This window comes from Balaenoptera acutorostrata, chromosome 2 (genome assembly GCF_949987535.1).
Source record: "Balaenoptera acutorostrata chromosome 2, mBalAcu1.1, whole genome shotgun sequence".
Taxonomy (NCBI): Eukaryota; Metazoa; Chordata; class Mammalia; order Artiodactyla; family Balaenopteridae; genus Balaenoptera; species Balaenoptera acutorostrata.
In genome coordinates this window covers 66,890,224-67,466,939 of record NC_080065.1, presented here as the reverse complement: position 1 = coordinate 67,466,939, position 576,716 = coordinate 66,890,224, and the positions used below count along the sequence as shown (strand labels likewise).

The following is a 576,716-nucleotide window of genomic DNA, read 5'->3' as shown; positions in this document are numbered from 1 at the left end:
ATAACGCCACCCTTTTTTTATTTTTGAGAAATCACTTACTTGGGTTTGGAAAGCACCTTTTCCAAGTTAAACGCTTTCAGGTATCTTATTATGGCAGCCAAAGAGCAAATCACAGGCTTTTCCAAGTTAATGATACCAGAAAAACTTTGAGAACCTAAAAAAACAGAATATACACCTTCATTAAAGTTATTATTCATTATTAAAAACAGACATTAAGTTAAATAAAATTTAGTTTATGATTTTTGAAATAATAATTTAGACCGTTATCTCCTAAAATTCCCTTTGGAAAAATACAGAAGTTTACAAATACCTAGGGTACGGAAAAAAGGGCATTTTCTGATGGTGGATGACCATTTTTTGGAGAGCAACAGAGCAACTATTTTCAAAGTGTAAAATGCTCATCCCCTTTGACCCAGAAATACTCCAAAATGCTTGTTAAAGATGTGTATACCAGAAAGTGAGTTGAAAAATCTTTTCTAGTAGTTTCTGCTTTATAACAAAGTCAATCAGCTATACATATACATATATCCCCATATCTCTTCCCTCTTAAAAAATTAGACACAACCTAATTGAACATCAATAAGGTATTACTGGGCTTCCCTGGTGGCGCAGTGGTTGAGAATCTGCCTGCCAATGCACGGGACACGGGTTCGAGCCCTGGTCTGGGAAGATCCCACATGCCGCGGAGCAACTAGGCCCGTGAGCCACAATTACTGAGCCTGCGCGTCTGGAGCCTGTGCTCCGCAACAAGAGAGGCCGCGATAGTGAGAGGCCCGCGCACCGCGATGAAGAGTGGCCCCCGCTTGCCACAACTAGAGGAAGCCCTCGCACAGAAACGAAGACCCAACAAAGCCATAAATAAATAAATAAAATTAAAAAAAAAAAAATAAGGTATTACTTAAATAAATTTCAGTACATCCAGATTATTATGCACCTACTAATGGGAATGACTTTCCCATTAGCTTTCCATCTGGTCTCCCACCTTTATCCCTGTGCCCTATACGGTATTCTTAACAGAGCAGCCAAAGGAATCCTTTTTAAAATGTACGTCACATAACTAGATTACTTTGCTTACAAATCCTCCAACATTTCCCAACTCACTGAGAGAAGCAGCACAAGTTCGTACAGGGTCTAAAAGTCCCTACACAACCTGCCTTCCATCTCCTTTCATCTCTGAGCTCACCTCCTAATAGTCTCCCCCTTAGTTACTCTGTCCCAGCACCCAGGCTCCTTGATATTCTTTAAACACACCAAGCACTTAAGATATGTTGTACTTACTGTTGTCTCTGCCTGAAACACTGTTCCTTCACACGTCCATGTGGTTTTCCCTCTTAACTCCTTTAATTTTCATTCAAATCTTTGTTCAATTGCCACATTCTCAGTGTGGCCTTCCTTCACCACTCTACTTAAAAATTCACCTCTTCCCTGCCTTTCTGTATAGTACTCATCACCTTTAAACACTATTTTACTGTACACCTCCCCCTATTAGACTGTAAACTCCAGAAGGGCAGGAATTTTTGTCTGTTTAATTCCTTACAGTACATAAAATGCCTCAAATAGGCATTCAATAAAAATTAGTTGAAAGAATAAATACGTTATATTAAACAAATACATAGAAATATGTATGTTTATGTGTAGATCTGTACATCAAAAAATTCTTAAGGATTTGAGGGGAAGGACTTGTACTTTTTTCCTTACACACAACTATGTTTTAACTTTTTTTGCAGTAGGTATTTATAACCTTTAGAAAAAATTACAAGATATCCTCTACAAATCTGTAATATAAAATATATTACTTTCAACTATAGCTTTTTATAAAACCAAGGTGTAAATGACGAGTTAACAAAACTCTTTTCCCTTCTACTGAGAATTTCATCTTTTAACTGTCTAGCTCTGTTCCCCAGGAAACCTGACGAAGATGAAGTGCCACTGTGTTATGAGGTAGCATTGCGTATGGTAAAAATGACCTGAAATCAGTAAACTGCATCTGAACTAGGGGAAATTATAAATATCTGACTCCAGAATTTTGGCCTTCCTTGAGTACACTGACTCTTTGAACTTGGCATGTCCTTTGGAGAAATTCCAGCAAGAGATAAGGTTTCCTATAGGGCATGGGGCTTCTAAGCCAGGGCAGATCCTGCATCCCCCTGATGAAAGTCTGCTTTCTTTGCAACTGAGCAGTCACTAGAGGAGGGAGGGGATTTTAAGCGCCCAATGACTCTGTGGACTGCTGCAAAGACTGCTGAGTACTCCTCCCACTAAGAGGAACAGCGTCCTGTCGGCAAACTGGATTTTCTGTCCTATATCCTTCTAAGTGAATCTGATGCCAGGAGTGGCTTATGATAGTTTCGTGACTTAGTCTTGTCTTTAGTTGAACATAAGATGATGATCCCTTGGTGATATCTCGGACTGCCATTATAAGTGGGTTACACTCTCAGACGCTTGATTCAATTTGGCCAAGACATCATGAGATTAAAAGGGATGGGGAAAGAAATGCCAACAAGACATTGATGCCTAAGAGGGAGCTGGGGGAGGCTGGTCTAACAGTGAAAGCTCTGCAGCTTGTGATAGGGGATAAAATTGGATCTTAGCATAAGCTGGACTGGCAGGAATGAGGGGTACAGACCAAATCAAACAGATACTTGGCTGAGAAAACGTGAATTAGACAAACAATGGTAATCCAACATCTTAAGACCCTGTCACTAATGTTCTGGTATTTTAATTCTGGCCATCAATTTTTGGAAATGCTAGCTAGCCTTCATTAGGAGATTTACCCAGACATTTTATAAAATTGCAGGAAAATCATGGGCTATCTTTTAAAGGAAGCAAAAAGGAAGGTTCTTCAGTAACTAACTTGTTACACTCCAATGAATATGTCAAAAACATCAAGTTACTAAATGGTCATAATTACAAAGAAGCAGCTGCAGTTGTGCTTCTGACCAGTTATTAATCAATAACTATCTAGTTTCCATTAGAGTTTAAGTCAAACTTGCACCTTTATCCAAATCTCAACTCAGTTAAATTTGAGGACACATGGCTAACATGTATAAAATATTTAGCTTTACCGTCAACTACGTCTTTTGCATAAAATTCTGTAACCTCTTGGAAAGCGTGGCTGTATTCAAAACACATGCTATCCATCCTTTCTACTCGAATTCTGTCATCCCGCACGCTGAAAGAAAAAAATGCAAAATTAAAAAATAATTATCCATAATCTTGCACTATCTGTATTTAGGCCTTGACCTGACCAAAATAAATAAGACTCATTCCTTATTCTCTCCCAAGTTGAAAAAAAAGAGACAAGGAGCTAAGGTTTCCCTGTCAAAAGGCTGCATTTCATAAAATATTATTACTTTTACTACTGGTATTTTATATCACCTAGCACACTGTGAGTACTTTATATATATTGTTATTAAGAACTCATTAAAATTAAGGTCAGTTACCTTAATAAACACAAAAGGGAGAAAAATGGAAAAGCATCAATTTAATTGCATCAATTGTTTAAATCCACTAGAAACAGAATACATCATTAATTTCTTTGAAGTGGCATCTTTGGTTGGCACTATGCTAATAAGTCCATTTCTTCTACCACAGCCTCCAGTCAAATATAGTAAATTCCCCTTAAGTCAATTCTCACTCTTTCTATAAGTGGTTCTACACTTTTAAAAAAATATGCATATATGTGTGTGTGTATATACATAAATGATCATGTAAGTACATAAACAAAATCATCAAATCATCATCCACGCTAGTAGTGCATTGTCTTTTCCATTTTCTAGTTTGCTTGACTCCCCATTCCCCTCCGCTCCCCTCCTTCCTCTCCTTTCCTAATCACCTCACTCACAACCCCTGTTAACAGCCTAGGAGGAATCCTTCCTCATTTTTTTCACGTTCATATGGTCATACGTAAGTATGTCATATACACCTACTCATACATGCATTGTTTTATAAAAAGGGGATGACTTTATACAAACTTCCCTGCATCTTCTTTTCTTCACTAAATAATAACTCTTGGAAATCCCTCCATATAAAGTGACCTAGCTACAACTCATTCTTTTTAATGGCTGAAAAATACTTGATAGTATGTAAAAGCCATAATTTATTCCACCATTTCTTTACTATTGGACATTCACTTGATGTTAACATTTTGCCATATGTTGCTTTAGAATATTTTTATCTAAAAATAAAAATTACAGATACAGGTGTATCCTGCACACATCCCTCTTCAGTCATATTCATCTACCATCTTCAGAAGAAAACACTACCTTCAATTTGGTGTCTATTAGCACCAGGTATGTTTTTATACTTCACAATATATTTTAGCATCTTTACACAATACACTGTATCATTTCATGTTTTAAATTTCATATAAGCAGTACTTTATTACACCTATCCTTCTACAACTTGCTTTCACACTCAGAATTATGTTTCTAAGATTTATACATGAAGATGGACATTTTTTTTAACATCTTTATTGGAGTATAATTGCTTTACAATGTTGTGTTAGTTTCTGCTGTATAACAAAGTGAATCAGCTATACATATACATATATCCCCATATCCCCTCCCTCTTGCATCTCTCTCCCACCCTCCCTATCCCATCCCTCTAGGCAGTCACAAAGCACCGAGCTGATCTCCCTGTGCTATGCAGCTGCTTCCCACTAGCTATCTATTTTACATTTGGTAGTGTATATATGTCCATGCCACTCTCTCACTTCGTCCCAGCTTACCCTTCCCCCTCCCCATGTCCTCAAGTCCATTCTCTACGTTTGCGTCTTTATTCCTGTCCTGCCCTTAGGTTCTTCAGAACCTTTTTTTTTTTTTAGATTCCATATATATGTGTTAGCATACGGTATTTGTTTTTCTCTTTCTGACTTACTTCACTCTGTATGACAGTGTCTAGGTCCATCCACCTCACTACATATAGCTCAATTTCGTTTCTTCATATCTGTTTTTAAATTTTCAATTATTTCTTATTTTTGAGTAAATTTTTAAGATTTGCTTTTCAAATTTAATTCACCTGAATTTATTTTGGGGGATGGTGTGAAGTTAGAAATACACTTTTATTTTCCATACGATTATCAATTAAGGATCAAGCACCATTATAAAACATTCCATCTTTTCCTACTAATTTAGAATGCTGCCTCCACATTTCTGTATACGTTGTGACCCTGTTTCTGGCTTCTATCCTATTCCACTGATCTTTTTGTCTATCTCTGTATCAGGACCACAGTACTGTAATTTCCATGGCTTGGTATCAATATCTGTGGCAAGGACCCTACCTTGCTTTTCAAGATTGTCTTGGCTATTCTTGGGCTTTTGAATTTCTTTAGAAATTTTAGGTTCATTTTGTCAAGTTTCACAAAAACCTTATTGGGCTTTTGACTGGATTTACAATGAATTAATTTAGAGAGAAATGATATCTTAACAAATGAAGATATCCTATTGTTAAAGATGGCATAATATCTCTATTCATGTCTTTTATATCTAACAATAATGTTCTGTAATTTTCTCCATGTTATATATATCTTTGGTTGTGCTCACTCTTAGATATATTATAGATTAATACTACTGTGAAGGGAATCTTTTCTTCTATTACATTGACTAAAAGCTTATCACTGGTGTACATGAACCTAAATTTTTATATGTAGCAACTATGCTAAACACTTTTTTCCTGTATTGTCTATGTACGAATTAATATCATCTTCAAGAAGAAAATTTCTATTTTTCATTTCTTTTTCCTGTCTCGCTACACTACTGGCTAAGACCTTCAGGGCTGCGTTGAACAAAGGTAAGGCTAACAGCCATCCTTTGCTTTCTTACTGATACTAATCGGAATGCTTCCAAAGTTTCGACTCTTAAATATGATTTTTACTAATGGGTTTTGGAATAAATGACTTACTAGCCTGAGGTTTGGTAAGTTTCCCAGTTTTTGCAAAAATAAAAAAAATTAGTCATAAAGGATGACTGAATCTTAGCTAATGCTCTTTCTATAGGTATTAAAATAATCACATTGTTTCCGCTCACTTAATCTGGTAAGATATTATTCATATTTTCTGATGCTGAATGATCTTTGCATTCCTGGAATACATTATACTTGTCATGATGTTCTGCGTTGCTTAAATAAAGTTATAAATTTGATTTCTCAGTGTTTTTCTTTTCCCCCAGAAAATCTGTGCCAGCATGCCTAGCTCCAAAGGCTTTTTCTGTTCCTACTGCAAGACTAGACAGGCATAAGCTGCTTCAGGAAGAAATCTAAGAGGGAGGATTTTCTCCCATCTGCAGTGCTGAAGAGGATTTTTCCACCTTAATCCAATGGAGAGAGTATCAGACTAACTATTGCAAATCTCTTATCAATTTTTATCTTCCTGTAGACACCCTTAATACCTGGATTTTTAGAAGCCTACTGCAAAGCTATTTAGTAACTCAAAAAGCAATGAATGACCTTAGGTGAGTTCCACAATGCTTTTGTACAAGTTCCTAGAGTGAACACACGAGGCAGCTGGTAACTCAATTACTGTTCTAATATTTTGTTTGAGAAGCAGATAAGGATTTAGAAACACATTAAATTTGATAAAAATGGACTTGTCAGTTACCCTTGAGGCTTTCATGGAAGCATTACAAGAGTGTTAAATTCAACATTCTGCAATCTGTATATAAAATACCCTCATGCAAATTTTTTTCCGCAAACTGATTGGAGTTATATGTGAAATCTCTTATCTGTGTTTCCCTAGATTTCTTTATGGTAAAATCAAATCACTGTATCTTTGAAACAAAACTCTACTTGAAACACTATATACATAGAGAGTAATATCCAACCAGAATTTTGTCAAACTAGATTTTAGTAAAATTTCTATATTCAACAGAGAACTGTCAATCTTGGTTTCCTCAAACTGTAGCCTGTAAAATACCTGCATCAGAATCACCTGCAACACACATTAAAAGCACAGATGCCACACCCCAAATGTGTTCCATCTGAATTCAGCAAGAAGCTGGAGGAGAGGGGGTATTTTCATTTTCAACAGGGTTTTCGGGGTGACTCGCAGGTAAACTGAAAACACTCATCTACACGAACAATACTGGCAGCCATTGTAGGACTAGAGTACAAAGTGGAAATATAAATCTTCTCCAAAGACAGTCTATGTTTTTAGCTGCTCTATTAGAGGTGAGCAGTAAATATCTTTTCACCAAAAAATTAAGGAAGTCAACGATGGTCCCATAATTGACCAAGGACTTAAAAAATTATAAAAAAACACCTTCCCACCCTCTACAGAGGCTGTTTGTGACCAGAGGCTGAAGCCTTCTGAACAGAAAAGAGGCTGAACAGAGGCTATGCTCCTCCTCCGTGGGCCTGGGGTGGCAACTGCCCTTCTGCACTGGATGGGAGGACTAATGTCAGCATGTGAGTCTCAGTCACTACATGGGGTATGCAAAGCTGGACTGTTTTAAGATTTCTAATTTTATTTTATTTTTTTAAACATATATTTATTATTTATTTTTGGCAGCATTGGGTCTTAGTTGTGGCACGCGGGACCTTCGTTGAGGCATGCGGGATCTTTCATTGCAGCGTGCGGGCTTCTCTCTAGCTGTGGCAGCAGGTTTTCTCTTCTCTAGTTGTTGCACGCGGGCTCCAGAGCATGTGGCCTCTGTAGTTTGTGGCACGAGGGCTCTCTAGTTGAGGCACACGAGCTCAGTAGTTGCGGCACTCAGGCTTAGTTGCCCTGCAGCGTGTGGGATCTTAGTTCCCTGACCAGGGATTGAACCCATGTCCCCTGCATTGTAAGGTGGATTCTTTAGCACTGGACCACCAGGGAAGTCCCAAGATTTCTAATTTTAAAAAATCCTTTTCAGGGGCTTCCCTGGTGGCGCAGTGGTTGAGAATCTGCCTGCCAATGCACGGGACACGGGTTCGAGCCCTGGTCTGGGAAGATCCCACATGCCACGGAGCAACTGGGCCCGTGAGCCACAATTACTGAGCCTGCGCATCTGGAGCCTGTGCTCCGCAACAAGAGAGGCCGCGATGGTGAGAGGCCCGCGCACCGCAATGAAGAGTGGTCCCCACTTGCCACAACTAGAGAAAGCCCTCGCACAGAAACGAAGACACAACACAGTCACAAATAAATAAATAAAAGAACGTGAATTTCTTTAAAAAAAAAAAAATCCTTTTCATATGTTACATGCCTCTGTGGTGCCAAATATATTGTTTTTGAAAAATTAAGTGGCAATAAAACTCTCAACAAGTGTGGAACCTACACTAAAAAAAGGGGGAACTTTAGACCCAGTAATGTCAACTTGGACATAAAATTGGTGATTCTCTGGTGCTGAGTAGCAAACTACCTACAAAGATTTTGATAATGTTTAATTGTGACCAAATGTCAACTTACCAATTTATGATCTATGCTGACTTTTGAAACTATAATTTTTATAGATGAAAAGAGCCTTGCTAAAGGCTGACAATCTACTCTAGGAAAACCCAAGGCCTCTTCTGACAGTGTATTTATTGATAATAATAATACAGATTGAGTTCCAAGCTTGCTGAGTGATTAATTCTTTCCTCTGAGGATAAAATGTAATAGAGATCGAGATTGAATAAAACAGACTATGTAACATAGTTACAATGCCTCTATATTAGAATTAGGATGAAATTCATTAATTTATTACTTCTTATAATAGGGAACCATCACTTTCTTAGAAGACTGAGGGCATTATGTCAAATTATAAAGACAACCACTAGAATGAAAATATCAGAATAACCCCAGAAGAACAGCAAGGAAAACAGACCACATAGTGGAAGATTCTTTAAGATATAAAAATAGAAAACTAAATATGGACAAACTAATATCAAATATATCTACCATAATGACAAATGTAAATGGACTAAACTCACTTATTTAAAGAAAATTAACCTCGGATTGGATTACAAAAGAAGAAAAACTGGGACTTCCCTGGTGGCACCGTGGTTAAGAATCTGCCTGCCAATGCAGGGGACACAGGTTCAAGCCCTGGTCCGGGAAGATCCCACATACCGCGGAGCAACTAAGCTCGTGCACCACAAATACTGAACCTGCACTCTGGAGCCCACGAGCCACAACTACTGAAGCCCGCGCGCCCAGAGCCCATGCTCCGCAACAAGAGAAGCCACCACAATGAGAAGCCCATGCACCACAATGAAGAGTAGCCCCTAATGCTGAATACTAGTGGTCACAGTAACTATTCTTGTTATTCTTCTGACTTTTTTAGGTCTATTATTAGTGCTTGCTATTGTTTCAGTTGTATAATCTTACACAGTATAGAAGTTTCCTGAAGCATTGTTGTAATTTTTGGTGTGGTCTTGTAATTAATAATGGATGAATGGATGTTGAATTTTATCAAAATACTTTTCACATCTGTCTAGATGATCATATATTTTTCTCCTCTACCTTACTAATGTGATGGGTTATATTATTAGATTTCTTTATGTTGAACTGTTTTTATATTCTTCAGCTAAGGCATCACACTATCTTGTATTTATCCTTTTTATTATACTGATGGATTCTGTTTGCTAACATTTAATTTTGGAGATCGATTATGTGATTTACACCTTAAAAAAAAAAAAGAGTAGCCCCTCCTCGTTGCAACTAGAGAAAGCCCACACAGCAACGAAGACACAACGCAGCCATAAATAAATAAATAAATAAATTTATTAAAAAAAGAATAAGAAAAACTTTCTACACTACCAATAGAAGCAAAACTTAAAGTAATTCAGAAAGGTTAGAAAGAAAAGGTTGGCTGGAAAAAAATTGCCGAGATGAATATATTAGGCTAGTGCAAATAAAAAGAAAGCATGGGACAAGATTTTCTTATCAGGCAAGATAAAATTCAGGACAAAAAGCATTATAACAAGTCAAAGAGAGGTACTTAATGATAAAAAGGACAAGATGGAAGAAAAGCTTTTCACCCCATATCCTTACAAGAGTTTTAGATTTTTGAACCATTGGAATATACCACTTATTCAAAAAATAAAATTGTTTCTTAAGAAGAGAGAAAGAGGGCTTCCCTGGTGGCGCAGTGGTTGAGAATCTGCCTGCCAATGCAGGGGACACGGGTTCGAGCCCTGGTCTGGGAAGATCCCGCATGCCGCGGAGCAACTAGGCCCGTGAGCCACAATTACTGAGCCTGCGCGTCTGGAGCCTGTACTCCGCAACAAGAGAGGCCGCGATAATGAGAGACCCGTGCACCGCGATGAGGAGTGGCCCCCACTTGCCACAACTAGAGAAAGCCCTCGCACAGAAACGAAGACCCAACACAGCCATAAATTAATTAATTAATTAATTAAAAAAAAAAAAAGAACAGAGAAAGAAAAAGCAAAGAGTGGATTACAGGATTTACACAGGAGCTCCCAGGAGAAGATGTTTGTCCACTTCCCTGGACTTAAACCTGGGAGGCTAGGAGTCCGGGAAACGGAATGGCTGCAACCTTCCTGCTACCTTGTGGAACATAAGAGGGCAAATGCCAGAGGGAGAGACAAAGGAGAAGAGCCCCTAAATCCATCCATGCCCAATTCCAGCCTACCTTCAAGCTTTTCACTTACATGAGCCAGTATGTTCATTTTTAACTTTTAAAAATTCAATAAGAACTCACTATAAAGTATACAGTTTTCAAAAAGCAAAGAAGGAGAGAAGGAAGTGGACACAATCACACAGACAGCATCTTAGAAAGATGGCAACCTCTACTGTTGGCCAGATGGGCAATAGTGAACTGAGGTGAGAAAGACCCAGTTTGATTTCAGCTGGTGAGCCTGCTTCAGACCAAACCAAGAGGGAGACAGAGTACAGGTCAGAGACTGTAGAGACCAGGAAGCCCCCAGCCACCACTACACACACAGTTTCCCACCAAGCAGAGATAAAGGGACCTTAGACAAGTTACCACTGGGGGCTAGAAATTAAAAGCACATTTAGGGCAAGCCCCCGCAGGGTTAGAAAGACCCGAAGTAAGGAAACGCTAGGACCTAGCCCCAGAGGACAGGCCTGTTGGGGAGCCAGAAGAAGAACTGAGAATCGCCTCACTCACTATGCAAACTCCATGGGGCCTCAGACAGAGGAGGCCTAAGGCCCAGGAAGTAACCAAGGCCTGCACGAATGGCAGCTGTGCCTGCTGTTCAAAAGACTAAGACAGGAGGTCTTATCTTATCTTACCTTATCTTAAGGTAAGAAGTCTACACTAGGTAAACTCACGTCTTTCTAAAATTTTCTCTAGCTTTTGATTTTACTTTTTCTTTTATAGTAGTTGTTACTTTAAGAAAAAAAAAAAAAAGGTAACACTCCAACAAAAAATTGCTCATCTGTCTGGAAACTGCTAACCTGACAGGGAAGTATTTCTATCTGCAATGAGGTCAGGAAAACTAAAAGGATTAGAGCGCTCAAACTTGGGGAACCAGGGGGAAGAGAAAAACGAAGGGGGAGGGAATGGAGGCAGAAAGCCCAAGGGTCTAGAGAAGGCATCATTTCTGCCTATAGTCATAACCTCCCAGCTCTTCTTCCCTGACTCTGGAAATCTTCTCTGAGGATGAACTCCCTTGGAACAATACTTTAAAACCTCCATCCTTTTCTTAATCTTTCAGTCCATCCCAATCCTGGGTCTTTTTGCCACCCATCTCCACATACCATACCCCCAGCCCTGTGCACATATTCTTACTTAACAAGCCAGCCAAGATTCACCTCCTCTAAGACGCTTTCCCAGAAGAATAACCACATGCTAGGATGGCCTGTGCTTTCTACTGAACATGTGGGACTGCAGTTTGTAAAGTAATACCTTCAGAAATAAAGCTACTTTGTTTGAAGCACACATGCTTTTTGTCAGGAACTTTACTGCCAGAGATAGAAATACAAACTGTAATATGCATTATAAAGGAATGAAAGTTTCATGGAATATTAACCAAAATAATGTCAACTGTGCTATAAAACATTACTCCTTTTGAAGTTCAGAAGCAGAGGTGAAAGAAAGGAATGGTTGCTTCTTTGTGTGTTTTTACTGAGAAGCCGTATAATGGAGTGGTTCAGAGCCTATGCTTCAGAGCCAGGAAGTCTGGATCAAATCCCAGTTCTACCACTTAGTAGTTGGATAACCCTAGACTTGACAGCTCTCTGCCTCAGTTTCCTGGAAATCTGTATTAAAAGAATAGTAGCTCCCTCACAGGGGGTTTGTGAAGATTAAATCAGTCAATAAATATTATAAAGCCCCTAGAATAGTGTCTAATACATAGTGTTAGCTATTGCTATTATTATTAACATTATTACTGCTACTTAACAATGAAAGATAGGAATAGTCACGTGCTCAAAGGAAAAGGGGAAAAAAGGGAGAGCGCTTTAGAATAGATGAAAGTGGGCAGGACAGGCACAAAGGAAAGAACACATCAGCGATGAAAAATATTCTCAGTAGATACCAAGATGTGTCTCTCACGGTACGTTTTTCACTCCAGGGGAGAAGAGGATGAAGATGAGGAAAAGCTAATGTGGGATTTCAGAACCCACTACCCCTCCCCAAAATAGCACCTCACCTACTTCTGATGCTTGAAACGCCTTTAAATAGACACAAAGCATTTTCATTTCACAGGTAGAAACAAAAGAAGTCACTCAAAGGTCACTTAAATAGCAGTCTTCAAAGATGACAAAAGATACTGGTTAATTTTAAAGTTTAACTTTAGAAAAATTAACAAAAGTTGCTAAACTCTAAAACCAATTACCTAGACATGTACACACTGCTATATATAAAATAGATAACTAATAAGGACCTACTGTATAGCACAGGGAATACTACTCAATACTCTGTAATGACCCATATGGGAAAAGAATCCATGGGTTGGCCAAAAAGTTCCTTCAGTTTTTAAGTAAAAATAAAAGACATTTTTCATTTTCACCAAGAACTTCATTGAACAACGTATTCACCATTTTGTTCCACTAACTTCTGCCATTTTTCAGGCAACTGCATAATTCCATCTTCCCAAAACTTTTTATCTTTTTGAGCAAAGAACTGTTCTGGGAGCCTTTTATAGTCTTCCAGGGAATTGAAATTTTTTTCCACTAAGAGAATTTTGTAAAGACCAAAATAAATGGAAATCTGAAGGTGCAATGTCTGGTGAATACAGAAGATGAATCAGAACTTTCCAGCCAGTCTGTAACAGTTTTTGCCTGGTCATCAAAGAAACATGTGGTCATGCGTTATCCTGATGGAAGATTAGGCGTTTTCTGTTGACTAATTCTGGACACTTTTCATAGAGTGCTGCTTTCAGTTGGTCTAACTGGAAGCAGTACTTGTTGGAATTAATAGTTTGGTCTTCTGGAAGGAGCTCATAATAGAGGACTCCCTTCCAATCCCACGATATACACAATACATCACCTTCTTTGGATGAAGACCGGCCTTTGGTGTGGTTGGTGGTGGTTCATTTCACTTGCCCCACGATCTCTTCCGTTCCACATTATTGTACAGTATCCACTTTTCATCGCCCATCACAATTTGTTTTAAAAACAGAACGTTTTCATTACGTTTAAGTGGAGAATCGCATGTAGAAATACGGTCAAGAAGGTTTATTTGGCTTAACTTATGTGGAACCCAAACATCAAAGCGATTAACAAAACCAAGCTGGTGCAAATGATTTTCAGTGCTTGATCTGGATATTTTGATTATCTCGGCTATCTGCCGTGTGGTGTAACATTGACTGTTCTCAATTAATGTCTCAATTTGATCGTCATCAACTTCAACTGGTCTACCCAACCGTGGAGCATCGTCCAGCGAGAAATCATCAGCACGAAACTTCACAAACCACTTTTGACACATTCAATCAGTCACAGTACCAAAAACTCAAATGTTCAGCAAGTGAATGGATAAACAAGTTCTGTAGCAATTCTACTGAACAATAAAAAGGAACAAACTACCGATACACTCAAAGCATGGGTGAATTTCACAGGCATCATTCTGAAAGGGGCTGGACATGAAAGAGTACATACTGTAATGATTCCATCTATGTGAAATTCTGTAACAGTTGAATCAGATCAGTATTTGTTTGGAGTAGGAGGTGGACATGGGGAGAAAAATGACTGCAAAGAGGCACAGGGAACTTTCTGGGAAGATGGAAATGTTCTACATCTTAATTGGAGTGGTGGTTATATTGATGTATATATTTATCAAAATTGATTTGACTCATATACTTAAAATGTGTAAATTGTATTGCATGTAAATTATACTTAAGGTTGACTAAAAATTAAAGCTTTATATATTTGCCATATATAATTTATAGCTGAAAATTTTCTATTAAAAAATTTGAACATTTTGGTACAGATGAACCAGTTTGCAAGGCAGAAATAGAGACACAGATGTAGAGGACAAACGTATGGACACCAAGGGGAAAAGTGGGGGGTTGGGGTGGTGGTGGGATTAATTGGGTGGTGGTGGGATGAATTGGGCGATTGGGATTGACATGTATACACTGATGTGTATAAAACTGATGACTAATAAGAACCTGCTATATAAAAAATAAAATAAAATTCAAAAAAAAAATCTGAACATTTAGACCAACAAATTCCTGTGCCAGTGTGTATTTCAAATACATTTTTGGAATAAGATTCTAATTCAAGTATTTATTCAGCAAAAAGCAATGGTGCAGAGAAGTATCTCATTTTGAAGAAAAACATTTAACTTCAAAAAGTACATTCCATATTTACATGCTTTGAGATGATCATAGTTTAAATGTCATCCACTATTTCATATACACACAATCATCCTAACACGAAGCAAATTTTTACAAAATAATTTACGCTTCCTGTGGTTCAAAGACATTTCTGTTAATCACAAAAATCACAGAATCATTACCTGACATTATATGCCCTCGAGAAAAAGCAAAAGAAATCCTACTTTTCTGAGAACTTTAGAGTCTTATATAATCCTGAAGAGAATGATCAGCATTAAAACATTCTCAGCTTAGTGGAAATTCATCTCAAACATTTTTTTCATGAATGATTAAAAGCATTCTCTCAGTGACAGACACAAAATCAATACCATTTCACTCGGATCATATGCCTTTGAGTTCATTAACAAGCTCGAGCCTGCCTCAGACAACTTAAAATAACCAATCTTCCTAAACTGATATTTTTCTCTACAAATAACGAACTCTGATATTATCCCAAGAAACAGCTGCTTCAAAAAAATAATAAAATCAACAAATTGACGATCTGGAATTCATAGTACATGAATAACTAACTGATGTTTCCTTTTCAATTCAACAAATCTTCACTACAGGAATAAATGGAAAAAAGGAAAAAAGGAGTTCCTTGCTGTGTGTTATGGGCTGAATTATGTCCTCCTAAAATCCCTATGTGGAACTCCTAACGCCCAGTACCTCAGAATGTGACTTTTTTTTGAAGACAGAGTGCTTACAGAGGTCATCAAGTTGAAGTGAGGTCATTAGGGTGGGCCCTAGTTCAATATGACTGGTGTCTCTATGAAAAGAGTTTCCCAGACCCTTTTGTCCCAGAAATCTGGACACAGACACACACACAAAAGGAAGACTATATAAAGAAACACAGAAAGAAGATGGCCATCTATGAGCCAAGGAGAGAGGCCTGGGAGAGCCTTCCCTCACAGCCCTGAGAAGAAACCAACCCTGCTGGAACCTTGATTTTGGATTTCTAGCCTCCAGAAGTGTAAAACAATAAATTCCTGTTTTTTAACCCACCCAGTCTGTGGTACTTTGTTACATCAGTCCTAGCAAACTAACACAACCCTACTAAAGGGCTCAGTATCTATTTAGATGCTTATAAACAAATCACTAAAATACCAAGTAGATTGAAAAGAATGCCTGTGGTAGTATCTGCCAATTTCAAGAGTGTAAATATTCTCACCATGGCTGATTTTAAGCTACCAAAGCTTACCTGAAAGAAAATTCCATGGAAATATAACCACCCATTCTCACAAGCCACTACAAGCCATATCTAAGCACAGAGCAAAAACGCAGGTATCAGTATTTAATACACAGGTGATTTCAATGTACAGCCAAGGCTAGAATCCCAATTGAAAACTGCAGGACAGCTTCATAAAAGCAGTAAGACTGTTACAATACAGACTATTTTAGAAGACAGATGAGGAGAAAACACACCACCCCACATAAGAATAGCTTAAGAATGGCAAAAAAACAAGTGAAGAATGAAAAAAAGAGCTAATATTTACTGAGCACTTACTATGTTCTATGCACTGTTTTAAACCCATTATATGTATTAACTATCTTAATCCTCACTACTACTCTGTGAAAAAGTTCCATTACTATATATACCTGGTTTTGTACAAGAAAACAGAGTCACAGAGAGGTTAATAAGATCCACAGCTAAAAAACGAAAACAAAAACAAAAAACCGAGGAAGCTAGGATTCAAACACAGGTGGTCTGGCCCCAGACTCTGTACTCAGACCACTGTCCTGTGCCATCTCTCATTGTACATGACATGTTTAGAACACAGCGATTAGTCTAGCGCAACTAGAGCCCAGAGGAAGGGACAAGGGACCAGACAGGAGAAAGTGTACCATACTCCTGGCTTCAGGTTACCTTACTGAAGCAATCGGTTTTCAACTCAAACTCTTGTAAAATCAATCAATTTAACCTTCTTGCATGACCTGCTGTTTAAATACGTCCAATCAAATAGGAAAGTCTGGAAGTGAAAATCTATCTGTAAAACAAAATCACCACCTCTTTATTTATATGTGAAAACAGGATTTAGACACAAGGATTGTTGAGCAGGCAACAAGCACCTGTCATCACTCAGGAGCAATCAGCATGGCCGAGAGCCTCCGAGAAGGAATGCAGGAAAATCATACACATTCCCTAAGCCACAAAGAGAATTCTAGAAGACGAGGCTGCACTCACTAAGCTCCTGGGGCAAAGACAGCACCAAGCACGAAAAGCCTAAGTTTTCCACTTTTGAGGTTAGAGGAAAGACACCTATAAACACTTCACATCACCGAGGCCCCGGGGGATGAATGAATTCCACTATTGTTTCCAACATTTAGCCAGCATTTAACTCTGGAACTGTTCTTTAAAAAAAAAAAAAAATGTTTTTTATCTATGTATTTGCAGAGCACTGTAAAATATCAGCATTTTGACAAAGGTAGTATTTTAGTATATAGGATAATGGCAAAACTGAATAATACACATACCCTTTAAGTAAAATCTTTGCATTGTCAGTACAGAGGGAAAGATAAAGTGAAAGGAAACAAGCAAGCAAGGAGGGAGAGAGAGGCTTCTCTCTCCTTTTGGAGGCAAATACTTTAATGTGCACAGGACCTTGGAACTAACCTAAGGAAGCCCTTTCTTCTGCAGCCCCAGGAAAATGACAGAATGTGTTGAGAGGCTAAGTTCTATGTCTCTCTGTAGCAATAAGTAGGTGGGAAGGAGGTAGAATATGACAATCAACCTGCAGGCCAGGCTGTTCCCACTGTTCTCCAGAAGGGAGAAGAAATAGGATTTTATTCTCTATGGGTGGGCAATCTCTTGTCTTACTCAATTTAATTATCACCCACAAGTAAACTCTGTGATATCCGGGGGTTGAGAGTTAAAAGTTACATAAAGACTGTAAAGTATCCTTACCGACAAGGTAATTCATACATAAATGACTGCCTGACTTGGCAACCAGGAACTGCTTAAAAAGGGTAGTAATCACTTTATCAAGTACTTCCAAACTCCCAATATTTCAGTCAGAAGCAAACTAGTTTTTACATTCCTACTTGCAAAAATTATATCTCAACAGTATTAAACACCTGTCACTTAGTGGCTTATTGGAACAACACACATTTATTATCTCACAGTTCTGCAGGTCAGAATTCTAACACTGGTCTCACTGGGCTGAAATCAGGGTATTGACAGGGCTGTGTTCCCTTTCTGAAGGCTCTGGGAGAGAATCTGGTTCCTTGCCCTTTCCAGTTTCTAGAGGCAGTCTACGTTTCTTGGCTTGTAGCCTCTTCCTCCATCTTCTGAGCCAAAATGAGTGGGTCAAACACTCACAGCACATCGCTCTGACTCTTCTGCCCCCCCACCTTCCACATTTAAAGGACTTGTGATTATTGAGCCCACCTGGACAATCCAGGGTACTCTCCCTACCTTAAAATCAGCTGAGTAGCTCCATTATTTCCCCTCTGTCATTTAACCTCACATATTCACAGGTCCTGGGTTTGGGACAAGGTAATCTTTGGAGACAGAAAGACAGATACATGCATATACACATACATGCTACTAGACCACCTGTGCCTGTTTCCTCATTATAAAAAATTTATAATTTATAAATTACATAGTAATTACTATATAATAATAGTAATTACCTCAAAGCATTGTTGTTAAGATTACATGAGTTAATATGAGTAATCATCATTGAATATACCTGGTATATAGTGAGAGCTTCACTATTTTTTACAAACTCTTTAGAATTTCTTTTTTTTTGGCTGCACTGGGTCTTCGTTGCTGCATGTGGGCTTTCTCTAGTTGCAGCGAGCGGGGGCTACTCTTCATTGCGGTGCATGGGCTTCTCATTGCAGTGGCTTCTCTTGTTGCGGCACACAGGCCCTAGAGCACGTGGACTTCAGTAGTTGCAGTGCATGGGCTCAGTAGTTGTGGCTCGTGGGCTCTAGAGCGCAGGCTCAGTAGTTGTGGTGCACGGGCTTAGTTGACCCCGCAGCATGTGGGATCTTCCCAGATCTTCGAACCTGTGTCCCCTGCATTGGCAGGCGGATTCTTAACCACTGCGCCCCCAGGGAAGTCCCTACAAACTCTTATTTCATCTTTGTTTAAACTTTTCTCTCGTTGTGCAATGTATTTTCCCAACACCTGTCTAGTTAAGTGTTGCCTATCCTTCTAGGCCTTCTCTTGCATGATGCTTCCCTACATTGCATAAAACTGCATTTGTCTAATACAGCAGCTACTAATCACACGGAGCTACTGAGCACTTGAAATGGGGCTGGTTGGAGTTGAAGTGTGCTATAAGTGTAAAATACACAGTGGATTTCAAAAACTTTGTAAAAAGGAATGTAAAGATTTAATACATAAAAAGGGATGTAACAGTTATATGTTGAAATGATATTTTGGATATACTGAATTAAATATATTATTAAAATTAATTGCACCTGTTTCTTTTTACTTTTTTTTTTTTTCTTTTTACTTTTTAATGTGGCTACCAAAACTTTTAAATTACATATGTGATTCACATTACATTTCTACTGAGCAGTGTTGCTCTACACAGAATTATCCTCTCCCTCTCATGTACTCTCTTAGTATTTAGTTTGCTTTCCCATCACACACACTATGTAATCTACTTTGTACTGCAGCGATTTGTATATGTGCTGGCTTTCCAAGTAGACTGGTAGCCTGTAATGGGCAAAGGTCATGGATCTTCTAATCTCAAGAAGATCCAGGGTAACTGTACAATAACTGTTTGTGAAGCTGAATGGAAAGGGGAACATTATTTAGCTAATGTGTTTTGTATACCTTACCTGATTTATTGTTAACAGGAATGACCAGAAGTCAATGTCTTTAAGGCAACTTTTTCTTGGGTTAAATACATGATTAGGATGTACAGCAAATGGCAAAACAAAGTTTCATAAAACAATACTTAGCTTATTACATACAACACACCCATCTATCTTTGACTCTATACTATTGTATTTCTTTTTTTTTAAGTGGTAATTGCAACCCATAAGATTGTTTTCATAGTCTGCTGATGACTTGCAACCACAACTCAAAAAGCACTGCCTTGATGGGTGGGTCAGATGCAGGCCTCCCTGGCTGGACACAAACCATCTTAAAGATGTCCTGTAGGGCTTCCCTGGTGGCGCAGTGGTTGAGAGTCTGCTTGCCAATGCAGGGGACGCGGGTTCAAGCCCTGGTCTGGGAAGATCCCACATGCGGCAGAGCAACTGGGCCCGTGAGTCACAACTACTGAGCCTGCGTTCTAGAGCCTGTGAGCCACAACTACTGAGCCTGCGCGTCTGGAGCCTGTGCCCCACAACGAGAGGCCACGATAGTGAGAGGCCCGCGCACTGCGATGAAGACTGGCCCCCACTTGCCGCAACTAGAGAAAGTCCTTGCACAGAAACGAAGACCCAACACAGCTAAAAATAAATAAATAAATAAATAATAAAAATAAAGGAATTCCTTTAAAAAAAAAAAAAAGATGTCATGTGATACTCAGCACTCCCCTGATCTCAATGGCCCCACCAGGTAAGGACTAACCCTGTGGTGTGGTCATGGTCCAACATGGCCATCAGGGAAGACACAGAGATCCACTCACCATGAATTCTTTTCTCCACCAGCCTTCCTGTTAGCGCTGGGGGCAATTTAGTACACAATCTAGTACAGTGTGTTCAGGGCCCATGTCCACTCCCATGAGATGGAGAGCCCAGCTCAGCATGGCCAAGAGAGCTGATCAGAGCTGAAGGTACAAAGTAACAGAAAGAGCTCATGATGGTGCTGAGGGAAAGAGTCCTAAGAACTTGTCAGAGTTTTCTGAGCTGCTGTTGTGTGAAGGGACTCCCAAGCAAGCCTGGAGAAACGCCATCAACCTCAGCACTATGTATATTAAATCAAATTATATATTGAATCAAATACTAGACAGGTATTTTCTTTAAAAAGGTGAAGGGAGGAGGGGTAAGGAAGGGAAGAGGAAGAGGGAGGTAGGGAAGAAGAATGGTAGAGGGAAAAGGCAAGCCAGGACTTCACAGACTTTTATTGCTCTAGGGATGAAGACTTGGGTTAGTGGTTAAAAAGAATCCACAAAAAGAGGATGGGAGGGAGAAGAACTTCCTGGCCTGAAAATAAGAGATAAGGGAATAATTTCAGAGTAATCAACAAAAATAATGGAAATTAGTAAGAAATCTCCTTTCAGCAGAAAGGTCTGACAGGAAGGAGTCACTGAAAAGACTAATGGATAAGTCTGCGACCACAAAGGCTCCGACAATAAGCAAGCCTGGTGGGGAGGCGGGGTGCGCTTTGAACCAAGGTTTTGATTTAAGGTAGACAGTGAAAGGAAGCTTTGTTAGAAGGGAAGAAAGTGAAATGAATCTTTGAACTATGAAGAGGGAAAGGGAAGAAAAATAACTGAAAAGATCCTAAGGACAGATGGCTACCTTTTTTAAGAGTTCAATTAAGGAAATTTTTGTACTTCATATTGCTATTAGGTTATATCTTAATGATGGCAGGAGGTGGACTTATCAACATCAAATAGGAATGGAGATCTAGTGGGCTTTGCGACTAATTACCTTGGTGATCATGTAACTTCAGAATAAAATGTTTTAGTTAATTAGGAGACTTTATGAAATTAAATCTCCAACCCCAAATGAACAGGTGATTTACAAAAATCAAGTAAAAGTAGTAAAACAATTCTATACATCTCACACAACTGCTTCCCAACTTTCTGTTCAAGTGGACTGGCCCCACCTTGGGAGTTCTCTGTAGTAACCATTCCTCCAGACTCCTCAAATTCTGTTTTTTCCTATTCGACTACTATCAATAAACTTATAACATGTACACCCCATTATTCTTTAAAAATAGAGATATTCCTGAGGAGTTACACTCAGTGAAAATGCACAAAGACGCTCACTATTTAGATAAACCACACAGCAAACACTCTTGTAGAATATCTATTAATTTATTGTGTTTTAAAATCTGGATTTTCATATATATGAGTTAAAAGTGCTACTCATTAAGGGCTTCCCTGGTGGCACAGTGGTTAAGAATCCACCTGACAATGCAGGGATACGGGTTCGAGCCCTGGTCCAGGAAGATCCCACATGCCGCAGAGCAACTAAGCCCCTGCGCCACAACTACTGAGCCTGCGCTCTAGAGCCCGTGAGCCACAACTACCAAAGCCCGCGCGCCTAGAGCCCGTGCTCAGCAACAAGAGAAGCCACCGCAATGAGACGCCCACGCACCGCAATGAAGAGTAGTCTCCACTCGCTGCAACTAGAGAAAGCCCACATGCAGCAACAAAGACCCAACGCAGCCAAAAATAAATAAATAAATTTTTTAAAAAAGTGCTACCCGGGGCTTCCCTGGTGGCGCAGTGGTTGAGAATCTGCCTGCCAATGCAGGGCACACGGGTTCGAGCCCTGGTCTGGGAAGATCCCACATGCCATGGAGCAACTGGGCCCGTGAGCCACAATTACTGAGCCTGCGCATCTGGAGCCTGTGCTCCGCAACAAGAGAGGCCGCGATGGTGAGAGGCCCGCGCACCATGATGAAGAGTGGTCCCCACTTGCCACAACTAGAGAAAGCCCTCGCACAGAAACGAAGACCCAATACAGTCATAAATAAATAAATAAATAAAAATAATGTGGTAGGTAAACATGTAAGAAAAGTTAAATTAATAAAAAAAAAAAAAAAAAAAAAGTGCTACCCATTAAAAGTCCTAGCTAGAGATGAAAAACTATTTGCAACAAGAAAACTACTGAAAATACAATGGCATTTCTACCAGAGAAGGAATTAATATAATTTTTAAAAGGAAATCAATATAAAACAGATTTTTAATATATTAAGACTTCCTCTTTAAATGTTTGCCTTGAGACACATTTTCCTACTGTGTATTAGATTTATTTCTGCTACTTAATCCACTACCATATCTACTACCACAATCAATATTCTAATTTTGAATTTTCTAAATAGTGAAGTGAAATTATTATACAATAAACATAATGAAATAGAATGAAAAAGGAGCCAACTTTACATTTTATCTTCTACTCTAGAAACAAGGAATAAAGAAAATAAGAAAAACAGAACAGAAAGAGAAAAAAACTAAAAAAGATTTCCTATGAGCATCACAGTAGAAAAAGTTTCAAGTGCCAGAGATGAGGTTGGAACCTTGTTGTCAAATGATAGGAAATTAATATGGTCTTCCCAAAATGAGTTGGCTATCCTCATACCATTTAAATACACATTTACCATCATACATCCTGTACGAACTTCCAGCTACTACAACAATCCCTTCACGTTTATAAAACCCAATTCATTTTTCCTAAGAAAAAAGAACAGGAAATATTCATTATTCTCCTTATTCCAAAAGTTACTTGTTTAGTCATTCACTCATCAAGCATTTATTAAGTACCTACTATATTCAAGCTACTATAATAGGTCCTGGGGACACAAAAGATTATTATGACAGTTTCTGCCATGAGCCATCCCTTCTCAGTCTTTTTCTGAGGAGACTCTTAATCCAACCCCTCCTTAATATTGCTCTCTCTCCACTGTTCCAACCTTGATTCTCTTTCAGTTCCACTTTATACAATCTTTCTCTCCAAACCCCACATCTGTCCTGCCTTAGGCTGCTACACTCACCCTGGCAGGGCAGCCAACCAAACTAGTTTCTGTTCCCTGAGAAAGCCACGCTCTCTCAAACCCCCATCAGCCTGGCTGTCATTCTCGAGTCTCAATTCTGGCATACTCTTCTGGAAAGCTTCGCTTAACTACATAGACAAAGCTTCGTGTTCTTATGCTACCAGTGACTCTATAAGACCATAACATTTGGCACTTTTGTTATAACTGTTCGTTTCCATGACTACCAGCCCTGTAGACTGTAAGAATCTGGAAGGTAGGAACCTTACTCATTTTTGTATCTTCACCATCTAGTAATAAGCTTGGCACACAATAAATATTTTTAAGAATGAATGAATGAATGAATGGATGGATGAATAATAATGTGCAAATCAGAGGATGGATCAAAAGGTGAGAATCCACTGCAAACATCTATCAATACAAATATTTCTTAGGGATAAGAAAAGAATAATCAATCAGAATTTACTGCCAGCTATCTAAATTAATAAAATAAACTTGAGAGCGTAATAAAATACCTCAATTAGAAAGGTCAACTACTATAAAAAATGGAGAAGAGCCCAACTCCAGGGAGCTTAAATGCCTTTTCTGGACCTCAAATACATCACCTGTATTTCTCTTAAACTCTGGTTTGGATTTTTTTTCATTCAAGCAATGGTCCCATTTATACTGGATTTAGCTCAAACACTCATACAGAACCTAAATGACAAGAAGCAGATAAACACAACATACACTGCCCCTGAAGTGTGCTCCAGCATGTTTCCCCTACCTCAGTCATTCCCCCTCCACCTTCAAGAATGTTCCCACATCTGCAAGTACATCACTACTACAACTCAGTAGTTTTTGGTAAACCAACCCACTGTTTTTTCAACTCAAATACCAACTTAATAATCTTCCTATGCCGTAAAAACTTATGAAATCACAGGTTTGATTCACTAATTATACATTTTTAATATACCTTAAATAAATATTTAACTATGAAAGTAAAAAATATTTATTTGTGAACTGCTTGGAATTCTATCAAGTAAGTAAACCAAGTGTGACTCTGCTCCACCAGTGGTGGCCAGTGCCCAGAGCCACCCACTCCCAACCTTCCCTGTTCCAGGGCCACTCCTCTTTTGATCTAAGACTCTACACCTGATTTATGCCCTTCTCCAGGCTCTCTGAATTCACTTGGTTTTGAGTTTCCTTCCTTTCGAATTTTAACTTAAATACTTAATTTTTTTTTTTTGGTAATAAGCAATAAAGGAGAAACTTTATAAAAAGCTAATATGACTTAATCCTCGTGACAGCACTCTGATGGAGGACTCGTAAAACTTCACTACGGTTATTTTTTGTCTGCTCAGATTGTTAATTCACCAAAGAATGGAAGAAGAACTTTCCCCATTGGTTGTGCTTCTAAAAATATTCTAACATGCTTAAACTTTAGGTGATACCAAAACAAATTTTAAACTGTTTTAAATTATAAAAAATTTGAAAACGGAGTTTTCTTTTTCCCTGAGTCAGATTCACCCCACGTACAGAACTACAGTAAAGATTTGCACGTCGGATTATCAACATAATCCAAGTGCTTTTTAAATTTTATTTTAATTAAATTAAAGTAATATCAAGGAAGCAAAATTCATTCATACTCAGAACAATCTCTAAAATAAGATCTTGATTAGAAGCACTTCTGCTCTGGGAAAGAGGAGTAAACACACTTTTCCCTCTTTCTCCTGCTGAGTACAACTCCCTGGGCATTATACATAAAACAAATAGAAGACACTCTGAAAGGCAGACAGAAAGCAGACCAGCAGGGAACTCGAGACCTGAGGAGTGACACAGAGGTGAGTCCCCTGAGTTTACTTTTGCCACATATACCCCAGCCTTGGAGGTGAAGAAGCTGACAATCGGGAAAGGCCAACAGGAGCAGGCAAAAAAGCTCCAACAATCCTGCTCTCCCCAAACACCCAGGAAAGGTGCAGCCAAGCAAGACAGAAAACTCTTAGACAATAACCACTCTACTCCAGCCAAACACCACAGAAAAAAAATGTGGTCCAACTCCACCCGTGCTAGCAAAGGCCAAGGGGGAAACCTAGACTTCCTTTCTCACCAGACTGATAAATGGTATCAACTGGTCACGGTTAGCTTTTAGCCAAGTATAATTTTCTAAATGTCATGCAGCTTCAGAAAATTTTAAGAGTTAATATTGTAAAAAATTAACACACACCACTGACCATATCATTTGCAACAGACGGACTACAACTACATATCCCCACCTTGTCTTGGTTCTCTACCTGGCTCTTTATCCCCTCCCTTTATGCTTCCTTCTATCCTTCGTCCTCCGACTCTCAACTACTGACATTCTCCAAACTCTCTGATCTTGCCTTTTTCTCTGTACACTTTTTTCTTTTATGGGAACTATTTTTTTAATCTCAACGTTCGCACTAGGCCTCTTCTCTTTTATCATGCCATTCTTTGCCCAGAGACCCGACTGCCTTCCATTAGGAGTGCACACCCCTTTGCTGGATTTTAAGGTCCTTGACTCTCTCTTCCCCCAACTCTCAACATGAAAGTTCTCCTCCAATCAGAAAAGTCTCCCCACTGTCTTCACACCTCCTCTAATATTTCCAGCCTGTGGGCCTCAGAGTTCATGTCGTTTCCACACACACAACATACCGTCCTCCCTCCCCACTACCAATTCAAAGCCCCCTGTCCTGCAAATGCCCCCATGCCAGCCAACCTCCTCCAACAGGCCTTCCTTGGTTATGTCAGGGCCCAGAAAGCTCTCCCTCTCTGTACTCAAAGTTGACCATCATCTGCTCTGTTCATCTGACTTGCCTCAGAAATCAGTTTCTTTGAGAACTAGTAAACATTAATTAATATTTGTTTATTGTTTTCTATACCTTTCCTCTTGACCAGTTTTATAAATGTAAAACATCTCTAAGCTAAAGTGATCTTAACTGCAGTTAATACAGCGCTTAAAATCATTACTTTCCCTTTGTTTCTCTCTATAGAGAGAATGTAAGAATGTATACAGTCTTACAACAAATGGAAAAGATAACAATTAATATAGTAAGACTAATTTCCTAAGAACCAAACTGAAATCTATAAACACACTTTACATAAATGATCTATAAAATTTTACATAAATTATCTATAAAAGATAATTCACTGAAGAAAAATTGATAGTTTATCATTATTGAGAAAGAATAACTTTAGCTTAGTACTATCTTTGACTAACAGTTATTCACTCTAAATTATCATACAATACAAATTAATTCTGTACCTAGACATATAAAAATAAAAGTGAAGCTTTTCGTGGTCTTTAAATTGTTATCCATGGTATATGAAATGCTTTGGAGACCTCTTGTGGTCAAAGTTAAAAAATACAAAACAAAACAAAAAACCTAATACGTACTTAAAATGGATATTCTGTAATTCCAAGGCATTCTGCCTTTTCTCACAAAGCTTTATTATGTCTTCACTATTAATAAAATATCAACCACTAAGTGACAAAAACTGCTGGTTTTAACTTCAGGTTTATAGTGGAAGAAAAAAAAGGAATTCTAAATCTGAGACTCAAGAACCTACCCATCACTATTTAAAACAAAGAAGAAGATACCACCAGAAACAGAAAACAAACTTTTCTCCTTGAAAATTCAATGCTATGTTATTTACTGGTAGTAAATATGGAACAGAGTTTTGGCAAGCTCTGTTCTTCATACCCTAATTAAAAGCATTGCTGATCCCCGTTGCTAACTTTTTTTTTCTTTTTTTTAAAAATAAGGCTAGGAATTGTATCTCAGGTTGATAAAGGCTAAATTCTATGGATGTTAAAGTGGACCCACTAGCATTTAGGAAGAAATTAAGGTAGGACCACACTTCACACAGTAAAGCAAAAAGCAAAATAAAAAGTGAATTAGAAGTTGAATGTAAACATTTTTTTAAAATAATAAATCAACTAAAATAAAATGTAAGTAATTATGTAAGTGTTTTCAGAATAAGGAGAGATATTTCTAAGCATAAAAATAATGGAATGCTACCATTAAGTATGGAGGACTTAATTGGTCCAGGCAGCACACTAAAAATACAGAGAAATAGTGAATTAATATATAATCAAAAATGTTTTTTCAGGAGAGTCAAAAAAAAAAGGAAATCGCCAAGGGCCAAAAACCATATGAAAATCATAGCTGTGGATGGGAGATGACACCATAAAGGGCCATGCACAGAGAGTAGAATATGAAGGTCCAACATACTTCTAGTAGGAGGTCCAGTGGAGCAGAGGGGAGAGGCAGTATTCAAAGAGATAATGGCTGATGGGAATAACAGAAAGAACAGCTTCCATCTATAGAGAGCTTTCTATGCTAGGTGTTGTTTCAAGCACTTTGCCTTTATTTTAACTTATTTAATCTTCACAGCAATCCTGTGAGGTAAACACTCTTACTTTCTCTATTTTACAGAAAAGGAAACTAAAGGACAACACAATTGAGTAATTCAACCAAAGTCACTAAGAGGAAAGCCAATTTTCGAACCCAAACCCTATGTCACAAGAGCCACACTGCTTGACCATTTGATTTTTGAACCTCTACTGCTCCATTCTATACCTAGATGTAGATCAGCTTTAGACTTCACAGAAATGTGGATTAATTGTTGACTGCTTAGTCCATTATGTGAATAAAATAAAAAATTACATGTGGTTAGTAAACACAGGAAAAATTACATACTCCCAATGCTAACCAGAAAAATACAAATTAAAACAAGACAGAGGCAGTCATCAAATTTGGTAAAACCCACATGACACTCAAACTATCTTTCGTATGCCAAATGGCTTTTGAATCTCATTTGATGAGTAAACATTTAGGAATATCCCCAGGTGATGCTGCCTGCCAGCCAAAGAATTCCATTTTGGCAAAGTCTTTGTGGAATGTTTTAATGTTTTATTGAATTTTGCCTTTATTATTTTATAAAAATAAGTGCTTTGTGACCATCTAGAGGGGTGGGATAGGGAGGGTGGGAGGGAGACGCAAGAGGGAGGAGATATGGGGATATATGTATATATATAGCTGATTCACTTTGTTATACAGCAGAAACTAACACAACAATGTAAAGCAATTATACTCCAATAAAGATGTTAAAAAAAAGAGAAGACTTTCTAGTTAGAATGCTGTGATTATACTGTAGCTAGAATTGAATATATCCAATTCTCTGAGAATGAATAATAATCATAGTATGAGATATGATAATAGTCTCAAATATTTTGTCTAGTTAAAACAGTGTTTGCCACCAAAATGGGATAGATAATCTATGCCAACTGAAGAATTTCCACTTGTCTAAATTAATTTATACATTTGTCTGTTGGGCATTATATCTTGTGTGATAGATTTCTAAATGATGTGCTGTTTCAAAATCTTAATGTGGTCTTCATTTCTAGCTGTTGTTCAGTAGTACTGGTTTGAATCATAGTATTCTACTAAAAATAAATCACAAATTGTGAAAATAAATAAATAAAAGCTAAAAAAAATAAGTGGAAATCAGAAAAATGAGTGTGTTGATTCAACTGATCAACTTTAATCTCAATTACATCTAATTTAATCAAATACACACTCAGGTATGAAGGAAAATTAACAAAATCAAAGATATAAAATATGGGAAATATAGTTTTAGAAGACTATCTTTAAAATCTTTAGAGATTTTATTAACTTTTTTAGCCCTCCAAAGGCAGCATCCCTTATCAGTCTACTTGTCTGACTTTTAATTATCCAAGTTTGAACACTGTCAGAAAAGGATTAAGAACAAAATAAGGGCAACTCATGCAGAATTTTTCATCTATCCAATTGGCAGAATTTATTTCAACGATCACTTCCCATACTAGCAAGGGCTCAAACAACCTGCCTATACTATAGTGGTAGAAGTATAAATTAATATTACCAATTCTAACAAGCAATCAAGAGTTTTCTAAATGTTTATACTCTCTAACCAATTAATTCCACTTTTAGGAATTTAGCTTAAGGAAATAATCAGAAATGCACACAAATATTTCTATGCATGGATATTCATCATAGCAATATTTGTAATACTGAAAAAAATGAATACAATCTAACAAAAGGGGAACAGATAAATTACTGTATGATCCACTTATATGACTGAATGTTATGTAGTCATCTTGTCTTCATAAATACTCCTGAAATATTGGCAGATGCAATGATGTTCTCTAGAATCTGCTTCATATAAATAATCCAGGGAGGGAGAGAATAGAGTTATAGATGAAATGAGATTGGCTGGGTGAGAAATATTGAAGCTGGTTGATGGATTCACGGCTTTCACTAAACTATTCAGTATAATTTCATGTACATTTGAAATTTTCCATAATAAAGTAAAAAAATACATGGGGAACTTAAAAAAAAAACAGAATACAAAACTGATTTTGCAACATGAATCAAAGTTTATAAACAAAAAATGATGATACATATACACAGAAATAATACACCAAGATGTTTAACAGTAGTTATCTCTGAGTTATAGCTTGTTATTTTAATGGGTTTTTTTTAACTCTCAACTTTCCCTAAATGAACATGGATTAGTGTTACAATCAGAAAAACATATTTTGAAAGCTACTTTGAAAGAATTTCAAGTCAGATGAAAAAGGAACATTCAACTCGAAGAACAAAGAAACATACAGAACTTCACTGAATCAATTAGTTTGATTTTCCAACTGATTTGTCAACCTATTAAATATAAATCTTCGTGGGCTCTCCGGCCTAGTCTAAAGTCCAAATTCCTCAATATATAAAGTCCTCTTCACCCGAGCCCCAGCCCACCTTTTCAGTCTCTTCTCCCACCAAACTCCTTGGGTACAGAATCTTCTCACCTAGGCACCTTCATGTCTGTCACGCAATACATCATGTTTTGGGAATCCAGTTAGGTCTCTACACAACTGCTTCTCCCATTGGATTATAAACTCTGCCAGACACATATCACAAGCACATCTTCTCCCTCCATACGCCATGGTGCCTAGCACACTTCCTCATAAATAAGAGGAGTGACCATAGATCTAGTAAATTTAACTAGTGGACTCAGGCACAAACTGAAACTTGCAGCACAAATAAGGCATTTCCAAAATTATATAAACTTTCTAAGAAATGATTATCTGCAGAAACTGAAGATTAATTACCAAATAATATCATTTAATAATATCATAAACGCATTAATTATCAAATAATTTCATTAAATATCATAACCCCCTTTAAAAAGAGCAACTTCTAAAAGCCTTCATTAAGGAGACATTAAGGGTCATTTTGGTTTTCTTTTTCGGAATTTCCACTACTACTGATGAAATATTTTTATAAAGAAAAATCATTTTTAACAACTTTATTATCAGTTTGGGAATCAGATCTAAGTTTCAGAATCAACATGACTTTCCAGCAATGTGCTAACTCACCTAACAGCTGTGGCCTTGTGGATGAGCATCTCTGTTTGCTCTGACAAGTCTGATGGAAGCAGAAGCTCCACTGGCTGCAGGCACAATATCCGAGTTTCTAGCTCTGTACGGGAAGCAGAGTCCTGGAAACTGTCGAACACAACCTCACCTGTGGCGGGCTGCACTCCCTAAAAACAAAAATATAATGGCACAGAAAATATATATATTTTCCCCATTATAACTATGACACAGCATTAATAAACGTGGAAATAGTAAAGACGACACTCACAAGTATGTACTTGCATTTCTAAAATGTTTGAAAACCTGTCTGCTTTCCAAGACTCTTAAAAAAGAAGTCAGACTCACCAATCTAAACTATGCTAGATGGGATTTTAGAGAGACACCCTGAGTCCAACTAAGTCCTGGATCTAACACACCATACTGAGTGACTGTGACAAGTCACCAAACCCTCCTGGGCCTCAGGGTCCTCCTCTGTAACTGGGGATAAACCAGCCTACTTCCCTCATAGAGTTATAGTAAGGGTCAAATCAGAAAACAAATGAACACCTTCTAAGCTATAAAGTACTGTACAAATAGTGGCTGCCATTACTGAGAGTAAGAAGTGATATGTTTCTAGAAACCTGGCCACCAGAGTAGGAGTAAGGTACTATTTCATTATATAAAATTAATAAATAAAAAATATAGGGGGGATGGGAATGTCTGTCCGGAAGGCGAGGTCTGGGTGGCTTACCACAGCATCCACTACACAGCTTTTCTTTCTGGCATGTTAATTTGTTTATTGGAGTCACATTCTTTTGTTTTTTTTAATTAAAAAGATTTTCTTTTGGCTGCATTGGGTCTCCGTTGCTGCGCACGGGCTTTCTCTAGTTGCAAAAGCCTTCTTGGAATCTGAGATGTTATCACTTTGGGACCGCTGGCCAGCTGCTCCTGACTTGGCCACATGAAGGCTCAGACCGTCCCAGTCTCTGAACTGAAGAGAACTAACACTATTAGCATATCTCTCACTACTATGAATGCAAGGTATTTCAATGAAGAGTATCAGGAGGACATCTACAAATCCCAGACTGGTATGTGCAAGTTCTGAGGAATGGTGGAATAATCCAATGTATCTGGGTGACCTTTGGAGACAACTGAGACAGAGCTACAACAGGGCAGTGGCTGACACCCAACTCATAGCCCATCTTCTCCAGCCGTGTGATTGAGAGGGTCCTGGTGCTCCGGCAGGCTGTCAGGCCCGAGCCTCTCAGATGGGAGAGCCGAATTCAGGACACTGGTCCACCAGAGACCTCCCAGCGCCACGTAATATCAATCGGTGAGAGCTCTCCCAGAGATCTCCATCTCAATGCTAAGACCCAGCTCCACTCAACAACCAGCAAGCTCCAATGCTGGGCACCCCATGCCAAACAACTAGCAAGACAAGAACACAACCCCACCCATTAGCAGAGAGGCTGCCTAAACTCATACTAAGTTCACAGACACGCCAAAACACACCACCAGATGCGGTTCTGCCCACCAGAACACAGGCACCAGTCCCCTCCACCAGGAAGCCTACACAATCCACTCAACCAACCTTACCCACTGGGGGCAGACACCAAAAACAACGGGAACTACGAACCTGCAGCCTGGGAAAAGGACACCCCAAACACAGTAAGTTAAACAAAATGAGAAGACAGAGGAATACACAGCAGATGAAGGAGCAAGGTAAAAACCCACCAGACCAAACAAATGAAGAGGAAATACGGAGTCTCCCTGAAAAAGAATTCAGAGAAATGATAGTAAAGATGATCCACAATCTTGGAAATAGAATGAGGAAAATAAAAGAAACGTTTAACACGGACCTAGAAGAACTAAAGAGCAAACAAACAATGGTGAACAACACAATAAATGAAATTTAAAATTCTCTAGAAGGAATCAATAGCAGAATAACTCAGGCAGAAGAACAGGTAAGTGACCTGGAAGACAAAATAGTGGAAATAACTACGGCAGAGCAGAATAAAGAAAAAAGAATGAGAAGAACTGAGGACAGTCTCAGAGACCTCTGGGACAACATTAAATGCACCAACATTCGAATTATAGGGGTCCCACAAGAAGAAGAGAAAAAGAAAGGGACTAAGAAAATATTTGAAGAGATTACAGTTGAAAACTTCCTGAATATGGGAAAGGAAATAGTCAATCAAGTCCAGGAAGCACAGAGAGTCCCATACAGGAGAAATCCAAAGAACACTCCAAGATACATATTAATCAAACTATCAAAAATTAAATACAAAGAAAATATATTAAAAGCAGCAAGGGAAAAGCAACAAATAACATACAAGGGAATCCCCATAAGGTTAACAGCTGATCTTTCAGCAGAAACTCAGTAAGTCAGAAGACAGTGTCAGGAAATATTTAAACTGATGAAAACGAAAAAGATTACTCTACCCAGTAGGGATCTCATTCAGGTTCCACAGAGAAATTAAAACCTTTACAGACAAGCAAAAGCTAAGAAAATTCAGCACTACCAAACCCGCTTTACAACAAATGCTAAAGGAACTTCTCTAGTCAGGAAACACAAGAGACGGAAAAGACCTACAATAACAAACCCAAAACAATTAAGAAAATGGTAATAGGAACATATATATCGATAATTACCTTAAATGTAAATGGATTAAATGCTCCAACCAAAAGATACAGACTGGCTGAATGGATACAAAAACAAGACCTGTACATATGCTGTCTACAAGAGACCCACTTCAGACCTAGGGACATATACAGACTGAAAGTGAGGGGATGGAAAAAGATATTCCATGCAAATGGAAATCAAAAAAAAGCTGGAGTAGCAATTCTCATATCAGACATAATAGACTTTAAAATAAAGACTATTACAAGGGACACTACATAATGATCAATGGATCAATCCAAGAAGAAGATATAACAATTGTAAATATTCATGCACCCAACATGGGAGCACCTCAATACATAAGGTGCGTATATGCTAACAGTCATAAAAGGGGAAATCAACAATAACACAATCATAGTACGGGACTTTAACACCCCACTTTCACCAATGGACAGATCATCCAAAATGAAAATAAATGAGGAAACACAAACTTTAAATGACACATTAAACAAGATGGATTTAAATGATATTTACAGGACATCCCATCCAAAAACAACAGAATACACTTTCTTCTCAAGTGCTCATAGAACATTCTCCAGGATAGATCATATCTTGGGTCACAAATCAAGTCTTGGTAAATTTAAGAAAACTGAAATTGTATCAAGTATCTTTTCCGACCACAATGCTATAAAACTAGGTATCAATTACAGGAAAAAAACTGTAAAAAATACAAACACATGGAGGCTAAAATATACGCTACTAAATAACCAAGAGATCACTCAACAAATCAAAGAGGAAATCAAAAAATACCTAGAAACAAGTGACAATGAAAACACAACAACCCAAAACCTATGGGATGCAGCAAAAGCAGTTCTCAGAGGGAAGTTTATAGCAATACCATCCTACCTCAAGAAACAAGAAAAATCTCAAATAAAAAACCTAACCTTACACCTAAAGCAATTAGAGAAAGAAGAACAAAAAAACCCCTGAAGTTAGCAGAAGGAGAGAAATCATAAAGATCAGATCAGAAATAAATGAAAAAGAAATGAAGGAAATGATAGCAAAGATCAATAAAACTAAAACCTGGTTCTTTGAGAAGATAAACAAAATTGATAAACCATTAGCCAGACTCATCAAGAAAATAAGGGAGAAGACTCAAATCAACAGAATTAGAAATGACAAAGAAGTAACAACTGACAGTGCAGAAATACAAAGGATCATGAGAGATTACTACAAGCAACTCTATGGCAATAAAATGGACAACCTGGAAGAAATGGACAAATTCTTAGAAAAGCACAACCTTCCGACACTGAACCAGGAATAAATAGAAAATATAAACAGACCAATCACAAGCACTGAAATTGAAACTGTGATTAAAAATCTTCCAACAAACAAAAGCCCAGGACCAGATGGCTTCACTGGCGAATTCTATCAAACATTTAGAGAAGAGCTAACACCTATCATTCTGAAACTCTTCCAAAATAAAGCAGAGGGAGGAACACTCCCAAACTCATTCTACGAAGCCACCATCACCCTGATACCAAAGCCAGACAAAGATGTCACAAAAAAAGAAAACTACAGGCCATCTATCACTGATGAAGATAGATGCAGAAATCCTCAACAAAATACTAGTAAACAGAATCCAACAGCACATTAAAAGGATCATACACCCGGATCAAGTGGGGTTTATTCCAGGAATGCAAGGATTCTTCAGTATACACAAATCAATCAATGTGATAAACCATATTATCAAATTGAAGGAGAAAAACCATATGATCATCTCAACAGATGCAGAAAAAGCTTTCGACAAAATTCAACACCCACTTATGATAAAAACCCTCCAGAAAGTAGGCATAGGGGGAACTTACCCCAACATAATAAACGCCATATATGACAAACCCACAGCCAACGTCGTTCTCAATGGTGAAAAACTGAAACCATTTCCTCTAAGATCAGGAACAAGACAAGGTTGCCCACTCTCACCACTATTATTCAACACAGTTTTGGAAGTTTTAGCCACAGCAATCTGAGACGAAAAACAAAAAAAGGAATCCAATTGGAAAAGAAGTAAAACTGTCACTGTTTTCAGATGACATGATACTATACATAGAGAATCCCAAAGATGCTACCAGAAAACTACTAGAGCTAATCAATGAATCTGGTAAAGTAGCAGGATACAAAATAATGCACAGAAATCTCTTGCATTCTTAGACACTAATGATGAAAACTCTGAAAGAGAAATTAAGGAAAGACTCTCATTTACCATTGCAACTACAACAACAAAAAAATACCTAGGATAAACCTATCTAAGGAGACAAAAAACCTGTATGCAGAAAACTATAAGACACTGATGAAAGATATTAAAGACAATACAAACAGATGGAGATATATACCATGTTCTTGGATTGGAAGAATCAACATTGTGAAAATGACTATACTACCCAAAGCAATCTACAGATTCAGTGCAATCCCTATCAAACTACCAAGGGCATTTTCCACAGAACTAGAACAAAAACGACCCCAAATAGCCAAAGCAATCTTGAGTAAGAAAAATGGAGCTGTAGGAATCAGGCTCCTTGGCTTCAGACTACACTACAAAGCTACAGTAATCAAGACAGTATGGTACTAGCACAAAAACAGAAATATAATCAATGGAACAAGATAGAAAGCCCAAGATAAACCCACACACATATGGTCCCCTTATTTTTGATAAAGCAGGCAAGAATATACAATGGAGAAAAGACAGCCTTTTCAATAAGTGGTGCTGGGAAAACTGGACAGCTACATGTAAAAGAATGACATTAGAACACTCCCTAACACCATACACAAAAATAAACTCAAAATGGATTAAAGACCTAAATGTAAGGCCAGACACTATAAAACTCTTAGAGGAAAACATAGGCAGAACACTCTATGACATAAATCACAGCAAGATCCTTTTTGACCCACCTCCTAGAGAAATGGAAATAAAACCAAAAATAAACAAATGGGACTTAATGAAACTTAAAAGCTTTTGCACAGCAAAGGAAACCATAAACAAAATGAAAAGACAACTCTCAGAATAGGAGAAAATATTTGCAAACGAAGCAACTGACAAAGGATTAATCTCCAAAATATACAAGCAGTTCATGCAGCTCAATAACAAAAAAGCAAACAACCCAATCCAAAAATGGGCAGAAGACCTAAATAGACATTTCTCCAAAGATATACAGATTGCCAACAAACACATGAAAGGATGCTCAACATCACTAATCATTAGAGAAATGCAAATCAAAACTACAATGAGGTACCACCTCACACTGGTCAGAAGGGCCTTCATCAAAAAGTCTACAAACAATAAATGCTGGAGAGGGTGTGGAGAAAAGGGAACCCTCTTGCACTGTTGGTGGGAATGTAAATTGATACAGCCACTATGGAGAACAGTATGGAGGTTCCTTAAAAAGCTAAAAATAGAACTACCATACGACCCAGCAATACCAGTACCGGGCATATACCTGAGAAAACTATAATTCAAAAAGTCATGTACCACAATGTTCATTGCAGCACTATTTACAATAGCCAGGACATGGAAGCAACCTAGGTGTCCATCGACAGATGAATGGATAAAGAAGATGTGGCACATATATACAATGGAATATTACTCAGCCATAAAAAGAAATGAAATTGAGTTATTTGTAGTGAGGTGGATGGACCTAGAGTCTGTCATACAGAGTAAAGTAAGTCAGAAAGAGAAAAACAAATACAGTATGCTAACACATATATATGGAATCTAAAAAAAAAGATTTTGAAGAACTTAGGGGCAGGACTGGAATAAAGATGTAGACATGGAGAGTGTACTTGAGGACACAGGGAGAGGGAGGGGTGGGCTGGGACAAGGTGAGAGAGTGGCATGGACTTACATACACTACCAAATGTAAAATAGCTAGTGGATAGCAGCCACATAGCACAGGGAGATCAGCTCGGTGCTTTGTGTTCACCTAGAGAGGTGGGATAGGGAGGGTGGGAGGGAGACACAAGAGGGAGGGGATATGGGGATATGTGTATACATATGGCTGATTCACTTTGTTATACAGCAGAAGCTAACACACCACTGTAGAGCAATTATACTCCAATAAAGATGCTGAAGAAAAAAAAGTATAATTTTTGCAAAAAAAAATCAAATATAACAAACTCTGAATAAACACTATGTACATAGTCTATCCAGGGAAATAACTATGATAACTAAAAGCCATCTCCATCACCCCAAGCCAATAATAGCCAAGGTAACCTGGAAAAGATCATAGTTTGGAAGAGAAGAAAAAGATTAAGTAATTTACTCAAGGTTGAGGGGCGATAAAGTGGTGGAGGCAAGATTCACGTAGTCTGACTCCACAAGCCACACTCTTACTCACTACTGACAATTACGAAAGGCATGGGGCCAGTTACAGACTGCATGAGCTAACAGGAGGAAAAACAACCAGCCCCTACACTCATGCACAGCTGGTGGAAAGTCACCTGACACAGCCTCTCCAGAAAACTGCCTGGCATTTTCTAGGAAAGCTGAAAACATCCACATCCTGTAACTCAGCAATTCCTCCCCTACCTATATACTCTTGAGAAACTCAGGCACATGTATAAGGCATGTGCAAAAAGGTTGATAGTGTATCCTTTGTACAAGCAAAAACTGGAAAGAATCCACAAGAATGAAAAAAACTGTAAAATGAAATACAATGTAGCAATAACAAAAAAACTACTAAGGTAACACATGTAATATCTGATAAATCCCATGTACAAAATGGTAAACAAAGAAGCAAGACCCAAAAGGATACATACAATATACTTACATTTATATACTTTTTAAGGTAGTACAACTGTATCTAAAAGCAAGGGAATTATTACCTTAAAGTCTGGATTATGGTTACCTCCAGAGGGAAGGGGCCCTTCTGTGAGCAGTGCTGTATTTCCTAACCTGGGTGGTTGTCTCATATTACACTGTAAATTTCTGTTTTATGCATTTTTTCCTCCACTATTTTATAATTTTTTTAAAAATCACTCAGTTTTGGCTCAAGGAAGTTCCTTAATTCTAGCCCAGAGGCCTTCTCTAGTGGCCAGATAGTTGGACTGTAAGTACATTAGCATACATATATAAGTTTATCTCCCAATCTACAACCAAATTTTTACAAAAGCTATTAACAGAAGTTCAAGTAATAAATTTATCAGCCAGATAAATTCCCCTCTGCTTTTTTAAATCAGAGAAATGGTCTATATCGTAAAACCTGCAACATCTACTACTCTGTGTGATATGTAACATTGATAAACCCATAGTCAGTCTGTATAAAGCTGTGCATTGCCCAGCCTGAAGGTAGCGGGCCTGATGGCAGTGGCACTACAACACAAAAGCCTTTGATTTCAGACTAACTACCAGTATCCAAAGGATGACTCCTAGGTAGTGACTGGGGAACATGTGACACTCATCACAACAGGGAAAAACCCAGCAAGAATAGGGTAAAGGAAGATGAGATCCATTTCAGCCACACTGAATTTGAGTGCCTTGTCCAATGAAGAGTTGGAAGCAAGAGCCTGGAGCTCAGAAGAGAGGTGCAGCCCGGACCAGACCTCTGGATGTCATCAGCCCAAAAGTGGTTGGTGAGGTAAAGAATGGGTCCCAAGAAAATGCCTGAGATGCAAACTATCATTTCTCATTTTTTTTTTTGCATGCCAGTTCATACACTACGGTTAACTTTGGCAGTAGGCCAGAGCATATTTCTAACTGCACAAAGTAGGAGTTGTATACTATCAGCTCTGCTCCTTAGATTGAGTTCCAGGTAAATATAAAATAGCACATTACATCTGATAAAGCTTAAAAGCAAGTAACCTTACTATTTGTAGGTAGGTTCAACTGCCTGCAGCTAGATAAAAAGTGCTTCTCAAGGGTAAAAAAATCATTTAGAGCCATCCAACAGTAATGCAAACTCCTGGAGAGAAAGGCTTACTGATTAAGCAAATGTCAAGTTAGCACAAAGTTATGCAGTCAGAATGAGGTATTAAAAGGTACTTTGGAGACATTTGGGTTTTAAGAATTTTTGTTGATATTGTAGCTGGTTGCAGAAGTTTGTAAAAAACAAAGAGAATGAGTTATTACTTAGGCAAAGGGTTCTACTTGTGCTTAACAGAACAAGGGAGTCTAATAGCTCCAAAGGGCCCTTAAACCTAAGATTTTAAGCAGAGCCCAAGTAAGTCTATAAATGGGCAAATCTGCTCACAAATTGCCAGAGGCAAGATCAATAAAACTATGATTCACAAATTATACTTACCTGGAAGACTGGTTATAAACATTCCTAATGCTTATTAAAAAGAGAGTTTTGGGGCTTCCCTGGTGGCGCAGTGGTTGAGAATCTGCCTGCTAATGCAGAGGACACGGGTTCGAGCCCTGGTCTGGGAAGATCCCACATGCCGCGGAGCAACTGGGCCCATGAGCCACAACTACTGAGCCTGCGCGTCTGGAGCCTGTGCTCCGCAACAAGAGAGGCCGTGATAGTGAGAGGCCCGCGCACCGCAATGAAGAGTGGCCCCCGCTTGCCACAACTAGAGAAAGCCCTCGCACAGAAACGAAGACCCAACACAGCCAAAAAAAATAAATAAATAATAAAAGTAAGTAAATTAAAAAAAAAAAAGTTTTGTACTAGCCAGCTATCATTTCCCTTTCACTCTCGAACTTTCCTCTAAACTAGATATGACAATCCCATAATCATTCGTGTTTAACTTCAAATCCCTAGAGGAAATTTGTAAAACCCTTTGGTATCCATGCATGTGTTGACTTTTATTCTGCTATCTGTACACTGTCCACATGCATGCCTGTCACTGGGTCTATCTTCAACCCTAAACTGCTAAAGCCCATGGACAGAAACTATCTGGATCCCTCCACAGCACAGAGTGCCAAGTAGCCACCTGAGAAAATTATAACTAGTAATTTAACATATAAAATTAGGAGGAAAATGTTTTTCTAGTACAATTACTTGAGGACACAACCCATCAGATAGCCTCATTATAAACCATACATGATTACTCATATTTAAAGATTCCTTGAACATCTATCATTTGTTCTTTTTTTTTTAAATTAATTAATTAATTTATTTATTTTTGGTTGCATTGGGTCTTCGTTGCTGCGCACAGGCTTTCTCTAGTTGCCGCGAGTGGGGGCTACTCTTCGTTGTGGTGCACAGGCTCCTCATTGCGGTGGCTTCTCTTGTTGTGGAGCATAGGCTTTAGGTGCACAGGCCCAGTAGTTGTGGCTCGTGGGCTGTAGAGCGCAGGCTCAGCAGTTGTGGTGCACGGGCTTAGTTGCTCCGCAGCATGGGGGATCTTCGTGGACCAGGGCCTGAACCTGTGTCCCCTGCACTGGCAGGCGGATTCTTAACCACTGCACCACGAGGGAAGTCCCTATCATTCATTCTTCACCTACAAAGTACTTACCACAAGTCCAATGAAAACGTTCCCTTTTTTTTTGTCTTTAACATTTTCCTTATTTTCACAGATACACAGAAGATAGCTGGTAGAAGTATCAGTCATTATCTCATCGACATTAACAGCATCATCCAGCTTGACTAAAGGATTTACATGTAATAATTATTAAAGAAAAACAAATGCTACATTCCCATTAGCTTTTCTCCCTTAAAATAATGGTTCCTTTTCCTGGGCATTTTTGCTTTATGCAAAACTCTTCCATATAGCATTTATTCTTCTTATTTATTCTGATCAGTTACATGCCTTATCTTCCCTAAGATATAAGATTCATGAGAACAGACAACTATTATCCAATCAAAGGCAGAAGGCAAAGGTATCCAAAGAACAGTTTTAAAAAATGCTATTTAAAACAAAGCCCTTGTAACATTTAAGAAAAACAATTCCTATTCGAAAAGGATATCTTCTCCAATAAGGGTAGACTTTGTATAAAGAGCAGTTAATTTCCGGGAAAAGACTGAACTTTTGTTGTCCCCAATGGCTTTTAACGCAGCTGTTTCAGTTTGTTTCACAACTCCCACCTTCAACAAAAGTAAGAAATACTGCATATCAAATATGATGGAAAATTTGTTAACAAAACATTAATTCTAGATTTTGAAAGGTTAATTCTGAAACATATAAAATAAACAAATTAGTCCACAATGTCCAGAGGTAGGGCTTAAGTAATAAGTACCACAAGGACCTTGCAAGTGTGGATAAATCACTAAGAAACACTCCATCACAGAGTTGAAAAACTTTTTACCCTAAATATCTAATATGTTAAAAACTCAAGGAGCTATACTGCCAATAATTATGACAAATTTTAATTTCTCCAAAATACCAAATTCCAAAACCAGTTATAGCCTACCATCTTAGAAAACATTTCCCTCTCTGGAAGAGACTCCAATCCCCTTTTCCCACAAGTTGAAGCCAAAGCTGACCTTATATCCCTTGGCCACAAGGCGGCGTACGTGAACAAACAGCCGGTGAGTAGGTATGCTTGCTGTCATAAAGTTGTGATCTAAATGGCAATAGATATTGAGCTCCCGGGCTGCAATCTAAAAAATTCAAGAAGAAAATATCAATAAATTTCTACTTCCAGATTCCCTGTGCAGTGTTTGTTCACTTTGTTAAAAATCCATCAAGGTGTACATTTAGGATCTGTGCACTTTTCCGTGCCGTTATGTCAATAAAAAGTTTAAAAGACATTTCCTGTGTAGAAGCCTATGGTTTTATCTTTTTTTTAACAGTGTCCATGGCCTAACCTCAAAGCCAACATCTATATTTATGAACAACTCAGAAAAATATGACAGGTTTTCTTTTATGTCCTTAGATCTATCAAAACCTTAAAAGTGCTGAGCTTTCCCTGCACAATACAGAGAGCATGAGACTGAAATAGAATAAGAATTTGCTACTTAGCACATGCAAATAACTGAAAATTAGGAGATACCACAGAGTATACGTAAATGATGAACCTCCTTGGACAGAGGGCATCTTTGAGGAAGTGAGAAGAGAACCCCCTGGTCTGGTTAGCTACTTAATGATGCATGAATGATAGGAATGCAGAATCAGGCAGCACCACCTGGTTTTTCTACAAAGTCCCAGGGCCTAGATATTGCCCATTGGAGCCACGGGATTGGAGTCATTCCTACACTCTCACTCCCCTATATCACCTGTCTCTGAACTGTATTAGTTCATCACTGCAGGGCAAGAAGACGTCAGTCGTTACTGTGGTCAAGGCTGAATTCAGCACTCAACCTAGAGAGAAGGCAGAGAACAGCACTTCCTTTCACCCCTTCATCTACAGGAGGCCAACCACGTGGTTCCTGTCCTCAGGAAACACGCGGATGCTGTTTCAAAGTCTAATTTCATGACACAGAAGAGAGCATCATGCCATCTGAACTGGAGAACACCACTTTCCTGCCACAGGACTTAGGACACCAGAAGAACAGAAGTTGGCCAGGTCTCCACTTCCCATCCATGAGGTGGCAGACGAGCCACCTCATCACTCTCTGAAGATGTACTATCCAACCAGGCCTAAAACTAAGGGATCATCACAATCATTCATGACTTCAAAAGCACCATCAGCAATACCAAGCCTAAGCTTGCCCCTAAATGCTCAAATTTACTTTTAACCTTCTTAACTTAGGCCTACATCAAACACCCCAAATTAAATACAAACCCAACTTAGACTAAGATAGCAAGACAGCTGACATACAGAGACCTGTAAGACTTCACACACTTGTTGGTGGCTGGCAGAGTTAATGTGCTCTTCCACTGAGATTTAACTATGTTCCTGGCTATGAAAATTCATAAATTAAGGGTAAAAAGAGGAATTTCTGTACATCTCAATTTTTTTTTTTCTTGCTTGAGTCTTCATTAGGAATACTCACATGATTATGGTTCATTCACAATTGACTTTCGATGGATGAAAGGTACTGGGCCAGCACCATGGAGAATAAACACGAACATTCCAATAGGGACCCCTCACTTCCTTCCCCACAAATCTAGCATCCACCAAGTTTGTTTGTGTCTATTTTTAGTTTTTACTTTAAATGAAAGTATTTTTGAAGGTAACTGATCACATTAGCTTCTCCGTAGGTCAGAAAATGAAATAAAAACACTGGAAAATATTTAAGGCTGGACAAAAAAACAGGAAACAGTATCTGAAAAAACAACTTACCTCTGCATCTTCCCCAAAGAATCTATACTTATATCCACATTCCACACACAAAATTGCATCTTTCTGCTGCTGCTTCATTTCTAAGTACTGTAATTCTAAGGGGGTGTAGATGCTTTTGGTCCGTTTGTTAGATGGTTTAGAATCAGAAGTTTTCTGTAAGTTTTCATAATTGCTATGTGATGATCCAAAATGACTGAGTGTCTTGTCCTGGCAACCAAAAGATATTTATAGTTTAAAAAGTATTAACTGTAATAATAGTTCCAGAACGTAAATTTGGCACAAAGCTAATTGGTGAATCCAAGTGAAAAGTTTACAAGAGTATATCATATATTAGGCAAATTTTCTTGCAGGTTTGGAATTTTTTCAAAGTGACTTAAAAAAGTGAGCCAAACTAAACTACTGCATAATTATTTGAGCAAATTTTGAAAGCCTAAACTAGAAAAGCTTTCTATATTTCTTTTTAAATTGGATTTCATTAAACAAATTATAATTAACCATTTTCTTTTCTTTATTCCCAGATATGTAAGGCACAAAAAGTCATCAGGCATCGATCTGTCTCTCTCAGCGGTAAGGCAAAACCATTTTCAACAAGCATGCCAGCAGCTAAAGCTGCACTTAATGTTTAAATTTCCAAGTACAGTCTAAAAGATAGTATATTCCATAATCTTTATTCCAAGAAAGAATCACAATTTGTTTGGTAAAGAGAGATGAGAAACAGCTTTTGGAAAGCATAAAGCACAAGGTTACATTTTCAACATTAGTATTCCTGATATCCACCTGTCTGTATGAAAACCATAATTAAATCCAGTTCACAGCTTAAAGCAAATTCCTTGCTTCTGAGACTTATTAAGGTAAAATGAAACAAATCTGTACAATTGATGACATAAAAATTCATATTTTAAGGCAAGGCAAGAAAAATCTAAACATAAAATTTTTCTCTCCCCATTTTGGCCCCCTCCCTCCCCTTCAGTGTGCATTGTGCATCTATCTGCCTTATGCTTAGGTTTAGCAGAAATACCTGCTCAACCATTAAGATCAATTTTCCTCCTTCTGGTGCCAGCCTTATAACTCCTTGGAAGTTAACATTTCTTTCGCAATCCTGTAAGGGGTCACGATGACCCCCCGCTCGCCTCGTACACACAGACATCTATGGTGAACTTTATATACAAAGCCAACATACCATTTTCCTTAAAGATAGCCATTGGTGCATAACATACCGGTCAGACGACCTGGGGAGATACTGGGCACCTAATGGAAGTTTCCTTAGCTTAAATACTTACTTCTGACCTTATTAATGTTACTAGCTATATTACTTATATTCTGCCTATTTTATAAGATAATTGTTTCTTGCGTTACCAAATGTATGACTGAGCCTCCAATAAAATTAATAATGATTAGGCAACTTAAAACAACTGACAAAATATACAGTCCTATATGATCAATGATGTTAATAGTGTAACTCGATATATGGGAAGAAGCAACAAGAGGGAATCTTTTTTTAGACCGTAACAGACTATAAGACAGGTGGTTCAGAGGCTTTCAGCTACTGTTAACAGGGCCTAGTCCAGTAACAGCACAGTGAGTGGCCTATCAACAAAATCCTTGCCTGACCTGAAAATGAGTATTCCTAGCGCCACAGGACAGATTGATCACAAAACGCCTCCCAAACCTTGGTTGAAATTAAGACCGAAAGGGAACCGATTATAAAATAAAGACTGTTGGCCCATCACCCAATTCTACAAGAATGAAGTCATTAGCTACTGTGGTCGCTGACCTATATTACACCCTGAAAGGAATTTAGGAAGAAGACCAGGATGAGGCACTTTGTGAAACTTGCCCTCAGACAGTTATATATTTTCAGGAGAAATTTTTTTATAAACCTGGATTCTTGCATCATCCCATACTTAGAAAAGCACTAAAATCATTAACTAAGATGTCTGTTCCTTGTGACTAGCAGCAACCTTCTACCGAGATGTGTGCTTGAGTGCACATACCCCCTTTGCCAAATTCACATATATGCTGGCCTCCCCCTTTACTTCTTTGGAACAGTTCTCAGAGCTCTCTGAGAGACTATCTCCCGGGTTATAATCCTCAGGTTGGCTCAAATAAAATTTTTCACTTCTTTCTTAGATTGACTATTGATTAATTATTTTTGTCAACAGGATAAATCCAGCTTCTAATTAACTGTCACTGGGTCACTGCCAACATTTAAAAACTTACAGCTACCCCTGAAATTAAAAATATGGCCTAAAAGACTAGTGACCAGCAGAGGCAGAGAAGAGAGAAAGAGAAATGTCTTATATGGCCCCGGGAGGGGACCACAGTCCAAGGAAAGCCCAGAAAGACGTTCTTTACAGTTGCAGTTGCTAAAGGTTTAAAAAATTCAGCTTAGCTGGAATAGCAGGTAGAGACACAGTTTATCTGAATAGCGTAGCCAAGCAAACCTCCAAAGATGAGCAATGAGATCTGGTAAGGTATGGACAGGCGTGGCAGGAGAAAAGTGGGTAATATACCAGGTTGGAGAATGCATTTGCTTTTAATTATGATGGATTTTCTACTTCATTTCCCTGACTGTTATCTAAAATCCAGGAAAACCACATATTGCAAAACTTAATGAATACTTAAAAAAATATATTTCCTGGAAAAAGAAAGTTCTTACTTTATACCTTATTCATATATGGAATGAAAGTAGGAATCCAGCAAATAGTTTTAACCATATGGGATACGAATAAACAAGTCAATCTGAATACTTGAGTATTAAGCAACTTTTTTTCCCCACCATTTGGGTAAAAATATTTCTCAGATACATTCTTTTTCATATTCCCAGAGACAGCATTCTGAACTCAATTTAACTTTGTCTTGACAATTGAGGATGATCAGAATAATAAAATGTGAATTTCAGGACCTATTTCTAGGTGTCCCTTCTAACTGGTTACTTCTAAGGTGCTGTGAATCAGAAATGCCAAGTTGGTCATTTTATGTATAAACCAACAGTAAATCTCACGAGACCCTAGGATAAATTCTCCAATTAATAAAGTGAACATATATAGACAAACTTTTTGACCTCTATACTTTATGACCACTACACTCAGGTGAACTGCTTCTAAGTATTAAAAAAAGATTAAAAATAAAAACAAAGCAACTTTTTTTCTGATGATGTAAAATAAGTCAATGGATCTTATGGCCTGGCTGAAGGAGGAGTTCATGAATCTGGACTTTGTGGGAAGGAGTGTGAACTTCTGAAAATTAGATACAAAACTGTGTTGGTCTGAGTATTTTTCTGAGTAATGAATCCATAGTTTTCATTAGATTTAAATGACTCATAAGAAAAAAGTAAAGAACTAGTTCTCTAATTCCATGGTTTTCGATCATGGCTACACATTAAAATGAGAGCTTAATTTTAAATGATATCCATGCCCAGTTTTCCATGAAAACTAACTAAACATGATTCTGAAGAAGGGTTCTTACTATTGGTATTTTTTTTTATTGACGTATAGTTGACATACAATATTATGTTAGTTTCAGGTGTACAACATAGTGATCTGATAATCAAATACATTATGAAGTGATCATAAGTCCAGTAACTAACTGTCACCATATAAAATTATGACAGTAAGGTGATTCTAATTTAAAGCTGGCTGAGAACCACTCATTCTGACTTACAGATTTCAATGATGGATCAAGAGTTAAATTCCCTGATTTTGCAATGGTGAAAAATACTAATAATCACAAAAGAAAGTAAGAAGAAGTAAGGAAGCCATATACATTTGGTTAAACTCTGAATTTATTATATCAGCCAAGCTTTCAACTAAAAACCTCAAAACATCTCTATAAATTATTCCCTGTGATTTTCCAGGCTAATCATGGAAACTATAGGGAGGACTATAAGAAACTGTGCTTGTATTATCAATAAAGAATACCCCCAAGTCAGTGGCTCCTAATCCAGGCTGTACATCAGAATCTGCTGGGAGGTTTTTTTGGTTTTGTGTTGTTTTAATAAAACCAATTCATCCTGCCTTAATACATAGTAAATCACAATCTCCAGGAATTAAAAAAAAAAAAAACACTAAAAAGCAAAAGCTCCCGCAGCTAATTTGGATGATCAGCCAAGTCTGGGAACCAGTGCCCTGAGTGAACCCACAAACCTAATGGCACTTCAGAACCTACAGTTCCAAGTAACTGAATATTCATCTATATAAGAGTTACATACCTTTTGACTAGTTTGAGATTTGGAATCTTCAGAAGAAACTGCATTCTTTGCACGTAGAAGATTGATATCATCAAAATCAGTACATTTTGGCAGAACTGCAAATCTCTTCTGAAGAGACTCTGTCTGGACTCTATTTTGAGGAAGGGCAGAATCGCAGCAGAATTCTTTCAATTTTTCCAGAGACTTTAAAACGATCCTGGTCCTCAGATGTTTCTTTGGCTCTTAGCAAGTCAGAAGAAAATATAACAATAGTATTTTATCTCATTATGTCAATTCATAATTAGCATAGGATTTTTAAAGAGGGAGCTTCTCACTAAAGCAATGAATCTAACTATAATGTGAGAAGGAAATAAAGAAACCTCGGGTTCAGGGTGAAGATGGCATATTGAAACATAGATCTAATTTCACTTGGTCCTGAAACCCCATTAAAAACTACAACAGGGCAGAGAGAAAAGAAAGGGTGACAACTGCAAGCAAAATATCTGAAGCTAGAAGGATAAATGGATAAGCAATAACCAATTTAGCATACCTGAAAGCTAAACCCTAAATCAGTAATATATAAAACCAGGAACCAATCCTACTTACAACACAAAATGCTTATTAAATGGCTCAAGAATCAGGGCACCAGTGGCTCTGGAAATGGAAAAAAGGGAGGTTCTAAAATAAACAGAACTGTTTCAAAACAATTTAATCCCTAGACCGCTACCCCACTCCAAACTCAAGGGTAACTGTCCTCCTTCTACCTCAGAAGAAGACTGGAGATTTCTCTGGAAAAGGCAAAACAGGCACAGGTGAGATGCAGTACTGTGCCTGAGCCATAAGAATGATGTGAATACAGGCTTACTGTATGCAGAGAAACCAGCCTCTTCTCCCCAGCTCTCAGAACACAGGCAGCCAGAGCTCTCCCTCCAGGCAGGAGCTCACAAGGCTCTGGACTGGGGAAACTGACCAGCTCCATGGGAAAGACCTAAAGACACTGACACCAGGAATTCACCAAGGAAACCAGATCACCACCCCCAGGACATGTGCCTTCCTGCCTCCACAGCTTTGCTCATGCTATTCTTTCTCCCCAGAATGCCCTTGACCCCAATTTTCACACGGCAAATTGTACTCATTTCGTCAAGACCCATCTCAAAACTACTTTTTCATGGAATTCTGCTAATTCTCCCAGTTCAAAGTCATCTTTTCTTTCTCTATGTTCCTATAACAAGATCGCATCTCTCCACAGCACTTATCACACTCTGCCAATTAGCAGTTATTAATAAGCAAGCAACCCATAAAATAAGGGAAACTATCATGTATTGGGTATCTACTATATGCCAGAATACATCTTTTCACTCTTTAGAGCAATACTATTAGGTAATTACTATTTAATATAAAGAAACTGGGACTGCATTTATTATCTCTTACTTTCCCATTAAAGCAAAAACACTCTGAGGGCAAGAGTTGGGTTTTGTTCATTTCTAAAAGTTTAAATATTTCCATATTAATATTCAAACCTCTTTTTAGATCTATACTTTATCCTGTCTCCTGTTAACCTTGTAGCTAGAAAAATGTATATTTGAAATCTCTTTTCAAATGTATATATTCATCTTATTTACTGTTATTCTCCCCTTTTCAGGATGTATACTTGAATCACTCTTCAAACATATACTGTAAGTTTTTATATTATATAAGGACTTCCCCCCTATCGATACAAAAAAGCTTTCCCGGGATGGGGGTGGGGTGTAAGTCTTAGAATTGCACTCATGTGAAAAAAGAATATCTAAAACTGAAGTATTAAAAACTAAGGTGAAGTAGCCATGGACTCTTCTAGCTAGTGAATGCTCTGCTCTTTTCTTCCCATTATTTATTTTTTTAAGTAAACAGTAAAGTTCATATTTCAAAAAATTCCATGTCTATGGCCTTATTTCCACAAACTTCAGGGTTTGCTCAGCTAGATGTGCGACGACTTAGCGTGCATGTGGGAAGAGCCCTTGATGGCTCACTTTCTTGCCCTCCTCCTTACCATCCTTCCCCACCCTACCCTACTCTCACCACTGCCAAGGAAGATTCCGCCATGAAGCTCCATCCTTGAGATATGCTCAATACAGAAAGGTTTTTGTCGGTTCAGAAAGATCCTGGATTGAGACCATGCTTCTGTACAACCTCTCTGCTACCCTTCCACATCTCTTAAAGTTTTTTCTCTCCTTTTTCTGTGTAGCCATCTTTCATCCTTAGGCTACAATGACTTTCTATGAGAGCACCACAGCTCAAGAGTTAGGAAAGAAGGTGTCCCACACTTGTTCATTTTTATCAAGCCATTATGATTCCTGAACTATAAAATAAGAGAAAGAACTGGTACACAAGCAATTACTCAAAATTACAATTTTTTCTTAATGCTCCTACGACCATCATATCTTGAGCCATCTAAAAGAAAACCAGGGGGAAATATGAACATGTTATCTGCGGAAGAATGAAGCTTACACGGGAAAACCAAAATCTTCCATTGCCTTCCTCACAGATACCTAAGAGAGATTCTAACACCTCATAAGGCCCTCAAGGAAAAAAACTAAATTGGAAGGCTTCTCAAGTGCAAAGCCCCCAAGAGCTACGAAACCCTCATGCCTAAGAAGGGACACAGATATAGGCACCAGTCTCTCCATGAGGTCTTGAGGAAGACTGTAACTACTGTGAAAAACCTGGCTCATGGAAAACTGAGTACTATGAAAATTAAAAGGGAAACCTCCTAAAATGGAGTTGGGAGGCCAGCAGGGAGAGCTCTCCTGGACATACCACCCAGCATCAATACAGATCCCAACAGGAAGAGACTTACCTTGCATCTCCTACAGAAGTGACACTAGTTTACTACCACCAGCAGGAGGAAGATTTTCTCCTTGCCTGGCAACAGTTCAACCAATGAGACTGTCACAACTCAGCCAAAGAAAAGCCACTATACTTTGTACTCCCAGTTTCCTCCAATGACCCTCCCAAATTCCTCTTCTCCTCTATAAAAGAGTTTCCTCTCCTTTGCCTTGCTGAACTTGCATGCGGTTTGCCACAGTTGCATGTCCTAAGTTGCAGTTCTTAGCTGCTCCCAGATAAATCCATTTTGCTGGTAAAATAATTGGCTGTTCTCCTGTTTTAGTTTAACAGTACCCAAATAAACCTTAACCTCCATATTCTGCTCCTATACTTAAAAGCTCACTTATACTATTTCCTTTTCTAAAGATGCCATGAAATGAACTATCAAATTGCCACAATATGAGATTAAGACTTGCCAGCATTATCACTAAAGTCCCTGAGCCCTTAAGAGGATATACCCTAGAAACAAGGCCATTGGTTGCTGTCCCAACATGTTAAATAGACCAAAAACTTCTCGCTAAAAATATTTCACTGAATTAACACCTTCACTGTTTGAGCTTTAATTTTTTGTGTACCATAAAATGGAAATACATAATAGTTACTTTCTCTACTCAGGCTTCCTCCTCTAGGCCTAGGTTATGAAGGATCACGGAGGTAGAAGAATTATCATATTTTAAATAAAGAATTTTAATCTAGAAGAAAGCACAGAGTAGCTGCTGAAATATAAATATGTGCCACTATCAACAGATTTTTTAAAATCTGTATAAGAATCTGTTTTACAGATAAAATAATTCATCTTAAAAAAAGGAAAAAAAGAAAAACCTTTGGAATATTACAAACGTTTTAAATCAGTTAAATTAAACACAATGTTCAGACAAAACCAATCTATAATGAAGTCAGGATAGTGGTTATCCTTGGTGGGGGGAAGGGGTTGTTAGCAGGAGGGAGCACAGAGAGGTTTCTGGGGGTCCTAGTAATATAGTTTCTTGATCTAAGTGACGGTTATATAGGTGACTTCAGTTTGTGAAATTTATCAAGCTTATGATTCTCTACATGTGTTAAACATCTATAATGAATTAAAAACAACAACAAATCCATGTTCATAGATCTCAGGGTCTCAAGAATTCTCTGTTTGGGAAGATAACTTACAGCCAATGTTTTTGAGGGTTTAAGCTCAAAAGAAGATATTTAAGCTTAGGCAGATAAAAATAATACGCAAGTCAAGGAGGAGAGTCTTAAAAAGAAAAATAAATAGACTTAAGAGGCAGTTTCAAATCTTGTCTAACAACAGAAACCCAGGTAAAGGGCAGAAATTCCTCTTCTTTTAAAAGACTTATTTTTTAATCTTAGTGCCCTTGTTTTTAAATATTCATTCCAAATTGGGGCATGTTGTTTTAAACGTCAAAAGGTGATTCTTTTTTTAAGAGCATAAAATGAAAATGGAAAGTTTGTTGGATAAAATTTCTTACCCTGTATAATAGGCAGTCATTACAGAATGCAAAAATGGGAATTTGGGGAATGGCATATTTGATTCCATGAACAAATTTGATTTTTTCACTAAAACTAAGTAGCTTTATACTCAGCCATAAAAAAAAAAAAAAAATGAAATAATGCCATTAGCAGCAACATGGATGGACCTAGAGATTATCATACTAAGTGAAGTTAGACAAAGACAAATATCATATGATATCACTTATATGTGGAATCTAAAATGTGATACAAATGAACTTATTTACAAAAACAGAAACAGACTCACAGAGTTAGAAAACAAACTTATCGTTACCAAAGGGCAAAGGCCGGGGTGGGGGGTGGTGGCACAGTGTGGACAAATTAGGAGTTTGGGATTAGCAGATATAAACTACTATATGTAAAACAGATAAACAATGAGGACCTACTGTATAGCAAGGGACCTATACTCAATATTTTGTAATAACCTATAAGGGAAAAAAATCTGAAAAAAAAAAAAAATGTATGACTGAATCACTTTGCTGTACACCGGAATCTAACACAACATTGTAAATCAACTATACTTCAATTAAAACAAAATTCTAAATAACTAAGTAGCTTTGATGTTAGGATATTAATTGCAGTGTGTAATAATTATAAATATTAATCGATGTCTTTTATAAAATGGTCTAGGGTAAACTAGAAACTATATGAATTTAAGGCAAATTTCAATTTGAACTTTCTGGATATGGTTTAAAGGTATAATATCTGATACATTTCCTGGGTCTTTTTAAAAAATTGTATCTTATTTTTATATACTCTGGCTATATTTTATAATATCTTTAATTGATTTTGGAAAGTCCACATTTATATAGTATTAAGATAATGGATATTTGTATTTATCAAAATGCATTTGAGACAGAGTTCTACACTATGTTTATCTGTAATTAAAATAAGAATAATAACAAAAAGTCAAGTCTGAATCTGGGGAGATTTTATTTACCAAAGGTACTTACCACATATATATATTCCATCCCATATGTTTTTCCTATGTGATGCTGACACTCCTGCACTGAAAGGTGGGATCCATGTTCCTTCCCCTTGAACCCACGCAGGCCTTTGTAACTAATTCAACCAACAGAGTATGGCAGAAGTGACACTATATAAACTTCCAAAGCTAGACTGTGAAAGACAATACAGCTTCTGTCTGGCTCTCTCTCAGGATACTCATTCTCGGAAACCAGCCACCATGCTATGAGGAAGCTCAAATTAGCCCACACAGAGAGACAAGAGGAGCCAGCTCATACTGGTAAGTGAAATCTTCAAGAACTTTGTGAGCCAGTTGTAAAACACAGCTATTATGTTACAGTATATAAACTTACAATTAAATGAATTACATTAAAAACAAAGGCAATGAATACTCAGACCTCACTGCTTCCTAAAACTTTTATTACATTTTACTACTATCTATAATCTAAAGATTATTAACATTGTCTCTGCATGGTGTAAATACTATATAATGGTGTGCTACTGCAACTATGCATCCTTTCCCAACTCTAGAAAAGTCAAGGCTTAAGAACGGGGCTACTCTAGACCTTCTCTTCCAAAGCTTAAAAACAATCCCTAAAAAGATCAAACTGATCCACAAGGAATTTAACTACTTGCCAGAACAAAATTCAACATTCTTTAAAGAAACACAAATCCCAGCACACAACAACACAAAGTTCAAAATACTTATTATCAGGACTTCCCTGGTGCCGCAGTGGTTGGGAGTCCACCTGCCGATGCAGGGCACAGGGGTTCCATCCCTGGTCCAGGAAGATCCCACATGCCATGAAGCAACGAAGCCCGTGAACCACAACTACTGAGCCTGCGTTCTAGAGCCCGTAAGCCACAACTACTGAGCCCACACACCACAACTACTGAAGCCCATGTGCCCAGAGCCCGTGCTCTGCAACAAGAGAAGCCACCGCAATGAGAAGCATGCACACAGCAAGGAAGAGTAGCCCCCGCTCGCTGCAACTAGAGAAAGCCCGCAAGCAGCAACGAAGACCCAACGCAGCCAAAAATAAATAAATTTAAAAAACAAAAAAACAAAATGCAATCCAAATAATTAATTACTAAACTTGCAAAAAGTAGAAAAATCAGTCAAGGTGTACAAAACCAGAAATGATAGAGATGACAGAATTAGCATATAATGACATGAAAACACATAAACATGTTCCATATAATCAAGAATGAAAAGGAAAAAATAAAGAGGAGCAGAATGGAAGGTTTTTGTTTGGTAACAGCTTTACTGAAATACAATTCACATAGAAAAATGGGAGATTTTTTAAAAAGAACAATATAGAACTTCTAGAGATGAAATACACAATATCTAAACTGAACATTTCACTGAATTAAATTTATGTCATATTAGATACTACAGGAAAAAAATATCACTGAACTTGAAAATACAGCAGGAGAATCAATCCAAAATGAAGCAGAAGGGGAAATAATACTGGAAAATAAATGAAAACAGCTTCCTTATTTGAGGGATAATGTTAAGTAATCTAGCATCCCTATTAATAAACTCTCAGAAGAAGAGAAAGGGAAGAGACAGAAAAAAAATTTGAGAAAAAAGTGGCCAAAAAATTCTTCCAAATTTGATGAAAACTAGAAACCCATGGAACTCAAGAAGCTTTAAATGAACTCCAAACAGGATAAAGATTAACGAAGAAATAAAAATTTTTTTAAATACTAGACTAAGGCCCATCAAAATCAAATGTGGGCAAACCAGTGATAAATACAAAATCGTAAAAGCAGCCAGAGGAAAAAAGACATATTAGGGAAATCAACACCATAATTAAAAAACACCAAAAACACCTTGATGTCACAAATGCTAAAGGTTAAGAACCTTTGAAAGAATACTATAACTCCCTTTCTTCTTAAATATAGGACTTTTCTAATATATACTTTACCTAGTTTACTGTGACTTCTCTTCTTTTAGAGATATATATTTGAATTTCTTTTCAAATGTATGTTTTACCTTTTTATTATTATTCAATTTGTTTTCAAAACACTTATTTAAATCACTTTTCAAATGTATCAAGTTTCCTTGTGAGTATAAAAGCTTCCTTCCCCTGTGGATCCTAGGTATAAAAAAGAGCTTATAACTTGAAGAATTAAGAACTGAAGTGGGGCTTCCCTGGTGGCGCAGTGGTTGAGAATCTGCCTGCCAATGCAGGGGACACGGGTTCGAGCCCTGGTCTGGGAAGATCCCACATGCCGCGGAGCGACTAAGCCCGTGAGCCACAATTGCTGAGGCTGCACGTCTGGAGCCTGTGCTCCGCAACGGGAGAGGCCACGATAGTGAGAGGCCCGCGCACCGCGATGAAGAGTGGTCCCCACTTGCCGCAACTAGAGAAAGCCCTCACACAGAAACGAAGACCCAACACAGCCATAAATAAATAAATAAAATTTTAAAAAAAACACAAAAAAAACAAAAACAAAAAAACAAAAAAAACAAGTCTCTTTAAAAAAAAAAAAAAAGAACTGAAGTGGATCCATATAATGACATATTATTCAACAATAAAAAGGAATGATGTAATTTAGAGTACTCAAAATCATAGAAAGTAGAATGGTGATGGCCAGGGACTGGGGGAGGGGGGAATGTGGAGCTATTATTTAATGGCTATAGAGTTTCAATTCTGCAAGATGAAAAGAATTCCAGAGATGGATGGATGTAATGGTTGTACAAAATTATGAATGCACTTAATTGAACTGTACACTTAAAAATGGTTAAGATGAAAATTTTATGTTCCGTGTACTTTACCACAATAAAAAGAAATTAAATCAAAACAACTTTTGAAAGGAAGGAGGTACCAATACATGCTACAACATGGTTGAACCTTGGAAACATTATGCTAAGTGAAAGAAACCAGACAAAAAGGCCACATACTGTACGATTCCATTTATATGACATGTTCAGAATAGGCAAATCTATAGACAGAAAATAGATACGTGGTTGCTTAGGTCGGTGAAGGGGGCGCTGATTGGGGAAAATGGGAAGTGACTGCTATTGGGTACTGAGTTTCCTTTGGGGGTGATGAAAATGTTCTAAAATTGACTTAATGAGGGCTGCACAATTCTGTGAATATACTAAAAGTCATTGAATTGTACATGGTAAATGGGTGAATTGTATAACATGTGATTATATCTTAATAATCTGTTATTTTAAAAAAAAAACCCGAGATGGAGCAATCACCCAGGGTTTGACTGGGGAAAGCTCTTTCTTCTTCCTGAGTGTGATTTTTACCAAGTAGCAAAGGTCTTATTTCAAAACATTCCAAGTCTGTTGCCCCTTTTCCACCTCAGCTCTCCTGGGTGCCTGGAAGAGTTCCTTAAGTGTGGTAACCCTCAATCCTCACCTATCACCCACCTCTTCTAAAAAGGAGGACAGCAAGGGTTGTTTGGAAGAATAAAAGAACTACAAAAAGCCTGTAGAACAATGGAAGGCAAACAGAGGGTTCATTAACAGTTTGACGAATTTACTGAAAAACTGAATAGATCAGGTCCCTGTAGAGTAATGAAGCAAAGAAAGGTAGACAACCCTGGAAAATGCAAATTCTGTCAAGTCATGCCTCTAGTCATGGCCCCTTCAGGTAGGAGAAAAAGGGTACCATCAGATTTATCCTTCTCTTTAACCATACGTCTCCATTTCTATAGTTATTTCATACTAAGGCTTTCATGTTAACCCTAAATCCAAATTTTACCTCTTGATCCACTAAATTGAAACTTTTTTTTTTGGTTTTGTCTCATTTTCTTTACCATTTCCTGGGGATAATGAAGAAAGAAGCATTTTCTGTCCTCCCCTATCACAAATTGTCTGAGGCCAAAAACTAGAGAAAAATCTGCTCAACCATCTGTATCCAATACCTCCTCTAGAAGTCCAACAGCTCAGGAATAGTGGTTTTACCCAAAACCCTTTAGCATACAGAAAAAGCAGCTCCATGATTAAAAAGGACAGGGTAGATCTACATGTCCTGACATTGAAAATTGTTCAAAATGTTCTGCTAAGTGGAAAAAAACAGTTGCAAATTAGTATATATAGTATAATACAATTTATAAAATATTATTATTAGTTAACTAATTTTGGGGTCTATTTGAGTACATATAAATGTGTATAAACAGAAAAACCTGGAAGAATGCACAGCACCCCCAAAAATTAGCAGTAGCCCTTACTGAAAGGGAGAGATTATGAGGTCTTTTACTGTCCACCTTCTACATTTCTGTATTGTTTGAAATTTTTATAACAAGAACGTTTTACTTTTATAATCAAGACAAAAATTTGCTAGAGGGAATAAGAGAGAAAATTGGGAGAACTACAGCCAAATTGCAGAACTCCAGCTCTTACCTCCACTCCCCCAACCTCTTACCCACAACAACCCTTATGAAGGGGCCAGTCTACTCAAGCACAATGGAGACCTTTCTCCACAAAGGAAAAAATGGCCCAATACTCCAACAGTCTCCTCTGTCCTCAGGAGAATGCGAGAATATCAGAGTCATGACTTGTAAGAATGAAGAAAAATTGCCCCAGAACTCACCAGGGTTCCTAGACATTACTGAATCACTTCCTTCTTCCTTTTCTTGGACTTTCTTTGCTTTCTTTTTAACAGGCCCATCACTCTCCAGTGGTCTCTTTTTACTTCTGTCGATTTCTGCAACCTATGTTAGAAAATGATATTATCTCTAACCTCAAAACTTGATGTATGCAAAATAATTTAAACCTTACTTCTGAATGACAGCAAGGTTCTTGCCATCCACCCTTCATAGAATCATCTATTTAGAGTTATGGGTGAACTGTTTTACCATCTTCAAAGACAAGGTGGAGACTGGCAGGTCATGAGCCTCAGCACCTCAAGCCCTCCTAGAATTAGAACCAAGGCTGCTACTTTTCTTCACTTGATCAGCCTTCCCCTATCTCAGATTATGAATCACCCTACTGACCTATGTTAAATAGAATACCTTTAAGAAAAAAACCTAATATTTAGAAAAGTTGAATTTAGACAGATAATTTAAAACAGTATCATTTTTGAAATGTTAATTGTCATTTAACTGTTTCACATTCAAACTCGGTTTATGTTCACCACTGAAAATGCCACAAGATTATGGACTATATGCTGGCAGAAAACCTGTCAAAAACTTAAGTCCTTCACCAAATAACCTCTAAATGGTAGGCATAAAATAAAATCTTGGTGAATTCATGAAAATGTAGGCTATGGTCAAAAAACAAAGACAGGAGAGGAACAATCATCTATGGAAGAAATATAAATTAAGGGAAGATTTTGAAGCAACAGGAAGCGTCCATCACATCACATCACTAGCCATCACATCTGTATCATCTTAAGAAACTTTATCCACCCAAATTGTGTATCAGACTTTATAACCTGAACTACAAGGGGTACAGTCACCAGGGAACTGCACAACACGACTTTGACCCGTAAACGCTTGAAATACTCAGCAAGACTGTTGCAGCCTTAAAAACTAGAGATTTAACAGCAGTTTTCGTCTAGTCAGCTAACCAAACACATACAAATAATAAATAATGCTCCTCTTCAACCCTCAATCCAGAAAAAAAAAGGGGGGGCGGGGAGAGGATGGAGATTAAAATATGTATCCTTTGACTCTAACCTCATCAGAATGAGCTCAGGTCTGCCATTAAGAGCCGGTGTGACCTTAGCCTCAAATCTATTACCCCAAGTGTAATATTACCCTAAAATGTCTGAACTCCACCTAGGACGTATGCGGCCCTGCCTCTTCCCTCTTTCTCCTTCCTGAGCCCGACCCCTTTCCCGCCTGGCCAAGTCATCTCGCATATTCTCGCGCACAGTCCCCGCCTCCTCCCGCTCCACCCACAAGCACCGCCCCCGCCCGTATGGTCGCGCCCACTCCCCGATGGCCCCACCCCGTCCTGGACCGAACCCACCACGTGTGGCGGCAACTGAGGCGGGAGAGTGGACGCTAGGGGCGCTGCGGAGTCAGAGTCAGGATCCCCCTTCTCGGCTGCACCCGTTGCGGAGGAGGTGGATTTCAGGCTTCCCGTAGAGTGGAAGAATCTGCTCAAAACCGCCTGCCTTGCAGGGCCTGGGCCGGCGGGAGCGGCGCCACGAGAGGCCGGCTTCCGGCGCGACATCGCGGGGCAGGCAGCCACAGCCCGAGAGCAGGGCCGAGCTGGGAGCGCGAGCCCGCGACCGCCGTTCCCAGGGCGTCTGCGGGCGCGAGCACGTCGCGACCCTGCGGTGCGCCGGGGCGTGGGGCGGGACGAGGGCGGGGTCTCGCCTGCACAAATAGGACTGAGGGGGCGGGTGGCCAAAATTTCGCGCCAAACTAGCGGGTAATCCCCGTGTCAGTGTGATGTGCTAGCTCGGAAGTGTTTTCTGCAGCTATCATGGTTCGTCCGCTAAACTGCATCGTCGCTGTGTCCCAGAACATGGGCATCGGCAAGAACGGGGACCTGCCCTGGCCCCCGCTCAGGTACCTGCTGGGCCGGGGGTGGGTCGAGTGTGTTGGATCGGAGCTTAATCGGGGCACCTGGGCCGGGCCGGGTCGACGCTGCGAGAAGGGGTCGGACTCGTGACCTGAGTTGGCGCGAGGTATGCTTAGACTTCCTTCCGCGTCAGGAGCCTGGCGGCTAGTTACTGATTTCCGTCCCGCTCCAGCTGCCCCGCTAGGCCTTTTCCCCCCGCGTCCTACCCCAGAGCAAAGTCCCATTCCTGGAGGTCCCCCCAGCGCACCGTTTGTCGGGTGCGTTAGAGCTGAAGCCCACGGGATCACATTCTGAGTAACTCTATGTGTTTCTCTAACTTGTAGGAATGAATACAGGTATTTCCAAAGAATGACCACAACCTCTTCAGTAGAAGGTAATGTGGGATTTTTAAGTGATTCAAATTTGCGAAGGGTCTTGCCTAAGAAAGCTTACCAGTGCAAATTTTACTTAAATTAAAAGCTTTTCATGTTAGTCTGGGACCTTTTGTCCTAACATAAATGTGTATGCAGTTCCCAAGATTCATTAAACATTTTTTTTTTTGAAAAAATTTCTTTGAAATTTTATGTGGGCGCGCGTACAGCTCAGGTATTGGGCAAAATTGGAAGCTAGGTAGAGGCTTCTGTGGACGTTAGAGCTGGCAAAGGAAACCAGGACAGGCCTTTGAAATAGCTGCTGGAAGAGATGATAGTGCCTGAAAGTCAATGGAGAGGACAAAAGTCCAAAAAGCGGTTACAAGATACTCAATTTGGAGATTAGAAAGTTAAAGGTGATGCAGGAAGGCATCAAGGATGAACTCTCAGATTTTCAGTTTGAGTCTGGGTGACATGGAGAATAAAGGAGTGGGGAATAGCGTGCAGCTGTAATGATGATGATTTTAAAGTGCTTGTAGGATATCCGGGGCAATTTCAGGCACAGGGAACTAGGTGAATTGAGCCACTGGAGAGAAGAGGATAACCAAGGATAAGAATGTGGGCATGAGGGAGAAAAAACTTAAGAGACGTGTGTGTTTATTCATTAGAGGAGGAATAGCAGAGTAAACAGGGAAACAGTAAATCAGAAGGGAGCAGATGCAGCATAACTATAACAGGACAGATAAAAGGTACTTCAATTTGGCCCTTGAGTCACTAGTGGAGACATGATGGCAAAAACTTGAAGCTAAAAAATTGACATGAACCACTCTCAAGAATCCTAAGTATGACCTGCTAATAGGAAGAGCATCCCATGCCTGACCTATTTGCTGGTTTTCAGTAAATATAGTATTACTTGGATGAACGAATGAAAGGGTACCAAGGATGTCTTGGCTTTTTTTTTTTTTTTTTAACGTCTCCCTATGTCCTTCACTCATCATCTCTACCTTAGTTGTTAGGTCAGGTCTGTGCCATTTTCCTCATCAGAATTCCTCACCTATTAACTCCATTATCTTTAATAGTTGATATCTCCTTATTGAACACGTAAAGCTCTGTCTTTGAAAATATAGTGCATATTGTATAAGGGTACTCTGAATTATAGGGGGTTTTTTGTTTGTTTATTCTTGGAGGAAAAATTTTTTTTCCAACATTTGGAGGTAATATTTGGTAAGAGTAGTGAAGCAAAATCTGAAAAATGCTTAGTCTTACGACTTGCAGTTGTAAATTTAGTGTTTTTGTTTAAATAAAATCAAACTAATGATGATTCTTTAAGAAAACAGATACAGGGACTTCCCTAGTGGCACAGTGGTTAAGAATCTGCCTGCCAATGCAGGGGACACGGGTTCGATCCCTGGTCCGGGAAGATCCCACATGCCACGGAGCGACTAAGCCCGTGCGCCACAACTGCTGAGCCTGCGCTCTAGAGCCTGCGAGCCACAACTACTGAATCCTGCAAGCCACAACTACTGAAGCCCGTGCGCCTGGGGCCCGTGCTCCACAACAAGAGAAGCCACTGCAATAAGAAGCCCCCGCTCACCGCAACTAGAGAAAGCCCGCGCACAGCAATGAATACCCAACGCAGCCAAAAATAAATAAATAAATAAATAAATTTTAAAAAACTAGTAAAACAAAACTACATTAAAAAAAAAAGAAAACAGATGCATGCACTCCTTTTGATAGTCTATCAGAACATATCAAGAATCATAGAGGGCTTCCCTGGTGGCGCAGTGGTTGAGAATCTGCCTGCTAATGCAGGGGACACGGGTTCGAGCCCTGGTCTGGGAAGATCCCACATGCCACGGAGCAGCTGGGCCCGTGAGCCACAACTACTGAGCCTGCGCGTCTGGAGCCTGTGCCCCGCAGCGGGAGGGGCCGCGATAGTGAAAGGCCCGCGCACCGCGATGAAGAGCGGTCCCCGCACCGCGATGAGGATTGGCCCCCACTTGCCGTAACCAGAGAAAGCCCTCGCACGAACCGAAGACCCAACACAGCCAAAAATAAATAAATAAATAAATAAATAAATAGGGGAAAATAATTTGATCCTATGAATTAATTTAAAAAAAAAAAAAAAAGAATCATAGAAATGAGTATGTTCCTTTGATCCAGATACCTGACTCCCAAGAGTTTTTTTCTCCTAAGTAATTAAACGAAAATGGAAGTGGAAGCTTTACATGTGTAAAGTTTTTATAGAAGCGTTATACTTGAAATTGATGCACAGAGGCACAATTGATAATGTTTTAAGCTAATTGCATGGAATATTAAGCAGCTATCTTTAAAAAAATATGACTAATTTAAATCTATAAAGTATGCAAATATGAATAATACTGTTACATCAGTTATTACAGTACATATTAGATGCTGAGTATTGTTGTATGTCTTCAATCGCCACAACAACTCTACAAGTAGGAACTATCGTTAATCTCCCTTTTATAGATAAGGAAAATAAGGTACAGGAGATAAACATGACTCGCCTAGTAGATGACAGAATACATTCAATTTGAGTGCTTCAACCCAGAATCTTTGCTCTTAACTACTATAATATACATGACTACAGTTGATGAAAACTATATATTGGTTATAAGTTGGCTAAATCCAAAGGAAATAACAGTTACTAGACTTAGATAATGGATGACAAATGGTAAATTTTGATAAAGCTGTTTTAAATTTTAATTTTTTAAAGCAGATCCACTAGGTGTCCCTATGACAATCATATCTATGCATATATGTATGAATATATAAAAATATATATGTATACTCCCGAAATATATTTATCTTTTCCATGTGATTTTACAGGTAAACAGAATTTGGTGATTATGGGTAGGAAAACCTGGTTCTCCATTCCAGAGAAGAATCGACCTTTAAAGGACAGAATTAATATAGTTCTCAGTAGAGAACTCAAGTAAGTACTATACCATAAATTCACCACAAGAAAATCATGTTCCGTTTCTTATGGTAGAGGTCAGTATAGGACAAAATAAAATAGTATGAATGTAACTATGGATGAAGCTACTTAATATCATAAAGGTGATTACAGAAAATAAGAAGCAGTTATTTATGCCATATGACAGTAACTTATTCTGTTACTCAAGTGACTGATTTCATCACCTTGACAAGTTACATTAAATCTAACTAAGGTAATAGATTTGCACGTTTCCTTGAACCATTCATCTACTATTTAAGTAGACTTAAATATCAGTTATATAATGTAATTTAATAAACTTTTCTAGTTTTACATAAAATCAAAATACATATATTATGGAACTTGCCAAACTTAAATGGTTATCCCCTCTCTGTACCTAGCCCTAAATGCAATAAGATGTAAATTTTAGGATGGGCTAAAAACTGGTCATAGTCTTGTGCCCTGTTATTTCTAGTTTACCACAGCAGCCAAATAATATTTTGTGCTTGTGTTCTTTACCCAGCATCTGAAGGTTAAAATTTTCAAAGTTTTGAAATGGAAGCATTTCTTAGGGATTCTAGGGAGTGTCTCTAGTTGGCCTGGGGGAGGAATATTTCTGTTTACCAATTTAACATTAGGTAACATAGTTCTGGATGCCTGGAAATACCCTGGGGACTTGGCAGGGTGAGGAGGGGGAAGCAGTTTAGGTAAAAACATTAAGACTCTTCATCAAGTCAACTCCAGTGCTTTTACCTTCACCAAGGCTTCCATGGTATTTACTCTACATGTGATGCATACTGATTGCTATTTGTTTCTTTTTGTTATTGTTTACATTGGTTCCAGCCCACTAAAATAACTTCTGGAACCCCAAGGGGTTTTGCAGGAGTTTTCTGGGGGGAAGAGGGGAACCTGAATCATACCATAAGGGAAAGTTTGGGACTGGCATGGTAATTATTCTCTCTTAAACTAATAATCACAAAAAAAAATGCAGCATCCTAGAGCACTGCTTGCTTAATAACAGTGGTCATAATATTCCTTTCCCATGTGTATTATTAGGGTTCACCCAGAGCAGCAGAACCAGTAGAAGATAGATAGATAGATAGATAGATAGATAGATAGGTAGATAGATAGATAAAAGAATTTTATTGCAAGGAATTCCACAATTGTGGGGCTGGGTAGGCAAGTCCAAATATCTGTAGGGCAGGCCATCAGGAAGGGCAGGCAGGAACTCTTCAGAAGGGGCTGAAGCTGCTGCCCGCTGGTGAAATTTCTTCTTCAAAGAAGCCTCAGATCTGTTCTTAAGGCCTTTCAACCCCTTGAATTAGGTCCACCCAGATTAAAGTCATTTAATTATCAACTTTAATCACATCTGCAAAATACCTTCACAGCAACACCTAGATTAGTGTCTAAATAACTGAGTACTATAGCCTAGCCAACTGAACACATGGAAGACCATACAACCACGGAAGGAAAAACACTACACAGCTATAGTCTAAGGGGACTCAGGCTTATATGGATTTTTTCTCCTGAATCCCTCCTAGAATGGTATAGGTTAAAAACTTGGAAGAAAGTATACCAGAATATTTCACTGATTGCCTTTGGGTGATGGGGAATATGCTGACGTGCATCTTGCCATCTGCCCCGATCTTCATGCTGTTCTCTTTCTCCTGGTTGCTAGGATATTCTGATTATATCTTTACTTCATAGAATCCAAATTCACAGACCGTATTGCCATACCCAGAGACTCTTTAATAACATATTCTTGAATACTACTCAAGTTTATTTATGGCCAGCTTGAGCTAAAACAAACATAAAGAAATCTCAGTGGGGGAGATGTTCAGTTGGGCCAGCATATCTCCTCAAATGATGAGTCTAATTTCTTCCTTATGACCCCCTGTGGTGTATGTAATTGGATTCGGTTGTTTCTTATGTATTTATATGTAACATTTGTTGGTGCATTTCACTTTTTTTTTTAAGGCAGAGAGAAAATTTAAAATCTTTATCACCCAGCACACCAAGGAAATAGGGATACCAGTTAGAGAAAAAATTTAGAGTTATTTTTTGTCCTTCCTTCTGCTTCCCTACTTGCTGGTCAGTTCCACCCATATCCTGAGCACCTGCTATGTGCCAGGCACTGCTAGGTCCTAAATAAAAGGGGGAAGATTTACACATGTAAATCTCTTGCTCATGCAAGCTTTTAGAGATATTCAATTTTTCACCACCACCACACAATGTAAAAAGAAACTGAATCCTCAAAGTAATCCAAAAATTTGCTGCCAGATACTAGTCATTTTGCATAACTGTTTCCTTAATAAGGTATAGGAAAAATGCCTTTCCAAAGCTTTCTAGACAATCGAGTTGTGGCTTTAAAAGAAATATTATGCAGCCACATTTGGAAAACAGGCATATTCTCAAAATGTTAAACATAGAATCATCATAAGACCCAGCAGTTCCACTCTTTGGTATATAATCAAGAGAAATGAAAACATGATTACATAAAAACTTGTACACAAATGTTCATAGCAGCATCATTCATAGTAGCCAAAAAGTGGAAACATCCCAAATGTCCATCAGCTGATAAATGGATAAACAAAATGTGCTATATCCATGCAATGCAGTATTATTCCACGATAAAAGGAATGAAGTACTGATATATGCTACAACATGAATAAGCTTTGAAAACAGTATACTGAGTGAAAATTTAAAAAGCCACACACTGAAGGCCATTTGATTCCATTTATATGAAATGAAATGTCCAGGATAGGCAAATCTGTAGAGACAGAAAGTAGATTATTGGTTGCCTGGGAGTGGGGAATGACTGATAATAGGTACAGGGTTTCTTTTGGGGGTGATGGAAATGTTCTAAAAGTAGATAATGATGACAAAAAGTACTCCATGAACATATAAAAAATCACTGAATTATACACGTTAAAAGGGTGAATTGTGTGGTATGTGATTTCTATCAAAATAAAGAGGTTTTTTTAAAGTCTTTGGAACCAAAAATCAAATAAAGAAGTTTTACTGCAATGCTGCAGCTTTGGCAGCATCTTTAGAAAATCCAGAATTGCCTGCATGATATAAGATGTTGTAAACTGTCTTCAGTCCATGAAGTTGTCTAACACTTCATGGCAGAATAATTTTTTATGGTCCTGCTATCATATTCTCCACAGTGATTAAAACTTTCTTCTCTTCATAAAGCTTCAGTTCTCTCCCCACCACTCACATACTTGGTGTAGCAAAGACTTACCAACCTGGCTTCTAATACCTGTTCTGGCACCTATTAACTTTGCGGCTTTAGGCTTTTTTAACTTTGAGCCTTGCTGAACCTCAACTTTCTTATCTACTGAATGGGATTAATAATGACAACTTCTTAGGGTGATTTTGAGGGTTAATTAATATTTTATATGTTAAATTTCTGACACACAGAAGGTACCCTACAGATATCAGGTCCTACTTCCCCAGTCCTTGCTATTTTAGCAAAATTACATAATTTTGTAGCTTATTGAAAATATTAATATTAATGAGATCACAATGGACAGCCTCATGATCTTATTTTCACCTTAACATATCACTTTGTTCTTCCTTCCCTCAATCTTGAGACAGAAAAATCCCCTGCTTTTAAAATCAATTCCTTCCCCCGCCTCCACTGTTTTATTCTAGACTCCACTTTTTTTCTGTCCTCAGGACCTTGCTCTATTATACTGCCCTTTAGTATTTTAAACCTCACCACAGATTACTTTTCTTCTCCTCTCAATTTTCCTTAATGTAAGCCTCAATAATATTTATAGTGGCCTGTCACTTCTGTGTTTTGCTCATGCTTTTACCTCCTTAAAGACTCAGCTGAGGGATCAGACTCCAAAGAGAATTCTTCCTGTCACCCCAGCCAGATGATGCACAACCTCTGTGCCCATCCAGCATCCTCCGTACGTCCCCGTTGCATGTCCTTTTCACTTTTATGGCCACTGCTGAGCTATTTCTTTGCCTGCCATCACAATCTTTTTGGTACAGGAAGTGCATTTTTTTTTAAATCTCTATTTCCAGCACCTAGCATATCTCCTAGCAGAGTAGGGGTTCCAGAATTTTCATGGAATAAATGGTCTGTAGTCAGTTTATAAAAATAGAATCATCCCGGGGCTTCCCTGGTGGCGCAGTGGTTGAGAATCTGCCTGCCAATGCAGGGGACACGGGTTCGAGCCCTGGTCTGGGAAGACCCCACATGCCGCGGAGCAACTGGGCCCGTGAGCCACAACTACTGAGCCTGCGCGTCTGGAGCCTGCGCTCCGCAACAAGAGAGGCCGCGATAATGAGAGGCCCGCGCACCGCGATGAAGAGTGGCCCCCACTTGCCGCAACTAGAGAAAGCCCTCGCACAGAAACGAAGACCCAACACAGCCATAAAAATAAAAAATAAAAAAAAAAAATAGTTTGGGCTTCGAGTCCTACCGGCCTGGGTTTGAATCCTGGATCCACTGTTTGACCTTGGGCAAATGTCTTTAAAAAAAAAAAAAATTAAAAAAAAAAAAAAAAAGAATCATCCCACATAACAACACTTTGTAACCTGCCTTTACCCCACTCAATATATTAAAAGATTAATTTCTATAAATATTTTTGGTGGCCACATAGTATTCAATTATGAGAATGAAGCATATTTGAATCAGTTTTTAATAGTTAGAAATCACATTTTTAAAGACTGAGTATTAAAGGTCTTAAAGTGAACATATTTCTGAATTCTGGTTAAGATGTGATTCTAGCCTAGGGTTTTTGTTTTTAACTGTTTTCCCAACAGTCCTCAGGGAAATTGGGGCAGAATTCTATCTGCCATCCTCTTTACATCAGGGACAATGGAAAGGATAATGTTTATATAATACCCCAGGGTAATCAAATGAGGCAGCTCAAGGCCAGAAAACACTGGTCTGAGGGCTCTGCCTAAACTAGGCCACACCATCTCTGAGGCCTGAGGGAACCAGAATCTAACACCTTTGTAGCCCAAGGCCACCAGTTGAAAGCCTATTGTCTGAATAAGAAGTGCAGCTCAGGCTCCAAAGTCAGGCTGCTGGAATTCAAATCCTAGGTCCACCATTTCCTAGCTGTGTGACTATTGGCAACCTAATCCCTCAACCTCAATATCCTCATCTTTAAAAAGGGATAATAGTACCTACATAGGACTACTGGCAACATTAAATGGTATGATGAGTATAAAGCACTGCCTGACCCTACTACTTGTCAGAGCAAATAGGCACTCAATTAATGTTAGATATTTTCTTTGTAATACACCTATCCATCAGGTAAAAAGCAGCCTCCCTTGAACAGGACTTTTAAGGAAAGGAATGGAAGTATCACTGGAGTGCCTACTATGTGCATTATCTCTTTTAATCTTCATGCCAACCCTCTGAGGGAATTCAAGATTCTAGGTAAGAAGCAAAATATCAAGCATGGCCACATACTTCTTGATGTAGAATATGTGTGCTACCACATACCAACTGTCCTTTGTGAGGGAATCCAATCTGGATCGGATTGAGATAATTATAGAAAGAAAATTTATCGATGAAATAAGTAACAATATTGAGTGCTTGCCATATGGTATTTATTGTGTTAGTTTCTAGGATTTGTGCTGTGAAGAGGCTGATGAACTCAACCATTGGCTCAATTTTTTTGCTAATTTTCTGCCCATCTAGGGTCAAGTGTTTCTTGTGCAACATTTCTATACCACTAAGTAGCAATACTGTGCTGAAGCATTTCCTCCGTGTCTTTGTTATAACTAAAATCTGAAACAAATCCTTAATCTGTTCTTTGTTTTCCTTTTTAGACTCACTGCAAAAGGGCAAAGAAGTAGTCTTTACCTTAATGCCTTGAATCATTCTCAAGACATTGTTCCACATTCTTCACAAAAAGATTGTCTCCTTTCTTTGAAGTCCACACCAACCATGTATACCACCTTCTAAATCATTTTGCTGTAATCCGACTACTTCTAGAATACCTCTTCTGGTTTTCCTCGTATGTCAGTTCCTAAATCACCGATTTACATCCTACCTTAACTCCTGTCAGCAGTCCTGACTTAAACATCCTCAGTTACTAAAACCATCTTGACTCTTTCAAAGTCATTGTAAACTTTGTTTATTAAACTAGACTGTCTTCTCCCCCCAACTCCAAATCTGTTTCTTCCAAATTCAGTTCTCCCCTTGAATGGCCTGGTCCATCCTAGTCACTGCAACTGCCCTGATACCTTTGGGGATCCCTTGGCTCCTTTAGCTTCACCCTAGCCTCCGTGTCTTTTTCCAGCTTTGAATCAAAATACATTCTTTGTGCTATCTTAACTCCTTGAGAGATGACAAAGAGCCAAGTAAGTCAAATAGATATCAAGAAGGTGAGAAAGGAGGCAGCAAAGAGAATGAATAGTCCCCATTAGCTCTTAACTAATCATTGTTGGAACTACTAGTTCAAAGGCAATTATATTATTTTTTAAAAGCATCAGTCTAAGAACTTGACATTGAATTGTAATTTCTGTTGTGTCTAATTACTCTGAAAGCCAATTCTGCATGTTTCTTCATTTATAAAGGGAATTGCAAACTCTCACCAAAATAACAGTTTTGGAAGTTGGGAGAGACTGAGCTAGTCAATATAAACAATAAATGAATTGACTTTTCCCCTTTGGGATTTTTAATTACAAAAGTAATAACATGCTCATTTTTTGATAATTCATTTATTTCTATATTGTTTGAAACATGAGAATCCTTTCCCCACACCCCAAAGGTAACCACATATTAACAGTTTGAATATCATTCCAAACTAGTCACTCAAACATATCACTCTTTTTTCCAACATTTTATCAAGAAGACGTTCAAGCCTATAGAAAGAATTTTACAGTAAACACCTGTATACCCACAACATAGATTCTATCACATAGATTATTTTATACTATGCTTGTTTTATCATCCATCCAACCATCCATCAGTCTTATTATTTTTATGCTTTTCCAAGTAAACTGCAGACATTAGTATATTTTCCCCTAAATAATTCATTATATATCTCATTAACTAGAGTTTAATATTACTTTACTGTTTTTTTCTTTTGAAATAAATATTATGTACAATGAAATGTACAAGTCTTACATTTACATTTGCTATATTTTAACAAATATATGCACCTAGGTAACCCCATATCAAAGATATAGGACATTACTGTCACTCCCAGAAAGCTGCCTCAGGCCCCTTCCCAGTGAATCTTTACCCCATCCCTCCGGAAACAACTACTGTTGTGATTTTTTTTCCACCACAGATATCATGCAGTATCACAAGTGGTTCTGTTTTTGATTCATTGTAGACCATACATACACAAATGTGGGTTGAATTTATTGGCCATGGGCCATACTGATGTTAAATGCTTTTTATTGAAAGGTTTCATATTTATGATGATTTTAATTTTATAATTACTGCCTCCTAGTCAGATTATTTGACTAGTATGAATGGGGTTTATAGAAATTATGTGTAATTCTTTCTTGTAATCTCAGGGAACCTCCACAGGGAGCTCATTTTCTTGCCAAAAGTCTGGATGGTGCCTTAAAACTTATTGAACAACCAGAATTAACAAATACAGTAGACATGGTCTGGATAGTGGGAGGCAGTTCTGTTTATAAGGTAAGTAACGTTATCTGTGACTATAAGGAAATAGTCTACCCTCTTTCTTTCAGCTTCCCTGCCATCTCAACTTTAAAAAATTAAACCATGAGCAAAGGAAGCACATTATTTCTCCTGGAAGTTAGACATATTGCCAATTTGCACTATTCATTTTTTGATACTATCATACAAACTAAATGAAAATTTTAAAGTAAGTTTTTAGGTCTGTACCAGTCTATTTTCAATTCAAAATAGTTGATGTTTCCAATTTTAAAAACATTCTAAATCCTTCCTGAGAATTGTACTTGCACTGCATTGTCTTCTCCTCCCTGGATGTGCCTAGATACACTAAGCTATCGTCTTTTCCTCAAGGATAAATATTATGTCCCTTACTGAGGAAAGGCTGTGGCTCTCCATTGAGATACACTGACTAGATGTATGTGAACTTGTTCAAAGCACAAGACTTTCCCTCAACAATTTTCATATAAAGTGAGGGTAGGGGGAAAGTGTTACATGATTTCGTATCATAAGGGAAGACACTGTGTTAAATAGAAAATATTCCTTTTTCTTGATACCAGATGACTTCCAGCTTTAAAAATTTTTGAGGATAATAAATAGAATATTATAACTCTTTTATAACACTGAGGAAAGATTACATTTATGGAGAGGAAAAATCAGCCCCTACCCTTTGTGGCTTGTCATAATATATGAACACTGAAATTATTTTGGAAAGAAGTATACCAGGATCCTAGGTGGCATTATAAAAACTCTGTTTCTTGGGTTCCTGTTTCTACAATCTTTAACATTCTCCATTTGTAATAGGGGGAAAATGGACATTTTCCTTTGATCTTTTCAGCCAAAAATGAATTTCTAAGAAAATAAGTTGTTTATTTTGCTGAGTGCCAATCACATTTTGAACGATTCAATACCATAGTCACTTGAAAATGTATTCTTTAAACAATATAAGTACTTAAATACAGTTATATAATTTAATATATCTGTACTTATATAAATAATAAAGAAGTAGAATCTGTAGGTTTTTGCATTATCTGCCTCACATCACACTGACTTACAGAACATTCGGGACTACCAGCCTGTTTTTATAAATAAGGTTTCAATGGAACACAACCATGCCCATTGGTTTAGTGTTGTTTATGGCTGCTTTTGCCTACAAAGGTAAGAAACCATATGGCCCACAAAGCCTAAAATGTTTACCATCTGACCCTGTGCAGAAAAGGTGGGCCAGGATTATTTGGCCTGAGGCAACCCAGCACTGGAGCCTACAGGCCCTTTGGTGGGGCTAATGGCGGACTCTGGGAGGGCTCACACCAAGGAGTACGTCCCAGAACTTCTGCTGCCAGTGTCCTTGTCCCCGTGATGAGCCCCAGCCGCCCTCCGCCTCTGCAGGAGCGCTCCAACACTAGTAGCCGTGTGGCTGACAGGGTCTTCGTGCTCCGGCCGGGAGTCAGGCCTGAGTCTCTGAGGTGGGAGAGCCAAGATCGACATTGGTCTACCAGAGACCTCCCAGCCCCATGTAATATCAAATGGCGATAGCTCTCCCAGAGATCTCCATCTCAACACTAAGACTCAGCTCCACTCAACAACCAACAAGCTACAGTGCAGGACACCCTATGCCAAACAACTAGCAAGACAGGAACACAACGCCACCCATTAGCGGAGAGGCTGCCTAAAATCATAATAAGTGCACAGACACCACAAAACACACCACTGGACGTGGTCCTGCCCACTCGAAAGACAAGATCCAGCCTCATCCACCAGAACACAGGCACCAGTCCCCTCCACCAGGAAGCCTCCACAACCCACTGAACCAACCTTACCCACTGGGGGCAGACACCAAAAACACTGGGAACTATAAGCCTGCAGCCTGCGAAAAGGAGACCCCAAACACAGTAAGTTAAGCAAAATGAGAAGACAGAGAAACACACAGCAGATGAAGGAGCAAGGTAAAAACCCACCAGACCAAACAAATGAAGAGGAAATAGGTAGTCTACCTGAAAAAGAATTCAGAGTAATGACAGTAAAGATGATCCAAGATCTTGGAAATAGAATGGAAAAAATACAAGAAACGTTTAACAAGGACCTAGAAGAATTAAAGAGCAAACAAATAATGATGAACAACACAATAATTGAAATTAAAAATTCTCTAGAAGGAATCAATAGCAGAATAACTGAGCAGAAGAACAGATAAGTGACCTAGAAGATAAAATAGTGGAAATAACTATTTCAGAGCAGAATAAAGAAAAAAGAATGAAAAGAACTGACAGTCTCACAGACCTCTGGGACAACATTAAATGCACCAACATTCAAATTATAGGGGTCCCAGAAGAATAAGAGAAAAAGAAAGCGTCTGAGAAAATATCTGAAGAGATTATAGCTGAAAACTTCCCTAACATGGGAAAGGAAATAGTCAATCAAGTCCAGGAAGTGCAGAGAGTCCCATACAAGATAAATCCAAGGAGAAACATGCCAAGACACATATTAATCAAACTATCAAAAATTAAATACAAAGAAAAAATATTAAAAGCAGCAAGGGAAAAGCAACAAATAACATACAAGGGAATCCCCATAAGGTTAACGGCTGATCTTTCAGCAGAAACTGCAAGCCAGAAGGGAGTGGCAGGACATATTTAAAGTGATGAAAGGGAAAAACCTACAACCAAGATTACTCTACCCAGCAAGGATCTCATTCAGATTCAAAACCTTTCAAAAAGGAGAAATTCAAACCTTTACAGACAAGCAAAAGTTAACAGAATTCAGCACCACCAAACCAGCTTTACAACAAATGCTAAAGGAACTTCTCTAGGCAGGAAACACAAGAGAAAGCAAAGACCTACAATAACAAACCCAAAACAGTTAAGTAAATGGTAATAGGAACATACATATCAACAACTACCTTAAATGTAAATGGATTAAATGCTCCAACCAAAAGACAGACTGGCTGAATAGAAACAAAAACAAGACCTGTATATATGCTGTCTACAGGAGACCCACTTCAGACCTAGGGACACATACAGAATGATAGCGAGGGGATGGAAAAAGATATTCCATGCAAATGGAAATCAAAAGAAAGCTGGAGTAGCAATTCTCATATCAGATAAAATAGACTTTAAAATAAAGACTATTAAAGAGACAAAGAAGGACACTACATAATGATCAAGGGATCAATCAATGAAGAAGTTATAACAATTTTAAATATCTATGCACCCAACATAGGAGCACCTCAATACATAAGGCAAGGCAAATGCTAACAGCCATAAAAGGGAAAATTGACAGTAACACAGTAACAGTAGGGGACTTTAACACCCCACTTTCACCAATGGACAGATCATCCAAAATGAAAATAAATAAGGAAGCACAAGCTTTAAGTGATACATTAAACAAGATGGACTTAATTGATATTTATAGGACATTCCATGCAAAAACAACAGAATACACTTTCTTCTCAAGTGCTCATGGAACAATCTCCAGATAAGATCATATCTTAGGTCACAAATCAAGCCTTGGTAAACTTAAGAAAATTGCAACTGTATCAAGTATCTTTTCCGATGACAACGCTATGAGACTAGATATCAATTACAGGAAAAAATGTGTAAAAAATACAAATACTTGGAGGCTAAACAATACACTACTAAATAACCAAGAGATCACTGAAGAAACCAAAGAGGAAATCAAAAAATACCTAAAAACAAATGACAATGAAAACACGACGACCCAAAACCTATGAGATGCAGCAAAAGCAGTTCTAAGAGGGAAGTTTACTGCAATATATTTCTACCTCAAGAAACAAGAAACATCTCAAATAAACAACCTAACCTTACACATAAAGCAATTAGAGAAAGAAAAAAAAAAACCCAAAAGTTACAAAAGGAAAGAAATCATAAAGAGCAGATCAGAAATAAATGAAAAAGAAATGAAGGAAACGATAGCAAATATCAATAAAACTAAAAGCTGGTTCTTTGAGAAGATAAACAAAATTGATAAACCATTAGCCAGACCCATCAAGAAAAAAAGGGAGAAGACTCAAATCAACAGAATTAGAAATGAAAAAGGAGAAGTAACAACTGACACTGCAGAGATACAAAAGATCATGAGAGATTACTACAAGCAACTATATGCCAATAAAATGACCAACCTGGAAGAAATGGACAAATTCTTAGAAAAGCACAACCTTCCAAGACTGAACGAGGAAGAAATAGAAAATATAAACAGACCAATCACAAGCACTGAAATTGAGACTGTGTTTAAAAATCTTCCAACAAACAAAAGCCCAGGACCAGATGGCTTCACAGGTGAATTCTATCAAACATTTAGAGAAGAGCTAACACCTATCCTTCTCAAACTCTTCCAAAATATAGCAGAGGGAGGAACACTCCCAAACTCATTCTATGAGGCCACCATCACTCTGATACCAAAACCAGACAAAGATGTCACAAAAAAAGAAAACTACAGGCTGATATCACTGATAAACATAGATGCAAAAATCCTCAACAAAATACTAGCAAACAGAATCAACAGCACATTAAAAGGATCATACACCATGGTCAAGTGGGGTTTATCCAAGGAATGCAAGGATTCCTCAATATACACAAATCAATCAATGTGATAAACCATATTAACAAACTGAAGGAGAAAAACCATATGATCATCTCAACAGATGTAGAAAAAGCTTTTGACAAAATTCAACACCCATTTATGATAAAATAACCTTCCAGAAAATAGGCATCAAGGGAACTTACCCCAACATAATAAAGGCCGTATATGACAAACCCACAGCCAACATCGTTCTCAATGGTGAAAAACTGAAACCATTTCCTCCAAGACCAGGAACAAGACAAGGTTGCCCACTCTCACCACTATTACTCAACATAGTTTTGGAAGTTTTAGCCAGAGTAATCAGAGAAGAAAAAGAAATGAATCCAAATCAGAAAAGAAATAAAACTGTCACTGTTTGCAGATGATATGATACTATACATAGAGAATCCTAAAGATGCTACCAGAAAACTACTAGAGCTAATCACCGAATCTGGTAAAGTAGCAGGATACAAAATTAATGCACAGAAATGTCTTGCATTCCTATACACCAATGATGAAAAATCTGAAAGAAAAATTAAGGAAACACTCCCATTTACCATTGCAACAAAAAGAATAAAATACCTAGGAATAAACCTACCTAAGGAGACAAAAAACCTGTATGCAGTAAACTATAAGATGCTGATGAAAGAAATTAAAGACGATACAAACAGATGGAGAGATATACCATGTTCTTGGATTGGAAGAATCAACACTGTGAAAATGACTGTACTACACAAAGCAATCTACAGATTCAGTGCAATCCCTATCAAATTACCAATGGCATTTTTTACGGAGCTAGAACAAATCATCTTAAAATTTGTATGGAGACACAAAAGACCCTGAATAGCCAAAGCAGTCTTGAGGGGAAAAAACGGAGCTGGAGGAATCAGACTCCCTGACTTCAGACTATACTACAAAGCTACAGTAATCAAGACAGTATGGTACTGGCACAAAAACAGAAATATAGATCAGTGGAACAGGATAGAAAGCCCAGCGATAAACCCATGCACATATGGTCACCTATCTTTGATAAAGGAGGCAAGAATATACAATGGAGAAAAGACAGCCTCTTCAATAAGTGGTGCTGGGAAAACTGGACAGCTACATGTAAAAGAATGAAATTAGAGCACTCCCTAACACCTTACACAAAAATAAACTCAAACTGGATTAAAGACCTAAATATAAGGCCAGACAGTATAAAATTCTTAGAGGAAAACATAGGCAGAACACTCTATGACATAAATCACAACAAGACCCTTTTTGACCCACCTCCTAGAGAAATGGAAATAAAAACACAAATAAACAAATGGGACCTAATGAAACTTAAAAGCTTTTGCACACCAAAGGAAACCATAAACAAAGACGAAAAGACAACCCCCAGAATGGGAGAAAATATTTGCAAATGAAGCAACTGACAAAGGATTAATCTCCAAAATATACAATCAGCCCATGCAGCTCAATATCAAAAAAACAAACAGCCCAATCCAAAAATGGGCAGAAGACCTAAATAGACATTTCTCCAAAGAAGATATACAGATTGCCAACAAACACATGAAAGGATGCTCAACATCACTAATCATTAGAGAAATGCAAATCAAAACTATAATGAGGTATCACCTCACACCAGTCAGAATGGCCATCATCAAAAAATCTACAAACAATAAATGCTAGAGAAGGTATGGCGAAAACGGAACCCTCTTGCACTATTGGTGGGAATGTAAATTGATACAGCCACTATGGAGAACAGTATGGAGGTTCCTTAAAAAACTAAAAATAGAACTACAATATGACCCAGCAATCCCACTACTGGGCATAGACCCTGAGAAAACCATGATCAAAAGGAGTCATGCACCACAATGTTCATTGCAGCTCTATTTACAATAGCCAGGACATGGAAGCAACCTAGGTGTCCATCAACAGATGAATGGATAAAGAAGATGTGGCACATGTATACAATGGACTATTACTCAGCCATAAAAAGAAACGAAATTGAGTTATTTGTAGTGAGGTGGATGGACCCAGTGACTGTCATACAGAGTGAAGTAAGTCAGAAAGAGAAAAACAAATACCATATGCTAACACATATATATGGAATCTAAAAAAAAACACCAAAAAACGGTTCTTAAGAACCATGGGGCAGAACAGGAATAAAGACGCAGATGTAGAGAATGGACTTGATATGGGTAGGGGGAAGGGTAAGCTGGGATGAAGTGAGAGAGTGGCATGGACTTGTATACACTACCAAATGTAAAATATAAAATAGGTAGCTAGTGGGAAGCAGCCACATAGCATAGGGAGATCAGCTGGGTGCTTTGTGTCCACCTAGAGCGGTGGGATAGGGAGGGTGAGAGGAAGATGCAAGAGGGAGGAGATACGGGGGTATATATATATGTATAGCTGATTCACTTTGTTATGCAGCAGAAACTAACACACCATTGTAAAGCAATTATACTCCAATAAAGATGTTAAAAAAAGAAAAAGAAAGAAAAGTTGGGCCATATATCATTAACTTTGATACAGATCTTCCAATGCTGCTGTGATTAGTCCCTTCAATTTTTCTAATTTTTGGTACAGTAAGAATTGGTAGAATACTGATTTGATTGGGGCAAGAGAATAAATGATTTAATGTAAGCAACAGTATTGAAAATAAAAAGTAAAATGTGTTCTATGCCCTTTGTATGGAATTTTAAGGATTACACACAGTTGAATTTATATGTATATGTGTTTTTGTTTTGTTTCAAAAGCTATTTCAAAATCAAGAGTTATTGCTTTCTTAGAGTTGCAGTTGGGACTCCTGACTTTGTATTAGAATTTTAAGATATTTGTTCCAGGGCAGTTTTTTTTCTGTATAAACTATCAATAGTACTATAGGCAGTAATAGAAAAGTCATTAACAATATAATGCCAAATGCAATCATTAGCAATAAGAGACAGAATAAATTACCTACTAGCATTGTAACTATCTGCTGAGAAATTGAGGCATTAAATTTTAAGTATATGTACTAAGTATGCCCTTGGGATTTTCATTAATCAAGGTGTCATGAAATTACTATCCTATCCATATATACATATGTAAATTTTTTCTATGGAGGGTAACTAGATAATTTGGGGTTTTTAATTCTTAAACAACAACCAAAGATAAAAGACAAAATTGAAGGCTTAAAATGAAAAAAAGAGTTCATGTAAGCAAACTAGAGCCCAGAGTATGTTTGAACTCACCCTTGTAATTACTGATAAATGATTAGGGCCATTCCCAACTAAGTCATACTTTGCAGGGTCCCAAACTGAAGAATAGGATAATTAAATAGCATGCTTTGGAGGTAACAAGATATGTAGCATGTCTCTAATATCTAGTACAAACTTCAGTATGTAATTAAAGCAAAAATATTAGAGTTTCTTTAACTTTTGACACAGATAAATAAGGAAATTGATGCCTTTTGTTTTATTTCAAAGGAAGCCATGAACAAGCCAGGCCATCTTAGACTATTTGTGACAAGGATCATGCAGGAATTTGAAAGTGACACATTTTTTCCAGAAATTGATTTGGAAAAATATAAACTTACCCCAGAGTAAGTAAAATGTTATTAATTAGTCTGAAGCACCTTTGGCTTTCCTGCTTAAGAATTATAGAAAAGAGAATGTCTCTTCAGATCGAATTCGAAGTAGCAATGTGTTTTATAAACAAAAGCTATAGGAATTTTTGGATATCTGCTTTAACAGACTTGGGAATGTTCAGGTTTTAATGACTTCACTGAAATCTAGAGAATAGGCATTAGTTCATTCTGTAAGATCAGTGCTTATTTAGCATCAGACTTTGTCTTAGGCATTGGGGATACAGTGTTTACCAAGACAGATGATGTCACTATTCTCCAGGAGATTACATCGTTTATAGTAGAGGAGGAGGGTGGCAAATAATAGATAAACATCCAAAGAGTTGCTGTGTGGTAAATTGAAATACTGTGATGTGGTAGATACTGTGTAGTCTAAGTCCTCTCTGAAGAGTGATGTCTACACCAGATCTAAATGGCAAGAAGCCAGCCACACAAAGGGCTGAGGAGAGCATTCCGGAAACCAGAAGTAGCTAGCGCAGAGACCTGAGGGCAGAAAGAAGCCTGGCGTGTTCCCTGAACCTGAAAGCCATGGTGGGCATTGTGAGCAAGGGGGAGACCAAGAGGGATCAGACCCAGGACAGGTTTAGAGGGTTCTGAATAGAGAGTGATACTCTTCTGTTTATGGGCAATGGGCTGGAGGGGACATGAGTGAAGCAGGGAGACCAGTTACAGTAGTTCAGGTGAAAGATGAAGGAACCAACTTAGTGGTGGAGGTGGAAGAAGATGTTACACTTGATTTACTCTGTAGTTTACTTTGATTTTAGCATGAAACTGTCTGCTTTTGAAAACATTTTAGTTTAAAAGTGCTTTTCAGCTGTTGGCTGTGCAGAGTAGAAGATTAATTATATCAACACTTTTAGACTAGCTCTTAACACATTCAAACACTCTCAGTTGAAAACAGTCATTCCTTGAGTGCAAGTTTGATTTTGGAAATACCTTGTAAAAGCAGCATTCAGAGCCAAGTCTGAATAAATGGATGGCCAAGCTTTAGAATAAAGTATATTACTTTACAGAGTAATATAGGTAATGGTCTCAAATCAAATGAAGTTTGTGACTGATTTTCTTGGGCTCTTAACTAGGTCTAAAGAAAACTGGAAATTCTAAGAACTCTAAAAAGTTTCTAAACAGCTAAAGTACAGGCTTTTGCTTATAGTCTCCAAAGGTGACTACTTAGAAAAATCACATTGATTTCATATATTTTTTTTAATCAGCTGTGTTTCTTTGTCCCACCTTATTTTCTCTTGTACTGCTTAGATTGCTGATTCTCACATTATGTGGATATTGATCTCTGCTATCCCTCATTTCTTACCTTTCTTTTCTCTACTAACAAAAAGAATAGATTACTGTGTGAATCAGCTTCATATTAAATACCTTTGTTACCCTGTCACTCTCGATTAGACCTCTTTCCAAAGTTATGACCCTTCAAGATCCTTGATAACTTAAAACAAATACAATTCTGGCTCTTTGAATCTTAGAAAAGAAAATATTAACATCTCCTGAGAAATGATTCACACATCTCAACATTCACCCATTCGAAGTATATAATTCAATGGTTTTAGTATATTCAGAGTTGTGCAGCCATCACCACAATCTTAAGTTCAGAACATTTTCACCATCCAAAAAGAACCCCTGTACACATTAGCAGTCGCTGTCCATTCCCTTCCCCTGCTGGCTCTAGGAACCACTAAATCTATTTTCTATCTCTATAGATATGCCTAGTCTGGATATTTCATGTTAACAGAATCATATAATATGAAGTCCTTCATGGAATTGGCTTCTTTCACTTAGCATACTGTTTTCAAGGTCATCCATGTTGTAATATGTATCAGTACTTCATGCCAAAAAGAATTTCATTGTATAGATTTACTACATTTTATTTATCCATTCACCAATTAGTAGACATTTGATTTATTTCCACTTTTTGGTTAATGTAATGCTGTTTTGAACATTCATGTACAAGTTTTTGTGGGGATGTATATTTTCATTCCTCTTGGGTATAATCTGGGAGAAGAATCACTGGGTCATATAGTTTAACATTTTGAGGAACTGCTGAACTTTTGATAATGTGACTGTACCATTTTACAGTCCCACCAGCAACATACGAAGCTTCCAGTTTCTCTATATCCTTGCCAACACTTGTTATTGTCTGCCTTTTTGGTTATAGCTATCCTAGTAGGGATGAGGTGGTACCTCATTGTGGTTTTGATTTGCATTTCCCTAATGACTAATGATGTCGAACATCTTTTCAGGTGCTTATTGGAGATTTATATACTGTATCTTCTTTGGAAAAATATCAATTCACATCCTTTGCCCATTTTTAAAATTTGGTTATTTATCTTTCTATTACTGAGTTTTAAGAGTTCTATGAATATTCTGGATACAAGTCCTTTATCAGATATATGAGTTGAAAATATTTTCTCCTATTATCTGAATTGTCTTTTCACTTTCCTAATTGACTTTCACTTTTCCTAATCATTTGCTGCACAAAGGTTTTTAATTTTTATGTAGTCCAATTTTTCTATTTTTTTCTTTTGTCGATTGTCCTTTTGCTTTCATACCTAAGAAACCATTACCTAATCCAAGCTCACAGAGATTTTTTCCTGTGTTTTCTTCTAAGAGTTTTATAGTTTTAACTCTTAATTTAAGTCTATGATCTGTTTGAGTTAATTTATATATGCTATAAGGAAGAGGTCCAAGTTCATTCTTTGGTAAGCAGCACACCAGTTGTCCTAGCACTATTTGTTGAAAAGACTATCCTTTTCCCCGACTGAATTGTCTTAGCACCTCTGTGGAAAATCTGTTGACTATAAATGTGAGGGTTTATTTCTGGACACTCGGTTCTATTCCACTGATCTACATGTGTATCTTTATGCCAGAACCACACTGTCTTGATTACTGCAGCCGTGTAATAACTTTTGCGATCAGGAAGTACTAGTCTTCCAACTTTGTTGTTCTCTGTTGTTTTGACTACTCTATGTTCCTTGCATTTCCACATGAATTTTATGATCAGCTTGTCAATTTCTGCCAAAAAGCAAGCTAGGATTTTGATAGAGATTGCACTGTATCTGTAGATTACTTTGGAGAGTATTGCCATCACATCAGTATTAACTGCCAAATCATGAACATTTGATGTCTTTTCAACTTATTTAGATCTTCCTTAATTTCTTTCAGCAATGTTTTGTAACTCTCAGTGTACAAACCTTGCACTTCATTGTTAAATTTATTCTTAAATATTTTGTTCTTTTTGATACTATTGTAAATCAAATTGTTTCTTAATTTTATTTTCAGATTGTTCATTGCTAATATATAGAAATACAATTGATTTTTTTTTTTTTAAAAGGATTTTCTTATTTATTTATTTATTTATTTTATTTTTTGGCTGTGTTGGGTCTTCGGTTCGTGCGAGGGCTTTCTCCAGTTGCGGCAAGCGGGGGCCACTCTTCATCGCGGTGCGGGGACCGCTCTTCATCGCGGTGCGCGGGCCTCTCTCCATCGCGGCCCCTCCCGTCGCGGGGCACAGGCTCCAGACGCGCAGGCTCAGCAATTGTGGCTCACGGGCCCAGCCGCTCCGCGGCATGTGGGATCTTCCCAGACCAGGGCTCGAACCCGTGTCCCCTGCATTAGCAGGCAGACTCTCAACCACTGCGCCACCAGGGAAGCCCCTGATTTTTGTTTATTGAGCTTGTATCCTGCAACCTCACTGAACTCATTTATTCTGATTGTAAATGGATTCCTTCAGATTTTCTAGATACCGAATATATCATTTGCAAATAGAGATAGTTTTACTTCTTCCTTTCTAATCTGGATGCTTTTTATTTCTTTTTCTTGCCTAATTGTCCTGGCTAGAACCTCCAGTATGATGTTCAATAGAAATGGCAAGAGCAGACATCCTTGTCTTGTTCCTGATCTTAGAGAGAAAGCATCCATTAAATACGATGTTAGCTGTAGGTCTTTCATACATGCCCTTTATCACACTGAGGAAGAGCTCTTCTATTTCTAATTCATTGAGTGTTTTTATCATGAAGGGATATTGGGTTTTGTCAAATACTTTTTTTTGAGTCTCTTGAGATAATCATGTGGTTTTTGTCGTTAATAAGACAAAATATATAATAAATACTTAATACGTTATCAATATGGTATATTACATCAGTTGATTTTTCTGTTAAACCCATCTGGCATTTTTGAGATAAATCCCACTTGGTAGTAATGTATAATCCTTTTTATGTGTTGTTGAATTCCATTTGCTAATATTTTGTTGAGGATTTTTACATTTATATTCATAAGGATATTGGTATATTGGTCCGTAGGCTTTTTTTGGTAACATCTTCATCTAGTTTTGCTATCAGGATAGTGCTAGCCTCACAGAATGAGTTGGGAAGTGTTCTCTCCTCTTCTACATTTTAGAAGAGTTTGTGAAGGACTGGTATTAATTCTTCTTTAAATGTCTGAGAAATTTTTAATGGTGAATAGACTGAGATAGGAAATTGCTATCCAAAGCCAAAATTCAAAGAAATTGCTCCAAACTGGACATTCTAAACAAGGCTATGGAAGAAAACAAAAAGTCCTTTCTTCCACTGCAGTACATCATGGTCATCTGTACTTTCAAGCCTGTAGCAACGTAGTAACAGCCTCTTTAACATGGGATGGAGGGAATCCCCTAAGGGATAAGGGAGATATGAAGTAGTATAAATCTTTCATGAAATAGAGAAAAAGGAAACCTCTGAAGCAAAGAGAATACACTTTGTCCCTGGACATCTGTAACATTGCTCAATTCTGGAGCTTTCTTTACAAATCTCTGTATATTGGGCAACTTAGAATTGCTCCCTACTGTCCAGAAATGAGTTCTGATCATTCTTTACTCCCCTTCATTCTTTCCCCACAGCTACCCACTTTGTTTAGACTTCCATTATCCCTATCCTAGGCCTCTTGTGGTTACATAGGTTTCAGTTCAAACACAGTATCTTTTATTAACACCAAACTTCCTGGTAATAAAAGCACCAGTATAATGAAATAAAAATGAAAGAGGACTACTGTGAAGCAAGAAGAGAATAAATTAAAATGTAGATGAAGCCACAAGTGGTAGAAGTCTAAAAGCAGAATATTAACGAAGTAAGATGGTTTTACTTTGTGTCTCCCTTTTCTCCCAGTGGGTCATTGTCAATGCAATCATTTTTTTTGACAGCACCATGCCAGCCTGTCCATTAAAGCTCTGCCCTTATTCATCTTGCCTGGAAGAAGTCTTTCTATCTCAGACTATTTCACACTAGGCTCCAACCAAACCATCAGAGCAAAATATTTTATAGCAGCAGTTTTCCCACTTAATGAGCCCCAAACAGACTTTTTCTAGTTAACAACCTTTCATGTGACCATGTAGTCAAATAGGATTAAAGACCAGAAGAGGCCTTTGAGGCAGTAATTGGCTCCAGAGCTGGGACAGATGCCCCTCACCAGTAGACACTTGAATTAGGATTTAGATGGGCTGACGTTTCCTCTTCCGTTCCCATTATTTCTTGACTGTCCAACAGGATCCTGGCATATTTGTCCATATTATTTGTGGATCCCTCGCCTCCTGAGCCTGTGCTTCCTATAGAGTCATCATTTTTAGTTACAATTTGGTCCTTATAGATACCTGTTCCAGGAACTCTGTTTACCTCTATTTTAGACCTTCCATCAGATCATCTCTGCATTATTCTCATGATCCTTTGTCAGTTCAGATCTTATGATTATTTGTATTCATTTGCTTCTTTAATGCTTGAAGATTCTAGAAAAGACCATCTATCTGGGTGGTTCATAATAAATAGGTGGTATTTCCAAATCCTGTTAGACTTAAACTTGGAGTTCAAAGGTTGCTCTTAGACAGTTTGTTCTTCAGAAAAGTTTGGAATTATGATTATGAGGTAGTTATCATTATTAAAACAGACTGAATATGTGAATATTGTGGAAAGTAAAATTAATCTTAAGCAGAATTAAATTTTTGTTTCACAGAGAAAATAAACATTATTACCATGACTAGTGACCATATCTAGCCCATAGCATAGTTATTTCTAAATCATTATTATTCATGGTTTTAGAAATAGCTTTGACTTAATGCTTTGCTTTTATCTTGTTAACTGACAGTCTTGATACTCTTGAGAATTTTACACACACACACAAATGTAAATGTTGCTTTTGGTGACTCATCTAAGAAAGTAAAATTGTGGTTTAAAGTTGGCCTAGTAAAATCATTTCTTTAAACAAAGAAAAAACTATATTGCTACTAAAACAGTAGAACAGAAACAGCTTAGGAAATGGTTAGTAAATAGAAACATACCTTCTTCCTCTGAAATATATTCTCCTTTTTTTTTTCTTTTTTTTTGTACATATTATTATGCTATTGTTATTTCATGTTTCTAATTATATTTTTTTTCAAAATGGCATAATCTCTAATTGGTCAACAAAAGGTTAATTCCGATTATTACTCAGCATTCTGTCAGGTATCATAAGAGATTTAAATTTGTCTTCTATGTTATCTCTGCCTACAGTGAGGTTAGAAAATAGTTAGGGGGACAAAACAAACTAATATCATTAATGGGTAACATTTGTAGAGCACTTAATATATCAGGCACAGTGCTAAATTCTCTATAAGGATGAAGACTTTTTATTGATAGCTAAGTGTCACACAGCAGAACCAGATTCAAACACAAGCCTGACTAAAGCAAGTCTTCCTGACCCCTCACCTCGAGCACAGTGGATACAGCCAGCACAAACCTACAGAAGTGCACCAAGATTAGGGTTGTGGACAAGAGTGGTCAGAACAGCCTTCAGTGGAAGACCCTGGTTTGGGGTTTTTTTTGTGTGGGGGGGTGGTGTTCAGTGAAAAATAATTTTTTTGTTGTCATAAGAACACAGCATGAGATCTACTCTCAACAAATGCTTAAGTGTTTACACTGTTGTAAACTATAGGCCCAGCGTTACACAGATCTCCAGAACTTGCTCATCTTGCTGAAACTTTATATACCCTTTGAACAGCTACTCCCTGTTTCCTCCTTCCCTCAACCCCTGTGAACTACCCTTCTACTCTCTGTTTCTATGAATTTGACCATTGTAGATTTCTCATATAAGTAGAATCATGCAGTATTTGTCCTTCTGTGACTGACTTATTCCACTTAGCATAATGTCCTCCAAGTTCATCCATGTTGCTGCATATGGCAGGACTTCCTTGTTTTTTGAAGGCTGAATAATATTCTATTGTATGTATACATATTTTCTTTATATATTCATCTGTCACTGTAGTTTCCATATCTTGGCTATTGTGGATAACGCTGCAGTAAACATGGAAGTGCAAATATCCCTTCAAGAGATAAGTGTTGGCGAGGATGTGGAGAAATTGGCACTCTTGTACATTGTTGGTAGGAATGTAAAATGATGCAGCCACTATGAAAAACAGTACGATGTTTCTTCAAAATACTAACAATAGAACTACCATATGATCCAGCAATCCCACTTCTAAGTATATACCCAAAGGAGGGCCTGGGTTTTGACTTAGAAGCTGAAGGAAACACACACCTAAGTGAGTGTTAGGGAGTAGAAAAGATCAGATAAACAGTGATTCCAGTAAAGGATATGAAATAAGCCACACAGTGGGGAATTAGAGCAGTGTGGTGTCCACTGATTAAACAGAAATCAAGAATCCCCATGCACCACACACAACTTCAGTTCCACTCTAACAGCTAAAGGTTGTGTTTTATTTTTTCTTTGCTCACACAAGAGATTTGATACCAAATGTAAGACTTACAAAAAGTTCTTAAGAAATTTCATAGTAGCTGGGTGACAGAGTGGGAACATAAAATAGAAACTGCTAACGGTGGTTAGTTTGGGGGAGAAAAATTAGGAGTTAGAAGGAAAGGAAGAAGAATTATACTTTTTATTTTCTAACTTTCTGTAGTTTGAAATTTTTCTTACTATTTGCATGTGTAGTGTATTTGCATAATATTTAATTATACATCTTTTTCTTTTACAGATATCCAGGTGTTCCTTCTGATATCCAGGAGGAGAAAGGCATTAAGTACAAATTTGAAGTATATGAAAAGAACAATTAATGTGAAAGTGTTTTCTGATCTATTTCAAGCCTCCTCCTCCCCCCCAAAAAATTATGTATTTTTTGTTGTAGAGACTTTTGTTGACTTTAGATCTATGGATAATTATTTCTAAGCAAAGCACTTTTATTCCCCATTAATCTTAACTAGACTGTATCAGATACCATTTGTGAAACATTTCTTGCTGTAACTTCCTGAATGCCCATCAAGAGTCAAGAATAGGTGACCAGCACCTGCCTAGGGTAGAATATCTACCAAGACAGCCCAAAGTGGGAGAGTGCCCTGGTAGCATGAGTTGAAACCAGAGCCTATAGAGCTAGGAGCTAGGCAGGTGGGTCCAAAGGTCAGAAATGGATTATAAACAGAAGAGCTAGCATTCAGTTACTTAAATTAGATCAAAAGAGGGACTGTGAATTACTTTATATCACACTTCTGAAAAAAATTCTCTTCACTCAGACCAGGAGTCAATAAGTTGAAATCCACAGGGATAGTAAAGAGGCAGGTACGAGACTACCTTTTCGGTGGTTAAAGGAGAAGGTTTGAGACCTTAAAAAACTTTGTTTCTGATCTTCAGTGAGACTGCATGGGATGTTACAATGATAGAACAAGAATTGGCTGCTCTTTACAGAAAAGAATAATCTAATATCAAACATAATGGCTAAAATTAAAAATTCAAAGAGGTAATAAATTGAGAATGAATATTGCTAGAAACCAAAATTAGTAAGTTAGAAACTAAACTTCACAGAATTAAAAAATGAAAATTAAAACATGTTTTACCCATCACGTTAGCAAAGATTTAGATTAAATATCCAAAAAAAAATAGCATTTTCTGCCTTATAAATTGGTACAACCTTTTTAGAGTGTAAGTTAGCAATATCAATTAAAATTCAAAATATTCTGGGTTTGGACCCAGAACTTCCACTTCTAGAAATTAATCCTGAACAAAGAAATGGACCAAAGAGTATTTGTTGCAACTTTTTTTTTCAAACTTAGAAACAGCCCAAATGTTGATTAATAAGAAATAACTAACCAATATGTCTATAAAATGTAACATCTGCAGCAGTTAAAAAGAATGAAGTACTGACAGGAAAATGCCAAAAATTGCTAAATAAAAGAAGCAAATTGTGTATAATACTCAAAATGTTTAATAAATGTTCATGTGTGGGAAAAAGCATGCTCCAAACTGTTGACAGTATCAAATTGGGAGTGTTATTTTCTGCGTTAGGTATGTCTGTTGTGATTAGATTTTTTGTAGCATTATGTACTTATTTTCATGAAAAATTACCTAAAATGATAAATTGAGCCCTTTATGCTTAGCAGTAAAATTAGGTTACAGAACATCAGGAAGAAAAAATGTCCGAAAATCTTCCATAGAGGGAAAAAAACAGATCACACAGAAGAATAGGAATCAATACTGACTAAGACTTACAAACCACAAGAAGAGAATGGTGCTCTCTGCAAGGAACATAACCAGAAAACTATTAGTATCCAGAATTTATAGATATCAGATATTGATAAGAAAAAGAAACAAGCCATTTAGAGAAGAGGAAACTCAAGGGGCCAAAAATATATAAAAAGTTATACCTTCCCACTAGTAATTGGGGAAATGCAAATTAAAACTACAGTGAGGGCTTCCCTGGTGGCGCAGTGGTTAAGAACCTGCTTGCCAATGCAGGGGACATGGGTTCAAGCCCTGGTCCAGGAAGATCCCACATGCTTCAGAGCAACTAAGCCCGTGCGCCACAACTGCTGAGCCCGCATGCCACAACTACTGAAGCCTGCATTCCTAGAGCCCGTGCTCCGCAACAAGAGAAGCTACCGCAATAAGAAGCCCATGCACCACAACAAAGAGTAGCTCCCGCTAGCCACAACTAGAGAAAGCCCGCGTGCAGCAACGAAGACCCAATGCAGCCAAAAACAGATAAATAAAATAAATAAATTTTTAAAAAATAAATAAAACTACATCAAGGTACCGTCCATACGCATCAGATGTGGCATTCTCCCCAGTAGTTAACATTGTCAGACTGTTAAAATGTTGGCAATATTTATTAAGGATGAAGATGCACATACCCTTTGACCCAGCAGTTCCACTCAATACCAAGAGAAAACCTCCTACATAAATCTTGAGAAGTTTGTAGAAGAATGTTGCGGCCTTGTTTGTAACAGTGAAAAACAAAACAACCTGCAAGTCCAGTGACAAGAAAATGAGTACATTACTGTCTTATATTGGGTTTCCCCCAGAGCAGATCCTGAGACTAGAATTTGAATGAAGCAGTTTATTTGATAGATGACACCAGAAAGCACCAATTGGTATGTGGAAAAGTAAAACCGGGAAGGTAAGAAGGCCAGTTCAAGGTCAGTGAGCAGATTCCCATTGGGTAACAAACTCAATAGTGCTGAGATATCTGGGAAATGGAGGGGAGGAAACCTGGAGTATTTATCCCCAACTCGTTGATTTGGGGCTGCTCCCAGGTTTGTCAGCTCCCTGACCTGTGTATGGCTGAACACACTCCAGCTGCTAGAGTCCCAGGTGTTTGCAATAAGAGGCTGCTGGCATGCATAGGAACAGCGAATGCTAAACACTTAAAGCAATTCCATATGTTTATGATTGTGTATGTAAGATTTTCATACTTTTTAATATAGTAAAAAGTATAAAGCCACACATAGTTTGTTTGAAATATTTTACAATTTTAAAATATACAGAATCAGGAAAATCAATTAGAAGTTCAGGAGAGGAATGATGGTAATTCAGACTAGAGGATTGGGCGTAGTAAAAATATTTGATTTAGGATAGATTTAAAAGTTGGAAGTAGGGACTTCCCTGGTGACACAGTGGTTAAGAATCCACCTGCCAATGCAGGGGACATGGGTTCAATCCCTGGTCCAGGAAGATCCCACATGCTATGGAGCAACTAAGCCCATGCACCACAACTACTGAGCCTGCACCCTAGATCCTGCGTGCCACAACTACTGAGCCCACACACAGCAACTACTGAAGCCCATGCACTCTAGGGCCCACGTGCCACAACTACTGAACGCGTGTCCTGCAACTACTGAAGCCCACGTGCCTAGAGCCCGTGCTCTGCAACAAGAGAAGCCACCACAATGAGAAGCCCGTGCACTGCAACAAAGAGTATCCTGTGCTCCTCACAACTAGAGAAAGCCTGCACACAGCAACAAAGACCCAATGCAGCCAAAAATAAGTATAATTAAATTTTTTTTAAAAGTTGGAGGTAACGGGATTTTCTGGTGGAGTTTGATTTTGGCTTTGCACCCACTGAATTTGAGATACCTTTAAGGAAAGAAGGAAGGAAGGAAGGAGAGAGGGAATAAAAAAAACCAAACTGAAATAATAGAACCATGCCTTCAAAATTGAGAGGTTATTTTCAACTGATAAATCTATACTCAGCCAAATAATCAGGGGTGATGCACACCTGAACAGTTGATCTGATAAATGAGTTGGCTACTAAGTCCTAACAGGCAGAACAAAGGGATGATTCATGTCCTGGGAGGGACAAAGTGGGCCACCGTGTGAGAGTTCATCACACTACTCAGAACGGTGTGAGGTTTAAAACTTTAATTATTTCTGGAATTTTCCATTTAATATTTCGGACTGTGGTTGACCTTGGGTAACTAAAACTGCAGAAAGAGAAACCTTGGATAAGGGGGTGCTGCTGTACATTGACATTTCTGTTAAACCTCTTTATCCTTGGGACAAAAAAAAGCAAATCACGTTGTTGTGTGCTATTTCAAATAACTCTGCAGTCAATAGTAAAAGTAAACAAATGTGAAATGTGTTTATTGGAAGACAAATTTTAGGTGTCCTCTGCCTCCTTGCCCCAGGGCCATAGGACACACAGAAGACAAACACTTGAAGGAATAGAGGGTTAATCTGTAAGGAGACGTGATGTTACTGGACTCAGGAAAAACTGGAGAGAGCAGAGATTTTCTACTCCATCTACCAGCCAGAATCATTTGGGAAAGGGACCCTGAATGAGACTGCCCCTTTTTCAGCCTCTGGTCACAGCCCCCTTCAAAAGGCCAAAGTTTGCCCACAGGTTGGTTTTGCACTGCCAGTCCTCTTTGAGAGGTGAATTAGCATAATTTAAACCTGGCATTTCCCACCCCCATCAACAGCATTTTATTATGAACTCTTTCAAGCACACAGAAAAGTTGAGAGAATTTACCCATCACCTGGATTCTATCATTGTTAACACTGCTATCTCTGCTTTGTCACATTTTTAGCCAAACATCCATCTATACATCTTATATTTTGATGCATCTCAAAAGTAAATAGTAGGTATCAGTATGCTTCATTCATAGATTCTTCAGCTTGTATATCATTAACTATATTTCAATATTTGTTACTCTATTTTGGCAAAATTTACATAGCGAAATGCAGATCTTAAGTGGAGCATTCTACAAGTTTTAACAAAAGCATATGACTGTGTGACACAAACCTCTGTCCATCACCCCAGAAAATTCCCTCATATCCCTTCCTAGTCAATCCCCACCCTGCAGAGGCAACCACTATTCTGGGCTTTTTTTCTCATAGATTAGTTCTTCCTGTTCCTGAACTTCACAGTATGTACTCTTTTGGTCTGGCTTATTTCACTCAGCAAAATTTATTTGAGATTCACCCATGTTGTTGCATGTATCACTGGTTTGTTCCTTTTCATTACTGAATAGTCTTCCATTGTATGGCTGTACCACAGTTTGTTCATTCTCCTGTTGATGGACACGAGGGCTTTTTTTTTTTTTTTTGGCTGTGTTGGGTCTTCGTTGCTGCACGCGGGCTTTCTCTAGTTGTGGCGAGCAGGGGCTGCTCTTCGTTGCGGTTCACGGGCTTCTCATTGCGGTGGCTTCTCTTGTTGTGGAGCACAGGCTCTAGGTGGGCAGGCTTCAGTAGTTGTGGTTCTCGGGCTCTAGAGTGCAGGCTCAGTAGTTGTGGCACACAGGCTTAGTTGCTCCACAGCATGTGGGATCTTCCTGGCCCAGGGATCGAATGCATGTCTCCTGCATTGGCAGGCGGATTCTTAACCACTGCGCCACCAGGGAAGTCCCCATGAGGGCTCTTTTAAGGTGGGATTTGAGCCTGGTATTGAAGGGTCTAGAGAGGTGATGAGTGACAGGCAGGCAGAAGGCAGAGGTATGCTCCAGGCAGAGGGAAAGCCATGAAGAAACCTCATCTCCAGATGTTGGGCTGCACCCTGCAGGCCCGCAAGCCTTGTAGTTACCCAGCCTCAAGACTGAAGAAAGAGACAGAGACACCACCAGTTTATTGGATAGGAGGATCTTACATATCTGAAGCAAAGTCCTACAGTGACATCCCACCATGTGCAGCAGAGGGCAGGCAGGACCTGGCAGCAGTCTTTCACTACTCCGGGGAGAAGGAGGCTACCACCTATAGGGGGCATTGACGTCAGGTGGCCTCATCAGTTACCCAGTTACTAATCAAGCCCTATAATTAAGAAGACTGGATAGTCATGTGAGTGAAGTGGGGAATGGTTGAGTAGGGGATGTACAGAGAGCAAGAGAACAACCATCTCAAATGGCCTGACCATACGCCAGATTCCAGAAGCCAGGACAAGGCCTTACCAAGGAAGGTAGGTGTTATAGGCCCTGCCTCCATCCAGTGCCAAGTGCCTACTCCACCTTCCCTGTGCCTCTCAATCTGTTCTTTTTCAAAACCATAGCTAATTCAGGTCTTTATTTTCTCTCACTTAGACAGTTGGAGGAACCTAAATTGGTGGTTTTTCCATATCTGCTCTCCTTCCCCAACAATCTCATGAACATGGCCACCAAGACCAGCTTTCTGAACTGCACCTCTGATTATGTTGCTGTCTCGCCTCCTTAAAGCTCACCCAGCTAAGAACAAATACCACCTGGGCCTTTAGGGTCCTCTGCAGAAGGCATTGATCAACCTCTCCAAACTTATCTACCATTTCCACTCCCCACATGTTATACACAAGCCACACTCAGCTCCTCACAAATCCCCAAACAGACCCAAGCTTTGCCACACACATGTCCTTCCCATGCAGTTCTCTCTGCCTATGATTCCTCCCTCCCCGTATCCTCCAGTCTAAGCCATACCTGATCCTCAGAGCCCTGCCCAAATCCAAAATGTTACCTCTTTCATGAAGCTTTCCATCTCACCATTCTCTGAATCACCCAGCACTACCTGTCTGTTACAGCCCTTAAATGCGGTTTGCCTCACAGCTATTTGTTATTCTCATCTCCTCTCCTTCATCAACTAGGAATGTTTTCAGCTGCAAGTACCAGAAAACCTAACTGGCAGTGGCTTAAACAAATTGGGATTTGCTGACTCAAAACAATTTGGTTTCTTGCTCAAGGTTGCAGAATGGCTTATACAGCTTCAGAAACGAAGTCCATGGTCACAGCAGGAAGAGAGAAAGGGAGCAATGTCAGGCACATTGCTTTCATCAGGAAAACAAAACTTGTCCCAAATCCTCCTAGCACTAGAGCCTAATTCTAATTCATGCACATCAGAATTTAGGATCGCTGGTTTAAAACTAATCTTAATCTATCATCTGTGGCTGGTATATTGCCCCCACCCCAACAAAATCAGAGGTCTCTTGACAAGTAAGACAGGAAGATGGATATGAGACTACAATTAACAGTGTTTTTGCTACATCAACTCTGCCTGACTGCCAGCTGTTTCAAGACAGAAACTACATCTTATTCACCTCTGTCTGCCCTCAAGATGTCTAGCATCTCAAAAATATTGGTTGATTGACTGATCAATCAATAGACAGATGGATGAACAAAATGCCATGCACTGGGGAGGACTATACACTGGGGAGGACCATACCTGGGGAGGAATTCAACTGCATGGAGGATAGCACAGATCATCACAATGCCGGCCACCAGGAATAGAACTCCAGACGCTTCTGCCCACAGCATCTTAGTATCGGAGTTGCCAAGGAAAACACAATACAGTCAAGCACTGGATGGAACAACACTTTACTCACATAGAGAAGAAAGAGAGCAAGAGCAGCTCCAATAGTGTACATGGTTCCCCATGGCAAGCAGGTCCGCCTGGCAGCCAGTGCAGGGCAAATGGCCTACTGGCAGCCCTCTTGTGCTGTCCTAGAAGGACCCCGACCTCTACTCTGTGGAGACTGAAATACTGAAAGCCGGGAATGTGCCTGAGGTCATTGATGCAAATACCTAAGCGGAACAAAGGAGCCCACACTGAGCCTGAAATAGGGAAAGATAACCCTACACAAGGTGGTAAACCCAGCACAGGCTGTGTGGCTCTTTATCTCTTGGTAAGGAAGTGTTCTAGGCCCAAGGCCCATATTTATATGCCTAAGCAGGGGTCAAAATATGTGCCTTACAGCAGTCTGGGTTGAAAGGCACATATGAGACTGCCTTTCCCAACACTTAGATAGATAGATAGATAGATAGATAGATAGATAGATAACAAAATGGGTTAAATAAAATTTTGTATATCATCTTTGAAACCTCATAGCCCGTATAACATTGATTCTTTAGGGAAATGGGCTTCAAGTTTTAAACAATCAATTTACAAATGAGTTATTTGCAATAATAATAATAATAATAGCAACAACAACAAGACAATCAACACACAGCTCTTTTAATGAAGTGTTCTTTAGTTGGTTTTATTCTATAAGAACGGAGTAGAGAAAACCATGCTAATTTCTCTCTTATTCACTGTGTGTCTGGTGGCCGTGTGTGAAAACCTAGGAAGGCAAAACACCTAGAGAGGAAAGAATTGGCTCCCCCCAGCCCCCGGCCACCTTGCATCTACTTTCCTCCCTGGTTACCAATGCCTCCACTCTCCACAGCTGATAAAAAATTTCCAGGCCATGAAGGCTTAACCCACCAACACAGCGCTTGGGGGGTGGAGGGAATTGCAATCTAGAAATGTCATATTTAATTTCTATCATATATTCAATCTCATTTTAATAAATTCTATGTGGCATCCACATTTGAGGCTGATTTGGCATTTCATTATATCAGCCACATTGCTATAAATGACATTCCCAATCAATAGATTAAAATAAACTTGTGCACTTTCCCTGCAGTACATTAAAGGTGAAAGCAATGCTCTTCACTCATTGTGTTGATTAAGAATTCACTGCCTTAGCAGATAAACCCCTAATCACAGTGCTTTAACACAATGGAAGTTTATTTCTTGCTCAGATGAAGTCCAACACAGGTGTTTCTGATCAGCAGGCAGCTCTCCAGGTGGTGATTCAGGGATCAAGGGTCATTCCATCCTGTGGCTTCTATCTTCAACTAGGGATTTCCAAGATTGTTGCCAAAAAGGAAAGAGCATGGAGGATCACATGTGGGAGGTCTGACGGGGAGGGCAGGCTGCAAAGTGGCACACAGGACTTTCCCTCACATTCCACTAACCAAAACTTTGTCATATAACCACACCCAACTGCAGGGAGGCTGTAGTCTAGCTGTGGACCAGGAGATAAAGGAAACAGATTTGGTGAACAGCTAGGTAGAAAGGAAAAGAGAAAGATACCAGGATTATAACTTGACCTCTGCTTCTCCATTTTTCTATTTTTGCATCTTTGTTCTGGGGTTAAGAGATTTGGGTGAATAATTTGGAAATGCCTCTTGCTTCTAGTAAGGGTCCTTGAGGTTTTTGAAAATAGAAGACTAGAAGGAGTTAATGCTAATTGTTCTTTAATGGTTGTGAGAAATATAAGCAGAGTTCAGGTCTTCTTAGGAAAGAACTCCATATTTTAGGAAAGAGACTCATTCATGGGCAGAGACTAGATCTCTCTTGTAAAGAATGGAAAGAGTAATACCAGTCTTTGCACGTGGAAATAACTTTGTCATTTAGAGCCTTTGTTTAACATTACAGATTGGGCTTGTATTTTAGTTCCATATTACCTATATTCTCATTGCCTATGTCATTATATTTGGTAAAAAGTGTTCTTCTGTTGTGGAATATATTCTTGTTTGGCTCTTCCATCTAGACTAGAAAGCCTGTCCTTCCCCAACAGGCCATTAGTAGCACAGACTTCTCCACATTCTGTCCTCAAAACTTACTCCTGGAAGGAGTAAGATTTCAGGTTGTGAGTGGAAATCGGGTCTGAACTCTGTGCGTCTCATTCGGTGAATGCTCCCTACTGGTCCTCTCACTCCCAAGAGCTCTCTTGTGTGTATCTCCAGGCAGCCTGACATCCAAACATCTTTCTCACTTCCCTCAGACAGGACTTTGTAGCATCTGAATTGAAATTAAGAATGTTGTCAATTCATTTAGTACAAACTCAGAGGGGCAAGAAGAAAGTTCATCCAGATTGAATGGTTCTGAATTTCCATCTTAAAAACTCCAGCTATTACTCAGGTACACAAATGCGATTGAATTGGTCTGGGTTTTCCACAGAATGTGAAATATATATGTCAATTCATATATATATATATATATATATATATATATATATATGTATGTATGTATAGAGAGAGAGAGAGAGAAATTTATTTTAAGTAATTGACTCATGTAATTGTGAGCACTGACAAGCCTGAAGTCTGCAGAGCAGGCCAGCAGGCTGGAAATCCAGCCAGGAGTTGACATTGCAATCTTGAGACAAAATTTCTTCTCAAAAAACCCTGCTTTTGATGAAAACTGTAATTCAAAAAGATACATGCACCCCAATGTTCATAGCAACACTATTTACAATAGCCAAGACATCGAAGCAACCTAAGTGTCCATCGACAGATAAATGGATAAAGAAGATGTGGTACATATATACAATGCGATATTACTCAGCCATAAAAAAGAATGAAATGGGCTTCCCTAGTGGCGCAGTGGATAAGAATCTGCCTGCCAATGCAGGGGACATGGGTTCGATCCCTGGTCCAGGAAGATCCCACATGCCGGGGAGCAATTAAGCCCGTGAGCCACAACTACTGAGCCTGCGCTCTAGAGCCCGTGAGCCACAACTACTGAAGCCCACGTGCCACAACTACTGAAGCCTGTGTGCCTAGAGCCCGTGCTCTGCAACAAGAGAAGCCACTGCAGTGAGAAGCCTGCACGCCGCAACAAGGAGTAGCCCCCGCTCACTGCAACTAGAGAAAGCCCACATGCAGCAATGAAGACCCAACACAGCCAAAAGTAAAAAAAAATAAAAAATTAAATTAAAAAAACAAAAAAGGCAAAAAAAAAAAAAAGAATGAAATAATTCCATTTGCATCAACATGGATGGACCTAGAGATTATCACATGAAGTGAAATAAGTCAGGCAGAGAAAGATAAATATCATATATCACTTATATGTGGAATCTTTAAAAAAATGATACAAATGAACTTATTTACAAAACAGAAACAGACTCACAGACATAGAAAACAAACTTATTGTTACCAAAGGGGAAAGGACTGAAGGGGATAAATTAGGAGTTTGGGATTAACAGACACACTACTATATATAAAATAGATAAACAAACAAACAAAAAAATACATAAACATCAAGGACCTACTGTGCAGCACAGGGAACTGTACTCAATAGCTTGTAATAACCAAAATGGAAAAGAATCTGAAAAAGAATATGTATATATCTGAATCACTTTGCTTTACACCTGAAAAAACATTGTAAATCAACTATGATTCAATTTAAAAAAATTATCAGGGCAGAAAAAAAAAACAAAAACCTGGTTTTGCTCTAAAGCCTTCGACTGATTAGATTTGGCTCACCCATGTTGTTAAGGGTCATCTCCTTTACTTAAGGTCTACTGATTGTGGGTGTTAACTATATCTACAAAACACCTTTATGGCAATACCTAGATTCATGTTTGATTAGCCTACCAAGTACTACAGCCTGGCCAAGTTAACCCAGGAAACTTACCATCACAGTAATCAAAGTAATCAAAAATGTGATTGTGCAATATGCCTCCTTGCAGTTATTTCCTTTTCACATTAGGAAGCTTTTTGAAATAAAGGCAACACTCTCTTAAGCACTAATGTCACACTTTTTGGTCTATCAGGATGCTTTTTCTTAAAGACTTTGTGGTTCGGTCTAAATGGAATGTCAACCAGACTGGAGGTTTTTGATTTATGATTGGGTCTAAATTGTCACATCCTCCATAGTTCAGTGATGCTTCAAGCTTAGATTAAAAATAAAAAGTGAACTCTAACTTTTCAGATTGTCTCCCCTTGCCCTTGAAAATCCAGCTCCAACACAACATCTCACTCTTGCTTTTTATCAGCGCCTCCAGGTATCTGTAGCTTCAGAAAACATTCCTTTGGAAAATCAAATCTGAAAACATTCAAAGGGCTGGCCTTCAGCTCTGCAAACTTGACAATAATGTGCATTGAATGAAGTTTGTCAAAATCTGTTTCTTTTCATAGCCTGTGGCTTGTGAGTGATTTCTGGGAAATGCTGATTATGAAATAAGCTCTCTTCAGTCGGTTTCAAAAGATGATCCCCAGGTAGGTAATCGTCAAGTAGAGACATCTTTTCAGAGAAACGCAGGGGTGAGCAAACCCCTCTGGGCCTGTGTTGTCACTGCCCAGAGTCGTGAACCTGCCCATTCAGCCGTTGAAAGGTAGCACTGAGTGCCCGCCAGGAGCCGTGGAGTCTGCTCCCCCATAGGCAGGTGCGTGGGGTGCTTCAGCGTTTTGTACTGCAACTTTTCAACACAAATTCTAAAGCCGGGGAAGAGGGCAGGAAAACAACCAGGCTTCAATACGAGCCAGCCGTCAGATCCATCCTTGAGTCACTCTGTTAAGTGGGACCAGTAATTGTCTCGTTGGAGACCTGCAGAAATAGCTCATGGGAGAGAACGATTTGTACCTGGAATATATTCATTAGCTTGTGTGTCAAAAGGCCACACGTGGATAGAAACCATAATCTTGGTATTTCTTTGCACTCTGCAGCCTTGAGACTTCAAGGGCAGAAGCCCACGTGTCCAGGTGGCCACCTGTCAACCTCTCCTACCGGCCTGCCTGGCAAGCCAGGTAGCAGGTGGAAGTGGTGGGAGGGGGCAGCTGGAAACCCAGGGATTTAGGTCCAAAGAGAGCAGAGAAGATGGATGCGTTGTTCAAATAAGCACTCCATTAAAGGCCTGTTTCTGGTTTCTTGGGACCCTCCTACTGGTCTAGCTTATACATATATATATATAAATATATATATTTATTTTTATTTTTGGCTGCATTGGGTCTTTGTTGCTGTGCACGGGCTTTTTCTAGTTGTGGTGAGAGGGGGCTACTCTTCGTTGCGGTGCATGGGCTTCTCATTGAGGTGGCTTCTCTTGTTGTGGAGCACAGGCTCTAGGCACGTGGGCTTCAGTAGTTGTGGCATGCAGGCTCAGTAGTTGTGACTCGCGGGCTCTAGAGCGTAGGCTCAATAGTTGTGGCGCATGGGCTTAGTTACTCTGCTGCACGTGGGATCTTCCCGGACCAGGGCTCGAACCTGTGTCTCCTGCATTGGCAGGCGGATTCTTAACCATTGTGCCACCAGGGAAGTCCTACTGGTCTAGCTTAAATTGAGAGGGGATTTGGTGCTCCTCACTGGCTGTTTCCTCTCATTCATACTCAGTTACAGCTCTTTTCATTTTCATTAAATACATTTAATGTGCACCATTTTTGCATGGCCCTCTGCTAAAATCTGCACAAAGGCAACATCCCTAGCCCTGAAATTGTGAAAAGAGCACTGGACTCAGGGAAAGAAGGCCTGGGTTTCAATCTGGAATGTTCATTAAAAACCTTAGTTGCAAGGAACAGATCCTCACTGGAATCACCTCATGTGATTGGGAGGGACAGGGTATTGACTGTAAAGATACACACAAATTGACCTGGGAAGGTGAAGGCCATCTGGAAGCGGAAGCAGGGTAGGGAAGGGGGTGGGGGGATGGAGCTGTGCTGGTTGTCAGTTGTGGTTTCCTTCCTGCTGTCTGATTTCCTCTGAGGCCCTTGTAACTCCAGCCTACCATCCCCAAAGGCTTTTTTTGGGATCCCACTACTAACTAACTCCTCAATTTCCACGTTTCTTAATTCAAATTCCCAAGCAATAATATGATTATTCCAGCTTTTAAAGTCAGGCCTCACAATAGCCCAGTAAGGATTGGCTGCTTTGGGACAAGGGCCCTCCCCTGGTCAATTGGCTGCCTTGAGCAGCCCACTTCCTTCCTTCTCTAAAGAGATGTGGCGGGCCAGGCATTCTGAGGCTTGGCTTGTCCAACACACTTAAGCAGGTTATTTAACCTCTCCCAGACCACCGTTCCTCAACTGTATTAGGATGCTAGCACCTGCACAGCCAACAGAGTTATCACTCGTGCATTCAAAATCATGTATTAATGCAAAACAAAACTACAATGAGGTACCACCTCACACCAGTCAGAATGGCCATCATTAAAAAGTCTACAGGGCTTCCCTGGTGGCACAGTGGTTAAGAGTCTGCCTGCCAATGCAGAGAATACAGGTTCGGTCCCTGGTCCGGGAGGATCCCACATGCTGCGGAGCAACTAAGCCCGTGCACCACAACTACTGAGCCTGAGCACCTAGAGCCCATGCTCCACAACAAGAGAAGCCACTGCAATGAGAAGCCCGTGCACCGCAATGAAGAGCAGCCCCCTCTCGTGGCAACTAGAGAAAGCCCGCGTGCAGCAACAAAGACCCAATGCAGCCAAAAATAAATAAATTAAATAAATAAATTTATTTTTAAAAAAGTCTACAAATAATAAATGCTGGAAAGGATGTGCAGGAAAGGGAACCCTCCTACACTGTTGGTGGGAATGTAGATTGGTGCAGCCATTATGGAAAACAGTATGGAGGTTCCTCAAAAAACTAAAAATATAGTTGCCATATGATCCAGCAATCCCACTCTTGGGCATATATCCAGACAAAACTATAATTAGAAAAGATACGTGCACCCATATGTTCATAACAGCACTATTTATAGCCAAGACATGGAAAAAACCTAAATGTCCATAGACAGATGAATGGATAAAGGAGATGTGGTATATATATACAGTGGAATATTACTCAGCCATAAAAAAGAATGAAATAATGCCATTTGCAGCAACATGGATGGACCATGGACCTAGAGATGGACCCAGAGATTATCATGCTAATAAGCGAAGTAAGTCAGAAAGAGAAAGACAAATAACATATGATATCACTTATATGTGGAATCTAAAATACAATACAAATCAACATATCTATGAAACAAAAACAGACTCACAGATATAGCAAACAGACTTGTGGTTGCCAAGGGGGAGGTGAGGTAGGGTAGGGAAGGAATGGGAGTTTGGGATTAGCGGAGGCAAACTATTATATATAGGATGGATAAACAACAAGGTCCTACTATATAGCACAGGGAACTATATTCAATATCCTGTGACAGGGACTTCCCTGGTGGTCCAGTGGCTAAGACTCCATGCTCCCAATGCAGGGGGCCTGGGTTCAATCCCTGGTGGGGGAACTAGATCCCACATGCCACAACTAAGAGTTTGCATGCTGCAACTAAAGATCCCACATGCTGCAACTAAAGATCCTGAATGCCACGACAAAGATGCCGTGTGCCACAACTAAGACCCAGCACAGCCAAATAAATAAATAAATATATATATATATTTTTTAAAGATTTATTGATTGATTGATTGCTATGTTGGGTCTTCGTTTCTGTGCTAGGGCTTTCTCTAGTTGCGGCAAGCGGGGGCCACTCTTCATCGCGGTGCGTGGGCCTCTCACTATCGTGACCTCTCGTTGCGGAGCACAGGCTCCAGATGCGCAGGCTCAGTAGTTGTGGCTCACGGGCCTAGTTGCTCCGCGGCATGTGGGATCTTCCCAGACCAGGGCGTGAACCCGTGTCCCCTGCATTAGCAGGCAGATTCTCAACCACTGCGCCACCAGGGAAGCCCAATAAATAAATATTTAAAAAAATATATCCTGTGACAAATCATAATGGAAAGGAATATGAAAAAGAATATATATATTTACATATATTTGCATATATGTATAACTGAATCACTTTGCTGTACAGAAGAAATTAACACAAAATTGTAAATCAACTATACTTCAATAAAATTTAAAAAAAAAGCATTTACTGAGCTTCTATATGAAGCACTTTGATTGAGTGCTTTCCAGGCATTGTGCTTAGCAATGGGGTTACAAGAGTGAATAAAACTGATGTATATCTGCCCTTATGGAGTTGACCATCCAGGATTAAACAAGATCGTATCTATGAAAGCAGCCCCAACCGTCCCACCTACAGCCCACTGCAGACCTAGTGTTAAGATGCTTTCCTTCAGTCTTTTTCATAAGCATGTACTGTAAGTCATAGCAGCACTAGGGATCCAAAGATAAATAAGACATGGTTTCTGATCTCAAGGAGCTCACAGTCTATTTGAGAAACAAACATGCAAGAAAACAGTGATGGTGCCGAAGCACAAGTTAGCAGGTAGTGGATGAGGCAGGGAAAAAGGAACCTCAGCTTGGCTGAGTAAGTCAGAGGAGGCTTCTCAGAGAAGGTGACACCTGAGCTGAGATATAAAGGACGAGGAGACATTTGTCAGATGTTCAAGCAGTGGAGGGTGGTAGGGTGAGGAAGGACTATGGACATTCCAAGCAAAGAAAATAACGTGCAAAGCACAGTGGTCGTAGAGATTATGGGGAGTTCCAAAAACAGAAATACTCTAGGATTGCCAGAACCTGAAGTTTAAGAAATATGGCCCAAAATGAAGCTAGAAGAGTAGCAAAGGCCAAATAATCATGTAGAATTTTGGATGCCTTGCTAAGTTGTTTGAGTTTTATCCCATGCCCTTTGGGGCGTCATGAAAGAATTTAGATTAGTGGATCAATCTCAGTCATTAATCGGAGTCATTTCAGATTTACTTTTTACAATGAGCAAGCTGGGGGACAGAGCAAGACTGGATTGGAGAGGGGCAAGAACAGAGGCAGAGATGTGGTAAAGACAGATACAATAGTCTCAAGGAGAGACAATGAGGACCTGATCTGATGAGGGAAGAGTGGGTAGGAGAGGACGTAAGCATCTCCAGAGAGTTTTAGAAGGTAGAATTTGCAGAACTTGGTGATCGTTTTGAAAGTAGGGAAGAGAAGGGATGAGAAGATGACTCCCAGGGTTCTAGCTTGAGGGTCTAGGGAGGAGAGGAGCGCTGAGCCCCAGAGAAGGAGTTCAGAAAGGAAGCAAGCAGGGAGGCGCTACCTCCATTGGGACAGATGGAGTTTGAGGTGCCTCTGGAACATGCAGAGACGTTGAGGGGCTCTGCAGCTGGATGTGCCAGCCTGTTGCTCATCATAGGAGGCTGCGATGGAGGTCGAGATGTGGAGACATCAAAATGTGAAAGCATCTGAGACGATGGGTCCAGAGAAGGTATAGTGTGAGAGGGATGGTCCATGGTAGGGACCCTGGGCAGACACCTGTCTGCAGGGGTGAGGGAGACTCATTAATTGGAAGAAAACCCCACCATCCCTAAGACTAGCTGCTCACTCCCATCCTGCCACTCAGGAGTATGCTCTGGACAGAGACAGAACAAATCATTATTCTCTGACAAAGATTAGAGGTGTTTGCCTTAACTAAGAATTTGATCTGGACCAACATAAGGATAAGCTGTAGTTTCAAAGTTTTAGCCGTGTGTGTGTGTGTGTGTGTGTGTGTGTGTGTGTGTGTGTGTGTGTGTGTGTTTACGTAGCATTCGGGGTAGATGTTCTCTGCAATGCTCAGTAATGTGCTGTTTTTCTTATGCTCCCTGAGTCTCTAGCCCAGTCCAGAACTCCTAGTGCTCTGCCTAGTAATATACTTGGCTATCCCCATTGTGAACACAAGAAACTGTCCTGACAAACCTATTCTAGAGAAGGATTTAAGATGGGGGGGGTGGGGGGTGGGGAACATGTATTTATAGATTAGCTGAAAGGAAAGATGTCAATGAAGCCAAGAATGAAGATAGACAAAAGTGAGAGAGGGAAGTGATGGAGAGGGAGGACACCCCTGAGGGCTTCAGAGCAGAGGTGAGGGGGCTGGTCCTGAAGAGCAGGTGGTAAGAAGGAAGGAGTCAGGAGGGGGGCCCAGCTCGCAGGGTAAGTGAAGGAAAGGAAGTCATATGTGTAATGGAAGATAATTCATATGCAGAGCTTAAATCCCTGTGAATATGGAGAGATGGAGCAAGCCTCTCTGAGAAGAGAGAGCACATGCTTATGCCATGTGGGCTCCAGAACACGCAGCAATGTGACATGGAGCTGACGAGGGGTCATAGATACATAAAGAACAAGCCAGCCTATATTTGCAGTAGTGTATGTAGCATCTGTCAAGGTCATGTATAGTTGGGGATGAAAGTAGACATCTCATATATTCCAGTTTTTCCGTAGAAAAGGATGCAGGGAAAGTCATCATTTCTCCTTTAATAAACCCAGAATAAATCATAGAGAATACTAAAAGAAAACACATGGATTGGTTGAGCTTTGGGCCATCACGTACCTTTTTAAAAAAAGTTTCAGTCTCCATAATATATAAAAAGTACTGAAGAATAAAGAAGAAAAGGAGCAAAGGGCTGATAGAAAAATGGCAAAAGAACAGAAAGGTCACAGAAAAACCACAAATGGCCCTTACGTATGTGAAAAGCTGCTCACATCACTAAAAATAAGAAAAATGCCAATTAAAATTGCACCATAAAACTGAAAAGCTTGACAGCATACTCTGGTACAGCTCCCATGGAGGGAAATTTGGCAGAGTCAAGTACACAGCACTACGTATGTAGTCTTTTGCCAAAAAATTTAATCTGAATTGAATCAAGCCTCCAGACCCAAATTCTAATTTATTAGAATGCAGAGGATAAAGGAACAAGTCAAATCGCACCATCATAAAACCAGAGTGTTGAATATTTTTTAAGAAAACTAGATTGAACTCTGAAAAATGTCAATGCCATAAACTAGAAATGACCCAAATGCCCATCAACAGTGGCATGGATAAATTTTGGTACAATCCTATATTGTAATGCTATACAGCAAGAATGAATGAACTTCAACTGCACACAAGAGAATAGATAAATTTCACAAATATAATGATGAGTAAAAGAAACAGAAACAGAAGAATCATTACGCTACAGTTCAATTTACATAAAGTTCATAAACAGGCAAAACTAATCTATGGTGTTTTAAGTCAGGATCCTGGTTACACTTAGGGGGATAGTGATGGGAAGAGATCAGGGCTGTTCAGTTTGTGAAAATTCAGTCATAAACTTAAAATCTGTCTATTTTTCTTTCTTTTAAAACTTTTTTTAAAAAATTGTGGTGTACACATACAGTGAAGGGCATAAAGTAATAATCTTAATACATACTGTTAGATGGATTTTTTACAATTATATGAAACTTGTAACCACCACCCACATCAAGATATAGAACATTTTCAACACCCCAGAAAGTTCCATGATGCCCATTTCCCATCTAAAAATCACACACACACACACACACACACACACACACACACTATTCTGACTCCTATTGTATTGGATTAGTTTTTCATGTGCTGAACTTCATCCAACTTCTGTGTCTGATCTTTTTTTGCTCAGCATAACACCTGTGAAGTTCATCCTGACTGCTGCATGTGTCAATAGTTTTTTTAAGTTGTATAATAGTCCATTGTCTGAATATAGCACATTATGTTTATTGATTCTCCTGTTGGTCGATATTTGAGTTGTTTCTAGTGTTGAATTATGAATAATTCCTGTACATATCTTTGGCGGACACAGGCACTCATTTCTCTTTGGTTATAAATCTAAGAGTGGACTTGCCGAGTCATCGAGTGGACCTATGTTTAGCTTTAGTAGATACTGCCAAACAATTTCAGAAGTAGTTGTACCAGCCTTACTCTTACCAGCAATATATGAGATATTTGAGATATGCTAATATTTCCATAACCTCTTCAACTCTTGGATTTGTCATCTTTTTAATTTTAGCTATTTTGATGAGTGGATAATCGTATCTCACTGTGGTTTTAATTTGCATTTCTCTTATGACGAATGATGTCTAACACCTTTACATATGTTTATTAGTCACTTGGATATCTTTTTTTAAGGTACTTGTTAATGCTTTTGTCCATTTTTTTAAAGCTTGGGTTTTGTTTTGTTTAGTTATTTGGAGTTGTTCTGTATATTCTGAAACTGAGAAAGTTGTCAAATACAAGCACTGAAGCTGTCTTCTCATCTGTGGCTTTCTTTTTGCTTTCTTTATTGTGTCTTCTGATGAACAGTCTTTATTTTAATGAGATCCAATTTATCAGGTTTTTTTTTCTTTTAAGGTTAATGCTTTTGTTTAATATTTTAGATATATTTATCTTCCTAAGGACAGGAAGACTTTTTTCTTTGTTTTCTTTTAGAAACTTTATTGTTTCACTTGACACATCTAGGTCTATGATCCACCTTAAATTACTTTTTGTATGTCGTGTGAGGTAGGGGTCAATCTTATTTTATTTTCTATATAAATACCCCATTGCTCCAAGGCCATCTATTAAAAAGGTAATACTTTCCCCCACATGACTGCAGTAGTGCTTTTATCATATATCAAGGGACAATATGTATTTGCATACATTTCTGGACTCCCTGTTTTATGCCATTGATCTATTTGTCTTTCCTTGAGCTAATATCACACCATCTTGATTATTCTTCCTTTAATGAAAGTCTTGAAATCTTATAGTACACATCCTCCAAATTTGTTTCTTATTCAACATTGCCTTGACTATTCTAGGTGCTTTGCAGTACCACATAAATTTTAGAATCACCTTGTCAATTTCCATTTTAATTGGAATTATTATGAATCTAAAGATTAACTATGTAGATTTAACATCTTTCCATTTATTTAGGTCTTCTTTAATTCTCTCATCAACATTTTATACTTCTTAGTGTAGAGAAGAGGTCTTTTACATCTTTTGTTAGGTTTGCTTGTGGGAATTTGGTGTTTTTTGATGGTGTTATAATTAAATTTTTTACATTCATTTTCATTTTTTGTTGCTAGTATATATAAATGATTTTTAAATATAAATTTATTTTTGGCTGCATTGGCTCTTTTTTTTAAATTTTTAAAAATTTTTTTAACATCTTTATTGGAGTACAATTGCTTTACAATGTTGTGTTAGCTTCTGCTGTATAACAAAGTGAATCAGCTATATGTATACCTATACCCCCATATCCCCTCCCTCTTTTTTTTTTCACACACACACACTGTATTTTATTTTTACAAGAGATAAATAGACTGACATCAAGCATTGTAAATGGATGACCACAACAAAAGCAACAATGATTGCAATTACCAAACACGAAACACACTCATACTATGTCATAATATAGACATTCAGTCCAGTAATGCTCCACTGTAACAGCTCTTTTACTTCACAGTGAAAATTGATTTGTATATTCTTTGCCTCTGAGTCCTTGTGGGATTTTTTTAAAAATTCAAACAGAAAGTCACAAAAATTATAATCATCCTCATCAGTTCACTCAGTCCCATGTAATTAATTTTTTGCTGCATTGGGTCTTCATTGTGCATGCGGGCTTTCTCTAGTTGTGGTGAGCAGGGGCTACTCTTTGTTGCAGTGCACAGGCTTCTCACTGCAGTGGCTTATCTTGTTAAGGAGCACGGGCTCTAGGTGCTTGGGCTCAGTAGTTGTGGCTCGTGGGCTCTAGAGCACAGGCTCAGTAGTTGTGGCGCACCGGCTTTGTTGCTCCGCAGCATGTGGGGTCTTCCCGGACCAGGGATCGAACCTGTGTCCCCTGCATTGGCAGGAGGATTCTTAGCCACTGCAACACCAGGGAGGTCCCTAGAAATTATTTTTGAATAATGACCTTATATCAAGAGACCTTGATGAATTTGTTTATTCTAATAGTTTATAGATTATTTGGGGTTTTCTTTGTATATAATCATATCATCTGGAAGTAAAGATAGTCTTCTTTCTTCCTTTCCAAACTTTACACCTATTTATTTATTTTTTCTAGCTTATAATGCAGGCTACAACTTCCAATGATTTTTGTACTTTTCAATGATTAAAAAATTTTTGAATTATATGTACAGTATAATTCAAAAATTTTTTAATTTAGTGGCATAACAGAGTTAGACTAACAGAGACTAAAATGACATAACCAAATGTAATACATGAAAACTTATTGAATCTTGGTTTTAAAATATTTACAAAAGACATATTTTACAATTGGCAAATCTGAACATGATCTGAATATTAAATGATTAAATGAAATTATTGTTAATTTTGAAAACAGTTTGATAATAGTGTTGTAGTTATGTAAAAATGTACTACTCTGAGGAGATAAATGTTTATTTAGAGAGTAATGTTAATCATGACAAGTATTTTTAAATAGTTCAACAAAAATGTATGCATGTGTATGTGTTTGTATGTGTATATGTATGGAGAGAGAGACAGAGAGAAAGCAGATGTGGCAAAATGTTAACAATTCTTGAATCTAAATAGAGAATTGTGGTGCACAGTTGGAGAGGCTCCCATGATCCCCACCTCCTGGAGTTCATGCTCTTTTGTGATGCCTTGTCCTTGACTGTGAGCAGGACTTGTGACTTGTTTGTAGACAATAAAATATGGCAAAGATGTAGGGTGCACATATTTATGTGTACATGATTATGTGATTAAGTTACATAAGACTCCAGTTTCTGTCTTAGTGGAGTCTCTCTCTCCCTTGTTAGCTTTGAGGAAGCAAGTGGCCATGTTGGGAGCCCCACATGGCAAGGAACTGTGGTAGCCTCTAGGATCTGAAGATGGCTTCCAGCTGACAGCCAGAAAGAAACTGAACTCCTCAAAGAACTGAATTCTGCCAACAACCTGAGTGAGCTTAGAAGCAGATCCTTCCCCAGTTGAGCCTCAGATGAGACCACGGCCCTGGTCACCACCTTGTGCAGCCTTGAGAGACGCTAAGAACAGGACCCAGCTAAGCCATGCCAAGATCCTGAATCACAAAAACTGTGAGATAACAGATATGTGTTGTTTTAAGGTGTTAAATTTGTGATGATATTTTTGTGTAGTAATAGAAAACTAACACAAGGTGTGATGGTTAATTATGTCAACTTAACTGGGCCACAGGGTCCCCAGATATTTGGTCAAACTTTATTCTGGATATTTCTGTGAGGGCGTTTTTGGGTGAGATTAACATTTAAATAGGTATACCTAGTAAAGCAGATTGCTCTCCCTAATGTGGGTGGGCCTCATCCAATCAGTTGAAGGCCTGAATAGAACAGAAAAGCTGACCTTTCCTCAAGTAAGAGAATTCTTTCTGCCTGACTGTCTTTGAACTGGGACATTACCTTTTTTTTCCTGTTTTCAGACTCAAACTGAAACATCCATTCTTCCTGGGTCTCAAGGCTGCTGGCCTTTGAAGAAGAACCACACCATCAGGTCTCCTGATTTTCAGGCCTTCAGGATACATAAGGATATACAGATATCACTGCAATATTCTTTCAACTTTTCCACATGTTTGAAAATATTCAAAATAAAAATGAGGGAAAATGCTCTGAAGTCAGGAAGTGGCAGGAGACAGTTCAAAGAAGGCTCCTATGAAAATTCACTAGATTTTTTCCCTCTTATTCTCAACCTCTCTCCTTTCCATTTTTTCTCAGTGAATCTACTTTATTTAATATGAGATTTTTAAAAATTTATTTTATTGAAGTATAGTTGATTTACAATGTTGTGTTAATTTCTACTGTGCAGCAAAATGATTGTTATACATATATATACATTCTTTTTCATATTCTTTTACATTATGGTTTATCACATGATATTGAGTATAGTTCCCTGTGATATACAATAGGACCTTGTTGTTTATCCATTCTATATAATAGTTTGTATCTGCTAATCCCAAACTCACAATCCATCCCTCTACCACCCTCCCCCGCTTAGCAGCCACAAGTCTGTTCTCTATGTCTGTGAGTCTGTTTGTTTTGTAGATAAGTTCATTTGTGTCATATTTTAGATTCCACATAATATGAGATTTTTTAACACACAATAGCCACTGTAGTTAAACATAAATAATAAATCTACCCTTTTTTGTGGAGATTTATCCTCTATAAACATTATACTGAGAAAGTTTGGCCTTAACCTTTGTTCTGCAAATGTTTCAGAATCTTTTTCTACTGCCACACTACAAGATAAATGTCAGTCTAAATGAAGGCTTTTCTGTAAAACTCAGCAGCTTCACAGATGGCCTCTAATCCACACTCATAAAAGACAAGACTACATTTTTTTGGTTGAAAATAATTTCAAAAGCTCTTCTTAAGTTCCCACCAGAACATAATGTTACTTTTGATGCTGCATGAGGTCAGTTAAATAAAGTCAGGCAGTGTTCTCCAGGAGTTATCAACCAAACTGAGAAAATTACATAAAAATTATGGTTTTACCTAGGATTCATATAAACATTTTTCCCAGAAACCTCAATAATTACATATGGCCAAATCACTGCTTTGCCCCAGGTTGCTTCCTCTGATGTGACTTGATGAATAATCCTTCACAGGAAGTGAACAAGGTTAGCCGAAGGCAAACAATGGAGATATGCCTCAAATTCATTTTCTTAAAAGCATACCTTAAAGAAACCTCTAACCATTGAGAGCATATTTTTAAGGAGGTCCGTCACATAGTAAAGCAGTTTCTGGCTTGGGCTACACATTAGAATCACCTGGGGATCTTAACAAAACACTGGTGCTATGGGCCTTCTCTGGTGGTCCAGTGGCTAACGCTCCATGCTCCCAATGCAGGGGGCCTGGGTTCGATCCCTGGTTGGGGAACGAGATCCCACATGCATGCCCCAACATGAGTCCTCATGCCGCAGCTAAGAAGTCTGCACGCCGCAACAAAGATCCCTCATGCCACAACTAAGACCCAGCACAGCCAAGACAAGTAGATGATAGATAGATAGATAGATAGATAGATAGACAGATAGATAGATAGATAGATAGATAGATAGATAGATAATAGATAGATAGATATAAAATCTCAGCAGAGAACTGGAAATTATTATTTAAAAAAAACAACAAAACACTGGTGCAAGAATTTCCATCCCCCATCCCAGAAAGTCCAATGTTGGTCTGGTATCAGGATTTTTAAGTTTCTTTTGTGCAACAAAGGTTTAGGAATTATTGTAATAGAAGGACCATATATGTAAACTCTTTACATATTCTTAGATTACATGCAGAAACTAATTTGAATCAACTGTACTAAATGGTGGATACTCATAATCTAGGCCACTCATGCTATACCAAAATGCACAAACCTAGAGGAAGAAAGAAAGGGTCTAAGATGGAGAAAGGATTCAAAATGCTGTCAGATTAGGAATTGTTATAGCAACAGGTGATGTTGATTCTGAAAAGAAAGACCTGGAACCCAAGAGCTGCCATCACATAATTCAGGGGTACACCAAAGGGCAGAGCTAGAGTCATGGATGACAGCTAAAGGAAGCTATATTTTGGTGCAATATAAGACTTTCTTAAAAAGCAGTGTATCTGTGGAACATTCTTTGACATAAATCATAGCAATATTTTTTTTTTGGACCTGTCTCCTAAAGCAAAGGAAATAAAAGCAAAAATAAACAAATGGCACCTAATTAAACTTAAAAGCTTTTGCACAGCAAAAGAAACCATCAACAAAATGAAAAAACAACCTACTAAATGGGAGAGAATATTTGCAAATGATGTGATCAATAAGGGGTTACTCTCCAAAATATATAAACAGCTCATACAACTCAATATCAAAAAAACAAACAACCTGATTAAAAAATGAGCAGAAGACCTGAATAGACATTTTTCCAAAAAAGACATACAGATGGCCAACAGGCACATGAAAAGATGCTCAACATCATTAATCATTAGAGAAATGCAAATTAAAACCACAATGAGATATCACCTCTCACCTGTCAGAATGGCTATCATGAAAAAGAACAGAAATAACAAATGTTGGCAAGTATGTGGAGAAAAGGGAACCCTCATACATTGTTGGTAGGGATATAAATTGGTGCAGTCACTGTGGAAAACAGTATGGAGGTTTCTCAAAAAACTAAAAATAGAACTACCATATGACCCAGCAATTCCACTCCTGGGCATATATTCAAAGAAAATGAAAACACTAATTAAAAAAGATACATGCACCCCAATGTTCATAGCAGCATTATTTACAATTGCCAATATATGGAAGCAACCTAAGTGTCCATCTAAGCAACCTAAGGAATGGAGATAAACACACACACACACACACACACACACACACACAATGGAATACTATTCAGCCATAAAGAAGAATGAATTTTTGCCATTTTTAACAACATGAATTGACTTGGAGGATATTATGCCAAGTGAAAAAAGTCAGACAGAGAAAGACAATTATTGTATGATGTCACTTGCATGTGGAATCTAAAAAATAAAAGAAATCAGTGAATATAACAAAAAAGAAACAGACTCACAGATATAGAGAACAAACTAGTGGTTACCAGTAGGGAGAGGGAAGGGGCGAGGGGCAAGATAGGGGTAGGGGATAAAGAGGTACTAACAACTATGTGTAAAATGAATAAGCTACAAGGATATAGTGTACAACACAGGGAATATAGCCAATATTTTATAATAACTATAAATGGAATATAACCTTTAAAAATTGTGAATCACTATGTTGTACACCTGAAACCTATATAATATTGTATATCAACTATACCTCAGTTCTTAAAAAAGCAATATTACCTGGGAATAGACTGGGTTGCCTTGAAATTGTGAGTAGCTGGTCACTGCAGGAATTCTGACACTAACTTTTTTTTTTTTTTTTGACACTAACTTTTGAGCTCTAGGCCAGGTTGTTACAGAGGAAACCCCTGTACCAGGTGCTGTGGTAAGCATATTTGCTATTTTTGTGGCCATCCAATATCCCTTTGCTCTTTTCCTAGTAACAGCCCCCTAGTTTTCTTTGAAGGCCCACTTCTATCTTACTCTCAGTTCTGATAGAGCCAACTCTCTATCTAGCTCTAGGAAAGAACATCGATCCACTCCCAATCAAATGGAAAACTGTGATTGCCCTACACAGTGACTGGTTCGAGAATAAGCAAATAACCTGACTTGAGCCAATCAGAGGTAATGAGATTAAACTCTGGGAATATTCCTTACATTTTTGAAGACTCTCTCCCATTAGATTCAAAATTGTGACAATGTGATGTGGAAAATATGAACTTGGAAATAACAAAAAGAGAAAAAAATTTCAAAATGATCTTATTAATAGCCTTAGAGATTAAATAAGATAATATATCTGTGAAACAAGAGGATGATGCTATAGAAAAAGAATATTCAGATGCCAAAAAAGAGTTCTTGGAAACTAAAAGATATGATGATAGTTCACACACACACACACACACACACACACACACACACACACACACCCCCCACAAATGTACTATGGCTATGCTCAAGCATCCTTAGCAGCATCCCCCTTCAACAGACTGCTGGATAAACCACCTTTTATTATACTGCTGAGCTGCCTGGGTTCTGCTGACAACTGTGTGTATGAAGTACTTTCGTTTGATATTTTCAGTAAACCTCAGTTATTAAAACCAAACTAATAAAAATTTAAAATATGACATTAGTAATGAAAACAATCTCTTATGAAGTTGAAAGATAAATATGAGTAAATCCTACCAAAAGTAGAAAAAGACAAAGGGATGAATAATAGGAGAGAAATTATACATATGATTAATCCAATATTAACATGCTAAAAATAGGAGACCCAGACAAATAGAACAGAGAAGGGGAAACAAATAAATTATCAAAGAAATAATGAAAGAAAAATTCCTAGAATTGAAGGATGGGAGTGTTCATAGTAAAAGGTCCTACCACTGAAAGCACAGCAAAAATAAATTTTAAAGACCCACAGTAAGGCACATCATCGTCTCTGATGATAAGTTATCTTCATAGGATTTGTAAGAAAGTAAAAATCAAAGTGTAGCAGTAAAGAAGGGTCTTGCCCAGACTCTGAAATGCAAATCCAAACAATGTCCTGCTTTCATAATACATATTTCTGTTCAACAAAGCTAAAAAAAAATTTAAACATTTTAAAAGCTTGCTATTTTGAGGCATTCTATAGTGACCTCTTTCATAAATATGGAAATCAAGATTCCCTAGTCTAAACGAGACTATAAAACAGATTAGGTGATTCAAGAAAGGTTATCAGGAAAATAGCCTTGATGATGAAGGACTGCTGACTGTATATAATCCCAGGAAACTACATGTGACTAGCAAATCTCTCAAGATGACTTCTTAATGCTCCAAAATTCTCTCGATAAAGGACTGAATACAAAATTTTATGAAAGCTACAACTGTGTAAAAGATATATCTGTATCATGGCCAAGCACAAAAATCTATAAAATTAAAATAACAAGTTTAGTATGTTTTCTCTATTGATGATGTTTTTATTCATCAAATTGTTCTTAATATTGTTATATTGGTTTGGCAACAAAAAATTAAATTCCTTTTCTTTGTCCTTTAAAACAATTGCTCCCAAGTACAAAATCATAACTTCAATTCATTTCGATTACTCCCATGACATGTTCCAAGATAATTTTATGAAGACCTAAGTGTTCCATTTAGTATTAGGAAAAGCAAAATGTTAAGGAATGTTTAAGCTCTGTAAAGTTGAACAGAATAGCATTTGAATGGCAGGATACAATTACAGATCACTAAGGATACAGTACAAAACGTACCCAATCCCACCTCTTCATACTTTGCTAAGAACAGAGTGCTTCAGTGGTATATGAGATTAATAAAATATCAAAAGAAATAATAGTTCTGGAAGAACCAAATCTTCCTGGTTAGAGTTATCAGAGCTGTAAGAATTACTACTAAAATTTAATAAAATCTATATCAACTATAAAGTACTAGACCCTGTACTACTTGTGTGTCATTGAATTGAAGTCTGCCTTTTATTTTCATTTTACTGTTTCCAACAATGTGTGTCCAAATACTCCATCTAAACTTATAAGATGTCTATGGGCAAATATCATATCCTATATATTTATTTGTCTTAGTTCAAGTTCCCCCTCGACAAGGTCTGGAAACAGGTGGAATGCGATCCTAGGAAGAAGAAGTGAGAGAATAAAGCAAGAAAGGACAGAAAGTATTTAAAGGGCACATTCCTAAGGTCACTACTAGGTAATGGAGACCTGGCTGAAATTAGAGGTGATCCAAGGGGATGTGACATAAGGCACCAAAAGCATCTGCTATACTCATAACTAAAATCTTGCCCAACACTCAAAAGACTCTCAGTAAAAGCTTTCCAAGTCATTTAATCTATTCCAGGACCCCCCAAAGCTTCCTGCTCCCAACAGTGATATCGTCAAAGATTATCTGAGGGGCTTCCCTGGTGGCGAAGTGGTTAAGAATCTGCCTGCCAATGCAGGGGTCACAGGTTCGAGCCCTGTTCCGGGAAGATCCCACATGACTCAGAGCAACTAAGCCCGTGCGCCACAACTACTTAGCCTGTTTTCTAGAGTCCACGCTCTAGAGCCCGCGAGCCACAACTACTGAAGCCTGTGGGCCTAGAGCCCATGCTCAGCAGCAGGAGAATCTACCGCAGTGAGAAGCCCACACACCGGAAGGAAGAGAAGCCCCCACTTGATGCAACTAGAGAAAGCCCTTGTGCAGCAATGAAGACCCAACACAGCCAAAAATAAATAAATAAAATAAATAAATTTATATATAAAAAAAAGATTATCTGAGAAGTTGTACATTGCCTTTTACAATTACATTCCAGGACCTAATTTAATTTTGTCAGTTCCATGTGTCTTTGAAGGAAAGAGCAGAAACATTCTCATGTTAGCTTAAGCTAAGAGGGTAGTTATTATGTGGGGATATCTCAGGAATTCCAACATGACTTTTAGGCTGAGTCTGGATTTGGAAATCTGAAAGCAGCTCTCTTCCCTGCATGCTGGTTTCTTCTCTCTGCAGAGTTTAAAATGAACCATCATGCTGAATGGAGTTGTTGATCAGTCATCCAGTGCTCATTGCCTGTACTGAGGTGGTACCAGCAGTGATTCAGAGATCTAAGATATGACTCTGGACCTTAAAGAGCTTAGAATTTTGCTAAGAAGGTAAGGCACGTAAAGAATAATCTACATACAAACTAAAGACCAAATGACTATTACCATGTAAGTATCATAGGAATTCTAAAAAGGAATATGCCATGGTGGTTGGGATGGTTGGCCAAGGCTCCATGCAGGAGGTGAGCTAGGTTTCCAAAGAGATGTAAGATTTAGAAAAGTAGAGAGGAAAAGAGGGGGCAGAAAGGACAAAATGAGCAAACAAAGGATCAGAGGAAGGAATGTGTCCGGTCCATTTCCAAGAAATGATTTGACCAGTGGCGATGGTGACTCCATCCATACTCATTAACTAACTCCTTACTGAATGCTGCTCATGATGGTAAACCAGAACCAATTAGTATGTTGGAAACATCTTCCTGTTCTTTTCAAACTACAATTCAGTCATCGCCTTACCTTGCATAAGATCCTGAAAACTGTCTGCAGAGAATATCCTGGGTGAACTCTCTTACCTAAGCATAATCAGTTTTAACTGGGATCAAGGAACACTTAAAATTCAGCCACCAGAAAATCACAGAAAAGGTGGTTTTCTTTTCCAAGAAGCATTGACAGGTTCTGTGTATTTTTCCACAGAACTTAGAGACATGGACTATATTACATTAGTACGAAGGCCTCATAATCCATTTTAACATTTCATGCTTAAAATGATTTCCTTGAATTAGAAACAAAACTGAAAGCAACATTAATTGTTAATATTCTAGTTATTAAACTCCCCATTGCTTAAGAAATAGCACATCCTTGACTTAAATCCATGAACTATCAAAGTATCATATTCTTCAATGATTATTATGACCTAAACATTACTTTAATACAGAATATAACAGCTATTTTCATCACACTGCGATGTAAAAACACTCACCAAATATTTTCAAAGTTAAAAAATATTTTAAAATATTGTATCTTAATCAGGTGATCATTTCTTAGTTTTCTTTCTTCCTTCTACATATTTGTTAAGTAGGAGGTAAAACGTCAGCAGGAACGGTCCTTCTTTGAACACTCCTTTTTCCTGGAGTAACATATTGCTGGACTTTCCCCACTAAAGTTTGTCCTAGTTTTGCCAGGATTCTCTAGTCTTCTCTGTACTAGGATACCACCATCCCCTACATAGTCACCAGCTTGGTTTGGAAAGAGGTTTTTTTTTTCCACTGCAGGTCATTTGCTCATCCAGCAATGTAACTTTAAAAAATAGTAAGAAGATCTATATTGGGCATAAACCAAATGATAGACAAAAAGAAACTCTAAATGGCAAGAGCATGCAGAAGAGATGAGCTATCCTGAAGCACATCAGTGATTTCGACACATCCCATCTGTCAATAACATAACATTAAAGCATGCTGGAGTTTGGTCCTGCGCCAGCATCCTGCGCCAGCTTCCCAGGCTTCCTCCCTGCACAGCCTGTGAGCGACAGCCCTTCCCTCACACCTGACTGGGCCTTTGGGGCGAGGAGGTGCTGCACGAAAGGAAATCTGAGGCACACAGAAGTTAACTGCCTGGTCCAAGATCACAGAACTAAGCTGTGAGACTTGAATTGGATTCCTTCATGCATCACATCTTCCCCATCACTTAAGAAGCCATTGAGATACTTGCATATTTAGCTGTCTCCTACCTGCCGTGTGGCTGAAAGGGTCTCGGTGCTCTGGGCTGGTGTCAGGCCTGAGCCTCTGAGGTGGGAGAGCCGAGTTCAGGGCATTGGACAACCAGAGACCTCCTAGCCCCACGTAATATCAATCGGCGAAAGCTTTCCCAGAGATCTCCATCTCAATGCTAAGACCCAGCTCCATGCAATGACGAGCAAACTCCAATGCTGGACGCCTCATGCCAATCAACTAGCAACATAGGAACACAACGCCACCCATTAACAGAGAGGCTCCCTAAAATCATAGTAGGTTCACAGACACCCCAAAACACACCACTGGACGCAGGCTTGCCCACCAGAAAGAGAAGATCCAGCCCCACCCACCAGAACACAGGCAACAGTCCCCTCCACCAGGAAACTTACACAACCCACTGAACCAACCACATCTACTGGGAGCAGACACCAAAAACAACGGGAACTACAAACCTGCAGCCTGTGAAAAGGAGACCCCAAACACAGTAAGTTAAACAAAATGAGAAGACAAGGAAATACACAGCAGATGAAGGAGCAAGGTAAAAACCCACCAAACCAAACAAATGAAGAGTAAATAGGCAGTCTACCTGAAAAAGAATTCAGAGTAATGATAGTAAAGATGATCCAAAATCTTGGAAATAGAATGGAGAAAATACAAGAAACGTTTAACAAGGACCTAGAAGAAGTAAAGAGCAAACAAACAATGATGAACAACACAATAAATGAAATTAAAAATTCTCTAGAAGGAATCGATAGCAGAATAACTGAGGCAGCAGAACGGATAAGAGACCTGGAAGATAAAACAATGGAAATAACTACTGCAGAGCAGAATAAAGAAAAAAATGAAAAGAAATGAGGACAGTCTCAGAGACCTCTGGGACAACATTAAACACACCAACATTCAAATTGTAGGGGTCCCAGAAGAAAAAGAGAAAAAGAAAGGTTCTGAGAAAATATTTGAAGAGATTATAGTCGAAAACTTCCCTAACATGGGAAAGAAATAGTCAGTCAAGTCCAGGAAGCACAGAGAGTCCCATACAGGATAAATCCAAGGAAAAACACACCAAGTCACATATTAATCAAACTATCAAAAATTAAATACAAAGAAAGAATATTAAAAGCAGCAAGGGAAAAGCAACAAATAACATACAAGGGAATCCCCATAAAGTTAACAGCTAATCTTTCAGCAGAAACTGCAAGCCAGAAGGGAGTGGCAGGACATATTTAAAGTGATGAAAAGGAAAAACCTACAACCAAGATTACTCTACCCAGCAAGGATCTCATTCAGATTTGACAGAAAAATTAAAACCTTTACAGACAAGCAAAAGTTAAGAGAATTCAGTACCACCAAACCAGCTTTACAACAAATGCTAAAGGAACTTCTCTAGGCAGGAAACACAAGAGAAGGAAAAGACCTACAATAACAAACCCAAAACAATTAAGAAAATAGTAATAGGAAAATACATATCAATAATTACCTTACATGTAAATGGATTAAATGCTCCAACCAAAAGACATAGACTGGCTGAACGGATACAAAAACAAGACCTGTACATATGCTGTCTACAAAAGACCCACTTCAGACGTAGGGACACAAACAGACTGAAAGTGAGGGGATGGAAAAAGATATTCCATGCAAATGACAATCAAAAAAAAGCTGGAGTAGCAATTCTCATATCAGACAAAATGGACTTTAAAATAAAGACTATTACAAGGAAAAAGGAGGACACTACATAATGATCAAGGGATGAATCCAAGAAGAAGATATAACAATTGTAAATATTTATGCACCCAACATAGGAACACCTCAATACATAAGGCAAATGTTAACAGCCGTAAAAGGGGAAATTAACAGTAACACAATCATAGTAGGGGACTTTAACACCCCACTTTCACCAATGGTCAGATCATCCAAAATGAAGATAAATAAGGAAACACAAGCTTTAAATGACACATTAAACAAGATGGGGGCTTCCCTGGTGGCGCAGTGGTTGAGAATCTGCCTGCTAATGCAGGGGACACGGGTTCGAGCCCTGGTCTGGGAAGATCCCACATGCCACGGAGCAGCTGGGCCCGTGAGCCACAATTGCTGAGCCTGCACGTCTGGAGCCTGTGCCCCGCGACGGGAGGGGCCGCGATAGAGAAAGGCCCGCGCACCGCGATGAAGAGCGGTCCCCGCACCGCGATGAAGAGTGGCCCCCGCTTGCCGCAACTGGAGAAAGCCCTCGCACGAACCGAAGACCCAACACAGCCAAAAATAAATAAATAAATAAATAAGAAAATCCTTTTAAAAAAAAAAAAAAAAAAAAAGGCAGTTATAAAAAAAAAAAAAAAAAAAAAAAAACAAGATGGACTTAATTGATATTTATAGGACATTTCATCCAAAAACAACAGAATATACTTTCTTCCCAAGTGCTCGTGGAACATTCTCCAGGATAGATCATATCTTGGGTCACAAATCAAGCCTTGGTAAATTTAAGAAACTTGAAATCATACCAAGTATCTTTTCTGACCACAACACTATGAGACTAGATATCAATTACAGGAAGAAAACTGTAAAAAATACAAACACATGCAGGCTAAACGATACGCTACTAAATAACCAAGAGATCACTGAAGAAATCAAAGAGGAAATCAAAAAATACCTAGAAACAAATGACAGTCAATACACGATGACCCAAAACTTATGGGATGCAGCAAAAGCAGTCCTAAGAGGGAAGTTTATAGCAATACAATCCCACCTCAAGAAACAAGAAAAATCTCAAATAAAAAACCTAACCTTACACCTAAAGCAATTAGATAAAGAAGAACAAAAACAACCCCAAAGTTAGCAGGAGAGAAATCATAAAGATCAGATCAGAAATAAATGAAAAAGAAATGAAGGAAATGATAGCAAAGATCAATAAAACTAAAAGCTAGATCTTTGAGAAGATAAACAAAATTGATAAACCATTAGCCAGACTCATCAAGAAAAAAAGGAGGAAGACTCAAATCAACAGAATTAGAAATGAAAAAGGAAAAGTAACAACTGACACTGCAGATATACAAAGGATCATGAGAGATTACTACAAGCAACAATATGCCAATAAAATGGACAACAGGGAAGAAATGGAGAAATTCTTAGAAAAGCACAACCTTCTGAGACTGAACCAGGAAGAAATAGAAAGTATAAACAGACCAATCACAAGCACTGAAATTGAAACTGTGATTTAAAATCTTCCAACAAACAAAAGCCCAGGACCAGATGGCTTCACAGGCGAATTCTATCAAACATTTAGAGAAGTGCTAACACCTATCCTTCTCAAACTCTTCCAAAACATAGCAGAGGGAGGAACACTCCCAAACTCATTCTATGAGGCCACCATCACTCTGAAACCAAAACCAGACAAAGATGTCACAAAAAAAGAAAACTACAGGCCAGTACCACTGATAAACATAGATGCAAAAATCCTCAACAAAATACTTGCAAACAGAATCCAATAGCACATTAAAAGGATCATACACCCTGATCAAGTGGAGTTTATCCAAGGAATGCAAGTATTCTTCAATATACACAAATCAATCAATGTGATAAACCATATTAACAAATTGAAGGATAAAAATCATATGATGATCTCAATAGATGCAGAAAAACTTTCGACAAAATTCAACACCCATTTTTGATAAAAACTCTCCAGAAATTGGGCATAGAGGGAGTCTACCTCAACATAACAAAGGCCATATATGACAAACCCACAGCCAACATCATTCTCAATGGTGAAAAACTGAAACCATTTCCTCTAAGATCAGGAAGAAGACAAGGCTGCGCACTCTCACTGCTATTATTCAACATAGTTTGGAATTTTTAGCCATAGCAATCAGAGAAGAAAAAGAAATAAACGGAATTCAAATCAGAAAAGAAGTAAAACTGTCACTGTTTTCAGATGACATGATACTATACATAGAGAATCCTAAAGATGCTACCAGAAAACTACTAGAGCTAATCAATGAATTTGGTAAAGTAGCAGGATACAAAATTAATGCACAGAAATCTCTTGCATTCCTATACACTAACGACAAAAAATCTGAAAGAGAAATTAAGGAAACACTCCCATTTACCATCGCAACAAAAAGAATAAAATACCTGGGAATAAACCCACCCCAGGAGACAAAAGACCTGAATCAGAAAAAACTATAAGACACTGATGAAAGAAATTAAAGACTATACAAACAGATGGAGAGATATACCATGTTCTTGCACTGGAAGAATCAACATTGTGAAAACGACTCTACTACCCAAAGCAATCTACAGATTCAGTGCAATCCCTATCAAACTACCAATGGTATTTTTCACAGAACTAGAAAAAAATTTTTTACAATTTGTATGTAAACACAAAAGACCCCGAATAGCCAAAGCAATCTTGAGAAAGAAAAATGGAACTGGAGGAATCAGGCTCCCTGACTTCAGACTATACTACAAAGCTACAGTAATCAAGACAGTATGGTACTGGCTCAAAAACAGAAATACAGATCAATGGAACAGGATAGAAAGCCCAGAGATAAACCCACGCACATATGGTCACCTTATCTTTGATAAAGGAGGCAAGAATATACAATGGAGAAAAGACAGCCTCTTCAATAAGTGGTGCTGGGAAAACTGGACAGCTACATGTAAAAGAATGAAATTAGAACACTCCCTAACACCATACACAAAAATAAACTCAAACTGGATTAAAGACCTAAATGTAAGGCCAGACACTATAAAACTCTTAGAGGAAAACATAGGCAGAACACTCTATAACATAAATCACAGCAAGATCCTTCTTGACCCACCTCCTAGAGAAATGGAAATAAAAGCAAAAATAAACAAATGGGACCTAATGAAACTTAAAAGCTTTTGCACAGCAAAGGAAACCATAAACAAAACAAAAAGACAACTCTCAGAATCGGAGAAAATATTTGCAAACGAAGCAACTGACAAAGGATTAATCTCCAAAATATACAAACAGCCTATGCAGCTCAATATCAAAAAAACAAACAACCCAATCCAAAAATGGGCAGAAGACCTAAATAGACATTTCTCCAAAGAAGATATACAGATTGCCAACAAACACATGAAAGGATGCTCAACATCACTAATCATTAGAGAAATGCAAATCAAAACTACAGTGAGGTATCACCTCACACCGGTCAGAATGGCCATCATCAAAAAATCTAGAAACAATAAATGCTGGAGAGGGTGTGGAGAAAAGGGAACCCTCTTGCACTGTTGGTGGGAATGTAAATTGATACAGCCACTGTGGAGAACAGTACAGAGGTTTCTTAAAAATCTAAAAATAGAACTACCATATAAGCCAGCAACCTCACTGCTGGGCATATACCCTGAGAAAACCATAATTCAAAAAGAGACATGTACCACAATGTTCATTGCAGCACTATTTACAATAGCCAGGACATGGAAGCAACCTAAGTGTCCATCGAGAGATGAATGGATAAAGAAGATGTGGCACGTATATACAATGGAATATTACTCAGCCATAAAATGAAATGAAATTGAACTATTTGTAGTTAGGTGGATGGACCTAGAGTCTGTCATACAGAGTGAGGTAAGTCAGAAAGGGAAAAACAAATACCATATGCTAACACATATATATGAAATCTGAAAAAAAAAAAAAGGTTCTGATGAACCTAGGGACAGGACAGGAATAAAGATGCAGACGTAGAGAATGGACTTGAGGACATGGGGAGGGGTAAGCGTAAGCTGGGACGAAGTGAGAGAGTAGCATTGACATATATATACACTACCAAATGTAAAATAGATAGCTAGTGGGAAGCAGCTGCATAGCACAGGGAGATCAGCTTGGTGCTTTGTGACCACCTAGAGGGGTGGGATAGGGAGGGTGGGAGGGAGGTTCAAGAGGGAGGAGATATGGGGATATATGTATACATATAGCTGATTCACTTTGTTATACAGCAGAAACTAACACACCATTGTAAAGCAATTATACTCCAATAAAGATGTTAAAAAAAAAACCAAAAAACTATTCTTGGAAGTCTATCAATTAGAAAGAAATACAATTTCCTAAACTGGCTTTCTCTCCTAATTACCTTTGTAATTGCCCTTTCCTATTATTTTGTACCCTTGTAATACAATACCCTCCTAACTGGTGTGTCTAACTTTTGTGTCTCCCTTCCCTAGTCTTTATTCCACATAGCAAATAAAAAATTATGTTTGTGAAGCACAAAAAAAAAAAGCATGCTGCATGGTAGTAATGCCTGAGAAAGCAGTTTTATTTTAATTACCAATTTTCAAGCCTGAATGAGACAAATTCTGTCCTTTGAAGTGATCTATTATTTATTTATTTTTTGGCAGGGGGAGCATATAACTAATATCTGCCCAACATGTAAAGCAAATACCTTAAACTGAAGGAATAATTCTCCCTAATGGCCAGATAGTGTCACCGACTGGTGACATGTCCAATTGCAATGAAATTCTACTAGGCATTTCAACATCATGACCAAAAGAAGAAGGGACCAAAGTTCCAGAAGTGCAGCTGGATTCATGAGAGTTTTAGAAAGGTGACAAGTTCCCACAGGGTTGAAAAAAAAAGTGTTTAAACACTTAGGCTCCTTGTCCACACATGTTTGGGACAAGAGGAAAAATTCAGGTATTACCCTGTCTCTGAGCCTACCCTGTTTTAGCCAATCCTGCATTCCAGCAGCAACTCAACACCTACTCAACTTTTCTGTGTGGCAATTCTCTGACCTCGTGACCTGATTCTGTGACTGCCCTGGCCTCGTAACCAAACACACACTTTTAGATCTCAGTTCTGCAAACTGGATACCTGTCTTTGCCTCTCCCTTCCCCACCCACCCCATCTTTTCTCCAGGAGTGGTATCTGATTATAACCCCTGCTCTTTCACAAAGTGGCTATACAATTTGGGTAAATCATTTAGCCAGCCTGACTCTCAATTTTCTTATTTGCAAAATGACGGGTTTGGATGAGATGGTTTCAAAGATCCTTTTGAATTCTAAAATACCACTGCCTTTCTGTCAGGCTCTTGGAGACTGTGGCTTGTCCCTGATTAGTCGTTTGTGTGTTAAAAGGGTGAGTAGCAATTAAGTGCACTGAACAAACGTTAGAATGCAACATCTTTTGTAAAATACATGCTTTCCTGTCAGTTGGACCCTAAAAGTAACTGTAGTTTTTTTAAATTAATTCTTCCTGATCTAGAATTGGACCAGGTACAGAATAATACCCTGTATCTTACTCTCACATAGAGTGTATATCAGCCAGTGTTTCTCCAAATAATAAAACCAACACAGGCTAACTTATACAGAAAAGAAATTTATTTGAAAGATACCTGATATTTCAAAGAATTTCAGGAAGACTGGAGAATCAGCCTTGGAAACAGGAACTCAGGGGTGTATGGCACAGGCAAGATTCCACCAGAGGTTCAGTAAGTGTAGGGTTCTGCCTCTGGCATCTCTGCCCTGGATGCTTGTCACCATCCACCGAAGTCTCAAGTCCATCCAGCCACTCTGAGTGATCCCTAGCTGTCTCTAGCCTTGTTATCACTCCCTGAAGACTCAGAGTCTCAGTAAAGAGCCTCTGATTGGCTGAACCTTGCTCAAATGTCCACACACAGGTCTAAGGAGTCCAAAGGGGAATTATCTGCTCCGGTCCATGTTCCAGAGTGGGAAGTCAGATCCTGGCTTCCACTCATCTTGGATTTGCCAAAATAGAAAAGGTGTTTGGATGCTGGACAATGCAAAATGACACATAGTTTTCTCACTTATGATTATAAACTTAACACATCTTGAAGGCGTATCTAAGACGTTAATCATGTTATCAAGAGGTTTACATCTGATCAATTATTCCAGCATTACTTCATCTCTTCGTTGATTTACATGAATCAGTAGTTGGTCCAGTAAATGAAAACATATTCATCAGTATGCTGACTAACTTACTGAGCTGGCTTTTCATATTTACATGGCTCATATTTTGATGTCATGTCATCTGCATGACAAAATGAGTATTTGGAATGAATAATGAATCATCGGAAGAAAAAACACATCTTCCTTCTGAACATAGGTTGTCACTGAGTTTTAAAGTAAAAATAATACTATTTGGTATTTCGTTCTGGTCTAAAGTTCTTCACAGAGCTGATGTTAGTTTCCTTAAGTCGTTGCACTGTCCTGGTTTTATAGATCAGTTGGGATTTCTGAGGTATCTGGAGTTTAGGTGACAGATGTCAGAAGAGACACTAGAGCTAAGTTTCTCAGCCTCTTTCTAGAACAAATCCTCTAAGCCTAAGAAACAGTTCTTCCACCCTGAGAACAAGAAGGCAGGAAGGTTCCCACTGGATTGCTGCCGTTAAGTGGGACCCCTCCCAAGGCCAATGTAATAGAAGAGAGTTTTGTCAACAAGCTCAAGGACTGAGACAGTCTTCCAGAATATGCAGTAAGCTCACAGAACTTGTCTGAGGAACTGCAGGGGTATCAGTGAGTAAGAGGCCTTTGGTTTTTGTTATGTTTTTAAGATATTCAGGGGACAACCAAAGAAAACCTCCCTAAAGAGAAGCAGCTAGCAACCCAGAGTCCTTTATCCTGGCACACAAAGTGCCTCCCTGCACTGGTCCACCCTTTGTTCTGGTACAAAGAATATATTCATCATGAAATAGATATGGATGCATGTAACAGAGACCCTCCAATGACAACGGCTTAAATAGACGAGAAGTTTCTCTCCATGTAAAAGCCCCTCTACTCTTCACTGATATGATACCTACTTGCCCTTCAGGTCTCACTGGAAACGTTACCTCATTTGAGAAGCCTTCCCTGATGCCTCCTAGACAAGTTAAAGTATTCTTTTTTTTTAAATAAATTTATTTACTTATTCATTTATTTATGTTTGGCTGTGTTGGGTCTTCGTTGCTGCGCACAGGCTTTCTTTAGTTGGGGTGAGCCGGGGCTGCTCTTTGTTGCGGTGCGTGGGCTTCAGTAGTTGTGGCACTTGGGCTCAGTAGTTGTGGCGCACGGGTTCTAGAGCACAGGCTCATTAGTTGTGGCGCACGGGCTTCATTGCTCCATGGTATGTGGGATCCTCCTGGACCAGGGTTCAAACCCGTGTCCCCTGCATTGGCAGGTGGATTCTTAACCACTGTGGCACCAGGGAAGCCCCTCCTCTCTGTCTTGAGATCAGAATTAAATAGATAGTAAATGAATTCTAGTATAACCACAATTTTTAAGAGAGCTGGAGGGGTTCCACCAGTAAACCAAAGTGTTCAGCTTATTTCTGGAAGGCAAAAAGTAGATGGAGGGATTTCAGATCAAGATGCTTATCAAACACAGGCATCAACTTTTACTTGTTCCTAAAACCCCACCAAAACATATTGTTAATGGTATAAAACCATGAGGACAGCATGTTTCATATTCCAGATCATCCCGCTTTATCACCCACAAAGTAGGATGTGTTGAATTGGGTTTGCACACCTTGGGTCAGTTCTGCCTCTCAGCTCCCATCACCTTGCGTCTCAGTGAATCTCACACAGTAGGGAGGTGGAGCAGCGCCAAGGACGACAGGAAGAGCTGCAAGTCTCATTCTGTTCTTGGTTCCATTCCTGAGGCTCCTCGAGTAAATTAGAGGGCCGCTTGGAGCCCTGCTGCTCTCATAGGTAAAGTGGAGATAATAACATCTGTCCTGTTTCTTTCAAGGTGTGTTTGCTGGACTAAAATGAGGCCAGAAGTAGGTAGAAACTATATGTCCTCATCCTCAAGCCCTGACTGTTAAAGTCATCTCCCTTCAACATTCAAGTTACGGTGAAGGCAGGGCACGCCTGCCTAGATTAACAAGCTCTTCCATCCCACCTCATCCTCACCTCACCTCACCTATGTGGGAAGTCAGTCCCCACAGTTCCACCATCAGCCCCGAAACAGGTCAGTCCCCAGGGCCTGGAGGATGGACAGGGACATGACACGGGCTGGGGGTACCACCCACTGAGAGGACCTTGCCCACGGTGCAAAATCTGATCTGTTCTCCATTGTTTTCTTGTTGTTCCCAACTCCCACAAAGGACAGTCTGCCTTCCCTAACGTTTCACTCAGCGAGGTACCCAGGCCCAAATTGACCTGCACTCTCATTCCCTATATGAAAGCCTCTTGCCTCAGATGTGTTGGTGGTGCCAGGATTGTGATGTTCCAGCATCAGCCTCCCTCTCCTGCCTATGAGCCCTGTCACAGCACCCAAGTCAACAGCACTAATCCTCCAGGTGAACTGTATCCCAGGGCTTCATTGCCCTTTTTTCCCCCAGTCCAGCCTCTCTCCATCCATCCAACATGTTCCAATACCCAGATGACAGGTGTAGTAGGCTGAATAATGCCCTCCCCAAAGAGGTTCACATCCTAATCCCTGGAATCTATGGATATGTTACAAAAGGAACTTTGCAAGATGTGATTAAACTAAGGATCTTGACATAGGAGATTATTCTGGACTATCTGAGTGGGCCCAGTATAATCACAAAGGTCCTTATGAGAGTGAAGCAAGAGGATAGAAGGAAGCAGAGGGAGACAAAGACATGTGATAACAGAAGCAGAGTTGAGAGAGAGAGAGACCCTGAGATATGAAGGGAATAAGGGGCTACCAGCCAAGGAATGGAGGCAGCCTCTAGAAACTACAAAAGGCAAGGAAATGGATTATCCTTTAGAACCTCCAGAAGTAACTCAGCCCTGCCAACACTTTTAGTCATGGAAAACCCAGTTTAGATATGACCTCCAGAACTGTAAGAGAATAAACTTGTGTTGTTTTATGCTAAGCTTGTGGTAATTTGTTACAAGCAGCAATAAGAAACTAATAAAATAGGAGTGAAAATTATATCACTTACTTTGAAAAACTGTTTGGCAATATCTGCAGAAGCTGAACATATGCCTGCTTCATGACTCACAATTCCACTCCTAGGTACGTACCCAACAGAAATGTGTGTATATGTTCACCAAAGACATCTGCTATAATGTTCCTAGCAGCATTATTTGTAATGTCCCAAACCTGAGAATTACCCCAATGCGTATCAGTAATAAAATGAGTAAATCCCGGTACATTCACGCAGTGGAATACTGTACAGCAAAAAGAATGAACAAGCTAAATCCATAGACAGTACGCACCTCTTCAACATAATGTTGAGTGAAAGAAGCCAGAAACAGAGTATATTCTGTATGATTCAATTGCTATAAAGTGCAAATACAAGCCAAAGTAATCTAGGCTGGTTGAAGCCACTACTCTGCCCCCTGGAAGGAAGAAATATGAGACAGTCTTCTGGAGAGCTGGTAATATTCTGTCTCTTGATCTTAACGATGCTTTAGTTTGAGCAAAATCATTGAAATTGTGAAATGTGCACCTATTAAACATCTACTATACATTATTAAAAACTTTTTTAATGGGGGAAAGGAGACCGGTGCCTTCATGCAAATTTGCCCAATCCCCTCCTGTGAACCCCCGACCTTCCCAAACAAACGGTTGTGGGCAATGGTCAACCCAGATCTAAGACTCCAGCTCTGTAGAGACCAACTCTGGGTTAAAATGACCTGTGAACTTGCTTAACATATACTTACTAAAGGGCCAAATTTAGCGGATTATTTTCCTAAATAAAGGAAGCCTGCTCAGAGATCAGTGTACTTTCCCCCTTAGAGAAGTCAAAACTACAAATTATTTTAAATTGACATCATCTGAACAACAACAGCAAAAGGTCATAGTCTTTTCTTCACCAGATGATCCCTTATAAATGAGTTAAGATCATTGCTGCTTCTTAATTTCATCTCTCTTTAATTCCACAGTGGAGTTTAATACATAAAATATACGTTGTGGAATTTTAATATGTATTAATGTTTTAATAATAGTATAATGAAGTTATAAACTCATCAAAACAAAAGAAGAACGGTTGCTCTCACGAATGCCTCAACCTGAAGTGAGGCTCTGGCTTTACCAAAAGAGGGTACAGGGACGGGAAGGGGGAAGAGAGACCCGTGGGGGACACACACACGGACCACCCGGGTGGAGATGAACAGCGGGGGAGGGATGCAAATGTGGACGGGCTGGGGGACCAAGGGCCGTTATAGAGGGGTGGCCGACGGCCTGCTGTAGGAAAGACGCTGCCGCCCTTGCTCTGGGCCAAGTCGCTCAGGCCAAAGCGCGGTGGCCGGGTTGGGGTGTGGGAATGGGGGGAGGGCGGATACTCGTGGGGACAGAAGGCGGGGCTTCAGTGGCCACACTTTGGCCCCCGGGGCCGCCGCCCACACCTGCAGCACAGCCGCGAACCGGCGCGTCACTCCCAACGGAAACGCCGTGCAGCCCGGGCGTCTGGCGAGGTGCGCGCCTCCTGGCCCCCGCTACGACGCTTCACCGCGCGGGGTCAGACGCCCGCATCTCTCCGCCGGGTGGGGGCGGGGACACGGCGGCACCTACCGGGATCTGCGACTCGAGCCGCCGAAGACCACATCCCATACCGGACGGCGCCCCGGGGCCACAGGCACGGAGAGTCCAAGCGGAACCGGGGAGGCGGGAGGCGCCCCGCCGACTCGACAGCGCGTCCCAGGTCAGTGTGAGGCCCTGGCTGTGCGAGCTGCACTTCGGGAAACTTTGGTTTGCGTGTTGGCTGCCGGGAGGAGGGCGAGGAGAGCGCAGCCAGGGCCCAGCGGCCTCCGTGCGCCCCGCCCGGTCCGCTCAGGCCCTGGGAGCCGGCACCTCCCGCACACCCTGACCCTGCAGAGACCTGGCGCCCACTGAAGGCCTTCGGGGTGCAGGGCCCTGTCCAAAGACTCTGCCCCACCATTCCGGGCCGCTCCACGGAGCCCATTCTCGCGCCTCCCGCAGTCCCCGCCCGTTCTTGGCTCGGGCTTTGCGGCGGTGCGGGCTTGGACCCCGCCGGCATGCGGGTTTCGCCTCCTTCTCGGCCTTGCAGCGCTGGGGACGTGATGAGGGTAGCCGGCGGCCGCGGGATGTCTGAGAGGATCCGGGGCAGGGGCCTCGCGGGCGCGGGTCGGCGCCGCAGCGGGAGCGGCGCGCGCTCGGCCGGAAGAGCGCGCGGGTCGGAGGGGCGGACTTGGACGTGTCTCCGCAGGTGTCTCCGGCCGCCTGGCGGCGGGAGGTGCAGGCTGGGCGCCGGGGACGGGCCAGAGTGGGCTGCGGAGCCGTTTGCAGCCACTGTCTCCACAAATGCGAGCCACACAGGTGCGGGCAGCCGGGTCCCCGGAGCTGTTGGGGGCGCACAGCTTTGGCATCAGGACCCCAGTCCCCTTGTCGGATAACTGGGGTCCAGAGGTGCGCCTGCCTAAGCATGGGGGCAATGGCTGCTCCCATCGGGCGTGCCATTTCCCAAAGGAGGACCGTGTCCTCCAGGCGGGCGGTGCGGGGACCGCTCCGCAGCGGCTCTGGGCAGAACCCCTTCTCGTGGACGGCGATCGCCTCAGCCCGCCAGCTGTGCCTTGGCTCCGAGACGAGGCGACGAAACGCGCACCCCGCCCCCATCGGTGTCCCGGTGCTGTCGCCTCAGTCACCTTCCTTTGCCCTTCTCCGACAGCACCTCGGGCTCGCTCCCTCCCCGCTCTCAGGAAAAGCTGAGCCAGCGAGGGCTGTGAAGACGCTGCCAGAATCCTCAGCAGCCTAGAAATCCCATCACCTTGGTTCCCTGAGACTTGGAGGTATAGGTTGGCGTGTCTTTATGTGTGTGCGCTGGGAAGGGGGTGGGGGTGGGAGTGCAGCTCCCCCAGGGCCCAGCCCCAGGGACCTGGGGGACAGCTGAAGTAACTAGAAGTAACCAGCCCTTTTGGGTACGTGTGGGAAAGACAGCAAACCTTACCAGCTACTCCTCCCTCTTGGGCAGTTTCTAAATAGTTCTTTCAAGCTGGTGCCGGAGAACACTTTTCCTGGCAAGTCACTATGTTTCCTGGGACAGTCTCAGCTGCATCTTTTGTTCTGGCTCTGACCCTTTCCTTGCATGGGGAGAAGACATATATTTTGCTTGTGGCAGGCAGGCTTGCCTCATTCCAGGTGCAGCTGGCCTCTGCATCCTGGCCTGGGCTGCCCACTACAACTCTGGACTTTCTCAGACCTGTCTGGGAAGGGTAGGACAGTAGACCTCCAGTACCTGGCCTGTTCTAACTCAAGGCTGTACTCTTTTCTGAGCCTGTGGGCTCCCTTTGCCCCTCTCTAGGCGTGGCAGGCATCTCTGCCCTTCACTCGTGTGCGGGAGAGTTGAGCATCAGGTGGCCTGGAGGTGATGATGGAGACAGCTTGGTGGGAGCCTGAGGCAGGGATTGATAGCTAATAGGTAGTGGGACTGGGATGAAGAATGAAGAGTTTGTCACAGATTCTTTCCGAGCATGCACGGGAAGCACCCCCTATTGGGAGTGGAGCCTGGAATCTTATTAACAAACTCTCCATGTGATCTTATGCCCACAGAAGGTGGAGAAACTGTTGGTATAGGCACCTTAGCCCCCATTCTCAGACCCCATTAGCCCAGAGCATTCACGTTTAGTGATAATATGTTTAGAACCTGACATTATTGAATTCCTAAGTGGCAAATATATTAGGATCTTCTAAACTCCTCTCAGTCATCTTCAGTAAAGTAGGTATTATTCCCACTTTAGGAATGAGGAAACAGAGGCTCAAAGGAACAACTTCTCAAGAGCCGGTAACTTGAGAGGAGACAGAGCCCCAGGCTTTGATACACAGTCTGCTGCCTCCTCTGATCCCCTTGTGGGCAGCACAGAGGGCATCCTGGGGCAAAGGTGAGGGGCTGAATTTTGAACTTGAAACCCATTTGTTAATTTCCACCCCCTTGCTGCCCTCCCCCACCATGGCCAGATAAGTAGCTTTTTGGGAGGGAGCATAAATCCTATCTGGAGGTGGAGTAAGAGGCTCAGAGGAAAATAAAATTTCTTTCTGAATGACAGAAAAACTGAGAGTGGCTTGGGGAGAAAAAGTCACAGGAAACACCAAGCCTATCATCTCCAAGATAGCTTGTAAAGCACCTCGGCCCATGTGGCACTGCCGTGTTAGATACCACACAAATTAGGTACTCAAAACAGAACCCTACTTTGTAAGAAGCAAGGAGACATAAGAGAAGGGACACAGGAACATCTAGTTAAGTCCTGGCAAGCAGGTGAGTAAGAGAAAGAGTACCTTTCCCTCCTCAGCCACCTCACCTGCACAGAATGGGGCAGACCAGGTGAGTGCTGCAGCCTTTCCAACCTCAGCAGTCCTTGCAGGGTAGACTGCTTCCTGCACGCACACGCGCGCACACACACACACACACACACACACACACCACACACTGGATTGCCGTGCACCGAATCCACTCCAGACACTTTACAGAGTCATAATCAGTGAAATATGATTAACTGCACAAACACTGTGGGGATGTCTTTCTTAACAAGGAATTAAAAAACTAGACTCCAAATGGGAGAGATGTGTGGAACAAATTATAGGTATTTATGTAGCTCTGAATAGCTTTGATTTCCTTCAGTAGGAACTGACAGCTGGCTGACAGAAAACTCGTCCAGGGAGAGAAAAGACATAAGTGAAGTATGAAATTTTGAATAATGTTTTCAGGTAACTTTCTATTTCCATGTAGAGTGGGTGTCTGGAGGGGTGAATGTAGTTATAGTTTGAATTGCTTCATTTATCGACAGATATTTTTAGTAGGGCTCATAATTCTAAGATCCAGTGCTTTTTACTTCTTTTTCCTGCCTTCCAGTCCCGTGGTAGCTGGGAATTTCACCAGTCAGCCTGTAGACTCACTTTCTCTCGTTTTCAGCACACAGCTTCCAAGGTTGGAGCCTACCTGATCAATCTGTTCAGAGAATGAATCTTTGTTTTCTTGCCTAAGAGAGTGGTTGTCTGCTTGGGGTGGGGTAAAGTTCTGGGGGTCCGGTTGTTCTATCCAACCATCCTGTCATGTTCAGCCCCGTGCCTCATTGCCACTTTCGGTGTTGTTTGGAACCTCCATGTCCTAAGCTTCCGGGGTCCTGTGGGTAAGCTGGCTTCCTTCTCATGGGGGCCACCTCCTGGGGGCTTTATGTTGTAGCCTCTGCTATGCTAAGGCAGTTTACCACACCACCACCCCCGCCTCTGTCTCCACAGCTTGTTTGAAATTGGTCATCTGATGATATCTCTCTTCCAGTTTTCTGTGTTCTTCAGAATAGATATCTTTTAAAAAAAATAACTAAACTGTAATTTTAGTGGGGCCTTGGGAGATGGAGAGAGGCACTAAAAGAGTAGAGCAATATGCCATGATGAATTACAAGCAAAGTTAAAGGCATTCTAATTTTAAAATCAAAAGCAATTTATCCAGCTGTTTAATAATTAACATCTTATAATAATGCAGAAATTATTGTATTTGGAAATTATAAGGAAAATGCACTTAAAGGATATCTTTTTCCATAGCTCACTTATTAGGTTCCATTTATATTTACAAACCATTATTTACAGATTCTAAAAAAACAACATTTTAAATATTTTATGTTATTTAAATAGCCTGTGGATTAGAGACATGATAAAAATAAAAGATAGCTAAATTCTGAGATAAAAATTTTAAAAAGAAGAACGCAGTGAGTATGAAGGCGCAACAGGAAAGTCTTTTTCTAGATGTTGTCTGATTTCATTACCAGCCCCCAGGGGATGAATGTTTCATGATTGTCTTCCACAGATGGGGAGCTCAAGACTCTGAGAGGCTGAGAGATTTGACCAGGGCAACAGCTAGTAATTAGGAGGGTCAGGATGGAAATCTGGGTCTACCTGACTTTCATACTTTCTCCAGTTGAACTGCTCTCTGTTTGGAAGGTGTAACTGAACTGGGGAATCATTTAGAAGCTAGATTGTAAGAGTCTGACTGAATGTTAGTACAGTATTAGCACTAGGTGCCCAGTAAGGATGTTTCACAGGAGGACACAGAGGGCGGGAACATTTCTGAACTAGGATCATTGTAGGCTAGAGACGTGGTTTTCATCCCAGGTGGGGCTTACCTCTATGAAGAGTAAATAAATCAACTTCAATATAGGCGTTTTTGACGTGCAAATGGATAAGGTGAGATAAGAGAATGGACTGAAAGAGGGTGAAGGCATGAAGACAAGGGGATTATTCCAGTAAAGTACTGATTACAAAATGAGACACTAGGAAACCTAACATGTATACACATGGAAGATAAAGTACCTGATAACTTTTTTTTCTGAAAAATTTAATGCTTAAACAGTTTCAAAATTGCTCTATTAAATGTGAACAATTTAAAAAGTGAGCAATCCAGTGGGCCTTAGAAGTCTTTATAATGAGCAAAGTGTAAGTAAGCCTTTGTTGTTTTTGCTTGACAGCCCTGCAGTACTAAGGGGCTAGGTCTGCCTACGGCCTCATTGTAGATATATTCGCTAGTTGCCACAGGCTAGTGGTGTCACTTGCCCAGCTTCTCTGAGGCCCTGGAGCCCATAGCACCCTCCCTTTCCACAGGACCACGGCGGGGCCTCTGCCCCCCTCAGGCATCGCAGCCAGCCCCCCTTTTTCTCCCAGAACCTCCGGATGCCGAGTGTGGAAGGGAAAGTTATGGCAGGAAGTGGCCGGGTTTAGCACTGTGGAGAAAGATCTTTACATGAGGATAAGTGAAAAGGTTTGAATGTCTTTCCAAAAGATTCTTTTAAGACTTTTTTTAAAACAACATTGTCCCCCATACTAGAAACTATATGAAAGTTTAATATTGAAATCTGGTATCTGGCAACTGGTTCTCATTTGAATATCTGTTTATCAAATGCTACTTTTGGTCAAAGGTGTTTTTACATGATTGATACTGTTATCAATCTGAAAGTCTAGGTATAAATTCTATTGATAACACCACAAAAAGTGATTTTTGTTGTAAAAATTAAGACTTACTATGGCTCTTTATAAATTTTAATTATGAAACATTCTTACATAAATGCTGTGTTCTTTTTTGTGTACATGTCCCATTTTACAGAAGAGAATAATAATATCATACAGGTGAGTACATGAAATATATACCGTTTGAAGAATAATAATAAAACGGACACCTATATACACACCACCCAGGTTGAGAAACAGGACATTACCTGAACCTTAAAAGCCTCTGTGTGTCCCTTCCAAATTGCATTGTTCTCCTTAACCCTCACCAAGAGGTAACTTAGTCTTGACTATTGTGTAAATCGTTCCTTTGCTTTTTATGTTTTCTGAGTTTCCCACTTGCATGTGATCCTTAAGTAAATTAATTGTTTATTTTTGGAAAACTGGGTAGAAAGCACAAAATTAGATGAATAAAGAAAGATCAATATTAACAATATACGGCAAAATTTCTCAGGAGAACATAAGTTGAACAGTCTCCGGATCTGAGTTCAGCTCAGCATTCCTGAGCATTTACAAGAGCCCCTCTGGGCAAGGTCATGAGTGAGTCCTGGGAAACGTGGGACTTACCATGATAGGGCTTCTGGCGGGCTGCAGTGTAGAGCAGATAGTGGATATGCAAAGGCAATGGGTTTTGAGTCTTTCTCCTCCTAAGCTCACCATGACTTATCCCCAGGTCTCAGAGCAGGTCAAAGGAGAACATTTGAGTAGGGCTGAAACGAGTGCCAGTGGCTGCCCCAGAAAGCAGGGTATGGAGGGGAGAGCAGAGATGTGGTCGGGACAAAGCAAGTCAATTAAAGAACTGAGATCAGGCTGACCTGGGCATTTGGTCCTCAGTTAACAAGATGGTAAAATGGCAGCATGATCTCAGAGAGGATGTCTGTGCACATCCATTACCCTGGCATCTCCTCTCACCATCTTCTTGGGGATTTTCGGTGCCTTTCCTCTATGATGATCTCCAGATCTCGTTTCTTCTTTCTTGTTCCACCATTTCATCCTGATAGATTATATTCTTCAGTAGGTTCTTGAGAGTGTATCCCAATTCTTGACTGATGGTTTGGCTAGGTAGAGAATTCTAAGCTGGGAATCATTTTTCCTTCAGATTTAAAAAAAATATTCCTCCGTTGCCTAAATCTCCTCTGTTCTCAGTGTTCTGGAAATTTACAACCATGTGCCATGGTCAGGGTCTGTCTTCATCCATTGTGCTATGTTCTCTTTGGGCCCTTTCAATTTGGGAATTAATGTCCCTCATGTCTAAAAAATTTTCTTGATCTTATTCATCATTTCCTCTCCTGCTCACCCCTTCCTCCACCCCCACTATTTTCTCTTGCAAGAACTTCTATTAGTTGGATCTTGGATTTCCTGATCTAGTCCTCTAATTTTCTTGTTTTTTTTCTCTCTATTCTTTTTGCTTGACTGTGTTAGAGATTTTTATCAATGTTACTATTCAACCCTTCTATTGAGTTTTGCAGTTTGTATCATGTTTTTCTCTTTTGAGAGCTTTTTATGATCTCTGAATATTCTTTTTAATAGACTCTTATCCCTGTTTCATGGTTACAACATCGTCTTATCCCTTTGAGGATAATGAGGTTTTGAAGTTTTCATTTTTCGGACTAATATCTGTCTTCTCCAAGTTGATTTTTCTATTAGTTCTGCTCTCTGTCTTTAATGTAAGAGGCTTTTTTGTTTTCATGCTCATGATTAAAGGGCTTGGATTAAAAACCTAATGTGAAGCTTTTTCACATGAGTGACCTTTAAGCCACACTGTGGGATGATCTGGGTGGCATGTTGGGGAATCCCTGTGATCAGTACTCTTAGGTATTTTCTCCTTGGTAGGTCAGATTCTTGAGAGAAGAGTATAGCAGTTTCTTCTATAGTTTTCTTCTAAAGGATAAAGATATGGCTGCCATCGTTCTCGGAGCTGAGTTGGGGTAGAAGGCTGTGAGTCCCTTCACTCAGTGGTCAGTAAACATACCATCACTTATTCTCCTATTTTCTTGTCCTCAAACATGCCTAGTGTCTCTCAGTCCAGAGACTCTCTGTTTCACCATTTCTGGAGAATAAACCACTGGACATCTTTTGAGGTGGAAGAGGGGCAGTCTTCTATCTCCTAGTGGCTTGGAGTGGAGGAGCACTTCTCAAACTTCAATGTGCATGCAAATCACCTGGGGATCTAGTTGAACTGTAGGCTCTGACTCAGTAGATCTGGGATGGAGCCTGAGATTTTGCATATTTAACAAGTTTCAGGTAATGCTGCTTCTGCTGGTCCAAGGTAGGACCACGGCACTTCCCGGAGCAAGACCTAGGGATCCAACTGCCTCTCTAACAGCTTTTCTCCTAGCCCTCCTTATTTAGCTGTACTCTCCACCCCCTAGTTATAGAGCCTCCTGCTGCCGCCTCTTTCGAGGATTCTGTAGTGTACACGGGCTTAGTTCTCAACTCTGCCACCGATGACTCGAGGCACAGCCTTTTCAGGTTGGCTCAGCCAGTTACCACTGGCCCATCTGCTTTCTGGCTTTCAAAATGTTGTTTGTCATCTTCTCTCCTTTTCCTGCTATCTTTGTGAGTTTATGTTTTTTTAGAAAAAAATCTTTACTTTTAGGGGGTTTCAGGAAGGGGCAAAATTAGATGTATGTGTTCTGCCACATCACCGTAACGATAATCATCTGCTAAAATATTTTCCTAAAGTTTGGTTGTAGTATGGTGTAGAGCCTGATTTGTGATAAATAATTGTGCTATTTTAAGCCTCTAGGTCTTTGCACAAGGAGTGTTCTCTACTTTTCCTTTCCTCCTTTTTCTGCCTGCCGAACTCTTTCGCAGTCTTCAAGGTTTAGCTCAAATGGCTGGCCTCTGTGAAGCCCCTTCCGTCCTCAAACCATTAAAGTCTGTGTGTTCTCATGACTTTAACTCATAACCAGCTGCTTAGACAGTAACTCTTCCAAACAGCTGTGTAACCTCTTCAGGGCTAGGGCCTATACCTTTGTAGCTCAGTGCCCAGCACATATTAGGAGCTTATAACTGTTTAACAATTGAATTAATTTCTATGTGCATGTCTGTCTTTCCCTTTTTCTTCACTTTCTTTCTGCTCTCTTTATCTCTTCTTTCTTTTAAGAAGTCATTATATTTATTATCTATTCCAGCGGTTCCCAACTTTTTGGCACCAGGGACCAGTTTCGTGGAAGACAATTTTTCCACGGACTCTGGTAGGAGGGGAATGGTTTCAGGATGATTCAAGTGCATTACATTTATCGTGCACTTTATTTCTATTATTATTACATTGTAATATATAATGAAATAATTATACAAGTTACCATAATGCAGAATCAGTGGGAGCCCTGAGCTTGTTTTCCTGCAACTAGATGGTCCCGTCTGGGGGTGATGGGAGACAGTGACCCGAAGTGTGTTGCTTATGTCCAGTCTCCTCCGTGATCTCGTTTTGGTCGCTGTCACTGCAGAAAACCCTGCTTCACAAAGATAGGATGTTGGAAATGGAAGCAGGCTTTTCAGTGCTTTTGTGGCAATCTCAGGATATTCCACCTTGACTTTAATCCAGAATGTATGGAGATTTGAAGTTATTTCCAACATACTTTTAAGGCCACCATCATTTGCAGTCTCAAGCAGTAGATCCTCTTGTAGCTTGGACAAAGTTGATTCACCTGGCTTATTCACAAATGGGTCACGTATCCATTCCTTCCCAGTTCGGGGGTCTTTTGTAGTTGGGAAGTAATGCTCAAACTCTTTTGAAAGCTGAGATAGGTGATCATGCACCAGCTGGGAGAAAGAAGGCCCTGGCTCAGTCTCTTTCAAAATCTCTGCTAATGTTTGAAACATGTCAAAAATCCTAATGTTCGCTTGTCACCCCCATAATTCCAGTTTGGCTTTGAATGCAGCCACTTTACCTGCCGACTTGAACACAGTTGTCATTCTCCCCTGAAGTGACAGATTGAGTTCGTTGAGCGGGTTGTATACATCACACAAGTAAGCAAGTTTTTTTTTTGTTGTTTTTTTAAAAAATAAATTTATTTATTTAATTTATGTATTTTTTGGCTGTGTTGGGTGTTCGTTGCTGCGCGCAGGCTTTCTCTAGTCGTGGCGAGTGGGGGCTACTCTTCGTTGCGGTGCGCGGGCTTCTCATCACGGTGGCTTCTGTTTTGGAGCATGGGCTCGATGCACACGGGCTTCAGTAGTTGTGGCACGTGGGCTCAGTAGTTGTGGCTCACGGGCTTGGTTGCTCTGCAGCATGTGGGATCTTCCCAGACTGGGGCTCGAACCCGTGTCCGCTGCACTGGAAGGCGGATTCCCAACCACTGCGCCACTAGGGAAGCCCAAGTAAGCAAGTTTTGCGACCCATTCTGTGTCACTGAAATGTGCTGCCAGTGGTAACTGTTTTTCTAAAAGAAATCTCTGGAGTGGCTCTCATAACTCAAAAACTCTGGCCAGTGATCTACCTTTAGAAAGCCATCTCACTTCTGTGTATACGAAAAGATGTGTGTACTCTGCGTCCATCTCCTCACAGAGCTGTGCGAACAGACACGAGTTAAGGGCATGTACTTTAATGTGGTTGATAATTTTAAGCACATCCTGTGAAATGTTGTTAAGTTCAGGTGACATTTTTCGGCTAGCCAGCATTTCTCTAGGGATGACACAGTGCATAGACTCACATTCAGAAGCGACCTCTTTGACCCAAGTAGTGAAACCAGAAAGCCGTCCAGTCATGGCAGCCGCTCTGTCCATGCATATACCAACACAAAATGACCAATTCAGTTTTCCTGATATGCAATCATTCAAAGAGTTGAATAGTTCTGCAGCTGTGGTGTTGGTTGGCAAAAAAAGTGCACATAACATATCATGCACATCCTCCTGAAAAATATATCACACAAAAACAAGCATTGTTGCCTTGTTGTCAACATCAGTATACTTGTCAACCTGGATTGCGTACTACGGTGACTCATTAATCCTAACAATTGTGCCTTAGTATCCTCTGCTATTTCATCAATTCATCTAGTTATGGTGCTAGCCGAAAGAGGAACACGTGCCACCTTTTGAACTGCAGCCTATCCTAAAAGTTCATGACAAATGTCCTTAGCAGCAGGCAGGATCAACTCTTCACCAATAGTAAAGGGCTTCTTAGCTTTAGCAATGCAGTTAGCCACTAAGAATGATGCTTTCAGTGCAGACAAATTTGATGAAGTGGTGGCCTTCAATAATTGCTTCTGTTTTTCGTGTTCACGTTTTTTTCTTTTGAAAACGTCCAAAGGCTTGTCTTTTAATGCAGGGTGCTTGGTCTCCATGTGGCAAAGCAGTTTTGAAGGTTTCATGGCTTCCTTGGATAGCCAGCCACATATTATACAGAGCGGGCTTGAAGAATGTGAATCACCTGTTGCAGTGAACCTGTAATTTAAGTAGGACTCTTGGTATTTTCTTTTAAATGCAGCTTTCTTTTTGTTGGCAATCTTAATTAAGAGTCTTCTGCTGTCTCATCATTGTGTCTTTTCCCCTTTTCAAAGAAGCTCTCCAGCAACGTTTGTTTTTTACTCATTTTGGCTACGGTTAGCTTGTGGGCTTACCAAAACTGTGACTGAGCCAAGTGCGCAGTGCGGGGAAAGAGGCGTGGACGGAAGTGGTAAATAAAACAATGGGCAGGCCACATGCGGACTAAAATAAGTATCAGATTCTGACTTAAAACCTGCCACCAGATGCAGCTGTACAATTGAAGTACATCAACTCACTTGCCACTATAAAGCCTGCCACCAGATGCAGCTTAATTGTCACTTGCCACTCACTGATAGGGTTTTGATATGAGTCTGCAAGCAATTGATTTATTATGGTCTCTGTGCAGTCAGACCTCTCTGCTAATGATAATCTGTATTTGCAGCAGCTCCCCAGCGCTAGCATCACCGCCTCAGCTCCACCTCAGATCATTAGGCATTAGATTCTCATAAGGAGTGCAACCTAGATCACTTGCATGCACAGTTCAGAGTAGGGTTCACACTCCTATGAGAATCTAAAGCCGCTGCTCATCTGACAGGAGGTGGAGCTCAGGCGGTAATGTGAGCGATGGGGAGCAGCTGTAAATACAGATGAAGCTTCGCTTGCTTGCCTGCCACGCACCTCCTGCTGTGTGACCTGGTTCCTAACAAGCCACAGCACAGACTGGTACTGGTCCGTGGCCCGGGGATTGGGGACCCCGTATCTATTCTACTATACAATAGAAATTCATGTCCCATATTCTTTATTTTAAAAGTAAATGAGTAGAATAAATAATACTTCTTGATTTCTCAAAGCTACACAATTCAATGAAATAGATTTAAATATTATACAAACTTTTATTTGATTTTTCTCCCCAGCTCTAAGGACTGTTACAAGACTAACATTTCCTTGGCTCTCGATAAAGACATAACTCTTATCACCTAATGAAATTATCTGTTGAATAAGTTTAAATCTAAATTTGTATTTATGTATTTATTTATTTATTTATTGGCCATGCTGCATGACTTGTGGGATATTAGTTCCCCAACCAGGGATTGAACCCAGGCCCTCAGCAGTGAGAGCACAGAGCCCTAACCACTGGACCGCCAGGGAATTCCTGAATCTAAATTATTTAAATAAATTAAACATAAATAATTTTCAGTTTTAATGATAATAAAGTGTTTTTAAAGTCTATATGTCTTCACTTGTTTCTAGCCTAGAAAACTTTTTTGGAGCAACTGTCAAAATTTAACTCAATAGTATGTTGCTAACCCCATAACCTAGTCAGTGTATAATTTAAGTAATGGAATCAAGAAAAATGCATGAACGCATGCTCACCATTCCTATCTCAGTGTGAATTCCAGGCATTATGTCAGTTATTTTAACATCTTGTAGTCCAAATATTTTTCATCCTTTAAAAGAAACATCGGGGCTTCCCTGGTGGTGCAGTGGTTGAGAATCTGCCTGCCAATGCAGGGGACACGGGTTCGAGCCCTGGTCTGGGAAGATCCCACATGCCGTGGAGCAACTGGGCCCGTGAGCCACAACTACTGAGCCTGTGCGTCTGGAGCCTGTGCTCCGCAACAAGAGAGGCCGCGACAGTGAGAGGCCCGCGCACCGCGATGAAGAGTGGCCCCCGCTTGCCACAACTAGAGAAAGCCCTCGCACAGAAACGAAGACCCAACACAGCCAAAAATAAATAAATAAATAAATAAATAAATTCAAAATAAGCCAAAGTCCAAACTGTCCCTGGGATGACGTTTGCTAAGGGAAGTGTTAAACCCATGGGAATGAAATTGAGAGAACTGCATGCAATTCTAGAATTGAAAGAAATCACTCAAGTTAGTGTAAATATGAGGAAGAGCTGAGTTTGATTCTAAAAGTGGAAAAAAAAGAAACACCGAAATGCCCCTCAAATTGAAAATTTAGATCTTAATTGCATTATTTAACTGAAAAGCATGTTTAAGTAATTAATACTAAGAAGTTTTTTGTATTAAGCTATCATAAACATGTTCTATTTTAGTTGATTCAGTTGCAGTTACACAGAATTTTGGCTTTTTTGCTTAAATTTGCATTTTAATATTATTTTAAAAATATTTTTCACAGGTGGAAACTAAGTGGATTATTGTTTAATTGATGTGGGATTTAGAGAAGTACTAGGCTAGTGTTATGTCATAAATATTCAGTGAAGATTTTGGGAAAGTAAATTTTAGTTTGAACTTCCCTAAAGGTTGTTACTATTCTAAATTTTTCAAATTTTGCTCTATATTTATTAATAACATAATCTTATTTATGTCTTCTTTATCTATACATATTTCAGAAATTAATTGTGAATAACAACATGAATATAAATTGGGACATTGATTCTGGCTAATCTTTTGTTCTTCATCTTCTTTGCTAACCAGGTATTGATTCTGACTTTTGAAGATGGATGAAGGTATAGAAATTTCCAGTGATGGAAATTCCCTGATCAAAGCGGTCCATCAGAGCCGGCTTCGCCTTACAAGACTCTTGCTGGAAGGTGGCGCCTACATTAATGAGAGCAATGACCGAGGGGAAACACCTTTAATGATTGCTTGTAAGACCAAACATGTTGATCACCAGAGTGTCAGTAAAGCCAAAATGGTTAAATACCTATTAGAAAACAATGCTGATCCCAACATACAGGACAAATCTGGGAAAACTGCTTTGATGCATGCTTGCTTAGAAAAAGCTGGTCCTGAAGTTGTTTCTTTGCTCCTAGAGAGTGGGGCTGACCTCAGCTTGCAAGACCACTCTAGTTACTCGGCCCTTGTTTATGCTATAAATTCAGAAGACAGAGAGACCCTGAAAATCCTACTTAGTGCTTGCAAGGCAAAAGGGAAAGAGGTCATTATCATAACGACAGCAAAATCGCCCTCTGGCAGGCACACTACCAAACAGTACTTAAATATGCCTCCTTTGGATATGGATGAGCGTTATTCCCCAGCCACCTGTGCCACTCCTTCAGAAATAGACTTAAAAACAGCCTCATTGCCACTATCACATTCTTCTGAAACTGAAATGACACTTTTTGCCTTTAAAGATCTGGAACCCGCAGGAAGCAGTGATGATATGGGGGACCCAAGCTCCCCTTTGAGGAAGCCTCGTGTGGCCCCTAACGGGCCCAAACTACCTCAGGCTCCACACTGGATCAAGAGTCCCCCCTCATTAATGCACCAGAACAGAGTGGCCTCATTACAAGAGGAGCTCCAGGATATTACTCCAGAGGAAGAATTATCCTACAAAACCAATGGGCTGGCACTTTCCAAGCGATTCATCACTAGGCACCAAAGTATTGATATAAAAGACACTGCACATTTGTTAAGAGCCTTTGATCAGGCCAGCTCAAGAAAGATGTCATATGAGGAAATAAATTATCAATCATTTTTTTCAGAAGGAAATCAGCAATGCATTGACATCCCAGTTGACCGGGACCCAGACTCTAACCAGACAATATTTACTTCCACCTTAAGAAGTATAGTTCAAAAAAGAAACTCGGGAGCAAATCACTATAGCTCTGATTCCCAGCTCTCAGCTGGTCTTATCCCTGCAACTTTAGATGATGGCAAAACACTTATAGGAAAGAAAAAGATCCTCTCACCATCTTCTTCTTTGTTGTCAGGATCCAAAGAATTGTTGGAGAATATCCCACCAGGTCCCCCGAGCAGGAGAAATCATGCCCTTTTAGAAAGGCGTGGTTCAGGAGCTTTCCCTTTAGATCACAGCATTACACAAACCAGACCAGGATTTCTGCCACCCTTAAATGTGAATCCTCACCCTCCCGTCTCAGATATCAATGTCACCAACAAGATTTCCAGCCTTCTTTCTTGTGGTCAAAAAATGCTTATGCCAACAGTTCCTATTTTCCCCAAAGAATTCAAAAGTAAAAAAATGTTGTTAAGGAGACAATCATTGCAAACAGAACAAATTAAGCAATTAGTTCATTTTTAAGAGACAGCTAGCAAATACATTTTGTTCACATGTCTATACCAGAGAAACATGGAACTAGAGAAGAAAATTCAAACATTCATCCTTTTAAATCTTTTAAGTGGTTAGTCCATAATAGGGGTATCAAAATGTACTGTGTATCATCATATTAGGCACTGTGGATATACAAATAATAGATAGCTTTTGCTAAGGGAATTCTCTCAAACAAAATTAAAACTATTTTTTTCAAAACCTTCAATACTTAACAACCTTCATGTGGTTCAAGTTTTTAATTTAAACAAAAATAAGCAAAGAAAGAAGGTCACATATGTTGGAGATAATTTTAAAAATTTCAGATTTGCCAAATATTTTATTAGGAAACATTGTGTTCAAATCAATTTTTAAAAAGCATTTCATGATTGTAATTTTCCATGATGCCAACAGCATAAAAGAAAACATAAACAGCTATAGTGTTCTATGATCAATAAGCCTACGCTACAAAGAAAGAATGAACTAATTCTTGAAAAATGTTGACTGCAGGTAGGTGACAATCTAATTAACATTTTAAAAGGTCAACCATTATAGTAGATGAGGCAGCTAATATGTGTTGTCAGCTTAATAAGTGTCAAAAATGGCAGATCCGAGTTTTATAAGCTAGTAATAATCTGTGCCAAGTGTTTGTGTGCTGTTTTTTGCTTTGCTTTGTTTTTTAATGTTATTTTATGGAATTCTTCCTTCTCCATATCTTTTAGTTCCTGTTATTGTTTTTTGAAGCTTATTCATATGTTCCCAATAACAAGATAATACAAAATTTAAAAAGCATTTCTCGTTTTCTTATTATCAAAGTGTTCTTGTCTTTTTAAAGACAAAAAAAAAAAAAGTTTGGGATTTATCACAAATAGAAACTAAATGCTTGCTTTGGTTGTAAAAAAGAAAAACTGATTAGATTACCTTAGGTTAGCTAAAATTAAGAAAGCCAGTAGAAATTTAAGTACAAAATGTATTAAATATTCGGTCAATATTAAACAATATCTTTTTTTCGATATATAATTATTAGACATTTATATAATTAGAATAACAAGGATAATTTCCTTGTGTGACATTCCAATCATCTAGTATTTAGGACCTGTGAATAACTTCTAACAAAGTAAATGAATACCATGCTAGAACCATAAAATATTATAAAATGACTCTATTATCTATATGATTTCAAAGCATAGTGTTTATAGAGAGACTTTATTTCAATCTAGCAGTTTTACCACAAAGAATAAATCAAACTGTACAAAACCTGAGTGCATTAATTTGAGATCCTAGCAACTGGCATGATGCTTTTCTTTACAATTTGATATAAGCAAATTGTTATGTACATAGTAATTATTTAATTTCTTGTGGCTTTTATTTGAAAAAAGTAACTAAGTTTTCCATTTAATGTTTTGAAAAACCTTAATATTAATTGCACTAGAAGTATTTTTTGATTCAGAACTTAGAATTGTACCTGATGTTTATAGGTAACCTAAACCCTTTTCGCAAGTTTTAATATTGAGAAAAGTTCTTGGCTTTACGTTGTAAGGGTACAGTTTGGAAGAATATGTAGCTAGATTAGTTCATAAACAAAATGGTATCAATAAAGATTTAAATGCCATTTGGAGTATCAGTGATTTTTGCTTATCTCAAATACTAATGATAAATATTTCAACATAATCTGAAGAGAAATTGTGCCACGTATGTTACTTTGAGTAAATAGAAAACTAAGAAAGAATAACATTTGTTGCTATTCTCATCCCAACATGAAAAGAATATTTAATAGGATTAAAACTTTGTTGGCCATATTTGGAAGAATTTTTAGTCTTGTGTCAATCCTAGGAACATTTTAGGGACTGTGGTTGTTTGAGCCTGGTTGTAAAGTCATCCTGTGGGACTCAATTGAGATTAGACAGCTGACCTTAAGTACTGAAAGGACTGATGACTGACTTAGTCTGAATCCTCCAGATTAAGAAAAACTAGAACTAGAAATTTGAAGTTACAGAAATATTTCAACTCTTTTACCTACTAGAGCTGTCCATCTATGGAAAAGTCTATCCTAGGAAGATAAGAACCACTTTTGGAAATAGGCTGAGGATAGATGTTGATCAGAGATTTAACAAAAGAGATTCTCTTTATTGAATAGGCTTTAAAGTCTTCTCAATTTTTTTTAAATTATTTATTTATTTATTTATTTATTTATTTATGGCTGTGTTGGATCTTCGTTTCCGTGCGAGGGCTTTCTCCAGCTGCGGCAAGCGGGGGCCACTCTTCATCGCGGTGCGCGGGCCTCTCATTATCTCGGCCTCTCTCTTGTTGCGGAGCACAGGCTCCAGACGCGCAGGCTCAGTAATTGTGGCTCACGGGCCTAGTTGCTCCGCGGCATGTGGGATCTTCCCAGACCAGGGCTCGAACCTGTGTCCCCTGCATTGGCAGGCAGATTCTCAACCACTGTGCCACCAGGGAGGCCCTCTTCTCAATTTTGAAGGTTGTTTGAGACAAGCTTTACTTATTAACAATTCTAGATTCATTGGGACAAGTTGAAAACTAATGATTGAAATTACATTTTTTTTAAACATCTTTATTGGAGTATAATTGCTTTACAATGTTGTGTTAGTTTCTGCTGTATAACAAAGTGAATCAGCTATACATATACATATATCCCCATATCCCCTCCCTCTTGCACCTCCCTCCCACCCTCCCTATCCCACCCCTCTAGGCAGTCACAAAGCACCGAGCTGATCTCCCTGTGCTATGCAGCTGCTTCCCACTAGCTATCTATTTTACATTTGGTAGTGTACATATGTCAATGCTACTCTCTCACTTTGTCCCAGCTTACCCTTCTCCCTCCCTGTGTCCTCAAGTCCATTTTCTACATCTGCATCTTTATTCCTGTCCTGTCCCTAGGTTCATCAGAACCATTTGTTTTCTTTAGATTCGATATATGTGTGTTAGCATACAGTATTTGTTTTTCTCTTTCTGACTTACTTCACTCCATATGACAGACTCTAGGTCCATCCACCTCACTACAAATAGTTCAATTTCATTTCTTTTTATGGCTGAGTAATATTCCATTGTATATATGTGCCACATCTTCTTTATCCATTCATCTGTCAGTGGACACTTAGGTTGCTTCCATGTCCTGGCTATTGTAAATAGTGCTGCAGTGAACATTGTGGTACATGTCTCTTTTTCAATTATGGTTTTCTCAAGGTATATGCCCAGCAGTGGGATTGCTAGGTCATATGGTAGTTCTATTTTTAGATTTTTAAGGAACCTCCATACTGGTCTCCATAGTGGCTGTATCAATTTACATTCCCACCAACAGTGCAAGAGGGTTCCCTTATCTCCACACCCTCTCCAGCATTTATTGTTTCTAGATCTTTTGATGATGGCCATTCTGACCGGTGTGAGATGATACCTCATTGTAGTTTTGATTTGCATTTCTCTAATGATTAGTGATGTTGAGCATCCTTTCATGTGTTTGTTGGCAATCTGTATATCTTCTTTGGAGAAACGTCTATTCAGGTCTTCTGCCCATTTTTGGATTGGGTTGTTTTTTGATATTGAGCTGCATGAGATACTTGTATATTTCGGAGATTAATCCTTTGTCAGTTGCTTCATTTGCAAATATTTTCTCCCATTCTGAGGGTTGTGTTTTTTTCTTGTTTATGGTTTCCTTTGCTGTGCAAAAGCTTTTAAGTTTCATTAGGTCCCACTTGTTTATTTTTGGTTTTATTTCCATTTCTCTAGGAGGTGGGTCAAAAAGGATCTTGCTCTGATTTATGTCATAGAGTGTTCTGCCTATGTTTTCCTCTAAGAGTTTTATAGTGTCTGGCCTTACATTTAGGTCTTTAATCCAGTTTGAGTTTATTTTTGTGTATGGTGTTAGGGAGTGTTCTAATTTCATTCTTTTACATGTAGCTGTCCAGTTTTCCCAGCACCACTTATTGAAGAGACTGTCTTTTCTCCATTGTATATCTTTGCCTCCTTTGTCACAGATTAGTTGACCATACGTACATGGGTTTATCTCTGGGCTTTCTATCTTGTTCCATTGATCTATGTTTCTGTTTTTGTGCCAGTACCATACTGTCTTGATTACTGTAGCTTTGTAATATAGTCTGAAGTCCAGGAGCCTGGTTCGTCCAGCTCCGTTTTTCTTTCTCAAGATTGCTTTGGCTCTTTGGGGTCTTTTGAGTTGCCATACAAATGGTGAAATTTTTTGTTCTAGTTCTGTGAAAAATGCCATTGGTAGTTTGATAGGGATTGCACCAAATCTGTAGATTGTTTTGAGTAGTATAGTCATTTTCACAATATTGATTCTTCCAATCCAAGAACATGGTATATCTCTCCATCTGTTGGTATCATCTTTAATTTCTTTCTTCAGTGTCTTATAGTTTTCTGCATACAGGTCTTTTGTCTCCCTAGGTAGGTTTATTCCTAGGTATTTTATTCTTTTTGTTGCAATGGTAAATGGGAGTGTTTCCTTAATTTCTCTTTCAGATTTTTCATCATTAGTGTATAAGAATGCAAGAGATTTCTGTGCATTAATTTTGTATCCTGCTACTTTACCAGATTCATTGATTAGCTCTAGTAGTTTTCTGGCAGCATCTTTAGGATTCTCTATGTATAGTATCACATCATCTGCAAACAGTGATAGTTTTACTTCTCCTTTTCTGATTTGGATTCCTTTTATTTCTTTTTCTTCTCTGATTTCTGTGGCTAAAAATTCCAAAACTATGTTGAATAATAGTGGTGAGAGTGGGCAGCCTTGTCTTGTTCCTGATCTTAGAGGAAATGGTTTCAGTTTTTCACCATTGAGAACGATGTTGGCTGTGGGTTTGTCATCTATGGCCTTTATTATGTTGAGGTTCCCTCGATGCCTACTTTCTGGAGGGTTTTTATCATAAACGGGTGTTGAATTTTGTCAAAAGCTTTTTCTGCATATATTGAGATTATCATATGGTTTTTATCCTTCAGTTTGTTAATATGGTGTATCACATTGGAAATTACATTTTTGAATTTCAATCATCCACATGACTTCTTAGCTTTATTTTCACATTTATTAAGTGTTAGTTTTAGTGGCGCAAATTTAAATTTTGATTGTCAGGCAACACATTTCAAAAAGGATCTTCTCCATTTCCAAAAAAAAAAAATTGCTATATTATCCCTGCAGCTTTGGGTCCTATAAATATGAAGAATCTGACATCCAAGGGAAGAACAGTTCCACCAAGGGATTCTATCACAGTCCTCTGAAATGGAAACTGTGATAACCATCTAGTCATCCCAGGCTCCTTCATAAGAGAAAAAGGGGTCATGATGTTCATTGGAATAATTCTCAGTACTACAAATAGGAGCTGGAAGGAGTATGGGTGGAATTTGAGCAATTCACTGGGGACTCCCTTGTATTATCATAGCCAGTGGTAAATATAGGTTATCACAATCCCACACAGGCAGAAGCATCAATGCCTCAGAATTCTCAAGAATGAAGAGATGGAGGTACACCACTAGGTACATGCTTGACATTTCTGCCCACAGCTGTTGGAAGGGACAGCCTAAGGTGTCATATGACCCCACTGGTTCCCTTCCTCCCCAACAGCAAAGTGGACCAAGGATGGACAAGTGACTGAAAGGAACAAACTGGGATGAACCAATGGGGCTTTCTCTCAGTAATCTGAATTTGTTCTGTGGAGCACTGGAGCCATGACCTCCCACTGCTGACGACCCTGTCTGAGTTCTTGCCTAGGACAGTGGTCTTAGTTCTTAGCCTTCCTGCAGCCTAGATGTTCAGCTTTTCCCTTAATTTTCTGGATATGTCTCCTTATGGTAACTTCCTCCCTAGCCTCAGTTATTGGAGTTAATTTGAGTAGGATTCTATTATTGCATCCAAAATGTTTCTGACCAAGACAGTACCTAAAGCAGTATCAATTGGATCAAAATGGAAAATATCGTCCAGAAATAAGATAATCATTATCAGAACAAGGACTGCATGGCTCACACAAAGAAAGTTCCAACTCATAGGGCAGCTTTGGCACCTAAGGATTCAGCTTTGAAGAGAGTATCAGGAGACAGTATCTTCATCAGTGACCATAGCATGTCACATAGGCTCTTTAGAACAATGCCTGGCATATAGTATGCATTCCAAATTTTTGTTGCTTCTTATCATCATAAATATGAGGATAAGGAATTTTGAAAAACTAGAAAACTTTGATAAATTGGTGAGACAATGGTTATAATTATTCTCTTTCCCCTACTAAGTTCCAAATAGGTCATTTATTTAATACATCCCTTTTAACTCAAAAACAACTTAAATATACTTTTGCACTGTTTGAATTTTTAAAAACCACCTGCATATATATTTTTTCAATTTAAAGACTAATAGGAAATTCCCTGGCAGTCCGGTGGTTAGGACTCTGAGCTTTCACTGCTGAGGGCCTGGGTTTGATCCCTGGTCAGGGAACTAAGATCCCACAAGCCGTGCAGTGCATCCAAGATGAAAAAATGTAAAAAAAAAAGAGACTAATAAAACTTTTTCAAGAACTGAATACATAGAGATGCAGAATATATTTAAATGTACTACACACATTTTATAGCTTAAACAATGCTAGAATGATTAAAGCAGAAATGGCATTAACCTTTAATCCATATATGCTGAACACCTATAACATTTTGAGACATTCACACTTTTTGGTCTTAGAACTCCTTACAGTCTTTGGGACTTCTCTGGTGGTACAGTGGTTAAGACTCCGCACTCCCAATGCCGGGGGCTCGAGTTCGATCTCTGGTAAGGGAACTAAAGATCCTGCATGCCGCAACTAAAGATCCCGCATGCTGCAATGAAGATCCCTGCAACAAAGATCCCGCGTCCCGCAACTAAGACCCAGCACGGCCAAAAAAAAAAAAAAAAAAAAAGTCCTTAACAGTCTTAAAAATCAGGACCTCAAAGGCTTTTTGTTGTTGTTTTTTGCTTTTTAAAAAAATCTAGGTTATGTGTATGTTTACTACATTAAAATTTAAAACTGAGAATTTTTAAAATATTGTTTTAAAGTGACAAACCCATTACATGTTAGCATAAGTATTTTACGAAAAATAACTACATTTTCCAAAATATATTTAGTGAGAAGAGTGGCAGTGTTTTATGTTTTTGCAAATCTCTTTAATGTTTGGCTTAATAGAAAACAGCTGGATTCTCTTCTGTGTTTCTGCTTCAATCTGTTGTAATGTTTAGTTGAAGCATATGAAGAAAATATGGCTTCACACAGATATGCAGTTGAAAAAGGAAGAAATAATAGGCTTTTCAGATAATTGTAGATAGTTTTCCTTGATACTATACTCAAGCTTGGTAAGTGGTAGTTTCTTAGAAGGCTAGTTATAATGTAGAATCTGAAACCACACCAAGGAACTTCCATTTTCTGTTACACTAAATTTCACTGCTCTGTCTCGCACTTTGAATGGATTCCTTACCCAAGCAAGACCTTATAATATTGTGCATGAGTCATTTGGAAAATATTGATTCCTTGAGTTATGCAGACCTTCCAAGTGTTGACACATTTCACTATATACCATAAAAAAGTAGTATTTATTAATATCACCACTGATATCAAAGTCTTTTAAGTATTGGGAATTGTCAAGCTCACAATGATGGGTTCAAGTTTAGTCAAATTCTAATTTTTCATGTAAAAATTCAGGTTTCATCATTGGCAGCAGATACTGTCAGTTCTTTTCCTTCAAGCGACAAGCTTGCTCTGTTCATTTTTGAGAAAATATCTGCCAAATACCCAAGACTAAGTAACTGGTCTGTCAGTTGTTCTTTCAAGTATAAATATTTTTTTCATGAAAAAAATGGCTAGTTCAGTTTGCAACAAGGGGTTTTCTTTAATACAACCACTGAACTTCAGTATACAGCAGAATTGTACTATGCTTAACTCACATTCTGTCACATGATATATTAAAAAGATGTGTACTCCGGGTCAAGATTTACTAAAATTAATAATTTTTGCTGAATCATTGATGATATTCCTATGTCTTTTTTGTTTCTAGTGTGTGGGGCAGTGAAGAATATGATTGATAGCTGATGCCATGAATTTGATTCATACTAAGGCATCCACAATTTAACCTGACATTCTTTTTTCCACCATCACTGCAAATGTCAACACAGTGAAACAGGCAATTTCACAAGTTGCTTTGACCTCATCCATCTTCTAAAAGCATCTCAGGGGAACTGAGGGGTTTGTGGGCCACAGTATAAGAACAGTTGGCCTAAGAGAATTATTGAGGTTTTGTGTCATCCATCCATCCATCATTTGATAAAGGCCTATTCTGACCAGGTATCATAAAAATGAGTAATTTCTTCCCCCCAGAACAGCACAGTTGAGGGCAAAATACAAATGCATAAAATAATTGTAATCTAGCAGAGGATGTACATCAGGAGAAAGCCCTGGGGAAGTCTTGAAAGACTCTTTACAGGAACCTTGACTTACGGGCAGAGCTCAACAGGCTCTGTGAAGAGGTCACGCCCTTCAACTTTAATTCAGAATTTTTTGATTAGCTCTTGAATTCACAAGTGGCAACAGACTCTCACAGCAAATATTTCAATTGAATTTTCTGAATTCTTACTACATGATGTGACCCCAAGAAAGGGATAAAGAAGAAAGGGACAATGACCAGCCTTTATGAAAATTCTGTAGCAACAACCAAATCTGGAACAACTCAGCTGCCAGATTTAGTGAGACTGGTCCCTTTCACAAGCAGAAGCATAGAAACAAAAGAGCCTCCCTAGAGGACAGGAGGCTGGGTGAGCCCTTTTCAAGGCCTGCCTGTTTTCTGTCTACTCTGATGGTTAGACTGAGGCTGGGGGGGGGGGTAGCTTTCATTGTTTAAAATTATGACATAATTAAAAATATGTAGTAAAGTAGCAATTACGGGGGCAGGGGGCTGTAGTTCTTTAAGAAACCGATAGAATTAAAGAGCATCCTTTCTGAAGTCAGAGTGGGAGGTGAGTTCAGAGGCAGGAAGATGGGGTTTTCATTTTTCTTTCCAAATTGGTATAAAGTAGCAATGTCAACAAATCACTGAGAAATATCACTACACCTGGCCTCTGTTCTATCCTGTTTGGGTCAGTAGCACCACCTGACGCTCTGGTACCCAAGCCCAAAATATGTATATTAGACTCTTCCTTCTCCCCCATACTTCCCATTCAACTAGTTTACAAACTCTTACAAGTTCTTCCTTCTTAACCTTTCCTCTGTTTCTTGAGCCTTCCCATCCCCTTTTGTTACCACGTTAATTCAGGGCATCATCTCCTTTCTCTTCAAGAATTCTAAGGCTCCTTCTCATGCCACTGGAATCACCTTTGCAACACTCAAAACTGGTAACGCTTCCCTGCTTAAAATGGTATGATGATTCCCACAGCCTGAGAGAAAAGGAACAAACTCCTTAGCTTGGAAAGTGAATCTGGTCCCTGCCTAAATGTTCAGCTTCGAAATACAGTGCCTCCACAAACTTTTTTGAACAAGTCAGATCAGGCTCTTTTCCACTTAAGAGTTCCTTTGCTCACGTGCCTCTGTCTGAAAGGCCCTTCGCTCTGTCTACCTGGTGAATCTTACTTAACACAACTTAAGTATTCTCTCCCAATTAGAAAATACTGCTGTCTCTCACCACAACCTGGTATATAGTTCCATCATAGGAGTTACAGCAAATCTCCAACTTACTGTTAACAAGTCTCTCTCCCCCTACTAGATGGTAAGATCCTTGAGGTAGGAATCATTTCTGAATTATTTGCACAACCTTAGCTTATCATACATTAATTAGATGTCCCCTTCCCTCCCCCCCAGAGTTCCTATTGAGCCCTGAAGTCCTGTTACATGTCTCCCTCATGAAAGACACAAGTGACTGGACAAATTAAGGTCCCTGGACCAAAGGATGGCAGTCCAAAGGTACGAAGAAGAGAGAGAAGCAATCACAGTGAAGGGTAAGAGTGACACTCATGGGGGACACTGGAACAAAGACCCTGAGTTCCAGCTGCTGGGGTGCCAAGAGCTCCTGGATCCCGCCCCACTTCTTCCAAGACCTGGTTATCAGCTCTTCTTGGTTTCACTAATTCATTATACTCCCATTTTCTAGATTAAAAAGTACTTCAGTGCTACTATTCTCATCTCTCTTTTTAACACACAACTATTTTCCTTGCATGGATTCATGAATTTATGATTGTAAGAAGATAGTAAGCTCATATTAGGTAGGCTCCCATCTTAAATTTCAAGATGAGGAATATAGCGTTTTTCTATATATTCACTAGGTATTTAGTTTTTTTTAATTACAAGGAAAAATCCAAGACCCTAGCTCCAACAAACAAGCAAATAAACAACCTGTTCTGAATAACTTGCAACAGTTTTCAACTGGATAAATGAGTATGTATCTGGTTGATTAGCAATCACATCACTCTTACAGGGCCATAAGCTACTGCATCTTTAAAAGCTCTGATTTTTTGAAAAATTGGATCTTGTACAAAACTATCTTCTAGGACTAGGATTGCCCTGCCAGGCTTGGGAAACAGCACTTGGATGCTATGGGATCTTAACAGCAATACATTAGACCTAAGAAGCTGGAGAGAAAAAAATAGGTGGTACTAAACCATTTACTTACTTTTGTGTCTGTGAACTTCTTCCCAAGTATTTCATAATAATATCTTACAATTTTATATGTCAATTATATCTCAATAAAGCTGAAATTTAAAAAAGGAAAGAAATAATTGCCTACTCCGAAGTCATGAAAACATTCTCCTTTATTCTCTTCTAAATGCTTTATAGTTTTAGCTTTCACTTTTAGGCCTAAGAGTCAACTCTAATTATTTTTTGTATATGGTGTGAAGTAGGAATCAATGTCTTCCTTTTTCCATAGGGACCAAAATCCATTAAAATTTTACTTTTTGGGACTTCCCTGGTGGTCCAGTGGTTAAGAATCCACCTTCCAATGAATGGGACATGGGTTCGATTCCTGGTCAGGGAACTAAGATCCCACATGCCACGGGGCAACTAAGCCCATGCACTGCAACTACTGAGCCCGCCTGCCACAACTAGAGAGGCTGTGTGCCACAACTACTGAGCCTGCGTGCTCTGGAGCCCGCATGCCACAACTAAAGAAGCCTGCGTGCTGCAACAAAGAGCCCACGCACCATAACGAAAGATCCTGCATGCTGCAATGAAGATCCCGCGTTCTGTAACTAAGACCCGACGCAGCCAAATAAATAAGTAAATAAATAAATATTTTTTTAAAAATTTACTTTTCAACAGAGTACATTTTATAATTCTCTTAATTTTTATTCCTGAGAACACTTTAAAATATAGCTTTAAATCTTAATCTAAATGACACTTAGTTGATAAATTTCTCAATATAAAGGCATTTTGCCTTAAGACTAATACTTTAAAAAATATTATTAAGAATAAAGTAGTAAAGTTAATCTTCTGGTCAAATGAATTTGATTTCAAACTTAATTAAAATGCAATGCATTTATAAATTCAGCTCTCTTTGTAAAAGCAAAGCATGGTCATTTTAGAACATTTATAATGTAAACATTACTTTTTACTATAATTTTAAGAGTTATTTGTTGCAATTATTAACGTTTTATAATTATGAAATTGCATCTTTTGCTGTTGGCAAACAACCATAGAAAGTGAAGTTTTAGGTTTTACTTGACAAATAGCACCATATTCAGTTGTAGCTAAAATTTAAAGTGGAAATATGATCATTTTCTTGAAGTATTTATATGTGTACAATGTTCATGTTATATGTCTTACTGTTATCTATCTATCTACAATGGATATGATCACATGATAAGTCTAAAAGAAGGGAACTATCTGTTGAGCACTTGCTATGTGATGAGCATTGAGCTACAAGCTTCCATTGCATGAATCTCCCTTAACCTTCACAACAACCCTACAAGAGAAGCCTCATCCTCTGCGCCCCTCCCCCATTTTATAGATGAAGAAATCAAGACTCAGTGAGGTTAAGTATTTCCCCAAATCTATGGCTATTAAGGGACACAGGTGGTGCTGTAAGGGAAGTCTATCTGAATTCAAAACCCAAGCTTTTTTCTCTACATCGCACTACTTTATTCACTGGGAGAAAATGGTTGATAAAAGATAAATTACGTATCTTAGGACATTCATTGGTAAATTACTTTTCAATAAATCAAAGAAGCAACATGTTTTTCTGAATACCTTGCTCAGGACTATGCCAGGCACTGTAAAGACAATTAAGAATGCTCTCTTACCATAAAGGACTTCATAATCTAGCTGAGGAGACATAACTACTATGTATGACACAATTAGTGAAAAATATTAGTTGAAATTAACTGTTAAAGTAAGATCTGGAGACTACTGATGGTGTCGTTGTTTTTGAAATGAAGGACTGTGTTGAGGACACTGAATTAACTTTTAGAGTGGGACCATATTAGGAAGGGTCTTGAAAGAGTAAAATTCAATAAAGTTGAATTTAAGAATCCCCTAGAGATTTCTGATTTGGCATAAAGAGGTGTTTTTTAAAAGTTTTTTTTTTTCCAGCAGAAATATTCAGGGTATCTTTGAGTAGACTATGAGGAATGAAGTCATGAAGAACTAGTTTTTGAAATTCTAGTAGTAGAACAAGGGCCTGAACCAAGGTGATGTTGGTGAGAAACTTGAAAATCAAATGATATATTACCAGGATTAAAATTCTGCTCTCCGATAGTATTTTGCTCACTCTAGATATTATGATCAAAACAAAGAATACAAAAAACATATATGGCTGTCGGCATACTCCCAAAAATATGGAAGTTCTAGATACATCTAATTTAATCCGTATTGTTTTCGGTAAATAAACTTGATCTTGTTATAAGAAAGCTGCTCATCCTTGTGAAAGTTAAAAACATTTTTAAAGCCCTCTTACTCTTTTGTAGTCTCTGAATAACTAGTTCTCCAGGAAAAAGGGAAGAGGATGGCATATTTTTATGAAATCTCTATAATGCTAGTGCCAACAAAATGTGATTTAATAGCTGTATGACATGTGGATTCGTTCAATTATCTTCAGTATACCAAAATTTTTTTATAAAGAGTTTTAAAGATTCATTTTCCTAAATTATTGTTATACTAGCCCAATGAAATCTCTTCTTTCCAAATATTTTAGGTAAGTACAGTATTATAAGGACATAAGCCTAACAGAGTAAGCACTCAATAAGTGTTTTTTGATTGGATGAACTGGAACATAAATCAATCATCATAATTTATATGGTAATCAATTCAGACCAAAGCAAAGAAGGATTATGAAACCAAAACATGAAATAATTTAGCAGAATTTTCATCTTAGAGATTAATTTTGATTCCAATGGCTTGTTTAAATTCATGGTTTTGTGGTTCCAAGATGTCATAGAAAACTCTTTTTTTGTCAAAATGGCCTCTAATAAAAAGTAAATCTTCAGTGGAATAGCTATCGTTATTTCCAGTCCAAACAGTCAGGCTGTACCTGCATTAAAATAAAACAGAATTATATAGTTAAAAGAGAAAGATAAGAAACAGTGATGAAGAATTCCAATAAGCCTAAAACAGTTACTCTCGTTTGTCTCTAACCCAAATTCACACAGAAGAAAAAATTAATTAGCACTGGTGGAACTATATTTTCCTGTTTCATTCCTTCATCAACATCAAAGGGACTAGACAGAATAAAATTCACACTGCTGTTGCCTAAATTAGGTACCCGCCGTATCTGAATTAATGTTAAATGGCTTTAGAAACCCAGACTGGTAGCACTAGAAATGGGTCCGATTTTGGACAAAAGAACTGAGGAGATTGTGTTGCTGATCAAGGAATCTGTTCCCTACACAAAAACCACAGCTCTAACCTCGTTTCTTCAGTAGCCAGGCCACAGTCAAAAGCACGACTGGAAGGGACAGTGAAGAGACACAAATGTCACTGACGTTCCCAACATTCACATTCACTTATAAGTGGCCCCGCTATCCCTTCTGGGGGTATTCTGTATGAGATACAAGAATGCCAAGAGATGTCACTAAGAATGCCAAACAGAATAAACCTAGATCTATTTCTGGAGTTAAAAAGCAATAATAATATATGCAGATTTATTATGGATATAAGAATATTTTCAGAAGTGTAATGTTACTTAAATCGTATATTTTCATTTCTTCCTGTGACATTACTATTACATTACTCTAAGAGTTTAGAGAAATGCGAAGCTGTTAAGTATTTTCATTTTATTTTCCTCATAAACATGTCTGAATCCAGGGAAAATCTCCAAAGCAGTTCTTCTGCTAATGATAAGAAACAGTCTAACCAATGTATATATTCTTGTTATACTGACACATTACTGTCCTTAAGGATGATGACACCATTCTGGAAATGTAACAAAGGAAAGTACTTTGGATTTTGTTCCATAGTAGTATTATGTGACAAACCAAAAAGAATTTTAAACTACAGTAGGGAACACAGAAAAAAAAAAAAGAGAATTACTTTAAAAACTTATATTTTTGCTAAAATGGCATTTTTATTACTTTATTTGAGCACCATGGTGACAAACATTATAAAAAGACAGATATGAATTTAGGTTAAAAGAAGCCATTCATTTTATTTCCAGTGTCATTTTGCCTCTTTTAATCCTCCCGCTACTGAATTTAAACTAAAAGTAGGAAAAATAAAATTGACTAAGGGTATTTTAAATGCGTTCATTCAAATCAATTCTCAGGTTTCATTTTTAAAGCTCTTTTCATTGTGAAGTAACATGTATAGGAAAAGATGCATAAAACATAAATGTAAGTTTTAACAAATTATTATAAAATGAACTCCAGTGTAACAAAACACAAATCAAGAAAAAACACTGCCAGCACCTCAGGAGACACCTGTATATCACTGCCCCATCACAACCTCGCCTTTCCCCCGGAGTCCAAACAACCTTGTCTTTTGGGTTGCCGTCTTCTTGCTTTATTTACCACCTGTATAACCATCCTAGACAATACAGTTTAATTTTTGCCTGTTAATGAATTTTATATAAATGGAATCATACAGGATATAATTTTTTTGGTCTTGCTTCTTTTGCTGAATATTGTTTGTGACATTTATCCAAGTTAAAACATGTAGCTACAGTTTATGCATTTTCTTTGGAAAACAGTTTAGCAGTATCTACTAAAGCTGAAAATATGAATACCCTATGATCTAGAAATTCTATTTCTAGAAATTCCTTTCTGATATAACCTTTATAAATGCAGGCACATTTGCACCAGGATATGTGTGTGTGTGTGTGTGTGTGTGTGTGTGTGTGTACATTTATATATATGAATGTTCACAGCAGCAATCTTTGCAATAGCCAAAACCATGAAATAATCCAAATGTCATTCAATAATAGAATAAACTGAATGATGTTGAATGTTTTGCCTGTGTTCTCTTCTAGGAGTTTTATGGTGTTATGTCTTATATTTAAGTCTTTAAGCCATTTTGAGTTTATTTTTGTATATGGTGTGAGGGTGTATTCTAGCTTCACTGATTTGCATGTGGCTGTCCAACTTTCCCAACACCGCTTGCTGAAGAGACTGTATTTTCCCGATTGTATATTCTTGCTTCCTTTGTTGAGGATTAACTGACCGTAGGCGTGTGGGTTTACTTCTGGGCTCTCTATTCTGTCCCATTGATCTGTATGTCTGTTTTTGTGCTAATACCACACTATTTTGATTACTGTAGCTTTGTAGTATTGTCTGAAGCCTGGGAGTGTTATGCCTCCTGCTTTGTTCTTTTTCCTCAGGATTGCTTTGGCAATTCTGGGTCTTTTAATTGTTCTAGTTCTGTAAAAAATGCCATGGGTAATTTGATAGGGATTGCATTAAATCTGTAGATTGTTTTGGGTAGTATGGCCATTTTAATAATGTTAATCCTTCCAATCCAAGAGCATGGGATATCTTTCCATTTCTTTGAATCATCTTCAGTTTCCTTTATTAATGGTAAACAACAAAGCTTTAATGGAATATATTACTAGAGAAATTTTTGTAACATTGGGGATGGGAAAGAATTCTTAAACAAGACACAAAAATCACTAGCCATGAAGGATATGTTCGAGTAATCTGAACACATTAAAATTCAGAAATTCCTTCCATCAAAAGATACCATGAAGAACATGAACAGGTTAGGCACAGAGTTGTGGAAGATTTTTGTAAATCAAAAGGGCTCTAATACAGAATTTATAATGAACTTACCTATGAAATAGGAACAGACTCACTGATATAGAGAACAGACTTGGCAGTTGCTAAGGGGGAGGGAGCCTGGAAGAGGGATGGATTGGGAGTTTGGAATTAGCAGATGCAAACTATTATATACAGAATGGATAAACAACAAGGTCCTACTGTATAGCACAGGGAACTATATTCAATATCCTGTGATAAACCATAATGGAAAAGAATATGAAAAAGAATGTATATATATGCATGTGTGTGTATATGTATATGTGTGTATATATATATATATATGTATATATGTATAAATGAATCACTTTGCTGTACAGTAGAAATTAACACATTCTAAATCAACTATACTTCAATAAAATAAAATTTTTAAAAAAGCTTTGTTGTTTACACCTTTCATATTTAATAAAAGACTCTGAAAGAGATGAAGAGAAACCCAAAATTAGGGACAGAGTTCCAAAACAAATCAACAATAACAAAAATAGGACCCCCCCCCCCAAAAAAAAACAAACTAGACAGAGAAGTAGAAGAATCCACTTAGTGCAATGCCATGGAGCCAAAGGACAAGGGAGTTTCAAACTGAAGAGGGGGACCAGCAGTACTCCAATGTTGCAGAGGTTAAGAATTTGGCTTGAACAAAGTATGATCTTCAAATGAGAAATTTCAGGAGAGTAACTGACTACACAGAAGTGGAAGGTGAGGAAACTGAGGCAGTAAGTAATAAAAGAAATGGGATGGCAGGATCATCCTATTTGAACATGGCAGCCTAAAGTCAGCACTGCCTCCTTTTTCTCCTAGTATCACCTGAAAGTAACAAAAAGAACAAAAGAATGAAAATAGAAACCCCATCTTCAATGAAATTAAGAAAGAACTGAAAGTGCAAATTACAAAACAGGTGAGAAGGTTTCTAACAGCAACAGAAATTAAGGCCACATGTTAAGGAGGTGGAGAGAGTTTGCTCATGTATGCAGATTACAGAGAAAGCCTATAAGAGACTCTTCTGGATGAGAGGCATATCCCACCGAAACACTTCGCACAGTGGGAATGGTGTCCTTGAACTACAAGTGGGAGCTTTCCTGGATTAGATTTGGTCTCAAAAAGCAGTGGAAACAAAGAAATAGAACAGGAAAGCCATAGTTGTAGGAATCAGACTGTTCCTGTGAAAACCCAAAAGTTTAAATTTAAGAGACACGTGAAAGATCTTACCTAGAGACACCACAACTGCTTATCTCCATTGACTGGGGAGAAGTTAAAGGCTAAACAAGTCACACGTAAGACTCTCTGGGTCATAAGGAGCATAGTCCTGATCCCTCTCCACTATGAACTTTAGGCAACTAGCTGGTCTAAAAAACACCTCACTTGGGCTTCCCTGGTGGCGCAGTGGTTGAGAATCTGCCTGCCAATGCAGGGGACACGGGTTCGAGCCCTGGTCTGGGAGGATCCCACATGCCGCGGAGCAACTGGGCCCGTGAGCCACAACTACCGAGCCTGCGCGTCTGGAGCCTATGCTCCGCAACAAGAGAGGCCGCGACAGTGAGAGGCCCACGCAACACGATGAAGAGTGACCCCCCGCTTGCCGCAACTAGAGAAAGCCCTCGCACAGAAACGAAGACCCAACACAGCCAAAAATAAATAAATAAATAAAATCCAGCCATTCATATAAAAAAAGAAAAAAAGTAACTTTAAAAACAAAACAAAACAAAAAAAACACCTCACTTTCTTTAAAGCAGATAATCAGAATAAATTTGGCAGAGATTTTATACAAGAGAGTACAAGAAAATATAAGGAAAAACACATGGCAGATGGAGAAATAAAAACCTCATCATTAAAAAGAAACTAGCAGAAACTAACACACCATTGTAAAGCAATTATACTCCAATAAAGATTTAAAAAAAAACTATCAGATAGCTGAAACAGATATAAAACTATTAAAAAAAAAAGCCACAAAACAGATGAAAGCCATAACCCACATATTTTTTAAATGATGCAGCTGCCTCTTTGAAGAGCACAAAGCAGAGATACAAATTCATGGAAGAAGTTTCAAGACAACAGAAAAGAGATGATAAAATATTAATTGGCAGATCTTAGGAAAGAAGTGGAAAATTAATACTATTACAGAATATGGTGAAATCTGAAGGTATACTAGACTAGAGAGAACAGACATTGTTGAACGTATTGTAAGGGTCAGAGAAGACAAATTATAAAATAAAGTAAAATAAAATGCAAACAAATAAAAAGGAAAGAAAGACTAAAGAGAAAACAATGGATACCAAAGACAGGCAAAGGAGATCTACATATTCATAACTGGAGTTTCTGAAAGAGAAAACATAGTGTTACAAAGGCAACAGAACAAGTATTTAAAAATACAATTCAGACAAATATTACAGAAAAGAAGAGCATTTAAATCTATATATTGAAAAAAACTCCACATCGCTGAAAAAACTGGTATAGAATGGTCCATACTGAGACATATTCTAGTAAAATTACTAGGCCTCAAAGATAAAGAATCCTTTCTACATTCAGTTTCCCCCATTTCCCCCCTCCAAAATCAAGTCGCTTATAAGGGCAAACAAATAATCAGGCTGGCTTCACACTTTGCCACATCAACACTCACATTAGAAAGCAGAAGAGGGGCTTTCCCTGGTGGCACAGTGGTTAAGAATCCGCCTGCCAATGCAGGGGACAAGGGTTCAAGCCCTGGTCTGGGAAGATCCCACATGCCACGGAGCAACTAAGCCTGTGCGCCACAACTACTGAGCCTGAGTTCTAGAGCCCGCGAGCCACAACTACTGAGCCCACGTGCCACAACTACTGAAGCTTGCTCCCTGAGCCCGTGCTCCGCAACAAGACAAGCCACTGCAATAAGAAGCCCACGCACCGTAATGAAGAGTAGCCCCCGCTCGCCACAACTAGAGAAAGCCTGCACACAGCAATGAAGACCCAATGCAGCCAAAAATAAATAAATAAAATAAATAAATTAAAAAAAAAGAAAGCAGAAGAGCAGGGCTTCCTTCGTGACACAGTGGTTAAGAATCTGCCTGCCAATGCAGGGGACATGGGTTTGAGCCCTGGTCCGGGAAGATCCCACATGCTGTGGAGCAACTAAGCCAGTGCACCACAACTACTGAGTCTGCACTCTAGAGCCCACGAGCCACAACTACTGAGCCCATGTGCCACAACTACTGAGCCTGCGTGCCACAACTACTGAAGCCTGCGCACCTACAGCCCGTGCTTCACAACAAGAGAAACCACCGCAATGAGAAGCCCAAGCACCGCAACGAAGAGTAGCCCCTGCTCGCCGCAACTAGAGAAAGCCCACGCACAGCAACGAAGACCCAATGTAGCCAAAAAAATAAATAAATTTATATAAAAAAAAAAAAGAAAGGAGAAGGGCAATGACTTCAAAATCCAAAAGGCATTGTGAGCCAAGAATTTTACAGCCAGCCAATCTATCATTCAATATGAAGTACAAAGTTGGACATTAATAAAGAGAGTACAGTCAACTCAAATTCGGTGAGAGGGGGGTGAAGAAATACACTAATTTTATTATTGCTCATGGAAGTTAACGGGCACTTGTAAAGAAGTAGATTAAGCATATTTTATAAAGTAGCAGTAAGAAATAACAAATAGGAAAAAAAAACTAACTTACCAAATATTCAGAATTAACAATACAAAAGAAAGAAAACAGGGCTTCCCTGGTGGCGCAATGGTTAAGAATCCGCCTGTCAACGCAGGCAACATGGGTTCGAGTCCTGGACCGGGAAGATCCCACATACCGCAGAGCAACTAAGCCCGTGCGCCACAACTACTGAACCTGCGCTCTGGAGCCCGTGAGCCACAACTGCTGAGCCCGCGTGCCTAGAGCCCGTGCTCCGCAACAAGAGAAACCACTGCAACGAGAAGCAGCCCCTGCTCGCCGCAACTAGAGAAAGTCCGCGTGCAGCAACAAAGACCCAACTCAGCCAAAAATAAACAAATAAATAAATAAATTTATTAAAAAAAAAAAAAAAAAGAAAACAGCTACAGTGAAATGCTTTTTAAAGCTATAGAAATAGCAAATATGCTAGTTTTTCTTTTAAATGACATAAACAAGACCAAACATATCTGTGTTATAAATGAATGTAAATAAGTTAAACTCTTCTTTTAAAAGAAAGACTGTTAGATTAGATTAATGAGAGCTAGGTATCTAGGCATCTGATAAGGAATTTAACAACATGGAAAGAAAGAAGGCTAGAAAGAACCCTGAGGGGTTGGGTTGAAATTGGAAATATCAGTATGAACTCATGGGTTGGTTAAACACACACACACACACACACACACACACACACACACAGGTACACACACACACAGATACAGAAATGTTTATAGACATATATGTAGGGGTGTGTATATGTATGTAGGTCTATATAGGTGTGTTTTTATATACATACATATATACATACACAGACCATAACTACACATATACATACACATATATTTTCCAGCTCTGTCCATTGAGAGGTCCTGGAAGCACTGACACCCTAGGAGCAATGATTATACTAAAATCCCAGATTTTGCTTTCTAAATACCACCTGCCGCTATAATCAAGCAGGGATCCTTGAAGAAGTGACTGATTTGAGAACTGGGACAAGTACATGATGAGCTTGCCAAGAATGCAAGACCTGAGGTCTGTCACGAGGAAATATTGAACTGACCGAAATTAAGGACATTTTTCATAATAAAAGGCCTGTAGTCTTGAAGACTGTCATGTGTACGAGAGGAAGGGAAAAACTGAGGAACTAACTATTTTGAAGGAGACTGATGCAAACTAAATGCAATGCATGTTCCTGGAGAGTTTCTTGGCCCACAAGGAAATAAGAAGGATTGCTGGAATGGTTGATAAATCTGAATGGGGTCTGCAGACTGCATGGCAGTGTTGCCTCAATGCTGATTTCCTGGTTGGAAGGCTGCATACTAGTAATACAGGAGTGCATCCTCGTGTGGGGAGGTGTACACTGCAGTACTTAAGGATATGAGGCATCATGATAGAAAAAAAAAAACATAGAAAAAAAGAGAGAAAGAGAGGTGGGGGCAGAGAGAGGGATGGAGGGAGAGAGAATGGTTAAACAATTTGGGAATCTGGGTAAAGGAGATGTAGTAGTTTTATGCAACTTTTCTGTATGTTTAAAATTATTTTTTTGAATGACAATAAATCAGCCTTAAAACAGTGAATGAAAAATAAAACTTTATAAATTTATTTTTCAAAGAAAAGATAAAGCAAAGTTATTCAAGCCAAACAAAAAGAAAGACAACGCGAATTTAGGTAAAAAATATCATTAAACAAGATCAAGAAGGAGAACTTTTAATAATAAGGTATAATTCTTCATGAAGATAATAAAACCTATATGAATATGGTCCAAATAACATATCATGAGCACTTAATAAGCAAAAATTATGAAGGCAGAAGAGGAAGCAGACAAAAACACTTTAATAGTTGGAGACTTTAACTCTCTTAGTCCATAAGAGAGCAAGTAGCCAAAAAATTAAAGATGCCAAATATTTGCACACATGCAAAATGGCACACTCATAAGGTTATTCATTATAGCATTGTTTGTAATATCAAAGATTAAAAACACCCTTTATGTTCATCAATGGGGAGGCTGGTTAAATAAATTATAGTACATACATAAATACGATGCACCTAGAAAAGGAAAATGAGGAACCTTGAAAAAAGCTCCAAGATGTACTGCTAAGTTAAAAAAAAAAAAAAAAAAAAAGCAAAGAACAGAACAGAAGCAAGGTATATAATATGATACCTTTTGTTTTAAAAAGGAGGGGAAAATAAGAATCTATACTTGTATTCACTTTTATATGCATAAAGAAACTACTCATGTGGTTGAACAAGAAACTGCCAACTGTGGTTTGTGAGGTTGGGCAGGACTGGGTGAATGGGAGAAAGGCTTTTCACAGTATAACTCTGTTCATTGGTTTTTAAACCTTGTGATTATATTACTTATTCAAAGAATTACATTAAAAATATTTTTAAAAGCAAAGAGTAAGGCACGAACGACTTAAATAACGTAACTAATAATGTATGTTATTAACCTGTCACAGAAACTAGTAGTTTTATTCTAATATCCAGTCTCCTTTCTGTCTTATAGCAATCCCCTGAATTCTAACTAGGCATAAGACTGTACAGAATAATAGCTACATATCCCAGCTTCCCCTGCAGCTAGGTATAGGCATATGACTAACTTAAAGCCAATGAGTGTGTGCAAGCCAATGAGTGTGTCCAATGCCCTTGAAGAACAGGGACAGGCCCTGAGCCTCTTTTTCCCTCCATCCTACCAACTAAAACTCAGACATGGCAGTAATCAATCTGACCATATAGATGAGGTCAATATCCTAAGGAAAACAAGTACCAAGACAGAAGGATTTTGGGTCCCTGACGCTGTGAAGGCATCAAATCCGCCCTGGCCTATTTATGCTTTTCCAGTTATGTGAGACAGAAACAAACTTAAGTTTAAGCTATTGTTAATTTAGGTTTCTGTTATAACAGCCAAACTATATCCTCATAAAATACATGAACTCATACAAATATCCATATATCAAACCATTAATAAAACCTTAATAAAGTCTACGAAGTAGAAATAATATAGACATTATCTGATTACTATACAATAAACCTAGAAAACTATTAACCAATCCAAAATAAAATAATTCTACTATCTCAGTGCCTAAAAACTTTTCTCTTAAAACAACTTTTGAGACAAAGGAGAAAAAACCACAATTGCAGAATATTTATAAATTAACAGTGATGAAAACCTACACATAAGAAACAATAAGATACAGCTACAGCAGTGGTCAGAGAAAAAAGTATAGTCTTAAATATTTATGTTAATAAATATAAATATATTAATAAATATAAAAAATGAAAATAAGCATCTAACTCAAGAAATTAGAAGAAACTACATGAAAAGAATTTTAAAAGATAAAAAGCAGAAATTAGTAAACCATAAACCAGAAAAATAAATAATCCAAGAGTTCATTTTCAAAAAAAAGAGAGATAAATCATTTTCTAGTTTAATCAAGACACAAGGGAGAAAACTCAGATAAACAAAATAAGGAAATTATTTTAGAGACACAGAAGAAGCCAAAAGAAAACTATTTTAATCATCTGTGTGTAAATAAATCTTAAAACTTAGGTGAGATAAACAATTTTCTAGGAAAATACAATATATCAAAATTGGCTACCATACAGAAAATCAACCATTTACCATGTAAGAAATAGAAAAGACGTGTAAGTTAAGCTTTCCCCAAAGCACCAGGTTTAGATGGTTTCAATGTTGAGTTTATGAAAACTCAGGTACAGGCCTCATTTGAATGTTACTTTTAACATCCCAGAAAATGTAAAAAGAAAGAAAGGTCCCTAGTTTTTTTAATGAAATATCCATGATATTGATACCTAAAACTGAGAAAGAAAAAAAACTACAAACCAATCTCACTTTCAAATGCTGAAATCCTAACTAAAATATTAGCAATAAAATTCAGCAGTACATTAAAAGAATGATAAATTCTGATCAAGTGGGGTTTATTCTGTAAATGTGTGGATGGTTCAATATATAAGATATTAATAAAATTTATTTTATTAATAGATAAAGGGAGAAAATACGGTTATTTTCATAGAAACTGAAAAAAGCATTTAGTAAAAACTCAGTACCCACAGGAATGTGGATACTTCTTTAATGTTTGAGTATATGCTTCCTTACTCTCTACAATATAGTGAATTATCAAACAGGGTCTTTTTTCTGGATGATTTGTGATCATTCTTTATTTGTTAGAATTCTTTACAACTATTTGACCTATGTGTTGAGGATAGTTTTACCAGAACCTATTTTTATGTATTCAAATGTATCAAACTTTCCTTTTATAGCTTCTGGGTTTTGTGCCTTACTAAGAAGGGTCTTCTCCATTCTGAAACTATATAAAAAAAGAATCATCACTTGTGGTTTTTTTATGCATTTAATGTTTGTTGTTCAAGTCTTTAATTCATCTGGAATTTATTTTGGAGGAAGGATTAAGGAAAGATGTTAACTTTGTTTTTCCTCCAATGTTGGCCTGTTGTCCCAACACAAGTTATTGAACTTTTGCTCCAATGATCTGAAATACCAGCTTTTTCCTGTTCTAAGTTCCATGATAGAGCTGGGTTTATTTCTGGACATTCCCTGCTGTTCTATTGACTAGTCTACTGAAAAGACAGTATCAAAACTATTTCAATATTTGTAGCTTTATAATATTTAATATATGGCCCAACCAATTTTTATTACATATTAAAATAATAAAATTTTGGGAATTCCCTGGCGGTCCAGTGGTAAGGGCTTGGTGCTTTCACTGCCGAGGGTTGAGGTTCAATCCCTGGTCAGGGAACTAAGATCCCACAAGCTGCACGGCCAAAAAAAAAAATAATAATTAAAAAAAATAATAAATAAATAAAACTTTTATATGGGAAAGACTTCTGGAATTATGACAGAATTCAAAGGGAAATTATTTTACCCACTTATAACTTTTTGTGAATGTATAACATAATGAAAAAAATGACAAACATTTACTGGGCACCTACTATGTGCAAAAGCTTTTGTGAAGAATAGAGGTGAAAGACATGATGTTAAGGTTCATCAAGGATCTTCATTCCAGTGAGGAAGTCCGAGCACTTACAGAATCAGTGTTCATTCTCTGTCTCTTTCTCTCACACACATTGTCTTTACATAATCAGTTTCCATCTTCTTTCTGTCTCTCACACACACTCACATGCACACACTATATTGTAAAACTTACACGTACCTGTTTGATTGCTTTAACAGCCAAAGTAACTGAGAACAAGACTGCCTGACTAATGCTGCTCTGACAGGAAATGTTACAAGCTGATTTAGTTCATTACATATATATTCCATCTCTTTCACCATTATCCAACTGTAACCTGAAATGAAAAGAAAGATATTTAACTTTTCTAACCAAAGTCCTACAAGTCAATTAAGTAAAAAACTCAATTACATATGAATAGGTAAATTCATAGGTAATTCATAAACATTTCCATTTGGATTCAGAGAAATTAAAATACCACTTAATGCAAGAAAAAATTTTGAGTGGAAAATGTAGATAAAAAATTAAATCTAAAGTCATGTCACAAGTGACCTAGAGCAATAAACAAAAAATTAAAACATTAGAAAGGAATTTATTAATCTCTCAAGTACAAAAAAGGAAATTCTGACATTATATTTACTTTAAAGATTCTAAGGCTCTGCATCATTAATATTCTCGATAAACTTAGATCTTCCGCTTGTTGTTAAGTTTTCTTTTCCGAGAGAAAGAAAGAGTATTTACTAGCTGTTTAAGTAATAATTAACTTCAATTTTTTTGGGGGGGTGGGGGTCTAGTCCAAATTACTTATACATTTTATCTAAAATAGAAATAGTGTTAAAATTGACTTTTATATATGTGTTTTATGTTTTAAATCATGTTTAGACATTGTGGAAAACATATCTGCCTGTTTATAAACAGCTTCAGAAAAAAATCTATATTTTAAAAATAGCCCCTACACTCTATCAAAAGTATCCATAGGTTGTAAAAAGTACTGGTCAGTAAAGGAACAATTTACAAAAAGCCTATGTGAATACATTAGTTTAGCAGCTAAATGCCTCATGAAAGAAGGGAAAGGTCTGCTTTCCTTTAAAATCTGGAAAATTATATCTTTTTAATTAGAAAAAGGGGTTGCTAACAGAAGCTATACTTACATTACTTAAAAACTTATAAACTCTTTTCTAAATTTTGTAGCAGAAAAAGTAAGGGAGGATAAAACACATGTTGGTAACGACCAGAGGCCAGTGGGGGAAAAGCAGCCTGGAAACATTCAATACCAACATTAACTTAAAGACTCAGATATGGTTTGACTCGGTTCAAGCCTGAGATTAAAGCCAGAGTTAGACTAAATCGTGACTAAAAGATTAGAATCAGTATGGAGGCTATTAAATTGTTTCTAGTTTACCTTCTTTAAACACTCTGAATTATATGCTATATTCTTTACTGAAACTAATAAAAATTAAAATGATTAGAAAATTAAAATAGAACAAATTTAAAGCATATTATTTTTTTCTCAATCACATCAGTTGTTGGTCCAGGGGGTTATAACCTAAATGTCACTACTCACCAGATAGCAGTTACTCTAACCTCATGTTAGATTTTAAAACTTTACATCTAAAAACAATAGTAGCAAATAAGTAAAAAGAATGCCCTGAACACAAGATAAAGGCTAACATCTCCACTGGCTCTAAATAACTTCTTGGTTAATTATTTTTACCATGTGTTCAGGTGTCCCAGAGCATCTGTTTGCTTAATGGCTGTTTACTGGAAAATCACTACCTAGGAATGTATGAATAAATAGAAAGATGAATCCAAATAGCGTAGTAAGTTTCAGCCAGGAGAAAGAAGCTGAATATCAGGTCCATCTGTAAGAGTACATAAAGAGAAAGAAGAAATCCAGCCTAGAAGAGAGAGTCTCATGGTCTCACATACCCCCTGTCTAGCCAAAGAGAGCTTAAGGGCACCAAGGTTCCAGCAGCCTACATTTGGAGCTCCTTCTAATGTCTAGGGAACAGAATCTGTGCTGTTCAACCGTACACCCACCGACTTCTGGCCTCACATTACTTGAGAAGTTTTAATTACCACTTCTCTATCTTTCATCTGACATAGGGAGTTTGCTCCAAAGTAAAAGGAAAGAAGAAAAGAGTATAGAATGTTCTACAAGTTCAAAGAGACCAATTCAGGATTCGTTTGTGTATGTAAAGAGGCAGCTTTGGTTATTCTAGACCTTGCAAATAAATATTTTCCATGCAAGCTTGGCGACAGAATGTCACCAATGAATGAGTATCTATCTGAAATAACAGAAGGAAGAGTCATACACACATCTTTAGGGCCAGACCTTTCTCTCCATTAGGCTCTTAGATTTTGTAGAATGTGTTTTTGCTTTTGTATTAAAGGTATTATTTTTATATTTGAGTATATTTTAATTTGACCAAAAAGGAATACATTTAAAAAATTATCACCTTCATTGACTTTCTCAGGATGCCATCCTGTTGTCCAACCTAGGGAAAATGTCACATCTGGAAAGAAGGATGTCACAGTGTCTATAAAAGGTTTTGCATCCACTACTCTGCTATTTCCATTTGGACCAGGAAGAATATCAGCATTAATCCACACTGGACGCTTCAGATGCCTCTTCACATTTTCCAAGAGCATCATGGATGGTTCTACAGCTGCCAGACTAAAAACAATTTGTTGTCAATGAGATATATTCCTAAAGTAAAAGTAAAAAGTTCTTTTAGACTGGTGGCTTTAATGTTGTCAAATTCATAATAAAAGTATAATACCATAATGCCTGAATTAAACAAAATCAAAGAGCAGATAGCACTAGAGGGGAAAGCTAACATGTGCCATATCTTAAAATGCTGATTTATACTTACTATTCATGAAGGTACCTAAAAGGGTCTACAAATGTATGAATAATGACACTACATGTAGACAGAGGTTTCAAAACTCTGTATTAGGATCACTCAGTATAAAAACAATTTATGAAAAGACACAAACATTCACTCATCAGAGAATGTATAAATAAGATTTAAAAATTAAATACACTCATAACCTGCAAATTCAAGTTTATGAAAATACCCAAAGTGCACTCAGGCCCCATGTCTCTAATACCAGCTCATGACCTTGGAGAAAAGGGCCTCTTTTCCTTCATGCATACTTGTGTGAGTCTGGACACATAAACACATTGCTAAAAATGATTGCCAAGTGTAAAATTATAACATTTCTTTAAAGCTTTTATAAACTTCATTTTTTCCTTTATTGTAAACACCTTTCCTGGAAACAAGAGACAACTATATTTTAGTTACTTTTTTTTTTTTTTTTTAATTATTTATTTATTTATTTACGGCTGTGTTGGGTCTTCGTTTCTGTGCGAGGGCTTTCTCTAGTTGCGGCAAGCGGGGGCCACTCTTCATCGCGGTGCGCGGGCCTCTCACTATCGCGGCCTCTCATGTTGCAGAGCACAGGCTCCAGACGCGCAGGCTCAGTAGCTGTGGCTCACGGGCCTAGCCGCTCCGCGGCATGTGGGATCTTCCCGGACCAGGGCTCGAACCCGTGTCCCCCGTATTGGCAGGCAGATTCTCAACCACTGCGCCACCAGGGAAGCCCTATTTTAGTTACTTTTAAAGTAAAAAGCAGCTTCAGTCTTTTTACTTCCCTACATCTTTTCTAACGGACACATATATCTTGAAACAAGATTTTAATCAGCCTACATAATTTTTACTGATTAAAAATACATACACAAACTTTATTGGAAAGCTACACTACTTATAATTCTGAATGTCTTCTGAACCTTTAAGGCCTATGTTCATTTCTAAGAAAATTAGCTTTTAGTGAATACAGCGATGGGAGGCTAAGAATCTGGGAGACGGATACTGGAAGCGAGAACATTCAGCACCTCTCCTCACATTTCCATTTTTCTTCTTAATGGATTGGAGTCCTTCTGCCTATGCTTCTACCACTCTTCACCTCACTCCTTTTGGGCCTCCTACTTTAAGAGCAGAAACTGATAACTTCATTATTTATAGGGTCATATTTATTAGTGAGCAAGGATACTGTTCACTAAAACCAGAGGAAACCAGCCTCTCTTTCACTCTGCTCCCATGTAATAAACTGCTTTTTTCTCACTCTTATGCCCCTGAAATGGAGGCCCTAGATTTTAGTGGATTGATAAACTCTAATGCTAGACCTTACAGACTCTAATTTAGATGCTGTCGTTTCTCTGTCTCAAATGCTTTCTGCCTTGAATGGTATCAATGCCGTGTTAAAAACCACAATTCTGAGATCTGGCCAGCTGTACTTCCTACAAAATTCCCCCATTTTTAGTAGCAAACAACTTGTATCTATTACTCCAAAGCTTGCTTGTCTGCAAGTCCCACAGCAGCAGCCAAGTCCCCATGGGGTTCTGCTCTTCATGGGTGGAGTGGGAGGTAACCTTGAACTAATCCCCGCATGTCTCCTCTCCTTTTCCAGAAAGGATTCTTATTTCTTAAGAAATCTGGTGTCTGTGGAGGTTGGGTTGAACACTAATTTCCAGTTTACATTTGGGAGGAAGCTTCTTATGCTTTCTCAATTTAGTAAGCTGACATCAGGCTGTTTAACAATGGTTCGCCATCTGATATCTAGTCTCAGCATATTCTCTCCCAAACTGAAATTCCACCAGCATATATGAAGTGTCTACTACATGCAAAACACTGCACAGTTAGACATACAGAGCTAAGACAGAACATAATGAAATAAGAATTTAATGTACATATTCTGTTTTATATGTAAATATTTTAATTATCACTAATATAGACTATAGTAATGTCATTTTCCCTTACCAGAAACTTAAATAAGAAAAAAAAAACGTATATTAAGAAAAACACAAAACTTTACTAAGAAGAAAACAACTTTTTGTTGTAGTTTTAATTTTCTGGAGCTTTACAAAATAATTAATAAAATTCCTCTGGAAGAGTAAATGTGGAGGAAAAGCCATAACATTTTTGGGAAAAAAAAAAAAAGACTGAGGATGAACTTTGCCCAAGAGCAAGATACAATGTTTTTGTTTTTTGTTTTTTGTTTTATTAATTTATTTATTTATTTATTTTTGGCTGTGTTGGGTCTTCATTTCTGTGTGAGGGCTTTCTCTAGTTGCGGCGAGCGGGGGCCACTCTTCATCGCGGTGGGCGGGCCTCTCACTATCGTGGCCTCTCTTGTTGCGGAGCACAGGCTCCAGACGCGCAGGCTCAGTAGTTGTGGCTCACGGGCCTAGTTGCTCCGCGGCATGTGGGATCTCCCCAGACCAGGGCTCGAACCCGTGTCCCCTGCATTAGCAGGCAGATTCTCAACCACTGCGCCACCAGGGAAGCCCAAGATACAATGTTTACTACAAAGAATAACATACTATGTTCCTAGCCTGGAAGACTCAATATTATAAATATTGCAAAATTACACTTCGTTCCCAATTAATCTATAAATTCCATGTAATTCTAATTAAAAATATCAGTGGATAACGTTCTCAATCCTTACATGTATTAGTATTAAGTTTCCCATAAAGAACTGACAAAAGGTTTGCCAAAATGATCATTTGAAGAGGAGGGTCCTAATCAGTATACTACCTAAAATTTCTTTTTGGTAGTACTTATTTAGGAAATTCCAGGGAAGAATATAAACTTAGCTCTTATAGAATAGATTTTTTTTCTAAAAAGTTACTTGGTAAGTCAAACTTCTTAGTACCTATTTTCCTATTAACTTCATTTAGAAATTGGGGCTAACAAAATAAAAATCATACTTAAAATGATAATAAACCATTTAAAATTACATTCTATGGTAAAATTCCAGATACAAATTTTAAATCATCATATATTACTTAGTTATTACGTGTATACAAACAAAATAACTCAGAGGCACAAAACAAGAACTATTAAAATTTGACTATTAGGTCATTCAGCTACTCTTACAGACGTAGTGCAGAGTTCCGGTTCAGAGTGTGAACTCTTCAGCCAGGCTGGCAGCTCTCCTACCGATTACGTGACCACAAGCAGGCTACTTACCCCTCTCTGCCTCTGTTCCCTCATCTGGAAAATGAGAATAGGAATAACCTACTTCTTAGGATTGTTATGAAGACTAAATGAATTTACACATTTAATGCTCTTAGAACAGTGTCTGACACACAATAAGTGCTTATATAATTGTTAGTTAAATTCATTCCCCTTCAAATATGTTATGACCAAAACTCTTTCTAATGGCACAGCCTTTCAGTGGTAGCTGCTAGCGTTTAGGAATGAAGGAGCTGGTCTGACTGGTGAGGAGCCGAAGAATATATTACAGAGAGCAAGTCTACGGGCAATAGTAAACATCAAAAAAAACCTGAGCACGTGAAAAGGCAAGGAGCTCTAAAATTCGGCTCACCAAGCATTAATGATTAAATGCTTTATTTCACAGTACAGAGAACACTGGACTGGCTCCAGGAAACCTGGGATCTGGTCCTAGCTCAGCTCTCAAGCTTAGCTACTGTCACTTAACCTCTCTAGGACTAAGTTTCTTTGTCGAGAAAATGGAGTTGGACCATTCACCACTCTAAAAGCTTTAAGATCTTGAAACAGCTTTCATTCACCAACAGTGTAAAGAGGTTGACTGGTACACTCAGGCCCACAACAACTGATTAGAGTAATCTTAAAAACCCTGTGAGTAAGAGCTCCAAATCCTTATTAATTTCTTGAGATAATTCAATTTTAAAATATTGTTGAAAGGTAAGGCAGGATTACCACACATCCTAGATTTTCATAGCAGTTGCCTTCATGGGCCTTATGGTGAGCTTTTATGGTGTCACAATAAATTCCTGGCTTTCCCTATAATTTTTATACTGCCAAAATACCACAGAAGTAAAATTTTCCATGACAGCCACAGGGAAGGAAACACCACTTAATCTTGCTCTCTTCATTATCAATGTTTCCAAAATATTATTTTTAAGAAACTCTTCAGTTATTAAAGAATTCTAGATAATTCCCCTTCCACAAATATAATAACACAAATCAAGTAGGAAATGCATTAACTACCCCAACTACTGCCAAATCTCTCTCTCGAACTACTTTTTAATGAAAGTGGTATTTTAAATTTACCATTCCACTATTACAATGGTCACTTATGATAACTTCCTTTATAAAAATTTACTTAATTTTAGCCTTAAACGGTTCCCAAGAAACAATTTTAGCAAACAACTCAGTGTGTCTTTGGTCCATTCCTGAAACATATTAGTTTGCAATTCCATTTTCAGTTTAGATAAAGTATAAAGTTATTTAGTCAGGCACAGATATATGAAGTTACTGATTTTTTTCCATATTGTTATTCTATAACAACTAGGAGACTGAACATGTTTGTACAAATACCTCTTAAAATCCAGTTTGATGCCTTTATTGCTTTTTATAACTTCAGCCAGCCATTCCTGTAAAGTATTATCACTGTTTGTTTCAGGAGGATGAGCCATGATTGGCTGGCCATGTTCTGATCCATCGCTTGGAAAAATGACATCAGCCTCTATCATATGAGCAGTACCTGTCCAAATAAAAGAACTTACGTTAATGCTAATAAAATAGAGACTGTAGGAGATGGCATATTCAGTACCCTTTTGAGGAAGATAAAAGGGAGGAAAGAAAATAAAATTTACTGAGTAAAGACTAAGTGCCAGGTACTATGTCAAGCCTTACATGTTGCACTTATTTGTTACACGTGAGCAAACAGGCAGTGAGGAGTTCAATACCTTTGCCTAGGTCACACTCAAGCTGTTGTCCTAATATTTAATTTCTTCCCAGTATATGGCAAAGTGAGAATACAAAGGGAGGCTTAATAAGTATTTGTTGACGCTTCTGAGAACAAAAATAGTACTTTTATCTTCTCACTCCTCAAATTAGAAACTACAGATGTTTATTGTTTATGTTTGAAATTGTATGTTATAGATTCAGTTCCTTGACCTAAAGCTTGGCTACTATTTAAAAGCACACATCCCTGGAATGAGTAAAGAGCTTCACCAGCCACTTAGTGTGAGTGTGCTTAGCAGGCTCTGAGAGACTAAGTCCAAAGATGGCTGACAACAATTCCTCCCATACGTACGTGCCTCTCTCATCTCTTTCTCCTCCCCTTGAGTCTGGGCTGGTTTTGTGACTTGCTTTGACCAGTGGAAGGTAGTAGAAGTAAAACTCTCAGTTCTAAGCCAAGCCCTTAAAAGGCCTGGCAGGTTCTGCTTTTATCCTCTTGAAAGCCAGGTACCATGTAAAGAAGTTCAGGTAAGACTACTGAAGACTCAGAAACCACATGGAGAAAGAGAAGCCTCATGGAAGAAAACTAAGACTTCCTGCCCGACAGATAGCATTAAGGTCTCTGACACGTGAGTGAGGCCATTTTAGAATTTCCAGGCCCAGCTGCGCTCCCAGCCAAATGCAGCAACATGAGTGCTCCCACTCTATACCACATGCAACAGAAGAACCACTAGCTGACCCACAAAACCGTGAAAAATGATAAATCATCGTCATTTTAAGCCACAAAGTTTTGGGGGTAGTTTATTACACAGCAATAGAAAACAAACATAAATAGCTACCTGGAAGTGGGGCCCTGCCATAACAAAAACCTGAAACCTGTGACACTGGTTTTGGGATCCAGCAGATTCTAGAAAGGCACTGTTAAAGCAAGTTAGAAGAGCAGTGAGGAAATTCTTTTCACGTAGTGGTGAAACTTTTGATAATGTTGGCACTTGTAGCAACTGGTGGAAGATAGAGAGGGTGCCTAGTAAATTTGTGGATTTGGCTAAGGAGGTTTCCAGGCAGAATGCTGAAAATGCCAACGGGGTTTCTTTTAGCTCCTATGATAAAGAATGGGAAGAAAGAGCTGAGTTAAATAATTAACTATTTACATTTTAAGCAGCATAGAGAGGAAATATTTCCAACTCAGGACTTGTGCTGAGTTAGAAAATAAAACCATTCTTTCCAGCTGGCAAAAGATTCTCAAAGCAGGAGAAAGCCTCAGGTCAAAAGTCAAATCCAGGATGCTGTTAGTAAACCATGGCCTCGGGATCAAGACCAAACCAAGGATACAGCTACAAGACCCTTTATTAAGACTTCAGAAAGATGATGCCTTGGGTACCCACATAGCTAGACAAAAGAACATTATAGAATCTTAAGGGTGTTATCCCATAGCACCCTAACTAGCAGACCAAGCAGAGAGAGGCCTACTCCAAAGAGATCCGGCAATAAGGTTTTTGATTAAAGGGATGGTTTATAATTTGATATATAGAAAGACTAGGACGTTTTTAATAGAGCTGTATCCACTTGGACCTGAAAAAAAAAAAAAGAGAGAGACAGTTCAAAACGAAAAGAAGCCTATGAACTCTCACATTTCTATGGGCAGGAAATAGGCTGAAAAAGCTACCCAGCTGCATATATATAAGCCATTTTCCAATAAGCATATGAAGAGATGCTCAACATCATTAACCTTCAGGGAAATGCAAATCTAAACTACAATGAGATACCAATTCACAAGTACTAGGAAGACTATAATGAAAAAGACAATAACAAATGTTGACAAGGACATGGGGAGATTAGAAACCTCATCCACTCTGTTGGTGGGAATGTAAGAAGGTGCAGCTGCTTCAGAAAAGCTTGCAGTTTCTCAAAAAAAGTTAAACAGAGTTATATTTGAGATGCAATAGGTCAAGCTTCTGTCTAATTTCATAAAAATTAAGCAAACATGACTTCTCAATAAAGTGGTACTTACCACAATATATGTAGGCATTCCATCTTCTCTATCAATGCAGTTGTAAAGGAGCATATAGGCCTTGGAATTCCTTAACAGTAATAGTCAGTGTCTCCATTTATTAACTCCATTCGTTTCCCATGAATAGAAAAAAAAATCACTAAATGGCAGTGACAAGGAGTCTCAGGTCCCATGTAAATTATGTTCCTGAAGGTCTCTTTTAAGAATAAGAATGGGGCTTCCCTGGTGGCGCAGTGGTTGAGAGTCTGCCTGCCAATGCAGGGGACACGGGTTCGAGCCCTGGTCTGGGAAGATCGCACATGCCGCGGAGCAACTGGGCCCGTGAGCCACAATTACTGAGCCTGCGCGTCTGGAGCCTGTGCTCCGCAACAAGAGAGGCCGCGATAGTGAGACGCCCATGCACCGCGACGAAGAGTGGCCCCCACTTGCCACAACTAGAGAAAGCCCTCAAACAGAAACAAAGACCCAACGCAGCCATAAATAAATAAAAATAAAAAATAAAAATAAAAAAAAAAAGAACGGAGCACTGTGATGAGGAGTGGCCCCCGCTCGCCACAACTAGAGAAAGCCCTCGCACAAGAAACGAAGACCCAACACAGCCATAAATAAATAAATTAAAGAAAAAAAAAAAAGAATAAGAATGGAAGCTAAGCAGTAGGGGCAAGAGATCATGGTGGCTTGAACTAGGATGATGACAACAGAGATGGAGAGATGTGGACTAATTCAAAATATATTTTGGAATAGAATTATAATGTCTGGATAATAGAGCAGATGCAAGAAATAAAGAAAACAAAGACTAGATGATTCCCAGATTTCTGGCTTAAGAATACATGGGGAATTCCCTGGCATTCCAGTGGTTAGGACTTGGCACTTTCACTGCCGTGGGCCCTGGCCAAGGAACTAAGATCCCGCGAGATGCGTGGTGTGGCCAAAAACAAACCAACAAACAAACAAAAGAATCTATGTGGATTATGGTGCCATTTACTGAGATAGCAAAGATCATAGGAAGTACAGGTTAGTAGACATAATTAAGAATTTCATTTTGAATAATTTAAATTTGTGATGCATGAGAACTCTCTAAGTGAAAACACCAAATAAGCAGTTGTACAGACTAATACAGAAGAGAGGGAGGCCTGGCCTGGAGACATGTTTGTGAGCTGTCCAGCCTCTCTCCCTATTCTCCCACCCCTGGTCCTTGGGTAGAAGCCTTCTGAAGGTCAGGGAATGCTTCTGCTTTGGGAGACTGCCTGGTCACCATATTTCCCAACTCAGGGAGAGCCAGATGAGGAAGTCTGCACATCAAGATTATCACTCCAACCACAGGAGCCCCAGCTTGTGACAAGAGCCAGACAGTAGAAAACAGCTTTGTTTTTTCTGATTTTCTGCACAAGAAAACCCCAAATAGTTGCTACTCACACTCAAAACAAAACTCAAAGAAATATGTTTATAGAAATGAAGTTAAACTTATCTATCTTGCCTATACTGTTTACATGCTCTAATGCAGCAATTTATTATACTTTTTAATACATTTAGTTGATGACTATAGTCACACTTTTCCTAAATATGTTACAAAGCCTTTTTTAAAAAACTACATTTTTTATTCTCAAAAAGACTTGATGATTTCAATTTTTTAACCAGCGTTTCTTTTAATATATATTTTTAAAAAATCTACATGCAGAAATGTTATAACAAAAAAATTACATTATATGTAATAACTTTTTTAAACAATTTTGACTATTCTGAGGTCGGATGTGTTGACAATGCAACACCAAATGGCACTCTTACACTGTTCCTCCTGTACTTTGTTTTTTTAAAACATACACATTGTTGAAAATCCAGTATCACATGTTAATCAAAATAGAAATAGCTTCATTAATAACAGTTGTACTAAATTTAAATATTCTGGGAGAAATAAGATAAACCAATGAAATACATGTCTCCAGGAATCTGTTTTCTTTCCTTTGGACTAGAAAGAAATTGCAAGACTAGCCAGAGCTGAGAAAAGGGACTGGATGAAAAACATCCCCCAAACTATAAAACTTGGGGCTCTTGTTGCCTAAGAGAAGGTAAAGAGGGTATTATCTGAAAACTAAGTAACCTATAAAAAATTCCCACATCAACACCAGACTTCCAGCAATTGGAAATGACTTCCGTTAGTCATTTTTAAAACTTGGCTAAAAGTAAATGATCCATAGTTAATTAAATTATTTCTAGGTATGAGGCTTCTGCATTTACTATTACAAATTGTAAATTTTTAAGATTTTTTCCAAATTTTTAGTTGTTATATAGAAATAAAATTTATTTTCTGTTTTGATTTTATACTGTCAAAAAAGACAGACTGTCTAAATTAACCTATGAATTATAATCATTTATCTGTAGAATCTTTCTGATTTACTATATATGCAACCATATTGTCTGTACATAACAGTTGTATTATTCCTATCTTTTTTCCATTTAAAAAAATTGATATATAATTCACATACTATAACATCATCCTTTTAAAGTGTACCATTCAGGGCTTCCCTGGTGGCGCAGTGGTTAAGAATCCGCCTGCCAATGCAGCGGACACGGGTTCGAGCCCTGGTCCGCGAAGACCCCACATGCCGCGAAGCAACTAAGCCCACGTGCCACAACTACTGAGCCTGCGCTCTAGAGCCCGTGAGCCACAACTACTGAAGCCCACGTGCCTAGAGCCCGTGATCCGCAACAAGAGAAGCCACCAAAATGAGAAACCCGTGCACTGCAACGAAGAGTAGCCCCCTCTCGCTGCAACTAGAGAAAGCTCATGCGCAGCAATGAAGACCCAATGCAACCAAATAAATAAATAAATAAATAAAATAAAGTGTACCATTCAATGGTTTGCAGAATATTCAGAAAGTTGTGCAACCATCACCACCACCACCTAATTCCAGAAAAATTTTGTCACCCCAGAAAGAAACGCTGTACCCATTAGCATTTACTCTCTAGTCCCTATTCCTATCAGCTCCAGGCAGCCACTAATCAACATCTTCCTGAAGCACCGCTTTTGCTAAAATTATTTATTAAATAATCACTGTTTGGTTACTATATGCTAGGCACTGTTTTAGGTATTAGGGATATTAGAAGACAAGGTTCTTCCCTTTGAGGAACAAAGAAAAGCAATATAAAAGAGTATCTTTACAATAAAAGAAATACATATTTAGATACATTATCCAGATACATAACTAAGATGCAAAAAATGTGTAAATTTTTACAATAAAACACAAGGTTACAAGGAATTCTTCCTGTTGGAATAGGGCACTTCAAGCTATGCCCTACCCCTCTGGTGATATGCTTTCATTCTCCTGAGCTGCTGCAGCCAACAGGGGTACTTCATAGGAAAAGGCTAACTAAACTGCTATAGTAATCATCTGATTACAGATGGAGTTAGTAAACCAAAAGGCTTGGTTTCTAGCCTAGGCATAAATATTGCCCAAGGCATTATAAATTAGTATTCAATGGCTTCATTCATCCATTCAACAACTATTTATTGAGTTTCCCCTCAGTACACTGTGAAAGACACAAAAATATGTATGTACGACATACAACCCTGATCTTAAAAATTTTACCTAAATCACTACAATATATAAGCAAATGTAATAACATATGAGAGTTTTAAATAAGGCATAGAAACGGTAAATCACTTCTGGAAAATGAGAAAATTCTTCCATTATGGAAACTTGTTCATTTTGTAAATAAAATGAGATCTTTTACAAAAATGCTTATGTTAGCCAAGAATCTACACTTGAATCATCTAAGTCTCTGGCACCTGCAAATATGACCAGATATTTTTTTTAAAAAGAGTTGACTTCATCTATAATCTAAGGTAAATACAAGTAACTAATGACTTACTTCTCAGTGCCTCATTCACTTGCACCTTGTGGTTAGCCGCATGATACCAGATGATCTGGGCGCCATCTTCTGTTGTGATCTGGTTATTTCTGAGAAAATATTCCAGTATGTTTTCACTCCAAGATCCTAAAATAACAGCATTTATATTAAAAAGAAGTTTTTATAGGGTAAATTTTTTTAATAAAAAAAGGGCACAGCATATATTGGTAGAGAACAATAAAGTAATAAAACTGGGAAAATATAAGATTTTTAAAAATTAAGAACAAGTATTAAGATGTGGCAAGTATAAAAATATATATTTATATATAAATATGCTATTTATGATGTAAGTAATAATTAGTAAACATATAGGATAGTCTGAACCTCAGAACTGTGAGGAAATATGTAGGAAGAAAAAAAAAAACTGGTAAGCAGATATTTTAAAGCAGGAATTTTCACATGGTATCTTCTCCAATCCTGGCCCCATAAATAAGTAAAATGTATATAAAGCCAATGCTATGTTAAAAAACTTCTAAATTTTGTAGAACTTAATTGTCTTCTCCACCTGAGGCTCCATTCTATATTTATATTAACCATTTAGAATCTTAAATTACACATTTAAGCATATTCACCTTCAAATTATAAATGTCAACAACACTTACATGAGTGACTAAGTAAATCCTGAGTTAGTATTTATAGATTTATCTAGCATGTACAAATATACGTAATTCCCATAACTATCGACTAGTTTTTGGCAGACCAGATTTTTTTCTTAATTAGGCATTAAAATGTGTGAGTTAACCAAGACTAAAATATTTGAATCAGTTCTACTCCATATTATGCCATATCGCAATATAAGAAGGATAAAAGACTGAAAAACAGTGAAAGAGGTATCTATAATCTTACCTCGCCAATTCTTGTTCATTGGTTTAAACATTTAAGTGGCTACCAAATGGCTGCAAATTCCCTATGCATGAGATTGTCTTCCGTTTAATTATTTGTTTATTAATTCCACCTAACAACAGTTAAAAACCTAAAAATGGCCATCATAAACTGATGATAAGACACTGAGAGAAAGTAAAATTTGATAAGAGAATGGAGGGGCATATAAAAATAACTTCTAAGTAACATGCATGGAACTCAGTAACCACTCTGCATACTGGGCTACAGAATAAAGAAACTAAACAGTTAGCTGTAGCATCCACTATCCAAGCAGTCTCCTATACAAAACACATGCCCCTTTTTAGCACAGACAAGAGAGTCACAAACCTTTCAGACTCAGATGAAAATACATGGGCATCATTTTTTAAATGTTTAACTTAGGCATCTTAAAAAGGTACAGTAACTACTGGCTAAAACAGAAATGTCCAACAATGGGAAAAATTAAATCACAGTATATCCTCATGATAAAATATGTAATTGATGTGGCTGTTAAAAATGAAGTTTTTGAGATATGCCAAAAATCTCGCAGAAATGGTAATCATGCATGTTACCTTACAAAAACTAAATGTTAGTTAATAGTGCATGCTACATGTATCCTTGACACCTTCCAACTAAACACACTGGATTCAAAATTTTTATAAGGGTAACTTGCAGATTAATAATAAAATACCATGATTCCAGAAATTAAAAACATTTGAAGCAAAAAGTTCTCCTTGCCCAGTTAATGGGTGAAACTGTACCTTACACTTAGCCACAACTGTATATATCTTTTCATATACACAGAATTTCAGACTCTAATTATCTATAATCTAGGGTATTATCACTATTTTAAGTAAACTGTTATTCTGAAAATAGGGCCAGGAGAAAGGCAAAATTACTTGTAATTTTTAAAAATTAAGACTTTTAGTGGGAGCAGCTTCAGGTTTATAGAAAAAACTGAGCAAAAAGTAGAGAGTTCCTATATGTGACCTCCCCTAATTTTTACATCTTTCTGTGGTGATGAAATTGCTCTGAAATTGATTGTGGTGATGGTTACACAACTCTGAATATACTAAAAACCAATGAATTCTATGCTTTAAATGAGTGAATTGTATGGTATACAAATTATATCTCGATAAAGATTTTTAAAAAGTTAAAAAAAAAGAAAAAGAAAAAAAAGAAAAATACATCTACCCTTTGACCCAGAAATTCCACTTTCATAAACTTATCCCATTGACAGATATGCTTGTAATATGTAGGAAATGACACATTTGATATAAGGATATTTATTGTAGCATTGTTTGTAACAGCAAAAGAGTGAAAATAACCTAAATATTCAGCAACAGTGAATTCACTAAATAAGTTATGGTATATCCATGCAATGGAACACAATGCAGCCATTAGTAAGAATGAGGCAGATCCATATGTATAATATAGAATAATCTCAAAGATATGTTAAGCGAGAAAAAAGCAAGGTGGAGAACAACATGTATAGGTACTGCAGTAGGAAGAATAATGATCCCTCCCCCACCCCCACGATGTCTATATCCTAATCTGTGGAAACTGTGAATATGTTGTTACACAGCAAGGGCGAATTAAAGTTACATGTGCAATTAAAGTTGCTAATCAGTTGACTCGGAGCTTGGATTAGGCTCCAGGTGAGCCTAATTTAATCACATTAAGCATCTTATAAGATCCTTGTAAGTGAAAGGGAAGGCAGGAGAGTCAGTGTCGGTGTGATGCAATGTTAGAAAGACTTGACCAGCAACTGCTGGCTTTGAAAATGGAGGGTAAGACCATGAGCCAAGGAATTCAAGCAGTCTCTAGACGATAGTAAAAGGCAAGGACACTGATTCTCCCCTAGAGCCTCTGCAAGGAATGCAGCCATGCTGACACTGATTTTTAGCTGAGACCCATTTCAGACTTCTGGCCGCCTGAATTATAAGATAATATATTTGTGTTGTTCTAAGCCACTAAAAACTAAAGCTCTAAAAAATTAGTTTGTATGTTTAAAAAAGAAGTGGGAGAAGAACAAAAACGAGAACACAGTATATGGTAGCATGTATACTACAATCTTAACTATATGTATTTTTTTTTGGCCATGTCACACGGCTTATGGGATCTTAGTTCCCCCACCAGGGATCAAACCCAGGCTTCCTGCAGGGGAAGTGCAGAGTCCTAATTACTGGACCACCAGGGAATTCCCTATATTTTCTTAAAAGTCAGGATTGTCAGATAATATACCAAAAAGTTAACTAATGGTACCTCTGAATATGGGCACTATGTAAACTCTTTTCCTATTTCAATATACTTTACTGTATAAATGTTCTATAATGAGCATGTATTATGTTTACAATCAGGAAAAAATTTAAACTGAAAAAAGAATGTATTACCAAAACTGTCTGATGTGACTACTTATGTTTATGTAAAAGATACTGTAACCTTCTGGAGTAGAACTGCCTGGCTTAAAACACCTCTAACTGTTTTGCACAGCAAAGGAAACCATAAAAAAAAAGTGAAAACACGACCCATGGAATGGGAGAAAATATTTGCAAATGATGCGATGGACAAGGGCTTAATATGCAAAATATACAAAAAGCTCATACAACTCAACAACAAAAAAATGAACAACTCAATCAAAAAATGGGCAGAAGACCTTAATAGACATTTCTCCAAAGAAAACATTCAGATTGTCAGTACTCATGTGAAAAGATGCTCAACGTTACTAATTATTAGAGAAATGCAAATCAAAACTACAATGAGGTACCACCTCACACCAGTCAGAATGGCCATCATTAAAAGTCTACAAATAACAAGTGCTGGAGAGGGTACAGAGAAAAGGGAACCCTCTTACACTGTTGGTGGGAATATAAGTTGGTGCAGCAGTATGGAGGTTCCTCAGGAAACTAAGAACAGAATTACTACATGATCCAGCAATCCCACTCCTGGGCATATACCCAGACAAAACTATAACTCAAAAAGATACATGCACCCCTATGTTCATAGCAGCACTACTTACAATAGCCAAGACATGGAAACAACCTAAATGTCCACTGACAGATGAATGGATAAAGAAGATGTGGTATATGTATACAATGGAATACTACTCAGCCATAAAAAAAGAACGAAATAGGGCTTCCCTGGTGGCACAGTGGTTAAGAATCTGCCTGCCAATGCACAGAACATGGGTTCGAGCCCTGGTCCAGGAAGATCCCACATGCCGTGGAGCAACTAAGTCTGTGTGCCACAACTACTGAGCCTGTGCTCTAGAGCCCATGAGCCACAACTACCGAGCCCTTGTACCACAACTACTGAAGCCTGTGCGCCTGGAGCCCGTGCTCCGCAGCAGGAGAACCCACTGCACTGAGAAGCCCATGCACCGCAACAAAGAGTGGCCCCTGCTGGCCGCAAATAGAGAAAGCCTGCGTGCAGCAGCAAAGACCAATGCAGCCAAAAATAAAATAAAATTAAAAATAAATTAAAAATAAATAAATTTATTTTTTAAAAAAAGAATGAAATAATGCCATTTGCAGCAACATGGATGCAACTAGAGATTATCACACTAAATGAAGTAAGTCAGAAAGAGAAAGACAAATACCATATGACATCACTTATACATCAAATCTAAAATATGGCACAGGGCTTCCCTGGTGGCGCAGTGGTTGAGAATCTGCCTGCCAATGCAGGGGACATGGGTTCGAGCCCTGGTCTAGGAGGATCCACATGCCGCGGAGCAACTAGGCCCGTGAGCCACAACTACTGAGCCTGCGCGTCTGGAGCCTGTGCTCCGCAACAAGACAGGCTGCGATAGTGAGAGGCCCGCGCACCACGATGAAGAGTGGTCCCCGCTTGCCGCAGCTAGAGGAAGCCCTCGCACAGAAACGAAGACCCAACACAGCCAAATAAATAAATAAATAAATAAATAATAAAATAAAAAAAATAAAAAATAAAATATGGCACAAATGAACCTATCTACAAAACAGAAACAGACTCAGACATAGAGATCAGACTTGTGGTTGCCAAGGGGGAAGGGGGGAGGGAGAGGGATGGACTGGGAGTTTGGGGTTGGTAGATGCAAACTATTACATTTAGAATGGATAAACAAGAAGGTCCTACTGCTACTGTATAGCACAGGGAACTACATGCAGTCTCCTGGGATAAACCATAATGGAAAAGAATATTAAAAAAGAATGTATGTATGTGTATAAATGAGTCACTTTGCTGTGCAGCAAAGATTGGCACAACACTGTAATCAACTATACTTCAATTTTTAAAAAGTGAAAAAAAAAAAGACCTCTAACTCTGGGGTCAAACAACAGAGACACACTAATTACCAGCTTCTAAAGGCTACATAAAAAAAAGCTGGAATAATGCTTGGCCACATCACTTTGTCTACATTTCCTATCCTCACCCAATTGCCAAAGAGGAATAGAACTGCTCAAACTATTCCTCATTTCATCTGCTGAAATTACGGGCCAGGTAAATGTCACATTCCTTTCATTTCAACCAAGATCTCAAAAAGTAATACTCCTCCCTCCTCGCCACTCCTTTTCAACATTATACTGGAAGTACCAGCTAATGCACTAAGACAACAAAAAGAAATAAAAGGTGTACATACGGGGAAGAAGAAATGAAACTGCTTTGTTCACAAAGATATGGTTGTCTATGCAGAGAATCCAAAAGAATCAACACAAAACTCCTGGAATTAACAAGTGATTATAGCAAGGTTGAAGAATTCAAGTTCAATACACAAGAGTCAATAGCTTTCCTATTTACCAGCCTTGAACGTGGAATTTGAAATGAAAACACAATACCATTTACATTAAACCCACAAAACTAAAATACTTAGGTATAAACCTAACAAAATATGTACAAGATCAACATGAGGACAACTACTCTAATGAATGAAATCAAAGAAGAACTAAATAAATGGAGAGATAGTTCATGGATAGGAAGACTCAATATTGTCAAGATGTTAGTTCTTCCCAACTTGATCTATAGATTCAAGCAATCCCAATCAAAATCCCACCAAGTTATTTTGTGGATATCAACTAACTGATTCTAAAGTGTATGTGGAGGGCAAAAAACCCAGAATAGTCAACATAATATTGAAGGAGAAGAATGAAGTGATGACTCTATCCAACATCAAAACTTACTATAAAGCTACAGTAATTAAGATAGTGTGGTTTTGGTGAAAGAATAGACAAATAGATCAATGGAACAGAACAGAGAGACCCCAAAATAGACCCACATAAATAGAGTTAACTGATCTTTGATGAAGGAACAAAGGCAATACAATGGAACAAAGACAGCTTTTTCAACAAATGGTGCTGGCGTTCACATGCAGAAAAGGAATCTAGACACAGACCTCACACCTTCACAAAAATTAACTCAATATGGATCATAGACCTAAGTGTAAAATACAAAACGATAAAACTCCTAGAAGATAATATAGGAGAAAATCTACATGACCTTCGTAGATTTTTGTATCTATGGTCACGTCACGGCAATGACCTTTTAGATACAACACCAAACGCACCATCCGTGAAAGAAATAATGGATAAGCTGGATTTCATTAAAATGAAAAACTTCTGCTCTGCAAAAGGTAACATCAAGAGAATGAAAAGACAAGCTACAGACTGGGAGAAAATATTTGCAAAAGACACATATGATAAAGGACTATTATCCTAAATATATAAAGAACTCTTAAAACTCAACAATAAGAAAGCAACCGCATTAAAAAACGGACCAAAGGCCTTAACAGACACCTTACCAAAGAAGACAGACGGATGGCAAGTATATGAAAAGGTGTTCCACATCCATGTCATCAGAGAAACACACATTAAAACAACAAGGTATAACTACACACCTATTAAAATGGCCAAAATCCAGAACACTAATATATCAAATGCTGGTGAGGATGTGGAGTAACAGGAACTCTTATTCATTGTGGGTGGGAATGCAAAATGGTACAGCCACTTTAAAAGAGAGCTTGGCAGTTCCTTACAAAATTAAACATACTCCTACCATACAATCCGGCAATCATACACCTTGATATTTACTCAAAGGAGTTGAAAACATGTCCATACAAAAACCTGCACACTTATGTTTATAGCAGCTTTATTTATAATTGTTGAAACTTGTAAGCAACCAAGATATCCTTCAGTAGGTGAGTGGATAAACCGTGGTACACCAAGACAACAGAATATTATTGCTCTCTAAAAAGGAATGAGCTCTCAAGCCATGAAAAGACACGGGGAAAGCTTAAACGCATATTACTAAGTGAAAAAAAGCCAATGTGAAAAGGCTACATACTGTATAATTCCAACTACACGACATTCTGGAAAAGACAAAACTATGGAGACAGTAAAAAGATCAGTGGTTGTCAGGGGTTGGGGGGAGGAGGATAAGTCGGTGGAGCACAAAGGATTTCTAGGATGGTGAAACTATTTTGTATGATACCCTACCATGGAACGTGTCATTCATTATACATTTGTCTAAACCCACAGACGGTACACCACCAAGAGTGAACCCTAATGTAAAGTATGGACTTTGGGTAATTACGATGCATCAGTGTAGGCTCACAACTGTAACAAAAGTACCACTCTAGTGGGGGAGGCTGATATGGGTAAGTTATGCGTATGTCACGTAGGGGTATATGGAGAATCACCGTATCTTCCGCTCAATATTCCCAGGAACCTAAAACTGCTCTTAAAACAAACATAAAAACTCCTTTACAAAATGTCAGAATATTCTTGCCATTCTTTGCCACCCCAAAAGCTTTTCTTTACCGCCCACGCCGGGAACCAAGGCTCTAGGCCGCTTGATTCTGGGAGCACGTAGAGAACGCGGACCACGAGATCCAGAAGAGGAAGGAGTACAGCCAGAGGAGTCTCTCAAAGGGCCCCCAACTACCGGCAGCGGGCCGGAGAAAACGTCCACTGCAAGCCCACTGTGTGGAGCACCGTCCCAGACCCGGAGCCTGGGGTGCCCCGCTTACCAGGGGCCCCGGCGGTCGCTGTCATGGTGACCGTGGTCCTCAGTCTGCGCAGGCGCTGAGCGGTGGGTGCCGCCGAAGACCCGTCACCGGTGGCGAGAAAACCCGACTCCACAGTGAAGAGACCTTGCCGTGGCCTCCGACGGCCGCCTAGGAGGAGCTTCCGCGGCGGAGGCGGAAGGGGCCGAGGAGCGGTGCGCACGCGCAGAGGCGGCGGCTCGAGTTTCGCCAGCCCGCCGTCTTCCCGGATGGTTTTCGCGTCTTAGTGTCGCGCGCGTTGCTCCTTTGAAAGGTAGTCAGGAAATGGGTAGTTCTGAAGAACGCGGCGTCAGTGAAGACAGAAGCTGGGTTGAGACGCCAAGTTGCTGCTGTGGGGTACGAATTTCCAAATTGGATATATTTTCTCTTTTTAATTTTAGTAGCATCCTAAAAAATGACATGAAATCCTGTCTCCATAAACATGAGCGTTTCTGCATAAGGAGACTGAAGTGATAAGTTGGAAGTTTTCTCTTCCCCTCTTGCCTTCTCTACCGGTTTTCACTCAGAAACACTCCTAGCAACTGGATTCTCCCACCCACTGCCTTCTTTGCCCTCCTTAACTCCTTTCCACAGCCAAGCTGGGACTGGAAAAAGAGCCAGTGGAGTCAGACTGACTTGAATAAGCAATGCAGCACTGCCATATTCTGGTTCTGTAACTCTAATACCACTCAATCCGTCAGTTGTAAAATTAGGATGACAATACATCACCTCACACAAAGCACAAATGGCAGCCCTTCTTGCCCAACTCTTCATATTTTAATATACGTAAGTCTTTCCAGACGAGTTGTAATTATTTCAATATGTCTTCAATAAGGCTTCCGTATTCTCTGGATTTTCTCAAGCTCAATCGAAAAGATTTCTTTAGTTTCAGAAAACACTAAATTTTAATGACTTCATTGACCTTAAAAAGAAAATCTTTCTAGAGATACACAATTGATAGGCTTGAATTTGATCTGCATTTCCTAATGATACAAAATGTTATACATTTACAGGGTACAATTCAGTGTAGTCATAGAATTGTGCAACCAGCACACCATCAATTTTAGAACATTTACATCATCCAAAGCAGTCACTTCCCTTTCTCCCCAACCTTAAGGAACCACTAATCCACTTTCTGTCTCTATGGATTTGCCCATTCTGGACATTTCATTTAAATGGGATCATACACTATACAGTGTTTTGTGACTGGCTTCTTTCACTTAGCATAATGTTTGCAAGGTTCATATTGTAGCATGTATCAGTACTTTATTAAAGTTTTTTTGTGGCCAAATAAATTTCCATTATTTGCATATACCACATTTATTTGTCTATTCATCAATTAATGGATGGACTATTGCATTGTTTCCATTTTTTGGCTACTAATGAATTTTGGCTGCTATAAACATTCTTGTACAAATTCTGTGTGGAATTATGCGGATGTATTTCTCTTGGGTATATACATAGGAGGGGAATTGCTGGTTCATATGGTAACTCTATGTTTAACTTTTTGAGGAAGTGCCAAACAGTTTTTGCAAAGCAGCTACATACAACATTTTACATTCCCACCAGCAATGTATGAGAGTTCCAATTTCTCCACATCCTCACCAATACTTGTTATTATCTGTTTGTTTAATTATAGCCATCCAAATGGATATGAAGCAACATCTCATTGTGGTCGTTATTTGTATATCGCTAGTGACTAATAATGTTGAACATATTTTCAAGTGCTTGTTGGCTTTTTATATATTTTCTTTGGAGAAGTGTCTATTCAAATTATTTGCACATTTTTAAAATTAGGTTATTTGTGGAGGTTTTGTTGAATTGTAAAAATTCTTTATAAAGTCTGACTACAAGTCCCGTAACAGATACATGATTTACAAATATTTTCTTCCATTTTGCAGGTTGTCTTTTCACGTTCTAGATCGTATCAGTTGCAGTACAAAAGTTTTTATGGCCTATTGATAACCGTATTAGGTCAATATTTTCATAGATTTTACAGTAACTGGCTCAATTAAAATTACTCTTCACTGTCCATTTTTTAGAACTACATAGTGGAATATGTGGCATGAGATAATGATGTCTAAGATTTGCTTGAAAATACTCCAGCAAAGAAATCAAGAGATAGATGAAGCAAAAGTGGAAAATCTTGATAATTGTTGAATCTGAGGATTGTTATAGGTTGGGTACGTGGAGTTTCATCATACCATTTTCTCTACTTCTGAGTGTTTGGAAAATTTCATAGCAAATATGTGTCTAATTACTTTTAATCTTTTTGCACAAAGGAAGAGTTTCATGTATTAAGGGTATATGGTACACTGAAGAAAGGAGATGTACGGAGCCTTATGAAGATCAGAATGTGAAAAATGGGCATTGACCTGATAGTTTGGAGCTGCTTTTGATGACATATTTAAATAGGAATTAATGGTATAATATTAGTTCTGATTAACCCAATCTGGGTACAGGTGGTGAGATTATGTGTATTAGAGGAGTGGAATAAGATGAGGTCATCTGTGGGTGACCTTTGATTCAGTACATACAATTCACTCTTGAATAAGAGTGTAGCTGGCCTTAGAATTTACTTTCCACCTAGCACTTAAATATATATATTAAATGTATATATTTTATAGTTTTCTGGCTTCTGTTTTGTTATTGACAAGTTTTCTGCCAGCCCAGTTGCAAATTCTCGTAACTATAAAGCAGTCAATTTTTACTCTCTGGTTGCCTCAAATTTCTTTTTAAATATGCCTACATTGATAGCTTCCACTTACTTTGATTCCTGTCCTGGATTTATTCTGCAGTTCAGCAGACAAAAGATGTTTAAATGTCATCTGCCAAATTGGGAGTCTCTGCACTGGATTCCCACTTCCACATAATTTAATGCTAAAACCAGGGATCCTACTCCCTAAATTGTGATTAAAAACAAACAAAAAACTAATTTAATTCAATGAATTTTAAATGGCCCTCAGGCTTGAAGTTAAAGGGTTTTTGAGAATTGAGAATTTAATTACTTTATATCTTGGTTCCTTTAGTTGCTTAAATATTTTCTTTTTTAAGTTAACAAATCTGTCAGGCATTATTGCCACTCATCCAATTAGCTGTGTTTACTTACAGGGTTGAGTGAATCATGAAAACCCAGACTCATGGGATTTTGGAAGTTTTCAGCTAGCTCCTATGACACAAATATTAGACTTTTTAATATTGTCCCATATGTCCTCAAAGCTCTTCATTTTTTTCCACTTTTTTTTTCTCTTTGTTATTCAGACTGGATAGTTTCTACTCATGTATCTTCAAATTCACTGACTCTTCCATCATCTCCAGTAATTTTTTTATTGTATTCTTCAGTTCTAAAATTTCTATTTGGTTCTTTTTATAGCTTTGATTTCTTTGGTGAAGACTTCTATCTTTCCATTCATTTCAATAATGTTTACCTTTGCTTTGTAGAACCTGATTAAAATAATTCTTTTTGTCTTTTTCTGATAATTCCAACATTTGGGTGACCTCAGAATTGGTTTTTTGTTCATTGTCTTTTCCCTTGAGAGTTACTTAGATTTCCCTAGTGTTTTTGGTTTTTTTTTTCCCCCTAGTGTTTTGCGTCTTGAATAATTTTGGATTATTTCCTGGGTATTTTGAATATTATGAAATTCTCAGTCCTGTTTAAATCTTCAGAAGAGTGTTTTTGTTTTGTCTTGTTTTAGCTGGCAGTCAATCCAGTTAGTTCACACCACACATCCTGGCCTGCTTTCTGTGGGCTATGGTTCCAAAATTTAGTTCTCAGTGACTTTCCACTGCCATTCTAATCTGCCCAAATTGTGCACCACCCAGTGGCTAGTCTGAAACCTGGATAGTGAGCTATACTGTAGATCAGTTTTCAAAACCTTTGCTTGGCTGCTTCTGGTCAATTTCACACATGCACAGTGTGGAGGTGATCTCAGGATTTTATATACAAATTTAGAGGTTCCCTTTCTTCAATTCCCTCCTATCAGTGATCTTCCTCACACTCTCTGGTTCTAAGATCACCCCTTCTTGGTGTTCTGGCTAGAAGGCAGAGCTTTAGCTTCCCCACAACATTGCTAGTGTTCTGCCCTGCACTGACTGCCACCATTGCACAGTGGGTAGAGGGGGGGTGCTGCCTTTTTGCTGTCTCTAGATTAGGTAGGGCAGGGAAAGTCCACATTGCTCCATAGGGTTTAGACATGGTAGGGAGGGAGGGGTGCTGCTGTTTTTCTGCAGCTCTCCTGGAATAAGGTAAGTAAATTCAAAAGGATTCTGTCTCATAGCCCGCCAACCCCCTTCTCTGTCCTCTGACTAGAGAGAGCAGACTGTTCCTTGGACTCTGTCTGTGCCAGCTGGCAGTTCCTATTTTAAAGTGCCTATGTGTAGATTCCTTTTTATTTATTGTTTGGGATTTGTTTAACTTCTTGAATCTGTAGAGGCATGTCTTTCATCAATTTTTAAAAGTCTACATTATATCTAAAAATATTTGTTCTGTTCTACCCTCCCCTCTCCTTCTGCAGCTAATTAAGCAGATGTTGGGAATTCTCACTGTATCCTCTATATGTCTCCTGTTTTTTCCATCTTTCCATCTTTTTGTTTCTCCATGCTGCATTCTGGATAGTTTCTCCTGATTTATATTCCAGTTTATAAATTCTTCCAATTGGTTATATTCTGTTCTGCCTTTAAACCTATTTACTGAGTTTTAAAGTTCAGTTTTTATATATTCTTGCAACATTTGTATTTAGCTACTTCCCAAATTAGTTCCATCACTTTTTAGTTTCCAATTCTCTACAGGTATTTGACACTTGACTTTACTTCTTTAAACACAGAAAGCATAAATGTAATACCTAAGACTATATGAATTTAACTGTTTCTACTAATTCTTGCCTCTGGAATCTAGTTTCCTTATGTGCCTGTTTTTTTTGTTTGTTTTGGTTTGTGTGTGGGGGGGGACCACCTTAAAGCAAGTTAAATGCTTAAGAGTCTTTGGGTGATGTAGGCAATTCTAAACTTGGCTACAATTTTACATAATTTATATTTCTGATTCATCCTCATCTAAAGGCCAAAACCCTTTGAGGGAGTCTCAGCCTACTGTGGGGAAGTTCTTCTGTTAGATTCACAATTCCTGTTAGATTCACCATCTTGTGTGGGCCTTGAACTTTGATATCTGTCCCCCTTACCCCATTAGGCTGTCATATTAGGGCCCCATGCTCACTTCTCTTTTTCTCTTTACTTTTGGACTGGGTGTTCCATACTGTCTTAAAAATCTCTTTGATGTTTTAAGATGCTTTTTGTATTTTAATCAGCTTTGGTTGTTTTTATCAATGGCATAGCTCTAAATATCCTAACATGCAATTTCCAGAAACGGGAAGTTTCCCACAATTGCATCTTTGTTCCTACATGGCCAAACCCTACTCTTTCTCTTGGTATTCTCTGCACTTAGCACATACTACTTGTGGAATGGAATCCATAAATGTTGATAAGAACTATGCTTAATTTTGTCAGAGCAATTAATCTTCTTTTTTTTTTTGAAATTTGTACTTATAGCTGCTCTAAGATATAGGTATCTTGTTTTAGTTAGCTAATATTAGTTGCTTCATGTAATAAACCACCAGAAAATTTAGCAGCTTAAAACAACAGACATTTATATCTGATATTCAGAAATCTGAGAAAGGCTTAGTTGGGTGGTTCTCATGAGGCTGCAGTCAAACTGTGGCTGGGGCTGCAGTCTGAAGGCCTGACTGGGTTGGAGGATCCCCTTCCACTTGCCTGGCAGCTGGCTTCCCCAAGAATGAGTGACTCAATAGAAAGAGAAGGAGAAAGAGAAAGAGACAGACAGACAGGGAGGGAGAGGTGGAGAGAGAGGGATGAAATGAAGAGAGTGAGTGGGGAGAAATACACCAAAGATGGCAGCCATAGAAACTTTTATAACATAATTTTGGAAATGACATCCCATCCCTTCTTCCATATTCTGTTGGTCACAAAGACCAACAGTGGTACAGTGTGGGAGGTGACTACACAAGGGTGTGAATAACCAAGAGGCAGGGATCATTGTGGGTTATCTTGGAAGCTGACGAGCACCTTATTTTACCAAAAGAACAAAAAAAGAAAGAAAAAAAAACTTTACTATATTCGGAGGTTCATAATAAAGCTCTCGAATTAGCCCTATTTCTTCATTTGTAAAAAGCATGAAAATATGGCTGTAATTTTATCAATGCAAATACAGAAAATGTTTCCCAAAAGGTGTTAAATATTAAATTGTGTATCATTCCAAGCTAAATCCAAAACAGAATATAAAGAGAAGATTTAAAACTACTAAAAATCTGATGTAAAAAAACAAAAAGAACACCAATGTCAATGTCAATTAAGTGATAAAAGATAAATTTAGATGGTGAGGCTTAGTGTTGGGTAGGAAAAAAAATAAAGGTTTTCAATATAGCTCAAATAAAAAATAACATTGCAAGTATTTTTGTAAAAATTTGTTATGAGAAAAACAGTCCTCCTACAGAAACATATGGTCGTAATTCCAGTAATGGATTTTCTTCTTGCTTTTCTGCAATTAAGATTGCTTTTATCAATTACACAGTGGTTGGAGAAGCAGTGAAAACTTTAAGATTCTAAATAGAAGCCATATAAATCAAAGTAATTGAGGAGATGACATTGTGTTCTTCAGTGTAAACAGCGCACTATATTTTGTATAAAAAATGAGGGGAGATAATAAAAACATATTTGCTGCTACTGCACCTAAACCTTGGAAAGATACACAATAATAAAAATCACTTCTTATTGAGACTGGAGAGTGAGAAGAACAAGGTAGATGCATACAAGGTGGGCGGTAAGACTTACACTGATTAAGTTTTTAACATTTCTTTCTGATTTTTGAATGTTTATATATTACAAATATGAAGCATTTTTTTTTTAATCACAAAGAAAAAAGTTAAAACCTAGGATTGTTTAGAGGTTTCTGGTTTATTTTCAAGATTTCAAGATAGTTTCTTTTAAAATTTGAGTCAAGTTATCAAAGTTATATTACTATTAGAAAAAGAAGAGTTGTATTCTTTACTTATAAAACAATATTTAAATCTGGGCTGTTATAAACTTAGGCAATTGAGACACCATAGTCAGGCTACTACTTTTATGATTAAATTATAAGGTAAGATATTCACACAACACAGAAGACTCTTTAAAGTAAATTGCCTTAAAAGGGAAAGTTGAATGTTTTGACATATTACTGACTCTTCAGATTTTCAGCTCTTGCCTAGACAAGTTTAACGCCCACGCCTTCTCTTTATTGGTATGGCTATCCTCCTGGATTGTTTTCCAACCAGCTACTCAGAAGTCATATCTCTATTTTAGCAATTACGTTTACTTTGTTAATTATCTGCTTCACACATTCATCTCCAAGAGGGAAAGAACTATTTTATTCATCTTTCAATCAATGAAGCCTACTAAAGTGCTCTGCGTATAGCAAGCATATATGCATATACTAAGTCTGCTGGATTGCTGCAAAAGCAAATGGGCTAAATTTTACTTAATATTTCAAAATTCTGGAAAGACAGTATTCTTAAAAGGCATAGACCAAAAATAGATCATTGCAGACTGAGTACAAAGAACCATTCTATTTCTTCACCTTTAAAAAAATTAAAATTTTAAATTATCAATGTGAAGAACATGACCAAATGCATTCAGAAACATATTGTACATCTACAAAGAATACTTTAAAATGTGCCTCCAAAGGCACAGTAATTCCAATTTTTATTAAATGTAGAGACTTTATGGAAACAAATCCAAAGCTATCCCATCATGGGAAGAGTCCTCTACCTTCTGGTTATTTTAAAGTAACTTCAGTATTCATAGATTGTGCCCTTAACTTATACTGCAAAATAAACAAAAATATAAAGAAAACAAATTGAGTTAGATATGCAATTGCTTATGATGTCAACAAATTTCACAAGTTATTACATGTTGCTTAATTTTATTTAATGTCTGCAACATTTTACATTGTTTATGAAGTAGTTACTTCCAAAAGACTGATATTTTTCTCCATGCTGTATCTTTGGCTAGTACTACAGATGTGATTCAGTAGGAATCATATGACCAAACTGATTCAAATTCTCAGTTTTTTCCTAGCCTGAGACCTAAGAACCTGAGTTATAACCCTGACTTCGTCTTCAGGTTGAGATGCTTCATAAATACTTTCTTAAAACAGGGCTATTTAGTGTAGTTTCTTTTTCTTGAGACACAGGAGTGTTTCTGATACAAAAACATATATATTCCACATTAGAATAAAAAAAGCATTAAAATAATGATTATATTTTAAATAACTTAAATGACAGGATTAACTAAAATATGACCATTACTTTTTTAACACAATGTACTTTAAAAATTTTTTTCTATTTGAAGTAAAGAAGAAAGTTCTGTAACAGTTTCAAATACATAGAATTTAACTTATGTTAATATCCTGTTATAAAAAATAACTACCATATAAAGAATTTAAAATATGCAAAAGTAAGTAGTTCATTAAAATTTATATTTAATACATTGGTGTCAATGAAAATATGTAGACTTGCCAAGAAACTTTTAAGCTTTAAAGGAGAAGTTAAAAAAACACCTGTTTCAGGCTTCATTTATTGCTACATAATGACTACTTCAAGGGTCATCTGGCCTGTTGTCAATCACTCTTAGAAGTGGTATATACAGTGGTATACTTTGGAAGGAAAGGAGGAAAAATAATGCACTGCAATACAAAAATATTACCTATTTATAAATTATTAAAGATTTAGAAAACACATACCAAATCACATGTTCTCGCTATAAAAGCAATATACTTAATTATAGAAGCACAAAATCCTGAAGCACCCACAATTATTTTAAGAATACCCATTTAATCAAGAGAAAACCATATATGTATATATAAAATAATAATTTGAAAAGAAAAAAGGCAAAATTCTGATTTTAATGCAAACAATCAGTTTATCTAATCATGGAGGTAGGTCTCCACTCCAATTATACAAATAAGTTATCTGCCTTATTCAAAGAATTACCATATAAGTCTAAGATCTGGAAACTGGTCTGTGCCATTGAAATACATTTTTAACAGACTTTAGAAACCAGTAATTTAACTGGCATATAAACAAAAAACGTAGTTCCTTCATAAGGTTACATCTGAAAGGAGCCTTCATTAAAATCATTCTTGGCATAAAGAGGTATACCTAAGTGCAGATACTTTGGCTTAGCATTTAAATAACACAGTTAAATGCTACAAATTTTTTAAAGACAGAAGAAATCCTTGTCTTTTTCAGTACTTGTAAAGTGTAAAGCTTCAAAAACTGTGGATCTCTTAAATTTCTGGAGATTTAAATATTGTGCTAATGATTTTTAAAAGATCATTCCTGCCTAAAAAGCAAAGCTTACATGTTTCAAACATCAAACATATTTACTTTTAGTGTTTGTGGCATTTCAGCTTTAGTGCTGGAGTTAGTTTTAACAAATCAGTTTGCAATATATAATACGACTCACGTCCTTTCACTAAAAAAGATTTTCAATAATAAAAAATACTAATTCTATTTCTAATGGTAAACTAGTAGAGTTGGAGGTCCCACCGTGGATCACAGGGATTAGAGCACTATCAAGATCATTTAGATAATGCTGAGGAAGAAGCTGGCCTTCAGATCCTGCCTGAAATTCAACCTGGAAAAAAAAAATCTTGATGAGTCAACCCTAGAAAGTGAGCAATCTTGTTTAGTTCAGCAGATGAATATAAAATAAACTATTTAAGAATATCATTCAATTTAAGCACGTTAAGAAAATACTTGATATTTTGTTCATAAAACAATGTTTTACATTCTCCTTTATTTCTTCTGTCTACTACATAAATTATAATTGTCCCTTCCACAGATACTATGAAAATAAAATTGCCACTACTTCATACTTCAGGCTTCTTCTCAATGAACATGTAAACACATTGGCAGACCAAGGTTCTGAATAATTGTCAACATGACTTAAATAAAAACCCCATGGTATTTAAAAAAAGATCTACTTAAAAATATTTTGAATTTATCATAAAATAATATTTGAATTTAATTTTGCTGGTGAAAATTACATTTTAATACATATGACTAAAAAAATGAACAATGCTTACTCAAATAATTATCAGGTGCTTCCTTGAAAAAGGAACTTTTAATAGTGAGATAAAAATGTAAGTTCTTTTTTCCAATAAGAACTGTAACACATCCTGCCTGAAGAAGAGCAAACCTTCAACATATGAAATTGTTCATGTTAAGATTGACCATTCTGGGACTTCCCTGGTGGTCCAGAGGTTAAGACCCCGCGCTTCCATTGCAGGGGGCATGAGTTCGATCCCTGGTCGGGGAACTAAGATCCCACATGTGGCGTGGCACCGCCAAAAAAAAAAAAAAAAAAGATTGACCATTCTAATGAACAACCTGGACTGAAATCTATTATATTGGATGTCGGAAACAGTTAAAAAGGCACATTAAAATACTGCTGGATTGGGACTTCCCTGGTGGTGCAGTGGTTAACACTCCATGCTCCCAAGGCAGGGGGCCCAGGTTTGATCCCTGGTCAGGGAACTAGATCCCACATGCCGCAACTGAGTTCGCATGCCACAACTAAGGAGCCCACTTGCCACAACTGAGGTGCCCACGTGCCACAACTAAGGAGCATGCCTGCCGCAACTAAGGAGCTCATGGGCTGCAGCTAAGACCTGGCACAACCAAATAAATAAATAAATATTTAAAAAAAATACTACTGGAGTACCACTTATCACCTATCAAATTGGCAAAGTTCAAAAGTTTGATTATATTCTGCTTTGATAAGGATGTGAGAGAAAGAACACTCATAAATTGTGGTAGAAATATAAATTGTCATAACCTCTATTTGAGACAATATGGTAATATCTATTGAGTACATACTTGGACCTGGCAATTCTACTTCTAGGAATGTTTCTTATATACTCACACTTATGCAAAAGCAAAATATTGTGAATACCTTAAATATCAACCAGGACATACCAAACATGCATAAGCACTAAATAAATTATGGTACATTTATATAATCAACTACTACTGTGCAACTTTAAAAAGAATATGTAGTTAATATGAAATGTCTCTAAGATATATTAAGTTAAAGAAGCACTGTTAAAAAAAAAACAGTGAAAAGAGAACAAAAAGGACGTACAAACTTAATTGCTCATACATGCAAAAAATTACAAAGAATACATAGAAATGGATAACATTTGACTGCCTGACCAAGAAGGGAGGATGAGGGGGAGTATGGAAGTGGACTGAAGGGTTAGGAGTCAAGGGTAGGAAGGAGATCTTTCCAGGGCTATTACCTGATGCAACTCTACTGGGAACCATTTATATTGTAGCCTGGAGTTAATATCTCCAGAGGTCACCAATTAAATAGAGTACTGTGTGAATGCTGCTCTCTAGCATGTGTAATGAGGTGGTCCTGATATATATACATTTGTGAGATAATAGAAAATATATATTGGTCTCTGACCCCAATTCCTGGCACAAAGCTCCTAAAACCCTTGTCATTTCCTAAGTGATAAGAATACCAGTAACATCTCTTGTTCTAATATTTATCTTTGATCCCATCCCTGACACAGGGCTCCTAAGAAACTTGTAAATTCCTAAGTGATAAGAGAGGGAGGAGCATCTTTTGTTCTTTTGAGTCAACTCTGGATGGGCTCCTAGGTAGGGGCTGGTCACCAGAAAGACCAAGCCCATGATTAGAAGCTTTAAATTTCCAGCCCTACCCCTCATTCTCCAGAGAGGGGAGAGGGGCTAAAAACTGACTTAATAATTGATCATGCCTACATGAGGAAGCCTCCATAAAATCTCAGTAGAAGGGGGTTCAGAGAGCTTTCAGGCTGGTGAATACATCCACACTGGGAGGGTGATGCACCCCAACTCCGTGGAGACAGAAACTCCTGCTCAGGACTCTACCAGACCTTGCCCTATGTATCTCTTCATCTGGCTGTTCATCTGTATAGCCTTTAATGAACTGACAGACATAAGCAAATGTTCCCCTGAGTTCTGTGAGCCGCTCAAGCAAGTTAATTGAACCCAAGGAGGAGGGGGTCATTGGAAGCTCTGATCCATAACTGGTTGGTCAGAAGCACAGGTGATAACTGACTGGCATATGAAGTGGGGGAGGAGGCAGTCTTGTAAGAGCTGTAGGATCTGATGCTATCTCCAGGCAGATCAAGTCAGAATTGAGTTGAATTCTTGGACACCCTGCTTGTGTCTGAGAATTGCTTGCTGGGGTGGGGGAAAGCCTCTACACATCTGGTGAGCAGAAGTGTTTTCTGTGAGTAGTGAAAGAGACACACAGGAAAGAAAGACATAGGAGGGAAGAAATAGGTTTTTCCCTACATAGGCGGAAAAAACTGAAAATTTTCCTTTTTTAACATTTTTAGACTTTTGTAATTTTAAGTCACATGAATATAGAATTTAGTCAGCATAATTAAAAAACCTGCTTATCAAGCAGGAATGTTGTGGAGCAGGGGTCAGCAAACTGGCCTGTGGGCCAATGTGGCCCACCAACTGTTTTTGTAAACAAAGTTTCACTGGAACACAGCTAAGCTGTTTAGTTTACATACTGTCTACAGCTGCTTTCACACTATAATGGCACAGTTAAGTAGTTGTGAAAGAAATCTGACAGACCGCAATGCCTAAATTATTTACTGTCTGACCAAAAAAAGTTTGCTGGCCCCTGCTGTGGACAGTAAAGGAGATAATGTACAGGAAGTGTGTACCGAACATTAACGTTCAACAAACTTTAATTCTCTTCAGTGATCTCAAAGTAAAAGGTTAAAGAAAAACTTCTGATTATTTTAATATAAGATATATTCATTTCAAAAATACATCACAAAAACATGCCTCACCATATCAGTGTCAATGGAAACTCTGAGGCCAATTTTATTTATCCCATTACTCTTTAGAGTTTTCAGGTGAGGGCACAGTGCAGCACTACAAGCCATGGCTATTTCTTTTGCAAACTGATAACGAGTTGCTGAAATAGATAAATCCTGGTCCTTTAGAAAGTAGAACACCTGAAATGTATTTAATTAGGAAACAAGTCATGATTAAGATTAAAAGTAGCTTTAAAAATGCAACAATTGCTACCTTCAATTCAACTTTATGAATAAAATTCCAATGTTAGTGCCATAAAATTGACTAGTTAGGAACATTATATATATAGTATATATATATATTCTATATATAGCCTGATCTATAGTATAAGTAAAAACTTAAAACCAAAGATTAGGGAATATGGGAATGACAGCTATTTTTGCCTAAAGTTAACTTGTAGCAACAAAAGCTTTGTTAACTCAGTTTAAAGAAGGGTACTGATGAGCCCACCCTATAAGATCACCATCCCATAAGGACATCTTAATGAAGTTAAGATCAAACAAAGAAATAATGTTCTATAATTTCTATACCCTCTATAGTTTCTATCTTCTACATGTGTAAAATCACAAAGAATACCTAAGAAATCAGTAACATTGATTGTCTGACCCAGGAGGTAGAGTGAGGGGGAAAATGGAGGTAGACTAAGGGGCTGTAAGGCTATAGTTTCATATTCTCTTATTTTTAAAAAACTGGAACATGCAAAACTAGCTTTCATATGTAAATGCTGATTATAAACTGATATCTATAAAATATTTTATTTTTTGTAAAATAAGAGAAAAATGAAAACACCATGGTCAAATAACATGTTATTGTACAAACAAAGATGGCAATGCCATGAAAACTTAACTGTGAGCTGACAGGCAGTACCACCATACAATAACCTGAAATGATCCTATGGAAATGCAAATCTGGTGTATATAAGGCAGTCTGAGGTGGAGATATGTGTGTCTCAAGGTGTAATGAAAGTGTAATACACTGCACTTAAACATTCAGAGGTTGAGTCCTACGAAATCTCCAAATTAACAAAAATATATCCAAACACAGCATGTAAATGGAAGGAAACGTCTTTCTAAGTTACCTCAGTACACTTTACAATCTTCTCATCAGTTTCAAAATCTGCTTCCAGTTTTATTTTTTCACTTGGAAATCCTTGTAATGATATTCCATCCACTGAACTAATAACACTGCAGAATAAAATATAATAGAACAGATTTATTTAATACCAAAGTACTTTCTATGAAGTAAATTATTAGACTTGAACAAATGGAGTAAGGATAAAAATTATGAAAGCTATAAATTTAAAGCATCAGTAAGACATCTCAATTATATAAAAAATAATTAAAACTTAGCTCATATTCATTTACCAAGATTTCTTGATTGTGTAGCAAATTATATCTACTTTTTCATATGCCCAATTCAGACCTGAGGTTTAAAATACCTTAGTCTCCTAACAGAAAAGCTGTCTCATGAATTGCAAAACTCTATCTTGGAATCCTTCAGCATTAGCCCTCCTCTTCCTTTTTTGCTCCAGATCCCTTAGCCAGTCTCCAAAAAAGAAAGAAAATGGGTAACTAAAGAGAGGAGGGAATGGCAGTAATATTCTGTAAGGCCTCTAATGTACATATTATTGAATTCAGTTGTTTGCATTTACAGTGGATCAGTATAATACAGAATAAACACCCAAAGGGAATCCATTACTTATTTGACAAAAATAATCCTCAAATAATTCCATGAAAATACATATCTGGTATATAAAAGGCAGTCTTGGGGGGAAATATGTGTGTGTCTCAACGTACCATATAACAGACAAAGTATCTTGTCTTTCTCAGAGCTGGCATCAAGCCTACACTGCTACACAATGCACATTTTATCATTTGCCCCCTCCCAAACTGACCACCCTTTAATAATTTACAGCATCCTGGCTAAGAAAACACACATGATGCTGGTTAGGTACATTTTTGAAAAAAACAGACTGCATTTATTAATTAGAGTATATGCATTTAAATTAATGGCATAATTCTATATTTATTTATAAAATATTTAATTTTGTTAACAGGATGTTTTTATCCTTTCTCCTCCATCAAATCAATTACATTTTGGTAACAAAAAATTCCTACCCTTTGTTTCCTTTTTCTTCAGAATCTACCCAGCAGATGTCCACATATTCTCTCATGTCTACAGCATCAACTTTCCCACATGTAATTTTAAAGTCTTTTTGTTCTCGTAGAGCTAGCCGCAAGCCATCCATGGTCTCTGGAGTTATCTGTACCATTAAGCCATCTAAAAATGAGAATTATGTTCACATTTCTTTTACTGAATATAAATTTATATGTCTAAGCCATAAATTTTGCTATCAAAATATGTTCCGAGCAAGTTTTAGACCATCTGTTAAATCATCTTGATGGCTGTTTTCTGTTAGGAAATATGAAAAATATTGCACAATGTTAAGGATTCTTTTTTTTTTTTTTAAATGGTTAAACAAATAAAGGTGAGAACTTCCACTTCTGGCTATGATGAAATAATGATGCCAAACTGCCCTTTCATTATGAAAACCAACCATAAAACTAGACAAAATGTATGAGGCAATTGTTTTCAGGTTCTGGAAAACAGGAAGTACAATACCATGGTCCCTACAGGAAAACTCCATAGGTGAGCCCATAACTGCCCAGGCTCTCTGCTTGGGGACAATTTCTGCATGGTGACCAGTAAGCCTACAATTGCTCTACTGGGCTGAGAAGTCAGAGATAAGAGTTTAGGGAAACCTGAAATCTGTGGTCAAGACACTAAAATGGGGAGCACCAGGAGACTGTGTTCAAGGACTTTTTGAGTCCTTGGACTAGAACTGAGAACACATTAATACAGTGACCCTAGATGAGGCGTAACAGAAAATGGCTATTATATGGTTGGGAACAGAACAGAGATACTAGAAGTCAAGCAATGTTGGGCGATATTGGTAGTCTAAACCAACCAAAATAGACATTAGCACCTCATTAACCCTGAACTGTGCAATGCCAAATCAAAGCTCTTACAAAATCTACAGGCAAAACAGATTTGGAGGATGAGTCCTGCCAGACTGTAAACACCTTAGAATATCCATAGATCCATCTGTTAAAAAAATAAAGACTACACAAGCTCAGGGTAAGCAGACATAAAATGCCTGCTTAAACATAAATAAGCCTTCTTCAGCAAAAAAAATCCCTTTAAAAAAAGCTAAAAGAATCTAAAGTCTCTAAAGCATATCAATAATGACAGTACATAATAAAAAGTTACCAAAGACAGGAAAATGTGAGCCCCTATAAAAACTGAAATTAACCATGAGATGGCCAAGACATTGGATTAAACACAAAAACACTTTAAAATAGCTATCTAAAATATATTCAAAGACCTAAAGGAAAACATATTTAAAGAATGAAAAGCAAATACTGGCTAAATGTATAAACAGATTTTTAAAAATCTGAACAGAGAAATAGAAAGTGGAAAACCCTCCCCCCAAATTCTATAACTGAAAAGTATAATCCAACTAAAATAGAAACCTTAATGGATAAGCTTAATAGTAGATTGGAGATGGCAAAAGAATCAGAGAACATAAAGAAAGGTCAACAAAAAAGATCAAATCTGAAGAACCCAGAGAAAAAAGAATGAAGAAATATAAAAAGAGCATCAAAGACCCATGGGATGGTATAAAACAGTCTAATACAGATATGGATTACATATACATAGATAAGACTATCTCCCAGAAGGAGAAGAAAGATCAGGACATTTTAAAAAATGGTAAGAAATTCCCCAAATTTGATGAAAAATACTGACACACACATCCAAGGAGTTTAATAAATGCCAAATAGGATAAATACAAAGAAAACCACATTGAGGCACACCACAGTAAAACTGGTGAAAACCAAAGATAAAGAGGCTACCTTGAAAACAGACTGCGGAAAAGGGCACATTAAATACAAGGAAACAAATATAAAAACTATTACTGACTCTTCACTAGAAATAATGAGGGCCAGAAGACAATGAAATGACATCTTTAAAGAAAATAAAAGACTTTCAAAGCAGAATTTTATATCTAGCAAAAATACCCATAAAAAAAGAGAAATAAAGACAGCTTCAGAAAAATGAAAGGCCAGACAACATTAGATAAATGAAAGTCAGCCAACTTGTATTACAAAAAATACTAATGACTTCTTGGTGTCTCTCCATGTAAAGAGCTTGGAACTTGTCACTTCCATTCTCACAACAAGAAAAAAGCTGAACAATAAAATACCTAGGAATAAACCTAACTTCTATTCAACATAGTACTGGAAGTCCTAGTCACAGCAATCGTACAAGAAAAAGAGTAAAAGGTATCGAAATTGGAAGGAAAGAGGTAAAATTGTCATTATATGCAGATGACATGATACTCTATATAGAAAACTCTAAAGACTCCACACAAAAACTATGAGAACTGATAAACGAATTCAGCAAGGTAGCAGGCTACAATATTTACAGAAATAGTTTGCATTACTTTAAACAATGAAATATCAGAAAGTAAAAAATAAAAAAAAATCCCTTTAAAAATTGTATAAAAAAAATACCTAGGAATAAACCTGACCAAGGAGGTGAAAGACTTACATGCTGAGAACTATAAAACATTGATAAAGGAAACTGAAGATGATTCAAAGAAATGGAAAGATATCCCATGCTCTTGGATTGGAAGAATTAATATTTTAAAATGGCCATACTATCCAAGGCAATCTACAGATTTAATGTGATCCCTATCAAATTACCCATCACATTTTTCACAGAACTAGAACAAATAATCCTAAAATTTATATGGAACCACAGAAGACCCAGAATTGCCAAAGCAATCCTCACAAAAGAACAAAGCTGGAGACATAAGCCTCCCAGACTTAAGATAATACTACAAAGCTACAATAATCAAAACAGCATGGTATTGGCACAGAAACAGACATATGGATCAATGAAACAAAAGAGAGAGCCCAGAAATAAACCCACACACCAGTAGTCAATCTTTGACAAAGGAGGCAAGAATGTACAATGGAGAAAAGACAGTCTCTTCAACAAGTGGTGTTGGGAAAGCTGGACAACCTCATGTAAATCAATGAAATTAGAACACTTCCTCACACCATATAAAAAGATAAGCTCAAAGTGGTTTGAAGATCTAAATATAAGACATGACACCATAAAACTCCTAGGAGAGAACACAGGCAAAACATTCTTCGATGTAAATCATAGCAATATTTTCTTAGGTCAGTCTGCCAAGGCAAAAGAAACAAAAGCAAAAATAAACAAATGGGACCTAATCAAACTCAAAAGCTTTTGCACAGCAGGGAAGCCATAAACAAAATGAAAAGACAACCTACAGAATGGGTGAAAATATTTGCAAATGATGTAACGAAGGGTTACTTTCAGAAATATCCAAACAGTTCATACACCTCACTATCAAACAAACAACCCAATCAAAAAATGGGCAGAAGACCTAAATAGACTTTTCCAAAGACATACAGATGGCCAACAGTCACATGAAAAGATGCTCAATATCACTAATTACTAGAGAAATGCAAATCAAAACTACAATGAGATCACCTCACACCAGTCAGAATGGCTATCATCAAAAAGTTTACAAATAATAAATGCTGGAGAGGGTATGAAGAAAAGGGAACCCTCCTAAACTGTTGGTAGGCATGTAAATTGGTACAGCCACTACAGAAAACAGTCTGGAGGTTCCTTAAAACACTAAAAGTAGAGCTACCATATGATCCAGCAATCCCACTCCTGGGCATATATCCAGAAAAGATGAAAACTCTAATTCAAAAAGATATATGTACCCCAATGTCCATAGCAGCACTGTTTATAATAGCCAAGACATGGAAGCAATCTAAGTATCCATCAACAGATGAATGGGTAAAGAAGATGTGGTGTGTGTGTGTGTATACACACACACAATGGAATATTACTCAGCCAAAAAAAGAATGCAATATTGCCATTTGCAGCAACATGGATGGACCTAGAGATTATCATACTAAGTGAAGTCAGACAGAGACAAATATATGATATCACTTATATGTAGAATCTAAAAAATAATACAAATGAATTTATTTACAAAACAGAAACAGACTCACAGACATAGAAAATAAACTTATGGTTACCAAAAGGGAAAGGGAGGAGATGGATAAATTAGGAGTATGGGATTAACAGATACACACTAATATAAATAAAATAGATAAAATAACATGGATTTACTGTATAACACAGGGAAATATATTCAATATCTTTTAATAACCTATAATGAAAAAGAATCTGTAAAAATATATATAGATACATATGAAAAACTGAATCACTTTGCTGTACACCTGAAACTAATACATTATTGTAAATCAACTACACTTCAGTAAAATTTTTAAACATAAATTTAAAAAAATTTAAAAGCTGAACAAACATAAAATGAACAACTCTTAGATCTATCAAAGAATTGATGTCCCAGGGCACACTGCTGCCCTGAAAAAAGGAGCAAAATCAAAACCTACCACAAACAACCCAACAAAAATAAAACATATTTCTCCTTACTTCTTATCACATATAATGTGATATAAGAAATATAATTGAATATATCACATTCCATCATCAGAAGACAGATATGGCACACAAAATATAAAGCTCACTTACTTTTAAAAGGTATTACTGAAAAACATGGATCTAGACCAGAACATTTACAATCACTGCTTCCACTGGAAGTACTAGCCAATAAACAAGAAAAATAAATTAAAAAGCCATAATGGCTGTAAAGAAAGAAGCAAAACTATCACTATTAATAAACTATCATTATTTATAGTTATAAAAAAACTCTAAAAGAGTCTATAGGTAAATTATTTTAAATAATGTAAGTTTAGCAATATAGCTGGTTATAAGATAAAAATACAGAAATCAATTAATTTCTATTTTCCAGCAACAAAAGATAAAAATTTTAATTTAAAAAGATATCCAAGAATACGTTAGAAGGATCATATACCATGACCAAGGGGGATTTGTCCCAGGGATGCAAGGATTTTTCAGTATCTGCAAATCAATCAATGAAATACACAACATTAACAAACTGAAGAATAAAAACCATATGATCATCTCAATAGATGCAGAAAAAGCTTCTCACAAAATTCAAGATCCATCTATGATAAAAACTCTTCAGAATGTGGGCATAGAGGAAACATACCTCAACATAATAAAGATATCACCAGAAAACTACTAGAGCTCATGAATGAATTTGATAAAGTTGCAGGGTACAAAATTAATATATAAAAATCTCTTGCATTTCTATGCACTAAAAACAAACTATCAGAAAGAGAAATTAAGGAAATAATCCCATTTACAACTGCATCAGAAAGAATAAAATACCTAGGAATAAACCTACCTAAGAAAGTAAAAGACCTGTACTTGGAAAACTGTAAGACACTGATAAAAGAAACTGAAGACAACACAAACAGATGGAACACAGATATACTGTGTTCATGGACTGGAAGAATTAATATTGTTAAAATGAACATACAATATTGTTAAAATGAACAAAGCAATCTACAGATTCAATGTAATCCCTATCAAAATACCAAGGGCATTTTTCACAGAACTAGAACAAATAATTTTTTAATTTGTATGGAAACACAAAAAACCCCAAAGAGCCAAAACTATTTTGAGAAAGAAAAACAGAACTGGACGAATCATGTTCCCTGACTTCAGACTATATTACAAACCTACAGTAATCAAAACAGTATGCTTCTGGCACAAAAACAGAACCATAGATCAATGGAATAGAATACAGCTCAGAAATAAACCCATGCACTTATGATCATTTAATCTACAACAAAGGAGGCAAGAATATTCAGTGGAGCAAAGACGCTCTCTTCAATAAATGGTGCTAGGAAAGGATGAAATTAGAACATTCTCTCACACCATGTACAAAAAAATAAAAAACTCGAAATGGATTAATGACCTAAATGTAAGATCAGAAACCATAAAACTCCTAGAAGAAAACACAGGCTGAACACTCTTTGACATAAACTGTAGCAATATTTTCTTGGATCTGTCTCCTAAAGCAAAGGAAATACAAGCAAAAATAAACAAACGGGAACTAATTAAACTTAAAAGCTTCTGCACAGTAAAGAAAACCATCAGCACAACAAAAAGACAACCTACCAAATGGGAGAAAACATTTGCAAATGATATGACCGATAACGAGGTAATATCCAAATATATAAACAGCTCATACAACTCAACATCAAAAAAAAAAAAAACCTGATTAAAACATGGGCAGAAGACCTGAATAGATGTTTTTCTAAAGAAGACATAGGATGGCCAATAGGCATGTGAAAAGATGCTCAACATTGTTAATCAGAAAAATGGAAATTAAATCCACAATGAGATATCACCTCACACCTGTCAGAATGGCTATCATCGAAAAGAACAGAAATAACAAATGCTGGAAAGGATGTGGAGAAAAGGGAACCCTCTACAATGTTGGTGGGAATGTAAATTGGTGCAGCCACTATGGAAAACAAAATGGGGATTTCTCAAAAAACTAAAAATAGGACTACTATATGACCTAAGCAATTTCACTCCTATTTATCAAAAAAACCCCAAAACCATTAATTCAAAAAGATACATGCACCCCAATGTTCACAGCAGCATTATTTACAGTTGCCAAGCAACCTAAGTATCCATCAACAGATGAATGGATAAAGAAAATGTGGTATATATATACAATGGAATACTACTTAGCCATAAAAAAGAATGATTTTGCAATTTGCAACAACATGAGTGGACTTGGAGGGTATCATGCCAAGTGAAATAAGTCAGACAGAGAAAGACAAATACTGTATCATATCACTTATATGTGGAATCTAAGAAATAAAACTAGTGAATATAACAAAAAATAAACTGACTCACAGATATAGAGAACAAACTAGGGGTTACCAGTGGGGAGAGGTAAGCAGGGAGGGGTGGTAGGGGATTAAAAAGTACAACATAGTATGTATAAAGTGAGTAAGATACAAGGATATAGTGTATAGCACAGGGAATACAGCCAATATTTTATAATAACTATAAATGAATATACCCTTTAAAACTTGTGAATCACTTTGTTGTACACCTGAAGTTTACATAATATTTTATATCAACTATACCTCAATAAAAAATAAATTTAGGGCTTCCCTGGTGGTGCAGTGGTTGAGAATCTGCTTGCCAATGCAGGGGACACGGGTTCGAGCCCTGGTCTGGGAAGATCCCACATGCCGCGGAGCAACTAGGCCCGTGAGCCACAATTACTGAGCCTGCGCGTCTGGAGCCTGTGCTCCGCAAAAAGAGAGGCCCCGATAGTGAGAGGCCCGCGCACCGCGATGAAGAGTGGCCCCCACTTGCCGCAACTAGAGAAAGCCCTCGCACAGAAACGAAGACCCAACGCAGCCATAAATAAATAAATAAATAAATAAAATTTTAAAAAATAAATAAGTAAATTTAAAAAATTATAATGGCATTTACATTACACTAAAATTGTAATAAGTAAATAAATAGATACCATTTACATTAGCAATAAAATCTATGAGGTACAGGAATAAATAAGAAATGATATTCAAAACCTATACAAAAACCATAAAATTTTATTGGAAATGAATATTATTAAATATTATGTAAATAAATTGAAGGTAGCCAATGTACATAGATAGAAACAATGAAAATAGAAAATATGCCAATTTTCTCAAAATTAAACTAGCAATATAATGCAATTCCAATAAAAAGTCCAATGGACCTTTTAGAACCTGACAAGTTGTTCCTAAAATTAACATGATAAAACAAAGGGCTTAGACTGGCCAGAGCACTACTAAAATGAGGAATAAGGCATGTGTGTGGCATCAGAGATGGAAGGACTTCCTATAAAGCTATGTAACTGAGATAGTATGGAGGATGATATTAGTGAAAATGCAGACTAAGAACTTCCAAAAATACTCTACTCCATAAAAACAACAAGGAAACCGATAAAATGTCAGAAGAAACTTTTTCGAAACTCTGGAAATTAACCAAAGGCTTGCAGCAATCTGGGGAGTATTTATTAAAAAAAAACAGCAGGAGAGAAGCAAGAAGAACTACAATCCTGCAGTCTGTGGAACAAAAACCACATTCACAGAAAGAGAGACAAGATGAAAAGGCAGAGGGCTATGTACCAGATGAAGGAACAAGATAAAACCCCAGAAAAAACAACTAAATGAAGTGGAGATAGGCAACCGTCCAGAAAAAGAATTCAGAATAATGATAGTGAAGATGATCCAGGACCTCGGAAAAAGAATGGAGGCAAAGATCAAGAAGAGGCAAGAAATGTTTAACAAAGACCTAGAAGAATTAAAGAACAAACACCTAGAGGAATTAAAGAACAAATAAACAGAGATGAACAATACAATAACTGAAATGAAAAATACCCTAGAAGGAATCAATAGCAGAATAACTGAGGCAGAAGAACGGATAAGTGACCTGAAGACAGAATGGTGGAATTCACTGCTGCGGAACAGAATAAAGAAAAAGGAATGAAAAGAAATGAAGACAGCCTAAGAGACCTCTGGGACAACATTAAACACAACAACATTAGCATTATAGGGGTCCCAGAAGGAGAAGAGAGAGAGAAAGGACCTGAGAAAATATTTGAAGAGATTATAGTCAAAAACTTCCCTAACATGGGAAAGGAAATAGCCACCCAAGTCCAGGAAGCGCAGAGAGTCCCAGGCAGGATAAACCCAAGGAGAAACATGCCGAGACACATAGTAATCAAACTGACAAAAATTAAAGACAAAGAAAAATTTTTGAAAGCAACAAGGGAAAAACGACAAATAACATACAAGGGAACTCCCATAAGGTTAAAAGCTGATTTCTCAGCAGAAACTCTACAAGCCAGAAGGGAGTGGTATGATATCTTTAAAGTGATGGAAGGGAAGAACCTACAACCGAGAGTACTCTACCCAGCAAGGATCTCATTCAGATTCGATGGAGAAACTAAAACCTCTACAGACAAGCAAAAGCTAAGAGAATTCAGCACCACCAAACCAGCTCTACAACCAATGCTAAAGGAACTTCTCTAAGTGGGAAACACAAGAGAAGAAAAGGACCTACAAAAACAAACCCAAAACAATTAAGAAAATGGTCATAGGAACATACATTATCGATAATTACCTTAAACGTGAACGGATTAAATGCTCCAACCAAAAGACACAGGCTTGCTGAATGGATACAAAAACAAGACCCATATATATGTTGTCTACTTCAGACCTAGGGACACATACAGACTGAAAGTGAGGGGATGGAAAAAGATATTCCATGCAAATGGAAATCAAAAGAAAGCTGGAGCAGCAATACTCATATCAGATAAAATAGACTTTAAAATAAAGCATGTTACAAGAGACAAGGAAGGACACTACATAATGATCAAAGGATCAATCCAAAAAGAAGATATAACAATTATAAATATATATGCACCCAACATAGGAGCACCTCAATACATAAGGCAACTGCTAACAGCTATAAAAGAGGAAATCGACAGTAACACAATAATAGTGGGGGACTTTAACACCTCACTTACACCAATGGACAGATCATCCAAACAGAAAATTAATAAGGAAACACAAGCTTTAAATGACACAATAGACCAGCTAGATTTAATTGATATTTATAGGACATTCCATCCAAAAACAGCAGATTACACTTCCTTCTCAAGTGCACATGGAACATTCTACAGGACAGATCACATCTTGGGTCACAAATCAAGCCTCAGTAAATTTAAGAAAATTGAAATCATATCAAGCATCTTTTCTGACCACAATGCTATGAGATTAGAAATCAATTACAGGGAAAAAAACGTAAAAAACACAAACACATGGAGGCTAAACAATACATTATTAAATAACCAAGAGATCACTGAAGAAATCAAAGAGGAAATCAAAAAATACCTAGTGACAAATTACATGAAAACACGACTATCCAAAACCTATGGGATGCAGCAAAAGCAGTTCTAAGAGGGAAGTTTATAGCAATACAAGCCTACCTCAAGAAACAAGAAAAATCTCAAATAAACAATCTAACCTTACACCTAAAGGAACTCGAGAAAGAAGAACAAACAAAACCCAAAGTTAGCAGAAGGAAAGAAATCATAAAGATCAGAGCAGAAGTAAATGAAATAGAAACAAAGAAAACAATAGTAAAGATCAATAAAACTAAAAGCTGGTTCTTTAAAAAACAAACAAAAAAATCCGGCAGGAACTTGATTAAAAACAGCAAGTTTTGTGTCATTTTAAACTTTCCTATTCCCATCCCCTCCTCTCCAGCTTAGCAGAAGCCTAAAAACCAACAGCCTGCAATCACAGTAAAAAACCATCAGCTTGGTATCCACTGGAGAAGGCAAATGGGGCTGGAACTCCTTCAAAACCTCATTACTGGAGAACTGTCATTTTTTGACTTGTCAGGTGGTTCCTGGGAAGACTCCATGTACAATGTCTTTATTTGACCAGACTCTAAGCTTGCCAGTGAAAAAAGTCTTTTCTCAGGGAGCATTTGTTAAAAACAATTAGAGGCCAGTGATCAACATCATAGCTGCCTGTGGCAGCAGATACTAGTAGAGGCAAACAATAGGCCAACCAAGCACTTAAAGGAAAAGCTGGGGAATAAGATGTCCATAAGGGCTTTGAAAGGCTCTAACATGTATCTGGGAATTTAGAAGGCCCCATGCATGTGCAATACTGTGTGCATGCCCAGGGTGTATGCATGCTAAGGAGAGACCTGAGAAGACCCTAAGCTCTCACCTCAGACTAACCTTTAGGCTATGCACAAGCAGGAAATGCAGGCTAAGGCAGAGTTGTCAAGCTTGAGGTAGGCCCAAATGTTAGTCATATTCTTGTTCATGGCTGAGTGATGATTTCACACAAGTTTGTTGTACTATGCTTTGTAACTTACATATATTCTTTTGTAAGTATCAAATACATTTTTAAAAGGAGATGGAAAACATCTTTACATTAAACCAATCTTAAAGATGAAACTCATACCTTCAACTATGCTGGACTTAGCAAGAAATCCTGAAGATGCTTTTAGAGCTCCATTGAATACCACAAAACTTGCACCTGTCACTGATTTAAAAATACAATAATTATGTTTTAAACTGCTCTTTTTATGCTATATGATATTTGTTAAATGCATAATGTGGAGCACAGCATATTTTAAGTACCTGATAAACGCCATGCCCATACCACTTACATTAGAATAACAAAAAATACCAAACAAAATAAAGTTATGATAAAATATTGCATAAAGGTTATTTAATGTTTATATCTAAAAATTGATGGCTGTTGTACTATTTACAGTGTTTGTATCAAGTGAGGGTGTGGAAAATCAAACATCCACTACTGTTGAGAGCATAAATCAAAACAATCTCTATGGAGGACAACTTGATAAATTGCTATTAAAATTACAAACACATGTAGGCTTTGACATACAAATGCCATTTCTAGGAATTAATGGCACATATACAAGGTTATTCATAGTGCATTTTTATAAACAGCCAAGGATTGGTAGCAACTGTCCATTAATAAGGGACAATTAAATGATGTTCACATATAAAGTGGAAAGTTATGTGCAATGTGAAAGTCCTTTATATACTAACAAAGAATAATCTCCAAAAGAAAAAACAAGGTGCAACAAATGTTATGACTTGTTTAAAAAAGTGGAAGAAAGGTGTATGTGTGTGTATGTGTGTGGTGGGGTGGTGTTTGCTTATATATACATACAAGCAAGAAATCTCTGAAAGGATATACCAGAAACTGATAACACTGGTTTGGTTGCCTGTGGGGAGGGGAAGAGGGTAGTTTGAGGGTCTGGGGAGGAAAGGAGATTTTGCAGTGTGAATATTTATACCTTTTGAATTTTATACTACATAAATATTCATCAAATAAATATTAAATGGCTGCAAAATTTTAATGACAAAAATGTCAATAGCATGTTAAGTTAAAAAAGCACAATACAAAAGTAAATATCCAGTATAAAATCATCTATTTAACATATATATCAATATAAGAAGGAAATATATTAAAATGTCAACAAAGGCCATATTTTGGCACTTTTTTTCCTTTTACTACTTCTTGAAACATATTTTCCGAGCTTACTACAAATGAGTATACATACTTTTATAATCAGAGGAAAATTTTTTATTAGCAGCCAGAATGTCTGACTATTTTAAATGTGTTATTTTACAATAATGTATTAATTTTTTGGAATACTTACTTCTACTTAACTTTCAATTTGTTAGGCTCTCTACTGCAAGGATTTGGTAATCACAGCAGTCACTGAGGCCATTCAGCCGAGTAATGTCATTCACATCACCATCTTTATCATTTTTATATTCCCAGCCACTTAACAGTTTTATAAATCATTCTTCATCCTTATCTACCCTGTGCTCCCCGCTAAGAGGAGTTGGAGCATAGAGCAAACAAAGGCAAAAAATACCTCACTCCAGAGACACCCACCATATGGGACACACTAAACCTGAAGACATCAAAATAAATACTGTATTCCAAGTTTTTAAACCTAATGTTGCCCAAGATAAACACAAATATTAGAAGCAGTTTTTTTGTTTGTATAGCTAAAAATTTAAAGCATACTGTTTTATCAATTCAGCAAATAAGTAAGATATCTACATATAGGTAGGTATATTCCTCTTTGAAAGGAATTCTACTTTTTGAGATGGTTTTATGGATTGACACTAGGAACCAATACTCACCTTTTCTAGGATGGCCAGTAGCACTGTTGGCCTGTGTTTGATAAACTCCATCATTCTGTATACAGACTAGATGAGAATCTGCTTCTGTACTAAAACTAGCTCCAATGCTAATGACATGCTCATTAGAAGAATTTATTACTTTCATTACCTGGAAAAAAACAATACGCATTTAGAAACATTTTTAACATTTTGTGCCTTTATTAGTTACAATAATTCAAAGAGTCACATTTCTGACCACCTTTATCAAGCTTTAGTCTGGACAACTCCCTGAGAATGTGATAGAAACAAATGTTTAAAATAAAATCACCTCAATTAAAAGACAGATAAAACAGTAAGAAAAAAATGGAAAAAATAGGATTAAACAAATCCTCTATTAGGAAACAAATCTAAAATTTCAAAAATAAGTTTTTTTGTCATTATATATTAGTCCAATTCAAAACAAATTTAACACACTTCTAAAGAAATCTAATGTTCAATAATTATCTCAAAACTTGAATAAAGCAATTATACTTACATCATTGTATTTTTTCCGAGGTATTTTTATGCAGCTTTTCCCCATTTCCATATGAATCAGTAGCTGATCTATATTATGCAAGGTATACTGGTAATTTCGAAGGTCCTACATAAAATAATGATAGTTCCATAAACCTTAAACTACTATCCATGAACATTTACCCATTCATTAAATCCTTTTTTAAGAGTATCCATCATTTTAAAACTTGTGATACATAACTATCAAAACATCATCCAGAAAGCAACAGCAACTTCAAAAACCAGCTAATCCTTCCAGCTACTCCACAATAATAATAAAGAATATCATTCTCAGGAAGAGTTCTGTAGTATTTGAGGGTGATCTCTTTCTAGTTACAGATCTTCCAAAACAGTAGATTTTCAAACCGAACATGGATAAATAAAAGCAAGTTGGGCTTCCCTGGTGGCGCAGTGGTTGAGAATCTGCCTGCCAATGCAGGGGACACGGGTTCGAGCCCTGGTCTGGGAAGATCCCACATGCCGCAGAGCAACTAAGCCCGTGCGCCACAACTACTGAGCCTGCTCTCTAGAGCCTGCGAGCCACAACTATTGAGCCCGCGTGCTGCAACTACTGAAGCCTGCATGCCTAGAGCCCGTGCTCCGCAACAGGAGAAGCCACCGCAATGAGGAGTCCGCGCACCGCAATGAAGAGTAGCCCCCACTTGCCACAACTAGAGAAAGCCCACGTGCAGCAACGAAGACTCAATGCAGCCAAAAATAAAATTAATTAATTAATTAAAAACAAAAAAGCAAGTCCACTGAAATACATTTCTATAATAAAAGGTAAACAAAAAATTACATAAATTAGAGGTGGAAGGGAACCTGAGATCATCTAATCCAATACTTCCTATTAAAAATGAGGTAACTTGGGCCACAGTTTGCTCAAAATCATCAAATTGATTGACTTTACTCTTTTACTAAGGCTTCAACAACTGTGTGAATCTCACATTACCTAAATATGTAAGCACTGCAGCAGAATGAATCAAAAGGCAATCTGAATCAGGTATACATAAATTAGGACGTGTTCTAAAAAGCACTTCATCAAAAACAGAGGCCATTTATGTTAAATGAATTAGGATTTATTATAAATGAACTTTCATTATACCAAATATGTCAAATTAAAATAGAAAAATATAAGTATGTAAAATTTGCTGAATGAATTGTTAAAGTAACAATATAGAACACTTAATAAAACAGTTCAATTACTCACAACAAGTAAGTTCATAATAGTGTGTCCTATTTCTCCAAAAAGAGGTTTTCGGCCTCTGATACTTGTTAAAGGAGCAGGATATGCTATACACAAGAATAGAAAACTGGTTACCATCAACAAAAACCAAAAAAAGTCTTAAATTTATTACCTTTAATTTTCATTTTTTGAACATTACGGATAAATACCACTCAATCAGTTCTCTGGGGAAAGTAAGAAATGACATTAACCCATACCATGTATCTACCAGATGCTACATTGAACTGGGTCCTTTACATACATTATCCTATTTAAACCTTATAACAACCCAATGAGGCAAGTATGTCTATCCCTACTTTACAAATGGGGAAGTAGAGACACAGATTAATAAGCCTGCCTATGGTTTCTAAGTTAATAACTGGTGAAACAGATATGAAACTAGGCTTGGCCTGATTCCAAAGCATTTAATCTTTCATCATACATGTTGTTTCCAAACATTATGATGGCTAGAAAATTACCATAACTAGCTAGACCTACATAAAGTTCTCATCATTTAAAAAGAAATATTCTGATAATTTAAAGCAAAATATGAAGAATTCAAGATTTTTAAGGCATTTGTAATTAATGTTCAATTGTGTGAACTTATGGATGATAGTAAACTTTTATAGTTCTTGGGTCAGCATGATAAAAGGAACACATAGAATCAGAGAAGTCAACGCAGAGAAGTGATATGGAGTCTGTCACCTAACTACTTTTCTGTTTCTTTAGGACACTATAAATATTGCGCACCAAAAAGGAAAAGTACCTTGGTGGCAATGCTGCAGGAATTCTGGAAGAAAAGGAAAGTGAAAAAAGGAAGGTAAGACTATATCTATGATGATAAAAATCGGACACATTTTTAACCCAAGAATTAACCTGAGAATTTCAGTTCTCAGCTTAGGTTAAGCAAACAAACCTCTCTAATACATATTATACAAATATACCTCCTTAAAAGTCTAAGAAAACACACATGACATTATCTATTTTAAAAAATTAAGTCAGGGCAACTCACATCTTTGCTATTACAAGCATATATTTTAGTTTTAAAAAGGACAACTAAGTTATTTGGATGACAGAGAGTACAGAAAGAAACATAAATTAGTGGTAAAACACATTAAAATGATAAACAATATGATTAAGGTAAATGCTGACTTTTTACTTCATCTTTTATGAATAAGAGAGCATCCTTTGCAACTTGATAGAGGTAATTTTATCTAAAACAGTAATTTTCAAAAGGTTATGGCTTAGAATGACATTCTGTCAGAGTTACAAACGGACCTCATAAATCATCTAATCCAACATGTAATGGTGTTCCAAATGGTCTCAACATAAAATCGTAGGTAATCCCCATTTGAAAATTACTAATCTCAGACAGTTATTTTTAGTCTTTAATCTTGGGACTGTAACTTTTGCCATTAACTTTTCCATAGGTACATTATCTCTATAACAAAATAAACACACACACACACATCACAATTCAAAATTCTAGTCTAAAGAGGCATGGGCACCAGTAACATCAAAATGCCAGTCTATCTAAAATCCAGCTGAACACAAAGAACTCAGAAAACAGCTGAGACTAATTAACTTCTATGTATAACTGGTGATTTTCCCTCATCACCACTAAACAGCTATCATAGCTTTGCAGCTCCAGCCCCTGTGATCTTTTGAGACGTCTCTCACGTTACTCTATGATTTTCCTACTTTCAGTGTGAGAAAAACAGATTTACTATCTAGAAGTGATACTGGCAAAAATACTGGCCACACTTATAGATTATATGTTCCACAATGACTTAAGATTAGCTAGTATTTTGATCTAACCTTCCATAAAGATAGCATTCAAATATTACTATCAGAGATAAAACGTGGGGCTGAATGGATGAAACACTTGGCTCAGAATGAAGTCTCTTAAGCTCTTTGGTTCACACAGTACAAAACCTGAGATGAAAGTTAATGTTTACTTCCTGCACCACAATTTAAGAGTATCCCATATTTAAATCTTAAATGGTAAGGACCAACCCCTCAGAACAGAGTTTAATAAATTTGCCAAATAGATTTAAATGAGTATCTCTTTCACTGAATTTGTCCATTTTGAAATAGTAATGGTCACTTTTATAACTTCTCTACACTTAATTTTCCTCCAAGAAAATACCTATTAAATTATACGAGAATCAAATGCCTAAATTTTCCTTAGATGTGATGTACTTCACATGCAACAAATAAATTATTCTTTAAAAAAGTGAGGGATAAAGAAAGGGTACGAATTCAAAGACAGTCGAACACAGAAATGATTTCAACTCAGAAATAATCATACACAGAAGCCTGGACCACTATTTCACAACCATTTATGTTTGGCTTTATGGTGTACACAAATGGGGGGGCAATAATTTACCTTCTTAATATGTAGGCAACATAACAAAATGAACTCCCTATAGCAAATACTTTTAAGAAAACTTTTCAAGGTTTTCTATGTTTTTTTTCTGAAATTCAAAAAAAAATTTTAAGGTAAGTTAATATAATAATTATGAATATCTAGAAATTCAGGACATAGCAAGGTTGTCTAGACTAATTTGGTAGTAGAGGAGGGCTGTTTTAGAATTTTAAAAGTACATCAAAACAAAAGTAGTCCCATTAATCCATTAAAAATTTATTTTAATGATATCTGAAATTCTTATTTACATTCAGTATATTTGAACCTATGTAATTTAGCTTATTATTCTAAAACTTACCTTTATATTCTGCACCCAATCTCAACATTAAACGCATAGGAAAAACCTTTGCCCAGGGAATCTCTAGCTTCTGGATAAGAATTCCACAAAGAAAAGGATTACTTGGTAACAGGAGATCATCAAGTTTCTGAAAAGTAGGTGTAATAAATAGAAATCCTCCATGATCCTTGCTGCTGAGAAAACTCTCAGTAAAGGTAATACTGTCCAAGTTTTCCACGTATTTTCCTAGAAATAAAATCATTTATAAAAAGATTTTAAGTTGTTTTGAAGCAGCAGTATGAGTTTGAATGTCCCAGTATAAACTTTCTTAAATAAAAGCAATGTAAAATATTTTTTCTTTATTGCCACTCTTGAAGAAGCACTGAATACCTTGTGTGCATAAAGTTCAGTTATTCCTGAAGATTGGGAATTGTGAACAAAAATTTGAGAAAGTTTCTAACCGTTAAGTGTTTTAAAATTTTTCTCCTTACTTCATGGTCAAGTGAAAAGTCATCATCATGTCCCCCAAACCTTATACGGACAGAAAAGTATACGGTAGTCCCCCCTTAGCCACAGTTTTGCTTTCCATGGTTTTAGTTACCCCTGGTCAACTGTAGTTCAAAAATATTAAATGGAAAATTCAATAAACAGCAAATTTTAAATCTCTCACTATCGTGCTCTGCCCCATTGGGATGTGAGCCACACCGTGAATCACTTGTCCAGCATATCCACGCTGTATATGCTACCAGCCATTAGTCACTCAGTAGCAGTCTCAGTTATGATCGACTGTTGCAGTATCACTGTGCTTGTGTTCATGTAACCCTTATTTTTCTTAATAATGGCCCCAAGGTGCAAGAGAAGTGTTGTTGGCAATTCGGATGTTCTCTTACTGTGACTAATTTATAAATTAAGCTTTATCACAGGTATGTATGTATAGAAAAAACAGTGTACATAGGGTTCAGTACCATTTGCGGTTTCAGGCAGCTAGTGGGGTCGTGGAACTTATCCCCCGCAGATAAGGGGGGATTATTGTGTAGACACATAAAGAGATCAAGAAGGTAAATATATTTTCACTTTTAAAATTAAAAAAACTATAAAGACACTAATTACATAAAATGTTAAATTTAAGGAGACTGAAAATGATGACAGAGCTCTTTTAAGTAATCAGCAATCTCTTCACAAAATAAATCTTTAGTACAGTTAGCACAGCCAAAAGCAAAAATGCCCTTAATTTATCCATCCCCTGGTCTGAACAGTTCAAAATAAAATGGTATACCTTTCAGAGCATCCTTATAAATGGTGATAAAGAGTCTGAAGATGTCCTTAGGAATAGTATCTTCACTTGGCAAACATAACAATAGAATAATAATTTCTGCCTGTCCCAAGCCATGCAATCCATTGGTTGAGAAGTACCAATATTTGTCTGAGGAATCTTAAGTGACAAAAGTGTACAACTATAAATGTCAACTTCCATTAACCAAAAAAATTAAATATAATTGTCCTTTGCATGAAGCACAACTTTTTAAACTCCTTAGTTTCCCAACATTCTCCTCACAAAAACTTTAAATTGAATTGTATGAGATTAATATAAAAAAGAGAAAGGATGAAAAATTATCTGATGGAGTCAATTAATAAACAACAATAAAATAAAAGATGCACTAACAAGCTGAAATGTAGTGGGTAAGAATCAGGTTAGTTTCAAAGAGAATGAAAAGCTAACAGATGCATTATTGAGTATTGAGGACTATTTATTACTGAGAAATATTTACTTCCTTACTTTTAATTAAGTCTAGTGTCATTTACTTTAAAACTGTCTTTATTGTTACTAAATCAGGATTCTTGCTTATCTCAATTACCAAATTTCAATTTACCTAAAACCTATATGAAATATGGTCAGCTGGGGAGATTGGGATTGACATATATATACTAATATGTATAAAATGGATAACTAATAAGAACCTGCTGTATAAAAAAATTAATTAAATAAAATTCAAAAATTCAAAAACATATATATATACATGGTCAGCTGTATCATGAGCATCAAAATACAGCTTGTTATAAGCCCATGGCCTTAACCTAGGACTGAATGAGGGACACTAATAAAAATCTTTAAGCTATTACTTCAAGTCCCACTGCATATAAAACTGCAAAATTTATTTATATTAATATTTGGCTACAAAAACCAATATCCAATACTGCTTATTTTTCACCATTGACCGTCAAAATTTAACCTGACAATGTAATTAATTATTCAGAAATCCTGCTTACCAATTAGGCAAAGAAAGATGAATCATTACTTACAAAATGCTAACTTGACATTCACAAGTAGATTAGCATTTAGGACAAATGTAACAGGACAAAAACCTTCGCCTTCAAGAAGCAAAATGATCTGCTCGTGAGATGGGTGTTCTTCTATTACAGGCACTAAAACATGAAAATAATATATTAATTAGAATAAACATGTCTTCCTGTTAAATATGCCTATAATGAAAAAAAGAGATTTATAAATCCACCAATGGCTTAATCACATTTAAAAGCAAAAGCAAACACGTTTTATAAAATCAATCAACACCTGGACAACTGTTATATACTAATTTTTACTTTTCAATTTATGTAAAGATATTAATATTATAATACATATAAATCCTGATCAATTATATTATATATAGTCTATGGACAAATATGTTAATTAAACAGCATATTGATACAATTTTAGCACCTTTAAAGTTTTAAAACAAACGTTTTTGTAAAGTGGACTCCTATCTGCCAGCCACTCCAATTATAAATTCTGAAATTTACAGCTGTGAAAGTAGTCTAGACCCAAGTTGTACATGCTGCTTGCTGCCATAAGCCTTATGCCAGTGACAAGTGGTGAATAAAGAACTTGACAACCAACAGGAAAATATACATGGCATGCAAAGAACAGGGCTTAAGGTATTTTTGCCACTATCAACAGGATCATGAAATGGCTCCTACTTTCAGAACAGAGATCCTAGGCTTCATTCCCCTATATTATCATGCACAGAACATAATCATTTCATGTAAGATTCAGCATAATGCCTAGGGTAACAAGGATATATCCCTAGGGAACTACTCCAAGGTGGGAGGTAGCCACAGAATCTCCAGATTAGAAAGGACCTTAAAGACCACCTAAGTTCTCTTCTTTTACAAAGGAAACTGAGGCCCAAGAGATTAAATTACATGCTTCCAGTCATACGTGTATTAAGTAGCAGATGAGGAACTAAAATTCCTAGCTTTGTCATCCAATCCAATATTCTTTTCTTTAGGCACTATGTTCCTTAAAAAAAAAATGATATGGAGTCAAAACTAATACAGGACTAAAAGCCTATGAATTTCCCTGTTGTATTGGACTTTTGCCTTATTTTAAATTAGGGACCCAGATGAGATAAGTGAATCACATTCAAATCAACTCAAAAGGTCAGATCTTTTTAGAATTTGTTTTTATATAGTAAGACTTTTTGTAGACTGGAGTTCCATGCCATCATACATATTTCAACCACACTGTCTAAATTTTAAAAAATACATTTTATATATCACAGACAAAATTCATCAATATATTCTTCTTTAAAAAAAAAAAAAAGCTCCTTTTTAAATTTAAATAACTGCTATCCTACCTGATCCCTTTTCTCCAGATGCAACCAGAAGAGGAGGCAAGCTGTCCTCATCATCAGGTAGAAGACTAATCTTATTGCAAACATTCTTGTCAATACCACACAATAACCTATAATCTGAAATACTAGCAACAGGTAAATGACTGTTAACCAAGACACCAGTAGGACTTGATAGGCCCTCAATTTCTGCAAAAACATCATCATCTAGTGTAAAAGAGCCAGAAGCAGGCAACCCCTCAGTTCCTGTGTTTGTAGGCAACCCCTCAGTTCCTGTGTTTGTAGGCAGTTTTTCCACAGATGGAACCTGAGAAATAGGACTTCGAATTATCTCATTTCTTATATCGCCTGTCTCACTGTTTGGTTTTTCCACTGTAGTAGAATGGGCATGATCCACTGTGCTTATCATCTGTAAAATATGGAAAACAAAAACCCAAATCAGTACATAGTTTCTTTCTTCAGAAGCCACATTTCCCAAGAAATAGTACCATTTTGGTTCTTTAAATTCAAGAGCACAGGTTTAGCTTTACTCTATGCTCAGGTAGGTATTTATGACTAATTTTATAGACTGGAAAAAGGAGGCAAGGAGAACTTCAGGATCCTATACCATACCACAAAGTGAGCACACTTAGTTCAACTCAAGGCACTCCTCCTCCTAATAGACAAAAAAGCCTGGCTGGGGGGTGGCAAGGGAGAGGAAGAAGGGAGAAGGCAGGGAGGGGAGCGGTTAGGAAGCAAAATGGTAGACATACTTCACAACAGTAACCACCTAGAATAAACTACACCTCAAGTCTGCTTCAAGTAAGCCCCTTTTTAGACTGGCCAAACCTAAGTCAATAGAGAACTGTTTATGAACTCAAGTAATACTAGCCTCTATAGAAATTCCAATTTGTTAAAATATTGATTGAGGGTAGGTGCTACCTAAGAAACATACTTCTGGTGATTAGAGCTACTTGTAAAAACTAGCTCGTGAACTCTTACTGACAAACAACATAAGTTTATATGGTACGTGAACTTGAAGAGAGCAGGATACACATCCATCTTGTCTGATGTATCTTTACCCAATATAAACCAGGTAACTGGCTCAGAGGAGAGGCTCAATATATATTTGTTTAATGAATAAAAAAGCATTCCTACTTCATGTGTTAATACTTGCTTTTATGAGTATTTTGCTACTTTACAATGAGAGTTATTAGTGGGCTGGGATTCTATATTATGTATCTTCTATTTAACACCTAGCACATTTGTATAAACATAAACATAAATACTACCATCAGGTACTTTACTGAATATTTGAAAATCATTAAACAAATCAGTCTAAATTAACTTACTAAATCTCAGTTCTATTTCCCGATACCAGTGGTTCTCAAAATGTGGTCCAGGGATCTCTGGGGTCCCCAAGACCCTTTCAGGAAGTCAGTGAGGTCCTAGGATTTTCTTCATATAATTTAACTAAAACATATCACAACAGACTGACTTTAGAAGTAGATGTGAGAATATCTTCTATTAAGCCAGACGTTAAAGAAATCCGCAAAAATGTAAAACAATGTTATTCCTCTCACTAAACTTTTGTTTCAAAAACTTTTCATTAAAAATATTATTTCTATTAATTTAATGAGTTTATTTTTAATTAATTTTTAAAATGTTTGTCAATTTTATATCAGTAATTATCAATAAACATAACCCACATAACCTATAGTTCTTTGGTGTTCTCAGTAACTTTTAAGAGCATAAAGGGTCCTTAGATCAAAAAGTTTAAGAATCACTGCCTTAAACTGACATTAAAAAAAGGTAAAATCTAAAATATATTCATACAGCATATGCTTCTCATTTTATGAAGCTCAAAGCATTAAAAAAAAAAAAAGTACTCTAAAAAATCACACAAGGAATTTCTTACAAAATAAAACTTCATTAAATTAACAAGTCATTCTTTAGATTCCTTACCAGTGGCACATCAGGTAAGAGGGGACTAAAGTCTTCAGAACATCTTTTACTTCCAGATGATAATTTTGTTGTATCTGCAACTTCGCCATTGGGCAATATACCATCGGCAAACCATACTCTCTTCTGTTCTTTGGAGCATAATCCTAGAATCAGTTTAAAAAGTAAAGCATTTTAATTTGATAATATTGCAATGATTTAATACTAAATGGGTCAGGAAACATTTTCAAAAGCTTTTTGCTAACCATTGGCAAGCCCTGCATTCTCAGGGTTTCAAGGCCTAGAGAAATGGCCTTTTGTGATTCATCTACCCAGAGTAGAAGTTCTTTTCTAATTCATACAAAGGCAGGGCTGGCCCTAGGAATCCCGTACTCAGAAAAAGAGTGGACAGGAGAGGTTACACCTTAAAGACATTGAAGGCAGATTTAAAGCCTATATTATTAAGGCTAACTTTGTGAGTGTGGAATAAAATTTAGAGACTAAGGCACAGGGAGGGAAAATGGAATAGACCAGAGCATGGTAGACAGACAAAGGGAAAAAAGTATGAAGAACAGAAGAAAGAAGCATAAAAAGTCTAAAAAAAGAAACAGGATCACTTGTGCATCAGAGGTCATTTCCTACTTTTAACTTACTTAACAAGAGAAGCATAACATGCTTTGTTCTTATAATGTTGATATTGAAATTTATTAATATTTATTAATATTTTCCTTTCAAATTTGGAGGAAATAACTAGATGTCAGCATAAATATTTGTTCTCTTTTATTAAAAAGCATCCATGGAGGAAAGTTATGAAAATTCCTGCCAGATGATTTTAGAACATATAAACATCAAAAGGACCAACATCTACCTTCCATATCATAATACAGATAACACTGAAAAAACTGGAATCATATATGTATAATTTTTGCAACATGGGTGGACATATTAAATAAGGTATCTTTCTTGTATTTGCAATACTTTATAATTTAATCATTTTAAAAGTCAATATAAGAGAATAAATATTTTTAAAAGCAGATTCATTCATCTTTAGAGCTATAATATACAACCAAAAATGCTGAAACTCATTATTTAAGTCATAATGATAAACAGAAAATAGCTATTAAGTGAGAAATAAGTGAAATCCAAAATAGTTGACAGAAATACTTGAATTTGTCACTAACTGACAATTACAGTTATTTTCTAGCATGTTACAGACTAATAGTTTATTTTTAAGAGTGTACACAGGCTTACTGAATACCACAGGGAACTATACTCAATATTTTGTAATAACCTATAAGGGAAAAGAATCTGAAAAAGAATAGATATATATATATGTATATGTATAACTGAATCACTGAGCTGTACACCTGAAGCTAACACAACATTGTAAATCAACTATACTTCAATTTTAAAAATTAAAAAAAATAAATAAAAAGTCTACACAGGCTTTATTCAAGATCCTAAACTACAATAGGCTGTAAAAAAAAAGAGAGAGCCCAAAGATTTTTTTAAATCTTTAGAAGTTTGTTAAAAGATTTAAGAAACATTTTTTATTGTGGTAAAATATACATTTAAAAATAGATTTTTAGGGCTTCCCTGGTGGCGCAGTGGTTGAGAATCTGCCTGCCAATGCAGGGGACACGGGTTTGAGCCCTGGTCTGGGAAGATCCCACATGCCGCGGAGCAACTAGGCCCATGAGCCACAACTACTGAGCCTGCGCGTCTGGAGCCTGTGCTCCGCAACAAGAGAGGCCATGACAGTGAGAGGCCCGCGCACCGCGATGAGGAGGGGCCCCCGCTTGCCGCAACTAGAGAAAGCCCTCGCACAGAAACGAAGACCCAACACAGCCAAAAATAAATAAATAAATAAATAAATTTATTTTTTTAAAAAAATAGATTTTTAAGGAAAGGGAGACATGCCAATTATTTACCTATTGTCTCTCAAACCCAAGCCCACCCTTCCACATGGTGCTCCTTGATGCCAGGCTGGAAGTCTGGAAAGTGCAACTCCCAGACCCCCTTGCTAGTTGGTTCTGGTCACGTTCCAGCAGTGACAGGCACTGGTTGGAGACTGGAAGGTGGGAACAGAAGGAATTCTTTCTGTTTCTAGTTCCTGCCAGGACTTATGCAGCAGCGGCACCACCAGATATACCCACATGTCCTGTGATCTTCAGTACTCCTTACATCAAGCCTGGGACACTCTTTCCGTCATCTGAACACCAACTCTGTTAGGCTCCTTGATGGTCCCAGCATTTGCCACTTTGTGTTCCTCTAGAAGTCACAGTACCAGTCATGTGACGTGGTACCATAATCCCTGAATACTAGGTCTGAGAACCAAGCATCTCTTGGTGTTCCTGCACGGGGTTCTAGTAATACTGCCTCTCCCTTTGCATTCTCCCAACCCTAGGGATGGTGGTTGCCTCCTGTACTTACTAATCTCTGAGTCACTTGAGCATGCCCTTTTTGCTCTTCTACCCTTCTAACGTACATGTATAACCAGTTCCCTGTATTAAATTCCTTCTGGTAGCTAGTCTGGTTTCTCTTTTCTCACTAGATTCTGTCAATACTAGAAAATTTCTACTTTGATCATTTATCTTTAATATTAGACAGAACATTTTCTTCAAGTTACCTTCAACACTTGGTTGTTTAAGTGCTGAGATTGGTAAAGTTGTAGGTGAAGATATACTGGATGTTTGAGTCTCCTGAAGAGGCTGGATGTTGGTACATTCATCAGAATGATTAGATTTAAGATTAGAACCAGTTGGACTCATCATCCTTTCAAATGCCTGAGCTATAAAGGGAAAAAAAACTTGATCTCAGGTGTTTTGGAACTTCAAAGTAAATCATGATAAATATTCTGTTTTTCAAGTTGTAAGGAGAAAGAAATTAATGGCTAACTAAGAAGTGGCACTTGGCAAAGATAATATCCTTACTTTAGTTGGCAGCACTCCACTTCAGTATAAGCTACCAATTAGTTATTTCAATATAATTTTGGCATATATTTTATATCTACTAAAGAAAATCATTGCTATTTAATATGACCATCTGATTTTGCCCTTGTACTCCTACAGTCTATTTCCAATATAGTTCCTAGTGATTCTTTTAAGACATAAATCATAACACATCATTCTTCTGTTTAAAATCCTTTAATGGCTTCCCAACAAGAATGAAAATTTAAGTTGTTACAGTGGCCCACAAGACCCTACATAGTCTGCATTTCTACCTCCTCTGCTTTCCCAGTTAGCTGTCTGACATCATTTCTCACTAAAATCCTACTTGCTCATTAGAATCCAGCCACTGAGGCCTCCTTGTTCTTCAACAAGGGAAGCAAGCACTGTTCTAGCTTAGGGTCTTTGCTCTTACTATTCTTTCTGCCTGGAAAGTTCTTCCACATGGCTTTATTCTCTCACTTCCTTCAGGTCTCTGCTTACACATCATACTATCATAAACCCTTATTCTGACCACCATTTAAAATTACGACCTCTTGCCACCAGTCTGTTACTATCTATCCCTCTTATACTCTTTTATTTTCATTTAGAATATTATCACCATCTGATATTCTCTTTGCTTTCTGTCCACGTCTCCTCACATTCATAAGGTCCATGAGATCAAAAGCTCCATAAGAACAGGGAATATATTTTGTTCTCAGCTGGAGTTCCAAAGCACAGAACAGTGCCTAAATACTGCTGAATGATTTTTTCATCCAAATAACACGGAACAGCACTGGTACCTCTCCCTTCAGCACTTCTCCAAACTGATCTGCTATAAATGCTGCCACTACTACAATAACCTTCCTCAAGTGCCAATGAATTAGCACCCTCATGCAATGGCTTCCGCTAACCAAGTAAAATCCAAACACAGTACTTTGAGTTTCAAAGTAATTTCCAACTTCCTCTAAGTTTATGTAATGGCACTCACATGCATGCTTCTTTAAAACTTATACAGTCTCAGCACAACTTCCTCATTGTCCACAATCTCTAGTGAAACTATCTTTTCTTCTTTGTGGAATTTGCCGTATAACCCTTGAGCCATCTTTCTCCTCTTATTAGTAACATTATTTTAAATGATCATGTCTACTGTTTTCAACCCTAAAGTTGGAGTTAAAATAACTTTTATTTACATTTTCCTGCGGTGTATAAATTAATGATAAACAGAGCCATAAATGAAATTACATGCTATAAGATATCAAAACAGAATAAATAAAACAGGTAACTAAATAAATAAATCCATTCCAAATATTTTCTTTGATAAACCAATGCTTGATCTCACTATCCTACTAAGTCTCTTCAGTGACTATATCTTCTCCTCTCCTGGATCCTTATGGTCAATATGTTTTAATGTTCACCTAAAAATCTGACCTGTCAACTCAAATAATGTTTCAAATCTTCATGGCTGTTTTATTTTTTAAGTGGGGAGAGATAATTATGTGGGAGCTTGCTCTAAGATTTCTTAACTCTAGCAGGTTGCTTGGCTAACAGCACCAGCAGTAGTCTTAAAGGCTACTGAAACAGCATAAGCAAAAAACAAAACAACTACAAGCACTTAAACTAAATTCTTCATAAACACTGGTGGTAATATGGAAATATAAGAAGATTTACACTCTATTATCTTCCAGAGCAGAGGTCAACAGCAGGGAGTAAAGCAGCTTACCTCAGGCTAACAGACTCACATCAGAGCTTTTTGAAGAATTGCTGAAAAAATTTATCTTCATTCAAAAGAGAAAAACAAATTATTATCAGGTATTTATTCTCCTGGCTAATAGGAAGCAGCACCTGAGCTAGCGCACAGGCCTGGTCTTAAAAGTCCCAAGTAATATTTGCTGGGAATTAAACTGTCAACAAATCTTTGAAAATGCCAAGAAGTACTCAAAAGAACAAACGTGTATTTGAAGAAAAAAACACAGACACACAAAACTGTGAGAACTCAAGTAAGATTATTGCTGATAACAGTAAGCTAGCTAGGGAGCCAGAGAAACAATGGGAAACACATACAAACAAAATTCTAAAATTGAGAAGGGAAAAAAATATATAAAAGACAAAAATGTGCAAATAGTGTGACAGTCCTATGAATTTATATAAAAATTATAAATATTATACCTTATCTTTTATTCCCACTTTAGGTTGTAATTTTCTATAAGGTGGGAACTATTATCTTGCCTTATGCTATTAATATGTAAGATTATATACTATTTATTGGTAAATATTCTATAAATGTTTAGATTAAGATGATGAGGATGACAATGATGGTGACAAAAACAAATAGGCAGATGAAATGCAGCATTTAGGGACTTGGTACCTGTTAAAAGTTAATGAACTGCCACTCCAGAAACTGAACGCTTCCTTTCCACACTGGTAGTAATAATTGTGAGAGTGGAACAAAAAGAAGAGAAACCAAGCCTTGGGATGTCCCACCTAAGCCAGATAAGTCAACACTAGGTCCTTGCCTTAAGAAAATAAAGAAGTTTATCTTTGTCACAATCCAGTTGCTTTTAAGATATATTCAATTACTGGAAGAAGATATGTCAGGTTAATACTCACCTTTACTAATAGTCTCATAGCAGACTACACATACTCTTGCTTCCTTTTCTAGATACTGCAATTTACACTTCCTATTACAACAGACACCGCAAAATACCTATAAAGGACAAAATATCAAATGTGATTTTGTTTCAAGCATGTTTATACCAGCTGGAGGCAGGGGGAGGAGAGACCCGAACTCTAACCAAAAACCATTTTTATGATTACATAAACAAGTTTTCTAATCACCATAATCATAGGTAATTATTAAATGATTCTTTTTTTTAATTTTTTTTTATTTTTTTTATTTTTTTTATTTTTTTGATTCTTTTTATTTTTATTATTTTACTTAAATGAGGTTTCTGTAATTTAAAATTGTATCTCTGATGAGAATTCCTTTAAATCAATTATGTTAATTGGAAGGGAACAAAAACTTTCTTAATGAATAAGTTCATAACTTAAAAAGCTTTCTGTGGTCCTTTACAACTTTTTTTTTTTTTAAACTTTTTGGCCGCGCTACGCTGCATGCGGCATCTTATTAGTTCCCCGACCAGGGATAGATCCTGTGCACCCTGCAGTGGAAGCACAAAGTCTTAACCACTGGACCGCCAGGGAAGTCCCCCTCCTTTACAACTTTTAAAAGGGGAATGTTATTCAAAAAAGAAACAGACTCACAGATATAGAGAACAAACTAGTGGTTACCATCGGGAGGAGGAAAGTGGGGAATGGCAAGATAGGGGTAGAGGATTAAAAGGTACAAACTACTAAATATAAAATAAATAAGCTACAAGGATATATTGTACAGCACAGGGAATATAGCCAGTATTTTATAACTACAAACGGAGTATAATCTTTAAAAATTGTGAATCACTATGTTCGATACCGGAAACTTTCATAATATTGTAAATCAACTACACTCAATTAAAAAAAAAAGAAAAACAAGTAGAATGTTATTTTTCTAAAAGAGAGTAGGGTTGATCTGAGACTAACATATTACTGGAAAATGCTGAAAAAAATGCAATGTTATTTCTAGAGGCAACTCTTAGAGTCCATAGACTATTAAGATAGTCAGAACACAAATGAGGTCACAGCTTCAGTGTTGTGAACCTTGTGCAAGCCAATCTGCTTGTTTTCTCAGTGTTTACCTCAAGTATCGAGCGTAACACTAGCTGCAGAGTAGTCTTGAAATTAAGTATTCAAGGATAAACTGGAAGCTGACTGAATTCCGTACATCTGACGTGTTCATGTTAGAGAGAGAATGAAACGTATTCTTAGATTTCACAAAAATTAGTGTTCCTCATTTCCCAGTATGTAATACCCATGACAATGTGACATTTATTCAAACCTCAAGCAATCTGTAAAATGACAGTGCTTTATACACTTCCACGTAGGTGAAAAACGATGATTTTAAACTAACTGAATCTTGTAATCATCTCTTAATCAGCTTTTTGTCACATTAAATTTCATTTAAAATGTCTCAAAAGAATAAAAGACAAAGATTTTTATAGCTTACTTTTCCACATGCTCGGCAGTGATGTCGCCGTTTTGTAAAAGTAAATTTGACTTGGCAGTTCATACAATTTGGAGCTTCTGAATCAGGAACCCAAGTAGGTTGTTTCTGGCCCAAAACAAGACCTTCTTTGCAAGTGTTTGCAGGCAGAGATTCTTCATTTGCAGTTACAAAACTGGATCCACCTTCAAAATTACTTTCTATATCAATGTAATTAGAATTGAAGCTAACCTGAGGATCAGTCACAGAATCTATACCACAGGTGGTTGGAACAATGGTATTTGCTACTCTGGGTTCACTTTCAGGCATATTTGGAACATCCAGCTTATTTGGTTCCTTTGAACTCCTTGTTCTTGATGGAACACTAAACAGTTGCTTAGGTCTGGCGCCTCCAACATGAACAGATTGACTGTTACTATCAGAGACTGATAATTCATTTGTAATCTCAGACTTACTGCTAGATAACACTTGTTCAACTGGAATTGTACTTTTTTCCCCTAAAGAAAGGCTACCATTTTCTGCTGTATTCTGTTTATCAACCGTTTCGCAAATCATATTAATACCAGGACTTTCCCCAGTAGCTCCTGCTTCAGCATTGAAATATATATTATCGACATTTCCATCATCTAGGCCTTTCATATCTATCTGATTCATCTGAGATTTTGAGTCACTTACATTTTCTTCAAATGATTTTATGTTACTAGGCTGAAGATACTGTTCAGTTAGAAAGGCATCAAGTTCAGCATCACTAATTGGTGCACCACTTTTCATGCCTTCATCAATATTAAAGTAATCCAAGTCTTGTCCATTGATACCATTGTTTGAAAAAGTGAAACCTTCACAACAGTCAGGAGATTCTGGGGCATTAGCACCAGAAAGCTCTATTTGAGATTCTGCAGCTGTAGAAGAACTGGTGTTATCAGGGTAATCCAAAGACTCAACTCTAACTACCATCTGGTTAGAATCTACCTTTCTATCTCCCATCTTTTCAGTTAATGGCTGATGAGGTATGTTTTTACATTTTTCCTGTTTCAAAAGATCAGTCTCCTTCAAAGTTTCCCCACCTGAAGTCATATTCTTCTGTATTTCTTCATGCACAGTCACTGCATCTTTTATATTATCTTTATATTCATTCTGGGGTAAACAATCACCATGAGCTTTATTTTCAATGAATGATCCACACAAAGACCCAGGTACTGGAAGACAGGACAATGAGGAATATGTATTTTCACTTGAAACATGTAAAGTTGAAGCAGAATCTTGGATTTCATCTTTATTATCTTTAAGATCTAAATTTCTTGAGTCTTCTTTTGCAGATTGTTTTATAAATATAGCAGTCCTACCTTCCTGAAAGGAAAAGTCAGGTAACTTGAAATTTTCATCTCTTAAATTTGAATCATTTAAGCATAAACCTCCATTTTTTGGAAGACTGGAAGACAAAGCACTCGTGCTGCCTCCTTCTTTTAAACATTCTGGGGCAGCTATGACTGGCACATCTACCTCCTCTTTTACCAAACAGCCATCAGCTTTTACTAATTCACATGGCTGGTTCTTGTACTGTAGGTGGTCTTTGGCATCAAACATTTTGGAACTTTGTTGAGTCAAAGCAGATGGCACGTTAAAATCAACAACTGTCTCTAACTGATTAGAGATCTTTTTATCCTCTAAATTTTCTTTTCCGCTGTAATTACACGAATCTGAAAGTGTCGTATCTACTTTTATACCAAATTCTTTAGTTCCACTGATTTCTCTGTTTTGTAATTCAGAACTGACATCATTCTGTTCCTCTCTGACTGTATTATTACCATGGTCTGTTGAAGAAACACAGAAAGTTTCTGACACTGAAGATAAATCCAATCCAATCAAGGAATCTGCACTAGACTTAAAATCATCTGGCAATAATTTTTTAATATCTTCTTCACTATTAGTTACATGAACTAAGTTACCCATGTCACTTATCAGATCACAGACAGGTTTACTACATCGTCCCACATATAGAGGCTGGATTTCATCTGAAGTGCCACCATCCACAGATGAAAGGAGATCAAGTCCTGTTACATTTTTTTCATTTTGTATAGAAGTTAGTCCCTCAAGTGTTTTTTCATTCAGGGCAATTTGATTTGTTTCATAGCCTGTTTCTGATGAGGCACAACAATTAATGCATTGTTGATCCTTTGGTAGCAGTGAAGTTAGCTGTGAGGAAGCCAACTCTGAAGAGACTGAATAGTGGTTAGAATCATATGAATTTTGTGCATCTTGGAGATAATCTTGTTCATCTAATTAAAATAGAAATATAATGTTAGTCAGGAGACCCAAATCAAAATTATTACAAAGATGTTATTGTTTCTATGACTTCTAAACTTTTTTTTAGACCAGAAATATATTACTCTCCTGCAAAATAGTAATAACCTCCAAAATTATTTTCACTTGGATTTAAACTACTTGGGGTTTTTACTTTTTAATGTAGATGTCATAATATGATAGAAATTCTACTCAAAATAACTCAGTTGCACTATAAAAACCAGACTAAGGAAGAGCTGAAAAACAATCTAACTTCTTTGTTCTGCCCTCCAGTTTCCTAGTCTTCATCCTAAGATGAGGAAAATACTATCTTTCATAGTAATGAAATACCAATTAATATAGAACTTTCAGGTTGCTTTCAGCTGGTTCGTATGTTGTTTTTAAAGGTCTTTCTTTTACCTAAATGTGTATCTGGAGAGAAACTTCTACCTTTCTTACTTCTATTTCTGGCTATTGGTTCTATGCAGTATAAGAATACACTAATTCATTATAATAAGTGAATGTTTTACAGAAGATAACCATGTGACCAAAACTGAAACCAAGTTCTGCTAAGAGTACTAATGATGGACATTTTAAAATTACATTAATGGTAAAAATGAAAAATTGACAAACCTGGATTCTGTTCAAAATCATCGAGGAGTTTGTCCAAGTCACTGACTGCTGCTTTAAAATAACTGTCCATCCTACTTGTAGACTTACTCAGAATTTAATTCTTGTGTGCCTAGAAAATACGAAGTATGATAGTTCATTTAATTCTCTGACATATAAATATTATACCATGTACTGCATAACAAGAAACACAGCCAGGGAATAGACACAAATAAAATTTAAGAGTATTGCTTTGAAGAATCTGTTATTTAGTTGGGGAAATTCCTCTATATATACAAAATGACATGAAAACAAACTCTAACAACATAACATGCATACGTAAACTATTTAAAATTTAAAACACTTATCTAAATAACTCATGGGTCAAAGAATGCATAGCTGAAAGCTATAAATAGTTGTAAGTACCACGTATCAAATAATATAAAATATACTACACACAAATAAAAATACTGCATGTAAAAACTTGTGAGATTCAGCAAAAGTGAATACTTAAAGACAGATGCCTAGAGACTTAGATGCTTATACTAGAAAAAAAAGAATGAAAACAAGTAAGTTAACAGCAGAAATTAAAGAAATAGAAAACCAGCATATGAGAGAGGTATAAGAAAACTAAAAGTTAGTTTTATGAATAAAGTAGGTGAACCTCTGATCTGTGGCAGGAGCTCCATCAAATAAGCCTGAGACACCTTGAAGGAATCTATCAATGACTAATGGGACAATATTAAAAGGATACAGGAGCTAAGTATCACTGGCTTAAATGGGACAAATGAACCTCAAATAAATGAAGACTACAAAGGACGGACCACAAATCAAATGGATTAAAAAAAAAAACAAACCAAGAGATCATAATGATACTAAAAACAAAAACAAAAACCACCACTCATTAGAGGGTTGCTAGGGCAGTAACCCTTTACTCTGAAAATTGATATACTAAGAGAAAAGAACTAAGAATTTATCCTGCCCTTTATTTACAAAATGTACTTTAGGATAAGAAAACAGTTGCTGAGGAAGAGTTCTTTCGATAAGAATTCCAGTTGATAAATGCAGAAAGATATTAAAAAATTTTAAATCATTTCTTCATAGTCCCTAAAGCAATAAATAGACTAGGCAATGGCTATCAATGGATGTTAAAACTGTTAGATGAAAGGTTGGAGGGGAACTTTATAATGGTGGGATCAGGCCAACACATCTAAATCCAGTGACCAATTTCACCATCAATTAATGTGGAAGACATAGAATCACATACAAAATATTACTGCCCAAAGAAACAAACAAAAAAAAACCACAAAAAACCAAAAAAACCTGAATCCAAATCTAATCAAGTTTTTAGTACTAACTGCATATTTACAGGAAACTCAAGGATAGAGGGACAAGTTAAATGATATCAAAAGAAAGCAATCAGCTAAATCCAGAAGGGGGAACACTTTTCAGCAATGTTCCTTAAACAGTTGATAGTGAATGACTTTTTTTTAAACTTCCAGTCTGTTACAAACTGTTACTTTTGTAAAACACAATAAAACAATACAAATTTTGCAATAATATACAAACAAAAAGATATAGATTATTAAACACATTTGAATGGTGCCCTGAGTAAGGAATAGGAGTGGGAAATGAAGGATAAAAGACAATAAACTACTGAGAGGGCTTTACTAGAGCCACTTATGATGGTCACCATGAACTGAGGACACATGAGGCTCAGAAAAAATGAGAGATACTTTAAAGATGGGTAAAAAAGATTAGACAGAGCTTAAGAGAACTGAACAAACAGGAAGACCTATCTGAAGAAATAACCTAAAATGTAGCCCAGAGAGATGAGGAAGAAGAAAATATGAAAAAAGAAGTTAAAAAACATGGATGACAGAATGAGAATGGAGCCCCATAAGGAGAACAGAGCATGGAACAAGTATGCTTGAAAAGATAATGCCAGGAATTCCAGAACTGATGAAAAACACAACAGATATAGGTGACCCATTACCAAGCAATATAAATACAGTTGACCCTTGAACTACATGGCTTTGAACTGCACAGCTCACTTATATGCAGATTTTTTTCAATAGTAAGTACTGCAATACTCCACAGAGTTGGTTGAATCATGGATATGGAGGAACCATGGAAACAGAGGGCTGACTATAGGTTATATGTGAATTTTTGACTTGCAGAGAATCGGCAACCCAACCCTCACATGGTTCAATGGTCAACTGTAAAGAGAAATCCACAGTTAGATACTCTATAGTGAAACTTTTGAACTCCAAGGTAGAACAGTCAGACAGAAAATGTCATCTTCAAAGAAACAATAATTATGCTAGCACAAGGTAAACTTCAGAACAATTCTCATTAACAATGGTATGCCATCCTATTCATTAAAGCATATTACTTCTTTTATTTCCATTTTTAAATTTTATTTATACCATACATATACAAAAGTACATGAAAACACATAGACACCAAAACAAATAAAAGGAACTTGGAGGAAGAGACAATATAGGAAGAAGAAAACTTAAAAGAAACTAATATTCTCAGAAAAAAAAAGCAATGCAACTATGAAACAGCAACAGGAAGCCATACGTAAAGAACATGTGAAGAAAAAAGTGATCATGAAAATTGATAACACAAATCTTAAAATTCAAGTGAGGCTTACAGAATGTAGTAAAAGCTGTACTTAAAGGGGCACTTATAACATTAAGTGCATATATTAAAAAAGAAAGATCTGGGCTTCCCTGGTGGCGCAGTGGTTGAGAGTCTGCCTGCCAATACGGGGGACACGGGTTCGAGCCCTGGTCTGGGAGGATCCCACATGCCGTGGAGCGACTGGGCCCGTGAGCCACAATTGCTGAGCCTGCGCATCTGGAGCCTGTGCTCCCCAACAAGAGAGGCCGCAATGGTGAGAGGCCCACGCACCGCGATGAAGAGTGGACCCCACTTGCCACAACTAGAGGAAGCCCTCGCACAGAAACGAAGACCCAACACAACCATAAATTAATTAATTAATTATTTTTTAAAAAAAAGAATAAAGAGACTTTATTAAAAAAAAAAATACTAGCTCCCTCCTTCTAAAAAAAAAAAGAAAGATCTAAGAATCCATAATCTAAGCTTCCACCTTGGGAAATTAGAAAAAGAGCAATTTAAGCCCAAAGTAGGTAGAAGGAAAGGTAACAAAGATTAGAGCAGAAATCAATGAAATTAAAAACAGGAAAATAGAGAAATGGAGAAAAACCACTGAAACCAAAAACTCTTTCTTTGAAAAAAGTAAAATTGATAAACTAGGCTAATTTAAAAAAAAGAGAGATACAAATTACCAATATCAGAAATGAAAGAGGGGTCATAACTACTGATACCATGGACACTTAAAGGAAAATAAAGCAATATTATGAACAATTCTATTTCCCCAAACTTTATCATTTTGATGAAATGGACCAATTCCTTGAAAAACACAAACTACCAAAATTCACACAAGGAAAAACAGACAACCTGAACAGTCCTATATATATTAACGAAACTGAATCAATAGTTAATAACCTTCCACAAAAAAAGTGATCAGGTCTAGATAGCTTCACTGGTGAATTTTACCAAATATTTAATGAAGAAATGATCCAAATCTTCCACAGTCTCCTCCACAAAAAAGAAGCACAGGGAACACTTCCTAACTCATTCTATAAGACCAGCATTACTCTAATACCAAAACCAGATAAAGACATTACAAGAAAGAAAAACTACAGACCAATGTAACTTATGAACACAGAAGTAAAAATCCACAATAAAATATTAGCAAATTGAATCCAGCGATGTATAAACAAAATTATACACAACAACCAAGTGGGATTTATTCAGGTATGCAAGGTGGGTTCAACATTTGAAGATTAATCAATGTAATACACCACATCAACAGACTAAAGAAAAATTATCATATAATCATATGAACTGATGCAAAAGAAAAAGCATTTGACAAGACCCAATACTTCTTCATGATAAAAGCTCTCAGCAAATTATGAGTAGAGGGGAACTTCTTCAGTTTGATGAAGAATATCTACAAAATACCTACAGCTACCATTACACAATATACTTAGTGATGAGAACTAGATGCCCTACCCCCAAAGACTGGGATCAAGGAAATGATGTCTTCTCTCACCACTCCTATTGCACATAGTACGGAAACCCTCACTAGTGTAATAAGAAAAGGAAATAAAAGGTACACTGTTTGGAAAGGAAGACATAAAAATGTCTTTATTTGTGATGACATGATTTTCAATGTAGAAAGTCCCCCCAAACTGACCCCCCAATATGGAAAAGTGAGTGTAATAGCAAGAATGCAGGATACAGGGTTAATATACAAAAGTCAAATGCTTCCTATATGAGCAAGGAACAGTTGGAATTTGAAATTTTAAAAAACAGCATTTACAATATACCTCAAAAATTAAATGCTTAGATATAAGTATAAAATATATACAGGACCTATATGTGGAAAACTACAAAATGCTGACAAAAAAATCAAAGAAGATCTAAATAAATGGTGATATAGTCCATGTTCATGGACAAGGAGACAATATTGTTAAGATGTCAGTTCTTCCAACCTGATCTGTAGATTCAGTGCATGCCCAATCAAAATCCCAGTAAGTTATTTTGTAGAACTCAGGAAACTCATTCTAAAGTGTATATGGAAAGGCAAAGGACCTATAACAGCCAACACAATATCTTCAAGGTATCCCTGTATACCTTGAAGATATTGTAGATTTGGTTCCAGACCACTGCAATAAAGTGAATATCACAATAAAGTGAGTTGCACAAATTTCTTGGTTTCCCAGTGCATATAAAAATTATATGGTATTATATGGTATTTGTCCAAATGATTTAAAGATTTACACTATACTGTAGTTTATTGTGTGCAATACTATTATGTATAAAAAACCAGTGTACACACCTCAATTAAAAAATTCTTTATGCTAAAAATGCTAACCGTCATCTAGGCCCTCAGCAAGTTATAGTAGTGACATCAAAGATCACTGATCCCAGATCACCATAACAAATATAATAATAATGAAAAGTATGAAATACTGCAAGAATTACACCTTACATAAGAATGTATTTTAAATGGATAACAGAGGGGGAGTGGCTAAGACAGAGGAATAGGAAGAACTTGAGCTCACCTCCTCCCATGGGCACACCAAAATTACTACTTAAAGAGCAACTATTGATGAGAACTAGCAGAAAAGATCTTCTACAACTTAATATAAAGAAGGAACCCCAACAAGATGGGTAGGAGAGGTGGAGACATGGTACAGTCAAGACACATACCCTTGGGTGGGTGATCCATAAGCAGCAGGATAATTACAATTGCAGAGGTTCTCCCCAAGGAACAAGGGGCCTGAGCTCCATATCAGGTTCCCCAGCCTGGGGGTCCTACACCAGGAGAATGAGCCTCCTAAAACATTAGGCTTTGGGCTTACATTCAGAATAGCCAGAGGGCTGGGGAAATAGAGCCTTCACTCTTAAAGTGTGCACACCAAATCACACATGCTCTGAGATCCAGGGCAGAAGCAGTAATTTGAAAGGAGATTTGGTCAGACCCACTTGCTGATCTTAGAGAGACTCCTGGAGAGGCAGGAGGCAACTGGGACTTACCCTGGGGACACAGATGCTGGCAGCAGTCATTTTGGGGAGCTCATTCTACCATAAGGACACTGGTGATGACAAGCGCCATTTTGGAATCCTCCCTCTGGCTTATCAGCCATGGGATCTGGACCTAACTAAAAGCAGGCCAGCATCAGCTCCAGGACATCCCAGACCTCACAGCCAACCATGTCAGGAACCAGCCCTGCCCACCAAGAGGCCAACACCAGCCTTAGGACATGGCTCCGCCACTAAAGGCCAGCACTAGTCCTGGCCCAACCACCTCATGACCCAGCCCTGCCCACCAGCAGTCTAGCATCAGGACTGGGACACCACAGGCCATGCAGCCAGCCATGTCAGGACCTGGCCCTGCCACCAGCAGCCAGGAGTCTTCACACTACTCAGGGCCTAGCAACCAAACCAGACAAGGGGTCAGCCACACCTACCAGGATGCCCACAGCAGTCACCCCAACAAAACAGAAGGGCCCATGCAGTCCACCTAAAGGGCACTCCCTAGAGCAGATAGGTCTCGGGATGACAGGGGAATATGCTGCTGGGCATCATAGGACATCTTCTACATAAGGTCATTTCTCCAAGATCAGGAAGCATACCCAACCTACCAAATACACAGAAATAAAGACAGAGAATTAGGCAAATGAGGCAACAGAGGAATATGTTCCAAATGAAGGAACGAGATAAAACCCCAGAAGAAGAACTAAGTGGAGATAAGCAATCCACTTGATAAAGAGTTCAAGGTAATGATCATAAAAATGCTCAAAGAACTCAGGAAAAGAATGAATGAACACAGTGAGAAGTTAGAAGTTTCCAACAAAGAATTAGAAAATATAAAGAACCAAACAGAGTTGAAGAATACAATAAATGAAAGAAAAAAAATACTCTAGAAGGAATCAGCAGTAGACTAGATGATACAGAGGAACAGATCAGCGAACTGCGAACTAGAAGACAGAGTAGTAGAAATCACTCAAGCTGAACAGGAAAGGAAAAAAATAATTAAAAAAAAAAAAGAGGACCGCTTAAGAGACCTCTGAGACAACATCAAGTGCACTAACTTTGCATTACAGGAGTTCCAGAAGGAGAAGAGAGAGAGAAAGGGGCAGAGAACATATGTGAAGACATAATAGCTGAAAACTTCCCTAACCTGGGAAAGCAAACAGACATTCAGAACCCACAGAATCAAGGAATCACAGAGAGTCCCAAACAAGATCAACCCAAAGAGAACAAAGACATATGGAAATAAAATGGCAAAACTGCCATCTGTAACAACATGGATGGACCTAGAGGGTATTATGCTAAGTGAAATAAGTCAAACAGAGAAAGACAATTACTATATGATTTCACTTATATGTACAATCTAAAAAACAAATGAACAAACACAACAAAAGAGAAAGAGTCATATATATAAAGAACAAATCCCCCTTGCCAGAGGGAAGGGTGATGGGGGGAGGAGAGAAATAGATGAGGGAGACTAAGAGGTACAAACTTCCAGTTACAAAATAAGTAAGTCATGGGTATGAAATGTACAGTGTGGGGAATACAGTTAATAATTATTTAATATCTTTGTATGGTGACAGATGGTAACTAGAGTTACTGTGGTGATCATTTTGAAATGTATAGAAATATCAAATCACTATGTTGTACACCAGCAACTAACATAGTATTGTAGATCATTTATACTTCAAAAGCAAACAAACAAACTCAGAAAAAAAGATCAGATTTGTGGTTACCAGAGGCAGGGGGTGGAGGGAGGGGCAACTGGATGAAGGTAGCAAAAGGTACAAACATCAGTTATAGGATAAATAAGTACTAGGGATGTAATGTACAACATGATAAATATAATTAACATTGCTGTATGTTACCTATGAAAGTTGTTGACAGTAAACCCTAAGAGTTCTCATAACAAGGAAAAAAATTTTTTTCTCTTTCTTTAATTTTGTATCTATATGAGATAAAGGATGTTCACAAAACTTACTCTGGTAATCATTTCATGATGTATGTAAGTCAAATCATTATGCTGTACACCTTAAACTTATGTAGTGCTGTATGTCAGTTTTATCTCAATGAAACTGGAAGAAGAAATAAATTATAAATAAAATGGATGAGACTAAATGTAAAATGCAATATTCTAAAAACTTCTTGAAAAAGCATAAGAGAAAATCTATATAACCTTGGGTTGGTGATGAATTTTTAAATATAACACCAATGGCATGACACATAAAAGAAAAAACTTGATAAGTTGGACCTTACTGAAGTTAAAAAAAAACCTGCTCTGAAAAAGACACTGTTAAGAAAATGAGAAGACAAGCCACAGAGTGGGAGATAATATTTGAAAAACACATAACTGATAAAGGACTTGTATCCAAAGTCCTCAAAAAACTCTTAAAATTCAATAATTAGATAACAAACAATCCAATTAAAAAATGGGCAAAAGTTCTGAACAGATACCTCTCCAAAGAAGATATAAAGTTTGCCCAACAAGGACCTACTGTATAGCATAGGGAACTCTGCTCAATACTCTATAATAACCTAAATGGAAAAGAATTTTAAAAAGAATGGATACATGTATATGTATAACTGAATCACTCTGCTGTACACCTGAAACTAACACAACATTGGTAATCAACTATACTCTAAAATAAAAATTTAAAAAGATATAAAATTTGCAAATAAGCATATGATAAAATGCTCAATATCATTTATCTTCAGAGAACTACAGATTAAAATAATGAGATACCACTTCATATCTATTACAATGGCTGAAATCCAAAAAACTGACAATACCAAATGCCCCAAGGATGCCAAACAGCAGGAACTCTCATTTATTGCTGATAGGAATGCAACATGGTACAGCCACTTTGGAAGACACCTTGGCAGTCTCTCACAAAACTAAACATAGTCTTACCATATGAACCAGCAATCATAATACTGGGTATTTACCCTACTGATTTAAAGATTTATATCCACACAAGAACTGAGATGTGAATGTTTATAGCAGCTTTATTCATAACTGCCAAAATGTGGAAGCATCCAAGATGTCCTTCAGTAAGTGAATGGCTAAATAAACTCTGGTACATCCATGCAATGGAATATTATTCAGTGATATAAAGAAATGTACCATCAAGCCACAAAAAGATGGATGAATCTGAAATGGGTATTGCTAAGTGAAAGAAAGCAGTCTAAAAAACCTCTATACTATACAATTCTAATTTTATGACATTCTGGAATGGGTAAAACTAGAGTGACAGTACACACATCAGTGACTGCCAGTGCTTTGGAGTAGGGGAGGACTGAACAGGTAAAGCAAAGTGGATCTTTTAGGGTGGTGAAACTATTCTGTATAATACTATAATGGTGAATACAAGACGTTAAGCATTTGTCAGTACCCATACAACTTTATAACACAAAGAATAACCTCAATGTACGCAAATTTTTTAAAATGTTTCGAAGGTTGGGGGACTCAGATGGAATGCAGAATGTGGAAAAAAAAGTCTAAATGCATTACGAATGTATAAAACAACCATGCTGAAGGGGGAGAAATAAAGGGGGAGAAATAAAGTTCTACCTTTGGAAATAAGTGGAGTCTAAAGGCAACACAAGCATTATACTCTAGTTGATAAAGCTGTTTCTTCTGGGGGTATGGGTTAATTCTGAAACCATCATACACATATGCTAGAAATGAAATTAAATAAATGGATGGCTGATGGTGGGAGTGAGGTTTCCACTTTTGGAGGGGAAGGTTATATATAAGCAAGGGGAGGAAGCTAGAATGATCCATATGGTAATGAATTTGAGTTGGAGACATCAGTATAAATTCATGTTTAGCTTAATATGGACACAGATGGTTACACATTTGTAATAATTTTTTATCTGAAATATTTATAGATATTAGCATAAACCATATCTCTTGCTCCATCAGCTGAAAGGGCCTAAAAGCAAGACGTCTTAGTGGCAACAAGCACACTAGTGCCCAGATCTTGGTTTCTCCAACAAAAGGAACCAAGGCTCCTTGGAGAAATCGCTGATTGTAAGACTGGGACAAGAAATATACAAGATGAGCATAGAGTATCTTATAATGCTGAAAAGTAAGGAAATGCATGTACACATACATGCACACACATAATGAAGGAGGTATGTCAAAATTTGCCTCCCATTCAGTCTTTCTCAGGAAACTACTAGAAGATGTACTTTGCCAACATGAAGGCAACACCAAGAAAGAAAAAAGACCTGACATCCTGGAAACAGGTTATCCCACACAGGGGAGAGAAAAATGAAATTCACAGATGATCATAAAAGGACACTTCAGGAAGATAGCTGTACAACAGGCCTAGAGAGCAACCCATCAAGATGGACGCAGGGTGACAGACAATTACAGGAAAGATGCTGCAAAATAAACAAACAGATTATCTGATGTGTGTGAATCTACCACAAGGAGATTTACACATCTTGTCTGAAAGGTTGTTAATAGATTAAATAAACGATATGAAAAGATATAGTAAAAAACCAAGATGATTATTAACTCTAGGAAAAACACAGAATTATATATGAAAGGAAGTATCATCACAATATACTACCTGGCTCAGCTGTACACAATATTTACATAAATGATGCAAACACTAATAATTTAACTAAAAATTAACATATAACTAATTTGCAAATATAAAGGAGGGGAGAAGTGCAGTATTTAAGTGTGGAGGCTGGTGTAACAAACATAAATTCTCATCTTCTATAATAGGAAATTGGTAAATAATGTCTAAAACTATGGTAGGATGGGGGTAGAGAGGAGAAATAGCTGTATATGAGAGCATGTTATTTTAAAACCTAGAGGTGAAAAAGAGTTGAATAGTCGCTGACTGTGGGGCAGCCTTTCTGAGTAAGGGTTCTGTGAGAGAATTAAGCCTTAATGCCCCTAAGGCATTCACTTAATGTAATGAATTAACATCTCTCCTATGCATCTGAAGTGTTACTGCAGTTGACCCTTGAACAATGGGGTTTGGGTGCTGACTTCACGAAGTCCTGTATAACTTACAGTCGGCCCTCTGTATCCACAGTTCCTCAGTATCTGAGATTCCTGTCTGTACCCATGGATTCAACCAAGCAGGATCGTGTAGTATTTATTTACTACTGGAAAAAATCTGCGTATAAGTGGACCTGCAGTTCAAACTCGTGTTGTACAAGGGTCTACTATAGTTATAAATCACCCTTGGGGGAACTGAGAAAATAGTTACTCAAGTTATTTTCTGTGTTTGTGATTCCAATGAGGAACACTTAGAAAAGCTGCTTCTGTAGAGTGGGATTCAGGGAGAGAAGGATGAGGGCAGAGGGCTACTGTTTTTCACTATAAGTCTTGTAGGATTATTTGACTCTTTAAATTATGTACAGGTATCCCTTTGATAAACATAAACATTACCTTAAATATAATACCAAAAAGTAATAAAGGAACTATGAATACAAAATGTATTTTTAAAAAATAAAGCACAGAACTCAAAGGTGTAGAAACAGTTCTCATTAGAAAAAGCCCAATAATTTTTCTTAAAAATTATAGAATTTATTAAATAATATCTACTTAAAAAGTATTTCTATCTAAATAGCAATGTACTACTAAGTATTATGTTCTTTGAGTCACCTAAAAGATACAAAACAAGGTAGGATAAATAATAATATAATCTAACAATTTGTAAAAGGTATGACATTGAAATCTTTTGACATGAAATCTTATTAAACTGCACATACTTCCCATTTCAATCAAGATTTACTTATTGTGCCAGTAATCTACCCTTGTACAGAAGACACAAAAGAAATACAAGATATACTCCCTATTCTAAGGAAGTTTATTTATGTGTGCATATGATAACTTGTTTTAGGTATTATCTTTACTAACTTGGCCATTTATGTATTCATAATTTTATAAACAAATATTTACAATATTTACTCTGCAAAAATGATTTTTAAAAATCTCTTCATGAGTAAAACCAAATTGGCAACAACATGCAAGATTTGTCAGAAAACAACAAAACCAATAATAAGGAGACTCCTAAAATGGTTAAGGTGAGAGATGATGAGGGCCTGAACTGAGACAGGGCAGATGAAAAGGAAACAGATATAAAAGCGGCTAAAGAATGGGAACTTTGGGGAGTGAAAGCAAGGGAGAAAGCTAGGATTACTGCCAGGTTGCCATCGCAAGTGACTGGGTAGACGGAGGTAGCACTGACCATAACAGGCAATACAAAGAGGAGCAGGACTGAGGGAAAACACGAGTTCACATTTGGACTGGTGTTTGAAGTACCTTGAGAACATCCTGGGGGAGATGTCCAATAGGCAGTTGAATGTAAGGATCTGGAATGCAGGAGAGAAGTCTGAGATAGATAAAGATTTGGGAATTGGCAGCACATAGCTGTTAATAGATGAAATCACCTAGGAAGAGAATATAGAAGAGGACAGGAGCCTGACATCAGATAACTAAAGGTCACAACTGGTGTTCCTAAAGCCACTCTGCAAAAACTTTGCCCATAGTTCTATGTACTTCCATGAAAAAATATCCAATATATAATGCTAAAAGACAAAAAAATCAAACTGCAAAACTTCATGCATAGTACAAATCCATTTTTACAAATAAGTTGTAAAAAAAAAAATTATAGTATTAGCAAAGGCACAAGAAAAAAAAATACAGAGGAGCAAACACCAAACTGTTCATAATGGTGTCTGAGATTATGTAAGCATAACATCTATATTACATGTTCTTATAGTATTTTTTTAACAAAAATATACTACTTCTATAAACAGGAAAAAAGATAATTTTGTTCCTTTCCTTCAAAAAAAATGATAGCATGTATCCTTATAATGTAAAAAGGTAATACAAATCTGTTAGAGAAACACTTGGATACTGGACCATAAATGGGCAAACAATATGAACAGATAACTAGTAAGATTATGAAAAAACATTCAATGTACAACCTGCATTACCAAAGTAACACAAATCAGAATACATACCATTCACTGCCTACTAGATCAGAATATGATCTTTTTAATAATAAAAGTACTCAATGTTCGTAAGTGTTTGATAAAAAGAGCATCTCAGACACTGCTGATAGGAAATAAACTGGTATACTCACTCAGGGGAACAATGTGATAATATGCATCAATCGATTCAAAAAGATTCCTAACATTTTATCTAACGATTCCCATTTCATAAATTCAAGAAAATAATCCAAAACAACTGAAAATATGCAAAGATATTTTGCCAAATCATTAATTGAAGCAATCTAAACACCGACATTAGGACACAGAAAATTATGCAGGCATCATAAGTGATGTTTATGTCTATCAAAACTTTTTTTTTAAAGTATATACTCTATGACCTAGCAATTCCACTTCTAGAGAAACACTAGTACTTAGGCCCAAGAACACATTATAAAGAACTTTCAACGTTGCAATGTTTGTAATAGTGAAAATTGCAAAGAATCTAACAGCTCACCAATACAAGAATGATTAAATCAGCTTTTTAAAACTGTGGTCTGAGGACCCCTAAAGACCCCAAGAGCTTTCGGGGGGTGAAGGCCTTCCTGTTCCAAATACCAATCTGTGCAAGGATGGATTTTCTTAATATGCTTCAGGTTAAACAAGGTAGCGCACCAGACCGAAGGGCAAAGCAAATATGAGAATCTAGCCATCTCCTATAAAGCCAGACATTAAAGTGACCTACAAAAAATGTAAAACAATGCCATCTTTCTCACTAAATTTTTTTTAAAAAATATAGTTACTTTAAACAATATAATTTAATTCAATATATAATGGGTTTATTACTTCTAAATGAATAAAATTTTTTTTAATTTTCCGAGTTTTAATTTCTAAAATGGTATATATATACTGCATTAGAAAACAAAAACTCTTCTAGTCCTCGATAATTTTTAAGTGTATAAAGGGATCCTGAGACCCATTGGATTAAACAAACTGTGATACCATCATATTATGTAATATTATAACTGGGGATGATAATTAAAAGGGAATTTATTTTTATCTGTAATGTAACTGTTTCAAAAGACACTTTGCTCATGTATCAATTGTGTAATCAAAAATCATAAAGTCATGTCTATGAAGCTTTTTAAAAACATGGGGAAATGCTTAAAATATAATTTTAAGCAAGAAAAGCAGGCAATCCAACTGTATATAAAATCTCATTATTTCAATTAAGAAAATGCCACAGGAAAAAAAAAGACTCAGGTGAAAAGTCAAAATTAACTATTGTTGATTACCTTTAAATGTGGAATTAAAGTTGATTATTTTTCCTTATTCTTTATTATATTTAATTTTTTTTACACTAAACATGCAGTTTAATATCCAGAGGAGAAAAAAGGGAAGAAATTAGGTGGAAAATTATATATAGTTCTACTAGATCAAACCACTGAACTCGTGCCAATTCAAAAGACAAGCTCAAAATAATAAATTAAGGAACCTAATTCGATCAACAAACTGCCTATTTTATTAAAGGAAAAATATTAAGTTATCAAATGTATGGACTGGTTTCCATACCAGTCAAACTAACAAGAACTCCCTTAGTCTGGAATATAATATCATGCAGTCACGGTAGTACAAATAAGTTTATAGTTTAAAAGTTAGATCATCTTTTATCATTTTGCAAAGGTACTAAAGAAAAGGTAGACGAAGGGACACTAGCGCGTCCTTCTGGTCTAAAACGATGAGAAAATGCATCGGTGCGAGAATGGGCTTTGCTAGAGCACGGGCGGCGATGACAGATTCCTCTGCGAGGGCAGAGTCATTTCAGCGCAGAGGCTACCACTCACTCCTCGGGAGCGACAGCCCCTCCTGCAAGCTCAGCCCCTTCCCTGGAGGGACAGGCGGCCCTGGGGGCTCTTCTCCCTCCATCCGCCGCGGCCCGGGGGTTGCTCCCCCGGCAGCGCCGAGCACTCCGGGAGGCCCGGGTGGGTGGGACCCGGCAAACAGCGGCCGTGATTGCCATCCTGGCCTGGTCTGGCCCAACAGGCTTTACCGAGGAGCCGCGAGGTTTGAGAGTCCTTATTTCCCAGCCAGCTCAGGGGGCTCAGGAAAGGAATGGGTCGGGGGCCCAAGGCTCGGCCCCTGGAGGAACAGGAGGACCAGACCCAGCGCCTAGGGCAGCGCGACCAGCGGTCACCCCGCCCCCTCCCCGAGGGCAGCAGGGGTGAGGAGAGGCCAAGACGCCTGTTCCAGGGGGCTCTTACCTCCCCACACCCCTGCGGAGCTCTGTGAGGCTTGACGAGACGCCGCGTTTAGGAGTGAAGAGCGACCCCGGCCGGGAATCCAGGGTGTGCGCGATGTCGGCTCAAGGTTTGTTGCCCCCCCGTACCCCCCCGACCTAGGGAGAGCAGATAGCGCAGGCGCAGAGAAGGCTTTCTGTGCCTCACACGCCCCCTCCTTCTGCGTCCGCGGCCTCCCGGCTCACGAGGCGCCTGCGCGCTGCCATGCAGTTTCTAAGCCCCGGGCGTCGGGCTTCTTACCGGAAAGGCCTGGGGAGGTTCTGGGGTGACTGGGGTTCCTGAAGATCGGCCGTAGGTCGGGACTCGGTTTCCCACTAGAAGCCTTGTAGCCGGGATCGGGAGGCGACTGCGTCCGTGTCCGGCTTCCTCTGCCCTTCGCTGACCTAGACGCAGCTTCCCCCGCCCCCAGCCTCCTGCGTCCTGCGGCCTGTACTGGACACACCCGCCTGCTGGGCAGCCAACGCGGCCTGCTCCCCCCAGCGCTGCTGTCTTCCCGGAAAAAACCTCACTTTTTTTGCTTAGGGCTGGTTTTGCAACCACCCGCAGCCCCCCTCCCCCTCACACCCTGGCAGCAACAAAAATGCTCCTACCCCCCTGCCAAGCCTTAAGCCCTCCAGCCGACTGGCCATTCCCGAGGGCTCTGCCTTTGCCTCTCCTTGCTTTAGTTCTGCTTTTCTGACAGTGGCCGCGAGAACAGCTGCCTCCCCTGTATGAAAACACAAGCTAACTCATCCGGAGAAGTAAATGTCAATCATGTGATGTAAATTTGTGCTTGTTTGAGCCTTACTGTGTTCACCACAAGTTTCCTATAAATTTAAATGAGGGAAGAAGAGACATCTGTGTGAGGTCAGGGTATTACAGACTGGGGGAAAGAATCCGTCGGTTGCCAAAAGGTTTTACCGGTACAGAATTCATACTGCTCTTTCAAAAATTTCAAGAGCTTTAGTATCTCAGGAATATGTAAGTCTGATGTAATTTGCGGTGAAAGATTTGAGAATCAGCGTTCAAATCCCAAATCTGCAACTTGGACAAGCATGGTTACTGATCTTTCAAACATACTTCATCTTGGTTTTCCTAAATTCTGAAATGAAATTGTGTGGCTTTAGTTCAACGGTGAAACTTGTATTGATTGCTTAAAATAATTTATTGAGCATCTGCTATGTGACAGACACTGTGTTAAATGCTTTGCTTAGGTCATCTCATTTAATCCTAAGAATAATCCTACGAAGAACAGTATGCATTTTCTCTAATATGTGTCCGGTGTTGCTCACAGATAAATAAAATGGGGTCACTACCCTTATAGAAACACAGTCTTACAGCAAAGATGCATGTATACAAGTGCATATTTGAGATAGAAGTATTTACATTGCGCAGTGTGAGGACAAAAACTAGAAATAGGAAACACTAAGACCTTAAACAGGTAAATGGGAAAAGTATATACATGAACAGTCAATTCACAAAATAAGGAATTTAAATGCCTACTGCATATTTTACTAATGTTCAAATTCATTAATAATGAAAAGAAGACAAAAAAGGTATTATTTCCCATGGATCTAATTAGTTTGTTTACATTGTGAATAGACTCCATTGGTGAGGGTAGAATGAAATGAGCACTCATACCCTGTTGGGGATATAAATTAAGACAGATTTTGGAAAGTTACTTGTCAAATCATATCAAGAAATGTTCACATGACCTAATTCAGTAACTTCTGTTTTGGAAATTATAAGGAGATATTTCAGAATACAAAGATTTAGATGAGTAACAATAAGGAAAATAAACAAGGTACCAAAACCCAATTACCTTTCACATATAAATTGTACCTTGTATCACATTTATTTGTTTATGGGTGTTTCCTCTATACAGTGCATTATGCTAGGAGTTGTAAGGACTATAACGATGGATAATTTATGATTTTTGCCCTGAAGAAGTTCACAATCCACTGTGTCATTCTTTTATTTATTAACATAAATAGCTGAGAGATTGCTGCAGTATAGTAAAATTACAAGAGCTTTGTATAGATTCTTGGTCAAATTTTCTGTGATTTCCTTTGTTGGTTGAAATAAAGAAGAAAGCTACACATCAAATGTAATGTCAGATAAAATATTAAGGAAAAAGAGTCCTTGGCAAAAGTTGAGTAATATTACTGAAATATTCAATGTATCATCTTTTACCTAAAGATCCTATTTATAACTAAATGTTTTCTGGACTTGGGGAAAGTCATCATCCTAGTTATAACATACTTGGTCAATTTATTCCTTAGACTACCTAGTCATCACTTGAATCATCAGCAGTTTTTATTATTTTGAAAGGTAACCAGGATCCTGATGATTTTAAGAGGCTTAAATTCCATTGTAATATGAACTTAAAAAGCTGTTCCCTTTTCATAAGTAAACTGGGTGGAGAAAATACCAGAAGCAAATGAAAATAACTATTACAATTATTCATTTGTTTCATGGCTGGTCTGAGACTAACAAGCAGTTTTAGAACTAGGGATTCATTCCACCAAAATACAGAATGTGACATGCAACTGTTAGTTACCCATCTGCATTTAAGTGATATATAACCATGCTAAAACACCCATGTTACAAGGAAAAGAGCTGAAACAGTTTTTTAAAAAATTGTCTGCTGGTCTAGGGCCAATTGGATCAGCTATTTGGAACAAAGTCACCAATGAAGAAATGGTTATAGTTTTGGTGACTGTGCGAACTAGTTTTTAAAAATGCATAGAAAAAGTTTGGAAGGAATTCCACTAAAATATTAACTCTATTTTTGGAAGGTGAAATTATGAGTGATTTCTCCCTCTTCTTTCGAGTGTTCCATATTTTCCAAGTTTTTTTGTAATGAGAACATATTACTTTAATAATCCAAGAGGAAAAATGGAAGGATTCCTTTTTAAAAGTATTGCTGAATTCGTAATTGAGCCAACCAATTACCTTATATTCATTATGCAATCTCTGCATACAATATATTGCATGACTGTGAGTCATCAGAGAGAATATACCCGAAAGGATTGATGAGCACTTGTGTCTGGATACTGTTTTAGAGGTGGTGCAAGGTACAGTGATTCCCAGGGCTCGGGTTTTTTTTTTTTTTTTTTTTTTAATACATTTATTTATGTATTTTTGGCTGCGTTGGGTCTTCGTTGCTGCGCGGGCTTTCTCTAGTTGTGGCGAACGGGGGCTACTCTTCATTGCGGTGTGCGGGCTTCTCATTGCGGTGGCTTCTCTTGTTGTGGAGCACGGGCTCTAGGCGCACGGGCTTCAGTAGTTGTGGCGTGCAGGCTCAGTAGTTGTAGCGCAAGGGCTTAGTTGCTCCGCAGCATATGGGATCTTCCCGGACCAGGGCTCGAACCCGTGTCCCCTACATTGGCAGGTGGATTCTTAACCACTACGCCACCAGGGAAGTCCCCAGGGCTCAGGTTTGATACAGCTTCAACGTCATGATGTGGGTTCTCTTGTTGAGGGGGTCAGATTTCTTTGCCAAATATTTCTAGTTCTTCTCTCTTCTGGGCATGTGATGGCAGGGTATCTTCTGGCCCCCTTGTGGTTGAATAGGGCCAAGTGACTGATTGAGGCAAATGAACTGTGAGAAGTGACACGTGTCTTTCTAGACTGGATATTTTACTTACCAATGTGAGGCACTCCAGAGCCTCCTTTCCCTCTGGCACAGCAATAGACCAGACTTAATACTGTGGCCACTCCATTAGTGTGAGTTCTTGAGGGATTCCAGAGCACTTCTAGAACAAGAAATAAACCTTGTTGTTATATGCCACTGAGATTTGGGGGTAATTTGTTACTGCAACATAGCTTAGCCTGTCACAGCTGATAAACTTTGTTTTATGTCTCTGAGATTTGGACGTAGCTATTCTGAACCATATACCAGGGTGGTGTCTCAATGAGGCTATTTACGGCAGCGTCGTTTCCCAATGTGTTTTGCCTTCACAAATAAATTATTCTATACTTACAATTATTATGATTTACTAGGTAAATACATTTTGTTGTAAACACATGCTTAACCTCTACTACTACTCAGAATGATAGTGAATTTTTTAAATTTTTTTTAAATGAAAACATCAATCACATAAAAGTACAGAGACTAGTGCAATAGAACTCTCAGATTCAAAATCAACTCATGGTCACAGATCTTATTTTACCTATAAACTCACCCACTCTATCCCTCCCCGCACAACTGAATTATTTTGAGGAGAATCTCATTTATCTTTTCTTTTCTTTTTTTTTTAACATCTTTATTGGAGTATAATTGCTTTACAATGGTGTGTTAGTTTCTGCTGTATAACAAAGTGAATCAGCTATACATATACATATATCCCCATATCTCTTTCCTCTTGTTTCTCCCTCCCATCCTCCCTATCCCACCCCTCTAGGTGGTCACAAAGCACTGAGCTGATCTTCCTGTGCTATGCGGCTGCTTCCCACTAGCTATCTATTTTACATTTGGTAGTGTATATAAGTCCATGCCACTCTCTCACTTCATCCCAGCTTACACTTCCCCCTCCCCGTGTCCTCAAGTCCATTCCCTATGTCTGTGTCTTTATTCCTGTCCTGCCCCTAGGCTCTTCAGAACCTTTTTTTTTTTTTTTAGATTCCATATATATGTGTTAGCATATGGTATTTGTTTTTCTCTTTCTGACTTACTTTACTCTGTATGACAGTCTCTAGGTCCATCCACCTCACTACAAATAACGCAATTTTGTTTCTTTTTATGGCTGAGTAATATTCCATTGTATATATGTGCCACATCTTCTTTATCCATTCATCTGTCGATGGACACTTAGGTTGCTTCCATGTTCTGGCTATTGTACATAGAGCTGCAATGAACATTGTGGTACATGACTCTTTTTCAATTATGGTTTTCTCAGGGTATATGCCCAGTAGTGGGATTGCTAGGTTGTATGGTAGTTCTATTTTTAGTTTTTTAAGGAAACTCCATACTGCTCTCCATAGTGGCTGTATCAATTTACATTCCCACCAACAGTACAAGTGGGTTGCCTTTTTTCCACACCCTCTCCAGCATTTATTGTTTGTAGATTTTTTGATGATGGCCATTCTGACCAGTGTGATATGATATCTCATTGTAGTTTTGATTTGCATATCTCTAATGATTAGTGATGTTGAGCATCCTTTCATGTGTTTGTTGGCAATCTGTATATCTTCTTTGAAGAAATGTCTATTTAGGTCTTCTGCCCATTTTTGGATTGGGCTGTTTGTTTTTTTGATATTGAGGTGCATGAGCTGCTTGTAAATTTTGGAGATTAATCCTTTGTCAGTTGCTTCATTTGCAAATATTTTCTCCCATTCTGAGGGTTGTCTTTTCGTCTTGTTTAGGTTTCCTTTGCTGGGCAAAAGCTTTTAAGTTTCATTAGGTCCCATTTGTTTATTTTTGGTTTTATTTCCATTTCTCTAGGAGGTGGGTCAAAAAGGGTCTTGCTGTGATTTATGTCATAGAGTGTTCTGCCTGTGTTTTCCTCTAAGAGTTTTATAGTGTCTGGCCTTACATTTAGGTCTTTAATCCATTTAGGGAGTGTTCTAATTTCATTCTTTTACATGTGGCTATCCAGCTTTCCCAGCACCACTTATTGAAGAGGCTGTCTTTTCTCCATTGTATATTCTTGCCTCCTTTATCAAAAATAAGGTGACCATATGTGCATGGGTTTATCTCTGGGCTTTTTATCCTGTTCCATTGATCTATATTTCTGTCTTTGTGCCAGTACCAAACTGTCTTGATTACTGTAGCTTTGTAGTATAGTCTGAAGTCCCAGAGCCTGATTCCTCCAGCTCCATTTTTCATTCTCAAGATTGCTTTGGCTATTTGGGGTCTTTTGTGTTGCCATACAAATTGTGAAATTTTTTTGTTCTAGTTCTGTGAAAAATGCCATTGGTAGTTTGATAGGGATTGCATTGAATCTGTAGATTGCTTTGAGTAGTAGAGTCATTTTCACATTGTTGATTCTTCCAATGCAAGAACATGGTATATCTATTCATCTGTTTGTATTGTCTTTAATTTCTTTCATCAGTGTCTTATAGTTTTCTGAATACAGGTCTTTTGTCTCCTTAGGTGGGTTTATTCCTAGGTATTTTATTCTTTTTGTTGCAATGGTAAATGGGAGTGCTTCCTTAATTTCTCTTTCAGATTTTTCGTCATTAGTGTATAGGAATGCAAGAGATTTCTGTGCATTAATTTTGTATCCTGCTACTTTACCAAATTCATTGATTAGCTCTAGTAGTTTTCTGGTAGCATCTTTAGGATTCTCCACATGTAGTATCATGTCATCTGCAAATAAAGTAAAACTGCAGTGACAGTTTTACTTCTTCTTTTCTGATTTGGATTCCTTTTATTTCTTTTTCTTCTGTGATTGCCATGGCTAAAAATTCCAAAACTATATTGAATAATAGTGGTGAGAGTGGGCAGCCTTGTCTTGTTCCTGAGCTTAGAGGAAATGGTTTCAGTTTTTCACCATTGAGAACGATGTTGGCTGTGGGTTTGTCTTATATGGCCTTTATTTTGTTGAGGTAGGTTCCCTCTATGCTGACTTTCTGGAGAGTTTTTATCATAATGGGTGCTGAACTTTGTCAAAAGCTTTTTCTGCATCTCTTGAGATGATCATATGGTTTTTCTCCTTCAATTTGTTAATCAGGTTTATCACACTGATTGATTTGTGTATATTGAAGCATCTTTGCATTCCTGGGATAAACCCCATTTGATCATGGTGTATGATCCTTTTAATGTGCTGTTGGATTCTATTTGCTAGTATTTTGTTGAGGATTTTTGCATCTATGTTTATCAGTGATATTGGCCTGTAGGTTTCTTTTTTTGTGACATCTTTGTCTGGTTTTGGTATCAGGGTGATGATGGCCTCATAGAATGTGTTTGGGAGTGTTCCTCTCTCTGCTATATTTATCATATCTTTTCATCTCTAAATTTTTTCTACACATATATTTAAAAGATAAGCACTTTACAAAGTAGAAATAATAATGCAATGAAATCCTTTTCTATCCAATATTAGTATCTTACTTCAATATGGATAACTTTGTTTCATCTATAGCCTTACCCAACCTTATTATTTTGAAGAAAATCTCACGTTATATCATTTCATTCATAAATATTTCAGTATGTATTTCTAAAATAAAACAGCTCTTCACAAAAATATATTAATAATACCTTTATTACACCTGAAAAATTTAACACTAATTCTTCAATAATGTCAAATATTTAAGCATTGCTGTCTATATTTCCAATTGTTTCATAAATGTCGTCATTTTTAAATAGCTTGGGTGAATCAAAATCCAAATAAGGTCGACAAATTGAGATTGGTTGATGTGTAATAAAGTTCCCTCTTTCTTTTTTGTTCCTGGCAATTTGTTTTTTTAAAAAGCCTTGTCTTTTAGCCTATAAAATTTTCAGCATCTGGACTTTTCTGCACCTCCCTCTGCATAGTATCTTTTAACACGTGTCTCTTGCCTCTGTGTTTCCTGTAAACTTGTAGCTAGATCTAGAGGCTTGGTTTGATACAGTTCAGTTTTTTTGGCAAGGCTACTTCATAGATGGTGTGTACTTCCATCAGGAGGCACATAATATCTTGTTGGCTCTCTTTCAGTGATGTTAGCAACCATTGATAATCACTACTTGGATTCATCCTTTGATTTGGAGTTTGCAAAATGGTGACATTCTAATCTATCATTTCTTTTTTATTTATTGGCTGGAATTTTTCTAGGGAAAGAAAAATGTCCCTCAATAACAATTTAGTTTTCCTGAAATAAAGTTCATACAGGAAAGAGAAGTTAAATATTCAGCCTTTTACTTTACTGACCATTTTCAGAAGAATGAGTTGGTTCCCTTGTACTGTCTAAAGGAGACTAATGGTGTGTGTGTGTGTGGAGGGTAATATATGTAAGTTAAATGTATGTATGTATATGATACTACATATCATATACTACATATATATGATACTAAAGCAGTTCTCTAGCTTTTAATAAACACACTTCAGCATTTTCACCATTGTACATCCCAATGTTTAATACTATAATGAACACATGTCATATCCATTGCCAAAATCATGATACGAAAAATATTATTAAAATGGTCCAAGGAATTATAATTAAATTTAAATCAGATTAGCATATACTTATAACTCTAATGTTAGATTTCTACTTTTTTCTATAAAGTCATAAAACAGGTCAATAAGAAAAGGTTATCAAAACTATTTGGTGCTTTTATACTATATCTAAGGATAGTCACAATTGAATTCATCTACAAAAATTTCAAAAATATAGGTATATCATATTAGTACACAGTTATACTAATTTTATGTTTAGGAAGCTGGCATAAGGAAATTCACCAAAGCTCAAATATGTTAAGATGCAAGTGACAATATCAGGCAATTTATAGAGAGAAGAAGCAACTGTTAGTGATCTAATTCCACTGCCAGTTAGCATGTAAACTGGAGCCAGAAAGAGAACTGAAATTCAAATCAGAGAAGTGAAATTAATTATTCTACTTTTTAGTCACTTAAATAATTATGTTTTTGTGAGAACAAGCTCAAAACAAAGGTTGACATACTTTCTGAGTTACATAAGTTTAACATTGTGTATAATTAGGAGAAAAAATGAACTGGGGTTACCAGCTCCTTTCATTATGTATATTCAAGAAAAGGGATCACATTTCCAAACATTGGGAGAGTATTAACTTTTTACAGCTGGAGAGAAGACAAGGAACCCACCACTGCGTGGCAGAGACCAAGCCTTGTAGGCATGCAGTGACCTCAGGAACTCGGCAGTGAGAGGCACAGTCTGAAGTCAGTGGAAAGATCCCTTGTAAGATATATCTCTGGGCCTGCCTGATCTTCAGTGCCCAAGAGGCAGCTCCAGCGCTGTATAGCAGCGTCCTGCAGTCAACAGAGCAACAGCAAATATGGCAACCACACAGAGCAAAGGACAGCTCAACCTCCTGATTTTGACATTACTAGGATTGTTGTGGGACCCCATCAAGAAAGAGAAGGGAATCCCAAAAATGATTGGTTGAATTTTCCCTCCAACCTCAGAACAGATTACATTTGATTTAGGAAATAGGGAAATGTGATATATCTTGTATCCTGGCATTGTGGAATAAAATTCATGCCCACTATAAGTAGTTTTATAATGGTGATCTCTCAATAAAAATAGAATGGAAATCCTGTCCTCTCTTATGAGAGATGGTGATGTTTTTATTAGCTTTTTTTGGTAACAGATTTGATAGTCAGTTCAAAAGTGAATTTTCTCATTTAAAGTATTTTTGAGTTACTCCTTCAGATCAAGAAAGAGAGATAACCAAAAGAAACTTTTCTGCACACTTTACAATTTTCCTTAATGTTAAAAAGAAACCAATAGACTCATATGGACTCTGAGACTTTTATAACTCATATTAAACTATATATGTGTATATATACACACACACATATATTTATACATCTGAGATAGATAGAAAGATAGATAGGTTAAACAAGGTTAAACAAGTTAAAATATATATCAGTTAAACAGGTTAAAAGAAAGTATGGAAGTATATACTAAACAGGAAAAGGGAATCATCATCTACCTCACTTTTTCTCTTGAAGTAAGACTTTGCAAGAGTATCTGCTGTGATTGACCAGTGATATACAAGGAGACTGGATAATATGGGACCACATTTCCTCATGTGACATTTTCTTCCTATTATGGTCATTTTCCTGCCTATTTCCTTTTTTTTTTTTTTAGATTTATCCCTTCCCCTTTCTCCTTTGGTAACCATAAGTTTGTTTTCCATGTCTGTGAGTCTATTTCTATTTTGTAAATAAGTTCATTTGTATCATTTTTTTTAGATTTCACATATAAGTGTTATCTTGTGATGTTTGACTTTCTCTGTCTGACTTACTTCACTTAGTATGAAAATCTCTAGGTCCATCCATGTTGCTGCAAATGGCAATATTTCATTCTTTTTAATGGCTGAGTAATATTCTTTATCTATTCATCTGTTGACGGGCATTTAGGTTGCTTCCATGTCTTGGCTATTGTAAATAGTTCTGCTACAAACATCAGGGTGTATGTATCCTTTCGAATTAGAGTTTTTGTCTTTTCTGGATATATGCCCAGGAATGGGATTGCTGGATTATATGATAACTCTATTTTTAGTTTTTTAAGGAACCTCCATACTGTTCTCCATAGTGGCTTCATCAATTTACATTCCCACCAACAGTCTAGGAGGGTTCCCTTTTCTCCACACCCTCTCCAACATTTGTTATTTGTAGACTTTTTAATGATGGCCATTCTGAATGGTGTAAAGTGGTACCTCATTGTAGTTTTGATTTGCATTTCTCTAATAATTTGTGATGTTGAGCATCTTTTCATGTGCCTATTGGCCATCTGTATGTCTTCTCTGGAGAAATGTCTATTTAGGTCTTCTGCCCATTTTTTGGTTGCATTTTTTGTTTTCTGGATATTGAGCTGTATGAACTGTTTGAATATTTTGGAAATTAATCCCTTGCCAGTTGCGTTGTTTGCCAATATTTTCTCCCATTCCATAGGTTGTCTTTTTGTTTTGTGTATGGTTTCCTTTGTGGAGCAAAAGCTTTTAAGTTTAATTAGGTCCCATTTGTTTATTTTTGTTTTTATTTCCATTACTCTAGGAGACAGATGCAAAATAATATTGCTGTAATTTATGTCAAAGAGTATTCTGCCTGTGTTTTCCTCTAGGAGTTTTATAGTATCTGGTCTTACATTTAGATCTTTAATCCATTTTGAGTTTATTTTTGTATATGGCTTTTTAAATTTTTTAAAATTTATTTTATTAAAATTTTTTTCCTATGATTTTATTTTTTTTAGAAAAAATTAAGTTACACTCCATTTACAGTTATTTCAAAATATTGGCTATATTCCCCGTGTTGTACAATACATCCTTGTAGCCTACTTACACCCAACAGTTTGTACCTTTCACTCCCCCACCCTTATGTTGCCCCTCCCCCCCTCCCCACTGGTAACCACTAGTTTGTTCTCTATATCTGTGTCTGCTTCTTTTTTTGTTATATTCACTAGTTTGTTGTATATTTTAGATTCCACATAAAGGTGATATCATACAGTATTTGTCTTTCTCTGTCTGACTTATTTCACTTAGCATAATGCCCTCCAAGTTCATCCATGTTGCTGCAAATGGCAAAATTTCATTCTCCATTTCCTTCTTAACATCAACTCCTGGACAATATCCATGGTCTTAAATTAACACTATTATTTTTCCTAAATAGAATTTTCTTCAATGACTTTTTAAAAATAAATAAATTTATTTATTTATTTATTTTTGGCTGTGTTGGGTCTTTGTTGCTGTTCACAATCTTTCTTTAGTTGCGGCAAGTGGGGCTACTCCTCATTGCGGTGCACGGGCTTCTCATTGCGGTGGCTTCTTTTGTTGTGGAGCATGGGCTCTAGGTGCATGGGCTTCAGTCGTTGTGGCACGCAGGCTTCAGTAGTTGTGGCACGTGGGTTTAGTTGCTCTGCGGCATGTGGGATCTTCCTGGACCAGGGCTCAAACCTGTGTCCCCTGCATTGGCAGGCAGATTCTTAACCACTGCACCACCAAGGAAGTCCCTCTTCAATGACTTTTAATCTGTTTTCATTTCAATGATGACTTGTCAATTTTATTACAGTCTGCACTTTTCTTGCTGTCCTTCTATATATTCGTTAGATTTAGATTTGACTAAGGGTATTAGTAGCCTCCAAAATATCAGAGGCTTAAACTAGATGCTTATTTTCCTTTTGCCTTAACATCCAGATACAGATGGTCTAGGGCTTTCATAGAACTCTGTTCTATGAAGTCAACACATACTTTGAATTCTTCTAGGTTTTTACTCTATCAACTGTGACCTCTATTCTCAAGGTCACCTCATGGTCCAAGATGGCTCTTCAGCTCCATCTATCATGTCCATATTTCAACTAGCTAGGAAGAGGAAAGTGACATAGTGGGTCAAAGAGTTCATGCAAGCTGTTCCTTAAGGAAGATTCTCTGAAGCTGCTGCAGGATATTCTTGCTTATCTGCATTGTTTAGAACTTATTCCCCTGGCCATATATAATTACAAGGAAGACGGGAATTGTTTATTTTGGGAGGCCCTGTGTGTCTTTATTTTGGAGGGCCCTGTGCCTCGCTGAAAATTCTAATGGGAAAATGGATATTGGGAGGAAATAGCAATTTCTGCCACACTCTAACTGAACCATGGTACCATTGGGAGCTCCCTTGTTGCAAGAACACAGATTCATAAAATAGCATGGATCTGAACAGGCTCTGCATGATACTTGCAACTCCAGAATAAAGGCTGACCTCTCAGTCACACTGGGACACACTATTAACGATGGCATTGTCAATGCAATCAAAAACAAAACTGTCACTCCACCCCTCACTGTCTTTCTTCCCCTCGTCACATGTTTAGAAGGAGTGTTTGCTCTCACTGACTCAGTTCCCCACCTCCTTTATTTATCTTCAACCTTCTCTAGAATGGATTGTCCCTGAATACTCCACTGTTCTTGCAAACACTAACAGGGACCCTATGAAACTAAATTAATCAGGTGTTTTTCTGTTGTCTTCCTTGGCTTCTCAGCATCTGGCAAAGCTGACACTTCCTCTTTCTTGAAACCCTCTCTTCTGTTGGATTCTATGACACAACACTGTTCCAGAAGTTCCGTGTAAATCTCCTTTGTGAGCTTCTCCTCTATCAAAACACAAAATGGTGGATCTCCTAAGAGCTCAGTTCTAAGTCGTTCTTTCCTCCACCACTACACATAGATGAACTCATCTACTGCAGGCTTCAATTATCACATGTGCTGAGGATCCCCAAAACTACATCTGTAATTTGATCTTTATTCTGCTTTGCAGTATCTTCCTTTTCTTTCAGTGTCTGAGCAAACAAGTAACTTGTCTTTGATTAGCCAAAGCTGGTTCTTTATTATCCATGTGAATGCACAGAAATTTTAAAAAACATGTGAGCTTGTCAGCAAACCATAGACTGTATGCCATATTAAGATAAAAAATTATTATTATAGCTTGTCATCATAGTATTTAGTCTTTCATTCCTTAAACTGTCAACCAATATAAATAATTACATATCTGCTCTTTCTCAGACACATTCCCTACATATTATTGAGGATTTAAGAATAGAAACTAAAGACAATGTCTTTTTTATTGAGAATTTTTAAACATTGTTGAGAACAAATATATGCATTATATATATCAGTATACACATTCAGTATTAGCTAGATAGATATATTCAATTGTGGGTTTTATCAATATTATCAATATTATTTCTTTCTGGGGAGTTCTCTTTAAATCATCTACATCTTTCGTTAATTTTTTTCCACTAAATCTGGTATTGTTTACATGAGACAATAGAGTATAAAGCAGTAATTCTGCTGTTAATTTGAAAAGATGATTTCATTATTACAATAGGTCATTGGCAGCTCTAACCTCCAATGACCTCCTTTGTTATTCTGTTCATAGATACTGCATGGTTAAATGGGATCACAAGTGTAAGTGCAACATAATTATAGCATTGCTTACACTGAGCATGACTGAAATAAATGTATTTATGTTTAACAATAAAAATATAAAAATTATACTTGGTCATTGTTATTAGAATAATATTTTAACATTCCTTTTAAGGTGCCTCTAATTTATCTTTTCTGATTTTCTTTCAGTACCTTTTGTCCATTTGTGCCAATTTTAGTGCCTGGTTCTTTTTCTTGATCAATTGTTGGTCAAAGGCAATTTGGAGAATATCTGCCATTATACAATAGTAACTCCTCTTTTCTTCAGAAGTTCCAAGTGTTTTCTTTTTCCCAACTTTTTTTTTTAAACATCTTAGCCATTTTATTTTATTTTTTTAATTAATTTATTTATTTTTGGCTGTGTTGGGTCTTCGTTTCTGTGTGAAGGCTTTCTCTAGTTGTGGCAAGCGGGGGCCACTCTTCATCGCGGTGCGCGGGCCTTTCACTATCGCGGCCTCTGTTTGCGGAGCACAGGCTCCAGACGCGCAGGCTCAGTAATTGTGGCTCACGGGCCCAGTTGCTCCGCGGCATGTGGGATCCTCCCAGACCAGGGCTCGAACCCATGTCCCCTGCACCGGCAGGCAGACTCTCAACCACTGCGCCACCAGGGAAGCCCCTCTTAGCCATTTTAAAGTGAACTGTTCAGTGGTATTAAATACATTCACATTGTTGTGCAACCATCACTACCACCCATCCCCATAACACTTTTCATCTTGTGAAACTGAAACTCTATACCCATTAAACTCTAATTTCCATTCTCCCTCTCCCCCAACCAGTGGCAACCACCATTATACTTTCTGTCTTTATGATTTTGACTAGTCTAAGTACCTTGTTTAAATGGAATCATACAATATTTGTCTTTTGTTACTGGTTTATTTCACTTAACATAATGTCCTCAAGGTTTGTCCATATTGTAGCATATGTCAGCATTTCCTTCCTTTTTAAGCCTGAATAATATTCCATTGCATGTATGTACCGCATTTTGCTTATCCATTCACCCACTGATGGACACTGGGTTGCTTCCATATTTTAGCTATTGTGAATAACACTGATATGAACATGCATGTACTCAATGTTTTTGAAAGAATGTTTACCAGGTGTCAGAGACAAACCCAGAATAATTCTTGCCTGAATTCTGAGACTGATGAGCAGGTGTGGTCTCCTGGCCTTGAGTCTCTCACAGGGCCTAACATTGTGCCTAGGGTAAGTCTGCTGACCTTTGACTGTCCATTCGTGTATGTGTTGCATTAACAACATGATGGAAGTGTGCATGGTCAGAGCTTGGGGATTTATAAGGAATTACTTTGGAGTCACCGTGGATTCAGATATTCCTGTGGGAAATCCTTAATTACTGGTATCTACAGGGATTTTCTCTTGAGCTAACCAATTACCCCAAAGAGTAATATACCAATCTCTTGGGGTTGGGGGAAGAGTTCGGGGACAGGGTGTGGGTAAACCTTGTCTGCCAGCTTTCTCAGAATCAAAGAAGGTAGAAAGATGAGGTTTCACCATGAGATGTGTAATGATTTCCCTAGTTTCAGTACTGAGCCTCCTGCATTATGTTAAAAAAAATCACAAAAAGGGCAGTTTTTAAAAGAAACTTTTGAAAAAAAAAGGTTCTAAAATTCAGCATATCAAAAGTCAAACTCTTGCTATCCCCCCCAAACCTTCTCTTCTCACAGTTTGCTCACCTTGATAAACGGCAGTTTTATCCTCCTGGCTCAGAATAAACTTGGCCATCGTCCTTCACTCCTCTTATTTTTCCTCCCTTCACACTTACATTTATCAGTCAATAATCTTCTTGGCTCCGCCCCCAAAATATATCCATTTCTCACCATCTGGGGTGAGCTACCATGATCTTTAGTCTATTGCAGATTGTTCTACTAACATTGACTTTTGATTTGTTGCCAACAATGAATCTGGTTTATCTGCTTGGCTTAGTAAACCCTACTTGCCTTTGTTTTTTCTTGCCATAGCCTTCTGCTCTGGGTATGACCCCAACTACTCTGACTTGTGGTACCTGTGAGCCTCCTTCTGGTCTAATCACAGTTTTGGATTTCACTACCTTAGACCTGCTCTACACCAAATCCAGGGAGGGAGGGTACTGATGGCAAGGAAAGGAAAAATGCAAAAGCAGTAGACTATCTGCCTTGCAATTCTGTCCCAGGCCCTGCAAACAATTCTTCAGAAAATAATTGTGAATGTCCCTGTGCTGGTTATCTGTTTATTTGTCCTCAGATCTATTCCCTGCCCTTCCCCTGTTTTGCTCTGTATTGCAGGACCCTCACCGCTGCAAACTGCATTTTCCAAGCTCTTTGACAACTGTCTTCTATTAGGATGGACCAGTGAGGAGACAATGACTGGAGGTTGAAGGGTGAGAAGTAGGAAAACGAATGTACTTCTCTTTTCTCTCTCTGCTTTGTGTAACACATCAGGCAGGTTCCATCTCTCTCCAGGCTTCCTCAGCTCTGGTTCCACCACCTCCTTCCTTTGTCCCTCTGGCTGTGGGAGCAATAGCTGTTTCCTGCCATTGGTAACTTTGTGTTGCCTCACTGACCTCTGATTGCCTTCTCAGCTCTCCCATCACTTCTGTGACTGGTTTTCCACATTAAATTTTCTCTATTAAAATATCTCAGTTCTGGTTTTCTGCCTAGAACCTGACTGATCCTGCCACCTTTCAAAGTCCTGCCAGATGCTTCTAATACCTGCTCTAATAACCAGACTTTCCCCCTGCATTGCTAATATTTGTTTGCTTTCATATCTACTCTGAAAGTTTAAAGGAAAATTGTCCACCTTCTATAAAAGTGAAATATTTTTAGAATCGTAGTCTAAATGATTTATTTCTCAAGACCAGAGATAGCAGCTTCCAGTTTAGTGAATCCCTGTCAAGTGTTGGATACTGAGCTAGCTAGACACTTTGAAAATATTTTCTCGAATCCTTACAGTAATGTGCAAGGCAGTTACTACTCCCTACTTATCAGAGGAGAAAACTGAGGCACAGAGAAATGAAGTAACTTGACCAAGATTACATAGCTTGTAGGTGGTGAGGTTCGGCTTCACACGTATCTGTCTGATATGACCATTTTCCACTGCCCCACTCTACCTTTCTAACATGCCTACCTTCACGTTAATCAGTGTTTGCTCATCCTTGTGATTTTAATAAGCACTAATAGGTTTTATTATATACTTACATAGTAATTTTAGGGCCACATGAAAGATATATGAATTTAGGAAATATTAAGTACCAACATAGGGAACCAATTGTGTCTTGATTAGATCAATATTTGTACATGGCTTCAACTGTCATTCCAACTACTATTTGTACACTTGAATGATGGAAACAAAATCTAATTAATGAGTTGATTCTATCATGTAAAACCAATCATATGTTTCAATATCCGTTGCGCTCCACAATGAAGTTAACCCGAAACAGATACTTGCATTTATTCTACAAAAAATGGAGAAGCAAAACCAAAGTAGCTGTTTTACCTAATTACTGAACCTCTGTTCTGAATGCAGGAAGCTACTTCCTAAGAGAAGCTGCCATTTTTAGCAAAGAAACAGGGCCTATAATAGAGGCAGTTCTCAAGCACTGCAAGATTTCAATCCAAAAATTACCTTATTTTCTCACAAAGATGAGAGTGTGCACACACAAGTTTGTATATTATTTTTCAAGCACCGTGTCCACAGAAAGTAGAAAGGAAAGTACGAACCAAAGAAGTGTTGAGGCCAGGATCTCAAGTGGGAATTAACAAAAAATGTGGAAAGAATAGATTTCACTTGAAATAGAAAGTGAAACATGATCCTAACTTTCCCCTTTTGGCTGTCAAATTCCTGAACCCCAGCATTTGCCTTCAATAGTTACAAATCCTCAGAAGGAATATGGTCTAATTTCACAGATGACACTCGGGTATATCCACAAGCAGATTTGTACTTTGTGGATTTTCCTGTGACAAATTGGCATTCCATATTGGTTTCTCACTGATGCCTGTCATTCACTGTTGCCAATTCCTTCCAATATTGGCTGCTATATGTTAAAAAATGACAAATGGATTATACTATATAACTGAGTAAAACACAAGCATCCTATGATCCCATTCACCTGAAAAACAAACAAACAAACAAAAAAACCCACCTCACAATGCACAATCTCATTACACATTTTTAAGACAAATGGAATGTCTGTGCCCCTGATCCCTTATATTAGCACAGATGATCAGAAGTTAATTCTATATCATTCTTTATCCCAATGCAAGGTAAAGGTACATAGAGTTTAGTTTGGATTAACTCACCAAAGATGTGATAAAAATAAAAAATTCTACATTTGATACTGATTTTAAAAACAAAAAATAAATTTTTATTTTTCAAGAAATATCTGATTTCTACCATTTAATGGGGACATTCTGTTTACTGTTTTAGGCCAGGCCTTTCAAATGCTTTCATGTGGAACTTATTATAAAATTATTTTCTAGACGTCCACTGACTATAAACTATGTTCATTACTGTCGACTTAAAAAAACTGCGCAATGTGAAAGCTGTGAGTTAAGTTTTATTTGGGGCAAAATAAGGACTAGAGCCCGGGAGACAGCATTTCAGATAGCTCTGAGAAACTGCTTCAAAGAGGTAGGGGGGAAGGTCAGTATATGTGTAATTTTGGTGAAGGGGGAGTACATGCAATCAAGTACATTTTTTTTTTAAACATCTTTATTGAAGTATAATTACTTTACAATGGTGTGTTAGTTTCAGCTTTATAACAAAGTGAATCAGCTATACATATACATATGTCCCCCTCTTGTGTCTCCCTCCCTCCCACCCTCCCTATCCCACCCCTCTAGGTGGTCACAAAACACCAAGCTGATCTCCCTGTGCTATGCAGCTGCTTGCCACTAGCTATCTATTTTATGTTTGGTAGTGTATATACATCCATGCCACTCTCTCACTTTGTCCCAGCTTACCCTTCCCCCTCCCCGTATCCTCAAGTCCATTCTCTAGTAGGTCTGTGTCTTTATTCCTGTCTTGCCCCTAGGTTCTTCATGACCATTTTTTTTTTTTAAGATTCCATATATATGTGTTAGTGTACAGTATTTGTTTTTCTCTTTCTGACTTACTTCACTCTGTATGACAGACTCTAGGTCCATCCACCTCACTACAAATAACTCAATTTCATTTCTTTTTATGGCTGAGTAATATTCCATTGTATATATGTGCCACATCTTCTTTATCCATTCATCTGTTGATGGATGCTTAGGTTGCTTCCATGTCCTGGCTATTGTAAATAGAGCTGCAATGAACATTGTGGTACATGACTCCTTTTCAATTATGGTTTTCTCAGGGTATATGCCCAGTAGTGGGATTGCTGGGTCGTATGGTAGTTCTATTTTTAGTTTTTTAAGGAACCTCCATACTGTTCTCCATAGTGGCTGTATCAATTTACATTCCCACCAACAGTGCAAGAGGGTTCCTTTTCTCCACACCCTCTCCAGCATTTATTTTTTGTAGATTTTTTGATGATGGCCATTCTGACCAGTGTGATATGATATCTCATTGTAGTTTTGATTTGCATTTCTCTAATGATTAGTGATGTTGTGCATTCTTTCACGTGTTTGTTGGCAATCTGTATATCTTCTTTGGAGAAATGTCTGTTTAGGTCTTCTGCCCATTTTTGGATTGGGTTGTTTGTTTTTTTTGATATTGAGCTGCATGAGTTGCTTGTACATTTTGGAGATTAATCCTTTGTCAGTTGCTTCATTTGCAAATATTTTCTCCCATTCTGAGGGTTGTCTTTTGGTCTTGTTTATGGTTTCCTTTGCTGGGCAAAAGGTTTTAAGTGTCATTAGGTCTCATTTGTTTATTTTTGTTTTTATTTCCATTTCTCTAGGAGGTGGGTCAAAAAGGGTCTTGCTGTGATTTATGTCATAGAGTGTTCTGCCTATGTTTTCCTCTAAGAGTTTGATAGTGTCTGGCCTTACATTTAGGTCTTTAATCCATTTTGAGTTTATTTTTGTGTATGGTGTTAGGGAGTGTTCTAATTTCATTCTTTTACATGTAGCTGTCCAGTTTTCCCAGCACCACTTATTGAAGAGGCTGTCTTTTCTCCACTGTGTATTCTTGCCTCCTTTATCAAAGATAAGGTGACCATATGTGTGTGGGCTTATCTCTGGGCTTTCTATCCTGTTCCATTGATCTATATTTCTGTTTTTGAAGACCATATTTTTTTGTAGTAGGTTTCTGCTAGTCACAATGAGCAGACATCACCATGAAAGATTTTAGTGCTTTTACAGATATGAGGAGATACAAGAATTGGGGTCATAAAATCAGCTCCTGAAAATATCTAACTATCTGAAGACCTGTTCCACTAGTTTTTCCCAGAGCACAGAGTGCCTCGTTTCTGCTCTCCACTCTGAGCTCCTTTCAGGGGTGTGTTGAAAGTCAGCAGCTGCAGCACATGATTTAATTCTTGTAGAGGTAGATGGCAAGTGCCAATGGCAGGTGCCAATTTGTAGTTGACATTACAAAACATATGGGCATATTTTATAATCTTATTTTTAGAGACTTCTAGGGAAGACTTTTTCATAACCTCTCATGACTGAGTGCTGCCTCTAAGAGAACAGCTAATCCTGTTCTATTTACCCCAGGACGCTTTTTGCTGAGATTTACTTTCTTTTCAAAAACACCACAGTGCTAAGGCATTTAGCATTGCAGGCAAGAGTTAACAATGCATCCTCTAAAGATCTAGCATTTAGTCAGCAGTCAGCAGATCTGGTTTTAGACCTGTCTCTACCACTAACTAAGCTATGTCACCTTGGGAAAGTGCTTTAACTTCTCTAAGTTTCCACATCTGTACAATGAGATGATAATTACAGCTACGTGTCATTCACAGGGTTCATGTGAAATAATGAAATGTATTTAGGGAATCTGCCCGTTCTTTAAAGCTTGAGAACTTTATGCATGGCTGACATGGTGTCAGCAAAGTGGGAAGTACTCACCTATACTCTCAGTCCCAAATTTCTAAGGTTTTCTACACTTCAACAATTTGACAAAAAAGTCAAAAGAGGAAGAACAAGAAAAATTTTTTTAAAATTTATATTTAACTCAGATACTTCAAGATCTGTTACCTCTGCAAAGGCAATCTTGCAAACATCTAAATGTCTCCTAAATATTCTTCTCCCCCCGCCCAACTTCCTCCTCCTGCTCCTTCTTCTTTTTTAAATCAAACGCTGCAAGGAACTCCAAATGCTCTGGATTCAAAACAAAAAGTGAAAGATTAGAAAGAATTAGTTAAAGTTCTAACTGGTGTTACATATGCTTGTTGCTCCAACAAAGAATAATAATTTCTTATAAGCAATGTATACAACATTCATCATCAAAAAGATCTGACATCCCAGAATTCCATCTTAAAAGTTGCATCAAATGAAATAAAAAAGTAAATAAATTAAATGCTATAATTTGACATTATAAATTAAATTCACACTATAAAACAGCTCATTATAAGATTTTGGATGGGAAAAAAGCAAATGGTCCCATGGCTAAAAGTCAATGGAGAATGCTCCTCTTAGATGAACTGTAGAAATGTGTTTAAGATAGTAAACACAGGGAACTCCATTCTATAGGTAGAAATTTTTCATGAGAAAAAAAGGATGAGAATGAGTACTAACAGGAAAACATGAGTTGATAAAATGAAGAAAAATAAGAAATTACTAAAATTTACAGTTAGATGATGTAGGACAAATGTCTACAGGTACAACTGACTGACTGTGTGTGTGTATGAAATAGACTTACAAATAAAAAATGTGAAATGATAACATTAAAATCTGTTTTATATGGGGTTCAAGGCTCCTCTGTTTCTATATTTAATTTTTTAATTTTTTAAAATTTTTTTATATTTTTAACATCTTTATTGGAGTATAGTTGCTTTACAATGTTGTGTTAGTTTCTGCTTTATAACAAAGTGTATCAGTTATACATATACATATGTTCCCATATCTCTTCCCTCTTGCATCTCCCTCCCTCCCACCCTCCCACCCTCCCTATCCCACCACTCTAGGTGGTCACAAAGCACCGAGCTGATCTCCCTGTGCTATGCGGTTGCTTCCCACTAGCTGTCTATTTTACATTTGGTAGTATATATATGTCCATGCCACTCTCTCACTTTGTCACAGCTTACCCTTCCCCCTCCCCATATCCTCAAGTCCATTCTCTAGTAGGTCTGTGTCTTTCTTCCCATCTTACCACTAGGTTCTTCATGGCCTTTTTTTTTTCTCCTTAGATTCCATATATACATGTTAGCATACTGTATTTGTTTTTCTCTTTCTGACTTACTTCACCCTGTATGAGAGACTCTAACTCCATCCACCTCACTACAAATAACTCAATTTCGTTTCTTTTTATGGCTGAGTAATATTCCATTGTATATATGTGCCACATCTTCTTTATCCATTCATCTGATGATGGGCATTTAGGTTGCTTCCATGTCATGGCTATTGTAAGTAGAGCTGCAATGAACATTTTGGTACATGACTCTTTTTGAATTATGGTTTTCTCAGGGTATATGCCCAGTAATGGGATTGCTAGGTTGTATGGTAGTTCTATTTTTAGTTTTTTAAGGAAACTCCATACTGTCCTCCATCGTGGCTGTATCAATTTACATTCCCACCAACAGTGGAAGAGGGTTCCCTTTGCTCCACACCCTCTCCAGCATTTATTGTTTCTAGATTTTCTGATGATGGCCATTCTGACTGGTGTGATATGATATCTCATTGTAGTTTTGATTTGCATTTCTCTAATGATTAGTGATGTTGAGCATCCTTTCATGTGTTTGTTGGCAATCTGTATATCTTCTTTGGAGAAATGTCTATTTAGGTCTTCTGCCCATTTTTGGATTGTGTTGTTTGTTTTTTTGTTATTGAGCTGCATGAACTGCTTGTAAATTTTGGAGATTAATCCTTTGTCAGTTGCTTCATTTGCAAATATTTTCTCCCATTCTGAGGGTTGTCTTTCCATCTTGTTTATGGTTTCCTTTGCTGGGCAAAAGCTTTTAAGTTGCATTAGGTCCCATTTGTTTATTTTTGTTTTTATTTCCATTTCTCTAGGAGGTGGGTCAAAAAGGGTCTTGCTGTGATTTATGTCATAGAGTGTTCTGCCTATGTTTTCCTCTAAGAGTTTGATAGTGTCTGCCCTTACACTTAGGTCTTTAATCCATTTTGAGTTTATTTTTGTGTATGGTGTTAGGGAGTGTTTTAATTTCATACTTTTACATGTACCTGTCCAGTTTTCCCAGCACCACTTATTGAAGAGGCTGTCTTTTCTCCACTGTATATGCTTGCCTCCTTTATCAAGGATAAGGTGACCATATGTGCATGGGTTTATCTCTGGGCTTTCTATCCTGTTCCATTGATCTATATTTCTGTATTTGTGCCAGTACCATACTGTCTTGATTACTGTAGCTTTGTAGTATAGTCTGAAGTCAGAGAGCCTGATTCCTCCAGCTCCATTTTTTGTACTCAAGATTGCTTTGGCTATTTGGGGTCTTTTGTGTTTCCATACAAATTGTGAAATATTTTGTTCTGGTTCTGTGAAAAATGCCATTGGTAGTTTGATAGGTATTGCATTGAATCTGTAGATTGCTTTGGGTAGTAGAGTCATTTGCACAATGTTGATTCTTCCAATCCAAGAACATGGTATATCTCTCCATCTATATGTATCATCTTTAATTTTTTTCATCAGTGTCTTATAATTTTCTGCATATAGGGCTTTTGTCTCCTTAGGTAGGTTTATTCCTAGATATTTTATTCTTTTTGTTGCAATGGTAAATGGGAGTGTTTCCTTAATTTCTCTTTCAGATTTTTTGTCGTTAGTGTATAGGAATGCAAGAGATTTCTGTGCATTAATTTTGTATCCTGCTACTTTACCAAATTCATTGATTAGCTCTAGTAGTTTTCTGGTAGCATCTTTAGGATTCTGTATGTATAGTATCATGTCATCTGCAAACAGTGACAGCTTTACTTCTTCTTTTCTGATTTGGATTCCTTTTATTTCTTTTTCTTCTCTGATTGCTGTGCCTAACACTTCCAAAACTATGTTGAATAATAGTGGTGAGAGTGGGCAACCTTGTCTTGTTCCTGATCTTAGTGGAAATGGTTTCAGTTTTTCACCATTGAGGGCGATGTTGGCTGTGGGTTTGTCATATATGGTCTTTATTATGTTGAGGAAAGTTCCCTCTATGCCTACTTTCTGCAGGGCTTTTATCATAAATGGGTGTTGAATTTTGTCAAAAGCTTTCTCTGCATCTATTGAGATAATCATATGGTTTTTCTCCTTCAATTTGTTAATGTGGTGTATCACGTTGATTGATTTGCGTATATTGAAGAATCCTTGCATTCCTGGAATAAACCCCACTCGATCATGGTGTATGATCCTTTTAATGTGCTGTTGGATTCTGTTTGCTAGTATTTTGTTGAGGATTTTTGCATCTATGTTCATCAGTGATATTGGCCTGTAGTTTTCTTTCTTTGTGACATCTTTGGTTTTGGTATCAGGGTGAGGGTGGCCTTGTAGAATGAGTTTGGGAGTGTTCCTCCCTCTGCAATATTTTGGAAGAGTTTGAGAAGGATAGGTGTTAGCTCTTCTCTAAGTGTTTGATGGAAGTTGCCTGTGAAGCTAGCTGGTCCTGGGCTTTGGTTTGTTGGAAGATATTTAATCACAGTTTCAATCTCAGTGCTTGTGATTGGTCTGTTCATATTTTCTATTTCTTCCTGGTTCAGTCTCGGCAGGTTGTGCATTTCTAAGAATTTGTCCATTTCTTCCAGGTTGTCCATTTTATTGGCATAGAGTTGCTTGTAGTAATCTCTCATGATCTTTTGTATCTCTGCAGTGTCAGTTGTTACTTCTCCTTTTTCATTTCTAATTCTATTGATTTGAGTCTTCTCCCTTTTTTTCTTGATGAGTCTGGCTAATGGTTTATCAATTTTGTTTATCTTCTCAAAGAACCAGCTTTTAGTTTTATTGATCTTTGATATCGTTTCCATCATTTCTTTTTCATTTATTTCTGATCTGATCTTTATGATTTCTTTCCTTCTGCTAACTCTGGGGTTTTTTTTCTTCTTTCTCTAATTGCTTTAGGTGCAAGGTTAGGTTATTTATTTGAGATGTTTCCTGTTTCTTAAGGTAGGATTGTATTGCTATAAACTTCCCTCTTAGAACTGCTTTTGCTGCATCCCATAGGTTTTGGGTTGTCGTGTCTCCATTGTCATTTGTTTCTAGGTATTTTTTTTTTTATATTCCTTCTCTCTTGCTACATCCCTTTCTTTATTTTTTTTCACACACACACACTGTATTTTATTTTTACAAGAGATAAATAGACTGACACCAAGCATTGTACATGGATGACCACAACAAAAGCAACAATGATTGCAATTACCAAACATGAAACACACTCATACTATGTCATAATATTGACATTCAGTCCTGTAATCCTCCACTGTAACAGCTCCTTTACTTTGCAGCGAAAATTGATTTGTATATTCTTTGCCTCTGAGTCCTTGTGGGATTTTTTTTTTTAATTCAGACAGAAAGTCACAAAAATTATACTCATCCTCATCAGTTCACTCAGTCCCATGTAATTAATTTTTTTTTCATCTTGATCTTTTGTTAGCACTTTTATGAGTTCATCAGTTTTTCATTAGAGTTCTGAAAATGCTTATTCATTCAGTTCAGCAGTACAGTCAGTTACCAGAAACCTGTACTTGTCAGAGTCTTTTCCATGAATTTCTTGAAGATGAAAGCCTTTTATAGGAACATACTTGCAAAAGCAGCAGAGTACACCCAGAACTGTCTGTAAATGACAAAAGACTTAAAAGTGACCACGGTTAAAGATTTGATGAAAGTTCATAATAATGCAGTTGACAAGAAAATTAGTTTTTTCTGAGATATACATTTTAAAGTAATAACTAGGATTATTACTTATAACATTATACAAGAACATATAAGATTTTTAGAAATTTCATGTAATGTCTGAAACATTTATATTAACATATTTCCATACAAATACAAATATAAGATTTTTAGAAATTTCATGTAATGTCTGAAACATTTATATTAACATATTTCCATACAAATAACCCAATGAAAGTTTAGTATTAGTTGTTTTGTTTGTTTGTTGTTTTATACTGCAGGTTCTTATTAGGCATCAATTTTGTACACATCAGTGTATACATGTCAATCCCAATCGCCCGATTGAGCACACCACCATCCCCACCCCACTGCAGTTTTCCCCCCTTGGTGTCCATATGTCCATTCTCTACATCTGTGTCTCAACTTCTGCCCTGCAAACCGGCTCATCTGTACCATTTTTCTAGGTTCCCCATACATGCATTAATATACGATATTTGTTTTTCTCTTTCTGACTGACTTCACTCTGTATGACAGTCTCTAGATCCATCCACTTCTCAACAAATGACTCAATTTCGTTCCTTTTTATGGCTGAGTAATATTCCATTGTATATATGTACCACATCTTTATCCATTCGTCTGTTGATGGGCAGTTAGGTTGCTCTAGGTATTTTTTGATTTCCCCTTTGATTTCTTCAGTCATCACTTGGTTATTAAGTAGTGTATTGTTTAGCCTCCATGTGTTTATATTTTTTACAGATCTTTTCCTGTAATTGATATCTAATCTCATAGCATTGTGGTCGGAAAAGATACTTGATACGATTTCAATTTTCTTAAATTTACCAAGGCTTGATTTGTGACCCAAGATGTGATCTATCCTGGAGAATGTTCCATGAGCACTTGAGAAAAATGTTGTTTTTGGGTGGAATGTCCTATAAATATCAATTAAGTCCATCTTGTTTAATGTATCATTTAAAGCTCGTGTTTCCTTATTTATTTTCATTTTGGATGATCTGTCCATTGGTGAAAGTGGGGTGTTAAAGTCCCCTACTATGATGGTGTTACTGTCGATTTCCCCTTTATGGCTGTTAGTATTTGCCTTATGTATTGAGGTGCTCCTATATTGGGTGCATAAATATTTACAATTGTTATATCTTCTTGGATCGATCCCTTGATCATTATGTAGTGTCTTTCTTTGTCTCTTGTAATAGTCTTTATTTTAAAGTCTATTTTGTCTGATATGAGAATTGCTACTCCAGCTTTCTTTTGATTTCCATTGCATGGAATATCTTTTTCCATCCCCTCACTTTCAGTCTGTGTGTGTCCCTAGGTCTGAAGTGGGTCTCTTGTAGACAGCATATATATGGGTCTTGTTTTTGTATCCATTCAGCCAGTCTGTGTCTTTTGGTGGGAGCATTTAGTCCATTTACATTTAATGTAATTATCGATATGTATGTTCCTATTCCCATTTTCTTAAATGTTTTGGGTTTGTTATTGTTGGTGTTATCCTTCTCTTGTGTTTCTTGCCTAGAGAAGTTCCTGTAGCATTTGTTGTAAAGCTGGTTTGGTGGTGCTGAACTCGCTCAGCTTTTGCTTGTCTGTAAAGGTTTTAATTTCTCCATCAAATCTGAATGAGATCCTTGCTGGGTAGAGTAATCTTGGTTGTAGGTTTTTCTCCTTCATCACTTTAAATATGTCCTGCCACTCCCTTCTGGCTTGCAGAGTTTCTGCTGAAAGATCAGCTGTTAACCTTATGGGGATTCCCTTGTGTGTTATTTGTTGTTTTTCCCTTGCTGCTTTTAATATGTTTTCTTTATATTTAATTTTTGATAGTTTGATTAATATGTGTCTTGGCATGTTTCTCCTTGGATTTATCCTGTATGGGACTCTCTGTGCTTCCAGGACTTGATTAACTATTTGCTTTCCCATATTAGGGAAGTTTTCAACTCTAATCTCTTCAAATATTTTCTCAGTCCCTTTCTTTTTCTCTTCTTCTTCTGGGACCCCTATAATTCGAATGTTGGTGCGTTTAATGTTGTCCCCGAGGTCTTTGAGACTGTCCTCAGTTCTTTTCATTGTTTTTTCTTTATTCTGCTCTGCAGTAGTTATTTCCACTATTTTATCTTCCAGGTCATTTATCCGTTCTGCTGCCTCAGTTATTCTGCTATTGATCCCTTCTAGAGTGTTTTTAATTTCATTATTGTGTTGTTCATCATTGCTTGTTTTCTCTTTAGTTCTTCTAGGTCCTTGGTAAATGTTTCTTGCATTTTGTGTATTCTATTTCCAAGATTGTGGATCATCTTTACTATCATTACTCTGAATTCCTTTTCAGGTAGACAACCTATTTCCTCTTCATTTGTTAGGTCTGGTGTGGTTTTACCTTGCTCCTTCATTTGCTGTGTGTTTTTCTGTCTTCTCATTTTGCTTATCTTACTGTGTTTGAGGTCTTCTTTTCGCAGGCTGCACGTTCATAGTTCCCATTGTTTTTGGTGTCTGTCCCCAGTGGCTAAGGTTGGTTCAGTGGGTTGTGTAGGCTTCCTGGTGGAGGGGACTAGTGCCTGTGTTCTGGTGGATGAGGCTGGATCTTGTCTTTCTGGTGGGCTGGTCCACGTCTGGTGGTGTGTTTTGGGGTGTCTGTGGCCTTATTATGATTTTAGGCAGCCTCTCTGCTAATGGATGGGGCTGTGTTCCTGTCTTGCTAGTTCTTTGGCATAGGGTGTCCAGCACTGTAGCTTGCTGATTGTTGAGTGAAGCTGGGTCTTGGTGTTGAGATGGAGATCTCTGGGAGATTTTCACCATTTGGTATTATGTGGAGCTGGGAGGTCTCTTGTGGACCAGTGTCCTGAAGTTGGCTCTCCCACCTCAGAGGCACAGCCCTGATGCCTGGCTGGAGCACCAAGAGCCTTTCATCCACACGGCTCAGAATAAAAGGGAGAAAAAATAGAAAGAAAGAAAGAAAGAAAGAACGAAAGAAAGAGGACAAAATAAAATAAAATAAAGATAAAATAAAATTATTAAATAAAAAATAAAAAATAATCATTAAGAAAAAAAATTTTTTAAGTAAAAAAAAAAAAAAAGAAACAGACGGACAGAACCCTAGGACAAATGGTGAAAGCAAAGCTATACAGACAAAATCTCACACAGAAGCATACACATACACACTCACAAAAACAGGAAAATGGGAAAAAATAATATATCTTGCTCCCAAAGTCCACCTCCTCAATTTAGGATGATTCGTTGTCTATTCAGGTATTCCACAGATGCAGGGTACATCAAGTTGATTGTGGAGCTTTAATCCTCTGCTCCTGAGGCTGCTGGGAGAGATATCCCTCTCTCTTCTTTGTTCGCACAGCTCCCGGGGTTCAGCTTTGGATATGGACCCGCCTCTGTGTGTAGGTTGCCTGATGGCGTCTGCTCTTCCCTCAAACAGGACGGGGTTAAAGGAGCAGCTGATTCAGGGGCTCTGGCTCACTCAGGCCGGGGGAGGGAGGGGTACGGATGTGGGGCGAGCCTGCGGCGGCAGAGGCCAGCGTGACGTTGCACCAGCCTGATGCGTGCCATGCATTCTCCCGGGGAAGTTGTCCCTGGATCACGGGAGCCTGGCAGTGGCAGGCTGCACAGGCTCCCGGGAGGGGTGGTGTGGATAGTGACCTGTCCTTGCACACAGGCTTCTTGGTGGTGGCAGCAGCAGCCTTAGTGTTTCATGCCCGTCTCTGGGATCCGCGCTGGTAGTCACAGCTCACGCCCGTCTCTGGAGCTCGTTTAGGCGGTGCTCTGAATCCCCTCTCCTCGCGCACCAGGAAACAAAGAGGGAAGAAAAAGTCTCTTGCCTCTTTGGCAGGTCCAGACTTTTCCCTGGACTCCCTCCCGGCTAGCTGTGGCACACTAGCCTCCTTCAGGCTGTGTTCATGCCGCGAACCCCAGTCCTCTCCCTGCGATCCGACTGAAGCCTGAGCCTCAGCTTCCAGGCCCCGCCTGCCCCGGCGGCTGAGCAGACAAGCCTCTCGGGCTGGTGAGTGCTGGTCGGCACCGATCCTCTGTGCGGGAATCTCTCCGCTTTGCCCTCCGCACTCCTGTTGCTGCACTCTCCTCCGTGGCTCCGAAGCTTCCCCCCTCCGCCACCCGCAGTCTCCGCCTGCGAAAGGGCTTCCTAGTGTGTGGAAAACTTTCCTCCTTCACAGCTCCCTCCCACTGGTGCAGGTCCCGTCCCTATTCTTTTTTTTTTTTTTTAATTAATTTATTTATTTATTTTGGCTGTGTTGGGTCTCCGTTTCTGTGCGAGGGCTTTCTCTAGTTGCGGCAAGCGGGGGCCACTCTTCATCACGGTGCGCGGGCCTCTCACCATCGCAGCCTCTCTTGTTACGGAGTACAGGCTCCAAACGCGCAGGCTCAGCAATTGTGGCTCACGGGCCTAGCTGCTCCACGGCATGTGGAATCTTCCCAGACCAGGGTTTGAACCCGTGTCCCCTGCATTTGCAGGCAGATTCTCAACCACTGCGCCACCAGGGAAGCCCCCGTCCCTATTCTTTTGTCGCTGTTTTTTCTTTTTTCTTTTGCCCTACCCAAAAAACTCCTACGTGCAGAGTTTTTTGCCTTTTGGGAGGTCTGAGGTCTTCTGCCAGCGTCAGTGGGTGTTCTATAGGAGCAGTTCCATGTTTAGATGTATTTCTGATGTATCTGTGGGGAGGAAGGTGATTTCCGCGTCTTACTCTTCTGCCATCTTCTCCTCTCTCTCCATTTTTCATTTTTTAATTTTTATTTTAAAAATTTATTTATTTATTTTTGGCCGCATTGGGTCTTCGCTGCTGTGTGCGGGCTATCTCTAGTTGCAGTGAGCAGGGACTACTCTTTGCTGCGGTGTGTGGGCTTCTCATTGCGGTGGCTTCTCTTGTTGCGCAGCATGGGCTCTAGGTGTGTGTGCTTCAGTAGTTGCAGCACGCAGGCTCAGTAGTTTCAGCGCATGGGCTTACTTGCTTGGCGGCCTGTGGGATCTTCCCGGACCAGGGCTTGAACCCATGTCCCCTGCATTGGCAGGCGGATTCTTTTTTTTTTTTTTTTTTTTTTTTTTTTTTTTTTTCAAACATCTTTATTGAAGTATAATCGCCTTACAATAGTGTGTTAGCATCTGCTTTATAACAAAGTGAATCAGTTATACATATACAATATGTTCCCATTTCTCTTCCCTCTTGCATCTCCCTCCCTCCCACCCTCCCCATCCCACCCCTCTAGGTGGTCACAAAGCACCGAGCTGATCTCCCTGTGCTATGCGGCTGCTTCCCACTAGCTATCTATTTTACATTTGGTATTGTATATATGTCCATGACACTCTCTTACCCTGTCACATCTCACCCCACCCCCTCCCCATATCCTCAAGTCCATTCTCTAGTAGGTCTGTGTCTTTATTCCCGTCTTGCCACTAGGTTCTTCATGGCCTTTTTTTTTCTTTTTTTTCCCTTAGATTCCATATATATGTGTTAGCATACTGTATTTGTTTTTCTCTTTCTGACTTACTTCACTCTGTATGACAGACTCTAACTCCATCCACCTCATTACAAATACCTCCATTTCATTTCTTTTTATGGCTGAGTAATATTCCATTGTATATATGTGCCACATCTTCTTTATCCATTCATCTGTCGATGGACATTTAGGTTGCTTCCATGTCCTGGCTATTGTAAATAGAGCTGCAATGAACATTTTGGTACATGACTCTTTTTGACCTATGGTTTTCTCAGGGTATATGCCCAGTAGTGGGATTGCTGGGTCGTATGGTAGTTCTATTTGTAGTTTTTTAAGGAACCTCCATACTGTTCTCCATAGTGGCTGTATCAATTTACATTCCCACCAACAGTGCAAGAGTGTTCCCTTTCCTCCACACCCTCTCCAGCATTTATTGTTTCTAGATTTTTTGATGATGGCCATTCTGACCGGTGTGAGATGATATCTCATTGTAGTTTTGATTTGCATTTCTCTAATGATTAATGATGTTGAGCATTCTTTCATGTGTCTGTAGGCCATCTGTATATCTTCTTTGGAGAAATGTCTATTTAGATCTTCTGCCCATTTTTGGATTGGGTTGTTCGTTTTTTTGTTATTGAGCTGCATGAGCTGCTTGTAAATCTTGGAGATTAATCCTTTGTCAGTTGCTTCATTTGCAAATATTTTCTCCCATTCTGAGGGTTGTCTTTTGGTCTTGTTTATGGTTTCCTTTGCTGTGCAAAAGCTTTTCAGTTTCATTAGGTCCCATTTGTTTATTTGTGTTCTTATTTCCATTTCTCTGGGAGCTGGGTCAAAAAGAATCTTGCTGTGATGTATGTCATAGAGTGTTCTGCCTATGTTTTCCTCTAAGAGTTTGATAGTGTCTGCCCTTACACTTAGGTCTTTAATCCATTTTGAGTTTATTTTTGTGCATGGTGTCAGGGAGTGTTCTAATTTCATACTTTTACATGTTCCTGTCCAATTTTCCCAGCACCACTTATTGAAGAGGCTGTCTTTTCTCCACTGTATATGCTTGCCTCCTTTATCAAAGATAAGTTGACCATATGTGTGTGGGTTTATCTCTGGGCTTTCTATCCTGTTCCATTGATCTATATTTCTGTTTTTGTGCCAATACCAAACTGTCTTGATTACTGAAGCTTTGTAATATAGTCTGAAGTCAGGGAGCCTGATTCCCCCAGCTCCATTTTTCGTTCTCAAGATTGCTTTGGCTATTCGGGGTCTTTTGTGTTTCCATACAAATTGTGAAATTTTTTGTTCTAGTTCTGTGAAAAATGCCAGTGGTAGTTTGATAGGTATTGCATTGAATCTGTAGATTGCTTTGGGTAGTAGAGACATTTTCACGATGTTGATTCTTCCAATCCAGGAACATGGTATATCTCTCCATCTATTTGTATCATCTTTAATTTCTTTCATCAGTGTCTTATAATTTTCTGCATACAGGTCTTTTGTCTCCTTAGGTAGGTTTATTCCTAGATATTTTATTCTTTTTGTTGCAATGGTAAATGGGAGTGTTTTCTTAATTTCACTTTCAGATTTTTCGTCATTAGTGTATAGAAATGCAAGAGATTTCTGTGCATTAATTTTGTATCCTGCTACTTTACCAAATTCATTGATTAGCTCTAGGAGTTTTCTGGTAGCATCTTTAGGATTCTCTATGTATAGTATCATGTCATCTGCAAATAGTGACAGCTTTACTTCTTCTTTTCCGATTTGGATTCCTTTTATTTCTTTGTCTTCTCTGATTGCTGTGGCTAACACTTCCAAAACTATGTTGAATAATAGTGGTGAGAGTGGGCAACCTTGTCTTGTTCCTGATCTTAGTGGAAATGGTTTCAGTTTTTCACCATTGAGGACAATGTTGGCTGTGGGTTTGTCATATATGGCCTTTATTATGTTGAGGAAAGTTCCCTCTATGCCTACTTTCTGCAGGGCTTTTATCATAAATGGGTGTTGAATTTTGTCGAAAGCTTTCTCTGCATCTATTGAGATGATCATAAGGTTTTTCTCCTTCAATTTGTTAATATGGTGTATCACATTGATTGATTTGCGTATATTGAAGAATCCTTGCATGCAGGCGGATTCTTAACCACTGTGCCATCAGGGAAGTCCCTCCTCTGTTTTTAAATCTATTCTGTTCAAATTTTGTTTCCTATTGCAAGACATTTATTTACTGTAGAGGGAAAATATAGGCTCGTGGAAAATGTTGATCAGCTAATTCAATATGTGTGACTAGCTGGTGAGAAAAATTTAATTACCATTTAGAAATGATTTGGAGCCAAAAAAAAAATTATACTTGCTAATACACATTATTGTATCACATTAGAGATAAAACATATGAAACATCCCTTGAAGCCTCAGTAAAGACATTTGTCAATGTCTATAATTTAATATTTGACTAAAACTTGAATTGTTTAGTAATAAATCTTGCAGAATTGAACTAAGAAACTAGAATATGGTATACTCACACCTCACTCTTACAATATCTTTTTTGAAGTCTATAGACTAGGTGAATGATTTCCCCAGAGGCCTGAAAAATTGAAAGTTTAAGATTATTCTTTACGTATATGGGGTCATAGCAAAGTATTAAGTTATTCAGAAGCAGGGATTTTTCTTAAGAGTTAGGTAAGCAGCAGAATTCCTGGGCCATGAAGCAAAACAGCTTTATGATGTGGTTTTAGCACACTAAGACCCATCTGTTTTATGTATTCTAAGAATAGAAATGGACTGCAGAGTCAGAATAGTAATAGAGGAAGTATATAGCTTTAAATATGAATTGTAGCTTCCTTTGCTTATCTACAGAGAAGAACCTTGAGGTTGATTTGGGCCTCATGATTTGAAGTAAAACATCAAACACACAGCCATCAGAAAAAGTCAGCACTCTATAACTTTCCACCCATAAATATAAAAATATCATGTTCTTTGAGGAAATTTCTACAATAGATTGGAAGAAAGTCATACATTACTAACTTTTGTGTATCCTTTAAGTTACAAGTCTCTAGATACATATGATAAGCCCAGAAACCAGGGATTATATTATATTGAAAAGTACCTAGAAGAAAGGCATGCACAACAGGATTAATTAACACTAAAAAGGAGATTTTAGAAGAAATAATATTTAAAGCTTAGTTGCACTAAACAAGACTACATACAAAAATCTGCTTTAAAATCTTTATGCATAGAGTTATGTATACTGCTATAGAAAGATATCTAAAATACCATTGCCCATGAAAAGGGCAGGATACAATATGGGTTGTTCGTTTTTACAAAATATACAAATAAATTAATACTTAGCCCTCAATTAATGACTTCTTTCATTCCTGAAGATCCTGCCATTAAATGAAAAGGTATTTCCATTAATTTTAATGGGAGAAGTTGATGATATAGTCTATCCCATCTCAAAACACCCAAACAATTTTTTCACAAAGAGAAAAATCTACCAATAGAACAATGAAAACAAGATGATATAAGTAATAAAAAGTGTTTTAAAGTAAATTAATACAGTTTACATAGTGATAAATGAATGTGTATTGTATCATCAAAGGAGGAAAATCCCTATTTTGATGTAAGAGGGATGCAAGGAAATTTTTCTTTAGAAAGTGGTGGAAGAACAGATGATTCTCAGGCAGACAACTCTTTCATCCCTATCAAATTGAAAAATATATATTTTAAATGTGATAACATCTAATGTTTAATTGGATGGTAAAATGGGTATCTCATACACTCCTACTGAGGTTCTAAACTAAAGTAATCTTTCTGGAAAACAATTTGATGCTATGTATCAGGAGGTCTCAAAATTATTATACACTTTGAATGAGTAGTTCTCCTTTTAGAAATTTAAGGGAATAACATAAAATAAGCACAAAAGTATGTGGACAAAGATATTTTCAACAGAGCATTTAAAGTGCAACATTAAAATCATACAATAGATTTTTATTTAAGCATTAAAAATGTCTATTATAACTAAATAATTTTCATACCTTATAACCCAGAAATTCCATTTCTACCTTTTACCCTGAAGAAACTTATATCAAAGATATGTCAAAGAATGTTCATTGTACCACTGTTTGACTAGGAAAATAATGGAAATAACTCAAGACAATGACTAAATAAACAGTGGCATTTTCCTATGAGGAATACTCTAATCAGGAGTGGTGTTCAAAATTAAATTGAAAAATTAAAAACTGCTCTACAAAAGACAACATCAAGAGAATGAGAAGACAAGCTACAGACTGGGAGAAAATATTTGCAAAAGACTCATCTGATAAAAGACTGTTAGCCAAAATGTACAAAGAACTCTTAAAACTCAACAATAAAAAACCAAACAACCCAATTAAAAAATGGGCCAAAGACCTTAACAGACACTTCTCAAAAGAAGATATACAGATGACAAATGCATATGAAAAGACACTCCACATTATGTGTTATCAGAGAAATGCAAATTAAAATGACAATGAGATACACACATATTAGAATGGCCAAAATCTGGAATACTGACAACACCAAATGCTGACAAGGATGTGGAGTAACAGGAACTCACATTCATTGCTAGTGGGAATGCAAAATGGTACAGCCTCTTTGCAAGAAAGTTCAGCAGTTTCTTACAAAGCTAAATGTACTTTTACCATATGATCCAGCAATCTCACTTCTCGATATTTACCTAAAGCGGTTGAAAACTTATGTCCATACAAAACCCACACACAGATGTTTATAGCAGCTTTATTCATAATTGCCAAAACTTGGAAGCAACCAAGATATTCTTCAGTAGGTGAATAGATAAATAAACTGTGATACATCCAGAAGATGGAGTATTATTCAGCATCAAAATGATATGAGCAGAGTCAAGATGGCATACTAGAAGGACGCGGAATTCACGTCTCCTCACAACTAGGGCACCTACCAGGCACCGGTGGGGGACCATGGACACCTAAGGGGATGGGAGGAAACCCCAGTGACCAGGTAGGATGTGGGGCATGGGGGGAGTGAATAGGGAGGAAAAATGGAGGCAGTAAGGGACTGGCGCCCCTGAGGGGCAGCTGGGGGAGGGGAAGGGATCCCATGCCTGAAGGGGGAAATTGGGGAACCATTGGGAGAGCAGAGGATCAAAAGGGAGCGTGGTCAGGTTTCCCCTGCCCATTTGGACCCCTGGGAACCTGCTGAGATCCTGGGACTGATCCTCTGCCCACCTAGGCCCCCTCCAGCTGCACGGGTCCTGAGGGAGTGTGAGGGAAGGAAGGGGGAGCCGGACCTCCAGGATGGGCACCCCTGAGGGGTGGCTGGGGGAGGGGAGGAGTTCCTACACCCAGTGGGACCCACCCATGGTTAGGGGTCCAGCAGCGATGGGGGAGACCCTGGGGGAGAGAGTGGGGGAGGGGCGCAAAGGAATGGAAGGGAGCAGGGCCTGTGCTTTCCCTGTCCACTTAGGCACCAGGAAGCCTGTTGGGCTCCTGGGCCTAATCCTCTGCCCTCGGAGCCTCCCTCCTGCCTTGGAGAGCCCAAGCCCCACCGCTACACCCCAACCCAGGGCCCTACCGCTGCACCCGGAGACCCCCTCCAACGTGCTGGGCCTAAACCCCACCCACACACCCTCACTCAGGGCCCTACCTCCAAACTCCGGAACTCCACACTCCAGAGGCCCTCCTTTCTATGTGCTGCCTCTCCCCTTCCACGCAGGTCCTAAGCAGAGGCCCCGCCCCATGCTTGAACGTCACCCAGCCTAGGCCCCGCCCCATGCTGAAACCCCCACCCACCTAGGTCCTGCCCCACCCTAAACCCCGCCCCTGCCTAAGTTTCACCACCCCCCACTCCCACCCCCCCACCTGCCTGCCTAAACTCTGCCCCCATAGCCACAGCTTTTTTTTTTTTCTTTTCCTTTTTCCTCTTTTAGATTGGGGTTCTGTTTTACCTTGTTGATTCATTGCTGTTGATTCTTTTATATTTTTATTTTCCTAATAAATCTTTTATTTTTCTAGTTTTATTCTTTATGCTTTGTTAGTGATCTCTCCTTTTGTCTTGTTGCCCCACCCCCTTTTTAAAAAATTTTTTCTGCTGTGGTTTTATTTTACCTTAATGCAGTTGTTTCAATTATACTTTTATTTTTTCCTAATATATTTTTTATCTTACTAATTTTATGTTGTTTTTTATTTTTTGATATTGTATTGTTCTTTGCTTTCTTTCTTTCTTTCTTTCTTTTTTTTTTTTACTGTGCCACAAAGCTTGCGGCTTCTTGGTTCCCAGACTGGAGGTTGGGCCCAAGCTCCTGTGGTGGGAGCTCCAAGTCCAAATCGCTGGACTAACAGAGAACCTCAGACCCCAGGGAATATCAATCAGAGTGAGGCCTCCTGAAGGTCCTCATCTTAGCACCAAGTCCCAGCTCTATCCAACTGCCTGCAAACTCCAGTGCTGGATGTCTCAGGCCAAGCAACTAGTAAGACAGGAATACAGCACCACCCACCAAAAAGAAAAAACAATGAAACAACAAAAAAATATGTTACAGACGAAGGAGCAAGGTAAAAACCTACAAGACCAAATAAATGAAGATGAAATAGGAAACCTACCTGAAAAAGAGTTCAGCGTAATGATGACAAAGATGATCCAGAATCTTGGAAACAGAATAGAGAATACAAGAAACATTTAACAAGGATCTAGAAGAACTAAAGAGCAAACAAACAGTGATGAACAACACAATAACTGAAATTAAAAATAGTCTAGAAGGAATCAATAACAGGATAACTGAGGCAGAAGAACGGATAAGTGAGCTGGAAGATAAAATGGTGGAAATAACTGCCAGGGAGCAGAATAAAGAAAAAAGAATGAAAAGAATTGAGGACAGTCTCAGAGACCTCTGGGACAACATTAAACACACAACATTAGCATTATAGGGGTCCCAGAAGAAGAAGAGAAAATGAAAGGGTCTGAGAAAATATTTGAAGAGATTAGAGTTGAAAACTTCCCTAATATGGGAAATGAAATAGTTAATCAAGTCCTGGAAGCACAGAGAGTCCCATACAGGATAAATCCAAGGAGAAACACGCCAAGACACATATTAATCAAACTATCAAAAATTAAATATAAAGAAAACATATTAAAAGCAGCAAGGGAAAAACAACAAATAACACACAAGGGAATCCCCATAAGGTTAACAGCTGATCTTTCAGCAGAAACTCTGCAAGCCAGAAGGGAGTGGCAGGACATATTTAAAGTGATGAAGGAGAAAAACCTACAACCAAGATTACTCTACCCAGCAAGGATCTCATTCAGATTTGATGGAGAAATTAAAACCTTTACAGACAAGCAAAAGCTGAGCGAGTTCAGCACCACCAAACCAGCTTTATAACAAATGCTACAGGAACTTCTCTAGGCAAGAAACACAAGAGAAGGATAACACCAACAATAACAAACCCAAAACATTTAAGAAAATGGGAATAGGAACATACATATCGATAATTACCTTAAATGTAAATAAATGGACTAAATGCTCCCACCAAAAGACACAGACTGGCTGAATGGATACAAAAACAAGACCCGTATATATGCTGTCTACAAGAGACCCATTTCAGACCTAGGGACACATACAGACTGAAAGTGAGGGGATGGAAAAAGATATTCCATGCAAATGGAAATCAAAAGAAAGCTGGAGTAGCAATTCTCATATCAGACAAAATAGACTTTAAAATAAAGACTATTACAAGAGACAAAGAAGGACACTACATAATGATCAAGGGATCAATCCAAGAAGAAGATATAACAATTATATATGCACCCAACAAAGGAGCACCTCAATACATAAGGCAAATGTTAACAGCAATAAAGGGGAAATCAACAGTAACACAATCATAGTAGGGAACTTTAACACCCCACTTTCACCAAGGGACAGATCATCCAAAATGAAAATAAATAAGGAAACACAAGCTTTAAATGATACATTAAACAAGATGGACTTAATTGATATTTATAGGACATTCCATCCAAAAACAACAGAATACACATTCTTCTCAAGTGCTCATGGAAAATTCTCCAGGATAGATCATACCTTGGGTCACAAATCAAGCCTTGGTAAATTTAAGAAAATTGAAACCGTATCAAGTATCTTTTCCGACCACAACGCTATGAGACTAGATATCAATTACAGGAAAAGATCTGTAAAAAATACAAACACATGGAGGCTAAACAATACACTACTTAATAACGAAGTGATCACTGAAGAAATCAAAAAATACCTAGAAACAAATGACAATGGAGACACGACGACCCAAAACCTATGGGATGCAGCAAAAGCAGTGCTAAGAGGGAAGTTTATAGCAATACAAGCCTACCTCAAGAAACAGGAAACATCTCGAATAAACAACCTAACCTTGCACCCAAAGCAATTAGAGAAAGAAGAACAAAAAAAACCCAAAGCTAGCAGAAGGAAAGAAATCATAAAGATCAGATCAGAAATAAATGAAAAAGAAATGAAGGAGACAATAGTGAAGATCAATAAAACTAAACGCTGGTTCTTTGAGAAGATAAACAAAATTGATAAACCATTAGCCAGACTCATCAAGAAAAAAAGGAGGAAGACTCAAATCAACAGAATTATAAATGAAAAAGAAGTAACAACTGACACTGCAAAAATACAAAGGATCATGAGAGATTACTACATGCAACTATATGCCAATGAAATGGACAACCTGGGGGCTTCCCTGGTGGCGCAGTGGTTGAGAATCTGCCTGCTAATGCAGGTGACACGGGTTCGAGCCCTGGTCTGGGAAGATCCCACATGCCACGGAGCAGCTGGGCCCGTGAGCCACAATTGCTGAGCCTGCGCGTCTGGAGCCTGTGCCCCGCGACGGGAGGGGCCGCGATAGAGAAAGGCCCGCGCACCGCGATGAAGAGCGGTCCCCGCACCGCGATGAAGAGTGGCCCCCGCTTGCCGCAACTGGAGAAAGCCCTCGCACGAACCGAAGACCCAACACAGCCAAAAATAAATAAATAAATAAATAAATAAGAAAATCCTTAAAAAAAAAAAAAAAAAAAGAAATGGACAACCTGGAAGAAATGGACAAATTCTTAGAAAAGCACAACTTTCCGAGACTGAACCAGGAAGAAATAGAAAATATAAACAGACCAATCACAAGCACTGAAATTGAAACTGTGATTAAAAATCTTCCAACAAGCAAAAGCCCAGGACCAGATGGCTTCACAGACGAATTCTATTAAACATTTAGAGAAGAGCTAACACCTATCCTTATCAAAGTCTTCCAAAATATAGCAGAAGGAGGAACACTCCCAAACTCATTCTACAAGGGCACCATCACCCTGATACAAAAAAAGGCAAAGATGTCACAAAAAAAGAAAATTACAGGCCAATATCTCTGATGAACATAGATGCAAAAATCCTCAACAAAATACTAGCAAACAGAATCCAACAGCACATTAAAAGGATCATACAACATGATCAAGTGGGGTTTATTCCAGGAATGCAAGGATTCTTCAATATACGCAAATCAATCAATGTGATACACCATATTAAGAAACTGAAGGATTAAAAAACATATGATAATCTCAATAAATGCAGAAAAAGCTTTTGACAAAATTCAACACCCATTGATGATCAAAACGCTCCAGAAAGTAGGCATAGAGGGAACTTACCTCAACATAATAAAGGCCATATATGACAAACCCACAGCCAACATCGTTCTCAATGGGAAAAACTGAAACCATTTCCTCTAAGATCAGGAACAAGACAAGGTTGCCCACTCTCACTATTATTTAACATAGTTTTGGAAGTTATAGCCACAGCAATCAGGGCCAAAAAAGAAATAAAAGGAATCCAAATCAGAGAAGAAGAAGTAAAACAGTCATTGTTTGCAGATGACATGATACTATACATACAGAATCCTAAAGCTGCTACCAGAAAACTACTAGAGCTAATCAATGAATTTGGTAAAGTAGCAGGATACAAAAGTAATGCACAGAAATCTCTTTTATTCCTATACACTAATGATGAAAAATCTGAAAGAGAAATTAAGGAAACACTCCCATTTACCATTGCAACAAAAAGAATAAAATACTAGGAATAAACCCACCTAAGGAGATAAAAGACCTGTATTCAGAAAACTGTAAGACACTGATGAAAGAAATTAAAGACTATACAAACAGATGGAGAGATATAGCATGTTCTTGGATTGGAAGAATCAACATTGTGAAAATGACTATACTACCCAAAACAATCTACCGATTCAGTGCAATCCCTATCAAACTACCAATGGCATTTTTCACAGAACTAGAACAAAAAATTTCACAATTTGTTTGGCAACACAAAAGACCCCAAATAGCCAAAACAATCTTGAGAATGAAAAACGGAGCTGGAGGAATCAGCCTCCCGGACTTCAGACTATGCTACAAAGCTATAGTAATCAATACAGTATGGTACTGGCAGAAAAACAGAAATATAGATCAATGGAACAGGATAGAAAGCCCAGAGATAAACCCAGGCACATATGGTCACCTTATCTTTGATAAAGGAGGCAAGAATATACAATGGAGAAAAGACAGCCTCTTCAATAAGTGGTGCTGGGAAAACTGGACAACGACATGTAAAAGAATGAAATTAGAACACTCCCTAACACCATACACAAAAATAAACTCAAAATGGATTCAAGACCTAAATATAAGACCAGCCACTATAAAACTCTTAGAAGAAAACATAGGCAGAACACTCTATGACATAAGTCACAGCAAGATCCTTTTTGACCCACCTCCTAGAGAAATGGAAATAAAACCAAAAATAAACAAATGAGACCTAATGAAACGTAAAAGCTTTTGCACAGCAAAGGAAAACATAAACAAGACGGAAAGACAACCCTCAGAATGGGAGAAAATATTTGCAAATGAAGCAACTGACAAAGGATTAATCTCCAAAATATACAAGCAGCTCATGCAGCTCAGTATCAAAATACAAACAACCCAATCCAAAAATGGGCAGAAGACCTAAATAGACATTTCTCCAAAGAAGATATACAGATTGCCAACAAACACATGAAAAGATGCTCAACATCACTAATCATTAGAGAAATGCAAATCAAGACTACAATGAGGTATCACCTCACACTGGTCAGAATGGCCATCATCCAAAAATCTAGAAACAATAAATGCTGGAGAGGGTGTGGAGAAAAGGGAACCCTCTTGCACTGTTGGTGAGAATGTAAATTGATACAGCCACTGTGGACAACATTACAGAGGTTTCTTAAAAATCAAAAATAGAACTACCATATGAGCCAGCAATCTCACTGCTGGGCATATACCCTGAGAAAACCATAATTCAACAAGAGACATGTACCACAATGTTCATTGCAGCACTATTTACAATAGTCAGGACATGGAAGCAACCTGTGTCCATCGACAGATGAATGGATAAAGAAGATGTGGCACATATATACAGTGGAATATTACTCAGCCATAAAAAGAAACGAAATTGAGTTATTTGTAGTGAGGTGGATGGACCTAGAGTCTGTCATGCAGAGTGAAGTAAGTCAGAAAGAGAAAAACAAATACCGTACGCTAACACATATATGTGGAATCTAAAAAAAAAAAATGGTTCTGATGAACCTAGGGCAGGAATAAAGAAACAGATGTAGAGAATGGACTTGAGGACATGGGGAGGGGGAGGGGAAATCTGGGACAAAGTGAGAGAGTAGCACTGACATATATACACTACCAAATGTAAGATAGATAGCTAGTGGGAAGCAGCTTCATGGCACAGGGAGATCAGCTCTGTGCTTTTCGACCACCTAGAGGGACGGGATAGGGAGGGTGAGCGGAAAATGCAAGAGGGAGGTGATATAGGTATATACATATGCATATAGCTGATTCACTTTGTTATACAGCAGAAACTAAGACACCATTATAAAGCAATTATACTCTAATAAAGATGTTAAAAATAAATACCAAAAAAATATACATATATATGAGCTATCAAGCCATAAAAAGACATGGAGGAATCTTAAATTCATATTACTAAGTGAACGAAGCCAATCTGAAAAGACTGGTTGATTCAAACTATATGACATTCTGTAAAAGACAAAACAGTGGAGACAATAAAAAGATCAGTGGTTGTCAGGAGTTGAGGGGAGAGGAGAGGGAGGGGAGAAGGATGACTAGACAGTGCACAGAGTATTTTTAGGGCAGTAAAAGTATTCTGTATGATACTATAATGGTGGATACAAACCATTACACATTTATCCAAACCAGTAGTATGTACAACACCAAGAGTGAACCCTAATATTAACTACGGACTTTGGGTTACTTATGATGTGTCAATATAATTTCACCAGTTATTACAAATATACCACTCTGGTGGGAGATACTGTTAACAGGGAAGCTCTGCATGTGTTGGGGCAGGGTACATATGGGAAATCTCTGTACCTTCCTTTCAATTTTGCCATGAACCTAAAAGTGCTCTAAGAAAAAAGCTTTAAAAAATTAAATTGATACATATCCTTACACCTAAATATTTTAATATGTGAAAAAGGAGACATTTTATTCATGTGTTACATGAATATTTAAATCTTTTGTTTACATTTTTAAAAATGGAAAAGCTTGGGGCTTCCCTGGTGGCGCAGTGGTTGAGAATCTGCCTGCTAATGCAGGGGACACAGGTTCGAGCCCTGGCCTGGGAAGATCCCACATGCCGCAGAGCGGCTGGGCCCGTGAGCCACAACTGCTGAGCCTGCGCGTCTGGAGCCTGTGCTCCGCAACGAGAGAGGCCCGCGCATCGCGATGAAGAGTGGCCCCCGCTTGCCACAACTGGAGAAAGCCCTCGCACAGAAACGAAGACCCAACACAGCCAAAATCAATCAATCAATCAATCAATCAAACATACGCATCTGATTCAAGATCCTCATTAAAAAAAAAAAAAAAAAAATGGAAAAGCTTGTAATGTGATGTTGTGTGGGAAAAAAAGTAGAGAACTCAATTTTAGGTACATTACAATGCCAACTGTGTAGAAAAACACGTCGAAGGACTCAACCCAAAATGTTAGTAACTGTTTGCTTCTAAGTGGGAGAATTATGGCTTATTTTCCTTCTTTATTCTTTGTACCTTGCTTACTTTGTACTTTTCAATTTTTTTTAAACCATAAGCATATATTGTAACAATAACAATTTAAAAAGCACCTTCTTTCACCCCCCAAAAAACCCCAGGCTACAATATATATGAATATCTAGATCAATTCATTAAACCTGATTTTGATGCATTAGAGATGCATGACTGAGCAAAAGGATAAAACACATTAAGGTGATAAATGTTATTTTTTAATAAAAAGAGATTATCATAGGATTATCTCATTTGTGAATTTAGTTTCAAGTCAAAATTGCATAAAACACCAACACATTTAATTTCTAATCTATCATAACCAAAGAATTTGCATTGATATAAATAAAAATAAGTAAATACTATAAAATTCTGGTCACCTTTCAAATTTTTTTTTCAAAGAAAAAGAGGTGGGAAAGGATCCCTCAGTTTTTAACACACTACATCATTTTGCTCTAAATGATAGAATACACCAGTGGGAAATGGGTATAGCATCAGCATGGAAGGTAATAGTAGCACAGATCCAACAACTCTTGGAAATGAGAGTTGGGGGTGGGGGGGAGAGAGAGGGAAGTTAGGAAGTTAGGAGGCTCCTGGAGGAAGAGGAGGGGCATGCAGAGTTTGTCTTTTCCAGTGTTTTCCAAATGACCAGTGACTACCGCATAAGGTTGTTGTGAAAGCTTCACGAATTAATTCATATCACATGCTTACTGTAGTAGGCACTCAATAAGAATTAGCTATTATTACTATTGATGGTTATATTTCCCACTGTGAACTAATGCATTAGCATTCTTGTAGATATGTTAGTCTTTCGTGATTTTATTTAGTATGCATATGTGCCCAGAGCCCAATATAACTTGGATATTCTAGTACACTGAATCTCCGAGTCTATAAAACTAGAGACAATGACCACAACAAATAAATTAAAGACAAGACACTGGACACATTGATTTTCCACTGGAATGCCACCTTATTCAGATAAAAATCTTTTAAAATGAGAAATAAAAAATTACCAAATACAAAATTTATACTCCTTGACTCTCAAATTTAATGCCAAAGAACTTAATGATAAGAATTTAATTCTGGGGCTTCCCTGGTGGCGCAGTGGTTGGGAGTCCGCCTGCCAATGCAGGGAACACGGGTTTGAGCCCTGGTCCAGGAAGATCCCACATGCCGCCGAACAACAAAGCCCGTGAGCCACAACTACTGAGCCCATGTGCCACAACTACTGAAGCCCACATGCCTAGAGCCCATGCTCTGCAACAAGAGAAGCCACCGCAATAAGAAGCCCGTGCACCGCGACAAAGAGTAGCCCCCGCTCCCTGCAACTAGAGAAAGTCTGCGTGCAGCAACAAAGACCCAACACAGCCAAAAATAAATAAATAAATTTATTTTTAAAAAAAAGAAGGAATTTAATTCTGAAGTTAACCAAAAACATTGCAACAGTTTAGTAAATCTTTAGAAGTATCGTGATGTCTGTTTCATATTTTGAGTAGATACTGAATTTCATTCACATGTATAATATTGAAAAAAGTCTTCAAAATCAGTGATTATTACTTTAGTCATTTAATGACCTAACAGTTAAGAAAGAGAAAATCATCTCCTGACATCTGAGAGATGGCCTGGCACTCACAATTAGGCCATGGTGTTCTCCTCTTGAACATAAAAAACTTCACAGAATAGTAATATCATATAAAGCCATGATGGATCAAGACAAAAATAAGACCTCCCCATAATCACATCTGAATATAGAGAAAACATGAAATTGTCCAAGCCTCAAAAATACCAAACACCTCCCTGTCTGGCTGACACGAGTGTTGCCTCTATTAATTAAAGCTTTAGTGTGGGTCTGGTCTTCCCTTCTCCTACATAAGTTTGTTAAGATACCTAATCATAGAATTACTCCCCCTTCCCAACAGTCTCCAATCCAGAGCAAATCCCTGCTTCCTCAAACACCCCCCAACATCACCTAACACAAGCCCAAATCCTCTAAGTTTTTTCTAACATCCCTTTCCTGTGACCTGCTATAGTTCCCTGTGGTGTTGCCTCTCCCTTACTTACAATGAGTAATCAATACAACTCTAAGTGTATTCCTGGTGGATTTTGGCTGAAGGGCATTGACATAATTATATTTGAAATATATTTACCAATTTCTAAAAAGTGGTTCACTCTGGCCTTGACAAAACAGGCAAAAAAGTTACATTCAGGAACTCAGATTTCAACTTTTAGTCCCTGCATGGGAATAAAACAGTAATCCAATGACAACTCAAATAGGCCTTTCTTCCAAGTTATTTCACGTAAACTTTAACAGCAAACTGTTCATCTCTGATGGCAAGTTCATGAAGAAGCAATATTCCAAAAGAGAGCTAAAGCAGTTATTATCCATTGATTACAGTCATTAGCTTTATATGCAAAAATATAACAAGAGCTAACTCATTGTGCCTTTTTACAAAGTCCTGATTGTGAACAATTTTGGTCTTTAGCTGTGAGCCAAATTTATGTATCAGTAATTCTTCTTGGTGTTAAAATAGTTGTTGATTAAATAAGAGAATTCAACCAAACACTATTATTTAGTATTGGTTCTTACAAGAGCTTTTTTTGATGCTCTAAGGGTAGTCACATTTGTAATGTACACAATGCAATCACTGAAGATCCTTGGAAAGAGTAACAGAGTGTGTCCTTATACATTCAACACTCCAAATATCAAGAAGTGCAAATAACCAGGTTTTAGGGGGTCGGAGGGGTTGGGGTCAGTAAACAAGATAAGATATGCCAATTATTTTATTGGCTTCCTGGTAGTCATATCTAGAACAAATTTATTTAAAATATTTTATTTTATTTTATTTTATTGATGTATAGTTGATATATAATGTGTTAATTTCTACTGTAGAGCAAAGTGATTCAGTTATACATATATATGCATTCTTCTTCATATTCTTTTCCATTATGGTTTATCATAGGATATTGAATATAGTTCCCTGCGTTATACAGTAGGACCTTGTTGTTTATGCATTCTATATGTAATAGTTTGCATCTCCTAATCCCAAACTCCCAATCCATCCCTCCCCCAACCCCTCTTCCCCTTGGCAACCACATGTATGTACGAGTCTGTTTCTGTTTTATAGATAAGTTCATTTGTGTCATATTTTAGATTCCACATATATAAGTGATATTATATAGTATTTGTCTTTCTCTTTCTGACTTACTTCACTTAGTATGATAATCTCTAGGTCCATCCATGTTGCTTATGCAAAACTTTTCTACTGCCTACATCTTCAGTGAAATTTGGGAATATCTGTTATTCAAGTCAACTAATATCTGTTGTTTGTTAAATTGTTGTTCTTTTTTAAAAAAATTTTTTTTTTAATTATTTTTGGCTGTGTTGGGTCTTCATTGCTGCACATGGGCTTTCCCTAGTTGTGGCGAGCAGGGGCTGCTCTTCGTTGCAGTGCATGGGCTTCTCATTGCAGTGGCTTCTCCTGTTGTGGAGCACGGGCTCTAGGCATGCAGGCTTCAGTAGTTGCAGCATGCAGGCTCAGTAGTTGTGGCTCGCGGGCTCTAGAGCGCAGGCTTCAGTAGTTGTGGTGCTGCACAGGCTTAGTTGCTCTGTGGCATGTGGGATCTTCCCTGACCAGGGATTGAGCCCTTGTCCCCTGCATTGGCAGGCCGATTCTTAACCACTGTGCCACCAGGGAAGTCCCTAAATTGTTGTTCTTGTTGATGATCCTGGTGCATGCACTACAAGGTCCTGAAGTACCTTGTAAATCATAACAAGTAAGAAATAGATACATAAAGGTGTGTGTAATTTTAAGGGTAACGGTATTTTATTATTACACTTTTGGAAATTAATAATCCTTACAAATTACATATTGTGACTCACTCCTCAGCTGTTGCAGATAAATGGAAACTTTCTTCAGATCCATTCTAGTATTCAGTTATAATGTTCTACCCAAACTCTTGAGTTTTCCTTAATTTATTGGAACTGAAACAGAAGTCTGTTACTAATCTATAATCAGAAAGGCATGCACGTTAAATTGTTTTCCAAGAGAAAATGGTGAAAGTGTGAGCTGTGAGTGGTGACTTCCTTCCAAAGAGTACAGAATGGAAAGGGGGCCAGAGGAGAGTCACTTTCCAGTGGAGAAACCTGAGAAATGCTACTTCAGTCAGGTGATCAAGGCCAATATCAACAGCTACAAATTATGCTGATAATATGTACCTTTGATATGATGTAATGAAAATGACACTTTACCTCTGTGATCTTCCTTTCATAAACCCATAACCCAGTCCAGTCATGAGAAAAATAGCAAATGAAGTTCAATAGTGGAGCATCCTGTCGTATAGCTGATCAGAACTCCTCAAAACAGTTAAGGTCATCAAAAACATGGAAAGATGAGAAAATGTCACAGCAAGAGGAGCCTAAGGAGACATGGCAGCTAAATGTAATGTGGGATCCTGCAACAGAAAAAGGATATTAGGTTAAAAACTAAGAAAATCTGAATAAAGTATGGACTTTAGTTAATAATAGATAGATATAGACAGTGGTTTTTTCACTCATCTTGCATTACTTTGTAACATGCTTGTTTCAGAAAATGTAGTTAGAGTTAACAGTCTGTGGCTTTGGCACTGAGTAAAGGTAATTTAAAAGTTCTTGTGGTCATCAAAACCATGGCTGTTTTTCTTAAATATCACTGCTTTAACCAACAGAACTAGCCCAGGACCAGAAGATTATTTGTAACAAGGGTGCTTTCTTCTGAGAAAATGATGTTAGCTGTTTGTATTGAAATACAGTTGTTTTCAAAGAAACACATGCTGCTTAAAAAAAAATACTATCAAATCCAATGGCCAAGTACAAATCCAAAAATAAAATTACAGATCACATTCTATTTTTTCACAGCATTGATTCCTTGCTTTAAAATGTTTATTATAGTAAGACCATTTAAGAAACAATAAACATTGAGGAGAAAACTACAAATAGTTCAGTGTTATATGCTCCTGGTATGTTCTACATCCAGGTTACACACAAATGGAAAATAGCTTGTTTACAAATAATATGGTTTTCAGGGTAAAACATATGGAAATTTGGAAAAACATGCTACTATGTAATTTAAGCTTCCTAAAACCATCAACAAGATTTGACTACCATTCAAAATAGTGAAGCTGTTGATGATTAAAGTTACAACTAGTTTTGAGAGGGAATAAATTGGTCAAATACTTTAAAATTGGCATGAATTCCTCAAGTGCTCCAAATGCTCACTAAGAAATAAGGAGATCTTCCCTGGAAGGATTCTTAGCAGTTATTTCTCAAATTACACTAAGGAATTCTTTTTCATTAATTTTTGATTTAGTACTACATCTGATGTACAAATTTCTTCATTTCAATCATCATGTGAAATAACAGAACATTTAATTGGCCAAATCTGAAAAGAATCTGGACTCATGTCCCAATATATTCATGTTGGTGAGAAAAATAATCATTAACTCCAAGCAATTGTCACAATGTTATAATACACTGAATCCTTCACTCCTCCAGGACAAAAACATGTTATCTTTCTGATTCTCACTGACTCTAGCACAGTGCCTTTTATACAGTAAGTACTCATGAAGTAGTGATATAGTAAATGAATCATTTAATGAACTATTTGACTTGTTTGCGAAAGACATTTGAATTTTTGGCAGTCCAGTTACTTTCTTCATATTAAAATTATTTCTATTTTTTGACAAATAACAATTAAGAGCTTAGCTTGTTATGAAAGAAAAGCTAAACTGTGATAAAAATTTTCCTGTATATAATCCATAAAATATATAAATCATACACAGGTAACCAAAAGTTGAATATACAGTGTGATTATGCTATGTAAAATGAAATTAGTAGACAAAAAGGAGGGGAGGAAATACATTACATCATTAACTACGGCTGTCTTTGAATGATGGATATATTGTTGGGCTTCTGTTCATAGCATCTAGAATGAGGGATAGCTATATTTTCAGCAGGTTTTTAGTACATACTACTTCAACATCATTACACAAGATCTCTGAATCGCCCAAAATATATTTTGATTGACATGATGCAATCGCATTTCCCCCTCATTTTTTTTCTCTAAACCTCTTTTTTTTTTCCTTCATAAGCAAATTACCCTATACTTATTCCTGTTATAGTTTTTCAGGTAAGTTTTACATAAATTTCCCCTCACTAGTACTACTTTTTAGGGTCAATTGAGTTCTAATTCAGTTCCCCAGGTTATCAGACATCCCATCTAATTTTGTACCTTTAATATAGCTAAGCATTTTCACAATTCTTCATCCAAATACCTAATATATATAATAATCCATTATACTAGTATCCAGTCATAATACCAATTCAAAATCATAATTACCATAAATAGGCAATACAGTCAGTAAAATTCAAATGTGAATAGGATCTGGTTATTAATCTGTTAGATTTCTATTTTTTCCATTTACTTACACAAAGTGCTCGATATAAAAACTTTTTCAAAAATATAAGCTTGTTTTCACACCTAAGGTTAGGTGTAAAACATATATATATATCTTCGAAGCTATATACCTATACACTTTCACATACAAATACATATATTTAATACATATACACGTGTATATGTATTTCTTTTATCTTAATATGTCTTATGTATATGTGTTATGTATTATACTTAATGTCATATGTATTAAAAATAATATACAAACATATATACTATCAAGCAAATATGTACTATTTTTTTTTAAACTCATAGATGATTTATTGCTTTAAGTAACTAAACAAGAAAGAGAAGAGACAGGCTGTTGGTCAAGACAGTAAGCACTCTCTCTCCAGGGTTTGCCAGTTGCATCTGCTTAAAGCCTCAACAATACTTTCTGGACGATATAAACACGTCATAGCATACATGGGAAGTAACTTGGCCAATGACACACTGCTTAAAATAGCACATAACAAGGGCTCCCCACCAGTTGGTTTGCCCTGAAATGACAGAAAGAACGTGTGTTCATATGATGCGCTGAATACAAAACATTAAAAAAATTTTTTGGCATTAATACTAACACAAAATGGTTTCTTGGACATTCTGCAGGAGTGGGTACACACAGAGAATTACCTCTTCATTTACAGATTACCAGTATCTATGAGAACACTTGGAGAAAAGCCAAGAGGTGAGGCACCTCCCCTCCCAATGTCATTTTCTTTGCCAAAGCAGCAGGGTCGGGGGAAGGGGGGTGTTAAATGGAGAAAGGCAGCTGACTGAGCACCAGAGATTGTTTTAATCACCAAGTAGCTGTAGCAAACAGCAGGGGCTGGACACTGCCGTCTGGGAGTTTGGGGATGAACAACTCAGCCTTGACTTGTCGCCAGGGAGGCCCAGGGATTTGGCCCAAAGGCCCGCTGGAGGCCCTGGGGGGACGGACACAGGCACTGAATGGTCCAGTCCCTCCTGGGAGGAGTGGTGGAGCCAGGGCTGGGCCTCCAGCCCCGAGGTCTAGAAGTAACATGCCCTCTCAAATATGTACTATTTTATGTATATCCCTTAACTACTTATTGTGAATATAGATGATTTTACTACTTTTGTCTTTTAACCTCTCTACCAGCTTTGTGTGTGGATGGTTTCCTACCTTTATTGTATGTTTGGCTTTACCAGTGAGCTTTTCCATTTTGTAATTTTCTTGTTTCTAGCTGTGGGCTTTTCCACCTAGAGAAGTTCCTTTTGCATTTGTTGTAAAGACGGTTTGGTGGTGCTGAATTCTTTTAGCTTCTGCTTATCTGCAAAGCTTTTGATTTCTCCATCAAATCTGAATGAGAGCTTTGCTGGGTAGAGTGTTCTTGGTTGTAGGTTTTTCTCTTTCATCTCTTCAAGTATTGTGTGCCACTCCCTTCTGACCTGCAGAGTTTCTGCTGAAAACTCAGCTGATAGCCTTATGGGAGTTCCCTTGTATGTTATTTGTTGCTTTTCCCTTGTTGCTTTTAATATTCTCTCTTTATCTTTAATTTTGTTTATTTATTTATTTATTTATTTATTTATTTATGGCTGTGTTGGGTCTTCATTGCTGTGCATGGGTTTTCTCTAGTTGTGGCGAGCGGGGGCTACTCTTTGTTGTGGTGCACGGGCTCCTTGTTGCGGTGGCTTCTCTTGTTGCAGAGCACGGGCTCTAGGCGCATGGGCTTCAGTAGTTGTGTCACGTGGGCTCAGTAGCTGTGGCTCACAGGCTCCAGAGCGCAGGCTCAGTAGTTGTGGCGCACGGGCTTAGTTGCTCCACAGCATGTGGGATCTTCCCGGACCAGGGCTTGAACCTGTGTCCCCTGCACTGGCAGGTGGATTCTTAACCAGTGTGCCACCAGGGAAGCCTTTTATCTTTAATTTTTATAATTTTGATTACAATGTGTCTTGGTATATTCCTCTGTGGGTTAATCCTGTATGGGACTCTTTGCACTTCCTGGACTTGGGTGACTCTTTCTTCTTCTAGGTTAGGGAGGTTTTCAGCTATTATCTCTTCAAATATTTTCTCAAGCCCTCTCTCTCTCTCTCTCTCTCTCCTCCTTCTGGGACCCCTATAATGCAAATGTTAGTACACTTGATGTTGTCCCAGAGGTCTCTTAAATGGTCCTCATTTCTTTTCATTCCTTTTTCTTTTTTCTGTATAGTGGCAGCGATTTCCACTACTCTGTCTTCCAGCTCACTGATTTATTCTTCTGAATCATTTAGTCTACTATTGATTTCTTCTAGTGTATTTTTCATTTCAGTTATTATATTCTTCATGTCTATTTGTTTGTTCTTTATATTTCTAACTCTTTGTTTAAACTTCTAACTTCTCTCTCTGTGCATCCATTTTCCTCCCAAATTCTTTGATCATCTTTATGATCATTACTCTGACTTCTTTCTCAGGTAGATTTCCTATCTCCATTTCACTTAGTTCTTCTTCTGGGGTTTTATCTGGTTCCTTTGTCTGGAACATATTCCTCTGCTGCCTCATTTTGTCTAAGTTGCTATTTGTATCAGGTTGGCCAAAAAGTTTGGTTTTTCTGTAAGGTGGCTCTAGTAGTGCTTAGTTGTCTTTAACTTCATTTGAAACAATTTTGTTAAATTGTATTGTGACAGCTGCCATATCAGTGTTTATTTTTAAAAACTTATCAAAATAGGTGAATTTTTGTGTAGCCATTTTAATATTGAAGATGGAAGAAAAAAAGCAACATTTTTGGCATATTATACTTTATTATTTCAAGAAAGGTAAAAATGCAACTGAAACACAAAATAAGATTTGTGCAGTGTATGGAGAAGGTGCTGTGGCTGATCAAATGTGTCAAAAGTGGCTCAAAGTTTCATGCTGGAGATTTCTCACTGGACGATGCTCCGCAGTTGGGTAGACCAGTTGAAGTTGATAGCGATCAAACTGAGACATTAATTGAGAACAATCAACATTATACCACGTGGGAGATAGCTGACATACTCAAAATATCCAAATCAAGCATTGAAAATCATTTGCACTAGCTTGATTATGTTAATTGTTTTGATGTTTGCGTTCCACATAAGCAAACAAAATCCTTCTTGACCATATTTCCACATGCGATTCTCTACTTAAATGTAATGAAAACGTTCTGTTTTTAAAACAAATTGTGACGGGCGATGAAAAGTGGATGCTGTACAATAATGTGGAATGGAAGAGATCGTGGGGCAAGTGAAATGAATCACCACCAACCACACCAAAGGCTGGTCTTCACCTAAAGAAGGTGATGTTGTGTATATGGTAGGACTGGAAGGGAGTCCTCTATTATGAGCCCCTTCTGGAAAACCAAACCAGACCACCCACATAGTGGGTGGACTTCTAGACTGGTTGGTTGCCAGGCCCTGCTTTGTGCAGATGCTGCTGGCTGCTGTTTAGTGGGGCCTGGTCATGAGGTGGCTGGTTGTGGAATCCTGGGGGGCCCTGGGGCTAGTGCTGGCTCACTGGTGGGCAGAGTCAGGGTCCCAAAGACTCTGGGGCTGTTGCCCACCCACTGGCAGGTGAAGCCAGATCCTGGGGTTAGTGCCAGTCTAATGACAGGCAGAGCTGGTTCCTGGAGTCTGGCTTCAGGACCCCAGGATCACAGAGCTTGTTTCAGATCATTGTGGGGGTGGGGGTGGGGGTGGGGGGGAGGGGCAGCTCCTGCCACAGTTGGGTATGGGGCCCAGGGTGTCTGAAATGTTGCTTTGGCCTGTGAGCGGGCAGGGCCAGGGTCCAGCTGGTCCCAGGGTAGGGTCTGGCCTGATTTACGGGGATCGTAGTTTTCTTGCTTCTGGTGTCTGCCCACTGGTGGGTGAGACTGGCCTAGAGGCTTGTGCAGGCTTCCTGGCGGGAGGGGCTGGTGCCTGTCCACTGGTGTGTGGAGCTGGGTCTTGACCCTCTGGTGGGCTGGGCCATGTCTAGGGGCGAGTCCAGAGGCCACTGTGGGTTCTTTAGTCTTTAAGCAGCCTGTCTGCTGATGGGTGGGGCTGTGTTCCCACACAATTAGTTGTTTTGCCTGAGGCATCCCAGCACTGGTGCCTGCAGGCTCTTAGGTGGAGCCAGGTCTTGGTGATAATGAGCTAAGATGTCAGCAGCCAGCAGCAGCAGTGTTCATGCGGCTGAATGTTCCCCAATATGTCTGACACCAGTGTCTGTGTCCCAGGGTGAGCCACAGCCACCCCCCACCTCTCCAGGAGATTCTCCAAGACCAGCAGGTATGTCTGGCCCTAGCTCCTATCAAATTACTGCTTTTGACCTGGGTCGCAGTGCATGTGAGGTTTTGTACACACCCTTGAAGATTGGAGTCTCTATTTCTCTGCTGTGGGGCTTCTACAATTAAGCCCCACTGGGCTTCAAAGCCAAATGCTCTGGGGGCTCATCTTCCTGGTGCTGGACACCCCCAGGCTGGGGAACCTGAACTCTCATGGGGCTCAGAACTCTCAATCCTGTGAGAGAATCTCTGCAGTATGTGTTTGTGGGTCGCCAACCCAGGGAGTGTAGGATTTGATTATATCAAGAGTATGACCCTTCTACCCGTCTTGTTGTTGTTCCTTCTTTATGTCTTTTGATGTAGAGGATCTTTTCTGGTAGGTTTCACACCTTTTCAACCGTGGTTGTTCTCTGCAGATAGTTGTGATTTTGGTGTGCTCTTGAGAGGAGGTGAGCTCAGGGTCTTTCTGTTCCTCCATCTTGGCCGCTCTCCCTGTACTATTTTATGGAGCATCTGAACTGAATGCTTGAAAGCTGAGTACCAAGACACTCACACTTGGACTCAAAATGGCACAGTTACTACCAGGCTTATAACAAATCTATAGAGAACAGCCAACTGTTGGTGAACTAATTCTCCTGCCAGTCACCTCTTAACACTGAAGCCGGGAAAAGTAGTGAAACTCAAATCAGTTATCTCTTCTTCAATAGATATATTTTGTGAGAGAGAAGGATGAAAAAAAATGACTAAAATAAACTTTGAGTTATATGAATTAAACTAGATAGGTTATTTTTAAAAATCAACTGGAGTTAGCCTATTGTTTGCTCATCCCCACCACTACAAAGATGGATTATGTTTCTCAGGACAGAGAAAGAGAGTTTTAAGCTTCTTTCAGGCCTTGGAAGGCAATAGGAAACTACAGGGACCACCCAGTGGTAGGGAACCAGAGAACAGGGGCATGTCCTGAAGTCAGTAGGAAGAATAAGGTGAGATTCACGCCCGAAGCTGCTTGGAGCCTCAGGGCCCAAAAAACAGTAGCTGGGACCAGGCTCTATAGCAGCACTGCAGAGTCTTCAAAGCAATGACAATGATGCAACCACTGAGGACAAAGAGCCAGTCCTAACCCATTTTCTGAGAGGCAGGAGCCCAGAATTCTTGTGTAATCCTGGGGAGCGAAAGGAGTCCTCAAATAACTGAGGTTGACTTTCCCCCTCCTCAAAGTAGATTACATTTGATTTAGGGAAATAAGGGTTTGTGACTTTTTGTACCCTACCATTTAGTGCCCATTAAGTATGGAATTTAATCTCTCAGTAAAGAAGACTGAAAAAGAGCAGGAATACTTCCCTCTATAGGAACATCCCCAGTGATCTTTATTAGTACTTTCTGCTCCTTGGGTGTTGTAGCCAGTAATCTTTAATTTATTCCTTCAGATCAAGAATAGACTCTAAGAGGCACTAGATGTATTTTTTCTCCATATTGTATAATTTGTCTTAATATTGATTTCATCCCATCTTCATTGGTTAAATAAATCTCAATAGAGACACATGGCTTTTCAGGTCCTTACAATATAAATTAAACAAAAAAATCTGACAAACAGGTTAAAGAAAAGTATGCACTAAATGGAAAAACGGAACCTTTCTGTCCATGCCTCTCCTCTTACAGGGCGACTGCAACAGGTGCTCAGTTTACAGAGGGACTTAGCTTATGTGGGACCTCATTCCCTCCTTGGCATTTTCTCCTTATTTATGATTCTCTCTCTCTCTCTCTTTTTTTTTTGGCCATGCTGCATGGATTTTGGGATCCTAGTTCCCTGACCAGTGATCAAACCCGGGCCCTCCAGCAGTGAGAGTGTGGAGTCCTAACCACTGGACTGCCAGGGAATTCTCTTTATAATCATCTCTTTATCAGTGTCCTTTTAATGCCAAGAGCTCCTAAGCATGCCATCTGGGCTTTAGTTATCTTGATGACACTAAATTTCCTCATACACGTTTTTCCCAAAATGGGGCTTTCATTCTTAGCTTTTTTTATCTGTTTTTGCAGTTTTGATGATGGCCTATATCCCCATTAAGTCCATTTCTGAATGGAGGCATTGGAAGATCTCTTGGAATAAGTATAACTTTTCTACTTTAGTACACACTGGCTCAACAGACTCTATTCAGCCTCAAACCGAAGGACTGTCTTTAGACCAGCAAGTTTTGTTTTTTTTTTTAACATCTTTATTGGAGTATAATTGCTTTACAATGGTGTGTTAGTTTCTGCTCTATAATAAAGTGAATCAGCTATATGTATACATATATCCCCATATCTCCTCCCTCTTGTGTCTCCCTCCCTCCCTCCCTATCCCACCCCTCTAGGTGGTCACAAAGCACCGAGCTGATCTCCCTGTGCTATGTGGCTGCTTCCCACTAGCTATCTATTTTACATTTGGTGGTGTATATGTCCATGCCACTCTCTCACTTCGTTCCAGCTTACCCTTCCCTCTCCCTGTGTCCTCAAGTCCATTCTCTGTGTCTGTGTCTTTATTCCTGTCCTACTAGCAAGTTTTTGAAATCAGAGAAAGTATTTTCACCTGAAAAGCACTGGTGGTGATCACATTGCTATTTGCATAATCTTTGCCCATAAAGCTGAAAGCAAAGGCTCTTCCGTGAACCCTCTTCCTCCCCTTCCTCTTCTGTAGGAAAGAGCTGTTGGCCCTTACTCTCTGCCTCCATTTCCTCCAGTTAGGATTCCACCCGATTACTCCACTGAACTGCTCTTACGGCTGTTGTTAAGTCACAGTGACCAAATTGCTAAATTCAATGGACGTTTTCAGTTCTCATTTTATGTGGTCTCTCAGCATTTGATACACTTGACCATTCTCTCCTTTAATCACTCTCTCCCTTTGGTTCTGTGGCATCACACTGACCTGAAGTCTTCTTCAAGACTCCCTTGAACCCCCTTCTTCAATCAGATTATTAGATGCTGGAGTTCCTCAAAGCTCTGTACTAAGTCCTCCTTTCCAGATAACACTAAACTAGATGATCACATCCACTGTCATGGTTTAATGACCGCTTATATGCTGATGACACCCAAAGCCATATCTTGGACAATGTCCAGCAGACAGTCGGATTCAGGATCTCGAGTTCAGAAGAAACTCAAGATCTCTTATCCAGCTGTCGGCTGGACATTGTCAAGAACTATGAATGGTCTGAGATTTTACCCTACTTTCAAGCTAACTAGTTAACGTGTCACAGTTTCACAGGTGCTGGCTGAAGACATGAGACTCCTGGGTCAGAAACAAAGGACTTTATTACTCATAGCAGAGGCAGCATGAACCTCATATTTCCATCTGTTCCTTTGTTCCCCAAGATCCCATGGGGGTGGTAGAGACAAGGACTCAGATAGATTCTGCACATGTAATCGATTTATGTCCCAGTTGAGGAAATTTGAATTTAGGACATCCCAATCTTTAAAAGTTGCTAATACCTAACCTACCCAAACTTCGCCCTGGAGGGAAACACTATCTTCATTATCCTAGACAGCAAACATACCTGCTCTTTGCCCTGGAGGGAAACGCTATTTGAATCTTGCAAGGCTATTTGCTATACAAACATCCTTGAACAGGTGATTCAGAAAAAAGCTGCCACAAGACCACAAAAATCCAAGAAGAATTGTCTCTCAAAACATCTTTCTCTCTCTCTGTTTCTTTAACATATACCTTACCTAAGGCCTGGTGCAAAATAGGTGCTTAATAAAAATTTGTTGACTAATATGCCTACATATTTCTATTTAAAAGGTAGACATATAGAACTTTCACTTATGGAATTATTTTCTTTTCAAATATATGCCCTCAGTTGTTTGTGCATTGTGGGAAACAGTAAAGAAACAGAAATTTCACATCCAAAGGTTGACTCATTATATTTCTTTCCAAACCTGTTTCACCTCCTAGCTTAGTGAATGGAACCCAGGGCTGAAGTTGGAACCTTAGGTCTTATCTTCAGCTCCTCCTTTTTCCTCACCCTCACTCTTCCAACTGCACATATCCTCACCAAGTCATACTGAATATATAGCCCATGAGATATGGAATCTCATATTCATCCCTACTTTTTGGCCCTGCTATGTCTATTCTTTAGTTTAAGCAGTCTTTTTAAGGGTTTGGAGTGGGGTGTCTGGATTAATGCAGACTTGTGTACTAATGAGATCACATAAGAAGAGATTAGAACTAAGAACAGAACCCTAAGGAAAGTCAGTGCATAAGGAGCAGGATCAAAGTTGTCAAGGGCCACATAGAGCACAATTTAAAAAATGGTTGCAAAATGCCAATGGATTCAACAATAAGAAAAAAAATCAGCAAGAATTCCAGTGTAAGGAAGGGAGATGACACCGGAAAATAGTTGATGAGGAGTCTGTGTAAGGGGGGCTACTTGGAGGAAAGAGTGTGAGAGCTGATGTTCTTTAAAAAGTTTTCCCAGAATTCTATCTTCAGTACACTACAAGAAGACTTAGTAGCTTTTGTGTAAGGCTTATTCTTGTTATATTCTTGTACACACAAGATCCTGCCATACAGATATTTTTATTGATAATTTTATTGATAAAATTAAATAATAAGACAATAATCTCAACTGAAATATTGAATATAATAAAATTATAATTTAATAATATTTCCTAACATTCTTTAAATATTAGAAAAACATTATGAAAAATAATGTCCTTCAATACTTAATAAAAAGAAAAGTTTACCAATTGCTGTACAGCAATCATATATTCAGGTTATGATTTTGGTATTATAGGGAATTTTCAAAAGTCTCAAATCAATAATCTAAGCTCCCACCTCAAAAAGCTAGAAAAATAAGAGCAAGAATAAACCCAAAGCAAGCAGAAGCAAGGAAATAATGAAGAGCAGAAATCAAAGAAATTGAAGAGAAAAATTCAATGAAACAAAAAACTGGTTCTTTGAAAGTATCAGTAAAATTGACAAACCTCTAGTAAGACCAACAGGGAAAAAAACAGAGAAGACACAAATTTTCAATATCAGGGATGGGACAAGGGATATCACTGCAAACCTTAGAGATGTCAAAAGAATAATTAAGAGGATAATACAAACAACTCTACACATGTAAGTTTGACAACTTAGATGAAATGGATTAATTCCTCAAAAAACACAAACTACCATAACTCACTCAATATGAAATAGAGCATATGAATAGCATTATAACTATTAAGGAAATTGAATTCATAATTGAAAATCTTCCCCAAAAGACTCTAGGCCCAAATAATTTCACTGGAGAATTCTACCAAATGTTTAAAGCAGAATTAACATCAGTTGTACACAATCTCTTCCAGAATTAGAAGAGAAAGGAACACTTCCCAATTCATTTTATAAAGCCAGTATTACCTTAATACTGAAACCAGAAAAAGACAGTACAAAAAAGAAAACAAAATACCAATATCCCTTATGAATATAAACAAAAATTCTTATCAAAATATTATCAAATATAATTCAGTAATATTAAAAAAAAAACATGACCAAGTGAGTTTATTTCAGGGATGCAAGGCAAGTTCAATATTCAAAAATCAATCTGTGTAATCCACCATATTAACAGGCAAATTTTAAAAAATCACATAGTCATTTCAGTTGATGCAGAAAAAGCATTTGACAATATTCAACATTTATTCCTGATAAGAACCCTCAGGACCCTGGGAATAGAGGGAAACTTCCCTACTTGATAAAGAATACCTACAAAACTCTACAGCTAACCTCATATTCAGTGGCAAAAGGCTGAGTGCTTTCCCACAAGTTTGTGTCTTCCAAGACACAGCTGCCTATGAGGAGGAGCCAAGCCCAGCCTGGCAATAAAATAAAGGTATTTTTAAAAGCTTATAACAAGGCAAAACTCCTATGTTGATAATAAATGCATGAACTCAGAAGATTTCAAGGCTGAAATAGAACTAATGTCTGGACGTTAGCTAAGAACATTATATTGTCTACTAGTTGCTTTTCATAATTAAGAATTATAGGGTACTTCCCTGGCAGTCAAGTGGTTAAGACTTCACTTTCCATTGCTGGGGTGTGGGTTTGATCCCTGGTTGGGGAGCTAAGATCCCACAAGCCTGGCAGCCAAAAAACCAGAACATAAAACGAAGCAATATTGTAACAAATTCAATAAAGACTTAAAAAAAAGTTATAGGCATATTTGGGTGTATGCGTGTTAGAGGTGCTAATGTCCTCTTTTTAAAAATAATTTTCACCAGTGAACTTGGTGTTCAGAAGACACTATCGGAACATCTAAAAGTATGGTCATAACTGACAGCAATATATTTGGAATATGATGACTGGTTAAAGTTGCCATTCTCATTTCTTCCTCAGAGGATTGTCCCTTTTAAAAAAGTGACTTAAAAATATGTTAGAATATTAGGTAATGGGACTTCCCTGGTGGTCCCGTGGTAAAGAATCCACCTTCCAATGCAGAGGACGTGGGTTCGATTCCTGGTCAGGGAACTAAGATCCCACATGCCATGCGGCAACTAAGCCCCCACGCCACAACTACTGAGCTCGCGCGCCTCAATGAAAGAACCCGCATGCCACAACTACAGAGCCCAGGCGCTCCAGAGCCCACATGTCACAACTAGAGAGAGAAAATCCACACGCCACAGCTAGAGAGAAGCCCGTGCGCCACAATGAAGAGCCTGCACTGCGATGAAAGATCCTGCATGCCTCAATGAAGATCCCGCATGCTGCAACTAAGATGCAATGCAGCCAAAAATAATAATAATAAAGAAAAAAAAAGAATATTAGATAGTATTTTACTGTTGACAGAAATATATAAGAAAAACAATGAAAAATGATAACATTATAAAAATACTTGTGTAAACACTATATTTATTTAAGATATGTAAAACTTTAGGTGGTTAGTTTTATTAAAGTAATTTAAAATTCTTAGATTAATAAGAAAATATGCTTCTTTTGATTAGATATTGTAATTGATATCAGCCCAGAGTTCTGACCAAAGATGTCAAAAAACATCTCTGCATGCTGATACATGTAAATTTAGTTCATTTTAATTTCTATACTATTACTTTTCATAAATATAGCCCAATTTAATTATTCTTTACTGATAGATTAGGGTTTATTTCCCACAATACTGCAATGTTGCAAAGAATATTACTGTACAGTTTACTTTTGCTCATGTGCAAGAGTTTCTATAGAGTTTATAAGTAAAATTGCTGGACTATAAGTATATTTTCATTATAAGTTTTTTCCAATGAAATATATCAAACACACAAAGGACAACATATGATGTCTATGTATAACTTAAAAAATAATACTTAAAGTCATAGCAGTGTATCTACTGACCTGCTTAATAATGTTTGGGTTATAAAGGAAATAATTTTAAAATATTTTTTAAAACTAAAATTAATAATAATGAAAGCATTTCCTATGAATATTTATGATCTACATCCACAGTATATACAGAGAAATTTGTAGCTTTTAATGTTTTTTTTGAGGAAACAATAAGGGTTAAAAATAAACACAGTAAGTGTTCAACTCAAGAAATTGAAAAAGCACAACAAAACATTAAAAAAAGGGGAGGGGCATCAAAATAAGGACAGAAATTATTGAAATGGAATAAAAAAATAATGAAGAAGATTAACAAACCCAAATCCAGTTTTTGGAAAAGACTAATGTGGTAGATCAAGAAAAAGGGTAAAGATACAAATAAACAAAATAGCATATTTCCCCAGAAAAGTCTGAGAATTACTAAATGGTACGTTTCTCTTAAATTAAAAAAAAAATTCTTAAAATAAAAATAGAATGCAAATATCAGCACCTACTTCCTCATAAAATGAAGCTTCATAACAGACCAGTGCCAACCAAAATGCTGTACTGTATGCTTCCCTGTGAGAGAAGGCTTAATTAAATATGGATTAGTGGTTAGTGGTTTCCCCGAGAAAACTGTAATTGTGAGAAAAGAACACTCAACTGACTGTGACACTCCTATGATGAATCTTTGTCTGAGGCCTTATTTGTGTTACGAAATATTTTAAACATTACTTTCTACATTGATCAGGTTTGTGGGAGAACATTTTAAAAATAATAATGATGATTGCGTGATGATGATAAATCCACTCCTCTGCTTCACTTTGATCTGGTACACCTTTCTCCTTTATGTAAAATTACCTTTCTTTTTTACTTTCAAAATATCAATGACCCCAACTCCTGGACATCTTGTATACCTGGATTATTTGCTATTGTTCCCTTCCTTTTGGGGCATGCTTGCTTCTGGTTAGTTTCTAATTCTCTCATCTAGTCTGTTCCTACTCCTCAGAGAGCAATAAGACCTTAGCTGAGAGAGAGCCAGAGAATCTTTGACCATTGGTCCTTGGTCCAAAAGAAAGTTACTATCTCCACTTTGTAGAAGGAACAGATGAGTTAGGACCCAGATGAGTTAGGATCCAGAATCACTTCCCTCTTTGTGCAATGCTTCTTTCATTATACCATCCTTACTTTTTTTAATATAAAGCTTCTCATAGTTTTCTTATTGGAAAGATTAAAAAGTACCCCCAAAGCATAGACATGGAAAAAGGAATGAAAATATCCATAATTGCAGAATCCTTGGACAACCAACCTAAATACATTAATGACTCTCTCTGTCTAGATCCAATTCAGAGATTAAAGAAAGAAATATGAAAGACAAGAAATTAAAGAAATTTAGAAGACTTTTATCCATGATATAGGTAAGGATTTCTTAAACAAAACATAGCCACAATTAAAAGGGAAAAGTTTAATTAACTGGGCTACATTGAAATTAAGAACTTCAGTTCAACTACCAAATGTAAAATAGATAGCTAGTGGGAAGCAGCTGCATAGCACAGGGAGATCAGCTCAGTGCTTTGTGACAATCTAGAGGGGTGGGATAGGGAGGGTGGGAGAGAGACGCAAGAGGGAGGAGATATGGGGATATATGTATATGTATAGCTGATTCACTTTGTTATACAGCAGAAACTAACACAATAGTGTAAAGCAATTATACTCCAATAAAGATGTTAAAAAAAAAAAAAAAGAACTTCAGTTCACCAAAAGAAACCACGAAAAAAGTAAAAAAGCCAAGCCGCAGAGTGGGAGAGAATGTTTGCAGCTCATAATTGTCACAGGACTAGTGTTCAGAATACATAAAAATCTCCTATAAATCAATAATTTGAAGCAAAGGATAGGCACTTCATGAAAAGCGAAACACAAATGATTAACAAACATAAAAAGTTGACTAAACTCAGTAATCAAGGAAATGCAGATTAAAGCCACCAAGAGGTACTATTACATAACCATCAAATTAAAAAGTCTGACAATACTAAATTTAAGTGAGACTATAGGGCAATAGAAACACTCTTACAGTAATGAATGGCACGTAAATTGGTACAACCACTTTAGAAAACAGTATGACATGACCCAAGGGGTGGTTACATAGATTTTTAATCATTTGTTAAATTGTACATATAAGTTTTATGTGTTTTTCTGTATATTTGTCATATTTCATAATTTTTTAAACAGTTAAAAGGTAGTAAATAAACTCTTATTTTGATCTGAATGGAAACCAAATTTTAAAAAATAATATTTGGCTCATGGAATATATTTTAAAGGGGAAACAAGGTAGTTATTTTTACTAAAATATCACTATTATCAAGAACTTTAAAAAAAAAATCTGTGGAACTGCTATGGCTTGATGGGGAAACTTTTAGGGATCCAAGTACTTTGAAATCAAGAATCTAGTTTATTACTATGAAGAGTTTATTGGGAAAAATTTATTTGATAAAGAAGTTTGTATGGGTTTTCCCTTCTTCCTAAGAGGACTATCCAAAAATATATATCTTAAAAGTTACTATTGCTGTTGGACAGCAGTATACTGATGATAGGGCTGGACATCCACAAGTTTCAAAAACAGTTTGATTTTTATTGGAATTTGACCCTCAGGTATGAGAAAATATAGGGTTAAAGAACTCTGGACTAGGTCAATACTAATTATTGTTCCAGATTTTCACTGATTTCACACCTTGGCTTTTCACTGCCAACAAGTGATGGCCTAAAGATCCTTCCACGTATAAAATGCCATGATACTTCTCCAAGTAAATTTACATTAACTGAAAGTATATAATAGATTGTTATCCACTGGAACCCACATGAAACACCTTTAAAAATGCCTTATTTTCAGAAATTTTCATTTACATGTTTAGGAATTAGATAAAATATATATATATGACCTTGTGGTAGAAGAACAATTTTATCACACATATAACATCTTAAAGTCAATACCAAATCTAGAGGGTCTCATATAGCAGAGATCGCTTGCTGTATCTGACAATTAAAAACCTGTAATTTATTTTAGCAAAAAATTTTTTCTTGGTAACATGTAGCACATATTTGGTAAAGTATAGAATGAACTGCACAATGTTTTGTTAACCATGATGGCTGGAAAATAGAATAAAGTAGATGGTAGTTTCCATTAGAGGGAAAGGCAAATGGAAAAAATATGTGATTCTTTTAGTAGCCCCAATACTGTTTAACTGGGAATCTTTTTCTTTTACTAAGGGCTATAACAGGAAAATTTTGTCTCTTAGATTATTTATAAAGTGATACATATTCCAGACATGAGAAAGAAATGTTTATGGAGTAGGGAGCAATATTTCAAATTGCATATTTTGTACTTCCAACATATGAAAATTTCTCATGCCCTATGCTTCATTCATAATAGAACCTGTGGTGGAGATTGTGATTGACTTTGTTGGGTTTTTAATATTCATCTCTCTTTTATCCTGAATGCACACGTGAGGTTTTTAAATCAGAGACAGATTATTATTACTTACATAATAATAATTGTGCTAGTTCCCCTTGCTCCAATACTTACCCTTGGAGAGAGATGAGAACCAGATGTCACCCTACATGCAACAGGGCCTGAAATATAAGGGAGGAATGATGAGAAAAGGAATCCAGGCTTTTATGTAGAAAAGAAAGGCAGCTGTCCTTCTCCCCCTCTAAAAGGACAGAGGAAAAAACCCTCTGGATCCTGGGTTCTCACTATAACCCTTTTATAATGTATTGGGTTGGCCAAAAAGTTCCTTTGGGTTTTTCTGTAACATCTTATGGAGAAACACGAACGAACTTTTTGGCCAATCCAATAAATCTCTCCAGGGGTTATCTAAGTCCAGTGTCTCCAGCTTTATAACCCAGAGGAGTCTCCCAATCCCAGGCCTCACCCCCAATTTAAAATGTTAACACACATCTCTAAAGTTAGGTAAGTCTTTTGAACACTTATTATCTATGCGGTTGGAAAATATCTTCTAGAGCTTGCTTGTAGTCCAGGATCTCAAGTTTCCATAAAATTTGCTTAGAATGCCCTAACTGTGCAGAAACAAAAATATTTTCTCTCCACCTCACAGTGTTCCAAAAGTAATTCTTCTTCTGCCTGTGCAACATAGTTATCCAGCTAAAAACCTCAGTTCCCAGTTGCTTTCAGATAGGTGTGGCCTTGTGACTGAGTTCTCACCAATGGAAATTTTACTTCTGGGTACGGTGCTACATCAATCTAAAGTTGAAACTATGACTACCTTGAGTTTGTATTGTGTGCAACAGATGTTGCATATTGCAGTGTTTCTCTAAAAAATTTGAAAATCCTGCAGTTTTCTTGTTTGTTGTGGTACCAGGGGAACATCAGTGCACAGACGAGGAACTAGAAAGTTAGCCCCTTAACATTTGACAGATAGATGATGCTGACAGAATTTGTTAGGTAATGCATATGAACAAGCTGAAATACAAGAAGTGATTGTTTGGTTCAGCTATGTTGTAGTTTCTCATTTCATTCATTTAGCATCTCCTATGTGAAATTCCTGTTTGGAAATGGAATAAGACAAAGTCTGAGGCTAGAGGGAACACTCATTTTCTTGAATGTAAAAAAGTGAGGGTTAGTTGTATAACCAAATGGGCTTTTTCAACAAATGAGAAATGAGTTACTAATTCTCTCAGTTTTCCTCTACATGAGAATTTATTGATTTCACCTTCATTCCTAAAGGATATTTTCACTGGGTAAATAATTCTGGGTTGCCATTTCTTTCAGTTCTTGAAAAATTTTCATTTCCTTCTAGCCTCTGAGGTTTCTGATGGGAAAGTCACTGTCATTTGGATCATTGTTCCCCTACATCAAATGAGTCTTTTCTCTATAACTGCTTTCAAGATTTTCACTTTGTCTTTAGGTTTCAGAAATTTGATTATGAATGCCCTGAACTTCTTTGAATTTATACTATTTGAAGTTCACTCTGTTTCTTGAATCTGTAGGTTTGTGCCTTTCACTAAATTTAGAGAATTTTCAGCCATTTTTTTGATGAATACTTTTTCAGCCCACATTCTACCTTTTTTGGGGGGACTCTGATGACACCAGTGTTAGATCTATTTTTATTCCAAGTGTCTTGAGACTGTGGGTTTTTTTCAGCCTATTTTTTCTGTTGGTCAGAATGGGTAATTTCTATTTCTCTATCTTCATGTTCATGGAATCTTTCCTGTGACCTCAACATTCTACTACTGAGCACATTCATTGAGTTTATTTTACAAATTATATTTTTCATTTCTACAGTTTCCATTTATTTCTTCTTTATATTTTCTGTTTCTTTGCTGAGACTTTCTATTATTTTTGTTTTTTCAAGTGTGCTTGTAATTGTTCAATGAAGCATTTTTATAATGACTGCTTTAAAATTCTTGTCAGATAATTCCAACATCTGTGTCATCCCATTGTTGGCACTTGTTGATTGTCTTTTCTCATTCAAGTCGAGATTTTCCTGATTCTTGATATGAGTGAGTTTTCTATGTTTTCCGGACATTTGGGGCATTGTGCTTTGAGACCCTGGATCCTAGCTAAATCTTCTGTTTTAGCAGGCTTTAGCTATGCTGTGCCAGCAGGGGAAGGGTATAGAAATCTAGGCTACCTATGTGGCCTTCACTGACATTTTACTCCGCTGGGAGAAGGGGCTCAGGGAGGAGCACCTTGTTACCATCAGGTGGGAGTGGAACTCCAAGGTCCCTTCTCTGCCACCTCTGTATGTACCACCCTAGAAGAAGGAAGGAGGAGTGCTTCATTACTCCCAGGCAAGTGTGAAAGTCTAGTGTCTCTGCTCAGTATTTGCTGATGGGGCTGAGAGTGGAGGCATGGCATTTTTTATGCAGTTTGGCCAGAGTAGGGCAGTTTTTAAAAAAGGTTTCTGTCTTGCCAGACTGTTTCCTCATCCCTTAGCAAGAGAATGCAGGCTTGTGGGGGTGGGTGCACGTGCATTTTTTGTCTAAATGCATTGGCATTTCTGGGTTATCAGCTCCCAGCATATATAAGAGACAAAAAGAAAACTCAGGGAACTTAACACTATGCTGTTCTTTAAGTCTCAAGGTCCCTGGCCAGTACATCTCCTTCTCTCCATCTTTCAGGGTCTTCTTACGTTCATTTTATACATAATGTCCAGGGTTTTTAGCTTATTTAATGGAGGAATAGGGAGAAATGATTCTGCTCCATCTTTTCTGGAACCAAAAAGTTCAGCTCACTTAACAGAAGATATTGCTTTTTTCCCTGAATAACTCTACTGCCCCCACCTGGAGTAATGAGAGGAATTTTTCCAGCACGGAACAAAATCTAGACACACATCTATTCTTCTAAAGAAGCCAAGGTGTCCTTCCCCAAGGGCCTCTGCTGCCTGGTATGCCCACCATTTACTAGTTGAGGAGCAAGAGAGGAATATTAGTAACAGTAGATCCAGGGAATAGGGAGATTTATGAGAAGAGGAAAGCTGTTTAGGGGTGGCTCATCAGCTTTTTATTTTTTTTTAACTCAACTACTGCCCACACTTCAGTGGATAATATCAATATATAGGAAAAGGAATATGCATTTGAAAAGGGAGCTTTAAAGGTTCACAGTTAAAGTGTTATATACTTTTTTCCCCAGAACTTCCTCCCCAAGGCAATGATTAAATAAATAAAGAAAAAAAAAAACCCTTTCCTTTGTTTGTTGTGGTTTTTATTTAGATCTTTACTTATTTGGACCTGTAAATTCTCACTTTTGGTTTAAGTGTCATAGGATCTCTATCTAATAACTACAAAAACAGATTGTAAAGATGACAAATGTGACCAAAAGTTGACACTGATGATCATTAAAGACCAAACTTACCTAACCACTGATGTAATGAATAATGTTAAATGTTAATCTTCTTGTTCTATAGCTATTTCTTGGTTGAACCGAAAGGTCTATCCTAGGTTTGATGATTGACATGCCTGGAGCTGGATATACTGTAGTTTTTTTAAGAACTGCCTTTTCTTCTACTTTTGGTATTTTCTAACTTAGGCTGCTTGCTGGCCTCTTTTTTCCTACAAGAGCTCTTCTTGCAATATGAGTATTGAACAAATTATTACGAGCTTTCTTTTTATGACAAACATCCAGGCTTCTATAGAATTGGTCTCCTTTTTGAAACATTTCTTGCATGTTTTGCTTATGTATTTTGACCTTCTCTGCCTCTGATAGCTTCTGTTCTTTCTTGTTCTGCTCATAGTTTACCTGAATTGGCTCCCCTTGTAGAGGTCCCTCTTTCTGATGATGGAGTTCCTTGAGAAGCTCTACTCTCTGCTCTAAGATTTGGCATTCATTCTCCAGCAAAGCTGCAATCAAATGCAGTGAATATGTGTCTTGTTTCAGTTTCCTCACTTGTTCTTCCAGCTCATGCTTAGCGGACATCCCATTATTCATTTGAGTTGGGGAATGGGCGCCATTATTTTCAAGAGTTTTGATGTCTGTCTGAGATTTCTGATAGGATTTTATTAGTTCACTGAGCTCAGTATGTTGCACACTCCAGTGTTTTGCTTCCTGTAGTAATTGCTCCATGTTGTCCCTCAGTTTGATATTTTCTTCTTGAACAAGAGGGAATCTGTGCTTTGCTTTTTCCTTACTTAGTTGAGTTTCATGAAGGGCTCTTTTTTCTTCTGAACAATTTACCAAATCCCTTGCACAACCTTGCATGGTGTCCTTGGAGTTCTGGTTTTCCAACATCATCTCCTGTTTCTTTGAGTTCTGTTCTTTCCCTAAGTCCCAACTAGCAAGCAGCTTTTCCAATAGTACTTTATTTATTTTATCAAGTTCTCTGATTTTTTCTTTAAGTTCTGACACATCCTCAGAGATATTGGTTTCCTCAAAAGATTCTTTTGTTTCTATGACCTTCTCTTCATAACTTGTCATATGTTTAACAATATCTTTAATTTCTTTTAAGAGGTTTTCAAACTTCTTTGCAATTCGTTGTTCAGTTGCTTCATGGTCACTATTTTTTAGGGAAGGGAGAGAACTGCAAGAAACAGGAGGAAGTGATCCAATTTCAAATAAGGCAATGATAATCCTAGGGTCCAAAGACTCTTCATTGAGATCAGGAGACTTAAGCGTTTTGGAGAGGGTGGGCACTTCCATCTCAGGCTGAATTAGTAGGGTTGATGACCAGGGCATGAGCAAAGCAGAAAACCTTAGAGATTCCAGGAAGGGAAGGTGGTGGTCCTCTGTGCAAATGGGTAGAGAATGTGGAACTAAGCAGAACTCAGAGACCAGAGTTAAGGTCTGAAACCAGGAAGATGATGTTTAGGTGGAAAGTAACATCTTACACAACTTGGGAAGGCAGGTGGGAAAGGGGACCAGGAGCTAGGGCTCCATCTCTCCTCCTCCAGGCTTCTGGTGTTTATTCCCTGATCCTGGCAACCAGGTCTTTATTCTGTCACTGCACCATTGTGGCCTGTCCCCAGATTCTGTTTCCTTTGAGTCACAATAGAAACCTCTTAAACTCCCACCTGGTGACTCAAAGCCTAAAGCTACTCCCCACTCCAGAAAGATCTCTACACCAGTCCTTCCCTTCCTTCCTTTTCTAGGTTTTTATTCATCTCATTCAGTGACTTTCATATTCATCATATTCATTGACTTTCCCCTCATCCCCACCATACACAACATGTTCTCAACTGTGGTATGTTTTTCTAACACTTAAGTGCACGGCTGAGAGAAGTCGTCCCTGGTGAGGGTCCCCATTCTTTCATTGCACCTGGAGCCCTTATTGGTCCCATTCTAGGAGAGATGCTACTGCAAAAGAAAGTCATCCTTACAAAATAGAACCCAAAAAGTGCTGCAATCTTTCTGTGATTTTTAGGGAAATAACATCAGAAATCGCTCCATTAAAAAATATTCTAATGCAGTAAGAGAATATCTGAATGGTTTCTTAACAACACAATTACAAATTGAGACTTTTCTTGGCTTGGAATGCAGGCATCCTTTTTTTAAAAAAATAAGTGTTTATTTATTTATTTATTTATTTGGCTGAGCCAGGTCTTAGTTGTGGCACGTGGGATCTTCATTGCCGCATGCAGGATCTTTAGTTGCGATATGTGGGCTCTTAGTTCCCTGACCAGGGATCAAACCCAGGCCCCCTGGATTGGGAGCATGGAGTCTTAGCCACTGGACCACCAGGATGCCCTGAATTCAGGTATCCTTTAAGACAGGCTTAGTAAGCTTGCTCCTGAATCATTTACATCAGGGGATATAAAACTTTAATTACTCTTTACAAGAACTTGTTTAAAATGGCATAATTTACCTAAAGTATTTGAAACAATGAAATCCTATAGTGGCTTATAGAAAAGTAATTGAAGAGTATTAAACCAAGTGTACTCACTCTTGTCTCTTTGTCCTTAGGTGTCAGGGCCTTGAGAATATTACGTTCAACCAAAGAAAACATTCCTTAGGTGAGACTTTTTCTTGGCCTTCAAAATCTTGCTAGCAGGCACTTTTCTAACTAGAAGTTTGCTTCTAATCTTAAGGGAAAACTCATTATCTAGCAGTTTGTTTTTTTTTTCCTTAGAGAAGAGAAATTTATGTTTTTTTTCTTTCACAGCTCCCAACTCACTTTGACTTTAGTTTCCCTGAGTGTCATGCTCAGCTTCCAGCCAGCTGGGCTCAGAGCCATCACCTCATGACCATCCACAGATGCAGTTGTGATGGTCTTGTTTTTTACTTGAAGAAGGAACACTTTTCTGACCCACACACAATGATACCACAGAGGCTAGAGATTGCCCTTATGCTTTAAATCCATCTCATAAGGTCCAACTTTGATTGATATTTTGGTTTTTCCCTTTGACTCAAGCCATCATTTAAGATACTTTTTAAATCTCTAGGACAAGGAAACCTTTTTTTCCTGATTTGGTAATTAATTTCTAGCTTTATTGTGTTGTAATCAGAAAATATAATATTCCTACTTTTGAAATTGATATTTTCTCTTTGGCCTAATAGATTAACAATGTTCATGTATATTTTATGGATACTTGAAAGAAACTGAATTCTCTATTTTCTTCTTGTGCTTGCAGTTTTTTTTATGCTTTTGGACATAAATCTGATATTACCCTGTCTTTGATTTTTCTGGAAACTCGTTTGAAGGTAGCTTGGTCAAGATACCATGAGAATTCTCTTTTCATCAAAAGGGGATTTAAATATTTCCTTCCTCCCTACAAATACAATGAATTTCAAATAAAATTTCTGTTAATTTTACTGAAATTTGAGTTTACTGTAGATACTGAAAAGCCACCAGAGTGGTCTTCTTTTCTTTATTGACCCGTAAGCCCAGTGGATAACTATGAATGTTAAACACATTTGGATTGTCTTACAATTGCTACCTACTAAGTGTCCTTAGCTTAATGACTTAAAAAAAAAAAAAGAAATGGAAAAAGAAGAGCAAAAAGCTCTTAGAAAACATGCATAGAATTTTCTCTCTTTTTAAAATCAGTTTGCCTTAACAAGAATAGAAATCATATCAAAGGGTACATGATATCAACATGTCTTATTTCTGGTGATGTTAACCTTGGTCACTTCATTAAGTGATATCTGCTGAATTAAACTACTATAAAATTACTATCTTTCCCTTTATAATTAATAAACATCCTGGGGAGGATGTTTTGAGACTAGGAAATTATCCTGTTTCTCCTCAAACGTTTGCTTATACAGTATAATTTTAGTATACAGAAGTGAACCTTGCCTGCAGCAATTATTACAGTGGTAATCTAATGGTGATTTTCTATTTCTCTCATTCCTTTTATATTTATTGATTAGAGTTATTTTGTAAAAAAGAGCTGTCTCTTTTCCTGTATTTACATCTCCATTTTATTCATTCATTCATTCACCTATGTATTTATATATGTATGGACTCACAGATATTTTATTTGGGGGGGTTATAATTGAATACTATCATTTTCTTACTCAACTATGTGTGAATAATTTTAACATGATGGATTTTTTGGTACAATGAAGTATATTTTTATTTCGTGTAATTCTTCTACTTGCTCAATAGTTTTTTGTTTTGTTTTGTTTTTGTTTTTGTTTTAACCAAAGCATAATAATAGCTCAGTAATGATGGCTATTCAAGGGTTAGAGTCTTTATATTTACAAGGCATTCTATGCAGGGTGTGATTTTAAACATAATGCCATATGACTGCTTTTATAGGTATTATTGTACGTGTGTAGCCATTTTAGAGGAGAAATTGTCTGAAAATGTGAAATTTTCAAACAAGCAAAATGTAGATGTAGCTGGATATGTCTATTAACACTTTTCCTCAGTCTGTCTTCTCTTTGACCACCAGGTGGTGCTGTGGGCTTTTTAAATTACCATATAACCTCCCCCTCCCCCCACCAGTTCCCCCCGTCCCCTTTAAGTATAGAACTCTAGAATGAGTGGAACGATGGAGATATTCTCATCCACAGTCTTATTTTATCAGAGTTTTAGAGTGGAGATTCTAAGTGACTTGCCCAAAGTTACAGCTAGTTATGATGAGAGCTGGAATTAGAGGCCACCCTCCTGCCTTAACTCGTTAAACTTGCCCAGGAAGCCAGGTAGACTGTGGAAGAATTTTTCAATTTCTGCTAAGCGTTTAGTAGAAAAAGAGTTACGTGGAAGAACAGGTTTTCACAGCTGCTGAGACTGGCTTGTTTTACAAGAATGTTGGCAAACAAACCTACATAACGCAAATGGTATTTTGACTGACGAAAATGGAAAATGTGACCAGAGACTTGCAAGACTCTAACCTTGTCCACATTTCCCTTAGAAGCAGTATTCAAGTATTGGCTAATTCAATGTTGGCAGCGACCTTATAGAACAAAACTGCTGCAAATAATGACAGTGGTTGTATGCAGGGAAAAATTTAACAAAAAAAGTGCAAAACTTACGCTCTGCAAACTACAACGTATTGTTGAAAGAAATTAAAGATCTAAAGTGGAAAACCTCTTATGTTCATGGATTTGAAGACTTGATATTGTTAAGATAGCAATACTCCCCAAACTGATCCACAGACTCAACACAATCTCTATCAAAAGCCCAGCTGCCTCTTTTGCAGAAATCGACAAGTTGATCTTAAAATTCATGTAAAAATTCAAGGGATCCAGAATTGCCAAAACAATCTTGAAAAAGAAAAACAAAGTAGGAGGACTCACATGACCTGATATCAAGACTTATTCTAAAGATATAGGAATCAAGACAGTGTGGTATTGGTGAAAAGATAGACACATAGATAGATGGAACAAAATAGAAAGCTCAGAAATAGATTCATACAACTATAGTCAACTGATTTTTATCAAAGATAGAAAGGCACTTCAACAAATGGTGCTGGACAAATTGGACATCCATATGAAAAAAAAGCAATAAATTTTGACACTCACACCTTACAAAAAAATTAATTCTAAATGGATTTTATACTTAAATGTAAAATGCAAAACTAAAATTTATAGAAGAAAACAGGAGAAAATCTGTATGACCCTATATTTGATGATTAGTTTTTGGATATGACGCCAAAAGCATAACCCACAAAAGAAAAGTTTGATAAATTGGAATTTCTCAAAATTAAAATATTTCATTCAGTGAAAGATACTGCTGAAGTGAGTGAAATGACAAGCCACAGACTGGGAGAAAATACTTGTAAATCACATATGCAATGAAAGATTTGTACCCAGAATACATAAAAAACTCTTAAAGCTCAACAATAAGAAAGCAAAAAACTCAATTTTAAAACTGGACAGGAACTTCCCTGGTGACCCAGTGGTTAAGAATCCGCCTGCCAATGCAGGGGACACGGGTTCGAGCCGTGGTCCGGGAAGATACCATGCCATGGAGCAACTAAGCCTGTGAGCCACAACTACTGAGCCTGTGCTCTAGAGCCCACGAGCCAGAACTACTGAAGCCGGCGTGCCTAGAGCCCGTGCTCTGCAACAAGAGAAGCCACCACAATGAGAAACCTGCACACTGCAACGAAGAGTAGCCACCGTTCGCCGCACCTAGAGAGAGCCCGCGCGCAGCAACGAAGACCCAACACAGCCAAAAATAAATAAATAAATGAATAAATTTACTTTAAAAAAATAAAAATAAGTAAAACTGGACAAAATACCTAACCAGAACACTTCACCAAAGAAGATATATGGATGGCAAATAAACCATTGAGCATAAAAAGATGCTCAATATAATTTGTCATTAGGGAAGGCAAATTGCAAAACAATGAGATGCCATGACATACCATTTGAATATTAAAAAAAAAAACTCTGACAATAGCAAATGCTGTCAAAGATTTGGAACAAGAGCTGTGGGAAAGCGAAAATGATACAGGCACTTTGGAAGACAGTTTCTTATAATGTTAAACATGGACTTACCATATGACCTAACAATCATGCCCCTAGGTATTTACCCAACTGAATTGAAAACTTATGCCTACACAAAAACCTTCATGTGAATGTTTTTAGCAGCTTTATTCATAATCACCAAAAACTGGAAGCAACCAAGATGTCCCTCAATAGGTGAATAGATGAACAAACTGTGGTATACATGATGGAAAACTATTCAGCAAGAAAAAAGGAACATGCTATTCATCCACAAAGTTACACAGATGGATCTTAAATGCATTTTGCTAAGTTGAAAGAACCAGAGTAGAAAGGCTACATATTGAATGATTCCATTCATGAGACATTCTAGAAAAGGCAAAACTGTAAGGATGGAAAACAGATCAATGGTTTCCAGAAGAAGGGGTTAACTAGGGAAAGCACAGAGTATCTCTAGAGTGATAGAATTAACCTGTATGGTACTGGAGTGATAGATATATGACTCTGCATTTCTCAAAACTTACCAGCACAGAGTGAACTGTAATGTATAAAATTTTTCCTAAATCAACCAAGAGGTCAGAAGACACAAGGGGTGAAACGCAGATTGTGACAATGCTTAATGACTTGCCTCCAAAGAGTAGAGTGTGGAAAGAGAGAGCAAAAGTAACTTTACAGTGAAGAAACCTGGCAAACTCTATCTGGGCCTATTAACATCATCAGTGTTGAGTCATGTCAATAGCATGTACCCCTTCAGTGACTGAAGTTAACATCACCGGTAATGGGACAAATAAAATTTTCTGTGCCTCCAGAATGCAGTGAGAAAGACACACCATCACTTCTGTGGTATTCATGGCCAGAAATGCATAATCTCAATCTGAACATGAGAAAATATCAGAAGAACAAAAATTGAAGGACCATTCTGTGAAATAAATAGACTATACTCTTCAAAAAGCTCAGAGTCATGAAAGCAAAGAAAGACTGGATTTGTTTGAAGGGGATTAAAGAGGCATGACAATTAAATGCAACATGTGATTCTGGACTGGATCCTGAACTGAAAAAAAAACTGACCTTTAAAAGACATGAAACTAAATTTGAATACAGTTTCTAGGTTGGAACCCAGGCATCAGTACTTTTTAAACCTCCCAGTAGATTTCCATTTCCAAGTAGAGTCCTTCCTCTGTTTTTTTTTTTTTTTTAATGAATAGAGTTATTTTTTATTTATATATTTTAAAATAAAAATTGTATATATATTTAAGGTGTACATCATGATGATTTGATATACATATACATGGTGAAATAAGTACTAGAGTCAAGCAAATTAATATATCATCTCCTCACATAGCTAGCATTTTGTCCAGTGAGTGCACCTGATATCTATTCTCTCAGCATATTTTCTGGTTGACACAGTATTATTAAGTATAGTCATCATGCTTATACAGTAGATCTCTAGACTTGTTTGCCCTGGTTTTCAGTTAGAACTCAATGCTTGCCCAATTAGACCAAGCAGTTTCCAACTCCTGCATATGGTGTTTGAGAATCCCTAGGATGCTCTGAAGACAGATTGTCAAGATGACATGCTATAAACCCAACACTGGCATACCTTTATGGTAATTGATAAGACTAATGATTATATAACTACGTTAAAAGAATTGCACAGAACTTGAATGATGTAAATAACTAATCTTCCCTCACAATGATGTTTCTTGGTCATCAGTTCTGCCTTTTTTCTTAATTTTTAAAGACAAGCTTCTATCTCTAGAGCAAAAAGGGCAAACAGTGAAATGGAGCCAAGAATAAAGTTAAGAAGAACCTGAGTAGCTTGTCTCTAGGTGTCAGATTTCAGCTGTTTTGCCTATCAGGATACCAGGCCTTTTCACCTCCTGAAAGACCAGGCTTTTTACCAGCTACATTGCACTATTTACATCTCTACAAAATAAAAAAGAACACTGCGTCCTTACCCATCCTCCAGCTAAAGGCCCATCTCTCTTGTCTTTCCAAGCAAAGGGCTGAACACTATTTTGGTTTCCTCACTCCTGCTCACTCTTCAAACCGCTAGAATCTGCCTTCTTGCCCCAGTACAAAGTTCACTGTTTCTACTGAGATTCCGTCGTTTTTCTTGAATAAATGCTTTTTGGATTCTTGCAAGCCTTTGGTTAATTTCCAAGTTCTAAAAAGTTGATTTTGACTTTTTTTTTTTTTTTTTGGTCATTGATCTTGTTGCTTACATGGAGGAGTGGATTTTCAGAGGTCCTTATTCCACCATCCTTAATCTAAAACCACTCATCATCTTCCCCCTAAGCCCCAAACTGCCCTTCCTGCTTGGCTTCTTGTCTCCTTAAATGGTAACCACAGAGTTTCATAAACCAGAAATCTGGAAGTCATCTTTGACTCCCCCCACCCCCTCCCTTCCTCCCTCCCTCCTCGGATCCAATCAAACACCAAATCCCAATCATTCCACTTTCTAAACTTCTCTCAAGCCCATCTCTTTCTTCTCAACCCCACTGTTATTACCAAGATCCCATTACCATCCCCTCTCCCTTTAACCCCCGCCTCTAATGGGTTTCCTTCCCACTCTATAGCCTCCATTATATTACATGCATATAGATCATTTAAAAGTGCAGAATAGGGACATCCCTGGGGGTCCAGTGGTTAAGACTCTGTGCTCCCAGTGCAGGGGACGAGGGTTCGATCCCTGGTCAGGGAACTGAGAGTCCGCATGCTGCTCGGCCAAGTAAAATAAAATTAAAATATCAGCTTTACAGGGACTTCCCTGGTGGTGCAGTGGTTAAGAATCTGCCTGCCAATGCAGGGGACACAGGTTTGAGCCCTGGGTCGGGAAGATCCCACATGCCGCAAAGCAACTGAGCCTGTGCGCCACAACTACTGAGCCTGCGCTCTAGAGCCCGCGAGCCACAACTACTGAAGCCCACGTGCCCTAGAGCCCGTGTTCTGCAACAAGAGAAGCCACCGCAATGAGAAGCCCATGCACTGCAACGAAGAGTAGCCCCCGCTCGCCGCAACTAGAGAAAGCCCGTGTGCAGCAAGGAAGACCCAACGCAGCCAAAAATAAATAAATAAATAAATAAAAATGTGGAATAGTGGAGGATAAGAGTTCAGGCTTGGGACTCAAGTTGATATGGGTTCCTATGCCAATTTTGCTACTTAGTAGCTCTGGGTGTTTGGGCAAATGATTTATCCACTTTGTGACTCAGTTTCCTCATCTCTAACATTGAAATAACATTGATTCTTAACTCATAGAATATTTATGAGGATCAAGTGAGAAAAATCCTAGTATTTATTACATTGACAGACATGTGGTAAGGACTCAACATATGATAGTAATATGTTATTAAGACTAAAGTTTCAACTTTTTAACGTGACTCATAATGTACAATAGCATCTGTTAGGGGTTTACCCTTCTACCGTCTTCACTTATAACTCCCTGCTTACCTTATTGGAGCCATTAGAAGTTTTATTTTCTCATATATATGAGAACACAGGATGTTCTTTCTCAGTTCTCACCTCTCAGCTCTCAGCCTTCAGACACGCAGTACTCTCCATCTGAAACTCCTGCTGTTTCTCTAACACAACAAACATGCTTCTGGTTCAGCGCCTTTGCACAGCTATTCCCTCTGCCTGGGAGGATCTTTCCCAGATCTTCACACGGCTCGCTCCTTTTTTCCACTCATGTCTCTACGCAAATGTCATCTCCTTATGCAGCCTTCCATGATCGCCATATGTAAAGTGGTGCTCTGTAACCCTATCCCTACCTGGCATTATATGATTAATTTCTTTTTTACCTATGTGTTTTCTCTGTTAAAATGTAAGCTCTACAAAGGCAAGATTTTTGTCTTGTTCTTTGTTGTATTTCTGACATTTGTAAAATCCCTGACTCATGAAAGATACCTAAATATTTGTGGAATGAATGAATACATGTGAGATCATGGTGAGTTTCCCTGGTAAGATTTACTGATGAAGCTCTACCAAGATGCAGATAAGAAATAGATACTAGTTCAGATACCTGAAATGGCCTCCTAGGATCAGCTGTGGGACCAATGACAGACACAGGTTCACTTTTACAGATCTATGCCATTAAGACAAGAGTAAGAGATTCCAGGTAGAAACAATACCAATAAAATAGAGGCTTTAACTAGTTTCAACGGGTGGACCAAAAGACTGATCTTGGATTAGTAACTCTCTCTTTCAAAGTTTCTATCATTACGGTATTCCTGGGGTTGGCTGGACATTCACTGACTTTTGAAAAATTATTGTCCTTTGATGCACACATATTAATATCTGTCTTGGGCTAGCAGCTTGCCTCTTCTCACTAGAGCTCATTCTGCAGTATGTGCAATCAGCCAGCTGTCATGACCTTTCTTATCATGAAGGGAAATCTGGGTTTCGTAAGATCTTTGTTTTCTGTACTTCATCCTCCACTTCTTGAATTTTCTGCTTATGGAATCTTACTTACTCTCTAGCTGGTATTTCTGCTCTCTCTCTTCCTTTTCTTATTCTTCCTGAAACAGCTTCATTGGAAGAATGCTGCCTTTCTGCCCAAGAGTTTATTAAGAATATCAGCTTTCTGATGCAAAGTTTTGTAGTCATTTTCCAGTAGAACTTTGGCTTAAATAAGTCAGCAAGATTCGTGTTCCAACATCTCTGTTTTCCAGCCCTTGCCGAGTTAGCATCTCAGCATTTAGTTTAGATTGGAAATGGCCTTTATCTTTTTCAACTATTGTTAACAAAGGCTCCTTTCGTGAGCCATCTATCATCTGTTTTTAACTTCTCAGTCTGGTCACCTGCCAGCTATTTCAGCTGCACAATACCATTACTCAAAACCTGCATTTCATTTTCTTTGTGAGCAAGAACACTTGCTGTGTCTTTCTGGAAATTTCTGACGATGTTTGATTGTATCACTCGGCTCCTTTCAGTTTTCTGCTCCCAGTTGTAAGTGTCCAAGTCTCTTAAGTCCAGTATATTTTTTTTAACCCTTGGGAATCCAGGTTTTGTCCCTTTACTAAAATTAACTTCATTAAAGGCTCTTTTCAACTCTGAAAGTTTGCAAAAGTCCTTGTAAAAATGAGTAATATGTCCACTGAGCTCTTGCATTCTAATATTTTATCCCGGTTTTTATATTCCTGTTCTTGGGGCCTAAAATAACAAGTGGATTTACCACTGGCCTTTGATTTGTTCCTTCAAGCCCTTTGATTGCATCTTTAAGGCCATTTCCTCAAAGAGATTCTTATTTGTATCTTGGGTTCCCCCCAAAACATCTTTGTAGCTTTGATCAGTTGATAATCTGACAACTCTAAGAGTTTCTTTTTTCCCCCAAGAGGCTTTTAAATGTCTGCACAGTGTGCTGCCAGTCATTTCATATCTTTTTCTCTTTATGGACAGAAGCATTCCCCCTGGAAAATGCCAAAGTAATTACTTCTTAGCAAGACAGTTACGCTTATAGATTTCCAAGGCACTTATTGAAAATCAGGCTATGGAGACTGCAGTGGGGTACCGTGATGAGGCAGAGAAGAGAGAATGCTGAGGCCAGCAGGCGCCAAAGATAGGAGCCTCGGCCCAGAACGGGCAGTGAGTATACCAGATGAAGCAGATTCCTGGCAGAGCCAGTTGAGAAGAAAAGTCCAGGAAGAGCTGGAGCTCAGGATTCATTGGTCCCCCAGGACCTCCTGCTGTACAGCGTCTGGCTCTGACACCCAGATCTTAATTCCAGAATCAGGCAGGGCTGGTCCATCTCCAGATCTTATCCCAGCCCTGCTATAGTCAGGCTCTCTCCTCAGCAGTACAGGTAGCCCAGTGGCACCTGTGTAGGAATTAGAAACAGACACTCCTTCCAGGATACTGTCCAGCTATCTGCCTCAAGATGGTTGTAATAAATGCACAAATCCACAACGAGTATGATGTGACTGGTACCCACGAAGTCACGCCATCGCCAACCCGCACAATCAGACAGAGTGGCCTGCCCCTCCTGCACCCTGCGGTGGGACCTCCTTCTCCAGAGGCCCCTCGGGCTTCTCTAACTCCCTACGCTAGAATGATCCTAAAAATAGGTATCGCTTTCCTTCTGGGAAGGTCTCCAGTTCATTTAACCCCTCTGCTGACCTCCTTTCCTCCAGCCTCTGCCGCTATTGCTACTTGAGATAAAAGGTAAATCCCTGAGGTTATGAGTGTCCATAGAAGCCCAAAATATTTAAAGGAGATAGTTAAGCTGCCATAAGAAATTGATGGTTTAATATTAGAAAATCTATCAGTGTAATTCAACCATCCTTGAATTATTTTGGAATCATGTTCTTTTTAAATACGCTATTGGACTGGATTTGCATATGGTTGTTTTTTGTTTTTTGTTTTGGCTGTGTTGGGTCTTTGTTGCTGCACGATGGCTTTCTCTAGTTGCAGGCAAGCGGGGGCTACTCTTCGTTGCGGTGCGCGGGCTTCTCATTGCGGTGGCTTCTCTTGTTGCGGAGCACGGGTTCTAGGCATGCAGGCTTCAGTAGTTGTGGCACACAGGCTTAGCTGCTCTGCTCAAGTGGGATTTTCCAGGACCAGGGATCGAACCCATGTCCCCTGCATTGGCAGGCGGATTCTTAACCACTGTGCCACCAGGGAAGTCCCTTGCTTATGTTTTATTTGGGACATTTCCATCTATGTTTTTAAATCACGTTTTAAGCACAAAAGAGAACTTATTAGCCTATTTAACTGAAAATTCCAGTGTTTATAAGTGAGAATGATTTTTAAATTTCTCTTTTTGTGCTGACCTTGTCAGCACCTGGTTTTGGTGTCACAATTAAACAACTGTTTTAAAATGAGTTGTGTAACTTTCCTTCTTTTCTGTTCTCTGAAATAATTTGTATAAGATGAAGATTAGCTGTCCTTTGAAGTTTTATTAAACAAACCTCTAAAAATACCAGAGTGAACTTCCACTTGGGCAGGAGTAAATGTTTTTAAAATTATATAACTGTCTTGCTGAGGTGGCCAAAAAAAAAAAAAATCAAAAGAGAAAGGAAAGTAGGAATTTAGAAAAAACAAGAAACCATATTCTTCCTTCAGGGCATATTCAAATCCTCATAAACTTAAATTTCAGTGTTGACAGTTGAGTCTAATGCAGGAGGATAGGTGACAAAACCCATCTCAGAGTCTAATAGAAGACTTCTCTATAAATCTGGGTCTGCAAAATGCTAAGCTCTTTGTGTAAGGGTAAAGTAGTAATAAATGCACATCACGCAGGGGGCCAGTAAGGAAGCTTGCTTATCTTGATCTTGTTGCTGAGTGGAGAGAGACAGAAATGACTTCTTCGAGAATTTAAAACCAATTTTGGTGGGGCACAAGGCTGCCTGGAGTAGAGTATATTTTCCAGTCTTCTTAGCAACATGATGTGGTCATGTGACTGTGTGTTCTGGCCAATGGAATGTAAGTGAAAGTGATGCTTGTGTTTCATTCAGGACTTTTCCATGTATGTTCATAAATGAGATTGATTTTTAATGTTCTTAACTTGGGCTGACCTTGTCTGGTTTGAGAGTTCTCAGAAAGGGAGAAAGGTATTGACGTAGCCAACTAGCAGTCTCTGCTGTCCTGGTACAAGAGGTGAATGAGACATGGAACGGGGTGTCACAGAAACAGAATTTTCACATGAGCAGTAAGAATGCTTCTTCTTTAAGGAAGAGCCCAGCCCTGGGATTGTCTAAGTTTCAGCTACGATAGCTGCCTTGAAAAAGAATAGCTGCTGAATTAGTGATGGAATGTGAAGGGAGATGAAGTGAATTATTTTTGTCTTCATTGCAAAGTCATCTGGAGCATTTTGTGGGCTAGAAGTGGGGGGAGTTTGGGGTTGAGTTACTCAGAAAGGAGAAAAAAAAATGTGAGTGTGTTTGTCTGTGTAAGACAGAGATCCAAAACAATTTAAATATTTCTTGAATGATCTCTTTTCCTGGATGTGCTTGTCACAGCTCTTATTTCAAATAGGCCTGAATTCAACCTAAATCCTGTCTTCTGCCTTCCTCAGTTCCTCCTCTCATTTGTCTTAACCTGCGTCTGTGCCGCTCAAAGGCATTTCATATTAACTGCTAATCAGTGCCTTGCTCTTGAGCAAACCAGGCCTCCCCCGTTCACACTGGCAGAGCCCTGGGCTCAAGGCCACAGTGCTGGTCTGAGCTGGAGTGGAGCAGTTTAATGAGTTCCTTTATCTGGGAGGAACTGCTGACATAAGGACTCCATTCAAATACCAGCAAAAAGTAGAAGATAAAATATGCATAACCCCACCTTCCAACCCCACTGAATTCCACTGGTCCAGATACATGCCTTATTTTCCTATCACTAGGTTGGATCCTGTGAACACCTACATGTTTGTCAATGTTCTACGTTATTAGTCCTCAAATCTCTTTGCTAGTATTGATCTCAGAGAGGCAGCAGCAGTGAGCGGTGGCTTGAAGCAGGATCTTAGTTCCCTGCCCAGGAATTGGACCTGGGTAGCCTGGATGAAAACCAGGAATCCTAGCCACTAGGCCAGCAAGGGCTAGAGGCTGGAAGCAAATTTTTCCTGGCTCTTACCCCATTGAAAAATGCATTTCTCAAGAAGGCAAAAACGGTAAAAACAGGTACAAAGTTTATTACTAGAGACACAGCACAACAAGTGGGAGAGCACACAGAGAAACAGTTTGTTTAGTTAAGACAGAAGCAAGGTAGAGATAACACACCTAGGGAGAAAGGGTGTGGGTGTCCTCCCTAATGAGGAGTGCAGTAAAGAGGCCCTTAGGTCATTTATATAGGGCAGTTCTTCCGGGTCTTTGTTTACCTTTGGCCAATCATCTGGTTTCTTTTCCCACACCTGACCTGCCCTAGGGCCCTCCCCAGCATGCGTGTGCAACTTTTTTCCAAGGTGGATTCCAGCCCAGAGGGCTTTGGGGGGCCTTGGCATCGTCTATTCTGGGGTGGTGCCTCTTCCTTTCTGACCCCCAAGGAGCCTTGCTGTGCATGTGCAGTGTCTCCCTTGCCCCAAGGATGGGAAATATGTGACCTCTTGATGCTTTACTCAAACAAGGTTTTAGCCCCTCTCTGCTCCTGCCATGACTGTTATCTTCAAGTGTCCTCAGGAGACAAAGCCTGGAGGCTGGTTGTAAATATCGAACCTGGAGCCTACTTATCTCCTGTCTCAGGAAATGCAAACAGTAGGCTAGTTGTAAGTGTCAGGCCTAAGGCCCATCTTTTTCTCGACAAGAAATGTAAACAGGAGGCCAGTTATAAATACCTAGCCTGGAGCCCATCTATCTATCTCCAGCCTCAGAACACTGCACATAAAAGTTTTTTAAAGTATGTATTCCCTCACACATTTCTAGTTTGACAGCTAAAATTTCTCATCAAATTTCATTTAAGTACATAGGATATTATTCCTGCATGTTAAAGTTTTGACATAGATTTAACTGTTACATCATTCTTTTAAATGTATCCAATAGGCTCTAAACACTATAGTGATTTAGATATGTACCACCATTCACTTAAAAAATATACAAACAAGCTTCTCTTTAACAATGGGAAATTTTGTATCACTCCTTACCCTTGTATTTGTATTTCCAATCTACCCCCTCCCCAGAATTTTATCCTAATGTAACATGTATTTATGCTTGAAAGTTTTTTTAATCAATTCTCATAATTCTTTGCAACAAAAATGTATGTATAAGTTGAAATATTCATTTTAATTTCCTGTGACCATAAAGATCTAAGTCTTATAAGTTACAATTATTAGTGGTATAAAATTGAAATGTTATACTTATTGAAAGAGCTTTAAAAAAATACTGATATAGTTTTTTTAACCTTGTAAAATAAATAACTGTGTCAGCGTGGCTCATACGAATCATGACTTCTACTTGGAGTCAATGCCCTTTTTGTCCCATACAACAGGGGTCAGGGGCATCGAGAGCATTGGTGAAGCAGCATTTCCTAAAAAAAACTGCTCCTCTGTGGTCTCAGGGGTTTTCCTCTAAGTTATTTGTTCTTTAGAGTTTGAGGCTGGCACTTTTTGTTTTGACCAGAAGGTGTCAGGCAAAGACAACTCTGGCAAGACTGTCACTTGGGAAGGGGGAGGTAGGAAAGGAGAGCTATATGAAGCTAGGCACAGTACATTTGGACATTAGGGATCTGGAAACAGACTCTTTAAATTATCTGTACCTTGTATACATCTTGAATAGTGCAACCAGGTTGAAGACCATGCCTTAGAAGAACAGTTCTCAAACTCAGGATCCTTGTGCACTCTTAAAGATTGTGGAGAACAACAAACAGCATTTGTTTATTTGGGTCATAGCTATTTACTGTATCAGTAATTAATACAGATTTTAAATATTTATGTAATTCATTTTTAAAAATAATAAATCCATTGCATGTTAGCAAAAATAACAAAATTTTTGTAAAATAACTATCTTCTACAAAACAATTACTATTTTACATTTTTAAAGACCTTTTTAATGTTTGCTTAATAGAAGACAGTTAGATCCTCATATCCGCTTCTGCTTTCAATATGTTGTGGTATACTGTTTTGGCTGAAGGATATAAAGAATATTTGAACTCAGAAAGATATATATTTGGAAAAGGGAGGACCTCCTAGTAGCCATGAAGGGGTCTCAGGGACTCCTAGGTGTCCTCAGACCACATTTTAACAACCACTGACCTAGAAAAATATATGAACTTCTGACCCAGAAGATACATACAAACCTTATGAGCATGAATTTTTATAACAGCATTGTTTCTAATAACCAAAAACTGGAAATAAGACATACCCAGTAAGAGTAGAATAGGTAAACAAATTGTAGTATATTCATACAATTAAATATATATTAGTGAAAATGAATGAAAACAGCTAGATGTATTAAAATGGATCACAAAATCGCAATGACCAAGAGAAATCTATAATAATACATACAGTATGATGCCATTTTTGCAAGGTTCAAAAACAGGCAAAACTAAACTAGTTGGAGATGCATACAATGGTAGTAAAACTATAAAGAGAGGCAAGGAATGTGAATATTTCCAGGGTGGAGAAAGGAAGATATTACTGAAGACAGGCACAGGGAACTTTTATAGTACAAAGTTTCATTTTTTCATTTGGATGGGGGTTACATGAGTGATGGCTTTATAATTACTCTTTAAACTGTACATATATGTGTATATACTCACTATAGCTATTTTTAATTTTACAATAAAAAATATATCGTTTGCAATAACAATACAAAACAAAAGGACTCAAGATTATGTTTAACAAAAAACTATGTGGAGAGAATGATATAATTTTAATGAAAGTTAATAAAAAGACTCAAACAAATGGAGAAATATATACTGTATCCTTGAATAGGAAGTCATTCTTGTAAAAATGTCAATTCTTTGCAATCTACAAAGTCAATGAAATTACAATAAAAATTCCAACAGGCTTTTCATGAAACTTTATAAGATGATTCTCAAATTTACATGGAAGAGCAAAAGGCCAAGAACAGTTAAGACATTCCTGAAGAGGGGTGGGACTTAATCTACCATACATCAATACTTATTTGGAGGGCAAAGAATTTTAGAAAGCATATACAGTGCAAGGATAGACAATTAGATGAATGGATTGTAGTGAAGAGCCCAGGAAACAGATCCATACATATATAAAAAACTTGATTCGTGACTTAGAGAGTATTGCAGATGAATGGGAAAAGAACAGACTATTCAATAACAACAAATATCTGAAAAAGAAATAAAGAAAACAATTCCATTTACAATAGCATCAAAAACAAACAAAAAACTTAGTAATAAACTTAACCAAGGAGGTGAAAGATCTGTACACTGAGAACTATGAGTTTGATGAACGAAAATGAAGAAGACATAAATAAATGGAAAGATATCCCATGTTTATCAGAACAATTAATATTGTTAAAATGTCCATAATACCCCAAACTGTCTATAGATTCAATGCAGTCTCTTTCAAAATTCCAATGACATTTTTACAGAAATAGAACAAACAGTCTTAAACTTTGTATGGAACTATATAAGACCTTGAATAACCAAAGCAATTTTGAGAAAGAACAAAGCTGGAGGCATCACACTTCCTGGTTTCAAACTGTGTGGCAAAGCTTTAGTATTCAAAACAGTATGATAGGGCTTCCCTGGTGGCGCAGTGGTTGAGAATCTGCCTGCCAATGCAGGGGACACGGGTTCGAGCCCTGGTCTGGGAAGATCCTACATGCCGTGGAGCAACTGGGCCCGTGAGCCACAATTACTGAGCCTGCGCGTCTGGAGCCTGTGCTCCGCAGCAAGAGAGGCCACGATAGTGAGAGGCCCGCGCACCACGATGAAGAGTGGCCCCTGCTTGCCACAGCTAGAGAAAGCCCTCGCACAGAAATGAGGACCCAACACAGCCATAAATAAATAAATAAATAAATTTAAAAAGTAAAAAAAAAAACCAGTATGATATTGGGACTTCCCTGGTGGTGCAGAGGCTAAGAATCCATCTGCCAGTGCAGGGGACATGGCTTTGAGCACCCGTGTGCCACAACTACTGAGCCTGTACTCTAGAGCCCACAAGCCACAACCACTGAGCCCACATGCCACAACTACTGAAGCCCATGTGCCTAGAGCCCGTGCTCCACAACAAGAGAAGCCACCGCAATGAGAAACCCACGCACTGCAAGGAAGAATAGCTCCTGCTCGCCACAACTAGGGAAAGCCCGCATGCAGCAACAAAGACCCACCACAGCCATAAATAAATAAATAAATTAATTAATTAATTTAAAAAAAACAGTATGGTATTGGCATAAAAACATACACAGAGACCAATAGAACAGAGTAGAGAGTCCAGAAATAACCCCATGCATTTATGGTCAACTAATACTTGACAAGGAAGCCAAGAATACTCAATAGGGAGAGAATTGTCTCTTTAATAAATGGTGCTCAGAAAACTGGATAATCACATGCAGAAGAATGAGACTGGGACCCTGTCTTACACTCAAAAATAACTTGAAATGGATTAAAGACTTAAACATCAGATCTGAAACCATAAAACTCCTAGAAGAAAAAGTAGGGGAAAATCTTGACATTTGTCCTGGCAATGATTTTTTACAAATGACACAAAAAGCACAAGCAACAAAAGCAAAAATAAATAAGTGGGACTAAATAAAACTAAAAAGCTTCTGCACAGCAGAAGAAACAATTAACAAAATGAAAAAGCAATCTGCACAATGGGAGAAAATATTTGCAAACCATCCATCTGATAAGAGGTTAATATCCAAAATTTATAAGGGACTTATACAACTCAATAGCCAAAAAACAAAAACAAAAACAAAAACCAAAAATCGAAGATCTGATTTAATAATGTGCAGAGGATTTGAAATGACATTTTTCCAAAGAAGATATACAAATGGCCAGCAGGCACATAAAAATTGTTCAGCATCACTAATTATCAGAGAAATGCAAATCAAAACCACAATGAGTTATCACCTCAATCACTTCACACCTGTTAGAATGACTGTTATCAAAAAGAGAGAGACAGCAAGCATTAGTGAGAATGTAGAGAAAAGGGAACGCTTGTACATTCTTGGTGGGAATGTAAGTTGGTGCAGCCACTATGGAAAACAGTATGGAGGTTCCTCAAAAAAATTAAAAATAGAACTATCATATGATTCAACAGTCCCACTTCTGAGTGTATGCCCAAAGGAAATGAAATCAGGATGTGGAAGAGATATCTGCACTCCCACGTTCATTGCATTCATCACAATAGCCAAGATATGGGAACAATCTAAAATTGTCTATCTACAGATAAATAGATAAAGATGATACAGAATATATATACAATGGAATATTATTCAGCCATGAAAAAGAAGGAAATTCTGCCATTTGCAACAACATGGATAGACCTTGGGGGCATTATGGTAAGTGAAATGTCAGAGAAAGACAGACACCGTATGATCTGGATTATATGTGGAATCTAAAAAAGCTGAATTCATAGAAACAGAGAGTAGAATGGTGGTTGCCAGGGGCTGGAGGGGTGGGAGAAATGAGGAGATATTGGTCAAAGGGTACCAACTTCCAGTTATAAAATGAATAAGTTCTGGGGACCTAATGTACAGCATGGTGACTATAGTTAACAATACTGTATTATATACTTGAAAGTTGCTTAAGAGTATGTTCCCACCCCACATACTCAAAAGGTTAATTATGTGAGGTGATGGAGGTGTAAACCAACCCTATTATGGTAATCATTTCACAATATATACATGTATCAAATCATCACATTATATACCTTAAACTTACCCAATGTTATGTGTCAATTATATCTCAATAAACTTGAAAAAAAAGAAAAAAAGAAAGCATAAAGTATATAATAAAGAGCATAGGGACAATTCATTGGCCATATTGGAAGAAAATTAGATCCCTACCTGGAACCATATGAGAAAATAAGTTACAGAAGAGAGATTAAAGACTGAAAGCAATATTATAAAACTTTAAAAATATATACAAGGAGATCTTTATTCTCATACAGGAGAATATCTATAACCTCACATAGGGAAGGATTTCTTAAAAGGACTGACAAATTCAACTATAGTAAAATAAATAATTTCTGTTAATCAAAAACATCATAAAGACAGTAGCCATACACTAGGAGAAAACACATATAACTGACAAAAGGTTAATAAAGGTAGTGGTAGTAGTATTAATATAATGATGATGACTACAATGATGATAACAATAATAGCAAATATTTATATAAAACTTATATGTCAGACACTCTTTTAAGCACTTTCCAACTTTTTCAATACTTGTCATTGTATTTTTAATTTTTACAACGTGGTGGGTGTAAAATGGCATCTCACTGTGATTTCAATTTGCGTCTTCTGATTATTAAATAATTTGAACATTTTATCTTGTGTTTATGACCATTCCTGTTTCCTCCTCAGTAAAATGCCTTTTTGGCCCAATTTTTTTTTATTTTATTTTTTAGTTATTTTTTTAAAATTTTATTTATTTTTGGCTGAGATGGGTCTTCGTTGCTGTGCGTGGGCTTTCTGTAGTTGGAGCGAGTGGAGGCTACTGTTTGTTGTGGTGCGTGGGCTTCTCATTGCGGTGGCTTCTCTTGTTGCCAAGCACGGGCTCTAGGCACGTGGACTTCAGTAGTTGTGGTGTGCAGGCTCAGTAGTTGTGGCTCGCAGGCTCTAGAGCTCAGGTTCAGTAGTTGTGGTGCACAGGTTTGGTTGCTCCACAGTATGTGGTATCTTCCTGGACCAGGGCTCGAACCTGTGTCCCCTGCATTGGCAGGCGGATTCTTAACCACTGTGCCACCAGGGAAGTCCCTTGCCCCAATTTTTAAAACGTACATTTTCCTGTCTCATTAACTTCTTAAAAGTTCTTTAAACACTCTAAACTCTATATGTCTTTAATCACTCAGCATATTACTTAGGGCAGCATAGTACAGTTGTTACACACACACACTCAAGCTAGACTGCCTGGGTTCAAATCCCAGTTTCTTCCACTTACTGCTTGCATGCCAAAGTTGGGCAAGTTGCTTAACTTCTCTCAGCTTCAATTTCTTCATCTACCAAAAAAAAAAAAAGGATATAATAATAGCATCTAACCCTACTAATTCATAAATTCTAGAGAGACCAGACTCTTCATCTGCACTGGTGGGGATAAAAGTTGGTATCACCAGGGACTTCCCTGGCAGTCCAGTAGTTTAGACTCCATGCTTCCACTGCAGGGGGGTCGCGGGTTACATCCCTGGTCGGGGAACTAAGATCCTGCAGGCTGCATGGTGTGACCAAAAAGAAAAAAAGTTGGTACAGCCACTATGGGAAGAGTTTGCCATTAGCTAAATAAAATGCAAACTCCACCACCCAGCAATTCTACACTCCCTTGGACATGTTCACTAAGAGAAAGGGACAAGAATGTGCTGTCAGGGTCTGTGACTTTATCCTACAAGGATTTTGACATTCCTTGGGCTTTTGTGATGTCCCCTCTCAAATCAGTGGTTGTGACTCCTCCACCCCTGTTTTTTTTTTGTTTTTTGTTTTTGTTTTTTTTTAATAAAGTCACACCTGAATATGACTAAAAATTCAACCATGAAATGAGAATTTGATATTGAAACTGCTTCCTCTACCCCACTCCTCCTCATCACTGGTCTTGCTCCTTGGGGACAACTAATTGAATCTCAGTCTGTTTCTGTTTTCAGATCTTTGGGTGGTTAAGTTAATTTGTTTTATGGATACTGGCAGAAAATGAGATTCTTGGGTCAGAGACAAAGGACTTTATTATTCAGAGCACAGCAAGCTGCCTGAGTATCATGTTCATACAAGTTCTCCTTGTCCCCAAGTCCCAAGGAAGGGACACTGGAGGGGTTCAGATGGGTGTGACACATAATGGGTTTACATTACAGCTGAGGAATGCTGAGCTAGAGGAATCAACCTCTTTTACAGTGAGCCTGTTCTTTGTCCTGGAAGGAAACAGTATTTCACACCCCTAAGGTTTCTGGCTGTAAGCACAACCCTGAGAAATGGCCTAAGCGAAAGGCAATCAGGACCTTGTATTTCTGCTTGCATGGAATGTACAGGGATGCTCTGGGCTCAAGGTAGATTACCTCTCCCATCATGTACACAGCAGCATTCTTCAGAATGGCAGAAACTTGGAAATGACCTAAGTGTCCATCAACAGTAGAATGGATAAATCAATTGCAATTTATTCTTTCAAGGGAATATTATACAGTAGTAAAAATTAATGAACTATAACTACATGCATAATACAATTTAATTTCAAAAACAATTTTCAGGCAAAGAAACTATTCATAGAATATATACAATGAGATTTCATTTATAGAACATTCAAAACTGCATACATAGTTGGTAAAACAATACAGAAAAGGAAGTGAATAATTAAGATAAAACTGAGGATACACATTAACTTTGGAGGGGATAGGAAGGGCATACACAGGTGTTCCCTTTATTCTTTAAACTGCTACTGATTTACTTTAAGTAAATGACTGTTATATTTCACAGTTAAGCACATGTAGACAGGTGTTCCCAAAGCATAAGCTCCTGAGGACTGTTTTAGGGTGGGTGAGTTTTTAACCCCAGCTCATTATTTAGGGTAAGTCTTCTGGCACAGTAGCTCTCTGGCTTTGATCCTTGAGACCCATGAGGAATGGCATTGACTCTTGGGACACCTCACATGGCATACCAGGGCATTTGTTTTGTGTCCTAGTATGTGGTCAATCCTAGAGAATGTTCCATGTGGGCAGTACAAAATTCAGGCTCCATCCCTTTCTTGTCCACCCAACAAAACACTTGGGAATGCAACTGAGGGACAGATAATCTAGAATGACTCTAATTAATTGTTTAAAGTAAAACATTATCAAATACTGGTTTGTTAACTCTTAAATGATGAAACATTTGCCATAGACATCAGAACTGATTGTTTATGTGGTCCCCAGGTGTAAGATCAACCTCCTCTTAAAGAAGTGCCCATTCAACCTTGGGATTTGGAAAATCTGACATTCCTTGGGCCTTTGTGATGTCCCTTCTGAAACCAGTATTTGTCCCTCCTGCCTTTGTTTTATAAAGTCACATCTGCATATGTCTAAAAATTCAACCTTAAAAGAAGAGTTTGATACTAAAAAGCAGCTTCCTCTACCCAACTCCTTCTCACTACTGGTCTTGCTCCTCAGGGACAGCTTCTTTCAAGCTTTTTTTTTTTTTTTTGAAATTGACAAATAGAAACTATACATATTTAAGGTGTACAATTTGCTATTTTGATACATGTATACATTGTGAAATGATCACTACAATCCAACTCATTAACATATCCATAGTCTCACATAGTTACCATTTTCTTTTTATTTTCTTTCTTTTTTTGTGGTGAGAACACTTAAGATCTACCCTCTTAGTAAATTTCATGTATACAATACAGTGTTGCAGAACTTATCCTTCTTGCATAACTGAAACTTTGTACCCTCTGACTAACATCTCCCCAAATTCCTCTATCCCCAACCCCACCCTCCAGCCCCTGGCAATCCCCATCTACTCTCTACTCCTGTAAGTTTAACTATTTAAATTCCATATTTAAGTGAGATCATGCAGTATTTGTCTTTCTGTGCCTGGTTTATTTCACTTAGCATAATGTCCTACAGGTCCATCCATGTTGTCTCAGATGGCAGAATTTCCTTCATTTTAAGGCTGAATACTATTCTGTTGTGCATATATATACATTTTTTTAATCAATTCGTTCATCAGTGGACATTTAGGTTGTTTCCATATCTTAGCTATTGTAAATAATGCTGCAGTAAACATGAGAGTGCAGATCTCTCTTCCATATCTAGATTTCATTTCCTTTGGGTATATACCCAAAAGCAAGATTGCCAGATGATAAGGTAGTTCTATTTTTAATTTTTTGAAGAAACTCCACACTGTTTCCCATAATGGCTGTACCAGTTTACATTCCCACCACCAGTGCACAAGGTTTCCTCAGGAACAACTTCCTGAATCTCAGTGTTTCTGTTTTAGCTCTTTGGACAGTCACCTCCTTATCCAAAACTAACACCCCCATATCGGTATTTTCATGCTGCCATCTCTCTGGCTCTCTCTCTTCTGCATTCCTCTTCCATTTATAAGGAGCCTATGATTACATTGGGCCTGCCCAAATAATCCAGGATAATCTCCTCATCTCTGGGGCAGCTGATTAGCAACTTTAACTCCATCTGCAAACTTAATTCCCCTTTGCCATGTAACCTCACATATTCACAGGATCCTGGGATTGGGATGTGGACATCTTTGAGGACCCATTAGTCTGCCTACCACAACCCCTGACTCAGTAAGACAAGGTAATTAATGGCTCTACCCTCCCTTTAACCCTCTCGCCTCAAACCTCCCATCCTCTGACTTCTCTCATCTACACTTAGACATCACCAAACTTTCTGTCATTTACATACTGTTCTGTACCCATAATTAAACCATTTATACAACGTTCATGGATTCATTCTAAAATCTGAAAAATCAGTACCTTACTTTCTTGTACTGTATAATTCTAGGCTCAAAGTAATTTCCCCTCAGAATTTTGAAGGTGTTGCTCTGCTGTGTTACTAACATCCAGTGTTGCAAATGAGATGTCTGGTGCTAATCTGATTTTATCTGGGGGAGTAGGGGTAGGGAGAACGCTGTTCCCAAGTATTTTATCCACAGGAGGTTGGGTGGGAGTGATGATGGGAGTAATTTACTGCTATTTAGGAATTTCTATTAATTTTCTTGCTTTTTCATGGAGTATCATCCTGGCCCTCTCTTGTCTCTAAAGGGCCTCTCCAGGGTTCTTTTTGTCAAACTAGTGCCCTCCCTGGGAGCATCTCCCTGGCTTGTGGCTTGTACTGTAGGTAGCAGCTTCCCCACCCAGCCTCATGCACCACCATTTTCCTCTTCCAGCTTTCTATCTTTCAGAAACTGTCCATATCTCTCATCCACTCTTATTTGCTTTAATGTGGGGAACTCGTTCCTTTTATTCCTTTACTATCATTTTAAAGGAATAAATGTAAGATACCTATCTTACACCACTAAGATAACTTGAAATTGATTAAAGACATAAATATAAGACTTGGGACTTCCCTGGTGGTCCAGTGGGTAAGACTCTGTGCTCCCAATGCAGGGGGCCTGGGTTCGATCCCTGGTCGGGGAACTAGATCCCGCATACATGCCGTAAGTAAGAATCCACACACCACAAATAAGAAGCCCACGTGCCACAACTAAGACGTCCGCATGCCGCAACTAAAGATCCTGCATACTTCAATGAAGATCCCACGTGCCACAACTAAGACCCAGTGCAGCCAAAATAAATAAATAAATTTTTTTTAAAAAAATAGTTGAATTCTTAATTATAAATAAATAAATAAATAAATAAGAGACCTGAAATCATAAAACTCCTAGAAGAAAACATAGGGAAAAAGCTCCTTGACTTTGGTCTTGGCAATGATTTCTTGGATATGACACTTAAAGCACAAACAACAAAGGCAAACAAACAAACAGACAAAAAACAAATGGGCCTATATTAAACTAAAAAGCTCTGCACAGCAAAATAAACTACCAACAAAATCAAAAGGCAACCTATGTACTGGAAGAAAATATTTGCAAAACATACATCTGATAAGAGATTAGTATCCGAAATATATAAGGAACTCAAACGCAATAGTAAAAAATTAAATAATTTGATTAAAAAATGGGCAATGGACCAGAATACATATGTTTCCAAAGAAAATATTTGAACGGCTAACAGGTACATGAAAAGCTCAACATCACTAATTATCAGGAAGAAATGCAAATCAAAACCACAGTGAGATATCTTGTCACACTTGTTAGAATGGCTGTTATGAAAAGGACAAGAGAACAAGTGCTGGCAAGGATGTGGAGAAAAGGGAACCCTCCTACACTGTTAGTGAGAATGTAAATTGGTACAGTCACTGTGGAAAGCGTTATGGAGGTTCCTAAAAAAAATTAAAAATAGATCTACCATATGATTCAGCAATTTTACTTCTGAGTATATATCTGAAGGAAGTGAAATCACTATCTGGAAGAGATACCAGCACCCTCATATTCATCGCAGCATTATTTATAATAGTCAAGACATGGAAAAAACCTGAGTGTCTATCAATGGATGAATGGTTAAAGAAGCTGTGAGATATATAATAGAATATTATTCAGCCACAAAAAGGGAAATCCTGCCATTTGTGACAACATGGATGGAACTTGAGGGTGTTATGCTATGTGAAATAAATCTGACAGAAGACAAATTCTGTATGATCTCACTTATATATGGAATCTAATAAAACTGAATTTACAGAAAAAACAAATGTAGATATTGTGAAAGAGGGGAGATAAATTCTATTACTAAATCTGCCACTTTGAACCCCAAACCTCTTCCCTTTTGTTTTGTTTTGTTTTGTTTTTTAATATTTATTTATTTATGGCTGTGTTGGGTCTTCGTTTCTGTGCGAGGGCTTTCTCTATTTGGGGCAAGCGGGGGCCACTCTTTTTTTTTTTTTTTTTTTTTTTAAACTTGGGAGGTTCTGTATGGGTGAAAGATCTGTCAAGGATGCTTTGGGTAGGAGGTTGGTAGATGAATTCTATATTCTAAGTTTTCTGCTTTTTTTTTTTTTTAAATATTTTATTTATTTATTTATGGCTGTGTTGGGTCTTCGTTTCTGTGTGAGGGCTTTCTCCAGTTGCGGCAAGTGGGGGCCATTCTTCATCGCGCTGCGCGGGCCTCTCACTATTGCGGCCTCTCTTGTTGCGGAGCACAGGCTCCAGACGCGCAGGCTCAGTAATTGTGGCTCACGGGCCTAGTTGCTCCGCGGCATGTGGGATCTTCCCAGACCAGGGCTCGAACCCGTGTCCCCTGCATTGGCAGGCAGATTCTCAACCACTGCGCCACCAGGGAAGCCCCTTCCCTTTTCTTTTAAAATTATTTCACCAGAACAAAAATATAAGACAAGCCTCACTATATGAGCTGTCCTTATCCTGAGGTGCCCTGTGACCCCTTGTCCTGATTTGGACATAAGAGCAGAAATAAGGCACTAGGTTTAAGTTTGGAAATCAATGGGACATGATGGGTTTCCCTTACCCCTGCCTCCCATCACATAAGAGCTGGTAGTTCTTGGCTCAGGCACTTTCTTGAAACCCAGGGGCCCCAGTATCAACTATGGTAAAACAGAAGCCCAGGAGTTTATGCCTTAATATTTTGATTCCATCTGAACTAACAGCTGTTCAAAGGCCTGTTTGCCCCCAGCACTCCCTGTGTAACTGACCCCCAAAGTTAGAGAACTCTGATTAGGTTATCAATGAAAAAATGTTGCCTGCCATATCAGTAAACAAAGGATGTTGCAGCCATCAAAGCCATGACATTACAGGGCCCCAAGAGTGAGCCCTGAGGGAACTCAGGATAGAAACAGGATGCCTGCCATCTAGCAGTCAACTGCTGCAGTCCCTCCGGACGGTGCACCCTGAGGAGACTCAGGACGAGAAAGCACAGGATACTGGCCCCAGATAGCTGAGGTATACCAAAGGAATGATTTCAGTGAGCCCAGACTCTTGCATCTTCCCGTACATAGAAAAGCGCTAAATGCCTTAACTTGAGATGGCTGGTTTTCTTTAACTAACAGTAATCTTCTGATGTTGTGACTACCTGGTCTTTCTTGTAAAAACGCCTATATATCCTGGCTCCTCCCTTACCTCTTCTGAGTAGTCCCTTAAAGCTATCTGAGAGGCTGTGTCCCGGGCTTAAGTCCTCAGTTTTGTCCGCCAAATAAGACATAATTGTCAACTTTTAGGTTGTGCATTTTTTTCAGGTGACAGGGTTAAGGTATTGTCTCCTCTTGGAGATTCCCATGGAGCAGGGCTTGAGGAAAGATGGTGACAACATCACCTATGGACCAGGGTCCGGGCTGATCGCCACCCTGCATCTGGTTGCCATGGACATATAGGTAGGGTCAGCATCTGGCATTCTTAAAGACATAAAAGCCAAAAGGCTTTACATCTACTGGTATTTTTTTCTCCCAATCACTGAACCTCACACCTATTCTTAGGGTAGAAGCTAAAACATTCTACTCTGTCTCCTACTTTTCCAAAAGTCTCTGTGTTCCAGAGGAATTTAAAAATAACAGCAACAGGAAACCTAGTACTTCTAAAAGGGAAAATCTCCCCAAGTTATCTCAGGATAAAGGTATGAAGTCATCACTATTAACCTTTCCGGGGCTAGAAGGTAAATCCGGAGACTGACTACGTACAGCACAGGCCTTTCACAAATTGGTATCTAAGGTTTTCCTTGGGGGAGATTTTAGGTGAGACTTTTCTCTGCTAAATGGACAGTCTTCTGCTTTCCTCCTTCCCTTGTCTCTACCTCTCCACCTTCAAGTCTACAATGTGGCCTTAACTCTGCATTTCTACTAATTGCCCCTATGTCCCAGCAAAATAAATAAATAAATAAATAAAAATTGGTGCTTGTTCCCTGCCTCAGTTTACTGTGACTCAAGCCACACACCCCCATTTTGGATTTCATACTTTGAGGGGTGGGTCAGAAATGAATGTGCCTAAGGCTCCATTTGCTTCTTCAAAAAATGTAGTCCAATTATGGAATAGAAGCCCACTGCTTTTATGTAAAGCAAAGGAATAGGAGTGTTTAATCTTGCTTTCAACCTGTTAGAATCAGCATGGGAGAAAACACAGAAAAATATTGAAAATTGTTGATTGATGATGTCAGTTCAATAAATGCATTCTTTTTTTCCCCCTTAAAGCAGCTGTTTTTTAGAACTTTTCATTTGGGCTTCAGAGTTATTAACTTTCTTCACTTGGTGTATTTCCCTTCCTTTTGCATTAAAGAGGGAAACAAAAATGAAATGTTCTTTGAAGTTTTTCTTACAATTTTTCTCAGCCGTTTAAAATTCCCCTACTGTTGAATCTAAAATGCTCTTCTGTAACTGAAATCCTATTATGAATGAAGAAGCTGGATTGTCTTTCTGTGGAACCTCAGGAAGCTTCTTTTGCTTTTCCAGTCTTCACAGAACAATGTAAACACCTTTCAAGTGAAACCCTCAATGAAAGCCTTTTATTGATTTTCATGAAACTATATGGTTTCACAGGCATTTAACTGCCCATGATTCTTTTAAAACCAATCACCTCCAAGGATCGCTTACTTCAAAGGATGCATCTTATGAAGCAAATTCAAAACAAATCAGCAGGAGTAGTCCCTTTAAATACACATTAAAAAGATAAGACAACACAAAGTGCTCTTATTTGAAGAAATGGGCTCACCTCTTGTTCTTCTGCTCAGGAAATTAATTAGAGTGGATTAACCAGGAAAACTGAAAAGGATGCCTGCTCTCTTTTTTGTCCCCCTCCCAGCCCCCCAAACCCCAACCTCCAACCTCAAGCTTTTCTGAATGTGTTTACTTGAAATCAGGAAATGGAAAGTTTTCTGGATTGGGTTTTAAAACCAAAGAAGTCAAAATAATTTTCCTTGGTATGCAGAAGAACAGAAATGAGTTGTTTTCAGAAATGTTCGTTAAAGTTCATAATACGATTGAATAGTGATTGTAATAATTATTTGCCTGATTTACCCAAATGTTTATCTCTAAGAGAAGAAATTGGAAACTTTCGAAAATCTACTCAAAGACAACTATATAGTTTAATTAAGTTAGAGATGCAAAGCCTCTCTAAACATTCCTACTGAGTTTTCTTAGAAAGAGGTAACAAAATCTGAGTGTAAATGATACATCTCAGAGATGGGGGTGTGTGGGAAATATATACATATTATATATGAAGAATATACATATATATTCTTTCCATTGATATGAAGACTAGGCCCTTAGTCCAAGAGGACTTTAAAAAATATTAATTTGTTCCCAGAAGGGTTGAGCAATGCTGAAAAACCTGTTGAACAAGCTCTACCCTCTTCATTAACTTGGAATTTGGGTTCCCTGGGGTGTTATATAGGAGTATATTCCTTTGTATTATTTACACTCAAAGGACTTTCCAAGCAAATTAATAATGTGAAATGAATTAAAGGGAGAATCTTTAAAAGACTGAGACAAAACTTTTAAAGCACCCATTTGAGTTCTGAAGAATCATTAGTTTTCTCTAAGTACAAAATAACTGAGGATGATTACAAAAGATTTCTCCAGTTTCCCAAAGCATTTACCCTAAAAATCTTGACTAGGCAACACATTGTTAGCTTATTTGCTGTCTTAGTTGAATTTGGAAAAATAAAAGCACACTTCTTTAAAAATTCCTCTAAATGGGAATTAGTGGAGTAATATTCAATTTTCTTTCTGTGTTTGGATAAAGAGATAAAAAGAAAATGATTTTAAGCAGGAGTTAAAGCAAATAGGCTTAGGAACAGGAGCTGGGGGCCCCAGTCACCTCAGAAGCTTGCAGCTTCAGTGGCCTAGAGGGACAGAAGCCAGGCCAGAGAGAGTTCAGGAGAGTGGAGCACCAAACTTTGTTTTCTAGAAGTTTTAAGATGAAGAAAAGAGGAAAAGGTGGTCGCTGAGTTGAAATGAGGTTTTCGTTTGTTGTTTAATTTAGGAGAAATCTGACCATGTTTGGAGCTTGAGAATGATTCAATAGAAAGCAAAGGCTTAAAATGCTTGGAAGAGGGACTTCCCTGGTGGTGCAGTGGTTAAGAATCCGCCTGCTAATGCAGGGAACATGGGTTTGAGCCCTGGTCCGGGAAAATCCCACATGCTGCGGAGCAACTAAGCCCATGCGCCCCAACTACTGAGCCTGCGCTCTAGAGCCCACGAGCCACAGCTACTGAAGCCCATGCACCTAGAGCCTGTGCTCTGCAACAAGAGAAAGCCTGTGCACAACAATGAAGACCCAATGCAGCCAAAAATAAATAAATAAATTTATATTAAAAAAAAATGCTTGGAAGAGAGAAAGTCGAGGAGACAGGAGGTAATGGAATTAAAGGTAGGATGAGGGTACAACAGAATGATTAGAGTTAAAAAGAAAGATGAATAACTTTTATTTTAAGTTAAGCAGGTCAAGGAAGTTCAATATAGGGTTAAAAGAAGGGGTTTGGCGTCCCAAGGTGCTGATGTATTCACCAAAGCAAGGGAGAAAATCAAGAAAGAGGACTCCAGAAAGCCAGATATCCAAGAAGAGAGTAGCAAGGGGAATGCCAGGATGGCAGCCATCAGTAGCAGCCTGGAGGGATCCAGATTGCAGTAGCTTGGAGATGTCTGCCAGAAAGAGAGGACTCTTGGGGAAAATGGAATTGATAGATTATCTGACATGGTTGCTTATCTGGGAGAAAAGAATTATGACAGATCAGATGGACAAATGGAGAAAAATCAAGATTAGGTAGAAAGAAAACCATGTGAGTCAAACACAACTCCAGACACTTAATACATGCTGGGTGCTATTTAAGTGCTTTAATCTGTATACTTTTATTAATCCTCTGCATTTAAAGAGGAAGAAACTGAAGTACAGAGAGAAGTCACTTGCTTAAAATCACAGACCTAATAAGCGACAAAAGCAAAGGTCTGATCGCAGGGTCTGGCTCCAGAGTCTCTAACCCTAACCACTAGAATATACTGCCTCTCCAGGAAAGGGGGATGGCAATGAAAAATAAAAAGAGACAAGAAAGAAATGCTATTATTATACACCATGTGGCTATGCAATGAATAATTTTTACTAGCCAGTTACATATTAATTTATGAAATTAATTAGATTATTTTATGAAAAGTGATATAATTAGATTGGCAAGATAGCAGATAGACGTGCTCAGTGGGTTAAGCTTTCAGCCCACATGGAACATAAAAGATAATACACAATAAATACAGTCAACAGATCAGGAAATAACAGCATAAAAATATTATTTAAAAATATGGAGTTGTGACTTCCCTGGCAGTCCAGTGGTTAAGACTCCGTGCTTCCACTGCAGGGGGCATGGGTTTGATCCCTGGTCAGGGAACTAAGATCCCTCATGCCGCGTGGCGTGAAAAATAATAATAATAAAAAAATAAATAAATGTTAAAAAAATATGGAGGTAATAAGGAAAAACTGCTGAAGTAATTGAAAGTGGTTGCCTCTGGGGAAGGGACTGAAAGGAAGGATGTGGAGAAGGGAGATGCTACTTCTTATTTTATGTTTTGTAATATTTGTGACATTTAAAATACATTGTACATATATTAATTTAATAGAAATAAAGGAGAATGCAATTACCATAAGGAGGGGGGCGGGGGCACTATAGCAGCCTATTGTTTTTTGCCTGGGTCCCAAATTTATAGCTATTTGTTTCTAAATGAATACTTCATTGTTTATTTGTAACTGAAATTAATTAAACTTTCACTACTAGACTGAGATCCCTAGAGCTTTATAAGTGAAGATTGGAGAAATTTCTTCTTTTATATTTAAATACCAATAACACATCACTAGGTTTTTTTTTTCAAAGTTGAGAAAATTTTAGGGAATTAGAATAATTAATTTTATTGGCTTTTAAGCCATTTCTTGAACTGGAAATTAAATTTGTAATGAAGTTTTCTAAATTCAAAGTTAAAAAAAAGCAAATGTATGACTATGTTTTTTACTTTAATAACATATGTATATAACTATTGTTTTCAGTTCAGTGAGTGGTGTCTTTAAGCTCAACAGTGGCTTCTTCCTAAAAAGGAAAAACCAAAAAAAAAAATCTTTAAATTCAGGAGGGGAAAAAAGCAAATTATAAGCTGGTTATTTATAATATGCCATAAATATACATATATAATTAAATCATATAAAAGGAGCTAATTTAGTTAATTTAAGAACATTTTTGTGGGGGGAATATTTCACATTGTCTGCCAAGAGCTACAGTCTATTGAAACAGGTCTATTACTGCTTGTTCCTGAAAAATCCACATCAAAAGGGATGGACTGTAAAATTACCTTACTGTTAGGAACAGCGTACAACTGTCTTTCTTGAAAAGGCCTGCAGAGTACTTAAAATAAAATTAAGGTGCCACTGTTTTATGTTATGTCTACTGACATTACCTCTATTCTTTTTAACTGACCACAGATGCAAAGGATACTATGGACCAGACCTTAAATAGTAAGTGCGAAGCCCTCAGAGCCAGGAAAGGAGTAAACCTTCAGACCTAGCGTAAAGAAAAAAATGTTGCCAGCCATTCCATTTCTACAGGGATCAAGCCATTAGCCACTGTCACCCACCAACAATGCGCCCTGAGGGGACTTCAGGATGGAGAAAAACAGGAAGCATTCTGCATTTTGCCTCTAGATAGTTAAGATGCGTATCTAAGGAAAAACATCCTGGCCCCCATATAGTTAAGAAGCACATCTACGGAAAAATTTCAAGAACCCCAGATTCTTGTATCTTCCCATTCATAGAAAAGTATTAAAATAATTAACTTGAGATGTCTGTTCTTTGTGATTAGCAGTAATATTTTTATGTTTGACTACATGTATTTTTTTTTTTCCAGCAAAAAATTCACATATATCCTGGCTCTTCCTTTATCTCTTTGGAGCAATTCCCCAATTTGGAGTTACCTGAGAAGCTGTCTCCTGGGCTATGGTCCACGGTAAGTTCTCTGAATACAACTCAACTCACTTTACATTGTACGTTTTTCTTTTGGTCAACGATAGTCATATTCCTTTGAGATTTTCCAGCAGGGAGGAGGAATCAGCCTGCATAGATTATTTGTTATTGTCTTTTTAACTCGTTTGTTAATACCAGTCAGGGCTACTATTTAGTCAGTGCTTATGAGGGCCAGGCCCTGTACCACATGGTCTGTAGGGGTGAGTTTAATGCACTATCAGTCCCCGTTTTGCAGATGATAAAACTGAGGCTCAGAGGTCACCCAGCGAGTTCTTGGTGGAGTTAAAATTTACAACTTTATGGCTCCAGAAGCTCAGGCTTCTACTATGCTTTTTGGGTATCTTGGGCACAGTCTACATATCCTCCAGTTATTAAGTCATATTCTCTCTTTGCCAGGCTGATGTTAATATTGTCACAGAATCCTCCCATGTTGGCATCCATTTGAGAAAAAAGAGTTCAGGATTCAGGAGGCCTGGATCCTACTACCAGCTCTGCCTGTAACCCAGTGGTGCCTGATGAGGGATCTCGTCTTCCTGAGCTCCTCCTAAAAGGTGAGGAGACCTTGTAGTCCCAGCAGGCTCAAACTTAGGTAGATTTCACATCTTCCCCCTCCCCAGAAGCTGCCTGGCTCTTCCCAGGGGAGCGGAATCTTCCGGCACACAAGTAATCTCCCAGGGCAAGAAATGGGGTCAGAGTGACCACCCCAGCCGACAGTGAACCTAACTAGACAGTCTTGGTGAGATCCTTGGCTTCTGATGAATCATAGGCTGCCACCAAGCAGGTGGCTGCACTGGTCTGATACTGCTTATGCTTTTTTTTTCTTTTTAATACTATTATTAAAAAAATTTTGGGCTTCCCTGGTGGCGCAGCGGTTGAGAGTCTGCCTGCCGATGCAGGGGACACGGGTTCGAGCCCTGGTCTGGGAGGATCCCACATGCCGCGGAGGAACTGGGCCCGTGAGCCACAACTACTGAGCCTGCGCGTCTGGAGCCTGTGCTCCGCAACAAGAGAGGCCGCGACAGTGAGAGGCCCGCGCACCGCAATGAAGAGTGGCCCCCGCTTGCCGCAACTAGAGAAAGCCCTCACACAGAAACGAAGACCCAACACAGCCATAAATAAATAAATAAATTTATTAAAAAAAAAATTTTTATAGTTAGAGCCAACTGTCATTACTTTCCATGGTTCTGAATAGGGCCTGCTCCATTATTTCTCTTCCTCTAAACGCTGGCAGCTGAGATTCTAGGAGCTTCTGTTACTCACCCGGGCCCTTGGACTCTTTAATCAATAGAAATTGGTAAGAAGTCAGAGGAGAATTTCAGGCAAGGCTTTATTGGGGCTGGAGCTGCAGCATCAGGGAGCAAAAGCAAGAAACAGGTACCCTTGCCAGCTCTCGGAGTGAAGCTGCTTGGGTCCTTAAATGGGGTAACAACAGGGATGCATGGGTGGGTTTCGCAGGAGACATACATTACATGGTCTGTCCACCTCTTTGGTGGTGCAGTGGACAGGATCATGCACAGTACCATGCTTCAGCTCCTGGCACCTCAACAACTTGTGGTTTGTTTCTGGTCTTTTTGTATCCTATTGCTCAGCTTTGCCTCAACTGTGCATGTGTGCAGTTATTTTTAGTCACATAATTTTTTTGTATCCTATTGCTCAAGGAGACGTTTGTCCAGGTGCAAGCACTCTTGTAGAGGATCCCAGTTCCCAGCCTGCCTCAATTCTAGGAGATCTTGTGCTGCTCCTAATCCAAGGATTGGTTTCCATGCGACTTTCCTCTTAGTCTCCACCTCCTAAACTGCCCTCAAAGACACTACTTTGCCAAAGGCTTAAGGTCAAGCTTTGTATCATGCCCGAGGGGATCAGACACGTGGATTCCAGTCCCAGTATTGCTTCTTCAGCATTGCTGTTAAGCTTAGGGCAAGTTATTTAACCTGTGTGTTAAATAATAGACCTGTTGCCTCATTTCTAAAATATATACTGTAATGCTTATTTTAAGGAGTAAAAAGGCCTTGGCACAAAGTTTGTAATAACAGAAATTCCTCTTCTTGGGAAAGTGGCCGCGAGGAGAGAAGATTTGGCTAGGGAGATAAACTAGGGGCACCCTCTCTGCCTTCTGCATGTAACAAACAAATATAGGGAACCCTTTTTTAGTGGAGTCGGGCGAGAGGAAGTAGGGATGCAAACCAAGTCCCTGGGCCGGGATGTGCTCTTAACGCGGGTGGTGGGGGAGAGATTGGAAAATAGATCAATACTCAGGGAAGCACAGAAAGGGTTCTCCCAGGATCCCCCAAATGCCATGGTAACGTCAGGGCAGGACAGCCAAGCCCAGGGATTCGAAGCTTGGGCCGAGGGAACTTTCCCAAAAGTTGAGAAATTTTCTTGGCAGATGAGGGAGATAAAGGGATTTCTGGAACAGGGATCCCGTGGATATCCCAGTTTGGCGCGAGGCGCAGCACAGACCACCACCCGGCCACCCCTATTGCGCCTGTGCAGTGCAGGACACTCAGAATCACTCGCTAAGGGCTCCAAGGTTTATTGGAGTCAGCAACCAGCTCTTCCACCAGAGCCGGGGACTAGGGGCGCCGCGCTCTCCTGGGTTGGGGACCGAGCGCCGGCAGGCCGGCGTAGGAGCCCGGTAATACCTGGCCGGCGCGTTGGAGGACAGACTTCGCAGTCCAGCGCTGCACCGGGAAGTGATGACCACCACCCACCGCCTGACGCCAGCGGAAGCGTGAGGCGGGAGCTGGCGGGCTCGGAGGCGGTGCGCACGGGAAGGGGCGGGCACGGGGCGGGGCTGCGGGAGGCCGCCGCGGCTGGAGAGGGCGAGTGGGGCGGGGCCTGTGGTGGCGGGGCGGGGTTTGGCGGCAGTTGTTTTTACCAAGGCCACAGTGCTTCGCGTTCAGCTGGGGCTACGCCGCGTGGAGGCGTGAGCGGGTTCGCAGAGGGACGCTCGAGGCCGGAGGGAGCCAGGAGGGCCAGAGGGGAGCTGGGAGCCGGCAAGCGCGCTGGTGGTGGTCGGCCGCCACGATGTCAGCGCAGTGCTGTGCGGGCCAGGTGAGCCGGGAGAGACAGGTCGGGAGACCGGGCCAGGAGCCGAGGCAGCGCGAGCTTCTCTGGGTGCACGTCCCAGCTCCGCCGCCGCAAGTGGGGTGGGTGACCCTGCGCCGCCTGGGTGAGTGCTCCGGGCCGGAGCGCGGAGCTCGGCCTTCGGGGAAAACCGTGTGCCGCGGCGGGCGGGCCAGAGGGACACGGGGAAGCCCTAGAGGCTACCCCGAGGTCTTCCCGTTCGGCCTTAGGAACTTCGCTTAGGGCGGGGCGGGCAGGGTTCGGGCGGAGGATCCCGACTGTTTCAGGAGGGTGTCGCCTCCTCCCCAGAACACGAGTGTGTGGTGCTGAGCTCCGTAGGCCACCTGGCTCTGCCAACCCGATGAACCCAGGAGAAGACGTGGGTTTGGGCAACCACTCCTTTTCCATGCCCTGAACGAAACTCGGGTCGTATGGCCCAGACGGGTTGCGCTTGACATCTCGCAAGGCTCTAGAGCAGTGGCTCTTTTTCTTCGAAAAGTCTGGAAGACTGCTTTCCAAACCGCGGTGCTCAGATCTGGGCGCTGGGAAGACTCAGCCCTGCTTCCTGAGTCTCCCGACCCAACCCTGGCTGGACCCAAACGCGGCTGATTGGGTAGAGCGCGAGCCTTCCCATCCCTCCTTTCAGCTGAACTTGCCCGAGCCTGTTTTGTAACTCTCGCCTGTTAAACTCATGAGATCTTAAAACACCTGTGTCCGCTTGGGACAGGCGTCTCCTACCGGTTAGTAGTGCATCAGGGCATAATTAGTAGTAGTTTTTAACCTTTAATGTTGATTTCACTCCTTCCTGCAGAGTTAGAAAAAAAAGAAGTAGGTAAAGCCTTCCGCACGTCTAGCTCCCTCCTTCCTAGCCGTATTGATTATCAGCATTTCTGTACAGTTTTAATGGTGCGTTTTCTCAAATGAGTCTAACTCCGGAGGGCATACCGGGCTGTTTTTGCTTCTTAATACATTCAGCCTTGCGACAATCAGAGGCCAGCCCGTAACTGATGCAGGGGTTAAGCTGTGGGTTTCTCTAACCCGCCGATTACACTGGTAGATAATCCGTCCTCTTTCCAGTGGCCGTGTGAAGTTATCACTTGGTTTTTGAGGTCTAATACTGTACTTGGCATGCATTCAAGCTGGCCTTTTCAGAGATGAGGAAATTGAGGTTTTTAACTTGAGGTGGAATGCCTTGCCCTGAGTCAGGCAAGGCGACAGGAGGACATTTAACACCTTCTCAGGGCTTTGGAGACCAACGTGGACGGGAAAAGGCTGTTTTCAGAATATTCCAAATGTCAAGAAAGCTTTGCATAATCGTTCATGGTTGTTATTTTGAGATAGTTCTAATTTGATGTGACACTTCATTATATAGTGATTACGTTACAAGTATTTCGGGGCACCTGTTCTCCAGTCCCTTGAAAGCCCCTTGAGGTTTTCTGTGGCTCCCAGCAGGTGATTTAGGGCTCTGAAAATTATTGCCAGTACTCAAGTGGGTCTTGTAAAAGAATGATTGGTATGGTTGATATTTTGGCAGGGTTTCATGACTTGTTTCTTTTTGTTTGTTTTAAAGTGAGAACTTTTAAAATTTATTTATTTATTTATTTATTTTTTGGCTGCGTTGGGTCTTCGTTACTGCACGCAGGCTTTCTCTAGTTGCGTGAGCGGGGCCTACTCTTCATCGAGGTGCACGGGCTTCTCATTAAGGTGGCTTCTCTTGTTGTGGAGCGCAGGCTTCAGTAGTTGCAGCACGTGGGCTCAGTAGTTGTGGCACACGGGCTTAGTTGCTCCACGACATGTGGGATCTTCCCGGACCAGGGCTCGAACCCATGTCCCCTGCATTGGCAGGCGGATTCTTAACCACTGCGCCACCAGGGAAGTCCTCATGACTTGTTTCTGAAATCCCCCTCTCAGGACTTTGGAAAGAACCAAATCCTGGCCGTTCATCACAGGAAAATTAACTTCTGCTTTCTAGGGACTGCTTGAGGCTTCACTGTGGTGGCTCTCAACACAAGGAGGGGGTGATGACACTATAATTTCGTATGAATGGGGCTGTTAAGTTTGCATTAAAAAAAAAATGCAGCACTGTCAGAAGATATCTAAGTCTGTGAATCCTTTGAAAACATTTTTTGAGCACCTGTGCATTGTTTTTCCCTACATCACTTATGACATCAATGTACGGGTTTTTTGTTTTGTTTTTACCCCCGCACCAGCCAGTTTCCCAGCTCTCCGGATAGTAACTGGCTGTACAACAATTCAATTCTGACACTACCTGGAGTTAGTATCCCACAGGTTAGGGGTCCGCCCTCCTCCCCCTTCCCTCCCCCGCACACTCCAGCTACCAATCACAAGTCTTCTGGGCCTCCCACACCGGGGTGGAAGACCGAATAAATATTTCTAATCATATCACAATATCACAGCACCTACTGTGTGCCAACAGCTGGAGATACAGCAGTGAGCCAGGCAAACATCATCTCTGCCCTCAGTGACTGGGGTTGGGTGGCATTTCATAAGCATGTAAGCAGTGAAACAGCAAGTACTGGTACTGTCACAGGTCCTGGTGGCAGAGTGGCTTTGGGTAGGGTTGCTGGGGAAGTCTGTCTGAGAAGATGCCCTTGGAATTGAGACTGATAAAGGAGGAGAGGCACCCACATCAGGGCCTGGGTAGGGAGGCTTCCAGGGTGTTGGAGGAAAAGAAGTGGTCACCTTGGGTGCTGTGAAGACTTGACTGTCAGGGACTGGCATGGAGAGAGAGCAGTCAGAGCTGGCCACCCGGTGAATACTTTTAAGCTGCCTCCTCCTGCGTGTGAGCAGTGGTCTGGGCTTCTGCAGTGAGCCCGAATTCTTCTTGACGGAGCTGGAATCCTGGCAACCTGCTGTTGCCCTAGGCCAAGGAGGGGAGAGTGTGGTACCTTAATTTAGGGCGTCGTGGTGCTTACGGTGGGGCGTCATTGGCTTCTGGGCATATTGTAGAGGTAGAGCTGGACTTTTACATGGGTTAGAAGTGGGGTGTGGGAATGAGAGCATTGGCTCTTCCTTGAAGGGAGGAAGACATTTGGCAAGGAAAACCCATAGTTTTCTTCTCGCTCTGTCACATTTGAGATGCCTATTATAAATTAAATGGAGATGGCAAGTCATCAGTTGGATTTTTAAGTTGGGAGAAGTTTGAGGTTGGAGATAGAAATTTGGGGGACTTTAACTGATACTGTCAGAAACAATGTGTAACCCAGAAAAGAGCCTGGGCTTTGGACTCAGGTCTGGATTTGAATTGGGAAATCTGGACGCGGAGGGGTGGTGTGACTGTGCACGTCACTTACCCTCAGTTAACCTCAGTTTTCCTCCGTGGTTGAATGGGTATGATAATACCTCCTAGGGTTATTATGAGTATTACATGCGATAATGTCTCTAGTACAGGGTTTGGCACAGAGTAAGGAGCCCCCAAGATCTTAGTGACCATTATCCACCTCTACCTGGACAGTCTCCGGGTCATTTTATCTTTGCATTGACCCTGATATACTTAGATTTTGCTTAGGCCGTTGGCTGATCGGTGCTAATGGAAGCAGAGGTCACAGGAGAGTGGTCACTCGACACCTTCTGGGTACCCAGCACTGTGGTAAGGCCCCTGGGCACTGGGTGATTAACAAAGTGCGTCCTTGCTCTCCTGGAACTTAAGGGCTAGTTGGGGATTGGAAGTGTGGGGGAAGCTCACTGAAGAAAGTGACAGGACACCCTGTCAGAGGTGAAATGAGATGTGTAATTGGAAGATCTAGACACCTCGTCAAGGCAATTTGAGAGTAAGGCTTGGCAGGGTTTACTCCAGGCAAGTATAAGCATTAATGATAATAGTAACAATAGCTGAAGCTTATTTCATGCCCACAAGTGTGCTGTTTTTACCTATGTTATATCACTCATTCTCCACAGCAACCCTATGGGGTCGGGGAATGTTCTAATTGGCCTCCTTTTGCAGGTGAGGCAACTGAAGTGCAGAGAGATAAATTAACTTGACTGATATTTACATGGTGGTGGAGCCAGGCCTTCAACACTGGTCCACCTGACTCGAGTTGGAGCTCCTAACTGGGAAACTGTTATTCCTTATTATTCTAAATACAGTATGAATAAATCATGAGGAACTGTTGCTCATTGTTGTTGCTTATAATGGCCCTAAGGCAGCTTTGAATGCATAGCTGTGAGGCTGTCTTGGTAGATATTGGTGGTTGCCAGGAGTTACCAGTGGGTGGGGTTTAGCTTCTTCCTCATAGTCTGTCCAGGTTATAAAGACAGCAAGTCTCAGACCAAATTCTGTCGCTTGTGCAGGCATTTATTGGCAGGCAGGCACAGCACAGTTACACAGCCTGATCTGCGGCTTCACGAAGTTCCAGCTCTTTGCCCTTCTTGGTGCACTGACACGCGACTTGCATGTTCCCCTGAGGCAGATGTGACAACCTTCTAGAAGGAAGAACTTGACCAAGACTGCTGAAGCACAGGACCGCATGGATGGATCAAGCCCACGGTCCCACTCTCAGGCAGAAGACTCCTTGTCCTTGTAGCCGGTTCATATAAGGGTGGGAATGCCCACGCCAGGGTGTTTCCAGCCAGATTGTATTACTTGATCCCTGAGATTTTCCCCAACAAAAGCAAATTTCTAACGTCTGTTATGTTAATTGATTGACAAAGCCACAGAATGCCACCAGGGACTGTCCACTGTCAAAGATAAATAAAGCTGGACGTTAGTTAAAGCAATGAAAACAGATTTTATTCAGTAACCACTCACTGACAGAAAGACCTGAGCTCCATCCTGATTAGCACAGATCACTGGGAGTTTTCAAGGGACGATGAGGGAATAGGGAGGAGTGAGTGGAGGCCCAAGTAGAGTTAGGGAAGTGAGACGTTACAAAGGTTTGTTTGGAGTATGGGTGATGAGGCCAGCTGGGTCTGATAGCTGGCAGGTTAGATTCTGTCCTTCCGCTGAGACTAGGAGATAGACTCTATCCTTCCTGATGATTACATTTCAAAGGAATGGCATTTAAGTCCTTGAGAAAGACACTCCAGACTTGTAGGAAATGTGTCCTATCTGTCCCTCTTTTCAGGGACAGAGGAAGGATTCACAATTATTAGCCCTATTTAGTAAATGCTGTTAAGAACGGGAGGATAGGGACTTCCCTAGTGGTGCAGTGGTTAAGAATCTGCCTGCCAATGCAGGGGACATGGGTTCGAGCCCTGGTCCGGGAAAATCCCACATGCCGCAGAGCAACTAAGCCCGTGCACCACAACTACTGAGCCTGTGCTCTAGAGCCCGCGAGCCACCACTACTGAAGCTCGCGCACGTAGAGCCCCTGCTCCGCAACAAGAGAAGCCACTGCAATGAGAAGCCCGCGCACTGCAACGAAGAGTAGCCCCCACTCACCGCAACTAGAGAAAGCCCGTGCGCAGCAATGAAGACCCAACGCAGCCAAACATAAATAAATAAATTAAAAAAAAAAAAAAAAAGGGAGGTTAGGGCTTATCTTAGGTGCTGGCTAGAACAAACAGTAAATTTGTTTTTACAGCCCTGAACTTTTCCAGACAAGAACTCAAAAAGGCAAAAGGCAGCTAGGTCATCCCAGGGATGCAGCCTCAGGCTACTAGAAGCCTGTTAAAGTTTGGTCAAGTCCTTCGTGCAAGGGTTTGAGCAGAGTTGCTGTGTATCGAGAGTTCTTGCGGTTTTCACCATGTCTCATCATTAACACTGGTTAACAAAGCCTGGGGTCATTGGAGTTAGAAGTAACTGAAGCCCATGCAGGAGGCTTTTAGAGGTTGGCTTTTGTTAAGTGTTAGCTGGAATGGGTCTTCCTCATCAGGGCATCTGATCACCTCTAGACTGTAGCTTAAAACACACACAGACACACACACACACACAAAATCCATGAAGACATCTTTAAAAAGTAAATTACATACCACATAAAAGTACTGACTTCCCTGAGATGTCCTTCCTTCTCTATAAAACCCAAATCTCTGGGCTTCCCTGGTGGCGCAGTGGTTGAGAATCTGCCTGCTAATGCAGGAAACACGGGTTCGAGCCCTGGTCTGGGAAGATCCCACATGCCGCGGAGCAACTAGGTCCGTGAGCCACAACTACTGAGCCTGCGCGTCTGGAGCCTGTGCTCCGCAACAAGAGAGGCCACAATAGTGAGAGGCCCGCGCACCGCGATGAAGAGTGGCCCCCACTTGCCACAACTGGAGAAAGCCATAGCACAAAAACGAAGACCCAACATAGCAATCAATCAGTCAATAAAGAAATCTTAAAAAAAAAAAAAAAAAACCCAAATCTCTGCTTTTAAGGCCAAGCTCAAGAAGCATTTTCCTCAGAAATGACCTTCCCCTTGCTTTAAGAATTCTCAGAACTTGCACACAAAACCTGTCCACACCACCTAGTATGTGGTCATCTGATGCACTGGCGTTGTTTCCTGGCTACCGTGTGGGTGCATTTCCTCTCTCCTAGACAGAGCATGTACTGTGACCTAGCTGAACCCCCTGTTGTGTGCTTTTGGTTACAAAACTTTTTCCCTACAGCTCTTTGTTTATAGTGATTGGAAATGTTAGGTCCTCATTATATCACGTGTTGCTTCCACCCTTGGAAGGGATCTAGGCACAAAAGTTCATTCTTTGCATGACTGATGCTTTTTTGAACAGTTGGGGGCATTTGTGAAGTACATATCACCCAGAGAGAACTATATTTTGATATTTTATAACAGTCACTCACATTTAATGTATATGATTTTACTTTGTGGAGTTGGGATTATGTTGTAGGTGCTATGTTTGATTCAATTCTGCTGAATTACAGGAGTTTTTCAAGTGCACCAGCCACTCATTTGCAGCCATGTTTTCTGGGCTTATACCCAGAAAGTAGTGCAGTCCTCTACCTTCAAACATGGCAATTTTTCCAGAGGTATTAAGTAAACGTAAATATGTGAAAGTCAGTTAATAGGCTTATGTGTTAATACGAGTGTGTGTGCGTGTTTCAATTCCCAAAAGACTAAAAATAATGAAGAAAATCCCAGCTACACCTCCTTTAGATGCCATCGACAATAACCATTTTCAACATCATTTTTAACTTTGGTCTTTTTCTTTACAGTCACTTATGCGGATACCATCTGTCTAGATGGTGTTTGAGTCTCTGTTTTCTTGCTCTATAAAGGTGCCCTTCTCTGTGAGTCCTGTGCTTATCACTAGTATTGGCAGTTTTATTTTTCTATTCATTTTATAAAATGCGGGCAAGTTGCAGTAAAATGGCCACATCATTGCTCTACCATACTGACAAAGGTGGTGGTGATTCGGCTGATGTTGAACTGTTGCTGATACAGAAAGAGTGGTTTGGAGATGCCTCTGTGTAGTTAGCCAAGTTCACGTTGTTGTAAAGATAAGTTTGTCACTGACCTTGAACAATGAAGAGAGTGAAGGTTGCCGTTGTAGGCGGAGAGTCAGCATGAAGGTTGCTCATTCAGATTTGTTTTCTTGGGTGGCTTTAGAGCGGACCTGGGCAGGCTGGCAAATAGCTTTGGGCTGCGGCAGGTCTTGAGTGGGATTGCTTTGCTGGGAGGGCCCATCTGTAGGGAGTAGAGGGCAGCCTCTGACTCATCTCTCTGCTAATGAGATAAAAGGTAACACCCGCTTGCCCACTGCTTGCTTCCCACCCCCGTTTTCCCTATGAATATCGCCTGTCAATTTCCCAGAGATATTGAATATCTGGGAGTGAGTTAACTGTGAGACTCAGAAGCTTACTTTTCAGTTTCCCAGGTGTTTTAATGTAAATCGCCTTTAGAAAGGACAGAGCAATAACGATGGCATTGTCTACTTGTATTCAGAGCAGGACGAGCAGTGTGTGGCCTGTTCACCTATGATAATTTAACATTAAAAAGGAAGTCCTCGTGTAACATGGTATGTCTGCAGAACTAGCCATTGGACACAATTCCATTTTACCCTTTGACTAAAGTGCTTTCTGTATCTTTAATTATAATGGTAATTATAGATAAAGCTCTGGTGTTCTTTCAGTGTCCTGAGTCAAGCAGCATTGTTAGTGAATTGTCATTACATGCTGCTGTTGTTAGTTGAATTTGCGATTGCGATAGGATGCTCAGAGCAAGCATCCAATGGATCAAGTTACTCATCTAGACCACCTTGATTGTCCCTAACGATCAGGTTTTTCAAGTAGTCCGAAGTGAACCTTTGCAACCCTTGTTAAAATGAATTTTAAACATTTCCAGTGGGGACATCCTCGTATTTTCTAGCTTGTGTATTAATGATATTTTCGAAGATTTTAGAACATAATCTGGGAGTCAGTGTAGTGTGTGTGTAGGAAATTCAAACAATGGATTTGTTTGATTACATTAAAACATCTGTTTGAATTTTGAAGGAAATAGGACTTTACTTTTGGCTTTTCTTCTGTAGTTTGCCTTGTGAGATTAAAGTTGAGCTGATGTTTAAGGAAAGCAGCTGTTAATGGAAAAACTTAGGGTGGGTTCTTATCACAGAATAAATTTTGAAACAATTTCGGTTTGAAGTAAGGTTACAAAATATAGTGATAAGACAGCATTTTCCCCCTCATGAAAACTGTCTAGTCTAAACAAAAGTAGGAAAAACACATACACACAACCACTTAAATCTTATTTATGCAGAGATAACTAGGAGAGATGGAAAATCAGGCTAATGTTTGTTTAAATATTGTTTTTTATAAACTAGCCAATTGCTCTTTGAAACAAAGCTCATGAGGTCTTTACGGGATTTATTTTCCAGTGTTTTGTTTCTTGCATTGTATCTCAGTAATTTACGCAGGGCTGAGTCGCCTAATGCTCTGATTCTTAGCCCAGGTTAGGCTATTTGTGTGGTGATTGATGAGGCAGATCATGGAATCAGAGAAACTTTTGGAAGAGGCTTTAAAAGGCATCCCTTTTAATTCCCCATCTGAAGCTTAGACGTCTTGTAAAAATGCCCCTCCTAAGTGTACCTCTGGTGTGTTTGAGCCTCTCCAGTGTTGGGGAACTCACTACCCTTCCCAGTTTTTAAGTTTTCTGAGCCTTGGTTTCTTTGTTCATCAAACGGGGGAAATTTGTGTCTTGCCTCCCTTATATGATTGTTGAAAGGGATGAAAACAAGACAATATTAAGACTCTTTGTTATCTGTAAGTTGGTGATGCAGGTGTGTCAGGGTTCAATGCAGAAAACTGAGACCACTCAGTTTTAAGCAGAACGATTTAATGTAGGGAATTAACTGTTGAAGAAATTAAAGAGCTAGAGGAGCAAGAGTCAGGGGGCCGCCTTTGAACTCTTGGATTTAAGGGCACACCACTCCAGCAGTAATCCAGATGTCTGAAAGCCCAGGCTGCTGCCCCCCCGCCTCTTGATACCCACACAGGTGGCGGCTTAACATGGGAACCCCAAGTCTGGCCCTTGTCCTAGGACCTTGCTGGGAAGCAGACACTGCAGCAGGAGGATGGTCCCCCACCTTGTTTTCACCTTCCAAATATTGTGAGGGTTGCTAATTGTCAGGTCCCCAACAGCAAAGGAGTCTGAGAAATGTGGTTACATTTTCCAGATTCTTCAGTACTGGAAGACCCATAGAAGAGGGTGGGAATGTAGGCTGAATGAGAGCACTATCCCTGTGGAGCACAAGCTAGGAGGAACTAGTGTAATAACCCTAGTGAGTGCTGTACTTCCTGCCCATCGTGGCTTGACCAAATGACAGCCTCACAAGTAAGGCCAGAGTGTTGAGGGGGTTGACTTAAAGGGAGGAAGATGGAAATACATTATCGTGGAAACTGGTTTTCCTCTCCTAGTCTCTTCGCTGCCTGCTCCTTTTTCCATACTACCAGCAGGTTGATCCTTCTACCAAAGTATAGTCCTAACCATGTCATCCCCTGCCTGATTTTTCAACACCATTGGGGTTAACGTAATGGATTTTCTAAATGCAAGTCTTTTGTAGGAATCTGTTAGTGGTCTGTATCGAGATAACTTATATTCTAAAAAACAACGTGCTTAATACATCTCTTCAGTCATTCCTGATATTAGTAATTTGTGTTCTTTATTCTTTTTTTGATGACTCTAGGAGTTTATCAATCTGATTAATCTTGTGAAAGAAACAATTTTTTTTATTGTTAGTTATTCTCTATTTCATTGATTCCTGCTCTTTTTTCCCTTTTTTAACTTACTTTGATCTTAATCTATTATTATTTATTTTAAATTATTTTATGGTTTTTTTTATAGGTAGAAACGTAAACCCTTATTTTAAATCTTTTCTTTCCTCTCAAGGGCATATTTAAAATCATTTTACATCCCACACATTTTGATATGCTTTGTTTTCATTATCATTCAATTCAAAATATTTTCTAATTTCCCTTGTGATTTCTTCTTTGACCTGTTGGTTATTTAGAAGTGTGTTGTTATTTTCCAAGTATTTGAGGATTTTCCAGGCATATTTTTGCTATTGATTTCTAGTTTACGCTTGTGATAAGAGAACATATTCTGTATATATTTCTTTTTGATGGCTCAGAATATGATACATTTTGATGAATGTTCCATGTGCTCTTGAAAAGAACATGTTTTCTACAGTTATTGGGTAGTTACTGCCCATCGTGGCTTGACCAAATGACAGCCTTACAAGGCCAGAGTGTTGAGGGGGTTGACTTAAAGGCAGGAAGATGGAAATGCGTATCGTGTAAACTGGTTTTCCTCTCCTAGTCTCTTCACTGCCTGCTCATTTTTCCATACTACCAGCAGGTTGGGTATAGCGTTCAAGTTGGTTGCTAGTGTTGTGCAAATCTTCTCTATCTTTACTGATAGAGGGGTCTAATTCTGTCAATTACTGGGAGAAGGGTGTTAAATTTTTCAAATATGATTGTGTTTTTGTCTCTTTCTACCAGTAGTTATGTCAGTTTTTGTTTAATATATTTTGAAGCTGTATTATGTATACACACATTTGGAATTGTTGTGTCTCCTTAATGAATTGATCCTTTTATAAAATGATCCTTTTTATCTCTGGTAATGGTGTTTGTCTTCAAGTCTTTGTCTGATGGCCATACTACCCTTTTAACTTTCAACTCATCTGTGTCTTAGATTTAAAAATGCTCTTATAAACAACATGTAGTTGGGACTTTTTGATCCCTTCTGACAGTCTCTGCCTTTTAATTGGATGTTTAGATCATTTACATTTAATGTAATTATTCATGCTTGAACTTCAGGCTATATATTGTTGGTCATTTCCATTTCTTCGTCTGTTCTTTGTTCTTTCTTACCTTTTTTTGGGAGGAGGGGTAGGATGGGCATTAATGAAATGTTTTTCAGTATTCTATCTTCTTTATTGCCTTTTTATTCCTTAAAATTTTGTGAAGATTATAGTATGTATTATAGCATCTTGAAGAAAGGATAAGAGTGGGTCAGTTTACTAGACTTTTTAGCAAATGACAAGTAACAAACAGTACTTTCTGCTTTATAAAAATAATATATAGTTATCATAGAAAATTTGGGAAATACAGAAAAGTATAAAGAAGAAAATGAATATCATTTATAATCCTAGAGAGAACAAACCCTTGTTAGTATTTTGTTTTATTTCATTCTAGTATTAAAATAAATTAGACTGGGAATTCTCTGGCAGTCCAGTGGTTAGGACTCCACACTCTCACTGCTGACGGCCTGGGTTCAGTCCTTGGTCAGGGAACTAAAAATCCCCCAAGCCATGCAGAATGAGTGAATGAATGAATGAATAAATAAATGAATGAATATCAGATCATGCTTTATGTACTGTTTTATATCCTAAATTACTTTCACACAACATTATGGACATTTCCACATATCGTAAGAATGAGAACATTTTAATGGCAGTATCACATTTAATTGATCACGTGGACATTTATTTCACTATTTACCCTTTATTAAATGTTTAGTATATTAAAAAAAAAAACAAAAAACTTAAGTAACTCTTATGTAATCTTTTTTTAGTCCCATGCCTCTTTAGGTTAGAGCTCTGGAAATAGTCCTTCTGTAACACAACATGAATATGCATTCCTAAAAAATCACACTATGCAAAATGGAACAGCAAAAACCACAGGCCTTGTGGGGAAAATGGGGTTGGAGCACAGCATTGAAAGTTTTGTCAGTGACACACACACACACACACACACACACACACACACACACACACACAAGGGAACCTGGTAAAAATGATATTACAGTTTTACAAATGTTAAATGGTTAAGAGATATGTAATACTATGAAAATTTGGCACTTGACCTTGAAAAAGACCTGAAATTTGCTTGTGGAAGCAGGTGTTGGAAAAGTTGCAGCTTGTGAGTTGTTGTGAAGTGGTGGATGGAGGGTTATCTGAAACTGGATGGAAAGTTGTAACACCAGATGTGCTTTCGAGTGACTCATAATGCAGGTGGAGCGGAGGAGTGTGTGTTTCATATGTTCTGTGTAGCTCAGTTCAGCTGGGCACGGTGTTCTGCCTTCAGTATATGTTTCTCACAGACAAAACTGCACGTCCTGTTTTGCTCATATTGTTCCCTAACATGGTAGGGGAGGAAAAAGTTTTCCTTGACCCTTTTAGGGTCTCTGGCTGGATCTGAAAATTAAACTGACAAAGATTAACAGGAGAAAAACATACACATTTATTTAACACAAGTTTTATGTGACCTGGGAGCCCTCATAAGGAAATGAAGACCCAAGAAATAGTGAAACCTACTTTTATATTAGATTGAACAAAGAGAGGCAGTTGTGGAAAAATGACTAAATTATGTGGGGAGGTGAAAGGAAGATAAAAATTATTTTAATAAGGTCTCTTTGTATAGAATTCTCTCCATCTCAACTTCTTGTCCTTGATAAGAATGTCTTCCTTCTGGTACAGGGAGGACACCTCTCATGTGGGAATGTCATCTCCTGCTTTCAGGAAGAAACATGAAGGTCAGAGTGCCCTTCTTGCACCTGCTGTTTCTCAGGTGCCTTAACTCAAAATAATCAATATGCCAAAGTGTCATATCCTGGGGTGAGATGCTCTAAACTCCTTCCATATCAGTCCTGTTGGAACAAATTTGTATTTTCAGAGCAAGTATAGCAGAACCAACTATAAAATGCATAGGTCAGAAGCCCTGGACGTGGCAAACCTCCTTCAGAAAGGCCGACCAGTTCGTATGCCTGTTAGCTGCGTGAGGGAGGAGCTGGGCCCGCTGCTTCTCTTTGGACAAACTCCCAGAAAGTTGGTACTGGAAGTGGCTGGAAGGGTCTTCTGATCCTCCTACCCAATTGTGCTCAGATTTCTTGTACTATAGTAAGTGAACAACTTCAGAGATAGGAACTTTTCCTATCTTTGGAAACAGCTCTACTTCATTTTAGGGAGCTCTGGTTGAATTCCTCTTCCTGCCAGCCTCCCCAGGCTGAAATGACTTGCTGGCCCAGAACTTGGAGAGGGTTGCAGTGGTTTTGTAGAGTAGAAGAGGCAGCATTGAAGGTGGGAATGGGCTCTGGCTCCTGGGGAATAGAGGACCACAGTTGGGTTGATGCAGCTCTCCTGGTTATGAAAATCCTCACTGTCTACCCAAACCTTAAACTGAAAATTGGGACATACTGACAGAGGGGAATTGTACCTCTGGGTATGAGAAGTTTCAGTCGGAAGCCAAATTATTGGAACTTCTAGCACTCCCAAATAGTTTTTAAGGATAATGGTCAGGCAGTTTGAAATTAGAACCATCATGGGAAGTTTTTGGTTGGCAGCAAGCCAGAGAAAGTCTCACTGCTGACCATGAGATTTCTGATGTGAGTGATGCCTGTCACTCCTTTGGTGGGTTACCATTCTCAGGTACCTTATGGACGGTGAGAATCTGGTTAGTTACACAGTCATCTTCTGGAGCTAGATGAATCCTTAAGGGAGTGGCATGTCCACCCTCTCATGTTATTGAAGAAGAGACAGGCCCGCAGGGCTCAGGCCCTCTTCCGGGTTCACACAGCTAATCAGCGTGCAGCAGGGACTGCCACCCTGGCCTGCTACCCCGGCCTTTGGTGTGCCCCCGTGGCCTGTACACAGTGGACATTTGGTAAATGACAGGAGAGAGAATGGGTGAGTGTTGGGGTTTTTCTGAAGACATCTGCAGTTCAACAGAGAGCTCATGATTGCAGATTTTAAACATAATCTTATGGTTGAAATCTCACATTGGTTTTTCTCCACTGTATTTTGCTGCAGTAAAATCAGTTTAAACCTTTTGTCCTCTCTCTTCTATTAAACTCCCAAGCAGTTGTTTGAATTTTTTTTTTTCCAGGAAGTTCTGCTTCATCTGTGGATCATGAGCTCTAACAGAAAGCAGTTTTTAAGAATGTGCTTTTTTATTTCTTACCAAGCCATGTAGTTTGTGAAAGCTGCAGGTTGCTGAGTAAGGGGTATTAGGCCATTTAGATTGAGCTGGTTAACCAATGAGGCGCTCTATGCAAATTGTTATACCCAGCAGTGGCTTCTGGCTGCATGCTTTGAAAAGCATGAAGCAGTAAATTATTTCCTTATGATGGGGGGAGGAGAGGGTTGAGGGTTGTCATGGGATTGTATTTTCTTGGAAGCTAGAGGTCCAGCAGAGCTGAGTCTCTGACTTCATTTTCCTGCTGTGACATGGCAGAAAGAAAGCAGGGCACAGAGCGCTGGAAGAGGCTGATGCTTATCCCATTTCCCCTTCATTGTGAGTCTGAGCTGACCGTATTCCCAGATTTTAGAGAGATGCCCCTCTTCTCCTCCACTCAGCACTGTCCTTCCATTCCCCCTTCCCGATCTTTCTAAGACTTTGAGAGTAATAAAAATGCTTGAGGTACTAAGAGAAAGTAGGGAGGGAGCTCCTGATCAAAAAAAGTATCTATTCTATAAGGCTTTTATTAGAAGAGTTAAAGAAAAAGCTATAACTAGTTAAGTGAGTTGTGGCATTTGGGAGGAATGATCTTTAACTAGTGGGTCCCCGGGGCAGTGCTGTTGGAATTTTGGGTGAAGCAGTTCTTTCTCTTGAGGGAGTCCTGAGCTGGTATTTAGTATGCTTGATAACATTAAGATTTAGTGCCTAAGCTAAGCCAGTTAGATATCAGTAGCACTTACCAGTCTTTGTGAAAACTGTCTCCACCTTTATAAGCAACAACCCACAAGGTCACAGAGGGAGGATGGTGCTGCCCAGACAAGAACCACTTGGTGGTTTGGCCTTGATAATTTTTCCATGGAATTTAGAACTGCAAAATGGACTGAATCCTACTTCCAGTAGTACATACGGAGATAAAAAAGGACACAGATAAGCAAGGTAGATGATTCTACCACAGCACCACCTTGACTTATATTACATGCATTCAAAACTTGACATACAGACAGCAGGTTGTATATTGGATGTAGGTTACTTTAAATGTTGCTCAGAAGTGTCATATTAAGATTGAGTGCTTAAGCTAAGCTAGTTAGATAAAGTTATGTGTTTGATAGGAGAAGGAAAAGCATGCTTTATGGTGAGAGAGTTCATTTAGATATTTTTCCAGTATGCATTTTGTAAGCTTTTTTGTGGATAGTCCAGAGGCAGTACAGTTGAATAATTAAGAGCCAATTCTGGTGACAAGAAGCCTGAGTCCAGAGAGACAGGAAACTGAGATTATCAGTTTGGTTGCGCCGCTGATAAGGATGTGTGGTATAATTTATTATTATCTGCATTACCCACGAGTTACATATGTAAATGTAGACTTTTCTTGACTAAAGTGTACTGAAGTGAATAGAACTAGAAAAAAAAAAAGTGTGCCACCCATAAAAGTGGTTGCCAAGATTATAGTTAAGCTGTCAAATCAGTCTTTGTCAGGGTGCTGCAGCTGGCCGTGGGTTACTAGGAAGTATTGAAAGGGCTGTTTTTGGTACAAGAAAATTGTTAGAGGAATGGGAGCTCCATTACTAAGAATCAGCCATTTCCAATGTGCAGTCTCTTAAGAAAACTCAATGTTGAAAGATCCATGAAATAATGTAAACTTTACAAAGCATTTTATAGCTGACCAATAATTTAAGAATCACATGGAACAATTTCAGCTCCAAAGTGCTGGGAATTTGCCCTTGGGGAGACTTTATTCCTGTTTAAATTAACAGGTGTTCAAAAAAACCTCATAGTTTTATTTTTATCCTTAAAGTGAGTTGGAGCAATGCCCAAGCATTTACTTCTCTGTTGAGCAGAAATGTCCAGCCTTTTAAAATTATTATTTTAGGTTTCCTCTTTTTTCTTTTTTTGGATACTTCCTTATTTGTCTTATAAAAATGACTATATTAGGTTTTTTTTAATTAAAGAAATTCTTTATAAAATTTTAAAAGTTAGTTTTGAGATATAGTTCACATACCATATAGCTCATCCATTTATTTATTTTTAAAAATATTTATTTATTTATTTATTTATTTATTTGGCTGTGCTGGGTCTTAGTTGCGGCGTGCAGGATCTTTTAGTTGTGGGGTGCGGACTCTTAGTTGCGGCATGTGGGATCTAGTTCCCTGACAAGGGATCAAACCCGGCCCCCCTTCATTGGGAGTGCAGAGTCTTAACCACTGGACCACCAGGGAAGTCCCTAGCTCATCCATTTAAAGTGTAAAAATTAAGTGGTTTTTTAGTATATTCACAAAGTTGTACAACCATCACTACAATCTAATATTAGGACATTTTTATCACCTCTGTGACCATTAGCAGTTGTTCCCAGTTTCTTCCCAAACTTCCTCAGATCCCTGACAACTATTAATTTACTTTCTTACTCTATGGATTTGCCTATTCTGAACATTGCATGTGAATGGAATTGTACAATATGTGGCTTTTATGACTGACTTCTTTCACCTAGCGTGTTTTCAAGGTTCATCCATTTGTAGTATATGTCAGTACTTCATTCCTTTTTATGCAGAATACCACATTTATCTCATCCATTTTTCAGTTGATGGTTGTTTCAGTTGTTTCCACTTTATGGCTGTTTTAAATAAATCATTTTCCAAAGAGGCTGCTGCATCTTATATTCCTACCAGCAGTGTAAGTGGGTTCTAATTTATCCATATCCTCACCAATGCTTATTATTGTCTGTTTTTTCTTTTTTTTTAAATTATATCCACCCTAGTTTGTGAAGTGGTATCTCATTTTGGTTTTGATTTACATTTTCCTAATAACTGATGATGTTGAGCATCTTTTCAGGTGCTTATTGTCCATTCATATCTTCTTTGGAGAAATGTCTGTTCAGATCCTTTGCTCATTTATAAGTTGGGTTGTTTTTTCAAAATTGAATATTAAGAGTTTTTTTTTTTTTAAACTTTGGGTTTATTTATTTATTTATTTATTTATTTTTGGCTGTGTTGGGTCTTAGTTTCTGTGCGAGGGCTTTCTCTAGTTGCGGCAAGTGGGGGCCACTCCTCATCGCGGTGCGCGGGCCTCTCATTAGCGCCGCCTCTCTTGTTGCGGAGCACAGGCTCCAGACGCGCAGGCTCAGTAATTGTGGCTCACGGGCCTAGTTGCTCCGCGGCATGTGGTATCTTCCCAGACCAGGGCTCGAACCCGTGTCCCCTGCATTGGCAGGCAGATTCTCAACCACTGCGCCACCAGGGAAGCCCAAGAGTTCTTTTTATATTCTAGATACCAGCTCTGCAAGATACGTGATTTGCAAATGTTTTCTCATTCTGTGAGTTATCTTTTCACTTTCTCGATGGCATCATTTGCAACATAAAATTTTTAAAATTTTGATGTAGTCCAATGTATCTATTTTTTCTTTCCTGGCTTGTGCTATATCTTGTGTCTAAAAAATGCTTTGTCCAACCCAAGGTCATGAAGATTTAGTCCTGTGTTTTCTTCTAAGAGTTTCATAGTTTTAGCTCATACGTTTAGGTCTTTGGTCCATTTTTTGAGTTAATTTTTGTGTATGGTATAAGGAATGGGTCCAGCTTTATTCTTTTGCATTTGGGTATCTATCAATAGTTCTAGCACTGTTTATTGAAAATACTGGTTTTTTTCTCCAGTGCATTAACTCGGCCCACTTGTCAGAAATTAATTGACCATAAATGTTAGTGTTTATTTCTGGGCTCTCAATTCTGTTAATTTTTAGAAATTGATCCTACGTTGGAGGAATTATCCATCTGGGATTTAGACACAGTGGGACTGTTGGTCAGTGGGCTGGAGGTTGCAGTCTGGGGACTGGTGACTAGTCAGTCTTAGATGGTTGGCTCATTTCTTTGTGTGGTCATGAGATTAAATATTTTCAGATTTCTAACTGTAGGTTTCACAGGGCTGTGGTAGATGTTGGAGGCATGAGAGATGGTTTTGTTTATACAAATCACAAAGTATAAATACTGTGTCAGTGGAAACTGGAGTCGTCCCTATGTCGCTGGTAAACTGTGCTTCTGAGTCATGGAGTTGTCAGGACTAAAGTACGCTTCCTTGCTGTACACAGCACTAGCCAGCTCTTTATGTAATATTTTCATTTATTAAGCAGTAACTTCATTAGAAAATGAATTTTGATTGGATTTTCCAAAACAGTTATTGTTTTTCGAAGGTGCTAATCCCTCTTTTCTTTTTTCTTTTCCACATTTAGTTCGGTGAGGCAGTTAAGAATGCTGACTTTAAATCACACCTGGGTTTGGGCGCTGTCCTCACCCTTAATGAGCTGTGACCTTGGGCAACTTATTTCCTTGAGCCCAAGTTTCTCATTGCTGCAGTGGGGATAATAACAGAAGTAAGTATCTCACGGGTTGGGAGAAACTGTCCACACGTAAGAGTCCATCCTAGCATTTGGGAGTGAGTGCTGCAGAAATGGGAGCAGTTGCCTTTGTTGTTGTTGTTTGTTTACATAGTTACAAAACACCCCCCTCCCACCCCCCAACAAAATCCTTTTGGAAAAAGTCGGCAAACAGAAATGCAAAGGGGAATAACTTTTTGGGTAGATGTGAGGTTTGGGTGGTGGGGCTGAGGATGCTGAAGCTGCACATTGCCGGAGCAGGTGGAGCTGCCGAGAGGAAGGGAGCCCGTAGGTTCCTTGTCCCCTTGTTCCTCGTGCAGTGGGAAGAGAGCTGGCAGCCGGGTAAGTCTCCCTAAGCGTCAGCTCCAGGTTTGAGTTTGAGGAAATGAGATGCTAGCTACTTTGGAGCTACTGGGTTCAGACCCCAGCCCTGTAAGCCTCTCAGTTTCTTTTTTGAGGGCGCTAAGAATAATATTGGTAACTAACATTGTTTTTTTTTTTTTTTAAAGCTTTTTTTTTTTTTAATTTATTTATTTTTTTAATTTTTGGCTGCATTGGGTCTTCGGTGCTGCGCGCGGGCTTTCTCTAGTTGGGGCGAGCGGGGGCTACTCTTCGTTGCGGTGCGCGGGCTTCTCATTGCAGTGGCTTCTCTTGTTGCGGAGCACGGGCTCTAGGTGTGCGGGCTTCAGTAATTGTGGCGCGCGGGCTCAGTAGTTGTGGCTCGCAGGCTCTAGAGCTCAGGCTCAGTAGTTGTGGCACATGGGCTTAGTTGCTCGGCAGCATGTGGGATCTTCCCGGACCAGGGCTCGAACCCGTGTCCCCTGCATTGGCAGGCGGATTCTTAACCACTGCGCCACCAGGGAAGCCCGGTAACTAACATTGTTGTTCTAAGTGCTTTACTACATTTTCTGTCCTAACAATCCTATGATGTTGGAACTACTATTATCTCTATTTTGTAGATGAGGTGATTGAGGTGCAGAGCTGGTAAGTAACCTTGTATTGATGGAATGAGCATTTAATACAAGCTAATGTTGAACACTTACTATGTGCCAGGCACGTGGGCTGAGCACTTTACGTGGCTGATCTCATGTCCTCCTTGAAGATGTCATCATTATCGCTTTGATACGGGGGAACAAGTCTGTTTGCATTGCTCCACTGGCCAAGGGATTCCTACCTATATTAGGGAGCAAGTTTCTGTTGTTTGTTTACTTTTACTCTTGCCTAGTGTTGTCTTAAACTGTGAATGTTTAGTGTAGGTGAGTTCAAATTCTTGTTTGTTTATATTGATCACTTTTCAGTTATTTGATAACTTCAAAGGTTGGTTGAAAAACTGTTTTGTTTTATGCAGTCTCTGAAGAGATGATCCCAAGAAGTTAAATTAAAAAAAGAAAAGTTTCTATGTGATATTTTGAGGGAAAGGGAGTCTTCTGAACTTACCATGAAATTTACTTTAAGCCTAAATGTAATTTTTGTTTTCCGTCTTTTGCTTCTGTATCTTGTTGTTGTATAATTCGTTTGGAAGAGTTCAGAATGACCTTTTTATTTCTATTAGAAAGCGTGGGAGGTGTTCTAATGTTAGCAATGGGAAAAATGTGAATCATGGGACAGTTTAGAAATGGACATTTTGTGCAGTATCATAATGATTGAGAATGTAGGCAACCTGAATTTTTTTTTACTTAATGTAATAGTTGAAAGAAGGCGGCGAATGATAAAAGGAGATTTGGATTGTAGTTCAGATTTTAGGCTTGCTGCAAAGTGCCAAACTCAGTTTCACTCTACTTTATGCTTAGTGTCTGTTTTTAAAGCTAGAGTCCAAAATAATTGCTAGAAACTTTTATAAATTTATTTATTTATTTATTTTTGGCTGTGTTGGGTCTTCGTTTCTGTGCGAGGGCTTTCTCCCGTTGCGGAGAGCGGGGGCCACTCTTCATCGCGGTGCACGGGCCTCTCACTGTCGCGGCCTCTCTTGTTGCGGAGCACAGGCTCCAGACGCGCAGGCTCAGTAATTGTGGCGCATGGGCTTAGTTGCTCCACGGCATGTGGGATCTTCCCAGACCAGGGCTCGAACCCGTGTCCCCTGCATCGGTAGGCAGATTCTCAACCACTGCGCCACCAGGGAAGCCCCCTAATTGCTAGAAACTTTTAAACATCATCCCTCTCTGTAGAATATAGTTTTATCCTGAGTGTATGCCAGTAACTCCTGATGGCTGCTCCACCCTAGAGATGGCACCATAAAGGTTTGGCTTTGAGTGTTAGGACCTGGCTGACTGAGTTCACATCTCAGGACCTTAGGAAAGTTGCCTCACTTCTGTCCACATCAGTTTTCTCATTTGTGAAAAAAAAAATGGAATCGACATTCTTTTTTCCTTTTTCTCTCTTTTCTCCTTCTTTCCTCTACTTCTTCTTTTGTCTTTACATCACTCCTTCAAAGTCAGCATAACTTATAAATTTTTTCTCTGATTCTCAAAGTGGTACATTTTCATGCCAAAAAGTTAAGTAATACTTTCTCATTTGTGAAAAGATGGCAAAAATACCAGTGAAAAACTGGTTAAGTCATTATCTGCCTCACAGGATTGTGAGGATGAAATGAATCTATGTTAGGAATTTAGGGCCCTACCTGGCACCTAGAGAATACACAATACAGTTTTCTTTCATTAAAAAAATAATTATTACTACTGCTACCACAACTTATAAGAAGAATAAACACTGCCAAATGTCTTTCAGAATGATACTTGATGCTGAAGGCCTTGGCTGTATTATGCTATAGCGAGTCTTTGGAATGGTGCTGAGTGAGGGCCAGGGAGGACGATGCATATCTAATGGGCCCTTCTGACTGCCTCAGGTCTTGTGTGCATTTAGGTGCTTTTGGGTCTCTCTTGATTTTATGTTTCTGTGTGGGGGCAGGTGGAGGAGGCTTCAAAACAGTGTACTCCAGGTCTCCTGGGGATGTGGTGATGTAACAACAGTTTTTGGAATCCTGATGGGCTTTGCAATCAGAGATTGAGGTTTCCTTATCTGTAAAATGGGGATTGCAATACTTAAATCATAGGGCTCTTCTGAAGATTAAATCAGGGAATTCCCTGGCGGTCCAGTGGTTAGGACTCCGTGCTTCCACTGCAGGGGGCACGGGTTCAATCCCTGGTGGGAGAGCTAAGATCCCGCATGCCTTGCGGCCAAAAAAAAAAGATTAAATCAAAGAAGGTCTTGCAAGCACCCTAGTGTAGTGCCTTGATACAGAGGAAGTGTTTAAGAAATGGTAGGTAACTATTATTTATAATGAGTACTGGGTAGAAGGATCTCCCTGGTTGCTTAAGACACTCCCAGGTTTTTTTTTTTTTTTTTTTTTTAAGACATTCCCAGCTTTAATTTTTGGTGTTTTGATGGCAGAACAGCATATAATTCTTTGGATTCTTTTTTTTTTTTTTTTGAATTTTATTTCATTTTTTTAAACACCTTTATCAGAGTATAATTGCTTTACAATGGTGTGTTAGTTTCTGCTTTGTAACAAAGTGAATCAGCTATACGTATACATATATCCCCATATCTCCTGCTTCTTGCGTCTCCCTCCCACCCTCCCTATCCCACCCGTCTAGGTGGTCACAAAGCACCGAGCTGATCTCCCTGTGCTATGTGGCTGCTTCCCACTAGCTATCTATTTTACATTTGGTAGTGTATATAAGTCCATGCCACTCTCTCACTTCGTCCCAGCTTACCCGTCCCCTTCCCCGTGTCCTCAAGTCCATTCTCTACATCTGTGTCTTTATTCCTGTCCTGCCCCTAGGTTCTTGAGAATCTTTTTTTTTTTTTTTTAGATTCCATATATATATGTTAGCATACGGTACTTATTTTTCTCTTTCTGACTTCACTCTGTATGACAGTCTCTAGGTCCATCCACCTCACTACAAATAACTCAATTTCGTTTCTTTTTATGGCTGAGTAATATTCCATTGTATATATGTGCCACATGTTTATCCATTCATCTGTCGATGGACACTTAGGTTGCTTCCATGTCCTGGCTATTGTACATAGAGCTGCAATGAACATTGTGGTACATGACTCTTTTTGAATTATGGTTTCCTCAGGGTATATGCCCGGTAGTGGGATTGCTGGGTCGAATGGTAGTTCTATTTTTAGTTTTTTAAGGAACCTCCATACTGTTCTCCATAGTGGCTGTATCAATTTACATTCCCACCAACAGTGCAAGAGGGTTCCCTTTTCGCCACACCCTCTCCAGCATTTATTGTTTCTAGATCTTTTGATGATGGCCATTCTGACTGGTGTGAGGTGATACCTCATTTAGTTTTGATTTGCATTTCTCTAATGATTAGTGATGTTGAGCATCCTTTCATGTTTGTTGGCAATCTGTATATCTTCTTTGGAGAAATGTCTGTTTAGGTCTTCTGCCCACTTTTGGATTGGGTTATTTGTTTTTTGATATTGAGCTGCATGAGCTGCTTATGGTATTTCTTCCCTTCTGATATTCTTTGATTTTGCCAAGGTTGTCTTGTTTTTTTAATGTACCCCAAGAGAATGAATTTTTCTTTCTTTTTTTTTTTTTTTTCTGGCCGTACTGCGCGGCATGCAGGATTTTAGTTCCGCGACCAGGGATTGAACCCGTGCCCCCTGCAGTGGAAGCGCGGAGGCCTAACCACTGGACTGCCAGGGAATTCCTAGAATGAATTTTATAAATAAAATAGACAGCTAGATAGCAAGTCATAGCGTATGTGGAAGGTAGCAAATTAAATGGGCTTTGTACTTTTTTCCGGGTCAGAAGACTTCTACTCTTTTATTCTTCACTGATTAAAATTTTGTATAATTTTCTTTTAATTAAAAGAACTTGTTATGAAATTCATCCTAATGTTGAAAACCTGGAAAAATCAGGACAAGGTAAAGAACACAAAGATGATTTAAAAATCACAGCTCTGGTTTATATTTTAGTGTGTTTACTCTGTCTTTTCCCAGGGATGTGTCCATGAGCATTTTCCCATATTAAATTATTTAACGACATCTTTTTCAGGGACCGCATACTTGTCTGTCGCAATTCCCTTATCTTGTCATATTGAAGCAGTGTTTGATCCCCCTGGAAACGTGCGTTCCCTATTTGCCATCCCTGAAGAGTCCTCCTGAGCGGAGAGCTCGGGAACTTGCTGAGAGGGCTGTGAAATGTCTTCCTTAAACACACACCCGCACCTGCCATTGGCTTGTTCCAGACCCGTGGAAGAGGAGGCCCTGCCGCTGCAGAAGGAGAGCCCTCACCCTAGTTCCCTGAGCTTGGGTACAGCATTGAAGGAGCCACAGATCACCTGGGAGCTTATTATTGAATAAGTGCAGGTTCCAGTTCTGAGTAGTAGTTGGGGGCTGGGACCCGACGGGCTCCCAGCGATGCCCACGCTGCTGGCCCGGGAGCCACACTTGGCACCTCGAGCTCGGGCACCTCAGAATTTGCCGAGCGCTCTCCGCTCTTGCTGGGAAGCAGTCTGTGGCTTAGTCTACTCTGGGCCGGTCTGTTTGGGGGCCTTCCTGCACTTCCTCTGTCCATCCCCTCATCCAGGCTCTTGTCCACTGTCCTGTGCTCTCACCACATCCCCACCAGATGCGCTCCTGTCACTCCAGCAGCTCTTGGCTTCCTGGGCCTCCCCCTCCTGCCACCACCAAGTCAGGGGCCAGGAAGGTTTCTTCGTGACTTCGACTTCATTGCTGCCCACATCCCCCCAGTTTCCTGTGTGGGCGCTCAGGCCTCGTGCTGGCTGATTCCCTCTCTCTCCCTGGAGGGTCCCGCTTCAGAGGCACCCTCCGTCAGTCCTGCCCTGGCCCCAACCTGGCATTTGCCCCACTTGGGCCCCTTGACCCTTGGATTTCCCTGGGGGAAGGAAGGAGGGGCAAGACAGACGAGACTCCTGCAGGGAACCCTCTACTCTGTCTACCCCCTATCCACTCCACCCAGCTGGCTTGAGAAACACCAGGTGTGACTGAACAAATCACAGTAATTCAGGTCCATTTCCTGAACCGCCTACCCCTTGGGCCTATTTACCTTGCAGCCCAATAACAGTTCATTGAGTATGTGCGTCAGCCTAGCTTTTTGATCCGTGGCATTTGATTTTGAAGCCGGGGTACTGTTCTTCCACAGTGTAGGGCCAGTAGAAGGGCTCTATCTTTGTAGTTTTAAGTGGCAGAGGGAACACCCCTCCCAACTTGGGAAGTGACTTCTTTCATTAAAAAGAATGCCCCTGGGAGAACCTCCCTTAGACTCCCCTCTGCCCTCCTTGCTGGCACAGCCAGCGCTCTGATGGATTAAAAATATGAAGGTGAAGGTTGGGGCAGGGGGGGGCTACATAAGAATATTTTCATTTCTGTTGATATTTTGATAGAAAATAATATGATTCATGGGCTCCTTCATGTGTGGCCTCGGTTCCTTTTGCAGAGGTATTTTAAGAACATTAACAGGAAGCTTCTCAGGATGGGGGCGCGGTCGCAGGGGGGAGTTGCACGTGTGTGAGAGTTCTCTGCCAGCTGGTGCTGTGAAAGCTGCCTGTGGCTGAATAAAAGCAACCTCACAAACCCTGTCACCTCGGGTTTGGTGCCAGCTGGCCTTGTCATGAGGCCCAGGTTCAGAAGAGGGTAGGCGGGTTGCCGATAAGATCCACTGGGCCCCTGGGCAGCTCTGCAAACAAAAAAGGCAGTTGACTGCGGATATTTGCCTGGGGGAAGGGTACACACCTATTCATTCCTTCCTCTTCAAGCTACAAGTATGAGGAGGAGGTAAACTTCGGGGATGGAAGGAGAGGGGGGCTGGGAAGAAGGCTTCCTGAATCTTTGAGGGACCGAGGAACGGCAATCTCAGCTGTGAGGTGTTTTCTCAGCTGCAGGAAAACAGTGCAGCTGTTACTCCAGCTCTGAGAAAAGGCTGTGAGACCAGGCCCTTTCATGTGGAGAGACGGGTGAGGGCGACCCTGTAGGAGGGTCCCCGTGAGAACCAGGAGCTACTGCGGCCCTTTCTCTCTCCCTTCCCTGCCCCTGAGGGCTGGTGCCCTACAGGTACGGGGTTTTCCAAACCAGAGGCCTCTGTCTGACATTTCTCTTTCCAGTTCTTCTATTCATTTATGTGAAAACAGTTTTAAAACGTCACCTTCTATCGGGCATTTTGGGAATCCTAAAGAATAGGGTTATATGCAATCCTGACTGCTGGAAAATCTAGGGCAGGAGGCGTGTGTGAGTCTGTCCTTGCACAGAACCACTGCAGCTAGTCTCACCTTCAGAGATAGCCAGCTTGTCACTTGTCAGGGGTCGGAGGTGTCTGGAGCCGTGGCCTCTTCCTACGGCGGGGAGGGAGCGTGACCAGCAGTTGACCCTGCGGTTGTGTGAGGGATGCGGGGCGTGACTTGCCTGCTTCTCAAACGTAGGGAGGGAGGCACCTCAGGGGCTTGGCCACTTAGCAGCCGTAGCCCGTAGCTTCCAGAGAGCTCAGATTTGTGGCTGACTCATCGTGAGCCGTAAAATGCCATCACTTTAACTGTGTTGTGATGGAAACCTTTCAAACTGTACTAGACACTTACTGCCTTCTTGCTAGAGTCGACAGAGCGTTGTTTAAACTACTTATGGTGCCACGTTTTAGTGGGTCTGCGTGTCTGTGAGTTGATTGCGCTATGGATGCAGAAGTGTGGGACCCACAGGCTGAGTTTTTAGCTCGTCCTGCCTCCAGACTGCTGAACTGTCTCAAATGGTGTGTTTTTTGCTGGTCCACTGATGCCCATCCCTAGATTTGTCCTTCAGTCAAATAACCTAACCTTTCTGGGCCTCTGATTTCATATCAGGAAAATGAGGGGACTGGACTGGATCAGAGGTTTTCAACCTAGGTGCTGCGACATGTCCCAGTTTGGGTGGAATTTGGGGGATGCCGAGTTTGATATAAATCGACTAGAACGTAAGCTTCATGAGGGCAGCGACTGTACTACTAGCTCCTAGAACAGTGCCTGGTCACTAGTAAGCATTTGATAAATATGTGTTGTATGTATATGTAAGAACATTTGTAGTGTTTTAGTGCATCTATATGTTTTATACATTGGAGTTGCACATGGGATTTCACTTGGTAGGGAAAGGAGTGCGCTGCTAACCCCTTGAAACTGCTGGCCCACCTGAGCTCTGAGGTCATGCCTACTGGAACTGTCTGTGAAATGAGCCCATTTCTGTTATCCTTCCCAGAGCACACTTGGATCTAGTTGGCTCTGTGGCCTCCATCACCAGGCTTGACAGCGTCGGGGGATTGGGCTGGCGTAAAGCACCTCTTAGAAAGGGCTTGGCAGATTTCTTCATTGCGGCATAATCTCCACGACACAATCAGTCAAATTTTGGGCTTTGTGTTTCATTCACTGCTTGTTGATAAGCTATTATGAAGTGGAACAAGCAGGATTTTTCCCCCTCTCTCATTTTGATGAGAAGCCTTAAAACTGACTTTTAAACATGGTTTAAACCTAATGAGCACTTTTCTTCCCATCATCCTACACTTTTCCATTTTGAATTTCAAGGCTTTGTTTTCCTACACCATTTTTTTCCTAGAACTTGCTTAACTCATCTTTCTCAGAACTGTTCTGCTGCAGGTATTTGTGGCTTCAGTGGGTGCAAATGAATGTTCTGATTGTCTTGCTTGTTCCTCAGTGGAAATAAATTGGGCACGTGGGAAGTGCTTCCACACACATGACGACTTTTCCCCAAGTTGCTAGGATGCTTTCCTGGGTTTAGATCGCAGAAGTTTTATTTCTGAAAGTATTTTCCTTCAAGAGATGCATTTATCTTTCACATTAGGGCAGAAAAATGAAAGCGTTGTTATAAGTGAGGTAGTAGTGATTTGATCCCATCCCCCTCCCATCTTTACCTCTTTCCATATCTACCTGATGGACTAAGGATGGGGGTCTCTCTGGGGAGGAGGGACATGAGTATTGATGATGTAGATGATGAGTACAGGTGGCTTTCTTGGGAAGGTGGGTGGGTACCCTGTATTAGGCTCTGTGCTGAGAGCTTTTCCTGAACTGACTCATTTAATCCTCACAACAACCCTGTGAAGAAGGTAATTTTATTCCCATTTAACAATGAGATAATTGAAACCTGGAGAGGTAAAGAATTGGCCCAAGCTTCCCTGGAGGCGCAGCGGCTGAGAGTCTGCCTGCCGATGCGGGGGACGCGGGTTCGAGCCCTGGTCTGGGAAGATCCCACATGCCGCGGAGCAACTAGGCCCGTGAGCCACAACTACTGAGCCTGCGCGTCTGGAGCCTGTGCTCCCCAACAAGAGAGGCCGCGATAGTGAGAGGCCCGCGCACCGCGATGAAGAGTGGCCCCCGCTTGCCACAACTAGAGAAAGCCCTCGCACAGAACCCAACACAGCCAAAAATAAATAAAATAAATAATAATAAATTAACTAATTAATTTAAAAAAAAAAAGAATTGGCCCAAGGACGCTTAACCAGGCTGCACTGGAGTTTGGGTGTGAACCCAGACAGCCTGGCTCCCATCGAGAAGGGGGGAGGGCATTTGTCTGAGACATTTCTGATCGGCTCCACTTGTGAGGGAGAGGAGGGGGGGCTGCTACTGGTGTGTAGTGGGGAGAGGCCAAGGAAGCTGCTAAACATGCCACGGTGCACAGGACAGCATCCCCCCAAGAATTATGGGGCTCCCAAGGGTGCTGAGTTTGACAAACTTTGCTATAAATGATCTGTCTCCCACGAGTGTTTGTTTTCTGTTGAACTGCCAGAAAGCGGAGTTAGTTTACCTTTTAACCTTAAACCTTATAGATTCTCTCCACCAACTTACTAAAGTATTATCAAGTGTGGTATTTTTTAGAAGATGCATAAGTGGAGGGTGGTGTGAGGGAATGACTCAAAGAATCCAACTGCTGTCTGAGAACAGAGAACTCGATCAGCATTCTTTTGGTGCTGTAAGTAACCCTAACCTCGTGAGAAAGAAGCTCCCAACAAGGGGAACGGTTGTGTCCAGATTCGTTGTAACCCAAAAGCCAGTGCTGGCTTGGTGGATGTTGATGACCTGTCCTTTGACCGTTTCACATTCGGTCCCAGTGGCTGTGGGTACTCAGTGCTCATGAAGGAAGGACACTGACCCTTGACAATGCTTTTCATGGAAATGCTCTTGAAACCAGCACGTTCTAGAATGTGGAAACCTGTGTGAGAAACCTCCAAACTCCTTTCCGACAATCCTCCAGAATCGTGTTGCGACAGTTACGGAAAAGATTGTGAAAACCTTGGAGCTTTAAGGGTTTCTCTGAACTCAAAAGAGAAAAACTTAAGAACCTGAAATGAAGGAAACACAAGAGCCAATTTCTGGGCCAGGCAAATACACAGCTTCTTGTTCAACTTGCACTCTTAGGTAGCCATTTAATTTTTCCTACTTCATTTTCATTTGCTTCAAATTCTACCAAGTAGAGATTTATTTATAGCAATTAAACTCTAAAAAACATTATAAGGGTTAAAGAATTTTTAAATTGAGGTAAAAACAAAATTCACCGTCTTAACCATACTTAAAAATACAGCACAGTGGAATTTCCTAGTTTTATGCCTCAGTTACAGTGATAGTTCACTCTGGCTGTTTTCTACCAATCACATAGCAGAAGTAGATGTCATTTTCTCGCTGGCTGATTCGTTTAGCAAATACTTGAGTGCTTACCACCTGTAAGGTAGAAGAGAAATGTTTTGTTTTCTTCCAAAAGAGAAACTTGAAGTGTTTTTTTTTTCTAATTACAAGATATGTGCTGGTTACAAAGAGTTCAGAAAATACAGAAAAGCGTAGTCACTCATAATCTTACAATTCTCTTATCTACCATTGACATACTGGTATATCCTTTTAGATTGTTTTTTGTTGTTGTTATTGCAGATCTATGTCTTGTTATAATTTTACCCCAAATGCTATCATGCTCTATACTGTTGTGTTATTAACTATTTTCAGTTAATGCAGTGTGGACATCTTTCCATGGCGGTAACTTTTCCTGTATAGTCATTTCAGTGGGTGCATTGGATTCATTAATATGAATGCACCATTATGTCAGTGATCAGTACTCCTTCCAGTACAGAAAGGAGCATCCAGGTTCCTTTCTTCTAAACAACTCGTTATGTTAACGCAAGTTTGTGTGCCTGACACACAGTGAGGACAAACAAACCAAAACATCGGAGTTTGGAGCAGAGAAAGGTTTGTTGCAGGGCCACGCAAGGAGACGGGTGGCTCGTGCCCCCTCCAAAACCCTGAACTCCCCGAAGGGTTTCAGCAAAGCATTTTTAAGGCCAGGTGAGTGGGGGGCGGGTCACAGGGTATGTGGTCAGCTTGTGCACAGTTCTCTGATTGGCTGATGGTGAGGTAACAGGGCAGTGTCACAGGGGTTAACACTACCAGTCCTTAGGCACCAGTAGGTCTGGGGGCTATGTGCTCATGGTCATCAGGTAGTTAACGTCTTTCATTTGGTGGAGATTTTCACATCTGCAAAGCAACTCAGGAATGTGCATTAGATACTGTTATCTAGGTACTTCAGAGAGGAGCTAAAGCAGAGGGTTTGGGGGAATGCCCCATAGAGTCATTTCACGGGTAGAAACAAGGTCTGTTGTTTATTGCTGCATTCCCAGGAATTAACATTGCACAAGTAGGTATGTAGTATAATAACCATTAGTTGAGTGAATGAATGGCCTGGTTATTTCCATAGGATTAGGGGTAGGGCTTTTAAAGTGGGGTAGGACTTGGGGGTGAGGTGGGGAGCTTGGTAATGGGAGTGGTTGAGCTGCTCTGGCAGGGCTCTAATAGAGGTCATCCAGATCCAGTGAAGCCAGAGGTTGCCAGGAGAGAGGAGGGGGCACACAGAGGGAGATGCCTTCTTCAGATATCTGTTGAATGCTTACCGTACCCCTGAGGGCAGGAGAGAAAAACTGCTTCCTCACTTGCTGCTTCCTTCCCACACAGCCAATTTCCCTTCTGTAGGAAACCAAGGTTTCAGGCCGGTGTTGTCTGTCCAGTGCACCCTCTGTACATACCAGCAGTGAATAGAGCAGAATGGCAAAGAGCCTACAGATTCAAATCCTGGCTCTGCCACTCACCAGCTCTGTCAGGTGGGGTTGATATAACAGCTAATGATAAAAAAAAGTTGTAGTACCTTGCAAAGAGCAAGGGATTAATAAGTGTTAGCTATGGTTAGCTAATATTATTATGGCTTAAGTAAGCTTTACTAGGTTGCCCTATATTCTTTTGTGTGGGAGAAATCCACTGTAAGCTCCAAACAAACCAACTTACTAACACATGTATAATATGTGTTGAGGTTTCTAAAACACAATCCTTTTGCGAATTAGCGACTACCTGCCACCTATATTTCTTGTGCAGTAAAATACGCCTTTATTGAGCAGAGGAACTGCGTGTTCTTATTCTCCTAGCTTGCAAGTCGCGTCATTCTCTCGTATAGCTACCGGTAAAGGGCAGCACATGGCGCCGCGGTGGCAAGAGTTGCTATTTACCACTCCCTCTGCCTCCTGACTGTAGCGGAGAAAAAGGTCTGTATAAGCTCAGTGGGAAGCTGTTTCTGAGCATCTAGTGAGGAGAATGAGCTGCAAAATATTGGTTATGTAGTCCAGAATTTAAATAAATACTGCTATCAAAGTAGAACCAATCGTTCCTTACCTCTCTGCTGACCGCCGGTGATTCATAGATAATCCTAAAACCTCAGAGGAGAAGGAAGGAAAGTGGGCTGTGACATGGCATGAGTAGTATTGTGTGTTACCGAAAGATGTGGAAATGGATATTAAAAGATAGAGAGCACCGTTCACTTTAATAAAATGTTCTGAACCTGGTTTTATGTCTTGTGTGTTTTTCTTGTTTCCTTGGTATTAACCCCACCCCCCCCCCACCCCCAGCTCGCACAGGAACACCTGGGTTCTGCTTCCAGCAGCTTCAACAACTTCAGTTTTTTAGGAACTTCCTTACTGCTGCCCCGCCTCCTCACCATTTATTAAGGGACAATATTGTAATTATTGTAGTTAACAGACAATTTCTTAGGTCTTTCCTCAGTTCTGCTAGGGCTCCTGCATTTCCAAGTCAGGAAAAGGGACTGAATGAAGGTCCGTGTCAGATTTGAAGCAATCTTTCCTTTTGCAGTTTGAACTTAGTTTTGACGTGCTAAAGCCAACTAGGCCGTCCAGAGCTCTCGAGGAATAAGTCTGAATGAATGAATGTTTTCCACTTTGCTGAAGGATTTACACTCCCCCAAACTAAAGCATTGGAACTGAAAAAAATGTGATCCGTGTTTGGGGTGATTCTTGTGACAGAAGTGTCCTACGCAACTTGTTTGCCTTCCTAAGTGGAAGGAAGGGAACCCGAGTTAATGGGGTGCCTGAGCCATTATGATGAATGTGAGTTATCTCACTGCCGCGGGAGCTGAACATCGCAGAATGTAGCCCAGGAAGCAGTGGAGTGATGCTCATAGAACCCGTGCCTGCTTGAAGAGCTTTTGCCTGCTCCACTTTTTAATTCTTCTCTTTCTGATGGATTTTTCTCTCTTTCTTCTTGCTTTGGGTTTAACCCAGTGTGCTTGCCTCTTGCAGGTCATTTTTCAACGTCTAAGAATTTGTGGATGGTAGGGATCAATCAGATCACCTCTTACAGGGATGACCAGGCTGTAGCGTGGGTGCCACCATGCACATGGTGCCCATTGGTCCTTGCATTCTCCCCGTGGATTGAGACATTCAGCCTTAGAACCTGCCTCAAGACGGCCACTGCCAACGAGTTGAGCGTCAGATGAAACCTGTTTACCTGCCATCTGTCATCTGCCTAGGCTCCTTCAGCGTGCAAGTGAGGAAAACCAAGACCCAGAGCTGCCCAGCGTTAGAATCCAGGCCTTCTGGTTCTCAGACCTGTACTCTTCCCACCGGTGGGCTTAAGCAAGCCTGTTGGAACTGTGAAAAAAAAAGACCTGAGGGGGGAAGAGGGGAACTCTCACAAGATACACGGGCATGTGTTTGTGCTGATTCTATGACATCTCTTTGGCTTTCTTCCTGATTCTTTGCTATTTCCAGTTGGTGGTGGTGTCAGCAGGGAATTCTAGGTAATAAAGGAATTGTGCTTTTTAGTTTAACAAAAGAACCCGGAAGTTACTACCAGCCCTAGCTCATGTTTCGCTTCTGTGATCACTTCCTCACGTGCCTGGCATCAGTCCTTAGAAGAACTGTCAGCCCAAGGCCAGTGGGGAGGACAAGGAGAGAGACTGTGTATTTATTTACTGTGGTTGTGGTGGTGTGTGTGTGTGTGTGTGTGTGTGTGTTTGTGTGTGTGCGCGTGCGTGCACCTTAGATAGGAGAAGAAAACTAACACTAAGGGGGAGGCCCAGCTCCAGGTAGCAGCAAGAGGCTGGCTAGTCCTTTCATTTGGACTCTGCCCCGGCAAAGACAAAGCACCTTCTATTTAGAAAAGCCTTTGCTATCCACGCTGTTGCTATTTTGAAGGAAGTTAGATAGAGGGTGTGAACGGCTCTTTGAATTTTTTCTTTTTCAGTATATTTGGGGGAGGGGAAGTTTCTTGAGAAAGAAAGAAATCACACAAGTCAATACCACATTGCAAATACTTCTATATGGTTATCTTGAAACTTAGTTACTTTTCTTAAATAGTCTGTTTTCTTTTTCTAATCAGAAAAAGAGAGCAGAACAGTGAGACATGGCTGTCTTAGTTTCCTCCCCACATCTAGGCGCACTCATCTAGGCCCAGGTGATCGATGTTAGCGGTCTTGTGTCCACACACATATTCCCCACGTACAGATATGCAAAATATCCAGGCATACTGGCTGTCTTAGTTTGCTGGAGCTGTCATAACCCAAGTACCACAGACCAGGTAGTGTAAACAACAGAAATTTAATTTCTCACAGATCTGGGAGCTAGAAGTCCGAGATTAAGGAGGCTTCTCTCCTTAACTTGTAGATGGCTGTCTTCTCCCTGTGTCTTCACATGGTCTTCTTTCTGTGTGTCTCTGTGTCCTAATCTCTTCTTCGTACAAGGACACCAGTCATATTGGATTAGGGTCCACCCCAGTGACCTTATTGAATCTTAACTACCTCTTTAAGGGCCCTCTGTCTAAATAAAGTCATGTTTGGAGATACAGGGGGTTAGGACTTCCAACATATGACTGGAGGGGCTGGGGCAGGGACACAGTTCAGCCCATAACACTGACTTATTCTTTTAAACTATGTCCTATTGTATGGATAGTCCATAATTCATTTATTCCGCCCCTGTGTAGCTGGAGAATAAGACCTTCTTTTATGCTTTTTTTTTTTTTTTTAAATGTTATTTATCTTTGGCTGCGTTGAGTCTTCATTGCTGTGAACAGGCTTTCTCTAGTTGCGGCAAGCAGGGGCTACTCTTCGTTGCGGTGCGCAGGCTTCTCTTTGCGGTGGCTTCTTTTGTGGAGCATGGGCTCTAGGCGTGCAGGCTTCAGTAGTTGTGGCACATGGGCTCAGTAGTTGTGGCTCGTGGGCTCTAGAGATCAGGCTCAGTAGTTGTGGTGCACAGGCTTAGTTGCTCCACGGCATGTGAGATCTTCCCAGACCAGGGCTCGAACCCGTGTCCCCTGCATTGGCAGGCGGATTCTTAACCACTGCGCCACCAGGGAAGTCCCCGTTTTTATGCTTTTAATGAACAACCTTATACCTAAATCTCTGTGCCCTTGTGTAAGTATATCTGCAGGATGAACTTCTAGAAGAATTGCAAGCATCATCCTCCCAAAAGATTGTCTTGGGTCCCTCTTGAATGTATACTGATTTCTTGTGGAAAAAGATTGTGTGCAGTATCTACAAATTAAAGCCCTTAATAATGAACTCTTTGTGATACAATGTGGGTGTGAGAAATTCAGAGTGCAGCACATGACTTGTGTCCTTGGCCCTGTGGAGTGGGATTGCCAGCCCTTTTGTTTGAGGAGTGTTGCTGTTATGACTTTATCATATATTATTCATTCAACATTTATTGAGCCGTTGATGGGCACTGTTTTGTTCATATGTTGTTGTTTGTTTTTTGATAGACTTTATTTTTAAGGGATATTTTAGGTTCACAGCAAAATTGAGAGAAAGGTACAGAGATTTCCCGTATACCCTCTGCCCCTGCACACGCACAGCTTTCCGCATTATTCACGTCCCTCGCCAGAGTGGTACATTTGTTACAACCAGTGAACCTACATGGACACATCATTATTATTTAAAGTCCATAGTTTACATTAGGGTTCACTCTTGGTGTTGTACATGCTACCTTTGTTTTTTATACCTTGACTTGTTCAGTAAAATGTTTAGGTCCTCTGGAGTTGGGGGGTAACAAGACAGAGGCGCTTCTCTCCAAGCTTGTGACAGCCCCAGAAGTTAGGTTGGCCAGGAGTTGCTTTCTCCAGTTTTGAGGGTGAAGAGTAGGGGAGTGACATGCTCACAGTAATAAAGCTGTAAGTGGCAAGGAATAAAAGGTAAACCCATTTTATTCTAAATTATGCTCTTCCGGAAAGAAGTAGTAAGTCAGCAGGGCTGTGAGATTTTCCTCACTGCTAACATAACATTGCTTGTGTGGATGCTGTTTTGAATTTCCACTTCCATATCAGCATTTAGCTTAAGATAATGCACTTGTACTATGGTATTGGTGATTGGCATAGTTTGCTTTCATAAATAACTTTTAGGCTAGTAGAGAAGTGCTCTTTGATTCTAATATTAGGCATGTGTGTATGCATGTACACTTGTCTGTATATATGTATACACACATATAAATATCATGGCACTATATGTAGGGTGAAAGTGAAAAATAAGGAGAGTTTACAAAATTAGATCCATACGATGACACATGGCTTTTTTTTTTTTTATTTTTTTTTTAAATTTTATTTATTTATTTATTTATTTATTTATTTTTGGCTGTGCTGGGTCTTTGGTTCGTGCGAGGGCTTTCTCCAGTTGCGGCAAGTGGGGGCCACTCTTCATCGCGGTGCGGGGACCGCTCTTCATCGCGGTGCGCGGGCCTTTCACTATCGCGGCCCCTCCCGTCGCGGGGCACAGGCTCCAGAAGCGCAGGCTCAGCAGCCGTGGCTCACGGGCCCAGCCGCTCCGCGGCATGTGGGATCCTCCCAGACCAGGGCTCGAACCCGTGTCTCCTGCATTAGCAGGCAGATTCTCAACCACTGCGCCACCAGGGAAGCCCCGACACATGGCTTTAACGACAGGGTAGGATTAAACCAATGTGATTTTTTCTTCACGTTTTCCATGATCACATTCCTCTGTCACTATTTGTCTTTAAATGACCGATTAGGCTGACATTATGTCTGTATGTGTTCATTTTTCCCCTCTGTGGAGATAGTAAGTGTAAATGTTGATTCTGCTATGGGTAGGTTCTCTCATGGGATGTATCAACTGCTTCTAAATATTTCTTTTTCCAGATAGGATAAATATTTGATCACATTTGAAGTACAGTAAAACTGGTTATCTAAGACCGTAGAGCTTAAAGAGTTAGCAACCGATGAATGAGGCAGTTTGGAAAGAATTTGGCAGGCAGAGGAGGAGGGAGGCGGGTCTGGGCCAGAAGCCAGCTAAGCCAGTGGGAGCGGAGAAGAGGGAGCGGGGGAGGGAGAGAAAAGAAAAACTGGGGCATATGAGTGGAAAGGGATCAATAAAATCAGGGACAGAGAATGTGGATGAGTGAACTGTAAAGGAAGGTGGCCTATAAGAACACCACACAGGCAGCAGTGTTAGGATCCCACTTGTGTGATCTGTTAGCTCAGCCCGATAGAATAGCTTGTCTTGCAAAGCAGTAGCCCAGCCTTCTGAGGCAAGAAGAGTCTTGAGAAAAATGGCTTAGAAAACTGAATGTAAGATGGAGAGAGTACATTAAGAAATTTTAAGTAATGAAATAGTACAGAATGACAAAGGGCTCCAACAATGGCGGTTCCATGAGGTAGATGAAATATCTCGGGAAATGCGTATGTTTCCAAGATCTGTCCTAACGTCATTATGATTATAACCTGTTGTGGTCTTACACCTGTGATCTCTTCTTACTGTAAGTGATGTTTATAGTGTAGCCTTCTAATTGATGTGTGTTTTGCAGCCATGCAAAGCTCTGAACTTCCTGCTAAATCATTATCAAGAGATTGCATTGGTATGTTTTATATATAGTGTTAATACATGTAGGTTTGGTTGTTATTCGTGGTTTATGGTGATCTCTTTTGTATTATTCCCTATTTGCTAAACGGATATCCCTCCCTAACACCAGGTGTGTCTGATTAGGTTGTCCGAGAGACCACCGAGTACACTACGTGCTGTTAGCACCCTCACTTTAAAACATGAGGAGTCTGAGTCTTGAAAATGCTCACAGCTGGTAGGTGGCAGAGCCAGGCCCCAAACCCAGGCTTACGAAAGATCTAGTTTCCTTTTAGGGCAGTGAAAATACTCTGATACATAATGTTGCATATATGTCATTATACATTTATCTAAACCTGTTCAATATACGACACCGAGAGTGAACCCAAAATGTACCGTTCTGGTGACTGATATTGATAATGGGGGAGGCTATACATGTGTAGGAGTAGGGGGCATATGGAAAATCTCTGTGCCTTCCCCTCAGTTTTATTGTAAACCTAAAACTACTCTAAAAAAACAAACTCTTTAAGAAGAAAAAAAAAAATTAACACCAGACCCAAACCTGAAAACTTAATCCCCTATTTCATTTAATATTCTCAAATAAAATTATGTCCGGTTGCATTGACCAGTAAAGCCCAATCATGCCCCACTCATTAGCCTAAAGCCTACCCTTAGGGGCGTGAAGCTGTGGTCAACAACACACGTGTAAGAGGCACCTGTGCCTTTTGTGCTTCAAGTTACCCCCACCCCCCACCCCATGCAGTTCATTCTTTGGCTCATGGATTTTGACAGGTCCCTTTCTTGGGCCCAACTTCTTGGTATTCCATCCTTCCCACTTCACTTAGTCCTTTTTCTAGTTCTTGGCTTCTTCTCTTGCTCTTCCCTGATTGCTTTTTGTCTAAGAGTGCTCACAGTGCTTCAGGTGAAGTGTGCCTTTTCTGTTTAAGTATTGGGCGTCTCCCAAGCCATCATGTTCATTAAAGACAATGTCAGACCAATTCTGGCGAAAACTTTGTTCACGCACTCAGCTGTTCACACGTGTCCTATGGGCAGGACGCCTTGGAAGAATGGTAGCTCACCTGCGGAGGTCTGGGGTAAGCAGGTTCGTGAAGGAGAGGCTCCGAGAGGATGTTCTGTGTTCCTTTCCTAGTTGGCCTGCTGCTGTGGGAATGCTGGCTGCTCCTACTGCTGCGGCTGCTGCCCCAAGATCCGCCAGTCCCGGAGCACCCGCTTCATGTACGCGCTCTACTTCATCCTGGTCGTCGTCGTCTGCTGCATCATGATGTCCAACACCGTGGCCAACGAGATGAGGGAGCATGTAAGTCACCCCTTCAACTCTTCCTACTCCTGACGAACGGTGGATGAGGGTGTGTGGGAAACATTCCGTTTAGAGGATGGGGCCCACCCTCCCCAGGGTGATTTAGGGTTATACCCGCTCTCCCTAAACTTCCCTGAAGCCTCTTCAGTGCTTTCCTTACAAGTGGGCGAACCCTTCATCATCTCTATCTGTAGTAGAAGGACAGATGCCATCTGATGCTTTTGGTGGAGAAGATTGTGTGTGTTGTCTTGGCCTCATTTGGGGTTTTTTTTTTGGTTTGTTTGTTTTCCTTTTTGGCCATGCCGTATGGCATGCGGGATCTTGGTTCCCTGATCCTGGTTCCCTAACCAGGGATCAAACCCACGCCCCCTGCAGTGGAAGCACGGAGTCTTAGCCACTGGACCGCCAGGGAAGTCCCATCTTAGCCTTGTTGATGGCCGTTCCTGACTAGATGTGTAGTCTTTTCTTGTAGACTTTTGTACTCTTTCCTTGTCCTAAAGCTGTCTGCCAGTGTCTTTAGTAGCAGCTGTTATATATAAACACTTAATGTGGTCAGTATGGTAAAGCCTACATAATCCCACAGATAATGAGGAGTGGGCTACTGGACAAGTTTTACTTTCCTGGACATGTCACTTGTGGGGTGGGTGTCTCCAGGGGTGAGGGATGGATTTGCTTCCAGCCATTTCCTGGGCAGTGTCTACAAAGGTATCCCTGGTACGTGATGCTGATAGAGACACATATAGGGCCTTTTTCTGGAATTTCCTCATAGTAGGCCTGATTATGGGGGGAGGTGTTGGGGGTTCTGAGGGAGCCCAATAAATAACACCATCCTTCCCCTCTGAGGTTTTGAACAAATTGACAAAAAAGACTACAATGTCAGCGGGTAGATGCCAAACATCACCTTTATCCCCCCGGAAGTTGATGTAAGACATTGTGACTTGTATCTGCAAGGAAGTGGTCTTCCTACTACTGAACCCCAAAATGAGTCAGACTTAACCCATCTGGGGACCCCACCTGAGCCAGGGAGCACTTCCTCTGCAGGGGCACAGTTTGCTGGGAAGAGCTGCAGGCGTGTTCTCTGGGGGCAGCTCTCCTCGGAGGGAAAGCGGGAGAAGAAAGGCTAGCCAGCCAGACCCCATTTGCCCCACAGCCTTAGTGCTAAGCACTGCATCTTCCTGGGGCCAGCAGAGTGAGGAGGGGGCGAGGTCAGGGCAGTGCCCTACTGGAAGCATGGAGATGGCATCACCAGGAGCAACTCCTGAGGAAGTGTTTGTTCTCCCCAACCTTCTGCTGAAACTACAGACTATGTTAAATGCACTCAAGGGCTTCAGAACAACCATGTTTTTAGAAGCACTTGTTATATTCTTATCCGTTAGTTAAAGTAGTCCCTTTGAAGCTTTCTGTTGGGTAATGCTTTTATAACTGTGGTGGTATGATCTGGAATATACTGGAACTAATGTGAAAACCTGTGAAATTTAGATTCTCCTCTGATTGCTTTAAACAGTGGATCTCTGCTCAGTAAGGCCCTGCAGTGGGAGCCATGGGGCATTCAAACTTGAGAGAAAAGGAGCTTCTAACCCAGAGACAGGTATAAAGTCTTCTGAGGCTTAAAACCAGGTAGAAGTTGTGTCTTATGGGAGGATGCATGAAGTGCTGTGGAAGTTTGGAGGCAGGGAGACCAAGGGCTAAGGCTGCCTTGTTCGTCTACACCAGGTCCTACTCCATCTCGGTGGTGTTTTCCACTCTTCTCTTCTTCTTAACTTGGTTTAATCTTAAATGCTTGTGATAAGAAGTTTGAGAGGAGGAATACTTGAAAGGGTAGATTTTAACTTTTATTCTGAAGGTCTGTTTAATCTCCCACTTCTTACATTAGCTCTTCAGGTAACTTAATGTTCTCTTTATAAATGAACAAGCATTGGCTTAAGGACCCAGTGTGGGGCTTCCCTGGTGGCGCAGTGGCTAAGAATCCGCCTGCCAGTGCAGGGGACACAGGTTTGAGCCCTGGTCTGGGAAGATCCCACGTGCCGCGGAGCAACTAAGCCCGTGCACCACAACTACTGAGCCTGCGCTCCAGAGCCCGCGAGTCACAACTACTGAGCCCGCGTGCCACAACTACTGAAGCCTGCGTGTCTAGAGCCCATGCTGCACAACAAGAGAAGCCATGACAATGAGAAGCCCGCACACGGCAACGAAGAGTAGCCCCCGCTCACCGCAACTAGAGAAAGCCTGCTCACAGCAACGAAGACCCAACATAGCCATAAATAAAGAAGGAAGGAAGGAAGGATGGAGGGAGGGAAGGAGGGAGAGAGAGAGGAAGGAAGGAAGGAAGGAAGGAAAAATTAAAAAAAAAAAAAAAAAAAAAAAGGCCCCAGTGTGTCTCTGTGATAGGAACTGCCAGTGTGTCCATGGTGCTCTTAAGAAGCTTTCAGTCTCCGTAGCATTAGCCTTTGGATCCCAGAAACACAATCTGAAACTACAAATGTATAGTACCTCTTAGAGATGAACCCATCAGAAACATTGTTACTGGAGGTAAAGATAATTTGGGAACCACAGGACCTATTCTAGGATATGACTTTCATAATAATAATTTTAACATTTGATTACCATCCAAGTAACCTGCCTCATGGAACAGTCCCTAACAACTCCAGTCAGTATCTGACTGTTCATAGAACATTTAAGAAACAGAAGATTTAAAAAAAAGAAAAGAAAGAAGGGAAACAGAAGGTGTTGACTGGTGTTTCTAGGGAAGGCTTTGTGGAAGAAGTGACTTGTGTGATAATGATGAATATTTCAGTTGCTAATATCTGTTGGGTGATACCATGTACCAGGTTTTATTCTAAGCATTTTACGTTATCATCTCAGTTCATGACCACTGTACTCACCTGTGCAGTATTATCCCTGCTCTACAGATGAGGAAACTGAGGTACTGAGTCATTTAAGTACCTTGCCCAAGGTCTCCAGCTCTAAGTGGTAGAGTTGGGATTTGAATCCAGGCTGACTGAGTTCTTAGTGACTAGGCTCTGTAGGTAGAATAAGGACAAGGCATGTGTAGAAGGAGAGGAAGGAGACATGGGCAGCTAGAATGACTTGCAGGAATTTCAGTGCCGAGGTGAGGCATTTGGCCGTGGTCTCATGGCAAGTGGGAAGCCATTACAGATTCTTGAGTAGGAGGCTGTTGTCATAGAAACAGGCAGAGATACTTAGGGAGGTGAGCCCAGCAGTGGTGTGTGTGCAGTGTGACTTGGGGTCAGAGCAGAGGAAGGAGGAAGGAGGAAGGGAGGGAGAGAGGGAAGGAGCAACCCTGAGGCCTCACAGAGGCTCTTGTAAATGTTTCTATGCCTGTCCCCTGAAGGTACTTATTTGAAAATGGTTTGGCTGGGCTTCCTGCATAGGGAATGAGGCCTCTGTTGGCGAAACCAACACTTTCCCATGTCTAAGGCCTCACAGGGGGCCAGCCAGCTGGTCACCAAGTCAGCTTGTTTCTGGGCCTATAGAATAGAGGCTGGCCTCACCCTCAGGCGGTGCTTGAGGACGGCCCTGAAAGGTCCCTTGGGGGATACACAGTGGGCTTCTGCTGCAGTCCTCCCTCCTCGTTGGCCTGGGGAGATGGTTGAGGGTGTGACAGGAAGAGGGCAAGCACGTATCCTTGCAACAGCCCAGATGGGAGAGCGGAATTGCCTCCTACTGGGCATCCTTGCCTTCCTGCGCGGTGGCCAGGGCTCCGTCCGAAGCCACGTGGCCTTTGGTGTGCGGATTGTGAACACAGGGCAGCACCTTTTCAGTTGTTTTCAGTTTTTGCCTTGGCTTCCCAATGCGGCCTGTGTTGTAGTTTGAGCGAGAGGGAACTGCAGAGAGCTGCTGGGCCAGACTTCGTCCCGCCTCTTCTCTCTCAGGAAACTCCTCTTTCCCATGAGAACTTTGGCTCTGCTGTGCTGGTTGAATGGGACACGATTTCTGTCTTCTCCTGGAGCATTTTTCCCATCTCAAAACATACCAGCCATTTTATTGCAGGTCATTCTTGTCAGTGACCATGTAATTCACGCAGGAACAGTCTCGAGATATTTGATGCTTGTGGAGATTAAAAATCCATTTTAGAATGTAGAACAGCAACCACAGAATGGGCGAGAGATTTAGGCCTCCTGACCGGCACCGCTAAATCAAGGTGTAGCTTCTGTGTGGAGACCAGCGATGACACTTTGAGTTTGGGCGTCCTAGGGAGCTGCGCGGGCATTCGGGGAGGGAGGAGAAAGGAAGGCTCTTCTTGTTTCCTGTGGGATAGGAGCCCCTAAGACTAAGCCTGCACTGGAAAAGGGGGGACAGGGCATCTATGTGGCCCTCAGGGCTTCTTCCCTGCGAGCTGTGTGCCAGGCCGAGGGAAGAAGAGCCCTTAAGGTTCCTGAGCAGAAGAATCCATTTTCTCCATCCCGCGTTCCCCTTGGTGCCCAGGCTGCTCTGAGTCATTGACATGGGTGGTAGGTAGCACCTGAATCTTTGCGTTTTTTTTTTTTTTTCTTCCAGAACCAAAACATATCTTCCACGTCGCGGAAGACGTGTTTGTGTTGTTGTTTTAGTGTGTTTCTTTGCTTGCATTTTAAATCTTGAAGAGTCATTCCTTGTATTGAGAGGAGAAGCTACTATGATCTTTGTTTTTGATAGCAATCTTTTTTTGTTCCTTCAGTTGTTTTACAAGGTGTTAACGTTTTGTTTGTACTCTTACTGAATCTCTTTTGGAGACATGGTTTGCTTTATACATTATTTTCTTCTGGTGGGTTTGGGTCAGTTTTCCCCTGAGTGAGTAAGAATGTGGAAATTGAATCATTCCTATGATTGGATGAAAAGAGCTTTTCCGTTCTTTTCAGCACAGGATGATAATGTTGCAGGGTAGAGTGGGCTTCAAAGGAGGGTTGGACGAGATCTGACAGGACCCAGAGGTGAGGGGGGCTGAGGGCTGCAGTCTCCTCAGTGTCGTAAAAGCAGCTTCTGAAGTCCATTCTCTCCCTGGACTTAATGAAAACCAGCTCTTTTTTTTTTTTTTTTTTTTAATTTTAAATTTATTTATTTATTTATTTATGGCTGTGTTGGGTCTTCGTTTTTGTGCGAGGGCTTTCTCCTGTTGCGGCAAGCGGGGGCCACTCTTCATCGCGATGCGCGGGCCTCTCACTATCGCGGCCTCTCTTGTTGCGGAGCACAGGCTCCAGACGCGCAGGCTCAGTAGTTGTGGCTCACGGGCCTAGTTGCTCCGCGGCATGTGGGATCTTCCCAGACCAGGGCTCGAACCCGTGTCCCCTGCATTGGCAGGCAGATTCTCAACCACTGCGCCACCAGGGAAGCCCTGAAAACCAGCTCTTGATGGTAGAACCCCTGATGCCCCAGCCTCCCCCACTAGCCAGTGCCACACCCAGAAACTTCAGGTGCACCTGGAAATCTCTTAGCTCAGGCATTGTTAAGTTGGCTTACAGGCTCTTGTTTGGCCAGCAGAGTTTTCTTTTTTTAATGTGCGTTTGGCTGCCTGCGGAAGGGGCTGGCATGCTGTAGCTCGCCACAGGCCCCATCACTGGATGTTTACTTACATCAGGTCCCATACATTTACCCTTACTTCTTGCCCCCCAAGAATAGCATTTGGATTTGAAACTCCTGAAATAGCTTAAACTCTTTGAGTTCACGGGTTTCTGAAAAGGCTGTAAATGTCAGAACGGACACCAGGCGTCTTACCCACCCCTGACGGTGAGCAGTAGGGAGGTTGCTGTGTGTGCTCGGGTGGTCTCTGCAGATGTTCACGCACAGCCCCAGGCCGGGGCTCGAGAAGCCTGTCTCTGCCGTAACTCCTCTACCCTTGGTATGCTGGAATCTGGCATTTTTATCCAAGTAACTATTTAGAAATTGTTCTGGTCACTTTGGTCCACTGGACTCAGTGGACCACTCAGTTTCAGGACTAAGTGGAGGTGGGACGCTGATTGGATCTAAATCTGCCCCTCCTTCAGTTACATTCCCAAGTTACAGTCATCACCTCCCCCCACCCCTTTAAAAAAATCTTAAGTAGGTATTCTACCTGCAATTTCTACAGTTATCATGAAGTCCAAAATTTGCCAGGGAAGGGGAACAGGGATGGATGTTGAGGCTGCCAACTGTGGATTTAGGCCCCTGGAACAGAGGTAGCAGGATGGGCTTAAAGGACTTTTCTCTATTTATTCAGAAAACCCAGTCTCTCTCAACACATTCCCTAGAGGGGATATATAAATTAGCTTTGGTCTGTATTTCTCAGTCATTTTCACTGTTCATTAGAAGGAGAAGGGGGCTTCCCTGGTGGCGCAGTGGTTGAGAATCTGCCTGCCAATGCAGGGGACACGGGTTCGAGCACTGGCCTGGGAAGATCCCACATGCCGCGGAGCAACTAGGCCCGTGAGCCACAACTACTGAGCCTGCGCGTCTGGAGTCTGTGCTCCCCAACAAGAGAGGCCACGATAGTGAGAGGCCCGCGCACCGCGATGAAGAGTGGCCCCCGCTTGCCGCAACTAGAGAAAGCCCTAGCACAGAAACGAAGACCCAACATAGCAATCAATCAATCAATAAAAATCTTAAAAAAAAAAAGAAGGAGAAGGAGTGGTAATGGGAAATTCATGTATATTAGCTGTATTAACATAAGATTATGTGGAAGTAGATGGATGAAAATAAAATAAAGGAGGACTGTTTATAGCCAGGCTCGTTCCGAGGCCATATCCACATCTGGTTATCCATCCCCGCCGATTGTAGTGGTCATTTCCTGGCCTGAGCCCTTCTCCTTTGCCTACTTTCCCTCGGCCGTGCTTTCATTTCCGGCTTTGGTTATTCCTAATGTTTATCTGCTGGTTGAGGCACACTTTTCTCAGGACAGTGCTGGGGACAGATCCATTTTCCCCCTTTTTTCTAGGTCCATTGCTGACCACATACTTTCCACGCAGGTCATAAAAGGGTTGGGTTTCTGCTCTGCATTCAGGCAGTCCTGATTTGACCCCACCAGGCTCCTTGATGTCCTGTTCCAGTTGTCTTATTTAGACTTGGATTGTCCCCGTGTCCCTAGCTTCACACATTCACTTCCCCTCAGACTTCTTTCTACAGATGACTAATCCCATGGGTGACCCCATGAGGATGCTGTTTGTACTTGTATGTCTCCCAGATGATACTCCAGTTTCAAATTCAGGAGTTCCCACAGTGTAGCAACTGTAGATGAACACAGAAGCTACTTTCCTTAGAGATGACTTAGATTTCAAAATGCTCTCCTGAGTACACCCTGTGGTCAGTTCACAGTGACATTTAACCATACTTCAGTGGTTCCTAGAGTTGACAGAGCTTTGATCCAGCATGTTAGAGATGCTGAAATTTGGTAATGAGCTACTCTACTTTTTTTAACCTACAGTATTAGGAATATGAAAACATTAGAATAAGTATTGGTTTTGGGAAAGCCCTCCCATTCCCGTTCCCGTGCCAGTCACAGGGGGTAAAAAAAAAAAAAATACATGAAACAAAGTTACTAGTTAAAGGATCTAGTTAAACAGGTAAGAAATGGAAAAAAGGATGCAGCTCCTATTCATAAGTGTTCTGCCCAGTGAAGAGACAGCAGATACTATGCGGTGTTAAGTGTCATGCAGAGAAAATATTGCTCTCTTTTTAGAGTATAATTTGGATAAAACATTATTTTAAAGTGGAAGAATCTTAAGTTATAATCCTAACCAACCCCCTCATTTGGCAGATGAGAGGATGTGGCGCAAGGCAGTGAGGTGGCTTGTCCAAGGCTGTGACACCAGATAGAGCTGGGACGAGGACCCAGGACTGCTGGTCCCCAGCCAGGGGTGCCCCTCCGGCCTGTACGACTGGGTTTGGCTGTTGCTCAGATGTTCACAGAAGTAGCAGAAGAAGCCTTAGCAAACTTATCCTTCCTCTTGATTCCTGATCTTTCTTCTGGACTTGGTGGTGAGGGAGAAGTATTTCCTCTGGAATTAGTACCACCTCGGGCCCTCAGTGGCTTTCTTAGCTTATCTTCCCCACTTGCCTCCTTCCCTTTGTAAAGCCAGGAGCTGGGCTCTAGGGATGATGGCTAGTCTGAAATAGAAAATAGGGGCAACCACAAATCCAGTATTTATTTATTCGTTGGCGTTGCATGTGAAATAGAACCTGCCTTCAAGTTGTGTTTGGTGTGACCATCTTTTCAAAGTAAACAAACAGCAGCAATGAAAAATATTCCAGTTTGATCCCAAACACCATGTAGTTTGTCGCAGCACAGAATGACAGGTATTCATGCTGAAGCTGGAAAGTCTGGCTCTTGTTTTGATCTTGGTCTTTACTGGTTGAATGTTAAGAGAACTGTGTACCTGAGACCCAGCATCAGGTGTTGCTATCGTGCATTGAAGTTCTAGGGAGTAGAGCTCTCCATTCTCAGCTGACATTTTATGCTTTTGTGTTAGAACAAGTGCTGAATTAGCGCCAAAGAAAAAATTGCTGACCCAGTTATTTGAGTCTGGAGTATTTTTTTTTTAATCCAGCTGAGATAGAATGCTTTTCAAAAGTCCTCGCTCTGAACAGCAGCTGAGTTCTTTGTACTGTTGTACCTTATATGTGTCCAGTGTATCAGCGAGTGTGTTTCTGAGGTTAAAGGTGGGCCTGGGCCATTGAACTTCAAGTTCTTTGTAGAACACGGAGGGAAAATTCTCACCGTGGCCTGATCAGAGCTTCCCTGGGGTGCGCTGGCAGTGAGGTTCCACCTCTTAAATCTTGTGGGTCCCCTCCTCTCTAAGTTGGGGTGACTCTGGGGACACATGTTTCCAAACAGTTTTATCTTAGGTCTCAAGTTCATCCAGGCGTAACACCACCTGGAGAAAACAGTCCCCGCAGCCCTCCCATCCCTCGCTTCTCTCATGGCTCAGGCCCCAACCTCCTGCGCTCAGTGAATGCGGGGAGAGTGATGGTGGGAAATAGTTTGGTTCTACAGGCAGTGATTTGAACTAATGTAAACCCTGCTGTGAGAGCCTTTTTGAGTCTGAACCAGAGACAAAGAGGTTTGATCCTAGTCCAGTAATACTGAGCTTGCCAGGAGCCAGAAGACAAGAAACAATAGTTATCGTCCTCGGTCTGGAGGATCCGTTACCCAGAAGCTTTGGGGGAGCGTCGGATGTTAACAGGATCTCTGTTTCAGGATCCATCCAGCTGTAGGAGGGGTACAGTGATAAGATGTGAGAACTGAAGTTTTCCTGACCCTTTTTTCTGTGACCATCAAAAGCACCCGTTAAGCAACTGTCCATAGACGGGACCGCGAAGCCCTCTGCAGATAAATGGGACAGACAAGAGCTTATGGTTGGAAACAGCTCTGTTATAAAAATGGGGCCAGAGGGAACAAATAGCACAATACACACCAGTAGCCTCAGATCGCTGGGAGCAGGAAATATAAATATTGTGAATAGTTGAGTCTTGATACTTGATAACAGAGTTTAAAAGGGTGATCGTGTTACTTGGTTAAGCTGTAATCCGAGTTCATGTTTTAAAATATCTTTTAAGTCACGTAATTGATTCCTTCCTCCCTTCCTCCCTCCCTCCTTTCTTTCCTGCCTATGTAAGTGCTAAGCACTGTGGCAGGTGCAGGGGATGTGGGTGTGAATAACATACAGTTGTCCTTAGAGAACTGGGCCTCAGGTGGAAAGTGTATAAAGAAGGTGCCCCCAGCGTTAGGCTGCATAGTTAAAAATAATCTGAATTCCGTTAGCAACTGTTGGAGATGGTGGTGTCAGCTTAGCTGTCCCTTCTGTTGACCTTTGGGGTGACGTTAGAACTCAGGAGTGCTTTTTCCCCGTCCTCATGGGAGACTGGGAGCCGAGGTGAGGAAGGAGGTTTGTACAAGGGACTGGAATGTGTTGCCCTCTAAAGCAGGGTTGAGCTTAATCACAAGGGGGGTTGGGTATTTGGGGGGGGGGGTGTGGTTTTTAAATTTCAGTGAGGCTGTTTATACTGTCTTAAAATTAAGTCTAAAATTATCTCTCTACATGCCGGCTTTCATCAGTGTGGGTTTTATTTTTGGTTCCACAAGCCATGTTTGTATAACAGATGTGAGGGTTTTTTCTACTATGAGGGCTTCTGACCCACAGAAAAAAAAGCATTGAACTCACAGACATGTCCTCCACCACCTCCTCCACAAAGCTTTTTTTTTTTTTTGCAGGCAGATAATTTAAAATCCTTAAGCTGCAGCTCTGAAAATGACATATGGTAGGTGTACGATTTAATTCTCTTAAAGCACAAGTTCCGCCAGTCATGTCTCTGCTGCTCCTTTGACTTATGATCTGTAGAGTAAGTCATCGCCAGTTGTCATTTGCCTTTGAGATGCTAATTCATGCTTCAGCGGCAGTTCAGCGCAGCTCCCCTGCTCTACTTCCTAGTCCTGGGCTGGGCGAACTTTTCCTGTAAAGAGCCAGCTAGTACACGTTTCAGCTGTGAGGGCCTTGTGGTCTTTAGCAACTACTCAACTCTGCAGCCAAAACAAAATGCCAGCAAATGAGCGTGGCTGTGTTCTCTATTTACATGAACAGGAGCTACCACACGCTGTCCTTTGCTTCGCTGGCCTATGGTAGACCTCAGTGGCCCTGTGCATGTCATATGCAATTATTCTCCCCTTCTCCCTGAAGGGGAAACTTGAATGGCCTAAACTTTGTGCTGAGGGTACCGGAGCTCCTGATTAAGTTGCAAGTAAATACTGGGCTGTGTGAGCTCATATGTACTGGGTTGACTAGGCAAGAACAATGTAGGGATAAATTCAATGTGACACGTTCAACAGTATGATGTCTTACTCTTCCTGGCCTTTTGAAATACATGGTAAATCATTCAAAGGTTAAAAAAAAAAAAAAATCAGTCCTTCTTTTTAGGTAGCCAAACCAAGCATTTTGGTGATTGGGAAGAAGTGGGGATGGAGAAAATGAGTGTGTGGGTACCCCAGTTCTTTGCTCCTTGGGGCCCCCAATTCCTGGTCCAGTGTAAAATGGGAAGGATGCTGGGCCAGAAACTGAAATTTCTGCCTGGCCAGGTTCTCAGAACTAGGATTGGGGAACAAGTGACTAGGGGCTCTCAGAATCTTGAGGGTATAGGTTTGGTAGGATTCAGTCTTTCGGAGGATATTAGGTTCTTGTGTCCCACCTAAGGCAAAATCATGGATAGTTGAAATTAAACCATGAAAATGCCTGAAATATCCATAAAGCAGAGCACACATGGCTTTGTGTGTACAGCATTTATTTCACTAGAAAGTTAGCTCCTTGTTAGCATGGATTTTTTAACCTGTTTTATTCACTGCTTGAATCTCCATAACCTGGAACAGTACCTGTACACAGTAGATATGAATGAGTCAGGCAATGAGCAAACCCTGTGCTGTGACGCTTAGGTATAGTTATATAATATATCGTGTGGGATGAAGAATACACACGTAAACTCTAATTTCACTGGGCTTTTTTTTTAAAATTTATTTATTTATTTATTTACTTTTGGGTGTGTTGGGTCTTCGTTTCTGTGCGAGGGCTTTCTCTAGTTGCGGCAAGCGGGGGCCACTCTTCATCGCGGTGCGCGGGCCTCTCACTGTCGCGGCCTCTCTTGTTGTGGAGCACAGGCTCCAGACGCGCAGGCTCAGTAGTTGTGGCTCACGGGCCCATTTGCTCCGCGGCATGTGGGATCTTCCCAGACCAGGGCTCGAACCCGTGTCCCCTGCATTGGCAGGCAGATTCTCAACCACTGCGCCACCGGGGAAGCCCCTCACTGGGCTTTTAATAATGATTTACAGAAAACAGCCATGAGCGTAGTTGGATTTGCATGTGATATGTCACCACTCTATTCCAGGTTCACAAGTTCAAGAGGGAGTTAGCTGATTTGGTACTCACTTAGGCCATAAGCACATCTTCCCACCGATGAGTGGTCTGACCAGAAAGCTCTGCCTGTTTAGACATTTAGTCCTCTTAATAGAAACTTCAGCATCTCTGTGTTCAGGAGGGAACTGTCAGTGGGCCTTGCTCCTCTCAGGGGGGCACAGAGTTCTCTATCACACCCTGCATTCTGTGGGAGGGAGTGTGGGCCAATAATCATATTTGCCATCTAAAACAAAGTCCAGACCTCCATAGCTGCAGTTTTGTCTCTGGGGTTAGGTGTGGATTTGTTTTCTGGACTCAGAGGGCCCCCTGTTTCCACCCCTTTTCTCTTGATTATGGGGGGCAGTGCTTACTGAGACGCTGACCCTAGGGGGGAGCAGCAGAGACTTTCCTGGCTCCGAGATGGGTGTGTGGGGGGCTCTGTGGGCATCTCTGTTCCTCTCTCCTGCTCTCCCTGCTCCCCCCAACCCTAGAGTTTTCAGAAACCCTCCCTGGGGAGAGTTTGGCAGTGTCTGTTAAAATTTAACCAATTTTATGACTCAGTATTCATCTTCTGGATGTCAATCCTCCTAAATGCTCTACATGTGCAGAGAGAGATATGCACAATATGGGAACTATCCATTGTACATTGTTTATAAGAGTGAAAACTCAGAAACAACGTAAATGTCTGCCACTAACGTCACAGAAACTAAATTACGATTGGTCTGGGTTGTGGATTTCTGTATAGTAGTTAAAAAGGGTGCAAATAGATTTATGTGTTGAACACGCAACAATGTGTGAGACGTAATGAGAGGGGAATAACACAGCAAAGGGCCTAAAAGGATACACATGAAAGTGTGACAGTGGTTCCCTCTAGGAAGCAGTCAGGTTAGGGTTGGAGTGATGATGGGCAAGGGGATTCAGTTACCTGTATCTGTTATAATTTACATTTTCTTTGGCAACAAGAATATAATTATGTATTGCTTGTATAATTGTAATAAATATATTTTAGAATGATGCTTGGACTCTTATGTTTGCAGTTAGATTTCTTGAAAGCAGGGGTGAAAGGGCTGCTGGGTTCACTCCCTGCCCGCTACCCAGCCCCCCTGACTGTCTCCTCTGCTCAGCCTGCAGCCATCAGTCTGGCTTCTGCCCCCATCTGCTCTAGAGAATATTCTGATCTCTGCCCCGGATGACTCTTTGTTGGCAAATCCAATCTGCGTGGTCATCGCATTGGTGGTATTTGACACACTCTGCTTCTTGAAAGCCTCCCTCAACTTCTCTCTGGTTCTGTACCTTTTCAGTTTCTTCCTTGGTTATTTTCCCCTTCTTCCCAGTCCCCAAATGTTTGCATTTCCCAGCATTCTGGGCTGTTCCCACCTCTGTCTCCCTCCCCCTCCTCTACCCGCATTCCTCTCCAGGTGAGTTTATTTACTCCATTGAGTGCCTCCTTTGCCACCTCTGCTGGTCACTACCAAGTCCTTCTCTCTAGTCCTGCTGTCTTTCTGGAGCACTGCACCCTTGCTTAGCCATCTGCCCACATTTCCCCTGGATACTGGCCGCCTGTCGTTAAGTGAATGACTGTCCCTCCGTCCTGAAACCGCTCTTCTGTGACTCCTATCCGCTGCTGGGCTGCCATCCAACCAACTGCCAAGCGAGGAACTGGGAATCTTAGTTCTGGGTTCCTCTGCCTTTCTTCCTAGGCCCCGTCAAGTCAGCACACGGGACCTGTGTATTCCATGGCCCCAATCCCCACTGCCATTGCCTAATTGAAGATTTATATGAGTTTTTGCTGGGATTAACTCTTATCTCTCCTTCAGGATGAGTAACTGGCGTGATTCTTGTTTGTACATGCTGCCTTCACGTTACCTTAATTCCCTGAGCAGATTGACGTTAGCTGTCGCCTGCTTCCCTTCTGAGGAAGAGCCCTTCGTGCCATCATTATTAGTCAGTTCTCTGCAAGTTGTCTTGTTTGGATTGCAAGCTTATTATTTAAAGTTTGGTTGGAGTTGTTTTCTAACTGTCTAATCGGATGTGGGGTGGTTTGATCCTGACGAAATGCTCATGGTGGAGGAGGAGCTGTGAGCACCAGTGCCGTCTCTGTCTTGCATGCTTCCGAGATTCTGGGGAGTTACTATTTGCGGACGTTAAGTTCCTGATGGCAGAGGTGGCAGGGTCAAATAAAACCAGACTCGGTGAAATTTCAGTTCCCCTATGGCTTTTAATAATGACACATGCAGACTTTTCTCCTAAAAATGTCTAGAAACCTGAACAAAAGAGATGTGAGATTGTTACTGGTTTTTTTTGTTTTTGTTTTTTAAATTAATTAAGTAGTTTATTTTTGGCTGCGTTGGGTCTTCGTTGCTGCGCATGGGCTTTCTCTACTTGTGGCGAGCAGGGGCTACTCTTTGTTGCAGTGCGTGGGCTTCTCATTGCGGTGGCTTCTCTTGTTGTGGAGCACAGGCTCTAGGCGCGCAGGCTTCAGTAGTTGTGGCTCACAGGCTCTAGAGCGCAGGCTCAGTAGTTGTGGCGCACGGGCTTAGCTGCTCTGCGGCATGTGGGATCTTCCTGGACCAGGGCTCGAACCCGTGTCCCCTGCATTGGCAGGCGGATTCTCAACCACTGCGCCACCAGGGGAGACCATTACTGTTTTTAAAAATAGCCACAAAAAGGGCCTCAAAGGTAATAATTTACAGAGAAATGAGCCTTGGTTGCTAGAGGCCGTGGAGGGGAGGATGGAAGCTGATCTTGGTGTTCCCTGTTTCACAGCTGCTGTCCGTGGGTGGGTAACAGACAGGCATCACTCTCATGGACACTGGAATTTTTCCACAGACAAAAAGAAATTGTCTTAGAAAGTTTGAAAATAAGTGGAATATCAAAAAGGGGAGAGGGTCTCGATTCTGAAATTCATTTCAAGTAAGAGATACTAAACAGAACCTACAGATACGGTTCTTCTAGGTTTTATGGTATCACTCCTGCTCAGCCGCCCAAAGCTTTCTCTGCAGCTTGGTTTCCTTCAATGCCCTAAAAATTCGATGTAATGAAACGTAAGACTCATTCGCTTTGCTAATATGCCATTTTCTCATCTCTCCCAAATAATATTTTAATATTATAGGAACACGCCGCTCCTTTTCCTCTTCATTTCTGTAAGAAACACTCCCAAATTCTATACTTTATTGCTAAGTTTGCAGCATGTGGGCCCCTGGCCAACTAGACCCGTAAGCCTTCCTATAGCTCTTCTGTTGTTTGTTTATATTCATTTACCTGAGATTGAAATTGTTTTGGAGGCATAGCTAGCATCTCTTCTATACAGATGAGTTACGGGGATTTTCTAGCTTCCATCTCTTTGAGCTTAATACTTGTGTTGATGTTTCAAAATGTCTTCCCTGATTTGGGAGTTCAGACATATTTTCTTTTGGGTGGCAACTAGGTCTCTGAAAGATAGGTAGTGAGCACTGTTTTTTAGAATTCAATTCTTATACAGGCATACCTTGTTTTGTTTTGTTGTCCCTTACTTTGTTGCACTTCGCAAATACTGCGTTCTTTTACAAATTGAAGGTTTGTGGGAATGCTGCATCTAGCAAGTCTGTTGGTGCCGTTTTCTCAACAGCATTGTTCACTTCATGTCTCTGTGTCACACTTTGGTAATTCTCGCGATATTTCAAACTTTTTCATTATTATTATATTTGTTATGGTATCAGTGGTCTTTGATGTTACTGCCATGACTCACTGAAGGCTCAGATGATGGTTAGTGTAATTTAGCAATAAAATATTTTTTAATTAAGGTCTATACACTGCTTTTTAAAAAAAAAAACACACATAGTGCTATTGCACACTAAATAGACTGCAATGTAGTGTAAACATAATTTTTATATGCACTGGGAAACCAAAAGATTTGTGTGCCTTGCTTTATTGAGACATTTGCTTTATTGCAGTGGTCTGGAACTGAACCCGCAATATCTCTGATGTATGCCTATATATATGTGCCAGGGAAGGAGTCACCTTATTGAAAGTTACCCGGTACGGTTGTCTGTTGGTATCTGTGGGGGATTGGTTCCAGGACACTATCAGATACGAAAATCCACCAATGCTCAAGTACCTTATATAAAATGACATTGCATATTACTTAGGCACATCCTCTTATATTCTTTAAATCATCTCTAGATTATTTATAATATCTAATACTATGTAGATAGTTACTGGTACATGACAAATTCAAGTTTCACTTTTTGGAACTTCCTGGAAAATAAAAAAAATTTAAAAAGTATTTTCCATTTGTGGTTAGTTGAATCCACAGATGCAGAACTGGCAGATATGGGGGTCCAGCTGTAACTTTCAATATGAATCCTTTGTAAAGTGAATAGAGCATCTACTGAGTTCTAAGATGTTCATCTCCCCCCATGTTTAAATCAGAATGCATCAACCACTCAGGGGTTCATGTAATGTGCCTAACTCCCTCCCCGAGAAGTTCTTTTTATAAAATAGTACCTTAGAGTTAAGGAAGTTTACTTAATGGCTACTATGGATTAGGAGCTGTGATGAGCACTTTTTACAACGATTCACTGATTTAATTCTCAGGGTTGGAAGTCCATGTGAGCTTTTTATTCTTCCTGGTAATTTGTGGCTTTGAGTTTGGTTGCCTGAGGGGTGGGGGGAAACCCTTGCCCTTGGATCTGCACAGAACCAACACAGATGCAGTGTCCTTGGTTGCCCAGAACCAGACGTAAGAGGTAACACCCTTAGCAGGCCTGTCCCCGCTACCCCACAGTGTGGTATCTGTGTGTGTAATGTATGTTTTCTTTTTCTAAAACTGGGATGGAGCTTGGAACAGCAAATATTTAATCAGGGCAGATTCCCCTCGCTAAATCCTGCCAGCTTGTTCAACTCGGAGGTTCTTTGCCTAAAAATATTCAGCACGTACTGAAGGCTACATGACTAAGTCACCCACAGAGCATAAAGCAGGTCTTAGTATTTGGAGCAGGGGGTTGTTTGCCTACTGATATTTTGGATGAAGTATGCAGTGCCACATACTCAGCCTTTGATGAGCCTAAGGGCCTCCGGCGGTAAACAAGGGTTTTAGGGGAGGGGGGGTTTATGCGGGATGGTAGGGTAGACGTTCAGGCCTGCTGGCAGTAGCGTTCTTCTTGAACTGATCTGAGAAGGAGAAGAGAGAAGTGGGTGTGGGGTAGGGAGGTGGAGAAGAGTCTAATCGGGAAAGATGGGCTGGTGTAGACGAAAGGGATGCTGCCATGCGCGTGTTACAGTGGAAGTGAGGGCGGCGGTGTGCAGCAGGGATTAGCTTTGCTGAGAGAGTGGGACACGGAAGGGAGGGAAGAGAAGAGTTCCATGAATATTACAGAGCAGTAAATCCCATATGAACAAAACGGAGTAAGTGAGGTGGCATGGCGCCTCCTTTTACAGATTTAATGCAATGTTACCTCCTTATTATCGGTACCACTCATAATACGGGTGCAGCTTTTGTTTCCTGCTAGAGGCTCTGAAACGTTCACTTGTGTGGCGTCCCCCATTACTTCAGTATATGAGGATCTTAACCATGTGAGTTTGCTCACTCACTGTGAAACACTGCTGAAACTTCAAGGTCCTTCAGAAGGCCCTTCCTGACTTCTCATTACCTGTGTGAGGGCACTTCCTGTATCCTGTAACCTTATCGCTGTACTGAAGCAATTTCCAGACCAGCCGTTCTCACTGGGATGCTCCAAGGCGCTTCCAACCCTATATGTTAAAAGCAAACTCCCGATCTGTTCTTTTCAGTTCCACTCTTTGTCCTCTGCCAACCCTACTCCCCCACCACCCCAAACAGCTTTAAAAAAGCAGAAGAGAACCCTCCCCCCATCCTTCACTTTCTCGCCATCCCTACAGTCCTGCCAACTATGACTTCTAGCCACAGAATTTCTGTTTTCTCTGCTAGTAGTTTACCTTCTTCGATTGTTATCTGGACTGTTAATCCAGTGGCCCTCTAATTTATCCTCCTGCCTCAAACCTGTCCCTTTCCCATATGTTCTCCACTTTGCAGCCAAAGGCGTTCCAGCTTAAATAGTTGTTTCCCTTACAGGGTGGGAGCCAGACTCCTTAGCATGGCATACGCCTGGCCCTTCCCACCAAGACCCTGCCTTCTTTTGAGCTTCATCTCTTGCCAAGGAATGCTTTTTTAGCATAAATATGTCCCATGCAATATTTAGTCTAAGTATGTCCCAAGTGTTGTTATATTAAAAAATTAGTTATTATTTATCCAAAATTTAAATTTAACTAGACATTCTGTATTTTATTAGGCTTAGTATTTTACCCAGCTTGGTCAAAAATACAGTAGTGTCTCCCTTTATGCATTTATATCTTGCTCTGATCAAAAAGAAATTGGAGTTGCAGGAACTTGCTGACTGCAAAATATTTGGCATTTCTTTATGAAATCTTTTTTTTTTGGCTGCGCCACGTAGCATGCAGGATCTTAGTTCCCCGACAGGGATCAGACCCGTGTCCCCTGCAGTGGAAGTGCAGAGCCTGACCACTGGACCGCCAGGGAAGTCCCATGAAATCTTTTATAGCTATTCATGGAAATGGAGCTATCCTAATAGGGTCTCAGTATTAATGCTTTTTTGCCCGAGACACTAATTTTGAAAAACATGCTTTGTTTGGAAAAGCATGTTTGAGATTCAGGTGTAGTAATGATTGCAGCTCTTTTCTGAGGGAGGGAACCCTCGTGGAGGAAGATGAACTGCAATTAAATGTAGTCTTCCTTCTGTTTATGGAAATCTTAATAACCTCCACTGTTGTTGTTTCTTTAGGATATTTTCTGGAGAAGAAACTAAATTATCATGCTTCAGTTTTACGTCTAGTTTTATGTCATTTTTTTCCTGGGTTTTTTTTGTTTTGTTTTTTTGGCTTGTGAGTAAAGGCTGTAATGTGATTTTCAACTTATTTTCTGTTCTAAAGAGTGTTCAGCTTTGATGTTGGTAAGAAGCAAGTTTTTTTTTTTTTTTTAACACTGACTAAATCTTTATTTTCTGACATTAATAGAAACGTGCTGCTTGTTCTCATAATGTAAGATTTTAATTATTCTGAAAATGTAAGTGGGTTTTACATTAAAACCTTCTAATTGTACTAGAATAAACCATTATCAACATTTATCAGAAGATTAAGGTCCATAATTAAGAGCTCCAGTGGATCAAGAAAAAAATCCAATTAACTGCCAATTCACAGAGAATAATACAAATGGCCATAAATTTAAGAAAAGATGTGAACCTTACTAGTGATGAGGAAGACAGGACATTAAAACAAGATAGTGGTTTTTAACCTTTAAATTTGGTGCTCAGGTTGGGAATGTGAGCAGTCGCAAATATTACTGGTAGTATGTAAATGCAGCCCTTAAAAGTGTGATTTGACTTTATCTCTTGAAATTTTAAAATGTAGATACTACTTGACCCACCGATTTCATTTCCAGGTCAGGAGCTTATCCTATATAAATAATGGCATATGTGCAATTATTCTCTATATTTATGCATTTCAAGAAAAATATACCCGTGGGACTTCCCTGGTGGTCCAGTGGGTAAGCCTCCGAGCTCCCAATGCAGGAGGCCTGGGTTCAATCCCTGGTTGGGGAACTAGATCCCACAGGCCGCAACTAAGAAATCTGCAGGCCGCAACGATAGATTCCGCGTGCCGCAACTAAGACCGGCGTAGCAAAAATGAATGAATGAATGAATAAAGAAAAATATACCTGTGTATTATAAGTATCATTTTTTAAAACTCTGATGCTGGATTTCAGAATTCATTAGGAGTAAGTGGAGGTGGAGTGGTATGTTACGAGCACTATATTTTTAAGAAAGATTCAGAGAAAGAAAGAGGTCTTTGGAAGAGAGACTTTCTTCTCAGTCTTTTTTTTTTTTTTTTTTAAAAGGATTTTCTTATTTATTTATTTATTTATTTATTTATTTTTGGCTGTGTTGGGTCTTCGGTTCGTGCGAGGGCTTTCTCCAGTTGCGGCAAGCGGGGGCCACTCTTCATCGCGGTGCGGGGACCACTCTTCATCGCGGTGCGCGGGCCTTTCTCCATCGCGGCCCCTCCCGTCGCGGGGCACAGGCTCCAGACGCGCAGGCTCAGCAATTGTGGCTCACGGGCCCAGCTGCTCCGTGGCATGTGGGATCTTCCCAGACCAGGGCTCGAACCCGTGTCCCCTGCATTAGCAGGCAGATTCTCAACCACTGCGCCACCAGGGAAGCCCCTCTTCTCAGTCTTAATTTCTCTCTGCACATGGTGTATTTCACACTGGATTTTGACTTGTAGGCTGAAAGAACACTCCATGGCAGCCCTTCTTTTCCTAGTTTTAACAAATGACTTTTTCTCTTTTTCTTCAGATCCCTTTTTTCGAGGATATCTGTAAAGGCATTAAAGCTGGCGACACCTGTGAGAAGCTGGTGGGGTATTCTGCGGTATATAGAGTCTGTTTTGGAATGGCCTGTTTCTTCTTTATATTCTGCCTCCTGACCTTGAAAATCAACAACAGTAAAAGTTGTAGAGCCTATATTCACAATGGGTGAGTCTTTGTGGGGATCCTTTCACCGTTCCTTATATTCAGAGCAACATTCCAGGACCTCTTCCACTCTTCAGACCCTCTGACTGCTTTCCTCTGGTTGACATTGTTGACACTGATTTTAGGGAAGGTGGAACTTATACTTACCACCACACAGTGGCCTAAGAACTGGAATCCTATTTGTAACACCTGGTACCATAATGAGAAATGCATTGGAGATAAAAGTTTATTTCTTATACCAAGAGCTTCCCCCAGGTCACTTCCACCCCTGCAACAAAATGGTTTTGCACAATCAGAGGCCACACCGAAGTCTGTCTAATTATGGGAAAAGGCAGTCTCCAGTCACTTAATTACTTCCCCTCCATTTGGAGAGAACAGAATCGTGAATTGACACGCTTACCTCTAAGAGGTCTTTTGTCCTTCCTTGAATATCATTTAAATACATTTCCTTTTTTTTTTTTTTCTCCTTCCCCTCCAGCTTTTGGTTCTTTAAACTTCTGCTGTTGGGGGCCATGTGCTCAGGAGCCTTCTTCATTCCAGATCAGGAGACCTTTCTAAATGGTACAGATGGGGTATTGGGGGTATCTGTTTATTGTGTTTTTATTCACTTTGTAAAACTGTTCGAAAGCGTAGTCCAGGGTGCCTTTGATATTGTAGGTTACTAACTTTCTTATAGCTTAAAAAAAAAAAATCCTGCCTCAGCTGCCCACACTTCACCCACCCTCTGTAGCCGCCCACCCCCACCCCCCACCCCCGCCCACTTCTCCCTCCCTGGGAGGGGTGAGAGGACCTTTAGTTACTCTACCGCTTGAAGAATTGAAACTAAGGTTATTAGCCTGAAGGGAAAATGAAGCACTTAAAACTTGTTTGAAAACTAGTTTAGCATGTCAGCGTGACCCGGGGAGACCTTGTTCTTTCTGAGCACTGCACACAAACTTAGGGCTTCTTAGCAGCTTTAAATCTGCTGTAGCTATAATGGGGTAAGAAAGGCATCCTCCAGACTATCTCTAAACTTGCCTTATGTGAAACTGTATAACACTGAATTATATTCCTTATTGATAGAACCTACCAAAATTATTTAATATAAAGCATTCAATCATAGCTGAAACAAGGGGCCCTTCTTCATATGAGGTAGGGAGGGGAAAAAAGCCTGAGTTTTAGAGGTTCAGAACACTGTTCAGACCCAAATGGATTCACTTTCCTTATTAAGATAGTAAAAATATTCACATTGTGAATAAGGAACAGCCATAGTCCCTCAAATAGCCATATATCAGGCTCCAGATAGTTTCTTAGGGTCATACCGGTTTTATGTACTCCTTAAGGAAGTTGTATCCAAGTTGTCTTTTTACCTAAAATACTGGTAACTAGTTTTCTATTCTCCACAGAGGTCCTTGTATATATTACGATAATATACTTAGAATGGGACGGGACCTAGCTGTCCATCCTCTAGCACAGCTCAGTCGTATTATAGACAACCCAGAGATGTGATGCGCTTATCCAAGGTTTGGGCTTCTCTGTGGCCGAGCCAGAAGTAGAACCTGAGTCCGTGGCCCCCCATTTGAACCTCATTTCCTCACTGGACATTGGTGGGTCTCTATCCGGTAAAATTTGAATCCTTGGTTTTTCTGGCATTGTGTGATTTACTTTTAAATTGAGGGTCATTGTTGATTTTATGAATTACTGCATCTGTTAGGCTATCTGGCATTTATTTATAGCATGGAGGTGAAGCTTGGATGCTGTGGTGCCGGATTGCCTGTGTTCACATCCCAGCCCCACCCTTTGCTGGCTATGGGACCTTGTCAACTTACGTGTAGACTCTCAGTTTTTCTCATCTGTAAAGTGGGTGTAATAGTAGTACCCACCTTGTAGGGTTGTGTGGGAATTAAATGTGTTACTGGTACAGGGAGCCTGCAGTAAAAACTAACTGTAGTCATTACTCTCTTGTGAGTTAAACACTTGGGACAGTCACCTCATCTCCTTTCGGACGGTCTTCTTTTGCAGCCTGGCGCTATGTGGGAGCCGTCGGAGGCTTCCTGTTCATAGGCATCCAGCTCCTCTTACTTGTGGAGTTTGCACATAAATGGAACAAGAACTGGTATGTGCCTTTATGGAGAGCTTCCGCGTGAACTTACTCTCTGACTCAGAGAAAGTGCCCAGTGTTGACAGAGGCTCTACCCCGAGTTGTATTGCCAGGGATTAGCAGCCTGCTTACACCAAAAACAATTTTTGCTTGTTCTCTCCCTTCCTTCCTGCTCTTTGGACCTCTTCATTTACTCCTCTCCCATACTGTTTTTCTCGCCTTTCTACTTTTCCTTTTTCCACTTCATTTCTTTTCACCCTTTGGCTCTCTTTTCCCTGCACCCTCTCATTTGGGCTCTAAGACTTAGCCACACTCAGCCCCACTGCTGGCACCTTGCAGCCCCTGTTCCATGCTTGCGTTAGTGGCTGAAAATTTGGGTAGGCTTTATCTTAGGCGCCCATCCTTAGGAGATTAAAAAGAAAGAAAAAAGTACTTTGGAGCTGGAGGTTCATTTTCTGCAAAGAATATTCAATGAAATAGTGCTTTTCTTTTTTAAAAAATTTTTGTTCCTTCTCAACTGCCTAAGAGGGGAAGAACCCCTTCATAAGGAAGATCTGTTGTTCTACCTTAGAAAGCCTCCCCGACTTTAAAAAAAAAATAGACCCTTTGTAAGTGCCTTGAAAATAGAATTCACATCCTAGAATACATGGGAAATGCCAAACTATTAATGGCTCGTTTTATTTCTTGCTGAGCCACATTGAGGAAATGACAGCTAGACAAGGGTCCAGCTCCTTCAGTGCTAAGGCCAGGTTGACTCTCTTTGTGACCTCTGAGCAAAGCACTGAAGTGCTCTGTCTTACTTTACTTATAAAGTATGAATGAAAATAACTGCCTGCTATATCCAGTAAGGCTTTTGTAATTTTGTAGATTTTGTAGGCATCATGTTATTTTGTACTGTTTGGGCGGGGGATCTGAAAGTTCTATATGAATGAATTTTATTTTTTATTTTGGATAAAACAAAATATACTGTCCAAATTCTCTCAAAATGCTTTTCATCCTGATTATATTCCTCAGCTTAGTGGTAGTAGTAGTTGTTTTGTTTTGGTTTTGTTTTTTTGAAAATCGAATCATGAGATGACTGAGTGAAAAGATAGTGTTAACCATTTTATTATTTGGTAAATATTGGAGTAAGCACCCAAATGCCAATTTAAAAATGTTTACAGCACATTGAATAGTCATACAGGTAGCACTACAGGCGTGTTTTGGTATTTTTTCAAATCTTTTTTTTTTTTGGGCGGGGGCCGCGCTGCGCGGCATGTGGGAATCTTAGCTCCCTGACCCGGGATTGAACCCACGCCCCCTGCATTGGAAGTGCAGAGTCTTAACCACTGGACTGCCGTGGAACTCCCCTCAAATCTTAATCTCTATGATAATACAGATTTCTAGGTCTGAGTACATATATAAGTTTAATATTGCATGCTGTCCTGCATTTTGAGTCATCTCTGAAACCTAGTATGTTTGGGGCTTCTACTAGATCTTGTTTCGAGGCAGCAAAGTTTTCCTAAAGATAAGTCAAATGGTTGACTATAGTTTTATGTGACCCTGTTCTCAGTTATGCAGAAGAAATATGCACAATAAGTTGGAAATGCATTTTAATTGATTAAATACCATTCTTTCCATTGATGATGATTCTTTTTTTGGGGGGGGGGATGGCGGGGGGTGCTGCACCATGTGGCTTGTGGGATTTTAGTTCCCAGACCAGGGATCAAACCCGGGCCCTCGGCAGTAAAAACATGGAATCCTAACCACTGGACTACCAAGGAATTCCCTGGTGATTCTTTTTTTTTTTTTTTTTTAAACATGCTGTTTCTCATTTTATTTATTTATTTATTTATTTATTTATTTATTTATTTATTTATTTATTTATTTATTTATTTATTTATTTATGGCTGTGTTGGGTCTTCGGTTCGTGCGAGGGCTTTCTCCAGTTGCGGCAAGCGGGGGCCACTCTTCATCGCGGTGCGGGGACCGCTCTTCATCGCGGTGCGCGGGCCTTTCTCTATCGCGGCCCCTCCCGTTGCGGGGCACAGGCTCCAGACGCGCAGGCTCAGCAATTGTGGCTCACGGGCCCAGCTGCTCCGTGGCATGTGGGATCTTCCCAGACCAGGGCTCGAACCCGTGTCCCCTGCATTAGCAGGCAGATTCTCAACCACTGCGCCACCAGGGAAGCCCTCCCTGGTGATTCTTAAGTACTTTCATTCTGAATTTTTTATTTGACAAAATGAATGCATCACCCTAAGTTTTTTCTAAAATTTTTACAAATAAACTTCGAGTAAGGAACTTCATGGTAAAATATTAATATCTTTGATACTGAGTGCCTGGTTTGCCCATTAAATAGTATGTTCTCTTGAGAATACTTGTGCTTTTTTACTCTGACTTTAATGTTTTGATTGATTCTGAAGCCATTTTCTGGGACTAATTATCGATGCCAGGTTTTAACAGGCATTTTGGAAGAGTTTGATTGCTTTAAAAACTTTCCAGAAACCACCCAATAGGAATGGCTTAAGAGCTTTGCAACGATTGATGTTGCTGTTGTCCTGGCTTTGAGGCCAGTGTCCCAACAAAATCTCTTTTGTCTACGTACTCACAGCTGGTTGGTCGGCCTAAAATTAGGATTAAGCTAGGAAACGTACAAGTATTGTTATTTTTATGTAAATTCATCTAATTTAGTTTTTTTTTATGTGTTTCTTAACAGAGATTCTTGCTTACAAGGTTAGTCTAGAAAATATAATACTTGTATCACTCTTCATGGAACAACCAAAAGTTTTCTTCCCTTTTCCTTTCTTTTTTTTTTTTCCTCCTTTTGTAAAGATCTTGAGAAGGAGAAGACCCGAAAGGCAGTAGGATAGAAAGGCCATGGGCCTGGACACAAATGCTGCAGATTTTAGTGCCCCTGGCTCTCTGGCTGTTTTACTTGAGGCATATGACTTGGCCTCTCTGACCTCAGTTTTTTTTTTACCTGAAAAATGTTGTGGTTGGGTGATGTTTAATGTGTTTTGTTCTTTTGTTAAAAGGTAAGCTGGGGCATATTAAAATTTTTTTAAGAGTTTGTCCGAGCAAAATTTGATTCAAATTGGGCACCCTCCAGTCTGGCAGATAGAAAGGAGCTCCGAGGAGCTGTACAAAATAAAAGACATTTATAGGCAGCAGAGAGCAGGGACAAGGAAGTTATATTCGGCAAAAAAGCAGGTTGGTTATTGTGAGGTAACTTTCCTTCAGGGGATGGCAGGCGTCTGCCAGTTAGGTGACCTAACTAGTGCTGATCAGGGGATTCCGGATTGACTGGTTTAAGATTCCGTTTCTGGGAGAGCTGAAACTCTTAAGCTGTGTTGGTTTGGTGATGTGGGGCTTAGCATAAGCGACTCCTTTCTAAGCCTGTTGTCTTGTTTTTGACACTTTCTAGGTCAATTTTTATAATTCGAAGCATCAGTTCTATATCAAAACTGAAATAACAGGGACTTCCCTGGTGGCGCAGTGGTTAAGAATCTGCCTGCCAATGCAGGGGACTCGGGTTCGAATCCTGGTCTGGGAAGATTCCCACATACCGCAGAGCAACTAAGCCCATGTGCCACAACTACTGAGCCTGCACTCTAGAGCCCGTGAGCCACAACCACTGAGCCTGTGTGCCACAACTACTGAAGCCTGTGCACCGAGAGCCCATGCTCCGCAACGAGAAGCCACTGCAATGAGAAGCCCGTGCACCTCAACGAAAACCCAACGCCTCCAATAAATAGATAAATAAATAAATTTATTTAAAAAAAACTGAAATAACAAAAAGTAAACAGTATATTTAGGTGTTTCTTTTTTGGGGGGAGTTGCATTTTTTTTTTAATTAATTAATTTTTATTTTTTTTTGCTGCATTGGGTCTTTCTCTAGTTGTGGCGAGCCGGGGCTACTCTTCGTTGCGGTGCGCGGGCTTCTCATTGCGGTGGCTTCTCTTGTTGTGGAGCATGGGCTCTAGGCACACGGGCTTCAGTAGTTGTGGCTCGCGGGCTCTAGAGCGCAGGCTCAGTAGTTGTGGTGCGCGGGCTTAGTTGCTCCGCGGCACGTGGGATCTTCCCGGACCAGGGCTTGAACCCATATCCCCTACATTGGCAGGCGGATTCTTAACCACTGCGCCACCAGGGAAGCCCTATTTAGGTATTTCTAATGAAGACCCATTTTCTAGATCTTATTTATTTATTTATTAGATTTTCTAGATTTTAAATTAATGTTGTTGTTGGGTTTTGTTTACTCCTAACCCTCACCCGAAGCCTGAGCCCAGCCATCTTTCCTAACCTGATAACCTGCTTGCTTCTGTGTCCATACACTCCTCCCCGCTGCCCGGTCTTTTTCTGATCTCCATCCAAGTGCTTCTTATTGAGCACTGATTCAAAATTTTTGGAGTATTAACTGTGTGCCGGGCACCAAGAGTATAAAGGTAAATAAGTCACAGCACTTATTTGGGGTGTCTGTAGAAGATGTCATGGGGAGGACCAACTGAGTCTGGAGCAGCAGGAATCACAGCCACTCTGCCACCATTGCTGCACCCAGTTATTCTCTAACAGTTGGCAGTCCTTGCACCAGTATTCATTAAGCACCTATTATTTGCCGGGCACTCGACAGTAGGAGAGCAGCAGTGAATGCAACCGTGTCCTGCTCTGTGGAGCGTACATTCTCCTGGGGAGAGGGGGGATAGATAACTTATAATCAAGCAAATACGACTAGGTTCAATGACGAAAAGTGCTCTGGAGAAAAAGAAAGCAGGGTATGGGAGTTGGGGCGAGCAGAGCAGGGAAAGGCTTTCATGACGAGGTGTGAGGGAGACGAGGGAAGTTGGGGAGAGCCTAAGGCAGGATTGTGCTGGCTTCTTTAAGGGGCACAGGGACATCCACTGTGGCTGGACCCCAGTGGTGAGGGAAGGGTGCAAGAGATGAAATCAGAGACGGCCCTGGGCTGGCTCATGAAGGGCTTCTGGGACCATCATGGAAGGGCACTAGAGAGATGGAGTCTAATGCACATTTTAAGTTGAGAAAAGATGAGAGGGGGTTACAGGTGCACGTAAGGAGACTAGTGGGAGATGATCCAGGTGAGGGACGAGGTGGCTTGGAGCCATGTGGTAGCAGCAGTCAGATTCTGATATAGTCTGAAGTTGGAACCAGTGGAATTTGCTGCTGGGGATGGCATGGTGGTGGGGAGAGGACAGGAGCAGGGAGAGAAAAAGACAGCGGTCAAGAGCAACTGCAGTTCTTTAATCTCCCCCCACCCCCACCCCTAATGAGAAGAATGGAATTGCCGTGTTCTGAGGTTGGGAAGATCATAGAAGAGCACGTTTGGGGATGGAGGTTTGAATATTGGGAAGTTAATCTGGACCTGCTGAATTTGACATGCAGATTAGACCTCCAAGTGGAGACATTAACAGTTGGATAATAGGAGCCTGGAGTTGAGCGGAGAGGTTAGGGTTGAAGATTTAACCTTGGGAATCTAAGCATAAATTAACTGTTAAGAAAGTCCTTCTTATACTAATAACGTAACCCAAAAGACTAGTGAGGAAACAGCTGGACCCCACCTACACACTGGTCAGCAGTGTTCACCTTTTTCTACATAATCCGTTTTCTCTCCCTGTCATCGATTACCATTTGGCTCCTGCCTTTCTCTAGTTTCATTTTCTCTTCATTTGCTTTGTGTGCCTTCTCTGTGAGAATAACTCTGTGGTCATCGGAGCACCTGGCTCAGTTTCAGGAATATGATGGTCATTGTCATTTTGGCCTTTCCTCCCTGTTTTCTTTGTCTCCGGCTGCAGTAACTTCATAATTGGAACATTTTAGCTGGGTTGCTTGAACACTTTCCAGCTTTGTGAAGACATTAAGTATGCTGCTTTCTCTGTGAAGGTTTGTGAGAGTGTGGTTACAAAGGGCAATTGATTCCTGAGGCAGACGACAGTGATTCAGTCCATCCCCCTGTTGTTGTTCTGTCCTCTTCATTTAGCAACAATAAGCACTCTTTTCTTTGTTCTGAACAGTTTCTGTAGATTGTGAAATCACTACTTATTTCTCCCATCCCTTTATTAATGTTTATATAAACCAGAGAGCACATTAACCTCCTCTTTTAGATTCTTTATTGTAAATCCCATTAAAATTTTTACTCTTTTGCCGGCTGATTTTATTCTCCCCCCACCCCGCCCCCCCTTTTTTTTTTTTGGCCGTGCTGCGTGGCTTGCGGGATCTTAGTTCCCCAACCAGAAATTGAACCTGGGCCCCTGGCAGTGAGAGCACTGAGTCCTAACCACTGGACCACCAGGAAATTCCTGTCTTCACTTTTTCTACTGTCAGACTTCTCCTTAATCATACCTGGCATTGTTTGGGAGAAGCAGTACTAGTAGAGATTCTCCTTTTCAGTGCAGGGACAGAAGAGCTGAGGTCAGCCAGTCTTTCACCGGGTGAAGTTCATTTGCTTCTCTCTCCCTGAAGAGAAGATGAGCATCAGCAGGAGCTGCTGGCAGCGCTTGGCATAAGAGACTGGCACCTCCAAGCTCTGTGTTTATGGGGAAAGCTCAAACTCCAGCAAAGAGCCACTTTTTAATACTGCCAAAACCTGTCCCAGGGTAATTGACATCCAGAATGGGGAAGCTAGAATAAAGTCTGTGGTATATTCGTTTTACTTGGTGAATACACTTGAGTCAAAGATGGAATGTTTTCAGTGTTTAGAAAAAATTCTATGCTTGAGCCAAGAAGTTTTTACATATTTACCTGTACCTTCGAGCTTCTAGTCGGTAAAATGATAGGCCTTCTGGATAACTCATTACTATGGCCTGGGGCCTGATAGCATTAGTTAATAATGCCTGAGGGATGGTAGATGCTGTCGGAGAATCAACTGACCTGTCTTCTCTCCCCTTCCTCTTCTCCACTTCCTGGAGAAACAGGACCGCAGGCACAGCTAGCAACAAGCTGTGGTACGCCTCTCTGTCCCTGGTGACTCTCATCATGTACTCCATCGCCACGGGAGGCTTGATTTTGATGGCAGTGTTTTATACACAGAAAGATGGTTGCGTGGAAAATAAAATTCTTCTGGGGATAAACGGAGGCCTGTGTCTGCTTATTTCAGCGGTAGCCATCTCACCATGTGTCCAAAATCGTAAGCACAGTTTTTTCCCATTCTTCCTTATTCATATTATAAATGTCTTTGAGCAACACCCCTCCCTTTTTGGAAATTATGGTCATTCCTTAATTTACCACGGGTGGGTCAGCAATAGGAAAGGTGGGACCCCAGTGTCCCCTTCATGCCCCACACTGGGGCGAATGTGATAGTCACGCATGCCTTGTGTCGAAGATTTGAGTGTAATGAAGCCAATAAATAAGGAGATAGATGTTGCCATTACATAATGTACTACAAGGAGCCTTTCAATGGAAAACACCTTGAGTGGATATTTAGCTCTTCCCTGTGATCTCTGTGTAAAACTTGAATGAGTGAGAAGGCTACGGAAGGAGCTGTTTTGCGGCTCATCTTTCACTTAAGACCCCTGTGGACCACAAATTGAGGACAGCGTGGTCCCAGAGTCAGGAAGCAGGAAATCCAATCCTGGCTCTGCCGGCAGCCAGCTCTGGGAGCTAACCTTTCTCGTATCCCGGTCCTTCCTCTGCAAAGCCAACAGAAACCTGTGAGCCTCATCTTGCTCATGCTTGTTTCAAAGCCAAAAGGAAAGATGATGGGAGTTCATTATTGAAATTGAGGTGGTTATTACTCCTCCAGTTCCTTTAATTGATCAATTAAGAATTTCCTAAAGCATTAGTATTCAGATTAAAATATTCTTTGGGTTAAATCCTACTTTTTGAAATAGTTATAATATTTTGAAATATTTGGTTTAATGCCATTAATTGTTAAGGTGAGTCTTATTCCCATGCCAAAGAGCAACATTATAAAAGGGCCTATTTTTTACCTTTATTGGTCATTATAATTAAATAATTATAACTCTGGGAATAAATTTAATCAGAGGGAAGACTGGGTAAAACTAAATCCTTTTATGTCTGCAGGTGGTTGAAAATTTCACCAAAAAAAGGATGAATCGCTTTTATCACGTCTTGGTTACTCTCAACCATCCAAACAGTTTAATTTAAATATTGTAACGTTGAAGACCTTTTCCCAGTGAATGCTCAGTCCCATAGCCTTCTTCTTTGGTTTGGACCAGCTCTGGTATTCCCAAAGGTTTTTTGTCCATTGACAGATATGAGCTTTTTCCCACTGTCATGGACTATGTGTGTCTGATGGCCTTGTCGAATCTGGAATCCAGGCCCACCCTATAAAATCCATCATTTACCCCACTAAGCTATGTGATGTCACAAATAACGACAGTAAATTTTCTTTGGAGATTTTGTGATTTAAGAACTAATGTTATGAACCTCAGGGAGACCAGGCAATATGTTTCAGTACAGCTGTAGTTATTATCAAAATAGGGTGTTGGGAGAGAACTCGGCAGAACTTGTCGTCTCTAAAACAGCAGTTAGGTTCAGTGTATCACTCCCCGCCCCGCCCCCTCCCCAAATGTTTTGGTGTCGTCTGAGAAACACATTACGTACCTCTTCTTACCTTGAAGGGTGGGGCTCCAAGTTGGAGGGATATCATTTGGGAGAGACCTGTTTTTTTAAGGCACATATGCTTTCTCATCGTTGATTCAAAACGCTGTCTCTTCTCATCCTCCAGGACAGCCGCACTCTGGGTTACTGCAGTCGGGTCTCATCAGCTGCTACGTCACGTATCTCACGTTCTCAGCTCTGTCCAGCAAACCTGTAGAAGTAGGTAAGCCGGCTTGTTAGGGAGCCTGTGCTTGCAGGATGAATAGTGTCATTTGTGGAGTGAGCACTGTGTCTCTGTGAGCTATCGTTTCAGTATCAGGGATACGACACATCAAAATAGATGATCTAGACTTCTTCATTAAATGACGTCCTCAACATGGGATATGAACATGAAACGTCCTTCTCCTGAGTCTTCCTGCTGTTCAGGAAAGACATGAACTAAGGAGGGCTGTTGAGTTTGCTTTCAGGCCTAATCTGCATTTTCCTGCTCAGAAATACTCAAATGTTCAAGAAATAATCAAAATTTTCAAGAAAAATTTTTTTGCTCTCTTTATTTTTTTATTATTATTTTTAGATGGTTATTAATTGTTTTTAGGTGATCATTTCTCTGACTGTAACGGAGAGAGTAGAAAGAGCGTGGGAGTGGTTCTGCTGCTTAAGTAACTTGTATAAAGTCACTTACTTTTCTCTCCCTAGATATCTCGCCTTTAAAATAAGATTTTTTTTTTTTTTTTGGTTGCATCTGGTCTTTGTTGCTACACGCGGGCTTTCTGTAGTTGCAGGAGCAGGGGCTACTCTTCGTTGTGATGCGCGGGCTTCTCATTGCAGTGGCTTCTCTTGTTGCAGAGCAGGGGCTCTAGGCACACGGGCTTCAGTAGTTGTGGCTCGTGGGCTCTAGAGCGCAGGCTCAGTAGTTGTGGCGCACGGGCTTAGTTGCTCCGTGGCATGTGGGATCCTCCCGGACCAGGGCTCGATCCTGTGTCCCCTGCATTAGCAGGCGGATTCTTAACCACTGCGCCACCAGGGAAGCCCCTAAAATAAGAATTTTAATTATTATTTTAAGAAGATAATTAAAGTTCTTCTTTTATAGGGTGATTTTTAAGAATTCAGTGAGTATGTGTGTGTATGTAAGTATAAGTACAGTTCCTGGCATGTAGTAGGTGCTATATAAAGGGTACCTATTATTCTTGTAGAGTAGTTGCAATGAATATTTGAGAACTATAAAAGCACTATTATATTATAAGCTTTCCCAGTAAAGGACCAAATTTTCTTGTGTTGATTTCCAAACTCGTTATATTTCATCATCTTTATCACTTTTGTGATATATAAATGTGTATATAAATGTATACTCATATACATGTGGGTATGTTTGGGTACATTTTATCTTATATACATCAGGTTAAATACATGTACTCTCTTTTCTCTAGAATAGAAAATTGAAGTTTTCCTTTTTTAAATTTAGAAAGCAAATGCAAAGATAATTTGAAACTTTTAGCCTATACATGTACTACATATGGGTCTTGCCTTTATAGCTATTTATAGTACAATGCGAATATAATTGTATGTCATATTAAGTATAGTCTATCCTGGATATAATTTTTTTTTAAAAAAAAGCTCTATCGTGACTCTTAAGTTTATTTAAGTCTAGTCTATTTAAGACTTTTATGAGTGTTTTGACTATTTATGTATTAATCTCTGTTTTTAACTTAACGGGGTTTTTGGTTACAACATTTTTCTTTTTAATGGCAGGTATCACTTAAATACAGAAAAAAACTTTTATTTTTAATTTCAGGTGGTACTACTTAAATAGCAAAGTTCATATTTTGGTCAGTTTTGTAAAGAAAATTTTCATTGGCCTAAGAATAAAGATTCTTTAAACCACAGCACACACAGTTAAGTTTACAGTTTCAAGTGGGAGCACCAGTAATAATTTTAGTCCAACTTTAAACTCTCAGAATGTGCATGTTTGTAAAATGGTTTCTAGCCTGTTATTTTATGTTTATGTTCCTTATTTTGGGGCAGAGTTGGCAAACAGACCCAGCTTGGGTGTTCAAAATTGAAGACTCTGTGATAGATAAAAAGTAAACGACTAGTGATGGTAATATGATACAAAACTTTGTTATGTAGCCTCTCACAATTTTTTAAAGCTCTAGACCACTTGAGGAGGTTCCCAGGTTACAGCCTTAAGATGTCATGACTGTCCTGTTACCGACAGTATAATGACTTCTCATCTGGGTGGAGGCTGTCGGCCAGATAGCAGTTCCTGCAGGTTCCTGTTTGATGTAATAGTTTCAACGCTCCTCCAGGGAGGACAGACATGGAGGATACTCTCGGTTAGCTGCATGCTACCTGCCGCCCAATCAACTGAAAAACGACCGAAGTTTACTTTTTACTGTTGTTTCAATAGTACTGAAAAATAGCACGACTCTTAGAAAGTCCTGGGACTGAAGATCCCTTTAGCACTAAGCTGGAACCCGAGGGTCTTGCTCCGAGAGGCTTCCTAGGGGGCAGAGGGCGCTTCACAGTAGTAACAATCTAGTCTGAGTCGAGTGGGACGGTAGAGGAGAAGCTTCCAGTGCTGAGTGTTCACTGTTCTGCGCTGCATGCATTTTCCCAAAGTGAATGCATTCCTGAGTTACAGCGGGCTTTTCTAATTTGGCTGTGATTCCTTTCCCTTTTCTTCACAAGTTCTAGATCAACATGGGAAGAACGTCACCATCTGTGTGCCTGACTTTGGTCAGGACCTGTACAGAGACAAAAACTTGGTTGCTGGACTGGGTACCACTCTCTTGTGTGCGTGCATCTTGTATTCCTGGTAAGTTTCAGGAGTTACCTGAGGCCATCTTTGCAGACTTTAAAAGTATAAGAGGAGAATTTAAATACGTTTTAGCAGTGTGAGGCAGCCAAACAAATACCATCTGAGGAAGAGGGAAAATGTAGCCCGAAGTAAAAAGGTTGGTATTACAGCATGAAATCTAGGTGTTTGGACTTCATTTGCCTAACTTGTATTTCTATGCGGTAAATAAAATATATGGTACGTTGCAATCCTTTAGCAGACGGTTGAGTATTACTTGCTAAAGCATTTTTGGAGGGTAAGGGAGCACAAAGTGAGGAAGAGGTGGTATGTGCCAGAATGTTTTGGCAACTTTCTACTCCAGCGGAAATACCGTTTGTTCTCTTGTTGATGGAAAGAGTACAGAGCACTCCATACACAGTCATTTTGTGCTTGGTCCAGGAAAGACAGGAAGCATCCCTTTTCTTTTATGCTAAAACCCACATTGCTATTAAGGAGGCGAAGTCATTCCTCCAAAAGTACGTGTGATACATAAACAGGCTGTGTTGCAGATGCTTGGGGTGAGGTTTATTCCACCTTCAAAATCTGTAGAAGATACGATAAGGAGAAAAGTAAAGGGTAGGAATGATAAGTTTCTTACTTCAGGTACATATTTCACTGATGAGCAAGCTTCCCTTTGACAGTAACCCTTTCATGTTTAGGTTTTACTCCTGTGTTTTACATTTCATTTGTTATATTTCTTCTTCTTTATTTTTATTTAAAAATATTTATTTATGTATGTATGTATGTATGTATGTTGTGCCGGGTCTTAGTTGCGGCACACGGGATCTTCGTTGCGGCATGCGGGCTCTTAGTTGTGGCATGCATGCAGGATCTAGTTCCCCAACCAGGGATCGAACCTGGGCCCCCTGCATTGAGAGCATGGAGTCTTACCCACCGGACCACCAGGGAAGTCCCTCGTTTGTTATATTTCAGTGTCTAAAAATTTCAGCTAGTCACAGGCACATGGTAATCTTCCTCTGGCCAAAACTGTACCATCCTGGTGGTGATAGCTTGTATAAATAGAATGTCTCTCTGAGCATGTTGGCTTTTTCTCGTAGAGCTTCTAACACCCCCTAATGCCCTAGAGAGGGACCAACAGACATAGACATAGACGGCAGACGTAGACAGACGTAGAACTGAGTTTTATAAAGCACGTGTTCACAGTCATGCATCAAGCTTGCAAATGCGTGCAAGCTCTCAGCCTGTCTGTGATGTGGTGACAGCCTCGCCATGCTGCAGCAGAAGGGACTGTGGTGACCGGTTCCTGGCCTTGCACCGTTATTAATTCCATACTTGTTCACTGATTCGGGCCCTCATCAATGAATGTTTTCAGGAAACTCATAAAGGCCACCCACATTTTAATCCTGATTCTCAGCCCTTCCTTTCTTAAGATTTTCCTTCCTGAGTCTGTTATTGCTGGGCTTTGGGGAGAAGTGTCAGCAACATGGCTAATTTTACGATTTGTCACTCACGTTTTTTTCTGTATTGGTATGTAAAAAAATATTGGTAAATCCAGTGAGGAGAAAGTAGGTTACTGAACTATAAGTGTAGAATATTCTATTTTTAAAATAAAATATAGTTGTATTTACACATGTAGAAAAACTCCTGGAAGGAGATAAACCAAGCTTGTAAGAGTGGTGGTATTAGGGATAACTTTTTTTCTAAAAAAAAATTTTTTTTTTTTTTTTACAATGAGCTAGTGTTTCTTTTGTTTGTACTATCAGGATAAAAAAGCTGTAAAGATATTTGTTAGAATAAAATCATATGTTTTTTGAGTTGCTGAATGCCAAATGCTGCATGATAAAAAATGTTTGTGCCCTGAGATAAAAATAGGGCATAGATTTGCTATAAGCCCATCAATGGAAAAGATGGCAAAAATGCTATTTAATGTGCTGATAGAACTGCCACCAGTGGTGTTGGTTTGTGGTGTGGAATTTCCACCCTGTTAGATTTTCACTGCCACCCTTGAGTGAGAAATGATGAATAAAACATTGCTCCTTTTGGAATTTAGAGGCACTTTAGTGGAGGTTGGTAAGGTCTAATCTGATATTCCCAAAAGATAACAACTTTCAAAGGTGACAGCTGCTACTTAACATCTGTCTAAATGCCAGTAACAAGCGTTTTTGAATGCTGGTAACCAAACTGCAAAACCGTAGCGCGCAAAGGAACGAGGAGACAGAAATAGCAGCCACACCGAGTGCAGATGAGGAGTAGACAGGCAGCTCCAGGGTACTGGTGGAACACACGGCACGAACACACTGCCTGGTGAAGGCAGGTGATTCCTCAGGGGTCAGTGTGGTGCTGCGCAGGGTGGGGTGAGGGTGTCTGAGGGACTGATGTTTTCTCTGATTACCCACCACAGCTTCAGGAGGAATGGGCTTTGAGAACTTGATACTAAGCATCTTGGAGCTCAAGGGGTACTGAGTTCAGCCTAGGAGGGCCTTAAATGGGGAGGTGTGAGAGGCGGCACAATTAGGAGTGTTTCAAATCTTGACTTTCCTAGACTCAGAGGATTGAGAGATTGAAGATATTACAGAAGGAGGCTGCCCTGCCTGGGCGAAAACTGTCATTTGAAGATGATTGCAGGAATATCTAGAATTCTCCATAGAATCTGTAGGAAGCCAGAAGATTGGGTGGTGTGTGCATTGAAGGGAGAAGAAATCACCTATTTTCAATGGAAGTCCAGGGTTGCTTGGGATTGGGGTTCACTTTTTTTGGTAAGATCTTAGAGGCTCACTGTGCTGTGTTCTCACCCAACTGGAGTCTCCTCACCCCCGACACACTCTCTCTCTCTCTCTCTCTCAAACACTTCTTTAGGAGGCTCTCATGATGACCTCCAGTCTCAGTTTCTGGCTCTCTGTCCCAAGTCCTGCTTCTGGGCACTCACTGTCAGGATGTTTTACTCTTGGCTGTCTTAGCTTGGAAGAAGGGCTCAGCCAAAACCCACTCCCCAGCTTTCCAACTGAGGCTGCCCTTTCTCCCAAAGCCTCTTCTACTGTACCCAGGCATTATGCTGTAAAGAAATGTCACAGCCCAGACCCCGTCAGGAGTCCCCTGATGGATCTTTCTATGAGCGGATGCCCCTGTACCCCCTTAGGCCTGGATCCTTGCTGTCATAGGCCCTGGCCTCCCCCAGCTATTCCTTAAGTCCCTCCTTGGTCTCTAGATATTGATTGAAATTGTTATTCTGTTGGCTTCAAGTTCGCAAACTGTCAGATGAGACAGGATCATGGAGTCGATCAAGTTCAATTCCCTCTTGGGAATTCTCTGGCGGTCCAGTGGTTAGGACTGTGTCCTTTCATTGCCGAGGGCCCGGGCTTCATCCTGGTCGGGAAGCTAAGATCCCACAAGCTGTGCGCGCACCACCCCCCCCAAAAAAAGAAAAGTTCAATTCCCTCGTTGTACACATAAGGAAAATTGAGATGTGGACACTGCTCCTATATTTCTCCCCCAGTTCAGGAAGCCTTTCCTTACATCTCCTTTGCTGGCGTATTGGGAGAGACAAGTTCATCGTCATTTTTTCCCCCCCTGGGAAGACTTGGAGTAAGGTCCTTCACTTAGGTGGAACAATCAGCTGGATGACTTGCATAATTGCATTATTAAGAGGCATTTGTGCTGTAAAATGTTCCCCGGCTATTTCAGTTTTAGCTATGCTTAAGTGAAAAAAATAACTATTTTTTCAGCTGTCTTAGGAATTTGAGTACAAAATTGGAAAAACTGACTCTTTAATAAAGGTCAAACAACTTGCTAGTTCCAAATGGGACATTTCACAGCACTATAGCAGACCATATGGAAATAGGTGCAAGATTGGTAAGATGGCACTGGAGAGATTGGTTTAAATGGAGAAAAGTTGGCAAGTCAAGGAGGGTTATCTCTTCTTTTGGTGAGTTCTGGACCTACTGCTTTTATTTAAGAACGGGGGGAGTACCTTTTGGGAATCCTGTTACTCCCTAACCTGCCAGCTAGAAATCTTCATGTCTCTGCATCAGGAACATGTTGAAGACCCCTTTCCACCAACTCTGGTTTCCACTGGGAACATAATTGAACTTGATTATACCAAGTCTGAGAACAGTCACGGGATCTCTCAAGGGCCCTGTAAGTTTGTCGGGGGCAGAATCTGCGGTCTCCGATAGGAAAGTCTGGACATGTTGTCTAGAGACTTTCTGTGACCTAGTGGAGTTTGGCCAGTTCCAGAACCACTGAAGCAGATGTGGAGGGGCACCTGCATTGCAGATCATTCTTACAATATGGAAGAGATTCTGGGCATGACAGAGGTTGGGAGGGGTTGGGGGTAGCAGGGAGGCGTTTTTCGTTTTTGGTTGTCACAACAACTGCAAGATGCCACTGGCTTTTGGTGAGTGAGGGCTCGAGATAGTAAACAAATAAGGTGATTAGACCTTCTCTGTCCACTGAAGCATTGTCCCAACCAAATGCTGTCAGGCTCCTCCCACCCCCACAGGAAGTACTGGGTTAAAGTCACTCAGGCCTTAGCCCTGGAAGGGAAGAGGTTATGGATAATCCGGGAATTGTTGTCTTGTGCCGACCAGATGGGTCTTAGTAATAGCCAGAGTGCAGACAATAAGAATTTCCTAGGCTTTTAAAGAGTTTGTAAAAACAGTATTTTCTCAGTAATTTTAAGAAGAGTGTTCTGTGGGTAAAGGCCATGACTGAATAAAGACCTTATTTTACAGTAACATCTACTTGTAGAAGTCACATGTCACTAATGATGAACTGATTATAGGTATTTTTAGAAGAACAAAAGCTTCCCCTTTTAAAGTGCTCTCTGATGATGGAAGCAAAGTGGCAGAGGTGCCAGGATCAAAAGCTTTGCTTTTCTGAAACCATTTTATTCCCAAGAATTTATGAAATGGAATATTTATTTGAACTTTTTTAAAGACTAAATATCATCTTTCAGATGAAAATTCCAGATATTGATCTCTTCCTAAAGTTAAGTTACATTTTCCTCCATGGAAACGATATACTGTGTTAAATCCTAATTCACATGCACAAAATGGAGCACGCCGTTGAGTGCAGGAGCAAGGTGTATGTGTTTCTTGGGTGCACAGCCATTGGGAATTGTTCCTATCGTTCCTCAGACCAGGCTCAAAGTCAGGACGTGGGAGTGGAGTGGGCCTCCATTAACATCCATCTGTTCAAAGCGGAAGTGAAAGTGATGCTATTGGACTTGAGGGGACCACAGAAGAAGCAATGCTCTTGGATCCCAGAGGACCATTTTATGAGGAAAGCTTTTTATTGTTTACTTGCATCTCATTGATCTCTCCTCTCCTTGGGAAAGAGGAAGAGAATGAGCAGAGAAGGCAATGTTGCCTCTTGCAGTTTATTTGGTTGAAATGAGTCTGCTAATTCCTGCCTCTGCACTAGCCCCACCGCCCCCAGGCTAGTGCATTTGCTGCAGGAGGGCAGGGATTGTCGTGTGTTCACTGAGTGCCCAGTGCTTAGAACAGGGCCTGGCACGTGGCACACCTTCGGTAAATATTTGCTAAATCAGTCTGTAAAGATTATTCATATATATTGAATATTTTTCTATTTGCTTAAAATGGTCCTTTTTCCCCCCCCAGGAAAAATAAGTACCTTTTTTTTTTTTTTTTTTTTTTTTTTACCCCTGTAAGCCAGATTTTATAACATTTTACCTCTCTAGGCATGGGGAGAGTGGCAGGAAGAATTTTTTTAAATCACACTGATAACTACTCCGTGCTGAATTTCCAAACAGAAAAACCTTGTTCTGCCAAAGGCTGATTATCACAGAAAATAGTGATGACCTTTGCTTTTCATGCCTGTGCGTTTTGTTGCCATTTCTGCCTTCTTTTCATTGCTTTTGATCCCTTCTAAGTGAGACTAGTCAAAGGGAGGGGAAAGATAAAAGTGAAATCTGAAAATTATTTTGGCATTTGAGGGAGGAGAAGCAGAAACCAATAGTGAAAACCAAGATAATAGGACCAAAAAAACGACTTTTATTTTTTTTAACCTATAAACTTCTCTTTGCATAAAATGATCTCTTGCAACATGGGAAAAAAACATCAGCCATCGAACAGGTCAGGCAGTTTTGGAATAAAGTGGGATGTTAAAATGGACAACGTTTATTTAAGCAGAACTGTAGGTTAGAGTGAGCCTCTCACTGGAGCCTCGGCCAGGAGGCTCTGCCCTCCTTTGATGTGATGTAACATGTTAATAGGCTTTGCTGACCTTTTTGTTTATCTCTTAGTTTGACGTCGACAACCAGATCAAGTTCCGATGCTCTGCAGGGGCGGTACGCAGCTCCTGAACTGGAAGTAAGTTCATTTCCTTTTCTTGCCCTGCTTCATCTCAGAAGGCCCATTTTTCAGAAGGCTTTTTCTGTGTTTATTTGCATCTTTAGTGGTCTGCATTCCATGATCCCATTTTTCTCCTCAGGAAGGAATACAATTTTCGTACAGGAAAAGAAATGTCCTGAATATACTACAGGATTAAAATAAATCCTTGATTTTCCTCCAACAAATTTGGCCTCTGGTGTGGCATTCGGCCGCCCCACTCCCACCAGAGGCCTGGGTAGCTCGTTGGGCTGCTCTTTGCTCGTTTCCTCTGTTGTAACAGAATGTGTGCGGGTTGTCTTAACTTCTAGCCCACTCCCCTCGTCTTTGCCTGTCTGCGCTCTCCGTACCTGGCACGGCCATGAGGTCATATGGTAGCTGCGGGAAGGAGCAGGGGAGGGACGTGCCTGTGCTCTGTGCCGCCCTGCTGGGCACTGTCTGTACGTGAGCTTGTTAACTGCAGCAGCTCCAGCAGGTGGGCATCTCATGGGGCGAAGAATGGTGAACAGTCGGCGTCCGAAGAACCAGGCTGGTCGGCGGGTGCCTGTCGGTCAGCAGAATGTTATTTTCTTTCTTGTGCAAAAGTCTTTTTTCTGGGGTCCTCAGTGGAACATCCACCAAGGTCACAAAAGGTCTAATCAGATGGAGGCAGCCAGGCAGAGACTCAGCCCTGACCCCAAGAATGGAACGAACAGGAGGTTCCGATGATGGCTAAGACTAGCTGTGTTCTAAGTGCTACATCTGTGACTTCATTTAATCCTCAGAGAAACCCAAGGAGGGTTTTATCTCCATTTCACAGAAGGGGGAAAAACAGAAAAGTTAAGTCCTTGAAACTTTTGATCTGCCAGCGTGTAAACTGTGCCCTCTGGTTCCGGAGTCTATGCTGTGTTCTAACCACCACTGCCGGAGATTCAGCTGCTCTCCACGGGCCCTGTTGCTGATCCTGCCTGGCGTCCAAGCCCTGGCTGCGTGGAGGAAGGGCCCTGGTGTCTGTCCAGATATGAGCACTTTGTTCTGCAGTGGGTCTCTGGGGATGGTCCTCCCTGCACCTGATCTGGAGATAGTGGACCATTATGAGGGGTTGTCAGTCTGCCAGTATCATTCAACAGCTCTTTCTGTCACTTGAAGAAGGAGAAAGCTGTGCTGAGTTTGAATGGGTTACTGCCTATTCTCCCAGAAGAGAATGGCCTCTAGAAGGCAAGTGGTCATTCACACCACTGACTGGGTCACCCCCTGCTGAGGTTGGACCGCTCTGGCTTCAATATCCCCATTGTGTACAGAGTTAAAGTGCAAAGAACAGCAAGTCTCCGAATTAGATTTAAGAGAGGATGTTTTTCTTCTCATTCCAAGGAAAGAGCTCCAGCGTTTCCCTCTGAACTGGAGAGCACACAGGATGGAAGTTGGTTTAGCTAACTCCTTGCTTCACATTTCACAGGATATACCTTTGAAAGAGAGAGTTACTCATTTCTTGTTGTAACTTAAGCTTCAAAAGAACTGGGACCCCAGCATACCATGTCTTGGCCCCATTGAATGAATTAGTGAATCTTAGGCTGTATCACTTGATCCAAGATTCTGTCAAGGCCAATCCCTCTATGACAAGTTTCCTTGATGCACGAAGGAAAAAGGGCTTGGCTTTGAGATGTACAAATGGGACGAAGGCTCAAGCTCCCACGTCCTTGCCCCTGGCTCTCTGTTCTTCGTCATGAAACTGCTGTTAGCCAGAAGGTGCTGAGGACCCAGCACTTCCCAGACTGTCTTGGCATGTGTAGCATTTCTTATTCTGTTTACCAGCGTACTTCTGGAATCATGTAGTAATTTTTCGTAACCTGGTTTTTTTTTAAATTGTTTATTGTTTTGAGTAGGTCAGAAACATGGCATGACATTTGGAAGGAACCAAGGACTGTTAAAGGAAAGCATCCCATCCATCGCTGTCCCCAGCACCCCTGCCCCCATGAGGCAGCCAGCTCAGAGCCCGATTTTAATAGGAAATGTGGGTAGGCCTCCTGGCCCCAGATCCCTTAGTTTTACCCTTTCTGAGTCTGTCAGCCCCACCATCTCCTAGATACCACATGCTGCCTATTGGGGTTCACTGCGTTCCTCTCCCAGCTCTGTCACTAACCTAGTTTTGTGACTTCAGGCCAGTTATTCAGCCTGCCTGACCCCAGTTTCCTCACGTGTAAACAGGATAATGATCCCAGCCCCAGGCGCTGAAGAGGATTTCATCAAGTAGCAAGTAGAGCAAAGCACCGGGAGTGAGCTCCATGAGTGTGGCGACCTTGTCTCATTCACTTTGTGTTCCAGGTTGAGTTTTCCAGAAGCAGCCACCGAGGCAGAGCCTGATGTGCAGGATGTTTATTAAGGATCAACACATGTGGAAGGACGGGAGGGGGCAGCATGGGGCAGAGGGTGAAGTCGAAGGGCACTGCAGGCTGGACAGAGCCACTGCTCACCCCCTGGGCACTCGGAGCAGATACCCGACCCATCAGGGCTGTCCCCCAGGGGTCAGTGGCTGCGCCTTTACAGCCCTGCCGTGAGCGGGCATTCTGTATGGGTTGCCCAGGATAGGCTCCCTCGAGGGTGGGGCAACCCACAGCTGGGGCAAAGCCTGGAGCTGCCTTCTAGAGCCTCGCAGTAGCTGAGCAAGCACTAAGGGAGCACCTTGGAAGGGGATCTGGGTGGCTCACCTCCATGTCCTTATTTCCTGTCACTAGCCCCCAGAGCGTCTTGGAAGAACAAACAGGTAGTCAGAACCTTTCGAAGGAGTGAAGCGTGCAGTTCGGGGCTTGGGATATAGTTCAGATGGAGAAGGTTTGGCACGTAGGTGGCCTTTAGTTCTTAACCAATGTGGAGATAGAAAAGCAGAAAGCAAGCCGCCTGACTTTGTTGGTTTTGCCCTCGCAGGTAGCCCGGTGTTGTTTTTGCTTCGGCTCTGGTGGAGAGGGTAAGTAGACAGCTTTCCTTCTGTGCTCCGTGTGGCCCTGCAGACCTGTAGCTCTAGTCTGTAAGCATTTGGGATTCAGGCGCAAATAACTTGAGTGGTAAGAGGAAATTTTTATTCCAGAGCTGGTTTTTTGTTATGTGTTACACTTTACACATTCTTCCCAAAGGGTTGCTGGGATTTGTTTGTGTTGATATTCTGGCAGGCGAAGAACAGTCTATATTTTGGGTCATATTTATATAAGTTACATTACCCAGTGAGATTTCAAGGAGCAGGAAGTGCATTTTTTAAAGGAATGATAATTTGGAAAATTTCTTTCGTTCAGCTTACTTTTCTTCTTGAATTAGAGCATCCCAGGGGCTTGACAACTCTTGCTCTGCTCTCTCATTTTCTTCTGAGCTTATAATATGTTTTGTGTGTTTAAGGGCTCTCTTCTGTTAAAATAAATGTGACCGACATTAGGTAACTCATCCTGTTTTAGAAGGTTCTGGGGTGAGGTGGGCATTTGGGGCTTATGGCATAGATGAAATTGCCTGAGGGTACAAATGATTTTTGACAGCTTTTCTACTCAACAGCCCCTGGGATGGAAATTAGCGAGTGTGGCTTTGTGAAAATGGTAAACATGCATGTGTTCACTCACTGGGCTTGTGCTCGCTTTGTGGTTCACAGACACAGAAGAGCAGCAGAATGTGAAAGAGGGCCCGAGGGTCATTTATGATGAGAAGAGAGGCACTGTCTACAGCTATGCCTATTTCCACTTCGTATTCTTCTTGGCTTCCCTGTACGTGATGATGACCGTCACCAACTGGTTCAAGTGAGTGGCCCCATTGTCTTAGATGTTTTCGAAGTTGTTAAAAAAAAAGTCTTTTAAAAACATCCTATTCTTTACGGCCCGAAGATCAGATCTCTTGGAGTCAACAAACTTCTTCTCCAAGTGCTGCTGTACTCATCTTCACAGAAACAGTCCGCGTTCCTGACAGTCTGTCAGCATGCTTTTTTAAAAAATATTTATTTATTCATTTGGCTGCGCCAGGTCTTAGTTGCGGGATCTTTCAGTTGCGGCACACAGGATCTTGTTCCCTGACCAGGGATCAAACCCGGGCCCCTTGCATTGGGAGCGTGGAGTCTTAACCACTGGACCACCAGGGAAGTCCCTCTGTTGGAGTGCTTCTAAGCCTGGCAATTGGTGATACTCACTGCAGCTTTAAGAAAATGGGAGGTTAATGGCACGTGGGCAGTCTTGAGAGCATAGTAATAGTAAGGAGGAAGAACATGGAACTGTGCCTTTAAGAAAGAGAAGATACTCTTTTTTTTCTACTTTGTACTTTGTCTTTTTTTTTTTTTTTTTTTTTACACTTTCATTACAAAAGTTTGAAACATCTTGTTAAAAAAAAAACTAACATATGGACTTCCCTGGTGGTCCAGTAGTTAAGACTCCCGGCTTCCACAGCAGGGGGTGCGGGTTAGCCAGCATGGCGCGGCCAAAAAAAAAAAAAAAAATTAAGGTGGAAGTGTGAAAAGTAACAATGGACCCCCCCCCACCCCATAACCACTGCTAACTATATGGTATGTATCCTTTCGTTCCTTTTCTGTGCATTTATAAGCCTATATAATTTTTAAAACATAAATGTGATTACACATATTTTCCCCTTTGAGGGTTGTTTTTTAACTTACGTGATGGACAATACATGATGGGCCCGACTTTCCCTGTCACTGCATGGAGATTCTTTTTGATTCCTTTTGGAGATTTCTTTGACCGATCCAAAGTTTCTATTGCATCATCATTTGTTGTGCCTGAGGATATACCTAAGATAGACATGAGAATAACTTCGGATAGACATTAAGACTCACTGTACAACAAACATGTGAGTGGCTCCTTCATGCCCCACTGCTGTGGGTGGCAGGGACTGTATTCTAACAGGGGAGATGGACGGTGATCCACAGCAAATACAGCGTGTCAGACAGTGATGACTGCTGGGGAGAAAAGTGAAGAAGAGGAAGGAGGAGTACCAGTGGGGTCGGGGATGCTGGGGGCAGCGGTTTCAAATAGAGTGATGGGGAAGGCTTCCCTGAGGAGATTCTTCCCCAACATCCTGAGGGAGAAGAGGGTGTTAGAGCCTCTAATGCTTCCCAGTGATACCTGGAGAATTCCTGGAAAATTTTGGCTTCGGAAGTTTAAGAAAGGATGGAGGCAGACAATAACAGATGTCAAGGATGTGGAGAAACTGAAACTCCCTCTCACTCCTGGTAGGTAAAATGGTGCAGCCGCTTTGGAAAATAGTTCCTCAAAAATGTTGAACACAGAGTTATTATATGATGCAGCAATTCCACTCCTAATTATATAACCAAGAGAAAAAAAAAACCACGTAAAAACTTGTACACGAATGTTCATAATAGCATCATTCATAATAGCCGAAAAGTGGAAACAACCAAATGTCCATCAGCTGACAAATGGATAAACAAAAGGTGCTATATCCACACAATGGAATATTCCTCAGCAACAGAAAGGAATAAAGTACTGTTAGATACTGCAACGTAGATACACCCTGAAAACAGTATGCTGAGTGAAAAAAGCCAGTCACAAGAGGCCACATGATTCTATGCATGGTGACGTGTCCAGAATAGGCAAAGCCATACAGACAGAAAGTGGATAAATGCGTGGCAGGGGCTGGGAGGAGGAGGGAAATGAGAGGGCAGCTGAAGGGTGCAGGGTTTCTTTCTGGGGGGGGGGGTGGTGAGAATGTTCTAAGATTGATTGTGGTGATGGTTACACAAGTCTATGAATGTAACAAAAATCGTGTACTTTAAGTGGGTGTGAATTACACCTGAATTGAGTTGCTAGGGAAAAAAGAAAGGCTGGAGGTGGTGGAAGCAGGGAGAGAGAGACTTGGTGGAAGAGACCTTCTCACCACCTGTTCTCTCCCTGCCCTGATCACAACTGGGTCTCTTGTTTCCGCAGCTATGAAAGTGCCAACATTGAAACCTTCTTCAGCGGGAGCTGGTCCATCTTCTGGGTCAAGATGGCTTCCTGCTGGATATGTGTGCTGTTATACCTGGGTACGCTGGTCGCTCCCCTCTGTCGACCTTCTCCGCACTTCTCCGTGTGAGGATGTGAACAATCTCCTTGGTTCTGCAGGCTGGAAGTGACGTCCTTTGAACAAATGTACCAGGAGTCTGAGCAGTGACTGGTACTTTGTGACAAGCTGGCATTCCCCTGGCTGGCTTGAGTGGGTCTAAAAAAAACTTACAGGGGGGAAAAAAAAAATCACCTGCTTAGCTTTTTAAATTCTGAAATTCGAAAAGAAGCTACCAGTTTGTCCCCCCAAAATTGAAATTTTCACCCGAGTTGATCCTGAGTGATATATTTTGTATGTGTCTTACCCCTAAAAACTGGGATAGTAGTTAGGCTAGTATTTTCCTTCTGCATGTTTTTACCAAAACAGAGTTTGGGGCATGACATTTTATCACAGGGAGAAAAGCTTACCTTGTGTGGCCTATTATTCCTATCCTTGAAGTAAAAAGACATGACAGAATCTGGAGCCCTGAGCTCCTGATAGAACGCAGACCCCTCTCCCACCTTGGCCTGCGGGACCCCTGCTCGTGGTTCCCTGGTATTTATTGGCTACAAGAGGAAGCATCTGCTTTTAACTCCACCCTTGTGCTGTTTCCTCCCAGCCCCCAAACGTTCCCCTTTGAAGTTGTGATGCTGGGAATCACAGACTTCCCTCTGTCCTTGCCCTTCCCAGAGCTCCCCTCATCCTTTCTGGGTTCAACATCTTTGTTATAATGTGAAAAAGCACAATTTGCCATCACCACCCATGTGATCCCCCACCAGATTATCACTACCTGATCTGAGTTACTGCAATAATATGACTCTTACTCGTGGTGTTATTCACATGATTAGATAACAATATTTGTGTTGTTTTCTTTGCTATGGTTCTTTCTTGTCTGTGGATTGATAGTCATGATACTTTAGGACCTTACCTGGGAAGTTGCTTCTTGACTGAAGCCTGCTGCACCCCTCTTTCCATTACTAAAGTCAGCCAGTTTCTCTTCCACTTGAGGCCTTTGAAATTGTAAAAGCAAAAGGGCTTTTGTTTTCCAGCTCTGTAATGTGACCGTTAATGTCCATTATGATTTTGGGGGTGGATTTGCTGAGGTGGGGATCACAGGCAACACCTCAAACAGGGCTGACCAGGTAAGGCCTCCAGTTAATACAAGTTGTAGAAGTGACCAAATGTACTTAGAAGAAAAGGTGGGTGGGGAGGTATTTAACTAAGCCATAAGCAAAAGCCGCAGAAATTTCCAAAATACATACTTTTTAGGTGATACTGAAGAAAGCTTTGACTCTAGGCAGCTGCCCAAGAAGACGTCCATTTTCAGTGCTGATGCTGTCAGCCAGGGGAGAGTTTACGCAGTGGAAAGTCCATCAGAGACCCTGATGGAGGACGGTGGGCGCCCTCCTCTTAGTATTTCATGCAGGATGGAAAGAATCCTCTCAGCACCCGGGCAGAGAGGGTCCTGAGGATGAAGAGATTTGGCCTGTACTTTCTGTGCCCTGCTGTATGCATTGGGTCCCACCTAAGCTGCCCTCCAGTGTGCCGAATGCTGGCCTGGGAAATCAGTCCAGTTCTTCATTTCCACTCACTGCTTTGCCCTCCTTTCAAGAAAATTGGGGGGCGGGGGTCAAACAATGGATGAATTCCTCCAGGAACTTATTTACAGTGTTGGAGGTTCGCTCACTGTGTGTGTGTGAGAGCCTTGTTTTGTAAACTTTATCAAGTTTTTTTCAGACCAGGAGCTCTTTGGGCTCGGTGGTCCAGAGATCTTCTGTAGGCACAAAGTGAATGGCCGCCACGTGTAGCCCGAGGTTAAGCCAGTGGGAGCGTGAGCTCAGTGGGCCGGACGGGTGGAGGGAGTGGGGTTGTGTGTGTCGCAGCATCCTGGCAGAGGCCACCGCAGCGGCTGGTGCAGTGACACGGGCTCTGGGTAAGCCGGGGTGCCATCAATGACAGGTTTCGTTGTGTCTTCTCCCTGCTGGGCTGTAGTGGGGTCTGGCATCCGGCCGTGTGACTTTAGAACTGGCCCTTCTGGCAGGTCAAGGTCAAGCTGACCAGGCCCTGTGTTCCTTAGCGGGCCTTCGTTGGGCCCTTCCTGTGCAGAAGGAAGCTCAGGGAGACACAGAGGAAAGGACATTGCCAGTGGCCAGGCCCTCGGAGCTTCCTTCCTTAGCCGCCCGAATTCTCCTACAGCCAACCCCCATTTTCCAGCTGCTCAAGACTTGGTTGGCGCCTAATAATGTTCCTTTCTGAAGGTTGGTCTGACACAAGAAGGAGAGTTACAGTCACTGATTTTTATTCTCACCTGAAAATTTAAGCAAGTTTGTCTGAATGATCAAGAGATGTAGGTGTTCTGTGAGGACAGAGGGCATATAAATAAGAAGTTGACTTTAATGATTATTAATTGTAATAAACAATACTCAGGTGATAAGTCAACATTCATGGGTTTAAAAAACCTGCATATTTGTGCTGTTGTGTTTTAAGAAACTGGAAACATTGTGCCAATTGCTCCGAGTTGCTCTTAAGGATGATGTCCGTTTGATAAATTCACTGATAATCTTTTTAAAATAATAGACTTCTGCTTCCTACAACTTTTTATACATGATTTAAACAGTGCATTCCCAGAAGCTGCTGGTCAGACTCCTTTAGTGATGAAAGCCGAAGATATTTTAAAACTGTGTGTGCTTCCTCTGTGCTGTTCATCCGATGTGGAAATTTTTTCCCCTCTCATTTTCACGAGCACAGACACTTAAGTAGGGGAAGGGATTCTTCTGGAGTGTTGCAGTGTATGTCTAGATGTGTCACCTCACTGAAGACCGGAGACTTTTTTGTCAAAGGCTTTTGGAAACCCTACTTTGTCCTTACTGGGTTGAATTTTTTAATACTGGTTAGTTGGTTTTGTTTTTGTTCTCACAGTTTCTTGGGAAATGGCTTGAAAGAATTGTTGCAGAGGTCTTTGGAGCTCCTTTGTAGAGTAGATGGGCCATGTGCATGTGGACTGATGGAGGGTGGGGTTACTGGGGATTTGGGGTTCTGGTGCCCATCAGAATGGCCAACAGAGGGGCTCCCACACCCCATTGTTTATTTCCAGTTGCTCAGCGGTGCCTTCATTATGGATGACCTCTGCAGTGCTAATCCCCCCAAAATTGTCACCTTCTGCCTTTTTAAGATTATGTGCTTACTTAATTTTGGCCAGAAGTTTACTACCATTGGTGCTTCCTGTTACCCTGCAAAAGGGAATTCCAGAGCCTGTGTGCATTTAAGCTGCCTAGGCCTTTTTCTCCTTTGACTGCCTTTCTAAAGAGCATCTCATCTTGGTATGTATTCCTGTCCTACCCCTCTTGGAAGTGAAAGGCGGTTTTAGTTATAACTAAGAAGGTTGTGACCTTGGGCCAAGACCCCACGTGTCCAGAGAGCACGCTGGGCCCTCCTTAATCAGGTACAGTGCCAATGCCCCTGGATTCATGGCATTCTCTATAGGGTATTCTCCTTAATTTACTAAATCCCTTTGGCCTCGTTCTTAACTGTGTTTCCTGCCATCTTTAATATATTTGTAAAGCCTCAGACATTTTAATCCAGTTTTGCATTTTAGGCAGAAATGCGTTCTCTAATGTTGGAGCTGCTTCGCAGGACACAGATCTTTTGAATTGATACTAGCCATTCTAAAGACCTCTCACTCTTTTCCCCCCCCCCCCCCCTTCCTCAGTAAATCATTTGCAGAGGCGTTCATTTTGAAAGGAGGAAATATTTGGCTTTTACCAAAGAGGTGTTCTTTTTTTAAAAGCAAAATCCTTTCAGCAAAAACTTACTTGGGGAAGGGTGGATTAAGAATGCATTTGTCCACATCCACTTCTACAGGTGTTTAATCATATTTATGTGAGTAAAATGTTGGAAGAATTCTTTTTTTTTTTTTTTAGAAGAATTCTTTAAGGTAATCCTTTGTGGTGAAGGATCCTGGGAAATTCTGTCAGGTAAAGAAAGCTTGTAGCAGATGGGTAATATATGTCTTGAGAGCTATTTATAAGAAATTTAAGGATTGTTTTGTTTTCCTTTATTAAAGATTTAAGGTTTTTTTACTTTGCAAAAAAAAACTACAAAAGTTTTATAGTCATAACTTTGTTACTTTTTTTTTTAACTTTTCTGAAATAATTAGATGTAGCCAAATTATGTGGTTATGTTTTGCTATGTTAGAATTTGAAAATGTAATATGTGTGGTAAATCTACTGTTTGAAATTTATAATGCTCTCAGATATGGTTGGAGTTTTGGTAACTTTTAAAATAGTTATTTTTTTTTCCTTTAAGTCACAAAGGCAACTATGGATTTATGTTTGTTCTTTTGGATGCTAATTTTTCTATGAAGCAGCCGAAGTTGACCAGTCTTTTCCTAGGTAGAAAACTCAAAACTTGTTAACTTTAATAAAATTGAAAACTGTTGTTTTTTTCTCCCTTCTGTTGAATACATTTGTAATTAAAGTCTTCCAGGTACTGTTTTCCAAAGATGTCTTCAGGTGTTAATTTGCTCTCTCTTAAGCTTCATAGAGTCTGTTCTGGTTCTAGAGAATGAAAATACAAACAGGAAAACCCAAGCTTTTTGCCTTCTTTCTCTCTGAAAGCCCCTGCAGCCTGCTTCCTTTTTCTTATTTTTATGATAACGACACTCTGTCTTAAATATGAGAATTAGAGTAAGTCTTTAAACAAGGTAGTGTGAGTTCTCCAACATGGTTCTTCTTTTTCAAGATTTGGCTATTCTAGGTCTTTTGCGTTTCCCTCTGAAGTTTAGAATTAACTTGCCAGTTCCCTCGATTGGGATGGCATTGAGTCGTTAGATCAATTTAGGAAGAATTGACATGATAACAACATTAAGTCTTCTGACGCATGATTGTATCTTTCATTTACATAGGCCTTTTAAAATTTCTTTAGCAGTATTGAATGATACTTTTGTTTTCATTAAAATATCTTTGTATGGGATTTAATCTTGATACTTCTAATCCTAATTTGTATGTGAGGTTAGTATCCTGATTTTTTTAATAGTATGTGTCACATAATATAAAATTTACCATCTTAACTGTTTTTTAGTGTGCAGTCAGCAGTGTTAAATACATGTCGACTGAAAAAAAAAAAAAAAGCACAACGTGAGAGTTGTGAGTTATGTTTTATTTGGAGCAAAATGGGGACTATAGCCCAAGAGACAGCATTTCAGATAGCTCTGAGGAACTGTTCCGAAGAGGTAGCGGGGAAGGTCAGTATATTAGGAGCAGACATCACCATGAAAGATTTTAGTGCTTTTCTAGATATGAGGAGGTGCAAGAATTGGGCTCAAAATCTTCTCCTGCAAATATCTAACTATCTGAAGGCCTGTTCTGCCAGTTTTTCCCAGAGCACAGAGTACCTCATTCCTGATCTCCACCCTGAACTCCTTTCAGGGGGTGTTGAAGGTCAGCAGTCCCAGCAGCTTGTGATTTAATCCTTGTAGAGACCGGTGGCAGGTGCCAACCTTGAGTTGGCATACATCTACATTGTCGTGCGGCCAATCTCCAGGATCCTTTTCCTCTGGCAAAGGTCTGACTCTCTACCCATCGAACAGCAACTCTCCGTTCCCCTCCCGCCAGCCCCTGGCAGCCACCACCCACCATCCTATTTCTACCTCTGTGAATTTGCCATTCGCCACCCTCCACCACTTCTTCCCACATAAATGCTGACATTGCTCAGGTCTTCCGGCTTTTGTGCTTTGAGGTTCACCACTTTTTGTTGTAAATGTTGTCCATGGGGTTTTTGGTTGTGTTACCCTCTCGCACTGTTTTTGTGTAGGAACTCAGGAAGATCCAAAAACTATGCTTCTATCGTTTCTTTTATTCACTCTTGAATTGAACCTGCCGCAGTAAAGCTTTCACACACACGTTTTTCAGAAAGTGCTTTTCAAAGTCATTGGTAACCTTCATGTTGCTGAATCCACTGTCCTCATCTTACTTGACCTACCAGCACTTGGCAGTATTAACTGTCAACTAAATTACAAACCTTGTTCAGATTTTACTGGTTTTTACATATACTCATCCCCACCTTTTGAAAGGGATTGTCTATTGTAGTTATCCTGTCCCTGTTCACATTGCCCTTAAGATCATGGGAGGCAAATAACTTGTCTTTTGGGACTTCCCTGGTGGCACAGTGGTTAAGAATCCACCTGCCAATGCAGGGGACACAGGTTCGATCCCGTGGCTGGGAAGATCCCACGTGCCACGGAGCAACTAAGCCCGTGCGCCACAACTACTGAGCCTGCGCTCCAGAGCCTGTGAGCCACAACTACTGAGCCCGTGTACCACAACTACTGAAGCCTGAGCACCTACAGCCCATGCTCCGTAACAAGAGAAGCCACTGCAATGAGAAGCCTGCACACCACAACAAAGAGCAGCCCCTGCTCGCCTCAACTAGAGAAAGCCCGCGTGCAGCAACGAAGACCCAATGCAGCCAATAAATAAATAAGTAAATAAACAAAAAACCTTGTCTTTTTAATTTTCCAGTCTCTGCACCCACAGAACGACATCCAAGGAACCACCCCTGGAAGCATCATCCACAACAGGACCTGACTTAGTTCTTAGCTCCACCTTCTGGGTCATCCTTCTTTTTCCTTAAAAAAAGGCCTGGTTTGTAGCTGAATAGTTTGCTCAGCCTGCTTCCCGCCCGTAAGTGGTTGGGAGCCCAGTGGCTTCAGTTTGAACCGTCTCTGTCCCTGTCCCTATTGGTACAAGCTGGTGGTGCTTTTGTTAGTTCAATTCTCTTAAAAACATTGTGTGACTCTTACTGGGATCCACTACGTTAGATAAAACCATCCCCACCAATCTTTTCCAGATACACTCCCCTCTACTTTGGGCTACAGGTCAGAGTGCTGTGTGACAATACCCTTATTCTTACAGAAGCCCTTTTATCTAGCTGAGATTAGGAGACACACTAGCCAGGAGGATTTGAGACGCACTTCCTTAAATCTTTGAGGTCATAATAAGAGGCTTTATCTTGACCTTGAGGCCACACTTTACTTGTGGCATCTTAGAAATGATGAGTAGTTAAAAAAATAGTGTTGAAAAAATATTTCATTGAATGTGTGTTTCAGTGTGTTGTTAAATGAAAAGTAATTTAGAAAACCATATATACAGTGTGATCCAAATCCTGCCTGTGTGAACTCTTAAAGAAAAAATTATTCTGATACTTGTTAAAACAGTAAGACTTGGGAATTCCCTGGCAGTCCAGTTGTTAGGACTTGGTGCTTTCACTGCGAGAGCCTGGGTTCAATCCCTGGTCGGGGAACTAAGATCCCGCATGCCCCATGGTGTGGCCAAAAAAAAAAAAAACAATAACAACAACATGCTAAGACTTTATTCAAGTCCATTCACTAGGAGTTTTGCAATAGGGCAGAGAGATCAGGCTCAACTCAATACAAGGACAGTGGGGATTGATAGCCAACAAGCAGAGGGAAGGGGTCCAGTAGATGGAAAATTACAAGAGGAGACCTCGGGGGGGAGAGATTCTTGCTAAAGGTAGGCCAAGTGTAAGCAGATAGGGTAGGGGGCCCCCAGAGAAAGAACCAGACATAACTTTATAAACATAAGAAGCCATTTTAGGCCTAAGCCATTTTGTGATCTAAGCCTGGCCACAGTGCTTGCCCTTGCAGAGGGATAGGTCTCAGTAGTCAGTGATATTAAGGGAAAAAAATAAGGTAAAAACAGTTACTGCCAGGACAAAGAGATAACCTAACTTTATCAGAGACTATATCAGTTGTAAAGACTACCAGTTCTGTTTCAAAGGTAAAGATTACCCTGAAGCGCGTTCTTGAGTTGTTTTGCAGAATTCAAACCCCCTGGAGTCCTTAACCATCAGATTAACTGGAACCTAAGGGATGATGATGTTGACATTTTCTGACCCTCATGACTTCTATCAACTAGGGCCTGGACTCTGTCAACCTTTGTCCCAAGTCTATGCTGAATTCTCCTCTGCTCACACCCTTTAATGAATATGCATATACCACCCAAACCCCTTCATGAATATGCAAAGACCCTTAGCTTAAAGCTTCCCCAAGTTTGCTATTCAGGGATACACTGCTTTGAGAAAGATCCCCAGTGTTCTCCTTACTGGCTGCAAGTAATAATAAATCCTTCCTTCTCTCAATCTTTGGCTTGGCTGTGTCTTTTGGCTCAACACCCATGAAGAGGCGAACCCAGTTTTTGGGTAACACAAGGACTTATATACATCAAAGGTAGAGGGGATGAAGAACTTGGTCAGCTATCAAGGGTGGGGAGTTTTGCTAAGACTAGGCTGTGCCGCCTGGCAAGGACAGGCTGGATGTGGAAGACTAAGGTTGAGGTCTAGTCAAGAAGAGAGCTCAGAGGAGCCTGACTAACATTTGGTCAAGGAGAGGGACTTGGTTAGAACACACATGGATGCTTGTGCACTCAGAGAAAATGCACCCAAAGTGTTCACGTTGTTTTGTCTTCATAGCAGCACCCCCGCCCTGTGTTTCCCTCTCCACATTTTGAGAACTGTTCTCATGGCTGTAGCAGGAGCAGCTATTTTCTTTCCACATAATTGTCATAGCTACAGTTAATTGATTCAGGAATGGACTTCCCATTTAAGTTGGGCAATCAGCCTCTCTGGAAATTTGGACTTGAAACAAGGAGTTGGGAAACTTAAAAGATGTTGCTAGTGATTAGTTTAGGACACAGGGAGAAAGCCAATTTGCAGGAAGATCTAGGGTTAAAATGGATGTGCAGAGGGGTAGTTGGGAAAGAGAGAAGGGGTGAGGCAGAGAGAGAATGGACTTCTGGATTTCTTAGGGTGTACTTAATGTCCCCCACTTGAATTCTGTTCTGGAACCCCAGCTTGAAATAATAATGATAGCTCTTATTCACTGAGCACTTGATGTATGCCTGGTACAATTCTCACAATGATCCTGTGGAAGTTACTGTTCTAATTCTCATTTTACACGTGAAGGAAAAAGGCGAACTTTTCTTAAAATCCTTACTAAATGCAACTGTTTTTACAGAGGTTGCCAAATCTCACCTCTCCCCACCCATCTTTCCCATCTCCTTTTCTCTTTACCATTCTCCACCTCCCAAGGTTTTCCTTTGTAGATCAGTTTTTCCTTTTAGTATATAGAGCTTTCTCTTGGTTTTTCTATTTGCATAAGGATTATATCAGTAAGGACTTGCATTTGAGTAGCAGAGTGAACCTCAGTGTCTTAAACACCTGGGATTTTGGTTCAGCATCTCAAGGATGTCAGGCCAAAGGCTACTGTGAATTTCTGGCTTTTCTTTTGTGGACTCCAGGGACTGCTTTGCAGATCCATCCTAACTACATTACAGACAGAAAACCAAGGAAGGGTGCAGGGCTCCCTGAAGAGAAGCACATTGCACATTTCAGGGCAGGAAATATAAAGGTCTGGAATATCTTGTTATTACCAGAAAACAAGAATAATTTTAAAGACGCTCTGGTGACAAGCTAAGTTATGTCTAGCAATGACTATTATCTAGAAGTAAATTTTGTAATCTTTATAGTATGTTATGCGTTTTTCTGCCTTTTAAGGTGAGAAAGTGAGTGAAGAGACTCAGATGAATTAGACTTACAATATTAATAAAAATTCAAAAGAAGATACAGGTAATTAAGTTTAAAGCCAATGTTTAAGTTATTATAATTTATTAAGTTTATAAGGTTAAACTTTTTAGGTTTCATGTGTTTTAAATGTTTAGAGAGTTTTGTCTGTACTAACGTGAATCTTTATTGGGTTTTTGAAGGGCTTGAGAAAATCAAATGTATTAAAATTAGATTGTACTTGAAATTTCTAAGACTTAATTTTTAAAACGTGATAAACATTTGGGTGTATTTATCACATTTATAAGCCAAGGAGACATTAATCAAAAACAAAATTGACTAGTAATATTAACACAAAATAAATCAATTTGTAAATAAAATGACATGAGTTTAAAGACTTAAAATTATTTTAAAAATACATATAATTTAAGTATATAAAATGTAAGTTGAAACTCTTTCAATGCATAAAAGCTGTCTTCAGACATAAGAAAAATTTAGTTGATACTTTGGGTGTGTCAGTCAGTATAGGCTAAGATATGCTGTGGTAACAAGCAAGTCTAAAATTCTCAGTGGTTTACAATGACTAAAGTTCAGTTCTCACTCACATTACATTTCAATTGTGGGCTGTCTGCAGCTCTGCTCCAAGTTCTCTTCACTCTGAGAGCCAGGCTGATACAGCAGCCCCTATTTGGGATATTGCTGATGAAGGTGGCTGAACTTGCCACTCCAAAATATGCTACTTTGGAAGAAGGTTTCTTCTGAGCTGAAGGCAATTGAGAAGATACAAGAAAACTTTTTTGCCCTCCCCCATTTGCCTAAGAGCAGAACATAAATTTAGAAAAGCATCCCTACTCCCCTCTCTACCAGGAAGGACAAACATTAATACCTGGAGGCAACTTTGGACCCTTATCAATGGAGAAGACATTGACTTAAATCTGCATAATAAAACTTACTCTAGTTTACCATGCTTTTCCTGGTCACTTCCTCATACTTGGCTTCTCCCATACTTTTCCCTTGTCTTTAGCTAAAGATGGTATTTAAGCCTGAGTTCTAAGCTACTTCTGAGAACTACTAATTTTTCCGGTACATCTCCCATGTATACATGAGGTATAGAATGAAGGGTAGCAAAACATGCCACCACAAAATATGCCACTTTGGCATACTGATTGTTTTGAGCTATAGCAAGTAGGGAGAAGCTTTCTCTGAATGCCCCTTACCTGCCTACAGAGAGATCCTCCAAAAGGAACTCAGTAGTCATAGAGCCCTTCCCTGGGAATTTCATCAACCAGAGGAGACTAGAAGTTGACACCACACCCAGACAGACTTCAACATAAACTCCCATCTGTTCTTCTAAAGTTCCATTCATCTTTCCTAAAAATCATTACTCTCCCCTAGAAGGCCTACATCCTCTTTCTTCTTTCCCTATTAAGATGGTATTTAAGTGAATTCTAAGCCACTTTGGGGAGCCATTTTTCCCTTGGGTATCTCTCATGTATACATGAGGTATGCATGTTAATAAATGTCTTTGTTTGTCTTTTGTTAACTGTTTTATTACAGAGGTCTCAGCTAAGAACTTAGAAGAGTAAAGGGAAAATTATTTTTCCTCCCCTACACTGGTCTCATGGAAGAAAGAGAGAACATGGCAGAATCACATGGTAACTCCCAAAGCTTCTTCCTAGAGGTGGTACACATCACTTCTGTTATCACTGCATTGATCAAAGCAAGTCCTATGGCTACTCTTGAGGTCCACAGGGTGGGGATATATAATCTTCCCACAAGGAGGGGTGCCTCAAGTCATAGCTGATGCAATGAGGCAGGGAAGTATTACCCTCCCCCAGGGTGGGGCAGCTGATATTTTGAACAATAATACAACCTACTATAATGGGGAATAAGGAGATTTTTAAAAATTCTTATAATTTACTTTTTTCCCGTGTCATACATGATGTCAATGTCTTAACTTACAGAAGTGATTGCTTCTGGGTATTGGAATTAGGGTGATTTTAATTTTCTTCTTTGAAAATTTCCATAATGAATATATAGTTATTTTGAAACCAAATTAAAAATTTAAAGTTTTAATTAAAACTTTCATAGCCAGATTAAAATTTATAAATTTTATTTGGACAAAAAAGGCAGTGGATAACTAGTTTTTAATGTAGGAAGGGTGATGTGTGTAAAACAGTGTTTTAATATCTCACAACATAGAAGGAAAAAATGTATGTTGGAGAGCTTGTGTTTTAGGTATCTCTCTATCCAACCTGTCAGTTTAGAAAGAGTGTGGCTATAAAATGGAATGTGTTTGTTAAATATATACCTCAGTAACTGATGAATGTTGGTTAGTTGGGTGGGGAGAGCATAGTCTCATGATGGCTTAGAGGCATTTTGTATTATAAGATACATTCTTTTGTAGTTATCTGGCTGATGTCATGAAATTCTCACTTTTGCCACCAGGGAAGATGATATTTCTCTTTGGCAGGAAACTTACACTTAGTACAGCTTGGATCTCTTTGCATATTATCACAGCGAAGATTTTGTGCTTAATTGACTCTTCATTTGCTTCTGATTTTTACAGTCAGTACTGATCTTACTGATGAACTAGCTTTTTGTAATCCAAATTGGATTTCTGCCTAATTGGTTGTTTCTGTCCCAAATCTACTTGGTGGTTGAGATGAAATCAGATTTTCAGTTCTCCCCTCTACCCCACCACTTTGGTTTTTCAGTATATTTAAATGAATTTTCATAATTATAATCCTAAAGTGTTCTTCTCTTCCTTTTTGTCTCTTGGAGACAAGAAAGCTCACAAGACCACATTGACAGGTGACTGACTCATAAGCTCCTCCTTGCTCAGATAGAATCTCTGAACTGAACAAACTTTAGATTAGGTTGCAGGAAGGCTCATGATTCAGCCTGTGATCCTGCCAAATAAATGGTGATAGAATCAATCTCTCTCAACCTTTCTTCCATTATTTCAAGTAATAACTTTATGTATATATCTTCCCCCAACCACCTCATCCACTGCATGGCCTTTTCTTGATCCATGTGGTAACATCTCTTGAATCAGTTTGCCTTCTGTCTTAGTTCACCTTAGAACCCCAAGGTTACTGCATAATTTGCCCAACTGGCTCTCTCCATTTTCAGATACACCCAATCCTTTACCAGCCCTGGTGACCTTTCAGGAATGTAAATCTAGTAATCTAGGTCACTCCTGTGTAAGGGGCCCATTGCCTTCATCATATATTTATGGCATTCAAGTCCCTTTGAAACAGGAGGGAAGGAGGCAGGGCACAACCTTTGAAAGAATGACATAGCCTGAGGACATTACATAAACTGATTAGAACCAAATGGGTCCAAGATGGCAGACAAGTCGACTTTTTCCACTAGACCTTGAGCCTCAGTATACGCTCACATCAGCAAGCTAAATGACACACCCACAGGCGCCATGACAGTTCCAAGGCCGACCATAAGGATCCAAAAGTGGGCCGTGGCCCAATTCCTGGAAATCCCCGCCCCTTCCTGAAATAGCTGGAATACTCCTCCCACTCATTAGCCTATGAAATAACCCACTCCTATAAAAACTGACATCCCCATACCCTGGTGCCTTTCTCACCTTCTGAGATGGCCCATACTCTGTCTGTGGAGTGTGTTTCTCTCTAAATAAATCCACTTCTTACCTATCACTTTGTCTCTCACTGAATTTTTTCTGCAATGAGACATCAAGAACCTGAGCTTCATTAAGTCCTGAAACCAGGTGTGGAGTATCAGTTGGAAGACTGTGGGTTTTGGCCAGGTTTGAGTCCCGGCATGTGGCTTCAAGTCCCAATCTGGGTTTTGGCTGGGTTCGAGTCCCGGCACGTGGCTTCAAGTCCCAATCTGAGGGTCACGGTTTCACCTTTAGACCTGGTCTCTGACCCCTTCTCTAGTCTACCTCCCAGTGCTCTCACCCTAATACTCCTCGTGTCAACCTTACTATACTACTTTCGGTGTCCCTAAATGCCCTTCCTTGACAGTGAAACTTGCTTCTGCCTGGAACATTCATCCTTCTTTTATTTCTGCCAACCTCCCTAATTTTCAAGATTCCTTTCAGATATCATATTCTTTAAGGAAGAATTTCTTGAAACAGCTCCCTCCTCAGCCCCACCCGGATCAGATTTGGGTTATAGTTTGAGCATAATACTCTTCACCGTATTTTAATTTTCCATTTATGTGGTGGTATCCTCCTCTCCATGAGTGCAGAGATGATGGGTTTTTTCACCATTGTACACCTAGCACCTAGCGTAATGCTGGGATGTGCACTTGCTGTTTGTTAAATGGATGGATGAATCTCTTCCCAAGGAAAATCAGTGACTAGACCATGTCAGTTAGTGATACTGGGAGGCACAGAATCTAGCACCACATAACTACTCTCTCCCTGTGCCATCAGGAATGGAGTGAATCCCTATTGGGTTGTCTGCCCCTGTACATTTTCTCTGGGAACTGTCCCCATCCCCTCTTCCCCTCAAACAGTTACAGGGATGAGCTCCTTATTGCCGCGGTCATAAACAAGACCGCCCACAGCCACTGACCACCTGGGTTCGGGGTTGGGGACTATTCTAGGATGAATTATTTTATCCTAGAATATAGAATTATAATAGTTGGTGAACTATTCTAAGATGGCACTAGACCCAGTGGCCTGGTCTGTGTCCCTTACCCTGGAGCTTGCAATTAGGACAGAGACAGAGAAAAGAGGGGAGGGGAGGGGAGTTCTCTCTGCAGGTAACTCCCCCTTGGCTGGACAAGCACCATTAAACACAGGCCCTGTTCATGGTCACGTTTTCTGCCCTGTGGGCCAGAAAAGCAAAGATTTCTGTTTGCAACAAGATAAGGTAGAGAAAACTTTCTGAGATAAGATGCAAGATAGAGAGCTCTGGTGGCTTTTCCAGACTGCAGTTCTAGGATCTTCTTGTGGCCCAGATGCTCTCTTGACCCTGAGTTTCCAGGAAACACTCCTATAGCCTACTATGAAATTTTCCTTTTATTATTGGAATTAGTGTGAATAACATAACATTACTAAAAACAATCAATATGTCACTTTATGTCTCAAAGCTCTAAATCTGCTTGAAAAATAAGTACATAAATGAAGACTACCTAAAAGAGAACAAGCAAAGGCTCTCCAGATCTTGCTGTATAGCAGGGGAGTGAGCCACCGTCACCAGTGCTTGGCAGGCTCAAAAAGACAAAGGAGTGGGAAAGCTTTATAGTGGAGAAAAGAGAAGACTTCAGTTATACTCTTATTGGAAGCTGCTGCCATGAGGAAACTGTTTGCAGGCTAACGTGCTAACTAGATGCAGACATCCTGTGTGATTGGTGAAGGTGCCTATTTAGCTTTCTCTGGTTAGTCCTAAATTGGAAATGGGGGCAAAAATTAGGGAAGCTATCAGTTATTAATCAAGTCCTGGCCATTTTGAGTCATTTGCTACAAGGGTTGTTGTTTGGATTCCTGGTCTGGTTGCTGCATGTTGTGTGTCAGAGTTCTTTTGTTTGTTTGTTTTTTGTTTTTTGGGGGGGTTTTTGGCCACACCACACGGTTTGTGGGATCTTAGTTCCCTGACCAGGGATCGAACCCAGGGCCCCTGCAGTGAGAATGCCGAGTCCTAACCACAGGACTGCCAGGGAATTCCCCAGAGTTCTATTTTTATATATAATCTGGCCATTGTCCATTTGTATATTCAGTATCTCATGATGATACTTGTGTGTATTGAACTCCTTTACTTCAAAAAAAACTTCTTAAATTCATCTTGGTCAAGGGCATAATATGTGCGGGAACACTTTCTGCTTTTGGAGGGTTTTAGGATAAGAGACATGGAAATAAGATATATGCATCAGGCCAGGAGGGTTCCAGGAAATGTGATCAGAATAAGCCACCTTCCCCGTTCATGACACCCAGAGCTGGTAGAGAACAGTGGTAAAGGCTGGATCCTCCACTTTCATCAGGCTTGGAGATCTGCTGGGAGATTGCAGGTCAGCACAGTAGGCTTTGGAATCACTTTGCCCAACTTTGTTTTCTTTGACAGCAGTGCTACTTCTAAGATTTGGATTTGGGGGCTGGTGAAGTGGGAGTGGATCATCTACTCATAAAGCTGCAACTAATACGAAGCCTGTGCCATGTTCCCACCAGATTCCAAGTGCCGTAGGGCCATGGGGCTCCCTAACATACAATGGAGACACGGAACTGAACAAATGTAAAGCTAAAAGGATGCCTGGATATCACCTAACCTACTTCCTACCACCACCCCACAGAATTCTTAAAAACATAGGTGAGGAAACAGATTTAGAGAACGTATTGGTTTTCTGTGGCAGCTGTAACAAATTATCACACATTTAGTGGTTTGAGACAACACAAATGAATTCGTTCACAGTTCTGGAGGTCAGAAATCTGGGTGGGCTTGGCTAAGTTCTTTTCTCAGGGTATCACAAGGCCAGAAAGCAAGCGTTGGCTAGACGGGGCTCTTATCTGCAGCCTCTGGGAAGAATCTGCTTCCAAGCTCTTTCAAGTCATTGGCAGAATCCAGTTCTTTGCGGCTGTAGGTCCGAGGTCTCTGTTTCCTTGCTGCCTGCCAGCTAGGGACCACCCTCAGTTCCTTCTCAAATGATGCTCTATCTCCAAAGCAGCAAGGGCGTGTGGAGCCTTCTCACACTCCAGTCTCTCTGACTTCTGTATCTGTCCTTTAAAGGACCCATGTGACTGGATCAGGCCCACCCAGAGAATCTCCTTATTTTGAGGTCAGTTGACTTGGAACTTTAATTATATCTGAAGAATTCCTTCCCAGAAGTCTCTAGATCAGTGTTTAATTGAATGAATAACCGGGGGACAGGAATCTCGGAGAGGCTGTCTTTAGAATTTGCCTACCACATGTTTTATACTTCGAAGAAATTCCGAGTGGAGATAAACTCTTGAACCAGTTCTGGGTAACGTGTAATTATTATCTGAAGGCAGAGAAAGAAGATGAACATCTTCTGACCACCTATACATTAGTTGTAAAAAATAGATTCCCAAAGTATAGGGACTTAGTTCTCATTTGCAAAAAAAAAAAGGTCCAAGACAGGTATTCTGGTTGGTGGGTAGCTTTCCTCTACCCAGTGATTCAGAGACCCAGGCTCCTTCCATATTGTAGCTCCTTCCATATTGTAGCTCCTCACTTCCCTAGGGCCGTCACGTACAGCCAGTTGGTGCAAGATGAAAGAACATGAAGGAGATGCATCTGTTCCTCAAGCCTTTGTCTAGTGGAAGTACACATCACTTAACAGTCATTCCCTTGGTGACAGCTGGTCACATGGCCATGTCTAGCTGTCACGGTGCTTGGAGATATAGTCTAGCTGTAAATTAATGAAGAAGAAATGGATTGGTGAACAGTAGCAGTCTCTGCTTCAACCTACTGTGTACTGGCACCTTACATAATTTTCATTTAATTAGCACCAGAGCCCTGAGAGGCATATTGGTCTGCGTTACAGAACTGGGAGCTGAGAGCCAGAGAAATAATTTTCCCAGGGTCCCACAGCTGTTATGTGAACCACCTCAGTTAGGATCTCAATCCTATTTGACTCCCAAACTCTTACTCTTTCCAGTTTGACATATAATAGTTCTTCGGTAGAGTGTTTGGAGATCAAGCCCATGTTTAGGGATGTGTTGGTTGGATTATAATTTGATTATCATGGCTGGTTTTCTCCAAATGAGTCAGAATTACCTAAGAGGTTTGTTTGAAATGTTTAGTTCCTAGCCCCACTCCACTAAAGTTTTATTCAGCCAGTCTGGGGGTCGGGGAGTGGGTAGGAATCTGCATTAAGTAAGCACCCTGGGTTATTCAGATGTGTTGAAATGAACATGAGTAGGTGAATTCCCAGTTCTGGTCTGGAAAAGTGCTCCTTGCTAGGAATTGGGGTTCTGATCTGTTTATGAAATTCTGGGGCTTCTCCAGAGTAGCTTCCCCTGCCCCACTCCAAGGAATCATGTCACTGGGGAGGGATTTTTTTTCAATGGTAACAACAGGGCTGAGTGAGGCCAGTTGCATGCCTGCCAAATGGTCCTATTCTCTGCCTAAAGCCCACCCATCTGGGCCCCTGCAATGCTCAGGTTGGGGTCACTGTTGGACTCCTCTAACGGCCTCCTTCAGATGTGGAGAACATGAACCCAACTTCCTATCATCTGTAGAATCTCATGTCGTTGGTGATGTTGGTTGCCTGGGTTGCTTGTTCAGCCAATTTCTCACCCTGTCTTCACTGAGGATGGACTGCTTGCAGACGTGTGCTAGAAGGACCCGTGAAGGAAGCAAAGCAAGATGCTGCCCGCTCTTGTAAGCTTTTAGCCTGGTAAGGTAAACCTACCATTAATGAGAGGGAGTACCATTTACAGAGGGAGTTTACATATTAGCTTATTTAATTCTCACAAAAAACACTGAGGAGTTGGCATTGTTTCCAAAAACTGAAGCTCAAAGATGTCAAGTAATTTAATCAAGGTGACTCAACTAGCTAGTGGTTGTGGATCTGGTATTTGAATCCAGGTCAGTTTGATTCTAAAGCTCATGTTCTTAGTTTCTCTGAGCAGTGGGCTGAAAGAATATGTCCATATCCTAATCCCCCAGAACCTGTGAATGTGACCTTTGCAGAAGTAATGAAGGTACAGATCTTGAGTGAGGAGGTCATCCTGAACTATCCAGGTGGGTAACATGTGTCCTTATAAGAGACACACAGAGGAGAAAACAGACACAGAAGAGGAGATGTGACGTCTAGACAGAGATTGGAGTGATACAGCTACAAGCCAAGGAATGCTGATAGTCACCAGACGCTGGAAGGTGAAAGGAATGGATTGTCCCCGAGAGTAAGGAGGGCCCTGACAACACCTTGATTTCAGATGTCTGTCCTCCAGAACTGCAAGAAAATAAATTTCTGTGTTCTAAGCCACCAGTCTGTGGCTGTTTTGTTTTTGTTTTTGTTTTTAACAGCAGTCACAGGAAACTAATACACCCTATTTGTTTTGAGCAAAATCCTCAGGGAGCATATAATTCAAGGATGAATTATGTTGTGTGCTGACCGATTGAAAAAAACCCGGAAAATCAGAGACAGAGATCACTGAAATTGGGGGTCAGTTAGCCCTATGTAATTATCTGTTAGTACCTGCCTGTCTCTTTCTCTGTGTTGGACTTACATCATCATCACCATCGTCACCTTCATCATTTCTGATATTGTTGACTACTTAATATGTGCTAGGTACCAGACTAAGTGCTTTACTTGCATTACCTCAGTTAAAACTCCCATCAGTTCTATGAGGTAAGTACTAGTATTATCCTATTTTGCAGATGAGGAAACTGAGGCTCAGAAAGGTGATTTCCCACCTGTGGTTGTACAGTGAATACGTGCCAGTGGGAGGCCTGGAACTCAGGTCTGTCTTGCTCCTGAGTCTTGGCTTAAGCAGTTCCCTACATCGTCTTCCCTTTTAGTAAATTCTTACATGCTTAGTCATTGTAGTTAAGGGCTCCACCATTTTGGGTGGCCAGAGCCAGAGGGGTGGACGGAGCAATGGGCCCCATGAGCCTGAGTCCTCTAGTGTATGGCATGCCCCTCCAGGCCACAGCAGGCGCGCCTCCGCAGATGTTTGTTAATGAGTGAGATGTAATAGGACGGGGTGCCAGCTGATCTCTGGCTGCTACAGGGCCATTGGAGAAGTGCACGGCATCCTCTTGGAGGTGAGCCACCGGTTTCTGCATTCAGTTACGGAGCTGCTGCACACAGGGGTGGGGAGAAGGCAGGTGAGCGCTGCCTCTCACTGCCTGGAGGGAGGTATAGCATGCAAATCCCAGTGAAGGAAATAGGGAATATGGACTGAAGTTTCCTCTGCGTTGGTGGTGATCTGGACTGGCTGGGCCTGTCCCACCCTCTGTTCAGGAGAGGAGAGGGACACGAGGCTGGATTTTCATTTCTATTCCTTTCCCAGAAGCTCTCAATATTATGGACTTAAGACCCAGGTAAAATATCCTCAGTGCAAGAGGGAATGGAAAATTCCTGGGCCTGATTCTGACAGGAAAGCCTGGTTTTAGAATTTGAAAAGGTGATTGAATACAGTTTGCTTTTCTCCAAGTAGGGAAGAGACAGGACGGAGTGCTGTGCTGGAGGGGCCAAAGGTAAGGGGCCTGATTTTGCATTTTGCTACAGCCAAGAAATGGCTTTCTGCTCTGCCCTACACTCCTCCCCCATCTGCCCCCGCCTTCCCCAGCATGGGTTTCCATGAGGCCAGACTGTTGATTTCTTCTACATTTGTGTGGAATTGACATCTTCTGTCCTTCCAATGTTGAATTAACTTTGTGAATAATCTGTTAAGCATCCCAATCAAAAAGACTTCCCTCCTTTCTAGAATTTTCCCCACTTGTCAGTGGAGGTAGGAATCCCAGTGAAGGTTTGTTAAAGAGCCATAGAAGAGTTCTAGATGGCCCTGCTTGCAGACGGTAAGTGCACGTCTACATTTTTTGTAATACTCTTACCTAGCCTTCAGAGATTCAAGTGGGATTGAAATTATATTTACCAAATTTCAGCATATTGACACCTTAAAAGAAGTAAGTGTAAGACAGCAAAAATGCATAGACTTTTATGCGGTAAACATAAACTCAGGAAAGTTTCGTTTATTCAACAAAATGTTGTTGCGTACCTATTGTTTGTCAAGTTCTAGGAATGTGGAAAAGAACAAGTCTGCCTTCAACTTGCTCAAGGTCTATTTGGGGAAACTATTATGCAGCTATTGAAAATCATTCTTTCTGGTGAGATTACGTAATGGTTTCTCCAAAGTGGAGAAAAGGTATTAAAAGAATGACAGTAAAAAAAAGGTAAGGAAGCTAGAAAGTAGCTGGATTTACTGCACGATATGCAATAGCCAATATTATTTTGAACTAAATTCCAAGAGAACAGTGTGATCTCTGTTCTCTTGGAATTTAGTTCTCTGATCTCTGTATATCTAATGTATACAGGTCTATCTATGAAAATACTGTGGAATAAGTCCAGGAAGGATGGATAGTGTTCCAGCCCTTCTGTAAGTAAAAACAATCAGAACACAGGCTTTAAATTGTCAAAGTGTGATGGGAAGCGTTTATCGAGTAATAATCAATAGAAAGTTAAGAATCTGTCTCAGTGATTTATTCAATGCCACTTCTTTTTTTTTTTTTTTTGTCTTCAACTTTATCTTTTTATTTATTTATTTATTGGCTGCGTTGGGTCTTCATTGCTGTGCGTGGGCTTTCTCTATTTGCGGCGAGCGGCGGCTGCTCTTTGTTGCAGTGTGCGAGCTTCTCATTGCGGCTTCTCTTTGTTGCAGAGCACAGGCTCTAGGCACGCAGGCTGCAGTAGTTGTGCCACACGGGCTCAGTAGTTGTGGCTTGCAGGCTCTAGGACGTAGGCTCATTAGTTGTGGCACATGGGCTTAGTTGCTCTGTGGCATGTGGGATCTTCCGGGACCAGGGGTCGAACCCGTGTGCCCTGCATTGGCAGGCGGATTCTTAACCACTGCACCACCAGGGAAGTCCCTTCAATGCCACTTCTTGCCATCATTTTGAAATTGATAAACTGGGCATAGTTCAGAAAGTAAACCTGATGCCTTTATGGGGGTTGGAGCCATGTTCATGCTCTGGGTGGGATCACCTCTGCAGGAGAACATTACATTTTTTCTTGAAGGCAAAATGCTTATAGGTTTTTTGCCTCTTTACTTTGTATTTACTTTTAAAGTTGCACTTGTTCACCTACCAGTGTTTACGAAATCCTGTATTTGGGATGCTTTTTCTATAATAAAATGTTAATCACTTTGAAAAAAAATGCTTTCAAAGAATTTGGGGAGCCCAATGTGTAACTGCATGCCGATGACATTTAAGCACATAAAGAACTGAAGGGACATTTTTCAAAATGTTAAAATGGATTATTTTAGAATTGTAGAATGGCAGGCTTATTCCTTCTTTCTATTTTCAATGTTTTCTAAATTTTCTAAAGTGAGTTGCTGCATGATTTTGATAATTAGAGGGGAAAAGATGTCATTAAAAAAATGATTGCACCTGATTAGCTGCAGCCCATGCTCTCTGTTGCCAGCTGATCCTCTGCCTTTGGCAAGAGATGAATTTCATGAGCCTGGAAGCCCTGCCAGGAATAGTGCAATTACCCAGAACGAATCCACCCTGGGGTCTGGCCAGCCCCCACTGGAGGGAGGGAAGGTGCAGAGAAGCCCATCTGGAGAGGGGCTGCGTTGTTTCTCAGGGACACCGCAAAACTGAGCTGTGCCCGCCTATTGATTCCCAAGTTCCTAACTTAAAGATGAATTGCTGGTGCTGGACTGCCAGCTGGCTAAACGGCTGTTTTGACTTGGGGGCTATGTGCCCACGTGGAAGCGCGAGGAAAAGCGGCTGGGCAGAAGCCTGTGTGGATTTGCATCCCCCTCGGAGCTGCGGGGGAGAGCATCACGTTTCCCTCCTAACAGTGGTCAAGCTTCTTGACTGGGAGTGCTGGCCTCTGCCAGAATGCCTTGGAGACTATAATTCCCTCCCGCTGTATTGTCTAGCGCTATTCCACTCTGACCAGTGACATCTGCATCACCAGGGGGAACGGCAGAAGCTCAGGGCCTTGGGGCAGATTTGCTGAATCAGACTCTGCATTCTAACAAACCTGCAGGTGACTCAAGAGCACAGCTGCCTTTGCATAGCTCTGCCAGAGTCACCTCTCAGGTGGCTGAATCTCAGGCAGGCTGCAGGGGACGAGGGGCCGGGTACGAAGAGGACAGCCCTGAGGAGCGGGAGCCGGTGGGAAGCCTCGCCTTTGATCGGGCGGCCTCCGAGCAGGAGCGGTTCCAGAGGCCAGGCCAGGGCAGCTGGCGAGAGCCCTGATGAGCGTCTTACTTCTGCTATTTAGGGCAAAGGAGGCCGGGCAAGAGCCCATTCCAGGGCAACCTTCTCCAGGAATGTGGGGGGCTTAGTGGATAATCTCCCCCTGTCTCTCGCAGGGTCTCTGGAGCCTGGTAGGAAGCAGAGGCATTATTTTCATTTTCCAGATGGTTTGGGGGTGGTTGGGAGGAGGCAGGCTGGGATGCTGCCAGCTACTGAGGAAGCCCAGAGCTCTCTCCTTGGCCTAACAGTGCCAGCTGGCTCTCGGGCCAGATATGAAGGCTGTGTCCAGACACACCATCGTTCCAGATCTCCAGAGAGTTGCCACTTGGGCTGCTGGATTCTCTCAGGGGCTGCTCAGAGCTACAGACTCCTGGGCCACTTTCATTTTTTGAGGACGGGTGGTGGTAGTTTCCAATACATTAAAAATGCTGGGAAAAAACAGGTTAAATGTTATACTATTTTTAAAATATATTTACACTTAAAAAATTAATGTTTAAGACTTCCCTGGTGGCGCAGTGGATAAGAATCCACCTGCCAATGCAGGGGACACGTGTTCGAGCCCTGGTCCGGGAAGATCCCACATGCCACGGAGCAACTAAGCCCGTGTGCCACAACTACTGAGTCTGCGCTCTAGAGCGCCCGAGCCACAACTACTGAGCCCATGTGCCACAACTACTGAAGCCCGCACGCCTAGAGCCTGTGCTCCACAACAAGAGAAGCCACCGCAAGGAGAAGCCCCCGCTCGCCGCAACTAGAGAAAGCCTGCACGCAGCAATGAAGATCCAACGCAGCCAAAAATAAAAATGAATAAATTAAAAAAAAAAGTACACTGGAAATAACATTTAAAAAAAAATTAATGTTTAAAAACACAGACAATGTGAATATAGATTTAACACTGTATTAGTTTGCAAGGGCTGCCAGAACAAAGTACCACAAAGTTAGTGGCTTAAACAGCGGAAATTGTCTCACAGTTTTGGAAGCTGGAAGTCTGAGATCAAGGTGTCTGTCTACAGGGTTGCCTTCTCTGAGGCCTCTCTGTTTGGCTTGTAGATTAGCCGTCTGCCCCCCATGTTGTTATGTGGTCTTCTCTCTGTGTGTTTGTGTGCAGTTGTCCGTTTCTTAAAAGGACACCAGTCATATTGGATTAGGGCCCACCCTGATGGCCTCATTTTAACTTAACTTCTTTAAAGACCCTATTTCTAAATACAGTTACATTCTGAAGTCCTGGGTGTTAGGAATTTTTGGAGAATACAACTCAGCTTGTAACAAACATTTGGAAATAACATCGAAAGGCTAAAATAAAGCCCTTTTATGAATGTAAGACCCAGGCCCAGTGGCCCTCCTTCCTCCACCCTGTCTGTGTCCTGGACCCATAAACCATCCAAGTGGGCAGCAGGAGGTGTCTGATTTTTCCTGTGTTTGTATGCGGGGATGGAAACAGGGAGAAAGGTTCTTCCCTCCTCCTTGGCCTACTCTGGCTGCTTGCTGCCCTCTAAACCAATCTCAGCTATGGTCCTCATGTGGATCCCAGAAGATTTCCCCTTTGGTGGGAAAATCTAAGGCTTGGCTTCAGCCGTTGTGCACAGCTGGGGCCAGGATTCTATTGCTCCCAGACTCGGGACCTGCGTTAAGAAAGCCTGCCCAACATGGTGTCCTCTGGTCCTGATGTTCCTACAGGATTTCAGTTCCAAATCCTGAAAGTACTTCCCTGGGGAATTGTTCAGTAATCATAAAATTCTCACCCGTGCTGGGGGACCTGATCCTTCAAATGGGCAAATTTTTTGAGTCTTTTAAGTCCTCCCTGAAGCCACCTATTATGGGTTGAATTGTGTCCCCTAAAAAAGACATATCGGTGTCCTAACCTCAAGTACATCAGAATGTGACCCTTTTAGAGATAGGATCTTTACAGAGTTTATCAAGTTAAAATGAAGTTATAAGGGTGGGCCCTAATCCAATATGACTCATGTTCTTATAAAAAGAGGAAATTTGGACACAGATGTGCATAGAGGGAAGATGATGTGAAGAGACAGAGGTAGAAGATGGCCATTGACAAGCCAAGGAGAGAGGCTTGGAATAGATCCTTTTCTTAAAGCCCTTGGAAGGATCCTTGATTTCCAAAACCAATTCTCCAGAACTGGGAGACATCAAACGTCTGTTGTTTAAGGCAGCCAGTTGACAGTACTTTGTTACAGGAGCCCTAGCAAATGGATTCACCACCTGTGGTAACTCCTACCCCCTACCTCTTCTCTCTCCTTATTTGCTCAGCTCACTTTCCATTACACACAGACTTGACTTGGCCAAGGCCTTGTTCCATCCCCCAGCGGTGTCTGGCCTAATTTACTTATGTGACAGTCTTGGTTCTCTTCAGTAATCATAAGCTTCCTGAGGGCAAAGACCAGGATTATGTTCCTTTTAAAAATTCCACTGGCCCTTGCCCAGTGCTGGTCAGAAGATCAATAAAACCACGTTGATCTGAAGAACTTTCCTCCCTTCCTGTTCACTTCTGCCCGTAGACTTTCTGGCATGGTTAGGGTGAGAGGCTGAGCCTAATGTGGTCCTTCCAGGTGGGCCTGGGCACAGCACTGCATTCATCGAGGCTGCAGGTTCTTGCGACTTCATCTCTCTGCCCTTCCAGTCTGATCCTGAGAACAAGCCCTCTTGGTTGTGGAGCGTGTTGCCATGACCTTGAAAGGATATCCAAGAAGCCCTTGGCCCTGGAGAAGGCCTCTATGGGTGCTGAGTGGGGTAGGGGAGAGTGGTGGCCTGGTTGGTTTGCAGGGCCTTTTGCCGCCCCCTCCTGGAAACCATCTCTAGATTCTGGGGCCTGAGCTGTCACAGAAGCCCAGTTCTGCTCCAGGGTCCATGGGCACCCTGGGTCTCCAGCAGGCCCTTCTAGGAGTGTGTCTGGATTGAACTATGATGATGACATCCTCAGAGTCTGGAGTGCCAGCCTCTGCCCCGTCCTGAGGGGCAGCCCTTGCAGCTGTGCATTGTGTTGGGGGGAGCCGAGTGGGACAGCCAGAGCCTCAGGAGTCCGGGTTGGGAGGCAGGGAGACACTCAGGGGACCAAAGAGGATGAGGAGCCCCTAAAGGAAGCAGTGGTGGCATTTCTGAGGCAGAGACGGGCTGAGAGTTGTAATCCCGGTGGAGGGAGTCTGCTCTGAGGATCTTGGTTGGTTTTGATTTAACCTAGGCCGAACCCCCTAGCCGTGTGGTCAAAAACAAGTCAAAGAGCTTTGGGGGCCCAGAGCAGGGAGTGCTTACACTTACCTGAAGGGAAGGAGAGGCCGCATAGAGAGGTGACCTCTGAATTAGGCTCCGAAGAGTGAACAAAAAAGACTCCAAGAAGGTGCAGGCCTCAAAGCTGCCGCAGCCCCTCCTGGCCCGGCACTTGAAGGCACAGCCTGGGGCCGGGGAGACGCTGGCTCCAGCTCAGTCCCCCAGGATGGACTCCTGTGATGGGCCGCATGCCGAGGGCATTTTGAAGAACAGGCCAGGTCAGGAGAGTGGCAGGAAAACATGCTTGAAATATTAACTCAAGTATTTCCCTGCTTTGCCGTCCTCTCCCTCCCTTCGCCTCCTACCCCGGCAGCTTGAACTTTAAAGCAGCCATCTTCCAGCCCCTTGGCCCCAGGTGAGGAATGTAACAGAGAGGAAAGCAGGACCGGACCTCCGGTTCTGAAAGCCTAAAGCCGCTCCTGAATGGACAGGACTCTGGATGTAGCCAAAGCATTTGGGATTTGGGGGGTTTGGTGAGAGGATGATTTCACTTAAACAGGAGAAAAGATTCCTCTGGGATGGGGGAAGGGAGGAAGAAGGAAAGCCATGACAGTACAGAAATGGGGGTTCCTATGGTGGGGGGGCTGTCCTACGTCTTGTGAACTAGAAAGAGCCCTGGGAGACCCCAAAGAGGAAGTGGCTTGTGCAGTGTGTTCAGGCAGAAGTGACACCTTGGCCCCCAGAGCTTCGCGTCCCAGTGTGGTTCAGAGCAGAGCAAGTTCCTTCCTGAGATGGCCATGGGAGTAGCAGCAAAGCGTCAGCCCTAAGAGGACCATGACCTTGAAAGGAGGTCTTGTGTTCCAGGGGCTGTGGGCTGAGGGGGCAGGTGATGTCTCAGTGGGCATGCAGAGTGGCCGCACTGCATCCCTCCCCGGGTGCCCTCACAGGGTTTGTGTGGTGGGTGGAATTGCAAAGATCCCTTTGCCTTCCCTGAGCCATTCTCCCATCCCCTGGTTGGTCAATCAAGCATCAATTTAGTACAGCTGGGAAGGGACTCTGGCAGGTGGAATTAAGGTAACTAATCAGCTGACCTAAAATAGGGCCATCAGCCTGGATTAGCCAGGTGGGCCCAATGGAATCAAGCAGGAGAGGAAGTCAGAGTCCGTCAGAGGGGTGCAGAGGACGCCAAGTCAGAGACAGATCTTCCAAGGGTGAGGAGTGTTTGCTGCCTCTTTGCTGGTGCTGAGGGGCCCATGTGCAAGGCCCAGAGAGAGACTTTTAGGAACTAGGGGTACCCTGGTGGACAGCCAGCAAGGGAATGGGGATCTCAGTCCCTTGACTACGGAGGACTGAGCTGGGCCAAAACCCTGGATGCCCTCGGAAGTGATTCTTCCCTAAGATCCCCAATAGAAGCCCCACTTTGGCCAGCACGCTTTGGCCAGCACCTGATTTTAGCCCTGGGAAACCCGTGTTGGACTTCTGACCTACAGAAACTGTGAGTTAATATATATTTGTGTTGTTTTAAGCTGCTAAGTTTGTGGTAATTTGTTCCAGCAGCAGTAGGAAATGTTTGGATGGTGAGCCTGCAATTGTGCAGGCCACAAAGTGACAATATGTGACAGCATCCAGACACACGGACAACCAGAAGACATTGAAGACCCCATCCCTCAAAGCTTAGGGGGACTTTGACAAGATCTTAGGTTCAGGCAGGGGGTAAATTCCAAACTGAGATTATGTTTTTGCCACATTGGTGGCCTGGGGATCAAAACAAATTAAATTTGGTAATAGAAAAAGTGTGTGTATTCTGCACACCTGGACTTGTGGCCTGAGATTGGGAGCCACTTCAAGAACTTTTATAGAGAGCTCATATTTGATGGAGTTAGAGTGAATGTTTCCTACGTGCTGAGAGCTTCTCTGTCCAGGTCAGCATTTTAAAGAAAAGGAACAAGGAAGAGTCAGGCAAAAAAGAGGCGAGTGCTCCAAGGCGGGTCTCCACCTGACCCACAGCCTGTGCCCATGGAAGCTTCCACGGGCTCAGACAAGGACGTCAGTGTGCTCTTTGCGTAGCTGCTCTCATGCTGGTGAAGCACTGGGGCCTTGTCTGTTGCTGCTTGGGAGGAGGTGTCAGCTGTCTGAGGGCTCTCAAAACTGCCCGAGCTTCTTTCTGCTTTGTCTGGCTTCCCAGCAGGGAAAGAACAGGAGTTCCTGTTCTACAGCCTGAGCAAACCCGCAGGCAGAGCCCCTGAGTGAGACCTGAGACGAGAAGGAGGGGTGAGACTGGGGGTTACCAGAGGTGGGGGTGGGAGTGTGGTGAAAGGTGTGAGGGACGTCAAAAGGTACAAACTTCCAGTTACGAAATAACTAAGTCATGGGGATGTAATGTACAGCATGGCGACTATAGTTCATTTTTTTCTTCTGGATTTATTGATATAATTGACATACAGCACTGTATAAGTTTAAGGTGTGCAGCACAATGATCTGACTTACATACGTCATGAAGTGATCATCACAATAAGCTTAATGAAACATCCATCATCTCATATAGATAGAACATAAAAGAAGTAGAAAAAATTTTTTTTCTTGTGATTAAAAACTCTTAGGATTTACTCTTTACCAGCTTTCATATATAACATACAACAGTGTTAATTGTCTTTATAATGTTGTACATGACAGCCCTAGTACTTATTTACCTTATAAGGGGAAGTTTGTACCTTTTGACTGCTTTCATCCAATTCTCCTTCCCTCCAACCCTCTGCACCCCCCTGCCCCCCACCCCGACCCCGCACTGCCTCTGGTAACCACAAATCTGTTCTCTTTTTCCTATGAGTTCATTTGTGTGTTTGTTTTTGAAGTATAATTGACCTACAACACTGTTAGTTCCTGTTATACAACATAGTGATTTGATATTTCTAGTGGTATCAAAGTGATCACCATGATAAGTTTAGTTACTCTCTGTTATTGTACAAAGATATTACATAATTATTGACTACATTCCCCACAATGTACATTTCATGCCTGTGACTCATTTATTTTGAAACTGGAAGTTCATACCTTTTAATTTCCTCACCTGTTTCTTTTCTACCCTGCCCCCCTCTGGCAACCACCTGTTTGGTCCCTGTATCTATAAATCTGTTTCTGTTTTGTTACATTTGTTTGTCTGTTTGTTTTTAGATTCCACATATAAGTGAAATCATATAATATTTTTCTTTCTCTGTTTAAGTTATTTCACTTAGCATAATATTCTCTAGGTCCATCCATGTTGTCACAAATGGCAAGATTTCAATTTTTCTTTTTAATGCTGAGGAATATTCCAGTGTGTGTGTGTGTGTGTGTGTGTGTGTGTGTGTGTGTGTGTGTGTGTATATATATAATATCTTCTTTATTCATTCATCTATCAGTGGGCACTTAGGTTGCTTCCATATCTTGGCTATTGTAAATAATGCTGCATTGAACATAGGGATGCATATATCTTTTCTAATTAGTGTTTTTGTTTTCTTCAGATAAATACCCAGGAGTGGAATTGCCGGACCATATTGTAGTCCTATTTTTAATTTTTTGAGGAATCTCCATACTGTTTTCCACAGTGGCTGCACCAATTTACATTTTCAACAACAGTGCATGAGGTTCCCTTTTCTCCACATTTTTACAACACTTGTTATTTGTTGTCTTTTTAATAATAGCCATTCTGAGAGGTGTGAGGTGATATCTCATTGTGATTTTGATTTGCATTTCCCTGATGATTAGTGATGTTGAGCATCTTTTCATGTACCCATTGGCCATCTGTATGTCTTGGGAAAATGTCTATTCAGATCCTTTGCCCATTTTTAAATTGGGTTGTTTATTTTTTTTGCTGTTGAGTTGTATGAGTACTTTGTATATTTTGGATATTAACCCCTTATTGTATACATCGCTTGCAAATATCTTCTCCCATTCAGTAGGTGGCTTTTTCACTTTGTTGATAGTTTCATTCACTGGGCAAAAGCTTGTTAGTTTGATGTAGTCTCATTTGTTTATTTTTGCTTTTGTTTCCTTTGCTTGAGGAGACATATCTGAAAAAATATTACTAAGACTGATGTCAAAGAACATACTGCCTGTGTTTTCTTCTAGAAGTTTTATGGTTTCACGTCTTACATTTAAGTCTTTAATTCATTTTGAATTTATTTTTGTGCATGGTGTGAGAGAGTAATCCAGTTTGATTCTTTTGCATGTAGCTGTCCAGTTTTCCCAACATAATTTATTGAAGAGGCTGTCTTTTCCCCATTTTATGTTCTTGTCTCCTTTGCTGTCGATTAATTGCCCTTATAAGTATGAGCTCATTTCTGGGCTCTATATTCTGTTGATTCATTGATCTACATGTCTGTTTTTTGCTAATACTGTTTTGATCACTGTTGCTTTGTAGTGTAGTCTTAAATCAGGGCACGTGATATCTCCAGCTCTGTTCTTCTCTCTCAAAATTGTTTTGGCTATTTTGGGCCTTTTATGTTTCCCTATAAATTTTAGAATTATTTGCTCTAGTTCTGTGAAAAATGCCATGGATATTTTGATAGGGATTGCACTGAATCTGTAGATTGCCTTGAGTAGTATGCTCATTTTAACAATATTAATTATTGCAATCCATCAGCATGGTATATCCTTCCATCTGTTTGTGTGGTCTTTAATTTCTTTCAGCAGTATCTTACAGTTTTCTGAGTACAGGTCTTTTACCTCCTTAGTTAGATTTATTCCAAGGTATTTTGTTCTTTTTGACATAAATGGGATTGTTTTCTTAATTCCTCATTCTGATAGTTTGATGTTAGTGTATACAAATGAAAACAGATTTCTGTATATTAATTTTGTATCTGTATTCTGTATATTAATTTTGCAAGTTTACTGACTTCATTGATGAGTTCTAGCAGTTTTTTGCTGGCATTTTTAGGATTTTATATGTATAGTATCATGCCATCTGCAAACACTGACAGTTTTACTTCTTCCTTTCCAATTTGGATGCCTTTATTTCTTCTTGTCTGATTGCTGTGGCTAGGACTTTCAATACTAAGAATGGTATTGGAATGTTGAATAAAAGTGGTGAGAGTGGGCATCCTTGTCTTGTTCCTGATCTTACAGGAAATACTTTCAGCTTTTCACTGTTGAGTATGATCTTAGCTGTGGGCTTACCATATTTGGCCTTTATTATGTTGAGGTATATTCCTTTTGTACCTACTTTGTTGAGAGTTTTTTTTTTATTTTTTATTTTTTTTATTTTTTTATTTTTTTTATTTTTTTTATTTTTTTTCCCAAACATCTTTATTGAAGTATAATTGCCTTACAATAGTGTGTTAGCATCTGCTTCATAACAAAGTGAATCTGTTATACATATACAATATGTTCCCATTTCTCTTCCCTCTTGCATCTCCCTCCCTCCCACCCTCCCCATCCCACCCCTCTAGGTGGTCACAAAGCACCGAGCTGATCTCCCTGTGCTATGCAGCTGCTTCCCACTAGTTATCTATTTTACATTTGGTAGTGTATATATATCCATGACACTCTCTTACCCTGTCACATCTCACCCCACCCCCTCCCCATATCCTCAAGTCCATTCTCTAGTAGGTCTGTGTCTTTATTCCCGTCTTGCCACTAGGTTCTTCATGGCTTTTTTTTTTTTTTTCCCTTAGATTCCATATATATGTGTTAGCATACTGTATTTGTTTTTCTCTTTCTGACTTACTTCACTCTGTATGACAGACTCTAACTCCATCCACCTCATTACAAATACCTCCATTTCATTTCTTTTTATGGCTGAGTAATATTCCATTGTATATATGTGCCACATCTTCTTTATCCATTCATCTGTCGATGGACATTTAGGTTGCTTCCATGTCCTGGCTATTGTAAATAGAGCTGCAATGAACATTTTGGTACATGACTCTTTTTGACCTATGGTTTTCTCAGGGTATATGCCCAGTAGTGGGATTGCTGGGTCGTATGGTAGTTCTATTTGTAGTTTTTTAAGGAACCTCCATACTGTTCTCCATAGTGGCTGTATCAATTTACATTCCCACCAACAGTGCAAGAGTGTTCCCTTTCCTCCACACCCTCTCCAGCATTTATTGTTTCTAGATTTTTTGATGATGGCCATTCTGACCGGTGTGAGATGATATCTCATTGTAGTTTTGATTTGCATTTCTCTAATGATTAATGATGTTGAGCATTCTTTCATGTGTCTGTAGGCCATCTGTATATCTTCTTTGGAGAAATGTCTATTTAGATCTTCTGCCCATTTTTGGATTGGGTTGTTCGTTTTTTTGTTATTGAGCTGCATGAGCTGCTTGTAAATCTTGGAGATTAATCCTTTGTCAGTTGCTTCATTTGCAAATATTTTCTCCCATTCTGGGGGTTGTCTTTTGGTCTTGTTTATGGTTTCCTTTGCTGTGCAAAAGCTTTTCAGTTTCATTAGGTCCCATTTGTTTATTTGTGTTCTTATTTCCATTTCTCTGGGAGCTGGGTCAAAAAGAATCTTGCTGTGATGTATGTCATAGAGTGTTCTGCCTATGTTTTCCTCTAAGAGTTTGATAGTGTCTGCCCTTACACTTAGGTCTTTAATCCATTTTGAGTTTATTTTTGTGCATGGTGTCAGGGAGTGTTCTAATTTCATACTTTTACATGTTCCTGTCCAATTTTCCCAGCACCACTTATTGAAGAGGCTGTCTTTTCTCCACTGTATATGCTTGCCTCCTTTATCAAAGATAAGTTGACCATATGTGTGTGGGTTTATCTCTGGGCTTTCTATCCTGTTCCATTGATCTATATTTCTGTTTTTGTGCCAATACCAAACTGTCTTGATTACTGAAGCTTTGTAATATAGTCTGAAGTCAGGGAGCCTGATTCCCCCAGCTCCATTTTTCGTTCTCAAGATTGCTTTGGCTATTCGGGGTCTTTTGTGTTTCCATACAAATTGTGAATTTTTTTGTTCTAGTTCTGTGAAAAATGCCAGTGGTAGTTTGATAGGTATTGCATTGAATCTGTAGATTGCTTTGGGTAGTAGAGACATTTTCACAATGTTGATTCTTCCAATCCAGGAACATGGTATATTCCTCCATCTATTTGTATCATCTTTAATTTCTTTCATCAGTGTCTTATAATTTTCTGCATACAGGTCTTTTGTCTCCTTAGGTAGGTTTATTCCTAGATATTTTATTCTTTTTGTTGCAATGGTAAATGGGAGTGTTTTCTTAATTTCACTTTCAGATTTTTCGTCATTAGTGTATAGAAATGCAAGAGATTTCTGTGCATTAATTTTGTATCCTGCTACTTTACCAAATTCATTGATTAGCTCTAGGAGTTTTCTGGTAGCATCTTTAGGATTCTCTATGTATGGTATCATGTCATCTGCAAATAGTGACAGCTTTACTTCTTCTTTTCCGATTTGGATTCCTTTTATTTCTTTGTCTTCTCTGATTGCTGTGGCTAGGACTTCCAGAGCTATGTTGAATAATAGTGGTGAGAGTGGGCAACCTTGTCTTGTTCCTGATCTTAGTGGAAATGGTTTCAGTTTTTCACCATTGAGGACAATGTTGGCTGTGGGTTTGTCATATATGGCCTTTATTATGTTGAGGAAAGTTCCCTCTATGCCTACTTTCTGCAGGGCTTTTATCATAAATGGGTGTTGAATTTTGTCAAAAGCTTTCTCTGCATCTATTGAGATGATCATATGGTTTTTCTCCTTCAATTTGTTAATATGGTGTATCACATTGATTGATTTGCGTATATTGAAGAATCCTTGCATTCCTGGGATAAACCCCACTTGATCATGGTGTATGATCCTTTTAATGTGCTGTTGGATTCTGTTTGCTAGTATTTTGTTGAGGATTTTTGCATCTATGTTCATCAGTGATATTGGCCTGTAGTTTTCTTTCTTTGTGACATCTTTGTCTGGTTTTGGTATCAGGGTGATGGTGGCCTCGTAGAATGAGTTTGGGAGTGTTCCTCCCTCTGCAATATTTTGGAAGAGTTTGAGAAGGATAGGTGTTAGCTCTTCTCTAAATGTTTGATAGAATTCGCCTGTGAAGCCATCTGGTCCTGGGCTTTTGTTTGTTGGAAGGTTTTTAATCACAGTTTCAATTTCAGTGCTTGTGATTGGTCTGTTCATATTTTCTATTTCTTCCTGGTTCAGTCTCGGCAGTTTGTGCATTTCTAAGAATCTGTCCATTTCTTCCAGGTTGTCCATTTTATTGGCATAGAGTTGCTTGTAGTAATCTCTCATGATCTTTTGTATTTCTGCAGTGTCAGTGGTTACTTCTCCTTTTTCATTTCTAATTCTATTGATCTGAGTCTTCTCCCTTTTTCTCTTGATGAGTCTGGCTAATGGTTTATCAATTTTGTTTATCTTCTCAAAGAACCAGCTTTTAGTTTCATTGATTTTTGCTATTGTTTCCTTCATTTCTTTTTCATTTATTTCTGACCTGATCTTTATAATTTCTTTCCTTCTGCTGGCTTTGGGGTTTTTTTGTTCTTCTTTCTCTAATTGCTTTAGGTGCAAGGTTAGGTTGTTTATTCGAGATGTTTCCTGTTTCTTGAGGTAGGCTTGTATTGCTATAAACTTCCCTCTTAGCACTGCTTTTGCTGTGTCCCATAGGTTTTGGGTCGTCGTGTCTCCATTGTCATTTGTTTCTAGGTATTTTTTGATTTCCCCTTTGATTTCTTCAGTAATCACTTCGTTATTAAGTAATGTATTGTGTAGCCTCCATGTGTTTGTATTTTTTACAGATCTTTTCCTGTAATTGATATCTAGTCTCATAGCGTTGTGGTCGGAAAAGATACTTGATACGATTTCAATTTTCTTAAATTTACCAAGGCTTGATTTGTGACCCAAGATATGATCTATCCTGGAGAATGTTCCATGAGCACTTGAGAAAAATGTGTATTCTGTTGTTTTTGGGTGGAATGTCCTATAAATATCAATTAAGTCCATATTGTTTAATGTATCATTTAAAGCTTGTGTTTCCTTATTTATTTTCATTTTGGATGATCTGTCCATTGGTGAAAGTGGGGTGTTAAAGTCCCCTACTATGACTGTGTTGCTGTCAATTTCCCCTTTCATGGCTGTTAGTATTTGCCTTATGTATTGAGGTGCTCCTATGTTGGGTGCATAAATATTTACAATTGTTATACCTTCCTCTTGGATTGATCCCTTGATCATTATATAGTGTCCTTCTTTGTCTCTTGTAATAGTCTTTATTTTAAAGTCTATTTTGTCTGATATGAGAATTGCTACTCCAGCTTTCTTTTGATTTCCATTTGCATGGAATATCTTTTTCCATCCCCTCACTTTCAGTCTGTATGTGTCCCTGGGTCTGAAGTGGGTCTCTTGTAGACAGCATATGTATGGGTCTTGTTTTTGTATCCATTCAGCCAGCCTGTGTCTTTTGGTGGGAGCATTTAATCCATTTACATTCAAGGTAATTATCGATATGTATGTTCCTATTCCCATTTTCTTAAATGTATTGGGTTTGTTATTGTAGGTGTTTTCCTTCTCTTGTGTTTCTTGCCTAGAGAATTTCCTTTAGCATTTGTTGTAAAGCTGGTTTGGTGGTGCTGAACTCTCTCAGCTTTTGCTTGTCTGTACAGGTTTTAATTTCTCCATCGAATCTGAATGAGATCCTTGCTGGGTAGAGTAATCTTGGTTGTAGGTTTTTCTCCTTCATGACTTTAAGTATATCCTGCCACTCCCTTCTGGCTTGCAGAGTTTCTGCTGAGAGATCAGCTGTTAACCTTATGGGGATTCCCTTGTGTGTTATTTGTTTTTTTTCCCTTGCTGCCTTTAATATGTTTTCCTTATATTTAATTTTTGACAGTTTGATTAATATGTGTCTTGGCGTGTTCCTCCTTGGGTTTATCCTGTATGGGACTCTCTGTGCTTCCAGGACTTGATTAACTATTTCCTTTCCCATATTAGGGAAGTTTTCCACTATAATCTCTTCAAAAATTTTCTCAGTCCCTTTCTTTTTCTCTTCTTCTTCTGGTACCCCTATAATTCGAATGTTGGCACGTTTAATGTTGCCCCAGAGGTCCCTGAGACTGTCCTCAGTTCTTTTCATTCTTTTTTCTTTATCCTGCTCTGTAGTAGTTATTTCCACCATTTTATCTTCCAGGTCACTTATCCTTTCTTCTGCCTCAGTTATTCTACTATTGATCCCATCTAGAGTATTTTTAATTTCATTTATTATGTTTTTCATCATTGCTTGGTTCCTCTTTAGTTCTTCTACATCCTTGTTAAATGTTTCTTGCATTTTGTCTATTCTGTTTCCAAGATTTTGGATCATCCTTACTATCATTATTCTGAATTCTTTTTCAGGTAGACTACCTATTTCCTCTTCATTTGTTAAGTCCAGTGTGTTTTGAGCCTGCTCCTTCATCTGCTGTGTGTTTTTCTGTCGTCTCATTTTGCCTATCTTACTGTGTTTGGGGTCTCCTTTTCACAGGCTGCAGGTTCGTAGTTCCCGTTGTTTTTGGTATCTGTCCCCAGCGGCTAAGGTTGGTTCAGTGGGTTGTGTAGGCTTCCTGGTGGAGGGAACTAGTGCCTGAGTTCTGGTGGATGAGGCTAGATCTTGTCTTTCTGGTGGGCACGTCCACGTCTGGTGGTGTATTTTGTGGTGTCTGTGGCCTTATTATGATTTTAGGCAGCCTCTCTGCCAATGGATGGGGTTGTGTTCCTGTCTAGCTAGTTGTTTGGCATAGGATGTCCAGCACTGTAGCTTGCTGGTCGTTGAGTGAAGCTGGGTCTTGATGTTGAGATGGAGATCTCTGGGAGATTTTTGCCGTTTGGTATTACGTGGAGCTGGGAGGTCTCTTGTGGACCAGTGTTCTGTAGTTGGCTCTCCCACCTCAGAGGCACGGCCCTGATGCCTGGCTGGAGCACCAAGAGCCTTTCATCCACACGGCTCAGAGTAAAAGGGAGAAAAAGTAGAAAGAAAGAAAGAAAGAAAGAGGCTATAATATAGTGAAGTAAAATAAAGCTATTGTAAAGCAAAGCTATACAGACAAAATCTCACCCAGAAGCATATACATATACACTCACAAAAAAAAGGAAAAGGGGAAAAATTATTATCTCCTGCTCCCAGAGTCCCCCTCCTGAATTTGGGCTGATTCGTTGTCTATTCAGGTGTTCAGCAGATGCGGGCACATCACGTTGTCTGTGGAGCTTTAATCCGCTGCTCCTGAGGCTGCTGGGAGAGATTTCCCCTTCTCTTCCCTGTTCACACAGCTCCTGGGGTTCAGCTTTGGATTTGGACCCGCCTCTGCGTGTAGGTCGCCTGAGGGCGTCTGTTCCCCGCCCAGACAGGACGGGGTTAAAGGAGCAGCTGCTTCGGGGGCTCTGGCTCACCCAGGCCGCGGGGAGGGAGCGGTACGGAGGAGGCGGGGCGAGCCTGCGGCGGCCGAGGCCGGCGTGACGTTGCACCAGCTCGAGGCGCGCAGTGCGTTCTCCCGGGGATGTTGTCCCCGGATCCCGGGACCCTGGCAGTGGCGGGCTGCACAGGCTCCCGGGAGGGGAGGTGTGGAGAGTGACCTGTGCTCACACACAGGCTTTTTGGAGGCGGCAGCAGCAGCCCCAGCGTCTCACGCCTGTCTCTGGGGTCCGCGCTGATCGCCGTGGCTTGCGCCCTTCTCTGGAGTTCGTTTAGGCGGCGCTCTGAATCCCCTCTCCTTGCGCGCAGCGAAACAAAGAGGCAAGAAAAAGTCTCTTGCCTCTTCGGCAGCTGCAGACCTTTTCCCGGTCTCCCTCCCGGCTAGCTGTGGTGCGCCAACCCCTTCAGGCTGTGTTCACGCCGCCAGCCCCAGTCCTCTCCCTGCGATCCGACCGAAGCCCGAGCCTCAGCTCCCAGCCCCGCCCGCCCCGGCGGGGGAGCAGACAAGCCTCTCGGGCTGGTGAGTGCTGCTCGGCGCCGAGCCTCTGTGCGGGAACCTCTCCGCTTTGCCCTCCGCACCTCTGTGGCTGCGCTCTCCTCCGTGGCTCTGAAGCTTCCCCCCTCCGCCCCCCGCAGTCTCCGCCCGCGAAGGGGCTCCTAGTGCGTGGAAACCTTTCCTCCTTCACGGCTCCCTCCCACTGGTGCAGGTGCCGTCCCTATTCTTTTGTCTCTGTTATTTCTTTTTTCTTTTGCCCTACCCAAGTACGGGGGGAGTTTCTTGCCTTTTTGGAGGTCGGACGTTTTCTGCCAGCGTTCAGTGGGTGTTCTGTAGGAGCAGTTTCACGTGTAGGTGTATTTCTACTGTATCTGTGGGAAGGAATGTGATCTCCGCGTCTTACTCTTCCGCCATCTTCTCTATCCAACTGTTGAGAGTTTTAATCATAAATGGATGTTGAATTTTGTCAAAAGCTTTTTCTGCATCTATTGAGATGATTATATGATTTTTATTCTTTAGTTTTTTAATGTGGTGTATCACATTGACTGATTTGTGGATATCAAAACCCTGGGATAAATCCCACTTGATCATGGTGTATGATCCTTTTAATATATGGTTGAATTTGTTTGCTAATATTTTGTTGAGGATTTTTACATCTGTTTATCAGGGATGTTAGCCTGTGATTTTCTTTGTGATATATTTTTTGTCTGGTTTTGGTATCAGGGTGATGCTGGCCTTGTAGAATGAATTCAGAAGCATTCCTTCATCTGCAATATTTTGGAATAGTTTGAGAAGGATAGATGTTGACTCTTCTCTAAATGTTTGGTGGAATTCATCTATGAAGCCATCTGGTCCTGGACTTTTGTTTGTTGGGAGTTTTTTGTTGTTGTTGTTGTTAATAAAAGCCAGCATTTATTGAGCTTTGCTTCATGCCAGGCATCGTTCTAAGCATGATCCATGTGTTAATTCATGTAATCCTCAAAATGATCCCATGAGGTGGGCACAGAGAAGTTGTGCCCAGATTACATAGCAGAGCTCACATTCAGACCCAGCCTGTCTGGTTCCTAAAACTTCATTCTTAACCATGATGCTTAAGGGTATCAGATGAGTAGCCCAGGAGAGACTGGGGACCGGGAAAGCCTGCCACAGTAAGTGGTGGTGGGTAGGGCTTTCCTCTTCCTGAGGTGCAGCTGTGTGGGCCTGGGCAGGCCCCTCGGGGTGCCTCTGAAGCCTGGAGAGGCACACTGGCCACCTTCCTCCTGGGAGGCCTGGGTGAGGCCCCCAGGCCTCGTCTGCAGAGCCAAGAGCCCTCCCCACCCCTAAATACAAAGTACAATGATGACAGTAGTCATCGTCATTCATGATGAGCATTCTTATTAAAATACACATAGGAGCCTCTGGGAGGCTGATGGGACTTTTTGTTGTTGTTGTTTGTTTGTTTGGGTTTTTTAAATTTTTTAAAATTCAAACAGAAAGTCACAAAAATTATAATTATCCTCATCAGTTCCCTCAGTCCCATGTAATTAATTTTTTTTCGTCTTGATCTTTTGTTAGCACTTTTATGAATACATCAGTTTTCCATTAGAGTTCTGAAAATGCTTATTCATTCAGTTCAGAAGTATAGTCAGTTACCAGAAACCTGTACTTGTCAGAGTCTTTTCCATGAATTCCTTGAAGATGAAACCCTTTTATAGGAACATTTTTGCGAAAGCATCAGAGTACACCCAGAACTGTCTGTAAATGACAAAAGACTTAAAAATGACCATGGTTAAAGATTTGATGAAAGTTCATAATAATGCAATTGACAAGGAAATTTAGTTATTTCTGAGATATACATTTTAAAGTAATAACTAGAATTATGACTTATAACATTATACCAGAACATATAAGATTTTTAGAAGTTTCATGTAATGTCTGAAACATTTATATTAACATATTTCCATACACATAACCCAAAGAAAGTTTAGTATTAGTTGTTTTTTTGTTGTTGTTTGTTTGTTTTTTTATACTGCAGGTTCTTATTAGTCATCAGTTTCATACACATCAGTGTATACATGTCAATCCCAATTGCCCAATTCAGCACACCACCATCCCCACCCCACCGCAGGTTTCCCCTCTTGGTGTCCATACATTTGTTCTCTACATCTGTGTCTCAACTTCTGCCCTGCAAACTGGTTCATCTGTACCATTTTTCTAGGTTCCACATACATGCGTTAATATACGATATTTGTTTTTCTCTTTCTGAATTATTTCACTCTGTATGACAGTCTCTAGATCCATCCACGTCTCAACAAATGACTCAATTTCGTTCCTTTTTATGGCTGAGTAATATTCCATTGTATATATGTACCACTTCTTTATCCATTCGTCTGTTGATAGGCATTTAGGTTGCTTCCGTGACCTGGCTATTGTAAATAGTGCTGCAATGAACACTGGGGTGCATGTGTCTTTTTGAATTATGGTTTTCTCTGGGTATATGCCCAGTAGTGGGATTGCTGGATCATATGGTAATTCTATTTTTAGATTTTTAAGGAACCTCCATACTGTTCTCCATAGTGGCTGTATCAATTTACATTCCTACCAACAGTACAAGTGGGTTCCCTTTTCTCCACACCCTTTCCAGCATTTGTTGTTTGTAGATTTTCTGATGATGCTCATTCTAACTGGTGTGAGGTGATACCTCATTGTAGTTTTGATTTGCATTTCTCTAATAATTAGTGATGTTGAGCATCTTTTCATGTGCTTCTTGGCCATCTGTATGTCTTCTTTGGAGAAATGTCTATTTAGGTCTTCTGCCCATTTTTGGATTGGGTTGTTTGTTTCTTTAATATTGAGCTGCATGAGCTGTTTATATATTTTGGAGATTAATCCTATGTCCATTGATTCATTTGTAAATATTTTCTCCCATTCTGAGGGTTGTCTTTTAGTCTTGTTTATGGTTTCCTTTGCTGTGCAAAAGCTTTGAAGTTTCATTAGGTCCCATTTGTTTATTTTTGTTTTTATTTCCATTACTCTAGGAGGTGGATCAAAAAAATCTTGCTGTGATTTATGTCAAAGAGTGTTCTTCCTTTGTTTTCCTCTAAGAGTTTTATAGTGTCCGGTCTTACATTTAGGTCCTGAATCCATTTTGAGTTTATTTTTGTATATGGTGTTAGGGAGTGTTCTAATTTCATTCTTTTACATGTAGTTGTCCAGTTTTCCCAGCACCACTTATTGAAGAGACTGTCTTTTCTCCATTGTATATCTTTGCCTCCTTTGTCACAGATTAGTTGACCATACGTGCATGGGTTTATCTCTGGGCTTTCTATCTTGTTCCATTGATCTATGTTTCTGTTTTTGTGCCAGTACCATATTGTCTTGATTACTATAGCTTTGTAGTATAGTCTGAAGTCAGGGAGTTTGATTCCTCCAGCTCCGTTTTTCTCCCTCAGAACTGCTCTGGCTATTCGGGGTCTTTTGTGTCTCCATACAAATTTTAAGATGATTTGTTCTAGTTCTGTAAAAAAGGCCATTGGTAATTTGACAGGGATTGCATTGAATCTGTAGATTGTTTTGGGTAGTATAGTCATTTTCACAATATTGATTCCTCCAATCCAAGAACATGGTATATCTCTCCATCTGTTGATATCATCTTTAATTTCTTTCATCAGTGTCTTATAGTTTTCTGCATACAGGTTTTTTGTTTCCCTAGGTAGGTTTATTCCTAGGTATTTTATTCTTTTTGTTGCAATGGTAAATGGGAGTGTTTCCATAATTTCTCTTTCAGATTTTTCATCATTAGTGTATAGGAATGCAAGAGATTTCTGTGCATTAATTTTGTATCCTGCAACTTTACCAAATTCATTGATTAGCTCTGGTAGTTTTCTGGTGGCATCTTTAGGATTCTCTATGTATAGTATCATGTCATCCTTGATGACATCCTTGATGACATCCTTGTCTCGTTCCTGATCTTAGAGGAAATATTTTCAGTTTTTCACCATTGAGAATGATGTTGGCTGTGTGTTCGTCATATATGGCCTTTATTATGTTGAGGTAGGTTCCCTCTATGCCCACTTTCTGGAGAGTTTTGATCATAAATGGGTGTTGAATTTTGTCAAAAGCTTTTTCTGCATGTAGTGAGATGATCATATGGTTTTTATTCTTCAGTTTGTTAATATGGTGTATCACATTGATTGATTTGCGTATCTTGAAGAATCCTTGCATCCCTGGGATAAATCCCACTTGATCATGGTGTATGATCCTTTTAATGTGTTGTTGGATTCTGTTTGCTAGTATTTTGTTGAGGATTTTTGCATCTATATTCATCAGTGATATTGGTCTGTAATTTTCTTTTTTTGTAGTATCTTTGTCTGGTTTTGGTATCAGGGTGATGGTGGCCTCATAGAATGAGTTTGGGAGTGTTTCTTCCTCTGCAATTTTTTGGAAGAGTTTGAGAAGGATGGATGTTAGCTCTCCTTAAATGTTTGATAGTATTCACCTGTGAAGCCATCTGGTCCTGGACTTTTTTTTTTTTTAATTTTTATTTATTTATATGTTTATTTATTTATTTTTGGCTGTGTTGGGTCTTCGTTTCTGTGTGAGGGCTTTCTCTAGTTGCGGCGAGTGGGGGCCACTCTTCATCACGGTGCGCGGACCTCTCACTATCGCGGCCTCTCTTGTTGCGGAGCACAGGCTCCAGACGCGCAGGCTCAGTAGTCGTGGTTCACGGGTCTAGTTGCTCTGTGGCATATGGGATCTTCCCAGACCTGGGCTCAAACCCGTGTCCCCTGCATTGGCAGGGAGATTCTCAACCACTGCGCCACCAGGGAAGCCCTGGACTTTTATTTATTGGAAGATTTTTAATCACAGTTTCAATTTCATTACTTGTGATTGGTCTGTTCATATTTTCTGTTTCTTGCTGGTTCAGTCTTGGAAGGTTATACCTTTCTAAGAATTTGTCCATTTCTTCCAGGTTGTCCATTTTATTGGCATACAGTTGCTTGTAGTAGTCCCTTAGGATGCTTTGTATTTCTGCGGTGTCTGTTGTAACTTCTCCTTTTTCATTTCTAATTTTACTGATTTGAGTCCTCTCCCTCTTTTTCTTGATGAGTCTGGCTAATGGTTTATCAATTTTGTTTATCTTCTCAAAGAACTAGCTTTTAGTTTTATTGATCTTTGCTATTGTTTTCTTTGTTTCTATTTCATTTATTTCTGCTCTGATCTTTATGATTTCTTTCCTTCTGCTAACTTTGGGTTTTGTTTGTTCTTCTTTCTCTAGTTCCTTTAGGTGTAAGGTTAGATTATTTACTTGAGATTTTTCTTGTTTCTTGAGGTAGGCTTGTATAGCTATAAACTTCCCTCTTAGAATTGCTTTTGCTGCATCCCATAGGTTTTGGATCATCATGTTTTCATTGTCATTTGTCTCTAGGTATTTTTTGATTTCCTCTTTGATTTCTTCAGTGATCTCTTGGTTATTTAGTAACGTATTGTTTAGCCTCCATGTGTTTGTCTTTTTTACGTTTTTTTCCCTGTAATTGATTTCTAATCTCATAGCGTTGTTGTCAGAAAAGGTGCTTGATATACTTTCAATTTTCTTAAATTTACTGAGGCTTGATTTGTGACCCAAGATGTTATCTATGCTGGAGAATCTTCCGTGTGCACTTGAGAAGAAAGTGTCATCTGCTGTGTTGGATGGAATGTCCTATATATATCAATTAAATCTATCTGGTCTATTGTGTCATTTAAAGCTTCTGTTTCCTTATTTATTTTCATTTTGGATGATCTGTCCATTGGTGTAAGGGAGGTGTTAAAGTCCCCCACTATTATTGTGTTACTGTCGATTTCCTCTTTTATAGCTGTTAGCAGTTGCCATATGTATTGAGGTGCTCCTATGCTGGGTGCATATATATTTATAATTGTTATATCTTCTTCTTGGATTGATCCCTTGATCATTATGTAGTGTCCTTGTGTCTTGTAACACTCTTTATTTTAAAGTCTATTTTATCTGATATGAGTATAGCTACTCCAGCTTTCTTTTGATTTCCATTTGCATGGAATATCTTTTTCCATCCCCTCACTTTCAGTCTGTATGTGTCCCTAGGTCTGAAGTGGGTCTCTTGTAGACAGCATATAGATGGGTCTTGTTTTTGTATCCATTCAACAAGCCTGTATCTTTTGGTTGGAGCATTTAATCCATTCACGTTTAAGGTAATTATCGATATGTATGTTCCTATGACCATTTTCTTAATTGTTTTGGGTTTGTTTTCATAGATCATTTTCTTCTCTTGTGTTTCCCACTTAGAGAAGTTCCTTTAGCATTGGTTGTATAGCTGGTTTGGTGGTGCTGAATTCTCTTAGCTTTTGCTTGTCTGTAGAGGTTTTAATTTCTCCATCAAATCTGAATGAGATCCTTGCCGGGTAGAGTAATCTTGGTTGTAGGTTCTTCCCTTTCATCACTTTAAGTATATCATGCCACTCCCTTCTGGCTTGTAGAGTTTCTGCTGAGAAATCAGCTGTTAACCTTATGGGAGTTCCCTTGTATGTTATTTGTCGTTTTTCCCTTGTTGCTTTCAATAATTTTTCTTTGTCTTTAATTTTTGCCAATTTGTTTACTGTGTGTCTCGGCATGTTTCTCCTTGAGTTTATCCTGTATGGGACTCACTGTGCTTCCTGGATTTGGGTGGTTATTTCCTTTCCCATGTTAGGGAAGTTTTCGACTATAATCTCTTCAAATATTTTCTCGGGTCCTTTCTCTCTCTCTTCTCCTTCTGGGACCCCTATAATGTGAATGTTGTTGTGTTTAATGTTGTCCCGGAGGTCTCTTAGGCTGTCTTCATTTCTTTTCATTCTTTTTTCTTTATTCTGTTCCACAGCAGTGAATTCCACCATCATTCTGTCTTCCAGGTCACTTATCCGTTCTTCTGCCTCAGTTATTCTGCTATTGATTCCTTCTAGCGTAGTTTTCATTTCAGTTATTGTATTGTTCATCTCTGTTTGTTTGTTGTTTAATTCTTCTAGGTCTTTGTTAAACATTTCTTGCATCTTCTTGATCTTTGCCTCCATTGTTTTTCCGAGGTCCTGGATCATCTTCACTATCATTATTCTGAATTCTTTTTCTGGAAGGTTGCCTATCTCCACTTCATTTAGTTGTTTCTCTGGGGTTTTATGTCGTTCCTTCATCTGGTACATAGCCCTCTGCCTTTTCATCTTGTCTATCTTTCTGTGAATGTGGGTTTTTGTTCCACAGGCTGCAGGATTGTAGTTCTTCTTGCTTCTGCTGGCTGCCCTCTGGTGTTTGAAGGTATCTAAGAGGCTTGATGGGAGGGACTGGTGGTGGGTAGAGCTGACTGCTGCTCTGGTGGGTAGAGCTCAGTAACACATTAATCCACTTGACTGTTGATGGGTGGGGCTGGGTTCCCTCCTTGTTGGTTGTTTGGCCTGAGGCAACCCAACACTGGAGCCTTCCTGGGCTCTTTGGTGGAGCTAATGACAGACTCTGGGAGGGCTCATGCCAAGGAGTACTTCCCAGAACTTCTGCTGTCAGTGTCCTTGTCCCCACGGTGAGCCACAGCCACCCCTGCCTCTGCAGGAGACCCTCCAATACTACGAGGGTAGGTCTGATTCAGTCTCCCCTGTGGTCACTGCTCCTTCCCCTGGGTCCCGATGCGCACACTACTTTGTGTGTGCCCTCCAAGAGTGGAGTCTCTGTTTCCCCCAGCCCTGTCAAAGTCCTGCAATCAATTCCTGCTAGGCTTCAAAGTCTGATTCTCTAGGAATTCCTCCTCCTGTTGCCGGACATCCAGGTTGGGGAGCCTGACATGGGGCTCAGAACCTTCACTCCAGTGGGTGGACTTCTGTGGTATAAGTGTTCTCCAGTCTGTGAGTCACCCACCCAGCAGTTATAGGATTTGATTTTACTGTGATTGTGCCCCTCCTACCGTCTCATTGTGGCTTCTCCTTTGTCTTTGGATGTGGGGTATCTTTTTTGGTGAGTTCCAGTGTTTTCCTGTCGATAATTGTCCAGCAGCTAGTTGTGATTCTGGTGTTCTCGCAAGAGGGAGTGAGAACACGTCCTTCTACTCCGCCATCTTGGTTCCTCTGTGTTGGTAGTTTTTTGTTCTTTCTCTCTTTCTTTCTTTTTTTTTTTTTTTTAACTGATTCAGTTTCATTACTGGTAATTGGTTTGTTTGTATTTTCTATTTCTTCCTGGTTCAGTCTTAGGAGATTGTACATTTCTAGAAATTTGTTAACTTCTTATAGGTTGACCATTTTATTGGTGTGTAATTGCTCATAGTAATCTCCTGTGGTCCTCTGTATGCCTGTGGTATCATTTGTAACTTCTCCTTTTTTATAACTGATGTTACTGATTTGGGTCCTCTTTTTTTCTTGATGAGTCTGGCTAAAGCTTTATCAATTTTGCTTATCTTTTCAAAGAACCAGTTCTTAGTTTTATTGATCTTTGCTATTGTTTTCTTTGTTTCTATTTCATTTATTTCTCCTCTGATCTCTATGATTTCTTTTCTTCTACTAACTTTGGGTTTTGTCTTTTTCTTCTTTATGTAGTTTCATTAAGTGTAAGGTTAAATTGTTTATTTGAGATTGTTCTTGCTTCGTGAGGTAGGCTTGTATCACTCTAAACTTCCCTCTTGGAATTGCTTTTGCTGCATCCCATAGATTTTGGATCACTGAGTTTTCATTTGTCTCTAGATATTTATTAATTTCCTCTTTGATTTCTTCACTAACCTGTTGAATGTTTAGTAGTATATTGTTTAGCTTCCATGTGTTTGTGTTTTTTGCAGGTTTTTTTCTTGTAGTTGATTTTTAGTCTCAGCATTTTGGTCAGAAAAGATGCTTGATATGATTTCAATTTTCTTAAATTTACTGAGATTTGTTTTGTGGCCTAGCATGTGATCTATCCTGGAGAATATTTCATGACTATAGTTAGTAATAATGTAGTGCATATTGAAAGTTGCTAAGAGAGTAAATCTTAAAAGTTCTCATCACAAGAAGAAAACATTTGTCTCTGTGTGTGGTGATGGATGGTAACTAGACTTATTTTGTGATCATTTTTCAATGAATACAAGTATCAATTGAATCATTATGCTGTACAACCGAAACTAAAGTAATGTTATATGTCAGTTAGAAAAAAAGGTTACTGGAGAAGGCTCATGGCCCTCCTGTGGGTGACCATGGATGCCAAGGGGCTTTCTGAGCTGAGATGCTAAGGCTACATGCTCCTGGTACATGGCTCTGCTGAGGCTGTGGGCCATTTAATGAGCTGCCTTACATCCTCTTTGGAGTCCTGAGTAAGGTGGGACATCTGAGTCTCTGGGAGCACTGGGAAGCCTTTTGGGAGAGGAATATCAAGTCCTGCGGTATATGGGTAAGGGGGCATACTCCACAATCAGGTGAACTTGGTCCAAATCCTGGCTTTCCTTCTTATTAGATGGGTGAACTTGCTTCTTTTTTTTTTTTTTTTGAATTTTACAATTTAATTTATTTTTTTATACAGCAGGTTCTTATTTGAACTTGCTTCTTAACCTCTCTGGGTAGTTGTTTCCTCATTTGCAAAATGGGGATATGAAGAGTATTTACTTTTTTGCTTTGTTGTAAGGCTTTAATGAGATAACCTATATGAAGCAACTGGAATGTAGGACACCACAAGAAATCTATCCTATGATGATACACAAAAGATCTAGAATGGGAGATCTTGCATTTGATAGGATTCTAAGGTGTTCTATCAGGAGTTGGAGAAGAATGTCTGTTTTCTAGTAGTCAATGTGTGTTCCTGTGTAGTGACATTAGTAGTTTTTGGCTGTCCATGATCTAAACCTCACTTCCTAATAGCACCTTATTACTTTCTCTCCTGGAGACGCTACTCCTGGGTATAGTTGTGGTGGAGGCAGTGCCCTTTCTCTAAAGAACTCAAAGAGGCCAGATCCTCCCCTCCCTGCCCAGCTGTGGGCAGGGTACATGCCTTTGCCTTGGCCAGTTAAACTCCCTGTCCTGGAAATTGTCTCTGATCTCTCTTTCTGGACTCCTACTAGGTAGATACTGAGCCTTCCAGATTAGTCACCTTCTCTCTCTCACTTTCTATTTATTGTGTTCCCTTTATTGGAGAGTTTCTCTATTTTATCTTCCAGATTTTCTGTTAAATTTATTATGTTAGCTATCATAATTCTATCTACCAAGAGTTCTTTTCTGTTTTCTGATTATTTCTTTCCCTCCCTAAAATAGCATTCTGTTCTTGTTTCATGGATGCATATTGTCTTAGTCTGTTCAGGCTGCTATAACAAAAAAACACTGACTGTGTGGCTTATAAACCACAGAAATTTGTTGCTTACACTTCTGGAGGCTGGGAATTCCAAGATCAAGGTGCCAGCCTGGTTGCCTTCTGGTGAGGGCCCTTTTCGTGGCTCATACCAGCACCTTCTTGCTGTGCCCTCACATGGTGGAAGAGGCTGGGCTCTCTCTGTAGCCTTTTTTTTTTCTTCATAAGGCACTAATCCTGTTGTTGAGGGCCCCACTCTCATGACATAAACATCTTCTAAAGACCCAGCCTCCTAATACTATCATCTTTGGAGGTTAGGATTTCAACATATGAATTTAGGGAGGACACAGATATATGGACCATAGCACATATCTTCTCATATTTCAAGGTGGGTGGTATTATTATTATTATTAGGCTGTGCCACGCAGCTTGCGGGATCTTAGTTCCCTGACCAGGAATTGAACCCGGGCCCTCGGCAGTGAAAGCATGGAGTCCTAACCACTGGACTGCCAGGGAATTCCCAAGGAGGGTATTATTTAGTTTTTTTCTTTTACGTGTTCCTCTGGTCCCTTTATGGCCACTTTCTCACCCCTCTGAGCTGGTTTTATTTTCATTGTTTGGTCACACATTTTAGAGTGAGGCACTAAAAAGCTAATTAAAACTCTCTGGGCGTTCCTGCCCTATCACTCCATAATTAACAACAATCATGACTTTCTTTCTCTGTTACACATTTTTTCTCTGAATATTCTTATAAGGCTTTCCATTGTTTGATATGTTCCATTATTAATAACTATATTTATAATTATCCCATTGTTTTTTGGGCATTAACTTTTTCCTTTTTTTTCTTTTTTGCTCTTAGAAGTAAGTTTGCTATGAATATCTTTCTATATATGGCTTTTATTTCCACATAAATCATTGTCTTGGAATAGATTCTGGGAGTGGAATTGTCAGGTCAGAAGCTTGTGGGCATTTTCATCACTCCTTCCTGTGTGTTGCCAAATTTCTTTCTAAACGTAGTGGATATAGGTCCAATGCCAGCAGCAACAAATGAGTACAACCCTCAAGCACATGATTTTTAAGTCTTTCTTTATTGTTGCTTGTTTTAAAAAAGTACATAATAGCACTCATTATTGTTTAATCTCATTATTTTTAAAATTTGTCTTTCTTTGGTTACTGGGGGGAGGGGTGGTTGAATATTCTTTCCTAATGGAACTGGGTGAATTTAGCTTGGAGAAACATGTGGAAGCCCATTGGATACATAAAATCTCCTCAAATGACTTTCAAGTAGAGGCAAATGCAAAATATTCTGTGTTGGTGTGTTGGTAGTGGTTCTTAACCTGTGTGCCGTGGGCTGGGCAGGTTGACTCCCTGAAATTATATGCAAAATGTTGTGTCCATCTGCACATTAGCAAAGGGAGAGGGAAGGTCCTTGGCTTTCATCACAATTTCACAAGGATCTGGACTTACAAAGGCTTAGTTAATATGGTGGGAGATTTCTACCCCGAGTAAAAAGAAAAAGGCAATAAGGAAGACTCTGAGGTGAGATTTCCTTGATTTGAAATCTCCTTCTGCCAGTTGCCAGCTCTGTGATCGTGGGCAAACTATGAACTTCTCTGTGCTCTGAAGTGGGGATGATAACAATAGCAGCTATTTCATGGGGTTGCTGTGGTGATTAAATGAACTCACACAGGTAAAGCACTTTTAATAGTGCTTGGCATATAGTAAATGTCTAATGGATGTCTATTATTCAAAACTATTATAATTAGAACCTTCCAACAAAAGGATAGTCTACCTCATGTAGCCTATCAGGTCAAAAGTTTGTAGGTAGTGAGTTCCCTGTCACTTGAGGTATTCATGAAATAGCGAGATGACAACTGTCAGGGAGGCTCTTGAGAGAACCCCTGAATTGGGAGGTACTCTGAGTTTCTGTGAATTAAATTTTCCCTCTGGGCAGGTGGCATGGGTGAGACCAGCAGGAGCGACAGCTGCGCTTGCTAAAATGGAAATGTACTTGTGAACAAGCAGGCTGTTTCAAGAGCATGTTCCTGGCACATGCTTCTGAAGATGCAGAAGAATAGCTTGAAAAAAACCAAGTACAGTTTCTGCATCGCTATGTGCGGAGAGAGTAGGGATGGGGGAATTATCCTTGGTGCCCAGAGAGATGAGATAGTTGGGCATTGGAGGTGGGCTGTTGTGCAGCGGAAGCTGCCTGTTTCTAACTGCTTCTCTGATGAACAGATGTTTAATGAGCATTTACCAAAGTCTGTGGGCTGGATGTGATGGTGGACAGCGGGTATGATTAAAAAGATGAATGAGATCCAGTATCACTATGCCCTCATTGTTCTAGTTTTCCTTTTATGTACTGGACCTCTGGGCTATTCATGGAGGGACAGTGAAGCCCAGCTAAGTGGCTGAGACACATGGATGTCTTTGGGATGACTGCTCCAGAGGGGAGATGGACATTTCTACACATGTATGTGTGCGCATGTCCATGAGCACTGGGTATCCATTCAAGCCTCAGATTCCCTAACTCTGGATCAGGTAAAATCTAAGTGGGCTAGTAGAGAGGGAGGTTTACTTCTGGTTGGTTTATCCAGAAGCAGACGCTGAGTTAAGGATTTGAGTACAGCTTGTTTATTTGGAGGTGAAGGAACCCCAGGTAGGGGAGTGGAGAGTGAGGCAGGGAGGGGATGGCATTTACCACTGAGGCAACTGGAGCTTCATCGTGCTGGGGGTGACAGAGAACACATACTGTTGCCGAAATATTGGCTTCCCTGTGCACCAATGCCGAACAAAAATACGGAGACAGGGAATTTGGAGGAAGAGAGAGATGGCTTTATTTTTCTGCCAGGCAGAAGGGAAGACACAGCAGGCTAGCGCCTCAAGAACTGTGCTCCCCCAGCCCTTGGAAATCAGGGAAGATTTTATATGTGGGTCTCGCAGTCCGGGGTATATGATAAGGATCAAGGTAGTGAAGGTCTTTCGCACTTCCTTTCCTTTACATTATTTCAAAACAGTCATAGCTGGTGTCAGGCCGCCCGGTAATTGCATCCATTTGCCTCTGGTTTATCGATGTAACTCACGCAGAGTTGGGGGTGATAGGTGCCAAATGTAAATTACATAGTGTCAGGGAGTGAGGTTAGCTTTGTAAAGTACAAATCTATTTACTACAAATTAGTGACAGAGTAAAACAAGGAGTGATTAACTCTTTCAGGCCAGGTTATGTTTCTTCTCTAGCCTGTTCGCGGTTCCCTTTGCTTTCCTTGCTCTCAGGAGAAGAAAGAAAACTCTCATTTCTATGTACATTGTAACAATACCTCAGGGGCATCCCCCCGCAAGGTGAGGGGCTAGTTGGAGCCTGTTCCTGGGACTCTTAATTCCCTTGCACTCCCAGCCTGCGACATGGGTAGAAAAAGTTCTCTCAGCACCAGAGAACGCTCTGAAACAAAGTGCTGCAGGTGCTGGCAGTTTGACATCAGTGAGTGAGAAGTGCTGAGAGAGATGGACACCAAACACACCTGCCACAGTGTTCTTCAGTAGGAACATAAGTTCCACTGATGTAAGCAAGGCCAAGTGTGCATTGGGAAGCAAGGTGGATCCCAGTGAGCTCTTTCTCAAGCCTGAGGTTGACTAGGGGCTCTGTACAGTTGACCCTTGAACAACATGGAGGTTGGGGGTGCTGACCCTCTCGCACAGTGGAAAATCCAGTATAACTTTACAGTCGACCCTACGTATTATGTGTTTCTTCACCTGCAGGTTCAGCCAGCTGCAGCCCGCGTAGTACCGCAGTACGTATTTGTTGAAAAAAGCCCATGTGTAAGTGGACTCCCCACAGTTTAAACCTGTGTTTTTCAAGGGTCAGCTTTATAAAGTTGCTGGTTTTGTGCACTTCATAAAGGCAGCTGGCCGAGGAGGCACAGGTGGGGCTCAAGTCCGGCCTGGGTCCTGCTCAGTATGCACCATATGGGCCAGAGGCACTCCCAGTAGCCTCAGGTTTGAACTCCAAGGATAGATGGAGGCATGAAGTCTGGTGAGGGTGACAAGAAGGTGTGGAGAAGAAAACCTGGGGCCTCCAAAGTCCCAGGACGTGCCCACCTTCCACTGCTGGGTCTTCCGCATCAAAACAGGAGGTGGGGTGGCCTCCCAGGAGACTCCTGGAAGTTTGTCTCGTACCTTCTATTAGCACTTTCTGTTGGAGCGCTCTGGAGGGGAGCAGCGTTTCAGACCTCACCTCTGACCTGGCCTAGCTGAGGTGGTTCTCACAGCAGAAAGAGAAGCTTGAGCCTGCAGGTTCCCACACCTGGGATCTAGTCTCAGCCCCGCTCCTAACTAGCCATGGGACCCTGACAAATCAGAGATGACCGGGTCTCTGTTTCTCCAACTGTAAAATGGGGAGGTTGAAAAAGATGGTCCCTAATCACCATTCACATATAAAATCTCGTGATTTTATGGTTTTGGATACATAACTGTGCAAACACTTGCCCATCCTGAGTATCTTCTGTATTAGGGAGAATTAAATTCAACTGGGAGTAACAGAAAAGCCCCAAATACGCTGATAAAAAATTCTCATTTTCAAAAAGCCGAGATGTAGAAATATTAGGGCCAGTGTTTGACTTCACAGTACCAATTATATCCTGTTCTGTGCTATGACACTTCCATTCCCAAAGTTGTCTCCTCTGTCGACGATGGCTTCTGGACCTCTGGCCATTACATCCATATTCCAGAGTACGAGGAGGGAGAAAAAGATAGAGAGGAAACATCAACTGTCTTTAAGAGTCCCAGGGGCTTCCCTGGTGGCGCAGTGGTTGAGAGTCTGCCTGCCAATGCAGGGGACGCGGGTTCGAGCCCTGGTCTGGGAAGATCCCACATGCCGCGGAGCAACTCGGCCCGTGAGCCACAATTACTGAGCCTGCGCGTCTGGAGCCTGTGCTCGGCAACAGGAGAGGCCGCGATAGTGAGAGGCCCGCGCACCGCGATGAAGAGTGGCCCCCGCTTGCCACAACTAGAGAAAGCCCTCGCACAGAAACGAAGACCCAACAAAGCCATACATACATACATACATACATAAATTAAAAAAAAAAAGAGTCCCAGAGCTACCATAATTTTTTTGCTTACATGCCATTGGTTGGAACTTAGTCATATGACCACACCCAACTACAGGGAAATCTGGGAGATGTAGACTTATTCCGGGCATCTATGTTCCAGGTAAAATTGTGGGCTCTATGCCTATGAAAGAAGGATAGAGCAGATATTGGGAGTCGTAGCCTCTACCTTAAATTCCTCCAGGTGCAGGAGTAGCTGAATAAGCCGCACTATTTTGTCTCTGCCCCTGGTTTGTAGTTATTAGCCTTAGCTTTTACCTTTGGGTCCCTCTTTATTTCCTCATGAATGATGCAGAAATAGCCCTTCATTTAGTCTTTGCACTTGACAAGCCCCACAGCCTCACTCACCTGCTAGTGAGAGTTGCCTGATGTTTCAGGGGTGCTCAAGACCACCTCCCGTACAGTGGCTTGCTAGGGGACTCCCAGGACTTGGCATACAGTCAAGCTCATGGTGATGATTTATTACAGTAAAGGATACAAAGCAGAATCATCAAAGGAAAAAGGGGCACGGGGCAAAATCTTAAGGAAACCAGGTGCACGTTTCCAAGATTCCTCTCCCAGAGGAACGTGTTTAATCCCCTCCAGCAAGGAGTTGCCACAACACATGTGAAATGTCCACCAGGGAAGCTCATTAGAGACTCAGCAGCCGGGTTGTTACTGGGGGCTGGGCATGCAAGCACACTCTGCCTAGCATGTACCAAAGTTCCAGACCCCCGACAGGGAAGCAGGTGTTCAGCATAAGCCACATGGTACAATATGGGCCACACTTATCAGTTCTGGGAATGGAGGTAGCCCTCCCCAAACCCAGGCTCTCAGGTGCCAGCCAGAGGCCAACTTGGCAAGCAGGCTTTTTTTTTTTTTTTTTTAAAGGAATGGTTTAATATTAAAAGACACCTAAAAATGTAATTCACTGTATAAACAGAATAAAGCAGAATAACCAAACAGTCCCTGTAGTAGAGGAGGAAAAAACAGTTTTGTCATTCAGCATCTCTTCATGATCAAAACTGCAAGCAGGCTTTTAGGATAGAAATCTCAGGCCTGCTTTGTTAACCCTTTTCTGCACAATTGATGCATATTTTCTATAACTATATAATCATTTCAGGTTATGGAGTCAGGGACACTGGGTTTGAATCTTGTCTCTGCCATCTATAAAGCAGGTGTCCTTTGCCAAGTCCCTTTCCCAGTCTGTGCCTCAGTTTCTTCAGTTACAGGAAGGGAATCCTCTCCCTCCTCCCCCTCCCCCTCCCCCGCAGGTTGTTGTCAGGATTAGATGTAGTGTGTACAAGCTGTCTGGAACGCTAAGTTGAGCTGTTACTGTTAGTCTGTTTCCTCCCTGTCTGTGTTGGTGTGTGATATTTTGGTCCGATGCCCGGGGCAGAGGGCAGTGTGGTGGAGCTGAATTAAGGTGGAGTAGAAGTAGGGGGTCTTCTCTTTGTCCTGGGTCAAAAGGGGGGCCCACTCCCCACCTGCCCTTCCTCTGCTTTCTGTCTGGAGGGGCTGGCATTGGCGTTCTGCATCAGTGGACACCCCGGCACATTGGCTCTGGCTGAGTCTGAGTGATTGGGGAGGGGGAGGAGACTGAGGGTGGGCTGCTTGTTTCCTTGGCTCCTGCGTGGGGTTTTGCACACGTGGGGTTTTGCACACGTGGGGTTTTGCACACGTGGGGTGCAGCTGTGCCCCTCTACCCAAGGTCCTGTTGGCTGCACTCACTGCCCTCACCCTCTCCAGAAATGGTGACAACTCTTGCCTCTAGTTCTGTCAAGGGAGGTGGGGAGGGGCAGGAACAGCTCCCCTCTCTTGCTTGGTGGGTGGAGTGGGGCGGGAGCAGAGGAAGGGATACTGTACTCTTGCTTTTGGTTTCCTGAAACCTGCCCCTACCTTCTGAATTAGCCCCTTTATTAATCTCTTCTCAATTATGAATTTGACAGCCTTCTGTTTCTTGTGGAGTCCTGCTAAGACAAGGACTTAGGACACTTGGATTGGAGCCCAGGTTGAGCCATTCAGTAGCTGTGGGACTGGGGACAAGGTACCTAGCAGGTCATCAGCCAGAGGGCTGGCATCTAACCCTTCTCTGTACTCCTGGCTGGCTTGCCGAGTACCTTGGACATGGCAAGTTGAGGGTCTCAGTCAGACTCAGTCGCCTGTAGCAGCCAGGCAGGAGCCTATTGAGTGCCGAGGGTTGAACGGGGCCTGGGAGACCTGGAGGACATAGACCTCGCTGAGGTTCTTGGTCAGGAATGCAGATGGTGTGGCCAGAGCTTTTGATGTTTTGAGGGAAGCTGGAAATCCAGATTTTTATGTGAACTCTTCCGTGATTTAAATGTTTGCTCGGGTTAACAAAACCAACAAACAACCAAACGACAACAAAAACACCCTGCAGGCCAGTTTTTACCTCAGTCAGTTTCTGTCAAGCCACCTGTCCTGGCCTGGGACTCTGCCCTCTGCTCCCTGGAAAATCCTTCCTGGTGGGACATTTAGGACAAGGCTCTTTTGACCCAGCTAAGAGCTAAGAACTCTCAGGATTAAGTAAGTAGGGGTTCTTCCAATAGAAAAATGTGTTATAGATAGTCTAAGAGCAAGGGAATCTAGAGACTGGCTTTAAGGTTCATCTAATTCTAAAATAAATTATACTTTTGCAATTATGATCAGTACTAGAATGAAAATGACTTTCACTCATACAGAGGCCTGGACTGAAGCTAACTGCACTTGTGTACTTTTTTGTAGCCCTCACAGTGCCTAGCACAGTGTCTGGCACATGGTAATTGCTTATTGGGTGTTTGATGAATGAATGAGTGAGTGAATGAATGAATGAATAATGAATGGATGGAGAATGGCTCTTTGCTTGGCTCACAGAGAAGACTATCATGTGAATTTAGGTTGAGGGACATGGAAAAAGGCTTCTCTAGGCAATTCCTGAAAGAAACCAAAGGAAATGAGGCTTCAGTGATCATTCAGAGCCCAATTTGCAATAATTCAAATTTAGGATGTTTCATGTATGGTGCTTGTTTTTTGTTTTGTTGTTATGTTTTGGTAAATAAGAGCTCTTAAGCACTGAACTATTAGCAGTTAACAGTGCTAGGGGTAGAGTAAGTTTTTAATAAACTGTAGTAATTGTTATTTTACTTTCAGTGAACTTTAGGAGTTGTCTTTTAGCTAAAAAAATTAAAAAGAGCAGTTTGTTCAGAATAGGGCTATTTTTAGAGGATTGCTGCCACCTAGTGGATTCTCTGGAGAAAGACAGGAAGTTGAAGCCAACTGCTCTTGGGCTTGATGCAGTTGACTTTTCCAATTCAACACTTTAATGAGGGCGGGGGTGGGGGGTTGGAGAGGGGAGGGATGGAGATGAATATTGCACAGTCCTCATCCTCCAGGAGCTCACAGAAACCACAGGGTGAGAAGGGACTTGCGAGATGTTGGTTCTCGAGCTCTCATCCTCAGAATTCTGGTGGGAGAGGGTTGGGGAACAGGATGGGCTTGTGAGGATAACTCATTAAAAATAAATTAATGGAGAAGTTTGCGATAAAAATTTTCCTTCCATAAATCTTTCTTAGACTTCAGATGTCTGCTACTGCTTACTCTAGCGGATGCTATAGAATAAGCATTAATGAACAAGTATTTAGTTAAGAACCTGGAACGTGGCAGCAGATGTTCACGCTTGGCTGGGCACGTCTTTTTTGTGGGCACACATTCTCCCGAAAGTGATTCCTGCTGTGCTCTATCGTGTATAAATTTGGTAGTACTTAGCAAGTTAAACTTCACGGAGGCGAAACTTGTGTGTTAGTTCACCACTTGGATCAAGGACTGAAACGAATCCTTTTCTCGGAGTACTCTGAGCTGAAGCTGTGACTTCTTTTTTTTTTTTTTTTTTTTTTTTTTTGAAGTTTTATCAATTATTTAATATATGTCAGCCTATTGTTATTCACCTTGCTTGTGGAGACAATGCCTTTTATGTAGGCTTTGGGTTTCCTTAGGCCAACGCAAAACCCATCTTTCTAATTTATAGAACCTCTTGCCTTTTTTTTTTTTTTTTTTTTTTTTTTTAAAGGATTTTCTTATTTATTTATTTATTTATTTATTTATTTTTGGCTGTGTTGGGTCTTCGGTTCGTGCGAGGGCTTTCTCCAGTTGCGGCAAGCGGGGGCCACTCTTCATCGCGGTGCGGGGACCGCTCTTCATCGCGGTGCGCGGGCCTTTCTCTATCGCGGCCCCTCCCGTCACGGGGCACAGGCTCCAGACGCGCAGGCTCAGCAATTGTGGCTCACGGGCCCAGCTGCTCCGTGGCATGTGGGATCTTCCCAGACCAGGGCTCGAACCCGTGTCCCCTGCATTAGCAGGCAGATTCTCAACCACTGCGCCACCAGGGAAGCCCCTCTTGCCTTTTTTTTATGGTCACTTATAGTACAGTATACTCTGAGCCTCTGCAGATGCAGTGTCTCAAACTGAAGATGATCCTGGATAACAGAATCTACCTCATTTCTTCAGGCTGGGGTAAAGTGCAGCACGAGTCGGGTATTTCTTAGCATATCCATGTCTCAGGCCTGGAAATACTCTCAACTTCTTTTTCCAATGAGAGAGGTTTTAAACATTGGATTGGTCTTTTCTTACGAGCCACAGTGAAGTCATCTCTTGGATTGAATGGAGGCTGATGGGTTCACTTGATCAGAGAAGTTATTAGTTGTTGGTGAAATGAAACCTTAAATATCTTTCATTTCATGGGGGGCAGTGGGTGAATCAGTTCCCTCATTTGTAAAATAGGAGGCTTGGGTTTTATGTTTTCAAAGGTCCCTCTGGCTCTTTACTTTACGGTCTCACTATGGGGCATCTAAGCTGTGAAGCGCTGACCCACAAGCTACTGGTAGCTGCAGAAGTAAGAGCTTGTGGGGTTCTGGCTCTCAGGGAAGAGCCACAACAGTTGCTTACACCCATGAAAACAGAGAGACAAATGGCAAAATACTCTGGCAGCTGTGCAGAGCTTCCAGGGTCCAAGTGCTTAAGGTGACAGCCCACACGGTCACTGAGCATGAGAAACCTCACCAGCACTCACCTTCTCTTTTTCTCATAGGAGGGTTCCCAGGGTTCAGAAGATACCAGAGTTAAGAGAGATAGGCAGGAAAGAAACTAAGAGATCTGAAAGGAAAAAATGTCCCTGGACAATTTCCCGAAGCTGTGACTTCTGAGGGCTACCCTTCAGGGCAGGGTTGGGACCCGGCTCCACCACCCAGCCACCCATCTGGACCCCTCGGCTCAGGAGCTATTTTGTGGAATTTCTAAGGTGAAGGATGTGGCCTGGTTTAAACACAGGCAGCTTTTAATTTTAAGAACAAATTTAGTCAGTAGGAGCTGAATAGTGCAAGTCTGATTTGTAGTGGCTCAAGAAACTGACTTGGGGTCCAGCCTTGGTGGTGTGAACTAGGAGTTGAAATCAAAGCTGTTTTGTTTGTATTTTAATTGCTCTCATTTTATATCATTTATTCATCTATACTTCTCTTAGGCAATATTTTGCTGAACCCATTTAAACTGCTCATCGGTCTGTGTGACACTTTCTTGACTTGTATTCCACTCTTTCTTATAGAAACAACACACGTTCAGGAGTTTTATCTTAGAACAGTACACGTGCTTTGCAGGCTCCCCATTTCTGCATGTGGGTCTGGGGCTGCCTGCTTCTGCCTCTGGTGAATGGAGCTGGATGGACAGTGTCTCCAGAAACACCTTCTGGAGTTGGGAGTGTGGGTCGTGGAGGCGGTCCTGCTCTCGCTGTGGCCCAGTTCTCTCCTCCGAGTGCAGGTCCCTTTGGCCCTGCCCCTCATGTCCTCCCTTCCTTCACTTTCCTTCTGTCTGCTCCACTCTGTTGGGGCTCAGCAGATGCCCCTGCTCTCACTCTGGCCTCCTGCCCACTCATCCGGCCGACCTCCATTGTCAATTCTTCCTGGGGCTCCTCCCTCACCCCCATGCCCCCATTCAGTATCCCTGGGCTTATATGGCTTCAGAATATGAGATTGGGGGCTTTATCTTTGGTGGTCACCCACGCTACCATTGCTCTTCAGCCACTGGATGTTCCTGCGGGCGTCTGGTCCTCCACCACATGGGGGCGCCATTTCTTGGTGGCTGCAGTGATGCTGCTCGTAATGGGCCTGTCTGCCCCTGCAGTCTTGGCTACCCAGAGCCCTCACCTCTGCTCTCAGGGTGCGGGCTAAGTGTCCAGTCCACAGTCACCCACGGGGGCCCCACTGGAGGCTCCTCCACCTTCTCCTGCTGTGTGGGAGTGGGGCAGACCCCGCCACTCCAGACCCCACCACCCCTCTGCTCCACCAGCCTTGGGGAATCCCTTTCTCTCTTCTTCTGGCCACCCTCCTCTGCCTCTAGACCAACTCCAGTTTCATTACTTGATCAAGTCCTACTTTTCCAAACCGTATCCCTGGTGGCTATTTTGTTTTTTCAGGTAGGCCCCAGAAACCCAAAGATGATCCTACCCTTTAGATCACCAACATTTGAGATCATTGAGAATGCGGTAGGGTAGCACCTTGAGACACAGACCCACCTCCTGCTCATATTTCCCTTTCCCCCAGTTCCTCCGTTCAGGCAGAGGGTGGACCCTGAGCTCATTGCCTCAGAGGGTTTGTGGCAGGATCGCCAGGCCGTTCGGTGATGCTGCAGCCTGCTGTGTGTTGATGGCCTTGGAGCCAGGAAGGGCTGCACCAAGGTATAGTGACAGTCCCCTCTGCAGAGTGACAATCCCCACTGTAGAAATGGGCTGTGCTCTAGAACAATTGTCAGCCACTTATTTGGAGTTGAGGATGCATTTCCCAGACTCCTCCAAAATTTAAAAAAAAAAAAAATTCTATCAGTGTTGTCACTTGGCTGTTTTTTGTTGATTTTGCTTTTTTCCTTATGAGGGAAGTTTTTGTACACAGAAAACACAATTTATGGCTACTGTAGATTCTTCCAGCACAAAAAGAATCTGGTCTAGAGGTGAGGAAACTTGAGAACTAGGTCATTTATACATGAATCTAGGGGAGTGGGATATGAGCCGCCCCTGTTTGGAGGGCATACACTTGGAGTCCCTCATAACATTGGGACTGTAGGAGGGCTCAGCTTTCCCTTTGGGGTCATGAGAAAAATCCCCTTCGATGTCCAGAGCCCCAAAACTTTGGCTAATAAACAACCTCAGTCCACTGAGTTCACCCCAAATGTCTTGGAACCGTATAGTTTCCTTATTGGGTAAGGGTCTTTTATTCCTAAGAAAACTTAAATATAGAGATGCTGAACCGGTCATCCCAATATTTTTGTGTGTTGTTTGGGAATTATCTTTGACTATGTGGTATGTAAAGTACTTGAAATGTTTAAGAGAATTTGGCATATTAGAGCATTTAATAAACTGAACTTGAGTATTTGATTTTAGTCTTGTAATTTTAAGTTAAAAGGTATGGGAGGGTTTGGTTGAATATATAAGTAGTAGGTGGTTAAGATACCTTATGATCCACAATATGCATGTTTGTTATATTTGTAAGAGTTACGTAAGTATGTAGGTAGGTTTTGTCAGACAAATGACAGAAAAATTTAATTTATAAGTGAAATTGAAACATAGTGAATTTATAGTATATCACAAATTACTGTAGTATTATGTTATAGATTAATGTATTAAGTTTATAAATGCAATTTTTAATGCTTAGGGAGATTTAATTAAGTTTGCAAATGGGACTAAACAATCAAAAGCTTAAAAGTGGTTATAAATTTTGCTATAGAGTACTAAGTAGATTTGCATATTGATAGAGTATAGTAGAATAGTAAGATTTTTAAAAAATTGAAGTACAGTTGATTTACAATGTTGTGTTAGTTTCAGGTGTATAGCACAGTGATTCTGTTATACATATATGTGTATATATGTATATATCTATTCTTTTTCAGATTCTTTTCCCTTGTAGGTTATCACAGAATATTGAGCAGAGTTCCCTGTGCTATACAGTAGGTCCTTGTTGCTTATATATTATATATATAGTAGTGTGTATATGTTAATCCCAACCTCCTAATTTATCCCCCCTGCCCTTTCCCCGAGTATAGTAAGAGTTTTAAGTTGAACTTATAAACTTAAGATTTTGTAGTTTGTGTCTTTAATTAATTCTGAGATCCTGGAATAATAACCTGGGAGGGGAGAGGGAAGAGCTTCCTTTCTTTCTTGGGTGGAGGCAAAATGTGCTCTACCTCCCTCTTTGCACCTGCTCCCAGGCCCTGGTGCTGTCTCCTGATGCCCTCAGCACCCTCCTCCTGCCCCAAGAACTCTCCCCACACCTGGTGGGAGTCTACCCAGGCACAGTCTTTTTCCCACAGTGATGAGCCTCTTCTCTCGCCCAGTCACACCTCCCATGCCCCCAGGACCCTTGATCTCAGTCAGAAGTGAGGAGGTGGATAGGCAACAGGATGACTTTATCCTCGTTGGTGAGTGAGTGATGGCTGCTCAGACTCCTAGGGGTGTTACTAAAACTCAGAGGAGGATCTTACTAACCTGAATGAAACTCTAATAGGAATTTGAGTCACTGAGATAAAGTTGAGTGTAAACATTCAAAAGTCCCAGGCTGTGACTTGGGGAAGAGGGTACCACACCTGCTGGTCTGTTCCTATGGTGTGTATCTGGCTTTTGTCTAGCCTCTCTCAAGCGCTTCCCGATTTTCACAGCTTCTTCCACTTCTTTGCTTATTTAAATTGAATATATTTGATATATAACGTTGTGTGAATTTAGGGTATACAACATGTTAATTTGATATATTTACATGTTGTAATGTGATTGCTGTTGCAGTGATATTTGGTGCCTCTATCATATTACATAATTATCATTTCTTTTTAGTGGTTGGGATAATTAAGTTTTAGTCTCAGCAAGTTTGATGATTGTAGTACAATATTGTCGTGTATATTCACCGTATCGTGCATTGGCTCTCTATGACGTATTTATTTCTCATTGCAAGTTCGTACCCTTAAACAACAGCAATCTTATCCCCTCACTCCCCATCCTCTGGTAACCACCATTTTACTCTGTTTTTCAAAAGTTTGACTTTTTTAGATTCCACATACAAGTGATATCACACAGTAGTTGTCTTTCTTTATCTGACTTATCTCAGCATACTATGCTCAAAGTCCATCCATGTTGTCGCAAATGGCAGGAGATCCTCCTTTCTCATGCCTGAATAATACTCCATTGTGTGTGTAGACTACATCTTTTTTTTTTAATCCATTCATCCATTGGGCATTTAGGTTGTTTCCATATCTTGGCTATTGTGAATAATGCTGCAATAAACATGGGAGTGCATGTATTGCTTTGCAATCCTATTTTCATTTCTTTTGGTATATACTGATCTTATGGTAGATCTATTTTTAATTTTATGAGGAAACTCCATACTGTTTTCCATAGTGGCTGGACAAATTTATATTCAAACAGTATATAAGGGTTCTCTTTTCACCACCTCCTCGCCAGCACTTGTCTCTTGTCTTCTTGATGATAGCCATTCTAATAGATGAGATGAATCCCATTGTGGTTTTGATTTCCATTTCCCTGATACTTAGTGATGGTGAGCATCTTTTCATGTGCCTGTTGGCCATTTTGATGTCCTCTTTGGAAAACTGTTTAGTTCTCTGCCCATCTAAAAATTGGATTGTTTGTTTTTTGTTATTGAGTTGTATGGGTTTTTAAAAATATATATTTCAGATATTAATCCCTTATCCAATATATGGTTTGTAAAAATTTTCTCCCATTCTGAAGGTTGTCTTTTCATTTTGTTAGTTGTTTCTTTTGCTGTGCAGAAGCTTTTGAGTTTGATGTAGTCCCATGTGTTGATTTTTGCTTTTTTTTTAAAACATTTTTATTGGAGTATAATTGCTTTACAATGGTGTGTTAGTTTCTGCTTTATAACAGAGTGAATCAGTTATACATATACAAATGTTCCCATATCTCTTCCCTCTTGCGTCTCCCCCCCTCCCACCCTCCCTATCCCACCCCTCTAGGTGGTCACAAAGCACCGAGCTGATCTCCCTGTGCTATGCAGCTGCTTCCCACAAGCTATCTATTTTACATTTGGTAGTGTATATATGTCCATGCCACTCTCTCACCCTGTCACATCTTACCCCTCCTCCTCCCCATATCCTCAAGTCCATTCTCTAGTAGGTCTGTCTTTATTCCCGTCTTGCCACTAGGTTCTTCATGACCTTTTTTTTTTCTCTTAGATTCCATATATATGTGTTAGCATACTGTATTTGTTTTTCTCTTTCTGACTTACTTCACTCTGTATGACAGACTCTAACTCCATCCACCTCACTACAAATACCTCCATTTCATTTCTTTTTATGGCTGAGTAATATTCCATTGTATATATGTGCCACATCTTCTTTATCCATTCATCTGATGATGGACACTTAGGTTGCTTCCATGTCCTGGCTATTGTAAATAGAGCTGCAATGAACATTTCAGTACATGACTCTTCTTGAATTATGGTTTTCTCAGGGTATATGCCCAGTAGTGGGATTGCTGGGTTGTATGGTAGTTCTATTTTTAGTTTTTTAAGGAATCTCCATACTGTTCTCCATAGTGGCTGTATCAATTTACATTCCCACCAATAGTGCAAGAGGGTTCCTTTTCTCCACACCCTCTCCAGCATTTATTGTTTCTAGATTTTTTGATGATGGCCATTCTGACTGATGTGAGATGATATCTCATTGTAGTTTTGATTTGCATTTCTCTAATGATTAATGATGTTGAGCATTCTTTCATCTGTCTGTTGGCAATCTGTATATCTTCTTTGGAGAAATGTCTATTTAGGTCTTCTGCCCATTTTTGGATTGGGTTGTTTGTTTTTTTGTCATTGAGCTACATGAGCTGCTTGTAAATCTTGGAGATTAATCCTCTGTCAGTTGCTTCATTTGCAAATATTTTCTCCCATTCTGAGGGTTGTCTTTTGGTCTTGTTTATGATTTCCTTTGCTGTGCAAAAGCTTTTAAGTTTCATTAGGTCCCATTTGTTTATTTGTGTTTTTATTTCCATTTCTCTAGGAGGTGGGTCAAAAAGGATCTTGCTGTGATTTATGTCATAGAGTGTTCTGCCTATGTTTTCGTCTAAGAGTTTGATAGTGTCTGCCCTTACACTTAGGTCTTTAATCCATTCTGAGTTTATTTTTGTGTATGGTGTCAGGGAGTGTTCTAATTTCATACTTTTACATGTACCTGTCCAGTTTTCCCAGCACCACTTATTGAAGAGGCTGTCTTTTCTCCACTGTATATGCTTGCCTCCTTTATCAAAGATAAGTTGACCATATGTGCATGGGTTTATCTCTGGGCTTTCTATCCTGTTCCATTGATCTATGTTTCTGTTTTTGTGCCAGTACCAAACTGTCTTGATTACTGTAGCTTTGTAATATAGTCTGAAGTCAGGAGCCTGATTCCTCCAGCTCCATTTTTCGTTCTCAAGATTGCTTTGGCTATTCGGGGTCTTTTGTGTTTCCATACAAATTTTAAGATTCTTTGTTCTAGTTCTGTAAAAAATGCCATTGGTAATTTGATAGGGATTGCATTGAATCTGTAGATTGCTTTGGGTAGTAGAGTCATTTTCACAATGTTGATTCTTCCAATCCAAGAACATGGTATATCTCTCCATCTATTTGTATCATCTTTAATTTCTTTCATCAGTGTCTTATAATTTTCTGCATACAGGTCTTTTGTCTCCTCAGGTAGGTTTATTCCTAGATATTTTATTCTTTTTGTTGCAATGGTAAATGGGAGTGTTTTCGTAATTTCACTTTCAGATTTTTCATCATTGGTGTATAGGAATGCAAGAGATTTCTGTGCATTAATTTTGTATCCTGCTACTTTACCAAATTCATTGATTAGCTCTAGTAGTTTTCTGGTAGCATCTTTAGGATTCTCTATGTATAGTATCATGTCATCTGCAAACAGTGACAGCTTTACTTCTTCTTTTCTGGTTTGGATTACTTTTATTTCTTTTTCTTCTCTGATTGCTGTGCCTAACACTTCCAAAACTATGTTGAATAATAGTGGTGAGAGTGGGCAACCTTGTCTTGTTCCTGATCTTAGTGGAAATGGTTTCAGTTTTTCACCATTGAGGACGATGTTGGCTGTGGGTTTGTCATATATGGCCTTTATTATGTTGAGGAAAGTTCCCTCTATGCCTACTTTCTGCAGGGCTTTTATCATAAATGGGTGTTGAATTTTGTCAAAAGCTTTCTCTGCATCTATTGAGATGATCATATGGTTTTTCTCCTTCAATTTGTTAATATGATGTATCACGTTGATTGATTTGCGTATATTGAAGAATCCTTGCATTCCTGGAATAAACCCCACTTGATCATGGTGTATGATCCTTTTAATGTGCTGTTGGATTCTGTTTGTTAGTATTTTGTTGAGGATTTTTGCATCTGTGTTCATCAGTGATATTGGCCTGTAGTTTTCTTTCTTTGTGACATCTTTGTCTGGTTTTGGTATCAGGGTGATGGTGTCCTCATAGAATGAGTTGGGGAGTGTTCCTCCCTCTGCAATATTTTGGAAGAGTTTGAGAAGGATAAGTGTTAGCTCTTCTCTAAATGTTTGATAGAATTCGCCTGTGAAGCCATCTGGTCCTGGGCTTTTGTTTGTTGGAAGATTTTTAATCACAGTTTCAATTTCAGTGCTTGTGATTGGTCTGTTCATATTTTCTATTTCTTCCTGGTGCAGTCTCGGCAGTTTGTGCATTTCTAAGAATCTGCCCATTTCTTCCAGGTTGTCCATTTTATTGGCATAGAGTTGCTTATAGTAATCTCTCATGATCGTTTGTATTTCTGCAGTGTCAGTGGTTACTTCTTTTTCATTTCTAATTCTATTGATTTGAGTCTTCTCCCTTTTTCTCTTGATGAGTCTGGCTAATGGTTTATCAATTTTGTTTATCTTCTCAAAGAACCAGCTTTTAGTTTTATTGATCTTCACTATTGTCTCCTTCATTTCTTTTTCATTTATTTCTGATCTGATCTTTATGATTTCTTTCCTTCTGCTAGCTTTGGGTTTTTTTGTTCTTCTTTCTCTAATTGCTTTGGGTGCAAGGTTAGGTTGTTTATTCGAGATGTTTCCTGTTTCTTGAGGTAGGCTTGTATTGCTATAAACTTCCCTCTTAGCACTGCTTTTGCTGCATCCCATAGGTTTTGGGTCGTCGTGTCTCCATTGTCATTTGTTTCTAGGTATTTTTTGATTTCTTCAGTAATCACTTCGTTATTAAGTAGTGTATTGTGTAGCCTCCATGTGTTTGTATTTTTTACAGATCTTTTCCTGTAATTGATATCTAGTCTCATAGCGTTGTGGTCGGAAAAGATACTTGATACGATTTCAATTTTCTTAAATTTACCAAGGCTTGATTTGTGACCCAAGATATGATCTATCCTGGAGAATGTTCCATGAGCACTTGAGAAAAATGTGTATTCTGTTGTTTTTGGGTGGAATGTCCTATAAATATCAATTAAGTCCATCTTGTTTAATGTATCATTTAAAGCTTGTGTTTCCTTATTTATTTTCATTTTGGATGATCTGTCCATTGGTGAAAGTGGGGTGTTAAAGTCCCTTACTATGACTGTGTTGCTGTCGATTTCCCCTTTTATGGCTGTTAGTATTTGCCTTATGTATTGAGGTGCTCCTATGTTGGGTGCATAAATATTTACAATTGTTATACCTTCCTCTTGGATCGATCCCTTGATCATTATATAGTGTCCTTCTTTGTCTCTTGTAATAGTCTTTATTTTAAAGTCTATTTTGTCTGATATGAGAATTGCTACTCCAGCTTTCTTTTGATTTCCATTTGCATGGAATATCTTTTTCCATCCCCTCACTTTCAGTCTGTATGTGTCCCTAGGTCTGAAGTGGGTCTCTTGTAGACAGCATATATATGGGTCTTGTTTTTGTATCCATTCAGCCAGCCTGTGTCTTTTGGTGGGAGCATTTAATCCATTTACATTTAAGGTAATTATCGATATGTATGTTCCTATTCCCATTTTCTTAAATGTTTTGGGTTTGTTATTGTAGGTGTTTTCCTTCTCTTGTGTTTCTTGCCTAGAGAAGTTCCTTTAGTATTTGTTGTAAAGCTGGTTTGGTGGTGCTGAACTCTCTCAGCTTTTGCTTGTCTGTAAAGGTTTTAATTTGTCCATCAAATCTGAATGAGATCCTTGCTGGGTAGAGTAATCTTGGTTGTAGGTTTTTCTCCTTCATCACTCTAAGTATATCCTGCCACTCCCTTCTGGCTTGCAGGGTTTCTGCTGAAAGATCAGCTGTTAACCTTATGGGGATTCCCTTGTGTGTTATTTGTTGTTTCTCCCTTGCTGCTTTTAATATGTTTTCTTTATATTTAATTTTTGATAGTTTGATTAATATGTGTCTTGGCGTGTTTCTCCTTGGATTTATCCTGTATGGGACTCTCTGTGCTTCCAGGACTTGATTAACTATTTCCTTTCCCATATTAGGGAAGTTTTCAACTCTAATCTCTTCAAATATTTTCTCAGTCCCTTTTTCTCTTCTTCTGGGACCCCTATAATTCAAATGTTGGTGCGTTTAATGTTGTCCCAGAGGTCTCTGAGACTGTCCTCAGTTCTTTTCATTCTTTTTTCTTTATTCTGCTCTGTGATTTTTGCTTTTGTCATTTGTGCTTTTGGTATCATATCCAAAAAATCACTGCCAATATCCATGTCAAAGAGCTTCTTCCCTACGTTTACTTCTAAGAGTACTTCTCTACTTCTTGAACAAGAAGTTTTCTGAAAGTTTCAAGCTTTCTACACCAGCTTCCAAGATATTGATGAAGAATGACTAGGAATAAGGAAGTGTACCCAGTTGTGTGCTGGTAAATGTTTGGCAGTCAGCAATCTGGAGATCTAATTTGTAGTGTTTGCCAATTTCTGTGGTGTAAATATGCCCACCATGGCTAATTTCACACTTTCAACAGTTTAAGAACTGTCTCGCAAAGTTCCTAAGAATTTACTGGTTAGCTCTCATGAGCTGGCATGTGCTGGTTTAATTAAGCACACCACTGGGTCTACCTTTTCTATTTGCCCTCTGATTTTCGGGGAGACAAAACTTATTATATATGATGTTAATAAGCTCTGTAAAGTATGGAATTATGTTCTAAATCTCCTGTGAGCCCATGGTACTATCATGGTCATAGACAAAAATGTATCAATTATCTAAAGAAATTTTCCTGTGGACATACTGCTTTTTGGGAGCAACTGCCCAGCTAAGAGCAGGGAGGCTGCCTCCTCTTTCCACCAGCCTCAGGGAGGCTTGTAGGGGAAAATACAGGAGCACAGGATAGTTTTGATAAGCATGCCAGTCTCACTGAAAGTCAGATCGAGATACTGTAAGACTTCAGCTCAGATTCACATCCAGAGCTGATCAACTAACACCCTTTTCTCTTATAAATGCATGTATTTCAGGTACAGGGTTTGGCATGTACTTCAGTGATTAGAATGAAATCCCCCAAGAAGAGGATCTGTAGCCTTCATCACATATTGCTAGTAAAGTGCCAAGGACTCCAGAGAAAGCGCACTAAAATTTTGTAGTATGAAATACCTTTTATACCTATAAAGGTATAATGTAGCTCTACCACAGAGTGGGTGGGGACCAGGAGGGCCAGAGGGCTCCTGGAGGCCCTCAGGGCTCAGGAAATAACCTTTCAGTGGGATACAAAAAAGCAAGGAAAGCGGGGAAGATTGAGAGATGACAATCTCCAACCATATGAATTTACTTCTCCTTCCTGGGTTTTTTTGGAACTGGGAAAGATTTGTAGATGTGGAACCACAGGTGTCACGACAGCAATATGGCCCAGAGATCCTGGGAAGGCAGCTCCTGTAGCAGGATCTGCCTGCGAGACTAGATCCCTCTGTGTCAGCAGAGGGAATAATTGGTAGACAGGTCTAAGTTCTGTCCACTCACTGAAGACCCTGATTGAAGGTCTAAGTCCTGACTTTTGAGGCAACCTCCATCTGTAGGCTTTACATGTGAGAGGTGGCCCAAAATCCTGCACATCTCATATTGGTCATGCATGTGCCACTGTGTTTTCTGACTACTGAAATCATAATAAAACAGTGGTCACAGTGTTTATCCTTTATTTATGATTTAAAATATTTCCAGGAATTTTAGAATTTGGAGAATATATTACTGCCCAGCAATATTCCTTGAACCAAAAATCTAAGGGAATTCATAAAAATTTGCCTGGATCTTTGCCTAACAAATGGAATGGGAGAAAGGCTAGTACAAAAATCAGGCACGTTTCTGTCCCGTACATACAGCGAGGCTTCTGATACCACGGCAGATAGAGTGTATGTTGTGAGCAGCTTTCTGAGTTGTAGGAGGGCTTACAGGATCCATATACGCTATTGTCCTTATTACTTAAGAGGCATTCGTGCAGCCAGCCAGCAAAAAATTTACTGGGTATCTACTCCATGCCAGGCACTCAGATTATACAGACTGTAGTTAAGACATGGTCCTTAATTCTCAATTAGCTGATATTCCACTAGGGGGAGCCAAATATATAAATAAGCACAATAACCGCGTTGAAAGTGCTGGCATAGAAGTCTGGGCAGAAGGTGTGTGTGAGGTGGGAAGGGTAACAGAAGGAACTGGACAAATCTGCCCCAGGATGGGTCAGGAAAAGTCTTCATAGGAAAGGTGTCCCTGAGCAGTGTTTCTGAGGCTCCTTACCCAGAATAAGGAGGCTGCTGAGGTGAGCACGGGACTGTTTGTTAGGCTTCTGTGTGAAGCTAACTAACTGGAGAGACGGAAGATGAGACCTCTGGCCTGAGCCTTTTGATTGATGCACACGCTCAATCATCTCACGTCTGAGGAAGAAAGATCCCCTGGCAAGTTGAACGTGGACACCACAGAGAACGGCACACACATCATCAAAGCCTGAGCCACGTGCAAGTGATGTCTGGGTAACACGGTTTTTAGAAATTATCTCTTCTTTATTGCTACATTCATATAAAACGTTTGGTATATTTGGGTGGGCAAAAGAAAGCCACAGTGTATATAAAGAAAGTTGTAGGAAGTTAAAAAATATGTGGTTTCAGTGTTTGTAAAAGCAGTCACGGATTGTTTCTTTGGTTTAGTTATCCAGGCGATCGAAATTCTGGGTTTGAAATTCTTGGAAGTCCTCTGGGATGGTGTCTGAAAAGGAGAACAGGCACGGGGGGATTAGGAGGGCTCCCTCCAGCCCGCATCCTGGTGCATCTCACGCTGGGAGGCCTCCTGTAGGGGCTGCTCTCAGCCCACCCAGCAGGCCCCCAAAGACACCACCTCACGCCACACCCCCGGCAGCCATCTTCTACCGCAGGCTGCTTTGCAAATTGTTGGCTTCAAGCCCAGGAGTGCTCATTCACAGGCCTAAAGAAAATTTGCACGCAGTATGGATTTTGAGTTTATGATTATGTGTGAGCTGTATGAAAATGAAGGCTGCCTGTCAATTAAACCTGCCTGAATCTCTCAGTGAACCCACGTCCTAAGCCAAGCAGTTTAATTCTCTGGGGCTCAATTTCCTCATCTATCAAATAGGAAAAATGAGATCTACCTTTTACTTGGATTACACAGGGATTCTCAGGTTTCTGGAATATGTGGCATGAGCTTGCGGCTTCTGGAAGGGATGTGTGCTATACAATAGGGTGGCATTATTTGATTTTTTTTCTAGTAGTAATATTATGCAGTAACAAGAATGTACGTTACCATTGCAGCGATATTTGAGGTTGGACCAAATGATGTTTTCCTGGGAGAAGCAGAACACGCCGAGCCGGCCTCCACGCATGGTGGTGTCTATGGTGACCCCCGAGTCAGCCACCAGCTCGGAGCCTTCATAAAACTGCACCCTGCGGACAACACAGCCAGAGCGGGTCTCAAACCAAGGTTGGGGGAAGTGCCTGTCATAAGACCTAGGGGGTCCCACTTCTTATCCACCTGCATCTTTGCTCTGTTTGTTTCATACTCCACTTTTCGCAGACCTGGATCGCGCTCTCGCTGCTGTGTTCCCCTTTCCCTACGAGACTGGAAGCTCCATGAGGTCAGGGAGCACCTGTCCACACCTCCCCTCTTCCGTCTCTCCAAAGGCCTAGCATGATGCTGGGCACCGAGTTCAACTCGATGGGTACTCGCTGATGAGTTTGTGACTTCACTGTCCAGTGAGTTACCTTGTCCAGACATCATGCTTGAAAACCACTGCTTTTCTCGAGGTCGAACTGATAACATTTGGTGGAATCCCAGAGCAATGATTCTCCTCGGGAGGGACAGCACTCCCTAAGCAGGGTTTTTAGAAATTTGTGGGAGCATTTTGAGCTGTCACCGTGCCATTTAGTGACAGAGGCCAGGGGTGCTGGGTGGCTTACCAGGCCCTGGAGAGAAAAATCAAAACCTGTCCTGCATCCAGACACTTTTGGGGTGCTCCTCCAGACCCCTGGGTAGGTGGAGAGACTGTTTATCTGGTCTTAGAACCTAACTCTCTCTCACTTGTGAACATCAAGTATTTTTTGCACTGGTATTGATTTTCCAGGGTAAATTGAGAAACTGAGTACAGTCGACCCTTAAACAACATAGGCTTGAACTGCATGCGTCCACTTATATGTGGATTTTTCCCAAATAGTACTTTACTATGTGATCTACAGGTGGTTGACTCTGCAGATACTAAGCCGCTGATACGGAAGGCCGACTATGGGACTTGAGCATCTGCGGATCTTTATCCATGGCGGGGTCCTGGAACTGGTCCCCTGAATTGTTCAAAGGTCAACTGTACTTTGTTTTGTTTAAAAATTAAGCTGTTCACTATTTACTTATTTTACTGGAGTATAGTTGATTTACAATGTTGTGTTACTTTCTGCTGTACAGCAAAGTGAATCAGTTATACATATAACATATATCCACCTTTTTAGATTCTATTCCCACATGGGCCATTACAGAATATTGAGTTCCCTGTGCTATACAGTAGGTCCTTATTAGTTATGCATTTTATACACAGTAGTGTGTATATGTCAATCCCAACCTCCTAATTTATCCCTTCCCCCCATAAGATTGTTTTCTACATCTGTGACTCTACTTCTGTTTTGTAAATCAGTTCATTTGTACCTTTTAGGTTCCACATATAAGCGATGTCATACGATATTTGTCCTTCTCTGTAGCTGTTCACCATTTTAGAAAGTCACATCACTGCTGGCAATACCACTGTCGTGTCCACAACATACCAATCTGTAGTAGGACATTGCCTCTGCAGTGATTCTAGGCACAGGTGCCAGTGTCTGTCTCATTTTGTGTTGGGTGTGGTTGTGTCCAAGCATTTACACGATTTTGTTATAAATTATTATTTCTCTATTAGGGATCAGATTGACTCTCTCAAATAATATGTGCAGGTAGGTTATATTTTCTATGATTTCATTTTGGGACACAGAGGGGGCATTTCAAAATATGTCATAAAAAAGGGGCATTAAGCTTAATAGGGCTGAGAACATGATCATCTTACTGTGAGACAGATTACATTTGATGTAATGTCTCAAAGAAGGACAAAATATGAATTAGCCCTCATGATTCGCTTTTTTCCACTCAGCAGCCTCCTTGCCCCCGGTCAGGAGAAAGTAATCAGCACCCTTCCTAAAAGTGCTACATAAGCTGGCATGGGTGTTGATCTGTAAGTTTGAGGAATGAGAGAGAAAAGTACACCGACTAAATTTCAAAGAAAGATGTAGTGCTAAGGCATCCTAGCTTCTGAGAACAGTTGTTTGTTTTTTTAAATAATAGTCCTACAGGGAAATAAGGCAGATTACATCGGCTCACATGAGGGTCAGTTCATGCCGAGGGGTGGGACGTGCCGTCACTGTGTCAGGCACTGGGGAGACCAAGATAAAATGAGACATGGGTGCTGCGCTCGTGGAGTTTATCAGACCGTGAGGGACTCACTGCAGCGTGAAATGTTTGTGGGTAAGTGATGATACAGGGCCCAGAGGGAACACACGGGGATGCGGATGGGAGAGTCAGTGCACGTCTCACCTCACACGGGTCAGCGTGGCAGAGGGGAATCACCGTTCCGGTGCCAAGGCCTCCCCCACAGAAGTTCCTTCTACCCCCAGTTTGGCCCTACCATCCAGGCGATCAGTCTGAGCCGGGTGTCGTCCTCCCACCTCTTTTCTGGGAGCCTGAGGTCCCAGCGTGTCCTCGGGCACCCTCTGCCCAGGGAAGCGAAGGCTCCGCGATGCAGGAGAAGGATGTGCTTTACTTCAAGTGCACGGGGAGGAGGGGGCGCTGCACCTACCTGATGTAGCCCACCTGGGGCCGGTGCTGCAGGAACCAGCGGTAGGACACCTTGTCCTTCCAGCCCACGTTCCTGGTGTCCTTCCACAGCAGCCTGACCTGGTCGCTGGTGTCCCCGGTGTGCCACAGGGAGTTGCGGAGATGCTCCCCCGGACCCGTCTTAGACTTAACGGCCTGGACAACGACACGAGCGAGGTCTTAGAATGCACAGACCACCCTTCCTGCACCCCGCATCCCTGGGGTGGTGATGGGGTGGGAATTCACGGTTACAGTCTGGTGGCTTTGGATCTGGACACAAAGCATAAACACTTAGGTGCCATTTCTACTGCGATGCTCCCCCCAACCTTTCAGTCATCCGCACTGGCCAGTATTCCACTAACCCAGTCCATGCTTTTCCTGCTGAAAAGCCATTGCTCCCCACATCTGGCCAATGAGGGCTCTGAAGTCTGCCTCTCCTCCCAGCAGGAATGACAAAGGTAGCCTCCCAGCCCTCCTGTACAAAGTTGGCCCCATTGAGGAAACACATTAGCCAGTTTCCAAAAGAGTGTGCCTGAAGATGTACCTCCAAATCTTCCCCACCTCTTGGGCCCTACTGGGGCTGACATTCTCACCATCAGTCATCCCGAGGGGAAGCATGTAGCTTGTACGCAGGAGTGAAGGCAAGGCCCTGGATGGGCTCCAGTGTTCCCTAACTAACTTGAATGCTGGCAGGAATGCATCAATTCCTTAGATGAATAAATGCCATATGGGCGAACACAGAATTTAGAAGGCGGGTGAAGGGCCCAGAAGAAAGGGAGATGAGTACCTTGAGCTGAATGCCAGGTTCTGCGACAGCTCGGAACGGGGTGGCCTGCCAGTACGTCTGCTCTGTCTGCTTCCACATGACCACGTAGAAGCTGGAACTGTCTTGGTAACCGAAGATAAAGCCAGCATAGTCATCGTCCGTCTGGGTGTTGACGTGGAAGGTCCCTTCAAAGTCCACTCCGTTAAAAGCCGTGTACCCTGTAAAGATCAAAATAGATGAGAAAAACAGACAAGCCACACGAGTAGCTGGAAAGAGTGAATTCTGTACCAGTGGTGATGAGGCCCTGGACATACCCACTGCCAGGCCTGGATCGCTGTTCATGGTCTGCACGATCTCCATGCCCTGCAGAGAGAGTTGAAGAGGTTAAGATTAACCTTAGAGGCGGTAGAATAATCTCAAAGAAGCCCAGAACCTCAGACCTCCATGTAAAGATTTCATTATCTGAGGAACTGCTCTACCTTGTTACGTGCTCAAAGAAAGCGTACACTTAGGAAAAAACAACAAAAAACCCTCAAAGCTAAGTAGAAATAGTTTTGCTAAAACTGTCACTTAAGCTGAGTCAATAAACCCTTAATTAGAGAACATATGCTTCTAATGATTGTGACCTCCTGGGTGACACTGGAAAACCTACTAAGCCTCTCTGTGCCTGTCTTCTTTAGGGCCACAGGGAGGAGGACACACAGGAGCATCTACTGCAGAGATTAGGAGCACGGCTCTAGGGCCAGACTGCCTAGGTCCCAAATCCAGCAATCTTAGCTGCTTACCTGCAGTGCTACCCTGAGTAATCATTCAAGCTTTGTAACACTTAAGCTCATCCTCTGTAAAACGAGGCTAATGAAAGAGCTCTGTCACAGGGCTGCTGAGAGGAACAAACACGACGTGGAACAGTGCCTGGCTCGAGGTCGGCACCCGCAAAATTTACCCACTACTCTCAGAAGGGCCTGTGTTGAGAGGCAACGCTGAGCCGGTGCCAACCGCATGACCCTCACCTGGTTCAGGACCACCCAATTGGGATCGATCTGGGCGTCCCCTTCAGGGTCCAGGACCACCGTCTGATAGGCCCTGAAGTCGGTCAGGGTGACCTCTGCGTTCTCCGGGCACACGTCGATCCGATCGATGACATGGTCGTGGTCGAAGTCTGTCTCGCAGATGTCCCCCACGCCGTCACCTGCGGGGGTGGAGGAGGAGGGGGGGAGTTCAGTAATGCCTACTACCTCCAAGCCACACCCTCCGTGACAGGGAGGGGGCTGGGCAAGGAGCAGAGAGAGCCCAAGACCCAGCTCCGCGTGGAGCGAGGAGTCCTGGAATCAGCCGTGTCTGAGCCGGCCCCGGAGTTCTCGTGGTGGGTTGGTGAACCCCACTGCAGGTGAGTGAACCCCACTGCAGGTGATGAAAAGGACTTCCTAGGGACAGAGTGGAGGGCAACTGTCCAAAGATGACCTGACAAGGGACTTCCCTGGTGGTCCAGTGGTTAAGACTACACCTTCCAAGGCAGGAGTTGTGGGTTCGATCCCTGGTCGGGGAGCTAAAATCCCATATGCCTCGCAGCCAAAAAACCAAAACTAAAAATGGTCCACGTCAAAAAAAAAAAAAAAAATCTTAAAAAAAAAATGTACACTTCAAAGTTGACCTGACAGGAAACGCTGGCTGTCCTCTAGGACAGGGGTTTCACCAACTGGTGGATCTTAAACCTGACCTTACATAAGCAAATGTCTACAGTACTTTCTGGACTATGACGCATAAAAAGCAGGGAAGTTATGGTCACCAAAATCTCTGTAAGAATAATTTACAGTGATCCTTAGGCTGAACATCACCCAGTGTCTTCTGTCCAGCTGGCAGATGGTATTAAAATCTGAATTTGCATACTGGGATGGGCGTGGCCTCACCAGCGCACCTCCATGCTCACCACCGTCCTCACCACTCTGCTGTCTCATTTCTGGCTCTGGGCGTACCTCTCCTTAACAGCGTGGCCCCTGCAGGCATCAGGCATCACACAGGGCTGCGGGGCCCTCCCCTCCCTCCTGCTCCTGCTCTGTGACTCTGGTGAGAGGCGCGAGCAAGACGGTGGAGCGGCTTTCCGAGCCCCGGTGGGGGGCTCGTGGCTGCTTCCCTGCCCCGCGTGGTCTCACCCCAGGGCTGCGCCGGAGCAGCTCCTGCCCTGGCAGAGCTGGGCCACCACGTGCCTGGCTGAGGGGAGCCCTGGGCTGAGCCCACGTACTGTTGCTGTCCTCCTGGGCAGGGTTGGGGACCAGCCGGCAGTTGTCTGGTCCAGGCGGCACCAGGTCTGGGATGCCGTCGTTGTCATCATCGTCGTCACACTCGTCACCAATCCCATCCTTATCAGTGTCCAGCTGGGCGCTGTTAATGACCGTGGGGCAGTTGTCTGTACTGTCCTGGTGCCCGTCTCCATCACTGTGGGAGAAAGGAGAGGGGGTTTGCGTCCCAGCTCAGCAGAGGACACGAAGAGTCCGGTTCTCAGGAGGGAGAGTTTGGGTTCGGGGTCTTAACCAGGCTTGGTCTTTTATCAGACCCACAGGTCCTTAGATGAGGCTGCCTTATGGGCCTCAGAGACCATTTCCCACTTCTCCAACCTGTTGAAACAAGTAGATCATTTTCTATTCAAAATAAGGGCCAATTTCTGTGATTTTGTGACCAGATGCTCCTTTCAGTCCCCGGGCACGACTGTGATCCCCGACAGAGAAAGTGGGAGGGGAACAAAGTGAGGGGCAGTGGAGCCAAACTGCCCGCTGGGAGTCCTGGCTCAGCTGCGCACCAGCGTGGGGCCCCGGACGTGACGCTTACCCCGCTACGGCTCAGCATCCTCCCCTGTACCAGGGGAATAACAACAGCCTACCTCACAGGGTTGTTAGGAGGACTAAATGATTAAGTGATTTGAATTCTGCATGTTATGTTTTAATATAAGAAAAACACTTCTAAGCGCCTGGCTCTTGGGAAGCCCTATGGTGTTTCCTTTTCTGTGACTCTTCACCATGCCCGGCCAGTAAGCCTGAGAAGCGTCAGATGTGAATGCACAGGGAGAAGGGCAGGAACAGCAGGGCCGCGCTTCCCAAGAACTGAGCACGTAGGCTGGGCTCGGCCCTGGGCTAACGCACTTCTCAGAAACCCTCGTTCTCTGCCCACCCGACATTCCTTCTTTCCAGGCCTAACGGCCACCTGAGGGTGAGTCTGCCCTGTCCCCAGGCTTCCCTGAGTTGATGGAGGCCTTCCACGGCTACTCTGGATTAGAGCAGATACTCCTTTCACGGGCGCCACCCACAGCCCGTCCTGGACCAGCAACTGCCCCACGCCGTCCACAACGGGACAAGGAAGGGAAGCCAGGGGCCAGTCCATGCCCTTCAGGCCAGTGCTTCCCAGATGGGTCCCAGAGAAAGTGAGGTCAATCCCGACAGGCAGAAGGTGACAGAACTCCAACAGTGGAATTCCTGGGCATGTGGCAGGGCTGCTTTCCAAATCATAAGATTGAGCTATTTCCATTAGCAGCCATTCCATATAGCCCTGAACATTTTTATGCAAAACCAAGCAGTTTCTGTCCTCAAGTTTGTGGGAATTAAGATGTAGTGGAATGAGTTATTTATTTCAGGCAGAAAATCTAGAGGCTGGTGGGACGGGATATTTTAGAAATCACTTAGATGGCACTGAGAGCGCAGGATGACCTGCAACAGGGAACATTCTTGATGTACATTACTGAGGGAAGTTGTCAGGGTACCAGTCCCATCTTCCCCTCGAAAACGGAGACATCTTATGTCAGACTGTCACCGACTTGCCTCTCCTCTCCTCATGCTGTGATAACAATAATACCTCAGTTACCATTTTCTGCAGGTCACCTGAGGGCCAGCACTGGAGGTAGGAGCTTTACCTACATTATCTTTCATTTTTACCATCACTTGGCATTTAGTTCTCTCTACTTTGCAGATGAAGAAATTGAGACTCAGAGACTGAGAAGTATGTTGACGTTCACTTAGCTGGCATGCACTGTGCAGCAAGGACACGGAGCACAAGGACAGAGATGGGACTTGATAGGAGCTGTCCTTGAGCAAGGTTGGGCTTGGGAGCTGCTGCCTGTAGGGCAGCCTCTGAGAAGAGGTTGAGAAGGGCAGCTACGTTTCTTCCTGCTTTGCCTTTTAGACTCCTTTCCCTCTCTCATCCCTGTCCTGCTGCCCCTTTGATTCCCTACAGAGATGAAAGGGTTTAGAGTCTTGGACGGCAGGTAGCTCTAGGGCAGAGCTGGCCATGCCTACATTTTTGATGTTCCTATAGCATCTGATCCAGCCCCGTGTCTTAACGTAGGACTCCATCCATGTGGGGCTAGAAGGGCTGACAACATTCATTTGCATAGAACAACTCCACCCAAATAAAGAAAACTGAAAGAAAAAATTCCAAGGACAATGAAATAACAGTGATTCCCTCAGCACACTGACAGCTCTCTATTTTGGGATGATGGTGAAGCTTTCCTGAGCTGAAAGAATATAACAGCAAAAGAGCTAACATCTATGCAACAGAAACTGTAATATGTACTTTCCATAAATTAACTCAACTTTCAGAGTAGTCCTAAGAGCTACATTCCATTTCCATCCCCATTTTACAGATGAGAAAATGGAGGCACAGAGAGATGAGGTAACTTGCCTAAGGTAAGCTGATGTGTAAATGGAGGACCTGGGATTTATATCTAGCTGTGTCGCTCCAGAGCCCATCTCTAATGCATGATGCTACACCACCTCTCCTGTGATAGAGTCTCAGTTGCTTGAGTGCCTAGTGGCCCCTCCTGGTACCGTCAACTCCCCCATTCATGGAGGTGCAGTGACCCTGACCAAAGATAGGGCTATTGTCCCTCCAGCAACTCAATCTGCCCAGAGAGATCCCAAAGCATGGTAGCAACAGAGAGCTCTGAAAGAGAAAACTTTCTCTGGAATTTTCATCGGCCCTGTGCAGCTGGGAAACATGCCATACCTGTCCTGATTGGTGTCACAGGAGTCCCCAACCAGATCGTTATCCACGTCAGACTGCAAAGAGAACAAAACGTGTTATTTACCCCTGGGCCTGCACAGAATGTTCCAGAGAAGGCAGACCCAGCCCATCATCACTGGATCTCAGGAATTATTTCTCTGGAATTGGGGTGGTGCAAACTGCAAAAGGACAACACCATATTGGTGTAGGCACAATGCTGAATTTTCAAAAAAGCCTTCCAAAATATCAAGCTCCAAGGATGGGCTGCCTACACACCAGATGAGCTGATTGGAGAAGGGCGCTGGGGCCGCACGGTGGCAGGTGGAGACGTGGCACTCTGGCACGGGTCGGAAGGCAGCCAGCCACGGGCACGGGGACAAGGCAAACAGATTTTGCTCTGCTTCTGCATTTTGGAATTGAGCCAGAATAGGAGTGAGTCAGAGGGCAATAATGATGCCCCTCTCTCAGGGCTTTAAAAATAAGTGACACATCATACCCAATTATCCAGACAGGAAGGAGGAGAGAGAAGGGAAACAGCACATCGCTGATTGGACCCAATCTGAAATGTCCATACATAGGCTGTTGGTGGGATTTGGGGATGAAAGGGACATGAGGCTCCCAGTGGTTACTTTCCACATTGCATTTTCCTTTCAGCAAAAAAACAACTTGTTTTGGGCATCATTAAACTATTACTGGGACTTCCCCGGTGGTCCAGCAGTTAAGACTCTGTGCTCCCAATGCAGGGAGCCCAGGTTCGATCCCTGGTCAGGGAACTCGATCCTGCATGCCTCAACTAAAGATCCCGCACACAGCAATGAAGAGCCCACGTGCTGCAACTAAGACCCTGCACAGCCAAATAAATTTTAAGAAACCCCCAAAACTCCTATTCCTAACCTCATAGGGACTTCACAGCCTGTGAGGTTAGTCCAGAAGGCCTCAGATCTTCTGTAATGTTCTTCCCATCACCTCCAGGCTTAAGTATACAATTTCACCACCTCTGCTGTCAGGTATAAGGCAACAGCAAAGAACTGGGCTGGCAGGCTCTGCTGGGTTCTTCCAGACACGGGTCTTACACGAGTCTTTGCGTTGGGCAGTTCAGCCTAGAGTTTGGATTCCCCTGGATCCTACTAACCTGGTTAGGGTTGCTGACATCGGGACAGCTGTCACAGGCATCCCCCACGCCATCACCATCTTTGTCCTGTTGATCATGGTTGGGAACTTTCTGGCAGTTGTCCAGGAAGTTTTTTATTCCTATGAGAAAGGAATGCTTCCCTGAGTCAGGTGAACATCACAGAAAGGTCTGGAGCACAGACTTCCAGGTGCTGCAGAGATCAGGCCAGCACATGGCACACAGGAGGTAATGTCTGCCTGGGTCATCCTCAGAGAGCCATACCTTTTCCAGCAGTTACCTGGAGGTAATGTCAAAGGATGGATTCTGGGAGGCTCAAAAAAGAAAAGTGACCTGAGGCATTTATCCACTGAGTTAGAATTTGTTGAAGATATCAAGGGCTATCACTGCAACCGGATGAGGGGGTCATGAGGGGTAGGTGGGTCGACCCTGGAGAGGGAGGACCTCACGGGTGTGTGAGCTATGACAAGGGCCCCGGGGCTCAAGCAGTGGTGTGCTGGAGTCAGGCCAGTCATACCCATTTCTCCCCAGATTCCTGTTCAATCATGTCATCTCCTCTTGGTACCTTGGAACCAGTGATGGTGGAAGTGGTATTTACATAATGGAAACTGGCAAATGCTACAACTCGGGGCATTTTTTGTTTGTTTTGCTGAGCTGGTTTACCATCAGTCAGGCTTATAGAAGGCGGGGTCGTGTTTTAGAGACATGTGAATAGTCTGGAGTGTGGGGTGTGTGTTGGTTAGTGGTGGGTGTAGTGTATTTCTAAAAGGAAATTCCTTCAAGGTCCTGTGTTGTGATACGTTTTACAGAAACTATCAGATCCAGCCTATACTATGATGATAGTCATCTATATGTTACGGAAGCTATACAGGAACAAACGTCCTTCCTCACGGCCTGTGAGGCTCCCGAGTTGTGCTCCAGAGGTGCTATTCACACAGACCACAACACGAGGCCCCTTCAGTGGACCCTGGAGCTGGGTGATGCAGCTGCCCTGCCTGACAGCTCTTCCCAGTCTCCTGGGAAATGCCCGATTCTCTGCAGGAGGAGCCTGACCCAGGGCTGCGGCCCATGACCCTGCTCAGCCCCTCTACCTCAATCCTCCACTTCCAGGACCCTTATGCATGAGAAGGATGGTGGGGAGGGAGGAAAGCTACAGTCTGGGAAGACAGATGCCCTACAAAGTCACATCCCTGACAAGACACTGCTTGAAGGGATTCCTACAAAGTTTCTGGCAATGATGTAGAGTTCCCAGAACACCAGGGTTCTTCTTCCACAGAAACAAGTGGGCCTTGGGGCCGCCAGGCACAGGCCATGTGGAACCCCCTGGAGCGGGAAGGCCCTCAGAGTCAGTCATTCTATTCCTGCTCCTAAGAGAGAACAAGGGGAAAAAGGACAAGTGAGTCCCAAGTAAAAGACTAAGCAAGACAAACGCACCATCTCCATCCATGTCGTCATCGCAGGCATCTCCTTTTCCATCCCCGTCAGTGTCCTTCTGGTCATTATTTAGGACATTCCGGCAGTTATCACAGGCATCCCCAAAGATATCTTTGTCACCGTTCCTCTGGTCCACGTTGTGAGTCAGGACACAGTTATCCTAAAGGATCAAAAGACCGACATTAACTCTGACTTTTACTGAATCCCCACCGTGTGCCTGGTCCTGCGGTGGAGGCCAGCCAACCTTCCCCCGACTGGCATGAGATGTCGCAACTCAGGAGGCCCAAGTTCATCAGTTTTATAAACATTTCAGAATCTTAGAATAAAAAATTGCAGTGCTATGGGAACGCAGGCATGGAAACAGACAATCGGGATGATTAATATAAATAGTTGACTTCACGGCCTTTCTTCCACCATCCCTGGTATGTGGCAATTCATAGGCCCTCCCAGCAAAGCAGGCACCTACCTGCTCATTCAGGATCCCATCTCCATCAGCATCCTCGTCACAAGCATCTCCAAGGCCATCTCCGTCTGCATCCTCTTGGCCGGAATTTGGCACATACTTGCAGTTGTCCTAAGTTGGAGAAACACAGCTCAGAGACACACCTACGTTTGTATTTTTTCAGCTTTATTGAGGTATAACTGACAAATAAAATTGCAAGACATTTAAAGTGTATAATGTGATGATTTGATATACGTTGATATTGTGAAGGGAATCCCCCATTGAGTTAATTAACATATGCATCACCTCACATGTTTATCTCCCCATTTTTTTTGCTGAGAACATTTAAGGTCTACTCTCTTAGCAAATTTCAACTATACAGTACAGGGTTATCAACTATAGTCACCATGTTATACATTAGATCCTCAGATCTTATTCACCTCATGGCGGAAAGTTTGCACCCTTTTATCAACTTCTCCCCATTTCCCCCATCCCCATCTCCATCTGTCTTAAGTCAAAAACTATTTCTGCCTGTACCTGTCTGGCTTTTTTAAAAAAATAAATGTATTTATTTTTGGCTGCGTTGGGTCTTCATCACTGCACGCTTTCTCTAGTTGCGGTGAGCGGGGGCTACTCTTCATTGCGGAGTAGGGCTCTAGGCACACGGGCTTCAGTAGTTGTGGCACATGGGCTCAGCAGTTGTGGGTCGCGGGCTTTAGAGCACAGGCTCAGTAGTTGTGGCGCAGGGACTTAGTTGCTCCACGGCATGTGGGATCTTCCCGGACCAGGGCTCGAACCTGTGTCTCCTGCATTGGCAGGCGGATTCTTAACCACTGCGCCACCAGGGAAGCCCCTACCTGTCTGGCTTTATTGTTGATGGCTGTTTTGCTACATTTGAGATGCAGCTACTTCAAAAATACAATTTTAAATGGAACCCACAGAACCTCTGCCCCATATAAGATGTGGCTTTGGAAAGCCACAGACTGAGTGTGCGTGCACGTGCGTGTGTGTTTTTCCCCTGCTCGTCCCCCTTACCTTTTTGCAGTTCCTGGCAGAGCACAGCAATTCTTCGTCAGGGTAACTGTCAATGTCCAAGTCCTTTCCGCAGATGTAGCCGTCACCAGCCCAGCCAACCCCACACTGTGAAGGGAAAACCCGTCAGGAGCCCAGGAGCTGAGCCTGGTGGGAGGCCGGGGTCTGACAGGGGCCTCTGCTCCTGTGTGTGCATCCCCAGAGGGAGGGCCAGAAAGCTTTGTTGGTAGGATTTTAAAACTATTAAACTGTGTTTTGAATAGTCCAATGGTTCAAAATTCAAAAAGTACAAAGGGAGAGTGAAAACTCCTTCCTGCTCCTGCACCTTGGCTCAGGAATCAAGGCAATCTGCTCACATGAATACTTTCAGAGACATGCTGGGCAGAGACCAGCAAACACACATACATTCTTTTTCTTTCTGTCCTTCAGCACAATTGGTAGCACACATATAAACACTGCTCTGTACCTTGATTTTTAAAAAAATTAACGTAATATCTTAGAGCTCTTTTCATATTACCACATGTAGATTTGTGTCTTCCTTTTTAATGGGCACAGATATATCATACATAAAGTGGAATGCATGCACCTCAATTAATTCAACCAGTCCCCTACTGGTCGGTGTCAAGTCGTTAAAACCTTTTTCTGTTGCAAACAATGCTGTCACAAAGAATTCGAGGACATTTATCATTCTGCACAGGTACTGGCTTCTTAGTATGAAATTCTTGGTTCAAAGGGTATTGGTATTTGTACTTTTGAATTATTGTCAAAATGTTCTCCATATGATTATCCAGTTTCTCCTCCCAGTGGAAATGAATGCACGCAAGGCTGGAGCGGCTGCTGTGGCCCCTTGCTTAGCATTCTGGAGCAACAGTCGTATCTCTGAATCTAATGGTCTTCTAGATCAATTTCCACCACAGCAGGAACCTTCCAAAGTGCTTTACCTCCACTCATAACTTTAAACAGGTGAAGATTCCCACAGGTGTAGTGCTGGGTCTGCGTGTTCTCCACGTTTCTGGAAAAGTCTACCCTAGTTCCGTGCCACCACCAGCTGCTGAGAGCAAGCCTTCACTGTCAGCAGAAGAGGCATTAAAATAACAGTTATTCTATACCAGATGCTACAGGCATTTTCTCCAGTCCTTACAGTGAGGCTGCAAGGTCATCACTATCCCATTTTACAAAAGAGTCAACTCGGCTCAGAGTGGCTAAGTGCCTTGCCCGAGGTCTCAGAGCTGGGACTTGGACTCGAGACTGTCCCAGTTCAATGTTTTCTGCCACATGTATTTGGTTAACATGCACTTTGAGTTCTCCCTCTGATATTCCATATAGTTGGCCTGGCTAAAGGATGAATGATAAGCCCAAGAGAAAGGAAATCCTTCCATAAGGGGTGTCCTGGGTATGAGGCGGTACCTGGGAGCCCAGTTCAGGAACAGGATGGGTGCCCGAGGAGAGGCAGGCAGAACAGCAGAAGGAACAGGAGACAAGGGGGCCTGGAAAATGACAGGGAACCAGCAAGGCAGGGGCGGGTAAGAGTCGGGGGAACAGGGCCAAGGAAAGAAACTTTACATGAGTAAATATTAAATTTCCTGCCCTCATTAATCAAAATAAGGTGATTTAAGACCAGTGACTTCCTAAGCTGTAGTCTGTCTGTTCTCAATCATGCGCAACCCCCTTCTGCAACCAGAAATGTAGAAGGCAGGATCCAAAGACACCCCTCCCAGTAACTACCCTTATTTCTGTTCAATTGCTTCAGCAGGGCCTTCAGAAGGCCTGGAAAGCTCAGCCATGGGGTATGGTCCTTGACTCATTTTAATGAAGAAAAGATTTCCTCTAGGAACAAGTATGTTTTTAATGAGCCATTTTCTGGCAGATTAAATTATTTTAGTAGTCACACCAAGTGTATTAATCCTTTACCATCTGTCACTGTGCCTTATTACATATTCAAAACCACATTAAGAGCCTCATCTCCCACCATCCCAGGGGAATCGTTAATTTGTTCACAGAAAATGAGGATTTAAACATAGATATACGCTTGCCTCTCAGTGGGAATAAATATGCCCCATCAACAGGAATTAGAGGAACTGTTGATTTTTTTCTCCCCCTTGAACCCAGCTCATTCCTTCATCAGTATCTTGTTACAAATTATCTGTGTTGCTGGAGAGAGCTGGTGTCATTACAGTTATTTCTCTAACTTAGTTTTGATTCTTCTCTTTTTTCCTATTTGAAAGTGATATGCCCATTGTAGAAAATTCTGAGAACATGAAGGTAAGGAAGTCTGAGTCTGAGGTATAAAGAAGAGAGAAAAAGTCTCCCAGGATCCATCCTGCTGCTCAGCGTGATCGCCATGAACCTATGAACCCCCAACTCTAAAGGGCCTGGCTCCCTGGGGAGGAAGGAGGAGGTGAGCGGCTGAAGACGGCTGATTTAGCAGCGCCTAGGATCCCCCAGGGCTCCGGGGCAGGATGGATGGCAGGAATGAACCTCATTCCTCGCCAAGGGCCCACTACACACCTGCCTGGCGGGAGACCCTTGCAAGGCTGCAAGTGCCCTGCCCTCTACCCACCTCCTCCTCCCCGGGCCGGCTCCCTGGTGGGGAACCGCATGGGAAGGAGAGTGAGCACCCACTGAGCCACTCCTGAACCTGGCCGAGGTGGACACAGAGAACAGAGGGTGCTGCGGAAGACGGGCGGTTTTTCTCCCAGGGTGTATAAGAGCAGCCCACCACCCCTCCACTGCGGCTCACCTCCTGGAGTATTAGGCCAGATTTTGAAACTGGATGTCCTCAGGGTGAGGACAGTAAGGAATCGCATCAGTGTGCTCATATAAACAAGCAGCTAGGGCAGCAGTCGGAAGGGAGGGAAGGAGGCTCCTTTCTCTCCGGCTGCTCACTTCTCGGGCCTTCCATAGAGGGTGGCTGGGGGCTGGGGCTCCACCACCGAGGTGCCCAAGGGGATGGTGCCGACCCACGGCCAAGAGGGAGAGAAAGAGGGTGGCTGACGGTTAGGTGGACTTCAGGTTGCTCCCCACAAACTCAGCTGACTCTGCTATTACTACATCCTCTGTTTACTGTGATGGAATTGCTTTCATTCTTGAGTACTTTTACCCTGAAGCAAGTAGAAACCGGAGAGGGGTGGTGTTTCAAATGCAAGGGGGAAAATGATAAAGCAAGTAGCAAACAACTTACCACGCATGTCACATCCCCCTGCCTCTCTTCAATGCACTGTGCGTTCACGCTGCAAGGGTTCAGTTCCGGATTCCTGCAGCTTCTTTCCATTTTGCATCCCCTCGTCTGATCACCAATGTACCCTGGTTTACAAGGCCCACAGCGATAAGATCCCTGTAAGGAGCAGAGCAAGACGGTGAGCCAGGGCCTCAGACCTGTGAGCAAAGGTACGGCGCTTGTGTCTATTTTTACATGTACTCGATGATGCCAGGAAGAAGTGAGCCCCACGCCTGCCTCTGCTTATGTGTATGTCTTATAACACTGTGTGAGTGTTGGGGGAGACACTACCAGACTGGAAGCCACAGCAGGCCACGGAGACATGAAGGAACACAATCGAAGGCAGAGGCTGGCCAGTGAGCCACTTTGACTTGCTGGCTCCACTGTGGAGGGCAAGGAGGAAAGGGCTGAAAACTCCAATGAAGTCCTGGGAGGTGGAGTGAGAAAATTTACTTTGGGGACAAAGAACATGGTTTGGTTAAAAAGCAAATGAGAAAAATTTTTTTTAATGTTCATTTGGCTTTTTTTTTTTTTAACAATCAAGTGACAAAGGAACAGAGAAATGTCGTTGGCCTTGCACTGAGAATTCTTGACGAGGTGGGGTGCTGTGGAAGAAACCTGGCAAATGAGCTGTCAGCTCCACTGCGATGGCACTTCCAGGGCAAGCCTGACATTTTTTGTTTTTTTTTTTTTAAGACAGCTTTACTGAGATAGACTTTACACATCATGAAAGACACCCACGTAAACTATACAATTCAATGATTTTGGTCACTCACAACTCCTGAATCACTGAATCCAAAAGATGCTTTCCAAGTATTATTATTTTATTTTTCCCACACTGCAGGGCTTGTGGGATCTTAGTTCCCCATCCAGGGGTTGAACCCAGGCCCTGGGAGAATCCTAACCACTGGACCACCAGGGAATTCTCTCCAATGATCTTTCGTGATCTGTCAGCCTCATTGGAAGACTCCCTTTGGTCAGTTCTTTCCTTTTCTTTGCTTCTCTGCTCTTTTTCCTTTGCCTACTTCTTCATTTTTGAAGTTTTCTAGAGTTCTATTTTGTAGACAGTTCCACTGTCTACTTTTCCTCCCCCTGAGTGGCTTTAGTTATTACCTTCATGTCAGTGTCTCCCAAATCCATTTCGGCAGACTAGCTTTGTCCTGGTAAAAAGCTAAGAAGCAATAAGTCCCAGTATATTCCTAGGCAGCATTGTGGATAAGAACAGGGCTCTGCAGCCAGACTGGATGTCTTATGAGATGTGTGGCCTTTGCCTAATTATTTAACTTTCCTGTGCCTCAGTTTCTTCAACTGTAAAATGGGGATAATAATAGTGCCTATTGACAGGTTTGTTGTGAGAATTAAAATAAGTGACTTGATATTTATAAAATTCTTTGACATATAAGGAAACTAGGAACCTAGAGATTAAAAACCTTTCCCAGGAACATACAGTAAGTGAGAAGCAGTCATACCTGGAGCCAATAGTTCTTTCCTTGACACCCTACTGTGCTACACCTATCATCTTGGAAAGAGTCAACAGGAACTTTCAGGAATAAAAGCCATATCTGATTAGTTAAAATTTCAACCCACTAAGCGTTAAGCATTTTAATTTAATACAAGTGACTTTTGAGACGTTCTATGAAAATAATGAACACCATATGGGAATTGTGTTGTCACGAGTAAAATGCATATTTTGGAATACTGAACTATTAATACAAACTAAAAAGCTCTTCCTATTTAAAAAATACTAGAATGATAATATTTTATTCAATAAACATTCATTCAAAAGCCCAACACTGATCAGGAAACTTGCATAAGCCTCTTAGATAGCCTCATCCACCAGAGGGCAGACAGCAGAAGCAAGAAGAACTACAATCCTGCAGCCTGTGGAACAAAAACCACATTCACAGAAAGACAGACAAGATGAAAAGGCAGAGGGCTATGTACCAGATGAAGGAACAAGATAAAACCCCAGAAAAACAACTAAATGAAGTGGAGATAGGCAACCTTCCAGAAAAAAAATTCAGAATAATGATAGTGAAGATGATCCAGGACCTTGGGAAAAGAATGGAGGCAAAGATCGAGAAGATGCAAGAAATGTTTAACACAGACCTAGAAGAATTAAAGAACAAACAAACAGAGATGAACAATACAATAACTGAAATGAAAACTACACTAGAAGGAATCAATAGCAGAATAACCGAGGCAGAAGAACAGATAAGTGACCTGGAAGACAGAATGGTGGAATTCACTGCTGTGGAACAGAATAAAGAAAAAAGAATGAAAAGAAATGAAGACAACCTAAGAGACCTCAGGTAAAACATTAAACGCAACAACATTCGCATTAGAGGGGCCCCAGAAGGAGAAGAGAGAGAGAAAGGACCCGAGAAAGTATTTGAAGAGATTATAGTCGAAAACTTCCCTAACATGGGAAAGGAAATAGCCACCGAAGTCCAGGAAGCGCAGAGTCCCGTACAGGATAAACCCAAGGAGAAACACGCTGAGAGACACATAGTAATCAAATTGGCAAAAATTAAAGACAGAGAGCCTCCCATCAAGCCTCTTAGATAGCCTCAACCATCAGAGGGCAGACAGCAGAAGCAAGAAAAACTACAATCCTGCAGCCTGTGGAACAAAACCCACATTTACAGAAAGACAGACAAGATGAAAAGGCAGAGGGCTATATACCAGATGAAGGAACAAGAAAAAAACCCAGAAAAACAACTAAATGAAGTGGAGATAGGCAACCTTCCAGAAAAAGAATTCAGAATAATGATAGTGAAGATGATCCAGGACCTCGGAATAAGAATGGAGGCAAAGATTGAGAAGATGCAAGAAATGATTAACAAAGACCTAGAAGAATTAAAGAACAAACAAACAGAGATGACCAACACAATAACTGAAATGAAAACTACACTAGAAGGAATCAATAGCAGAATAACTGAGGCAGAAGAAGGGATAAGTGACCTGGAAGACAGAAAGGTGGAATTCACTGCTGCGGAACAGACTAAAGAAAAAGGAATGAAAAGAAATGAAGACAGCCTAAGAGACTTCTGGGACAACATTAAACGCAACAACATTCGCGTTATAGGGGTCACAGAAAGGGGAAGAGAGAGAGAAAGGAACAGAGAAAATATTTGAAGAGATTATAGTCGAAAACTTCCCTAACGTGGGAAAGGAAATAGCCACCCAAGTCCAGGAAGCGCAGAGAGTCTCATACTGGATTAACCCAACGAGAAACACGCTGAGACACATAGTAATCAAAGTGGCAAAAATTAAAGACAAAGAAAAATTATTGAAAGCAGCAAGGGAAAAACGACAAATAACATACAAGGGAACTCCCATAAGGTTAACAGCTGATTTCTCAGCAGAAACTCTACAAGCCAGAAGGGAGTGGAATGATATACTTAAAGTGATGAAAGGGAAGAACCTACAACCAAGATTACTCTACCCAGCAAGGATCTCATTTAGATTTGATGGAGAAATCAAAAGCTTTACAGACAAGCAAAAGCTAAGAGAATTCAGCACCACCAAACCAGCTCTACAACAAATGCTAAAGGAACTTCTCTAAGTGGGAAACACAAGAGAAGAAAAGGACCTACAAAAACAAACCCAAAACAATTAAGAAAATGGTCATAGGAACATACATATCGATAATTACCTTAAACGTGAATGGATTACATGCTCCAACCAAAAGACACAGGCTTGCTGAATGGATACAAAAACAAGACCCATATATATGCTGTCTACAAGAGACCCACTTTAGACCTAGGGACACATACAGACTGAAAGTGAGGGGATGGAAAAAGATATTCCATGCAAATGGAAATCAAAAGAAAGCTGGAGTAGCTATACTCATATCAGATAAAATAGACTTTAAAATAAAGAATGTTACAAGAGACAAGGAAGGACACTACATAATGATCCAGGGATCAATCCAAGAAGAAGATATAACAGTTATAAATATATATGCACCCAACATAGGAGCACCTCAATACATAAGGCAACTGCTAACAGCTATAAAAGAGGAAATCGACAGTAACACAATAATATTGGGGGACTTTAACACCTCACTTACACCAATGGACAGATCATCCAAAATGAAAATAAATAAGGAAACAGAAGCTTTAAATTACAGAATAGACCATATAGATTTAATTGATATTTATAGGACATTCCATCCAAAAACAGCAGATTACACGTTCTTCTCAAGTGTGCACGGAACATTCTCCAGGATAGATCACATCTTGGGTCACAAATCAAGCCTCAGTAAATTTAAGAAAATTGAAATCATATCAAGCATCTTTTCTGACCACAACGCTATGAGATTAGAAATCAATTACAGGGAAGAAAACGTAAAAAACACAAACAGGGCTTCCCTGGTGGCGCAGTGGTTGAGAATCTGCCTGATAATGCAGGGGACACGGGTTCGAGCCCTGGTCTGGGAAGATCCCACATGCCACGGAGCAGCTGGGCCCGTGAGCCACAACTACTGAGCCTGCGCATCTGGAGCCTGTGCCCCGCAACGGGAGGGGCCGCGATAGTGAAAGGCCCGTGCACCACAATGAAGAGCGGTCCCCGCACCGTGATGAAGAGTGGCCCCCACTTGCCGCAACTAGAGAAAGCCCTCGCACGAACCGAAGACCCAACACAGCCAAAAATAAATAAATAAATAAATAAAGTAGCTATAAAATTAAAAAAAAAAACACACAAAAAAACACAAACACATGGAGGCTAAACAATACGTTACTAAATAACCAAGAGATCACTGAAGAAATCAAAGAGGAAATCAAAAAATACCTAGAGACAAATGACAATGAAAACACGACGACCCAAAACCTATGGGATGCAGCAAAAGCAGTTCTAAGAGGGAAGTTTATAGCAATACAAGCCTACCTCAAGAAACAAGAAAAATCTCAAATAAACAATCTAACCTTACACCTAAAGAAACTAGAGAAAGAAGAACAAACAAAACCCAAAGTTAGCAGAAGGAAAGAAATCATAAATATCAGAGCAGAAATAAATGAAACAGAAACAAAGAAAACAATAGCAAAGATCAATAAAACTAAAAGCTGGTTCTTTGAGAAGATAAACAAAATTGATAAGCCATTAGCCAGACTCATCAAGAAAAAGAGGGAGAGGACTCAAATCAATAAAATCAGAAATGAAAAAGGAGAAGTTACAACAGACACCGCAGAAATACAAAACATCCTAAGAGACTACTACAAGCAACCGTATGCCAATAAAATGGACAACCTGGAAGAAATGGACAAATTCTTAGAAAGGTATAACCTTCCAAGACTGAACCAGGAAGAAACAGAAAATATGAACAGACCTATCACAAGTAATGAAATTGAAACTGTGATTAAAAATCTTCCAACAAACAAATGTCCAGGACCAGATGGCTTCACAGTTGAATTCTATCAAACATTTAGAGAAGAGTTAACACCTATCCTTCTCAAACTCTTCCAAAAAATTGCAGAGGAAGGAACACTCCCAAACTCATTCTATGAGGCCACCATCACCCCGATACCAAAACCAGACAAAGACACTACAAAAAAAGAAAATTACAGACCAATATCACTGATGAATATAGATGCAAAAATCCTCAACAAAATACTAGCAAACAGAATCCAACAACACATTAAAAGGATCATATACCACGATCAAGTGGGATTTATCCCAGGGATGCAAGGATTCTTCAATATACGCAAATCAATCAATGTGATACACCATATTAACAAACTGAAGAATAAAAACCATACAATCATCTCAATAGATGCAGAAAAAGCTTTTGACAAAATTCAACACCCATTTATGATAAAAACTCTCCAGAAAGTGGGCATAGAGGGAACCTACCTCAACATAATAAAGGCCATAACTGAGAAACCCACAGCAAACATCATTCTCAATGGTGAAAAACTGAAAGCATTTCCTCTAAGATCAGGAACGAGACAAGGATGTCCACTCTCACCACTATTATTCAACATAGTTCTGGAAGTCCTAGCCACAGCAATCAGAGAAGAAAAAGAAATAAAAGGAATACAAATTGGAAAAGAAGAAGTAAAACTGTCACTGTTTGCAGATGACATGATACTATACATAGAGAATCCTAAAACTGCCACCAGAAAACTGCTAGAGCTAATTAATGAATTTGGTAAAGTTGCAGGATACAAAATTAATGCACAGAAATCTCTTGCATTCCTATACACTAATGATGAAAAATCTGAAAGAGAAATTATGGAAACACTCCCATTTATCATTGCAACAAAAAGAATAAAATACCTAGGAATAAACCTACCTAGGGAGACAAAAGACCTGTATGCAGAAAACTATAAGACACTGATGAAAGAAATTAAAGATGATACCAACAGATGGAGAGATATACCATGTTCTTGGATTGGAAGAATCAACATTGTGAAAATGACTATACTACCCAAAGCAATCTACAGATTCAATGCAATCCCTATCAAATTACCAATGGCATTTTTTACAGAACTAGAACAAATCATCTTAAAATTTGTATGGAGACACAAAAGACCCTGAAGAGCCAAAGCAGTCTTGAGGGAAAAAAACGGAGATGGAGGAATCAGACTCCCTGACTTCAGACTATACTACAAAGCTGCAGTAATCAAGACAATATGGTACTGGCACAAAAACAGAAATATAGATCAATGGAACAAGATAGAAAGCCCAGAGATAAACCCACGCACCTATGGTCAACTAATCTATGACAAAGGAGGCAAAGATATACAATGGAGAAAAGACAGTCTCTTCAATAAGTGGTGCTGGGAAAACTGGACAGCTACATGTAAAAGAATGAAATTAGAATACTCCCTAACACCATACACAAAAATAAACTCAAAATGGATTAGAGACCTAAATGTAAGACTGTACACTATAAAACTCTTAGAGGAAAACATAGGAAGAACACTCTTTGACATAAATCACAGCAAGATCTTTTTTGATCCACCTCCTAGAGTAATGGAAATAAAAACAAAAATAAACAAATGGGACCTAATGAAACTTCAAAGCTTTTGCACAGCAAAGGAAACCATAAACAAGACGAGAAGACAACCCTCAGAATGGGAGAAAATATTTGCTAACGAATCAACGGACAAAGGATTAATCTCCAAAATATATAAACAGCTCATGCAGCTCAATATTAAAGAAACAAACAACCCAATCCAAAAATGGGCAGAAGACCTAAATAGACATTTCTCCAAAGAAGACATATAGACGGCCACAAAGCACATGAAAATATGCTCAACATCACTAATTATTAGAGAAATGCAAATCAAAACTACAATGAGGTATCACCTCACTCCTGTTAGAATGGGCATCATCAGAAAATCTACAAACAACAAATGCTGGAGAGGGTGTGGAGAAAAGGGAACCCTCTTGCACTGTTGGTGGGAATGTAAATTGATACAGCCACCATGGAGAACAGTATGGAGGTTCCTTAAAAAACTAAAAATAGAATTACCATATGATCCAGCAATCCCACTCCTGGGCATATATCCAGAGAAAAGCATAATTCAAAATGACACATGTACCCCAATGTTCATTGCAGCACTATTTACAATAGCCAGGTCATGGAAGCAACCTAAATGCCCATCGACAGACGAATGGATAAAGAAGATGTGGCACATATATACAATGGAATATTACTCAGCCATTAAAAAGGAACAAAATTGGGTCATTTGTTGAGACGTGGATGGATCTAGAGACCGTCATACAGAGTGAAGTAAGTCAGAAAGAGAAAAACAAATATCGTATATTAACACATATATGTGGAACCTAGAAAAATGGTACAGATGAACCGGTTTGCAGGGCAGAAATAGAGACACAGATGTAGAGAAAAAACGTATGGACACCAAGCGGGGAAAGCGGTGGGGGGGTTGTGGTGGTGGTGGGATGAATTGGGAGATCGGGATTGACATGTATACACTGATGTGTATAAAATTAATGACTAATAAGGACCTGCTGTATATATATATATATAAAACAAAACCCAACACTGCAACTTTGAGAGAAGATAAAGAACAAATTTGGCATTTATAAAATTATTATTATTATTATTATTTTGGCCATGCCACACAGCTTGCGGGATCTTATTTCCCCGACCAGGGATTGAACCCGAGCCCTCGTCAGTGACAGCGCAGTGTCCTAACCAGTAGACCACCAGGGAATTCCCATATAAAATCATTCTTATATAGAAAATTACTTATAAATTACTCTTACATTAAAAACTGTTTTTCAGCACAAACTTTTATCCTAACTTGCAAATCAAATATATTATGCCCATATGTTCTCCATGTGTTTTAGGGTTATGATTTATGTACACATACTTGTTTTAGTAACTGGTCTTCGATAACAAGAGCCATGAAAAATACTCACCAAAGTGTTAACACAGATAGAATTGAGAACACACGCTCCATTTCGACACTCATCAATGTCAGTGCAGACCTAGTGCAAAGAAGTTTAAAGGGACACTGTTTAAGTAGAAAGACAAATACATTTTGCTTTGTTTTGACATCTTTGTGTGAAGCGAGGACATGGAATTTCAGGTAGGCTGGTGATCAGAGTATATCCTTAGTGGCCCTGCTTTTGCTTGAGGGTGTCCCACTTGCCCTGAGTTTTGCAGTCTCTTCACAAAGTGATATTAGCCAGGGTCCTGGGGATTTTACTGCTCTAGGGCTGGTTTTTATGTCAATTTTGGGGCTTCTGTTTCTGCATCCTGTGTGTAACATAGGTTTGGAGCTCATGACTATATGTCTTACAAGCTTGGAGTTTTGATTTGTTGTGGGCAACTGTCATTTCTGTCAACCATGTCCCAAAGCTGACATCAAGCTTCCTGTTGATTTTGGGGGGCTAAGAAAGTTTTCTCATCTCCTTGTAATGAGTAGGGTAGCTCTCTAAGGCTTCTGGCTTTCTTCAGGGGTATTAGGTCTTTCTAAAGGTTCAAGACTACATCTGCTATACCCCCATAGTGCTTGAACCCCAGTTTCCCACTTGGAGGATCTAAAACCATCTCCCACCTCCCATGAGTTGCTGTGACATCAGTTTCCACCCACAGCTCTGACTTTGAGTTCCCTCTTTGTTTCTCGAACCTGCACATTTCCTTTTATTTCTTTTGATATTGGTCATGCATTAAAATTTGTTGTTTAATTTTAGCAAGTTGGCTCCCTTTGACTTGAGTTCATTCTACCATATTCTGGAAATCCACGGAAGGGCTCCTTCCTAGCTTACATAAAGCACCTTCTGTTTCTTCTTGTCTATTTTCCTTAGCTTAGTCTTGGCGATTCTGTCTTTAGAGAAGAGGAAGAAAAACTTAGGTCATTACTCCAATGGCTTCTTGTCATTCCTGTGTGTCGAGCTTGGCTCCTTTTTCTAGTCTAAAAAATGATGCCCTCTAGAATCCTTTGATAGGCTGCTAGGAAATAATGAACCTCTGCCCTTCTTTAAAGCTAGTAATTTCCCTAAAGTGGTAAAATATATTTATAGACCAACCATTTTTAAGGGCTGAAAACATCAAAAAGAATTTCACGGTCAGTCAGTTAAATAATGGCCAGGATATAGTAGAACATTTGGAAATAAACGGAGACTGTCACAAAGTGCTTGAGTGCTTTACAGCAATTTACAGCTTATATAAGAAGAAAGGCAGGTTTCCTCAGGGGATTATTTCTACTCTTGAAATCCTCTCATCTCTAAAACAGCTTCTGATCAGCAACAATGACTCTATGAAAGTGACCTAATTTTTCAAAGCTTTTATTTGTTTCCCCAGTTCTTAAGTTATTTGGTGGGACAAAATGTTCAAAGACTACCAACAAAATAAGGCTGAATCATGCCACATATCCAGGATTATCCCCTTCACTGCTTTCCTAGTGCTACTCGATTATCCCAGTTGACTAGCTTCCTCCTCACTAGCCTTGATGAAATGAGTTGGAAAACTTCCCAATGTACCCGCAGTGCATGAGGACATTCCGCACACCCTTGGCCGCTCAGGGAGGTAAAGGGTTATATGGAAAGAGGTGGGAACCAACCAAAGGTTTTCTGTTGGTAATTACAGATTAAAAGGCCACAACTTCAGCCCACCTGCTTGTTTGTCTTGGCAAAATTGATCCCAACACCCTGCACCATGGGCCCTGTGAAGCCCACCGGGCAGGCGTCACATCTGAAGCCAGGAACCAAGTTCACACAGCGCACGCCTGGGTAGCAGGGATGGTATTTGCACTAGAGAGAAAGAAAAATTCACTCTTTAGCCACTTGGAGAAAACAGTCTCAAACTTCCATTCATCTATTTGCACAGATTTGGGGATTCATTTAACTACCCATTTTTTGGTGCTCGACATGATCAAAGGCAATAAAGGCTTCCAATTTCATAGTTACTCACAGAATCCCTGACCCACACGGTCTGGAGGTTTCCTTGTAGTGGGCTTTTGCTATATTATAGAATCACGCACAGCCGAGTGGAAAGAGTCCTTAATGTTAACCAGTCTACCTCCCAGTGCAAATTCCCTGATATTCTAACTTGGAGTTTTAAAACCTCTGTGAGAGGACAGTGCTCCTGGACCACTTGTCAGCTGGCTATTAGTTGAGTCCAAAGGAACCAACTACTCAAACAAAAAGACCTTGAGAAGACAAAGCCAGGGCAGTTGTTTCTTGAGTAAGATGTGATTCATCAGGGTCTGTGCCTGCCTTTGTGCCCTACCAAGTCCATGACTGTTCCTAGGCTCTCACGGTCTAGGAGGTTCATTCTGATTTTGTTTTGTTTTGTTTTGTTTTTAACCAGTCCAACTAATGTAAAAAACATGACCACTTCCTGCCCTCTCAAAAGGAGGAAAATTCCAGCTTACAGATAAAAACCAGATGCAGTTCTGTGAAACATGTGCAGATGTTCTTCCAGTGGAGGGATGACTAGAGACCATCTTAATTGCTTACTACCTGGGGAGGTAATCAGCTACCACAAGCCTGCAGGATCCATGTGTGTGAAAGCTCCTTCCAGCCTTCCTCTGGCCTGATGGGAGGGCAAAGGCACATTCTGGGGGCAGCCTTGCTACCCACTGTGAACACTGCTTTGGGACTGGACCAGTGACTGGCTAACCATGGTCCTTCAGAGGCTTTGCCAGGTGGCCAAACAGCCCGTATTTGCTGTATGTCTTTCTGGCTCCATCTCTGGGCACTTTTGGTTACTCACAGATTATGGGGCCTCTTCAAAAGGTCTTATTGGTTTGAGATTCCTGTCTGCTCCTCTGTTTTAAGAAGCCTGAAGCAATCAGTTGCAACCCCTGAAATATACCCTTACCCAGATCTTTCCCCTCCCACGTTTGCAAATGTGTGGAAAAATCACAATTGTCACAGAGACTGCTTAAGAGAAAGAATCAATGTTAGAGTTGAAGGCTGAAATCTCAGCATTGTAGCAACACAAACCGGAAGAGTGGGAACCACGGAGGGGAGATGTAATGATCACAGCCACAACTATGCATCATGCCTCCTCCTTCCCATCTTCACAGATCTCTAAGGATTCCTGAGGGAGTAGTTTTTATGTAGCCTGGAGGACAACCCAAGTCATCCCTTAGTCATCAACATGGCTTCTTTTTCCATAAGCTGTCGGGTGTCCAAGATACTGAGGGAGCCCCATCCTATGCAGTTGAACTTTTACCTCATCAACGTCAGAACAGGTGATCCCATTTCCTGTGTAGCCCTCGGGGCAGGGCCCACAATGAAAGCCATCTCTGGTGTTGGTACATCGGACGCCACGGAAACACGGGTTGGAATTGCACCGGCGCACTGGGGGTGTCGGGGATGCTGGGAGCACGGGGGGCACCACAGTGTTGGGGGTTGGAGACTGAAAGCTGAGAGGACCTAGAGGAAAACCATCATCCACAGGCTTATAAACCACCAAGAAAACAGAGCTGATACAGAATCAAGTTTAGTTTCCCAGTGACCTTCTTTTCCCTTCCCTCCGCCTCTGTGCCAAACCTCCAGAAACCAGCGCCAGTGGGGCCTCACCCACCCAGGCCCGTCATCAGTCGGCATTTGCTGGTCCAACTCTGAATGCACCAGTTACTAGAAAAGCACTTACCGCAAGCCTGGCATTCAGCTATGGTGTTTCGCAAAAATGATGTTTCCTTGACCTTTAGAAATGGGAAGGGGAAAAAAAAAAGATGGAAAAGGAGTGCCTGATGTATAATCCAGGAGTGAAAGAATCCATGAGTAGCAAACTATTAAGCAGTACTTAAAGGAGTGTTAAAGGAGCTCTTGGTAGTTCCCACTCTGCATGGAGCCCTGGTGTGTTTATCACAGGCTGGTCCCCCATTTTCAGAGCCCCAGGGCAGCAGGCTGCACGGGGCCACTTGGGGTCAGGCTCCAGGTCCCCTCCCTGCCTCTGTAGGCCTGCAGCTCCATTAACTCCAACAAAGAGCTTCTCTGATTAGACTGGGCCTTCTCTGATGGTATGTCCTACTTGTTACCTGCTGTCTCAGAAGATCCTTCACCTCTCCCAGTAGCTGGTTTAGTTGTGACATCTGCCCCAAGAACTGCCGATTGAAGTCTCCTGTAGGAATAGCAGAAGGTAAGGAGCATTCAGTCAGTGACAGCTATTTCTACAGTGACTCAAAAACAAATGATTTCCCAGAGATCATCAAGACAAAGAACCTAAGATACAGGAATTTAATTTGGGGTAAAATTCATTTAATTCATCTAAAACATAATGATAATGATGCCACTGGGCTGGTTACTCCAAATTCCTATGAATTATACCAATAAAAGTGCAATGAAAATATTCCTTGCCCTGGACTTTGGCACAAGAGCCTCATCTCTGTAGGTACATGATCCTGTAGGGCTGCTCTGCCGACAGCCCACCTTTCTGGGATGGGACCCAGTCCAGCCGGGGGCCTGGGGGTTTGTGTTGATGGAGGCGTGCAAACTGCCCAAGAGCCCACACCTGTGCTTGTGGCGGCCAGCGGCTCGCTCTGCTGCAGGAAGCAGTCTTGCAGGCTGGCCACCTGGAACAGCGAGCCTCTCACCGCCAACTTCAGCTCTTCCAAGGAGTCCTGGAAGAAATCGGATTCATACCACACATTGCTGATGTCATTCAAAAGCCAATGAGCTTGCAGACGCACACAATTTTCATAACAGAGTAGGCCTGAATACTTGGACTCTGACACTTTACATAATTTTGTGGTTTTGCATTTTTTCCTGAAGCCTGCCAGCCCTATCCTTTTGACTGAAGCAAATATGGAAGAAACCAGTAGCTTAGGAGAGTGCTGGCGTCCAGCGTGGTCTGAGAGTTCATGAAGGTGACTCGGAGAAGAGAAAAGGCAGTTTTCCTTCATGGTAAACAAGCTCTTTTGTGGCAGGACCCTCTTAAGAGTTGTCTGTTTATGGAGTTTAGACTGTAATGAATAAGACATTGACCCCAATTTTAAACACTATTGTTTTTAGGGTGTCTTGGATCCAGGTTTTAGCAAAGTCTCTGGTTTCCTTGGACTATGAGGATGAATAAACTGTATATTCTTTTTCTTTCTTTTTTAGTGGGGTATAGTTGCTTTACAATGTTGTGTTAGTTTCAGTTTCTGCTGTACAGCGAAGTGAATCAGCTATACGTATACATATACACCCTCTTTTTTGGATTTCCTTCCCATTTAGGTCACCACAGAGCACTGAGTAGAGTTCCCTGTACTATACAGCAGGTTCTCATTAGTTATCTATTTTACACATATTAGTGTATATATGTCAATCCCAATCTCCCAATTCATCCCACCCCACCTTTCCCCTCTTGGTGTCCATATGTTTGTTCTCTACATCTGTGTCTATTTCTGCCTTGCAAACAGGTTCATCTGTACCATTTTTCTAGACTCCACATATATATGTTAATATACGATATTTGTTTTTCTCTTTCTGACTTACTTCACTCTGTATGACATTCTCTAGGTCCATCCAAGTCTCTACAAATGACCCAATTACATTCCTTTTTATGGCTGAGTAATATTCCATTGTATATACATACCACATATTCTTTATCCGTTCCTCTGTTGATGGACATTTAGGTTGCTTCCATGACCTGGCTATTGTAAATAGTGCTGCAATAAATACTGGGGTGCATGTGTCTTTTTGAATTATGGTTTTCTCAGGGTATATGCCCAGTGGTGGGATTGCTGGGTCATAGGGTAGTTCTATTTTTAGTTTTTTAAGGAACCTCCATACTGTTCTCCATAGTGGCTGTACCAATTTACATTCCCACCAACAGTACAAGAGGGTTCCCTTTCCTCCACACCCACTCCAGTATTTATTACTTGTAGACCTTTTGATGATGGCCATTCTGACCGGTGTGAGGCGATACCTCATTGTGGTTTTGATTTGCATTTCTCTAATAATTAGTGATATTAAACTGTATATTCTGTGATGTATATCTTCATATATTTTCACATTACTGGTTTATATCCATCATTCATTGTTAGTCATAGTCAATTTCCTCATCCCTTAATTTTGTAGCTTTTACTGTACACACTATTTTATACATGTATGATAGAAAATGTTTATGTTGGGCTTCCCTGGTGGCGCAGTGGTTGAGAGTCTGCCTGCTAATGCAGGGGACACGGGTTCGAGCCCTGGTCTGGGAAGATCCCACATGCCGTGGAGCAACTAGGCCCGTGAGCCACAGCTGCTGAGCCTGCGCGTCTTGAGCCTGTGCTCTGCAACAAGAGAGGCCACGATAGTGAGAGGCCCGCGCATCGCAATGAAGAGTGGCCCCCGCTTGCTGCAACTAAAGGAAGCCCTCACGCAGAAACGAAGACCCAACACAGCCAAATAAATAAATAAATAAAAATTAAAGGTGCTAATAATTAAAAAAAAAAAAAAAGAAAATGTTTATGTTAACTGGCAACATAAAGTCATCATTCTTATTTAGAAATGAGCATGCTAAGGATTTTCATAGGGACTCTGCTTTTTCATTTAGCTAAATTAAGATGTGTGCAACATGTGCTACATAACAGGTATTTTGTTGGAATCAGACCATAAGCTCTATGGAGGCAGAGCCATGACTGTTTGGTCTAATGCCTAGAATGTGCCTACTGACTGACTAATTGACTGACTGACTGACTGACTGAGAAGGTGACTATGAAGACAGAGCACTGTGGTCCTTGTTGATAGTCTAAGGAGGTAGAACTTTTGGACAAAATTCCAAAAAATTCCATCTATTTCTGATGACCTTGGTTTTTAGAAATGGACTTATTTGGTGGTGGAGACTAATTTCTGAAATGTCAGTGACACAATTTCTGACTGTCATTCTGACTATTTGGGCTACTCTGGGGATTCAGAAATAAAGTTTGGCATATCTCTCCATTAATTTTTTTCTCTCTCTATAAATCTACACTAAATATATATACAACTCTTTCTCCCTCTCTCTAAACTTGGATTTTAGCTTTCCTGAAACTTCTGCTTGAAAATGCTTCCTATGTTTCAAGCACAAATTCTAGTATCTGATTCATAGTTTTTACATTATTATCTAAAACTTCTCAGCATTCCTAGTTACAATGGAAATTACTGTTTACACCCTGCTTCTTTACACAAAGGGCTCAGAATAACTTGCTAAAAGCACATATAATTTAGTTAAAGCATATAATAATGAAATAGAAGTGGAAAATAGTGATTGCAATATATAAAACAACAATATGGGCCACAGTGGATGAACGTAGTTATTGATTTTGGGATTGACTTCTGTATCAGATGAAATTCTGGAATGATGAGCAGTTACAGTAATAATTGGAAAAGACAAAGAATACTAGTTATTTATAGGAAACAGTATTTCCTAGCACAAATTTTTTTAAAATAAATTTATTTATTTATTTTTTATATTTATTTTTGGCTGCATTGGGTCTTCGTTGCTGCACGCGGGCTTTTCTCTAGTTGCGGCAAGCAGGGGCTACTCTTCGTTGTGGTGCACGGGGTTTTCACTGTGGTAGCTTCTCTTGTTGTGGAGCATGGGCTCTAGGAGCACGGGCTTCAGTGGTTGTGGCACGTGGGCTCAGTAGTTGTGGCACATGGGATCTTCCCGGGCCAGGGCTTGAACCCATGTCTCCTGCATTGGCAGGCGGATTCTTAACCACTGCGCCACCAGGGAAGTCCCCCTAGCACAAAATTCTAAGAGAAACATATGTGGCAATTTCTACAGTAGGTGCAATGATATGATGAAAAAAAATACCATCAACAGGGCATAAAACAGAAGACAGAAGTGATGTGATTTGTAAGGCCTCATGGAATTAAGTTGGCCATAAGGGTCTTTTTGTTAGGGATGCTCTAGTGAGGCCTGTGAAAAATGTTGTTCCTGGTGCTTGGCAATTTCCAATCATTCTTTTTTACTTTCATTAAAAATATAATAACAGGGGCTTCCCTGGTGGCGCAGTGGTTAAGAATCCGCCTGCCAATGCAGGGGACATGGGTTCGAGCCCTGGTCTGGGAAGATCCCACATGCCGCGGAGCAACTGGGCCCGTGAGCCACAATTACTGAGCCTGCGCATCTGGAGCCTGTGCTCCACAACAAGAGAGGCCGCGATAGTGAGAGGCCTGTGCACCGCGATGAAGAGTGGCCCCCGCTTGCCACAACTAGAGAAAGCCCTCGCACAGAAACGAAGACCCAACACAGCCATAAATAAATTAAAAAAAATATATATATAATAACATTATAGAAAGATTACAAGTAGATCATCCTATTGCCCTAAGATAGTTTAAAAATTTTTGCTATTCTTTTTGCTATTCCTTTCCTGCTTTACAATTATATCCCCAAAGTCTCCACTTATCATCTAAAAGAGCAGCTCTCAATTTTGACTTCATGTTAGAATCAGTATTTTAAAAAATACTGATGCTGACGCACCCCCCGCTATAGATTCTGATTTAACTTGGCTGGAGGGTGGGCCCTCTAGCAGTCGGTTTTTAAGTTCCACAGGTGTTTTTAACATGCAGCCAAAATTAGACCCACTCTTGACCTCAGCCCACTCTTCTGCATTCAGCAGAAGCTTCAGTAACTCATCTTTCCACTTTGGAGAATGGTTTGTGGGTTCTTACCTGTGCCTTCCTCCGGAAAGTCCTCAATTCAACAGCCTCAGGACTCTGGGCGAGGCCAGAAAAGGCTCTGGGGAGATTGTGAATGGAATCCACTTGCGAGCAGTCCACGTAGAGCTCTACAGAGCCAGCTCCCCGGTGCAGATTGGTCAGTCTCAGGAGGACCCTGTGCCGCCTGCCGTCAGCCAGCTGCAGGTTGTTGAAAACCACCAAATGAATCTTCCCATCATTCTTCAGGTAACGGAGGATGGCTAGAACCAAGCACGGGTCAGCGAATAATGAGATAAAGGGAAAGGGCGTGATTCTGTGCTGCACAGCCTCCAGGTGACAATGGCGAGGCTGGGTCATTGGAAAGACGCAAGTAAGTCAGCACCATAAATTTTCAACATTTTGTGTGCCAGGCATTTTTCTAGGCACTGGCCACCACTCTGTTGCTGAGAATGTTTTGAGCTCATGAAGAGAGACAATAAGTAGTAAATTTGAAAATAAACAGTATAATTTCAGATAATGATGAGTACAGTGAGCAAGTAGAACCCATCAAAAGTCAAGTAACATCCAAGCTCCTGAAGGCATGAATTCATTAATTTGCAAACATTTACTGAGCGCTACTACAGAGCTGGGTGCTGCCCTTCGTTGCTGTAAACACTTAATTTCTCCTCACTGCAACCCTATGAAACTGGAATGACTACAGGTGAGGAAAGGGAAGCTCAGATAAGAGAAGGAACTTGCTCAAGGACACAGTAAGTGACAGGACTAGAATTTGAAACTGAGTGTGGTTTATTCCATGACTAAAAGAATGCTAAGGCCTGGATAGGCCTTTGTAAGGACTTCACGGGAGATCCACTACCTTACACAAAAAGACATTCCCAGTATTATGTTGAGTGAAAAAAAGGTTATGAGCCAGTACAGGTTCATTCCGAAAAAACTATGTAGGTATGTACATAGACGTATATACACATATACAGAAAATTAGAAGGAAATATTAATACGGTCATTGCTGGGTGCTTGGACGATGTGTTTTTTTCCTTTTCTTCATTTTCATTGCCTGATTTTTCTACAAGAAACATGCATTACTTATGTAATACAAAAAAGTAAAAGAAAAAAATGAATTCCACACATAAACCCAGAGTGTGCTACAGTCAGTCTGTATGATTCATAACAAGTAACTGGGACCATCTTTCCTCAGATACCTCTTCTGTGAAGTGTAAATGCCAACTTGGTGCTGCCCCATGGAGTAGCCAGCCAGGAATATCTGTTTATGTTGCAATATTGCCAGAAAAAATAATCCCTACTATGAAATTTTAAAGATGTTTTTGAAGACTTCCTCCAAATACATTAGACTTTCTAGGTTGACTTCCCCACCCTTCTAAACCCTGACTAGATTTGCTTTCCCATTTGACCATGGCTGGAGGGGGCCAGTTGGCATCAGGGTCTGTGGTGTAGAGAGATGCCCTGAGGAGTCAGGAGATCTTCTCTCGTGCCCATGTGGTCGCCGCCACTTGCTTACCGAGAGAGAAGAATTGGTAAGACCTGACAGAACAGACTGGCTAGAAGGCCTTTCTATGGCTGTAGTACATTACTACGTTTCCTGAAGCAAAGTATTGGTAAGACTTAAGCAAATGTGGTATGAGGAGAAAGAAAACAGACGTGAGTAGAAATTCTTGAGGTATTTTAAACATGGGATACAACAGAGTTTTTTACCCCTTTATTTAATATTGTTGAGAATTTATAATAGTAACAGCATGGCTGGAAATTGGAGGCATAAGGTACACAAAAGAGGGGGAAAATGAACCCAAATATATGCACTAATTCAATATTTTAAGACATCCATTTCTTTACTTTTTTGAATAGTTTTGCAAATCCCTGGTGTTTTTACAGGCCAGTGAAAACGCCACTTGGACTACCAGACTTCAACCAGGTCATAGACACATATACTCAGGATCTCCTCATTTTCATTATGGCCACAACCTCTGTTCCTCATAGTAACAGTTTAAGAGGATACACAGAGCAGCTTAAAACAAATACCCTTGGTCTTTCTCCCCTGGAATTTCTGTGGAATTCAAAGGAAACATATTTTCATGGGCCTCTTGCCTGCTTTTAGCAGGCCTTCCAGGCCATGTGGGCCATGATTTATTTTCATAACTGAATCGCTAAGTTTAATTTCATAAATAGTACCTAGTGGAGTACATTATATATAACAGGTGCACATTAATGTTGTGAATATAAACTTCCAATGAATAATTAAATGATTGCCTTGAAAGCTTTTCACATATAAATTTAAAAGTTTAGAGAGTAGCAATTTAACATCTATTGCAGGCAGCCAAACCTGCCATTGTGTTCATGCTGTCATTTAAGGGCACGCTATACTTCTGCCTTGCTTTGTGTTGCAGTGCAGCACTGAAATGACAAATTCCTCATGCTTCTAGATCTTGTGACAAGAGCAAGAGGAAAAAAAGGAAAAGAAGAATTATGGAAACTTCCATCTTCACAAGGTCTGTTAGCAGAAAATTATCAAGTGCTTTGACATTTACCATTCTTCATACTTGATCCAATAATTTTCATTTTGCTTATGGCTTCCATTTTTTCATTTTTCTTTTTTATTGTAAACTCCTTACTTCAGTGCTTCTATACTTATTTTATCTTCAGAGCAGTAAGACTACCCCAGAGGGTCGACAGGCACCTGCTCAGAAAACTCAGCATTTCCCCATCAGTCACAATGAGTCTAGAAACAGCCTCAACAACCCAGGAGCCTGCGGCCTGGGAGATTCCCTGACCTTCTCCAGAAGCAGCACCACTGGAGGGGAGAGAGCAGACATGGTTCCCTTCCTCTCTCTGGTCCCCCTTTCCCAGTGCTCACCTTGCCCAATCTTAGCCCAACATATACACAGAGCAGAGGGGAGCAAAACAGAGGGGAAAATACAAGTGAGCCAGTAAGACATCACTTCTGCCTCCAGAAGGTGTGAAAAGTCAGGCCTGGAAGCCGGAAGGAGCAGTCTTCTCCTGGCTCCAGCCCACTTCTGCCCCTTAGCACCCCAGGGAGCAACGCACTCAGGAAAACCATCACTGGGGACAGCTCTGCTTCTTCAGCTGAGGCACATTCCATTCTCTTGCTTGCTTCTCACTGAAACAAGTTTGCTTGGAGATTTCAGCCTTGTTCTCTCTCAGGGCGAGTACCAAGAACTCCTCTGATTAGAACTGAAGGCTGCAGGTCTTCAAACAGTGTTTCTGCCTCTACCTTGTTCTATCTCTGGGTTTCTCTGCCAGATTCCTTACTTACCTTCTTGCTGAGGGTCTCTTTCTATGCAGTTTTTCTGGACTGAAAGCTTGAGATTCTTACAGGACTGTTTTGACCAAATGATTGCCTTTTCAATGCAACACACAAGCGAGCCAATGGAATCATTCATTAGCTCCCTAGCGGTCCCTAATTAATATGTAACTTATCCCAGGACTGGTCCAACCTTCCTGCCACCTTCCATTCTGCTGATCACCAGCCAAGCTGAACGACCAGTTCTAACAACCCATTTTCACCCCTCTCTAGCTTTCTCCAGCCTCCCTCATCCTTTTCTTTCTGTGCGAATGTTCTCTTCTCCATTCTTCTCCTTCCTGCTCCATCATTGCTACAAATCTGAAGCCAAGATCCAGCTCAAATGCACCAGACTCCCTCTAGTCTTCCATCTTCCCCAGGGTTGGAAGTTACTGCCTCATTCATCTTCCCTAACACTTTCTCGGTGCTTTGCTAGGTATACTTTTTCAGGACTCAGGTTCCAGTCATGGCTCGGATATTAAATCCCTATGTGACCCTGGGCCTGAAGTGTCCACTTCTTAAACTATTAAAAGGAGTCAATAAAAGCTGTCCTTCCTATTTCATTTTGTTTTCAGTGGTGGTCAAATAAGAAAATGCAAAAATATAAGCTGCTATACAAACGTAGGTACTAGTATATTTGTTTATTTCTCATCTTCTCTACTAAAGCATAAACTCTTGGGACAAGCAGTCTATTTCTTACTAATATTCCCATACACCACAGCATCTGAGAACACCAAATACAACTATCTGTTGAATGAAAAAATAGATAAAATAGAGTATTCATGTATCTACTCTGATTTTTTTTAATCCACAATCTTATTAAAAATGTGGGGAGCAGTTTCTATTAGTTTACTTACATAAATCTTTTCCTTCTAAATGTAGCATCTTTGTGTACTTGAGAGTTTGGAGCCTCATTTTATGGCTGCATTTCCATGTCTGGGCACCAGCCTGACAGAGGAGTCATGCAGCCTGGCCTGATTAAAACCATCTCAGTGACTGGCGGGGGATGAAGATGAAGAAGCAAATCCAAGCAATGAAGATTTGAAATATTGCTATCTTGGGAAAAGTTTCAAAAGGTGCTTTTTGAAAAGTGGACGGACTTGGTAGTCAAAAATATTATGATGTGTTGAATATCAAAGCTATGAAGCAGGCTGCCAGCTTTAAAGAACTGGAAATGATAATATTTTGTCTGCTTGGGCAAAGAAATTCAGAGTGACCTGGCCTGCAGGCAGCAAACTCAGCAAGGTATTCCGGGGCTTTCTGCTTTGCTTGGCAAATGGCTTTGCTCTGTGGCCCTTTTAAATATATGATGAAAGTAATTGCTGTCAACCTTTCCTCTTCTTCTTCAAATAACTGTACATTAAAAAAAAACTTCTTGCCATTAATGTCTCTTGTGACGGATATTCTTGTTTGCCTTGACTCATTTATCTTTATGCCCTATACGCTAAGGTCTTTGTAACTTTAGTGCTTTGGAAATACATAAAAGGTAAATCATCAAACTGCTTCTCCTAAAAGTACTCTGGGTGACTCCCAGATGTGATAAATGCAGCATGTGTGTTTTGAAATTTTTTTGTAGCAGTTTAAACCAATGTAAAGCTTACAGAATACACATACACACACACACACACACACACACACACACACGGAGCAAAGAAACATCCAGTGAAAGGAAGCACAGCAGTTATATTGAACATCTGCAAAAGGCTTTATATTTTGCTAAGTTATGAGGCATCACTGTAAACAACTATCTTGTAGGTAACAAAGCTGTAAATGTGCACAGAATCCCAAGGTCACCTTATAGGAGAGAGGTGCAAAGCAACTTCTTAAATGCCCATGGAATGCTCTCTAGCCTTAGTAGAGCCACAGAATATTAGCATTATAAGTCATCCAGCTTAATATCTCACTTCACAAATCCCTTCAGTAAAAGTGCAGTCTCTACCAGCACATTTCCAGTAACAAAGAACTTTACTTTGCAGAAAAACCCATTTCACTTTTGGATTGCTCCCCAAGATTTTCCTAATTCAGAGCCAATATGTGTTTCCTCCAACTTCCACCAGTGTGTCCTAATTTTATTCTTCAGAACTATAGACAGATATAATCTTATCCTCAATCAAAATGATATTCTTCAAATATTTTAAGGCAACTTTCATCTCTCTCACGTCTTCTGTCTGGCTCCTTGATTTCTCCAGTTCCTTTAATTTTTTGACTTGTGATGTGGTAAAAAAATGGGATCCAGAGGGATGCTGGCTTGGTGACTCTCCTCAAGGTAATCTCTGACTTGACAGTGTCCCTGTGAAATGTGCTCACAACTACACACAGTATTCTAGATGTGGCTGGACAATTAAGTGTACAGTGGGACTATCAGTGTCCTTGATCTGGCCACATGTATGTATTAATGAAGCCTAAAATTTAAAAAGCTTTTAAAAAAGTTGCATCACTGTATCTGTTCATTCATTCATTCATTCAGCAAACATTTTTGAGCAACTACTAAGTGCCAGGCACTGTGCTCAACATTGCTTGGTTCTTAACGTTGTTGACTAGAATGCTTAGGATGGGTCTTCCACATCCTGGGTGTCTACAATTTACTTTTCATTCCTAGAGGACGGATTTACATTTATTATTGTTAAATTTAATCTGATGGTGGCCTATTGTGTGTCAGCCAGGTAGGACCCTATAAATCTTGATAATGGCCTCTGACATGTTCAACTGTTTTTTCCAGCTTTGTGCCAACTGCAAACATGTTAAAATACTATGTTTCCACCTAAGTCACTGATATGTTGAAAAGTTCAATGCCCAAGACAGAGCCTTGTCAAAAACCACTAGATACTTTGCTATAAGGCAATTTACCAACTCCTAACAGTACTATTTATCTAGCTTATTCTTTTTTTATATTATTCAGAAAGGTATAATGAGTGACTTCATAAAATTCATTAAAAAGTTTGGCAGGATTTATTTTTAGTAAACCTATTTGCCTTCAAATAATCCCAGCTTTCTTTTCCAGGAAATCCCAAAATGCATGAATAATAGTACAACCCTCTGAAGGTTTGTCCTAAAGTTCACGAAAATTCTTTCCACTTTCTGTATATCATCATTTTAAAACTGAGTTCATTCAAGGGTACCTCATAAGAGTACTGTGAAAGTTAAAAGGGAACATGAGCGTTGAGCCTTTAGCACGGCCCTGGTTCATTGTAATGGCTCCCTAAATAAATATTATTATAAGTGTTTGAGGCACCTCATTTTTTCCCCTTCATTATTTGGTTTAGAATTCTAACTTTTTTTTTTTTTTTTGGCCGCTCCACGCAGCTTGCAAGATCTTAGTTCCCCCGTCACGGACTGAACCCGGGCCCTTGGCAGTGAAAGCTCAGAGTCCTAACCACTGGACCGCCAGGGAATTCCAGAATTCTAACTTTTAAACTCTTCCATCTCTTTCCAGCTGTATCTCTCATTAGCCTGCAGGTTTCAGAACAACTACTCTGAACCACTTGACTTCTCCTATCATAGGCTGAGGAGCCTGACTCTCTCCAGTCATTACTGCTAATTCTTGGAGTTCCCTTCATTTCCACAGCATCAAGTTATTTTTCTGTGGCTCTCAAATTAAGACTAAAGAAGCGGTCCTCTCATGCTTTTTCTGAAAGGTGAAGCTTTCATTAAGGTAAGCCAAGAGTTCACCAACTCATCATTTTTGGAAGACAGTTGCCTAAATAATAGAAAGGTGTCTCTGTCCCTCACTGTCTATCTAATCTATCTAATATAGTAACCTGAAGTTTTTATTGAGCTTCAGAGTCTAAGTTATTATACTTTATATAAGTCAGTTCTTGCAATCAACCTGGGAGGTAGCTATTATCATCCCCACTTTAGAGATACTAAATCGATACTCAGGGGGATTCAGAGATGTATTCATGGTGACACAGTTCCTGAGACTTTTAATTGTGACTCAAACTCAGGATACTAACTGGAGAGTTGTCTCTATGCCAGATTCAAGAAAATCACCAACCATATCTTCTACCCAGCTAGGTGGTTTCTATAGAATGCTTATTTCTATACCACTGTATTACTAATAATCTGATAGAGCATTTCTATCAGAAATACTACCTGTATTACTTTTACATCCTCAACCAAATGGTCTTCAACATTCATTCATTCAAAAAGTGATTCCGAGCCAGGCCTACTGTGTGACACTGTATACATCTAGAATTTCCACAACGTCTTTTTTTTTTTTTTTTTTTCAAACAAAGCTACTCTTCTCAGCCTCCATTTATTCTATCCAGTCTCTTCATGAGCCACTTCTATGTACAGGGCACTGTGCTACGTGCTGCAGTATACACAAAGGTGAGTTAAGGGATGCTCAGTCCTTGCCTTAGGGGAGCTTATAACCTACTGGAGAAAAGACCTCTAAGTAATTCAAATACAAGGCAAGCGAAGAGTAGCATCTTCTGTGGAGGTACAAAGTTATATAAAGAAAGGTGTCTGGAGGAGCTGGAGATGTGTCTTACGTGTGTAGGATTTCAGTAACTTGAGATGGTGCAGGGCATGCACCAGGGGAAGCAGAGGGCAAGAGCAAAAGGACAGAGAAGGAGCGACAGCGTGGGTGCGTCCGGGGAACAGTAGTTAGTCCATCCAGCTGAAGCACAGGCTGCACAGACAGTTGGAAGGACAGATAAACTGGAAAGGCTCGTTGGGAGTCGGGCAATAGAAAGACCTAAATGCCCAGCCTGGGCAATTGCACCTTATTCAGTTTGGGATCGGAAGCCACTACAGGTCTCTGCAGTCAGGCATAACTAGATCCAAGTTATGCTTTGCGAACAGTAATGAGGCGACCGTGGTAGGATGACTTGGAGAGGGAGAGGGTAGAAACAGAAAGCTCAGTGGCAAACTCATTCTTTGCAGTCTTCATGGAATACACTTTAGTTTCTCGTAGGAGCTTGTCAAAGGCCCAGACAACCAAATCCTCTCTTTGATTCCATCTGTGCAGTCACCCTCTCCCAAACCATAACCTTTAATAGAGGGAAAGATGTGTCCTATTACCTACTCTGGTGTTTTAAGTCACGAGAGATACGTCTTGATTTCTTGTTTCGCTGTTTTCCATGCAAAGCAACAGAAGACAAGAGCAGCTGAGCCTTGTCAGTTGAATAATGGACTGGGGTTCACCTTCCAGGAAGATGCTTTCCCCCCCACCCTCCACAAATCATGGCAGGTGTGCATGGCCCCCTGAATGGTCAGGTCACTGAAGATGGTCTCTTGCTCTCTGTAACTCCCCTGCTCGACCAGTCCCTGCTTCACCTGCTCGCTACTCACATGAACGTGCTTGCCCCCTGCTCCGGCAAGTGCTTATTCTAATCCTTATGCCAGAATGCCTCCACCTGCTAGTTTATTAAAGGGAAACTTCTGCCCTCATGATGGTGGTTAATCTGAGGGGCTGTGAGGGATGTGCCCCAGCTGCCGGTTTCCCTGGTAACTGATGAGCCAACCTGACGTCAATTCCCCATACATGGTAGCCTCCTTCTCCCCCGAGTAGCAAAGATCGCTGCCATGTCCTGCCTGCTGTCTGGTCTATACAGTGGGATGTCGCTCCAGGACCTTTTGCTGCAGACATGTAAGATCCCCTGTCCAATAAACTGTTGATGTCTCTGTCACTGTTCTGGGCTCTTCTTTTGGTCTCGAGGCTGGGCAACAAGACTTGCAGGCCTGCAGGGTGCAGCCCAGCACCACCACTGAACACCTCAATGGGGAGTCACAAACGCATGCTGCATCTTTTTCTGGACCTGATGGACCCAGTGACTTCTCTTTCTTGTTCCAGTCACAATGGGCTCCTGCTCCTTCCTAAAACTTTCAGATTCACCAGGGATGGCAAATCTCTGTCCTTTTTCCTATTGCTCCAGGGAATCTCCTCTGTGTCAAATTCTTCAACTCTAATACTGTTATAAATTCCTCTTTGTTTTCTGAGAATTGTCATCTCTGGATTCTTTTAGGACTCCTTTTAAAAAATACTTTTTCTAAGAGCTTTTTATCTCTTCTAGTAGGTTGGCAGGTGGAAAGGTGTTCAATACTTTTCTCTTTTTTTTCTCCTTTAACATGGAGATCAGCTGGTATTAACAGCTGACTCACATGACTGGTGATTCTTCAAAGGAAACGCACTTAACAACCCCCTTCCCTATCCATCTACCTGCCCATGTATCTAGCATTACCCCGGCCTCTATAGAGTGAACAGAAAGAATCAGCTGGGGGAAGTTGCTTGTTTTTCCACAATGGCCAATTTAGAAATAGAGGGTGAGATTCAGAGAGAGTGAAAAGCTAGAAGCAGAGTTTTTGGCTCTATAGCGGGCCTTTTAGCCACTAAGCTGAGTGAGCTAAAAGAAAAACCTTCCAGTGCATCTAAAATAATTTAGTGAGAAGCTACTGCCCTTTAGATGAAGAAGGGTGGCGTTTATAGATGATAAACTGAGTAGCTGGGTTCTTAGACAATGAGCTGTTCCTTCAAGAGATGTGAGGCAAAATGGGGTTGTCAGAATCAAGGCAGAGAGATGGGTGAAATTACCTCCCATCAGGGCTGAAGGTGGGGCAAAGGGAGCAGGAATGGTTGAAACATCTGCTAAATCATGAACCATGTCCCCAACTCCCTTCACTGTCTGAAACTGCACCTCAGCCCCTGAGAGGCCGTGAGGAACAGACAGAGAAAGCAGACTTGTGAGTGAGATGGAAGGAGAGGGAAGGAGGATATTGGAACTTGACATAAAAGGAGGGGTCAAAAGCCCATTCCTTCTTGCTTTTAACTCCATAGTCCTGTGAACTCTAAGAATTAGGAATTTCTTTCAGCTCCCAACACCTGCAGCTTCAAGTGTTCAATCACAATTAGAATCTCAGAGAGTTTGAAGCACTAGAAGTATCTACTTTGTAGAGCAAACTGAAATAAAAAAATCTCGCCGGAAGGACCAGTCCTCCTTTTTTAAAAGCATGAGGCAGCATGGACACGTATCTGTCACATTCCTCAATAAGCAGGAACAGGTGTTGTCCCCAGGGCACGGGTGGAAGAGAAGGAGATGAAAAAATAGTGACCTTTTTCCTTGGAAGTCATTTCTTAGTACATGTAGGAACTCAATTTGACAGTGAAACATTTGACAGCAGAGGGAACAAACAAGTGACAGACCTGTGTAAATTGGCACAAAACAGGTAGAAAAGAGAGCTGTTCATTTTGTTCTACCGCTGAGATATATTCTATCAAGTTCGGGAGGTGCTTGCAGAGCTAGGAGTTAGGTCTGCTAAGCCACATGCTTCTAAGGGAGCACAAGAATGGCGTGAGTGGCTATTAGAGGCTGAATGTGTGTGTTCCCCTCAAATTCATATGTTGAAGCCCGAACCCTCAATATGGTGGTATTAGGAAGTGGGCCTTTGGGAGGTAATTAGGTTTAGATTAGGTCATGAGGGTGGGACCCCCATGACGGCATTAGCGTCCTTACAAGAAAAGGAAGACAGAGCTCACTCTCTCTCTCTGCACCAGCACACACTGAGGAAAGACCATATGAGGACACAGTGAGAAGGCGGCTGTCTACAAGCCAGGACCCAGGCTCTCATCAGGAACCACATCTGCTGGCACCTTGACCTTGGACTTACCAGCCTCCAGTACTGTGGGAAATAAACATCTGTTGCTTAAGTCACCCAGTCTATGGTATTTGTTATAGCAGCTCAAGCTGACTAACTGAGTGGCCAAACTGTCCTGGGTCCTGTTCCTTCCAGAACTGGATCCAGAATAACACGAGGATCAGACAATGTCAAAGGGCATTTTTGCCGCAAGCTATTTTTCCTTCTTTCTCCCGATATCAACTCACCCTCCCTATACGGGTAAATGCACAATCAGAGGAATTTGGTATTGAAAACTGAAATCAATGGTGGATGGAACCATCTGAAGGAAAGTAGACCCCAAATCCTGGAATAGGCAGAGAGGATTTTTAAGAAAATAATTTCTATAAATCTCCTTACCTTTGTTCAAGCGTCCCATCACAGTAAACTCAAAATACTTGCTGTTGTCAGCTGAAGAGTAAAGGCCGAAGATGGTGGCTGAACTTTTGGTCTGCAGCTTGAAGGTGGAGATCACATAGAGCTCTTTCAGGGTGGGGTCTGTCAGGACTGGCTGCAGGACACCTGGGTTCAGCCTCTGGCTGGCGGATGGGAGAAGGTCAAAGACTGTGGAGAATGGGGAGAAAGGAACAATCAGTGAAAGGTTTAACTTTGGGGCAAACACGTTTTTTGAGGGGAGACAATCTGACAGTAAGCTATGAAGTGAACTGATATTGTAATCATTTTTCCACATTGTCAAACACGCCAGTTCTTCCTCATCACTCTTACGGTGGCTGGACATTTGAACCAGAAGAAATAGAGCACAGTATTCATCACAAGGTTATAGCCCCCAAGAGAAGACAAAATTTGCAAACCCAAAATTGCGTTTTGGCTGAAGAAGTGGCTCTGAAAATTCCCACTAGGGAGAGGCTAGTATAAAGGCTAAAAGCGGGGCTTCCCTGGTGACACAGTGGTTGAGAATCTGCCTGCTAATGCAGGGGACATGGGTTCGAGCCCTGGTCTGGGAAGATCCCACATGTCGCGGAGCAACTGGGCCCGTGAGCCACAACTACCGAGCCTGCGCGTCTGGAGCCTGTGCCCCGCAATGGGAGGGGCCGCGATAGTGAAAGGCCCGCGCACCGCGATGAAGAGTGGCCCCCGCACCTTGATGAAGAGTGGCCCCCGCTTGCCGCAACTAGAGAAGGCCCTCGCACGAAACGAAGACCCAACACAGCCAAAAATAAATAAATAAATAAATAAATAAATAAATAAATAAATAAAGTAGCTATAAAGGCTAAAAGCCTTTATATTAAAGGCTTAACGTATAAGGTGGGGGGGGGGGGACGCAGGTAACAGCATCCAAATCATTGTTTTTCTTATGGCCCCTAGTAGTGAATTTCTGCCTTGGGGTCTCTCATGTGCCTCTTGGACCGGAGCCAATTGTCTTTTCCTGGTCAGTGATAAGTGACACAGGGAATATGCAGCAGAAAGCAGGGGTATGGTAGGAGATACACTGTCAACAAAACAGTTTGCTACCTTTGTGAGACCTAAGTGTTCCCTTTGTGCATTTACAGTGCCCCAGTGTTTCTCTGTCAAGAAATCCCGATGTGGAAACAAAACAAAACCATACAACGTGGTTTCTATTTCTTGATTGTAACCTCACTTATAGAGTTGGTCTACAAAAACTACAACCTGCATTTATATTTGTGTAAGGTGCTTTTGATCGAGTCAGCAGCACCTTCTCTCAAACTTTATGAAAGCTATGAGAGAGTATGTCCAGTTAATTTAAAAGGCAAAGGTCAAATTTGGGTAATACGCACTAGAAGTTACTTAGTATTTTTCTTGGTTTATGCAAATATCGTTTGGACAATTCCATAGCCTGCAGGAACTTCAGGCTCCAGAGCTGTCTGCTGGATGCAATAATCTGGTTACTAAAAAGGGTCATAGTATCCATAATTTATAAAGAGCTCTTACAAATCAATAAAATAAGCATCCTAATAGAAAAATGGGTAAATAACATGAAAAGGCAATTTACAGAAAAAGAGTTACAATGGCAAATAAGTATATATATAAGTGTTCATATGCTTAACTAATGATGAAGGAATTGCTGACTTAAACAACGAGGTATTATTTTCACCATCAAATTGGAAAAACAATAAATACAATAATACCCAACTGTTGGTGAGGATTCAGGAAAGTGGGTACTCATATACTGGTGGGTAAGATTTAAACTGGTATAAACACTTTGAAGCCAGTTTAAATAACAATATCAAAGGCCCTAAGACACATAATGCTCTTTGATTTAGCGTTGCTACAAAAGGAATTTATCTTAAGAAAATAATGGATGACATGGTAATTTATTTAGGAGATTCACCACCAGTGTTAATTCTAGAATTTCTATTTAGGAAGGAGTTATGTGAAAAGCTGATTGGAAGAGGTGGGAAACCTGAACCTTTGCTGGCCCAGCACTTTGTCTCTTCTTAACAGAGACAGAAAGGCTTGACAGAGATTACAGGGATTTCAGCCCTCCGAAGCCATCCTGTGGCACTGCAAATGTTCAACAAATTATTTTTAGTATAAAAACACTGGAAACAACTAAGTGTCCTACATTAGAGCCCTGGATAAATAAATTTTGGTCCACCCCAAAAGAGAAATACTATATATTAAATTACTATATATTAAAAAGGGTAATGCAGCTGAATACTTAGATATGGGAAAAAGCTCATGATATATTAAGTGGAGACAGATGATAAAATTACATGTATAACATGACCCCATTTGAAATATGTATTTGCCCAGAAAAAGATTTGAAAAACAATACGACAAAATGCTAACAAGAATAGTAGCTATCTCTGGGTTGAATAATTATACATTTTTAATTTCATTTGCTTTTACTTATCCAATTTTCTTTTTCTTTTTCTTTTTTTTCTTACAATGAACAGGTGTTGCTCTCATAAGAAAAAAAGTTATAAAACAAACAGGCAAAAGCCTAGTTATTTATGAATGTCTACTCCTTTTAAAAGACGATCTGTCTTCAGATTGGATCTGTATTGTTTCTTTCATGTGTATCAAGAACCTTATACAATAATGATTTTAATACTAGCAGTGCTGGAAAGCAGAATATCTATTATGTTCTTTCTAGCATCCCACATTCCCCAAACATGAGGACTGCTGCCCACTGTACTTCAAAAGGGGCATAGAATTTTTAAATTTCCAGAGAACTGGAAACGTTACATTTCCACCAGTGGGAGCAAAGGGAAATAAGGCAATATATTTAAAAGTTCCATTCAGGACAAGACATCTTCAGGAAAGAGATGTGTGTTTAAAAGTATGGGAACTGCATGCAAAACTAAACTCTTGGTATTCCTGATTTTTGCTTTGACCATGATTACTTCATAATTCAGCTGAAACTAAATTTACCACATTTCAATCTGTATGGTTCTTCTAATCCACTGGCTTCACTCTCAAGAGGCCAAGTTGGGATTAGTTAGTAATGAGTTTGGAGAGTGTTTTGAAAAGGAAATGAGTCACCACAAATTTCTACTAATGTTATTACGCTTTAGTAATAGCGCCAGGATCTAAGCACAACCTTCTAGTGTTACAGGTGAAATTACTGCTACCAATGAGCCCAACCATCACTGTATGAAAATCGAATACTTACCAATAAGACTAGCAAGGCAGCTCAGAGGAAAAAGGAGATAAGCAAATTATTCAGCTGAGCTGATAATTGCAAACTAATCAACTCAATAAAGAATCTATCAGAAACTTGACTTAATCAGATCGCCTACAGCAATTAAATTAACCAGATAATTTAGGTATAGCCTGATTTCAAGTCTCCATAAAACAGGCAGCTCTGTCCAAGGAGAAGCAAAATCCATACCGGCAACACACCATGAAGTTGTGTGTTCAAATGTCAAGAATTCATATAACACAAAATATTACACCCATGAATTCAAACCTGTTAAATAATGTTTGCAATAAGAAAACTTTTGAACTGTGTCAAAAAGCTTCCTTTCTGACACCAAAAGCAAAGGCAACAAAAGCAAAAGTAAACAAGTGGAACTACATCAAACTAAAAAGCTTCTGCACAGCAAAGGAAACCAATGAAATGAAAAGGCAACCTATGGAATGGGAGAAGACATCTGCAAATCACATCTCTGAAAAGGGGTTAATATCCAAAATATATAAAAAACTCATACAACTCAATAGCAAGAACAAACAAAACAACAAAAAATCACAACCAAACATATTTAAAAGTGGGCAGAAATCTGAATAAACATTTTTCCAAAGGAGATAGACAGATGGGCAACATATACATGAAAAGATGCCCAACATCACTAATCATGAGGGAAATGCAAATCAAAACCACAATGAGATATCACCTCACACCAGTTAGAATGGCTATTAGCAAAAAGACAGGAAACAGCAAGTGTTGGTGAGGAGGTGGGAAAAAGGGAACCCTTGTACACCATTGGTGGGAATGTAAGTTGGGGCAGCTACTATGGGAAACAGTATGAAGGTTCCTCAAAAAATTAAAAACAGAACTACCTTATATGATCCAGCAATTCCACTCCTGGGTATTTAGCCAAAGAAAACAAAACCATTAACTCTGAAAGATATATGGAGTTATTCATCACAGAACTATTTACAATAGCCAAGATATGAAAACAACCTGTGTCCATCAACGGATAAATGAATAAAGACAATGTGATACACACACACAATAGAATATTATTTAGTCATAAAAAGGAAGGAAATCTTGCCATTTATGACAATATGGATGGATTTTGAGGGCATTATGTAAGTGTAATTAAGACAAAGACAAATACTGTATGGTCTCACTTATATGTGGAATCTTAAAAACAAAAACAAAAAACAAGAAAGGACAAGCTCATAGACACAGAGAACAGACTGATGGTTGCCAGAAGTGGGGTGGTAGTAGTGGTGGTGGGGGTGAAATGGGTGAAGGACGTCAAAAGGTACAAGCTTCCAGTTATAAAATAAATAAGCCATGGGGATGTAATGTACAGCGTGGTGACTATAGTTAATAGTACTGTATTGCACATTTGAAAGTTGCTAAGAGAATAGATCTTAAAAGTTCTCATCACAAGAAAAAAATCTGTAGTCATGTGCGGCAATGGATGTTAACTGGACTTATTGTGGTGATCATTTTGCAATGTATACAATTATCAAATCATTATGTTGTACACCTGAAACTAATATAACATTATATGCCAATTATACATTAATTTTTAAAAAAGGCTTCCTTTCTTACCTTCCTAGAAGCAAGGTCACAATGAATAAATACTATAAAGTACAGCATTTTAAACATTTCAACCCAAACTAAAAGCAGTTCAGTACCCCCTGAAAACACAATTCTGGTTGCCTGGTCTGGAATCAAAATGAGTTATCTGGTGAAATGCAAAGTTTAAATGGGTAATTACTGCAGTGGGAGGGGAAGGGAATGGAGAGCACCAGCACAGGCATTCTTCATTCTGCCTTCCTAGAATTAGCAATTCTTACTTCAAGTTACGTGTCTCTTCCAGCTTTATTTTCTTAGTCAGTAAAAATTAACCCCAGGCATCAATTCAAACAGATGAAGGTCATCACTGGATAGCCAGTTAAAGCCCTGAGATGTTTTCTTGCTTAAATAATTTCTTCCTTTTGGTCTTTCCAAAATTCTGTTTAAGCTTGTGCTTTCTGCCCAACAGTTCTTTTCACCCCATCTCACAAAGGGGTTTGAAGACTGATCATCCAGGTGGCTTTTCAAATTATTAATCAACTTATTAACCTCTTTGTAGAGAAAGACCCATTTCTCAGCCTTCCAGTTCAATTCACCTCAAGAATCAAGAGACCAAGCCAACTCCCAAAGGAGGCTTTGGGGTCCCAGCAAAGTTGGAGCAGAAAAAGGCAAGTGGCAGGGCAATACAGCAATACTGCACCTTTCTTGGGGATATCAGCCTCAGACCACCTGGGCGGAACATCGCTCCTGCCGCGTCGAAGGATTTAGGATGCTGGGCTGAGTGGAGGGCCGGTCAGAGAGAGCCGCGGGGGACGAAATTCGGATTTCACCCTACTTCAAACAGGACGTGTTCGAGGTCTAGGGCCGCGCCGTAAGCTTGGAAACCCCACGTCTTTGCCTAGACTGAAAATAGGTTTTGCATCCCCCAAACTATTGTATAGGGAATTGGTCTCATCGCTGGATAATCTAATCTCCGAAAATTCTAATCTTTAATTATCGTTTCCAATCACAATAAAAAACAGAGAGGTGCCGAGCGAGGCCCCAAGAGCCAGGGGCCGAGCCGCGCGCGGAGCTGGTCCCTCCGTTCGCCCAAGTGGAGCGCGGGACGGCGGACTCCGTGACCGAGGGACCCTGGCCCGTGGCTCCCGCCCCGGCTCGCTCCCACTTACCCTGGGGGGTGGCCTGGGCGCCGGACCCCAGCCACGGCTGCAGGGCCAGGTGCAGCAGGAGCAAGGCGGCTCCGCGCGGGGCCAGCATGTTGGCTCTTCCTGCTCCCCGCGGGCGCTCGGGACTCACGGCTCCGCGGGCCCTGCCTGGGAGTGCGGACGGCGCGCGGCCCCTCGGTCGGGCTTCCCGCGCGCAGCGCAGGTGAGGCGAGCGCGGCGTCCGGGCTGCCGTCGGGGGCGGTGCTCGCGTCCTGGCGCCGCGGAGCTGAGCGCGCTGGCGGTGGGCAGGGCGCTTTATGGTCTGGCTGGCCGGGGTGGGGGAGGGCCGAGGCCTGGGCGGCCTACTTGGCTGGGATCCCCTTTGGCCGGGAAGTATGGGGGCGGCCGGAGCGGGGAGCGTGGGCGGCAGGGAGAGAGAGGCGTGAGCTTCGGTACTGGGGATGGGAAGGAGCCCTGGGCCGACCCGATCCTGGGTGGGTGGGCGTAGTCGCCGGGCCCGGACGGACGAGGGGGTTAGGAGGATGCGAAGGGCGAGGATGGGTAGTCGGGGGGCTGGTGAGAAAGTGAGGACACGCAGGACAGAGAAGAAGGACAAGAGCGGGGCAAAGGAGGAAGAAAGTGACACTGACCCGCTAGCTTTGGGCACCATCCATCCCCCACCTCTTCTTTTCTAAACAGAAGAACATCGTTTTGTCAGGCTCTTAACGCCCATCTTGGGTTCCCTTCCCAACGAGCCCTGAAGGCTCTCCGGGAACTTCTGCCTCCTAAGGTGGTCCGGAGAACAACTGGTTTCTTTTATTTCTTCAATCTTTTCTTGAATACTTCAAATGATGAATATTTTCCCCATCAAGTTTTGAGACGTGAACGGTGAATGTTTCAAAGTTTTTGAGTTTTTAATGGAAATAAAACACATCTCAAGGAATCCATCCAGACAGAACCATTTATAGGATGGTAGTGTTTTATGGAGAATTTTTCAGTCCGGTTTCCAAACACTCTGCCCACTTCTGTTCCGCCCTCCCAAAAGATTCCAAGTGACAGTTTAAAGCTATGAGAGTAGGACCTAAAAGAGAGGGAAGGAACATAAGGAATTAGTCTTCCTCCTAGGCAAAGCCCCCTAAATATAATGTGGATTAATTAGAGGAAAAAATATTTCAGAACAATGGCAAACTTTTCCCTCTTAAACAACCTTGACTAATGGAGAAAATCCAGCAAAGTATTTATATCCCTATCTTTAAGTCTCAAAGAATTCCATTTCAAAGTTTAAGAAGCTATCTGCCATAAGCTGGAAGATTAACTCATCATCTTATTCCCAAACTGTGATAGAATAACCCCTCACCAATTATGATTCCATTTACAGCTAATGACCTGAAAACTTGTGAGCTATATTCAGAGCTCCTTTCTATTTGAGGTCTAACATAGTTCTAATCCAGGCTTCATTTAATGCCACATTACACTAAGTCTCTGTATGGAGTGGGTCACCATATGTCTACATATAAGAGAGCACTGAAGAGACAAAGGGCACATGTTTCCAGCAATGTGGCTGTACACTAGTGAGATGGATTAGACTAGAGAATCTTCAAGTCACTAAACAGTGTCCTCAGGAGTGGCCTGGGTTGGAGGGAGCTCCAGGCTCCCAACTTCTGCTTTAAGCACAATGGCTTTGCTTGTATATGTTTTATGCAACGGACTTCGGAGTAAGTAGGACTAAGTTATTTGGAAGGCAGATACCATTTTTTTTTAAAGTCATCTTTGTTTAGTCATCTTTGCCAGGCATCCCCAAATCCTAGCAAATTCCCAGCAAAATAGCTTGCACAGGTAGGCACACAATAAATTTTGGTTGAAACTGGATGACTACTAAGTGTAACTGAGCAACAAAAGAATCAAATGACTTTCTGCTAGCCTAATAGAACTTATGATTTAGTTTTTAAAGAGACTGCATTTTTATGAGGCTATTCTTTGGGGAATCTCAGTCAGCTTTTTCTTCATGTTCTCAGAATCAAGAGGAAATTTGATTACAATAAAATTCATTAAATTGGCTGTGAAATATATGGTAAAGGAGGTGAAAGAGTTAATCTGTGTCTTTTCTGTGCCACCTCATTAAAGTATCTGTTGTTAACACTTACACTGAATTTTAATTTATTTTAATAATGTACTAATTTATTTAAATATTCCCCCATATCAGACTGAGCTCTTTTTTAACACTATCTCATTTATTTTCATAGTCCTAATTCCAAGTACAGTGCTGGCACTTGATAGTAAGTAGCTCATTGAATTGACTTTCCTTCTCTTGGTACTGTAAAGCAGGATAAGAGGTTGTGATATGTTAGTAATCCATTCGTGCCGTAGATTGCAAAAATGGCCCCAAAGCTTCACTGTTCTCTATATCTCTTTTGCTTTCCAGCTGTAACTCTAGGTTTGGCCGTGTAGTTTTCTTGGTCAATAAGAATTTAGCAAAACTCCTACAAGCAGAAGTAAAAAACATACGTGTGTGATTGGACTTGCTTACTCTTCCACCTCTGCCTTTGCCATGATAGTGTGGCTGTGCTAGCCTGTTGGAGGATGAGCCATGGAGCAGAGCCGAGTCACCACAGTCACCCTAAGCAAAGCCAGCTGAGATCTGCTCACAGCTGACGCACGCAGGTGAATAGGTTCAGGCAAGATCAGCAGAGCTGTCTTGTTGACTCCAGCCACGAGAGCAACAAACGTTTATTTTTTAAAATGTATTTATTTAATAAATGTATGTATTTATTTAGTTTTGGCTGCATTGGGTCTTTGCTGCTGCATGCGGGCTTTCTCTAGTTGCGGCGAGCAGGGGCTACTCTTCGTTGCAGTGTGGGGGCTTCTCATCGCGGTGGCTTCTCTCGTTGCAGAGCATGGGCTTCAGTAGTTGTGGCTCGTGGGCTCTAGAGCGCAGGCTCAGTAGTTGTGGTGCACAGGCTTAGTTGCTTCGTGGCATGTGGGATCTTCCCGGACCAGGGATCGAACTCATGTCCCCTGCATTGGCAGGCGGATTCTTAACCACTGCACCACCAGGGGAGTCCCTATTTATTTATTTTAAACATTTATATTTGTATGCCATTAAGATTTGGGGGTTGTTTACTATGTTTACTATTGTAACATTACGATCTTATTGTAGCAACTGATATACTAGGTTCCGTTCCATTTCTGATTATTGTTAACACAGAGTATGCCCCATTTTTGATGTTTGCTGACAGATTTCAAGCTTCAGCACTCCCCTTCCTCTTGGTCCCACATCTGAGCAACTTGTTAAGAAAGCCTGGGTGCTCCTTCCTTTGGTGCTGTGCAAGCCCTACATCATGCAAGGGAACACTCTCCCCAGCCCCACCCCCTAATCATCATGAACACCCCAAAGCCAGCCTCCTTTCCCTGCTCTCTCAAGCCATCTGCAGACCAGCTTGGGAGCCCATCCTGCTCTCACCAGAAAGCCTCCCTATGTGAGTAATAAACCTTTTCAAACTCTTTTGCAGCTGGGCGTGGGGATACCCATCCTGCTTATGCTCCTCCTGTTCTTCAGAAGGGGGAGAAGTTACTCGTATTACACGCTGCTATTTGGCACAGCTAAGTAGAAGCTTTACACATATTTGTTAATTGATATTTGAATAAAGCTATCATTAGTTATGTCAAGTTTTCCACTTGAATTTCTTTTTTAACGTCTTTATTGGAGTATAATTTCTTTACAGTGGTGTGTTAGTTTCTGCTTTATAACAAAGTGAATCACCTATACATATACATATATCCACATATGTCCTCCCTCTTCCGTCTCCCTCCCACCCTCCCTATCCCACCCCTCTAGGTGGTCACAAAGCACCGAGCTGATCTCCCTGTGCTATGTGGCTGCTTCCCACTAGCTATCTATTTTACATTTGGTAGTGTATATATGTCCACGCCGCTCTCTCACTTCATCCCAGCTTACCCTTCCCCTTCCCCATGTCCTCAAGTCCATTCTCTACATCTGCGTCTTTACTCCTGTCCTGCCCCTAGGTTCTTCAGAACCTTTTTTTTTTCTCTTAGATTCCATGTATATGTGTTAGCATACAGTGTTTGTTTTTCTCTTTCTGACTTACTTCACTATGTATGACAGACTCTAGGTCCATCCACCTTACTACAAATAACTCAATTTCTTTTCTTTTTATGGCTGAGTAATATTCCATTGTATATATTGTGCCAGATCTTCTTTATCCATTCATCTGTCGATGGACACTTAGGTTGCTTCCATGTCCTGGCTATTGTAAAGAGAGCTGCAATGAACTTTGTGGTACATGACTCTTTTTGAATTATGGTTTTCTCAGGGTATATTCCCAGTAGTGGGATTGCTGGGTCATATGGTAGTTCTATTTTTAGTCTTTTAAGGAACCTCCATACTGTTCTCCATAGTGGCTGTATCAATTTACATTCCCACCAACAGTGCAAGAGGGTTCCCTTTTCTCCACACCCTCTCCAGCATTTATTGTTTGTAGATTTTCTGATGATGCCCATTCTAACCAGTGTGAGGGATACCTCATTGTAGTTTTGATTTGTATTTCTCTAATAATTAGTGATGTTGAGCATCCTTTCATGTGTTTGTTGGCAATCTGTATATCTTCTTTGGAGAAATGTCTATTTAGGTCTTCTGCCCATTTTTGGATTGGGTTGTTTGTTTTTTTGATATTGAGCTGCATGAGCTGCTTGTAAATTTTGGAGATTCTTTGTCAGTTGCTTCATTTGCAAATATTTTCTCCCATTCTGAGGGTTGTCTTATCGTCTTGTTTGTGGTTTCCTTTGCTGGGCAAAAGCTTTTAAGTTTCATTAGGTCCCATTTGTTTATTTTTGTTTTTATTTCCATTTCTCTAGGAGCTGGGTCAAAAAGGATCCTGCTGTGATTTATGTCATAGAGTGTTCTGCCTATGTTTTCCTCTAGGAGTTTTATAGTGTCTGGTCTTACATTTAGGTCTTTAATCCATTTTGAGTTTATTTTTGTGTATGGTTTAAGGAAGTGTTCTACTTTCATTCTTTTACATGTAGCTGTCCAGTTTTCCCAGCACCACTTATTGAAGACGCTGTCTTTTCTCCATTGTATATTCTTGCTTCCTTTATCAAAAATAAGGTGACCTTAGGTGGGTGGGTTTATCTCTGGGCTTTGTATCCTGTTCCATTGATCTATATTTCTGTTTTTGTGCCAGTACCATACTGTCTTGATTACTGTAGCTTTGTAGTATAGTCTGAAGTCAGGGAGCCTGATTCCTCCCGCTCCACTTTTCTTTCACAAGATCGCTTTGGCTATTCAGAGTCTTTTTGTTTCCATAAAAATTGTGAAGTTTTTTGTTCTAGTTCTGTGAAAGATGCCATTCGTAGTTTGATAGGGATTGCACTGAATCTGTAGGTTGCTTTGGGTAGTATAGTTATTTTCACAGTGTTGAGTCTTCCGATCCAAGAACATGGTATATCTCTCCATCTGTTTGTATCATCTTTAAAACTCTGCAAGCCAGAAGGGAGTGGCAGGGCATATTTAAAGTGATGAAAGGGAAAAACCTACAACCAAGATTACTCTACCCAGCAAGGATCCCATTCAGATTCAACAGAGAAATTAAAACCTTCACAGACAAGCAAAAGCTAAGAGAATTCAGCACCACCAAACCAGCTTTACAACAAATGCTAAAGGAAGTTCTCTAGGCAGGAAACACAAGAGAAGGAAAAGACCTACAATAACAAACCCAAAACAATTAAGAAAATGGTAATGGGAACATACATATCAATAACTACATTAAATGTAAATGGATTCAATGCTCCAACCAAAAGACATAGACTGGATGAATGGATACAAAAGCCAGACCTGTCTATATGCTCTCTACAAGAGACCCACTTCAGACCTAGGGACACATTCTGACTGAAAGTGAGGGGATGGAAAAAGATATTCCATGCAAATGGAAATCAAAAGAGAGCTGGAGTAGCAATTCTCATATCAGACAAAATAGACTTTAAAATAAAAACTATTACAAGAGACAAAGAAGGACACTATATAATGATCAAGGGATCAATCCAAGAAGAAGATATAACAATTGTAAATATTTATGCACCCAACATAGGAGCACCTCAATACATAAGGCAAATGCTAACAGCCATAAAAGGGGAAATCGACAGTAACACAATCATAGTAGGGGTCTTTAACACCCCACTTTCACCAATGGACAGATCATCCAAAATGAAAATAAATAAGGAAACACAAGCTTTAAATGACACATTAAACAAGATGGACTTAATTGATATTTATAGGACATTCCATCCAAAAACAACAGAATACATTTTCTTCTCAAGTGCTCCTGGAACATTTTCCAGGATAGATCATATCTTGGGTCACAAATCAAGCCTTGGTAAATTTAAGAAAATTGAAATTGTATCAAGTATCTTTTCCGAACACAACGCTATGAGACTAGATATCAGTTACAGGAAAAAAATCTGTAAAAAATACAAACACATGGAGGCTAAATAATCCACTACTAATTAAGCAAGAGATCACTGAAGAAATCAAAAAGGAAATAAAAAAATACCTAGAAACAAATGACAATGAAAACACGATGACCCAAAACCTATGGGATGCAGCAAAAGCAGTTCTAAGAGGGAAGTTTATAGCAATACAATCCTACCTCAAGAAACAAGAAATGTCTCAAATAAACAACCCAACCTCACACCTAAAGCAATTAGAGAAAGAAGATCAAAAAAACATCAAAGTTAGCAGAAGGAAAGAAATCATAAAAATCAGATCACAAATAAATGAAAAAGAAAGGAAGGAAACTATAGCAAAGATCAACAAAACTAAAAGCTGGTTCTTTGAGAAGATAAACAAAATTGATAAACCATTAGCCAGACTCATCAAGAAAAAATAGAAGACTCAATAGAATCAGAAAGGTAAAAGGAGAAGTAACAACTGACACTGCAGAAATACAAAGGATCATAAGAGATTACTACAAGCAAGTATATGCCAATATAATAGAAAACCTGGAAGAAATGAACACATTCTTAGAAAAGCACAACTTTCCAAGACTGAACGAGGAAGAAATAGAAGATATAAACAGACCAATCACAAGCACTGAAATTGAGACTGTGATTAAAAATCTTCCAACAAACAAAAGCCCAGGACCAGATGGCTTCACAGGCAAACTCTATCAAACATTTAGAGAAGAGCTAACACCTATCCTTCTCAAACTCTTCCAAAATATAGCAGAGGGAGGAACACTCCCAAACTCATTCTACGAGGCCACCATCACCCTGATACCAAAACCAGACAAAGATGTCACAAAGAAAGAAAACTACAGGCCAATATCACTGATGAACATAGATGCAAAAATCCTCAACAAAATACTAGCAAACAGAATCCAACAGCACATTAAAAGGATCATACACCATGACCAAGTGGGGTTTATCCCAGGAATGCAAGGATTCTTCAATATATGCAAATCAATCAACGTGATACATCATATTAACAAATTGAAGGACAAAAACCATATGATCATTTCAATAAATGTAGAAAAAGCTTTTGACAAAATTCAACACCCATTTATGACAAAAACCCTCCAGAAAGTAGGCATAGAGGGAACTTACCTCAACATAATAAAGGCCATATATGACAAACCCATAGCCAACATCATTCTCAGTGACAAAAAACTGAAACCATTTCCTCTAAGATCAGGAGCAAGACAAGGTTGTCCACTCTCACCACTATTATTAAACATAGTTTTGGAAGTTTTAGCCGCAGCAATCAGAGAAGAAAAAGAAATAAAAGGAATCCAAACTGGAAAGGAAGAAGTAAAGCTGTCACTGTTTGCAGATGACATGATCCTATACATAGAGAATCCTAAAGATGCTACCAGAAAACTACTAGAGCTAATCAATGAATTTGGTAAAGTAGGATACAAAATTAATGCACAGAAATCCCTTGATTTCCTCTTTGATTACTTCAGTGATCTCTTGGTTATTTATTAGTGTATTATTTAACCTCCATGTGTTTGTATTTTTTACAGATTTTTCCCTGTAATTGATATCTAGTCTCATAGCGTTGTGGTCAGAAAAGATACTTGATATGATTTCAACTTTCTTAAATTTACCAAGGCTTGATTTGTGACCCAAGATATGATCTATCCTGGAAAATGTTCCAGGAGCACTTGAGAAGAAAGTGTATTCTGTTGTTTTTGGATGGAATGTCCTATAAATATCAATTAAGTCCATCTTGTTTAATGTGTCATTTAAAGCTTGTGTTTCCTTATTTATTTTCATTTTGGATGATCTGTCCATTGGTGAAAGTGGGGTGTTAAAGACCCCTACTATGATTGTGTTACTGTCGATTTCCCCTTTTATGGCTGTTAGCATTTGCCTTATGTATTGAGGTGCTCCTATGTTGGGTGCATAAATATTTACAATTGTTTTATCTTCTTCTTGGATTGATCCCTTGATCATTATATAGTGTCCTTCTTTGTCTCTTGTAATAGTCTTTATTTTAAAGTCTATTTTGTCTGATATGAGAATTGCTACTCCAGCTCTCTTTTGATTTCCATTTGCATGGAATATCTTTTTCCATCCCCTCACTTTCAGTCTGTATGTTTCCCTAGGTCTGAAGTGGGTCTCTTGTAGAGAGCATATAGACAGGTCTGGTTTTTGTATCCATTCATCCAGTCTATGTCTTTTGGTTGGAGCATTTAATCCATTTACATTTAATGTAGTTATTGATATGTATGTTTCTATTACCATTTTCTTAATTGTTTTGGGTTTGTTACTGTAGGTCTTTTCCTTCTCTTGTGTTTCCTGCCTAGAGAAGTTCCTTTAGCATTTGTTGTAAAGCTGGTTTGGTGGTGCTGAATTCTCTTAGCTTTTGCTTGTCTGTAAAGGTTTTAATTTCTCTGTTGAATCTGAATGAGATCCTTGCTCGGTAGAGTAATCTTGGTTGTAGGTTTTTCCCTTTCATCACTTTAAATATGTCCTTCCACTCCCTTCTGGCTTGCAGAGTTTCTGCTGAAAGATCGGCTGTTAGCCTTATGGGGATTCCCTTGTATGTTATTTGTTGTTTTTCCCTTGCTGCTTTTAATATTTTTTCTTTGTATTTAATTTTTGATAGTTTGATTAATGTGTGTCTTGGCATGTTTCTCCTTGGGTTTATCCTGCATGGGACTCTCTCCGCTTCCTGGACTTGATTGACTATTTCCTTTCCCATATTAGGGAAGTTTTCAACTATAATCTCTTCAAATATTTTCTCAGTCTCTTTCTTTTTCTCTTCTTCTTCTGGGACCCCTATAATTCGAATGTTGGTGTGTTTAATGTTGTCCCAGAGGTCTCTGAGACTGTCCTCAATTCTTTTCATTCTTTCTTCTTTCTTCTGCTCTGCAGTAGTTATTTCCAGTATTTTATCTTCCAGGTCATTTATCTGTTCTTCTGCCTCAGTTATTCTGCTATTGAGTCCTTCTAGAGAATTTTTAATTTCATTTATTTTGTTGTTCATCATTGTTTGTTTGCTCTTTAGTTCTTCTAGTTCCTTGTAAAGTGTTTCTTGTATTTTCTCCATTCTATTTCCAAGATTTTGGATCATCTTTACTATCATTACTCTGAATTCTTTTCAGGTAGACTGCCTATCTCCTCTTCATTTTTTTGGTCTGGTGGGTTTTTACCTTGCTCCTTCATCTGCTGTGTGTCTCTCTGTCTTCTCATTTTGCTTAACGTAGTGTGTTTGGGGTCTCCTTTTTGCAGCCTGCAGGTTTGTAATTCCTGTTGTTTTTGGTGTCTGCCCCCAGTGGCTAAGGTTGGTTAAGTGGGTTGTGTAGGCTTCGTACACAGTGGAGGGGACTGGTGCCTGTGTTCCGGTGGATGAGGCTGGATCTTTTATTTCTGGTGGGCAGCACCGCATCTGGTGGTGTGTTCCGGGGTGTCTGTGACCTTATTATGATTTTAGGCAGCCTCTCTGCTAATGAGTGGGCTTGTGTTCTTGTCTTGCTTGTTGTTTGGCCTAGAGTGTCCAGCACTATAACTTGCTGGTCATTGAGTGGAGCTCGGTCTTAGCATTGAGATGGAGACCTCTGGGAGAGCTTTTGCTGTTCGATATTACATGGAGCTGGGAGGTCTCTGGTGGACCAAAGTCCTGAACTCGGCTCTCCCACTTCAGAGGCACAGGCCTGACATGCGGCCGGAGCACCAAAGCTCTGTCAGCCACATGGCTGAGAAGAAAAGGGAGAAAAAAAGAAAGAAAGAAAGAAAAAATAAAATAAAATAAAATAAATTTATTAAAATAAAAAATTAAACAAAATTATTAAAAATTAAAAAAATTTAAAAGTAATTAAAAAAAAGGAAGGAGGAGAGCAACCAAACCAAAAAAGAAATCCACCAATGATAACAAGCGACAAAAACTATACTAAAGAAAGAAGAAAACACAGAACCCTAGGACAAATGGTAAAAGCAAAGCTATACAGATAAAATCACACAAAGAGGCACACACATACACACTCACAAAAAGAGAAAAAGGGAAAAAAAATATATCTATATATTAAAAAAAAAAGGAAGAGATGAAGCAAATTAATAAACAAATCTACCAATGATAATAAACTGTAAATACTAAACTAAGATAAACATAAAACCAGAAACAAATTAGATGCAGAAAGCAAACCCCACTTCTACAGTTGCTCCCAAAGTCCACTGCCTCAATTTGGGATTATTCATTGTCTATTCAGATATTCCACAGATGCAGGGTACATCAAGTTGATTGTGGAGATTTAATCCGCTGCTCCTGAGGCTGCTGAGAGAGATTTCCCTTTCTCTTCTTTGTTTGCACAGCTCCTGGGGTTCAGCTTTGGATTTGGCTCTGCCTCTGCATGAAGGTCGCCTGAGGGCATCTGTTCTTCTCTCAGACAGGATGGGGTTAAAGGAGCAGCTGATTAGGGGGATCTGGCTCACTCAGGCCGGGGGGAGGGAGGGGTATGGAATGCGGGGCGAGCCTGTGGCGGCAGAGACCAGCATGACGTTGCACCAGCCTGAAGCGCGCTGTGCATTCTCCTGGGGAAGTTGTCCCTGGATCATGGGACCCCGGCAGTGGCGGGCTGCACAGGCTCCCGGGAGGGGCAGTGTGGATAGTGACGTGTGCTTGCACACAGGCTTCTTGGTGGCCGCAGCAGCAGCCTTAGCATCTTATGCCCATCTCTGGGGTCCGTGCTGATAACTTCAGCTCGCGACCATCTCTGGAGCTCGTTTAGGCGGTGCTCTGCATCCTCTCTCCTCGTGCACCCCGAAACAATGGTCTCTTGCCTTTTTGGCAGGTCCAGACTTTTTTCCTGGACTCCCTCCCGGCTAGCAGTGGTGCACTAACCCCCTTCAGGCTGTGTTCATGCAGCCAACCCCAGTCCTCTCCCTGGGATGTGGCCTCCGAAGCCCAAGCCTCAGCTCCCAGACCCTGCCCGCCCCGGCGGGTGAGCAGACAAGCCTCTCAGGCTGGTGAGTGCTGTTCGGCACTGCTCCTCTGTGTGGGAATCTCTCCGCTTTGCCCTCCACACCCCTGTTGCCACGCTCTCCTCCATGGCTCCGAAGCTCCCCCCTCTGCCACCCGCAGTCTCCACCCACGAAGGGGCTTCCTAGTGTGTGGAAACCTTTCCTCCTTCACAACTCCCTCCCAGTGGTGCCGATCCTGTCCCTATTCTTTTGTCTCTGTCTTTTCTTTTTTCTTTTGCCCTACCCAGGTACATGGGGGGGTTTCTTGCCTTTTGGGAAGTCTGAGGTCTTCTGCCAGCATTCAGTAGGTGTTCTGTAGGAGTTGTTCCACATG

General features: G+C 40.1%; 8 protein-coding genes and 1 long non-coding RNA gene across 22 annotated transcripts in view; 4 read left to right on the top strand and 5 right to left on the bottom strand.

Moving 5' to 3' along the window:
• The window catches only part of MSH3 (mutS homolog 3), a 191,087-nt gene extending 131,906 nt beyond the window's left edge, over positions 1-59,181 (bottom strand). For both annotated transcript variants that reach the window (XM_057540254.1, XM_007179766.2), the window contains exons 1-10: positions 58,975-59,181; positions 57,593-57,713; positions 47,718-47,938; positions 43,508-43,714; positions 41,766-41,882; positions 41,249-41,366; positions 40,798-40,943; positions 30,747-30,913; positions 3,066-3,172; positions 40-154 (exon numbers count right to left, since the gene is read on the bottom strand). In XM_057540254.1, coding sequence (XP_057396237.1) covers positions 40-154; positions 3,066-3,172; positions 30,747-30,913; positions 40,798-40,943; positions 41,249-41,366; positions 41,766-41,882; positions 43,508-43,714; positions 47,718-47,938; positions 57,593-57,713; positions 58,975-59,181 — 1,526 coding nt within the window. The remainder of the gene's footprint in view (positions 1-39; positions 155-3,065; positions 3,173-30,746; positions 30,914-40,797; positions 40,944-41,248; positions 41,367-41,765; positions 41,883-43,507; positions 43,715-47,717; positions 47,939-57,592; positions 57,714-58,974) is intronic.
• DHFR (dihydrofolate reductase) lies at positions 59,166-87,919 on the top strand. 4 transcript variants are annotated; one of them, XM_057540255.1, is made up of 6 exons: positions 59,166-59,287; positions 59,859-59,908; positions 62,736-62,841; positions 70,348-70,474; positions 78,499-78,614; positions 86,656-87,919. In XM_057540255.1, exons 2-6 carry the CDS (start codon positions 59,884-59,886, stop codon positions 86,732-86,734), a joined length of 453 nt encoding a protein of 150 aa, XP_057396238.1. In that variant the 5' UTR covers positions 59,166-59,287; positions 59,859-59,883; the 3' UTR covers positions 86,735-87,919. The 4 variants fall into 4 exon arrangements, with proteins under 4 accessions (XP_057396238.1, XP_007179830.1, XP_057396240.1 ...); XM_007179768.2 differs by lacking the exon at positions 59,166-59,287 and adding an exon at positions 59,321-59,522; XM_057540257.1 differs by lacking the exons at positions 59,166-59,287; positions 78,499-78,614 and adding an exon at positions 59,321-59,522.
• Positions 87,920-129,905: 41,986 nt separating this feature from the next.
• ANKRD34B (ankyrin repeat domain 34B) lies at positions 129,906-144,989 on the top strand. Its single transcript, XM_007179769.2, has 2 exons — positions 129,906-129,984; positions 143,162-144,989. Exon 2 carries the CDS (start codon positions 143,184-143,186, stop codon positions 144,726-144,728), a length of 1,545 nt encoding a protein of 514 aa, XP_007179831.2. The 5' UTR covers positions 129,906-129,984; positions 143,162-143,183; the 3' UTR covers positions 144,729-144,989.
• Positions 144,990-156,006: 11,017 nt separating this feature from the next.
• Positions 156,007-191,811, bottom strand: FAM151B (family with sequence similarity 151 member B). 3 transcript variants are annotated; one of them, XR_450789.2, is made up of 7 exons: positions 191,069-191,811; positions 183,169-183,294; positions 176,922-177,087; positions 172,011-172,228; positions 169,753-169,888; positions 158,595-158,726; positions 158,084-158,219 (listed from the first exon to the last, which is right to left on the bottom strand). XR_450789.2 is itself a non-coding variant. In XM_007179771.3 (6 exons), the coding sequence occupies exons 1-6, from the start codon at positions 191,091-191,093 to the stop codon at positions 158,060-158,062; spliced, it is 831 nt and encodes a 276-aa protein (XP_007179833.1). In that variant the 5' UTR covers positions 191,094-191,673; the 3' UTR covers positions 156,007-158,059. The 3 variants fall into 3 exon arrangements, 2 of the variants coding, with proteins under 2 accessions (XP_007179833.1, XP_057396216.1); XM_007179771.3 differs by lacking the exon at positions 158,595-158,726 and having other exon boundaries at positions 156,007-158,219; positions 191,069-191,673; XM_057540233.1 differs by lacking the exons at positions 158,084-158,219; positions 158,595-158,726 and adding an exon at positions 168,527-169,353.
• Positions 191,812-197,143: 5,332 nt separating this feature from the next.
• On the bottom strand, positions 197,144-254,178 carry ZFYVE16 (zinc finger FYVE-type containing 16). Of its 7 annotated transcripts, XM_057540227.1 has the most exons (20): positions 253,596-253,697; positions 250,664-250,791; positions 238,762-238,870; positions 235,852-238,124; positions 234,360-234,456; positions 231,452-231,613; positions 228,847-228,989; positions 226,909-227,311; positions 225,575-225,697; positions 224,550-224,705; positions 223,295-223,519; positions 221,335-221,358; positions 220,554-220,636; positions 219,327-219,431; positions 218,813-218,960; positions 217,086-217,166; positions 206,139-206,301; positions 205,100-205,205; positions 203,994-204,161; positions 197,145-200,767 (listed from the first exon to the last, which is right to left on the bottom strand). In XM_057540227.1, the coding sequence occupies exons 3-20, from the start codon at positions 238,829-238,831 to the stop codon at positions 200,606-200,608; spliced, it is 4,692 nt and encodes a 1,563-aa protein (XP_057396210.1). In that variant the 5' UTR covers positions 238,832-238,870; positions 250,664-250,791; positions 253,596-253,697; the 3' UTR covers positions 197,145-200,605. The 7 variants fall into 7 exon arrangements, 6 of the variants coding, with proteins under 6 accessions (XP_057396212.1, XP_057396210.1, XP_007179835.2 ...); XM_007179773.2 differs by lacking the exons at positions 250,664-250,791; positions 253,596-253,697 and adding an exon at positions 253,872-254,173; XM_007179772.3 differs by lacking the exon at positions 250,664-250,791 and having other exon boundaries at positions 253,596-253,727.
• LOC130707109 (uncharacterized) lies at positions 253,598-357,600 on the top strand. The gene is made up of 3 exons (XR_009007113.1): positions 253,598-253,701; positions 356,935-357,033; positions 357,447-357,600. It is a non-coding gene; the product is annotated as an uncharacterized LOC130707109 (long non-coding RNA).
• Positions 322,663-323,778, bottom strand: SPZ1 (spermatogenic leucine zipper 1). Its single transcript, XM_007179777.2, has one exon. It carries the CDS (start codon positions 323,776-323,778, stop codon positions 322,663-322,665), a length of 1,116 nt encoding a protein of 371 aa, XP_007179839.2.
• Positions 357,601-359,926: 2,326 nt separating the features above from the next.
• SERINC5 (serine incorporator 5) lies at positions 359,927-448,899 on the top strand. Of its 2 annotated transcripts, none has more exons than XM_007179778.2 (12): positions 359,927-360,104; positions 398,076-398,243; positions 418,456-418,634; positions 419,110-419,192; positions 420,633-420,726; positions 427,614-427,825; positions 429,389-429,484; positions 431,950-432,076; positions 438,321-438,387; positions 441,307-441,346; positions 442,013-442,157; positions 444,303-448,899. In XM_007179778.2, exons 1-12 carry the CDS (start codon positions 360,078-360,080, stop codon positions 444,448-444,450), a joined length of 1,386 nt encoding a protein of 461 aa, XP_007179840.1. In that variant the 5' UTR covers positions 359,927-360,077; the 3' UTR covers positions 444,451-448,899. The 2 variants fall into 2 exon arrangements, with proteins under 2 accessions (XP_007179840.1, XP_057396214.1); XM_057540231.1 differs by lacking the exon at positions 359,927-360,104 and adding an exon at positions 388,869-389,184.
• A 65,330-nt stretch (positions 448,900-514,229) lies between these two features.
• THBS4 (thrombospondin 4) lies at positions 514,230-565,179 on the bottom strand. The gene is made up of 22 exons (XM_007179779.3): positions 564,932-565,179; positions 558,944-559,147; positions 547,669-547,916; positions 543,551-543,659; positions 543,078-543,160; positions 542,690-542,741; positions 542,267-542,469; positions 540,700-540,837; positions 539,002-539,070; positions 530,569-530,721; positions 527,391-527,495; positions 526,380-526,487; positions 525,914-526,073; positions 524,483-524,601; positions 523,354-523,406; positions 520,604-520,797; positions 519,375-519,553; positions 518,679-518,727; positions 518,386-518,582; positions 517,582-517,754; positions 515,019-515,158; positions 514,230-514,466 (listed from the first exon to the last, which is right to left on the bottom strand). The coding sequence occupies exons 1-22, from the start codon at positions 565,017-565,019 to the stop codon at positions 514,405-514,407; spliced, it is 2,886 nt and encodes a 961-aa protein (XP_007179841.1). The 5' UTR covers positions 565,020-565,179; the 3' UTR covers positions 514,230-514,404.
• Between the last annotated feature and the right edge of the window lie 11,537 nt (positions 565,180-576,716).

Excerpts from the sequence above, each read along its gene's own strand:
- ANKRD34B (XM_007179769.2), top strand. The coding sequence starts at position 143,184 with ATGGATGAAGGTATAGAAATTTCCAGTGATGGAAATTCCCTGATCAAA.
- FAM151B (XM_007179771.3), bottom strand. The coding sequence starts at position 191,093 with ATGACAGCGACCGCCGGGGCCCCTG. Across the intron at positions 177,088-183,168 it reads AGTGAATGAGGCACTGAGAA|GTACTGCTCATATGATAGAG; the intron begins GTAAGTCATTAG and ends TTATTTGGACAG. Across the intron at positions 169,889-172,010 it reads TCCTGAGAAAGTCAATGAAG|GTTACAGTTGGATAATGGTG; the intron begins GTGATAATTTTT and ends TTTTCATTTCAG.
- THBS4 (XM_007179779.3), bottom strand. The coding sequence starts at position 565,019 with ATGCTGGCCCCGCGCGGAGCCGCCTTGCTCCTGCTGCACCTGGCCCTG. Across the intron at positions 526,488-527,390 it reads CTGCCAGGAACTGCAAAAAG|GACAACTGCAAGTATGTGCC; the intron begins GTAAGGGGGACG and ends TCTCCAACTTAG. Across the intron at positions 519,554-520,603 it reads TGCCCAGGAGGACAGCAACA|GTGACGGCGTGGGGGACATC; the intron begins GTACGTGGGCTC and ends CCACCCCCGCAG.
- DHFR (XM_007179768.2), top strand. The coding sequence starts at position 59,437 with ATGGTTCGTCCGCTAAACTGCATCGTCGCTGTGTCCCAGAACATGGGC. Across the intron at positions 62,842-70,347 it reads GTTCTCAGTAGAGAACTCAA|GGAACCTCCACAGGGAGCTC; the intron begins GTAAGTACTATA and ends TTGTAATCTCAG. Across the intron at positions 70,475-78,498 it reads GAGGCAGTTCTGTTTATAAG|GAAGCCATGAACAAGCCAGG; the intron begins GTAAGTAACGTT and ends TTTATTTCAAAG.
- SPZ1 (XM_007179777.2), bottom strand. The coding sequence starts at position 323,778 with ATGGAAGTGCCCACCCTCTCCAAAACGCTTAAGTCTCCTGATCTCAAT.
- ZFYVE16 (XM_007179773.2), bottom strand. The coding sequence starts at position 238,831 with ATGGACAGTTATTTTAAAGCAGCAGTCAGTGACTTGGACAAACTCCTC. Across the intron at positions 219,432-220,553 it reads CTATTATGAACTTACTTGTT|GACCTTCGAAATTACCAGTA; the intron begins GTGAGTAATTGA and ends TATTTTATGTAG. Across the intron at positions 206,302-217,085 it reads TAAGTCCAGCATAGTTGAAG|ATGGCTTAATGGTACAGATA; the intron begins GTATGAGTTTCA and ends TCTCATTTTTAG.
- SERINC5 (XM_007179778.2), top strand. The coding sequence starts at position 360,078 with ATGTCAGCGCAGTGCTGTGCGGGCCAG. Across the intron at positions 432,077-438,320 it reads GCGTGCATCTTGTATTCCTG|TTTGACGTCGACAACCAGAT; the intron begins GTAAGTTTCAGG and ends TTTATCTCTTAG. Across the intron at positions 438,388-441,306 it reads ACGCAGCTCCTGAACTGGAA|GTAGCCCGGTGTTGTTTTTG; the intron begins GTAAGTTCATTT and ends TTGCCCTCGCAG.